This window comes from Jaculus jaculus, chromosome 18 (genome assembly GCF_020740685.1).
Source record: "Jaculus jaculus isolate mJacJac1 chromosome 18, mJacJac1.mat.Y.cur, whole genome shotgun sequence".
In the NCBI taxonomy this organism is placed as follows: Eukaryota; Metazoa; Chordata; class Mammalia; order Rodentia; family Dipodidae; genus Jaculus; species Jaculus jaculus.
Genome location: NC_059119.1, coordinates 28,232,503 through 28,809,218, shown reverse-complemented (window position 1 = coordinate 28,809,218; position 576,716 = coordinate 28,232,503). Strand labels below are relative to the sequence as shown.

Genomic DNA, 576,716 nt, shown 5'->3' with positions numbered 1-576,716 from the left:
AATGATCTGAATCATTAGGGAGATATTTATGTTGTTTACACTGACAGCGTTTACAAATGTATTTCGGTTTATAGCTACCCATTTGCTACTCTTTTCTCACCCTTTGGTGGATCACTTTTTAAAAATTATTCCACTTTCCCCTTTAACAAGTTCTCACACATTATTATCCTAATTATAATCATTCCTCTAGACAACACAACATTCATCACTGACTAGTTAGTGTCTAATATGGATTAATTTGTTAATCACTTCCTATACAAAGGAAGGATGTTATTTTGTAATTCTATTTACCCTTCGTGGGGTAAATTTTACAAATTTAATATTGACTTGTAATTTTAAGGAAACCATTTATTGACAATCTTCATGCATGTAAATAGTGTGTTTTGATCATAAGCCCTTCCCATTACCTTCTCTTGTCCGCCTCTTCTGCCCGTATCTCCCTTCCATGGACGCTTTCCTCTTTCCAGCTAGTCTATTTTGATGTCTTTGCCCTCATCTACCATCCCTAGCGGAATGTTGCTGGGCCCAGTATTGTGCAGGCTTTGGGCAGGTCATGACAATTGTTATGAATGCAATGGACACTTCCTGTCTGGAAGACAGCATTCCATAGCACTCCTCCCTCGGCTTTGGCTCTTACATTCTGTCTATACCCACTTCTTCAGTGTTCCCTGTGCCCTGGAGGATGTGAGAGAGGTTTCTCATTTACTGTTGAGCCCTCAACAGTCACTTGTTCTCAGTACTTTGACAAGTTTTCAGTCTCCCCCATCCCTTTACCACCAACTGCAAAAGAAAGCTTTTCTATCCACAAGTGAGAGCAGCTCTATCTACGGGCATAAACATCAAAATGTAGAAGGCAACTTGATAAGCACCTCTTTTTTGTTTATGTTTATTTATTTATTGGAGGATGATAGAGAGAGAGAGAAAGAAAGAGAGAGAGAGAGAGAGAGAGAGAGAGAGAGAGAGAGAGGGAATGGGAACATCAGGGCCCCCAGCCACTGCAAACAAACTCCAGGTACATGCGCCACCTTGTGCATCTGGCTTACTTGGGTCCTGGGAATTGAGCCTGGAACCGGGATCCTTAGGCTTCACAGGCAAGCACTTGGCCACTAAGATCTCTCCAGCCCAATAAGCACATTTTTATCTTTATTTTTATTTTTAATTTTTATTTGGGCTAGAGAGATGGCTTAGCGGTTAAGCACTTGCCTGTGAAGCCTAAGGAACTCGGTTCAAGGCTCGATTCCCCAGGACCCACATTAGCCAGATGCACAAGGGGATGCATGCATCTGGAGTTCCTTTGCAGTGGCTGGAAGCACTGGAACACCCATTCTCTCTCTCTCTCTCTCTCTCTCTCTCTCTCTCTCTGTCTGTCTTTCTGCCTCTTTCTCTCTTTGTCACTCTCAAATAAATAAATAAAAATGAACCAAAAAATTTTAAATTTTTATTTGCTTTATGCATATATGCATGTTCATGCGGGTATGGATGCATGTGTATATCAGGTGCTCACGCAGGTGTTCCATATGTGTGTTGAGACCAGAGGACAACCTTGGGAGTCATCCTCAAGAATGCCATTGCTTTATTTATTTATTTATCTTTTAATTTTTATTTATTTATTTGAGAGCAACAGACAGAGAGAGAGAGAATGGGTGCGCTAGGGCCTCCCAGCCACTGCAAACGAACTCCAGACGCATGCGCCCCCTTGTGCATCGGGCTAACGTGGGTCCTGGGGAATCAAGCCTCGAACCGGGGTCCTTAGGCTTCACAGGCAAGAGCTTAACTGCTAAACCATCTCTCCAGCCCAGCTTTTTTTTTTTTTTTTTTTTTTTTTAAAGACAGGCTCTCCCATTGTTCTAGGCCTCACCAGATAGTTTAGATTGACAGGCAAGTAAGCCCCAGGAATCCCCCTGTTTCCCTCTCCCCAGCATAGTGATTATAGACATACACTGCCATGCCCAGAATTTTCTACGTGAGTGCTGGGGATTGAACTCAGGTCCTCAGGCTTCTGAGGAAAGCACTTTACACATCAAAACTATTTCCTAAGCCTCCCTCTTGTCTTACAGGCTTTGGTTATCATGCATGTTAACTGCAAACTTACTGAAATCTCCCAAGGTATGGCTGTTAATGTTTATATAATAAAGACTCATTTATACTATATGTGCGTGTTCTCTGTCTAATGCTTACCATCCATTGTTTTGTATCTCTGCTTCTATCTGGAATTATCTTCCTCTGTTGAAAGAAAATTTGGTGTTTCATTTAGAAATCTGTCTGCTGGTGATACTATCTCATTTTGTTTTTCACCCAACAATATCTTTACTTTGCTCTCATTTTCAGAATAGTTTTTCTAGATAGGGAATTCTAGATCTGTCATTGATTGTTCCTCAGAACATTGAAGATCTAATTCCACTATCGTCTGCATCTCATGGTTTTTTATTGGGTCATAGGGATGTGTCTGTGACTCCACCATGACTTCATCTCCTCTTGCTTCTTAAGATATTTCCTACTTCTTTTGGATTTACCACAGTTCTACTTTGGCGTGAGTGGCTATCATTTTCTAAGTATTTATTTATTATTTATTTTATTTATTTATTATTTATATTTAGGTTAGCCCCTTGGAGTCTGTCCTTGTTCCAACCTAGAGACTAGAGCATCATGCCACAGCAAGGATTAAAATAAAGGTTGATGGTGACCTAGGCCTCTGGACAGTTTGGACCCAAACTTACCAGGTCCCAGCAGCAGTGGCACATACTCCCTCGGGTCCACCTGCTGGGCATGTTGGTGACCCAGTTTAAAGCAAAAAAGGATTCTGTTGAGTCCAAGCAAGAGCACAGGACCAGAAGTATGGGCTCCTCATCTTCAGCCTCACCTTCCTCCACACGTTTCTTCCTTCCTCCCTGGATTCCTGATGGACACTGTATGCAATATATTAGATGTGGAATCGTTTGGTGCCTTAGCTTGAGTTTGCGGCCCCCATCCTCCTTGCCTGATGGTAACAGATGGTGCCCTTGGAAGGTGACGAGGTCCTAAGAGTAGAGCCCTCATGGGTGTAGTTAGAGGGGATTGTGGGACCTAGGATTCTGCCTTTCTTATTTGTTTCCTGTCTGTGGGGTGAGCAGTATTCTCTACCATACTCTATTGCCGTAATACGCAGCTTCTCCACAGGCCTGAAGCACAGGAGACCGCCGGGGTGTGGAATAAAATCTTCAAAACTGTGAGCCAAACAAACCTTTTCTCTTTCCAAGCTATTTTAAGTGTTTCGTTATGGTTATAGGAAGCCGTTGAATACAAAAGGCAATCCCATAATCGTCCAGGTTCTAACATCTAAAATGGATATCATTTGAAATAAACAACATATATATATATATATATATATATATATATATATATATATATATTTCAAAGGGCTGGAGGGATGGCTTGGCAGTTAAAGCACTTGTCTGCAAAGCCAAAGGACCTCGGTTCGATTCCCCAAGACCCAATTTAGCCAGATGCACAAGGGGTTGCATGTATCTGGAATTCATTTGCAGTGGCTGGAGGCCCTGGTGCATCCATTCTCTCTCTCTCTCCCTCTTCCTCCTCATAAATAAATAAATAAATAAATAAATAAATAAATAAATAAATAAATAAATAAATATTTTAAATGGATGTCATTTGCAATGACTTTTTGTGGTTTCCCTTTCTCCTTTGAAGGATGATTTTTTGACGTTTTTCATTGACAATTTTTGTACCCGTACACAATGCATTTTGATCATCATCTCCTCCCATTACATTCTCTTTGAAGAACAAATTAAGATGAAAATGGGAAGTAGAAGAGTGTCTAGAGCAACAACTCTCTATACCTGTTTCTTAGGTTTACCATGTGCGGGAACTCGTCCCTGTGTTCTGAGTCCCCACAGTGAGTGGAACTGGGGAACATGGCTAATGATGGATAAAGCCTCTCAGGCTCTGTGACCTGAAGGCAGCAGTGTGCTACATACCCCTGGCCCGTGTGCACAGCATTCACGCCGAGCCAGACCCCCGAGCCTGCCTGCCAGGCATGTTGGTGACCCACTTTAAAGCAAAGAGGATTCTGTTTAGTCCAAGCAAGAGCACAGGACCAGAAGTGTGAGCCCCTCACTGTCTCAGCACTAATTGAGTCTCAACAGCCATTTGGCTTCATTTCTGCATTCGCCAGACACTACAGCTCTCATTTTCCCCTCCAGCAATTAATAGAGGAAGCATCAAGGGCTATTTCAGGGACCATGAAGAGCTAAAGTGGCCAAATTGTTAGCAGCGTGCTTGGAAATACAATGTGGAAATAATGCTCCACTCCAGGGCAACTGTCCTTCCCGAAACACCCAGGAAATGATTCTCTCAGGTTAACTGTTTCACTGATTTTTTTTAAATTTTGTTTATTTTTATTTATTTATTTGAGAGCAATAGACAGAGAGAAGGAGAGAAAGAGAGAGAGAGAGAGAGAAAATGGGTGCACCAGGGCTTCCAGCCACTGCAAACAAACTCCAGACGCATGCACCCCCTTGTGCATCTAACTAACATGGGTCCTGGGGAATCAAGCCTCTAACCGGGGTCCTTAGGCTTCACAGGCAAGTGCTTAATTGCTAAGCCATCTCTCCAGACCTGTTTCACAGACTTTATTCATAGTATGTTTGCTTTAGAGTGTCAAGATGTCAAAAGCACAGGTTTGGGAGACAGACATGACCCAAATGGGATCTTGGTTTGCCTTGTGTTAACCTGGACCAGTTTCTCCTGTATCCTGAGATTTTCATATAGAGCCTCTCAATATCAGTGCAGGACTTTGTATGGGCCATATGGATAAGAGGAATTCAGCGGACCTCAGGGCCAGTGGTTCACTTTCAACCTCACCCGCACCAACGGTGAGAGCAACCAAGTCGTCCATTTGAGCCATCCTCTTCCAAAGGTCTCTTTGGGCACCTGTGACCAAGTTCACCCCTCAGCCTCACTCTACTGATAATGCTTCTAGCTTCTCCCTCTTCTGCCATCTGCAGCAGACAACATAGGAAAACACAAATCCTCCTCCCCAGATTTCACATCCAAGGTATTTGAGGACTCAGCAGACAAGATGGCTTTTCATTAAAACAATGGGCAGGAGAGATGACTCAGCACTTAAGGCGCTTACCTGTGAAGCCTAAGGACCTGAGTTTGATTCTCCAGTACTTATGTAAGACCAGATGCACAAAGTGACACATGCATCTGGTGTTCATTTGTAGTGGATAGAGGCCTGGTACGCCCATACTCACACCTTTCTCTGTCTGTCTGTGTCTCTTTGCAAGAGATCTCTGCTTGCAAATAAATAAGTAAATTTTTAAAAATTTTTAAAAATATTTTATTTTTATTTGACAGAGAAAGAGGGAGGGAGAGAGAGAGAATGGGCACATCAAGGCCTCTAGCCACTGCAAACAAACTCCAGATGCGTGTGCCCCTTGTGTATCTGGCTAACATGGGTGCTGGGGAATCGAACCTGGGTCCCTTGGCTTTACAGGCAAGCACTTTAACTGCTAAGCCATCCCTCCAGCCCAAATAATAATAATAAAAAAATTAAAAGCATTCATGGCTGGGTGTGGTGGAGCATGCCTTTAATCTTAGCACTTGGGAGGCAGAGATAGGAGGATCACTGTGAGGACAAGGCCAGCCTGAGACTACATAATGAATTTCAGGTCAGCCTGGGCTAGAGTGAAATCCTACCTTGAAAAAAAAATTCCATAAACAAATAAAACTAAAATAAAAAAGCATTCATGTGTGAACTTTGCGTTTACATCCAGAGATGGAGACAAATCCCTGGGTGTGAAGAATCCTGCAGGCAGTGAAGCCGGGAGGCAGGAATGAGAGGGAAGGAAGGCAGAAACCCCTACAGCATCACTGCTTGAAACTTTCCCCCTGGGGAGACTCCGACACACGTCTGTGCACCCCAGGGAAGGCTCAGGTGACAGATCAAAACACGACTGCACCAAAATCCACTCTGGGTGAGTGAATGAATTTATCAGAGTTAGTTACAAAGCACAATTGAGGGGTTACTCACAGGAGCACAGGTGACTCAAAAGCACCACCACGAAGTCCCAGCTCACCCTAGATGGTGACTTCATGGAAGCTTCCAGTTAACTTCTTATATGATCTGGCCTTTACCAAGATTACTTGAAGCTAGTGGGAGGGAAGGAAGGAAGAATAGCTGGAATTCCAGGTGAAGGTCTTAAGATCCTCTCCTCATCCACCTACTAGGAAACGCCAATAGTTCTACTACCGTAGCCCTAGGCCTTGATATCACTGTATTGGGCAGCTCCAAAGTTTCCATGGCTGCCAGGCCAAAGCATTGTTTATTCCAAGATGGCATCACATTATGCTTAGAGGAACAACACGATACAGCAGATGTGTATTAGGGAATGAACTGTTGCTGGCAGAGATGGAATCCAAAAAAAAAATCTCTGAATTATCCAGAATTATCACCAGCTAGGGATGTTGTGTCGACTGCTTCCTATCCCCCTCATTTGAGTTAGGCTAGGAAGCAATGACTTCCCCCAACTTCCCAGACTGTATATGAATTGACTGGGCTGTTTCACCTTCAGAGAAAGCTCAAAAGCAGAAAAGCAAAGCCATCCAGGACTCCTTCCTTGGGATGTATCCAGAAGTGTGCTTGGATCTGTCTTTCTACCATGGTTAAAATTGAAGGTAGCCAAGTTGACATGACGTGAGACATGTGTAGCATCTGCCACACAGTGAAGCTTGTGATCCAGAAAGACCTCAGTAAACTTTCCTTCCTACCTCCATTCCATCTCCTGATCCTTCCTTCTCACTGACTCTCCACCTTGAGGGGTCCATGGGCCCAGGATTCCAGCCAGGGCCACCTGACTGAATTGAAGTATACCTCTTTCCATGACCTTAGCTTGTATTTGATCAATTTAAAGCTAAAAGTAAAGCCCAATTTAAAGTTATTACATCATTGGTTTGTGCTTCTGGGAAGTAGATATTTGCTAACTCTAGTGAAAGGAGACTAGAGATCAAAGATCTAGCAAGTTGATACCTGTCTATTTGAAGACTGTATCAGCTCAAACTTGTCTCTCCCTTGAAGCTTGTAATACTTACAGGAGCAAATGAACAGAAGGTAATGCCAGGAAGATCCATGAGAAGGAGAGTGTCCCAGTGACCTTTTCATTGCTTGGACAAAACACCCCAAAAGAAACAGCTTATGAGAGAAAAGGGTTTCTTTCTTGCGAGCAGTTTTGAGAGGCAGTTTTTACTATGGTGGAGAAAGTATGGCGTCAGCAGGGAGGAAGATGAGCTTCAATCAAACTTTTGTCTTCTTTTTCCCAAGTCAACTTTGTGGAGGACACAATCTGGCCTTCTTTGAAGAGAAACAGAAGGAACCACACAACCATAAGGTTGCTAAAACATGGAGTGAGACATGGGTGGGGACTTTACACCATCAAGCCCCTTACCTGTCTCAAGTGGGTGAACTTAGGTATTCCCGGAGGCCCCTTCCAGGCTGATTCATATGTATGCCCTTCCCTCAACAGGGTTTTCATGAACATCATTTGTGGGTGGTCAACTGAATAGACATGGACCATGGAGCACAGAGGAGGCTTTAAAGACATGTACACAGTAAAAACTCAATTTTTGGAGGAAGTGATGTTGAGTCAATAGAATGGGACCTGTTTGAATAATCAAGCATTTTCCCTACTGAGCCTCGGGACTCAGAGTAGGTAACGCCTCCATCTTGAAAGTAACAAGTTCCCTAGGTGGTCCCTTGTCCTGGACACACACCCACAGACCTTGTTACTGTAGCACTCATGGAAACTCACCCCACAGAAGACCAACTCCTCACTGCTGATATAGACCCGGGCAGCATCTGGAGCCACAGAAAGTGTAGTGGCTCTTCAGAAATAAAATAACAAGCTAAAGAGGTTTTTGACAGCACACATAAATCAATATGGTGGATGCTGTGCTGAATCCTTTTATGAACAGCCTTTGAGAAGCTGAATAACGTTCTAGTTGAGCTCCAAAAATCATTTGATCTCTATAACCCTGAACTACTGGAAAGATTACAGCTCTTCTACTCTTAGTCTAAATCTTATCGTGGGCTGTTGTCCAAAATCAATAAACTCTGTCCAAAGGTTCATTCCCTCTGTACAGAGAAAGGTCCAGATACTTTTTTTGTGTTTGTTGTTTTGAGGTAGGGTCTCACTCCAGCCTAGGCTGACCTGGAATTCACTACGTAGTCTCAGGGTGGCCTCGAACTCACGGCGATCCTCCTACCTCTGCCTCCCAAGCGCTGGGATTAAAGGCGTGCGCCACCACACCCGGCTCACATTTGGTCTCTTATTTCACATCATTTTCCATATTCTGAAAAAGACTATGTTCAAAGGAAATTATCCTCAGCAGTGGCTTACATTAGGAACATTCTGGAACGGTTACTAGTTTCCTCCTAGTGGGTTTTCGGGTAGGATGAGTGAGTTGTGCTCCACCTGTGCTCCTCTTGTGGAGGACTGACTTCAGATTTTTAGTTTTCTTGCCTAAATAACTGACTGCCTAGAGGAATTCAAACCAACCAATAGCCAGGTTGTCTCCTACCTTTTGAATAGAAAGCAGCCTCTGCCAACTCAACTGTAAGGCCAAGGAGCTCACTAGCTAGCGATGGGGCTGAATGAAGCCAGTGTCTGACCCTTTATGACTGTCAATGAGATTCATAGTCGTTGCTTCTCTACTACAGCCATATGAGGAACAAAGCCCAAATAAAGTCTACGCAGAAAATTCTTTACACCACACTAGATAGTTTCAGGCCCTATGGGATGAATAGGTGATCCAAGAAACTGATATAGGAGTAAAATCTCCCTCGACATCCCCTTTCATTAAGGAACCCGCTGTTGTTCTAAGGACGAGTAGACGAAAGGAGACTTTTCCTCCATGAGCACTGGGTGGAGGATGTATGCGCCCCAGGATTCTCCCTGGTTATGCTTTCAGTGTTAAATTGTTACCAGATTTATGAGGGTCAGAGCCTCTGCCATAATAGCCCCCCTCCAATAAGTCAAGTTTGGTCCTCTATACTCAATATCCAAATTGAACAAATAATGAAGAGCAGAAAAGGGAGATTTATTTAACATGGTCACGTTGGGAAGAGATCTAATAACCCCTGTGCCAGCTCATTCCGACGGGTCTTGACATGAGGTTTGGGTTTAAATAGATGACAAGAGGTGTGTGTGGTCCCGATGGTGACAGCTCCCCACTCTTGTTTTTAATACCTCAATCTTAAGGCAAAAAAAAAAAAAAAAATTCAGAAGCAAATACAAACTGGATTCAAGCAGGACACGCAAGATGAGGACACATTCAGTGAGCTGTGCTCCATGGGCAATCATGCTGAAGAACCGTTTCTCTGTTGGCTTTAGTTTTGTGTGGAAGAGTTGACGCAAGCAACTCCATCTTGTGGGTTTGAGAAAGGATCTTGCCATGAAACTTAAGTGGTCTCAACCATAAGATCCCAGCCTCCCAAATGATGGGATGAACAGGCACTTGCTATCATACTTAATGTGACTTAATTCTTACCTGACCTGACAAATTCCTCCCTTGTCCTTTTTTTTTTTTTTTGTTTTGTTTTTTCAAGGTAGTGTCTCACTCTGGTCCAGGCTGACCTAGAATTCACTATGCAGTCTCAGGGTGGCCTCGAACTCATGGTGATCCTCATACCTGTGCCTTCCGAGTGCTAGAATTAAAGCCAACATGGCCGGCTTTATTCAGTAGTATTTTTTTCTTTTGTTGGTTTTAACAATATTCTTTGAAGATATTACGAATTAACTATATGGTGGTGTGATATTGTTGTAGCCAGCTCCACATTGCTGAGATGAACTCCCAAGTAGACACAGTCTATGGGAGGAACAGGATTCATTTCAGGCTTACAGGTCCTGGGGAAGTACGGCGATGGCCTCTTTTCACAGATCCAAGCAGAGAGGCACCACCGCACACCCAGCACCACAAGCAAGCATAAAACTGGCAGCCAGCAGCAGGGATCCAGGCTCTGCATACCACTGGGCTGGAAATCAGATCTGCTCCCTCTCCCCAAGTGACACCTGTTCCAGCCAGGTGACTAGAAATCCAAGTTTTAATAAAATACCTGAGGCTATTTGAGGACATATATTCACATTGCCACAGATATCTATTGTCTTTGATTCCTCAGGTGAGATTTGTTCCATTTGATTGGATTTGTTCCCATGTGGAGGGGGGGGGTATGTGACAGCTATCAAGGACTTATTGCCAAAAAACCCTCCGTGGGCAAGTTTTAACAATGGAGAGGTTTAGAAAAAGTGGTTCTTAGGTCAGGCGCATACCTGGAGTCAATTCTGTTTGTCCTGTCAGGGATATCCTAGAATCTCAAACATATTGTCGAGGTTTCTTTGTTGGAAATTGCACTTCTTGGTGCTGAGGAGTTGACTCAGCAGTTAAATCTGACAGCCTGGGTTCAATTCTCTACTGCCTGCGTGAAGCCAGATACACAGGATGGCGCATGCACTGGGAGTTTGTTTGTAGTAATAGGAAGCCCTGGTGTCGCCTCTGCTCTCTCTTTCTCTGTCTGCCTCTCTCAAATAAATAAAGAAAGATAATTTTTACAAGAATTTGGGTGTGCTCCTGCAGAGTGGATGGCAGAGGATACTGGGGAGAAGCAGGAGACGTCAGTACATCAGAATAGAGAGCCAGCTGTCTCCTATGAGATGTGGCACCTCCAGCTCATCTGCCCAAGCCCAGAGGTCATTGCAGAAGAAACAGTGACACGAATATTGCTCTCACAGATAGCCTGAAAACCAGTTCCAGGGAGATGGTGACAGCCACTGTGGTCAATCAAACCTCATCAAAAACAGAGATACAGGGCTGGAGAGATTGCTTAGTGGTTAAGGCATTTGACTGCAAAGCCTAAGGAACCATGTTCATCTCTCCAGGTCCGATGTAGGCCAGATGCACAAGGTGACTCACGTGCACAAGGTCACACATGCACACAAGGTGGCACACACATGTGGAGTTTGATTACAGTGGCTGGAAGCACTGGTGTGCCAATTCTCTCTCACACTTGCTTTCTTACATTAAAAAAAAAAAAGCCGGGCGTGGTGGCACACGCCTTTAATCCCAGCACTCAGGAGGCAGAGGAAGGAGGATCGCCGAGAGTTCGAGGCCACCCTGAGACTACAGAGTTAATTCTAGGTCAGCCTGAGCCAGAGTGAGACTCTACCTCGAAAAAAAAAGAAAGAAAGAAAGAAAAGCCAGTCTGTTGGGCTTGCCTCAAAAAAGCATAAATAAAACAGAGATCCAGAGACTACAGAGAACTCAATGCTAAATCAGTTCTCTATGTTGCCCACCTAGGGGCTGAAAGATTATTAGAACTTCAGGGAGGGTGGGAATGGCCTGCTGCACTGTGATCCCCTGCAAAGACTGACTGAAGCTGCTGGGTCCCCACAGTGAATACCAATAATGCCACCAAAGACCCTCAGCAGAACTGGTGGGGGGAGGGGGTGGGGAGGTGAGGAGGCCTAAGAGTACAATCTTTTTTTTAACTAAAAAAATCAATAAATAATAAAAAAGAAGTTGTACTTCTGCAGAATATTAACAGATAATCATTATTTATAGAGTTTTACAAAAATACAGCTAACAGCAGTAAATATTCAAAGAAAACTAACTTGAAAGCTAAGTACTTGTTTGTACATTTGCCAGTGTCTGGGCTGGAGAGATGGCTTAGCGGTTAAGGTGGTTGACTATGAACCCATGTTTGGCTCTCCAGATCCCACATAAGCCAGACACACAAAGGTGAGGCAAGCGCCAGGTTGCACATGCCCACTAGGTGGTGCAGGCGTCTGGAGTTCAATTTCAGTGGCTTAGGCCCTGGTATACCAATACTCTCTCTTCCTAAAATAAGATAAAATAAAATAAAATAAAATAAAGATTTACCAATTCCAATAGCTTCTCATTATTAGGTGTGCTGCTTGGAGTACGCAGTGTTAAAGGGGCCTAATTATCTTTGTCAGAGAGAGCAGTCATGGTACAGTTAGGAAGACACAAACATGAAACCTAAATGAAGTCAGTGTCATTCACAATTCTAGCTTAGAGGACAGCAAGTTGGTAAAGTGCCTTTAGCTTTGTATCTTAAAAGGCACATGTACATATATCAGAGGCACATATACACAGAAGGAGGATATATACGTAGAAAAGAGCCAGCAGCAATTAGCATCACTACACACAAGGTCCTTATAGAAGTCCTTCAGATATTGTTAACTGAGCTTCTACTTTTGAGGCAAAATTTAGAGTCTTCGTCGTAGTGAATCTGTTTGGAAGAACACTGACACTGTTTGGAATAACACAATAATATCCAGCACTCTTTCCTGAGTCTGTGTCGGGGAGTGACAAAAATAAAAGTTTTGACCTCTTATGAATTCAAACAGTGATAGTGTTCTTACAAACAGACTAATGTTCTGATATACAAGCTTATCTCTTTTATAACAGTAACCAGATGAAATTCTTAATTAAATGATAATCTTTATAGATTTATAGCTTGGCAAAATGAAAACTTATGAAATTAGTTGGCTAATTACCTTGTCATCTCTATGGAAATCTTAAATCATCCGCACACTAAAATGAGAACTCACAGTGAGCAGACACAGCATTTTGAACAAGCCAAAATGAGGCTCCCAGAGGTAAACTTCGTGTGGAAACTTTGTGACTGTGAAAATGTGGCACCCTAGCTCCATCCAAGAGGCTAGAAAGGCTCCAACACCAAATTCCCATACCAAAAATATTCAAAATGTGACCTCGTGTTAGGGAAGAGTGGCACAGATCACAGAGAAGGACAGGTGCCTGGTGGTACCTGTGCAAACTCTAAGTGGCCAGTGCAAGTCATTTCTAGTTCTTAGGAGACTGGGGCGAAAGGTTAGAGGTGACAACAAGCTATTTATAGGTCTACCCCTTATTCCATTTTAAAAGAACAATTGATGAATTTAAACTAAACTACAAAACCACAATATGGTGAAAATAAGCATTAGTTTTAGAATTTTTTTTTTCCTTGGGGCTGGAGAGATGGCTTAGTGGTTAAGCACTTGCCTGTGAAGCCTAGGGACCCCAGTTCAAGGCTCGATTCCCCAGGACCCACATTAGCCAGATGCACAAGGGGGCTTACACATCTGGAGTTCGTTTGCAGTGGCTGGAGGCCCTGGTGCACCTATTCTCTCTCTCTCTCTTTCTCTGCCTCTTTGTCTGTCACTCTCAAATAAATAAATAATAAATTAAAAAAAAAATTTAAGAATTTTTTTTTCTTTTTTGCTGGGTGGAGTGGTCCATGCTTGACTGAACTAGGCTTGAATCCTTGAAGGACAGACCCCCCCAACACACACACACACACACACACACACACACACACACACACACACACACACTTCTATTTCGTTGGTAACATTGGAAAGAGAAGAACTACTTCCTCCTAATCAAAGGAGGTACAGCCTGTCAATCACTCACCTAATCAAGAGACTGCCCCTCACATACAGACATGATAAAACTCTGGGAACAACAGATATCCCCTAGATAAGATAATGTACCTTACCCCAAGAAGCCTTTCTCTCAGGGCAAGGGCTCACGGGTCCTCATGGAGCCTGCCTGCTTTTCTGAGTTCTGACTTAATTTTATTTTTTATTTTTATTTGAGAGTGACAGACAGAGAGAGAAAGAGGGAGAGAGAGAGAGAGAGAGAGAGAGAGAGAGAGAGAGAGAGAGAGAGGGAGAGAATGGGCGTGCCAGGGCCTCCAGCCACTACAAACAAACTCCAGACACATGTGCCCCCTTGTGCATCTGGCTAACATGGGTCCTAGGGAATTGAGCATCCAACCGGGATTCTTAGGCTTCACAGGCAAGCGCTTAACTGCTAAGCCACCTCTCTAGCCCCTGAGTTTTAACTTAAAAGCATAACTTTTCCTTAAAAAAAAAAAAAATCCTTTCTCTTTTTTAAATCACAGCCAAATTCCCATGATTATTTTTTTCCCCTGACATTTAAGGCTTTTCTATGTTTTCTGATAAAAAAAAAATCTCCTTTGCCTTATTCACTCCTCCTTGTCTGTGAGCCCTACATTGTCCTGGTCATGAGACAAAGAACTAGATAGCATGAGAACCTATAAGGGAAGGAGGATCATCATGAGTTCAAGACCTACCTGGGCTGCAGAGTGAGTTCCAGGTCAGCCTAGGCTAGAGTAAGACCCTGACTCAAAAAAAAATATATTCTTTTTCTGAAAAAAATTAGCAATTCTAGTAATAGCTTATTTTACATACACCTTATCTAATACCTTACCAGGCACACCAAACACCACAGGAGCAAAAACTCAGCATGATAGTCTTAAACATACAAAACAGCACAAATTAGAGTAAATAATCATAATTTCTGATAACACTCTCCTCATGCCGTCTCTGTCTCAATCACACATAGCATTATGTTACCTATATTGTAAGAATGTTTTCTGTTTGCAAACATACATACTGAGTTTAATGGCCCAACGAACAGAGAGGCCATAAATCTATTGTCTTTTGTGAGTGATACCGGGTTTATCTTGATACGTTTTTACCATGTACATATATACACACCAAATTGTTAGGCACCCAGTGAGGTACCAGCAGGTTCAGAGACCAATTTGGAATGGACTCCTTCCTTATCATCAGCTCTTGGCTTTGACTCTCATTACCCTGCTAACAGTCAAGAAAGGGAAGCATTCTGATCACCCCTCCTCAGGATTTAGACTATGTCCTGAAAGGGAGGAGGGTGGAGGCATGGGGCCTGACTAAGGCCCATCAAGGAAAACTTACTTCCCCCTCTACTTTGGCTCTGGGTGGAGACATGACACTGTGTGGTGGTTTGATTCGGGTGTTCCCCCATGAAAGTATTCTTCTGGGAGTGGGGTGATCACCTCTTATAGAAAAGGGGAACTGCTTTATGGTAGAAGAGATAGGGAAAGACTAGACCTTCCTGACATTCCGGGCCTCTGGCAAAGCAGAGGCTGCAAGGACTCCTTTTAGGCAGAAAAAGAAGAGGAGAAAAAAAAAATCAAATTCTACTGTAACAGGGTTTATGGTATCCAGGAAAAGTCTTTGAACCCCAAACCTTGAGTTTGTGTCTGTTTTTAACCAAATAATTGGATAAACCAGACTGAGAAGAATGAGTTGTAAACCATTACACTTTTATTCAGAAATATCTGGACTATGGGGGAGGGCTTGAGAATGCAGGAAGGGAGGAGAGGGGCTGCGGCGGAGGGGCGAGCAGGCATGGGCTAAATCCTGTAATCCTGTGACAAGAGTTTTTTTCCTTAGCCTCAGTTTCCACTCTTAATATTTGAAAGTGTCAAAGCTAAACTATATACATAAAGAAATAAACAAAATACTAAAATTTCAGGTCTTTCTGTCTTCTCAGGGGCACAAGCTGCCCGGGAGGAATGATCTTGACAAATGAATGATATCTTCAGTGAGAACGTTAGAAAAAACATTTATACTTGTTGGATTTTCTATAGTGAGAGGGGAGAATAGTATGATGCCAAGGCGAGCCACGTGTTCCTCTGTGCGGAGGAGAGGCTGCGTGTGTGACTGTCGCGACGGGAGTGAAGATATCCCAAAGGGGCACTTGCGCTTCTCTCCATCTATCACACTGTTCAACTATAGAATTCCAAGAAACCGGACTCTTCCATGGGAGAAGGAGGACGCTAAAGCCTGGTGCCAGTCAGAGGAGGCACTTGTCTCCCAGAACCTAGTTCTGACAAGCTCTCGGGGCAACTTGGCAGGAGAGAGTGGAGCCCAGAGAAGGAGGCCTTAGTGACGGGGGACCACGCCTTGACCAGGACTCCTTAGCTAGCATATCTTTTGTCTTCTCTTTAAACCTGAACCTTATGTCAGGACCCCCAAAATGGACTTGGAGGGTCACTAGAATTGTTTTTTTTTTTTTTTTTCTCTTCCCGATTTGGTCATATTGAGTATACCCCCCTGTTGCAGTCAGGGTTGCATTGCTTGTAGAAATCACCCAACCAGGAGCAGCTTATGGCAATAAAAGAGGTTTATTTTGGCTTATAGGCTTGACGGGGAAGTGCCATGATGGCAGAGGAAATGATGGCATGAGCAGAATGTGGACATTACCCCCTGATCAACATAACATGGACAATAGCAACAGGAGAGTGTGCCAAACACTGGCATGGGGAAACTTGCTGTTAACACCCGTAAGCCCGCCCCCAACAATACACTCCCTCCTGGAGGCGTTAATTCCCACATCTCCATCAGCTGGGAACCTAGCATTCAGAACACCTCAGTTTATGCCCTTTTCAGCTTTTCACTATTACTTGACTATTTAATTGACCCTTTGAGGACCCGTGGCTGAGCCTAGCTTGGCTGCCAGGTGCCAGGTTCTGACCCTAAACCCTCTGGCAACAGGTATGGCTAAAAGGCTTTCAGGAGGAACATCACTAGACTCTTTAGTCATTTCACTGTATCACTAAGGGAGGAGATCAGCAGCCAGGCAAAATCCAAAGGCCATTTTCTGTCCCACCAACAGCATTCAGTGCTGATGCTTCAGCCTGAGTCGCTCGGCTGAGCTGGAAGGCTTTTATTCCCTGGATCCAGCTTCATGAAGGATCTCCAGACTCCCCTTGAGCATCGTTTGGGGTTTTCTAGTAAGGACAAAGTGGGTGAGGCATCATAAAGTCCCCATTTTCAGATGTGTTGACCCTCAGCAAACTGCTCATCTCTTGAAAGTCAGTTTCCTTATCTGAAAAGGTTGCTGCAGGTTCCAGAGACTTTGGTTGACATCTGAACATGCTGTAATGATATTTTAGAGAGTAGCAAAACCCGTGTCAGTGTGGGATCCCCAAGAGAAGGTCCTAAAGGATAGAGAATTCTCTGTACTTGTAAAAGTATTGGGGCGGAGGCAGAAGCCTTTCTAGAATGTTCACCTGCTTACTCTTCTGGTGCAGTATGCCCACAGGAAGGACCATAGGTTCTTCATGATTCCCCTTCGAGACAGGTCTGTCAATACCCTTGGATTCCATGCTTCCCCTGGCTCGGCAGCTGCACGGGGCAGAGCATAAACTATCTGAATGTGTGCCGGCCCTGTGCTGATTCGAGGAGCCTCTTCTCCCTAACTCATGGAGCCGAGGAAGGACCTGTGAGAAGCCCTGCTCTTGTTCAGTGTGGATGCAGGATGGTCATGGAGGGTCAGCTGCCAGCCCCACCCATATGGTACTGTTGTAACGGGGTGCTCAGGGTCCAGGAAAATCCTTGTTGAACCCAAACCCTAGGTTTCATTTCTAATTTAATCAAAGAATTGAAGAAAACAGACTGAGAAGGATAATTATTAAATCATTATATTTATCGAGGGAAGAACAGAGCCAAGGAAAGGCACCCTCATGGCTAGAGATCCCATGTGGAGGGCCTGGAAAAATTATGGAAAGAAAAGAGAGGAAAGAAAGTTCAAGGAGCTCCTTCCATGTAGGGTTGGAAGGGATAAAGAACTCATGTGAAGCTGGGCGTGGTGGTGCACGCCTTTAATCCCAGCACTCGGGAGGCAGAGGTAGGAGGTTCGCCGTGAGTTCGAGGCCACCCTGAGACTATATAGTGAATTCCAGATCAGCCTGAGCTACAGCGAAACCCTACCTCGAAAATAAAAAAGAACTCATGTGAAGAGTAAGGGGTAGAGGACCCTCCTAGAAAAACTCATCCATAGCTGGAAGTTTCCAAGTGGTCAGAGAGCCTGCCCTCCCCTTGCAAAAGTATAACCTTAGAGTTGTGAGCTGTCTTCCACCTCAGGTGAACCAGAGAGACAGCTGGCTGGTTAGGGCAAGGGACTCTCAGGAAGAGGCCAGCCCTGAAACCAAGTTCCAGGGGCTGAACTTGACCAACCACAATGTTGAAATCCTATGAAAGACCTCCCTCCCAGGAGTGGTCCCGGTTGGTTTTGGCAAAACAGGTCTAGGGAGCTAGTCAAGAGATAAGAAGTCAGATCATCTTTGATTTCTAGCAAGTACAGAGGTTCTTGCTTTTTGTTTTTTAACTTTCAGTGGGCCAGTCACCCTAACTGTATTCCCCTGTCACTGTGACTGGTGCCTGGGAGTGGGGGAAAGTCACTTAGTGCCTGGCGAATCTTATCACCATTCTGACCTTACAGATGAACAAAAAGGTCCAGGGGCTTTCTTAAATCCAAGCTGAGTGACGTGGGTAAGTGAGAACATGCTGGGACCTCCTAACCACATGCTACGTGTCCCTTAGGTGGACTAGCACAGCCTACAACGATGCCACAAGACACTCCTGTCTCACCTGCTTTGCTGAGAAGCTCCTACAAATAGCTGGCAAGGGACGGGCCAGCCTCACAGCCAGGGGATTAGGGATCTTGCATTAGGCCTCAGGAGTCCTCAAGAGCCCTAGGGTGTTAGACAGAAGCCTGGGGCAAGGCTCCGCCTCCTGTGTGTTCAGATAATTGCCCCTGTAAGCTGGTTCTGCTCTTTCTCCTGCCTGTTTGCTTTTGACTGTGGGCTCTGTATTCTCCCTCAGCACCCCCAGCCCCCAACTTTAATTATCATGATCGACTCATGAGCTCATTCTGCCAACCGGCTCCCTTGGCAGGGGCAGTTTGTGCCTCTTATCTCCTAGCAGACTTGACCTTGCAGCTTCGGGTAATTGGCCAAAGGAACCTCAGGGAGACCAAAGGATAACACCACACCCAGAGTCACGAAGGCCATGCTAGAAGGAGACGTTTGACCCTTGAGAGAGCTCTTCCCACTGCTCAGTGCAGGCAGTGCTTAGAGCAGAATGTGATGGAAGATCAGTTCCAGGGGAAGCAACAGCACGATGCGGATCAGCAGAAGATAATGGTCCCAGTGGGGACCCAAGGCAGAAGTTTGGCACAAACGGAGCCTTGGTGACTTGCCTAAAATGAAATGGGATGAACTCTTGAAAACAAGGGACAAATACACAGAGCTTAGCTCTGTGAGTTGGAGACACTGCCATTTTCAATGTGGCTGGGTTTGGGTTTCTTTTGTGTCATAAAGGGGTTAAACCCAGAGATGGTTCTGGCAAAAAAAAAAAAAAAAAGTCCCCAGGCTTGACTGGCCCCCAGGGCAGCAGCACCTGCAGGCATCTCCTATTTGAGTGTTGTTTTCAGTTCTTCTCTGCCATTACCTGTTTTGAGGTAAGGACTGGGTAGGAAGGGGCAGGCTATGCCAGTAGGAAGAATATACTGTAAGAGTTTGAAAACTATAGAAAAGTTGAGAATATCTATCCCATCCTTCCATAGATTATAGTGCAGACCCAGTACTTAGCATTTTATTTCATTACATTCTTTTTCTTCGTGTATTTTTGAGGTCATGCTGTGAAGACAAATCTTGTACACTGTTTTTCCCACAGAAGAACTTCCCCCATGTTATAACATTGTAAAAGTTATTTGAAAGCACTATATGCTAGTACGTTTATGCCCAAGTCTTTGAACATTTAGGTTATATCTAATATTTCACTTATTTTTTTCAGATAAGATCTTACTATATAGTTCAGGCTGGCCTCAAACTCAGATTCAATCCGCCTGCCTCGGCCTTGAGAGTTGCTGATATTCCAAATGTGCGCCACCACTTTTCTTAGAAATGACACCCTCGAAGTAGAGTTTGCATATCAAAGAGCCACGTATTTGGGGCTGGCAGGATGGCTTAGCGGTTAAGATGTTTGCCAACAAAGCCAAAGGACGCACGTTTGATTCCCCAGGACCCACGTAAGCCACATGCACAAGGGGGCGCATGCATCTGGGGTTCGTTGGCAGTGGCTGGAGGCCCTGGCGCGCCCATTCTCTCTCTCCTCTCTCTCTCTCTCTCTCTCTCTCTTTCTCTCTCTCTCCCTCTTTCTCTGTCAAATTAATTAATTAATTAATACAGCCACCTATTTTGAAATCATTTGTTAATAAGAGCCCCACTTTACAGTGTCATTGTCTGTGGTCCAACATTAAGATCAGATCTCACCGAGTTCTTCTCATTCCATCCATCTATCCACTCAAACTTCTCTCAACCTCCTCTTGTAGACCTGGCATTGCTGTGGGTCCAGGAGTAACAAAGCTGATTTGAAAGTCTGGGTGGAGTGGCACACATCTACAGTCCTAGCTACTTAGGAGGCTGAAACAAGTTTCGATACAAAACATGAGTTTTGTATCAAAAATAATAATAAATAATGACTGTCATACTCTTGCTTTTCACAGAACTCCCAGTGTGAAGAAGGAAGGAGATGATGGAGTCGTGAAACATATTAAGGTAGAAGAAGAGTCATGTGCCGCGTTTTCCTGGGCAGGCCTTGTAGCCACAGGGGCAGCTCTGCTTCTTGAGTCCCAGGTTTTTATTCCCCAATCACAGTGTGCCCGAGAGTGCCTCTCATGCTTCTGGTTGGTGCAGAAATCATGCCCTCTAACTTCCTGCACATCATGATACCTCATATGTGAGCCACATGGCCCTTTGCTCTACTCAGCCATCCTAGCTTCTTCAGACGCTGTGTGAAATTGGACCATCTGACCTGTCTTGTCTTTAAAGCTTCTGTCCTTTTTATCAGCGACTTAGGGACTGGTATGGGACGCCCAGAGCCCTGGAGCTCTTTTCTTGGTACATCTCCATCAGCTCTGGGTTTCTCAGTGCCAGCGAGGGAAACAGAGGTTGCAGTAGCAATATAGCAAGGGCACACTGAGTCCCCACAGGGCGCCTCTACCACAAGCTACCACTTGGGTGGTCTTTGAGAAAAGATATTGGGCAGGGGCCCCCCGTCAGAGAATTCAACACATACAAACATTTCAGGGGACAGAATGCCATTTCCTTGCAGCTTCATTAGGTGCAAGCTGTTGACTTGAAGTTTTAATGTTGGTTTGGGTTCTTCTCCATCATAACTTGTTTTGAGGTAGGGACTGTTCATTCAGTTTGATTCTTTTTTTTTTTTTTCCCCAACACTTGCACAGAGGCAAAGTTGATAAGAAGGAAGTAGCTTTCCCCAGTCCCAGAGGATGGTAGCAGTAACACTTTAGTTTGCCTCTAATTACAGCCACCATGACAGTTCATATGTTGCAGCAATAAAAATAACCATAAACCTTACATAATCATTAAAGTTAAGCAAACAGCCCCGCACTGCATCATAACATACAGGTAGTTGCTAATAATCCAGGAACAGCATTGGGGCATTCAAGGAACATCTTTCCTATCTCCACAGTTTCTTAAACAACTTCAGAGACATATTTTTATTAAGTATATGCAAGGCAGATGATCTTAAACCTCAAGAAGGGTGTGCATAATAATTGTGTACTCTTCTAATGCTCTCTAAAGACCTATTCAGAGTCCATTCTGAAAGACAATAATATATCAAGAAGTTCTGCAAACTTCCTCCTAATGAAGACATGCCAATTTGAGACCAAGAATGCGGCCTCCAAGGACAAAATAACCACTGCTCTCTGTCTCTCGGTATTTTGCTACTTTATTTCAGAGTGATTCAAAATCTAATTAAATTTCTAAACTCTAATGAAATTACAGAAGAAAAATCATTTAGGATTATATTATGTACAATTACTCATGGCTGAAAATTACAGTTACCCTCTTTCACCGGGATGGGGTCTCCTGAGGAAACCCCTGTTATTTATCCTCCATATAAATCTGACACTTCTCCCATTCTTTATAGGTTGGAGGTAAAGCTAAATTAATTAAATGTATATATTCTGAGCTACAACAGATAGGTGAGGAGGGAGGAAGTGCATGGGCTGAGATCCCCTGATGCAGGAGAGTCTGGGATGGGTGAGCGTGTGCTGAGAGTGGGGTCTCCTGGGGGCAAAAGCACTGATCATGGGAAGGGTAGATAACTCTCAGAGGGCATGAGCGTTCCAAATGCCAATGGGGTTCCAGAACTTTTGTTAATTTTTCCAAGTCCTTTTCTAGAGGACTTACCACCCAGAGACTGCTGAGGGCTGGGTGTCTATTCTGAAAGGGTTTGATGGCTGGATCAATCCAGACTAATATACATCATTAGACTTTGGGGGGGGGGTGGTGGCTGTGTAGCAATGTCATAAGTGCTCTGCATTTGATTGCTGCTCTCTGTGAGCAGAGGGCTTTGAAAGTACTACCTTAGTTACAAACATTGACACACACAGCAGCAAACTCGGCTTGAGAGACTTGGGTTTCCAGGAATATGGACTAGGTCATTGGAGACTTTCTTCTCATTAAGAATAACTACAAAACCTGGACTCCCTTCTCCCTGCTCCAAAAATCAACATCTGTTTCAGGACATCAGAGTCATGCTAAGGCAATGAAGAATGATAAGAACATTGTCTGGGAGTAATCTCCCCTTCCCCCACTGCCAAGTGGGTCTCAAACTTAAAAACATTTCCTCCTAAATGCATCTTTAAATCCCAGAAGAGGTGGGTGAGAGTGTGAGACACAAGGAAGGGCGTGGATAGTTTTGGGGAGCTGGAAGTCAGAACTTGCTTGATAAGCCTCGTACTCTTCTCAGAATGGCAAAGGTCTAAGATCTTGTCACTAGAATGAGCAGTGACTGAGGAATCCTTCACAAGGACAGTTTCACTTATCACTGTTGCTGAGGTTATATTTATTTAGACTTGCAATTTTGTGAGGAAGAGGGTAAATGCATCCAGCTGGGAGAAGACAGCCTCATCCTGGACTTGGATCACATTGTTTCTATCACTTTTTTACAACAGTAGAGAGTCATTAAAATTAGCAACCACGTATACAGAAAACAACAACATCTACACATTCTCAAACAAGAATAGACAATAGAAATAGACCCAGGGGAGATCCAGGAAATGAAGCCAATAGGTTCTAGAGTTTTAAAAAACTGTACTGACTCTCATCAAGGAAATAAAATGTGAGATTGTTCCTTGTGACAGAGAATAGGAAAATACAGCAAAGGATCAATAAAATGATTTTTGATCAAATGAAAAGTCTAGTCTAGAAGTTAATAAAAACTAGAGTTAAGAACTCAATAGCTAGATAGCTAGACAACAGACTATATTCAGTTGAGGAGTGAACTAGTACATACCCATTTTATAACATAATATATAATTAGGAATAGATTCTAAATGTATGTCACACAAGTTTAATTAGAGTCCTGGATGGAGAAGATACAGAACATGGACAGAAACAATATGTTAAGAGTTAATGGGGAGGATTTTCTAAAGCAAATGAAGAGCATCAAGCTACACATTCAAGAAGTCCCCAAGACACCACTCAGGATAAACTGAAAGAAGATCACATCTAGTATACCAGATGACAACCAATGAACCTTAAAGACAAAGGAAAGGGCTAGAAGTAGTCAGAGGACAAAGAAAAACCATCTTCAGAAGGTCACCTTTAGGATGGGCTGTCAGAGACGGATGGCTGGTGGCTCCAGAGAAACTTTTAGGATTCCTCATTTGAATGGGCTCTTCTGAGGTACCTAATCCTGCCATGGGTTTTTATGAAACTTACTATGAAGATATTTCAGGTATCACTGACCAAGGCTGCTCTTTTTCCACTCCAAATCATTTTCTTTTCTTTCTTTCTTTCCTTCCTTCCTTCCTTCTTTTTTTTTTTTTTTTTTTTCAAGGTAGGGTTTCTCTGCAGCTCAGGCTGACCTGAAATTCACAATGTAGTATCAGGGTGGCTTCGAACTTACGTGAATCCTCCTACCTCTGCCTCCCAAGAGCTGGGATTAAAGGTGTACGCCACCATGCCCAGCCCAGACTACTCAGTCATTTTTAATTAAACTTCCTACTTGAGCCCCAAGAAGGCAAATTCCTGCTACAGGGGGTGTATCACTGGGGCAGATCTTGGAGTCCCTCCAAGGTGTGTGGTGAGCAGCTCAAGCTCTGGTGGTGGTGTGGTACTGGCTATTTGGTGATGTTTCTCTGCTATGATCTATGGAAATGATCCGGCTTCTTCCACCATTGATGGTTTTTGTAAACCTGGGATAAACACCTTTCCTCCTGTAAGCTATTTCTGGTTGGATGTTTGTCCCAGCAACATGAAACTGATTGCAACACCCTCCATGTATTTGTCACTGTGTGGTTTTTGTGAGCACAGTTCTAGGACTGGGGACTACAGTAGACATTATGTTGAGAATTCGTTTAGCTTTTGCTTTTATTAGACATAATTATGTGATTGTTCTATTTACATCTGTCATGATGGTAGGGGAACAGTTTTCAGTTCTATTCCTTTAATACTTGTTGTGATATCATCTACCACAACACAAGATGTGGAGTGACAGCTGTCTCTCAATGTGGAACACATCTTGTGACTGTCATTGTGAGTATGCAGGTGGTAGACAAAGGCAAATGAAATATTTGAAATATACAGTAACCAGAAGCTAGTCTCTGAAATATTTGAAATAGTCAAGGAAAAATTTTCCAAATCTTATAGCTCACATAGGAAGGGAATTAGACACAGGTCTTCCAATTTTTACATTTTTTTCTACCTTCGTAATAAAGAATGATGCTTAAGAAACTTCTATAAGTAATAAATGAAAACAACTAAATTTCGGTCCTTTGTTCCTAAAAATAATGTCATAAAGACACATGAAAGAATATGCACCACTTTCTCCCCAAGCTTCTCTTCCAAGACTATCTTCCTGCACTTTTGGGGTCCTTTAAGTAGTTTCCCTCTCTGAGACTCTCTAACTGCCACAATCAATTTCATGTCCCATTTAGCAGGAAATAGTTAATAATTTGACATCACTATCCCTTGTCCTCTAACAGCAGTTAGAGTGTCTTTTAATAGAGAGGGGGAAATGAGAGGGGGGTAGAGTTAGGGAGACTGGACCCCTGAAGGTTAAAAGTACAGGCTGACTTCTTATCTTTTGCCTAATTCCCTAGAGATATGTTTTTCCACAAACATTCAGGAACCTCCTGGGAGGGAGGTATTTCATAGGATTTAAACATTGCGGTTGGTCAAGTTCAGCCCCTGGAACTTGATGCCTGAGCTAACTAACCTCTTACTTGGATAGCCCCTAGTTCTAACCAACCAGCTGGCCCTCTGGTTCACCTGGGCCAAAAGACAGCCCACCACCCTAAGGTTATAAATACCTTTGGAAGGGGAGGGCAGGCTCTCTCCCTCCCTCCCCACCCTCTCCCCCCCCCCCTCTTAATCTTTGATCACTTGGGAACTTCCAGCTATGGATGAGTTTTTCCCTCTGCTGGGCCCAGGTTGGCTCAGTCCCAGGCCCAGGCTCAGCCAGGAGGGGCGCCTAGGCCTTATTCTTCTCTTGGGTTCTTTATCCCCTCCAGCACCCCATATGGCAGGAGCTCCTTGAACTTCTTTTTCTCTTTTATTCCCATACTTTTTTCCCCCAAGCCCTCCATGTGGGGTCTCTAGCCACATGGGTGCTTTCTTTGGCTCTACTTTTCTCAATAAATAAAATAATTTAATAATTAAAACAAAAGAATAGGCACCAAACAATGAAGAGAAAAGGAATATACAGTTTTCTTCAGGGACCTGATTAACAAAAGTATTACTTTGTATTTAAAGACTTCATGTTTTTGTTTTAAAATTTGTAACTTTCTCTGACTTCACCTCTCATTCTAAAAGCTATTCACATCTGAACCTAATTTTGTGTCAGTTATTCCACATTCTTTTTTTAAAAAAAATGGGCTGGAGGTATATCCTAGTGGGCGAAGGCATTTGTTTGCATGCCTGGTAGCCCAGGTTCAAGTCCCCAGCGCACATGTAAAGCCAGATACACAAAGTGGCACATTCATCTGGAGTTTGTTTGCAGTGGTTAAGGGGTCCTGACAAGCCCATACTCTCTCTCACTCTTTCTTCCTCTTTCTCTCTCTCAAATAGATTTAAAAAATTTAAAAATACGTAAAAATGGAAAAGTAGCTTTCCTATAGGTCTGTAATCTCAAAGGTGGACAAAACCTGGGTCTTTTCACTGCTGACAGTTTATCTTTAAACAAAAATAATCAATATAATAATATTTTAAATATTAAAGGAAACTAACTACCTATATTTAATTCTAGAAATATTAAACAAAAATCCTATGTAGGTGAAAGTAAAATAAGCGTTTTTCAGAAGAAAAATGTTTGAGAGCGAGAACGTTACCAGTAGACTCACATTGAAAGCAAAGATTGACGGTTGTACTTGTGAGGAGAACGCGTGGCCAACATGCATAATGCCTTCAGTTCGATCCCCAGAACCATATAAAAATAAAAACTGGGTATGGTGGGCACATACCTCTAATTCCAGAACTCAGAGAGGTAAAGGCAGGAGGATAATATGTTCAAGAGCATTTTGACTAGGTAGCAAGCTCAAGACCAGCCAGAGCAAATGAGGTCCATCTTATTACTCACGGTTATCAAGATCTGGAATTAGGCTCTACAATGACAAAATGCCGCGTGCTTTCTCGCGTGTGTGTGGAATCTAGGTGCAGTGGTTACCTTCTACTTGCTTCACCGTGGCCGAGAAAGCTTGGCAGGGCTGACAACAGGCTGTCACGTCTTACCACATCCTCTGAGAGAGAGCACCGAGAGTAAGCCTAGCTGGCACTGGCAAGTGGGCTGGACTAGCAAGTCCCAAATTCTTTCTCCAGTGACACACCAGCCCCAGCAAGGCTCTACCTCCCAAGGATTCCACCAACTGGGAATTCAGAATTTGATTTAAGTTTGTAATTTATATCTGCAGCCACCTGGCTCAAGGAGGTGTCACTGGGCAGATCTTAGGGTCCAGCCCTAAGGTGTGGGGGTGGATCTGGAATTCCCTAAAGATATGCAGAGGGCCTGGAGTTCCTGTACTGTGCCTGCTTGCTTTTTTTTTGTTTTTTGGTGGTGGCATCTCTCTCTCTCTCTCTCTCAGACCTGTGAAAGCAGGCCAGCTTCTTCTGCCATTATGAAACTTTCCCTGGATCTATAATTTGTAAATAAATCCCTTCCTCTATATCTGGGCCTGGTCTGGAAGTTCATCTCAGTGACCTGAAGCGGTCTACCACACAGGGCCAACACTGGGTCATGCAGCCAGCTTCATACCTTGCATGTGGGGCTCATGATGAAATCATGTGGGCTTCAGTAGTCCAGGGGACAGCCTCAAACGCTGCTCTGTTTTCCTTGGGTGCTGCCTACCTGACTTCCAGACAGGCCGTGTCATTGTCCTGGAATGCTCGAAGTAGCCTAGATTTGCTGAACACTGAGCCCCAGGATCTGCCTTTCTCTACCTCCCCAGCGCCAGAGTTACAGGCATGTGTCATACCACGCCTGGAATTTTTACATGGGGTCTAGGGATTTCATTTGGGTCCTTATCCTTACAAGTCTTAACACTTTACTGACTAAGCTGTAATCCTAGCCCTCTTGTGGAAACTTTGAAGACATATGATGCTTATTGCTAGAATGGATGAAGCCATTTAAATTTCTATCACACATCCTCGGTGATATTTGTGTTAATTTCATTTTAATTATGTAATCTGTAATAAATACAAATTCTCCACATGCACACTATTAATAAGGATTGTGGCTGTGTTAATTTATTACCCAAAGCCAGACCTTTGTCGGTCTTTGGGAAGTTATGTAAGGCGTTATTTCAGCTGCAGTATGACTGTGACCATGAACCCGGGACTCACACAGCGTGTGACTTTCCAGCAATGAAGCGTGATAATAAGATGCCCACACGCCCACCTCACAGTTCAAGGGCTAGAGCATGACTTTAGCATCCTAGGCTCTCGTTTTCCTTCTCTGTCTCCTCTCTCTACCTTGCTCTGAGAGGTAAGCCTCTCCCCAAGGAGCAGTTACCTTGTCATTGCTGGGCCAAAACACTTGACCAGAGGCAGCTTATAGGAGAACAGGCTTGATTTCAGATTCCAGGCTCAGGGCAAGTTTCATCGTGGCGGGGAAAGCGCGACAAGAGCAAACAGCTGGGCAGGTGTCACATCTCCACAGCACCAGACAGGAAGTAGCCTAAGAACTGGGCTTGGAGGTGGGCTGTCTGACCCCAAAGTCTGCCCAGCAACACACCTCCTCCGGCAAGGCCCCACCTCCCAAAGGCCCCACAATTTTCCCAAATTACCACCAGCTGAGTGCCAACTATTCAAAACATATGAGCCTATGGGGGACATTTTATTCAAACCATCACACCACAATTCTGTGCTTAGCATTTCCTAGACTGAAAACATACATGTGACTCAATGAAAACTATGTATGTATCCCTGGACTTATTATTTTTTGTTTCCGAACCTCCTGAAAATGATACCGTTTTCTTTGGTATCGTTTAAAAAATATATATTTATTTACTTATTTGAGAAAGAGAGAGAGCATGCCAGAGCATCTTGCCACTGCAAATAAACTTTAGACACATGTACCATGTATCTGGCTTTATATGGGTACTGGAGAATTGAACCCAGGCCATTAGGCTTTGCAAGCAATTGCCTTAACCACTAAGCCATCTGTGTAGCTCCAAATTTTTATGTTTAACAATTGCTCTTAGAGACATAGAGGCTATCTATGTAGACGTCATATCAAAGAAAAATTTGATTTTTTTTCTCTTATCCCCTTCCTTCCCAGATTTTTTTATGTATTTCACCAGGACTCCAAGCACTGCTGAACAAGATATTTCAAAGGCACTGTACCCATGCGACTCACCCTAGAATGGTCTTTGTCTCTATCTCCTGTCACAAGAGGGTTGGGCTATACTTTCCCTTTCTTATTCTCTTGTTTGGTTCTAGTGACAAGGTTAGGCTGACCTCATGAAGAGTCAGAGAATATTCCTCTTTAATTTATCCTCTGCTAGTTTATCAATTTTGGAGTTTTCTACTCCTTAAAAATTTCTAAAATGCTCCTAAAACTCCATAAAGCACCCAAACTATTTTGTGTGTTTGTGTGTGTGATTTGGTATTTTGAATTCTGCTTCCTTTCCCTTCTCCTCTTCCTGTGTTCCTTCTTCTCTTTCTTGTTTTATCAGGGTCTCCCTCTAGCCCAGGCTGGCCTAGAACTCACAGTGATCCTCCTACCTCAGCCTTCTGAGTGTGCGATTAAAGGCATGCGACATTATATCAGGCCAGTCTTAAAAGTATATGTTTTATCTTCTTTCTCTTTTCTTAATTCATTCTGTGAGAAGTTTGTTATGTTATTAGTAAAAAAAAAAAAAAAAACTTTAAAGATTGATTGATCCCTTATACTAACTTTTTAGCCCTTGTTTACTCTATTACAGTCTCATGATTTTTATTTCTTTTCTTCTTTCTTTTTTAGGGGCTAGGGTAGAGTGCTATTTTGTCCCACCTTATTCCTTGTTTAGTTCTTTTTCCTGTGTTTTCTTTTCCTTGTTTTGTGTTATTTTTTGTTGTTGTTGTTTATTTATTTGAGAGCGACAGAGAGAGAAAGAGGCAGGGAGAGAGAAAAAGAGAGAGAGAGAATGGGTGTGCCAGGGTCTCCAGCCACTGCAAACAACCTCCAGACGCGTGAGCCCCCTTGTGCATCTGGCTAACGTGGGACCTGGGGAGCCAAGCCTCGAACCAGGGTCCTTAGGCTTCACAGGCAAGCGCTTAACCGCTAAGCCATCTTTCCAGCCCGTTTTGTGTTATTTTTGAGACAGGGTCTTGCTCTATAGCCCAGGCTGGCCTGAAACTTAAAATCCTCCCCTGCCTTTCTGTGTCTTGGGTACTGAGATTAAGACCCACACCACCGTGCCAGCTCCTTCCTTCTAATTATCAATTTGCTGACATTCAACAAAATCTGATGTGTAGCTTTTTTTTTTCATTATCAGTCCTCCTAGTTTTAATTTTCACCACAATTTTGTCTGATCTGTGAGTTATTTGCGAATGGAAAATTTCCAGATCTCGGGAGCTTTACTCATGTATTAACTGCTTCTGTCATTTGATTCGGTTGATTGTTAAGAAAACGTGTCCAGTAATGTCACCTATCCTTTGGAAACTTTTGAGATTTACATGGTGGCCCACTTTGTGGACATTTTGGGTGGCTGGAGGCACTTGTGCTTGAGAAGAATGGCTTGTTTCTAAACTGTTCAGCATAGAGTTCTCCACAAATCCAGTACTTTAACTGTTAGCTCTTCCCTGACTTGAATTTCTTTCTTTCTTTTTTTTTTTTTTTTTTTTGGTTTTTCAAGGGAGGGTTTCACTGTAGCCCAGGCTGACCTGGAATTCATTATGTAGTTTCAGGGTGGCCTTGAACTCATGGTGATCCTCCTGCCTCTGCCTCCCAAATGCTGGGATTAAATTGAATGAGTTTAAATTCCTGGAGCCTTGGATGCTGGGAGAGGGCCACTGCCCCCAGCATGAGGTGGCATCTTGGGTTCAGGGCAGAGCTGTTGGAATAGAACTTTCTCTGCTGACTGGAGGTGAGGTGACCTCCCCAGCCACAGCTAAGCTGTAGCTGCATTTCTATTTGCCGGGCAAGAAGCTGAGCCCGTAGTCCGGGCTGACTGCTTCATTCAGTAACTAGCCATGATGAGGCACTTGGGCTGTGGGCAGTGCCCCGGGAGGTGGTCTGCGCCCCAGATGGTGGGAGCCATCCTGACACCTGTAACCAGGGCAGATTCAGGATACTGGGAATTGGCACTTGGGGAAGGGTACTTATTCATGCTGGGGGCAGCACGCTACGCTAGAGAAACAAAGGTGGGGTGGTGGCCAGGAGTCTTGTGAGCATCTAGCCTAGGAAGCATCCTGGGTCTCTCGGTTCTGCTTCTCCATTCTAGACTGCAGACGTTTGTGATTTCCTGAACCAGGAAGTCAGGGGAAGTGAAAAGCAGAGGTTGCCATGACTTCTCCCCTTCCTGGGTAGAAGTGTGGACAGATCCATCCATGGAAGGAGGTCTCAGGGGACTTTCTAATGCAGCTAATCTCGCTGGTGTCTGTGGTGACTTGCTGGGCAGAATCATTTCAAGTTGGTTATTAACACAGGAGAATGAGTACTGCTACATAAAGATGGAGCCACTTGCATACCAGGCAGCTCTGGGCCTCATCTGAACATGGCTGTTAGGGTCCTCAGGCTGCCAGCTGCTGTCTATAGGCCCTGACTTTTCTCATAGTACAGTTTTAGCAAAGGGATACACAATTTTCCTACAATTTTCATTAAATGGAAGAAACAAGGCTGGAAAGATGGATTAGCGGTTAAGGTACTTGCCTGCAAAGCATAAGGACCCAGGTTTGAGTCCCCTGTACCCACATCAGCCAGATATACACAGTGGCACATGTATCTGGAGTTCATTTGCAGTGGCAAGAGGCCCTGCATGCCCATTCTCTCTCTCCCCCCACTTCTCTCTCTGTCATTTTTCTGTTTTCATATAAATAAAAATATTTTTAAAAGAAGGAAACAATTTTTTAAAGTCCACCTATTTTCAAGAGAAACAAGTGGGAGTGGGGTGTGTGTGTGTGTGTGTGTGTGTATGTGTGTGTGTGTGTGTGTGCACGCCCACGTGCATATGTGTACATTGCTGGAGATCAAAGCCAGCGCCTTGCTCATAGTAGGCAAGTACTCTACCATCAAGCTAAATCCCTAATCCTTGTATTTTTTTTTTACTTTTCTGAAACAAGGCCTCCCATCTAGCCCAGCTGGATTGGAACTCACAGCCCTTGTGCTTCCGTCTCCCTGAGTGCGGGGATTGTAGATGTGCACAATACATCAGGTAGGATGTGTTTCTTGATTCGGGGAGGTAAACAATGTGGGTGAAGGCGGAAGGATAGAATTTTAAGGGACCACAGTGAAGTAAATTGCATGCTTGTGGCCCCCTCTCCTTTCATGTCCAGAAGCAGCCCATGAAACCACAGCACAGGGCCCATAGTAGACATCTGTGCGGCGAAGCAATCTGACCACGTCTGTTTGGACGGCCTGACCTCCGCTGTGGCTACAAGCCAAAGTGCCAGGTTCAAGCCCCAAGGTCCACTTCAATGGACAACTCCTGTGGCTTCATTTCTTTCTCTGCCAGAAGACGGTCAGTGTTGATAAGCCAACTCATAACACTGTCATGGGGGGCAGGGGCTGCTGTCAAGTAACTGTCCTGTCCCTAGAGAGCACCAAGCATTGGAGACGGTGCACCCGTGGTTGGCTGCTTTTAGACATTTCCCCTGGGAGCCCACAAAGAACTCACGTTATGCTAGCCCAGCTGGAGGTTCATGACTTGTTACTTTGTTATTTATAATTTAAAAAGTGACTTAAAATTTTTGTTTGTTTATTTATTTATTTGAGAAAGACAGAGACAGAAAGACAGAGAGAGAGAATGGGTGCGCCAGGGCTTCCAGCAAACGAAGTCCAGACGCGTGCGCCCCCTTGTGCATCTGGCTAATGTGGGACCTGGGGAACCGAGCCTCGAACCGGGGTCCTTAGGCTTCACGGGCAAGCGCTTAATCGCTAAGCCATCTCTCCAGCCCCAAAGTGACTTTTTTAAAATATAAAAATGGCTTATGTGGGTCCTGGAGAGTTGAACTGGGATCCTTTAGCTTTGCAGGCAAATGCCTTAACCATTAAGCCATTTCTGCAGCCCCAAAAGTGACTTTTTTTAAAAAATTGCACATCCAACTTGGGGCTTCAAGTCCACTGGCTGAACTTGAGTTGACAGCAAGTTTCTGCCAGGGTAGGGAGCTTGACCTCGGCTCTGAGACTTTGAACAGTGGTCTCTAACTTTGAAGGGAAGCCTACCACTTCCCCCCAGCAGTGCAGAACTGCGTGTAGCTCACAAACCACAGCGCGTTACCACAGGAGCGACTGTTAGAACGGGACTCGGGTACTTTCCTCCATCCCCTTCTGTGGCAGGCAGTTCAATAGCCTGTACAAGCATCAGCATCAGTGTGTTGCATTGTCTGCCGCTGTGGCATCCGTCTCTAGGTTTCACTATTTACGATGTGGATAAGGAAGACTGCTCGGGTCTATGTCACAGCGGGGAGAGGACGTGGTGGGTACAGTGTTTGCTGTGCAAACATGAGGACCTCAGTTCAGATCCCCAGCACTCACCTAAAAGCTGGGTGCAGTGGTGCATACTGTAATTCCAGTGATAGGGAGGCAAAGGTGGGATCCTGGGGTTCTTGCTGGCTAGCTAGTCTACTAGCCTGATTGGTGAGCTCTGGGTTCAGTGAGAAGCCTTGTCTCAAAAAATAAGGTGCAGAGTCATCGAGGAAGAAACCTAACATGGACCTCTGGCCTACATACACACACACCCAACCACACAAATATGCACACCTGCACACATACACGTGTGCCACCCCCAACATAAACACAACCCACACAAGCATGCACATGCAAAACTTATGTTTTTATTTTAAATATATTTTATTTATTTATGAGAGACACAGCGAGAGAGAATGGGTATGCCAGGGAACTCCAGCCAATGCAAACTAACTTCAGATGCATACTCCACCATGTGTATCTTGCTAATATGGGCTCTGGGAAATCCAACCTGGGTCCTTAGGTTTGCAGGCAAGCGCTAAGCCCACATCAATAACTATGGGCTGGAGGGATGGTTTAACAGTTAAGGCATTTGCCTGCAAAGCCAAAGGAGCCAGGTTCAATTCCCTAGGACCCACATTAGCCAGATGCACAAGGGGACGCATACATCTGGAGTTTGTTTGCAGTGGCTGGAGGCCCTGGCATGCCCATTCTCTCTCTCTCAATCTCTCTCTCTCTCTCTCTCTCTCCCTCTTCCCTCTTTCTCTGTCAAATAAGTAAAAATTTTCCAAAATGATAAATATACATCAATGCTTCTGATTTACCTGATGACACACATCTGCAATCCCAGTACTTCGGAGGCCTAGGAAGGATATCAAGAGTTCAAGGCCAGCTGTGGCTATATAGTGAGAGCTGTCTCTAAGACACTAGAGTGGAGGCAGGAGCCCAGCGGTACAGCCAGCACGCTCACGGCCCTGGGTTTGATGCTCAGCATTGCAAGGAAACGACAAAACCTGTGACTCCAAGAAGAGACTCTTCTGGTCTCAGCACGGTTCCTGGCATACATACAGTGGCTGGATGAAAGAGTAGGCTCTGTGGATCTTTGGGCAAGAAAGAGCCTCCACATCATTCATGCCTTAGTCCCTGAGCAGGTCTTCGGGGCACCATTTTCAGTGACTGTTCCAGCCCCGCATGGTGGCCCCTCACTGCAGTATATGGGCTCCCTTGACCTCTCTGCAGACACCCAACAAACAGCGGGGGCCTCCCTCGCTCCTGCCCGCAGAGGGAGGCCCTGCTCCTTGTGGTGGCGGCTTCCTTCCTTTTCTGTCACTTCCTTGTCTGTTGGTTCCTGACCCTGGAAGCTTGGGGGTCACACAGTTCACTGCCTGCCTTGCCAGGAGCCTCGGGGGACCAGCATGAGCTCAAGGGTCTGCATACTAAGAGCCCTCCTCTTCCTCATGGGTAAGTGGGTGGCTGTGGACACGGGGCTGATGTTACTTTACACTAGCCCAGGTGGGCTAAGAAATATAAACTGGGGACTAGGGGGTCCACAGGGCTTTGCGTGTAAAGCAGGGACCTCTCTGGGAAGATGGCCTTTCTGACTTGGATCTGCCTTGCTTGTTCCACTTCAGTTGCAGCTTACAAATAAATGTTCCTGGCCTCAGGGAGGATTAGGAAAGATCATGTAGCAGCAAGAGTTTCCGTCTTGGGATCGAGAGGAATGGTTTTCAACAGTGGCTCCATCACTGGCAACTTAGAATATGCTAATGACACTCTCTCTCTGACTTTCAGTTTCTGTGCCATTGAAATGGGAGAAAAGAGTTTACTCTATAGGCTTGTGAGAGAATTGAGAGAATCGTAGCTGGCTCAAATCAAGATAATTACACAGAAAGAGAAAACACAGGCAAGTTGTCTGCTGCTCTGCTCAGAGTGACTGGGCGCCTACTGGGTGTCATTAAGTAGTAGAATGGGCCCTGTGACCAAATGGCATCTTCGTGTTTCTTTCTCTCTCTCTCTCTCTCTCTCTCTCTCTCTCTCTCTCTGTGTGTGTGTGTGTGTGTGTAAGAGAAAGAGGGAGACCTGTAGAGGGGGCATTCACCTATGGCATGGTGTGTCACCCCATATGCTTGCCTATGCGGGCATTTGCCTGTGGTGGTCAGAGCAGAATGTCGCTGGGTATCCTGCTCCACGCCTCTTCCACCAGCTCTTGTTTTGAGCTGGAGTCTCTTTACTGATTCTGGAGCCTTCAGTGATCCTTGGGCCTCTGCTCCCCTGAGAGACAGGGGTTATGCCCAACTGTTTACATGGGATCTAGAAATTCGAGTTCTGGCAGTCCCAGGACCCCTCATGCCCTCTTGCTTATGCAGAGAGCACAGTTAACTACTGAGCCATTGCTCCAGCCCATGACATCCTTATTTATTTATTTTTTAATATTTTATTTATTTGTGAGACAGACAGGCAGAGAGGTTATGGGCACACCAGGGCCTCTAGCCACTGAAAATGAACTCCAGACACATTCGCCACCATATGCATCTGCTTTACATGGGTCCTGGGAAATTGAATCTGAGTCTTTCGGCTTTGCCAGCAAGCTCTTTAACTGCTAAGACATCTCTCCAGCCTGTCTTGATTTATTTTTTCTTTTTTTAAAGGATATTTTATTTTTATTTATTTTTTATTAAAGACAGACAAAGAGAGAGAAAGAGAGTGAGAGAGAATGGGTGCACCAAGGCCTCTAGCCACTGCAAATGAACTCCAGATGCATGTGTCACCATGTGCATCTGGCTTACATGGGTCCTGGAGAATCGAACCTGGGTCCTTAGGCTTTGCGGGCAAACACCTTAACTGCTAAGCTGTCTCTCCAGCCCCCATCTTTATTTTTTAAAATCACCTTTCCTGCTGCACATTGCAAGAAGGATGGAAATGGAGAGGCTGAAACCAATAGCAGAGTGGGCCAATAGAAAGGGAGAAATGATAGAAAACCAGAGAACTGGAGAAGGGGATTCAGCGAAACAGTCAGAACTGTGCAAAGATGGACGGACTCACACTACTTCACCAAGTCCCCTTTGACATCATCAACTGTTATTTCCTTGAAAAGGCAGCAGCTGTCTACACAAAGATGCTTTTTTTCCAGAACTTACCCTCAAATGTCGTCATGTCTCTGGAGTAGCCTGCGCATGGGTTAAAGGAATTCCCATGGGCGGGCCTGCACCAGGCAGGGCTAGGGAAGACCTGGATCTTGGGAGTCAGCATGCCAAGATGGACGTCTTTTGGTTCACACGTGGACATGGGTCCCTGGCAGGGACAATGAAGGGATGGCGGGTACCAGCAAGTGGTGATTACTGGTGCACTGGGCAGCTAAACTCAAAGTGTGACTGCCTACTGATGGAGGCAGAAGTGAGAAGTTCTAACCTCACTTTCTGGTTTTGGGCTTAAATAGAGACACAAAGGAGTTTGTTTCAAGGGCCAAAAAGAAAGTTGAGTTTAGGAAACCCAATGAATAAAACGAACATGCTATAAATACATGATCCATCTCAAAGAACTGCAGATGTTAAATTTTAAGATGCTTGAATGGAAAAATTATAAAAGGAGGAAAAAAAATAACATTTTTGAGTGTGTCTGATGCACCGGGTGCTCTCTGAAATTTACCTTGGCTTGTTCAGTCCCCACTGTGACTCTGAAGAGGAACCTCTGTCACCTGTAATTTGTGCATGAGGTTGGGACTTCATGGTCCAGGAATTCCATCTTGTTAGGGGTGTGTGTGTGTGAGTGTGTATGTGCATGTGTACACATGCTGAGGTTTGAATCCATGGCTTTGTGCATGCTAGGAAAGTTGTCGATACTGATCTACATTTCCAGCTCAGGAGGGAATTTTTATTGTTTCTAGCTTTTCAACCAGTCACCTATGCTGTGTTGGTCCCTCTGTGCCCTTTTTCTTGAACACCCATTTTCCCAGCAGACACCTGTGGAGGGGACATTGCTGTGTATGTCCACAGCCACAGTTTTCTTCAATGCACGTTTCCAAATTGCTTTCCACCAGTGTTGTAGTCAGGTTCACATTGTTGGCAGAAGTCACCCAACCAAGGGCAGCTTGTAGGGAAAAGAGGTTTATTTTGGCTTACAGGCTTGAGGGGGAAGCTCCACAATGGCAGGGAAATGATGGCATGAGCAGAGGGTGGACATCACCCCCTGGCCAACATAAGGTGTACCATACCAACAGCAGAGTGTGCCCAACACTGGCTTGGGGTAACTGGCTAGGACACCCATAAGCCTGCCTCCAACAATACACTGCCTCCAGGAGGCGTTAATTCCCAAATCTCCATCAGCTGGGAACCTAGCATTCAGAACACCTCGGTTTATAGGGCACACCTGAATCAAACCACCACATTCTGACCCTGGTCCCCATAAACCGATATCCATACATGGAGCATAATATCCAATGCAATCAGTCCAACTTTAAAAGCCCCCATAGTTTTTATCAATCCCAATGATGTTCAAACATCCCATAGTCCAAGATCTTTTAACTGAGCCATAATACCAAAAAATTCCCCCGCAAACCCATAATGGCACAGAATAAACATTCACACTGCAAAAGATGGCATTGGGCATAGCAAATAAATACTCAAGTGATGCATGATTTAAACAGGGAAAACATCAAACTCTGTAGTTCAAGTCCAACAACTCTAGTCAATGACAAATCTCCAAGTCTGATAATTCTAACCAGCAACAAGTCTATGGTATTCCAGTTCCATCCCTCCAGCTAGGCTACTCACAATCCTGAAAAAATTCATCAGGGCCAGCAGCTTTCCTTAGCAGCCATCTCATGGTCCTGGCATCTCCACTGTAATCCACAGTTCATCCTCATGGCCCCATGGGGTCTCCATGCAGGCATCCAGCAAACCTGCTTCACACTGCCCATGGCAATTTCCAAAACACAAGACCATGTTGCAAACTCAATGACCTTCTCTTTCCTGCATTTCTTATACTCCATAAACCAGGTAGGGTGCCAATTTGTTAATCTAGGGGGGAATAAAGCAGACTTTGAAGAACAGGAAACTTCTTGAACACTCAGGCCCCTTCAAAAGAGTCTCTATTTTTCCTGTTGCCCCAGCACAGGTGTTGGCCCAGTCTCAATGGTTATGATCTCTCAATTGCAGCTAAATGGGCAGCAGTTCACCCAAAGATTTTTCTGTTTGTGCCATATCCCTCTTCTTACACCAGTTCATTTCTACGCAAAGCAACCCTGCACAACTTCTCAGGACGTGGGCACAAGAGCAAGCTTCTCACACAAACTTCTAGCCCAGTCCAAGCAAAGCTCTCTCTCACCGTCATAAGCCAAACATCATAGTCCATAGTTCTTACTGCATTCAGGTTTTCAACTCTGACCAGAATAGTCCATCGAGCTGTACTTACAGCACTGCAAGGCATCTCTTAGGCCAAGGTTTCAAATCCTTCCACATTCCTCTTGAAAATCAGCTCCAAAAGGCCAAAGCCACACAATCAGGTGTCTAGCAGCAATCTCACTCCTCAGTACCACTTTACTGGTGTAGTCACATTCACATTGCTGGTAGAAATCACCCAACTAAGAGCAGCTTGTGGGAAAAGAGGTTTATTTTGGCTTACAGGCTCGAGGGGAAGCTCCACGGTGGCAGGGAAAATGATGGCATGAGCAGAGGGTAGACATTACCTCCTGGCCAACATAAGGTGTACCATATCCAACACTGGCAAGGGGAAATTAGCTATAACATCCATAAGCCTGACCCCAACAATACACTGCTTCCAGGATGCATTAATTCCAAAATCTCTATCAGCTTGGAACCTAGCATTCAGAACACCTAAGTTTATGGGGAACACCTGAATCAAACCGCCATACCAGGCTTCCTTTTTATATATATATATATTACAGAATAATTTTTTGTACTTTATTTTTATTTACTTCAGAGAAAGATATATATATATATATTACCCTCCCACAACCCTCTCTTTAAACCCTCCCAAATCTCCCCTCCACTGAACCTCTTCTTTCCAACTAGTCTCTCCTCTGTTTTGATCACTTATTCCCCTCCTATTATGCAGGTCTTATGTAGGTAGGCATCAGTGACTATGGAGTCATGAGATATTTGAACTGTCAGTGGGCTTCTTATTCTGGGCTGTGGTTTTAGATCTATATTTGCATCATGTCAAACTATGTTATTTACAATGGTTAATGGGTCTGGATAACACATAGGAAAGTTCGCAGCCTCTGTTGCTGCTGTTGGAACCTTAGCTCGGAGTTCTCGTTCCTTGATTTCTCTTGGGAAGCTTTCCTCAAAAGCACAGTGACACTCTGCTTCCCGAGACTCAACCCCTCTGCCTTCTGTGTGGTACTTGTCTCCTGGTCACCTCTTCACCTCTTCGCCTCTCAGAAACAGTCCCAAAAGTGGATATTTTATAATCAGGCCCATTTCGACAGATGAAGGAACTGCGGGCCCACAAAACGTATCTCACAGTGATCATAGACCAGGCAAGTGGCAGAGCTTTCATGTTATCATGAAAACTCTTCATGACTTTGAAACTGTTTTGTTCAAATTTTAATTCCCAACTTAAAAGTTGCAGGAATGGGGACCGGAGAGATGACTCAGCAGTTAAAACCTAACTATCCCAGGTCAAGTCCCCAGTACCCATGTACAACCAGATGCACAAAAGGGGCACACACACATATGGAGTTCATTTAGAGTGGCTAGAGGCCCTGGTGTGCCCATACTCTCTGTCTCTCTCTCTCTCTCTCTCTGCCTACAAATTAACAAATGAAAAAATTTTTTTAAAAGTTGCAGGAATAAAAATAACATGCTGGACACTGAGAAGAGTTACTTCATTTGCAGCATCTATATTTCTTTCTCTCTACACATACACACATACATGCTATATGTATATAATTTTATAAAACATTTGATGATTATATATATGATTTTCTTCAACCCTTAAATATATCACTGTGTGTTTTGTTGATCATTGTGGAACTGGAGAACAAGACATTAAATGAAGTAAGCCAAGTACAGAGAGGTAAAATACTGCTTGCTTTCACTTATGTATAGGACCTAAAAGAGTCAACCTCATGAGAGAGCAAAGCAGAGGTTACTGGAGGTGGGAAGGGAAGCGGAGGTGGCAGAGGAGGGTGGCAGAACATGTACCACCACACACTTTGATGGGAGGAAGTAGTTCTGCAACACAGTATGTAAGTACAGTGAGCAGCAAGTTATGATCCATTTCAAAATAACCAGAGTTGTCATTTCCCCTTATCTGATGATGGCACGTTGTGTGTTGAATTGCTACACTGTGCTCATAAATATAAGCACATATCATGTGTCAATTACAAATAAAGACAGAATAGAAACATTCTCTCATATAACCATAGTACGGTCATCAGCCTTGGGAACTTCAACATCCACACAATACCTTCATGTAATCTGAGGACCATATTGTGATACTTCCAGGGGTGGCTGGCTACCATCCATCCCAGGACTGATCCTGTGGAAGGGCCCCTGTCACCCAGTGTAGCCATGCCAGATTAGTCTTCTATGGGCTGAAATATCTGCATAGCCTCTGTCTGGGCTCAGGACAATGATTTTTATTTGTTTGTTTTGTGAGGTAGGGTCTTACTCTAGCTCAGGCTGATCTGGAATTTACTATGTAGTCTCAGAGTGGCCTTGAACCCACAGCAATCCTCCTACCTCTGCCTCTCGAGTGCTGGGATTAAAGGCGTGTGCCACCACGTTTGCCTGATATTCACTAATGATTAACTCAAGCTGTCTATTTCCTACTAAAAAGTGGCATGGCCAAAGCTGTCATCTTTCTCTGAGCCTCATGTCTGGAGGCTCAGACCTTGTGAGAAAAGCCAAATTCTCTCTCTCTCTCTCTCTTTTCAAAGTACTCTTGGTCTTATGACTAATTAAAGGCTCAGAAGTAGATTTTGGATGACAGTCATCACAATTGTTCCTTAAATCCCAACTGATCAATATTTTTACGTTTTTCAGAGCAATTGACCTAAGACTAGCTGTTGAAAACACCGGGTTAAATTCCTAGGCATTTTATTAGAAGTCTTCATCTTCCTTCTACAAATTCTTCCATATGACTATTCCTATGGACTCTAATTCCAATGGAAATGCCAGCCATCCGTCTTCGTTTTAATGCTATTGGAAAGCATCTGCTGAAATCTATGTATTATTATAATCATGAGAATAAAAGAAATACAATATCACTTTAATTACGTTCCAGTGCCTAAAACATTCTTCACTGAAGGAGCCAGAGTTATTGAAGAGAGAGAGGCTTTTTTTTTCCCTGCCTTAATTTATAATGAAAAGATGGCAGAGGCCCGGGTAAAGAGAATTAAATTCGTTTTTATCTTACAAGTCAAAGTCATCACTTTATTCCTTGGCTCTTAGTCCCTGAGATCTTTGTAGAAATCTTTCCTGACAGCTTTTCCCCTGTTCCAGTTTCCTGCCAAGCCAATGGTTTCGAATTGTGTGGTGAGTGGATGTTTGTGAGGAAGAATTCTTGGTGTATTCATTTTCCTTCACTGACTAACAAATCATCCCAAAGACACAAAAGAAAACCAATCCACCAGGGCCTCCGAGCAAGTCAGCCAGCATCAGGCTGCCTGCGACCCTCAGCAGGCAGGAGAAATGTCTTTACACAGAAAAAGAGTAGATTCCCTTCCTGCCTTTTGTCCCTTTTCTAATTGGATTACTTGTTGAGATTTTGGGGGGTGAGGTGGGGGATGGTTTATGGTTAATTTTCAAGAGCTTTTGATGTCTATTAGACTTGAACTGAATATTACCTATCAAATTGCAGCCTACAAATATTTTCTCCTGGTCCCGCAGCATATCTTTTCTCTCTCTTTCTCTCTCTCTCTCTCTGTGTCTTTTTCTCTCTTTAACAAAAAGAGAGAGGGAGAGAATGGGCACCACAGGGCCTCCAGCCACTGCAAATGAACTTGAGACGCATGCACTACCATGTGCATCTGGCTTACTTGGGTCCTGGGAAATCAAACCTGGGACCTTTGGCTTTGCAGGCAAGTGCCTTAACTGCTAAGCCATCTCTCCAGCCTATTATCTTTTCTCCTAATAAGGTGTTTCATGGGACAAAAATAAAGTCTAATTTACTGATTTGCTTTTCTTTTCTTTTTTTAAATTTTTATTAGCATTTTTCATGATTATAAAAAAAAAAATCCCATGGTAATTCCCCCCCACACACACACTTTCCCCTTTGAAATTCCATTCTCCATCATATTACCTCCCCATCACAATCATTGTACTTACATATATACAATATCAACCTATTGAGTACCCTCCTCCCTTCCTTTCTCTTCCCTTTATGTCTCCTTTTTAACTTACTGGCCTCTGCTACTAAGTATTTTCATTCTCACACAGAAGCCCAATCTTCTGTAGCTAGGATCCACATATGAGAGAGAACATGTGGCGCTTGGCTTTCTGGGCCTGGGTTACCTCACTTAGTATAATCCTTTCCAGGTCCATCCATTTTTCTGCAAATTTCATAACTTCATTTTTCTTTACTGCTGAGTAGAACTCCATTGTATAAATGTGCCACATGATTTGCTTTTCTTTCAAGGATTTTTCTTTCGATACCAGATTAGAGAAGATACCAAGACCTAAGTTCTCAAGATTTTCTCCAAAAAGCATACACTTTTTTCTGCTTTGCATTTAAATCTGTGATCCTTTTCTTTTTTGATTTTTTTTTAGTTGACAACTTCTATAATTGTAGACAATAACCCATGGTAATTCCCTCCCTACCCCCACTTTCCCCTTTGAAACTCCACTAACATATCTCCTCCCCCTCTCAGTCTCTCTTTTATTTTGATGTCATCATCTTTTCCTCCTATTATGATGGTCTTATGTAGGTAGTGTCAGGCACTGTGAGGTCATGTATAACCAGGCCATTCTGTGTCCAAAGGGGCACGTTGTAGGGAGTCCTACCCTTCCTTGGGCTCTTACATTCTTTCCACCACTGCTTCTGCAATGGACCCTGAGCCTTGGAAGATATTTTAGGTAAGACTTTAGGTCCGGGAGCATCGTATATTATACCACTGTGTTATGCTGTACTATACTGTGCTGCACTGTTCTGTATTATGCTTTGTATTTTTTAGTCTATGAGTCTCTGGTTGCTGCAGCATAGTTGGTTGAAAATCACTCTTTCCTCTGTTGATGATTCTGCTGCATTGTCCAAAAGCAGTTGTCTGCATGTGTGGGCACTATTTTGGTCCTCTTTTCCGTTGAGCCATGTGTCTGTCCCACTGCCACTAATCCAGTCTTGATTCCTACAGATATGGAACATCACTACATTGTATAGTGGACCTTGCTATTTTATTTTTTCTTTCCAAAAACATTCTTAGCAATTCTAGTTCCATTATCTTTCCATGTAAATTTGAGAATATTCTTTGGGTATATACAGGAGAACTTGTTGGGGCTTTTTCAATATGATTTGCATAAAGGTCTAATATAGTCTAGAGAGCTCTGACATCTTTATTAGTTGCATTTCCTAGGAGCTGTGAGTGTCTCCATTTATAATATGTTTTATTATTTCTCTTCACTATTGTAGAGTTTTAGCCTATTAAATGTGTACTTACACATATAAAATATGTACAATTGCACTTGCACCTAAGCCTTTTTCAAGAGTCTGTAATTTATATTTCAAATGTTTTCTTCTCTGTGTGGCTGTGGCTTTAAAGCAGTACAGTTGGTTTGGGTGTGTTGATCTCATGTTCCACCCTTGTTAAACTCATTTAGTTTTAGATCTCTTGGAATTTTCTTCTTAAGGCATCATATTATCTGTGGATGGGGTCAGTTTTATTTCTTCTATTTTTCCTTTCTGAGCAGTGGGGCTTTGATTTCTTTTTCTTATCATGTTGGGTTGACAAGAACTAGTTATGAGCTAAGAAGAAGTGACAACAGATATTCTTGCCTTGTTTCTGGTCTTAGTGTGAAAGCAGCTTGCTTCTCACCAGTTACTGGGATGTAAGTTGCAAGTCATTTTTGTAGATGGTCTTTATGAAGGTGAAGACATTTCCCTCCAGCCCTGGTCTTCCAAGAGGGTTTGTGATTAGTAAGCACAGATTGTCAAGAGTGTTACTGTATCGCTCATGCGATCACGTGACCATTAGTACAATAGGTGGCATTGACTATTTCTCAAACAGTGAATCAGTCTTATGTCCTGGCCACGATGATTAATTTGTCTTCATGGTGCTGCATTCTTCCTGCCAATTGCTGAGGGGCTTTTGCAACCATATTCACGAGGTACACTCTGTGGTGTGTTTGTTTGTATTGCCCTCGTCAGGATTTAGTATCAGGGTGATGCTAATTTTAAAATCCATTAACATGATTAGGTAACACTCCCTCTTCTTCTATCTTTAGAAAAGAATTGTTTAGGATGACGATTACAATTCTTTAAATCCTACAAAATTCTCCTATGAAACTTTGTGGGTGGAGTTTATAAATTATGAGTTTAATTTCCTTAGTGAATCTTAGGGTTACTTTATCTGGTTTAAGTTGTTGAGGTTTTGTGATTTGTGCTTTTTAGGAAATTGGTTCATATTTCCAAACTGACAAATTTTTGTGTGTGGAGTATTTCATGACATTTTCTTTTGGTATTGTTAATTAGCGTTGTTGCTATAATCAACATCATTTTAGTATCTCCAGAGTCTGGAGTGATAGTCCTATTTTATTCCTCATGTTGGTAATTGATAGTTTCTCTTCTTTGTTAGTTTTGCCATAAGTTTTTCAACTAGATTGATTTTTATTTTTTTACTGTATTAAATTTTTATTTATTTATTTTATTTATTTATTGTGTGTGTGTACATGCTTGGGTACAACATTTGCTATTGCAAATGAATGTCAGTGATTTGTGCCTTTTTTTTTCAAGGTAGGGTCTCACTGTGACTCAGGCTGACCTGGAATGAACTATGTAGTCTCAGGGTAGCCTCGAACTTACAGTGATCCTTTAATTTCAGCCTCCTGAGTGCTGAAATTAAAGGTATGCACCACCACATCCAACTTAATTTGTGCCATTTTTGCGTCCACCTTTAAATGGATGGCTGGAGAATTGAACCCAGACCAGCAGACTTTAGACACAAGTGCCTGTAACTGCTGAGCCTTCTCCCAAAGAACCAATTCTTTGTTTCATTGATTGTTTTCAATTTAATTGAATTATTTATTCAAAAATGTTTTGTTAATTTATTTGAGAGAGAGAGAAAAAAAATAGACAAACAGAGAGAGAGAGAGAGGGAGAGAGAGAAAATGGATATGCCAGGGCCTCTAGTCACTGTAAAAGAACTCCAGACACATGCACCACCTGTATCTGGCTTATGTGAATACTAGAGAATCTAGCCTGGATCCTTAGGCTTTGCAGGCAAGAGCCTTGACCACTAAACCATCTATCCAACCCCAATTTAATTAATTTCTGTTATTTTCCTTATTATTTACTTTCTTCTTGTTGTTCTGACTGAATTTTGTTTTCCTCCCTAAATTCTTTTGGTGGTATTATAGATTATGGACTGACATATTTTTTTCCAAGAATTTAGTCCCATAAATTTACCTTTCAGGACTATTTTAATTATGATACACATATCTTGATGTATTATTTTCATTCAGTTAAGAAATGTAATCTAAACTGGGTATGGTGGTGCATGCCTTTAGTCTCAGCAGTTGAGAGGCAGAGATAGAAGGATCACCGTGACTTTGAGGCCACCTTGAGAATAAAGAGTGAATTCTAGGTCAGCCTGGGCTAGTGTGAAACCCTACCTCGAAAAACAAAAGCAAACAAACAAAAAAAGAAATTCAAAGCCTGGTGTGGTGGTGGACGCCTTTAATTCCAGAACTCAGGAGGCAGAGGTAGGAGGATCACAGTAAGTTCAAGGCCACCCTGAGACTATATAGTGAATTCTGGGTCAGCCTGGGCTAGAGCGAGACCCTTCCTTGAAAAACCAAAAAAAAAAAAAAAAAAAAAAAGAAAGAAAAGAAAATCTACATCCTCATTGGTATGTAGATTATTTATTCAGAAATGTTAGCTTCTATATTCACTATGTCCACTATCATTATGTTATCAGCTTCCAGCTGATTCCATCTCGATCAGAGAATGCAACCAGAGCTGTGTGGTTTCAATCGTTTTAAATGTGTTGGGGTAAGCAGGGTGTGGTGGCGCACGCCTTTAATCCCAGCACTCAGGAGGCAGAGGTAGGAGGATCGGTGTGAGTTTGAGGCCACCCTGAGACTCCTTAGTGAATTCCAGGTCAGCCTGGGATAGAATGACACCCTACCTCAAAAAAAAAAAAAAAGTGTTGGGGAATATGTAGAAAACAGTCTATGTTAACCTTACTTGCATTGTGCTAGCTGGGTAGAGTGTTCAGTAAATGTTTCTTGAGAGTATGTCTGCCAGTCTTTCTGTATCGGTGTTGATATTCATTTGTTGGTATACAGTTGTCCTGTGAACTCTTGAGTGGGGAGATATTGAAATCCCCAACAGTAACGGTTATTAGTCTGTGTGTCCTTTCAGTTTCGGTGATTTTGCTTCACTTATTTTGCTCTTCTATTACCTTGATTCATAGACATTTAGATTTATTATGTCTTCTTTGTGGATTGACCCCTTTGTCATATAATATCATGGTAATTTTCTTTGAGATTTATCTGATATTAATATGATTACTCCTTAAAGTTCATGTTTACATGGGTTATCTTTTTACCCTTTTATTATTTTTTTCCAGGGGGGCGGTTTAAGGTAGTGTCTGACTGTAGCCCAGGCTGACCTGTAATTCACTATGTAGTCTCAGGCTAGCCTCGAACTCACAGTGATCCTCTTACCTCTGCCTCCCGAGTGCTGGGATGAAAGGTGTTGCATCGTCGTGACTGGCTACTTTTAATCTACCTCTATTGTCATATTCATAGTTGCCTGTAGACAGGGTGTAATTTGATCATTTAAAAAAGTTCACTCTTGGACTGGAGAGATGGCTTAGTGGTTAAGTGCTTGCCTGTAAAGCCTAAGGACCCCAGTTTGAGGCTCTATTCCCCAGGACCCACGTTAGCCAGATGCACAAGGGGCGCACACATCTGGAGTTCATTTGCAGTGGCTGGAGGCCCTGGCATGCCCATTCTCTCTCTCTCCCTCTCACTCTCAAACAAATAAATAAATAAATAAATAAGCAAAAAAGTTCACTCTTTAAATCTTTTAATTGGTGAATTTAGGCCATTTACATACACTTAATGACATTATTTGGGGTTTTTGGTCAATTAATCTGCCAATTTATATTTTATTTTTCCTCTTATTCTGTTTTCAGTTCTCAGTACCTACCTCTGGTTTGCCAACAGTGTTTTAGAGTACAGTTAGCCCTCCATGTATGCAAGCTCCTTGTCTATGGATCCAATCAACTTGTGAAAGGCCAATGCCCTGTGGGATGAAGGAAGAAAGGGCCACCTAGGCGAACTGCCTGCTGGAGACGTCCCTGGTCCCCAGGCTCTGTGAGAGCCATGGCTGAGGTGTAAGGCAAGCTGAGCTGGTCCGCCTGGCACCCAGCTCAGCAGACTGTCTCACTAGCTCCTCAGTTAAACTGTCTATGCTTCTTCAGTAGTGAATGTGAATGTCTGTCACCTTCAAACCCCCATCATCCACCACCAGGGCTTGAAACTACTTACCCCTTTTATTAAATTGGGTTTCATTAAATACTGGTGAATGCTTCTCAGCAAAGACAATTTGCTTGCTCACTCCTTCAGGAAACAGACGATCAGCTGGGAAATTTCAGCCTGTAGCCACGCTGCACCCACTTACACACCTGGCCGGACCTGTGCAAACCCCTCTGGCCGCAGCATCAACACTTCCGTCTCTAGGGGAAGAAGTGAGGGTTCTGGAGCGAGGCCTACAGGCTGCTCCCCCTTCCTATACAAAGCATTTGTTTGATTTCATAGCTCTAACATTCAGGAATGTGTCATGTACTGTAGCAGGACCGGGGCACATACACACTCAGCTTTCTCTTTGATTAAGCATGTACCTGATTTTCACTAGACTTTGTTGGGACACCAAGATAAGTGGGTCAGGCTCAAATCCAGGAAGCGGACTGTGGGAGGATGGTTGCCAAGCGGAGGGTTAAATGCTGACGTGAAGGAGGGATAGAGGAGAAGACCTGCTCCACACTGACAGGTCTGGGAGACATTACCGAGTGTGAACTGAACGTGCCTCTGGCCTGCTGCTCACACCAGTGCTCATACTGTGAGCATACACCACAGTGTTCCTAGCTCTGGGCTGTGCCGTGTCTTGGACCCTACCCTGGCGTTGCGGAACTTTTTGGAAAGATCACTCCAATGCTAGCATGAGTGAAAATACAGGAATTTATTTCTCGGGGACCCAAGTTGGGATCGCTCCCCAAATTAACTTCAGTGTTAAGCTGAGATCTTACTTTCATTTTATAGTGTTCATAGCCAGGATAGGGCTGAGCGAGCAAGAGGGCAGCAAGTTTACAGAAGCAGGACGTGACAGCTTGTGCAGTCTGTATGATTCAAAGCAATCTTTCAAAACATGTCTATGAATCAATATGCATATGAATCATGTAGCCAGGTCACCCTAATCATGAGCTCTGTTTTACTCTCTTCTAGTCTAAACTGTCCTTCCCTCTTATCATCTCTCTGGGTCCCCCCAGACAGTTCTCTCTTTGGGATTCCTTCAGCTGCTGACAGGTGAGTTCAACTCCTTAGCAGTTAACGCTGACAGTGACTTAGTGCGTCAGTCAGTTTAGCTTCAAGCTCCTTTTCCACTACCCCGGGACTCCTGCTCCCTAGCCACACAGAACATTCATGTTTCTATCCAGCCTCCAGGCCTCCTCATAGGCTCTTTTCTATGGAGTGTTTATGGCAGCCCTTCAGGACCATGGAAATGCCTCAGTCCCCTGTTCTACTGTTACCTGGGTCAGGGAAGGATTCTGGTCTCTCAGGGCCACCACCCAGAACCTACGTGCCTCGTAACTCACACTGGTCTGTGAGTCAGTGAGTCCATGAAGTGGCGTTACCTGTTTCAAGGAGCTCTGTGTGGGAATGAATCAAAAAAAGGATCAAAGGGGAGAGGCTGCCCCTGCTGAGGGCGGAGGAGAGGGCAGCACAGGGTTTTGTTTTTTTTTTCGGTTGTTGTTTTTGTTTTTTCAAGGTAGGGTCTCACTCTAGCCCAGGCTGACCTGGAATTCACTATGGAGTCTCAGGGTGACCTCGAACTCACAGCGATCCTCCTACCTCTGCCTCCCGAGGGCTGGGATTAAAGGCGTGCGCCACCACGCCCGGCATAAGCTGCAGGGTTTTGATAAGCCTTAGGAAGGATGCCTTGCTGTAGAGTTCCAAGGGGACTAGAGGCAGGGACGCTTCCCAGGAGAGGCAACCAGACCATCCAGGTAAGGGAAAGCTGGTGGATTTGCCGGGGCTCATGCCAACGGGGGCTATGCTGGTACTGAGTCCCGGGCACCCCCCTCTCACTCCTGCTTCCCTGTGTGAAGCAGTGTGTAGGCCAAGGTGGAGTACGTCACGGCTGAGTAGTTACTTCTGTCACAGTTGGTGGCCAGTCCAGGCCTAGGCTCAGTGCACCACTGGGCGGGATGAGTTACAGCATTGTGTGACGGCGGCCTTGGTTAGTTAAACAGGGAGGAGGGCTCAATGAGAAGAGCACTGCACGGGAGTCCTGACCATTCGGCCATATGTGATGGAAGTCAATTCTGGTTAACTGGTAATTCCCCACCCTCCCTGCTCCAGAGCCAGGCAGACCCGAGTTCAAACCCGGCATGGCTCATGTGCAGGCCTGTGAGTCTAAACAGGTATGTATCATGAAAGGACCCTTCCCCACCCCCCCCCCAAGCTGCTATGGGGCTCCTCAAAGTTGATTTCTCTTTTTGATCTTGCCAGCAAATGTTTGCAGAGCCCAGGAACTTGGTCAGCACCCAGTTATGAGGAGGGGCACACGTGCGCCTGCCTCCTCCTGCCCAGCAGAAAGCAAAGGCCATGTGTGGGAGCAAGGGAAATCCTAGTTGCCCTGGCAACTAGAAAAGGAGGGAGAGAGTGCCTTTATTTTAGCCACCAGCAGACAGACCAGATACCCAGAGAGTGAGGTTTCCTTTTTCTTCTACATGGTCACCTTTGGGGAGGGGGGCATGACTCAGCACTGCCCAGATGTCTAGGGGAAAGCTAGGGGTTAGGAAGAGCACCCATTGAGGGATCTGCCTGCAGTAGGCTCTGTCTCCAATCCTGGATGCTCTGGGGATTCTAGGCAACTGGGGACAAAACTGGCTTCCTCTTGCTCTGCTGCCGTCGCCGCTGCTATGATTTGGGGGTGGGGTGCATTTGTCAGAGCCAAGCTTCCACTTCCAGAAGAAGACCCTGAGAAGTAGAATGCATGGCCCTGAGTGAAGAGGTACATAAGCCAGCCAGAGCTAGTGACTAGATTGATATCTTAAACGTTTAAGTGTGTGGCACACCCTGGGCTCGATGATTGTCAGGTGCTGCCTTGAACAAGACAGTTGGCGTATGCTGCTCAGTGCATAGCCGGGCTCATTCAGCAGCTTCCCTTGGTAAGCAGAGGTATGCAGTTAGTACAACCAGCCCCGGGGTTTGCCAAAGCACTTCGATATGGGCGGCTCACTGCCTCTTTCTCTGCAAGTCATGGCCCTTCCTGTGGGCCAGGCTAGCTGTCATCCCACAGCCCCGCTCCTTGGCATGAGCTCCCTCAGCAGGTCCCCCAGGGCTCCAAGCGAAGCTTCCTAAGGCTAAAGAGCCCAGGATGAATATTGCATGAATAATAATAACCCGACCACTTAGCGGTTATGCACCGCTTTCCTCTTCCCTGATGCTCTGCCATCATTAATTAGTTATTCTGCACTGCCCATTTTCCGCCTTCTCCTTCTGGCTGCAAAGGCGGCCCCTGCGTGAGAGGTTCATTCTAGAACAGGCCTGCTCACGTCTGAGGTGAGGCTCTCTCTGGAACAAGTCTGTTTGGGTCGGAGGTGAGGTTCTTTCTAGAACAGGCCTGCTCAGGCCTGAAGTGCGTTGGTTCTAGAGCAGGCCTGCTGGGGCGAAGCTCCAGTGTGGACCCATGGGCCCTTCCGCAGGGGGATTGCACAGGCTTCCAGAGGCTTCAACCAGCCACTTAATGCCTCCCGATTTGAGCACCTGCCCTGGAGCTGATTCCTGGGGCGCTCCATTCCCTATTCTGCCCAGAAAATCAGGGAACACTATTTCAAGTGGCATGCTTCACTAGAGGAAGGACAGATCTCATCTGTCTCCCCTCTGGGCGTGCATACACCTCCAAGGGAACAGCTGCCACACTGTATTGTGGCAAATGAGCTCAGAGCCACATTATACCCAGCTTAAGGCCACTGAAAATGGCAGAATGGGCAGTCTTGCTTCCACACATCCTCCTGAACATCCTTTCCGATTCCCGTGACCTACTGTCCTTGCCCTTGGTCACAAGAAGGCTTTCAGGCCTTTCTAGGTCTTTTCAGAGAAAGAGTGAGGTGCAGAGGGGGTTCATAGATGGATCAAACCCACTCCCCAGTGAGTCAAGGCCTGGCAGGTGCCCAGCCCTCGGTGGATGGCACTTCCCCCCCCTTCATGAGCTCAGCCGGAGCCTCTTTCTTCTGCTCTACATCTCCTGTGAGCCTGTAGCAGCTCCTTTGGAAGGTAGGACTCAGTGTCCCCACACCAAATGCTTCCCTTTCTGGGCAGAAGGGACCCAGCCACCCCACAAGTCCTCCATTTTTGCAAGAATCCCCATACCAAGAGTGCCCTTGGTTCTACCTCAGACCCAAGCCAGGTCCAGCCTCCAGCTCTTCCATTAGCTGAAAAGGTATTGATTGCTTTGGCTTCTGGGAGCTCAGTGTTTGGATCCCTGTGTGTGAATCTTTAAGAATTAATTAGCACAGATTGCTCGGGAAAGCGACGTGGGCACAGGTTTTGATGCTGTCTGGTCACCCACCATTATTGTTTTCCTCTTAATTATGGCGCTGTTTCTGGAAGTTGGAGGCACTCACTCAAGCTCCCCTGCCTCCTCCGGCCTCCCCAGCTGCTTAGTGGCCCTCTGCTTCCTGTTCCTGCTGAAGGTAACCGTGTCTTGGCTAGCAGCACCATCAGTGACATTGAGAACTCAGACACCTTCCACTTACCAGGTGGCATGGATCAAGGGAAGGACACAGAGACACAGCCCTGTGGGCACAATGTGGGCAATGCTAAGCCCTCCAGCCCCGAGGAGAGGTATGGGCAGTTTGACAACATGCTCTCAAGGTTAGCTCTAGGACTGTCCTCTCTTCTTGTCTGAGGACTGCCATGGGCCATAGTGCTGGTAGCCTCTCTGTCAGTGCCCTGGACAGTTCTGACCTTGCTCAGCTGGCATTTAGGTCCCAAGCTCTGGGCCACCTCCCAAGGCTCCTGCATTCCTGCTTCCTCTTCATTGCCCCTGCCCACTGCCTCATCTTGGCTGCCCTTGTTCTTTTTGTCTTTAATTAATTAACTAATTAAAAATTTTTTGTTGGCTTTGAGATTTTTTTTATTTGAAAGCAAGAGAGAGAGAGAAAGAGGCAGATAGAGATAGAGAGAACAGGTGCTTGAGGGCCTTCAGCCACTGCAAACTAACTCCAGACGCATGCGCCGACTTGTGTATCTATCTGGCTGACGTGGGTCCTGGGGAATCGAACCTGGGTCCGTAGACTTTGCAGGTAGGCACCTTAATCACTGAGCCATCCCTCCATCCCTTGTCTTTAACTTAAATAATAATCTCACATAGCTTCCTGACACCCCAGGATGGGTCTTCTTGCTGTCCAGTCTTGGTGGACTTCATGCATTGTCAGGAGTCTCTAGGCTTGGCATCTCCTACTCACTGCCCATCTTCTTGGGCGTTAGGTAGGGCCAGGGGCTGGGAGCCCTTGATTAAATGTGTGCTTCGGGAGCTTGCTATAGGTCCTTGGGGCCTCTCTTTCTGTGTGTGTCTTTGTGTGTGTGTGGGGGGGAATCCATGGTGCCCCATGCTTTCCCAAAGCCCTCTCTCTTCTTTCTCCTGTGCCTTCTTTTTGCTCCAAGCTCATTCTAGCTCCTTCCAGAGAAAGAACGGTGCCCAAAGAGCCATGGGAGGGGGGTGGGATGTCCTGTTTACCGGAAGTTGGGCTGAGACAGGAAGAGGGTGGCCCAGGAAGAGCTGTTTCAGGTGGTTTCTGGGCTTGTGATGAGGCACCTGAGGTTTCTGCAAGTTAGGTATGCCAGAAGGTTCTTGACCTTAGCGGAAGCCACATAGACAGTGGGAGGGAAAGGACCACGTGACCAAGGTCAACCCAACTATCCTGGGTGTTGTGCTGGGACCAGGGCGGAGGTACGACCCCAGGGCAGTTGTGTGTGATTGCCAGCTGCACACAGCCCCGCAGACAGAGCACTAGAAGAGCTGGAGCTGCCAGCCTTGCTTACTGCCCATGCCTACCCGCTTGTGGGCTGTGAGGAAAGGAAGGTGCTGCCACTACCTAACCGTCCGAACGGGCAGAGCTAGAGAAGCCCAGCTGGTGTCCTGTCTGCCCACCGAGGTCAGCTGACACTGCTGGGAGACAGGAGCAAAGGGCCGAGAGGAAAAGGCGTTTCTGGTAATTCCTTCTTAATCGCCAGGGTCTTGTGTCCCCATTTTCCCAGGAGGAGAGCAAAGCGAAAGATCAAACAGTGAGGTGCAGCCCAGGGAACTGTCAATTCGATTCTGTGTGTTCAGGGTCTTTCGGATTCTCTTTGGTGCACTGCAGAGTCCCAGCTTCAGCTCAGCAGGCCCTGGCCCTGAGGGCTCACAGCCCTTGCCTGGGTCACATGTGCAATGCCTTCACCTGGCTCTGTGGTTGAACTTGACTTCTAAGGCCCCCACCTCACTCAGGATTGTAACCTTGATCTTATCCCCTCAAGCCACTTCTGGGTTAGCCTTCAGTGGTTTTGGGGGTGACTTCTTAGACAGCTCAGGAGTGCCTCCCGCCATTGCCCATATCTCCCAGCATGAGAATCCAAGCTTCACGGGGCCTAGGGTGTCACCCTGGCCCTAGGGAGAAACGGCTCGCTTTGCATCCCACATGCCCTTGATGCCACGGAGCAACTAGGCAAGAGGAGAGGTCTGAGAAGGTGACATCAGCGGTCCTAGACCAACAAAGCCACGGGGGGACTTCTTTCATGCTAAATCTTTTAAAGATGTGGAAGAACTTTCCATAAGACCCAGGAGAGGCACTAAGTCAAAGGGCAGCGTGTGTAAAGGCCTGGAGGCTTAGCTGCAGCCCTGAGATCTAGTTCCTCATTTGCAACCAGAATTTTCCACTCCTCTCCCCATCTCGCCAGCCAGATCTCATTGATTCTTCACCAGGACTGTCACCTCCTAGGTCATTAGCTATAGGTATGGCTCATAGAGCCATCCCTGAGCCAGTCCCCTGGTAAGAATCACCTCTAGATGGTTCCCTAGAGGAACACCAAGATGCAGTGAGCAGACAGAGGGTCACAAGGGTGGTGGGCCGGCCTCTCGGCAGACACCCACCTCACCCGCCACAAGTCACTCTTTCAGCTTGTTGGGTCCTCCTCACAGTAGGAAGGTGACAGTCATCTTTTTCTTTTTCTTTTTTTGTCATCCTCTATACTACTATGGCGGGGGGGCACCGGTCTTTGAGGGCTCTTGATCTCTCCTAAACACCTGGCAGGTACCTTGTTTATGTGTGGACTCTGTGTGAACAGCGTGGATGCTGGTCCTGACAAGTGACATCTTTTCCTATAGCTGGGAATGTTGGAATTCATGAGATCTAAAGTTAGAACCACCCTCCCGATGTTTAAGTCCCAAGATGAATGCGGCCAGGCATCAATTGACAAACACTTAGGGCCAGCCACCCCTATTTTTAGTTCAGATACTTATAGAATGACATCTGAGTGTTCACATGCCTACTAGCCCACAACTGGGAGTCACAAGGCCTGTTTCTGCCCAAATAAGGGTGGCAAAAAGCATCCGCCCCCCAGCCAGGGCGGGCCCAACAGGTGGATAGACCAGGGAAGCCTGGGTGCCAGGGATGGGCTCTTAGAGGGTCAGATTCCAATGGAGATGGGCAGTCCAAGCCGCGCCTTCTGCACACTTCTCTTGGCAGCCCTGCCCTCTTCCTCTGGGTGGGAGGCAGCAGCTCAGCTGCTTCCTTAAGTTCCTTGAACTACAAGTTCTAAAGGACATTTATACCATCCTATTATACCAGGCTGGTGGCAGGAGGTGGCACATGTGCCTCTTAATGTCTCCTGGGGAATCATGAGAGAGTCCCTGGATCACACCTTTCCTCCTCTCCCTCCTCCTCCCCCCGAACCAGGAACAGCAGTCTTGATCCTTCATGGACCATCCCCTGGGTCTCAGAGCCTCTCCTTCTTCCTGCCCAGCGCATGCTCCGAAGCTCCTGCTAGTTTAGTGGGGGTGGCGTTGGGGGTGGTGGTGGCGGTGGGGGAGAGGGTTTCTCCTGGGATCTCACAGGTTCCAGGGCAGAACAGGGCATTCTGTAATCCTCTGGTTTTGCTGGCAGACAAGTCTTGCTGGGGCCATCCGTCCTCCAGCTGCTTTGCAGAGCTGGGGCCTTCCAGGAGGTCTATGGCCCAGGAGGGACTCCCCCAGGCTGGTGACCCCGGCAGGAGGCGGATCTCACAGCAGTGGATGGATCCTTATTCAAGCTCGTTAGAGAGCAAGGTTAGAGCTCCCAAGAGGATGGGGGAGCGCAGGCCGGGGCTGTGGCTGTTTCTCCCCGAGGAGGAGAAAGGCTGCCGCCGAGTGGCCATAAGGCTGGCTAGCAGGAATTAGAGGACATTGCCCTCGCCAGGAGAGGTCGGCCTCGGCCTCCGTGCTCTGACTCAGTCTTAATGCAAATTGAAAGGGGGGAAGGAGTTCCAGACTGGAAGACCAGGGATCAGTGGAAAGCCCCAAGGCTTGGAGAACAGTGTCAAAAGGCACTTATAGGGGCTGAGCTGAATCCTTTCGCCTCGGATCCCTGCTCTCAAGACCTAGCAGAAAGGATAGAGCCTGACGCTGGGTTGATGAAGGATGCCCAAGAAAGCAGGAAGTGGCTGCTGTGGGGGCGGCCAAGAGGGCACAATTGGTTTTCTGGGTTTTTTTGTTTCACATTAGGGTTTTCCCCCTTTTAGTCCCTTTCGGATGGTGAGTCACCTACTGTCGGCTCCTGTTTCTCTTTTCTAACCCATGTCCTTATTTCCTTGTTCCAGTTTTATCTCATGCTGACATATTCTTGACATAAGCCTCATGCTGATAGCCAAAAGTTTTTTTTTCTTTTCGAGGTAGGATCTCACTTTAGCCCAGGCTGACCTGGATTCACTATGGAGTCTCAGGGTGGCCTAGAACTCACAGCAATCCTCCTACCTCTGCCTCCCGAGGGCTGGGGTTAAAGGCGTGCGCCACCACACCTGGCAAGTTCTTTTTTTTTTTTTTTTTAATGTGAGGGAGAGACAGGGAGACAGATGGGGGAGAAAGAGAGAGAGAGAGAAAAAAAATGGACATGTCAGGGCCTCTAGCCACTATAAATGAACTCCAGATGCATGCACCACTATGTTGATCTGGCTTACGTGGGTACTAGGAAATTGAACCAGGGTCCTTAGGCTTCACAGGTCAGCGCCTTAACCAATAAGCCCAGGTTTTAAGTGGGGAAAATTCCCAGAGACAGGAACCAATGTGTGAGAGGGCAGGGGCAAGCTGACCCCTAGGGGGCTGTCTCCACTGGAGCACCCCCCACATTCCTGTCATCTGCAGAGTAATGGCAGAGAGACTGCCACGTTAGCAAGGTGACCCGAAGAGAGGATGCCTCTGGTGGCTCTGAAGCTAGGGTATTCCCAAATCCTGACCCCATTCACAGCCATTACATCCAGTAACGAGCCTTGGCTCATGCTAGAGATATGTTTCAATCTAGTTGGAGTTGCAGGATTTATTTAAAGAAGTGTCAAGAGTCAGTGTAATGAAACTTATTGGGGGGGGCTTCAGCATTCAGACAAAACTGAGGTCATTGCGCACAGCGGTGTGTGTATGTGAGCTTGTCTTCCGTAGGGAAGAGAAGTTGGTGAGTTTCCAGAAGGTACTTTGGGATCAGGGCTGTGAGCTTTTGTTTCAGCCTCCCCTGGCTTCATTCCCCCCACCAAGTGGTCACCAAAAAAAATCCAGTACTGTAATGATGATCCCCCTTTTCCACCAAGCACAGAGGACACAGTGGTCCCCTGTAGAGTTCCGTCATGCTGTCTGTTGCCGAGGGTGGCCAGCGGACATGGACGGCTGGCTAACAACAGGTCTTTGCTGCGTGGGTCAGTGGGGTCTCTGCACCCTTCACCCTCATGAAGTCAGGGCTCAGGAGGCAGCTCCTGGGAGATAAACTGGGAAGATTGGTTATTCCCAATCCAGTCACCTGCTTGAAGTACATTCTCCTCTTGCCTTTGCCTGGGAGCAAAACAAGAGAGTGAGGCCGGGGTTCACTTGCTCATTGACCTTGATGTTTTTGGTGTCATGCCGCATTCACTGGTAGTATGGTTGTCCGGGGTTTCAGTCATCTGCAGTCTATCATGATCTGAAAGTTGTAATGGGAAAATCCCAGGAATAAACATAATTTTTAGGCAACGTTTTTGTAGTAATTTGTCATGATCACTCTAATTTGTTTTGTTTATTTTTCGAGGTAGGGTCTCACTCTACCCCAGGCTCAACTGGAATTGACTATGTAGTCTCAGGGTGGCCTCAAACTCATGGCAATTCTCCTGCCTCTGCCTCCCAAGTGCTAGGATTAAAGGCGTGCGCCACCACACTTAATTTGAGAGAGAAAGAGGTGAGGATAAGGGGAGCAAAAGGGCACACCAGGGCCATTAGCCACTGCAAACGAACTCCAGATGCATGCCTCATGCATCTGGCTTACATGGGTCCTAACAAAATCGAACATGGGCTCTTTGGCTTTGCATTTCCATTTCTCCAGCCCCACTCTACTTTATTATTTGCTATTGTTAATCTCTTGCTATGCCAAGGTGTGTACTTATTGGAGAGACTATGTTAAGAGTCAGTGTAATGAAGCTTACTGGGGTTTCAGAGGTCAAGCAAAATCAGTTATTGCAGGCAATGGTGGGGGAGGAGGGGCATGGAGTTAGGACTTTGAGGTTTCAGGTATCCACTGGGGGTCTGGGGCATATTCCCCACAGATAGGGGAGGGACTGCAACATACTGCTAGTTTGTTCAGGTGACCTGCCCTGTCACTTTCTACTTCTTTTGGATCTTGGGCATATTATTAAGACCTCAGTATCTCTGATCCCTTATTCATCAAATGTCAGTGATCACAGGGCCAATGTCACAGAGCTGTGGCTGTATTAAATGTAACAACGCCTATACCACACCTAATGCCTTGTCTCAAAATAACTGACCAAGGGCTGGAGAGATGGCTTAGCGGTTAAGCACTTGCCTGTGAAGCCTAAGGACCCCGGTTCGAGGCTCGGTTCCCCAGGTCCCACGTTAGCCAGATGCACAAGGGGGCGCACGTGTCTGGAGTTCATTTGCAGAGGCTGGAAGCCCTGGCGCGCCCATTCTCTCTCCCTCTATCTGTCTTTCTCTCTGTGTCTGTTAATAAATAAAAAAATTAAAAAAAAAACAACTGACCAAATAATGCCCACTTTCCTCATCCAGTCCCCTCTGGCCATCTGTGAGACCACCGGCCTGCTTGCGAACAGTGTCTCCTGAACTTGGGCTTCAAGCCCTGGCTAGAAATGTGAGGCAGCCCCGTGGTGGCCATGCTGTACGGGCACCATTGACTGACTGGTTAATTGATTGATTGGGCCATTCATTCATTCATTGGTTTCTGTTGATATTTCCTATGCGTCAGACCAGCAAGAGGAAGGGGGTCAGTCACTGAGCATCGTCTAGGCTGGTTCTCGGTACACAGCAGTACCATGTAAATGCTAAGTGAATATCAGCTTGGTCAGTCAGGTCAGGAAAGCACAGGGTCACACAGTCCCCAGCAGGGGCTGCTGACCTATGAGGTGTCAGGGAGGATGCAACACAGAGTCAGGGACAGGCAAAGGAGGAGAGGTGAGCAGACCGGGCCTGGCAGGAGGACTGGCCCGATAGCAGGGGTTGTCTGATTGGATGAAGAGGGGACTGTGGGAGTGAGGAGATGCAGATTGGGGTTATGCAGGAGCCTTGGAAACGCTGCAGAGTGGCTTGCTGAGCCCTGCAGGGGTTTTGCTCCATATCTGGATTTATTTTTGGTGGCTCACATCTTTAATCCCAGCACACAGGAGGCCGAGGTAGGAGGATAGCTGTGAATTCAAGGATACCCTGAGGCTACATAGTCAATTCCAGGTCAGCCTGGACCAGAGTGAAATCTTACCTTGTGAAAAAAAAGAAAGAAAGAAAAAAGTGAAAGAAAGGAAGGAAGGAAGAAAGAAAGGAAGGAAGGAACCAAACCAAAGAAATGAGTTCTAATTAACTCAAGTCCTGTTGGAGGGGAGATTCTTCGAATTTGACTGACTCAGAAAACTGGACCCTACATTCCTTGTCCATCTTTTGTTTATTTTTTTAACTGGATAAGTCAGTTTATTTTTTTGGATCTTAGCAAGGCCTCAAGACTGGCAAACAATCTCACTGAGCTCTGGAGGGGTGTGGCTGAATGAGGGTGGGGGGGACTTGCATTTGGTCTGTGACCTTCTGGCTGGATCTCAGCCCTGTGCTCCAATCCACCTCTGAGTTTTAGCCAGGCTTGCCATTCTTTCTCTGCAGATGTTGGAGGAGCTCAAGTGTTGGCAACAGGCAAGCCTGCTGGGGCTGAAATCGGTAAGTGGAATCCCAGCTTGGTGTGTGTACAGAGCTGAGGGGAGGAGGGAAATCCTCTAAAGAGCAGGCATGGGTGCTGGTCAGCATGTCACCTGTAAGGCCACTTCATGGACTCCTGCCCCGGGCAGCGGGGAGTTAAACAAGGACTCGAGGAGAAGCTAACCTAAGTGAAAAAAGGCAAACAGACACAAGAAGGAGACCGTGCCAGGTGTTTGTCAAGGCCTCAAGATTTTGTTTTTTCCACGTAGGTTTATATAGGGTTGTAGAGGGAAGGGGACGTGGTCAGGGCAAGGAGTTGTAGGGGGAAGGGTATGTGGTTAGGGCAAAGATCACAGACTTACTGGTTAAACCGCAATGCCTTTGTGTCTTCATCAGCTACCGGCAGGATGGGGGAGTGTTTAGCCAGGTGTACGATCCCATTGTTTCTGGTAGTTGAATAGTGGGTGAAGAAGTAGAAACTTAACTTGCTATATGGCAGTCTTTGTTTCTGGTAGTTGAATATTAGGTGAGGAGGTAGAAACTTAACTTGCTATGTGGCGGTTTCTGTTAACATGGCCGAGGTTTGGTTCATAGCTCCCAACAAACTCCTATACTACAGCCTGTCCTCAGAAGGAACACGAGTCATAAAGGCCATTTTGGAGTGCCCCCTGTTCCTAAGGGGCAGTTCTAGTACCTGCAGTGACCCATGCTGTAACTATGGGTCCAGGCTTTCACTGTACATCCCTCTAGCGGCACAGTGCCTGCCTCCTCACCTCAGGGGCTCACATTACCTGCGAGCTGTGGCCATATCACCTCCTCTGGGAAGGCTCTCCACTCCAGGATTCCCACACCAGCCCGGCTTGTCATGTGGCCCTACCATGAGCTCTTGGCTTGTCTGTCTTGGCTGGCTCAAGGCCCTTCGGAGATAAGGAAGGGTCTTCAGGGTCACCAGGTAGCAAGCACTTTATACACACTCAGTAGATGAATCAGGGAATTAACACAGGGGCAAGTAAGGCAGGGACAAGGAGGCCAGAAAAGTAAGCTACCTACCGCCTAGGTCTGGGGCCCGGGGGGGGGGGATGGCTAGCAGCTGATCTTGAAAGACCCTTGAAAGGTAGAAATAATTCTCACAACTGGAGGGGCCAGGGATGGGGTTCCAAGGACCCGGGAAGGGCTAGGAGATTAAAGAGGGAGGCTGGCACAACAAGTTGACTTGGGGGATGTCAGCATCCAGGCGTAGGACTCTGGACTTTACCTAGAGCCGTAGAAGGCCCCTGCAGGGTGGCAACCCTATCTGAAGTTCAATCACTTCCCGCTCTTCAGATTTCAAATATGCCCTCATTGGGACTGCTTTGGGCATCGCCATCTCTGCAGTTTTCCTGGCCCTGAAGATCTGTATGATCCGGAAGCACTTGTCTGACAATGACTCTTCAGACCAGAGGAGCGTCCCCCTAGGCTTCAGTGGTAAGGAATCCATGGCACACGGACCCAGCTCCGCCCTGTGTGAGGAAAGACTGTGTGTTAGTCAGCTTTCTGTTGCTGTGATGAAATATCTGAGCCAATCAACTTAAAAAGAGGAAAGGTTTACTTTGGCTCACAGTTTTAGAGTTCCTGTCTGTGTTCTACTGGCCTTGCTGCTTTGGGGCCTGTGGTGGCACAGTATCCCATGGAGGAAGCCGGTTCCTCTGTGAAAGAGGAAGACGGGGGTCCCATGGTTTTCCTGTCCAGGATTCCCATTCCTGATGGGGCAGCTCTAGAACCTTCAGTACCCCATGCTGTTAACTGTGGGCTCGGTCTTCACTTGTACATCCTTCTTTCTGCACAGCACCTACCTCCCCACCTCAGGGACTCGCCTCACAGGGCATATGCATCTCCAAGACCTCCCACTAGGCCTCCACCTTAAAAAAAATCCCACCACCTCCAAATAGTGCCACATGGGCTGGGAATGAGCCTTGAATGCATGGGCTATTGGGATCATTCCAGACTCCAACTGTCACAGATGTCACCCAGTATGAGACACTGAAGGCAGCCCCATAACAATGGACAGTAATAAGCAATAAAACCCATAAGTACAGGGGCCAGCAGGCTTCTACAGAGTAGAAAATGGCTTTCCTCTGCATCTCCTGGAGTGTGACCCTCACTCTCTGACACTGTCCCTCTCTACGCTTTTCTATTCATTTGTTCTTGGTCTTCCTGAGAATTAGAGGCTCTGGAGAAAGCCAATAAGATCAGAAAGTTCCGTTTTCTTGTTCTGATGATGTGATCAGATAAAATTGATCCCAGGAGGTCCCGAGGTAGTCCTGAGCACAGGTGGACATGGGAGGTGCTGTTGATGCTGTGAGCGGCAGGTCCCACCCAAAGCAGGGCCAAGGGCTCCCAGATACCCACACAGTGCTGGGATCACGTGACCCGCAGTGGGCGAGGCGATGCTGGGCACTGCAAGGAAGGGCTTCCCTAGCTGAGTCCGGGCAGTCAGTGAGCTATTATAGCAAAATGCAGCACTGATTTACACCCCTTTCTCTCAAGGTTGCCCACAAAACAGCCTCTGCGGTATAAGACTCTCGAGGCCAAGCTGAGGTGGTTTTCCTGGTCGGGGGGATGGTGGTTCTGAGGATGAGGAGAAACTGCTTTCCTGGAAGATTCACCCATGACTGGGAGGGGGTGGTGGGGCTGGAAGAAGACTTAGGAAGACACAGGCACGTCCATGAGGGGCTTCACTGGTCATCCACGTTTGCCAATCCTTGATGGTGTACGGCAAGGGACAGGAGACAGCTTTTTCATGTCACAGTAGCCTGGTCCTAGATCTCCCCAGGACTGCAGCCCCTAAGGGAGACTCAGGCTGCAGGTGGAGGTGAGGTGGGGGTGGGGAGGATAGAGGGAGACTCTAGGGATGGCTCGTTCTAATCTATATGCCAGCAAGGAGTGCTTAAGTACATCACCTGAGCAGAGAAAAGCTCTAAGGACAATGCAAGTGATGTCCCCAAAGTGGCCTCAAGCCACTTTGCAGCGAGCCTCCAACCCAGAGTTTCTCATCCTGCCTCCTGCCAGCTTTGACCCCTGGAATCTGCTAGAAGGGCATCAGATGAGCAATACCAGAGGTTGTAAGTATTGTGACCTTGCTAATGTCCCGCTTTCTCTGTTTAGACCCCATGGTGCGGAAGAAGATGGCCTCACGGTAAGGTACCCACGGGCTCATCAGTGTGAGATGGTTTCCCTCCCTCCACAGCCATTCCATTGCTTTGCTGTCAGCCCAGCTTCCTCCAGCAGTCTACAGGGCACCCATGCCTCGAGCCACACTTCCCCCTTCTTTGGGTCCATGGGACACGAGAGTGGGGGGTCACCAGGTACAGTAGCCCAAGGAACTCAGATGTGCCTTGCGCATAGATGGCCCAAACTCTGCTCAAGACCATCCCTCAGAATAAATAAAGTCACCCGGCGTGGTGGCACACGCATGCCTTTAATCCCAGAGGCAGAGGCAGGAGGATCACTGTGAGTTCAAGGCCACCCTGAGATTCCACAGTGAGTATCAAGTCAGCCTGGGCTACAGTGAGACCCTACCTCAAAAAGACAAAAAAAAAAAAAAAAGCAATAAAAGAGGGCTGGAGAGATGGCTTAGCGGTTAAACGCTTGCCTGTGAAGCCTAAGGACCCGGTTCGAGGCTCGGTTCCCCAGGTCCCACGTTAGCCAGATGCACAAGGGGGCGCACGCATCTGGAGTTCGTTTGCAGAGGCTGGAAGCCCTGGCGCGCCCATTCTCTCTCTCTCCCTCTACCTGTCTTTCTCTCTGTGTCGGTCGCTCTCAAATAAATAAATAATAAAAATTAAAAAAAAAGCAATAAAAGAATAAAGTCCGCAGTTTTGACTAGCTTGGGAGGACACTCACAGTCTGTCCCAGGTTAGCTGGTTTGCCCACTGGCATCCCGCCAACTCTGCTTTTGCATTAAGCCTGGGTCCTCCATGGGCAGCCTGCCTCAGACTCTGCATTCAGCTCTTTTCTGTCACCAAAATGCTCTGTGCCTGGATATTTGCAAGCCCGCCTCTCATGTCCTTTCTGTGTCCGCTTTACTGTCATTGTGGGGCTGTGTGCCCTGGGGGTGCCGAGGTTCGCACAGCCTGCTGTGAAGCAGGGTGTGTTGGTGTGCAGGTAGAAGGTGAAGAGCAGCTCACGTGGGCACGGGAATCCTCGCATGCGAGGGTATGGGTGGCCAAACTGTGGAAAGCACGGGCCAAGAGGGGGAGCAGAGTGATAGTGCAAACGCTCTAGCTGAGGCCGGGGCAGAGGTTGAAGAGAATTCGTCTGAACTCACCCCCAGGCTTCTTACCCAGTGCAGACGAATGCTGGTCAGAAAGGGATGGAACAGTTGTCCTTATACTCCCTGTGATGACAGGAAGAAGGGGCAGTTAAAAACAGGGGAGCCCTGCTAGAGGCCCCCTTAGCCGATCAGGTGCACTGTGAACCTCTGTTGGAGCTGGGCCAGGTGGAGGCAGACAGAAAAGTTGTCAAAGTCCTGGATTCCTTTGAGGCATCAGGATCAGGGGAGGCAAGAAGGTTGCATTCCAAAAAATAAAAAGCCTTCAAGAGCCATGTGCTGAGAAAGAGGGGCAGGAGGCAAGGCAGGCTTGAAGGGACTGCCTAACAGAGAGTCACAGTTCAGGTTTCCCAAACTAACACTAGATGGAGTCAGGGGAGGCAGGATGGAAGCTGGGCGAGTGGAAAGGGAGTACAGAGGAACGAAGGCAGAAGAGAGCGTGCGTCTCAGCAGCTCACTTCCTGTGCGTTCTGCCCCAGGCACAGCTAACGGCAGACTGCTCTGTTTCTCAGCTCCGCAATAGGAGGGAAGACTGTCCCCACTCCATGGTGAGCGTGGCTCTGTTCTACTCTGCCAGGGAGTGCTGGACACTGCCTAGAGCCCTGGTGCTGTGCCAGCATCCCTCTGAGACGCTAGAAAGTTCCCCCTGGGGTGAGACACAGTGAAGCTGTGAGCATTTGCCCAACCAGAGCTGAGAAAACCCAGTTTTAGCAAAAGTAGAATTCATCCCCCCGCCCCCCACACACAACCTTCCTTTTGCCAGTGGCCAATCTGTTAGCCAGGTCTGTCCATTTGGTGAACAAAAATTCCAAAACCTTTCTCTGCCCTCCAACTTTGACTGTTTGCTTCTTAGCCCTGTTCTGATGTCTCAGAACAGACAGAGCCTGCTTGCTCAGATCGGGGGGGGGGGAGGGGTAGGATCTTGGGGTCCCCTGTTGCATGAACTCTACTCGGGTTTATCTGCATGGCTGGTGCAGGATCTATGTTCTCTAGCTCACTTCGCCCCATCTCTCCTACAGCCTCGGTGCCCAGGGTGCCGTGTACCCAGGCTCACAATCCAGCTGACTAGGATCCAAGGCCTGAGATCATCTCCTGTCCTCCCTTCCAACCTCTTTCTATTCGAAACAACTTCAAACCCACAGAAAACTTGAAAGCTGCCAACAGAATATTCACCCCCTGCGTCTGGCTCTGTGGACACTTCACTCCTGCCATTTTCTCTCTATACACAGAATTGTTCTTTCTTTCGGGGACTCGAAAATCAGTATAGCAATGATATTTCACCCCTAAATATGTTGTCAAGTATCCGCCGCATAATCGCTGTGCAATCACAGTACTTCTGAAAAGGTTAATGCACGTGCAGCTACGCCGTGCACTGTTCAGTATACATTTGAATTTCTCCTATCCTTGAAAAGTCATCCTTTGGGCCAGGTGTGGTGACAGATAGATATTTGTAATTCCAATGTGGAGGCTGAGGCAGGAAGATCAGCGGTTTGAAGCCAGGGCTATTTAGACTCTGTCAAAAAATAAATAAAGTACACACCCATCCATATAAATTATTGTATTCATCCAACGCAATATTTGTATTTGATTTATTTGATTTTTTTTTCAAGTCTCTTTTAGTGCTGAGCAACCTGTCTATCTTTCTGTCACCACAGCCTTAGCAATTTTGAATGACTAAGCCAAGCATTGTGTAACATTCTCTTTTCAGGATTTGTCTAACGTTATCTCCTGGGTAGATTTGGACTGAAATTTCTTATCACGAGAACCTCAGAGGTGACATCGCATTCTTGTTGCATTGTGTCAGGAGGGGCCAGGCTAACTGCAGCATGACTCAGTTGGTGATGCTTGCTTTGAAGGCTTGTCTGAGGAAGGGGCTTTCTGTGTCCGCACGGTGGGATTGCAGTGTCCTCTTGCAATGGCAGCATTAGCCGACAATTTAAGGGCTGGTGCCTTGAGACCATGTGAACATTTCCTGAACCCCAACCATTCCTTACCCTCTGATTTTATATCTGGTCTCATGACCCAAGCCTGTGTCAGTTATTTCTATTAGTGGTCACGTTTAATAGCTGTCACTCTTTTGAGGGGAGGGGAATATTTTTACCCATAACCGTTTTCTTCCTCTGCTTGCTGAGTTCTGCTACTGCAGATCTCAGTGCATTTTCATTTGTTACCATAAGGGGTCTTGGATGCTCAAATTGCCCCCACAATTGTCCAGTGCAAGGCACTTTTGGGTGACAAGTGGGACCCTGTGACAGAACCCCATTGTCTCGGGACATTTCCCTGGCTTCTGACACAACACAGTATCCTGGGCTCTTGATCTGTCATCCCCTTCTCAATTTCTATTATTTTTAAAATATTTATTTACTTGAGAGAGAGAAGAGAGAGGAGAAAGAAGGAGGGAGGGAGAGAAAGAAGGAGAGAGAATGAATGAGAATGGACCTATCAAGTCCTCTTATCCCTGCAGATGAACTTGAGATGCATTCACCACTTTGTGCATCTGGCTTTCCATGGGTACCTGGGAATCAAATCTGGACTAGCGGGTTTTGCAAGCAAGTGCTTTTAACTTCTGAGACATCTCTCCAGCCCTCATTTTCTTTTCTTTTCTTTTTTTCCCCTTCCTTCCTTCCTTCCTTCCTTTCTTTCTCTCTTTGTTTGTTTGTTTCTTTTTTTTCTTTCTTTCTTTTTTTCTTTCTGTCTTTCCTTCTACTTAAGGGTGATTTTAGAAACCAAGGTCTGACACTGTGTGCTCATATCCACTAGCATGTCATTTTTCCTAAGCTCATTCAGAGAACAGAGTCAAGAAGTGACATTGAACCGGGCATGGTGGCACGCGCCTTTAATCCCAGCACTTGGGAGGCAGAAGTAGCAGGATCACTGTGAGTTCTAGGCCACCCTGAGACTACATAGTGAATTCCAGGTCAGCCTAGGCCAGAGTGATATCCTACCTCAAAAAACAAAACAAACAAACAACAAAAAAAGTACATATTTAAATACCAAACACAAGTTTCCTCATCTCATGTTTCTATCTCTCACCCTCCAGAGTGGAAACCTAGCTTCTTCACATATCAAAATTCTCACTGAATTGCTCTATCTTCTCACACACACAATCCCTGAAGAATTACAGCACTGCCCAACTACAAGCCGGCTCCACAAAAGCGAAGAATTCTTTGCACTGCCTTTTGCCCTTAGAATTAGCCAACTGTGTGGATACAGCCCAGAGCATTGTGTTCAAGTAAATAATTTTTTTTTTTTCAGTGTGGCTGACGCTATCCACTTGATATAAAATTAGAAATACCCATTTCAGGGCATAGGTTATCTTAATAGTTCTCTTTACAACCTTTTAATTTTTCTTTTGAACATATAAAACATGTGCATGGCTGGGGTGATGGGGCTGTACAAATGGAAAAAGGCAGAGAATTCTGCTGCCCAGAATTGTCAATGCACACTGTACCCCCCAACCCAGCTGCTCCAAGGTCACTGCCACCAAATTCCTGCTTATCTTTCCTATGATTCTTTTACAGTAATCCATTCAATTTTAATATTGATATGCAAACAATAATTTCATAAGGCTGAATTTCATATGTATGTACATACATGTGCAGAATATTTTGTAGTATTTGTAAGGCTTCATCTTTCATATTTTTTGTTTACTTTTATTTATTTGAGAGCAACAGAGAGAGAGAGAGAGAGAGAGAGAGAGAGAGAGAGAGAGAGAGAGAGAGATAGAATGGGTGCACCAGGGCTTCCAGCCACTGCAAACGAACTCCAGACGCGTGCGCCCCCTTGTGCATCTGGCTAACGTGGGTCCTGGGGAATCAAGCCTTGAACCGGGGTTCTTAGGCTTCACAGGCAAGCACTTAACCACTAAGCCATCTCTCCAGGCCTAAATTTTTAATTATGAGAGAGAGAGATTGGGCACCAGGGCCTCTAGCCAATGCAGTCAAACTCCAGAAGTGTATGCTCCTTGTGTGCACACGTGACCCTGTGTGCTTGCATCACTCTGCATCTGCCTTACGTGGGATCTAGAGAGTCAAACATAGGTCCTTAGGCTTTGCAGACAAGCACCTTAATCACTAAGTCATTTCTTCATTCCAGGTTTCATTTTTTTACTTGGATCTCTTTGGTGAGTTTTATGATCTATAGATAAAATTTGATGTTTTGTCCCCAAATGGCAACCTTATTGTTTCAATTCGATGCTTGAAAAAAATATCTCTGGGTCTCGTGGCACATGCGTAGCACTGGAGAGGCGGGGGAAGGCTTGCGGGATATACAGCGAGTCCCTGTCTCAGAGGCATGCACACGGCAGGCCCGTCCAGCTCTCTCATCGCTTGGCTTGCCAGCTGCATCGTGATTCTGGCGTGTGTATGTACTTGGATATTCCTGGACCTTGCTAGTTCTCTTTATACAGGGGCTAGTTCCACACCGTGGCTGGTGGGAGATTCAGGGTGGGTTGTGCCATCTGGTATGGCTGGGTTTCACATGCCAACACACCCACTTTGTGCTTCCTTTTCAGGGGTGCATCGGCTACTCTATTCTCTCTCTCTCTCCCTCTGTGTGTGTGGTGTGTGTGTCTCTGTATATATATGTGTGTGTATGTGTGTATATATATATATGTATACACAGACACACACACACACACACACACATATCCCTGCCTATTTATTTTTCATATGAGAGTCAACTTCAGAATCTTTCTATAGAAACAAATGTCTTGATATTTTTCCTGGGGCTATATTGTGCCTGTACACATTCAATTGATGATGTCAACTAGAAATCTCTGGAAAAGACATTTTATTTTTGATTAACCAACTAACCACAGATACTGGTGGGGCTCAGTATGTTGTCTCAGTTCATGCATAAAGCAGGTTATGGATCAAATCTGTCCTCTGTCCCCATATCCAGTCATTACAATTTGGTGTTTGGGTGGTCCTTTCTCAAACATCCATCCACGCATGTGAGAGAATATGTGCTATTACCCTTGTATGTGTATCTCACTTGAACATAATGCTGTCCTGCTCCACCTATTTTCTTGCAAATGGCAGGATTCCTTTCTTCTCTGTGGCCAAGTTGCAGTTGTATTTTCATGTGCTTCAAGGAGAGCTTATTAACCTTTCTTGTTGTGGCGGTTTGAATGTGAATGGTCCCATAGTCTCAGATTTTCTTTTTTTTTTTTTTTTTTGGTTTTTTGAAGTAGGGTCTCACTCTAGCCCAGGCTGATCTGGAATTCACTATGGAGTCTCAGGGTGGCCTTGAACTCATGGCGATCCTCCTACCTCTGCCTCCCAAGTGCTGGGATTAAAGGCGTGCACCACCATGCCTGACTTTGCCTCAGGTATTTTTCATTAAGCTGGAGATTAGTCTCCAGCAAGTGGAGCCCTGCTGGAGGAGGCGTGTGTCTGGAGGCGGACCTTGAATACAGCCCTGACCGTGTGTTTAGAGTCAGCTCGTGCTTGCTGATCCTGGCCGTTGTCACCACAGTGATTCCAGCCTAGAGAGTCATGTGATGTTGTCGCTGTGATGAAGGAAATCGGTTTCTTCCACCATGAGCAAGCTTCCCCTGGAATCTGTAAGCCTAAAATAAGTTCTTTCCTCCCAAAAGTTGCTTCTGGTCAAGTGAGAAAGTGACTACAGCATTTGCTAAGTTAAATCCTACCTGCTTTGTGTTCTTGAAAGGTCCCATTGCTCCCTGACCTGGCCGTTGAGTCCTACAGGGGCTACTTTAGTGGATGGTTTCATAATTTGTATCGGTTTTATCCTTGGAGTTTTCATGTCATTTGCCAAAATGCATACCTCCCTTTCCAGTTCATATGCCTCTAATTGTTTCTTCCTGTCTGATTGACTTTGGCTTAAACTGTTACATATTACTTGCCTTGTGTCTTATCACCTTGATGGGGGACCCACTGGTAGTGCCCACTGAGTGAAGCTAGCTTTAGGATGGACCTGTTAGAGACTAACCACTAATGAAGCTGCTCTGCAGGGCCACTTCCCTGTCACTTAAAGGTTTGTGACAATATAAAGCTCATTCCGTTTTTTTTTGTTTTTTTTTTCCCCGAGGTAGGGTCTCACTCTAGCCCAGGCTGACCTGGAATTCACTATGTAGTCTAAGGGTGGCCTTGAACTCATGGTGATTCTCCTATGTCTGCCTCTCAAGTGCTGTGATTAATGGCGTGCACCACCACACCCGGCCCCATTCCTATTTTTAAAACAATAATTAATGCTCTGAGACTTTCTTCTCTTGGTTTTTTGAAGAAGCATCTCACTCTAGCTCAGGCTGACCTGGAATTCACTATGTGGTGTATAATGGTTTTATTTATCTTCTTTTCCTTCTCTTATTGGCCTATATGATTAGAGGAGAATGTGGTGGAATCGTTGGGTGTAACAGATACTGTAATTCTACAGCATCCACAATTTCTGGCTTTTTCCCCTGATGGCATCCCAGAGAGTCATGCGTTGAAGCTCATCTGCTTCTCCAGGCCGCCGATGCTTCCTCCACAGTTTCCCAGATTGCCTGTCACCGTAGGTTGGGCCTGGAGGCTGGTGATACACCTGTCCCCAGATCATCATTGCCTGTCAGAGAAGAATCTGAACCATGGGGCTGGAGAGATGGCTTAGTGGTTAAGGCGCTTGCCTGCAAAGCCAATTCCCAGGTTCAATTCCCCAGGACCCACAGAAGCCAGATGCACAAGGGTGCACATGCATCTGGAGTTCGTTTGCAGTGGCTGGAGGTCCTGGCACACCCATTCTCACTCTCTCTCTCTCTCTCTCTCTCTCTCTCTCTCTCTCTCCCTGCCTATTTCTGTATCTCTCTCTCTCTCAAATGAATAAATAAAAATAAAATATTTAGAAAAAGAAAAAGAATCTCAACCATGAAGCTGCTCAGCAGAGGCCACGTCCCCAGATCAGGTTTCTCAGGGACTTCCTTCTCGGTTGCTGGTCCATACAAATGCTGGCTAGCTCCTGCCACTTCAGATTCCTTCTTTAACCCCTTGTGGTAGTTTGGATGGATGACCCCCACCAATAAGAGTCAGGAGTTTTGTTAAATCTTCTTGGATTTCCAGCTGCCTGCCTAGAGGAGGTGTCATTGTGGGCAGATCCTAGGGTCCAGCTCTGAGATGTGGGGGTGGATCTGAAGTCCAACCCAAGATAAGCTAAGTGCCTGGGTCCTGCGTGGGTTCCTGTGTGGCCTGGCAGATCTTGCTTTTTTGGTGGTAGGCTTTTCATGTTTTTGCCATGATGGAACTTCCCCTGGATCTGTAAGCCTCAATAAATCCCTTTTTCCCTCCCATAAACTGTGTCTGGTCTGGAGGTTCATCCCAGCAGCCTGAGGCTGTCTGCTACACCCCTGATGGGACCTTTTAACTTGGGGTTTGTAAGAGAAATAGAAGGGAGCTGGGCGTAATGGCACAAGACTTTGGTCCCAGCACTCGAGAGGCAGAGGTAGGAGGATGGCCTTGAGTTTGAAGCCACTCTGAGACTACATAATGGATTCCAGGTCAGCCTGGGCTAGAGTGAGACCCTACCTCAAGAAAAAATAAATAAGTAAAAGTAATAGAAGGGATGCACTCTGTGCTCAGCCCCTAGGGGCCTGGACTACATTAATGTACATTCTCCTGGGTCACCGTCCTTTAAGGGAGAGGCACAAACATGTGCCAGAGATGGCAACCCTCTCTTGGGATCCTTCCTCACTTCAGTCCCTTCACCATGTTTCTCTTTTTGATGCTTTTATTAGTGTATACTAATTTTACACAAGCATAGATTTCCTTATGACATCTTCAGACTTGTTTATAATGTTCCTTGATCCTATCTCCCCGCCCCCACGTCCTTCTCTCGTCCTTCCCATGCCTTTCTTTTTTCCCAGCTTAGCCATCTTCTGTGTTGGCTTTTTCACCACTGGACTCCAGAGCCTTGAACTTGACTCTCAAGCACAGGCTAGGTAGTGATGCGCTCCTGTTTTATGGCTGTAGACTTGGCTCACACCAGGCACGCTCCTGTCTGCTCTGTCCTCCTGCTGCTGTTCCCTCTCCTCCTATGTGGAGGTGCCAGACAACCGGAGATCGTGCTGAATGGATGGTACTTACAGTTACGCAACAGTCACAGCGAGCAGAAACGAGTTACTGCTTACGTGACACTGGGATGTTATGTGGATTCTGCCTGTGTATGGAGATGGTGCCCCTAGACCAGGGTCATCTTAGCCTAGAACTTCTCACCCCAGCATCCAGCTCAAGCTGTATTGTATCAGATTGTTGTACGATGACTTCATTTTTCTTCTGTGTTCCTCTTTTTCTTAAAAAAAAAAATCTCACCGAGCGTGGTGGCACTTGCCTTTAATCCAAGCCCTCAGGAGGCAGAGGTTGGAGGATCACTGTGAGTTCGAGGCCACCCTGAGACTATATAGTGAATTCCAGGTCAGCCTGGGCTAGAGTGAGACCCTACCTTGGGGGAAAAAAAAAAGGAAAAAAATCCTGTCTTCCCTCCTATACATGCAGTTATACTAGGTAACAATTTTTAGTTAAGAGCTCAAAGTATCATTTTTATTTTTGTAAATGTTTTATGAGAGAGCATGTGCAAGAGAGAGAGAGAGAAACAATTGGTGCACAAGGGCCTCCAGCCACCACAATTGAACTCCAGTTGTGTGCACCATCTTGTACACATGTGTGACCCTGTGTACTTGCATCACCCCGTGTGTCTGGCTTACTTGGGATCTGGAGAATCAAATATGGGTTCTTAGGCTTTGCAGGAAAGTGCCTTAACTGTAGAGCCATCTCTCCAGCCCTGAAAGTACCAACTTCTCTTACATTCCCACAGATCTCTCTACTGTGTTCCTCTTTACATCTGCTCAGACGTACACATATTCTTTAAGTATAGACAGTGACATTTCTCCTAGAAATGCCTGAGGTCCCCTCCCCTGTATCACAGGGGATAAGGATTTGTGTCCCTGAGGTTTACAGGCAGAAACAATCTCAGGGTTGAGAGCTACCTTTACCTAGAAACCACTGACTCCAGCCAGCTTTCTGTGTTGTTTAAGGAGATGCCCCACCTTTCTGGCAAGCACTGGTGAATTCTTAACACCTGCTTATTGTGTTGCATAAACACATGAGCTGTTAGTGCATAGCTGCTCTGTCCGTGGATCTTCCAGATGTTTCTCTTCTTTTCCAGAGAAGCCCAGGTGATTGAGCTGTGAGCAGCCAGCTGCATCAGAAGAGGTTCAGCTGTCTAGGAAACCAACTACCCACAGTTATAGCCATAGAGTGCTTTGGATTTCAACACGCAAGACTGCTGACGGACCTTCACGTGGATTCAGCATGGAGCAAATATGAGAGTCGGCAGCTCGTGCATCTGCCCGGAGGGAAAATGTCAGTCCTCTTCTGCAAGAACTTCTGTACAGAAGGAGCCTGCCAGTTAGCAGGAGGGAAAGGGGAGACCATGATCCATATTTGCCTGGCTGGAGTCACCATGTGAGAGCTGTCTTTGTTACTTCCACGGCATTGTGGCCATATTAGCCAAGTCCACCTGCAGCTAGTGCTTGCAGAATGGCAACGAAACCTCAGCACTGCTGTCTTACAACAAAACAGTTTGGCATTTCTGCCCTCACATCCTCGGCTGCCGGAAGAATCTCACAGTAAAGAAACGTGGTGAGGGTGTCGGTGGGGGGTGGACAGCGCCCGTGCTATCAATGGAAGGCTGACTTTCGGAGGGGGACACGGTGGCCTTGGTTGAATGAGAGAGAGGACATTTGACAGCTGTGAACTAGGCCAGCAGAGAGGATCCAGTAAGGAAACAGGTGCAGGGCCTTGTGAAGAGCTACGTGAATGTAAGCTATTACTGTTTTCTTCATATGGTGATTATTGCAATGTGCATGGAAGACACACAGCCGACAGAGCCTCAGGAAAACTACCATTGTCATCATTAGTCCAAGCCTGTGGGCCCGGGCTCTGTGAACGTCTTCTTCACCTTGCTTATTAATTCTATGACTTCTATGTTTCTGAGGTTACATCATGAAAGACTACCTTTCCATCCTGCGGAGATCCTAGTGGCTATGGGGACCATTTCTCCTTGGATTGGGTTACCCTCCTTATGTGTGAGGGGGGCTGAGCTATATTTCAAAACAACACGCTGTGGCACAATAATTTGGGTGGATTCCCAGAGTGTCTCTTGTCTGACTTGATAACGATGCCGTTCATTAACAGCCTCTGTTAACTGATCACCTAAAGCGGTAACGTGATGCTCATAAGCAATTTTCTGGGTGTGAAATAGAATAAAGCATGATGTAAGGGATCTGTTAATTGATTTGTTTCTTTTAGCCGCGTTTTAATTAAGACACCTGGTTTGTGAATGGTGGAGTCACTTGTGAACTGAAGGTGCAAGGCTCCAGGTTCTTGGTTCATGTTCTGCGTTCTCTCCCCACAACCCGGCAGAGGCTCCTCTCCACCACCGTGCCTAGTGGTAAGTTTTCCAGACTTAAATTTTCTCCACTCCTTACCACACATGGAAGCTCGTACGTGAAGAACATAGAGAAGTACAGTCACGTGACACTAATGACTGGGACGCATGCTACAAAAGGCCTCATTTGCTGCTTTCATCATTGGGTGAGCACCACATAGTGACCTCACACAAAGACAGCTATAATGTCACCGGGTGATACAAGCTTATGGGTCCATTGTCATATGTGAAGTCCTTTCTTGACTGAAATGCCCTTATGTTACACCTGCCTGTGCGTAAAAGAGCTCTCTACTCAGGTGGAAAGAGGCTGATGTCCTAGGCTTGGGGATCCTAGGCAATGATGACTCCTTCATTTATTCCCCAAATCTGAGTCCAGTGGCTTTTGTCTGGAAGTTCTGATTCTATCCTTGATAGCCCCTTTACGAGAAAAGCTCTCAAGGATAGGTCTCCAACGTTCACAACTTTTAGACGTTCTTGGGAGCAGCCACAGTGAATCACTGTATCTGTTGTTAACAATATCTTGGGCTCAGGCCATTGGAATCTGGTTGCCTCATCCTGACATTTGAGAGCATGTTAGTAGATGCCAGGGCTGGGATAACTCTTGCCTTCCTGCCCCAGGTGACATGCAGCCCTCTGCAAACTCCCACAACACAGAGAAGACCATGTTCAGAGAGGACACAGTGGCTTCCAAGCGTCAGGAAGGGGACCCTGCAGGGACTAAGTGAGCAGCAGGTGGCACTAGCCAGCCGGAGACTAGCTGTGGTTTGAGGCCTCCAGGATTTTGCCTGGAGGAAGAGAAAGGAAACTGCAAGAGGGGTATTTGGCAAGATAAGCACATTAAAAATCATCTAGAGGCATAACAATCTATTTACAAATGAAAGATGCTGCTAATGGCTATTTAAGTTTCAGTGAAAATTAAATAAATGTATACATATCTATATTCTTCACTACACTAAAAGTACACAAATGTGGGGGTGGGAAGATGGGTCAGCGGTTAAAGACTTGCAAGCCTGTCAACCCATTGCTATCGTTCTCCCCAGCACCCACATATTGCAGGATGCAACGTGACACAAGTGTCTGCGATCCCAACATAGTGATGGCAATGGGAGTGGTTGAATCAGGAGAATCCTGAAGTTTGGTGTCCCCTAGCCTGGCTCACTGTAGGAGCAAAGCAATGAGAGACCTTGTCCTTGAAAAGGAGGAAGAATGGACACCTTGAATTTGTACACCTGTACTGTGGCACATGCACACCCATACACACACATACACTCATACTTACATACATACACACAAGTATGGAAAGGTGCACATGCAATTCTAGACACATGTATGGCTTTGTAGAAGTTATTACAGACACCCATAAGCTAGAAATGGCTGACACAGACAGGATAGGCAGATGGAGATGGAAATACCAAGGTTGATTCTGATGGCCAAATGAGTCACAACATGTCACTTTACCTCAGTATCCTTGTTCCAGTCCAAGTGAGTCGGGGGTGTGCGACCAAGGATGGAGTGGGGCAGAAACATGCAAAGGGTGGATGGGTTTGGCAGGAGACTTTGAGGAGGAGGAGGAGGAGATGTCTGGGTAGCAAGTCTTGATGAGGAGAGGCAAGAAGAGGAATGCTTAGCCCACTGCCAGGGTCAGGAGCTATTGACTCATGGGGACCTGAGATGTGAGGACACAGAGTGGTCAGCAGCTGGGTCCTTGTCGCTTATCTAGACACTAGGAGGGGCAGGGGGCTGAATAGATAGATAGTGGTAGATAGATGATAAACAGATAGATAAATGGATAGATAGATGGCTAAATAGATGTATACATAGGTGGATGGATAGATAGATGAATATATAGATAGATGGAGAGATATATAGTTGGATGGATAAATAGATGATAGATGGATGGATAGATGGATAAATGGATGGATAGATTGATAGATGGATAGATGCATAGATGTATGTATGGATGGATAGATAGATAGATAGATAGATAGATAATAGATAGGTAGGTAGATAGATAGATAGATAGATAGATAGATAGATAGATAGATAATCCTAACCACCTGCACAGTAGCCTCTTAGCCTGGCACTAAATCTCCCCATCACACCAATGCGACAAGTAGAAAGACCATGGCAAAGCTAAGGAAGCATGCAGAAAGCCTGGTGCTCAGGGTTGGGACTGCAGGGACAGTGGGCTGGGAAGTCTAGGGTCAGAAAAGGCCCTGCCGTTATGGGCCATTTCACTGTCTGTATTGGTGAAATTGGTTGCATCCTTCAGAAAGTAAATTGCAGAAAGAATAAGTGACTAGTGAGATGCAAGTTCAGAGAAGTAGAAGAAAGTCCTGGAATCTTTAATATTTATCTGATAAATGTTCTAGAAAAGAATACACAGAACCAAGAAGAGGGCATAGCAGAAAAGAGAGGCAACCTTTGCAGAGCTGCAGAAGCATACCTTAAAAAGAAAGAGATAAATGCCAAGCCCACTGCACCCCAAAACTCAAGGACAATTTTAGAGGATTAAGACCTTGCACTTCTTGCTTTGCTAGCAAAGAACTTTGTACTTCCTACATAACTGTGGGAAAGTGGGCTGGATTGTCCAGACACTCTCGGCACACAGTGTATGTAGAAAGTTGAGAGCAAACTGTTGAGCCAGGTTAAGTTTTTTTCGGCCTAAGCAACTTGTGATCTCTTGTCTGATGAAGTTGACTACTCGTTAAGATTTCAGCCTTTTAAAATATACTAGCAGTATGTGCTTACAACAGCTTTTCATTCTCACTGAGATGATGTATTCTAGAATGAAATAATGGCTGGTTTTGTAGAAAAAGGGAGAAAGAAAGAAAGATGGATAGATAGAAAGAAAGAAAGAAAAAAAGAAAGGAAGGAAGAAAGAAAGGAAGGAAGGAAGGAAGGAAGGAAGGAAGGAAGGAAAAAAGGAAGGAAGGAAAGAAAAGAAAGAAAGAAAGAAGGAAAGAAAAAGACAGAGAAGCCGGGGTGGTGGCACATGCCTTGAATCCCAGCACTCTAGAGGCAAAGGTGGGAAGATCTCTGTGAGTTTAAGGACAGTTTGAGACTACATAGCGAATTCCAGGTCAACCTGAACTAAAGGGAGACACTACCTTGAAAAATAAAAAGAAAAAAGAAAAGGACAGAGAACTGCCTGGGGGGGGGGGCGCAAATGAGGCTGCTGCTAGCATTTGGCTTCTCATGGTAGAACTCAATGAGCCAAGATAGAAGAACAAAATGTTCAAAGGAAGAGATTACCCCACCCAGACAACAACCTCACTACGGTCTCCTGCGTTCTGGGGTTATAGACACGAGGTCGCACATGCCCACTAGGTGGTGCAAGCATCTGGAGTTCAATTTCAGTGGCTGAGGCCCTGGTGTACCAATTCTCTCTCTCTCTCTCTAAAAATAAAAATAAATAAAAAAGCTTGACAAGGTACAGAGTACTTGGGACACAGCACTCTTAGAGGGTGACACAGTGGGAGCATTATGCACCTGATCCAGGACTCTGAAATATAGTAAACATGATAGACCCGGCAGGGGAACACACAGAGAGGCCTTGAACTCTCCTCTCCCAGTACCAACATCCTAAGGCTATAATTCCCATTAAGTAGGTCTCAAGGAAGCAACAAAATATCTCAACACATGGCAAAGGGCTGAAGTGATGCACTCTTCACCAACTGACTACAAAAAAGTCAAAACTTAAAATTCTAAATATGGTCTGGGATTGCAGCCGAGTTTATCATGTACAGATGCTGAATTTGACCCTCTCTTTCTCTCTCTCTCTCTCACACACACACACACAATTGTTTAAATGCTAGAACAAAAATATTTATTTGCTTGGAAATTTCAGAACACTTTAAGAGAAATGAGGGATTCTAAAACCGGCAATGACTAAGTAGTGTCTCATTCTAACCTCCCACGAATACTAATGATACTCTCAGTACAAAAGGAACTAAAAAAAAACATTCAAAGGCACAAAAGAGCGACCAAAAAGCAGGCAGAAAAGCCAGAGGGAAATAAACCTTGAAAGCAGAGAACTAGATGAGCTTCATATTTGCCCAGCTCTCTTCCTGCGGATGCAATCCAGTTTATACTGCACTTAGGTCAAAAGAGTTTGGGAAAGAGGTAGAGTCTTTCTGGACCAGTAGAACTAGTGGCTCTTAACGCAGTCACAGTGGATAGAATTTAGATGAATAAACCCAAAAAGGAAGCAACCTTAGAGCTAGTGACTGAAAATCTACTTTAGAAGTCCCTTTAAACCTTTGGCTGCTGAGGTTGAAGAGATGGGTCAGTGGTTAAGACAATTGCCTGCAAAGCCTCATGACCCAGGTTTGATTCCCCAGTAACCAAGTAAAGTCAGATACACAAAATGGCTCATGTGTCTGGAGTTTGTTTGCTATAGCTGGAGGCCCTGACATGCCTATTCTCTCTCTCTCTCTCTTTCTCTCTCTGTATGCGCATGTCTCCATCTTTGTTGCAAACAAAAACAAATAAATAAGTAAAAATATATTAAAAACAAAATCTTTGGCTCCTAACTTGGGCATGCGCAGGTGAAATGCCTAGGGACTTGCAAATAATAATAATAACAGCTAAAATGCTGAACAGAGACTTCAGCCCAGCAGTTTCCCTGCGGCTGACAGTCAGAATTTGAAGTTTGAATTCTTTAAAGTTAGAGGGATCCAATGTGATAGTTAATTTCACGTGTCAAGTTTGGTATGTCACATGACCAGATAATTTGATCAATGTTATTTTGAGTGATTCCATGCAGGTGGTGGGTGAGATATACATTCAAATTGGTGGGTTTTGAATCAAACAGATGTACTTCCATAATATGGGTGGGTCTCACGTGGGCAAGGGAAAATTCTGCAAGGGATAGCTTCTGACTTGAACTGAAGTTTCAGCCAGCTCTTCCCATATCTTTAGCTTACCACTGCACCCAAAGAGTTAATACATACTATGAGAGCCACCTCCTTGACATATGGTCTTTATATCTTCACATCCTATTGATTCCGTTTCTTCAGAGACCCCTGACACACTTGGTAAGTGTAGGTGACTTCCCGGTTAAAGAAGGACTGGGAGTTGTGTCCTAGGATGACTGAAATAGACAGATAATGCCTAAAACCCAGAATCATGGCAATTTTTTTGATAATTCACCTTGCCAAATGAAGGACCTATGCCTACATATTAGTTTGTAAGGATGACCGAGCGACACCACAGAGCTCAAGATCATTGAGAGAAGAATTTATTACATACATTCTCCAAGAGAAAGGAACACAAGATGCCACACAGGAAGACATGCAGCTGGACGGAAGAAGAGTAAAGAGAAACGTGGCACCAAACCTCTATCAAGAGGCCAGGCAAGAGTATCATAGGGTTGGCTAGTCTGAGTAAGTCTGGCTTGATTTGTGAGAGGCGGATAGAGGAGGTGCCTGGGGCCACAGACCCAGGATTGATTAGAACACTCACAACGGGATGTTTAGGTACCGAAATGGTTAATATCTATTGTCAACTTGATTGGCTGTCGAGTCAAATGGGTGACAAATCTCTGGGCATGTTTGCGAGGGAATTTCTGGATTAGGTTAATTCAGGTGGGAAAATCCACCCTTACTGTGGGCAGCAACGTTCCCTGAGCTGAGGTCCTAGGCTGTATGGACTTCTGCATTCATCCTTTCCTGCTTCCTGGTTGTAGATTCCATGCGACCAACAGATTCTTGCTCCTGTCAGTATGTTTTTCTCACCATAGTGGACTGTATCCTCAAACTGTGAGCCAAAAGTAACCTCCCTTCCTTAGTTGTTTCTGTCAGGTGTGTTGTTACAGCACCATGACAAATAAAACAAATACAGAAAATTGTTACCAAGGACTGGGGCCAGTTGTGTGATAAAACTTGCCATGGAGTTCATAAGCCTTTGATACAGATTTGTAAGAAGGATGTGGAAGAGTTTGAAACTGCGGGCTAGCAAAGCCCTGGAGTGCCATAATCAGAGCTTAATGAGTCATTCCGGTAGGAGTTTGGTAGACCTGAATGATAAGAGGAATTAGGATAGTGGAGGCCCTTCGTGTTCCAGAGGAAAACAAGGACTCTGTTGGGAACTGGGCTAGAGGCGGACTGTGTTAAATTTTGACAAAGAAAGTGGCTACATGCTGTCCACATATTGAGAACTTGAAAGGAGTTGAGTTCAAAAGTCATGGGCTAACTCTTCTGGTGAAGACAACCTCAAGGCAGGATAGTACTCAGGCTGTAGAATGTCACTACTCACAGCGATTACTGAGGTCTACAGTGAGAACAAGCAATAAGTGAGGCAGGATGATATAGAAATGTGAAGTTTGGTGTGGTAAAGAGCATGAGCAACTTGAAAGGTGTAGACAAGGCAGCTGAGAAAGCAGCTATAGTCATTAAGATATTAGAACCATTTACAAGGATGCCTCCTGCTTTTCACCAGGCAATAGGAGAGGTGCCCTGACAGTGAGACCACACTCGAGAAAGGATTCATCTTGTGAAAAATCCACGTTCATTTGAAAGGAAGGAGCTTAAACTAAGAGTGCTGTTGTGAAGGGGTTCCCTGCTCAAAAACAATCTAGAGAAGTATTTCTCCAGCATCTGACTAGAAGGCACACAGGAGCCAATAAAACAGTGGTCCAGCCAGGCATGGTGGCCACACACCTTTAATACCAGCTCTTTGAAAGCATAGGTAGGAGGATTGCTCTGAGTTTGAGGAAAGCCTGGGACTGTAGAGTGAGTTCCTGATCAGCCTTGGCTGGAGAGACTCTACCTGGAAAAAATAAATAAATACAATAGAACAAAACCAACCAAACAAAGAAACAATGACAACAAACCCCAGTGGTCCAAAGGGAGCCAGGCTACATCTTGAGCTGACAGCAAAACTTGGCAACACCATCCACCTGGTACTGGTTTTGAAGGCATGGAAGATGAAAAAAAATAAATTGTTGTCATGGATGCTTGTGCTCAGGTTCCAGAAAACCATGGAGGCCAAGAAATGTAAGGCAGTGTCAAATTCCTTCCAAGGATGCCCTGAGAGGCCAGTTTTGAAGTTGTCAAGGTGAAGCTTAAATTGCAATGGAGACCCCAGGCTGTTGGAGATGTCAGGACAGTGGGATGTCTGCTGAGGACAGTTTCATGCATAGACTAGAGCAGGCTTGTGATGGATGTATGTGCTGTAGGAAGCAGAAGTGGAGGGGCAAGGTTACCCAAGACCTTAGAGCCTAGATGATTCTATCATGAGCCCCTAATACTGGACATGGAGCTAGAGTATCTAGCATTTGCCTTACTGGCTTTCATTCTTATTTTGGTTGGATCTTTCCTTGATATGTTCATACTCCTCCCTTTTAGAATTGGAATATTTACTCTGTGCATTGTATGTCGGAAGTATGTGACATTAGTTTTATAGGAATACTCAGTTAAACAATTGTTGTGAGTCTCAGAAAAGACTTTGGACTTAAAATATTTTTTTTGTTTATTTTTACTTGAGAGAGAGAGAGACAGACAGAGAGAAAAAGAGGGAGAGAGAGAGAGAGAGAGAGAGAGAGAGAGAGAGAGAGAGAGAGAGGAAGCGAATGGGTGCTCCAGGGCCTCCAGCCACTACAAACAAACTCCAGATGCATGTGCCCCCTTGTGCATCTGGCTTATGTGGATCCTGAGGAATCAAGCCTCAAACCAGGGTCCTTAGGCTTCCCAGGCAAGTGCTTAACCACTAAGCCATCTCTCCAGCCAGACTTTGGACTTTTGAACAGTGTTGATATATTTAAACCCTATAGGGACTTTTGAAGTTGGGCTGAATTCATTTTGTATAATGAAATGAATACAAGCCTGTGGGCAGAAGTGGTGGGAGGTCATGGTTTAGAAGTGGCATGTTTGTATATCAAGTTGGCACAGAATGGGTTTATGATGGCAAATCTCTACTGTCAACTTCATTGGCTCTAGAATCACCTGTGAGACAAATCTTTTGATATGATGTGAAAGAGTTTATATATTACATTAATCAAGATGGGAAGACCCACCCTGACATTGCATAGCACCATTCCATGGGTTGAGGTCTTAGACTGAATCAAAGGAAGAAAGCGAGTGGAACCCCAACATTCATCACTCTCTCCTTCCTAACTGTGGATGCAATATGACCAGTGCCTCAAACTTCTGCCCCAACGCCTTCCCTGCTGTGGTGGACGGTACCCTCAAACTGTGAACCAAAATAAACCTTTCCCTCTTTAAGTTGATTCTGTCAAGTGTCTTGTCAACAAGACAAGCAACAAGAATAGTAACAAAAAAGGAATAGTAACTAATGTAAGTACCTACTGAAATTATATTATAAGGGAGATATGCAGAAATTTGGTTATTAGTTTTGTTCCCGAGAATAATGGATCCAGACGGAACAAATACAAAATACAGAATATGCAAGCTAGCGATTAATTAGATTCAAATATATGAGTCCATGGGGGACATTTTTTATTCAAACCATCACCACTTGTGTAGAAATAAATTTGAAAATCTACAGAAAAAAATGAGTGATTTCCCCCAGCAAATATGAATGACTACACTTGACTTAAAAAGAAGTTGGAAAACACCAAAGGTGAATTACCATGGGGGAGCCTGAACATCAAAACATTTTTGTTTGTTTCTTTTTCAAGGTAGGGTCTCTCTCTAGCCCAGGCTGACCTGGAACTCACTCCATAGTCTCAGGGTGGCCTTGAACTCACGGTGATCCTCCTACCTCTGCCTCCCGAGTGCTGGGATTAAAGACATGCGCCACCATGCCCGGCTCAAAAACTTTTTTTTTTTTTTTTTTTTTTTGATTGCTGTAATCTTTCTCACTGAGTCTCTAGAGCTTCTCTGTCCAGGAGCACTATGCAAGTGGTATCCTTTGCACATGCTCATGAATGCTTTTGGTCTTTGAACCATTTTCCCATATTTAATTAATTTAAGTCATATCCAGTGAATTACTTTTTTTTAATGTGAGTCATTTTTAACTTTTGTGACTATACACCACATGCAATAATAATGATAATAATAATAATAATAATAAAATCTTCTGTGCACTCTTTTAGCACAGGTGTGAGAATTTTTCTAGAAGCAGATAGAACTTGTTCTCCTAAAGCCACAGTTTGGATGTGATGTGGTTTTGCGGGGGTCTGAGCAGCAGTGTTCATGGGGAACCTGGTCCTCAAGGCTTCTGCATTGACAGAGGCAGACTCTTCTCTGGCTCCCGAGTGTGAAGCTCAGGCTTGGCTCCAAGGATGGAAAAAGTGTACCTATTTCTCTCCTGTTCTGGGGAGCTGCTAACTTGGAGGTGGCTTTTATTCCCACTAGGTAGAGGAGAGGCGGGGATTGCTTAAATCCATGTAGGAATCCCTTGAGGGTAATGACCAGGCATGGAGTCTAGAGAGGATCTACTCTTCCTGGTGGCTGTGGGTCCATGGCAGGTCAGTCCTGGAAGAATGATTAAGCTGTCAGTGCTCCACGGACATTTGCACGCTCCCGCGTGTGGGGACGCCTCCCCTGATGAAACCCAGGCCAGCAGAACTGACTACCTTCCCAAAAAGGGGTGCAGGCGCCAGAGCTGGCAGAAGAGGAGCCAGTCAGTCCCTAAAGAGAGAGTTTTGACAAGTTCCCAGGGGTGAGACTTCTTAGATTAGAAATCATGCCTACAGAAGTCTTATGGGAAGTTTCCCAACATTATGTTCTCTGTGTCCCTTCAAGGAAAGATGGATGCCCGCCAAGATAAGCATGATGTGGGCATGCTAAGCGCATCCATGTTCGGTGACTTTCTAAACCGGGGGGTGGCGGTAATGACTCACTGAAGATGAGGAGAAAGGTGGAAGGGGAAGGAAGAAATAGGCAGTCTAAGAGCGGAGATAGGAGGTGCCTTTGACACCTGGCACTTGCAGAGGTGGGGGTGTGTGATCGCATCCTCAGACAGCCCCTGGGGGTAAAGAAAACCCCTCCCTCACCACCCCATTTCTGAACGGGAGTCCGTCTGCAGGGAGGACGAGCAGTGGAAGGGCATATTTAGGTCCAGCTGGCTGAGAGAGACATGCGAGCATTTCAGCTGTAGTTCACTGAATCAGCGAGGTGTTTCATCTCCCAAGGGAAGCGTCTCTTCAATTAACGTTAATTTACAATATGTGCTCTGCATTTGCCTGGCGCAATTTAAATAAACATTGTAAAGCTGCTCTGGCTTTGTGGAAATAGCGATTCTCAACTTAGGCGGGATAATGAGCTCATAAACCCATTGAATGTGGAAAGTATCATTAAGTCAAAGATGTATTTAATACTCATAACCTAAGGAACGTCACAGTTTAGTAGCGGCGCACTGTATAGGACTGTGTACGTCTACAGTCCTGTGGCTGACCCAGAGCCGTGCCTTGCTGCTGCTTCTGCTGAGTATCAAAAGAGCATCATAGGGCTGGAGAGATGGCTTAGCGGTTAAGCGCTTGCCTGTGAAGCCTAAGGACCCCGGTTCGAGGCTCGATTCCCCAGGACCCACGTAAGCCAGATGCACACGGGGGCACATGCTTCTGGAGTTTGTTTGCAGTGGTTAGAGGCCCTGGGGCACCCATTCTATCTGCTTCTTTCTCTTTGTCTGTCACTCTTAAATAAATAAAAATAAATATTTTCTTTTTTAAAAAAGAGCATCATACTACACATTGCTAGCCTGGGGCAAGATCACCATCCAAGGGTAGCTCAGTGGTAGAGAGCTTGCCTAGCTTGTATGAGACCCTGAGTTGAAGCACTTCAAAGAACAATGAATCAGCATTCAATGGTCTCTTCATACTAGCTCTTCTAGGAGTTGCCTTGCCCAGACGAGTGAAGGATGGAGAATGTGGGAGAGCTGTGGCCTAGGGCAGGCGTAGAAAGGATAAAAGGACATGGGGCAGGCACCAGCAGGATCCTGGCAACATGATGGCTTGCTGTGACGCAGAAAAACTGTGCAGACGGACAGGACCCTTAGCACCCTGCCTTCTCTGAAACTCAGTGGCCGACTGAGCTTGGGGTGCAGGCTGGAAAATGGCGGGGAGGGGGATGTGGGGAAGGGAGGCGAAGTGCATCTCCTCCAGGACTGTCAGGACACGAACGGTCTGTCTCCTGCCCTGTGCTGAGCACGTGGTTGGTGGTAGATGCATGTGGATGCTTTTCTGTTCCATTGTCAGTGGATCTGACAAGACATCTGGGTAGGTGTCCCCTCCTAGCTGCTAAGACAACGAATTCAGGTCTCAGGTGTCTGGGCCCATCTTGCCCAACCTCCCAGTCAGTGTCGTGTTCCAGGCTGTATACTCAGCAGCAGCCCCCACTGCTGTAGAGGCTGCCGTGGCCTCAAGGACCCATTTGGCTAAGCCAGTGCACGGGTGTGGCTCTCCCTGCAGCCCAGCTGGCTTCCATCATCCTCTCCCCCAGCCACATCTCACTGTCTTCATTTCTCCTTGTTTATGTTTCCTGGCAGAGAAATGTCATGTCTTTCCCATGCGGCCTCTTCTTCCTTGTTAGGTTTTAACCCTGTGTGGACCGGGCAGGTTTCTTCACCACAGCCCCATGTTCTGCACCCAGAGGCCCAAATGCCACTCCCGAACCTAGAGTATGGTGCTGATTTGGGGACTCTGGGCTGAGCAACCTGTGTAATGGGTTGGCATGGAGCATCCTAGGAACCAAGTGGGCAGGAAGCATGTGGCTTTGTAATGTCTGACTTGGGTACCTGTAAATCACCCCCCCCCCAGTTTTATTAGAATTAAAAGTAAAGGAACTGGAGAGGTGGCCTAACAGTTAAGGCACTTGCTTGCAAAGCCTAAGGACCCATATTGGATTCTCCAGATCCCAGATAAGCCAGATGCACAAAGGTGAGGCAAGCGCAAGGTCTCACATGCCCACTAGGTGGCGCAATCATCTGGAGTTTGACTGCACTGGCTGAGGCCCTGGCTTGCCAATTCTCTCTCTGTCTCTCTCTCTCTCTCTCATTCTCTAAAAATAAAGAAATAAAAATTTTTAAAAATGTAGAAGTGGGGCTGGGGAAATGGCTCAGTGGCTAAAGTGCTTATCGCACAAGCACCAGAATCTGAGTTTAGATCTTCATCACCCATGCCAGGCTCAGTGGTGTACTTTCATAATCCCAGCACCGGGGAGACAGAGACAGGAAACCCCAGTGCTCAGTGACGGTGCAGCCTGGCTGAATCATGACCTGTAGGTTGTGTGAGAGACCTTGTCTCAAAGAACAAGCTAGTGTGAGAGAGGGAGATACCTGATGTCCACCTCTAGCCTGCACACACATGCACACGTGTGTGTGCACATACACAGGCATACTACATGCATATGCAAAAGGAACAATTTCCTATTTATTTTTTAAAAAGTATTTTATTTATTTATTTATTTGAGAGAGAGAGAGGGGTAGGGGGAGAGAATGAAATTAGGCACATCAGGGCCTCCAGCCCCTGCAAAAAAAACCTCCAGACACTTGCACTACCTTGTGCATCTGGCTTTATGCGGGTATTGGGGAATCAAACCTGGGTCCTTAGGCTTTTCAGGCAAGTGCCTGAACTGCTAAGCCATCTCTCAAGCCCAACCACTCATTTTTTTAAAAATTTTTTTTTAAAATTTATTTATTTGAGAGCGACAGACACAGAGAGAAAGACAGATAGAGGGAGAGAGAGAGAATGGGCGCGCCAGGGCTTCCAGCCTCTGCAAACGAACTCCAGATGCGTGCGCCCCCTTGTGCATCTGGCTAACGTGGGACTGGGGAACCGAGCCTCGAACCGGGGTCCTTAGGCTTCACAGGCAAGTGCTCAACCACCAAGCCATCTCTCCAGCCCTTTTTTTTTTTTTTTTTCTAAACATGTGTCAAAGAAAATTACATGAGGCCAGTGTTTGGGATTAGGCTCCTAAACTAGACAGAAAACAGAAACTGACCGAAAGTTAAAATGTAGTGGCTGATGTTGAAGTTCCATTATCACCAACTGTGTCACCAAGCTGAAACTAAGCTGTTATCTGACCTTCCAAGAAATCAAAGCTCCCAAGCAAACTAGTTTCCATTGGAAGAATGATCAATTTCCTCTTCGCAATCCTCAGGCCGCAAAGGTAACCTGAAGTAACCTGGTCAGACAACCAGTCAGTTACTTCTCTATCTCTGTTTCCTTGTTCTTGACCTGTATGAACAAGGAGACGGGAATAAGGAGCAACCTGCCTTTTGTTCTTTGTGTCTGCTTTACCCAGCTGCTCGAATCTGTCTATAAAGACATCCTCCACCGCCCTACTCCCTGGAACTCTATTTTATCAGAATGGGGTATTCCATGATTCTAGAATAAAAATTGGCATGCGATTATCACGGAAAAAAATTTAAAAATAAGGATAAAGAGATGGATCTGAAATCCCTTTTCCGCAACAATGGTAATTGCAGTTATGGTTTTGGCATTACGTTTCCAGACTGGAAGTGTGTTAATAATAAATTTGTGAATTTATTTAACGTTTTTGGAACTCATCTTAGTACTCATTTTAATTTCTGACAGCCAGGGTAAATTTGGGATGACTTTTTAAAAAAATTTTTTGGTTCATTTTTAGTTATTTGAGAGTGACAGAGACAGAAAGAGGCAGATAAATATATACATAGAGAGAATGGGCACTCCAGGGCTTCCAGCCACTGCAAACGAACTCCAGACGCTAAGGTGGGTCCTGGAGAATCAAGCCTTGAACCAGGGTCCTTAGGCTTCACAGGCAAGCACTTATACTAAGCCATCTCTCCAGCCCCGGGATGACTTTTGAAGGGAGCTTTTGCTGTGACTTGGATATGATTTGAATTTATTCCTCAAGGATTTGCATACTGGAGGCTTGGTCCCCAAATGTAACACAATAGAGAGGTGGTGGGTCTTTAAGTGGTAGAGTCATGGGCTGGAGAGATGGCTTAGTGGTTAAGGCACTTGCCTGAGGAGCCTAAGGATCCAGGTTCAATTCTCCACATAAGCCAGATGCACAAGGTGTGCATGCATCTGGAGTTTGTTTATGGTGGCCAGAGGCCCTGGTGTGCCCCTTCTCTTCCCCTCTCTCTGTCTCTGATAAATAAATAAAAGTTAATATTAAAAAATATTTTTAAAAAGAGGTAGAGTCATGCAGGGCGACATCATCAAAGGGATCAATATAGTTGTCACAGGACTGGGTTAGTTATCTCAAAAGTGGGTTGTAATAAAGTAAGACCACCAACTTATTGCTTGGCCTCTCCCATAGGCAGCAATTTTGCTTTCTTCTTCTCTGCCATGTAGTGGTGTGGACATAGGGCCCTGACACCCAGGTGGTGACACCATGCTGTTTGAACTTTCCAGCCACAGGAGCCATCAGTCAAATAAACTTCATTTCTTTATTAAGGGTCCAGTTTCTGGTATTTTTAATTTTCTTTTCTTTTCCTTTCCTTTTTTTTTTCTTTTCTTTTCTCTTCTCTCCTCCCTCACTCCCTCTTTCTTTCCTTCTCTCTCTCTCTCTCTCTCTCTTTCTTTCTTTTTTTCATTCTTTGTAAGTTCTCACTCCAGCTCAGGCTGACCTGGAATTCACTATGTAGTCGCAGGCTGGCCTCGAACTCACAGTGATCCTCCTACCTCCCGAGTCGCTGGGTTCAAAGATGTGCATCACCACACCTGGCTAGTTTCTGATATTTTGTAATAGCAGCACAAACCAGACTAAGATGGCCATCTTTCCCCTGTGAAGTGAAATGCAGCTGACTCTCTTCAACACCGCCAATGGTTTCCTTCCTCCCCACACTGCTGGTTGGTGAGGGCGGCCCAGTTGGATTGGTGGGAAGCTGGCTGGGCCCAGCTCTGCCCCTGTAAAACCATTTCCCTGATCACGAGATTGCCCCATGAAGATGTTGAGCACCCGTCCCTAGAATAGGCACCATTCAGGCCTGGGGCAAGCATTGATGAGCTGATGTTCAGCCAGTGTCACGGCACTGCCAGGGATGCCCTGGCTAAGCACAGGCACCGCTGAATGTACTGCTGAGCCCAGGTGGCATGTTCCTTCCCTGGAAACTTTCTGGTGGGCATTTCATATGGCTCCTGGAAGTTCCCACCCTGGTTTATTTATTCCTAGAGGACCTGGGAATCCACACAAACCTTTGGGTAGTGGGCTGGGGAAAGGACTGTGTCACTATCCTTCCCCGGGACCAGTCTCCCATGCATTAAGCAACTGCACTATCTCTCTGGAGGATGGTGTGGGGAGAATCCAATCTTTAGACAAGTCTTTGCAAGGGCTATTCAAACAGAGGGGATGAAAAAAAATGAGAGCTGGCCAGGCATGGTGGCATATGCCTTTAATCCCAGCACTTGGAAGGCAGAGGTAGAAAAATTGCCATGAGTTCGAGGCCACCCTGAGACTACAATGGTGAATTCCAGGTCAGCCTGGGCTAGAGTGAGACACTACCTTGAAAAACCAAAAGAGAGAGAGAGAGATGTTTGGCTCATGATTCTGGTAGCCAGAAAAAAAAAAAAAAAGTCCTATTCTGCTCACATAGAAAATATGTACAATGCATATGATGTTTTCCAACAAAATCATCCTTATACCTGTAAGGTTTAAGAGTGACCAAGACCACGGAGACCACTCTGAGACAAAGATGGCAGCATTTATTCAGGGAAAATCATGAGCTGCCAGGACTGACTCTCAAGAGTGGAGCAGTCGACTTGGGATGGTAAACAGTGGGCTTTATAGAATTCTTTAGTTGGGGGAAGGTGAGGAAAGAGGAAGTAAAAACAAACAAACAAACAAAATAAAAAGGTTTCTTTAGAGGAGATCTAAGATAGCCAGGGTGTGACACCAGAAGAGTAACCTGGTGTCCTGAGAGATAAGGGGGCTGGAAACCTAGACCTGGGGCATTGTGGGCAAGGAAGGGATAATGGCTGGGCGGTTTCTTGAAGAATGTGGATGACCCACTCCCTGGAGTCTGTTGACATCCTGTTGTCTTTGGTGACTCCATTTTGATCTGACCTAACAATACCTTGGACGTCATGCTACCAGTAGGTTCATTTAGAATAACTTAGCAGCTGTAGCCTGAGAGCAGGGTCCTGATGGCCTATGGCCAGCCCTGTTTCCCAGGGCTTCCTGTATGACTCCTGAAGAACACGCAGTGGGCGTGGCCAGCCGCTGGGAGGCTGCTTCAGGAGGTCATTGCACTGGCGCCTGGGATGCATCTTTCCCCTCCTCTTGGATCCCCCTTCCAGGCAAGCATGTGTTGGAAGGAGACACTTCTGCATCCAGCAGCCTCATTAAACTTCACTGTCTCTCTGAGCCTCAGCAAAGCCAGAGCAGAGCCAAGTCTTGGAGGTGCCTGGGGCCTCAGCCCCTCCCTGCTCCCTGATGACAGAGAAAACCCCAAGGTGAAGGTCAAAACCCCAAGAGAAGCCATGCCAAGGGGGAGCAGCCTGTGATTGAGCAGAAAGGAGAACAAAGGCAGAGCTCCCACTCCATCTGCTTGAGTCGAGGGAGACTCAGCTCTCTTCCAATTCCGTTGCTCAGCGGCCCAGCCTTTCCTTATGTGGTCCCCTGGTCTACTGACTCACTTCTTTTAAAATAGTGACAGCACGCGGAGAAAACGAACTCAAATGATAATAATAACCTGTCTACACAGACCTCAGTGCGTTTGGAGAGCCCCCAGGCACTGGCTTTGCAGGTGGAGCACCAGGATGAGGTCATCTTTCAGAGTTTCCCTGCCCACAGCATCCAAAGCAGCTGCCCACTTCCCTCTTTTCCTTGGGAAGTCAGTTCTGGCCAAAGGAACAGTTTGGGGAGGGGGACAAGGAAGTTGTCCCTGCTTGAGGGGTGCTCCTTTGCTGGGGAAGAGAGGGTCTTTTTTTACACCGTAGCCTGGTCACAGAAATCTCTACAGAAATGTCCCTTGCACCACAGGGGCAATGCTGAGGCTTTGGGCCAAGAGAATAGGCTATTTGTGGACATTCACAGTGTGGGATTGGATGACACAAATTGAGAGAGTCTATTTCACAGCACAAGCCCTCTCTAGAATTAGGAGCCAAGGAAAGCGAGCGAGTGTGTCCTCTCTGCTTCCTGCCGAGGCTGTGGCTGCATTGTTTCCTGTTGGCCTTCTCAGCAAGCAAGACAGGGGCCAGGAGGAGGAGGAGGGAGTTGGGAAGAAAAAGGTTTGGAAAATACAGCAGGCTTTCTGGACGCAGTTTAGGGCTCACATGCAATGTGTGCAGTGAGTTGGCCCAGAGGCAGCCAGAGCTCCAAGAAAGTGCTGCGCTTGGTCTTTTGGGGTTTTGCACACCACCCCTGCTGGCTTATGGCAGCGAAGCAAGGAGATTCCTGGCAAGACCAAAGAACCAGCTGGAATACTGCAGAGGAGTGGATAGGGGCTAGGGAGGGGGGATGGGGAACCTCATATGGGTGTTCCCAGCTAAGTATCTGCAAGGAGCAAGTGGAGGTACAGACACAGAGACCCCTTCCCGTGGACAGACACAGTTGCAGCGGCCACAGGAGAGTGAGGGACAATCACACTTTATTAGTAGGGTTTAATTCTGAGCCACAGAACTCCCAGGCTGGGAAACGGCCTAGGGGTATCACACTGGGGCCACCTTATCTTCTGGGCCTGTCTCACCTAGCCCCTCCAAGCCTCCAATTTCCCTATGGATAAGGAGGGCGGGCAGCGGCTCCCTGCTGGGGTTATTGACAGGGTTGAAAGGATCATGTAGATGTTCTGGGAAGGAGGGGAGGAACTTGCCAGAAGGACTTTGGAAGACACTGTGTAGGCCAGAAACTGTAAAGCACAAGATAAAAACAAGCATGTATAACTCCTCTGACCTAACCCTGAGCGGGAATACTGAAATCCAGCACCTACATGCAGTGGGGCCCATCCTCCCAGACTGTCCTGGAGAATACTCACCTGGCCCTGAAGTGTCCCCGACAAGGCCAGGAAGGACCCGGGATGCAGACAAAGACCTCAGCAGGACAGATTCAAACCTCCCATGGGAACTCAGTGCCCACTGATTTCCCATGGCTGTGCAGCAAACTGCTCTAAAGCGTAGTGCATAACACACCCTTTGCTACGCTCAGTTTCCGAGGATGGGGAATGCACGAGGGGACGGCTCAGCCTTCCTCAACAAGGCCCGGGGTACCAGCTGAAAGACTCCATGGCCGGGTGGCAGAGCTGCCTGAAGCGTTACCCTGGGCCTCCTATCTGGCAGTTGACTGAGCCCCACAGCGGCTGCTGCCCACTCAGAACATGTCTATGAGGCCTGGGCTCCCTCACAGCACAGTGGACGAGTATGAAGAACAGAGAGAAAGCCCGGAGGAAGGTGTAGCATCGTCTGTGACCCATCCCTGACAGTCACGGGGCTTCAGTCCTCCGCATTGCACAATTTGAGATGGTTACAGATTCCACCCTCGTCCAAGATGCAGGACCCATCACACTCATGTGGATGGCACATTGGTAAGAACTGGTATGGCCATCTTTGGGACATTCAGTCTCTCATACTAATAATGTCAACTAATAATGTCTCTTCTTCTGAAGCCAAAGCTATTCCCACTTGGGTATGTTGCTGTAGGACCTTCAACATGACTTTATATATGTTCCGAATAGACTTTGATTTGGGCGTTTAGATGAGTATGAATATATATATGTGAGTGTGTATATATATGTATGTATATATATATATATATATGTATGTATATATATATATGTATGTATATATATGTATGTATATATATGTATGTATATATATATATATATATATATATATATATATATATATATATTCTCTTGCATCTTTCAGTTGCTTACAACATGGGTTCCTGTGTTAGCATGTGTAACTCTCTCGATTATGGAATGGTATTCCATGGGCTACATTGTAATTTACCTGATGGTTTTTTATCTTTTGATGGATCTTTGAGTGCTTCTGTTTTCCTCCCTATTAACTTAAGCATTTCTTTCTAGAAATATTCTAATTGTTTATTTATTTGAGAGAGGGAGAGGCAGATAGTGAGACTGAGATAGAATGAGGGAGGGAGAGAGAATGGGTGTGCCAGGGCCTGTGGCCATTGCAAATGAAGAAGACCAGCTGCATGCACCACCTTGTACATCTGGCCTTACATGAATACTGGGGAATTGAACCTGGATCTTTTGGCTTTGCCGGCAAGCACCTTAATGCTAAGCCATTTCGCCAGCCCTGGAATAAGTATTTCTTTATGTGCTATTTTATGCACCCAGCCAGACATGGCTATTTCCCAGGAAAGAGACCCAGGCAACATGCTCAGCAGCAGACCATAGCCAGCCACAGCTAAGCTTTCTCTGTGAAAGTCAGTTCTGCCGTGAAAGGGAAGAGGGCAGGAGCGTTTGCTCATGTTCTCGCCAGGGCTCAGGATCTTCAATCTTTCCAACTCCTGCCTCCTCCCCCAGGTGAAGAGTGATGCACTATACAGCCCGAGTGTTTTTAAAGTGAGAACTTTAATATATGAACATATTGTAAATTGGTTATATTCCCATTGGGTTAAACGTTTATGTCCTCTTTGCCTCACCCCCATTCCACAGAGGGCCCTCTTCAGTGGGGTGACCCATAATAACTTTGGGGTCAGTCTTTGGGGAGGAGGAAGCAATGCCTCGGGATGCACTTTCCGACCCTTGGGCTCTTACATATATTTTAAAGTCATAGTTAGTTGGAACATTATTATAGTTAGATGGACTCTCTCGTTTATTAGCCATTTACATCTCATCTCATGGGAATTGCCTGCTCATTTCCTTTGCTCATTTCCTTGTACTTTCACTAAAACATAGGGTAATGCAAATACAAATTGAAACATTAGGGTTTTTTGTTTTTTTTTTTACTATGTAGCTCAGGGTAGACTTGAACTCATGACTCTTCTACCTCTACCCCTTCAATCACGTCACCTGAGTGGCTTATCTTTGTGTCAGTGTGTGTGTAGATCAGAGGATGACTTTGGGTGTTGTTTCTCAGGCATGGTCCACCTTTTTGGAGACTGGGTCTCTTGTTGGCCTGGAGCTCACCAAGAAAGATAGATTGGCCGGCTGGTGAGTCCCAGGTATCAGCCTGTCTCTGGGCAGAAGTGGGATCGCAAACACATGTTATTAAACCTGGGCATTGGACTCAGGTCCTCATGCTTGCAAAGCAAGCTCTTTACCAACTGTGCATCTCTCCAGCACCCTGAGGGTTTTTTTTTTTTTTTTTTTTTTTTAAGGAGAGAGTGAGCAAGAGAGAGAGAATTGATGCATCAGGGCCGCCAGCCAATGCAATCTCCAGATGTGTGTGCCATCTTGTGTGCATGTGTGGCCTTGCACACTTGTGTCACCTGTGCACTACTGGGATCTGGAGAGTCAAACATGTTGTTGCAGTCAGGTTCGTATTGCTGGTAGAAATCACCCAACCAAGAGCAGCTTGTGGGGAAAAAAAGAGGTTCATTTTGGCTTACAGACTTGAGGGGAAGCTCCACGATGGCAAGGGAAAACGATGGCATGAGCAGAGGATGGACATCACCTCCTGGTCCACATAAGGTAGACAACAGGAACAGGAGAGTGTGCCAAACACTGGCAAGGGGAAACTGGCTATAACACCCATAAGCCTGCCCCCAATAATGCATGCTCTCCAGGAGACGCTAATTCCCAAACCTTCATCAGCTGGGAACTTAGCATTCAGAACACCTAAATTTACGGGGGACACCTGAATCAAACCACCACACATGTGTCCTTGGGCTTTGCAGGCAAGTGCCTTAACCACTGAACCATCTCTCCAGCCTCTGAATGAGATTTTTTTAAAAGTACTGATATGATGATAGAAAGTCTCAGTGCTTGTAAAGGTTCATATCATTTTGATTGAGAAAAGCCACCCGAAAATTATAAATGTTAACTTGTTTTTCTCTGTAAACGTTGTTAGTTAAAACATAACCCTGGGCTAGAGAAATGGCTTATCAGTTAAAGTACTTTCTTGTGAAACCTAAGAACCTGGGTTCAATTTCCAATTATGCACGTAAGCCAGATGCACAAGGTGGCGACTACATCTGGAGTTTGTTTGCAGTGGCTGAAGGCCCTGGTGTGCCCACCATCTTTCTTTCCATCTGCCTTTTCTGTCTTTCTCTCAAATAAATAAATAATATATTTTAAAAAATAACCTCAGTCATATGAACATTTTGTAGTTGTTCCACATGAAGTGAGGAAGGTGTTTTATAGTAGGTGAATAAAAATTCTCAGCATCATTTACTGGCCAAGTGTTCTTCTCCCCCAGACATTTGTTCTGCTCATCATCCCTTGCAAATTCTGACATATCGTGTCTCTTTCTGGGCTCTTATATACCATTGCTCTTATTCTTGTATTCTTGTGCTGGGACCTTTTTTTTTTTAATTAATTAATTTATTTATTTATTTGAGAGCGACAGACACAGAGAGAAAGACAGATAGAGGGAGAGAGAGAGAATGGGCAGCCAGGGCTTCCAGCCTCTGCAAATGAACTCCAGACACGTGCGCCCCCTTGTGCATCTGGCTAACGTGGGACCTGGGGAACCGAGCCTCGAACCGGGGTCCTTAGGCTTCACAGGCAAGCGCTTAACCGCTAAGCCATCTCTCCAGCCCCCCCCCCTTTTTTAAAAAAATATGGAATGTCTCTATGTGAACCTGCTAAGAAAGAACGCATTTACAGTCATTGCGGGTGTGAATTTTCATGGCTCAGTAGCCCTCGCTGGGATTGGTCCCTAGCGGTGGCTTCACTTTCTGGGGAGGAGTGAGTGTGGGCTGGAAAGGCGCTGGATGTGTGGCCGATGGTGCTGTTGCTATTGGAAGAGGGGTGTTACCTACAAGCCATCGCGTTTCAGAACGGTGTGTATTTGGAATTCAAAGAGTTGGCAAGACTACATAGGAGGTGGAAAGAAGTTAGCTAGAGAGACATATGGGACATATGCTGCAGGAAGCATAGGCAAATGCTAGTAGGCAGTGGAACAGAGAGGGGTGGCAGGTGAGACTCGGGCCGGCCTGATTATCGCCAATGTATGGTCTGTGCAAGTGGAGGAAGAGGAATCCTCAGAATCCTTATGGGAAAGCGCTGGCTTGCCTTGGTGCCGTGGAGATCTGGGGTGTGGACAGCAGGTGGGTCTGGGTGGTAAGTCATTCTTTTATCGGTCCTCTGTGTTCATTGTTTATTTACTCACTAATCAATCAATTCCTTCTACTGCACTTGGTAATGCTGTAGATGGACATTGCTTTAGACATAAGGGCTATAACAGAAAAAGGTAAAAAACATCATTATCCTTTCAGAGCTTGCATTTCAGGAGGTGGTTGAGCCTGGTGTGGTGAGGCATATCTGTAGTCCTAGCGGCAGCAGGACTGCCTGTGGATACTTTGAGATCAGCCTGGCCTAATTTAAGGTCAACCTCAACTAAATAGGGAGATCCTGTCACAAAAACAAAACAACAAAGGCGAGGTAACCCCATGATACGTAGGAGTACGTAGTAGATATGATATACGTCCGAAGGTGGTTAATGCCACCACAAGGAACAAAGCAGTGTAAGGTGACCCAGAGGTGGAGGGCTGAAGAGTTTCTGGTCCTGAGTGCGGTCACAGGTGCCTCTGATAATGTCACGTGTCAGCAGGGGCCGGTTGCAGGAAAGTGAGCTAATTGGGTGGCAAGGAAAACTCCGGGATAGACAAAAGCAAGCAAGAGAGCCCTAAGCCTAAGGGAGGAGGATCCCCAGTGTTTGGGCAGCCAAGAAGAAAGAGAGCCACCACGCCACAAAGGCTGGACAAGGTATGCACAAAGGGACAGAGTTGCCACAGAGGGCTGGCATGTGGGAGCTTTGGGTGGGGCAAGATTTTCAGATCATCTCTGTTTTCTTTTTTTCTTTTTTCTTTTTTTCTTGTTTCTTTCTTTGACAGTGACAGACACAGAGAGGAAGAGGCAGATAGATAGAGAGATACAGAGAGACAGAGAGAGAAAGGGCGCGCCAGGGCTTCCAGCCTCTGCAAACGAACTCCAGACACGTGCGCCTCCTTGTGCATCTGGCTAAAGTGGGTCCTGGGGAATCGAGCCTCGAACTGGAGTCCTTAGGCTTCACAGGCAAGTGCGTAACCATTAAGCCATCTCTCCAGCCCTCATCTCATCTCTGCTTTCATGATGTCAAGTAGGATCATTTTAAAATTAGTTATTTGAGAGAGAATGCACAGGACAGAAGAGATGGGGCACACACTAGGGTCTCTTGTCACAACAAACGAACTCCAAATGCATTTCATACATCTGGCTTCACGAGGGTACTGGGAATCGAACTTAGGCCTATAGGCTTTTCAAGCAAGTGCCTTTAACCTCTGAACTATCTCCCCAGCACAAGGAGAGTCATTCTGATATTCGAAGAGGACTGTATGTATGTGAGCAAATCTGTGGCTCAGTCCATTTGGTGTGAGACTGCATGTGTGTGTTTAAGTGAATGGATGTGAGTCATTTGCTTGTGTGTGTCTCTGTGTGAATGTTATATGCATTCATTGGTGTGTTGTGTGCCTGTGACAATTCCAGCATGGATACCTGAGTGATTACGAATGTGCCTATGAAGGCGTTTCTGTTTGTGTCTGTATGTGTGTGCATGTACTTAAGAGTATATGTCTGTGCTTTGCATCTGTGTCCCTGACAATACCACAAGGTAAAAAAGTCACAGGGGGAATGTGATTGCATTGGGAAGTCTCTCCTGGGACCGTGACAGGGTCTCAGCCTTGCCTTAGGTCATAGAACAGGCATATGTCACTGATGACATCACAGAATAAAGGAAGAATCATAGTGACCGTGGGGCCCCTTGGGGCCCCGTGGGGCCAGCTGGAGGGCTTCAGCACAGTCCATATCAGCTCTCACCAATTAGCTGGAGCACTGAGATTTTGGGCATCAATTTCAAGTCATGAAACCCCACCTCAGGGACCACAGTAGAGAAGAGTCTCCAGTCAGTGGGACCCCCCTGAACGTGACCAGCCCCGAGCCCACAGAAGAGAGCCTGGGAATCTTCTGGCCAGGTGAGTCAAGAGAAGAGGCTGGAGGTGAGCCAGGGCCAGCCCTTGGGAAGGAGGTCCTGGGAAGGGGCAGGTTGAGTCCAGATACCAGGACCAAAGGGGTGAAAGTGGGGGGCACTGACCATGACAACAATGGGCGGGGGAAGGGAGGCACTGGTTTTTGTTTGTTTGTTTTGTCTTGTCTTTTTGTTTTGCGAGGTAGGGTCTCACTGTAGCTCAGGCTGACCTGTAATTCACTATGTAGTCTCAGGCCGGCCTTGAACTCATGGTGATCCTCCTACCTCTGCCTCCTGAGTGCTGGGGTTAAAGGCGTGTGCCCTCACGCCTGGCTTGGGAGGTACTGTTCTTTATGAGAAGCTTGGCACTCCCTGAGCCCTTGTGAGACTGTGGAGTGATTTTAGAAGATAGATGGATAAAAATGTAAACTGTTCACCATCATGTGTTTATTTTAATGTGCATTTGGACAAAAACAGTTACTATGCAGTAATATAAAATATAAAAGTGCCTTTATAACACATTCGTGAAACTAATCTAGAATGCCAGTTTGAAAGTCACTGTGTGTTTGTATGTGTGTGTATGTGTGTGTGTGTGATCTGTGGGCAGTCCTTAACATAATGTCTGCTATTGGGGCCAAGTGGCTCTGTCAGGCATTTACATTTTCTTTTTTAAAAATAATTAATTTATTTATTTGAGAGAGAGAAAGAGAGAATGGGCATGCCAGGGCCTTCAGCCCCTGCAAATGAACTCCAGATACATGCGCCCCCTTGTGCATCTGGCTTACGTGGGTCCTGGAGAACTGAACCGGGACCCTTTGGCTTTGCGGGCAAATGCCTTAACCACTAAGCCATCCCTTCAGCCCGAGGCATTTACATTTTCTGTGCCTCACTTTCCCAACATTGGAATTTCTTAGGGTCATTTTGACTCTTTAAGGAATCAGAACATGGTACCTTCTTACATGGCTGCAGGGCCACAGTCAGCATTGGAGGAGGTGGGTGAGGTGGAGAGACTTCCCAAAGGGACAGGGGAGGGGAGGGTGATGCTGGATAACTCAGCCCAAGTACTTCCCCGGTTCTTAAGTGGGCTTTATTGAGTTGCTATTTATGGGTACAAAAGGAATCGAATCTAAGTGGGCAGTGTGAAGAACCGTGATGCTTGTTCCACACTGTGACCACCACCACAGTCAAGATGCAGCCTGCTATCATCCCTACCGCCCAGAGTTCCCAGGTGTACCTCTGTGTCCTGTCCTCCTCTGCTCCAGCTCTTGAAAGTTGTTTGGTCCCACAAAATTGCTTCTCTAGAACGCCATCTACGAGGAATCGCACATTGGCTTATTTATTCATCGAGTCCATTGCCATTTGCCCATATTGCCGCTCACACGGCAGCTCATTCATTCGTCCACAGACACAGTTGCATCCTGTGGCTGCACCACAGTCTATTTTACTGTTCACCCGGTAATGGCCTTTTAGGTTTGAGGTGATAGTGTTATTTGATTCTCATCACCATGCTGTAAGGTAGCATTATGGTCATCTCCCGTTATGAGGGATCAACAAAGGCCAGATAGATGATGGCACCCTTGCTAAGAGCCCCCAGAGCCAGTTCCATTCAGAGCTCCTGGAGGTACTTGAAGGCCACTGATGAAACTGTCCTTCCACTTCCCAGGGATCATGAAGAAGGACAAGTCATCTCTGAGGCCAGGGGGTATCCTTCTCCCAGAGGACGACAGCTACTTGGCAGCCCAGACCCGCAGGATGCTCCACTGGAGCAGCTCGCCGTCCTCGTCCAAGTCCGCGTCGGAGCACCAATCTTACTGCCGCTATTGCTGCGTCTACAGGCCCGACGCGCAGGACGCCCCTCCGCAGAGCGTGTGCGCCCTGTACACCCACGTGCAGACGGTGCAGGGCGTGGCGGTGGCCTGGGAGACAGAGTCTGGCTTCCAGCCCGTCACCATGAAGCCCCGCATTCGAGAAGCTGAGTTCATCAAGAGAGAGCGGCAGAAAGGCTCCTCCTTCGAGATGGCCTCCAACACGGACCTGCGCTGGGAGCTGGAAACCAGCAAGCAGCTGGACCCGGAGCCCGAGGACCCCGAGCCACAGGGCCAGCCTGACTGCTACCTGCAGGAGCTGCGCTCGCCACCCGACTGGCTGGTCACCCCCAGCCATGGCCTGCGCTGTGTGGCGTGCTGCAGGGTCTTCCCCACGCTGGGGGCGCTGCTGGACCACGCCCAACACGGCATCCGAGATGGATTCAGCTGCCAGATATTCTTTGAGGAGATGTTGGAGAGGAGGAAGGCCCAGAAACAAGAGCAGGACCAAGAGCCAGTGGAGGAGGAAGAGATCCCTTCAGACAGTAGTGAGTGCTCGAGGCCCCTAGACAAGGCGCTTCCCACCCAGCAGCAGCAGCGGCAGCAGCAGTAGCGGCAGCAGCAGCAGCATCAACAACAAGGGCAGTGAGCCGAGATGAAGCTGCCCACCCTCCCTCCAGCACCTTCCAGCTGCTGCTCCTATTCCAGCCAGCAGGACCAGAGCCATCAGGGCGGAGGGAAAGGACCAGGGTCATGGGGCTAGGAAGTTATCAGTGTGAGCAGCAAGGTGAGAGGGGAGACCTTCCCCGGGGCCACAGCATTTCCACCAGAGTCCAGTTTTTACAACCCTAATTCAAAGAAGAGGGCTTCCAGAATTCCTGAAGGGGGGAGGGGTACACAAGATGGGAAACACAAGCATGTCCGTGCATGGATTTCTATTTTTGCCCATACTTGCTGCAAAGGTAGATGTGACTCCCAGGAGAGGCAACTGCAAAAGAAGTGTCAAGCCCTATTTTTTTTTTTTTGTCATTGTTAAGGAATCTGTCGTATGCCCTAATTCTACTTCTTACGCTATTGAGATTAAACGTAAATAACTCACAACGGAACATGGTGTATCACGGAGTGAACCCCCGTGCTGGACGGTTGAGCCCGTAAGTGACTGTTTGTCTAGATTATCATCACAGACAGGGTGACAGGCAACTTTTCAGGGTAGAGATAGGACCAGGGACATCCTTCTGACCCGAGTTGATATACATCAGCTAATCATTTTGAGTGCTGCTGTATAATTCATCTAAAATCTCCTTCCAACCAGAATAGGGGCTGCATCCTTTAAACAAAGGTGCGAGGCAGGTGTGCAAACAATGGAATGCATACGAGGTACAGAAATGCTTGGGACCCAAATTTTTTTCAGAAGTTGGAATACTTGCATATATATATATATATATATATATATATATATATATGTATATCATGAAATACCTTGGGGGTTGGGACCTAAGTGTAAACACGGCATTCTGTTTCAGAAGCACCGTATACATGCATTCACAGATAGTTTCGTACAGTATCTTTACTGCACCTGTGTTTTGACTGTGATCGCGTGTGAAATTTTCCACTTGTGATGTGATTGATGTCAGTACTTTCAAAAGTCTCAGATTTGGTAGTTTGGATCATGGATACACAACCTCCTTGATTTCCAGCAACAGAAGCAGCAATTAACAAGAGAAGGGGTTCATCAGATCGAAGAGGTTGGTGGAGCCAGAAGAGGAACCCTAAACATACATTGTTTGGTCAAAAGGAACTTATAGCTTGGTGCTTATGAGCTAGGTGGCAGATGCTAGCGTAGGATTTCTCAGTGGTGGCACTCCTGACCCTGTGGGTTAAATCATTCTTTGTGGAGAGGTGACATAATGCAGCTCTTCTTTTCTTTTAAAATTATTTATTTGTTTCTTTGAGAGAGAGAGAGAGAGAAACACAAATGGGCATATCAGGGCCTCTAGCCACTGCAAATGAAGTCCAGACGCAAGTGCCGCTGGCTTACGTGGATCCTAGGGAGTTGAACCTAGGTCCTTAGGCTTCATAGGCAAAGTGCCTTAACCATCTCTCCAGCCCCCAGGTCTTGTTTTCACATGTTCACTCTGAAGACATCTGAACTGGGACAGTAGCGAAAGGAGAAAGGGAGAGGTGTTGAGATTAAGGAACCTGGTGCAGAATTCTTTCCGGGGATGGTGGTGACTTGGACAAGAGGTATGGGGACCAAGTACAAAGAACCCGGAGTCAAGGGAATGGGAGTTGTGAAGGTGGAGTCTCCAGTTCCCAGCAGGAACTGATGAGGAACATACTAACTGCTATGGGGGACTTTGGAGGAAGAGCGGTGTGAGTATGCGTGCACACAAATGTGTGTCAACATACGTGTGAGCATGCACATGTGCTTTGCGTGATCATGTGTGCGTGTGAACACGGTTTACACGAACACTGTACCAGGACCGGGGATCAGTTGGGACATGGTGAATTCTAAATGTGAAGAGCAAGTTCAAGTAGAAACATTGAGTGTGGAATGGTTAGAATGAGCAGACAACTATAGGTAAGCTTGATGGCACACGTACAGCATCACGTTTAAAGCCCCCCAACGGTGGATGATGAGACAAACTTGGGAGCTGGAGTAGAGTCAGATAATGCAGCCTGGGAAGTGAGATCAGGGAGGTGGGCTTTTCGTAGGAGTTTTCATCCTATCCAATGAACGTAAGGTGGTTTTCGGGAGTGACGTGCAGTGTCAGGTGACAGAGGGAGCAGAGTCAGCCAAGGACGGAGCAGAATTCCTTTCCTCTGGGTGACGTGAAAATCGGCTCAATGACCGAAAGGGCAGAGGTCAGATGAGCACTGGCCTGGTACCGCAGACACAAACACCAGGTTGCCCCGCTGCCAAGTTTAACTGGGAAAGCAAAGATGGACCAAAGGGAATGAAAACAGGGGTGTTCATGCTAACGGAAATAGTCCAGTGAAGAAAGCGGGAAAATTATACAAGAAAAAGCCAGGGTCTCCACAGGACGGAGAGGACTGAGCAGAATGGGGAAACTGGCCTGGAGATAGTGGCTTTGTGTTCTGTTGCATGTGGGAGGGAGGAAGGGAGGTCAAGAAGGGTTTGGGGGCTGGAGAGATGGCTTGATGGTTAAGGCATTTGCCTGAGAAATCTAAGGACCTATGTTGGATTCCCCAGGACCTATATAAGCCAGATGCAGAAGGTGACTCATGCATCTGGTCTTTGCAGTGGCTGGAGGCCCTGGTGCACCCATTTTCTCCCTTCCTCTCTTTGTTTTTTCTTTCTGCCTCTTCCCTCACTCTCTCTTCCTCTCAAAGAAAGAAAGAGAGAAAGGAAAGGAAAGGAAAGGAAAGGAAAGGAAAGGAAAGGAAAGGAAAGGAAAGGGAAGGAAGGAAGGAAGGAAGGAAGGAAGGAAGGAAGGAAGGAAGGAAGGAAGGAAGAAAGGAAGAAAGAAAGGAAGGAAGAAAGGAAGGAAGAAAGGAAGGAAGAAAGGAAGAAAGGAAGAAAGGAAGGAAGAAAGGAAGGAAGAAAGGAAGGAAGAAAGGAAGGAAGAAAGAAAGGAAGAAAGGAAGAAAGGAAGAAAGGAAGAAAGGAAGAAAGAAAGAAAGAAAGAAAGAAAGAAAGAAAGAAAGAAAGAAAGATAGATAGGTAGGTAGGTAGGTAGGTTTGGGAGCCCAGGGCATGGCACCTGAACCCTTGGAAATGACAGGGAGCTCTTCGGAACTTTAAGCGGGCTGGATTTGCATTTGTGAGGGATCACTCTAGTGGACAGAGTAAAGGCTGGTGGGAGACAGGAGACCACATAAGGTTCTGACAGCGGGAGGAACTCAAGGAAAAGGCAGCAGCTGGTTAACTGTGCACCGTGGCTGGTGTGCAGTGACATTGGTGGTCTCCAGGAGGTTTTCCTAGGTGGGTGGCGAATGCTAGTGTCCTTTGCTACTAAAGGAAAGGAAAGTGGGTGGGGGCAGGGGCAAAGGAGGGGAGAGGAAGGAAGGAGAAAGTGGAAGAGATGCTAAACAAATTGAGTCTAAGCATCTAGAAAGGAGCTGGCTTGAAAGACGGATACTTGGAAATACTTAGACCGGCGACAGATTTGTGACTGCCTGAAGATCCATGTTTACCACATCCCGCCGGTCTCATGTTAAATGTGTTTTCTCTGTCAGATCCGGGCAACAGAGGTCATAGGTCATCTTAAGTTGCACATCAGCTGTATGGGATCCTTTCAGTCTTATCAGGCTATCTAAATGTCCCATGAAAAGCAAGAGGAGGACTTTCTTTGTCAGAGTCACCTCAGAAGAGCTACGTCTGTCATTGGATGGGAGCCATCAGTAGGCAAAATGGGCAGACAGAGTCCAAGGACTAAGGAAAGGAAAAAGGGACCAGTGACTCAGAAATAGCACTAATGAGGAGGGTATTTCTACTTGGTAGGGGAAGAGACTAAAATGAAACACAGTATCCAAGATCTGGAATTTCAACCTTTAAAAGGTTTGTGTAAGCCAGGCGTGGTGGCGCACGCCTTCAGTTCCAGCACTTGGGAGGCAGAGGTAGGCAGATCACAAGGAGTTTGAGGCCAGCCTGAGACTACATAGTGAATTCCAGGTCAGCCTGAGCTAGAGTGAGACCCTATCTTGAAAAACCAGAATTAAAAAAGAAAAAAGTGTGGTGGGGAGTGACCCAAGACCTTGCTAAGGTCACATGGCTGCCACATGTTAGAGTCAGGCTTCATGCCCAACAGCTTGGCTCCAAACTTAGGGTCTAACCATGGCATGGAGATTCAAGCCTTCACGGGGAGACAGATGCAGGGTGTTTAGGAAAGCAGACATGTTAACCCACAGGGTGTGTTATCTTCAGATTAAACAGCAGCATCTGGATATACGTGAAGAGATGAAGGGAATTTAGGACAAATGAAGGATAATGGCCCTAGGGAAACAAACTTTAAAGAAGGACTTTTGCTAACAGATGGAGGAGAGGAAAAAGTGATCCTCAAGGCAGTGACTTCTTAAGATGTATGTTAGAGGCTGGAGAGATGTCTCAGCTGCTGAAGGCACTTGCTTACAAAACCTGCAGGCCCTGGTTTGATACCCCAGTACCCACGAAAAGCCAACTGCACAAAGTGACACATGCATCTGGGGTTCGTTGGCAGCACAAGTCCTGATGTGCCTATTCTCTATCTTCATCTCTTGCTCTCCCCTCTCTCTTTCAAATAAATAAATAAAATATTTTTAAAGGAAAGACGACTTAAAAAAAAACATATCTTAACTCACCTGAGTTAGGTATTCACCTGTGGTTTACACACAGCACTTTGCAGAGATCTGAGATGGTAACGAGCAAGTGGGGAAGAGCCCTTCCAGAGCGCTCAAGACGTCTTAAAGCATTTGAGATGAGCCACTTTCAACTCTTGACTTTCCCAAACCATAGGAAAAAAAAAAATCAGAACTCATATTTAAAACTTCCATGAAGCTGATGACAAAGGCCTGACAAAGGTGGCACTAATGAAGGAAATAAGGTTCTGGGGAGATGTGAGTGGGTAAGACTGCTTACTGCGGAAGCCCGAGAGCCCAGGAGAGCCCAAGGTCTCCTGAGCTTGATTTGCGCAGCATCCATTGTTAGCAGCTGGCTGTGGCCACACACGCCTGTAGCCCCTGTCCTGTAGGAGTGGACACAAGTGAATCATTGGTGCCTACATGAGGAGCAAAACAATGGTAGCATTGGGTTGAGTGTGAGACTGCGTCCCAAGGAAACAGGCGCTGAGTGGAAAATGAAAAGAGGAAACCCAATGTTCGCCACTTGCCTCTGCACGTGTGCCTTGAGGGTGTGCACGGCTGCACACACACACACATACACACACATTACACATACTTCACACACACATATGCATGCCAATAAAAGCAGATGATGTATTAATCTCACTTACACATGAAAAATAGTGAATTATCAAACTTAACCAAATATGAAAGGTATAATTCATCTTCACTAAGTTTGGACCATCCCCAGACCAGCAATATTTAAACATTATTACATTTTTAAATCATATTGAAAGAATAACTTTATTATTTCAACAAATAAGGAAAGAACAAGAAGCGGGGTGTGGTGGCGCACGCCTTTAATCCCAGTGCTTGGGAGGCAGAGGTAGGAGGATCGCTGTGAGCTTTAGGCTACCCTGAGACTACATAGTGGATTCCAGGTCAGTCTGGGCTAGAGTTAGACCCTACCTTGAAAAACCAAAAAAAAAAAAAAAAAAAAAGAAAAAAGGACAAGATAGGGAACTCTCTTCTTGAGAGGTCTACTCCAGGAGCCCCTGTGGAACATATACTACTGTTCTAGGTCTTCCTCCCCTTCTCTCACTGCTTGTGCGTAAGTCTATTTTAAGTCTTTTCTTACTAAACTCCAACCTCATAAAAAGGACATGACAATCAGCAGTAAGCCCATACACTTGTGATCAATGGCTGTTTTGATGTAAGAGCGAAGATAATTTCATGGGTAATATTAAGCTTTTCAGCAGCTGGGACCAGCGCAACTGGATTTTTGTCTTTTCTAATAAAAAAGTGACGTTGGGGTGGAGGGATGGCTTAGCAATTAAGGTGTTTGCCTGCAAAACCTGGTTTTGATTTGCCAGTGCCCACATAAAGCCAGATGCACAGGGTTGCACATGCACCTGGAGTTCATTTGAAGCGGCTAGATGCCCTGGGGTGCCCATTCTCTTTCTCTCTCTGCTTGCAGATAAATAAATAAAATATTTTAAAAACTAGTGAAACTTTCTAAAAAAAAAATACCCATGGAGTTGGGACCTTACTTCATATCATACACACACACACACACACATATCAAATTGAAAAGGCCTTCTACACGGATTAGCACTATAAAACTCAAGTGAAACACAGATGTAAATTCTGGAGAACTGAAAACACCTACACAGAAACTTGTGTGTATCCATAGCAATGTCATTCATAATATGGAAATGTGAAAATCACCTACATGTCCATCAAATGATAAACATGCAAACAAAATAGAGCAAATATCTATCTATACAATGGAATATCATTCAACTATAGAAAGAAATGAACTTATTCATGGTACACATGAATGAAGCCTAAAAACATACAAAGTAGAAGAAGCCAGATATAAAAGCCTATATAACGTATCATATTATGTATATTAAATATCCAAATAGGCAAGTTTATAGAGACAGAAAGCAGATTAATGGCTGCAATTGAGTCAGGTAATCCAGCACGTGTGGGAATGGCTGCTAATATATATGGAATTTCTTCTGAAATTAGATGGTAGTAATGGTTCCACAACTTCATAACTATATTATAAGCCACTTGATTGTATAGTTGAAAGAATGAGATTTTTATGGCTTATGAAATGTATCACAATTCACAATATATTTAATTACCTTTAATAAACACAACCACCATTGTGATTAATCATTGTGGTTGACCTTAATTCAATGTCAAAGGTGACCTTACAAGAAGAGGAGACTATGACATGGAGCCACTGAGCAAAAGCCTTGTGTGTTGGGCAGCTCTGCCCTGCCTGAGTAAGGGAAGCAGCTTTTCAACCCTTGAAGGCATACCTGAGATAATCAACTGATGAAAAGGAAAGACTTATTTTGACTCACAGTTTCAGATATTTGAGTTTCTATTTGGGTAGTCCTGTTGCTTTGGAGTCTGTGGTGAGACTGTTAACTATGGTGGGTAACATGTAGGGGATGCCTGTCCGCCCCATAGTTAGATATGAAAGAAAGAGAAAGAAGAATAGACCATGTCCTATAGTCCCCTTTGAGGACACACCTTCAATGACCTGATACCTCCCACTAGGTCTCATATCTTACAGGTCCCACCACCTCATAATGCCAAATGAGAGACCAACTCTTTAACATGTGTGCTTTGGGGCAATGTTTAGGATCTACATGATAGGTGAAGATGGCCTTCTATAAACTAAGGAGAGAGAGCCCCCAAAAGAAACAACTTTGGGTTGATCAGGCTATTTTCTTCAGACCTTTGTTTCCCGGGACTGGGAGACAACGCATTTGAGTTAAGGACTCTGTATGTGGCACTTGGGAACAGCTCAAGAAGACTGGCTGGATATATGGAGCAAAGGTCCAAGCAGGAAGGCAATAGCTGGGAAGGCTGGAGTGGATCCACCCTGCTTGTAAGGAGCCGTCCTAGTTGACAGCCCTTAGAAGCACAGGCTCAAAGACAGGTGCCTATAACCATGGTGGGTATAAATGCTGAAAAGTCACAAACTCAGGTTTGGAAGGCTCGGAGACTTTTGGCCCAGAGCAAACAGTGTGGATTTGGATGTGTGAGGGCATGGCAGCATGCTAAGCCTCTCATGCTTTCTATCTGGCATGACTAACTAGAAGGTTCCCCCAGGAAATTGTCTGGGCATAGGAGCCAGGAGGATGTGCTGAACTGAAGGGGAAAAAAATAGTAAGAAGGAGGTGAATAAGGCATGTGTGAATCTCAAAGCCTGCTGAGCCTGTCTGTGCATGTGTTGGTAGGTGTGAGAAAGTGTATGTGTGTGCATGATGGCCCTGCATAGGCCCAGGCTGACAGTTGGCTTGGGACAGGACACAAAGACCCCTTTCATGAAAAGGCTCACAAATGGTACTGAGTCCCCAAGGACATTTATGTTCTCTGCAGGACTTGCTGAAGCAACTTCCCCCCCCTCACGAAGGGCACACCAGTCACTACTACTAAGACGAGGTGCCCTCTCAGTCCCAGGAGAAGAGGAGAAATTGAGAATTGCCCAGACCAGCGTCTGGCCAACTTTCTTTTCTTTTCTTTTCTTTTTTTTTTTTTTAAGGGCTAAGAGTACTCTTACTAAACTGTGTGGACTTAAGTTATTGCTGTTGAAATGACTTAAGCAACAGAACCATAAACATCCAAGTTTATAACTGCCTTGCAACAAACATAAGCACGATTGCAATAGCAATAAAATTCAAACTAACAACATTAATTTTATGTGACGTTTTATAAAACCAACTTGCCTCTTATCTGAGTTCGGACATGAATGTGAGTGACATTCTCAGGGGGTCAATGTGTTCTCACCATCATGCCATGGACAGCGAGTTACTCACTCTCGGTAGCAGCAAGCTGATAAGCTTCATGTCCACACCTCCATATGGTATCCTACCTATCTTGGACCTCTGATGCTTACCGCCTATGGCATCTGTATTACTTTGGCTGGAATTGCTCCAAGCTTGGAGTCTTCACGTCTTCTCTGTATAGAGACACAAATCAAAATGTCATTTATTTAGATAGGGTCTCACTATGGAGTCCAGGCTGTCCTCTCTCCTCACTTGAACTCTCAATTATCTTCCTTCAACCTCCTGGGTACTGGGACGTCAGGTATGCATCACTATGTCTGAGCAAGATGTCTTAATTTACCACTTTCAAATTATTAAGTCTAAAATGGAAACTTTATGAAAGCCCAAGTCCTGCACTTAGCTTCACAAAACCTCAGAGCCCTGTTTTGTGAAAACATCTCTGAAACAGCGAGGGAACATTTTATGTTCCTTCCCTTCCTGCCTCCCTGCGCCCTCCTTCTCTCTGCATCCTGTTCCCTATGAAGTGATATCTTCTGTCACATGATGCCACCACCATGAAAGGAGAAGGTTTGAAGGGAGACTGGTAAAGAGTATCCTCTTTAAGGTCAAGATTTAGCCCCCTCTGGATGAACAACTTTGGTAGCCCACCTGGTACAACAAATGTGTAACAAATGTTGGAAAGGGTCGTTGGATGTACAACACAGTTTTGCTGTTTGGAAATGGCCCCTGGGTGATGAGGACCAGGGATAAAATCCATGTATGGAGGCTTAGTAAGGTCACTGTATGAGGGTGAACTTGTTCCCGGAGCTGCTGCTGAGTTGTGGCATGTGAAGCAGGGTAGAAATCCCTGTGTGGAGACCAAGTATGGAGCTACAAAGATGGAGCGTGGTTTGCAGCGTAGGCCCAAAGGTGTTTTGCATGTACCAGGGCTGTGGAGATGTTTGACGTTTGCCTGCCAGTTACTGATTTTTGCATGGTCCAGTCTCTCCTTGTTACACCTTTCTGCAATGGAAATATTTACTCTGCGCCACTATGTGTTCAAAGTATATAACGTGTGTTTTAATTTTATAGGGAGGGCTCACAGGGACACACACTTTTAATCCCAGCACTCAGGAGGCAGAGGCAGGAGGATCATAGTAAGTTCAAGGCCACCCTGAGACTACAGAGTGAATTCCAGGTCAGCCTGAGCTAGAGTGAGACCCTACCTCAAAAAAACAAAAAACAAAACAAAACAAAGAGAGAGAGAGAGGGAGACAATCGACAATCTTGAATCTCAGATGAGACTTTGGATTTTTGACTAGTGTTAAAGTTGGTTAAAAAAAAAAACTGGGACGTATAAAGGTTGGACTACATTTAATTTGTGTTTTAAGATGATCATGAGCCTACCAGGGCCCAGGGGTGGTTTGAATGAATGGCCTCATATAGGCAGACATGTTTCATTAAGATTAAACTTCCTGGCTGGAGAGATGGCTTAGCGGTTAAGCGCTTGCCTGTGAAGCCTAAGGACCCTGGTTCGAGGCTCGATTCCCCAGGACCCACGTTAGCCAGATGCACAAGGGGGCGCACGCATCTGGAGGTCGTTTGCAGTGGCTGGAGGCCCTGGCGCGCCCATTCTCTCTCTCTCTCTCTCTTTCTCTCTCTCTCTCTCTCTGCCTCTCTCTCTCTGTCTCTCTCAAATGAATAAATGAAAATTTAAAAAAAAAAAAAAAAGATTAAACTTCCTACTTAAGTTCCCCTCTGGTAGATCCCTGCTGGGCAGGGGGCGGGGAGTGTGACCCTGGGGGGTGCAGCAGTCTTCAGTCCAGCTCTACAAGGTGTGTTCAGAGCCTCTTTGAGCCCTGGTTGGTTGCGCTAGCCCAAGCTGCCTGATGCCTCTCTGCTATGCATCTGTGAACGTAAGCCAGCTTCTCTCACCATGATAGAACTTCCTCCCATTAAGCTGCTTCTGGTCAAATGTTTGTTCCAGCATCAAAAAGGAACTGCAACGTGCAGAAAGCACTTTACCAAAACGAGTTGCCTCCACCGGCTCCTAAGATCTCTTTCTTATTGTTCACACCATCAGTCACAGCTGGAAACTTCTTTTACCCAGAGCGAACTCTGTGCTCACTCTCATTTAGCAGCAATTCAAGCATGTAACCAACCAACGGCCTGGCCTGTGAGCAGCATGTAAGAGTACATCTCTGAAATTACTTAGACAAGTCCAAACTAAAAGAGCGGAACACAGGAATTTGCTGAGCATCATAAAGAGGGGCATTTATTTTTTCCTTGGTGCTTTTACTGTAGGGATATATTTTCTACCTACAAACCTCAAGTTGGTTATAAGACTATACCACAGGGCTGGAAGAATGGCTTAACAGTTAAGGTGTTTGCCTGCAAAGCCAAAAGACCCAGGTTTGATTTCCCCAGGCCCCACGGTTAGCCAGATGCACAAGGGGGCACACGCATCTGAAATCCGTTTGCAGTGGCTGGAGGCCCTGGCATGCCCATTCTCCCTCTCTCTCTCTCTCTCTCTCTCTCTCTCTGTCTCTTTCTCCCTCTTTCTCTGTCAAATAAATAAAAATACGACCATACCACACTCTGTGAGCTGGGTTCCAACCAATAGGGAATACACTTAACTCTAGAGAATCTGCATTCTTACTGGTGGCGACTGGTAGAACTGTCAGGGACATGAATCGACTTTAGAATGGTCTGAATAGCTAACAGAACCACCCTGCCCCTGTGGAAGTTTTTGTGTGCGAGCTACAGACCAGAGATGCAGGACCAGCCAGTTTCGGTCAGTGGAGTCCAGGACAGCAAAAATATGGAATCCACGGTAGTGGGTATTGTCACAGTGTCATCCACGGGGGACTGGCTGTGTCCTCCACTCCTGTGTCATTAAGCCAAAAAGCACTGGTAGCTCACCCTGTGGCAAACAGCGCGGTTCTGTGTGTCACAGAACTGCAAGGAAAGTGCTTGCAGTTCCAAACCTCTAGCAAGCACCGGGATGTGCAAAAAGAAGGCAAACAGATGTGTCTAGGTTAAATGCCTGAGGAGACTTGCAGGATAGGAATGATACTAAAGTACTCCAGGACCAAAACACAGTGCATCCCCACCAACGGAGGTGGGGGTGGGAGGGGGAATCCAATTGCAAACACCATGGGTGGAGGTCCCAGGCCACAGCAGGCCACTCTGCCAGTTCTTTAGACCCTTACTCATGGTGCCCATGCTGGCATGCCATTTTACACACAGCACCCTTCACTTGCAAAGTGTCATTCTGAGAGGTCACCTTGCCCAACGACCTGCAGCTGTTGCTTGGTTTGGGATGCAGGTCTCTTTTCAGCGCTAGCATCCCGCTTCTGGAACTCTTCCCAGAGCTGCCAACCGCTGCCTTGAGCTCCAGGGCTGACCTGATCCATGGCAGCCAGGATCCAAGTTCTCAGTTCAGACACTCCGGAACCACAGGAATCTGCACTCATCTTGGCTCTTCTTTGAGCCTCGGTGTATTTGTTGGTAGAAATATAAAATATAAAATCCAGTGGCATGCTTCATCGGCTCATGCATGCAAAGTGGTTTCCAAGTTGGGGGTCTCACGAGGATGTAGAATTCAGTTTCACCCTGAATTTTATTTTTTTTTAATACTGGGTATTGAACCCAGGGCCTCATGCATACGAGGCAACCACTGTACAATTGAGCCGCAAGCCCAGCCCCTTTTGCTTATTTTAAAAATTCGTATTTTAATTAATAATTATTATTATTTGGCAGGGTCTTTCTGAGTTGCCCAGGCTTCCCCAATTCTCCTGTCTCAGCCTTCCAGGTAGCTGGGATTACTGGCATATATTACCAAACCTGGCTTGTCATTTCTTCTGGCCCCTGGTGTCAGACCTCGAAGCTCACCGCACACCTAGCTCAGCCGGGGAGTCACTGTGCCTATGCAGCCTTGATGGTCAGCCCAGGCTTTGCAAAGGCTGCTCCCTGAGAGCATCTTGTGGTGGACAGATCTCATAGTGACCACAATGCCTTGAACCCACTGGTCCCTCGGGGAGTCACCCTAGGGGTCAGTACCCACTGGAAGCGTCTCTCTTGTTCCATGCTTCTCCCAGCCTCCTCCTTGAATCTACTCTCAACCAGGGCCCACCCCTCTCTTTTTCTGGACTCTTCAAAGCCCCACCACCACCACCCCTGCACAATAACCCAGGGAATAGCAATGAATGCTGATGCACACCATCAGGGACCAGTGCCAACTTAAACTTGGCTTTGTAAATACCTCGGGAAGACTAGGCCCATGGCCTCACTGGACAGATAGGGCAAACAGGCAGTACAGAGCTCAGAAGGCTGCTTCACACCTGTCAATCACTTGGCCCAGGCCCAGAAGAGGGAGCCCTAAGTGACCGTGACTGTTGATAGTGTCCATGTTCTGAACTTTTCCCTGTGGACCCTTTAATTTTTTAAAGGCTCCCTCCCCAGCCTCCCCACCCGCCTCCTCCAGGCCCAGAAAGGCCGAGCCTCCCAGTTTTCCCAGAGGAGTGAGTGCTGGAGATCCAAGGCCAGGGTCTGTGGACGCATCCCGCCCCTAGCCGCCTCTGGGACCCCATTCTTCTTCGGTATAACTTTGGGGTCCCGTCCTGCCACGCCCCGCCATCCCCGCCCGGAAGTAAACTCTGTACTCCCTGGAATCTCAGTTTTTCTCATCTGGGAAATGGGCGTGGTGAAAGGAGACACCCACAGCTCCGCGGAGCTGGTGTGGCTCCGGAGGCCTTTCCTCCGTCCCCAGCGCGGCCTAGGGACGGACGGGACGCAGCAAGCAGCCCGGGGCCCGGGCCCGTGGCAGGCGGCCGAGAGGCGGGCCGGGGGGCGGGCGCGGGGCGCGGGGCGGGCTGGCGGCCGGCAGGCGGCGGGTGGCGGCGGCGGCGGCGGCGGTGCGCTCGCGGGAGGCGGCGGCGGGGAGATGCGGCTCCGGCTCGTGGCGCTGGCGGCGGCCGTGCTGCTGGCGCGGGCTCCGGCCCCGGGTAAGCGGCGGCGGGGCGGGAGAGGCGGGCTGGGGTTGGCATGGGGGGGGGGGGGAGGTGGTCCTGGGCGGCGGAGCGGGGCAGCATCGTCATCCCAGCGCTCGGCGGAGCAGCTCCGCAGCGCGGGCCTGTCCTGCCCCGAGCGTGCCTGCGCCCCGCACCCGGGCTCCCCAGGACAAGCCCAGCAGCCCCCCCCACCCCCACCCCGCACCCCTCCTTCCCGTGCAGTCGCGACCCGGCTCCTTTCGGTTTTCCAAACTCAACACCCGCCTCAGCTCTTTCTGGGCACCAACTTCGCTTCAACTCCCCTTGCAGTTGAGGCCAGGAGCGGCTGGATCGTCCCAGCCAGCCGGGTGGGGACCCTCGAGCTTGCCCCCCTGCTGCGACAAGGGTGTCCTGGGCTGAGTTGAGGCCAGACCCTTCGCCACAAGCAGCCTGCTCTGCGAACTGCTTCTGCCCACACTGCGGGCTTACCCTGGCTGTATGCCTTGCCCTTTGAAGTTGTGGGAGAACTTTTTCTCCTCTTGGCTTCCCAGGCCCGGCCGGATAGAATTTAATTAAATTTATTTATTTATTTTGAGATAGGGTCTCACCGTGGAGCCCGTTCTCAACCAGAACTTGGCAGCTATCCTTCTTCTTCTGTGCTCTGGTTTTACAGGTGTGCAGCACCGCACGTGGCCCTTGATAATAGTAACAAATAAGTGGGCGCCTTTCCTGGGTGGAGTACCGGTGCCAGGTTGTGTATTAACCTCATTTATTTGCAACAGCATTTCTACATAACAATGACAGTGGCAAATGTAGACCCATGCGCTTCACGAAACTGGCAGGCAGATGTGCTTTACAAAGAAAACGTTAACTCGATTTTTGGCCAGCCATCTCTGAGGTTAGTGTTGTTATTGCTCCATTTTGCAGGTGAGGAAACTGAGGTGCAGACAAAGCTGCAAACTGACTTAAGTCTATGAGCTACCAAAACTGTAGCGTGGGGATTGAACTCAGGGAGCCGGGCTGTGTGTAGACGCTGTGCTTCTAACTTGCTACGTTGGACTGCCGTTGTCTTGTAAATAGAGCAAGGGTGACCCAGCTACCAGGCGCTAGAGCTGGCATCTGGACCAGTCTGAAGAGAAGGGTGTCGGGGAGGAAGAAATCCATCCATTGTCCTCTGGCTACAAGGGCAGCAGAATGTCCTTCCCGGGCCTCGTGGGAAATGCTTCTGTTCTTGATAGTCACTGTGCTGCCTGGGGACGATGGCTGGTTGGCTGAGATGGAGGCCAAGACAGCTGGTGGCCTGTGTGGAGGAGCCACAGCGGGTCCGTGCAGGGTTCACTAGTATTCCTCCTGCCAAGCCTGGTGACCATCTTCCACTATCCATGAGGGCACCCCAAATCTTCACTGTTAGGGGGGTCAAGGACGTCCTTGTGTTTCCAAGAGCCCCTGGGAGCTTTGAGAGCTAGAATTTGGATCATCTTCAACCTGTCCTGGCTGAGTCCAGGGCCACCACTCTAGGGGTCTCCTTTGTGTGCCTGCCAACTGCCCTTTGAAGTGCTTCTCCCATGAGGCCTCGCCCTGGTCTGTAAAGGGAATTCCTGATAAATCTGCTTAACTCTTAAGTCCATGCTCCTAACCTGTGTGTGGACCTTTATACCCCTCCATTTTGGTATGGGATAGGATCAGTGGTTGCCTAATCCCACCTTTCACTGCATGGAAAGAGAGCCTGCACGCTTACCAAACAGCATGCTGTAATCCGGAGTTGTCTTTGAAGTCAGATCTCCTTGGTGGGGAATTTCACACGTCTGCCATGTGCTGTGCGAGCTTGGGCAAGCTACTTGGCCTCTTTGGGCAAGTCTTGTCTGTGAAATGAGGGTCTGTAGATGGATAAACTGGGAATATGCATGTGTAGTGCTTAGAACTGGCGAGGAGTTCGCACGAGCAGATGTTCGCATCAATCCCTGGGCAAGGAAACGTTTGCCTTGGATCAGAGGTGCTTGGACGTGATGGGTTGGCTAAGAATCAGCTGTGGGCTAGTTTTGAAGGCCTCCCCATCCCTCATTTAGTGTTCCTGGTGCTGCAGACCAACGTAAGCAATGCGTTCTATTTCCCTGGTCCTGAATTAGGTAACACTTTGTAGGCAGTTGAGTTCTGACAGTTTACCATCTCTGTTACCTTCGGAGGAGTTCCCGGCTCCTGGCAAATGAGTGAGGGCATTTCTTTGGCACCACTCACCACTTTCCTGGGACAGGTACCTGAGTGTTCTGGGCAAGACCTTCCCTCCCTATCCTGCTGCTGCCTCGGCAGAAGATTGTGCACTCTCGGTGTCCTATGGCATCTATGTGGGTTTGTCCTTTTCCTGACATTACCCACATATATAGCGGGGGTCTAGGACCCCTTAAATCTTATCCCCAGGAATGTAAGGTTCATGTATAAGCACAGACAGCGAAGCAGTCAGTGGGATTCAGTATCAAATGAATACTTCAAATATTTTTTCTTAGTATTCATTTTTTTCTCAATTTTTATTAATATCTTCCATGATGATAAAAAAATCCCATGGTAATACCCCCCCCCCAATTTCCCCTTTGAAATTCTATTCTCCATCATATTCCCTCCGCATCTCAATCAGTCTCTCTTTTATTTGGATGTCATGATCTTTTCCTCCTCTTATGATGGTCTTGTGTAGGTAGTGTCAGGCACTGTGAGATCATGGATATCCAGGCCATTTTATGTCTGGGGGGAGCATGTTGGAAAGAATGTAAGAGCCAAAGGACGGGTAGGACTCCTTACGGCGTACTTCAAATATTTTTATGTATTTATTTGAGGGAGGGAGGGGAAGAGGGAGAGAGAGACAGAGAGTGTGTATAGGCATGCCAGGGTCTATTGCTGCTGCAAACAGAACTCCAGAAGCATGTGCCACTTTATGTATGGCTCCACGAGGGTACTGGGGAATCAAACCTGGGCCTTCAGGCTTTGCAAGCCAGCACCTTTAGCTGCTGAACAGTCTTTGCAGCTCCCCATAGTAATGGTTTAAACTTTGAAGAAATGGGGAACTCCGGGGGCGGGGGGGGGGCTGTGTGCCTTCAGATCTTGCACACATGAACCCTGCCCTGCTCAAGGGCAGTGTGAGGACCACTTCCTGTGGCCCATCTTCCCTAGCTTTCAGGGCCTGCAACCTGATAGCTGCATGTTCAAGGTCTTTGCTCACCGGACTCTTGTCCTCACCCCAGAGGCATTGCATTCCCCGCTATTCAGATGTAGAAGGCCAGGCTCCTAGAGCCCCATTGCTAACAGCCGCTTCCAGCACAGCACAGTCAGACCCCAGCCCTTAGCCATCCAGCCCACTCTGGCCATCATTTCTGTGCTTGCTGCTTCTTCCCTGGCAACGGGGGAGGCCTGGGACCACGTGTGTTCCAGTGCCCTTGTGGGGTTCGTGGGACTCCCTGGCATCAGAGCACCCACTTGAAGAATGGGGGGGTCTTATCAGAAAGACCCTTGTTCTTTATGTGGATCAGTGTCTTTCTTGCCTGTTTGGTTGCCTTCCTGCCAAAGAACTGGCCTTCATTCAGGTCCCTGGTAGAGGCAGAGTCCTGGGGTGCATCTGGGTCACAGTGGGGTGCAGTTCACCCAAGGGCCCCCATCTTTCCATTTCCAGCCTCCGCCAGTTGCTTCTTGCCTTGGGGTCTTTGCGCAGCGTGGATCCTCTTTCAGGAGGTCACTTGTTGCTGCTTCTTTGAATTTTATTTCATGGATTCCAGTGCAGCCTTCGTTCAGCGTTCAGCTCACAGTCAATACGTTCCCAGGTCTCTTCTCTGATCACAGATCTGGGATTTTCTTGTTTGTCTTTATGGTTTTCTCAGGTAGGGTCTCGCTTTAGCCTAGGCTGACCTGGAATTCACTATGTAGTCTCAGGGTGTCCACGAACTCATTGTGATCCACCAACCTCTGCCTCCTGGAGTGCCAGGATGAAAGGTGTGCACCATCCAGCCTGGGATTTTCTTAAACCTGCATGTTTCCTGTATGGACTGTGACACTCTTAACTAGAGTCTCCCGCCTTTTCTCTAATAAGCGCTGTATTACCCATAAGCCTCTTAGCTCTCTGTAAGGTCAACGGAGGCAAGGGAGATGGGGAAGGCGATACTTACCTGAGTGAAGAGGATAATGTCGGGGAGCTTACTTCTTGCCTCAGTTCTCTGCAGTGCAGCTTTGCAAAGCAAAAATTGACACTCCTCTTTAGGATAGTATGACAAACACTTCCTGTAGTCCAGGAAAAGGAAGATCTGGCTGCCCAACTTGCCTGGCTTTTGCATTATCTCGGTGGTTGAGGGCAGGTGAGCAAAACCCGCCCTGTTCTGTCTCTCCTGTGAGTACTCCTTTGTGCCCCTCTGCCTGGGGTGCACTTGGGCCCTGTCATTCCAGCTGGCCTCCCGAGGGAAGAGCTGCCTCCTGCTGCCCTGTCTTCCATTGCTGTTTTTCTCTGCCCAGTCACAATGGCACTGGGGCAGGAGCTGTCGCTTACTGCTGTCTCTGTGCAAGTATTGAAATAAGCATCCCACTTGGGTGTGAGTTTGCCGGAGCCCCTAGCGGCACCTTCCCTCCCCCTGTGTCCAGGCCCTTGCTGCAGCTGCGAGCATACAAGCTACCTTCCCCCCCCCCCCAGTTGTCAGTGTCCAGGAATGCGACCTGGGACACCTGGCTTTGCCACTGAGAGCCTGTGACTTGCAGCAGAGCTTTCAGACGGGGCAGCGTGCTTAACCTTCTCAGTTTCCATGCCAGTCACGCTCCTTGACTTGAAGGAGAATGGAAAGATCGGCGCTGGTGGCAGATGGGTTGGGGGTGGGGGGGCGCTGTATACATTTGGTCAGCTGCTGGACTAGGTGGCTTTGCCAGCAAGAATGTATTAAATTACACTCAAGAGGCTGGAAGTCTGAGATCAAGACCTCTCTCTCTGCTTGGCTTGTGGCTGGCATCTTATCCCTGTGTCTTCACCGACTTCCCCCGGGGTCTATCTTCTCTAATCTCTTCTAAGACCACTAGTAGGACCTACTGGTTCATGTGGTCATTGGACCCATCCTAATGACCTCATGGGACTTGATCAGTCCTTTAGAGACACTACCCACTTGCTCAGGGTGCCAGAGTCTGGGACTTGGGCATGTGACTATTCCAGGCCAGTTCACCCTGCCCGTAGCTAAGATCTTTGCAATTCCATGAAAGAAACGGAGGCTTGGGCACTATGAACAAGACAATGGGGGAGTGGGGGCAAGGAAAGAGGGGTGTGCTGTTGAAGAGGATACGACTGGGAAAGCTAGCCCAGTCTCGCCCCTTCGTGGAGCTGGGATTGGGGGGTCTCAGCTTAGCCTCAGGGAGGGCCGGAGGGGAAGGGTTACTAGTTCACTTCCAGGATGGAATCTGGCCTCCCATGGGGACTGGAGCACTTGGCACATTCTCCAGGTCGCAGCCTGTAAATAATCCCTTCTTCATGCAGAGTTAACAGGAGGAGCCTGGGGCGTGGGGTCCAGCCCTGCTGTCATCCCACCCATGTTGCTTCCATTTCCTCTCTTCCCACTGCACCCCCAACTTCAGTGGGGAGCCTACGGGGGTGGGAAAGGCTGGCCTTGGGTTCTGGAAGCCAGCTGCTGCTTCTCCGTGCTCCCCCCCCCCCCCCCCCCGCCTAGCCCTCAGCTGCCAATGGAGTGGGGCCAGCCAGGGGTCCCAGCTGCCTTCCTGCCCACCAGGGAACTCCCGCATGGGGGGGGGGTGTGCGCCTTTCGCATGGGCCTCAGCCACCAGGAGGAAATGCTGTCCAACTAATTAAGTGCAGCCTACGGGCCAGGTGCCCACCAAGTAGACTTGGTGCAAAGAAGATGAAGGCCTATTCCTCTTCCCTAGCCCACCCAACAACTTCCCTTCCTCCTCTTCTTTTGTTTTTTTCTTTCTCTCCTCTTCCTCCTCTTTTGCGTGCATGTGGTGTGGTGGCATTCGAGTCTATCATGGGGTGTCATCCTCATTTGTTCTCCATTTTATTTTATTTATTTGAGAGAGAGAGAGAGAGAAAGAGGCAGATAGAGAGAATGGGTGCATCAGGGCCTTCAGCCACTACAAAAGGAACTCCAGACACATGCGCCACCTCGTGCAGCTGGCTTACACGGGGACCTTGGAACCGATCCTGAGTCTTTAGGCTTTTCAGGCAAGTGCCTTAACTGCTATGCTATCTCTCCAGCCTCCTCCACTTTATATTTAAGACAAGGTCTCTTACAAAACCTAGAGCTCACTGATTTGGCTAGGTCAGCTAGGCAGCAAGCCCTAGGGAATCCTTTCTGTCCCTCCCCAGTACTGGGATTGTAGGTGACGGGCGTCACACACAGCTTTTTAAATGGGTGCTAGGGGTCCAAACTCGGGGCCTTATGCCTGTATGGCAGGCTCTTTATCAACCGATCAATTTCCGCAGTCTTCTGACAATAGTGGCCCTATTACTAGAGAAACCAGAGAGCAGCCCTTGCGATGCTAAAAACTTTAACTTAACTGCCTAGGGCAAGACTGACACCTGCAATGCCAGCACTGGGGAGAGGCGGACAGGACCCCCAGGGCTTGCTAGGTTTGTCCCTCCTCTCTATAAAGGGAAGACTGACAACCTCATACCTGTCCGGGAGGTGCTTAGGAACCAGCCGAGCCCCAGCCTTTTCTCCTGCGTTGACTCCCATCTGCTGTTTAAGGTCACCCATGATTGTCAGAGTGTATGGTGCTCAGTAATTGTGTCCTGTCCTAAACCTCTATGCGTGTTACCTTACATGACAGAAAAAGGATACGATTAAGTTTCCAGGTGTTGAGTTTATAAAATCAATAGTGGAAAGTATATAAGAGGATGCATGCCATGGTTCCACTGTGGTAATTTAATCGCTATTATGAGGCATTAAGAGGTGGGACCTTTAGAAAGTGATTAAGGCTGTGTCCTCATGAATGGATTAATTCACTCAGCAATTCATCAGGAGAGTGGGGATCCCGTAAAAGCTAGCTTGGCTGGATCTCCGAACCATCCCAGTTGTGATGTGGAAACCCTGTATCACCTCAGGACTGTGTCAGCAAGAAAGCCATCGAGTCTGTGGGACCGGATAAGACAGATGACTTACTGCCAGGATTTCTACAATAACAAATACTTTAACATTCGTTAATATTTATTTATTTGAGAGAGAGAGAGAGAATAGGCATGCCAGGACCTCCAGACACTGCAAACAAACTCCAGACACATGTGCCCCCTTTGCATCTGGTTTATGTGTGTACTGGGGAATCAAACTTGAGTCCTTTGGCTTTGCAGGCAAGTGCCTTAACCATTAAGCCATCCCTCCAGCCCCAGTGACAAATAGTTTTGTTTGACATTTCTCACAGCCTCACCTTGATTAATCCACACTTTGTATGTCCAGTGTTCAAGTCTTTCCTTATCTCATTTTCCTCCAGTCTCCCCTTCCCTCCCAACCTCATCTAATCCTAATTATCTCTTAAAGGCCCCACCTCCACGTACCGTTCACTTAGGATTTGGGAATTAAGTTTCCAACATGTGAGCTCTGGGGGATACATTCAAACCTTAGGACAGGGGCAGGAGTTGTGGCTTCTCTGAGGTCTCTTGTGATTATTGGGGTGGCTCCATCAAAGGTCAACTTGAACAGAACTGTGGCTGGGGGCCGGCAGCCCCAGGCTATTTTTTTGTTCATTTTTATTTATTTAGTTGAGAGCGACAGAGAGAAAAAGAGGCAGAGAGAGAGAGAATGGGTACACCAGGGCCCCCAGCCACTACAAACAAACTCCAGAAGCGTGTGCCCCTTTGTGCATCTGGCTTACGTGGGTCCTGGGGAATCGAGCCTCAAACCAGGGTCCTTAGGCTTCACAGGCAAGCGCTTAACCACTAAGCCATCTCTCCAGCCCCCAGGCTGGTTTTAAGAAGCAGAAGTAGTAGTGGACAGTACCTGGAATTCTGAAGCATCCTTTGAGGTACTGGAAAAGCCCCACATCCCTCCCTCTTTCAGAAGTGTCTGCATTCTCTGCTTCATTTCTTGCCCTTTAGCTGTGAGATCATAGGTCCCGAGCCCAAAGAAACCACTGAGAATGCCCTGGCATTCCAGCTTGCTCATACTAGTTCCTCATACTGGCACCCTGCTTGACCATTACTGGTTAGAGTTAGAAAAGCTGAGATCAAAAAAACAAACAGGGGGCGAGCAGGCTGTGCCTTGTGAGGGACAAGTCATCAGAAAGCATAGCCCTACCCTGCCTCAGGACAGCTTTAGCCCCATGACCTGTCCACACTGATAAAAGCGGGACTTCGAGAGGCTGGTTTGGAAGATGGGGTGTGAGCTGAACACATTCAAGGTTCCCTGAATCTCGATTTGTATGTTTCTCTAAGCTTCTGAATTTTAAAAGTTACTGATGAAATGTTGCTGCAAAAGTGGCCAGGTGGGCAGTGCTTGGCATCCCACATAAGATTATCATAGGTGAGAGTGTGGGAGCCCATGAGTCCCCAGAAGACCCCTCCTCTTGTGTGAGCATGGAGGGCTCAGGATCGGCACACAGAGCACTGCCCCAGCTCTGGACTGTGGCTGGTCACAGGAGCATAGGCTCTGGCCTTCATTCATCATTTTTTTTTTTTTTCTTTTTTCTTCAACAGAGGTCTGTGGGGCTCTCAATGTCACCGTGTCCCCTGGACCCATGGTTGACTACCTGGAGGGGGAAAATGCTACTCTCCTCTGTCACGTCTCCCAGAAGAGGCGCAAAGACAGCTTGCTGGCGGTGCGTTGGTTCCTCGCCCGTGCTGGCTCCCACGAGGCCTTGATAGTGAAGATGACCAAGCTCCGGGTCATTCAGTACTACGGGAACTTCAGCAGTCTTGCTAACCGGAAGAGGATGCTCCTGTTTGAGGAGAGGCGAGGGCTGCTCTACAGCCTTTCTATCCTGACCCTCAAGCCAGCGGATCAAGGGCAATACATTTGCAAAGTACAGGAAATCAGCAAGCACAGAAACAAGTGGACGGCCTGGTCTAACGGCTCCTCGGCAACAGAAATGAAAGGTGAGGGTGCAGCTGACCTCTCTGGGGAGACGCAGGCTGGGATAAGTGAGTGGTCCCCCTCCTGTCACCCTGCGGGGGGCCCTGGTGGCTCTGCCATGCTAGAACATGTCTTGTGACCTTTGGTGGGCCATGGTGATGAGGAATGATCTCAGACACTAGGGCTGACTTGGGAAATAGATATGGAAGTAAGGACGGGAAGATGTGAGCGCTACTCTAGGGCCAGCCACACCACGTCTGAAATCCTGGGCTCTGTGCACTGTAGATAAAAGGAGGCTGATCCATTCCGGGTGTGGTGGCGCACACCTTTAATCCCAGCACTCGGGAGGCAACGGTAGGAGGATTGCCCTTGAGTTCGACACCAGTCTGAGACTACAGAGTGGGTTTCAGGTCAGCCTGGCTGGGCTACGGTGAGACCTTATTTCAAAAAACAAGGGGGCGGGGGAGGGAGAGAGAGAGAGAGGGAGGAAGAAAAAGAAAAGAAAAAGAAAGCTGACCCTACTCATAGTGGTCGGGGAGGGGGGCTCAATAGTAACTACTGGGATCTGATAGAGTCCAGAATGAGATATGAGATGAACTCACTTTCCATTTGCGCAAGAGCCTTCTCTGTGTCCTCTAGACTGGATCTTTTAAAGAGCGAATGAGGGAATTAGGAGAAAGTGACCGACCAGGACATGGTATACTGAGTCAGTGAAGTATAAAAGTGACAAAAAGCAAAAAGAAAGATTTATTTTGGCTTATGGTTTCAGAGCGTTCAGAACGTGGTCACTTGGCCCCATGTGCTGGGCCGGAACATTGTGGCAAGTGGGAAATGTCTGGTAGAGAATAGGTATTCATATCACAGCAGACAGAAATCATAAGGCATGGCAGGAAGAAACAAAAGATAATGTATCCCAAGTGCAGCCCCTTCCCCCTGCCACCCCCAGGGACCTGTGCTCTCCAAGTAGGTCCACCTCCCAGAGCTTCTGGAGCCTCCCAAAATAGCCACAACACATTCCACATTTGGGCCCAGGATGCCTATTTCAGACTCAAACCATAAGGACATTGAAAAGAGGGTGGGATGTTTGGCTCATGTGGAACCATCCTGAGCGTGTAATGAGCTTCCAGAAATGAGTCTCTGTCCTTCTCCTGGAGGTTGGCTAGAAGGTGAGCTGTCTTCAGTATGGGCTGGAACAAACAGAATCTTCTTTGGAAGCAAGTGCCTTTCACTGTGAACCATCTCCCCAGCCCCTAGAAAGTTCTTTAGGTACCTTCAGCTTTCTCAGGTGGGCACTGTATGGAGAGGGAGAGTGGGGTAATCATAGGCCTCTGGCCTTGGCCTGTGAGAAACTGTGTTTTAACTGTTCAGGGATCAAGGCTGAGCCTAGCTGAGAAAGGCTCCAAGAAGCTGGATCGGAGTTTGGTTGGCAAACAGATCTTAGCCAGTGCCCGGTCTCCAACTCAGGGCTGCATGTCCTTGATCATTCTGGCTGCAGGGTCAGGCGTCCACAGAGGAGCATATGCTGGGAGGTCCTAATGAGAACAGCAGGCTTACAAATCAGATAGGCTTGATGGTTCTGATCCCTTGCCCAATGGCTCAGGCCACACCTTGCCGTGAAGCTCCAGTCAGGAAGTGGGTAAAGTCCCAAGACAGCCAGCCCTCCCTTCCTGGAGGCAGATGATGGGACTGCTGCCTTTCCGAAGCGTCTTGCCTACCATGTTGGAGGACAGTCATTTCTTTATATATTATTTATTTGCAAGCAAGGGGGAGGGAGAGAGAAAGAGAGGGCATGGTAGGGCCTCTCACACCTGCAAATAAACAGATACATGTGCCACTTTGTGGCTCTGGCTTTACATGGGTACTAGGGAGTTGAACCCAGATCGCTAGGCTTTGCAAGCAAGTGCCTTAACCACTGAGGATCTCTCCATCCCAGTGTTACCATTTTTATGGAGACTCTACCTCATAATTTCAGTAAGACTTTTTTTTAAAAATACTTATTTGAGAACGAGAAAGAGGGGGAGAGAGACAGAGAGGCAGGGAGAATGGGCACTCCAGGACCTCTAGCCACTGCAAATGAAGTCCAGATGCATGTGTCCCCTTGTGCATCTGGCTTTATCTGGATACTGGAGAATCGAACCTGGGTACTTAGCCTTCACAGGCAACTACATTAACTGCTAAGCTATCTCTCCAGCTCACCATAAGGCTTTCTATTGTACAATCAAAGTATGCCTTTGATAGCTTTGAACTTGAATTTAATGCAGCAAAAGCTCAGGATTTAAGTTTAAGTGGATATTCTCAAATATGAAGTCTCTGGTTTTATTACACAGGCAATGGGATATTAAAGGCCTTAGTGACCTTGTTTTGGTAAGCTTTTTGAAGGGTGAGCTTTTTTTCAGCAGTGAAAGGTATTTTTACTCTCCTGTATGAATGAAGGAGACAGCAAAGGAAAATAATTCGTATGGGTGGTCGTTGAAGCCTTCACTGGCCTTTGGAATTGTGTGATGACTCTATCATGGGTTAGCCAAAGTGTTGTGAAAATTAATTCAGGGAAACAATGAGTGCTAGTATAAATATGTGTTTTGGCAGAGAAAACAAAAAATAAATTAGCAAACAATACAGAGGCAGAGGAAGGCGCCCACATAGAGAACTATGCGGATCTGAAGGACAAGTTCTCTTAAGTCTGTGTGTATTCCGCGTCATGGATAGTATATGTGGATATGGTAGAATTCTTGTCTTCATGTCACATGGAGTCATACTTAATCTCTTGACCATGGCAAAAGTCGGCCAATCCCACTCTCTCTAGGTAAGTGCAGTCATCTAGCTTATTTTGTGAATCTGCTTTCAGTGAGCCAAGCTGGATGCCTTCTAGGACGTTTATTTGGGAACTTGTTTCAAAAGCCCAAGGTAGCATTTGAAACTTCACTAGAAGCAAGGGTCTTTCCCACCTTCATCTCTCCCTTCTCCTTTCCCTCTTCTTCACCTTACATCTCCTCTCCCCCATGTCTCTCTTCCTCAGGTCCCTTCCCTTTGTTCCTTGTTTCTTTTCTTCCTCCTCCTCTTCTTTCTCCCTCCCACACACTCTTGAGCTCTCACCTGGAAGTGGTTCTGCCCTCACAGTCCAGAGGCCTGCTTTCCCTAGTCTGTTCTACCTTAGCCTCTAGGAAGGGTCATAGTTTGCTGAGGGGGAAATGCGAAGCCTGGAGAAACAACGACCAAAGCTTCTAGAATGCTCTGCCTAAGTTTCCAGGGAACCCATCAGGGGTTTAGGGAAGGTATTCTTAGGTATGTGGCTTGAGGCTAGACTGGTTTGTTCAGATTGGAGTGTGTCTTCTCTATAGCAGGGCCTCTGGTGGGCCTTGGTTTCTGCTTGTCCCTTCTGGGCAGGCTGTGGCCAGGCCTGTGGCTCCAACCTCCCTCGAGTGTCTTTCCTTGGGGCTCTTTGTCTTAGTCATCTCCAGGAGCGTCTTTTTTTTTTTAATCTGTCTCCACCTCATGTTTATGGAAAACAAAAAGGGATACACATAGCACAGGGATAAATTCTGTGAATGAACAGGTTGGTTTGGGTCGACGTATTAAACAGGATCTCTAAGGTATGTCTGCGTTTCATCTGTCCACCCAGACCATACAGTCTTCTCTTCTGCCATGCTGTCTTCACCAACTTCCTTCTGCTAGCTTCTCAAGTCATCTGTGAGAGAAGGGAAGGTTTGTTGGGGTTTCCTTTCTAACCCTGCCCCCCACTTTGCTCTGCACTGTGCACTTGGTCCCTGACTCCATCCTGCAATGTTTTTCATGAGAAGTGAGATTTTTTTCCATCCTTGCAAACTGCTAGGAAAGAAGCCCTGCTTTTTTCTCATCTCCCCGTGGACAGCAGCTCTCCCAGGAGGCAGAGGGTGACTTTGCTGAAATATTTCAAGAACGGCTCCTGGCACACAGTACCCGCCACGGGATGGTTGACTCCTATTATTTGCTCTGATTTCCATATGTTAGCTGTTTTTCTGTTGCCAAAACAACATGGTTCAATTATGGAAAACATGGAAAAATGCTGAATGGGTTTAAAGAAGAAAACAAAATGACATCACTCTCCATCCAGGCACACCTTCACATTTCAGCACCAGCCCTTCCAGTATTGTATAAAACCGCATCTCAGTCTTTCCAAGATCCCATTCTGCCCTTGGGTCACTGATGTTACTAGTGGACACAATTTCTCTTGTTCCTGCCTGTCCATAACGTGAAACAATGACAGAATAGCAATCCATGGCATGTGTGTTTCCAGAATTTAGCTACCCTTTTCCTGCTTTTTTTTAAAAATATTTTTTATTTGAGAAAGAGAGAGAGAGAGAATTGGCACACCAGGGCCTCAGCCACTGTAATTGAACTCCGGATGCTTGCGCCACCTAGTGGACAAATGCAACCCTGCGCTTTCCTTGCTTTGGTGCGTCTGGCTTAAATGGGATCAGGAGAGTCAAACATGGGTTCCTAGACCTTGCAGACAAGCGCCTCAACTGCAAAGCCATCTCTCCAGCTCCCCTTTCCTGCTTTTGTTGTTGTTTATTTGCTTTGTGGTGTTGGGATGTGGTCCAGGGCCTTGTGCGTAGTAGGCAAGTATTGCACCGCTGAGCAACACCCTCAGTTTTCCCTTTGTTGTTATTGGACCTGTAAGTTGTCAACCAATCAACGCAAATGTCCATGTCCTTAGTGTAAACTCCTAAAATACAACGACTGGGTCCAAGTATATGGCCCAACCTGAAGATTGATACCATGTGAAGATGTGAATTGGTCTTGGGAACTCAGTAAATTGATATTCCCACTGGCATTGGAGAGTGCCTTTGCTTTATGGATTGATCTATGTAATTGCAATGGTTAGTTTCTTTGTTCACTTTACTGAGGTGTCTGGAGAGAAGGGGTAAGCCATTACTTCTCAGGGCATGTTTTTTGTTTCTCCGGAGAACTCCTAGCAAGATAATGCGGAGTTTTGGAGGGTGATGGTAACCACAGCTCTTGGCCCACAACTGGCCCTCAGAAACTGCTTGTTGACTGCATGGTGTGGTCTCTGTTAGGTTGCATTGGCACATCCTGCTCTAAGTGCTTTGGAGACATGCATGGCCTGGAGGGGGCCGTGCCCCTTTGTGACAGACATCACACCTCTTTCTCTTGGCCCTTTTCAGTTATACATATTACTTGAGGCACCACATCCTTCTTTTTCCACTTTTTTTTTTTTTGGTGTGTGTGAGTACATGCATGTGTGTGTGTGTGTGTGTACAGATGTGTGTGCCCTGCAAACACCTGTTCACAGGTCAGAGAACGAAACCTGTTGTCCTCCGTCATTCTTCCATCTTATTTCCCTGAGACGGACTCTCTCACTGACCCTGGAACTTGCTGTTTTGTTGGGGTTTTTTTTGAAGTTAGACGGGCTGGCCAGTGAGGCCCAGTGATCTGCTTGTCTCCCTCAATGCTGAGGTTATAGGCACATGCAGCCATGCCTGATGTTTTGTGCACGTTAAGAATTGAACTTGGGAGCTGGAGAGGTGGCTTAGCAGTTAAGGCATTTGCTTGAAAAGCCAAAGGGCCCCAGTTCAATTCTCCTGGTCCCATGTAAGCCAGATGCCGGAAGGGCACATGTGTCTGGAGTTCTTTTGCAGTGGCTGGAGGCCCTGGTGCACTCATTTACTCTCTCTCTCTCTCAAATAAATAAATAAATAGTTTAAAGAATTGAATTTGATTCCCTGTGTGTACGCTCTTACCCACTTAAGTGCGCTTCTTCCATCTTTGAGTTTGACCACCGAGGCAAAGCTTGCTCACGTGCGGTTGGGATCCCGCACTGCTCAACGCCCTGCCGGCAGAGCAGTAGTCACTGTGCTGGTGTAAGCGGCTCTGACCCAAGACTCATGTTAAAGCACTGTGAGAGAACCAAGCAAGGCAGTTCTAAAATGTGACAGTCCTTTTTTTATTCCCAGGATTGTGTCCGCAGTTCTGCTTCTGTCCCATGAGGGTGATCTTTGTCCATGATTTGGTTTAGGTCCTTTTCTAGGGAAAATAAATATATATATATATATATATATACCTTTTCCTTTATTATTAAATAGAAACTTTGTATGGATTATTGACAGCTTTCATACATGTGTATAATTAATACGTTCTGATGGTTTAGATCTTTTAAGTCTCTCTTCTATTGGAATTCTCATATACCTAAAAATGTACATTTTTAAGAATAGTACACTTGGGCTGGAGAGATGGTTTAGCGGTTAAACGCTTGCCTGTGAAGCCTAAGGACCCCAGTTCAAGGCTCCATTCCCCAGGACCCACGTTAGCCAGATGCACAAGGGGGCGCATGCATCTGGAGTTCGTTTGCAATGGCTGGAGGCCCTGGCGCGCCCATTCTCTCTCCCTCTCTCCCTGTCTCTTTCTCTCTCTCTCTCTCTCTCTGCCTTTCTCTCTCCGTCTGTCACTCTCAAATAAAATAAATAAACAAAAATTAAAAAAAATAATAGTACACTTATTGTTTTATAATTACTGTTTATATTAGATGTGATTTGTTTTAACTGGTATTATACAGTGAAATGAGACCACGTTGTGATGGACACTGAGAAAGCTTCCAGTTTTTCACTAACACAAACAATGCTTTCGTGAATGGCTTTGCACACACTTCCATGTGTCTTATTGGTTAGGTTCCTGCAGAAGAATTTCTAAGCCTAAGGCTATGCATATTTAAATTTTTAATAGACAGGGCCACAGTGCTTTTGCCAGAGACTTTACAGATTTATACTCTGACCGTCATTGCGTGATAGTTAGTGTCAGCTTCCCTGAAGCCTCTTAACCATCCATAAACTAGTCTTCCTTTTCTTATCATGATGATGACAACTGTGTCATTGTTTTAATTTCAATCACTGTATTTGGTGCAATAAGCTTAATTTCTGTTGTTTATTAATCGTTAGTGTGGTTGTAGAATTTGTTCATGTTCATTGACTGTCTAAGAATTCCTTCGGTGTGTTTTCATAGTTGTCCACAAGTAGGTTCTTATTTTTTTGGACTCTCTCTGTCTTTCTCCCATCTTTCTTTCTTCCTTGTCAGTGTCAGTGTCCTGGATTGGACCCCTAGGCTTGCCTTGCATGGGCTCTATGCCATCACTGAGCTCCGTCCTCAGACTCTGTGTGCATGTAGCTCTGGTCGTTGATTCTTTAGCTATTATGTCTGGTGGAAACATTTCTTCCTGTTGGTTGCTAGTCTTTCTACCTTGTTTATATTTTCTATGAATATGTAGTCATTTCACAATTTTAGGTTGTTTATGTAGTCCAATTTATCATTTGTTCACTATAGTATTTCTTTTGTCAAGTTAGTTTTTAATTTTTATATTTATTTATGAGATAGTGTGTGTGTGAGTGACAGAGATAATGGGCATACCAGGGCCTCCAGACACTGCAAATGAACTCCAGATGCCTGCACCACCTTGTACATTTGGCTTACGTGGGTCCTGGGGAATTGAACCTGGGTCTTTTGGGCTTGTAGGCGATCACTTTCACTGCTAAGCCATCCCTCCAGCCCAAAATTTTTGTTTGTTTTTCAGGGTTTGGTCTCACTCTGGCCCAGGCTGACCTGGAATTCACTATGTAGTCTCAGGGTGGCCTTGAACTCACGGCGATCCTCCTACCTCTGCCTCCTGAGTGCTGGGATTAAAGGCATGTGCCACCAAGCCCAGTTTCCAAAAGTTACTTTTTTATTCAAGTATAATTTAAATGTGATAAATTTCACATAGTATCTAATTTTAAAATGTATTTCCAACTCCACGTTTATAAAAATATAACTTTCATTTTAAATAATTAAAAGCTTGATGTTTATTGTTTTGTTTTGAAATCATCTTATATGAAGCTAATGTTTCTGCCTAAATGGTAGTACTTTTCTAATTATCATAGAATGGAACAAGACTCACCAATATTCCTCCTTCAGTCAGTAGTTTGTATTTTTTTATATACTTAATTTTCTTTGAGATAATTTTGAGGAGCAAGATAGTTAGTTTTGTGGAAGCTGTACTGGGGTTTCTTTGTTACACAGACATTTTGTTTCTTTGGTGTTGGTATATATATCTTTATTTGTCTGTTGCCTATTGCTATGACACTATACCTGAGGTTGGGTCCTTTACAAATAAAAGGAGTTTTGCTTTTTTTTTTTCCCCTCATGTTATTGGAGGCCATAAGTCCAGAATCTGGTGGTTCTATCTGCTTGGCACTGGCAAGAGCCCTCTTGGCTACCCTCTAATCTGGCATCAGACACTATGGTGGGATATGCGCAGAATGAATGCATGATGAGGTAGCAAGTCAGAGGGAAATTCAGAGGCAGGCTTGCTGTTTTCATAACAACTTGCTCCTGAGCTGGAGAGATGACTTAGCACTTAGGGTGCTTGCCTGCAAAACCAAGGAACCTAGGTTCCAGTTCCCCGGAACCCAAATAAGCCAGATGCACAAGGTGATGCATGCATCTCGAGTCCATTTGCAGTGGCCAGAGGCCCTGGTGTGCCCATTCTGTCTCTCTCTCTGTCTCTCTCAAATACATAAAATAAAATAAAATTTTTAAAAATTGCTCTTGAGTAAACTAGCTGGGCTCCCGAAACAAAACCACAGTAATACCTTCGGAGGGGAGCCCCCCAGTGGCCTGCCCGAGTGCCACCCAGCTTCACCGCTTAAGGACCCCACCGCTTTAAACCTGGCTCACTGGAGACCAAGCTTTTAGTATATGAACTCAGAAAAACCACATCCAAGGGCAGGATTGGAAGTGTCTTGACTGCCGTGAGTGTCCAGGAGCCTGTTACGTTCCTTCATCTGCTTAGGGTGCTTTGTATGTCTTAGTGTAAAAATGTCCTCTTGTGAATCTTGAAATTTTTTATTGTTTCTTTTCAGAATTTCATTGGGGTATCAAGTATACACACACAGACACACACACACAGACACACACACACACACAGGTTTTCAGTTACTTATTGCTGATAGAAATGTCTGACTTATATTGATTGTGTTTGGCAACATAATCATAAGATACTGTGTTATTTCAGATAGAGTCATCAGCTCCTTCTCAATGTGTCTGTATTCTGTCCTTTCTAGAGCCATGCCACAGTGGCCAGTACTTTAGAAATAGGAGTCAGCTTTACCCATACTCTTTTTGTATGATGCTACCACTAATTTTAACTTTGTGTTTTAAAAATAACTATTTATTTATTTGCAAGCAGGAAGAGATAGAGAGGAGAGAGACAGATAGAATGGGTGCATCAGGGCCTCCAGCCAGTACAAATGAAATCCAGATACATGTGCCACTTTGTGCATTTGGCTGTACTGGGATATCAAACCCAGGCCATTAAGCTTTGTAGGCAAGCATCTTAACCTCGAAGCCATCACACCAGCCTGAATTTTAAATTTCTTATTTGGGTTCTCATCTTAACCTTGCCTTTCCCTGTAGTCTTAACATCTGCCATTAGAGACTGTCACTTGCCAGCTTTGAGGTATCCATGACTGTTTCATGGTCCCTACTGATTGTCCTGGAAATGTCACTCAGTAAGTTACCTTTTCCTTTCAAGTTTCTATTAAGACTCTTACTTAAAAATTCTGTGAACCTGTCAGAGATAGATGAGATGCCCATCACCCTGTACTGAACCACTATTTTTTTAAAAAAATTTTTGTTCATTTTTATTTTTTTATTTGAGAGTGACAGAGAGAAAGAGGCAGAGAGAGAGAGAGAGAGAGAGAGAGAGAGAGAGAGAGAGAGAGAGAGAATGGGCGTGCCAGGGCCTCCAGCCACTGCAAACGAACTCCAGATGTGTGCGCCCCCTTGTGTATCTGGCTAACATGGGTCCTGGAGAATCGAACCTCAAACCAGGGTCCTTAGGCTTCACAGGCAAGTGCTTAACCGCTAAGCCATCTCTCCAGCCCGTGAACCACTATTTTTTTTTTAAAGCAGACTTTCACCTGCTTCTAACTGTTTCAGCACTTTTCTAGGATTTTCAACTTCCTTAGCTGGAGTTCCTTCGGGTCTGTGAATAGCGACCCTTTAGAAAGGTCAGAGAGGAGAATGGATGAGGGAGTGGGCTGCAAAAGGTCATTATTGAAAAACTCACAGCAGGCTGTTGAATAGATTAAACCTGTGAATAATACTGTGGTACCAATCCAGAGTCCATGAGTGCTGGTTACAGCGGTGCCGTTGGGGATTCAAAGTGTAGGTTCCTGTCACAGTGGAGTCAGATCTGTCGTCATGACTCTGAGCTTTGGTTTTCTTTCTTGGGAGAGAAAGGAATGGGGTTACAAGTGGCATCCAGGGAGGGACTAGGTACCACCCTCGGCCTGTCCTAGCTAAGCTGCATCCCTTCGATGGTAACCTCAACAGGGTCCCATTTGCTAGTCAGGTGCTTGTCAAGTGCATTGTGAAATTCATGCAAAATGAAAGTTAAAGCAACAACACAAAAACAAAACAAAACAAAAAACCCAAAAAAACAAGACTAAACATACCTCCCCCAACATCTGCAGCATTACTTGCTTAACTGTCTTAATATGGTTTTTACCCCATGTGTATATGAAAATAAGTACCAATTTGGTGAAATAAAACCCATGTAAATAAATTCTTGGGGCTGCTCCTTTATATTTTCACTGTGCAAATTAAACAATGATAGAGATTGGAGATTTTGGAGAGTGTAGGAATATACAATAGGGCCTGCATGCAAACCACGTATGTATTTGATTTGGGCAGTTGCTTCTGGGTACCCCAAGGGTTGGTGATGTGAGGCAACAAAAAGCCAGAAAGAAGAAATGAAGAAATTGAATGTGAGTCTCTTAGAGACAATGCCATCATGCCCAGTTTATTGCAAGGAACCTACCTTGCAGATGAACTTGTACATGACTCAGTGTCACCGTGCAAACAGAAAAGGAAAAGCAGGCTGAGGAGGACTTTCTTCAATTGCCTGTCCCATGTGTGGTGTCCCTGTGTGGGAAGTCCTGTTTATCACATGTGTGGTGTCAGTGGTTGAGAAGCAAGGTTTATCCCATGTCTGGTGTCACTGGGTGAGAAGTCCTGTTTATCCCATGTGATGCCATCCTGGATGAGAAGCCCTGCTTAGAAAGATGACAGATTGAAAACTCCTAAGGGGCACATGGCATCATGTGGCTGGATCGGGTCCCTATGGCATCATCAGGGTCAATGTCAGGTTTGATTTCATTTAATTGCTTGGCGATGACATTGACAAAAGAGCCCGTGTCTGCCTCATGAACATTCATAAAAATCTACAGTGGGAAGTATTCTTAATGTCAGCAAGGAATATAGAATAATAAAAACGATTCCAAAGAGCTAAGAAATATGGGCAGGAAATAAGAAGATGAGATTCAGCTTGAAGGAAGAGTAATACATCGGGGGCACATGAATCTTAAGCGTTGTAGGATAGGTGCCTGGAGACTGTCTCCGTGTTGGGCTTCTGAGTGATAACGGAGGGCGAATTAGATGTTCCTGTGCAATGAGACACCACAGTGCAGTATCCGTATCATTTCCGTGCACGTATAGATCAGCCAAGCACCACCCCTGAGAAGGCAGGTGATTGTACCAAGTGCTGCATGTGCGAGACCCTAATGGGACCATACTCAGCTCTGGGAGCCTCATTTCCAGAAAGGCGAGTTCAAATCCAAGAAGAAAGGCAGCCATGGTGAGGAAATGAGTTTCAGCCTCAGGGAGAGGCTGGAAAGTGTAGAGTGTGGTGCTGATCCCAGGCGAGGACTCTCTGTTCTTCAGGGCAGAGGGTACACGTGACAGGACAGAGCAGATGCCTGGAGGGCTCACTTTTATAACAGAGCCGCTCCTGTTGTAACTTGTTAATTCATGAATCCATGAATGGATTTGGAAGGGCTCTGCCTAGTCGCCTCTCAAAGATCCCAGCCTCCCAATACCGCTGCATGCAGATTCAAGTCTCCATTGCTCAGTGTCCTGGGGGCACATTCAGACCATCACAGCATGAACCAAGTTGCTTGCCATGGGGGCAATGATGGAAACCTGGGAGCACAGGTGCCATGCTGTGGGAAGGAGGTCCCAGTGTGAGCGCAGTGGTAAAGACTGTACTTCCTGCAAGCCCTGGGCAGGCAGTTCTCCATTCCTACCTGCAGTGAGGCCCTCACCTGCCTCCGACCTGCTCAGGTTCAGTGAACAAGAGTCTGCTGCTTGGAGTCATTTGCTATAAGGACAGAGGACTCGGGTTCCCTGGGGTGCTGGGATCAAAGTGAACACACCTTACTCTCCCCTGGACCAGTGGGCCTCTCTCAGACAGAACTTCTGGCCTTCTGGCATGCATAGAAATGCAGTGGAGGGTTCTAGATGGCTGAGGGACAGGGCAATGCTGGCTGGTGCTGGCATTGTCTGTGTATGAAGGGGGTGTGTGTGGATAACTAGGGATCAGACACTGGGTCACGAAGGGGGCTGTGCAGAACATTTAAGGGTTTCCGATTGCTATTGTAGGCTGGTGTCCTCACCCTTGCTTGATGAAAAGAGTCACTGGGTCCCAGTTAGGTTTGATATGGAACCTGGGTAACATGCAGTTCAGGTGATATGAGTACTAGGCAGGTTAGGCCCTGGACAAAGCTTTGGCACATTCATGGAGCAGCCCTCTGTTGGTTGTTTTCAGCATGGGTTTGAGAGGACCAGGAGAGAGAGGGAGGAGGCAGAGTGTTTTGTAGTTGCGAAAGACTAATGATGAAGGATTTAGCTATAGCAGCAGGAAAGGGAAGGAAATGTATGTACTAAGAGGTCAAGTGAGAAGTTGTCACTAATAGAGTTGGTGTTGGCATGGATGAGAGCTTTGGGGTACACTCAGGAGTCTGCTTAGTAAGCATGTAGGGTAGTATCCAGGCCTGACAAGGGATCACAAGAGGTGACCACTGAAGGACACCTGGGCAGGGGTGTCCACTGATGTGGGTCTGCAGCTCGCTTTGGTCTTTCGACTGTAAATTGATCTCTGAGTCAGACCAGTGGAGGCTTGTGGGTAGGTGAGACACTCACAGGGCATGGGCTAAGGAGAGAGCTCTGGGAAACACCAATATTGAGACAATGGAAGGACCCAACTTGGCATGGTGTCCACTCAGTGGGTTCCTCTGGGACAGCCCATTGGCTTTCTGGGAGGGGCACAGAATTCTAGGGGAAGCGTCCCATTGGAGGGTGAGGGGCAGCAACCCTGTTCTAGAAGCAGAGAAAGTCTTTGCAGGGGACCCAGAGAGGCCTCTTGGGTGTTCACGTTGGTCTCAGCATCCCACTCAGCTGAGGTCCTATGGCGACTGTGTTGAGACAGAAGCTTCTCACTGATTGATCAGGAGCAGGCTTGGAGGGCTGGAGGGATGGCTTAGCAGTTAATGTGCATGACTGTGAAGCCCAAGGATCCAGGATCTATTCTCCAGATCCCACGTGAGCCAGATGGACATGATGGCACATGCATTTGGTGTTCGTTTGCCGTGGCTTCAGGCTGTGGCACACCCATTCTCTCTCTCTCTCTCTCGTAAATAAATAAAAATAAAATATTTTTTAAAAAGATCAGGCTGGATGTAGGTGTGGGACTTGCTACAGTTGAGACATGATGAAGTGAATTGCAGAGTGATGCCTTGCCCTACCAAGCCCTTGTAGGAAGGGCCTACTCCTATGTGCCATGGGCCCAGTCCTTGTGCAGTCATAGTGAGGCCACAGTGGCTCAAGAAAATAAGGACAGAGGGCTGGAGGGATTGCTTAGTGGTTAAGGCGCATGCCTGCAAAGCCAAAGGACCCAGGTTCAATTCCCCCGGACCCATGTTAGTCAGATGCAAAAGAGGGCACACACATCTGGAGTTCATTTACAATGGCTGGAAGCCCTGGTACACCCATTCTCCCTCCCCCCCTCCCTCTTTCTCTGCCAAATAAATTAGTAAATAAAAAGTAAAATCTTTTTTAATATTTTATTTTTGTTTATTTATTTGAGAGAGAGACATACAGAAAGAGGCAGGGCGGGGGGAGAGAGAGGGAGAAAATGGAAGTGCCATGGCCTCCAGCCTCTGTAAATGAACTCCAGATTGTGCACCCTCTTGTGTATCTGGTTTATGTGAGTCCTGGGGAGTCGAACCTGCGTCCTTTGTCTTTGCAGGCAAGCCCCTTAACTACTAAGCTGTCCCTCCAGCCCCAAAATAAAATATTTAAAAGAAAATCAGGACAGAAATAAAAACTCAGAATAAAAGGTGGGCACACTATTAACTGGAAGGCAAAAGTGCTCAGCGCTTCTCTTTCTCCAAGCAGTGACAATATGTTGGGGGTGTTCACCTGTGTTCTGAGTGGCTAGTAGAGAGATAGATATTCTTGATGTCCTTAGGCATAAAATGAAGCAAAATGAATAAAAACAAACAATAGTTTGCTTTTAAATGATCTTTTTGTTTTTGTTTTATTTATTTATTTGAGAGCAACAGAGAGAGAATCAGCGTGCCAGGGCCTCCAGCCACTGCAAACAAACTCCAGATGCGTGCGCCCCTTTGTGCATCTGTCTAACGTGGGTCCTAGGGATTTGAGCCTCAAACTGGGGTCCTTAGGCTTCACAGGCAAGTGCTTAACTGCTAAACCATCTCTCCAGCCTAACAATAGTTTGCTTTTAAAGCAGTTGGTCCGATAGTTAATATAAGTGTCTCCGTATTGCAAACTGAGAGTATCATGTCCCTAGACAGAGATGAAGTGTTTTTGTCCTTTCAGGATAAAATCCAAGCTCACCTTTGAAATGAAGTTTCACATTCTAGGGAGCCAAAATCTTTCATGGAAGTGAGAAATAAAGTATGTCACGTATCCTTAACAGAAATAGTTGGAACCAGAAGTGTTGCAGATGACAGATTTTTTTTCAGATTTGACGATAATCGCTTGTACTTTCTCGATGAAAATTTCTAATCTGAAAATCTGAAATCAAGTTTCAGATTAGGGAAGTCTCAACCTATTTGCAGCTGGTTGTGGTATATGGTTTTTTCAAGTAATTATATATTTTTTGTGTTTATTATATATATAGTCTCTGTGTGTGTGTACCCCATGCACAGCACACATATGTAGAGGCCAGAGGACTCTGGGTATCTTCCTCTGTCATTCATCCCTTTGTTTCTTTCAGATGGAGTCTCTTGAGTCTCTCACTAAGGCTGGAGCTGTTTGTTTTCAGTCAGATCAGCTGACCAGTGAGCCTCAGCAATTCTCTAGTCTCCATTCCCTAAGGGCTTACAGGCATGAGTGGCCGCACACCCAGCTGTCTGCATGGGAGCTAGAGAATTGAACTCGGGACACTAAGCCCCTTGCGCTTGCACAGCAAATTGTTCGTACCCACTGAGCTATCTCCCCAGCCCCAAAGTGATACTATTGAAGAGTCGTACTTTGCTCCTATAGAATCAAAGGTCCTGAACTTACCCATCTGTCCTCCCCACCCAGTGTTGATGGGTCGCTTGCTGTGCATGGAAAATGCAGTTTGCACACCAGTCCACTGACTTCTTATTGTTGGCATGTCAGAATCCCCGCTGCCCTTACCTCTCATCCTCTTCCCTCGCATCCAAGCCATTGTGTTTGTGCTCTGCCCCCAAGCTCTGAAAGTCTCCCAGTCTTCTATCCTCCTACACCCGAGGGGCAATCCATGACCCCCAGACTTGTCTTCCTGGAACAGTCATGTAGCCTGGCGCATCACAGGAAACGCAGATTCTGTAAGGCTGTTCAGCACAAAGATGGCCCACGGTAGGAGGCGGACCTCCTAAACCTCACTGTCTCTTCAATTGTATTCCCAAGATGAACCCTGAGGGTTCCGTGCAGAGGCAGCCTCAGTTCCGGTGCCTCCAACCCTGTGGTCACCAGTCGAGAGCTCTGAAATGGGCCAGTTTGCAGAACTCATCCTGAGTGCTCTGTGTGAACGCGACAGTGACACCTTTGGCAAGAGCGGTACTGTTCTGTTTTCAGCTTCTGCTCTCAAGGGCTGCAATGACTTTGATCCCCAATCTCATGGAAGTAAGTTCAATGGCTTTTCAGAAGAGTTCTGCAACCTGCAGCCTCAGAAGCAGGCTAACACTATGAGCTGAAATAAACCTTCACACCTTTTGAGGGCGCTGCCTTCACCAGCAGTGAAAACACTAGCAAGCTGTACATTGTCTCTGCAATTTAATCAGGGTTTTTTTTTAATTTAATATTTTTTAATTTTTATTTGAGAGTGACAGACAGAAAGAGAAAGAGGCAGATAGAGAGAGAGAGAGAGAATGGGCGCGCCAGGGCCTCCAGCCACTGCAAACGAACTCCAGATGTGTGCGCCCCCTTGTACATCTGGCTAACGTGGGTCCTGGGGAATCGAGCCTCGAACCGGGATCCTTAGGCTTCACAGGCAAGCGCTTAACCACTAAGCCATCTCTCCAGCCCAAATCAGGGTTTTAATCGAACCTCAAACAGCATAATTCAGCAAGGTAGATTATTGTGTGGTTTAAGACTGCCTAAGTCAGCTTTCAATGTAGTGAGTGGATGAAACAAATGGAAAAATGTCCTGTCACCATAAAGGTTTGGATACAGAAGTGAAATTAGAATATAATTTATCACCTGAGTATTTGACCCCAAAATGTGAGAGAAAATTTAATAATTAGATCTGAAGTTGATACTATGGGGAATGAACACTTCAAGTTTCAGTGGAAGAAATTAACTAAATTCTTTTTCCTCTGGAGACATGGAACAGATAATTAGGAATGAGATTTACTAAACATTGAGTGCTACTGCTTAATTAAGCAAGCACACATCAAGGTGTTTACTGTGTCAACAGGTCCGGACACTCAGAGGAAATGAATTGACAGCCAGAGTGTAATTTAAATAACATTGAGAACCATTCTTCATTGTACCGAACCTCGAGTCAACTGCCAGTCTTGGAGAAGTTAGGAGATTAAAAACTAAACTTGCAAACACATAAGGAAGCTTCTGCTTATCAGGCTGCTTTGCTCAAAGATCCACAGGTGAGCACTGGAGAGATGGCTTAGTGGTTAAGGCGCTTGCTTGTGAAGCCTAAGGACCCATGTTCGACTCTCCAGATCCCATGTAAGCCAGATGCACAAAGGTGAGGTGAGTGCCAGGTTGCACACGCCCACTAGGTAGTGCAAGCATCTGGAGTTCACTTGCAGTGGTTGAGGGTCTGGTGCGCCAATTCTTTTTCTCTCTGTGTCTCCCTCTCTCAAAATAAATAAACAAACAAATAATAAAAATAAAAAGATACACAAAATAGAGCCTAACCTCATAATCCAGAAGGTGAGGCATGAGTAGCAGCGTAAAAAAAGGCCAAACTGGAACCTGGAGAGAGAGCTCAGCAGTTAAGGCGTTTGCCAGCAAAGCCAGAGGACCCAGGTTCAATTCCCCATGACCCATGTAAGCCAAATGCACAAGGGGGCGCCTGCATCTGGAGTTCATTTACAGCGGCTGGAGGCCCTAGTGTGCCCATTCTCCCCCACACCCACCACCACTCTCAAATAATTTACTTAAGGCCAAACTGTGTAAGCTGTGATGTTAACTAATAGGAGAGGAAGGGAGAGGCAAGCATTCAGTTCTGAGGCATAGGAGAGGTCACATGACTCTGCTAGGACCATATAGGAAGGCTTCAACAAATGGGCCCTGTCATAGCAGAACTGAAGGCGTCCTAGGCAATGTGTGCAAGAGGCTGACGACATCATGAAAAACTCAAGGGAGCTATAGGTATGTCGGTAGCTAGTGGCAGTGAGGGGAGGACAGACTGGCAAGGTGGTCAGGGACCTGGGCGCCAGGGGCCCTGTCAGATTCCTCTTTGACAGTGCATGGACACAGAAGGGGCTCCACGACACTTTTTTGGGGGGGCGGGGTGAAAGAATGAATGCTTCTGGTTAAAATGCCCAGTTACAATGGCAACAGTAATGTGAAGTAGTGTGCCCCGTGAGGCAGGGCCAGGAACGTGTCCGTGTTCCCTGAGCAAAATGTGGATGTGGAGACATGACAGCGACCTTTGTGCTCTGTCACTGGTTCCCTTGCTGAATGGGAACTTCCTTTCCCACTGCCCCGTCGTCCTGGGAAGTCTGTTGAGTATCTTTTTTCCTTTCCCCTTGTTTTCTTTTGTTTTCAAGAATTTGTCTTAGCCCGGGTGCAAAAGGCAAGAACGCTGAAACGGAGCAAAGCCGGATGAGGCCTCAGCGTTTCTCAGAACTGCCCTGCGCGGGTCACTCAGAGGTCCTACTGTCCTATGTGGCTTTGTGCGAGTCCCAAGAGAGACTGCCTTTGACCTGGGACTTGGAGAGGCCAAGGAGAAAGGAAGTGGCACACAAGCTTCTCACAGCAGGAACAGAGAGGTCCCTGTGTCTCCGCAGGGTTACAGCCCCTCCACACCCGCCCCCAAATACTGGTTCAGTTATAAATGGTAGCTACAGCTACATGGTAACAATTTTTTTTTTCCCCTTGGGGATTATCTTGTCCTTGAATAAGAAGAGACAGTGAGCTGAGCATGTTCACTTCTGAATTAGGAGTAAAAGGGTGCACGGCCTTCATTCAAGGGTCCTTTATTGTTCGTGGCTTTACCGTCTTCATCTGGTCACCTTCCGTGCTTCTCTCCCATGGATCTGTGCAGTGTGCTGAGGAAACTGAGGCAGGGTGGGGTCTGCTCTTCCCACGCGCATGGGCAAGGCTCACATGCCAGGGACCAGGACATAAAGTTCTGCCTTTCTCCCCTTTCACCTGGAGGGGACCTGCTTAAGGAATCCTCTTCCCTTCCGTAGGAGATAGGTGAGCTCTAGTCCATGTAACATACAACTCCAAGGTCAGGACAGTGTGGCCAGTGTGCTGTGTGTCCCTATGGCCTCTTAGGTTTCAGGGAGGAAAGGAAGGAGACTGGAAGGGATGGGGCCCCTGTTTCTGGCCTCTACCCAGGCTTGATGTCATCATGCTTTTGCCTATAAGTTTTCTTTAAGTAGCTTTCCCTCACCATACCATACCATACCATACCTTTATTCATTCAGTTTGTTTTGGATTTTTTTAATTGTTTTGTCTATTTTCTTTATTTATTTGAGAGCAACAAACAGAGAGAAAGAGGGAGGGAGAGACAGAGGGAGAGGGAGAGAATGGGCATGCCAGGGCCTTCAGCCACTGCAAACAAACTCCAGACATGTGCCGCCCCCTTGTGCATCTGCCTAACGTGGGTCCTGGGGAATCGAGCCTTGAACCAGGCAGGGTCCTGAGGCTTCACAGGCAAGCGCTTAATCGCTAAGCCATCTCTCCAGCCCTGTTTTGGATTTTGTTTGAGATAGAATCTTGCCATGGAGCTTAGCCTTTCTTCCAACTCCTGGGCTTCTGGGATCCCCCTGCCTCAGCCTAGGACTACAGGTGTGCACCACCAGAACAGCTTCTTTCATTTAAAGGAAATATTCTTGGCCTGTGGGCCAGGAAGGCTTTTAGAAAGTGAAGGAACAAGATGAAAATGCAGGTAATGCTAAGGGAAAATGTGCCAGAAACATTCTTTGCAGGGAGTGATTACATGTCACATTATTGGGCAGGGAATGCAAGGGTGAGAGACCAGACAACCGTGGCAGGAAGGCTTCTCTTGACTCAAGTTGCCTCCATTTCCCCGAGTTCAGTGCTGTCCCGTGAGTATAATAGCAACCACCTTCTTCATCAGAGCTGTCGTGACCACTCACAAGACTCTCGGGATTGGGTCTGCTGAAGCTCTCTCATTGAAGAGGGCGTGGCGAGGCTTAACAGACGCAGCTGAGATTCCAGCCATGTCCCCTCTGCACCCCTCTTTCAGCTGTTTGAAATGCTGCCCCGGCTACATGTGGTCTTGAATTTAGGAGGTAGAGGTTTAACTGAAGTGGGGGGAGGGGTGTCTCTATCTATGTGCCCATGGGGAAGTTAGCGTTCCTGCTAGAGTGAGACCTTTTGGTAATGAAGCTATTTGGAGGCCATCCACGCTCCTGCAAATAGTCTCTCACCCATCTTCCTGTAAGTAAGCCCAACAAACACATTGGCTCACCAAGCGAGGCTTGGGCAGAACCATTACTTAGGTCTGACACCTGCACCCTGTCTAGGTGAGTAGATACTTGTTTATGTCTCCGCAGGGAAGGTTCACTCAACAGACACATCCATTCTTGCGGCTGTCCTGCTCTTTGGGATGTAACTTCTTTTTTTTTTTCCTGAAAGTTGTGCATCCTATTTTTTTTTTTTTTTTTTTTGCATGGAGATATGTGTTCAAAGGGCCCTTTTAGAGTGCTTGGGAACACACTTGTTAGGTCGGGACAGGCTCCCAAGATGGAGTCACCATGGCCAGCAGAATGGTGACGGAGGCACAGGAAAGTGGACTATCCACATTGCTCAAGAAACCGCCCAGTCCTTATCCCCTCCTTGCCTCACAATGCCCCAGGTCATGGTTTCCTGCCCCCTTAGCTCACGGTCACAGTTCTGGCGTCATCCCTGGCTATTTTAAATGGCTAGTGTAACAATCTCCCTTAAAGGAACTTCTCTCTTTCTTCTTCTCCTTCTCCTCCTTCTCCTTCTCCTTCTTCTTCTCCTTCTTCTCCTCCTCTCCCTCCTCCCTCTCCTCCCCCTCCTCCCCTCCCCCCCTCCTCCTCCTTCTTCTTCTTCTTTTTATTTCAACTTAACAAACAAGCTCTTTTCCCTTCCTTACCTTCCCCCAACTGAAACAATCCCTGTAAACCCTGCTACCTAAAAGCTCAGGCTGGCCGTGCACCTCCTTTGGGATTCAGGCCTGACAGGTCATGCTTTTCCCCAATAGAAGCTTTCATCTTTGCCTCGGAGTGGTTTGTGTGGTCTTGGTCACTCCCAAACCTTACAACACTGTTGTGACAGCTGGACACCTTCTATTTGCTCTTACTCTTGCTTTCCCTGGCTTGAACTGAGGAGGTGTTGGCTAGAAAATTCTTGAGTTCTAGATTCGGCCCTAGGCTGGACAGGAGGCTGAAACTGAGTCTGGTTCCTCATGACATGCACCTGCCCTCCCATGTCTCCTTTGTACGTAGATCCCATATCGTTTTCAGGAGTGCATAGGGCAGGGCTCTGCCACGTGGGGTCCCGGGGACCTGAAACCTCATCCCCTCCATCCCCAAGCTCTGAGGCATGGCCTGGGAATCTGCATTTCCAGCGAGCCCAGTTGGCGCTCCGGTACTGCAGACTTTGGCCTGGGGTGAATGAACGCTGCTAGCTCCCTCTTAGATCCACATCTGCAGAATCTGGACGGACATGCGAGCCTCAGCCTGGCCAGCGGTAAGGCCGCAAGGCCGAGGTGCCACTCCCCGTTTCAGTCTTGGCCCTGTCTTGCGGCTGCTCCCTGTGGTCACCGTCCTTTTATCTGTATACCGGGACCCGCCTTGACAAGTGCCGTGTTCCTGAAGGCCTCACTTCAAGGGTGCACTCAATTCTCCATCTAACCCCTAATTGCACTTTAATCTGCCACCATTGCTAGGTTCTCTGTTAAAGGAGTTGAAGGGATGGGTGACCAGAGTGGGAGATGACTTCAGGAGAAATGGATCCTGCTAAAGGTTTTGGCCATCTCTGCTGTGGATGGCTGGGGGCATAATAATAACCAGCATTAGCATTCTTGGTGAACAGTTATCCATGAAGACACCAGAAGCCTTTGTTCAGTGCCCTGGGGGACACTGTCCCAGAGTCCGTGTGAACTCAGCCACAGCTGTGAAGCATCCTCCCAGGGACATCTGTCTCTGGGGCTTTCTTTCCAAATGAGGATTCAGGATCTCTCCCGGGATTGGCCCTCTCTGGGTGGGGTGGGTGGGTGTGGGGGGAGATGTTTTCCCCAGAGACCTCATCAAAGACGACATGACTCAGATTCTTTCTTTGCAGCCCGCTGCATTCTGCAGTGGGACTGATAAAATTGGTTTGTGTGAGGCCTCTGGACTGCAGCCTTCCCTGTTTTTTCCTGAGGCCATTTACAGCTTGGCCCTTAGTAGACTCCATCCCATTCTACTCCACTGGGGAGGGCCAGGAATAGCTGGTAGTTCCATCATGTGGGCAACTGCCTTGCTGGGAGGACTGAAGGCTCTGCCCACTGAGTGTCAGGGCCCAAGGCAATGACAGGGTAGTCAGTGGTCAGGTGATGACTTGGGTCTGAGAGATTCCTAATCCTCATCTCCACCGTGAGGCCCTGATGGACTGATAATCAGCACAGAGGTCAAGTGGGACCAAGTTCCTACTCTGTTGCTGGTACAGCTGTGTTGAGAAAGGAGGCTTGGAGCTGAGATCATACTGGGCTTCCATCCTCCACTCTGTCCATCCCCAGACCTCACAGCCGTCCTGTACGGGATGTCCCAGGACCAGGAGGTTGGGTCCTGTACATTGTTAACTCCCTGGATTGCAGACAGCCCGCTCTGACTGTCCAGCTAGTTGATAAGGGGAGACCAACAAATAAGATGTGACCATAAGCCACATTGCACGGCATTTTTCTTTCTTGTTAAAAGACGCTGTGTCTTTTTATTCAAATTCTTTTATTTATTTATTTTTTATTAACAAATTCCGTGATTGTAAAAAGTACCCCATGGTAATACCCTCCCTCCCCCACCCCACTTTCCCCTTTGAAACTCCATTATCCATCATACCCCCTCCCCATCTCAATCAGTCTCTCTTTTACTTTTGATGTCATGATATTTCCCTCCTATTATGATGGTCTTGTGCAGGTAGTGTCAGGCACTGTGAGGCCATGGATATCCAGGCCATTTTGTGTCGGGGTGGGGGGGGCACACTGTGTCTTTTTGATGCCATGCCATTGGCAACGGTTGGAAGAGCTCTTCAGACAAGAGATTTCAGGTTTATTTTAGGAAGTCTTTGCCCAACATGAGACTCTGTGGTTGGAAAATTGCCACCTTTCCCCTGATCTAGAAGTTTGTGATGATGGAAATCAAGTTCACACATGCTTAAACTACACTCTTACTACTAAGCTGCTCCTCAGCCCCTAGCAACATGTTCTGTAGAAGTACAGCACCCCTCTTAGCACATCCACCCCGCAGAGCACTCTTTCCCTCAATGCCTTCAGGACAGACTGGCCAAGGTCAATTCTGACTGGCCTTGTGTAGCTGTGCCACGGAGGAAGGGCATCCGCACAAGGAGTGTGGGCTTCGAAGCCTTAGCTATGAACCAGCTGTATCCAAAGCTGTGCTTCTTTATCACCTGTGCCTTCAGACACAGACTTGGACATTATGTCAAATTCACTTGAGATAGATAGCCCAGGATTAGCAGTGGAAATAAGACGGTGATAGTGGAAATTTGGGAAATTTTCTAACGCGCTGGCACGGCTCATGACCAATTTTTTCTGTCTTGTGGGAGGAGATAAGATCATGACTGGTGTCGCTGATCTTCAGGCCCCGAAGTTTCTGTCTTTTTAACTGTAAAATGCTGTCACCGGAGGGTGGGGTAGGGGAATGGGATACATTTCTCAAAATGTATCTCTGTGCATGTATTAGGGAGCTTGTTACCTGCTGTACCCAATAACTCAAAGGAAATTAGCTGGCTTACACAAAAGACACCTGTCTTGGCTCATGTGACAGCAGCCTTTCCAGCTAGAGATTTAATCACAAGGACTGGAAATCTTTTCATGTTGGCCACCTAGACAATTAGATATTCATAGTTGGAGGCAAATGACTAATGGCAAACGGCTCTTCTAGGCCTGGGAATTGGAGCAGTGAATAAAACAAGCATTCTCTTCTCAGGAAGCTGATATCCATGTGGATAGAGAGAGACGCTGACCCAGTCTCAGGCACTGTGGGTAGCATTTCACACACATTAATTCATGTCACTCTCCCTATCTTGTCTCAGGCACTTACCATTACACTCGTGTGTGTGTGTGTGTGTGTGTGTGTGTGTGTGTGTGTGTGTGAATGTGTCTGCATGGTGTGTACGCAGGTGTGCCACACTGCTTGCGTAGTGACCAGAGGACAAACAGCCTCAGGGTAGTGGCCCTTGTCCTCCGCCTTGCTTGAGACAGGGTCACGCACGTTTGCTGCTGCAAATGCAAGGCTTGCTTGGCTGGCTTTGGGATTCTCCTAACTCAGCTTTACTTTGCCCTGGGTCTCTCGGGATTCCAGTCTTGTAGTAGTGTCCAGATTTATGTGAGGTGTGGGATTCAGCAACAATGGCCTTGAGGCTGTCGGAGTGTGTACTTTTAACCTGTGAACTATCTCCCTAGCCCCAACATTATGTCCACTTGCAAAACTAGAGGATTAGAACACTCAGTGGCCGGCCTGGACTCCCACACCTCGTAAGTGGCAGTGAGCGTTTGAAGGCCGTGTGCCTGGATGCACCTCGCACTTTACAGCGCATGAGGTTCACCAGGGCGTCTTCAGACACTGGGGCAGTAGATCGGGATGAGGAATGTGACTTTGCACTTGTGACAAGCTCTCAGGTGACACTGATGCTGCTTGCCCCCGGCCACCACTGAAGCGGTAAACATGGCACCATGATAGACATCTTTTACTTCCTGAAGATAAGCTCCTTGGAGGTGTGTTTTTACGCATCTTTGTGATGCTTCAATCGGGATTTTGTGCAGTTTTCCTCATTCAGGCTGTCAGTTGAGGTTGTGAATAGCGTTCAAGGTAATTCAAGATAGAGGGAGGATGGTTTAAGGGCGCAGATCTCATGGATCTTAAGGATAGTTAACAATGCATCAGGCCTCAATGGATCTGGAGCTCCATCAAGCCCAAGTTTCCTCTCTGCCTTCCTTGGCTTCAACCTGATCCTCTGTTTTCCTACATTGCTGCCCCACTCAGAGTGCATCAGCCCTCTTCAGGCTGTATTTATTTTAAACTCTGGAAGAAGGAATCAGATTGGTTGCTGGGGTAGTCAGTAGATTACAGGGCTTCTGATTTGCAAATTTGGCAGGAAGGGGAAATTAGGAATGATGGATAAGTTATTTGACTTAAGTCACATGCAAGACCAAGAGTCTATTGAGTTTATTCCTGGAGGTCTAGGTTGCTTTGTGGGGCAACAAGAAAGATACACATTATATGTCATGTGCCTATTAGCTGGCAAGAAGCATGCCAAGTGAAGGTAGGGTTACTGGTTTTATAGAATTTAAGTTCTCCTGGGAAAAGAGTTCTCTGATAATGTCACACTAGCTAATAGCAGACCAAAGCTACCCCCACTGTGGACAATTTGGAGAGCTGAGATAAATCTGTCTGATTTTCTGATTTCTTTTTTTAATATTTATTTATTTGAGAGAGAAAGATAGGCATAGGGAAGGGGAGAGAGAGAGAGAGAGAGAGAGAGAGAGAGAGAGAGAGAATGAGAATGAGCATACCAGGTCCTCTAGCCACTGCAAATAAACACCAGATGCATGTGCCACTTTGTTAATATGGTTTACCTGAGTACTAGGGAATCAAACTTGGGTCCTTAGGCTTGCAGGCAAGTGCTTTAACCACTAAACCATCTCTCCAGCCCTGAATTTCTAAAGGATTGTTTTTATTTATTTATTTATTTATTTTAAATATATTTTTTAATTTATTTATTTGAGAATGTCAGACACAGAGAGAAAGACAGATAGAGGGAGAAAGAGAGAATGGGCACGCCAGGGCTTCCAGCCACTGCAAACGAACTCCAGACGCATGCGCCCCCTTGTGCATCTGGCTAACGTGGGACCTGGGGAACCGAGCCTCGAACCGGGGTCCATAGGCTTCACAGGCGAGCGCTTAACTGCTAAGCCATCTCTCAAGCCCTAAAGGATTGTTTTTTTATACAACATTTTTATTTATTTATAAGCAGAAAGAAAGGTAGAGAGAGAGAGGAGAGACAGAGACAATAGCCATGCCAGGGCCTCCAGCCACTGCTAACAAACTCCAGGTACATGCACCACTTTGTGCATCTGGCTTTACATGGGTATTGGGGAATTGAACCCTGGTCTGTAAGCTTTGCAGATAAGTGCCTTAACCTCTCTCCACCCCCAGCCCTGAATTTCTGATTTCTGAATTGCCTCTCTATATTTCACAATACATGTGCATTACCTAATTACGCACTTATTTGTGTGTTTACATAGTTTGGCTGTCCTCATCGGTCTTAGGTAGGTTAGTATTGTACAGAAACAAGTCATGAGAGATACTTCAGTCTTCAAGAAGTTCAGCATAGTCAGCTTAGGGCAGAGCCACAGAAAGTGATGGCCAGGACCCCAAGATGGCAAATAAGCTTTAGCTTTCCAAATAGTGAGATGAGAACTGTGAAGAATGTAAAAGAAACCCCAGGTTTTCTAATGGGAAACTCTGAAAGACTGAACCTTCAGAGAAAGGGCATATAACAAATAGACCAGGCTTTAGCAGCTGAAACCAGCTCCTGAGCTCTTCAAACCCTGATTGGGTTAAGGTGATAATCAACTTTCTCTAACTTCCTACAGGGAAAGTAAAAATGTATCCATAGCCTTCAGCCAATGCTTGGCGTTGAATTTGAAAAACAAAAACTTAGCAGGCATATATACCCAGAGACAATGTCAAAAACAACGGATGGTCTATGGATGACATTGGAATGAGGTTATCAGGCATGGCTCCTGGAGTTCTGTGTTTTAGAAAAGTTTGAAAACTTTATATAAGTTTATGATCAATTTTGTCAGGAAATTCGATGACAAGAAGGGGAATAGAGAACTAGGGCATATGAAAAATAATTAAACAGATAATCTAGAGCTAAAAGATGGCCATACATGAAAATAAGAAATTAATAAAGAGGCTTCACAGCAGGTTAAATACATATGAAGATTAGTGACCTTTGAGGACAGGTCAATAGAAAATAGCCAGCCTCAGGCCCAGAAAGACGAAAGAATAGAAAATTCAGAATTTAAATCCATGATAATAATTGTACAAGGACTGGAGAGTTGGCTTAGTGGTTAAGGTGCTTACCTGTGAAGCCTAAGGACACAGGTTCAATTCCCCAGTACCCATGTAAGCCCGATGCCCAACGTGGTGCATGTGTGTGGAATTCATTTACACTCATTAGCAGTCCTGGAACATCCATTCTCTCTCTCTACCGCTTTCTCTTAAATAAATAAATAAAATGTTTTAAGAAACACAAGAGTTTGAGGGAGATGAAATACATTCAATTGAATTTACAGGCCACACTAGTTTCTTGCCTCTACTATTGATCCAATATGCACTTCACCTACTTTAAAAAAAAAAAAAAAGAATCCTCAAGTCCCTTGTCTAGAGCTCTTCAGTTTAGCAGCCACTGACTGATTATTTAAATTTAAAACATTAATGTACCTGGGTGTGGTGGTACACACCTTTAATCCCAGCACCAAGGAGGCAGAGATAGGAGGATTTCCATGAGTTTGAAGCCACTCTGAGACTACATAGTGAATTCCAGGTCAGCCTGGGCTAGAGTGACACCCTTCCTCAAAAAACCAAAAAAAAAAAAAAAAAAAAAAAAAATTCCAATGTAAATTCATGTCTTTGCTCAGACCAGCCACTTTTCCAGTGTTTAATAGTCCCATGTGGCCAAGAGCTTTTGTAGTGGATAGTATAAATATAAACCTTTATTAATTAAAAATTTTTATTTATTTGCAAGGAGAGAGAGAGAGGAGAGAGACAGAGAATGGGCACTCCAGGGCCTTTAGCTACTGTAGAAAAAATCCAGATGTATGTGCCCCTTTGCACATCTTGTTTACATGGGTACTAGAGAGTCAAACCCAGGTTGTCAGGCTTTGCAGGCAAGCACCTTAACTGCTGACCCATCTCTCCAGACCAAATATAAACCTTTCTATCCAACAGCATTCTCAACCCCTGATATTGTACATTTTTTAAACTTGTATTTTTATTTATTTAATTTATTTATTTGAGAGAAGGGGGGAGTAGAGAGAGAGAGAATGGGTGCACCAGGGCCTCCAGCCACTGCAAGCAAGCTCCAGACTCATGTGCCACCTTGAGCTTACATGGGTTCTGGGGAATCAAATAGAGGTTCTTTAGCTTTGTAGGCAAGCCCTTAATTTCTAAGCCATCTCTCCAGGCCGATATTGTGCATTTTTGACAGTTGATTTCTACTGTGATGCTCCAGGTTTTATGTGCTACGACTCGGCTCTGCAACAGCCAATTCCGTGGTCAACCACTATGGTGGTTTGACTGTAAAATATCCCCCATAGCTTCAGGTGTTTGTAATTACGCCTCACCCCCAGCCCCCCATCAGGTGGAACCGTGCTGGAGGAAGGGGGCCAGCGTTGGGGTCCTTGAGGTTTGCTAGTTTAAGCCAGTGAGTTTTCAGTGCCCAGCTCAGTCTTGCTGATGCCTCCCTGCTGCTGTTATATGACCATGTGAGCAGGCTGCTCTGCCACTTGAAACTGTAGCTGAAATCATGAGCCCTTTCCTTCTCTACGCTGTGTCTGGTCAGGTATCTTGGCACAACAATGAGAAGGCAACCCTTGCGACCACCAGCTGAAAGAAGACAAAATAATTTTAAAATTGCTCCCTGAGATTGAATGAATGGTGTGTGGGGGAGGGACCCGAGTCATCGCATGACTCCAGGCTCTGTTCTCTAGGGATACTCAGGCCATAGGCCCCATTTCAGACAGTAAAATGGCAAAAAATACATCTTGTTTTGGTTCCTGGGCTGTCATCAGGAAGCCCTTTTATTTTGAAAGGATGTGAGGGCAATGGGGCTCTTATTGAAGCGCATCTGGCTTCGGTACTTACTGACTTTTTAAAAATTTTTTATTGTTTATTTTTATTTATTTATTTGAAAGTGATGGACAGAGAGAGAGAGAGAGAGAGAGAGAGGAAGAGGCAGATAGAGAGAGAGAGAGAATGGGCGCGCCAGGGCCTCCAGCCATTGCAAACGAACTCCACATGCTTGCACCCCCTTGTGCATCTGGCTAACGTGGGTCCTACAGAATCGAGCCTCGAACCAGGGTCCTCAGGCTTCACAGGCAAGCACTTAACCACTAAGCCATCTCTCCAGCCCAACTTACTGACTTTTAAACACTGGGATCTTACTTTACCTGTGCTGTGTCTCAGCTGCTCACCGTAAGTCACTGCGCCTTTCCTTGACGTTCGGATTGTGACCACTACATGCAGTTTAGCCAATGTGAGCATTACTTTATACATTTAAGTGACATAGGTGCCATATGGCATCATGCGGGCTCTCAGTGTGGGTCAGGACACAAGGCTCATTCCATGCTGTTTCTTTTGTATCTTTCAGTGATTTCCCTCGAGGCTTCTGAGGATTCATCATTTGACAAAAAGAAAGAGACCTGGGCGTTTTTTGACGGTAAACCTACCAACTTTTCGACCATGAGACGGGAATAGAGAAATAAGAAAGGACATGGGTTTATTTTTCCCTGAAACTTACCCAGGAGTAAAAGTGGAAATCCCTGAGGGTCTTACCCACAGGTTTGGGAAGAGTCCAGATTAAAGCCCCTTCTGTCTGCTTGCTTTGTTTCGCTCCAAAATTTCAACTATCGGTCATACTAGGAAGGATCCTCCACAGAATACAAAAATGCAGAGGACCCAGTTGCCTACTGTGGCTACCTCGTTTCAGGTTGTTGCGGGAGTTTGGGGTTCTAAGAAGAGTTTAGAAACCTCGAACAAGTGCTTGTTGGGTCCATGTGAGATCCACCCCGGGGCTCTGTGTTATTCTCTTGAGATTTACTTGGAACTTGTTAAAAGCTACCCATTTGATTCCGGCAGGCTGCCAGACCAGGAACCGCAGCCTGCGAGGTGGTTCCCCAAGTGTGGTCCAGGACAGTCGCAGGGTCACCTGTGGGAGCTAGTTCCAAAGGCAGGCTGTCAGGCCTGGTCCTGCCCAGCTGTCCGAGCTCTGGGGTGGCATCTGGCATGTTGGGTTCTCCCAGGAGTTCCGGGTGATTCTGCTTCCTGTGCTCAGGTTTGAGCTTTGAAGCCAGTTCTCTATAGGGGTGTGCTTTCCCTCCAGTTTTTGGAGATTTTTTTTTTCTTTTCAAAAAAAAAACTTTATGAGAGAGAGAACAAGAGAGAGAGGGGGAGGGAGGGAGACAACTGGTGTGCAGAGGCCTTAGCCACTGAAAAGGAACTCCAGACACGTGCGCCACCTTGTTTGCATGAGCCAGCTGTGCACATATGTCGCTTCGTGCATGTGGCTGACATGGGTTCTGAGGAGCCGAACCTGGGTCCTTAGGCTTCACAGGCAATCCCCTTAAGCCACTGAGTGTTCTCTCTGGCCCTGGAGACATTTTTGGTTGCCACAGCTATGTGTGTGTGGGTGGGTTGCTACTAAAATCTTGTGGATGGAGAGTCGAGGGGTGTATCAGGTAGACATCCTAAAATGCACAGGACAGCCCCCGCATCAAAGAGTTCGGACCCCCAAATGAAGCAGATCCCTGCTTCAAAGAAAGGACCGTGTAGAGAAATTGTCACGACGTAGCTGAGGATTCCGACGATGAGTGATAATAACATCTGCTTTGCAAGTCTGGAGGCAGAGCCTTGGGTTTGGTTTGGTTTGTGAACTTCAAAGGTCAGGAACTTCTTGTGAAGGCTTTGGGTTGGTTGATGAGCAATGAGGTCTAAGGAGAGGTGTGTGTCTTGGGACCCCACCGTCACCCCGGTGAACCCAACATGATGGAATGAATGGCAGGACAGCAGGCTCTGGGGAAGAGCATGGGGATCCAAACCCACCTCCTCCAGGAACTCGCTATAAAGACACCTTGTCCCTTTGAAAGACGCGACTTCAATGGTGAATACTGTTTGCAGTGAGGAGTCACTCTGTGAAGACTTACCGATTGGCTCTGTGCTCACAGGTAGTTTTCCGGGTCATACTCCATCCAGAGATGATTCTTCCACGTCTTTTTTGTGGCTGCCTCTTTCTTTATTCGATGACTTTCTTCTAGCAAGTAAATCCCCAGTTCCCTCCCTCAGCCTCTCCTTCAGCTTCTGCTTGGGCAGAGGTGAAAAGGACCTCTGTTGCCCATGAAGCTGTAGAGAGGCATGGCTTTCCCTGCTGGCCACCACTGTGTGAAGCTGAGGCAGCCTGGTTGGTGGCCTGCGATGGGGTGGGATGATGGCAATCACCTGGGGAATTCTCAGGATTGCGTCAGGGGGAGTCTTGTGTGTCATTAGATGCGGAGAACCTTCAGGGGAGACCCCGATCCCTTCAGGATTCCACCCCGAGAGACTGATTATTACATTAGGAAGGGATGAAAGAGTTTGTATGTTCTGAATCCAAAGTGGTTTGGATGCAAGAGGTCTTCAGACCACATTTTAAAAATGTGATGGCACAAAAAGAAGATGTATATATTCCAAGGGACTATACCATTTACTCTCCACACACCTCCAACCTCACAGCATGATGAGACTCTCTAAGACACTTTGTATAATTTGCAGCATTTTATAACTGACATGTAAATATAGATTATCAGCATTACCCCCAACCTAACTCTGTGTGCAATCCGTAGACCAACATTGTCTTTCTTCTCAATAGAGACAAGCAGTTCCCCTCACAGTTCCTAATGGAGGGTCTCACCATGCATCGTGCATGCCTCAGGGCAGCTGGTTCCCAGCCTCCTTTCCCTGTGATGCCGGCAGCAGCGTTTTGCTTTCTTAACCTGCCACAGCTTTGGCGAGGTCAGCGGTGCAGGATCCCAGGCCTTTTGCCCTTTTGTTCCGGTTGGGAGCGCTTCCGTGTGGGTTGTGGACGGATATCCATCCTCCTGGGGCCCAGCTCAGCCTGGCTGTGTGCCTGCTTGCACAAAACAGGCATCGATTGTGAGACCTCTCCATGAGATGCTGGAGTGAGTTAAAAATCCCTCAGGGCTATTGTTCAGGTATTTTTGCCTTGAGCAAGAAGGTATTACAGGGTGCATTAAGCAAACTGTGGAAGTGCACAGAGTTTTATTGGCGGAAATACTCTCCCCTAGGCTCTTGCATATTGGCCTTGGGATTACCGAATACTGACTCTGAATCAGTGTGGTGGGGGTGAGTGTGGTCTTTGTGCTGGGGTCTCCCAGAATCAAAGCAGTACTGAATGCTCCTATCGGGTTGCCAGGCAACAGGTGCCTCTGTCCTGCCCAGGCTGGGTTGCTTGGCTGCCTGGGAGGATGGGCAGGAGGTGACACAGACATTGTTACCCCGTGTAGGCCTCCCTGTGGCGTGCACAGCCACTGTAGCCTGCCGGCCACACCATCTGCTGCAGGGAAGCCATGCATGTTCTTCAGTTTGTCTGAAAATGGTGCCTTTGGAAGTCCAGCGGTGAAAGATCAAGCTGCAAATGGATTCAGGGACTAAACCATGGTGTTTGGCATTACTGTCGATTAGGCACTGATAAGGCAGCATTTTATTTTATTTTGCTCTATTTGCTTATGGGTTTTCTTGCTTGTGGGGGAGTATGAAATCAAATCCAGGGCCTCATATATGCTATACATGCACTTTCCTACTGAGCTAGATCCCCAGCTCTATGTGGTAATTTATTTATTTAGTTAGTTAGTTTTTTGTTCTGATGCTGGAGAATGGAACCCAGGGTCTTATGCATGCCAGACAAGCAGTGTACCACTCAGGTACACCCCTAGCCTCCTCTTTGATAATTCAAAAGCCAGTTCTAGATTTGGTTAAGCGCTAACGTTTTAGTTTCAATCCTCAGATACGTGTTGTTGCGCTCGGTTCGAGTATTGAAACTCCTAAGCCAACTGTTAGGATTAGAAGGAATTTTCCATCAACTAAAGGGTAAGGGAGGAGACAGGCCTGCATGCCGGCTTAAGGACAGTCCTCAGGACAACAGTGCGACTCTACCAAATCTGTCATTAGGAAAAGGTGGTTGTGGCTTCCATCGCCTCCGATTAGCCTTTATTTGCAGAGATCACTGGAGGCGGAGTGTTTTTGAGCCGACTGTCTGCAGGATGGCTTGCCTTTATGTGGCCCAAGGCACGTTAGGCACAGAAAACACAGTCATGAGTTTTGGGTTGAATTGTTGCCCAGGGGAGGAAAACTGTTGTTCGGAGCTTTTTCTCTTCCTGGGAAGCGACCCTTTTGAAGCTCCCTATAGGTTCAAGAGCAGAACCGAGGGCAGCCACGGTTGCCTGTGTGAGTGTGGGGACCCCGCATGCATGTGAGTGGGGCTTGCTGCTGGGTGAACACACGCTGCCCCGGGGGTCCCGTGTGCTTGGCAGAGCAGCTGAGCCTTTCGGACCCGGCCAGATGTTTTCTCTTTTGATTCTGCACTGGCAGCTGCCTGTGGAGAGCCGGTCCCCCCCCCCCCCCTTCTGTGCCACATCTAGGAGGCTGCCGATCTGAAAACACCAGGGTGGAGCCAGCCTCACGTGTGCACAGCATGCTGCTGGGGACCACGGTTGCCACCCACCCATAGACTGGTTCCTCCTTGGTATCTGCGCTCTTGAGCCGAAGATGGGGTACAGATGAATGGGTGGGGTGACGACGGTGAAGCCGCGATGTTCCGGAGCCACAGACACTTCACCCAAACAGCATTCCCTCTGCTGTGAGAAGGAAACAGATGCCGAATCACCCTGACTTTTATCAGAGGCCCACATCTGAATCCCTCGGAGGTGGATTTTGTCTCTTCCTGCCCCAGTTCTGTCTGGCCCAGGAAAGTGACGGGGTTACTTACCTCTTTTTTTTTTTTTTTTTTTTTTTTTAGGGCAGTCTTCTTGGAGTAGTTTGTTCAGTGTGTATAAACCGGGATTGGCTCTGGGGGTCGTCAGGTTCTGATTGTCCTGTGTCCCCGAAGTCCTGCCCTGAGTCCTGGTTTGTGACTTCTGCTCTATCCTTCTGTCAGTCACAGTGTTTGCCTAGAACCCAGTAGTCCCATTGTTGAGTTTCACATTGTTGAAATGGAGCCAGAAGCCCATTCTGCCCAAACCCTCCCCAGTTCTGTACCGTGTCAATCCGTAAGGTCATGAGGTAGGACGCAGGTGCCTCTATGGATTTTCATGTTAGTATTTTAGAATATAGCGCCTTTGTTTCCTTCTAGAGCCCCTCGCATTACGATACCGACCAGCCATTCTAATGTGGCTGCTGTCCAGGGCCTTCCAAGTTGCTTCTGGTGGGAAGACCCAGTGGGTGTGTTTACCAGCACCATTTGGTGCTATTAAGGAATCTTGCTCACAATGCTTTAGTCCTGCTTCTAGATCTTTCCAGTTCTTTTCTGCTTCCATAACTGGTAGGGGTCTCTTCCTTCTGCCCACTCTCTTAAAGTTAAGACCAAGGGTTCCCTGTGTCCTATGGAACCTTCTGCTTATAGTCATCCCTTGATGTATGTGGGGAATTTATCCTAGGATTTCCCTGAACCCCAAGACTTCAAAATCTGTGAGTGTTCAGGTACCTTCCTGTCCACTTTAACACAACTCCAGGTGACCTACAATAATAGGTACAATGCCTGTGCTATGTAAAAAGTTTGAACGCTGCGGTAATTGAGGGCATGTGACAAGAAGAATGCGTACCCTCGTTCACTGCCATCGCAAGTTCTAGAAACATGTTGCATCCATGCTTGATTGAATCCGTGGACGAGGAAGCTCTAGATGCAGAGAACCAGCTGCCCTTTACTTGTAGTGTCCAAGAGCATGTGAGAACATGACAGGATGACCCCAGGGCCACAGGCTGCATCAGGCCTCCCTGGGGCCCTGGCTAGGTAGGAACCAACCGAACCTGAATATCTGGTTCCATTGCCTCCCCTCTTCCTGTTCTTTATTGACCTCCATCGGCCTCCCTTGCTACTTACCATCCCCCACCCCCAGCACTCTGTTCATTTTATTTCTCCAGGTTAAGCACTTACCTGCCCGCTTCTGTCGCTGAGGGCTTTGTGAGTGTTCCTGCTAGGAACTCGATCTTAGCATAGCGTGAGAGATGAGTTAAGGGTCAAGTTTATCCTAGAATCATCTGTCAAGGAGAACAAGAGCGAGGACCACTGAGTGGTCAACGAAGGTTCAGGCAGCTCCATTTCTCCCGAATCTACAACCCCGCCAGTCACACGTGTGAGTGACCCGGATTAGCCACAACCTCTCCAGCATGGAGTGGTGTCACTGCTGTTCATTTCAGCCATGCTACATGGTGTGTGGAATTTCTCACTTTGGCTTTTTTCCTTTTTAAATATTTATTTATTTATTTATTAGAGAGAGAGAGAGAGAGAGAATGGGCATGCCAGGGCCTCTAGCCACTGCAAACGGACTTCAGATTCATGAGCTATCATGTGCATCTGGCTTATGTGGGACCTGGAGAATCGAACCTGGGTTGCTTCGCAGGCAAGTGCCTTAACCACTAAGCCATCTCTGCAGCCCTTCTTTTCTTTTTTTGTGTGCGTCCTTCACGACTGAGGAAATTGAACATATTCCCATGTGTTTATCTGTCACCTGTGTATTCTTTTTTGGTAACACGTCTCTGTTTTACCCACTTCCCTAAGAAGATTGTTTGCTTTTTGTTTAAGGTATTTTTTTAAAAACGGTATTCATTTGAACCTGTGTGTGTATGTGTGTGGGAAAGGGGATGGGAGTTGGTGTGCCAGTCTCTTGCCACTTCAAATGCATGCTTCTCTGGCGTTAAGTGGGAATTGAACCCAGGCAGGCAGGCTTTGCAAGAGAGTGCATTTACCACTGAGCAATCTTTCCAGTTCCCTCAGGTTTTTGTTTTTTGAAAGTTATTTGCATTCTAGATACTAAGATATCTTTTGGATATCAAGTCTGCAGATATTTTCTTCTAGTCCTCAACTTGGTTTTCACTCTTCTCCTATAGCTGCTCACAGAGCAAATGTTTTCAATGATGTTTAAATCAAGTTGCTTGCTTTCTCACTTTTGTTGGGCCGAGGATTGAAAGTCCATGCCAGGCAGGTGCCATACCTCCAAGCCACTTCCTTGGCCCTCCAGCCTTACTTAGACATCTGGTACCTCAAGGTCGAGTCTAAGAGCTCTGCCTCCTGGTCTTAGATTTTACACGTGAAGCTCAGCTCATGGTTGTCTCTGAGTCCATTTGGTTTTTTTTTTTTTTTTTTTTTTGATTTTTCGAGGTAGGATCTCACTCTAGCCCAGGCTGACCTGGAATTCACTATGGAGTCTCAGGGTGGCCTTGAACTCAAGGTGATCCTCCTACCTCTGCCTCCCGAGTGCTGGGATTAAAGGCGTGCGCCACCACGCCCAGCTTGAGTCCATTTGTGTACGATGTGCCTTTCAGATCTCTACCTGTACGCCGTCCTCGTGTGCTGCGTGGGCATCCTCAGTGTCCTGCTCTTCACGCTGGTCATCGCCTGGCAGTCTGTGTTTCACAAGAGGAAATCCAGAGGTAAGATGGCAGAGAAGGGGCATGTCTGCAAGGAGTGGCCACCCTCCCACACACGGGTGGAAGATGCTGGGCCAAAAGTACCACGTTGGTGGAAACAGAATCCTGGTCAGTGATTGTTTACCTGAGCCTTGGGAAGCCAAAGGAACGAGATGTTTTCCCTTAGCTACTGCTGGGATCAGCTGACCACAGTTTCGTCATCTAAATCCTCCCCTTTCCTCACCTCCCTTCCAGGAGGGAATGGGTAGTTAGGGTGACTAGGCCCCCTAAAAATAAAAAGGCAGGAAAATGCATCTCTTGCCTACTTCCCTAGACCTGTTTTATCACAGACAACCTAAACCCCTCCTTGGGAGGGAGGTCTTTCTTAGGATTTAAACACTGTGTGGTCAAGTTCAGCCCCAAGAACTTGGCGTCAGGGCTAGCTCTCTCCTGAGACAGCCCCTAGCCTAAGCAACCAGCTGTCCTTCTGGTTCACCTGATCCAGAAGGCAGGGACCACCACCATAAGGTTATAAATACCTTTGCGAAGGGAGGGCAGGCTTTCAGAGCTGCCTGGTTACTTGGGAACTTCCAGCTGCTGGTGAGTGTCCCCTGGGCTGGGCTCAGAAGCTCACTGAGCCGTGGGGACAGCCCCCTGGCCCTTACTCTCCACGTGGACTCTTTACCTCCTCCAGCTCCCCACATGGCAGGAGCTCCTTAAACTTTCTTTTCTCTCTGTCCTTTCCACGGCTTTTCCAAGGCCCTCCTACGTGGGATCTCTAGCCATGTGGGTGCCTTTCCTTGGCTCTGGTCTTCCCTCAATAAGTACAATCACTTAATAATTATCCTTCTTGGTCCATCTTATTCAATTCTTTGATTAAAATTAGAAACGAGCCTAGGGTTTGGGGTTCAAGGACCTTTCCAAACCCTGGGCACCCCGTTATGATTCCTTCCTGGTGCCTCCTTTGTCAGCGTCCCTGATTCTCTGGAGTCTCTCCCCAGTCCCTTCTTTCCTTCCATATTCTCAGGCATTGCAGATCCTTGGACTCCTGTCTCCCAAAGGAATGTTGTCTGTTTAATCTCCAATCTCTGCCTCTCAGTAACCCTCAGCTCCCCACTCTGTACACTCCAGGAATCTGTCTACAGGTGTGTGTCTGTTCTGTCCTCCAAAGCTGACTCCGAGAGCCTTCCTCCAGGGTGTCTGAACTTTTCGCTGGTTCAACCCTCTCCCCCCACTGCTACTCTTTGTCCCCACCGCACCCCATTCCCTCAGAACTTTCAGCACACCCTGGGGTCCAGCCATTGCTGGGTTCTGTAGTTAGACTGACCCCAGCGCAAGGGCAACCCTCACTGAGCACCCAAGGACTCTGTGTATCTTCTCCGTCATAGGAGACTCAGGACAGGAATGTGCCCATCGGAGAGCATTGTACAGAGGGCTTGGCTAGGCAAAAACAAAGCAAAACAAAACAAACAAATTGAAAAAAAAGTTCAAAACCCTTAGTACCTGTGTGCTGACATGTGGGTATCATTATTGTGATTAGCTCAGAGCCATGGATCTGGGAATGGTTACATTCAGTCTTCATGTTCATAGGAACCTTTAACCAGGGGAATCTGAGTGACATTTACAGAAGGTGACTGTCCCCAGAGGTGTGACTGGGGCCAAGGTAACCAGGAAAGGAGGACACACACCCAGGGACTAGCACCCAGGCGAAGCCACTGTTACCCCAGACCCCAAGGGAAGGGGGAGGGGAGGTTCTGGAACGTGTGGGAGAGGTGGCATGATCTACAGGGCCTCAGAAGAGAGGCTCAGGTGCCAACAGGAGGGCACGAGGACCCTGCATGCCCGGCCTCCTCTCCCCATGTGAAACTCTGGCTGTTCCTCTCCTCAGTACAGCCAGGACAGAGTGAGCAGGCAAGGAAGACAGAGATGCCTAGGGTGGCCTCCAGAGCCTGGGCAGGGCGGGCAGGGAGCAGAGGGGTGGGAGAGCACAGCAGCACATGGCAGCCCCAGCCACGGAGCCTGGACCACAGCCCACGCCTCTCTCCTCTGGAGCCTGGGCCCTTCTACCAGCCCCGCGGGACACCGTACTGCCCTCGAGAGCATTCCTCCCTGGCATCTGCCACCCGTCAGAACACCCCAGCCCCACTTTTGCTCTCTACCCTCAGCTGCTTCTCGAAGCTCGCCGCACTTGTTGAGCGTGGGTGTTGGCTCTTGCCTCTCTTCCAGAAAACTCTGCGAGGGCGGGACTGCGCATGTGGCCCGTCCTCCTTGGAATTTCACTCGTGACAGATGCTTCACAAATGGAGAACAAACAGATTTGTTTCCCAGATGCTCTGCTCCCAGCTGTTGGGGCTCAGATGCCACATAGCGGTTCCTCTGGCTGGAGGTCCTCCAAGGGCAACTGCGCCCAGGCTCAGGCATGATAACTTGCTCAGCAGGTGTGTGGGAGCCCAGGTATGGTGCAGGAAACAAAGCCCGGCCAGTGAGGGGCAGCTGGACAGACAGGACCATGTGGTGTCATTCCCCTGGCTTTCCAGAGAAACCTCAGAGAGCATAGATCCCGACAGCTCCACTCCCCCTTCCCACCCCTGAGTGGTCTTTGGGTGGGCAGCTGCGCTGTGTCTGAACAAACTCAGCTGTTTGAGGACATTTTATGAGTACCTGGTCTAGGCCAAGCACCTGCTCCACTCCTCCACAATTGTTGTTGTTGTTGTTGTTTATTTTTATTTATTTATTTGAGAGCAACAGACAAAGAGGCAGATACAGAGAGAGGGAGAGAATGGGTGCACCAGGGCCTCCAGCCACTGCAAACGAACTCCAGACACATGCGCCCCCTTGTGCATCTGGCTAACATGGGTCCTGGGGAATCGAGCCTCGAACTGGGGTCCTTAGGCTTCACAGGCAAGCGCTTAACCTCTAAGCCATCCCTCCAGCCCCTCCACATCTTATGTAGTGCTCATGGCTCCCCTGAGACAGAGCCTGATAACGTCCAGAAGCACGAAAATGGTGGAGGTGAGGCTTAGTTCCCAGCTGCAAGCGACCCACACTTCTATCTGGGGGTTGACCTTGGTGAAGAAATTTCCCTCTGACCTTTCATGGAGGTTGCTGCTGAGTCCGGGTAGGTCCTGCTTGCTGTGGGCCTAGCAATCAGACACCATTCTGCACCAGGGTTGCTCCATAGGCAGGAGGCCAGCCAGCTCTGCAGCTCTGGCCTACGGGCTCTTCCTGCCCTATCTTGCCCAGTAAAATTGAATGCACCTGATGTGACGCAGGGAACCTGTTTGCCCTTGGCTGAAGGGGTCTTTATCGTGATGTCGTAACCAAGAGGAGTTCCTGCCCTTGAATCAGCTCTCACTCGGAGCACCAAACACTGCGGGTCCCCACATATTCAAGTGCCTACTGCCGCATAATAAGCCACCCCGAAACACAGTCCAACCAACAGAACGCTCATTTGCTCAGAATTCGGCATTGCAGTCTGGGCTCTGCTGGGCCACTTGCCTGCCATTGCTGTCTGGAGTTCTGCCTTCCCTGATTAGGAATGGACCGGGATTGGAGACCCAGGATGGTGCCACCTCAGCACTGTGGTCACCTGCAGAGCTGGTGGCGCCCCCACCCCCACCGTTGTCTGACCAGTAAGGTAGTTAGAGTCCCCCACTTGGTGTTTCAGGCTCCAAGGACTAGCCTGGACTAGACATGGGCATAGGGCCACTGTCCCACAGTCTCTTTGCTAAAGCAAATCTCACAGGCAGTGTAGACTCAGCGGAGGAGATACTCGGCAGGTACCCATGGCCATCTTTAAACCACTCCACAGAGGAAAACCTTATTATTGTCTCTCCTGCTGTCAGACTGGAAGCAAGGGAGGTGTCAGGAAGGAGGAAAGGACGCAGCCCCAGTTACCACAAAGAATAATCGTGACTCTTGGGGTGCTAGGCCATTTCCATGGTAGCCAGCTAGTTCTTGAAGAGTGGGCACTGTTGTGTCCAAGCAGGTGTGGGGGTTGGCAGGGTGGGAGGAATTCCAAAATAGTAAATGCTAAAGTAAGAGCAGAGATAGGCACATCCCCCACGGTCGGGCTACATCCCAAGAGGATGGCCTGGCTGTTGCCAGTGACTGTCATTGAGAGCCATCAGGCACTTGTGGGACACACGATGTGTATCCAATTACCCCATGATATTCAGAAATGACATTACTAAAAACCAGTGATGTTCTTACCGGTTAACATTTAGCACGGTCTCACATACAGTCCATCGTGTTCTTTTTTTTTTTAATATTTTTATTTATTTATTTGAGAGCGACAGACACAGAGAGAAAGACAGATAGAGGGAGAGAGAGAGTGGGCGCGCCAGGGCTTCCAGCCTCTGCAAACGAACTCCAGATGCGTGTGCCCCCTTGTGCATCTGGCTAACGTAGGACCTGGGGAACCGAGCCTCGAACCGGGGTCTTAGGCTTCACAGGCAAGCGCTTAACCACTAAGCCATCACTCCAGCCCAGTCCATCATGTTCTAACAACCTGGCATCACTGTGATTAAAACTAAATCCATGTGGGAAGGGCTGAGAACGGCACTTGGCTTGAGAAGGGTCGGGGCGTCATTGTGAAATGGAGGCTTTCTAGGATGTTCCCGTCAGAGTGTGTTAACTGGGCTTCCAAATATAAGGGCTTCCCTTGCCTGTGTGTTGGGGACAGAGAGCATCAAGGTTTGCAAGATGTTTCCACCCGGATGGTGCCTGCTTTCTAGTTTCCTCAGCAACATCTGTCTGGAGAGAGGACACCACTATGATAACCTTGGCTCTCCCAGAAGCCAGGCCCCAGGCTGGGCCTCCTTGCTACAGCTCAGCCTCAGCCTGCTCATGCCTCCCGGGGAGGGCGTCTGGCCAGCTCAAGAGCTGGGGAACTGGTTGCACCCATGTGTTGCTGGCTAAGTGCTGTCCACTTCCTGTCCTGAGTGTGAGTCTTTGTTCCTGCTCTGCATTAGTGCCTACAGTGTCCAGCACCTCATCCCACAGCCTCTGCAGCTGAGCCACCCTGGAGAACACCAGTCCTGGAAGACCTAAGCCCAGGGCTGAGCCCTGCATTTTTCTGCTGTTTCTTCAAGGACATAAGTTTCTAATGGCCTTTGCTTATTTAGGAATCTGTCCGCATCTTACGCCAGTGGGAGGTTCCAACGATCCCCCAGCCCTCTGTGTTTGAGCTTTGAGAACAGTCTATAAGGCACACTGGAACCTTCCAGGGAGGGTAGGCAGCTTAACCTCTCTGATCGCGCTCCTCGTTGTGAGCTCTGATACTGGTTCACCACACTTGGTATGCTGGAACCAGAGACGGGACGCCCCAAGGCTCATTAAACACCCATCGTTCCCCAGATTTGAGGTGGGGGCCAGGGGAGAAGACCACAGAGGATATGATGGGTAGCTGGCCATCACAGGGAGCAGAGGCCTTGAGAAGGTTGAAGGATTCACTAGCCTGTAATCAGAACTGCCCGGACAACCCTAGGGTGAGCCCTGTTATCTTCAGTGTGGGCTGGGGTGATCCAGTGGCTCCTGCTGGGTCTCACTGGCTCTGGCTTAGGCCCGCTTGCGAGAGAAAGAGAGAGAGAGAGAGAGAGAGAGAGAGAGAGAGAGAGAGAGAGAGAGAGAAACAACCTCTTTGGAGGGCTTATGAGCTTTGCTAGCAGCCTAGTGGAAAGATCCCTGGATTTAGAGCAAGATTCAAGTTCCTTTATTCACAAAGAGTCTTCTGAGACTACAAAGACAGACCCTCATGGCAGGCTGCATGTGGTGAACAGAGCAGCTCACCTCTATGATGTTTGGGAAGCAGAAAGAGAGAGGGAAAGCAAGAGGCTTGGGACATGACAGATCCCCCTCCCCCCAAAGGTATGCCACACAGGATCCTCCCTCTCTCTCTCTCTCTCTCTCTCTCTCTCTCTCTCTCTCTCTCTCTCTCTCTCTCTGAGGTAGGGTCTCACTCTGGTCCAGGCTGACCTGGAATTAACTCTGTAGTCTCAGGGTGGCCTTGAACTCACGGTGATCCTCCTACCTCTGCCTCCCGAGTGCTGGGATTAAAGGCATGCGCCACCACGTCCGGCAGGATCCACTCTCTTAAACTACATCCCACCTTTGAAGTTTCCATCACCTGCCAATAGCCCATCATCAGATTCCGAACCCATTAATGAACAAATCCATTGACGAGGTCAGAGCTCTCAGGATCCAATCACTTCCCCCAAGACCTGCCTCTGAACCTTATGATACGAGCCTGGGTGACTGAGCCCTCAGTGCACAAGATGCAGCTTCCACAGGTGCCTTCTTCTGGGAGGGGAGCACCTTGCCTGGTCACATTCCTTCATGGGCACCAGCCCTGCAGCTAGGTCAGCCCTCCCCTCCTAAGGCTGGCACATGCTGGCACAGCAGACCAGGTGAAACACAGATATAATCTTGTTCCATTACAAAGATTTAAAAAAAACAGGTAAAATTAATTTTAACATGTTTATTTATTTAAATTTAATCCTTCATGCATATGTATTGCATTTTTGTCATATATATGCCACGTTACCCTTCCTTGTCCTTCTCAGCCCCTCTGTACTGCTCTGTCATCTGCTCACCACGGGGGAGAGTGGCCTTCCAAGCTCCTCTCTCCATGAAAATGTTGACTGGACCCATCATATGTAGATCTTATGCAGAAACAGCTCCCCTTTCCTGAGCACGGATGGCACATCCCTCAACACAGGGAAGCTCCTGACCCAGCCCAGCTCTGCTGCTCTAACTGTGGCACATGATGCAGACCACTCTCTCCTTCTTTAAGTTCTCCGTTTCTCTGAGAAGGGCACAAGAGCAGACGCTGGAGGGCTCCTCGGTCAGGCTGCTGCACTGGTGCTCCTGGGGCGGGTGCTCAGGCTGTTGGAGCAGAGTAGAGACAGACCTTCACGGCCTCAGGGTACTGGAGGCTGGCGGTGCTGAGCCAGCCGGGTAGGTTTCTCCTATGGCCTGTCCTTGGCTTGCATATGGCATCGTCTCCCTGTGCCTTCACGCCATCTTCCTGAGTCTCAGTGTGTGATCTGGTCACCCTTGGTAGAAGCACACCAATCTTGTTGAATTAGGGCACATCCTAATGGCCCTATTTTAACTCTATTAGCTCTTTAGAAGGTGCTGTGTCTAGTTACAGTCCCATTCTGAAGTCCTGGGATTAGGACATCAACATATAAATTCTAGAGGGGAACACGATTTAACCCAGCCAAACAGCAGCTGTGTGGCAGGTTTGGGACATGACAGGCAGGTTTGCCAATCTCTCTGTGCTTCCCTGCCCCTCCTTGTATCAAGGACAATGACAACTGACTGTGAAGTGAAGATCAAATTGGAGTACAAAGTTCTGGTCTTCAAACATTTTTGTCTGGGTAGCTCAAACTGACTTCAAAACCTGTGCCCTTGATCTTTTTTTGTTGGCCTCTCGGTGTTTTCATTCTAAATGCAAATGAAATGATTTTCAAAGCATCATTTCCAGAGCATTACATATATTAACATTTTGAAGTGGTCATCAACCCCTTTTGTATTTAAATGTCTTGATTTTCATTACCAGATTATTTATTTTAAACACTCCACAAAGGGGAGAAAACACCATGAGATTTTATATTGTCCCCTTTGCTCTTTGAATTTTTACCTTCGTCTCCCTCTCCAACCCACACTTTATTTTACTTTAATACAGCTCTTGTTTTGAAAACGTTTTACTGGTTACCCCGTTACAAATACCTGCAAATTAGTCCATGCATACACATTTAAGTTCATAATCTTTTCATTTTATCATTCCATATGTCTCTGGGTATTAAAATATTGTTAGACAGTCAAATGATCAATATTGCACAATTAACAACAGTTGAAGACAGTATAACATGAGCCAAAGCAACATAAATATACACCTGTTATTATTATTAATTAGATAATAATTATAATTACTAGATAAATAATTACCAAACATTAAAGGGTAAAATTTTACTTAAAATTTTGCATTTTTATTGAAGTGGATTCAGCACTTCACATACTCTCATATGATTTTGCTTGGGGATATAATTCACCCCTTCCTATTTGGTTAACAGATACGTTCTCAGAAACACTACCCATAATATAAAAGCAGGCAGGAATGAATACAATTTTCTTATATAACTCAATTCCTTAAACTGCTTCTGGGTTAAATAATGATCTGTCATCAAAAATGATTTTTAGTACTCAGCTGACACCCAAATTAGGTCATTATTTAATCCTTGTTAGAAGCAGAGTATTGGGAACTCTGTCCTTGAGAAGTTCAGCTGCTGAATCATGAGTTATTCACGGCCTCAGAGAACATGGATGCTTCACATCACCTCGTGTTTCCTGCCTGCTGGCAGTGCTGTCTAGGACAGTAAACCCCGATGAGTTAAAGGTGCACCTTGGCTTTATAAATTAGATATTAGGGTGATATTATAAGCAAGAAAGGGAAGGAGTCAGGCGCGTTGTGAGAGAATCCATTCTTGATGACGAACAGGAGGACCCAAGAAGTTGACTCCTGTCAAACTGTCCCTAAGAGCGTGAAGAGAGCAAGGCCCTGGGCGAAGGAACATGGACCCATGAAGCAAACTTAGAGTACTGCATAAACACGGGATTGCCGCTGGGCGTGGTGGCGCACGCCTTTAATCCCGGCACTCAGGAGGCAGAGGTAGGAGGATCTCTGTGAGTTCAAGGCCAGCCTAAGCCTACATAATGAATTTGGGCTAGGGTGAGACCCTACCTTGAAAATCCAGAAAAGAAAGAAAAGAAAGAAAAAAACACACATGATTGTTCAAGATACACTTTGGTTAGTGTTATTGTTGTTGCATCCATAAATGATCTAGCACAATTTACTTGTCTGCAATTTGGGCTGGGCTTAGCTAAACAGTCCAGCGGGTCTCACCTTGTAGCCACGCGGCTGCTCCCAGATGATCCACCTGGGACTTCACTTGGACTGACTCAGGTCTGCCCCATGGAGTCCCATCTTTCAGTGGGTCAGCGGAAGCACTGATAGAAGACAGGCTCCCTGTACCAAGAGAGACCCATCTCCCAGACACAGCGTCTTTAATGCCTCAGTTCATGGCGCATTGACTAATGTTCCCTTGGCCCAAGCAAGTAATGTGGCCAAGCCCTAGTCATCATGGAGTGGAAGGTGTTTCTCATGGGTGTGGACAGAACCAAGGAGGTGGGATTCACCCGATCTGGCCTTGTAACTATCCTCCACATGATTCAGGGTTCCCCTGGATTTGTATTTTTTTCTGCTGGAATGAACTCAACTTCCAGTCTTACTGCATTAGGTACCCAGCTATTCTTATTTTTTCTACTGTAGACAGAAGCTTTCCTCAGAGGACTCACTGTAGAAGGGCTCTGAGACTAGTTACCCAAGGACCTCTTTTTGCTGTTTGTTTGTTTGTTTGAGGTACAGTGACACTACGTATCCAAAGGCTGGCCTTTATCATGAGCGTCTCCTGCCTTAGCCATCCAGGTGTTGGGATTACAGATGTGTACCAACACATCGGACTCTCCAAGACTCTCTTTTGGGTCTTAGAAGAGCATTAGTCAGAGAATGCAAATCCATTTTTTGTCATGAGAAACTTCCAGGTTGAAACAGACTGTTTGTTACTGTCTGGTCCCAAGGGGGTGTTCTCATGACTCATGCAGAACTCAGAAGTTGAGGGACTTTTATTGCTCCAGGTTAGAAGACAAGTCATTCTGCTTTGGTCGAAGGTGATTATTATGATTTATACAGCCTCCAAGTCTGGTCCATGACTTCATGCCTGGTGCAGTTCAGAACCAGAACAGAATCAAGTCTCTGTGGGGTCCTCTAATGTTGCAGCTGAAGCCCAGAGCTGGCTGGTGTAGCCCCAACATCTAAGAAAAACCTACATTTCAGGTAACTTGAAACTAACCTTTATTTAACATCTGTTCTTTTTCCTTTCGCAGTGAGACATTATTTGGTGAAATGCCCTCAGAACAGGTAGGAATATTTCTTATTGTTGTTTTTTCTTTTCCAAATGAAACTCCTTGCTATTTTACTTTCTTTTGATACTACTAAGAAATCGGTGAGATGTGTATTTCTACCAGAAGATCTGCATGTTGGTCCACACATCAGCACAACTGTGTTCTGCATGTCTTTGCATGTCTGAAGAGCCACATTGTTGGCCATTACTTGTAGAGGGTCTAGACTGCACGTGACTTATGCTGACCCATCCTGTATCCTGTGTGTGTGTGTGGGGGGGGGGTTGGCATGTATCCCATAGGGCTGCACAGGAGCTCCTCTTAGGTCTGAGTCATCTAGACACCATCTGACCACAAGCACCTCTTCCATCAGTTCGGACTTCTCTGTGTGCCACTTTTGCTAGTGACACACGCCACAGAAAACTCGGCATATTAGGAGACATTGCAAACTCATAGCATGTGTAATGGTTTGAATGTAATACTCCTCATAAACTCATGTGTTTGAACACTTATTTCCTAGCACAGTGGTTCTGTTTTAGAAGGTCGTAGAGCTTTTAGGGGATGGGACCTTGCTGGAGGACATGTTATTGGGGTAGGGCCTTGAGCTGTCACAGGCATCCTGGCTTTCTGACTTCTTCCTCTCTACTTGCTCCCTCTGGACATGATGACGTGACGCTGGCTTTCTCTCCTGCCCCGCTCTCCCTGCCATGAAGGACTTTTGCCCCTGGAACGGTATGCTAAATGAAACCGTTCTCCTTCCCTAAGCTGCTTCTGGTAGAGCATTTTGTTCCAACAACAAGATAGTGGTTGATTACAAAATATGGGACTTCCATTTTAGAAGATTTCAGGGGCTGGAGAGATAGCTTAGCAGTTAAGGTGCTTATCTGAAAAGCATAAGAACTCATATTCAAATCTCCAGATCCCATGTAAGCAGATGCACAGTGATACAAGCATGCAATGTCACACACACACAAAGGGGACGCACACATCTGGAGTTCATCTGCAGTGGCTGAAGGCCCTGGCACGCCCATTCTCTTTCCTCTCTCTCTCTCTCTCTCTCTCCCTCTTTCCCTTTCAAATAAATAAAATAAAAATGAAAGATTTCAGTGGGACCCAGAACTTCCTACTGGAATGCTATGAAGAAATCAGTCAGTCATAGTAGAAACTAAAAAAGTCACAACTTGAGTGAGGAAAGAAAATTGACCAGATCAATACTGAGATTACTTGGATGTTGAAATGAGCTGACAATGATTTTACAGCAGTTATCACAATATGTTTTGCTATCCAATTACATATTTTCAAGTAAACAACAAACAGAAAATCTCATCCAGTAGAGATTATTTTGAAAAGTAGAAAGTGTAGAATCAAAAAATATAACAACAAATAAAAAATATTCTTCAGTTGTTTCGGTAGTAGAGTAGTAATATCAGTAGGTAATTGGAGAAACAGAAAGCATCAATAGAATCTATTCACCTGAACCACAGATAGAAAATAGGCTGAAAACAAACAATGGATAGTCCTTAAGAACCAAAAAGATTAAAGAGCTGACAGTCCATCATCAGAGTTACAGAACAAAGAGTTGAAAGAGTATTAGAAAAAAGTAATGGTTGACTACTCCCCAAATTTGGCAAAAGAAAAAGACCTGTAATTTACATGAGTTACACTAAATTCCACATGAAAACGTATGACAATTAAAGAAAAGATGAGCTTGGACACCAATGCGCATCTCTTCTGACTCTAAGGATGGCAGAACGAGCTGGGCGGCACATATTCTGTAGCCAGCAAAACTTTCCTTCAGGAGGGAAGGAGAAATGAAGACATGCTCAAATGAAGAAATACAAGGAATTTGTTACTAGATGACCTGCTTTAGAATCATATCTAACAGAAATTTTTGGGACAAGAAAACAGCAAACTTGACACATTAGGAAGGAAGGAAGAACAATTGGAAGAGCAGATGCATCTATTAGATTATTCATTTTATGAATACTACCGAGTTGCAAGATGAAAATTTGAAGATTGAAAAGATAATGTTGACCAGTGTGAGACTCATGCAGTGACATTTAAAAATGACAACGATAAAGGCTGGAGAGATGCCTTAGCGGTTAAGGTGCTTACCTGCGAAGCCTAAGGATCCATGTTCAACTCTCCAGATCCCACGTAAGAGAGATGCACCCGGGTGAGGCAAGCTCAAGGTTGCACATGCCCCACTAGTTGGCGCAAGCGTCTGGTGTTCGATTGTAGGGGCTGAGGCCCTGGTGCACCAATTCTCTCTCTCTGCCTCTCAGTCTAAAATAAAAATAAATAAATAAAAGAATTGCTTTTAAAAAAGACAAAGACAAAATGGCCTTGATAGAAAAGAAGCCTGCATACTTCACTCAGTGAGCGAAGGTTGATGCCAATAGACTATGGCCTGTTGTATGTGCATACTGTAATGTCAAGGCAACTAGTAAAATAACTACCCTCTGAAAAACACTATGGGAAAATTGAGATAAACCTTCAAATAACAGAAAGAACATTTAGTAAATTAAGAAACAGAGGAATAAGAATCATAAGAAAGAAAGAGCATTAATAATAAAATGGCAGGCTTAATTGTGCACACACTTTATCGTAAATGTAAATGCATCAGTAAAATCTACTGGCAGAATAGATTTCAAAGATGTGTACTACTGTATTCTGTTTATAAGAAATGCACTTCATATACATGACATAAGTAGGATGAAAGTAAAAGGGTGGGAAAATATATACCACTAAGACGATTAAAAATATACCTGAGTGGATATACTGTAATTTAATAAAATAGACCTCAGGGAAAACCTTCCTAGAGGCCCCTAGCAACATTAGATGACAATATGACCAATCTTCCAGGAACACAGAGGAACTAAATGAATTTGCATCAAACCACAGAGACAAAGAACTCAAATAGCCAAAGCTGAAAGAGTGAAGGAAGGACAGACAGATCCATACTTGTAGGTGGAGACTTCTTGTCAGCAATTAACAGGCCGGCCATAGGTCCCAATTCTACACACTTATTCAAGACATAAGCATCACCCTAAACCAACAGGTCTAGTCAATCCATATCAAGCACCCAGCTACAGAAAAACACATTTTCTTTCATGCCCCTGTGAAGTATTCACCACTGACCATCTATTAGGTGGTAAAACAAATCTCAAAAAATTTAAAAGAACTGAAATCATATACTTACTATATGCTTTGATTACAGTGAAACAGTGAAATCAAGCAGAAATGTAACAAAACAATGCCAGGGAAAACTCTAAACATGTAAAAATTAAGTAGCACACATTTTTAAATAATATTTTAAATTATTTATTTATTTATTATTTATTTGAGAGCAGAAGACAGAGATAGATAACAGATGATAGATAGAAAGAATGAGTGACTGTTATACGGGAGTGCCTGAGCCTCTTACCATTGTGAATGAACTCTAGATGCATGCACCACTTTGTGCATCTGGTTTTACATGGGTACTAGGGAATTGAACTCAAGCTAGCAGGTTTTGCAAGCAAGTGCCCTTAACTGCTGAGCCACCTCCCCAGGCGAAATAACACAGTTTTGTTTTGTTTTTAATTTTTTTTGTTTATTTTTATTTGAGAGTGACAGACAGAGAGAGAAAGGGGAGGGGGAGAGAGAGAGAATGGCCGTGCCAGGGCCTCCAGCCACTGCAAACGAACTCCAGACGCGTGTGCCCCCTTGTGCATCTGGCTAACGTGGGTCCCGGAGAATCAAACCTCCAACCAGGGTCCTTAGGCCTCACAGGCAAGCACTTAACCGCTAAGCCATCTCTCCAGCCCTTAACACACAGTTTTTAAGCAATCAACTCACTGTAGATTACATAAGTAACTTTTGGAAATGAAGAAATAGGATTTACATTTTCTGTTTTCAAAACTCATTCTAATGCTATAGTAATCAAGCCAGTGAAAAGGTTTTTTTTTTTTTTTTAATATAGGCTCTGAGATTGATGGAACATAGGCAAGAGTCAAGAAAAGAGAGAGAGAGAGAGAGAGAGAGAGAGAGAGAGAGAAATGGTCAGGTGAGTTTTATAAAGGTTTTAGGACAATTCTGAAGAGAATTTATGGTCCTTTCAACAAGTGGTGAGGATTCCACAGAAACATGAACTGAGACCCTTGCCACTCATTGTCACCAAAATCAATTAAAAATGAGTCTCAGATCTGACTGCAAGAACTAAAACTATAACATTCCTAGAAGAAAATCCTTGTGCCCTCAGGTTGGGCAATGTGAACTTGTGCAAAATTCATAAATGAAAATATTGATAATATTAAAGACTTTTGTCCTTGCAATGAAACCCTGAGAAAAGTGAAACCAGTAAGTCAACAAATGAGGGAAAATGATTGCAAACCAGATAACTTGATGGAAACTTGTTTCCAAATGCATAGGGTTATTACTACTCAGTAATAAGATGATAAATGGCACTATTAAAATAGGCAAAGAAAATTCGCACAGCTGTTTCCCTAGAGAAGACATCCAAATGGCTAACAAGTGCATGAAAAGACTCTCAATATCATTAATCGGGAAATGCAAATTAAAATAACAATTGGATGCTGCTGCACCCTGACCAGAATGGCTGTAATCCAAAAGACCAGTGGAGCCAAGTGCTGGCAAGGATGTGGAGAACCTGGCTCACTGAACGATGCTGGTGGGAATGTTAAACCGTGTAGCCACTGGGGAACACAGTTTGATAGCTTCTTAAGATGTTAATCATATGACCCAGGAATTCCTCTTGTTGAGATCTTCCTGAGAGAAATGAAGACATGTCGACCCAGTGACCTCTATGTGATGACATAGCTGTTTTATTCATAACTGGAGACAATTGGAATGTGTCCATTAACCCTGGACTGAGAAAAAAAAAAAAAAGAAATTTCAGCTCGTCAACCCAATGAGGTTCTCCTTGGCAATAAAACAGACTGTAGATACAGACCAGTCTCAAAACACTACTAAGTGAAAGAAGCCAGACGCAAAATTCACAATTATATGATGACACTTTAATGAAATGCCTAGAAAAAGGTAAAATTATAGAGACAGAAAGCAGATTAGTGGTTCCCTGCAGCTGAGGTTGGAGGGAACTTGAATAGGGGCTGTGACTGAAATGCTTCAAAACCATTGCAGTGATGGTTACATAAACTTTATAAATCTACTTAAAACTATCAAAATGGGGCTGGAGAGATGTCTTAGCGGTTAAGCACTTGCCTTTGAAGCCTAAGGACCCTGGTTCGAGGCTCGATTCCCCAGGACCCACGTTAGCCAGATGCGCAAGGGGGCGCACATGTCTGGAGTTCCTTTGCAGTGGCTGGAAACCCTGGCGCACCCATTCTCTCTCTCTCTCTCTCTCTCTCTCTCTCTCTCTCTCTGTTTCTTTCTCTCTCTGTCTGTCGCTCTCAAATAAATAAATAAAAATAAAAATATTTTAAAAAACTATCAAAGTATGTGTTATGAGCAGGAAATGTTGTGGGCTATCAATTATGCCTTTATAAACCACTTCTTTGTTTATTTATTTGGTTTTTTTTGGGGGGGGTGGGAGAGACAGAATTGGTGTGCCAGGACCTCCAGTCACTGCAGCCGAACTCCAGATGTGTGTGCCATCCTGTGCGCATGTGCGACCTTGCGCACTGCGTCACGTTGTGTGTCTGGCTTATATGGGATGTGGAGGATAGAACATGAGTCCTTAGGCTTCATAGGTAAGCACCTTAGCCGCTAAACCATCTCTCCAGCCTTTGTTTATTTTTTAAAGCATACGTACTCTAAGGCCCCAAAGGCTAGGGTGATGCAGGCATTTCACTGGCTGAGGTGGTCACAGCAGCAGAGGCCATCCTCACCGAGGGTTTGCTCCGCATGCCACTTGTGTCTGGCGTCTTGCGGGGAGCATGCAGCTCCTGCTGTCTTGAGCCTCCTGCCTCCCCCTCTTGTGGCCTCACTCTGAGCTGACGGTAGCTACCGTTTATAGAAGCAGTGCCAGGGTGTCATCCAAGCCTTGAGAGTCTTAGAGTTTGGGCTCCTTTAGCCTTGGAATATTCAAGTGCGTTAGTCAGCTTTCTACTGCTGCGGCAAAGACTTGAGGAAGCCAAGTTAGAACGAGGAATAGCTTATTCTGACACTGTCGTCTGGGGAACTGAGGCGGGGCAGTACAGGATGGTGTGAGCATGTGGAGAGACCAAGATGCAAACGAGGAGGCAGAGAGTGACAAAACCACCTTCATGGCAGTGCTTGCAATGCCTTAACCTTCTTCCCCTAAGCCTAGCTGCTCAAAGGTCCCATCACCTCCCAGTAGTACCCACAGGCTGGTGGCCAAAGCCTTCAGCAATGCCTGTAGAGGGACATTTAAGATCCACACCATCCCCCTGGGGTCACGAATGATCACAGAGTTCCACTCCAATGCTGCCCGTGCTTCTCCACATTGGGAGCTGCCGGTGAGGCTGCCAGGGTGCTTAGCTCACAGGACTCCCCAAGGGCATGCCTTCTACTGGGCCAACCACACATCTATCCACAAAACATCCTTTCACCTGCAACCTCAGACCGTGCTGGGCCCAGTTTTCTGCACCATGGACCTGGAGCTGGGCTCCTCCTGAGCCCTCATCCTTCGGATGAGAACCTCACACCTGTTGGACCTTGTGCAATCCTAACACCTTGCTCTGGTGCTTGGCTGTAGAATGGATCTGTTTTTTTTTTGTTTTTGTTTTTTGTTTTTTCTGTCACTTTGGGCTTTGAAATGATTGTCCACAAAGCTCAGGAGGCTGCTTCCATCCCTTTTAGGGCACAGGCCTCTTGCCCTGCACTCCCTTGTTGCTACAGTGGGGAGCTGGGCCCCTGGGTCTCAAGCTCTCAGGACCAGTGTTCTCCTCTGTCCTCTGAGCACTTCTTCCCAAAGGGACTTGGGCAGAAGGTACAGGACCAGGGTCAGAAAAGGAAATCCTCAAGCAGAGGAGGGACACTTGGGAAGATACCACGTGCTGGAACTGGGAAGGTTGTGGTCACAAGGAAAGGGGACCTTGCCAAGTGACCGGGGCAAGATGGAGCCCTAGGGAGTTCCATGACTTGCTAAGAGAAGTTCAAAGAGGAGGAAAATAATCTTCCTGGTGAGTAGTATTGCTTGAGATCAGAAGCTACCAGGGTCTGGGAGTGGTGGCCCCACACCTTTAGGAATGCTGAGCCATCACTCCAACCAAAATAACACACATTTTTCTTCCAAAGGGATGAGCTGATTGGAGATCACATAAGCAACTTCTGGAAAAGAAGAAATAGGGCTTACATTTCCTCTTTTCAAAAACTCGCTCTAATGCTGTAACAATCAAGTCAATGAGAGGTTGTTGCATGTATAGACTCTGAGGTCGAAGGAACGTAAGCAAGAGTAGAGAAAAAGAAATCTCCTCGTATGCTGAGGTGAATCTGGGGACCCTTCAGATGCAGATGTCTCCGAGCAGAGTGAGCATCTTGGGGCTCCACAGGGTTTTACGTGAGCTCGCCCACCGGGAGGATGGTACTGAGAGCTTGGCTTCTTGAAACTCTTCTCAGAAGTCGTGAAAAACCAGCTTTACAATGAAATCCCAACAGTGGCCCAGAACTGTGACACCTTCCTAGGCAAATCAAAGCCATGCAGAGACGTGCGGGAAAGCAGTTCCCGGCAAGTACATCCTTGGGTGCGAGGTGAAGGGTTCCTGTGATTGAGGCAGGAAGGTGGGCGCCGCGTGTCAGGGGCCATCCGTTCCGCATGTGTTTGTTGCCCATTCCTTCTCCTGGTTAAACAGGGGTACGGCCTATATGCAAGATGAACACAGGCACAGTTCAGCAGTAGCTTCTGAGTTTAATTTAATGCGTTTTCCACTCATGTCTGAACCATGTGAGATTTTAAAACATTCTCCAACAATGGAAGTGTGGGATTAAATTAACAGGTGAAGGCAGAGATGTAATTTCAGAGACTACAAGAATGTGTGCTACACTTAGAGACTCAAGTACTTGATTCCCCCCCCCCCCCCCCCGAGGTAGGGTCTCACTCTAGCTCAGGCTGACATGGAATTAACTATGTAGTCTCAGGCTGGCTTCGAACTCATGGCGATCCACATACCTCTGCCTCCCAAGTGCTGGGATTAAAGGTGTGCGCCACCATGCCCGGCTGATTTTTTTTTTTTTTTAATAATGCAGTACAATCACAGGACTCTGAAACATTATTCTTCCCGTGCTATGAGGGTTAAGGCTTTGGGGCCAGGCTGCCTCCATCCAAATGCAGCCACTGCCATGGATCGCTGCTGAGCAGTTTACAGGATTTCTTTCTAATCCTCATATAATCCTGGCAGGGCCGGGCGTGGTGGTGGCGCACGCCTTTAATCCCAGGCAGAAGTAGGAGGATCACTGTGAGTTCGAGGCCACCCTGAGACTACATAGTGAATTCCAAATCAGCCTGAGCTAGAGGAAATCCTACCTCAAGAAACAAAACAAACAAACAACAACAAAAAAAAAATCAGGCAGGTACAAATTGGTTTCTGCAAACTGAGAGTCTAATGAAGCTGCTAAGTCTTAGATAAATAGGAACTTCCTATCATTGATGAACCTTTCCATGCTAAGTGACCTCAAAACCAGCTCAGATGGCCTTGTCCAGGAGGGGCTTTTCTGGCTCCCCTAACTGGGGTTGTTTGGTGGGCCTCCAGACAGCCCTATGCAGGAGACACAGAGTGCTGGGTGGTTGCTGTCTGTGGGCAGTGGTTGACTCTGCCTCCGGGCAGGCTGTTTCTCCCAGGGAAGGGAAAGGAGACGTTCTTACCTGTCTGCATCAAGAAGTTTCTTCCTAACCAGCACACACAATTCTGACCTCTCTGTTAGCAACCCGGCCTGGGTCAAGTGCTACAGGCAGGGAAGACCGTGCCAAGCTGTGACGGGTCAGTCAGCCCCATCCAAGCAGATGGCCCAAACTTAAGGGCAGCTGATGTTAGAGCTGATGTGACCACCCCAGTGGACCTCTCTTTGCCCTGATTATTATGACCCCAGGCCACGACCCTGTATAATACCTAATGAAATCACTCTTTTTTTTTTTAATTTTTATTTATTTATTTTTATTTAAGAATGACAGACACAGAGAGAAAGACAGATAGAGGGAGAGAGAGAATGGGCGCCCCAGGGCCTCCAGCCTCTGCAAACGAACTCCAGACACATGTGCCCCCTTGTGCATCTGGCTAACGTGGGACCTGGGGAACCGAGCCTCGAACCGGGGTCCTTAGGCTTCACAGGCAAGCGCTTAACCGCTAAGCCATCTCTCCAGCCCTGAAATCACTCTTACAAGGTAGAGTTCCGTAGCTTGGATGTCAGACACAGATGCCTGGCTGGAGGAGCCTCTGCTGCCGAATCCGTGAAGGCGGCAGCAGTGGCGGGAGAAGAAAGTCTCCCCACGGCTGCAGGGACACCTTGTGTGTGGCTCTCTCACAGGGAACTTCTTGGGTGACATAACCTGGTAATTATAAATGCCCATGGGGAGACAGTGGGTGGAGAGCGTACACCATGCTCAGAACATGCTCTCAGATGGGTCCTAGGGAGGGCAGAAGCAATAAGAAACAATCCGCTGTGACTGCTGGGGTCTGGTCGCCCTTTCTGGTGGCATCAGCTGTGGCCTAGTGTGTAGAGAGCGTAGTTTGCCCCGGCTCTCAGTGCCAGTCTCTGGAGAGCAGATTCTGTAGTAACGGAGGACATTGACACTGTGAGATAATAACGAGTGACATCTTTACTGCTTCTCATGTTCCAGACACCGATTGACAGGCTTGATATGCATTTCTCATTTAATAAGAATGAGTTAAGATACAGGGAGAGGGTGCCACCTCAACAGGTGGCACGACTCGCCCTTCTTGAAAGTGAAATAGGCAATGTTTTAGCAGCCCCTGGCATTTGGTACCAATTGACCATCGGGTATTTTGGTGTCAGGTGAGGGCTATGGAACAATTGCAAAAATCCCAGGATGAGACACCCAGAAATGGTCCCCGTTTGCATCTCCATGGCAGCTGAGGTCGGGGAGAGGGATGCCTGGAGTTATTAGTATTTATTATTGTTTCAAAAGTGAGTGATCTGCCACCATGGCCTTAGAGACCAGCAATTCTCCTTTCAAGATTCTACATTTAAGAATTCAGGGTACACGGTTACGGGCTGCCAGTGGGCTGTGCGATCCCTTGGGGAGAGAGCCAGAGAGTTAGTTGGAAAGGAGCCCACGGAACCCTCTTACGATTTGAACCAGGCATTGTCCGTGTCGGGACCGAGAAAAGCAGGCAGGAAGAAAGGGAAGACATGGGCATTCCCAGAGGCAAGACAGATCCATGGAGGCTATGTCTCTGAAGACAGCGTGGAATAAGCAATGCTCTGGAGGCCCAGAGGATGTGGGCAGCATGAGCCAGCATGGCATCCTGACCCCAATTGCTAAGGTCTGTCTTGATTGCGATCATTGGTCTCTAGCTATCCTAGTTTAGACCATAACAAATCTCTTTGGAACACGGGACAGGCATCTCTGAGAAGCAACGAAGAAGGAGAAATGGCAGGCCTCAAGGAGCATGCAGATGCGTAATGCATACAGGTCAACAGGAAGATGGCCTCGGACCAAGGGCAGCACCTGGCATCTGCAGGATAGCTACATGGTGACAGCCTGTCAGCTCACACAGTTAGTGATACCTCGGGCACAGTCCAGACAGAGGTTTGAATCAGGATGGTCATTAGAGAACGCGAGAGGGACACATACTATGGTTCACCAAGAACACACTGTCAGATTTAGTTGCAAAAGCAGGGTGTGGCTAGATGTGTGAGGTTTAATTATAATTATGTTCTGTGGCACAATCAGTCTGATATAACAGATTTCATCCCTCCACTCTTTCCTCTCTGTTCTCCCCAGTACTCCTAACTCTGGAATAGAGACAGAATTCCCACATGCCTGGGCCACTATGCATACTGTCTTGGTGGCTGACATTACTCATTCCAGATGGTTTTCACTAATGCTATCTTCCTCTGCGTACTTTTGGGCCAGGAGAGCCTTGATCTTGGATACCTGGCCCAGCCCCAGCCCCTAAGGTCCCAACGCTGGTGTTGAGCCCCTCCTCCTCCCACCAGAAAAGGAGTTTGAACAACTGCATTTCCTCAATACGAACTTAAAATATTTGGGAATGTTGATGTTGCCTTCTGACAACGTCTCTTAAGGGAGCTAGCTGGCTTATGTCCAGAGCAATCACTGTGGAGCTGGCTTGACTGACAAATCTTCCTGTCCCACTTTTCTGGTTCTCTGTTGTTCAGACTGGGCTCAAGGTCCTTGCCTCAGGGCCAGCCTGGATTGAATCCCACATTCCTGTTGAGCTGGTGTCCCTTGGAAAGGGCCTGGGCCTCTCTGAGGTCTAGCTCTCTCTTGGAGGGCTCGAGATTATGAATGCCAAGCCTTTTCCCACCACAGCCTGAACAGGACAGAAACAAACTTAGTTGTTACTATTGTTAACAATGATTTCGGCCCCCTGCCAAAAGGCTACTTAAAACTTGTTCAGGGCCATGCAAAATGCAGCTCACCTACTTTGTCTAACATCCAGGGAGGTGGCATATTGCTGTGAGTGGGCATCTTTATTTTTTATTATTATTAGCTACACGGTCTGTCCTGCCTTGGTACTTACTCAGCACCACTGTGTTCTACGGGAGGGTGTGTGTCAAAGGATAACATGATCTACTATACTGGGCCGAGTTTTCTGATCATTGTGCAAGCTAAGATTTGCAGCCTGTCCCTCTTGACTGAAGCAGATGTTGTGAAATCCCCCAGTGGGGACATCATACTCCCAGGAGGACACAGTAAAATGTTCACATTGTATCCACAGGCTGGATGCTAGATTGAGCTGCTTTTTAGCCCTTGGGTGCCTGGCATGGCTAACCTTCTTTGTCACCTTGGCTGGACTTAGACTTACCTGGGAGGTTGGTGAGGCATACCTCTGGATGTGCCTGAGCAAGAGCTTCTTGGGAGGATTAACTGAGGGAGAAGGGGTGGCCCCTGACTGTGGGCAGCGCGATTCCACAAGCTGGGGTCCTGGATTGAATAAACTAGGAGAAAGGAAAAAGCCAGCTGAACCCAGGCGCCCCCTCTGCCTGCTTCCTGGTCCACCAGGGTGTGGGTCACTCTGTTCTGCCATGCCCTCCTGAACATGATTGCTTGAATCCTTTCGTAGTTTTCTATGTACCAAAATAAACCCTCCCTTCTTCAGGTTGTTTCTGTCAGTGGATGATACCACAATGACCAGGAATGTAATTAATACAGTGTCCCATCTTATTTAGGCCATGCCATTTAATCTGACTCTTTAAAAAATAATAACCCTGTGAGATAGTTAGCAAGGAATGGTCACCCATCTTATAAGTTGGGGGAAGGGGTGGAGGCCCAGGGAAGCAAGTGACTTACTCCATGGTCACCTCGGCAGCTTCCAGGTAGGTTTCTGTCCTCTGTGCAGTGCCCGCTCACTACACCCAGCCCCCGTGAGTTTGAAAGTGGAAGTTTCAAACCCTGTGGGAGAGACTCCAGGAGGCAGCCAGGCAGGGACAGCGTCCCTCTTACAAGAGCTCCACATGTGCCCCCTCCTGCCCCGCCCTTGATGGAGGCAGGAAAGCATCCCCACTCAATGACAAGCTTCCCGCAAATAGCACTGCTTTTTGATCACACAGCCCTCTAATTTAGAGGGACTTTCCGGCTCGTTGTCTGCCTTTTCTGGTTTGACTGGCATCTCCAACACTCGCCCTCTGTGTCAGAGACAAAACACAGCCCTGTTCCAACCCAATGGGCAGCATAACTTTGCTTGTAAGTTAACCATAAGGTGGGTTTTCTTAGTCAAAAAGGCCTCCCCTCCCTGGTTCAGTGGGACCGAGGGAAAGTGTACACCGTATGTCACTGCTTACCATGCTCATGAATATATACGGTCTCATTATTGGAGTGCGCGTTAGAACTAAATTTGGTCTAATGCAGTCTTACTTTTTTGATGGAAAATATAATGACAAAGAAGTTTTTTTTTTCAACTTTCTGAATGAAAGTCCTGAGCATAATGGCATGAGTTCATATCAATGATATTCTAGAAATTTCCATTTTGCATGAAAGAGCTAAAGAATTAAGTCCAAGTAAAGAGAAGAAGTGTGGGTATTTAATTCAGCAACGTGTGAGATGTACTGGGGAGATTGCGTGCATTGAGAGGCAAAAGAAAGGAACATATCAAAAGATTTCAGCAAATCATAAAAGAAAGACTACCTTAAACAAAAATCTAAATTTCAAAGAGAATTAGAGGGAATGTTTGCACTAAATATGTGAAACTGATGGAAAAGATATATGCAAATCTGTAAGAAAAACTCATAAAATCTCCAGTAAATAATAACAATACATGGAAAAGAGGAAGCACAGTGGTTAAACATGGGAAATGTTCACCTTCTATACTGTTCGTAGACATTCAGGCAAAAAGAGGATCCCATGTTTCTTCATGGAATCAAACTTGTTTTTTTGCTGATAAACTTGGTTAAGGATATTGACATGGATATGCCACTTCATTGAGTAGATAGCTATAAGGTGGTATTAACTTGTTGGAAATATTTTATATACATTTTTAATATTTACTTCTTTATTGGGAGGGAGAAAGAGAGAGGCAGATAGAAAGAATGGGAGCAACAGGGCCTCCAGCCACTGCAAACAATCTCCAGATGCATGTGCCACCTTGTGCATCTGGCTTTATGTGGGTACTGGGGAATTGAACCTGGGTCTTTAGGTTTTGCAGGCAAGTGCCTTAACCACTAAGCCATCTCTCCAGCCTTGGAAATCTTTTTGACAATAGGTATAAAATAACCTTTGAAATATGTCCTCCCTGACATAATTCTATTTTCAGATTCAAACTTAAAAATTAAAGAATAAGAATGGAAAACCCTCATGCACAAAATGCTAGAAAATGATTAGATATAAGAGAATCACTACATGAGCTATGACTTACCTTCTCACCAGAATACTATGTGAATATAACAATATTAAATGTAGATTAAATATGAAGCTACAATAAAGCTCAGTGTTTTTTTTGAATTAATAAATAGCAATGTTATAAAAGTTAATACTCAGCACAATGGAGTAGGAAGACAGACAGATATTACATGTTTTATCTTACATGTGAAATCTAAATAAATGCTAAAATATTCACAATAACCAACCATTATAAACAACCTTGATATTGTTTTTGAGAGTTTTAAAAGTCTGTGCGTGTGTGCTGGTGGTGAGAATGCATGCCATGGTTGTGTGTGGAGGTCTGAGGACAGCTTTGGAGTGTCTGTGATCCACGTCCTTTGAGACAAGGTCTCTTGGCACTGCAAAGGAACTGCCAGTCTGTGAAGGAACATCTAAGCAGCTGGATGAAGAGCTCTGGATGCTCCTGGCTCTGCCTCCCATTGTCATGGGTGCTCTGAGATCACTTTGCATCTGGCTTTTCACTGATGCTGGGGAACTGAACCCCAGGCCAGTAAAGCTCGGTTTTTAAGGAACAATATAAAAAGCAAGGAAGAGAAGAAAATTTCTAACTATACATAAACCTGTTTATTGCAGCTTTATTCATAATTCCCCAAACTGGGAAGCAACCAGTATTAAGGTGAATGGATAAATAAAACGTGTGACATCCAGACAATGGAATAATACTTTACACTGAAAAGAAATGAGCCATCAAACTATGAAAAGATGCTGAGAAGCCATAATTTTCTATTATTAAGTGAAAAAAAAAAAAACAAAAAAACAAAGCCAGTCTGAAAGGCTGGGTGGGGCATGCTTCCAGTTCTGCCACATTCTGGAAATGGCAAAACTGTAGAGAAGGCCCACGGTTGCCAGGCTTTACAAGAAGGGAGGAGTCAGACAGGCACAGCCCAGAGGAGTTTTAGGATTGTGATGCTTCTCTGTATGACACTGCAATGCTGGACGCACGACAGCATAGGTGTGCTCCACGCCATACAGTATACGCCCAAAACGAGCCACATGGAGTCTGTGGGCTTTACTGACACATCACCACTTGTAACCAATACACCACTGTGGTGGGGAAGCTGATAACAGAGAAAGCTGGGCCTGTGCAGGTATGGGGCTATTTGGGAAAAATCTGTACCTTCTCACTTTTTCTATGAACATAAGACAGCTCTAAAAATTCAAAAATCGGGTGTGTGTGGGGGGGGGGACAAGAAGGAAAGGAGTTCTGGAAATATTTACAAAAGTTGTGCCTTGGTCATGATAGACTTACTTCCTTTCATTTCCATGCCTGTAATTACCATCTAAAACCATGAACTTGTGTTATTTTATACTAAAAAGAAAAAAAAAAATAAAATAAACATTTCAAGAGCTTAAAAGGCTACAGAACCAAGCTGTACGTGTGTTAGTATACGTAGGCAATTCTGAGAGTTCCTGATCCCTCCTTGGCTCTTGGCGGTCAGAGTTCTGTAAACTTGCATTCCTTCGTGTAATTTGCGCACTTACCCAGTGGCTCTGTGCTATGAAGCTCGGAGCAGTTAGAATTTCTTTCTGTTCCCAGTGAAAATAAGTCATCCTTGGGGGATCTCAGTGGGAACCCTCTCCTTGGATTTTATTTTTCCCACACTGTGTGATTCAATCTTTACTTATTTACTTCTAAATATCTAGGACGATTCTGAGAATAGTCGATCTCTTATTAAGTATATGCATATATTTATTTGTGCTTAATTGTAGAAGTTTCTAGTAGTAATTCTCTGTCCTGTCTCCCTTTGGTATAGTTCCCCAGCACCTCCATTCTCAGGAACCACTATTTTAAAATTCTTGTAGCTATTTTTAGAGTTTATGTATATGCAAGCACGTTCTAGTTTATATCTGTTTCCCCTACTTCTATACAAAGAGAAGGATGCTTCAGGGTGTCCAGCGCCTAAGTTTTTCGCTTGGCAATGGATCTTCCTCATCAGTACACAGATCACTTCATCATTCTACTTTCTAGCCAGAGAAGACCCCACACGTGGATTCACAGTAATTTACTTAGTCACTAGTTGATTGGCAATTGGGTTGTTTCTAAGTCTGTTTCAATTGCATGTGGTGCTATGATGTCTATATCTTATACATGCATTATTTCATACATGTATGGCAACATCCATGCAATGAATTTTCAGAAGTGAAATTGCTGGGACAAAGAGCCTGAGGTAGGTATGGCCAATATTATCTCCATCACGTAAGATCTGCGTGAGGGCTAGCCCTGCTGCTTGCTTGTCTAGAGCACTTTGCTCAGATGCGATTGCTGCCACTCTGACATGGGGGTGGGGGATGGGGCATGCACTATCTTCTATCTGGATTCCTCTTTCAGTGAGGAATGGAGCATGCATGTTTACACATGAAAATGGGCAGTCCTTTTGGATGAAAGCTGCCTGTTTACAGATTTCATTCATCTTTTGTTTGAGGCAAGCCCAACAGACCAGCCTTTTTTTTATGCAAGAGAGTGAGAGCGAAAGCAAGTGAGCGAGTGAGAGGGAGAGAAGGTTTGTGCACCAGGGCTTCTAGACACTGCAATAGAACTCCAGATGCATATGCCTCCTTGTACACATGTGTGACCTTATACACTTGTGTCATTTTGTACATCTGGCTTACATGGGACCTGGAGAGTCGAACATGAGTCCTTAGGCTTCACAGGCAAGTACCTTAACTGCTAAGCCATCTCTCCAGCCCAACAGATTTCATTCATTTTGATGACTGGGCAATTGATCATATTCTTATCAACTTCCAGACAGGCTGTCTTGGAAACTATACCCACTACCAAGCTGGAACCTATGCCTATGGGACTGGGGACTGGGGACTGGGGACTCTAAAGGAGACTTCCCTATGAGTTGCTGGAGCTAACAGAAAAGCTTTGAGACAAGCTGGTGTTCATTCAAGGATGTTAGAGGACCTCATTCCCCACAGAGGGCTAGAATGATTACTGCTCACTTGTCAACTTGATTGGATTTATAATCACTTCAGGCACAAATGTTTGGGCGTGCCTCTGAGAGTGTTTCCAGAGAGGTTTAACTGAGGTGAGAAGTCCTTGAATGTGGGCCTATGTATATGTATACAAAGGAGAAAACAAGCTAAGCTGCAGCGTTCATCTCTCTGTGCCTCCTGACCGAAGGTACATTGTCACCAGCTGCCTCACACTCAGGCTGACACAGCTGGAGCCACTCTTGTCCCCTGTCCGTTCTCCACAGTGATGGACTAGACCCTCACACTGAGACACTTGCTTCTATTGCTTTTCTGTTGGGTATTTTGTCACAGCAACAAGAAGAGTAACTAATATAGGAGCTAAGAACAGGCTTAGCTCACTTGGTCACCTCTTATTTAGCTCCTATAAGCCTTAAGGTTCTTTTTTTTAAAATCTGTTTTTCTTTTCTTTTTTTTAAACTTTATTTTATTTATTTATTTGAGAGAGAGAGAGAGAGAGAAAATGGGCGCTCCAGGGCCTCCAGCCACTGCAAACGAACTCCAGACGCATGCGTCCCCTTGTGCACCTGGCGTACATGGCTCCTGGAGAATCAAAGTGTGGTCTTTTAGCTTTGCAGGCAAATGCCTTAACTGCTAAGCCATCTTTCCAGCCCCTTGTTGTATTTTTTATTTGAGAGGGAGAAAGAATTGGCACACCAGAGCCTCAGCCATTGTAATTGAACCCCAGACACTTGTGCCACCTAGTGGGCATGTGCGACCTTGTGCTTGCCTCACCTTTGTATGTCTGGCTTATGTGGGATCTGGAGAGTAGAACATGGGTCCTTACACTTCACAGGCAAGTGCCTTAAATGCTAATCCATCTCTCCAGCCCCTGAGGTTTCTTTAATATAAATAAGGTTGCCATAATCTTTACTATAAGTCTACCTCGGGCTTTTTGCCCTGGGCTAATTTCACTAAGAGCTATCATACTGGATTATTAAGGACAACACATAGAAGCAACAATCAGAGACTCCCATGGCTACACAGCATCAGCTAATTGGAACCACACACCCCTCATGTGAATGTGCCAGGGCAGAAAGCCACAGTACCCCCAGGGGACCCTGGAGGCTGCCAGATGCAGCCCTTCCAGGATCTTTCTCGTTACCTGAGAGGCATGCACCCTTCGGATTATGAACCACAGGATCTGGACAGAAAAAAGGCAGTTTTAGGAAAGCTCATGAAAATCTCTAGTGACATCATTGATATCCTTTTGGTGTGGTTAGTAACAAAAACACACTGTAGAATCAGTTAAGTCAGGTTTAAGCCATCAGCTTATGCAGCCGTAAATAATGTGAACAAGCTGGCCCTGGGTCCCTCCAGGGATCTTGAACTTTGAATGGCACATCATCATCTTGGTCAAGGGGCAGTGATAGACTTGCAGGCGTCCTTGGAGACAGTGTTGAGCACCCCCTGTCTGGCTGTGAGATCGCCCTTCCTTACACAACTGAGCAGGGAGTGCTCAGACACCGTTGGCAGCCATTGGTTTTTTTTTTTCCTTCCTTTCCTTTGAATCGTGTGGCAGACTTTGGTTTCACTGGGGCCTGTTTCTTCCACAGCTCGGGGGAGACTGTCACCAGTGTGACCAGCTTGGCTCCGCTGCAGCCACACAAGGGCAAGAGGCGGAAGGAGAAAGCAGATATTCCTCCTGCGGTCCCGGCCAAAGGTAGGAAGCTAGCATGTAGCTTTCTGTGTGAAAACCACCATGACTGGGGGAGGGTGGGCGTGGGATCCAATATGGGGACAGGGCAGGGCTGGGGATAGACTGCTGGAGGACATGTCATTCAATGCTGTTAGGGTCTAAACAGTCTCAGCTACAGTGTCGCCATGACTAATTCAGGCTCAGTCATCTCAGCCCTTAGCCCTGGAGTAGAGGTGAGCCGTGCCACGGGCACTGGGAGGTTTGGACGTTGGCTAGGTGGAGGTCGGCAAAAAAATTAATTACTAATTAACTAATTTTTTAAAAGCATCTATACTAAATCTCTTTGTATTTTTAAAATGGTGAGCTGAGGCAGGGGTATCAGCATCTTGTTGGTCCATTAAAGGGAAAGAAGGCACACTCTGGCGTTTTGAATTTGCTCTGCTGATAAAACAAGTGTTATTCTGTCATTGCTGATTTTATCTATAGCAATGGGAGTGAGAAGGGTAGGAAAAAAATACTAAGTAAGTCTTTCAGAGACCGAAACTATAGATAGGACCCGATATAACAGGACAGTTTAGATGTTCGTCCCTAAACAAATCTGAATTATAGCCAGAGATGCAACAATTTTCAAGGGGAACATTTGAATAACACGACAAGATGTATGTATATATGCATGTTATCTATGTATGGCCCTTAGTGGATGAATACTGGCCCTGTGCAGGAAACCAGTGAAGCCCAGCTGGAAGGTGGGAAAGGAAGACTGGGAGGTACATGAAGCACAAATCTGGAAAGAGAAGGGAACAGAGCTCAGCCACTCTGGGCCAGGGGTAGTCAGTCAGTGTAGGGTGGGTTATCCTACTTTCAAAAGATTAAAAAAAAAATACATTTAGAAAATGAAGTTACAATGCTGGGCTTTCAATTCCAAGTTTCATTTCCAAGTCATTCAATGACTCAATATGACATGATACCAAAGGAAGAGCCTTGCTTTCCTTCTGTTAAATCAGGATAGTAAGAACCTCCCTGATGACTTCATAGGGCTTGAGGAGGATCAGCCATTGCTTTTGGGGTCAGTGAGTAGGTTGAAGGGTCTCCAAGGGGGGGGGGGAAATCCTACTTCAGCGGTCACCAAGTGTGCCTCGATCTCACTCACTCACACACTTGATACCATCAGTTACTTTCTCATTTTGCTGGGACAAAATACCTGACCAGAGCAGCTTACGGAAGGAAAAGGGTCTTATTTTTCAACTTACAGTTCCAGGTCGCAGTCCATCCTGACAGTGAATCCGGGGGGTCAGGAGCTGGTCACGCTCAGTGAAGAAACAGAATAGTGGGGTGAATGCTACTGCTCAGCCGGCTTTCTCCCTTTCTTTTACAGTCTAGGATCCACACAGCCCTTGGAATGGTACCACCCAAAGTGAGGGTGGGTGTTCCCATCTTAATTAATCCAATCTAGAAAACCCCAAACAGATATGCCCAGAGATCTGTTTCCATGGTGATTCTACATCCTGTCACATGGACAGCCAGAGGTTAATCATCACATCTGATCTCTTTGCAGCTGGCTGTGATACGTGCAGAGCTTTTCCATGGATCTGGCCTGGGAGAGGGACAATGAAATGTCCAAAGACTAAGGGAGGGTTGCCTTCTGGTTAGAAGCAGCCCCAGGTACCCAGCTCAGAAATTGAAACTTGTCTGTGTGTCCAGGAAGGGCTCTGCCAGTCAGCACTCGGGGTGTCTCTGATGCTCAGGCTCGGTGGGTACTAAGAGGCCTGGGGGATTTTCACACTAAATCTTTACCTCCTTCCACAGCTCCCATAGCCGCCACATTCCACAAACCCAAGCTGCTGAAGCCACAGAGGAAAGTCACCCTGGTGAGTAACTGTTCTGTGGTCAGCTGGTACCTTTATTCACTCAAAATGTGCTGAAAAGTCTTAGTACCTTTGTCCCCCCAGACAAAAGGGTTCTCTCTTCTCAGATCAGACTTTCTTTCCTCCCTCCCTCCCTCCCTCCCTCCCTCCCTCCCTCCCTCCCTCCCTCTCTCCCTCCCTCCCTTCCTTCTTTCCTTCCTTTCTTTCTTCCTTTTTTGAGGTAGGGTCTTGCTGTAGCAAAGGCTGACCTAGAATGCACTCTGTAGTCTCAGGGTGGCCTTGAACTCACGGCAATCCTCCTACCTCAGCTTCCCAAGTGCTAGGATTAAAGGCATGAGCCACCATGCCTGGCTTCAGACCAGATTTTCAGTCTATTTTTCTCTATATTCAATTCTCAAAGTGGATCTTTTAAAACGTCTATATGGACTTATCTTTCATTATAAATGCTACTTTTCAAAAAGAAGGGGAAAAAAGCTATATCCAGAAGTATATGAAATGGAAAGTAGACCTGCCTGTACTAATTTAACTGATAACTCACTTTGAAGAGATTGCTGAAGCACCTTCTAGAAAATGAGTTAAATCTTTTATTTTAAGTAACTAGATTTATTGAGGAGCCATATGATAGTAAAGAGAGTCCCCATGTGTTGTTCACCCTATAACGTAACATCTTATGTAACCATGGTATGTTCCTTCAGACTAAGGCGTTGTACATTCCTGTCATACTGCAGACTTCATATGGATTTTAAAAAGTATTTCATTTAGCCGGACATGGTGGTGCACACCTTTAATCCCAGCACTGGGGAGGCAGAGGTAGGTGGATCGCTGTGAGTTCAAGGCCACCCTGAGATTGCATAATGAGTTCCAGGTCAACCTGCCCCAGAGTGAGACCCTACCTCAAAAAATATATTTTGTTTATTTTTTTATTTGAGATAGAGGGAGAGAAAGAGGCTGAGAGAGAGAATAGGAACGTCAGGGCCTCCAGCCACTGCAAACAAACTCCAGATGCATGCGCCCCATTGTGCTTCTGGTTTACATGGGTCCTGGAGAATTGAACTGGGGTCCTTTGGCTTTGTATGCAAATGCCTAAACCGCTAAGCCATCTCTCCAGCCCTTCATATGGATTTCAAAAGCTGTTTTGGGAATTTTCCTTTCCTATCCCAGGATCCATTCCTAGATCACTTTGCATTGAATTGTCACATCCCTGACTTTACCCCAGCCCACGATATCTATTCAGTCTCTCTTTTCCCTTCATGGCATTGATGCTTTTGATGACTAGTGGCTAGTTGCTATTAGAATGCTTGGTTATCTCTGAGGTTTTCTAATGATTGCAAATAATAAGAATAATACAGAGGTGAAGTTTCTCTCAGTGCACACAATGGGACACATGACATCCATTTATTAACCCGCATTATCTACTGTGGATACATTCCAAGACTCTCAGCGGGATGTGTGAAACTCCAGGTAGCAGCAAGCCTTATTTCCCCACACATGTCCCTGATAATATTAATTTATAAGTTAGACACAATAGAAGATTAACTATAACTACCACTAAAATAGAATGATTATAATAATAAACTTTAATAGTATATTGAAAATTTTGTGTATTCTTTATTTCTGGATTTAAAAAAAAATTTTTATTAGCATTTTCCATGATTATAAAGAAAATCCCATGGTAATTCCCTCCCTCCCTCCCCCCACACTTTCCCCTTTGAAATTCCATTCTCCATCATATTACCTCCCCATCATAATCATTGTACTTACATATATACAATATCAACCTATTAAGTACCCTCCTCCCTTTCTTTCTCTTCCCTTTATGTCTCCTTTTTAACTTACTGGCCTCTGCTACTAAGTATTTTCCTTCTCACACAGAAGCCCAATCATCTGTAGCTAGGATCCACATATGAGAGAGAACATGTGGCACTTGGCTTTCTGGGCCTGGGTTACCTCACTTAGTATAATACTTTCCAGGTCCATCCATTTTTCTGCAAATTTCATAACTTCATTTTTCTTTACTGCTGAGTAGAACTCCATTGTATAAATATGCCACATCTTCATTATCCACTCATCAGTTGAGGAACATTTAGGCTGGTTCCATTTCCCAGCTATTATAAATTGAGCAGCAATAAACATGGTTGAGCACGTACTTCTAAGGAAATGAGATGAGTCCTTTGGATATATGCCTAGGAGTGCTATAGCTGGGTCATATGGTAGATCAATCTTTAGCTCTTTTAGGAACCTCCACACTGATTTCCACAATGGCTGGACCAGATTGCATTCCCACCAGCAGTGTAGAAGGGTTCCTCTTTTTTCACATCAACGCCAATATTTATGATCATTGGTTTTCATGATGGTGGCCAATCTGACAGGAGTGAGATGGTATCTCAATGTAGTTTTAATCTGCATTTCCCTGATGGCTAGTGATGTAGAACATTTTTTTAGATGCTTATATGCCATTTGTATTTCTTCCTTTGAGGTAGAGAGAGTTTTACTCTAGCCCAGGCTGACCTGGAATTTACTATGTAGTCTCAGGATGGCTCAAAATCACAGCAATCCTCTTACCTCTGCCTCCCAAGGGCTGGGATTGCAGGCATACACCACCATGCGCGGCTGGAATTTTTCTTTTCATGTTTGCAGACTGAAGTCAGCTGTAGGTAACTGAAACTGAAAAATGAAATTGGGTGTAAGCAGGGTTACAGTATGTCATTTTAGAGGTATTGACCATCTCAATCCATGGTTAAGGTCATGCCTGACAGGATTCTCAATTCTTTTATCCTATCTATGTTCTTTGACTTTATTTCTTTCTTTCTTTATTTATTTAGTGAGGTAGGGTCTCACTCTAGCCCAGGCTGACCTGGGATTCCCTGTGTAGTCGCAGGCTGGCCTCAAACTCATGGTGATCCTCCTACTTTTGCCTCCCAAATGCTGAGATTAAAGGCCTATGCACTACTTCTCACCTCTATCTACGTTCTTTAAAAAGAAAAGAAAAGAAAAAGAACAAACAATTTTTATTGACAACTTCCATAATTTTAGACAACAAACCATGATATACCCTCCCTTCCCCTCCCCCACTTTCCCCTTCACGAGTCCGCTCTCCATCATATCCCCCCTCTCTCAATTAGTCCTCTTTTATTTTGATGTCATCATCTCGTCCTCCTTTTTTGAGGGTCTTGTGAAGGTAGTGCCAGGCACTGTGGGAAGCCCCGCCCTGTATCCAGGCCAGAGGAGTTAAGCTCCGCCTCCCAAAGAAGCATCAGCCATTTGTGGAGGTGTCTCTCCACCACAGCGGAGAGTAGCAATGCATAGGAGACCTCTGCCAAGGCCGTGAAGAAGATGTCCTGCTTTCAGTGTATTTTTTTTTCTTACTTCCTTTGCATTCATCAGTGCCTCTGTGTGCAGGAGTGTCTGCTGAAGGCCACTAGTGGCAGCTTCTGCTCCTTCGGTCCTTCTAGTGGTCACTGGGGATTCTTCAGTGAGACCGACCGGCCCCTTTCCTCCCTTGCTCACTACTTCTTTGGTATCATTATGCACGCACAGATATTACTCACTAATTCCTTGATCTCGGGTGCACACATAGATCTTTGCGTAGTGGTTTTACTGTTGAGTCATACTGTTACTTCGTCGCTAATGTGTTCATGTGTTACACAGAAAGACAGGGAAACACGGTCATAGTGTGGTTATAATGTGAATGCACTGCAAAGGGACAATTTGTTGGATCAAAGATAACTATTATTGCATTATATTAACAAGTTTCTGTTGACGTATCCCAATAAATAAATATACACGATATGTTGTTATGAAGTCCTTTTTTGTATTTTAGCTCTCATCATACTTAATTCTCACAGTGAGAGTCCGCCCTCCTCCAGTTCTGCATATGTGTACATGCAAATAGTCTAAGAAAAGTGATGTGTTTCCTATTGTTGTCGTCTGGTTCACGTTGCTGCCAGAAAATAGCTGACCAAGAGCAGCTTGTGTGTGTGTGTGGAGGGGGCGGTATTTTGGCTTACAGACTTGAGGGGAAGCTCCATGATGGCAGGGGAAAATGATGGCATGAGATGATATCACCTCTTGGCCAACATCAGGTGGACAACAGCAACAGGAGAGTGTGCCAAACACTGGCACGGGGAAACTGGCTATAACACCCATAAGCCCGCCCCCAACAATACACTCCCTCCAGGAGGCATTAATCCCCAAATCTCCATCAGCTGGGAACCTAGCATTCAGAACAACTAAGTTTATGGGGGATACCTGAATCAAACCACCACATTCTACCCCTGGCCCCCATAAACTGATAACCATACATGATGTAAAATAAAACGCATTCAGTCCAACTTTAAAAGTCCCCATAGTTGTTTTTTTTTTTTTAAATCAATCCCAGTGTTTTAAAAGTAAAATGTTTCAATAATCAGAGTGTGTTAATGTGTTTCAAACTAGTCACTTCCCTGACCTTTGGGTTACTCTAGATGTTCTCTTGCTGTGGGCTTTCTTCTAGCGCTCTGAAAGGTTTCTGTGGAGTTCATATGTAGGACATTTCACACACATAATTAACTTTACCAATACAGTGTACTTTCTCCTCACCAAAGTGTGTATTAGCTGTCCTGTAGTTTTTGACATTAGTCATTAGATATTTTAGCTTACGTCGTATTTTTCCACATCTGAAAATTAAGCCACCACAATTTTTGCCTTTATTCCTGAGTGTTAAGGTATGCCGTGAGTGCTCTGAAAAGGATTCTGTTGCTTTAAGAACACTTTCAGGGCAGTAACAGCCTTGCTATCCTGCAGACCTCCAGGCTTAAAGAGCCCCAGGCTAACCAAGAGCAGAAAAGGCGAGATGTATAGGAAATACAGTACTCAACCACTCACTGTCCTAGGGGTTACTGGTGCATCCTATGTAAACGGAGGCTGAGCTTGACATCTGGTGCTCTTAACTAGGGATAAAGTCACCGTCTTGTCCCCCTGCACAGCGTTCACGGACCTCGAGAAGTACAATGCCGTGCCATCTTAGTGAACAGACTGTGTTCAATATTTGTGCCTTGGAAGGAGGTGAAGGCCTAGGCACCGAGATGCTATTTCTAGTGTGAGGTAGATCAAGTCAGTACTTCGTAAGAAGGAAATGAATCACCTTAGCATCAAAAGCCTCTTACAAAACAACTCATAAGTTGGTGATTTTTCTTCTAGCTCAGCGTGAGGCAGGACAGGGACAGAGCCCACTAATCAGACCCAGAATACACAATGATTTGGCACATATGATCATCTGAAAAGGCTGCCGGGTATAATGGTCCTTATCTTCACATCTGTAGAAGCCTTCCTTATAACCTCTTGTCTTTATCAGCTTGAAGCTGCATACAGGCAAAGAGATCACAAACTGCAGGAAGGACAGCACAGTCTGGGGGAAAGTTAACATTCTTCTTTCAGGGATAAATTAAGAAATACTTCCTGAGCCAGGCGTGGTGGCACATGCCTTTAATCCCAGCACTCAGGAGGCAGAGGTAGGAGGATCGCCGTGAGTTCAAGGCCAACCTGAGACTCCATAGTAAATTCCAGGTCAGCCTGAGGTAGAGTGAGACCCTACCTCAAAAAACCAAAAAAAAAAAAAGAAATCCCATCACAATTTCAGTGCCAAGTAGGAAGCTCCAGCATCTGTAATCACAGGACTCAGGATTTCATCTGTGGCCCTGGCCCTTCCTCCGCCACCAGTGGCCTCTGAGGCTTCAAGGTCACAAGCCCATCTCATCATCATCATTATTATTATTATCATCATTATTTTGGTTTTTCAAGGTATGGTCTCACTGTAGCCCAGGCTGACCTGGAATTCCCTATGGAGTCACAGGGTGGCCTCAAACTCATGGCAATCCTCCTACCTCTGCCTCCCGAGTGCTGGGATTAAAGGCATGCACCACCGTGCCAGGCTTTCCCTATTATTTTTTGATGAGGGTATTCCCAACAATTTTTAAAGTATAAGATCAGCCTTTATTTTATACCAAATGCTCACCGAAACAAGTTAATTTGGACATTGGTTTCCATTGGTAAGAATTCACAGCAAATAAAAGTGCTGACCTTAAGTAGGTCTCTGTCTGACCAATAATTTAGAGTCAAGAATAACCAGGGCCAGAGTCTTCAGGTTGGGTGAATATTAGTATTTATTTACCCGAGAGGCCAGCATGGACTTCAGCCTCAATTTGGTCAATATTTATTTCTTAGATCAATAAGTCTTGATGGTAGCTGAGATTTAAGTCAATAGCTACTTGTTGACGCATGCATGTCTTAGTGGGTAATTTAGAAAATAACCTGGAGACATTTTTTGAGGGCCAGAAAATATGGCTTACACCAGTTAGATGCTATTTGTATCATCGAATTTCTCAGTGCTCTGTAAAGCAGTGCTTCCTGGCTGCGTCATGGGCCACAGAGCCCCCAGCCTTTCTTCCTTGAAGTCTGTCTGTCCTCTTGGACAAGAAGCATTAAAACTAACCTGGAGAGCTTCCATCTATTGACCACCTACTGTATACAAACTCCTTTACTAAGTGCTTTATGATTTCTGCCACTCATACCTCAACTGTGATGCTAAGACATTAGCCACATGAAAAGCATGAGGTTTTGGATTTAACAAGCAGGTAACTTCTTATACCTCTAAGACAATTTAGTGGTTGATAAGGAATTAGAGATTAACAGTGACCAGAAAGGTGTTTTTTTATTAATTGTTATTATTATTTTTAGTGATGGGAAACAAGGTAAAAGAAAGAGAGACAAGCATTTTAAACATTTTATAATTCAGGTATCCAAACTACCCCCACCCCTCTTAACAGAACAACCAAACATAACAGACCCAAATTCAAATTCAAATTCAAATTCAAATTCTGTTCATCAGCTAATTTGGCTTCCTGGACCACATTTGATCTGCTTGAACGTCTGACAAGACAGCCAGCCTAGCTAATCAGCCTGTACTAGCTCAAAAACTGCCTGAAGTCGCTGGGCAAGGGTCCTCACCTTAGTTAAGCAGTTCCGGAGCATAGCTCAGGAGCCTGAGGAACTAAGTCATGCACTTGGAATAAATAAATAAATAAATAAATAAATAAATAAATAAATAAATAAATAAAGCTGCCATGGCTTGCTTGTTTCAAGGGAGTCAGAGAGAGCTCTAGAAGCCCGTCTGATTTATTTTGATTGCATTAGGCCAGTTTATTGATTTAGAGGCTGAGCAGAGGGGGAGAAAAAGACATAGTGTTTGTGATGTGGGAGCAAACCTCTTAAGTTTAAAGGGGGAGGGAAATGGCACTGCGGACAGGAGGGTAGTTGGTTAAACCCTAAAATTAACTTGAAACAAAGTGAGCTTCCTTCTCCCCTCAGTCAGCTCGGTGCCCTTCCTCAGCGGCGTGCCTCTGTAATTAAGCCCCTTAACATGGGCGTTACTGAAGGGTCAGGCCATGGCTGTCCTCCAAAGAGAAAAGGAATTCTTGCAAGCAAGAAACTCAAGATCGAGAACACAGCAGGCTTAATTATTACAAGTTTCCCACTGGGTCTCTTGGAGCCTGTCTTAGTCCCTCCGATCCATCCTCGGCATTGCTGCCTAGAGGGTTTCCTAACACAGCTCCAATAGAGTCATTTCCCTGACTAGAATATTCCAATGGTTCCCCCCTGGCCTCTAGGATGAAGCATGGCTTCCTGTGAGTTGCAGGCAGGTCATCATCTTCTGTCATTGTTTCCTTTGTCCCTCCCCCCCTTACACCCACAGAACATTCCATTCCACCAAGACCCCATGTGGCTTTTGTCAGAGCTCTCTGCCTTGCAACTGCCACCCTTCCCACCCTCCATAGAGGCTGGCTCTTGACATCAGACTCTCTCCTGGAGGCCCAGGGCCTGTCAGATCCACCCAGCGCACACTGGGCTCCCTGCCTCAACCTCCACCTTTTCCCTGGGGTATCTGTGCCACCATGAGTGGCATCCACATGTGTTCCTTCCACTCATGCCCGTGACCATGATGGCCAGAACCTTTCTGCTACTTCTCAACATGCCTCAGCGTCTCTTTTCTCCTACCCTGCTGACGTGACATAACTGGCTCATGTGACCACTACCAGTCCGTTGAGCCCAGAGATTATTTTTGGGTGCCCCACAGCACCAGCCTCACCCTTCGACCCTGATTCAAGTCATGTTGGCCTGCCTGGCATGACTTGCTTCCTCTCGAGAACAGGTTTCTTTCCACGAGGTAACTCCGTTCGTGTCTTAGACTACAGAGGTCATACATCCTGGACACTTCTTAGGCAGTGCACGCAGTGGGATCCGCTTTTGGTTTTGATATTTAGTTGTGGAATGGTGAACACAACGTAAAACATTATGGTGAAAACGTAAAATAACATCAACGTTAACATCTCAGCCATTTGAAGAGCACAGTTCAGTAGCATCTGTGGAGGTTTCATTTAGGTGTCCCCCATAGACTTAGGTGTTCTGAATGCTAGGTTCCCAGCTAATGGAGATTTGGGAATTAATGCCTTTTGGAGGGAGTGTATTGTAGGGGGCGGGCTTACGCGTGTTATAACCAGTTTCCCCATGCCAGTGTTTGGCACACTCTCCTGTTGCTATGGTCCACCTTATGTTGGCCAGGGGGTGATGTCCACCCTCTGCTCATGCTGTCGTTTTCTCTGCCATCGTGGAGCTGCCCCCTCAAGCCTGTCAGCCAAAATAAACCATATTTTGATTTTCCCCATGAGCTGCTCTTGGTTGGGTGATTTCTACCAGCAATGTGGACCTGACTGCAACAGCATCCATTGCAAATCATTTTGCTGCACAAACCAGTCTGCAAAACTGTTTTCATCTTGCAAAACTGAAACTGTTCTCATTGATACCTTCCCATATCCCAATCGCCGCCCCCGGTTGGCCGTCATTTTATTTTATTCTATGAATTTGACTACTCTAGAGATGTCATAGAGGTGGAGTCGTGTGGTAGTTTGGTTGTTGTTTTTTTTTTAATTTTTATGTCTAGCATGTTTCCTTAGCATTGTGTCCTCAGTGTTCAACCCATGTTGTAGCCTATATCTGAATTTCCTTTCTTCTTATGGCTGAGTAATACCCCATTGCATGCATAGCCTTTTGTTGTCCATTTGTCTGCCGATGGACACTGAGGTTCCACTGTCTTTTCTTTACCTGCTGCGAATGTTACAACTACAAGCATGATATTAGTTGCTTTCCGCTTTGCTGTGACAAGGTTCCTGACCAACAGCAGCTCTGTGGAGGAAGGGTTAATTTCAGCCTACTGTTCCAGGGGGATACAGTTCATCGGTGGGGAAGGCGTGGCAGCAGGAATCAGCTGGCCCCATTCAACCCACACTTTGGAAGCAGAGGGTGGTGAATACTGATTGCTCAGCCAGATTTCTTCTGTTTATTCAGTCCCAGACCCCAGGCCACGGCGTGGTCCAGCCCACTGCTAGGATGAGGCTTCCCCCTTCAATTAACCTAACTTAGAACTTTCCTCATAGATTTGGGTCCTAAGTGATTCTAGAGCCAATCAACTTGACAATTGGGATTAACTACTATAGGAGTCAAAATATCTATTTGAGTTCCTGCATGTAATTTTTGGGGAGGCACATACCCAGAGTGTTTTTTTTTAATTCTTTAATAAATCCATTTTAATTTTTTGAGGACTGACATTTTTCTGCAAAGGCAACTGCATCATTTTACATTTCCACCATTAATGCACAAGGATGTTTTTCTCCACAACACTCATCACCCCTTCTTTCCTTACTTCCTTTTTCTCTTCCTTACCCTTCCTTCCCTTCCTTCTCCTCTTCCTGTTCCACATCTTCCTCATTCTTCCCCTTTTTCTTTTCTTTCTTTCTTTTTTTTTTTTTGCTGAGTATAGTGGCACACACCCTTATGAGAAAGAGAGAGAGAGAATTGGCACACCAGGGCCTCTAGCTACTGCAACTGAACTCTAGATGCGTGTGCATCCTTGTGTACATGCGTAATTTTGCCCATGCATCACCTTGTGCATCTGGCTTACGTGGGATCTGGGGCATTGAACGTGGTCCTTAGGTTTCACAGTCAAGCACCTTAATCACTAAGCCATCTCTCCAGCCCTCTTCTCCTTTTTTTTGTTAGTAACCATCTTAGTGAGTATGAGGGAGTATTTCTCTGTGGCTTTTGAATTTTGTTTGCATTTTCCTAATGGCTAATGATGTTGAGCAATTTTCATATTCTTATTGGCTATTTATAAATCTTTGGAGAAATGCTATCTGTGTCCTTTGTCTCTTTTTAAAATTCTCTCTCTCTCTCTCTCTCTCTCTCTCTCTCTCTCTCTCTCTGTGTGTGTGTGTGTGTGTGTGTGTGTGTTGTTGTTGTTGTTGTTGTTGTTGTTGTTGTTGTTGCTGCTGTTGTTGTTGTTGACAACTCAGTATTTAAATAGGATTGAGCATTGCATCCTTAGTAGGATTTAATTTGTCAGTATTTTTATCTACACTGTAGGATGACTCTTCATTCTATTAACTGTGTCCTCTGACTCTCAGAAGGCATACGTTTTCATGGGAACTGTTTTGACCATCAGTGAGGACATGTTTTACTCATGACCATGTCCCCCAAATAGCCATCCCACACTGGGTCAAAGATGTCATGACCCAGAGTCTTCCTGCCCCCACTCCAAAGTGGATTCTATTTGCGTTTTAATGACAGAGTCCATTTGGGGAATGGTACATGTTTTCTCATGTATGAATGAAGGGGAAATTACACTTGAAAATTCTGAAGGGTGTTATAGTGCTCGTTCATTCCTACAAACCTTTCACATAGCTTGCTTTTACCTCAGCAAGGTCTAGCTTTGCCCTGGAATCTCCTAGGCCCCCTCATGGGTAAAAAGTTCAAACAGGTAACCAAGATCTTCTTGCCTTCAATCCCTCATGTTCAAAGTCTTCAGGAAACTGCCCCTTCTCTTGGAAAGTCAAGGATCAGGATGATCAATATGGACAGAGAGGAAGCTATTCTGCTGGGTGTGGCGTCACACTCCTTTAATCCCAGCACTTGGGAGGCAGAGGTAGGAGGATCAACATGAGTTTGAGGCCACCCTGAGACTTTAAAGGAAGCGATTCATTCTGTCAGAGTTTGGAGGGACCCTGTCCTAGGACTCTGCCTATCTCTGCCTGGTTGAAATCCACAGAGTGGTTAACCAGGGCCCAGGCCCCAGTCCTGCCTGATGTTTACCCAGCTCCTTCCCCCAGCCCTGTTTTCACCATCCAAAAAGACTTTTCCTTGATCAGTAGCAGAAAAGGGCTCTGAGGCCCATTAGACATCAGCGATAGAATTCTGAGAGGATTTTAATAATAATCCAAATCCTGGCAAAATTATTTCCAGAGGACACGCGTTTCAGGTTTCTTGAAGGATGTTTATAATAAGCCGGAGAATTTCTCTTGTTGTCGTTAATGTGCTAGAACTGGTTGCAGCTGAATTTTACATGAAAAGGATATATTAACCTGCATAAAATATGTTCATAATCTCAATTTTAAAATTAAAAAGAAGGGAAAAACCCACAACCACATGTACAATATATTGCCCCAAGTAAAAGCCTTGGGAAAAAAACAAAAACTTAGCTTGTACCATGCTAGTACCATTTTTATAGAGATAAAAATTCTATGCCCCCCTTGGTGCCCATGCACATTGCATTATTGTCACAGGAAGTTATGTATGTTGACTGGAGGGAGAATCGATGCTGAGGCTCTGGAAGGGATGGGAGTGGGGAAAACAAGTCATTTGGTTTCATGAGCCTCCTCTCTAGAGACAGCAAGTGCTGGGGCTTCCATAAACCGGAAGTGATTGAGAGCAAGTGCAAGTGAGAATGTTCTACACTAAGGAGACTGTCACCCTGACGGAGGGCTGTCGTTTCCACGTAGACCCCACAGTGTGTGAGAGGGCTGTCTGCCATGCTGCGGTATCCTTACATAACGACCAGGACTAACCAGCTTGGTTGCTTCTCAGTTGTGTCTGAGGCCATTAGCAGTTGATTGATGCTCTGATTTTATTGATGATGGGCTAAATGAAACTTTAAAAATAGGGTGATGCACTAAACACTGATTAGGAGCCCCTTTTGGGAAGACTGTAAGAATCCCACTGTTGAAGTACCATAGACAGAGGCTACCTCATTATTGTGATCAATAATGTGGCCTTGGGGTTCCAAACGTAGGTGGCCACTTGAACCTCTCCATCGGCTACTTCACTGGTTCATTCAGATCACGTTTCTATCTTTCACCCTTATCATAATCCTAACCCTCACTGAGAACTGCTACGCAATGTACAAAATGCTGGGCAGCTGGGGCATGAGGCTCAGAGCTACCTGGCCAGGGTGGACAGTGGCAGGGAGCTGAGCTGGGTTACAGGATGTTCATGCATGTGGAAGACCTGCATACCCAGGGGTCCTGCCCTATGGATGACTTCTCCTGGTGTCTAGCTCACTCTGGTCCCAGAGATTATAGTGCTCCCCATTCTAGGAAGCCTGCCCCCATGTGTCTGCAGGGACCTCCCCTCCCTGAAGAAGTAGCTTGTTTTCCATCTCAGCCTGGCTGATGGGTTGCCTCTATTGGGCACTTCATGTCTGGGATCATTGTACTGCTGGGAAATTTTTTCCAAAAAAAAAAAAAAACTGTTTCATCACTCTATTTTATTTTTGTAATCTCCTGAAACAATATCATTTCTGCTCACATCTGATTTTTTAAGCTTATTTCATTTAAAAGCTCAGTTTTGAACACAGAGTACTTCACAGTTGTTATTAAAAGTCTTTTTCAATCTCAAATGAAGAATACTAGAAACACAGTGCCAGTTTTGGAAAGGAAGAGAAAACAAAAAAAACATCAACATGTCTAACACGTCAGGCTGAGGCCTCCAAAGTTTCAGGAACAAAATCTCTGCATGACATTCAGAGTTCACCACACAATGACAGTACGTTGGGTGGGAATTTTTCCCTAGCCAGATGAAATCTTAAATTATTATTGTAACAGTCTAAAGTTAAATTGAAACTCCCCAGTAAATGCATGTGAGGACAACAGGCAGGTAAGTCGAGCCCCATAAGTTTCTGTTTTCAGTGAGCGTAAAGAATGTAAACTGTGAATTTCAGTCAACATGTGCCCATTTCCCACCTTCCATGTAATGCAGATGTAACAACTGAGCAGCCATCCCTACTCTTTCTTATCTTAGAGTTGGTCGTATCTGACAGTACTGTGATGGCGATGTTGGCAATGGTGTTGGTAATGGTGATGGTGATGGTGTTGGGGATTATGGTGGTGACAGAGCTGACGGTGATAAAGATCATGGGAGCAATGGTAGTGGTGGTGATACGATGGTTATCATGATGAGAACACACTTTATCTCTGTGGCACTTTCCACATGCAGGTGCTGGCCCAGTTGCTCACTAGCAGGAGCACACACCTTATCCTGATACAGCTCTCACGGTCTCTGTTTCTTGGGTGGCAAAGAGAGGTGACAAGACCCCCTCATGTGGGTGTGACAGAGCTGGTTCAGTGCGGTGCTTGGGCCCGACTCCCCCATTCTGCCTCACTGTGCTCTGAGTTTCGTGCTTGTTCTTCACAGTGTCCTCAAATGTAGGATATCTGTCAACTATCTATTGACCTCTCTATTGATTGCTCAGATTTTAAAGTAGAGAGCTGGAAGGCATGTGCATATTTTATGAGTTCAAGAACTCACAGAACTCAGTTTCCTACTCTGGGTAGAGTGTCATCACAGAGCTCCCTACAGAAGCTAAAATTAGAAAGAGGAGTTTGTGGGAGAGAGCACTCACCCCTCCTCCTAAGGTTGGAGATATCTATGGGAGGGTTTTCTTTTGGTTTTTCGAGGTAGGGTCTCACTGTAGCCCAGGCTGACCTGGAATTCACTATGGAGTCTCAAGGTGGCCTCGACCTCACAGTGATCCTCCTACCTCTGCCTCCCGAGTGTTGGGATTCTATGGGAGGGTTTTTAAATGACAGGATCATACTGAGTTTCCCTCACTATTTTATTCAGTCGTGAATTTTAAAAATGTGTATGGCAGATCTGCTGTGTGCTGGGATGTCCTGAGTCAGGTATCTTTCTAAGAGCTTGGGCACAGCCAGTGCAGCCTCCTGCCCACCCCTTCCTTCCAGTGAGACAAGACATCATTGGCAGCTTGGAGTCATTTGCACAAGCCAACCAGAAAACACCCACCCAGCAGAGCTGGTTTCCTTTGCAACCTGTTTCTGAACATAGACCCCCCCTCACACACACACACTGCTGGATGCAGTCATGAATGGGGTTGATAATGTCCAACATTTCCAGCACCTAACGGGGAGATTAGAGGCTGGGCTCTCACACCAAACTCTGCCATTTACTAGCTATTGGTCCTAAACATACTGTTGCATTGTCTTCATTTCTGCATGTATAAAATGATGATAGTAAGAGCACCTTCTACATACAGTTGTCATTGCACCAAGGTGCTAGCGTCACATGCTAATGGGAGACAAAGTAGATACCAAAAGATGGCACATGCTACATGTTCTGATAACAGGAAAGCCAGGCAGAGAGCCAGGGAAGCAGTGTTTGACAATCAGAACACCACATTAGAGCAGTGCCTGACAATGTGAGGGAACAGGGTGGTGGAAGAGAATCTTCTAGACAGAGCACACAGTAGGAGGGAAGACCCTGAGGTCAGCTGTCAACAAGGAGTGCTGCTCAGGTGTTTTACACAGACACACGGGAGACCAGTGTGGCTGGAACCCTGGGCCTCGGGCACACACGTGGAGTGAGCAGAGGTGGAGGAATCAAGAACAAAGGCCTGAGATCCTGACAAGGACTCTGGGTCTTACTGTGAACTTGCCGAGACACCACTGGGGAAGCTGTGCAGGGCAGTGACATGGTTGGACTTGTTATTTAGAAGGGTTTATATTACCTATTAGTAAAAAAGAAGTCACTGGGGTTTTTGTTTGTTTGTTTGTTTGGTTTTTGGCACTGGCTTGAGACCTGGGGGAGTCCATCGTTCCTAACATACGGTGTTTCCAAAGAGTCACTGAGCATCTTCTCTCTGCCTTGAATACATTTCCAAGGAACCAATTGTTGAGACAATATTTGTTCATAATCTGTAATGAGGATGGTAGCTGTAGTACTAACAAAGAGACGACTTAATCTGATACAGGCCTGTCAGGCACTCCTGTAACTGCATTACTTATGTCCATGCACTTAACACTCAAAAATAACCCCATGGGAAGGGTACTACTATGAGACTCATGTTTCAGAGGAAGAAACACAGGCACCAAGAAGTTAAGTACCTTGCCCAAGGTACCCAGCTTCTAGCTGGCTATCCCTGAGAACACATGCCTTTGAGCACCACCACACTCTAGAACCATCTCGTGATCCGACATGATGGAAGTTCCCATGAGGATAGGGTTAAAGCTTGCAGATTCTCAGAGTACACCCTTGGAGCGAAGCAAATAACCAAGCACTCACCATTTCTTAGCAAAAAAGTGTTATCTGGAGTGCTGCTTGACAGTGAAAGAACTCTGGGGAAGCATCTTGGGATTCCGGCCATGGGGGGAAGAAAATGACCACATCAGGTCGTGGAGCAGCTGCTGTGTGACTGTGAGATGTTTCATGTGTCAGGAACCTTCCCCAAGAGCATTATCTATAATGCATTTTCACTGGTAAATTCGAGGGGCGTCCATGTATCTGCTCGTTTGAAAAACCTTGCACCAACATAATTTAGCGTTAGCCTTTCTGTGCGTGGCTTCAGCAGGCTATGCAGGCTATACAGATGATCATCTGTCTGTCCCAAGAGCAGTTAGCATGGGCATGTGGCCCTCTGGCATGGAACTCCTTCTGAGGATTTGCTTTGCTAAACTTACTTTGAATTCTCTGGACTCAAAAGCATGGTGTGAATTTGCCTAGCTCAGGTCTTCCTGGCAGGTTCCTTCAATCCAATGAGTCAACAAACCTAGATAGAATCCGAAATCTTCATCTTCCAAACTTCTCTTCAAGGTCAAGATTGTGTCTGTCTCCCATTGTCCTGGAGCACACCGGAGTTCTGGCCATCTGCCACAGAGACTGGAAGTTGAGGTGGGATTGACAGATATGGCCCCAAAACTTAGAGATGGCCAAGTCAACAGAGCAAGGGGGTTATGTTGTGCCAAGGACATTGCCTGGCTCCCACGTGACTCTGAACCGTGGCTTGGATTGTCAAGATGTGCCTCAGTCAGCAGTCACAGCTGCATGCTGGACCCTAGACCTCACCTGACACCATCTTTGAGGCCACTGGTCCACCAGGTCTTCCAGTTCCAGTAGCATGATTTATATCAGGGGCTTCCAGTGGATTCTTCCTGTGGGATAGAGGTCCTGGTGGGTCGGCCACCTCCATTCCAAGAAGGTGATGAGTCAACTTAGTGACTGATTCTACTGGTTACTTCAGAAGGCATCTTGCACTTCTGCACTTCACCCCACATGACACTTAGCTTCATATTTCTACTCATCCCCTGGACACCTCCAAGGGGGTGCATGATATCCACACATATCCATACAACCTGGCCAATGCTGTGTGTACACCTTGGTCACCTCCACACTGTGCTGGTCAGGGGCACACATGCTCCTGTCTTGGAGGCTGTGTCTCTTGGGCAGGCATGGGGAGGTGCTCATACGGAGAGACCCGAAGGCTTTCCAGTGGGCTTTCTCTCCCACCCCCTCCGTCACCTTCTCTCAGTGGTGGCAGCCCCTGCCCGGCCAGGTCAGATGCTGTGTGGCCCTGAGGCCTCCAATGAACATGAGACCATTCCCTTCTCTTTGTCCTTTCAGTCAGAGCGCATGCTGCCCGCTGAGGATTCTGAGCGAGCTCCCAAGCCTCGTACATGTTGTGCTGAAGCCTGCCGTTCTTTCCCCCATCAGGATCCAGAGAAGGGGACTGCTGCCCGCTTACCTGACTCACCTGGACTCGGGGTGTTTTCCTTCCATGCACACTCACTGCCCGGGCTCGGAATCCTGAGCCGCCTGGGTGCTCTTCCAAGAGTGTGGCTCCCAGTCAGCCCTGAGAGTCTGAACTCCATAAACTCACACTCCATAGCTGCTGGGTAACCTTGAACCTCTTTGAACCCAGTTTCATGCCTTTTTATTTTGCTTTAAAAATTTTATTTTATTTTATTTTTGAAAGAGAGAGAGAGAGAGGGAGGGAGAGAAAGGGAGAGAATGGGTGCCCCAGGACCTTTCAGCCACTATGAACGAACTCCAAACGTGTGCGCCCCTTGTGCTCATTGCTACATCGCACGCTTGCATCGATTTTGCGTCTGGCTACATGGGACCTGGAGATTTGAACATGCGTTCTCAGGTTTCCGTTTTGCAGGCAAGCGCGCCTTAGCCACTGAGCCATCTCTCCAGCCGCCTTTTTATTCTTTATTAAGACAGTGTTGTCATGCAACCTAGACTGGCCTTGAATTTGGTACCCTCCTTCCCACACCTCCCGAGTGCTGGGATGACAGGCCTGTGGCGCCACGTCGTGCCTCCACACCTGGCCTTTGACACGCTGTCTGTTACCGAGCTGAGGACCGAACGGGGTGGTGGAAGTTAGTTGTAATCCACTGAGCAGAACCACATTTCAGCTACTATACTGAGCTACCTCCAAAAGCCACCTCTGGCTCAGGTCCTGTCCCCTCCATTTTCTATTTCTTTCTTCCTTTTTCTGGTTTATAGATGGGTTTGTTGGGCTAGTCTGGGAAATGTTACCATTTTTACTGTTTCTACAGAGAAAACATTTTCCACTTTACCAGACAATTTAGTGGGCTTTTAAATTGCAACTTTTTCTCTTTTTTTCTTTCTTTTTTTTTTTTTTTTTTTGCTGTATGGTCTCACTCTAGCCCAGGCTGGCCTGGAATTCACAGTGTAGTCTCAGGGTAGCCTGGAACTCAGTGATCTATCTACCTCTGCCTCCCAAATGCTGGGCCCTGCTTGCAACTTATTTTCATGTGGAAGCTATCTGCCCAATGGTTTCTGCACAAGTGGTTTCCATTTACTGTTTCTGTCTTGGAAAAGTATTTCTTTTGTCAGTTTTCATTATTTGTTTTCGTTTAGCATGGACACCAGAAGACTACATTCTCTTTTCATAATATGCATGAATATAAATACATGGACCAGTTGGCAAACGGTGTGACTCATATTCTAGCGTGTTGGTTCCAATGGGACTGAAGGGACCAAGGTATACCTTCCTTCTCCAGTATGGCTGTTTGGAGGCTCCCATTGTCCCTCTAGAGAAGAGGGGCACTCAGCCGACTCTTTCCTTTTTATACAGTTCAGGACCGTGGACCATGGAAGGGGTACTGCCCACAGTTAAGGTAGGGGTTCCCACATTCTCTCTTCTTGAGTAGAGGGTGTGCTAAGCACACAGTCTCAGCAGCCCTGTTGGCCATGGCTATGTGTGTGAGGGATGGCTTTCAGGCACAGTTAGTTTGTCTTACCAGTGGCTTCCCTGTTGAATAAGAAATGAGCACTTATCTTGAAGGGAGAGGAGGAAGTCTGCCCCTGGTGATTCTGCAGTCTCTTGAGTAAACAGATCTCTTGTAGTGCAACTCAACAGAAGCGTGGCCCATGTCTGAGCTTAGGGTGACGTGAGCACAAACCTCCTCTGTCCTGGGTTTTGATCCATTGCTGCAATAATGGTATTACCTGGTTGAATTCTTAACATTAGGAACTTGCAGAAGCTACAATTGCTTTTTTTTTTTCAAATGTCTGCAAACTAGGGCTGGAAAGATGGCTTAGCGGTTAAGCGCTTGCCTGTGAAGCCAAGGACCCCGATTTGAGGATCCATTCCCCAGGACCCATATTAGCCAGATGCACAAGGGGGTGCACGCGTCTGGAGTTTGTTTGTAGTGGCTGGAGGCCCTGGCGCACCCATTCTCTCTCTCTCTCTCTCTCTCTCTCTCTGTCACTCTCAAATAGATAAATAAAAATAAACAAAAAAAATTAAAAACAATTCTTCAACCTTAATTCGACCTGCACATCTAACTCTGATCTCCAGGCAAAACTCTGCCTAAGAGGTTGTTAGAGCCCCCCCTGACCTGGAAACGGGAACTCTCAGCTTGAATCCATATAGCTGCACCCACAAAATGAAATCCTCAGAAGCTACCCGTTAGGAGTTTGAAAGATGTGTGTTCCAAAGAGATGAATAACTTCTGGATCCCTTGAGGTTGGTTTTCCTAATGTCAGCAAAGTTAAGTCATTCCTTCCCTGTGGATGTCTTTCCATAACCATCACCCTAAACTAGGGCAAAGAGAGGCTGAAATTAGAGGTGGGGTGCAGCCTGGGCTGGTATCTGTGGTCTCAGCGTCTCTCTGTTGGTGAGGCGGAGGCCTGGGAAAGGCTAGGCAAGCCCTCGGAAGCTTTGAAACGTGCGATCGCTGTGTTCCATCTGGGGCACTGCGCCCAGGTGCCGTCTGCCCGGGCGCCAGGGGAGCTGCGCTATGTGAGAATTCAACCTGGCTTCACAGATGTCAGTGGGACCTGGAATTGAAGTCTAAAGTCAGTGAGCTCCTTAAGGACATGGGGTGACTGTGCTTCTGACGTCTATTAGAATGACTAAAGGAGAAAGATAAGCGACAGTAGTGTGGGGCAGCTGAAACTCTCATATCTCACGGGTGGGAGGACCCGATGGTTCCTTCTCGACAAATAATGTGACAGTTCCTTATAAAGTTAAACATATACTTGCCATATGAGCGAGCAGCCCCATTTTGGGGTATTTACTAGACAGAAATGAAAACACACAAAAGCCTACAAGTGAGGAACTGTTGTCAGCTGCTTTCTCATTGCTGGGAACAGACCTAACCAGAAGCAGCGTAGGGAAGAAAGAGGTTTATTTCAGCTTACAGTCCTAGGTTCCAGTCCGTCATGGCCAGGAAGGCATGGTGGCTGGAGCTGTTTGCATTCAGTCCAAAAGTGAAGAAAACAGAGAGCAATGAATGCTGCTGCTCAGCCAGCTCTCCTTTTTTATTTAAAGAAAGATTTTTTATTTAATTTAATTAATTTATTTATTTGAGAGTGACAGAGAAAGAGGGAGAGAGAGAGAGAGAGAGAGAGAGAGAGAGAGAGAGAGAATGGGCATACCAGGGCCTCCAGCCACTGCAAACAAACTCCAGATGCATGCTCCACCTTGCCCATCTGGCTTCTGAGGGTACTGGGTAATCGAGCCTCGAACCGGAGTCCTTAGACTTCACAGGAAAGCATTTAACCACTAAGCCATCTCTTCAGCCTCAGCTCTCCTTTTCATACAGCTCAGGACCCCAGCCCATGGAATGGTGCTGCTTCCCACATTAATTAACCTAATCAAGATAATCTCTCGTAGACCTGCAACAGAGGCTACCCTAATCGTTCCATCTGGTGCATATGAAATACTTCTCGGCAGTAAAAAGGAACAAACTGTTTATATAAACAACAGCCTGGGTGAATCTTGGAGAAAACTATACTAGCAAAAGCAGGGCAGTTCTAAGAAGTTATGTCTTTAATGTGACATCGAAGGGGCAAAAATCATGGCAAAGAAATCAGGCTAGAGATTCAAGTACAGAGGGTAGCCTTGGGAATAGGGGACGTGGAACTCTTCTGTACCAAATTATGGCTGTGGATGCAAGATTCTATACATATCATAAAATTCACAGAGCTGGGGCTGGAGAGATGGCTTAGCAGTTAAGGTGTTTGTCTGCAGAGCCTAAGGACCCAGGTTCAAGTCCCCGGTACCCACTTAAGCCAGATGCACAAGGTGGCACATGTGTCTGGAGTTTATTTGCAGCAGTGTCTAGAGCCCCTGGCACACACGCACTCTCTCTCTCAAAATAAACTAATTAATTAAAATGAAAAAATTCACAGAGCTATAAACATAAAAAAATCAAGTTTACCCGATGCCATTTAAAAATTAAGTACCACGGGCTGGAGAGATGGCTTAGCGGTTAAGCACTTGCCTGTGAAGCCTAAGGACCCCGGTTCGAGGCTCGGTTCCCCAGGTCCCACGTTAGCCAGATGCACAAGGGGGCGCACGCGTCTGGAGTTCGTTTGCAGAGGCTGGAAGCCCTGGCGCGCCCATTCTCTCTCCCTCTATCTGTCTTTCTCTCTGTCTCTGTCACTCTCAAATAAATAAATTAATTAATTTAAAAAAAATTTAAAAAAAAAATTAAGTACCTATATACATATCTATTTGTTAAACCCTCCTTGGAAGACATAGCCAGAGCTAAGTAGAACTGCCGTCACAGGGCGGAGGGTGCACGCTGTGTGGGCTTGTGTGGGCGGTGCCTGCCAAATAGCATTGCAGACCTCTGCAAACACAGCTCAGCAGCAAGCTCAGAATGTCCTCGTGCTTCGTTTCCGTGACGAAATTAATCTGTAGTAGTTTATGATGGCATCCTTTGGTTCCTTGGCCATTGAGCAACTTCGGGAGAGAGCTATTCTAACCCTGGTACGTGTAGGCATACAGGATGTCCCCAGTGCCCCAGGACCTGCGCCTGGCACTTTGCAGCCTACAACATTTGCGGCACCTCGGTGTCCCAGACAAAGGTCCGGAAAGATCTGTAAGGTGCTACCACAGGCTTCTCTGTTGTAAAGGCGTAAAACCTTTGGCCCCTGGCCCTGATGACACCACACTGTGAGTCCCACTGTCCTTCTTCCAATGACAGGTCCAACCTTCTTTTCCTATCGGGTGGGCAGCAGGCAGCTGTGATTACTGGGAGTGTCCCGGAGGTTCAATCTGCCACCGCCCGCCCGCTGGCCACTTCTGCCTGTCCCTGGTGTTTGGATCCATACAGCCTTGGCTTGTATAACACTTTCTTTTCAATCATCTTGGCGTTTTGTTGTTGCTGTTGGTGGTGGTGGTTTTTTTTAAATTTTTTTTTTTTTGTCTTTTAGACAAAATAACTGAGCATAGGGCAGGGTATCTGCCAGTAACTGTGGCACCTCTGTGTACGTTGCAAGAAAGCATCCCCCAAATCAATCACTGTGGGATCATTCCTGCATCCCCCAAATCAATCACTGTGGGATCATTCCTGCATCCTGAAGAGTGTATTGGGATGTCTGACATGAGGTGAGTTTCACCCCTCAATCACCCACACCCAGAGATCCTGTGTAGACCTTGGGCTGGTCCAGGGGTTTCCCGAGGCCAGAGTCCAGACACTTCCATGATTTCCCTCCACTCTCCTGAATATTGGCTCTGGTTTTCATTTTTACCGCTTCCAGGTCCTCAAGATCAAGTTCATCTGTTGTTTTCAGTGGTAGAAACGAGAGCTTGTCCAGGAACGTCTGGGCACACTGGTGTAGCTCTTGCTGGGCAAGGTGCCCTTTTCTGTAGGGTTTTTCTGTCTTGGACTCACCATGTCCTGAACCTCCGCCCAGTCTCTTCCTGAGGTGTAGCTGCCCGTTTGTTTCTTTGTGTGTGTGTGTGTGTGTGTGTGTGTGTGTGTGTGTGTGTGTGTCCTCAGGACAATTGGGCACAAAAGAAAAACATCCCTGGAGAGAGCTTATGGAGTGGTGGGTCGGTGCATAGGGATTGGATAAGAAAAGGCTTGGGGCTGGAGAGATGGCTTAGCGGTTAAGCGCTTGCCTGTGAAGCCTAAGGACCCCAGTTCGAGGCTCGGTTCCCCAGGACCCACGTTAGCCAGATGCACAAGGGGGTGCTCGCGTCTGGAGTTCTTTTGCAGAGGCTGGAAGCCCTGGCACGCCCATTCTCTCTCTCTCCCCCTGTCTTTCTCTCTGTGTCTGTCACTAAATAAATAAAAAATTAAAAAAGAAAAGAAAAGGCCTGAAAGTGATGCTTCCTGCTCCCGGAGAGCTGTATCTGTTAAGTCATCAAGCTGAGGATGACCTTGGGCTCTGCTCCTGCCCCAGGCTGGGGTCCCAGTCACCCAGCAGTCAGGCCCAGTAAGTAGCCAGGTAAAGGCAGCTCACCTTGACCTCCGTGCTGGCTTCTGTCTCGGAATCGAGCCAACCACAGAGAGGCATGCACCCCCCTGCCGCCCCTTCCTCACAGCTGATGCTGGCGCAGGCTGCCTACCGTGCAACTGAGCCCTGCCACAGCCCAGTGTCCAAGCCAAGTTGTACCAGGCAGGGCAGCTGCTGTGAGGAAGCCCTGAACCTCTCCCCTCCAGCCTGCTTCCTCGTGAGGCCCTTGGTTATTTCCTCCCCTTCCGCCCTGGTGGTCACGTGAAATGCACCTGCTCACCCCCGTCAGGCAGCTCATCCCCTCTTCTCCCAAGGGAGGCATCTGCTCTCCCGTCCCCACCTTGAACAGTGGGCTTGCATGCTAGGGTGCTATAATAAACTTCCACCGACTGTGTAGTTCAAATACCAGAAATGTGTTTTAGCACAGTTCAGGAGGCTGCAAGTCCAACATCAAGGGGTTGGTTTCCCCTGAGGCCGTTCTCCTTGGCATATAAAAGCCATCTTTGGGCTGGAGAGATGGCTTAGTGGTTAAGTGCTTGCCTGTGAAGCCTAAGGACCCCGGTTCGAGGCTCGATTCCCCAGGACCCACGTTAGCCAGATGCACAAGGGGTGCACACGTCTGGAGTTCGTTTGCAGGGGCCAGAGGCGTGCCCATTCTCTCTCTCTCTCTCTCTCTCTCTGTCTCTCTCAAATAAATAAGTAAACAAAAAAATTAAAAAAAAATAAAAATAAAAGCCATCTTTGCCCTGGGTCTTCCTGATTTCAACCCTCTGTGTTCATCTGTGTCCTAATGTCCTCTTCTTATAAGGATGCTAGTCACCATAATGGCCACATTTTAACTTTATTACCAGTTTAAATGCCTCATTTTCAAAGGTACTAAGGGACTGGGGGTTAGGACTTAACATACGATTATTACTTTTTTTTTTTTCCGATTTTTCAAGGTAAGGTCTCACTCTAGCTCAGGCTGACCTGGAATTCACTACATAGTCTCAGGCTGGCCTTGAACTCACAGCAATCCTCCTACCTCTGCCTCCTGAGTACTGGGATTAAAAGCATGCTCCACCCCGCCAGGCTCTTTAACATACAATTGAATTGATTAATTTATTTATTTTGAGAGAGAGGATGGGCATGCCAGGGCCTTCAGCCACCGCAAATGAGCTCCAGATGTGTGCGCCCCTGTGCGCAGTGCAACACCGTGCACTTGCGTCACTGTGTGTCTGGTTTATGTGGGACCTGGAGATTTGAACATGAGTTCTTAGGCTTCACAGGCAAGCGCCTTAACCGCTAAGCCATCTATCCAGCCCAGACTTTTTTTTTTTAAATTATTTATTTATTTATTTGAGAGCGACAGACATAGAGAGAAAGACAGATAGAGGGAGAGAGAGAGAATGGGCGCGCCAGGGCTTCCAGCCTCTGCAAACGAACTCCAGACGCGTGCGCCCCCTTGTGCATCTGGCTGACGTGGGACCTGGGGAACCGAGCCTCGAACCGGGGTCCTTAGGCTTCACAGGCAAGCGCTTAACCGCTAAGCCATCTCTCCAGCCCCAGACTTTTTTTTTTGAGTAGGGTTTTACTCTAGTTCAGGCTGACCTGGAATTAACCATGTAGTCTCAGGCTGGCCTCAAACTCACAGTGATCCTTCTACCTCTGCCTCCCCAGTGCTGGGATTAAAGGCATACACCATTATGCCCAGCTTAACATAGTATTTGGGAGACCATAACTCGGCTCTTCACAACTAATTTGCTGGATCTACTTCTTACTATCAACAGTCTGCATCTTCCCCTCGGTCCCCACTCTCTCAGAGTCCTTCTCCAACTAGAGAGAGGTGGACCCCTGACTAGAAATGTATGAAAGTGAGATTAAAGGGGCACCAAGACAAAGGATGGGGTCATGAGGTACCAGGAAGGTGCACACAGATGCCCATTGGTGGGTTCTGCTTCACAGATTCAACCAGTTCCAGATTTAAATGTTTGGAAAAATTGTATCTGCGGTGACCAGGTACTGATGTTTTCCCTGTTGTTAGTCCCTAAACAGTACAGTATAGCAACTATTTCTACATCATTGACATTGTATTTGTGTCATAAGTCACCTAGAGGTGAGTTAATGTATAGAAGAGGATCACATGCATGCATGCATGCATACACACAAATACTGGACCATTTTATAGAAGAGACTTGAGCACTTGAGGAGTGTGTTAGTTATGGAAGTCCTGGAAACAATTCCTTGTGGATGCTAAGGGATATGATGAGTTTGTTTGAGGGACAGAAAGAGAATTTAACCTGGATTTTCCATAGGGTAGGTGAAAGAGAAAAGTAAGTAAAACCAGATGGCTGAAGAGAGCCAAAATGGTGGTGTTGCTTTTCACATGCTTAGAAAGTTCTAGGGCTTTTTCTGAGGGGCTCTACGCAGGACATCTTGGCTTTGGTGCACCTCTGCTGCCTGTTTTCCAATGGGTTCAGTGATACCTGGTGATAAATATCTAGTTCTGGTCTGAGGCCTGTGAGGAGAGAGAGAAGAGAGACAGGCAGAGAATGGGCACGCCAGGGCCTCCAGCCTCTGCAAACAAACTCCAGACACATGTGCCCCTTGTGCATCTGGCTTACACGGGTCCTGGAGAATTGAACCTGTGTCCTTAGGCTTTTCAGGCATACGCCTTAACTGCTAAGCCTTCTCTGAAGCCTGATATGCTGTATTTTTATGGAATCCTGACAAGAAGAAGTCTACGTGTTTAGTTCAGATATAACTTGTTTTCCCCAGATGTTTTTGATCTGCAGTTGGTTGAATTCATAGACACAGTACTCAGCGCTACATAGGGCCACTGTCATTCAATTTCCCCCAGCACCGAGGAGTAGGCTGAAGGCCTGGAGAGGACTGTTTCTGAGACGTCGTGGCCCACAGACAACTAAGGATGCTTCCTAATTCATTATCGTCCAGGTCTGGAGTTGCATAGATGCTGGGAATGGCGCCTAACCTGATCCAAGTCTGTGTCTGCCTAGTTGAGATTTAAGTGAGAAGTGCCTAGGCTGAAACAGGCGATGCCCTCCCACAAACCGCTCACCTGGTTCTGCCCATTGCAACCCCGCCTGCTTTAACTCTTACGCTCTGTTCCTAGCTCCTGCTCTGACCATTCACTAGTCTCAGTCTTCCCCATAGGCGGGAAGCTCTCTAAGCTACTTCTCAGGTGCACCTCAGCCTTCCCCTGAAGCCCCGGGGACAAAGGCAGGTTGGTGAAAACCACGGATCATACATTTTCCCCCTTCTAGTAGCCACTGGGAATTCCTTTCCACTTAAACAAGCTGAGAACTGTAATTAAGTACATGGTTGATGGTGCTGGGCAACAGTGCCTGCCAGGGAAACAATAGGTTCTTTAAAGATGCCAAGCGCTGATCGTCTGCATCTTCTGTTGTGAACTGTATACACTTCACAGTCCCGAGCCTCCTGTGCGCTGCCTCGTATCGTCAATCAAATTATTATATTCCAGAAATATGCATAAGGGAAATGATTGTACACATTTTATGGTGGGTTGTTGCTTGAAGCAGTAATTGAAGTACCTTTTCCACTTATGAAAGTACTAATTTTATTTGTTTTTATTGCTTTTCTAGATGCAATTATTTATTTAGTGTGCTTTGGCTTTATTAAATTATGTTTACTATAGGAACATCATAAAAATGTATGAAAACATCACATCAGCCAAGCCAGCCTGGTGACCTGTGTTGAGAAAGCTAGTGTTATTTTTCATATCCAAACGTAATGAAATAACTTAAGAATAAACAGATAATCTACACCAGAAAACAATGCAATTTCGAGGTAATGCAATAAAGCAAGTGGACAATATGATTTCATAAATCTCGGTTCTAAAATTTACATGAGTTGGGTTTTGAGTGCTTATCCGAAGACACATGGCATTTCTAAATGGAATCATTATGGTGTGAAATGTAATTAAACTGAAAGCAAGAATGTAAACAGCGCTTCTGTTGGCTGGTAAGAAATGAGCGACTAAGGAGCAACGTGAAGGCTTTTGGTGTCAAAAGACAAGTGGAGACTCTCATCCTTGCAAATGTGCTTAACTTTGATCTTAAGAAATGGCTGGACGGGCAGCAGAGGCCACTTGGCAATCACGGGTCCAGAGGTGGCGGCCTGAAGGAGCTCCTGTCTCCTCTCCTCACCTCCTGCTTCCAGCCCCATTATGATGCTTCGTCTGTAAGGAAGAGGCTCCTGGCTTTTGGCATTCTCTTGGAGAAGCTTAGATTGAATTCAAACCAGATTTTTTTGTCCCAACTTTCTGTGGGATAAATAAAATATGGACAAGCTCTTTCAAAAGAGCAAGATTCAAAATGACAACAAAACTAAAGCTAAAAACTAAGCCTCAATTCCAACATTTAGTTTATAGAGAGCCAAGCTGCTATATACTGTAAATTAATGACCTTTTTTTTTATCTCTAGCTATAATTCTAAATGGATTAGTACGTGGATTAAATACACATGCTTACTGCAAAATCTAAAAGGTACAACAATCCTGAATAATGAAGCGCGAGTCTTCCCTAGCCAGCCAGCGGATGTCCCTAAGAGGCTTGGCTAGTGGGTCCTCTAGCTGCTACAAGATTTCCAAAAGTGTCCAGGTTTTCCAAGTGTAAAACACGTGCACACATATTTACACTCATGCATGCACATGTATTTACGCAAATGATAGCAAATATGCAAAATATGTACAACTACATCAGTTTTAAACTTTCAGAAACATTCTATTGGCTGGGAGTGGTGGCGCACACCTTTCATCCCAGCACTTGGGAGGCAGAGGTAGGAGGATTGCAGTGAGTTCAAGCCCAGCCTGAGAATACATAGTGGATTCCAGGTCAGCCTGGTCTAGCAGCGAGACCCTACCTCGAAAAACGAAAACAAATTATGTTATTTGTATGTGCACATAGTTGTCTGTGTGTATGGGTTCTCCAGGGTCTCTTGCACCTGTGCCAGAGGTATGCACAAGTTCGTGTCCAGCTTTACGTGGGTGCTGGGGAATGACACATGGCCTGGCAGGCTTCGCAAGGAAGTACATTCAACTGCTCCGTCTCCTCAGCCCACTTTAAAGTTTTTATTGACAGTTTTCAAAATGTGCATAGTGTATCTTTATCATCATTCCCTCCCATCACCTTCTTTTGTACCCCCTCCCCACTCCCCTTCCCCTGAAACCTCTCTTCTTTCCAACTAGTCCATCTTCTATCTTGATGTCTTTTTATTTTTTGCCCTCCTCCACCATCTAGGAGAGTGTTGATGGGCCCAGTATTACACAGGTCTTGGGCATTATGAAGCTATGAATCCAATGACTATTTCATGTCTGGGTATAATAGAGATGTCTTATTGAGTATTTTTAAGTTTGTATTTACTTATTTGAGAGAGAGAGAGAGAGAAAGAGAGAGAGAGAGAGAGAGAGAGAGAGAGAATGAGAATAGGCACACCATGGCCTCCAGGCACTGCAAATGAACTCCAGAAGCATGTGCCACCTTGTGCATCTGGTTTATATGGGACTTGCAGAATTGAACCTGGGTCCTTTGGTGTTGCAGGCAAGTGCCTTAACCACTAAGCCATCCCTCCTGCCCTACAATATGTGGTGCTGAGGATCAAGCCCAGGGCCTTGCATATGGTAGGCACACACTGTACTACTGAGATATACCCTCAGCCTACTGTTCTTAAAGACTTTATATGCCATCACACATTACTGAGTGTATGTCCCAAATTTCTACTCATGAACTTAAGTGTTTCTAGTTTTATGCTTGTTCCTACAAATATTCTTTGCAGTAGTAGTATATGAGAGGATGTGTCAATTTGGGAAACTTTTGAAACAACTGGTTGGAGGGCTGGAAGGATGGTTTAGCACTAAAGGCACTTGCCTATGAAGCCTAAGGACCCAGGTTCAACTCTCCAGATCCCACGTAGGCCAGATGCACATGATGGCACATGCATCTGGAGTTCGTTTGCAATGGCTTGAGGCCCTGGCATGCCCATTCTCTTTCTGTCTCCTTCTCTCTCTCCTTTTCTGTCTCTAATAAATAAATAACAAAATATTTTTTAAAAACTGGCTGGACACTTTACACACAGTGCCTGGGGAGATAGCTTTGTCAATAAAGTACCTGCCTTGCAAGCACAGGGACCTGAGGATGGCACACACATGAACACACACACACACACACACACACACACACACACACACACGGAGATTAAACTCATTAAAACCACTCATCTCTTCAGATGAGCGAGACTGCCTCTCAGTTGACCTGTGAAAGCCCCGCTAAGCTTCCTTTCCCATGAGCTATCTGGGGATTTCCCACCGCTGCTGCTTCATTTTCTGGTGAATTTGTGCCCTTATCTTTGTTGAGTTGGAAGTCTCTTTGATATGAGCTGCATACATCTCTCATGTCCTGTCATATTGTGCTGTGACATAATTGAGAGAATATTTTGCCATCTATCACATGAAGATATATGTCATGTTTCTATTGCTCCTGGATTTTATAATGTACTTTTGTTTTTGGCTTTTTTGAGGTAGGTTCTCACTCTAGCTCAATTCCATCTGTAGTCTCAGGGTGGCCTTGAACTCATGGCGATCCTCCTACCTGTGCCTCCCAAGTGCTGTGATTAAAGGTATGTGTCACCACGCCTGGCTCGTGTCATACTTTAAAATGCTTTCTATACTCTTGATGTTTGTTTAAAAATATTTTCATTTATATGCAAGAAGAGAGAGACAGAGGGGAGGAGGTATGCCATGACCTCTTGCCACTGCAAACAAACTCCAGATGCATGTGTCACTTTGTGCATCTGGCTTTACGTGGGCACTGGGGACAGGCTTTGGAAGCAAGTGCCTTTCTTCCACTGAGTCACCTCCCCAGCCCTGTTGATCCAATTTTTAATTACTCGTGTTTTCTTCCAATACTTTTATGGGTTTATTTCCCACAATTTTAACTCATTTATGATTATCAATATGCTTCCCAAGAAGCTCAACAACACTATTGAAAAACGATATTTAGGTTAATTTCTAAAGTTTCTCACTACATTAATGTGTCGAGTCACCTGCCAGTATCACATAAATTAGTTCTGTTGTATATTTTTAATATCACTAGAGTAGGATCACAAATTATTTTTTTATTTTAATAATTTTCTTAATCATGTTAAGAAAGCATACATCTATGACATCACTTGACAATAGATTTTATTAAGAAAGTTTTAGAATACATTATTAACTGCTTTTCCAGTGGCTATAGAAATAATCATGTTTTGTTTCCCTTTTGGTATTTTAATATTATAAATCATATTAATAGTACTGAGCTATGTTTGCATTCCTAGGATAAAAATCAATTGAATGTGATTATCTATATTTTCATATGCATCTTCATTTTCTCTGAATAAATTTGAATTAAATTTATGTTAATAAGTGATATTGTTTTCAAATGCATCAAGGCTTTCTTCTCTGCTTTTCTCTGGATCCGCATAAATACACTGAAATTACCTGTTCTTTGAAGGACATGGCTTAGCAGTTAAGGTGTTTGCCTACAAAGCCTAACAACCCAGGTTCAATTTCCCAGTACCCAAACACCAAAAGCTCAGCACATAAATCCAGATGCACAAAGCGGCGCATGCATCTGTAATTCGTTTGCAGCACCTGGAGGCCCTAGTGCACCCATTCTCTGACTCTCCCCTCGAGCTCTCCCTTGTTGCAATTGAATAAATAAAAATGTAAAAAAGAATAGTATATGTGATGCTGTTGAGAGACAACCCTTGATTCCTACCTTTTTAAAATATTTATTTTTGATTTTTATTTATTTGTGTGAGAGAGAAGTGGTGGGGGGGGGAGAGGGAGGGAGAGAAAGGATGTGCCAGGGCCTCCAACCACTGCAAACAAAAGTCCAGATGCATGTGCCACCTTGTGCAGGCCTATGTGGGTCCTGGGGAATGGGATTAGCCTTAACCGCTAATCCATCTCTTCAGCTCTGCTTCCTACTCTTTTGATGGTAACTAACAGTCAGACTTCGTGGAATTTATGTTCATATTTTTCTGGGACATTGCCATTTTGCCCTACATTTTAATTTTTTTCCTTATAAGTTAAGCAGAGAAGTCATAAAACATTTATGAAATTTCACTTACATTCTATTGCCTTTATTATTTACTATTTTAATCGTTTTTACTTCTTTTAGTTCATCTTGATCAACTTATTTTTCAGCTTGTGTGTGTTATATGTGTTTTTCAAACACCATATTTTAGTCTTGTGTTTGTTTTCTAATTTCTGTTGATTTCTTCACATTCTTTCCTTTTGCTTATTTTGTTCTTTTCCTAATTCCCTGAACTTTATGTTTAATGCTCTCTGGATTGTTTAATGAAAGTATATTCACAGCTAGGATTTTTTTTTTCAGAGCTGGGGAGTTGTCTCAGAATCCCTGCCTAGGTTCAATTCCTCAGACACCCCCATAAAGCCAGATGCAGAAGGTGGCTGGCGCATACATCTGGTGTTGTGCATTTGCAGCAACCAGGGACCCTGGCATGCCCATACGTGTGCATATACACACATAAAAATAAATAAAATATTTAAAATATAAAGCTGTGATTTTTCTTGAGCACTGCTCCAACAATATTCTTCGGGGTTTTTGCAAGTGGCATTTTCTTTATCATTCTTGTCATGATGCTCTGAAACTTTAGTTTTACATATAATTTTCTCATTTGCAAAAATTTCTAAGTTTATTATCAATTCCTGGGATGTTTTGTTTCTGTCTCTCCCTGTATATTTCTGTTTGATCCATGGCTATTAGTCACATTTTACTTTTCAGAATTCAAGTGTTCTTTGTGGCCTAATGCTGAATAATTTTTTTTTTTTTTGGCAATGCTCCACATGAGCTTAAATATAAACCACAGTGTAACTTGGCAGAGTATTGATTCCTGTGTAAGACAGTAAGAAAAATCTTGTTTCGTTATTATGTCTTATGTGTGCTTTTAATGGTTTTAGCCGCTCGTTTCCCTTTAAGTTCTCTAAGTACTATGGAAACGCATGCTTGATAAAGAAATGGGTGATGCAGAACAGCTGCAGTCAGCTAGAATTGTGTGTTTTATGTTTCTTTTTGTGTCTTATACAGCCAAAGATTGCTGAGGAGAACTTGACATATGCTGAGCTGGAGCTGATCAAACCGCACCAGGCTACCAAGGACGTCCCCGCCAGCACGGTGTATGCGCAGATCCTCTTTGAGGACAGGCTGTAGCTCTGCCTCCTCGTCTCTGGTTCTGTTGCCTCTGCCACCCTTATGTATGGTACTCAGAAACAAAAGCCCTATTTTTGTACTTTAACGTGTGCCTTAGGTGTGGTGGGAGAGCCCTCCACCACAGTATTCCAGTGTCTTCCAAGTGGTATGGGACTGCTTTCCCCAAGTAAGAGGGGTCATAGCCCTTGGGCATGCCTCTGGGGGCAATCAGTCCCTGGCCTGACCCTGAGGTATGAGAACTGAGCCCCAAGGGCACCTGAGGACATTGTGTGCTGAGCCAACCCCCTCACCTCTCCTCTTCCCTTGAGTTTTAGTTAATTTGTTAAAATATTTTTTAAAAAACCTTAATCTTAGTCTTCCACCCTTCCTGTGTGTGTATGATGCCAAGCCCCCAGTTTACAGCCACAGGAAATGCCAACAGAGGATACAGGATAAGGCCAGAGGGCACGTGTAGTCTCACAGGTTCTCTGATGCTCAGATGGCATTGCTAGGCACCTGGAGCATTGCCAAGTGCTGGCTGGCAATGATGGCATGCAGCTGTCATGGTGGCATCCATTGTTTTAAATAGATGCCCTGATGCTGGCTCTGGAAGGGCAGAGGGGCCGATGAAGGGAAGTCTGAGGTCTGTCTCTGAAAACCGGGACCTCTTTTTATGCCATGATTGCCTGAGGCTTCAGGTCCAGGATACCATTCTAGAGTGTTCCCTGCCCCCGCCTTCAGCAGAGTGGACCCAGAGACACTACAAAGCAAACTGTTTACCTTCATCCAAAGACACAAGTGTGCCACCAATGGGCACTCTGGACAAGGGAGCCTCTCCAAAGTGTGCCAAGCTTGATCGCTTCGTGCTCAATGCCCATGGTTAGAAAGGTTTTTGTCTGAGTTCCCCCTCCAAGGGTGGAGGAGAAAAACACGTAGTGAAGACCCTCCTCTGGCCACATGCCTTGCCCATGTCAACCTTGGATGTGAAATCTCACGGGGTTAGGTGGGAGTCAGGGTTACATGTGATAGACTCCGTGAGGCAAGTTTCTCTGGGGACCTGCGCAATGTCCAGGAATCTTGGATTTTGCTAGAAAGAGATCTGTTCTGATAGCCATCCTGCCTCTGTTGTGCATGTTTCACGAGGAGAGTGTACTCGGGCAGCCATTTACTGCATCCCATAGAAATTAACCATGTAATTTACCATGTATATACGATAAATTATCTATTTTAAACAAAGCTTGAGTGTGGGTCACTGTGTGACTTGGTTGAGTTTCTTATCTCCCAGTAGCAGGTGATTTAACCCTTCCTAGAAATCTTGGGGGTTAAATAAGATCATGAATATTGCTAGCTTGTAGAAACTATAAACCACTACACAGATACACAGACCACCTTTTTTTGACATTTATGCTGAAGATAGTCTTACTTTTAAAAATAAGCTGTTTTATTTTCAATTCTGAGGATTGAAGATAGGTTTTTTGTTTGTTTTGTTTTGTTTTGCTTGGGCTTTTTCTTTTTTTTTTTTTTTTTTTTTTTTGAGGTAGGGTCTTACTCTGGTCCAGGCTGACCTGGAATTAACTATGTAGTCTCAGGGTGGCCTTGAACTCACAGTGATCCTCCTACCTCTGCCTCCGGAGTGCTGGGATTAAAGGCGTGTGCCACCACGCCCGGCTGAAGATCAGGTTTTGTACACACTTGACAAGCACTTGATTTTTAATCTGTATCCCTAGCTCTGAAGCAGGTTTAGAAAACAAATTTTCACCCACACAGCCCTCTAGTGATATTTGCAGAGACTCATGAGTCCATATGAGAACGTCTTTGAAAGACAGGGTAGAAACTAGTTTCCAATAAAAAAGAAAAGTATGGAAGCCCATCCTTTTCTGTCGCCCGGATCTCGTTCCCTCGCTCTTTGCCTTGTCTGAAAGGCAGGTTTTGAAATTAAAAAAAAAAATCTGGAATAATGTATTAAAGTTTCCAAAGGCATCTTCTATGAGGGTAGCAAACCAAAACCATTCATATTATGTGGGTGATAGAGACTTCTGTATTTTACTATGGCTACGTTTCAGCTTGTATGGTGTTTTAAGGACAGAATGATTATCTGTGCACAGTTTTCACAAAAGCCTTATGGGCACGTGGGACCACTGGGGTTCCACACACAGAGGGGAACATAAGAGTTGATAGGGACAAGGTGACATGTTAAGAGGCAGTATCTTCTGAGGCTCCAGACCCCCAACCTTTTGTAAATCCCATGAAAGTTTTGAAGATGCAGTTAGAATGTAATGGCTACAGATTCCGTTTAGCCTTCTTCTCTCAACCTCTGGTCATGGCTACACAAATCCCAACCAAATTGTGGGCACGGGGGAGATCCGCCCTGACAGCAAGCTCAAACAAGAGTGGAAGCCACCACATCTATACAGAGCCTATCTGGTCGTCAGCTCAGAAGCAGACTGAGCAGGTAGTCTCAGAACAGGAGGCAATGGGTGGTTTTGTAGCTCGCACTTATCTGAAGTGACAACTAGTGACATTCTTGCTTAGAAAAATGATTCTGTTCATTTATTCTCTATCAAATAGATCACTAACTATGCGCTGACATATTGTTGCAGCCAGGTTCACATTGCTGGTAGAAATCACCCAACCAAGAGCAGCTTGTGGGGAAAAAGAGGTTTATTTTGGCTTACAGGCTCAAGAGGGGGAAGCTCCATGGTGGCAGAGGAAAACAATGGCATGAGCAGAGGGTGGACATCACCCCTTGGCCACCATCAGGTGGACAATACCAACAGGAGAGTGTGCCAAACACTGGCATGGGGAAACTGGCTATAACACCCATAAGCCTGCCTCCAACAATACACTGCATCCAGGAGGTGTTAATTCCTAAATCTCCATCAGCTGGGAACCTAGAATTCAGAACACCTAAGTTTATGGGGGATACCTGAATCAAACTGCCACACGAGTTAATCATTCACCAGAAATTATGAAAACGTCTCGCCACAAAGACATCCACGGAGGCAGCTGTAAGAGGAGCAGTTTCCAAAGTGGACAGTTGAGTGTATGTTTAAAGCAGCTAAAACGAACATGGACCCATTGCTTAGAGCACGGTGGCTTCTCCCAGACAGCGTGCAGGAGGTAGGTTCAGATCTTGGGGTGAATTTTGGCTGAGATCACAGTTGACAGGAAGTCATCATCAGGAGACAGAAAGGGAATTGAAAGTAACCTGAATGAAAGTCAAAGCCTGCAGACTCTGAGCTAAAGCGGCCTGGGGAAGAGGGCCGGGCCTATAGCCCTGAGCCTCAGCCCGTTCACGGGGACGAGAAGGAAATGCCAGGCCCGCCACCTTCTCATTCATACTGGCATGAAAATGAAACAGGACACTGCATAGTTTTATTCATAATTACACAGGTTGACAGAAGACTTGCTTTTAGACTATTCATGGCCCTGCTTGTCACTCTGCTAGTCTAGAATCTCGGCTGGGTTGACAAGGCCATGCCTCAGCCCAGAAATGGTCCAGAGCATGCAAGTGGCCCATCGAGGCTGTTCAGAGACATCGTGAGAAAGAAACCATCTTTCCCTTGGGCGGTCCTGCTGGGGCAGCGCACGTCCGATCGGCCTCCAGCCGCGTGGATGGAGAGTGAGGCTGAAGACCACAGGGACTAAGGGAGAAGCAGAGGTGAGGACGTCCCGCAGGCACGCAATCCCAAGCCGAGCTTCCCCGGCCCCCCGACTCTTCTCTTTCTTCAGATCTCTTTTAAAATTAGTTATCTTTCCATTGAAACCCTCATCTTTCTCTATCTAGACAAACTGTCACAAAAACAATTCCGAAACAGGAAGAAAAATTTCCAGAACAGTACTTAAGCATGAAGAAAAACTGACATTGAACATCATATCCAAGGAACCCACTTACGTCACACCCTATGACTGCATAGTCATCCTTTGCTCTTGAAGGATTGGTTCTAAGACCCGACAGGACACCCAAATCTGCGGTGTATTTTATTATCTAAATATAGTTAATACATGGATATACTTTATTATATAAAAACATAGTATTCACATATAACCTATATGAACTCTCTGAGTATTTAAATCATCTCTAGATTGCTTATAATACCTTATTTTATAATGCCTATTTACATTTGCTATGCAGATAGTTGTCACATTGTACTGTTCAGGAAATAATGACAAGAAAAAGTGACTGACATATATATATATTTGAGGTAGGGTCTTACTCTAGCTCTGGATGATCTGGAATTCACTCTAGTCTCAGGGTGGCTTTGAACTCAGGGCGATCCTCCTACCTCTGCCTCCCAAGTGCTGGGATTAAAGGGATGTGCCACTACGCCTGGCTGTGACTGTACATATTCAATGCCAACATACTTTATATCTTTTTCCAAAAAGGTTTGATTTGTGGTTAGTTGAATGTGTGAGGGGAACGAGACTTATGTAGGATTGGACTGTGTCCTCCTGCTGTCCTTGGTGAGGTCCTTCTGAATGGAGGGGCCAGCCCCCACGCTCTCCTTAATGAAAGGACCCTTCAGGTTAAGAGTAGGGATACCAGCAGGTCTAAAACAGAACAGAGACTGTGGTGACCTCCATGAGCCATGTGCATGTACAATGGAAGGACCTTTTGGTGTTGAAGGCTTCCACACAGAACACGGTGATCTTTTAGGCTCCTGACAGAGAGGCTTGTTAGACAGTGAGTCCACTCTCTCACCTGGGGCTCTGAAGGCTTGGCAGCCACAGGTACTGTACCCAGAATCATACCACAGCCTCTATATTTGGAGCAGAAGCTCTTCCAAGAAAGGAAAACAAAGCAGAAATTTAAAGCTTAGAGAAGGATGTGCATTCAGTATGGCCGTGTTGAGCTTGTGTTGCAGTGGAGAGTCCAGGCTGCTGGGCATGTAGACGGCGCCCCTTGACCTTTAATGTGAACACAGATCACCTGAGATCTTGGCTAAATGGGGATCCTAGCTCAGGAGATCTGGGGTGGCACCTGGGATTTTTGAGTTTCCCATAAGCTCCCAGGGGAAATAATCTTGCTTCTGGTCCCTAGAATACACTTCGGTTAGCAAGACTGTCAGCTGCCTGGAGTGTAGACCTGAATGTCTGTGGGAGTTTGGGTGCCCTTCGTGTAAGTACCAGACCAAGGCTGGAGGCCTGGCATTGGGGATATCCTCTGGGAGAGGCTGCCCAGTGAGAAGAAAAAGTGGCCAGGCCTGAGCGGTAGGGGCTGCCCGGATGGCAGGGCCAGAGCAGGCGAGGAACCCAGAGAAGGAGAGGTGAGGAGAGCTAGCAGCCTGACAGCTGGGATCCGGAGCAGTGAAACTCTGCTAGGTCCAAGAAGAATACAGGTTGCATGTTGGTTCGTCCCGTTACATCTTGACTCATTCTGAATGAATTGTATGTTTGTTTCTCATTTTAAAAGAGTGGTCTGTAGCCGGGCATGGTGGTGCACGCCTTTAATCCCAGCACTCGGGAGGCAGAGGTAGGAGGATCGCCAGGAGTTCAAGGCCACCCTGAGACTACATAGTGAATTTCAGATCAGCCTGAGCTAGAGTGAGACCCTACTTCGAAAAACCAAAACAAAAGTGATTTGTATGCCTTGGGAAATCAATTCTAAGGTTAACAGACTGGCGCTGGCAGTGTCTTCTCTATTCATTGTCTTCTTCCTAAAACATCATTGGATCTTTCTGCGTGGGGATTTGGACAAGAATCTTCTTTTTAAAAATATTTATTTATTTAAGAAAGAGAGTGAAAGAGACAGATAGAAGAGAATGGGTGTGCCAGGGCCTCTAGCCACTACAAATTAACTCCAGACACATGCGCCACCTTAGGCATCTGACTTTATGTGGCATTGAACCCAGGTCCTTAGGCTTTGCAGGAAGCAGCTTTACCACTGAGCCATCTCTCCAACCCTGGACAAGATTCTTAATGAACTCACAGGGTGGGCCTTGCTCTGAGTCCTCTGTTGTCATTGGTTAAGAGATACTCGGTGCCTGCTTTCTAATAAACATGGCTCAATTAGTTCCACGCCAATTTAGTTTCTGATGGTTAAATGTTAATATACTACACCCTGTAGTTTTAAATAGAATTAGAGATGTTTACAGCTTCAGTTATACACACCATGTTCTTCCACATTAAACTTTATTACAAGTATCCTCTGTCAGTGAGCAGGAGGAAAACTCATTAGCAGCTGGTCTGCGTGGGGGCTGCGCCGCTGCCCAAGGAAATGCTACTGCGTTCGCCTTGCTGGTGTTGCCGTCACTGAGGGGCTCGGCGGACTCTTTCCTGTTCTTGCGTCCTCCAGTCCTGGGTCTGGAGTGGGTCTTAGAGTATTCAGCCCCACATGATTAGGCAAATGTGCCATTGCTTATCAGAGAAGATGTTTCTTCTTCCATGGTCTAAAGGGGTCTGGGACTTAACTACAAGACATGGGATTTTTTAATAAATATAGATGTGTATTTTATTGACAGCTTCTACACTTACAGACAATAAACCATGATATTGCCCTCTCCTCCCCCACTTTCCCTTTCACAAGTCTGCTCTCCATCCTATCCCCTCCGTCTCTCCATTGGTCTCTCTTTTACTTTGATGTCATTGTCTTTTTCTCCTGTTATGAGGGTCTTGTGAAGGTATTGCTAGGCACTGCGAGATCATGGATATTGAGGCCAGTTTCATTCCGGACAGTTACATTGTAAGGACTGGTGCCCTTCTTTTGGCTCTGACATTCTTTCTGCTACCTCTTCTGCAATGGATCCTGAGCCTTGGAGGAGACGTGGGATTATTAAAGCCAGCACATCAGGGTCCTAACTGTATGCCTCACCACAGAGTGCTTGTATCTAGGGAATCTAAGTAGAATGGCAGGGACCTGCTGGCTGGGACCTGGTCTCTTGCTGTTCAGCCCTGGGGCCTCCCAATGCATGCTAATTTTATTACTATTTTTAGTTACCATATAAAATAACAGGTTCTATTATGACATTGTCAGGCATACATATCATTGCATTTTCCATACATGTTAATCTTTTTAATTAATTAATTAATTCTCAAGCAGAGAGAGAAGAAAGACAGGAGAGAGAGAGAGAATATGGGCATGCTAGGGCCTCCAGCAGCTGCAAATGAACTCCAGACACATGCGCTACTATGCATGGGTACCGGGGGATCAAACCGGGGGTCATTAGGCTTTGCAAGCAAGCACCTGAACCGCTGAGCAATCTCTCCAGCCTGCATGTTCATCTTGACATCCCCACCTCACCACAAGACTCTGGCTCCACAGAGTCCACCCATTCCTGATGCCCCCTGTGGCTTATTACTCTAGGCTCTCAGGGCTGTGCTTGGCTCAGCTAAAGATTGGGACTGCCCATCTTTGTCTCTGCAGGATCTCCTCCTTTCCATTCCTCCCTCAGCCCCAGCAAGCTCCAGGTTGCCACTGGGCCCTTGGTGAGCTGGTGATGCAGCCCAGAGCATGAGTTCAATCTGGAATCTTTTTTAAAAATTTTTATTCTATTTATTGTTTTTTTAATTTTGTTTTGTTTTTCAAGGTAGGGTCTTACTGTAGCTCAGGCTGACCTGGAATTCATTATGTAGTCTCAAGGTGGCCTCGAACTCTTAGTGACCCTCCTACCTCTACCTCGCAAGTATGCCACTCACACCCAGCTTTAAACTTTATTTACTTGAGAGAGGGAGAGAGAGAGAATGGGGGCGCCAGGGCCTCCAGCCATTGCAAAGGAACTCCAGATGCGTGCACCACCTTGTGCATCTGGCTTATGTGGGTCCTGGGGAATTGAACTGGGGTCCTTAGGCTTTGCAGGCAAACTCCTTCACCGCTAAACCATCCCTCCAGCCCCCATCTGGAATCTTTAAAGTACTTCGTCCTTTGCCTCCATGACCACGCCTCACTCTTTGGCTTCCTTGGGATGCCATTTCCTGCTTCCCAGACCGTGTGCTTCCCTAGCTCAGATATGTTCCTGTTGTGTCTTCATTTTCTCTCTGAGACGCCAAACAGCCTCATCCCAGACCCCCTCCCAGCTGTCAGCCCTCCCCACCCTCGCCACTTGCCTCAACCGTCAAGCTCTGCTCTTCACAGGGGCAGCCTCCATCAGACTCTTGCCTCTGCTGGCTGCCCCTGGCCTCCACCTGACATTAGCTCTGCTCACCAGCTCAGGATCATGGCGGAGCATGTTCCCAGCCTTCATTGAAGACAACTGCCTCATTTTGTGACAACTTGCCTTACTATACCTATACTTACCCCTTCCCCAGTGTTCCTTCCTCTGTCCAGCTCTTTGGTGAGTGGTTTCTATTGCCTCCAGCCCTGGCTTTCCCCTTTTCGTTCACTCCCATGGTTCTGGCCACTGTCCAGTTGCATCCTGACTGCTTTGTGTTGAGATCTTCATCTGGAACCCCAGCTCCAAAGCTGCCCACTGGCCCTTCACCAGTGGCATTCCTAATGCGTTCTCAGAGACCAATGCATGCCTGGACCTTTAAGGCCTACTCAGCCATCCTGGTTGAAGATTTCCACCACTCATGATACAACATGACTCTGGCATCATTGGAGATGTTGGGATTGCCACTGTCTTTTATTGAAAAAATGCCAGGTGCCAGGTACCTGGGCTAGACACATTTTTAAGAAGTATTTTATTTATTTTAACAAATTAAAAAAAATATTTTATTTATTTATCTGATAGAGAGAAGGAGGGAAAGGGAGAGAGAGAAAGAAAGAGAAATAAAATGAGGGCTCCAGGGCCACCATGTGCATCTGGCTTACGTGGATCCTGGGGAATTGAACCTGGGTCCTTTGACTTTGCAGGCAAATGCCTTAACCACTAAGCCATTCAGGATAGACACATTTTAAGTCTCATCTTATCAAGCCAGAGCAATTCAACCCTGATTGGCAGGGGAAGATGCAAAGAGGTTCACAGCACTCAGCTAGCTGGCCCTAGATGGCAGCACTCCCCCCCCCCCCCCCCCCCGCCATCCCGCCAGCCCCTGTATTTCTCCCACACATTGCAGCGCTGCTCAGCTCCAGCCTCTCCATTCCGACAGCACCTGCTTTCCGTCAGCCCGGGGCGGCTCTCTCCCAGACTGCCACCTCCCCCTGACATGCCCTCTGCCGTCCCATTCACCCAAGTCGCTCCCTATCATTCCACACCCAAGTTCACAGGGCACACAGCAACTGCCTACAGAGTATCCAAGGCCCTTCCTAACCCGGCCGCTGCCCACCTTTCTGGCTTCATATCTCACCATGCCTCTACTGTGCACATTAAGTTTGGTCAGGCTTGGGGAAAGTGAGCTGCCACTTTGGGAGCCCAGGGAGGCGTGGGACATTGTATCTGCAATGACAGTCATCAGCACTCTGGGTGATTGGGTCCCCGCACCTAGCCCCTAACCCCTGGGCGGGGGAACCAGCCACTCAGCTCTAGCATCTGAATCAAGATCCTGAGGCAGGAAGTCCTGGCAGAGAGAGCCCTGTGCTACCCGACGTCACGGGCACAGGTCACAGCTTTGGTAACAGCACCAGCAACAGCGCAACAATGGTAAGTTCTTGGACAGTCACTGTCCCAGGCAGTAGAAGAAAGAAGGTCACAGCTTTCGAGGGAGCAGGATTCGGGGAATTCTTTGGCATGTCCGTAGAAGGACATGCAGGAGAGAGACAGGGCCTCGCTGCGCAGTGACAGCCGACCTGGTCTCCAGCTGACAATGAGCTGGTGTGTCGTCAGCCACACACTTCCTAGCACGATAATGCAACACCTAAAACAAAGGAAGGGTGTATCAGGGTTCCGAAGGTTCTAGAAGTGGCCCCTGTGGCTTTGGGCCTGGAGGACGCTTGGACAGAGAAGAGCGCTCAGACCCTCAGCCAGGAAGCAGAGAAAGAGGAAGACACGAGGGTGGATTCGACGGTCTCCTTAGAGCAGGACCCAAGACCTAACCACCTCCTATCAGGCCTTACCACTCGACTTCCCAAAGGCGACCCTGCTGCCACCCTGGGACTAAGCCACATGGACATTTGGAGGACATTCATCCACAACATAGCCCTTGGTGCCCAGGAACATACTTTAGAGAATGTTGTAACTAAGAGAGCCCCTGTTTACAGTCTGCTTTCATTTCCTACCGTTTGTCACTTAAGATCTTTACTTAAAGGAAAGCAGAGGTCACAAAGCCTCGGTGCTAGTTGTGGGGGTCATAACCCACATCGCCTCAGTCCCTACGAGCTCTTCCTTTTGCTCGGGAACCCATGTCCAGTCCAGAGGCCAGTGACGTCCCAGCGTCAGCTCTCATCACGGACAGGAGCACCCAGTGGAAGGTGGCCATTGACAGCTTCCCGCTGACTTGAGCTCGGTCAGCTCTGTAGTACGTTGTAGAAAACTCATCCCCAGGCCCCTTCAGAGGTAAAGGTCCAGCTCTACAAGTCTTTCCTGAGCTCCTCCTACATCAGGCAGACTGCAATCATTGGGAAGTCTCCAAACAGCACGGCTGAGGGGCCTGGAATATATCATGTACCAGATATGGCACAAGGGGCTTCATGGCAACCACAAAAAGCAAGTGGCACCAGGGCTGCCATGTAGCTGTGGGAAACGAGGCTCAGCGTTATCATAAAAGACTTTCCCAGGGGCTGGGGAGATGGCTCAGTGGTAAAGGCACTTGCTTGCCAAGTCTGCTGGCTGGGAGCGCACTTGCCCAGCACCCACATGCCCAGAAAACCAGGAGGAGAGGCTGGGGGCATCTGGCAAGAAGAGACCGGGAGGCAGAAGCCTTCCTGATACCCACCTGCTTGGCAACCCGCTTCAGGAAAGGGGCTGGGCTCCAGCGAGCAGGTGCACTGGGCTCATCCAGCCCCACTGGAGAACTCAGTGCATATAGCAAGACCCCGGGCTGCCTGAGAAATGACACGGGCCACAGGATTTTTTTTTTAATATTCCATTTATTTACCTACTTATTTGAGAGAGAGAAAGAGGGAGAGAGAATGGGCACCCTAGGGCCTTCAGCCGCCGTAAACAAGGTCCAGATGCAGGCTCCACCTTATGCATCTGGCTTACATGGGTCCTGGGGAATTGAACCTGGATTCTTTGGCTTTGCAGGCAAACACCTTAACCCCTAAGCAATCTCTCCAGGCCGGGCCACTGGATTTCTGAATAAGACCTCCACTACTGAGCAGTGAACACTCCATGTTTTCTTTCACGCCCTGCTCACAAGATATCCTTGTTCTTTCATGAGGAAAACAGATGATTCAGGGATAGGATACAAAGCCCACAGGACCACAGAGCAAAAAGATACTTTGTCTCTGAATTCTAGAATTCTTCACATTCTCATCCACGGTGAAGGGGAGCGTTTATCTCTTATGTGTTTTGTTTTTGTGAGTTTGTGCCTTGTGCAAGGCATTCCTGCCCACATGGTCAGTCCAAATATCCAAGTAAAGTTGGAGGCCATTGCTAAAGCATGAAACCCTTCTGTCCATTGTTAGCATAGGGCTAGGTGGAACGGATGTTTGGAAACTTATTCACGCATCACTTGAGACCTTCTGATTTAGCAGAGTAGGGTGTGCAGGGACACGTGATCTCCTTGCCTCTCCTGTGATCCCCAATCCCAGCTTCCCCCCTCTACCACCACCGTCCATCTCCTGGTTTCTTAAACACTTTGTGGAACCAGCCTAAAATCAGAAGAGTACAGGTTTGATACTAGGCAGGTATGGACCATCTCTTCACCTGAAGGTATGCCCTTGGGAAAGTCACTTGGGATGGCTCTGAACTCCGTTTCACTGGGGACAGCTGTGTTACTTGGTGCTGACAGCGCCGCCTGGTGGTCTATGTGGAGAAGGATCTCCTTCCCTTCTGCAGCCGCAGGGACACCATGGCCTGCCTTCCCCAGCATCCCTGCGCAATACAAAAATCCTGCTCATCTTTTCTTATTCCAGCTTTCCTTCGTTCCCTTCCTTTATTCCATTTTCAGGTGAAAGTGGGTGCCATATGCTGTCACGTGCTATAAACTCACCAAGTGTGTGCCTTTTCTCTGGTTTGTGTGCTAGAATCAGGATTAGACCCCCCGGCCAGTGGGGCTCAATGTCTGAAATTACCTCCCCTCATGCACAAATTATTTTCATTTGCTATAGTCCGGGATTTTCTCACCCAATGGAATAGGCTTTAGATACCTAAGATCTGCCCCCAAACAGAGCCTGTCTTTCCATTGCTGTCACTTTGGGGAAGCCATTTGACCTCTCTGACTTGTAATGTCCTCGGTTGAGAACTGGCAAGGGCCGGCAGGATAGAAAGACTGACAGCTTGGAAGGAGGACTGGGGTGAGGCTATCTGGAGATTCGGACTGCTCTTTCTTGGGGAAAGTTATGAAATGAGGTTTTACTTCTCTCCTGGGGACAGAAAGCTCTGCTGAGGGCAAACCCGTCTGCTTTTGGTCTTGCTGCTTAATGCTCCCTTGTGTGGCTTCCCAGTGCCTAGAAAGACAGCGGCAACCCAGGGAGGACTGTGAAGGTGGTTTGAAAATGAAGGAAGGAAGGAAAGAAAGGAAGGAAGGAAGGAATGAGAGGAGGAAAGGAGAGAGATTGAAAGGAAGGGAGGGAGGAAAGGAGGGAGAAAAGGAGAGGAGGAAGGTAGAAAGGAAGGAAGGGAGAAGATAAAAACACCTGAAAGGGCTGGAGAGATGGCTTAGCTGTTAAGGCGCATGCCTGTGAAACCTAAGGACCCAGGTTCGATTCTCCAGGTCCCACGTAAGCCAGATGCATATGGTGGCACATGCATCTGGAGTTCGTTTGCAGTGGCTAGAGGCCCTGGTGTGCCCATTCTCTCTCTCTCTAGTAAATAAATAAATAAAAATCTTTATAGAAAAAACACATGGAAGAGACTTCCCCCCTCCATAGATAGTGTTTTTCCTTAAAGCCACCATCCAAGCCTTCTGCCCAAACCACACTGTCCAGAGCTTCCACACTCAGCAGAAAGACAATGCTATTTTTATCCCAGTGGCAGCTCTTTCTGCCAGTTCCCATCAGAGACCCGCCTGGAATAACATGCTTGTCGGGGCGGCAGCAGCCTGTGTGGGCTGCCATGAGACGGTGTCTTTGAGGAGGATCCAGAGCATGAATGCGCAAAGGTCCTGCACAAGTTCCTCCTCTGCGGGGCAAGACAGAGTTGGCATTATGGACCCAGGCCTCAGCTTAGGGTCAGCCCTAGACTCAGAACTTCCTAGAAGCATCTGGGAGCATCTGTTGGGATGAAGCTGAATTCTAGGATCTGGGGGCGGGGGTGTGGAATGCCTTCAACCTCCTGAGAAGATAGCTGGCCTTCATGTCTAGTTTTAGGCCTAGGTGCACAGGCTTGAGTTTATTTCATAAATATAATAGGAAATGGGCTTTTGCTCAGCGATAGAGCTAGCGTCTAGGTTCTGGCTTAAGCGCTGCCCAAAAAAAAAAAAAAATGTTTAAAAGTTTAAAATACTGTATTTCATCAACTGTAATTGTCCCTCCGAAGCAAGGTAGATGTCCAAGTGGCCTTCTCTCCCTTCCCCCCAGTCTGACTCACTCCCCTCTCTTGTTCTGCACCATCTCAAGTTGCTGTTAATCCTCTAGGGATGTCACCTCACTGTCTACCCCACTGTGTGATGCTCAGCCCAGCTGTGTCCACTGTGTCCCTGGAAGTAACCTTGGGACTCTCCAGCCCTCGGGTTGACTTGAGGAACCTGAGAAGCATGCCCAGTGGAGCTTTGCATCCACCCTTTGCTTTCCGGTGTGGGACCATGGGTCACCTGCAGCTCTCACCTCTCTGGACTGCATGTTAATTTATTTTCTTTATTCTAGAAATGTTCCTTGGTGTATTGTGGAAAAATATACCCTATAAAATTTATCACTTTATCCATTTTTGTAAAAAAATTTTATTTTATTTATTTGAGAGTGACAGACAAAGAGGCAGAGAGACGGAGAGGGAGAATGGGCGTGCCAGGGCCTCCAGCCATTGCAAACGAACTCCAGATGTGTACACCCCCTTATGCATCTGGCTTACATGAGTGCTGGGGAATCAAGCCTCGAACCAGGGTCCTTAGGCTTCACAGGCAAGCGCTTAACTGCTAAGCCATCTCTCCAGCCCCACTTTATCCATTTTTAAGGATACAATTCCACAGTACTAAACACATTCATATTGTTATAGAAGAGTCCCTACCATCCATCTCCAGCCCCACTTTTCTATTAGCCATCCCCCAGACCCGGGGAGCCATTCTTTGGCTTTCTGTCTCTATGACTGTGGCTCTTCGAGATAACTCACATAAAAGAGCCTCAGACATCCAGGACCAACAGCGAGACAGCAAAGTTGGGAAGGGCAGGAGCGGTCGGGGTCCAACATGGAACCTCAGCGTCTGCATCTGCAGTGCTCTGGAGATGGTAACATACCCGAGGGGGTTTGTGGGGACGAGACACCGTTGCAAAGCAGGCACCTGTGCAGGGACAGCCATCAGCAGGTGCCGAGTCATTGCGTTCTGGGTGTCTGAGGCTCCTCGTTGCCTCTCCCTTGCTCAGTGGGTCTCAGCCACTGCCTTGGGCCTCTGGGGGGGGGGGTGGCTGGGTGGGAGTCTCCCCAGCAGGCCTCTGCTCAGGCGACACTAATTGTGCCAGAGAGAACGGCTCACTAGAGTGGAAAATAATCCCCATATATCTAGCCGAAGACGATAATGACCTTTTAAATAACAGAAGCAATTTTATTTCAATACCTCAATTACTCTGGACTCTCAAATGTCAAAGTGCTCGGCACTTTCAAAATAGCTTAATATAGACATTTATAGCACTTAGACACAGCTAGTTTCTTATCTAACCTAATTACGTGTTGTACAGGAAATGGAGCAGCTGACCAGCTGTGTTATTTTTCACAGTGGTCCCCTTGCGTGGTCCCCAGCTCACTGGGACGTTTCCCAGGAGCGGGGAGCCACTGCGTGGAGAGAAGCATGCTAGAGGCCTGACCCCAGCTCATCAGGAGGTCCCAAGTGGGCTTCCCAGTTAAGTGATGCCATCTGCGCTGTGCCCTGAATCAAGGGACCGACAGGTGTGGGCACAAGGACCCAAGGACAGAAGGAGTAGCCAAGAATCAGCCAGTGTCAGCTGAAGTGGGGAAAGTGGGGCCACCTCTGCCTTGTCACGGAGAGTTGGGAGTTACCTGCCTGGCACACAGGTGTTGGCTAAGACCCCTGACTTGGCCCACTGGCACCTTCTGCTTCTGCCTTCCACAGGCAGAATTTCCATTTTTGCGGTCCAGAGAACCTCCCATGTTCCCTCAGCCCAGACCCTTGCTGCTCCCATGGACACACTAGGACCACAGTGGTCTTGGCTGTTTCTCTTAGAGGCAAGAGATGGCCCCAGGGCAGAGATGGCCCCAGGGCACTCCTGTTTCCCCATGCCCCTGCCTGTGCCCAGCATGCTCTCCTCCCAACACACACGTGTCCCTGGCCCTCATGGCTCACTCCTTGGTTTGCTTTAGTTAAGTCTCATTCTACTTGCATGGCTACTTGGCCACCCTATCATGTTTCTCCGCCCTGGGGCGGTGCCTTGCGTGCTCGGTGTTATCCTCATACATGCATGCTTGTCTCCCAAAGTGGAACGCGCGCTCCCTGAGGTGCCACATCACTTTGCTGGACCATGGTTCATATTGCCTTTCCCCCTGACTGATGGCTAAGCCCACATTACATGACCCACAGACCCCAACGGAGAGGGTCCCTGCAGAGAGGAGAGGACAGGGAGGAGGCTAACGACGGTACCAACATGGTTGTATACACGCTGTGCACATACTACTAAAATATTACTACTACTACTACTAATAATTTTTTTAAGTAGTGAGCTCTAAAGGAAACTCAGAAAAACAAAGCAAAAATCTACACTGATTTATCTTTTGCAGTCATTTTGCAATACTTTATAAATGTTAGTCACACCTTCAAGGGTAGATATTTGCTGAATTCATAAGCAAATTAATACTGATGCAATATGTAAAAATATTTTATCACTTGTACTGTTAGTAAAGATAAATTGTGTTATACCAATGTAGGTAGGAGATGTTATATATAGATGAGTAGAGAGATGATAGATTCATATATATACAAATGAGTAGATATATAGATATGGACAGATAATAGAGTCATAGATGATATATAAATAGCAATATAATGAAATAAAAATGTTTAATTACAGAATAAAAAGTATTGACAAGGGCAGGAGAAATGGCTTAGCAGTTAAGCGCTTGCCTGTGAAGCCTAAGGACCCTGGTTCAAGGCTTGATTCCCCAGGACCACGTTAGCCAGGTGCACAAGGGGGTGCACGCATCTGGAGTTCATTTGCAGTGGCTGGAGGCCCTGGCGCACCCATTCTCTCTCTCTTTCTCTCTGCCTCTTTCTCTCTGTGTCGCTCTTAAATAAATGAATAAACAAAAATAAACAAAAAATATTGACCAGTATAACTGAACATACGGTGCCGGGAGTGAGGGCTAAGAGTAGACCGTTTCCAGTTTTCCGGTTTGAAATAGCTGTGATGGAGTGGCAGGTCCACGCTCTAGGCTGGTCACAGTGGGTGGCTGCTGAACACTATGCTAGGAAAGGTCCCCTTCACTATGCCCCTGTGATCGTTGATCTCTGCTGTCAACTTAATGGGACATGGAATCACTCAGGAGACCAGTCCGTCAACACATCTGTGAGGAAGTTTCCAGAGTAGTTTGGTTGACAAGGGATGATCTACTCTTAACTGTGGGTGACACCACTTAACGGGTTGGGGTCTTGGACTTAGTAAAAAGAAGAAAGTCAGCTGAGCTCTACCCTTCACACGTCTCGGATTCCCGACCGAGGACGCAAGCTCCTGCCACCATGACTTCCCTGCTACGACGGACGGTACGGGCCGCGAGAAACCCTCTCTTCTCTAAGTTGCTGTGGTCAGGTGCTTTGTCCAAGTGATGACGCAGCGGCCATACAGCCCAGTACCTAGCCAGGGGGAGAAACACATTGCGTGCTGTTCATTTTGCCTTCTAACATGGTTGGTTGTGAGGATTGTTGACATGCAGACTTGGACATGACTCTGAATGGTTACGGGGAGGTTCTCTGAGTGTCTCAGCCGCCGACAGCAAAAGGCGAGGCCCGAGCCTCAGACCGTGCAGATCCCATGCCGGGTCCTCAGCGCTCCTGGCCGTCGGCGGCTGTGCTCAGGCCGCCAGTCTCGCCAGCTTCAACTGTGACTGCCAGGCTTCCAGCTCGCTCCTAGGTGGCTGACTGGCTGTTGCTGCTCGGTTCCTAGCTGTCGGCCCATTGCCTTTGTGCTTCTCTCTGCTTGCCCATCGCCAGCTTCTATGGCATCAGCTCCAAGCCCAGTGTCGGCTTGTCCCCAGCTTTGTGACAAGGGGCAGGTGGGACTTGTTTTCAAGCTCAGCCACTGTGGAGCTCCTCCCACTGACCATTCATCATACCTTAGACGGCATCAGCAGCAGCATCAAGGCCTCCTTTCAGTTTGTCATTCGTTCTGCTAGTTTAAAAAAAAAAAAATATATATATATATATATATGTATATATATATATATATATATATATATATATATATAAATTTATTTGAGAGAGAAGGAAGCATATAGAGAGAAAGAGAGGGAGTGTGGGGAAAGAATGGGTATGCCAGGGACTCCAGCTGCTGCAAGCGAACTCCAGATGCGTGTACCACCACCTCGTGCATCTGGCTTATGTAGGTCCTGGGCAATCAAACCTGAGTTCTTTGGCTTGGCAGGCAAACAACTTAACCGCTAAGCCTTCTGTCCAGCCCCATTTTTGAGCATAGATAAGAGGCCATGGGCTGGACAGACATCTTAGCCGTTAAGCGCTTCCCTGTGAAGCCTAAGGACCCCGGTTTGAGGCTCGATTCCCCAGGACCCACGTTAGCCAGATGCACAAGGGGGCGCACGCATCTGGAGTTTGTTTGCAGTGGCTGGAGGCCCTGGCGTACCCATTTCTCTCTCTTCCTCTTTCTCTCTGTTACTCTCAAATAAATAAATAAAAATAAATGAAAAATTTTTAAAAAAGAGGCCAACTCCTACTCATGTAACAGAAATAGACAAGCTATTATCTCATCTTGAGGCTCTTCAGATGGTGTGCGGGTGAGCCAAGATGTTGGCGACTTCACTCCAGAAATCTGGGCTGCCTGGGGTACTATGACTCGGGAGTCCTCTTCTCTCTCCAACCCAGGAGGACAGAGGGCTGTGCTTGGGCTCCCTGTGGGAATGAGTGTCTTTGTGCTTCCTGTGGGAATGGTCAACAGATTTGTATCTACCCCTCACCCTGCTGAGAGGATACAGTTTCACTATAACCTGGACCCCCTACAAAGCCTGGAAAAGCAAGCTACCTCAGATCTAGCCCGATGGGAAAACAACCAAATCGCAATATGTTCCTATGCTAAAGTAAAAAGCATTAATTTTTTTTAAAATTTTAATTAATTAATTAATTTATTTATTTGAGAGCGACAGACACAGAGAGAAAGACAGATAGAGGGAGAGAGAGAGAATGGGCGTGCCAGGGCTTCCAGCATATGCAAACGAACTCCAGACGCATGCGCCCCCTTGTGCATCTGGCTAACGTGGGACCTGGGGAACCGAGCCTTGAACCAGGGTCCTTAGGCTTCACAGGCAAGCACTTAACCGCTAAGCCATCTCTCCAGCCCTAATTTTTTTTAACAAAAGCAAGATACATCCAAATGTGATTCCCCCCCTCCCACAGCAGCCTGCCAGCATCCCCCTCCTCCATTGAAGCAGGCCAGGCTAGGTACAAGGAAGCAGTCAGGATGTGGGTGTGGGGCTGTCCAGGAGCAGGAAGACCACACACATAAGGTGATTTCCCCTAGTGCTATATACAATCCATGCACCCCATGTGTGAACAGCTGGGGCACTGATGACAGAGGGCGCGGGGTGAGGGTTGCTTCTACAAGTCAAAGAAAGGTGGACCAACTGGGGCCCTGGAAGTTTGGCAGGGCGAGAAGATTTCAGCTGCCCAGATAGAACTCGCTGTTCCTTGCAATAATGGTTATGTGGTTGGAGTTTGGAAAGACTAGCTAACTCCAGCACTTTCAGCCTGCACTTGGCACTCTGCCTGAGCCCTGGTTTCTTTAACAATAGAGTTGGAGGTTTCAGTGAGATCGCAGCATGTGGATCCTTTTGCCCTTTGACTCCCAGAGCTCTGTGTGTGTGCCCGCTGTCTTTCTCAAGTGTCCCCCTGATGCTCATCTCCTGGGAAATCATCCTTGCTTTACAATTCCTTGATAGCTATGATCCTAACTTTCCAGCTTCCTCTAGACAAGTGGTGATTTTTCCTATGAGAACCACCCTTTTGTCTCATCCATCCTAGTATCCTGACACCTACAGGAGGAAGCACTCCATCAATAATTATGCATTTAAATTTTTTTGTTGGGCTGGAGGGATGGCTTAGCAGCTAAGGCATTTGTCTGCAAAGCCAAAGGACCCAGGTTCGATTCCCCAGGACCCAAGTTAGCCAGATGCACAAGGGGGCGCATGTGTCTGGAGTTCATTTGCAGTGGCTGGAGGCCCTGGCATGCCCATTCTCTTTCTCTCTCTCTCTCTCTCTCTCTCTATCTATCTCTCTCTCCCCCCCTTTCTCTGTTAAATAAATAAATATTTTTTAAAAAAAATTAAAATAAATGGGTAGTAGGAACTGGAGAGATGGCTTAGTGGTTAAGGTGCTTGTCTGCAAAACCTAACCCAGGTTTGATTACCCAGTACCCACATAAGCCAGATGTACATGGTGGCATATGTGTCTATGGTTCATTTGCAGTGGCTAGAGGCCCTGGCATGCCCATTCTCTCTCTCTCTCAATGAATAAATAAATAAAATATTTTAAAAATTAGTAGTGAGAAATGGAGATTCAACTGCAAACCGGAAATGCTACTCAAGCCTCTCCAAGGTACTCAGCTCAAAGGATTTGTTTGATTCACAGAGAGGACATCTGTAGGCTCTACTCTGTCCCTGAAACTGTCAAGCTGGGGCCCTGCTATGATACCAGGACCCCAAAGATTACCAGCGTAGAGACTGGGGAGCTGGGTTTTCCATCCCAGCTGCTTGGGCAAAGCTCTTCTCTGCTTCGGAGCTCCAAGGGTCGGGGGCATAGCTGCGTCTTCAGGACCTGAGTCCCCAGAGCTGGCACGAAGGATTGTGCTCAGTCTACACCAAGGCTCCCTCTTCCAAGTCCCCAAGCCTGGGGATGTACGTGAGGCCGGGGACTGTCACTCTCGCCTGGGCTACAGTCCTTCCTATATAACCCTTGGCCATTGAAATGGGACCACTTGGCTTTAGGACATCAACTAAGGTTTCACAGTCCTCAGGAAACCAGTCTCCTGGGTTCCCCTGTGTGGTGGTTTGATTCAGGTGTCCCCATAAACTTAAACTTAGGTGTTCTGAATGCTAGGTGCCCAGCTGATGGAGATTTATGGATTAACTCCTCCTGGGGGCAGTGTAATTTTTGGGGGTGGGCTTATGGGTGTTATAGCCAGTTTCCCCATGCCAGTGTTGGGCACACTCTCCTGTTGCTATGGTCCACCTTATGTTGGCCAGGGGGTGATGTCCACCCTCTGCTCATACTTTTTCCCCTGCCATCTTGGAGCTTCCCCCTCGAGCCTGTAAGCCAAAATAAACCCCCTTTTCCCTCCAGCTGCTCTTGTTGGGTGATTTCCACCAGCAATGTGAATCTCACCTCAACACCCTGCGTCAGTTTCCTTGTGGCTATCACCTGCTTCCAGCACCTTAAGGCCCCTTCTCCACTAGCCTTGCATCTGAGACCCCTCTGAGTTCTGTGGCAGTGCCCTTCAGTCTTGCTGAGCCCCAGTCACGCCGTGTCTCACACAGCAATGAAGGAGGGTGCGTCTCCCAGCATGGAGCCAGATTTGCTGCCTTGGTCTTTGAGACTCATCTTGCCTTCTTGTGGAGGTCACCACAGGCACTGACCCGATCACAGCCCTGATTAATACAGCCTGTGGCCAAGAAGGGTTTTTTTCATTTTTAAATGTTTGAAGCCAAAATGAGTATATTTGTGACGTGAAAATGATATGAATTTCCACACAGAGTTTACATAATAAATAAAGGTACAATGGAACATAGCCACCCTCATTCATTTATGTGCAGTTCAAAATCTGAACCTGAGGCTGTGGAGATAACTTAGTGATTAAAAGTCCTCATTTGCAAAGCCTTTTGGTCTGGATTCAATTCCCTAGCACCCACATAAAACCAGTCCCCAAATTTGGCTCAAGGACTGGACAGATGGCTTAGCGGTTAAGACGCTTGCTTTAGGATCCAGGTTCGATTCCCTAGTACTCACATAAGTAGATGCACAAGGTGGAACATGCATCTGCAGTTGGTTTGCAGTGTCTAGAGGCCCTGGCACGCCTGATCTCACTCAATATCTATCTGCCTCTCTCCCTTAACTAAATACATAAATAAGTAAAATAGTCAAAAAAAAAAAAAAACTTGTCTCAAGAATCTTGTATTCATTTGCAGCAGCAAGAGACCTAGTGAACATAATGAAAACACACATGTGCAAATAAAGAAAACTTATTTAAAGAAAAAAAAAAACGATTTGAATTTGATGTTTTCCTGGGCCAACGTGAGTATGGTACTCACTCTGCTGTCGTACTGAGTAGTGACAATGCGCTGTGGCTTCTGAGAGCCACACGATCACACGGGGAAGTGGCGGGCACTCTACAGTGGGGTGCACTGTGAAGCTGGGGTGCTCTGTAGCTTTGATGGAAGCAGCACGCTGTAGACAGAGATACCATGGGCCTCCAGAAGTTTTGTCCACACACGACCGCATATCGACCATGGAGAGCCCTTGTGTTTCTTTATGACTGCTCTTCTGTTGGGAAGCTGGAGTCTTTCTTTCAGGAAACAGCTCAGCAGCTTCGCAAAGCAGTTGCGCCGTTTCCCACTGCTGCGCACATCTGCGCACATCGAGCTCTAGACCCCCGGACCGGCGCCAGCTCGCAGTGCGGCCAGCCTCCTGCTTTCTTGCTGTTTCTCTGACTGTTGCACCTTGTGGTATTCAATTTGCAGTTGTATTTTCTCCTTTTTTGCTTTTATTATTTTTATTTGTTTATTTGAGAGAGAAAGGGGAGAGAGAGAGAGAGAGAGAATGGGCATGCCAGAGTCTCCAGCCACTGCAAACCAACTCCAGATGCATGTGCCACCTTGTGCATCTGGCTTGCATGGGTCCTGGGGGATCGAACTGGGGTCCTTTGGCTTTGCAGGCAAACAACTTAACTCCTAAGAAATCTTCTCCAGCCCTTATTTTATTTTGTTAAACAGTCTCGTGTAGCCCAGGCTAGCCTCGAACTCACTATGTACAGGATGACGACCTTGAACTTCCTAATACTCTTGTCTTTATCCTCCAAGTGTTGGGGTTACAGGCACGCTCCACCACACCCAGCTCTCACATTTGTCTAAATACGCCTGTATTGATAAGTTTTCCATGCATCTGCCGTGCAGAGGTCTTCCTAGGTGAAGTTCAAGTTCAAATATCTTGCATACCTTCGTTGCATAAATTACCATTACATTTTGGCCTTTTGTTTTCATTATAATCAGGATAGACATCCTTGGTCAGACTAGCCATTTGTGAATATCTTTGTACTCATCATTTCTGTTTTGCTAATAGTATCCTTCAAAGAACAGAAGATCTTAAATTTGTTAAGCCAAATATAATAGTTTTTTCCCATGAATACCTCATATTCTTGGTGATTTATCTCAGTAGCTGTTTAGTGATCTTTAAATAACCTCAGTTCATGAAGATGTTTCCTTGATTTCTTTCTAGGGGTTTTATAATTTTAGGTCCCACTTGTAGGACGATGATATACTTAAAGGTGAGTTTTGTTTACAGTGTGAGGTGTGTGTAACATTCCTTCTCCCCTCTATGCTGCAGATACCCCATGTTCCCACATCATTGGAAGAGTGGGCACTTTCCTTCACCTTTGTTGATACCAAGTAGCCACATCTGCATCTGTTTGTGGACCCAGTTCTGGCCCATTTTGTCCCATCTGTCCACTCAACACAAACAACACAGAGTCTTGATGACTCTGATTTTGTAATACAGTTTTGAAATCACATCAAGCAAGGCTCCTGGCTCTCTCTGGTCAGTGCTTTTAGTTCTACATTATTCTCAGTCCTTTTACTCCCATGTGACCTTTAGAATCAGTTTGTCAGCTTCTACCACAAAGTTTGTCATGATTTAGACTGGAATGAACTAACGTGCTATCAATGGTGAGTCTTGTGACCTGTGGCTATAATGCATCTCTCCATTTAGTTAAGTCTCCCATTTAAAAAAATTAAATTTTTATTTATTTATTTGAAAGAGGGAGATAGAGAGAGAGGGATTGAGGATGGGTGCCCAAGGGCCTGCAGCCGCTTGAAGCAAACCAGATGCGCGCACCACCTTGTGCATCTGGCTTACATGGGTCCTGGGGAATTGAACCTGATTCCTTTGGCTTTGCAGGCAAGAGCATTAACTGCTAAGCTATCATTCCAGCCCCAGCCTTAAGTTTTCATCCTCAATGCTTTTGTTAGTTTCAACAATGTTTCAGATCCTGCATGTTATCAGTCATATTTACTCTTAAACAGCTCACTTGGTATTCAAGTTTTAGTTTCAGTTTCTCATAGAGTGTTGGACCGAGAGGTCCTGAGAGATTAGGTGTGGATCTGAGAGAGAAATGCAGTCACAGAGGGTTTGGGCCTGAGCAACCTGAAGGACAACGCTCCCTCCTTTGCCCCGGCCAGCAGGGAGTTAAACAAGGACCCGAGGGGAAATTAACCTGGATGGGAGACAAGAGACACAAAGAAGACGACCAAGTCTATAGTCTGATCAAGGTCTCAGATTTATTCAGGCAAGCACAAGCTTATATACAGAAAATAAAACTTTCTAGACAGTGCCTACATGCCTAAAATCTGCTCCACAAATGCTTCTGTGTCTGAAGACTGTTTGCCAAGGCCATACGAAAAGGTCTCTGTGACCGGAAATCTAAAAACAGCTCCAGTTCTAATGGTCAAAGAGCAGCTACAGCTCCCAACACTCTTTGATACTGTCCACACACAGAACAGCGCTGATTATCATGGAATAGTGACGCTCATTCCTGTACTTCTAGAACTTCCCGCAGTGCTGGCGTGGATTTCCACTTTGCCTGTCCTTAATTCTCATAACACTCTAACCAGGTAGGTTCCCTGATTCCCATTTTACAGAGAGAGATGCCCAGGTGTGGTGGTTTGAATACAAGATGTTCCCCCATAGCCTCATGTATTTGTGATTAAACCTTATCCTTGCTCTCTACCCGGTTGAGCCTTTGGGAGGTAGCATCTTGCTGGAGGAGATGTGTTGCTGGGGGTGGGCCTTAAGGTGTTATAGCCCAGCCCTGTTTGCCAATTGGCTGTGCGCTCTCTCTCTCTCTCTCTCTCTCTCTCTCTCTCTCTCTCTCTCTCTCTCTCTCTTTTTCTCTCTCCTCTCTGCTGGTGAGAAAATGATGTTTGGCTGTCAGCTCTTGCCATTGTTTCTCCAGCATGATGAAACTTTCCCTCAGAACTGTAAAACTGTAAGCTGGTAATAAATGCTACCCTTGCATAAGCTGCTTCTGTTTAGGTGTTTTGTTCCAGCAATGAGAAGGTGACTGCTACACCAGGAAAGAGTAGATTAGCCAGGTGTTCTCAGAATCGCCCACATCCTAGGAGGAAGTTGGGCCCTGAACGCAGGATCTGCTGCCAGCCCCAGGCCTCCTCCTCTGCTCTCATAGGCAGTGGAAGGTACTCCATGGCGGGAAGGAGCAGGCTCTACCCTTTTCTAATCTGGCCCCACTACCCTGACATGGAAGGATGTAATCAGTACTCCTTCTTGGATACTTGCTCTCCAGATGATATTCAGAGCCCACCCCAGCGTCTCTCAGAATGTCATCAGGCACCCCAAGAATACCACATGATGCTTGTTTGGTTCTATACACAAGGTTTTATTTTTCATTTGTCTTTATGTAGTTACAAAAACCACAGACTGCATCCAGCCTGTGGTCTCACAGTTAATGCTTAAAGGAGGCTAATGTTCAAGAAATAAAAAGAGGGCTGGAGAGATGTCTTAGCGGTTAAGCGCTTGCCTGTGAAGCCTAAGGACCCCAGTTTGAGGCTCAATTCCCCAGGACCCACGTTAGCCATATGCACAAGGGGGCGCATGCGTCTGGAGTTCGTTTGCAATGGCTGGAAGCCCTGGTGCACCCATTCTCTCTCTCTCTCTCTCCCTCCCTCCCTCTTTTTTTCCTCTGTTGTAGCTCTCAAATAAATAAATTAAATAAACAAAAAAATTTAAAAAAAGAAATATAAGAGATGGCATTAAACCAAAATGCCAAGTAAAGAATTGTACAGTTGATATAAATCCTGAAGGTGGTATGGCAGTGAGGATAACTTTGTAAGCATTTGCATGGGGAAGAATGCCTCTGAGAGAAGAAAGAATAGAAGGGAAGACATTATTCTCTTACCAGGGCCTATGTGAAAACTACTGTTGTAGTTACCTTTGCATTTCTGGGATGTAACACCCAATCAGAAACAGCCGATGGGGGGCTGGAGAGATGGCTTAGCCACTAACATGCTTGCCTGTGAAGCCTAAGGACCCATGTTCGACTATCCAGATCCCAAATAAACCAGATGCACAAAGGTGAGGCAAGTGCAAGGTTGCACATGCCCAATAGGTGGCTCAAGCTTCTGGAGTTCGGTTGCAGTGGCTGAGGCCCTGGTACACCAATTCTCTCGCTCTCTCAAAAAGACAACTGATTGGAGGAAAGGTTATATTTTGGCTTGCATTCTTGAGGGAAGCTTCGTGATGACAGGGGAAAACATAGCATAAGCAGAACCTGGACATCATGTCTTGCTACAGCAGTTGGAAGATGACAGCGAGAGAGTGAGCTGAGTTCTGGCAAGAACACCCCAAAGACCGTCCCCGGCAATACATCTCTTCCATCCAGCGAAGCTCCTTGTCACAAACTGCCACCAGCTTGGGACCAAGCATTCAAACCCCATGAATGGATGGGGGACATCTGATTTAAACAACCTCAACTACCTTTTGTACCATAACTTTATTTTACTTTCACATTAGCCTTACAGGACAGTAATTACTATTCCTATGCCACAAAATTATAACAAGTGAAGACAACACCCAGGCAAGAAGAAAGGATATCCTCAAGACAAGGATAAAGCCCCCGCGTGAGTGGAGGAACTGTGTGTGTCCTGCGCTTAGTGAGGATGACCCTTGTAGTCACAGTGGTCACCTACTGCTAAGTACTAAGTTCTCTGTTGTAGGAAGTATCCAAGTGGGTGTCCTCTGACACAAAGTTTCTGGCTCAGTTTTTCCATCTTTCCCAAGCCTCTCAGCCTATTCTTCTGCCTTTGTGTCTTTTTGGAAGGTGGTGGGGGGAGAATGGCTATTCTTGGCATCTGAGGCTGCAGGTCATAGAGGCAGGCTGGACTTTCACCCTATCCATGGCCCACTCAAGGGCAGGACTCCTGTGGCACTACAGGGGAGGAGCTCGACTTGAGCTTTGGCCGGGTTCTGCCACTACCCTGCCCAGACATACAGCCTTGGATAAGCTCCTTCCTCCTCTGTCCATGTGTGAAGTGGCAGAGCTGGAGGTTTTGTGTGACCCACGATGACCACGGACTTTCAAGGCATCCGTGTCTGGACTCAGTCTTTCTCCATCCAGCTCCCTGCCTGGCAGGGATCAGGCACTCAGTGGACCCCAACCAAGGCTAGTGAGTGAATGAATGAATGAGTGTTTAAGCAGATGGTGATGGTAACATCCTCATTAATGTCGGTAAGACTTCACCAGTGCCCAGTGTGTGGACACAGATCACAGGTTGCAAAGCAGCATTACACTGTGCTGGTGGCTTGCACACCTATTCCATCACTGTGGTCTTGTGCAGTCACTGTGGTGCATTTCTGACCAACGGCAGTGGAGGGTCTTAGACAAGGGGTGTCTCATCAGCGTCAACCAGTATGGGATCAAAAAGCTCAGCTCAGGGCACAACAGTATCCATGAGTCTCCTGGCACTTGGGGGGTAGGATACAAATCAAAAGGCCCTGATGTTTACTACAGAGGTGTTTCAAGAAGCATTCCATAAGAGAGAAAGTGAAAACAACACATGCATGTGAGTACACACGCACACATTGTGGTGGTGTGATTCAGGTGTGCCCCGTAAGCTGGGGTGTCCTGAATGCTAGGTTCCCAGCTGATGGAGAGTTGGGAACTAATGCCTCCTGGAGGAAGTGTTTTGTTGGGGGGGGGGATGGCTTCCAGTTTCCTATTGCCAGTATTTGGCACACTCTCCTGTTGCTATTGTCCACCCAATGTTGGCCAGGTAGTGACATCCACCCTCTGCTCATAGTTTTCCCCTGCCATCATGGAAATTCCCTTCAAGTCTATAAGCCAAAATAAACCTTTTTTTCCCCACAAGCTGCTCTTGGGTGGTTTCTGCCCGCAATGTGAACCTGACTGCAACACACATGAACGTGCACACACACATACCACACACACACACACACACACACACACACACACCTCAGTCTGGATGTGTGATATGTACCCAAGAATTCACTAAAACAAAACTGATTTGGTGTCAGGGAGATTGGATTTTATGCTAAGTAAATTTCATTCAGATTTCCATATAAAAAAATCTGTTTCTCCCCAAATGTGCCTTGCCTGGCTTGCATTTTAATGTGGACAAATTAAATCTCCAAATTCTAGGCAGGTCCCATGACTGGGTTCTCAGATTAGATCCTTCTGCTGATCTTAGAGGAGGCATTTCCAGGTGCCTGCTGTCATTTCCAGGGGTCTGAGCTTCCCTCTGGAGCTTGAAGGAATGAAAGACTGGGCCAAGTGTGGAATGGGAGGCTGCGCCCACTGGAAGATGGCCAGAGGGACCTAGACGACCCAGAAGCTTAATGACACTGGGCCTTGCCCCCATGTAAGCTCTCTATGAGCTTCCACTGTTAACTGCCAATCTGCTCAATAGCAGCAATTCATCTCTCACCCACTGGGTACCTATGTCCCCATTATTTGACCCACTAAGGCAACAACTTCCCTTTGTTGTTGTAGACAGTTCACATTGCTGCGGTAAACATCCAAACCAGGCACTGTTTAGAGGAGGAAGGATTTGTTTCAAGTTTACAGATATAGGAGAAGCTCCACAGATTGTGGGAAAAGCTGGCTCCCTTACATCCAAGCAGAGAGAAAAACTTCAGCGAGAAAAACTCCAGCACCAGCACATACACCATAGAGCAGCAAGCAGCAGGGACTCAGACAGAGGAAGACCTCTGCTCAGCTCACACTACTCTCTCCACCTTGAGGCTGGAATTCAGATCTGCCTCCAAGCACATCTTTGGCCTGGGCCCCAGCATCTGTTCCCTGTGACACCTCCCTCAGCCAGGCAGCTGGAGACCCAAATTACAAGCTTTAATGAAACTCCCAAGTCAATGGGGGGGGGGACATACATTTAAACTACCACATTCTGCTCCTGGCCCCTAATACTCATGACCATCTCAAATTGCAAATTGTATTCAGTCCAACTTCAAAGGTTCCCTTAGTCTTTGCCAACTTTAAGATTGTTCCAAAGTCGCAAATCTCACCTGAGAATCTAGGCTGTCTCTCTTAACTTTGAGTCCTGTAGAATGAAAACAAGTTACACATTTCTAATATAGAATGGCACAGAGTAAACATTTTCATTGCTGTAAGGCATTAACAAGTTCAGAATGGACCATTGCAAATCAAAAACCAAGAGGCAAACATCAAACATCTGCAGTTCAAGTCTGATAGTCTGATATCTGTAACCAGTGAGGACAATCTCTGGATTTCCCATTTCCAGCCCTTCAGCTTGGCTGAGTAGCTAGGAAAACTTCCATCCCAAGACAACAGTGCTCCATGGTAGCCCCTTCATAGTCCTGATACATCCAAAACATCTTTGGGTCTCCACTGTAAAACATAGTCCATCTTACAAGGACCTTACTGGTATCTCTACCAAGGACATTATCCTGATCCAGTTGCTGCATCTCACCCGTGGCTCCTGGAATTGTGTGTGCTTCATGACTCACTTCCACAAATTTCTCATGCTTCCTAAATCAATGTAAGGTGTGCAGCCAAACAGGCATATTTCATTCAGGGGGAAATAAATGTTGATGTTAAAGAGCTGATTCTTTTCTTTCCATTCCATGTCATGCCCTTTCAAAGGAGTTTGAATTTCTACTATTCAGCCTTTCTTGGTTTACTCAACATATCTCTATTGTTTCAAGGTAAGCACCTTAGTAGTGGTAATGTCCTTAATAGCAGCTTGAGCAACCAGTCTCTGTGCCAGGAACCTTAAACTCCCTTAAATTTTTTCAACTTCAAATCTTTTACCTCTCAATTCTACATATTCCACCAAGTACAGTAGTCCATTACTTTCAAATTCAACCTTGATTAAACTGTTAGGTCTTGGGCAGAAGAATACACCCAGCCTTTATGTCAGTAGCCCAGGTACAACAAAGTTATCTGCTATTTTTGATTCACCTTTGAAGTTCCAAAGCCAACATGACTGTACTTAGAGTTTTCAAAATCTCACTAAAACAGCCCATAAAACATGGCTTACCATTCTCTATGGCTTCTGTACTACAAAGTACCAACTCCATATGTGTTCCTCCTCTTGCACTCAAATTCCAAAAGACCAAAATTCACATGATCAGATTCATTGCACAGCAACCAACGTCCCACTCTTGTGATACCAAATTTATGTTGTAGACAGCTCCATGTTGCTGGGATGAACATCCAAACTATGCATAGTTTAGAGGATGAAGGTTCATTTCAAGATTACAAATCCAGGGGAAGCACCATGGATGGTAGAAGAATCTGGCTCCCTTACTTCAAAGCAGAGAGAAAAAACTCCAGTAAGCAAAACTCCAGCACCAGCACCAGCACACACACAGCACAGATCAGCAAGCAGCAGAGACCCAGACAGATGAAGACCTCTGTCCAGTTCACACTGCTCTTTCCACCTTGAGGCTAGAATTCAGATCTGTCCCCAAACACATCTTTGACCTGGTCCCCAGAATCTGCCCCCAGTGACACCTCCTCCAGCCAGGCAGCTGGAGACCCAAGTTACAAACTTTAATAAAACACCTGAGTCTCTGAGGGACATACATTCAACTACCACACTTACCTCTAAGAGTGGCCACACGTGGCAGATTCAGACTCAAGACTCAAGACAGACAAACAGCTGGCTGCCTTTAGATTTCCTGTAAACAATGAATACTTTGTTTGTGTATGTCTGAGGTAAGCCTTGTTCAGATACAGAGGAGAGCCCAGCCTGAGCCCTAGGAGAGCCCCAGAGGATGAAGCCAATTCCTCTGTCATGTCCATCTACGCTTTCCCAGTGGCTCTTGGGAGCCCTGCCCTCCTTGGTCCTGCCATTAGAAGGGTTCCACTGCACAGGCCACCCTCGCTGTCCTCTCAGAGGATGTTCTGAACCAAGCAAAGCCCATGGTGAGATGTGATAAATGGTTGGGCCACAGAAGTTCCTTGGAAGGTGACCAGAGCTGAGACTACCTCAGAGAGTGGGTATTGTGACAATGCTTCTTGGACCCTGTCTTCAGTGTGGTGGGGCAAAGCTTGGGGCTGGTGGCAGTGTTATTAACAAGCTTAGATGCCGGGCATCTCAGCTGGGTTAGAGACTGCATGGCTTCAGTGTCACTGCAGGCAGGTCACAGTTGGTGAGATGTGGAGTCACTAATATTAGAGACTGGGGAACAGTAAGTTACCTGTTCAGGGGAGCAGCAGAGGTGAATTCCTCCTCTTCACCCCATCCTGTTGGTCTTTACCCCTCACTCTTTACAGAAGAATTCCTCCCTGCTCCACATACACCAAAGGACCCAGCGTCTATGGCACCTGGAGCCCAAGAGCCCAGCTTCTACTCTGGCACGTTCCTAAAGCAGCATGATCCATAGTGCGCACCCCTGTGATGGCCTGAGGGGTGGCTGGAGAGCCTGCGTGCCTACTGTCCTCGCCTCTGCTGCCACCTGTCCCCTGTGCACCTGGCCAGCCCAGGAACAGAGCTCCCTCATGCCCAGGGCCCTGGTGCAGGGGCTGGCTCAGCAAGCCCTACTGCTGAGCCAATGGACACATGAAGGCTTGTAGCATGCCAGGGACAGGCTGTCTTTGTTGGCTCCATCTCCCAGCATTTCATTACATTTATGATCAATAAATAATATACTACACAGTATAACCTGCTCATCATATCATTTTATAATAAAGAAAGCATCCTTTGAGTCTCGCGATGAGTTCCAAGGTAGACATCAGAGTCCCCATTTTCCAGATCCAGAAGCTGAGGCTGAAAGCTGGCAGGAAGTGGAGTTACCGTGAATGGTACCAGGTGCCGTCACCACTCACTGCATGTACCTGCTTGTGCACCTCAGTCTCTTTTTTTTTTTTAAGTTTATTCACTTATTTATTTTTATTGACACCTCCCATAATTGTAAACAATATCCCATGGTAACTCCCCCCTCCCCCCAAATGCCCCTTTGCAAACTCCACTCTCCATCATACCCCCTCCCCCTCTCAAGCAGTCTCTCTTTTATTTTCATGTCATGATCTTTTCCTCCTCTTATGACGGTCCTGCACCTCAGTCTCTTGGCACCATGCTATGCCCACAGGCTTGACAAGACCCCGGCTCAGGCTCCTGCAGGCTACCAGGTTTCTGTGTGGTCCTCTCTCCTAGTGCCTCAGCAGTGGTGTCCCTCTGCTGCACAGTGGCGCCCCCCACCCCCCGACACCTATAAGCCATAGTGCTGAGTGGTCTCTCTCCCATCCACTCTCAGGCCTCTGCCCTGGCTTCTCCTCCATTACTGACAGGTGAGGTACCCCAGGCCCAGCTGGGCAGATGTCTGGTGCCACTGCGGCCAGCACGACCTCTTGTCACCAGAGCTGCCGAAAGTGTCCACATCCTGAGGCTGCTGCTTTCATCCCCCCTTTTGGTCCAGAAAACTCACGTCTGCAGGACAGTCACATCTGACAGGGGTCAGAGACATCAGTGCCCTCTTCTGGGACTGTGTAGAGCACTTTCCTCCTGCGAGGAGCAAGGGCAAGTCCTACTGGAATGCGCTCAGGTCCCTGCTGCAACTCTGTGTGCTAGGAAAGAGGCTGTGACCAAGTGGTCACCAAATATTCCCTGACACACACACAGGAGTGGCCAACAATGTTGTTGTTTTCTCTTTTTCAGTCTCTTCTCTGGGCGCTCGCTCAGCCTGCGGCCGCACCCCCCATCCCCATGATGCCTCTACCCGGCTCCTGGATGCCTTGATGTCCTGGGACCTAAGGGCGACCTGTCAGCTTCTTCCCACCTCCTCCCCATTGCACCTCTCCCCATGGACCCGTTGGTGGCACTCGGGCTGTTTGTCACTTCCCGGATCACCAGCCCTCAGACCATCTAAGACCAGGGCCATTCATCCACTCATGGAGCATTCATTGTGTAGCTGACCACTGGGGAGAAGCTGCCCATCTCTCCTCCTCACTCTTGCTCACTCTGCCCATCACCAGTCTTCAAGCCACTCAGCCAGAGCACCAGCCTCTCCTCCTGGAGAGCACCTGGCCTGCACGATGACCCACAAGTTCTCCACAGCCCCGTATGCCCCACGCCTTCTCCAGTGCTGCCTCGAAGACCTGGAGCCTCTCCTCTCATCTTCATGGGGCCGAGTCACCTCTGCCGCCAGCTCCTAGTCTAAGGACTACCTCTTGTAGCCAGGGCTAAATTGTGTTCCTGAAATACATCTGTGCTAAAGTTCTGACCCCTAGCACCTCAGAATATATTTATACTTGCATATAGAGTAAGGTCATGAGGGTGGATTTATTCTACTCTGATTAAGATCAGAGTGGGGCACAGACACACGTAGAAGGAAGACCACATGAGGACATGGGACACAGGGAGAAGGAGACGCTCTACAAGCCAAGTATGACAGTTTGTACTTTAAGACTTCTAGCCTTCAGAAATAATGAAGAAACAATTGCTGTCTGTCATTTTAGCCATCCAGTCTAAAGTACTCTCACGCCAGTCGGAGCAGATATATGTAGGCAGCCAGGGTGTCACCTGCGCCTACCTTAGGTCTTGAGATGTTTTGGGTTAGCTATTCTTCCTCAAGTCCCATTTGGTGACACGGACATCCTTAGCTCCAGGACTCCAGGAACAAGACTCAATCTTGCCTCCTAGTTCCCCTCCCCCTCCACAGCATGGGGCAAATGAGAAACTAAAAACGCTTATTGACCCAACGAGCTGAAGAGAGTCCTCTGCACAGAAGTTATTGTAGCTCTGGATAAATGTTATGGATTATGTTCAGGAGCATGACAGCAGGTCTGGTTCTGATATTTATGACATGTTTATTGGCCTTCCTGGGAAGTAGCGCTCTCTGCTATTATATTTACGGTATCCGGTGTAGTCCCAGACTGGAGAGAGGACTGCAAATGGACTTTATGCTAATAGCATGTGCAGATGGTGCAGGAGGTGGCCGGAGCCTTGGGCCCAGGGTCAGACAGGAGCCCACTGTACCCAGGGAGGGACCTAAGAAGTCACTGGTCCCTAGTATCCCCTTTGCAAAGACCTTGAAGTTCGAAGATAAATCAGGATGCCCTGTGTTTTCACGATGTTTGACATGGCCACATACCACCTTCCTTTTCCTTGATATTTATCTTTAAACCAACTCACTGCTCCCTAAGTGCCAGATGACCCGGGGTCACCCCCAGCTTCACTTTCTTGCCATCACAAGGTCTGGGCTGAATGGACTGAGGACAGTCATCGGGGCTTTCAGAAGGCTTACACGAAACGCAGAAGGATTTGTATCCGCATTTAGGCTGTAGAAGGGAAACTTCTAGGAAGGGAGTTGAATATCCCAGCAGACACTTGGGTGGCTTTGAGTTCATAAAAATATTCCTCCAAGATGAGAATCACCAGAGCTCAGTAGTCAGTCGGATGGGAAAAAATGGAAGCTCTGGGTTCTGTGAGAGACTCTGCCTCAAATAAAATATGCAGATGATCAATAGAGGTGGGCACTCGACGTTTTCCTCTGGCCTGTGCATGTGCACACACAGAGTACACATGCATGCATGCATTATACAAACACCACAACACACATACTATGCACACATGCAAAAGAAATGAAACCCTCCAATATGGGAGAGCTCAAATCCAGTGTGGGAAGATGAGAGTCTTTGATCTCCAGGTGGAGGTAGAGCCTGGTTGGGATCCTCTCCTGGCTGTGGCTGAACAGCTGGGATAAGCCTGCCTGGACTGGGTGCATTGCCCAGCCCCATGTCCCTGCCTCTGTGCCAGGTGGCACGTGTGTGTCTTGTGGCTGAGAAACAGCAACTTTCTCAGTAGCACTATTCACTTCCCACGGCCTTCCTGATTAATTAAGGGGAGAGATGAAAACACGAGCAATCTGAAACTCAAGAATCCTTGCACGTAAAATAATAAGTAAAAAAGAATTGCAAAATGGGCTGGAGAGATGGCTTAGTGGTTAAGGCACTTACCTGTGAAGCCTAAGGACTCATGTTCAAATCTCCGGGTCCCATGTAACCAAATGCACAGTGGCACAAAGTGTGCAATGTCATACAGTGCCACAAGGGGCACACATGTCTGGAGTTCATCTGCAGCAGGCTGAATGTCCTGGCACACCCATTCTCTCTCTCTCTCTCCCTCTCAATAATAATAATAATGAATTGCAAAGAATCCTTGTGTGTAGAAAATAATGCTTTAATAAAATAAAGGCAATAGGATAGTTTCCATCTATTTCCAGTAACTGATCCTAGGTTTTTTGTTTTGCTTTTTTTTCCCAATGCAATAAGCCTTTGGTAAAGTGAGTCACATGTAATTTCCTATGTAGCTTGTCACCGGCAGGTCAGTTTCCAGTATGAATGTATAGAAGTCTCATGGGCCACAGAGATGGTTCGGGGTACATAGTGCACATCATCAGAAGCTTTCTCCTCAAGAACTGGGGTGAGGACAGGCTTGGGAAGGTGCTGCTGTCCTGGAGGGGCCCACAGCTGTGTGCTGGAGCCTCCACCACAGCTCTCTCTCTCCATCTACCCATCTGCAGACCAGCAGAAGATCCTCCCCTTCTCATCGCCAACCAGGAGCCTTGTCTGGTTTCTTGGGAAGAGAAAGGAAAGACGAGACCAGCAGAAGCTAGCCTGTGAGACCCTGTATCCCAAGCCAGCACTTAGGAAATCGAAGCTGATGGTGGGATGGGGTGTGGATCTGCCCAGGACTCTGAAACTGCCCCTGGCCTCACCTCCCTTGAATCTACGGGAGGGAGTAGAAGATGTGGAGATGCCATGGCCGTGTGGTGGGGCTTTGGGCAAGGGGGATTTGCAAGGTGCCAAGTTCCTGGGGAGAGCTGAAGGGGCTGAGATTTCAGGGAGCTAGCTGGGGCTTTGTCTCTCTAGCAGTATCCTCGGGACAACCTCCATCCAGGAGAGCTACAGCCAGCCCTCTGGCAGACCAAATGGTAGGTTGTCCAGGGAGGAATACAGCTCTCACGCTCCTTGTCTACATAATCCCATGCCACCCAGCCTAGTCTAGACGACACCGTGAGCTTCCCACCACTGGGAACACAGCATGGCCCACTCCAAGACAGTGAGGAGGAAAGAAGGGTACGCCTCAAAGGTCAGTGCCTGCAACTATGGCCTCTGGTGTGTAGAGCAAAGCTAACAATAGGAACTATAGTCACCGGGTCACTGTGATGACTAGATTAATGGGAACCAAGTGACAACGTTGACACTTGTCTATTCTCTAGGGTCCTCCAAAGGCATTTTCTGTTAATGCAGGATGGTCATCATATCACATGTTATGATGGATAGTGGGATTCAGGACAAAAGGCCACATAAAATTACAAAAAAACAAAACAAAACAAAACAAAATACTTCCCACCTTCTACATTACTTTAAGTGTTTGTGTATATTCAAGACTGAGAGATCAAGGGCACACATGAGTCAAAAAGCAGTATTGAGGGCTAGAGAGATGGCTTAGCGGTTAAGCGCTTGCCTGTGAAGCCTAAGGACCCCGGTTCGAGGCTCGGTTCCCCAGGTCCCACGTTAGCCAGATGCACAAGGGGGTGCACGCATCTGGAGTTCGTTTGCAGAGGCTGGAGGCCCTGGCGCGCCCATTCTCTCTCTCCCTCTATTTGTCTTTCTCTCTGTGTCTGTTGCTCTCAAATAAATAAATAAAAAATTAAAAAAAAAAAGCAGTATCGACCAAAATAAACCTTGCCCACGGTCCAGATCTTGCAGGCTTCCCTGGGTCCCTGAGGTGAGATGGGCTTCCTTCCTGGGCCTAATCACCTGAGCCCAGAGCTACGGGGACTCCGCAAGATTAGCTGCAGCGCCATCTGCTGGGGAAACAAGGTCTTACCTAGACATGGCAAGAGCTGTCAAGGCTGGGCTGGCCTTGCTGGGTTTGCCAGTCAAAGCAACGCTGACATCTAGCTCTCGACACAGAGCAAGGTTCTTCTCCCACTTGTGACCTGTGGGGAGTGAGTGAGAGAGGGGTAAGAACACCTAAGCGGCTTCACATTCAAGTCAGTGTGTGTGTCCCCACACCTATCCACACCACACATATTTATATTTGTGGTCAGCAACTTGTTAAATTGAGGGAGAAAATATATTTAATCTTGGCCTGTGCTGTTGCAAAAAAAAAAAAAAAAAAAAGGGCCGTCCCAATTTAATTTGCAGCCTGTGATAGTTACATGTGCTGACGTGCCGCGGTATCCATTGTGCACCAAATTGGATTTATGTATTATTGCTTTCTAAATTGCATGCCTAGTTCAGCAAAATTGTTCATCAGTGTTTACTGGCTTTATGCTTAATAAGATGCCCCACAATACCTTGCTGCCAGGGTGTAATGCAGCCCATAATTGCCTAGTAAAAATAAATTACATAAAGTCTGCATTATCAACTTAGCTAAGTCCTCTCACGCCCAACCAATAATTAAATGCTGAGAACGTTTTCTCAAAAAAAAAAATAAATAAATAAATAAACTCAATGATTGTTACTTCACTCATTTTAATGACTACATTTGGGGACAGACAGTAATTCCTTCAATGTGAAGAGTTAGATGGAGAGACAGCACACAGGCACGTCCCTGTGTGGTCACTTTGTTTTACTTAAAGCCCCAGCCATCCTGAGGTGGCCACCTATTGGAGCAGACAGGCCTATGCACTGGGGAGCACACAGGGACACCATGAGGGACCCTGCCTGCAACTGGAGCCAGGCATTTGGAAATTCTCACACCATCTTAAACACACTTTTCCCCGACTGTTTTATGAACTAAGCTGGGTCTAAATCTAGAGGCGGTTTCTGAAATAAATCATACTCAACCGGGTTGGTCCTTGCTGCAAGTGACAAATAAACGGATTCCAGGCAGAAGTGAGATTACATCTGCCCACCAATGCAGTGTGCTCAATGTGTTTACAGATCTTCTCTCTTGCCCCTTCAGATACTTGACGAGTAACACACACACCAAGAGGACTCTTGAGCAAATCTTGATGCGTCATGCCTAATTCTGATCCCTTCCCAACAAAACAGCTTTGAGCGGTGCGGTAAGAATAACGCATTTCCTCCTTAAAGACCTCCAGTGGGTTAGGTTTACAAGTCTGCTCTCAAATTTGTTGACTCAAACCGTGGCCCAATCTGATTTTTTGTTGTTGTTGTTGTTACCATGTATGTACATCTTGACATTTTCATCCTAATCATTCCTTGGAATACAACACAACCTGCAGTCAGTTTGGCGGGACAATGGTAACAGAGAGAGAGAGAGCAGGGGAGGGATGGGTTCTGGGGACGCCCTGTCAGCCTGAAACCATCTTGTGATTTCCCGTAATGTCATCAGTCGCTGTGTTCAAAGAGAAGAAACTCTTAGAAGTCTGAGGAAATGGCATTAATGACCTGCACCTGTGGAGGGAATTCTTGTCTATTATTTTTCTGTCCCCAGCACTCTGTAAAGATCAGAGGCACAGGAAGTGTCTTCAGCTGACAGAAGAAGTCAGGCCACACAAGCTGTGGGGAGCACGCTAGGTCTAGAGCCTGTTTTTCTCCTTCTCACTCTCTGGACCTCATGGTCCCAACTTTAAAACAGCTGTTGGTGACAAACAGTCTGGGGGAGCCACTTGCCTGTCCAGGATGAATGGAGTGACTCCGAGGTACCCTACATCCATCTACCCATCCATGCTCCCTCCCTCCCTCCATCTAGTATTCCTTTAAAAAAATAATTGAGCCGGGCGTGGTACTGCACGTCTTTAATCCCAGCACTCGGGAGGCAGAGGTAGGAGGATCGCCGTGAGTTCGAGGCCACCCTGAGATTACATAGTGAATTCCAGGTCAGCCTGAGCCAGAGTGAGACCCTACCTCGACAAACCAATAACAACAACAACAACAACAGCAACAATAATAATGATAATAATAATTGGGGGGCTGGAGGGATGGCTTAGAGGTTATGGTACTTGCTTGCAAAGCCACAGGACCCAGGTTCAATTCCCCAGGACCCACATAAGCCAGATACACAAAGTGGCACATACATCTGGAGTTCATTTTCAGTGGTTGGAAGCCCTGGTGGGCCAATTCTCTCTGTCTCACTCTACCTCTGGATGCCTCTTTCTCTTTCGGTCAAATAAGTAAATAAAATAAGACTTTAAATTTGGGACTAGAGAGATTGCTCAGTGGTTAAAACACTTGCTTGCAAAGCCTTGATTCCCTCTTACCCACAAAGTGTCTGGAGTTCATTTGCCGTGGCAAGAGGCAATGGTGTACCCATATGTTGTCTTTCTTAAATAAGTAAAAATATTCTTAACTATTCATTTGTTTGCATTGTGTGGAGAGGGGCACACCCGTGTCTCTTGCTGCTGCAAATGAATGCCCATCCTTACATATGTGGCCAGGGAACTGAATGTGGGCCAGCAGCCTCTGCAAGCACCTTTAACCACTGAGCCATCTCTCCAGCTCTGGTGTTCTTTCTAGGATCCATCCATTGAGTCACATGCTAAGCTAATGCTTTTGGTAAATTGGTCTTTGATAGCCTGGGGGGGGGTGTCAGTTGATCCCAAGGTCAAGGTTGCATGAGTCTCATGCAGGTGTACAGGAGACTGGCCTCGTGAGTGGGCTGGGGAAGGAATCCCATATTGCTTTGCTTCCATGGGGTCAGAAAGAGGGGAGGGAGCTGGGATGCTGGAGTTGGAAAGGGAGGGAGGGAATTGGGATGCTGGTCTCTAATGAAGCACTGGGCTCCTCGGGGGACACACTGATTCTTCAAGTAAGTACCCCAGAGGTACTGGGGCAGTAAGCTGTGGCCCTGGGGTCAAAGCAGGGAGAGGGGCGGGAAAGGGGCCAGCACAAGGCGAGCCTAGCAGACAGGTACCTGTGGGGCTTGCAGGCTGAGTGGCGGGCTCCTCTGCCGCTGCCTGTCCAGGAACAGACATCTTCATGTCCTCTGTCTTCCAAATCTGTCCAGGAGAGAGAGCGTGCCATGTTTGGGGTGAGGAGGGTAATTATTTATTTATTTTATTATATTTTTGGAGAGAGCAAGTGAGAGAGATAGAGACAGAATTGGAGTGCCATTGCAATTGGACTCCACACACTTTTGTCACCTGTGGGCATGTGTGGCCTTGCACTTGCCTCACCTTTGTGTGTCTGGCTAACGTGGGATCTGGAGAGATATTGAACATGGGCCCTTAGGCTTTGCAGGCAAGCGCCTTAACTGCCAAGCCATCTCCCTAGCCCAAGGAGGGCAATTCTGTTTGCAGGCTCAGGGTAGCCTATCGTACCTCATTTCTGGAGGCTGTGAGGGAAAGGATGGAGCCATCCTCCAAGCATTTGTTATTATTGGGAAGGTTATTCTGGTTTCAACTAACCCTATCACCATGCCGTTTACATGGCTTCGCACCCCTGGGTCCCTAAGTACAGCTTCAATTCCGCATCTCTTTTAGCTATTCCTAAACCCCAAAGCCTCTTTATTGTTAACCCACTGACTGATTCCTCACCTGCCAGGTCTCAGTTTTCTGTCCTTGGAGTACATCTACCAGAGTCTACTTATGTGCTTCTGAGCCCCCAGCCCCTATCACACACACACACACACACAAAGCCTCATACAGGACAGGGACTGAGCAGATCCAGGAGCCTGGTCACCATGCTGAACAAATTAAGGCCAAACGCGCAAAGACAACCTTGCATGCCCAAGGAAGTGGGAAAGTGTCCATGCAGTTCTGCCACCACAAGCTTCTCTCATTCCTCTGGCATCAGATCACACCCCACTAGGCCTGGGCCTTTGTAAGCTTCTCATGTTCCAGTCAGCCCAGATCACCCTGCTGTCCACACAGACCCTGTGCCCCACATAGGTGCTTGATGGAACCCTGTACTGAGTCTTCTTATGGAGTCCTTCCTCAGCCTCGTCCCTTCCTCTCCTGCTGGATCTCCATATCCTCAGGGCTCGGCTACAGTGCCTTCTCCTCTGAGGTCTCTCTGCCACAGAGAGTAACCTATTCTTCCCTTGGGTCCCACTACGTCAACTCCATTCCTCCTCTAGAAGCACCGCCTCCTGGGAGTTTGAGCCTGCCTGTTCTTGGCGGGCAAGACTATGTTTGCACTGGGCATACACACAGCAGGCTTTCATGAGGACTCATAGAATTCAATGGGCATTTACTTGGATACCTGCTATACTCAATTGACATTTCCTTTTATAAATCAAGAGACTCAAATGACAGTTTGTTGAGCAAACCCCTTAGTTCTTCTTGCCCTTCACTTATTCTTTCATCCTTCCTGTCTGTCCTGGAAAATCATCCTGTGACGTCCTCCCTGATTTCAATGCTCCTTTCTCTTCTCGGTTTCTGGGAAGCTAAATTTCTCCATGTGTCTCTCCACAAAAAAAAAAAAAAAAAAAAAAAAAAAAAAAAAAAAAAAAAAAGCTTATGGCACTATTCATTATCTAAACCTGACATGTACCACTTACATACTATGTTCTTCTTGCCTCTTCTACAATGTGAGTAACCTGATGGGCAGATGGGCAGTGCCTGTTTCTCATTAACCTCTGTAGCTGCAGGGGCTTGAATGAAGAGCTTGGTGTAGAGTTGAGCCAATACTAGACAGTGGGTGGAGAGACAGATGGTTGCGCAGCTGGATGGACAAACTGGTGGGTGGATTTGTGGATGAGTTAAGACTGTAGGATGTACGGGTTCTGGGTGAATGGACAGATGGACAAATAAACAGGCAGATAGCTTCATAAGTGGAAAAATGGGTTGGCATGATAAATTGTGTTGAATGAGTGATATATGTATATATACACACATGTATTTCAGTATTAAAATATACTGACCATGACCATTTAGCATTTATACCTGGTAAAATTGTGTATTTTAAGTGTCTCTGCATATGCAATACCAAATGTATGCATATATGTACAATTCACTTTAACTTGATGTGGGTGCATGTGCGTGTGTGTGTGTGTGTGTGTGTGTGTGTGTGCATGCGTGCGTAACAACTCTTTGCTGTTGGAAAGCCCCATCTTTCCCTTCTTTGCTGTAGGAGGTACCTCGGCCCGCCTGCAGAAGTGGACCTCTGCAGGAAGTAAGGAAATGAGATAAACACGCATCTTACGCCACGCCCTCATTCTACCCCAAACACACTTACCCGAACCATGCCGTCCTGACTCCCAGTGATGATGACATGGCTTGCATCCCACGCTGGCCCCTCCACTATGCAGCAGCAGGTTATGGCTCCTTCTGGGCCCCAGGCTGTGACGATGCTGGCCAGGGGCTGTCCATTGACGTTCCACAGGGACAGGTGGGCCCCCGCGCAGGAGACGATGGTGCCCTACGGCAACGAGAGCCGGCACTGTGCTAAGCTGCAGTCCTTGGAAGCTCACCTGCCACTTGCTAAGTCACCCAGTTTGCCTACCCAAGAGCCCCATGGGACCCTCACTTCTCCTAGCTGGCTCACAGGCTTGCTGCTCTTTGCTCAGTCTTGCTGCAATCGTGTGTTTGAGTTCTGCTTTTCCCAGCACATACACACTGGCTGTTATGGTTCGGACACGCATTATCCCCACCAAGACACTCATGTATTGAAAGGTTGGTTCCCAGATGGGGGACAGAGTCGCTGAGAGCTGACTGTATCACAAGTCTTTTGGCCTCTTCAATCCATGGTTGGATTCTTAGTTTGAGGGTATGTTGGGAAGATGGTGGAAATGAGGAGGTATGTCTTTGGAGGAAGTAAGTCAGTGTGTGTGTGTGTGTGTGTGTGTGTGTGTGTGTGTGTGTGTGTGCATGCTTTTGAGGGGTTCATCTTGTCTCTGGATCCTTTCAGTCTTTCACTGTTTCCTGGCTGCCTCACATGAGTACCTCTTCTCCATCAAGCTCCTCTGTATGTTGTTCTGCCTTTACTCAAGCCCAAAGCAATGGAGCCTGCTGACTGTGGACTGAAACTTCTGGAATGGTGAGAATAATGAATATCTCCCCCCTGAAGTTTGTATATCCTGGACACTGCGTCACAGCAGCGAAGAACTGACTGGGACATTGTTGGGCTCCTCCAGTATCCCACTCCCAGGTCATCTCCTGGCTGACACTGAAGACCCATCCTGAAGACCACACCTGCCTCTGTACAGGCGGGCCCACAACTTGCTGGCCAGCTCTGCCTTCGTGAGGAAGTTTTGGCTTTCATCTGGTAGAGGGCAGCCTCCAAAGGATCAAGTGACTGTGTGTAGCTCAAAAACCTGTGTTATGTTCCTCAAGAAAGAACCTTTGAGGACAAAGTCTCCCAGTGCAACTCCTGAAAGTTTCACATTCCAAGCCTTGTTCCCCAAGTCCTGTCTACCCCCAATAGAGCAATAGCCATGGTTGCTGCTGGGGCCATGTCTTTAAGCTTTGCCTTGCCATAGAGGGAATAGGGAGGATCTCAGTGCCCTTCGGCAAACTCTGTCCTCTTTTGCATCATTTCCCAAATTGTTCTTGGGACAATCTTCCTGTCCAAGGACCATGTCTACCATATCTCTGCCCAGGACCCAGATCTGGGCCAACCAAGCACATACTGAACTCAACCGGCTGCAGGACAGCTTATCCTGGAGCCAGTGCTCTCTGGTCGGGGAACACAACTCACTATGGGGCCTCTTCCAATGCATCAACTCATCTACCTCCTACAAATCCATCACTCATTAATCCTCCATCCACTTGTCCTCCCACAAATACATACACCCACATTTCCAACCATGTATCTACCTAGGCATCATGCAGCCATCTGTCTACCTGCTTGTTCATCTACTTATCTATGAACCCATTTATTCATTCTCCATCCATCCATCCAACATTCATCCTGTACTCAAGCTGATCTGGAGAAGCACTTCTAGCCACAGCTGACACCAGCAGGTCCCTCCACCATCCTCTCCTGCCCCTATGAGCCCTTCGACACACATTCCCCACACTCTGGATCCCCAGATCTCACCATGTGGCTGTTATCCCAGAGGGAGCTTCACAACAGATATACACAGAGATCTATACCTCCTTCTCACACACGGACATGGAGAATAGAGCCCTCACCGAGACATCACTGATGGCAACGGCTGAGATGCCCTCCCGGTGGGTGGGCAGGCAAGCCACTAGGGAGAGGTGGTCCAGGTCCCACAGGGCGCAGGTGCAGTCTCGGGAGCCACTCACGAGGAGGCTGTAGGTGATGGAGGCTGCCAGGCACGTGACAGCCTGGGTGTGTCCATACAGGGCCTGGGAATAGGAGGTAGATCCTTGAGTCATGGGAGGGGCCCGTAATCCACTTAAAAGCAGGGTTATCCACCTTTTCCTTTGCACTGGGCCCCGGATGAAGAAACAGTGTTAGAGTGATTCTAGATTTGGTCTAGTGATTCTAGTCTGTGGTAGGGGCACACATGTATGCTGGCCTCTCAGTGACATCCACTCATTGAGGCTGAGGCCCAGCTGGAGACAATCAATAATCCCTCTACAATAGCACAAGCAGAGGCCAGCAGTGTCCATAGGCACTGGCCTCCCCTGCATGCCTCTTGAATCTGAAGCAGCCCACAGCACTGTTAACGTGTTTTCTGTCAGCCACCTCAGCAACGTCTACTCTGCTGAATCAGAAACTGGTGGTACAACCCAGAAATCTGCATCTTCCACAGCCCTCCAAGGGATTCTCGTTCATGCTCAAGTTGGGAGCTTCACCGTGGGGGACTCAGAATCACAGACACCTTTAATTAAATGGGAAATAAAGATGGGAGGTCAGATGATCATTCAAAAAAAAAAAGTGGCTTTTTCAGTCTGGCAGATCTTAATTCGTGGACAGTGGTGACTGGGTCCCTGCTGTTGGTCCTCAGATTTAGCCCACCTGGGGCCTGTCTTGGCTAGTGGACATTTGTGAAGACTTGGCTACAGGCCTTATTCTCTCTGCACATGTCCCCAGTGGGACCAGGCTCTGCTGGGCCTCCTGCTGCTGTCTGTGGTGAAGAGTCCATTGTAAGCATCCCAGAGGCTGTCTGGAAAGGCTAGTAGGGATACCACGCTGCACGTGCCTGCTGTGCCCTGGAGTCAGCTGGAGGAGCGTGGGCAGCATTCTAAAGTGGGATGACCTAGCTCGACTACTGGTCAGCCTCCATCCTGCCATGGGGACAATTGCTCACTCATTTGGGTCAATGAGACTGAATGTCATTTTTCAAAGCTGTCATTCTCCTGATCACAGAAATTAAAATTTCTGCCACAAGTTCCCCGTTTGTCCTCAGTGGATCCTAATGTGACACCGACCAGATGGTGGTGGCAAGTTTCTGGACAGGACCCCTGTAAGAAGAGTTGAGTTGTCTCAGGAACATGGAAACTGTCAAAATAAGTAGAGGAAGGAGGGGAATTGACAGGAACTTTCTGATCTTCTTGCCAGAATGAATTTAAGTCTGAGGTGATGTTCTGAATACAAGGGACACTGCACCGCAAGGATGCAGGAAAAGAACCATGGGCCTGGGGGACCCACGGTGAGCAGTTCTGAGCCCAAAAGCTGCATTATGGAATGGAGTCCATCTGCGCTCTGCAGGGAGTGTTGTGCAAAACGTGGCCTACGCAGGCAAGGCTGTGGCCTTCCCAGCATCCCAGCAGCAGGTGGCACCCAGCACCCTGCCATCTGGAAAGGAAGGGAAATCAAGGAACACCGTTGCTGCTCTAAATGTTCACCTAAGGGCTCTTCTACTTTTTCAGAATAATGGCCCACAGGAAGCAGAGATAGGAGGATCACTGTGAGTCAAGGGCCACCCTGAGACTACAGAGTGAATTCCAGGTCAGCCTGAGCTACAGTGAGATCCTATATCAAACAAACAAACAAACAAACAAACAAACAAAAGAAAAGAATACTTCTGTGTAGGTCAATTAAAATAACTTTCCTCATATCATCTTATATTCAACCCAAGCAGCCAAATACAAATAAAATGAAACCTTCCAAGTAAGTCCTCATAATAGCATGTTGTCGTGAGGTGGATATTCTTAATTAGTCGTTGATGGACCTGCAGAGCTATGGAGTAATTTTGGAAAACCTTATATCACTGCTTAGAAATTCATCACAGGGAAACAACTAGAAGCAAACAGCTTCTACCTAAGATGCCTTCTTCAGTGCTTTGAAACTAGTTAAAACTTGGCAATAACTTAATAGTGTAGTTTTAGAAGAAATGATTTATTAAAACACGGTACAGTGACATAATAATTGATATATAATTTTTTTTTTGTTTGGTTTTTTGAGGTAGGGTCTCACTCTAGCCCAGGCTGACCTGGAATTCACTCTGTGGTCTTAGGGTGGCCTCGAACTCAATGGCGATCCTGCTACCTCTGCCTCCCGAGTGCTGGGATCAAAGGCGTGCACCACCACACCTGGCTGAGAAGCCATTTAACTTCTTTATGACATTTGTTTCACAGGCTTGTGAGAAGACAATGACACCGTGCATGTGAAAGTGTTTGGTGCCATGGCCAGCCCATGACAAATACTCAAAAAGCAACCCTTGTCCCAGGAGACTGACTTCCTGGCTCTGGGCATACAGAGAAGCAGCCATACTTGGTCTGGCACCATGCACCCAGGTGCGGGTTTCTGCAGAGAGCCTGCCCTGTGTGCTCACCAGAGCTGGCCTGGAACTGAACCCATGCCCAGGCAACAGAGCTGTGGGCCGTCCTCTGATCCTCAGAGGGTCCTCTGCACTTGAAGAGGCCAGGCCCTACATGAAGCAGTGAGCCTGGGTGTGTTTAGACACCACTGCTGTCACAGGCACCCAATGAGAGGCACATACCTGGCGGAGGTGCAAGCCTTTTGGGCGGCCTTTCACCAGGCTGAGTTCCCACACACACACCACCGCACTGTCCCCAGAGGTGACGATCATCGTGGGTGATGGGCATATAGCACACAGACAGTGGCCCCAGGTAGCCAGGTCCTCAAATGTCATCAGGATCTGTGGGAGATGGAGAAAGTGATGGTTAGGGGCATTGAAATCAGGACAGAGCAACAGGAGGAGCATGAAAGCTGGAAACTAGGGCCTTGTCTTAGGTTTAGGAGCTAGTGCCAGGCAAGCGAATCGAGCGCATCCCAGTCCTGTTCCCCAGGAGCACCTGTCTTCAGTGGATGAGGAGAGATAGCAAGCAGGTGCCGGCACAGACACTCAGACTCTGTAAAGACCCCACGAGTCATCCGCTGGGGGCCTGGGAGAAGTTGCAGAGCAAGTGGCAACTTGAGCACTGCTCTCACTGCTAGCCTGACAACCAGCTCCAGGGTGAGGGTGACAGACATGGTGTTTAATCAAACTCCATCAAAGCAGGAATCCAGAGGCTGCAGAGTGCTCAGCACTAAATCAGATGGCCAGCGGACCTGCCGTGGCTCAGGGAACATTGTAGAAGAGGGGGTGGAAAGAATATGAGAACCAGAGAGTAGGTAGGAGTACCCTGAGACACAGTTCCCCCCCTTCTCCACATTGACTGAACCCACAGTGAATGCCATAATCACACTGACTAAGGCCCCCAGGGAAAGGGGAGGCAGGGGTAAGGGGATGAAAGAATATACTCTTTTGAGCATGGCAGTGCACGCCTTTAATCCTAGCACTCTGGAGGCAGAGGTAGGAGGATCGTTGTGAGTTCAAAGCTGCCCCGAGACTGCATAGTGAGCTACAGGTCAGCTGGGGCTAGAGTGAGACCCCACCTTACAAAACCAAAAATAAATAAATAATTAATTAAAAAGAACATAATCTTTTATACAACTAAATTAAAAAAACAAAACTTCCGTAAGTACTGGGGCATGGCTCAGCCTTGGGTGGTGAGCCGGAGCGCAGACTTGTAGGGATAACTTTGATAGCTGCCTCGTGTAGCTGGAGGAACAATAGTAAGGATGGATCATGGAGGGTCAGTATCACTGGGCGTGATAGATGAGCTGGGGCAAAAAGGGGTCTAGAGAGAAGACAGAAAACTGGAAGGCCTAAAGTTAGCATTGGACCACCAAAGCCCAGGGCTGGCTCCTGCCAGGCTGCCGCAAGTTCAACCCGGGTCTATTCACCTGAAGGGTGCGTGGGGTGGGGGGTAGCGTGAGCCCCTGACTTCCTACCCAGACTGCGTACACATCTGAATGGGCTCCGTGTAGTCCCATAACCTGCTCGGCTCTGCTGTGCAGGTGCCAGCCGTGTACGCTGCCAGCCTGCACGGGTTTGAGGTCTGGCTCACAAGGGCCCTTTGTTGGGGTCCCCACGAGCCTCAATCTGCCAGGTTAGGGCACAACTCTAGAGGGCCGTGGTTGCAGGCTGCTGCCCTTGCCTTGGGCCGGTGGACTGCAGGACCATCGTGGTCCCCGGTGAAGAGGGCCGAGATGGCAGGATCACCATGCCCCCTCACCTTGTCAGAGCCATAGTTCCCCAGGCAACAGCTGAAGTCGTCAAAACCCCAGCTGAAGGTCCTGTTCCAGTGAGGGGGCAGCAGCACCTTGCTCTTCTCCACGGCCAGGATGGTCTTCTCTGTAGGGACGATGTGGCCAATGGCCCCTTTGGGGGACTCTGATCCTAGAGAGAAAAGGTACATATCTGCCCCCCCAAAAAAATGCCAGTTAGTCTATGCAGTGAGCGAAGAAGACATCCACTTTCCCTTGGACCAGAGAGGAGCCACTGCAGATGGAGAACATGATCTAGCCAGGAGCCACTCAACAAGGTCCTGCTAGCCCTATAGACGGCCCGGGCCTCTTTCCCTCAGCTCCGCCCCTAATGTGGGCACACAAGCTACAGGCTTTAGTGACTCTTTTTAATATTTATTTATTTACTAGTGACAGACAGAAAGAGGGAGAGAGAGAGAAAGGACGAGAGAGAGAGAGAGAGAGAGAGAGAGAACAGGTGTGCCAGGGCCTTCCGCCACCGCAAAGGAATTCCAGACACATGCGCCACTTGTGCATCTGGCTAATGTAGGTCCTGGGGAATTGAACCTGGGTCTTTTGGCTTTGCAGGAAAATGCCTTAATTGCTAAGCTATCCATTCAGCCTGGATTTAGTGACTCTTAAAGCAGGGACACCATGGGAAAGCCCAAGGAGAGCTATAGGGACTCAGGGGTCCCTGTCCTCCTGTAATACCTGGGAGAGACCCTGGACCCATATCCTTGTTTCATTAGCTATTCTCTGGAAGCCACACCTGGCCTCAGCTGAAATACAGCTCAGAGCTTGTGTTGGCTGTTGACCAGCCTTATTCTAAGCCTGTTGTTCTGGGCAAGTCCGTCTAGCCTTTCCTGCCCCGGGGAACATGTGCTTAGCCATTAACTCCATGAGCATCTGGGTGCTGTGAGCAACGGAAGTCAAGATCACAGAGGCTGTGATCTGCCTTGTATGTACTTCAAGTGCATGTTAAAATATATGTGTACACGAGAGAGATGGGTGTGTGCATGAGGAAGACAGACCGATGTGGTTCTGAGAGGTCAGGGTCCTTGAATGTTCCAGAACAGAAACTTCTCCTCACTAGATTCTTACTGAGTTTGGAGACATAGCCATGCCAAGCCACAGAATCCACTAGTTTCCTTAACTCGGGGTCCCTGGACCTGCAAAGGAACCCACTCCCTGAAGGGAACGCCTGAGACACTACGGGACCAGGTTTGACACACCTTTGACTGTGACCTGGGAGGGCCTCAGTGCTGGCAGGCTGTGGAGGAAGGGCTGCGGGTGGCTGGGCGGGCCCGCAGGCGTGGAGGGGTCCTTCCCGGGTGTCAGAGGCTTCCCCGCGGTGCTCCTGGCCGGGTGGGGTTTAGTGAAGAGCTGGAGAGGCACACACACCACACAGGTCATTGTGGGGCGGGGGAGAGGCGGGCGTTTCAGAGAGGAGCCGTCCCGTGAATTCACTACCGCACCTCTGCTCACACATGCCTCTAACTGAATTGAAACATCTGTAGAACCCTTGGTCCAAGCCTTGGATGTTACAGAGGAGGGTCTGGGGCTCACAGAGGGCCAGTTACTTTCTCTAGGTGACAGGCTTCTCCTGGCTACCAAATCTCTTCTTCTTCAAGCTGCTCGGATAAAGACTAACCTTGGTAAGAAAGGCTTGGGCCATGGGAGAGCACTTGGTAGGTTAACACATGGGAAATAGGGATAGTAAATAACACAATACTGTCATAGTTTTCTTTCATTTACACTGCAGAATATAGCCTTTGTCACTAATGTTGATGAGGCCACAGGAATAAGTTTGGGGGGATGCTTTGCCCCTCCATGCCCCGACCTCACTCCTAGCACGGACGGACCGTTCCTGCACAACTCTCTGAAGCTTGCTCAGCCCACGCTCTTTTGACAAAGCAAGATGAATGACCCAGCCAACCGCACCTGCTTTGGCACCTGTCCGAAGTTGCTGACAAACCCCAGAATGGTGTTCTTGATCACAGGGTCACGGATGGCGCTGAGGTCTATCCTGTCGCCATAGAAGTAGGGGTGGAAGGTGTTCACCGCATCCACGGCAGCTGGCCCCTGCTGTTTGTACCCAAAAATGAGGTCGATCCAGTGGTGGAGGTTGGCACTGACAAAGTCACTTTCCAGAGCCTGGAAGCAATACCCAGAGAGCATGAGATTATAGCCACCTGTTTTATTTTTTTCTTTTTTTTCCCCCAATAATGTTTCATTTTAACGTTTCTTGTGCGTGTCTGGTAACATCTCATTCTGATGTTCATTTGTTTCCCTGGTGATTCATTGTGATGGTTCCTCTCTGGTTTTCAGTTTGACAGGTTAAAAATCACAATGGAAAGAAATCTCTTGACATGTCCGGTTGGGCATTTTCTGGATCAAAAATAAATAAATAAATAAAAATCCCTCTAATTAGTTATGGGCAGCCTGCCATTCCATGGGCTGTGATGCTGGACTGAATATAAAAGAGAAGGCTAGCTGAGTTAAGTATTCGCTTCTCTCTGCTTCCTCACTGTGGACTGGTTGATTGCAACCAGTTGCCTCAAGCCCCCGCTGCCATGTCTTCTCCCCTATGAAGGGCTAGAACCTGGGACTGGACGTGGGAACAAACTTTTTTCCTTCCATATGCAGCTTCCTGGCTGGGTATTTTGTCCCAGCCATGGAAAAGATTGATGCTGAGCACATCTTCATCTCCTGCACCTAAGCCAGGTGTTTGGCCCAGGAGAGGTATCTCTAGATGGTCTCTGGCCTCTACTTAAGAGTAGTGTTTCCCAGTCATGCCCAGTCCTGGAAACCCCTTTGGTAAGTGAGAGAGGCCTACGGGGTCTCCAAGCCCTACCCGAGCTATACCGGGAACATAATCCAGATGGTGATCCTAATTGGCAGGTGGATGAGGACACAGGCATGCCCTCAGGGCATCTGAGGAGCATTGGCACCATTTCCAGTAGTGATGCCACCCCAACCTGGCATAAATGCAGAGTTATGAGAACTCCTCAAACAGCCCAGTATGCCAACCTCCTGCCAATGAGTGCTGACCCCCAAGCCTTCTCTGGTTTCTCCAGGTACCAAAGTGTCAGAGCTTCTCCCCAGCAGTGGGACAGAAAGCCACCGTGGAGACTGAGGGGATGCTGAGGTGCACGTCGGGACACAGCCTCCTGTCTCACAGACTCACCTGTCTGTGCAGACTGATGAATTTCCGTGGGTCACCATCTGCCCAAGGAGGGAGTTGTACATCCCCCAGCGCTGTCCCATCCTGCATGCAACCTGAGTGGGGAGGAAAACAGTACATAGTGGGGTAAATAGGTTCCAGGCTGCGATAGGAACTGGAGGAGGTCAGGACCATGGTGTCCCGGATTCTCACTTCCGCGTAGGCTGCGGTGTAAGCGTGGTCTTGCCACCTGCGCCTGCAAAGTACCAGTCCTCATCTGCTTGGCCCTTCCCCTTGCTTCCTCCATCGGGCTGTCCTTGCTTCCTAAGCAGCACCAGAATGTGGTCACACAGAATGATCCTAGTGTCGTCAATGTTAGTGTGTCTTTCTCCCTACTCACAACACCAAAGCAAATTTGATATGCTATGAGCATACACAAACTCGAGACTCTTTCAGACATCACGGAAGGTTCTTGGCACACACCGTCGCCACGCCAACTTCAGGGAGGGCGACAGGGTCTTGAGAGGGGAGACTCCCTGGGTAGTAAGAAGAAGAGCTTAGCTCTGAGCCCAAGCATCCCCTTCCCCGTCATCAGACAACTGAACAAGCTCTTTGACCTCTGTGGGGTTCAGCTTCACACCTGCAAAACTGGAGGTGGTGAGCAAACCTCACAGGGCTACCATAGGATGGCAGAAGTAAATACACAGCGTGCCGAGCAATGCCAGGCCTGCAACGGCCTGTGGCAGAGCCTCAACTGCTACGGTCTTGCGTAGACATCTGCTGCACGTAGAATAAAACCTTTCCCTGTACCCTAGGACCTGTGGGACCAGACGTGGCCTCTCTCATCACTGAAGACTCGGCTCAAGTCCCTTCCTGGGGTCCGGAACAACACAGACCCCTCCAGCCATGTTCCCGCTTCTTTCCTTACAGGACTTCCTCACTTGCTTATATGTCTCTGTTTCACATCACCTTCCCCTCTTGGAACGTGAACATCTTCCGGCCGAGCCCACACCTGCCTAAAGAAGTGTCTGTATGCAGTAGGCGCTACATAAATAAGTGCCCGCACGCAGCAGACGCTACATAAATAAGTGCCCGCATGCAGCAGGCGCTACATAAAGAAGTGCCCGCACGCAGCAGGCGCTACATAAAGAAGTGCCCGCACGCAGCAGGCGCTACATAAAGAAGTGCCTACATGCAGCAGGCGCTATGTAACCGCTTGTTCTCCCGACTTTCCTGAACACATCTGCTCGTTTCTGTCTCTGGAGTGTGTTGTCATTTCTGCAGCTAAGGCCAACACACCTCCTCAGAGAAGCCTCTTTTAGAATTCTACTACCTCCAATCTACCCCAGTCTTGGGCCTTGCCGTGCCTGCGGGGACTGTCCTTTGGATCTCTCCAGTTCTCCCACACGGATCCTGATATGAACCTGAGCACTACAGCGTCTGCCTAGGGCATGGGTCCGACTTGCTGGGCGATGCCTGGAGGAGCGGGGCTTCAAAAGTTCCACGGGCATTGTGGCCCCATGTCCAGAGTTAAAACCACTGCAGATTAAATAGGAAATAGGTCTCATCTGGGACCATCCATACATGGCCTGGATGAAGGTGTAAGCCTGAATGTGCTGCTGATAGGAAGAAGGGTGCCCGAGGGAGGAGAGCCCTGAAGGGGCACTGATGCCAGTCCCCGGTATTCCCTGTAGCCCCTGACCCTGGGTGGAGAGCCTGCTGCACCCCGCCCCAGCTCTGCCCACACACTCAGCAAACTGCCCCACCTCACCCTCACACACATTTATGGTGGAGGATCCTGAGTATGCACAGTCTCCACAGGCCCTCTGTAAGGCTACAGGAAGCAGGAAGAAGGCCTGGTGCATCCTGGGTTCCAAGAAGAGAGGATCCACTAGCCACTGGTCTTCCCGCTGGTGGGGCATGGAGGAAATGAGCACGTGAAGCCCAAGGTCAGAATGCAGCAAGGCAGTGCTGGGCCACGGCTACCAGAGAGGGTGCTAGCACTCAGGCTGCTGGGTGCCCTGCTGCAAATCAAAGCCTGAAACATTCAGAGGAAAAGCTATTACTGGGGTGAGTGCTCTGAGCTGCCTTTGAAGCCTGGGACCCAGCAACTTCCTTTGCATATGATATCGCCGCCACCCAGCCCAATGCATTGGTCCTCCTGAGAAGTCTGTTTCCTGAGATGCCCATTAAAGACACTCATGGAGTCTGCTCCCACTGCACACCCAAAGAGAAGCCTTCCACCCACCAGGCCTCTCACAGGCCTCTACTCACCGAACTCCACTGCATTGTGGTTGGTTAAGAACTCAGGCAGGTAGAAAAACTCGGGGGTCAGCTCCCGGACGTCACTCATGTTCTCTCTGGAGGCAGACTCCCAAGTGCTCTTCACGCTGTGGAACATTCTATCTGCCACATCAAAGCTTCCTCCCTGGGGGAAAGGGGAAGGCGTGATCAGCTGCATGCGTGTGGGCCTCCCTCCCTCCATCCAGAGGCGGAGGAGCAAATTTCACTGTTGCGACTTTCCAGCCTTTCTTTTGACGCCGGCTCACTGATCAGCCCCACTTCTCACACTCGTTCTTTAGCGAACTCTCGGGAAACTTTACCTCTGAGGAAGGAGGCCCTGTCCATGATATTCAAATGAACCTCCCTCCGCCCCATCGTGCAAAGCAGCATTCAGATCACAGATGAGAAACTCACTATTGTTCATCTGACCATGTCCAAAGATGCTAAGGGCCACTCTGAATTGGGCCCTTAACATAAGTCAGTGAAGACAAGAGTGGATTGGACTCAGCTCTTGAGAGTCTCATAGTCCAATGACCACAGGCAGGAAATAAAAAGCCCCATATAAGACAAGAGAGCTGGCTCAGGCATTCTGTGTGGAAATTAGAGAGATTCCTGGAGAATCCCACAGGGAGGCAAGTAGGGAAGTCTGACACTGGGGAAGCTGGCAGAATGCTTGGAGCAGGAGAAGAAGCCTTGGAGGAGAGCAGAGGCAGGAGGAGGGCTGGAGGGATCAGGTATCTCTTACAAGGCATCTGGTGGGGGAGAGAAGCAGGCAGGAAGACACCCTGGCCTTGACAAGGTAGAGCAGGTCTGAGGAAAATCAGCTAGAGGAACACCAGAGCACAAGAGAACCAGGTAGTCTACAGCATCTGCCAAGGCCAGCCTCAGTCCAAGGCCCACGGCAGCAGGGGGGCCTGGTGCAGTGCAGTCCAGCTCAAGTGTGATACTTGGAGTTGGGTCTGGTAATAGGTGAGGCAAATCCTTTCCCTGGATACCCTGGTCCTCTCATCTGGATTGTGTATCTCTTCTCCTAAATGGACAAATGATCACATTTATTTACCAAGTGACCTTTAGGGTCAAGAGGGAGGCAGAGAAGCCTCGAAGCAGGTCCTGGTTGTAGAGCTAGAAAATGCTGAGGTTAAGGGACTTTAGGAAAGACTTTCTGAAATTAAGCCTTGGGTTTACTGAAGTTCAGACACATCCAGAGAATATCCAAGTCCCTGGAATCCTATCACATTCATTTGCCCCATGAAAGCTGGGCCTGTGTTTAGCAAAAAAAATTGTCTCTTTTTTTCTGCACAGCACATAGGCAACCATGAGAACAAAGGGTATACACTGCGTCCCCACAATATCCCTTCACTTTGCAGAGGGCCTAACATTCCCGTCAGCATTTTCCCAAGGCAGCTATGGTCAGCCGTAGCCACGGGTGAAGTCTAAGAACTGGCAAGAACTTTCTCTGGACACGTATGTTCTGCCAGGTCATTGATGCATATAGAAGTGAGCTCGTTAATTTCCACTGCCAAAGAATTGGGGAGGGCTTGGTTCCGTTCACCTCTTTCACCACCTATTCCCTCCTCTGCAATTTTGAGGCCAAAAAAACTAAGGCTTCCTCATGGCACGCTAGGTATCTCAAGGCTATCAAAGGAGTGGATATCAGTGCTAGGGTTAAACTCACAGGTGCAACTCCAAAGGGTAATTGCTTTGCCTATGCCCATTTCCTAAGGAAATTCCTGGATCTAGGACAATCATGGTCTATGCCAGATCAAGGGCAGATGAGAGGCAACAGCCTGCACCACACCTGGGGTGGGTCAGACCTAGGCATCCAGGCGGGAATGGACCGACTGGTCAATTTTCTGAGCCAGACTTGAGGATCTAGTGGGAATCCATAGTCACTTTCTGCATCTGAACAGGGTCTCAACTACAATGCAGAAGCATCTTAAAAGATGAGGCTTTTCCCTGAGGTCACATTGCTCTCTGTTGAAATTAGAGAATGATGTCCACCAGCAAATGAAATTGGAATGGAAATAAAATGAGAGGCATCTAAATAAATCTGTACCTAACGAGTCACATACTGAAATGCATTAAGAGCTTTGTGTATTTAATGTGCAGCCTGAGTCTCACATCGGTGGGAGATTGATGTCTTCTTGTGGTCCCATTTTTCCTTTTGCAGCTTTTATAAGCACTGATGGTGATCTCCTGAGAAACAATATGATTTGGTAATAAAAAGATTACCTGTATTAAATAAAAATAATATATACATAGGAAATATTGTTAGTGCTACAAATCTGGTTAAAGATATTACCACAAAGAAAAATGTTATTTTTTTCACAGCTGTCTAATGCATTTTAGCAAAAGTAATATCTTTAAAACTTAAGCCTGTATTATTTATAAAGGAAGCAATAACTGATTTTCCTATTTCCCATATTAATAAATGTATTTGCATATATTTGTTTCAAAATTAATGGGTTTTCTCACTTCTGCAATACAAATAAAACATCCATATTCCCTAGAAGAAAAAGTGGAGTTGCTTTGTTACTCATATTGTGGGTTGACATAAACTCTGGCGGCTCCTGGCAGTGAGTCCCAGCTAGGACTTGGTTTTTAGGAAAGGTAGGGAAGGAAAAAGGAGGAAGAAAGGACAGAAAGGAGAGACACACCGTTCAGGGTTGCAGTATGTCCCTATAAGGAGAGCCCAGAACCAAATGAAATAAGCAACAGCATGTAAATCTGGAGATTAGAAGAAGGAAGGTATTCAGAGAGAGCTCCTGAGCCAAGATCTGCCCCTGTATCTATTCTGTACATGTTCTTGCCTGCCAAGAATAATGAGTCTTATGCGTATCCAAATGCATGGTTACAAAAAGGTCGTGGCTACAGCAATGGAACAACTCCCTCACAGGTTTTCCCACATGCCATCCAAGCCAGAAAGCAGTGGAGCCAAGCTGAGGCTACAGAGCTCCGAGGCAAAAGATTGTGAGCCTACTGGAGACATCACATATGGGTAAAGACACCAGAAATGTTTGCTGACTATCTGGGGATTAGAAATGATATAATAGGAGGTATATCTTTCTTTGGTTATTAGAGGTGCTCAGCTTTGGTTAGAGATGAATCAAAATTAACAGCGAAATAGCAGGGAGACAAGTGGATGACAAGGGTAGTTTCTGGACATTGAGTTAAAAACTTTCTTTTTTTTTTTTTTTTTTTTGGTTTTTCTAAGTATGGTCTCACTCTAGCCCAGGCTGACCTGAAATTCACTACAGAGTCTCAGGGTGGCCTCGAACTCATGGCAATCCTCCTACCTCTGCCTCCCGAGTGCTAGGATTAAAGGCGTGCCCCACCATGCCCAGCAAAAATCGGTATTTTTAATTCAATATTTACAGTACATTGATTGTAACTGGATACACCCTGAAAAGGAATGTGCTTTACCTAAGGCGACACTCCTTTAGTGTGGGCAAAGTCTCTGTGCCATTGTCCCCTGGATAAGCACTTGAGTCACTGCATGCTTAAATCCCACTGCAGCATGAACAAGGAGTGTACGCCAGGGGAAAAGTAAACAAACAAACAAACAAAACAAACATTCCATTCTTGGCCCACACTATGAAGAAATCCAGATATTGCATATTTTCAAAGACACCTGAATGCACAAATCGTTTATAATATATACTCAAAAGTCAAGTCGGGCTGGAGGGATGGCTTAGTAGTTAAGGCGTTTGCCTGCAAAGCCAAAGGACACAGGTTCGATTCCCCACGACCCACGTGAGCCAGATGCACAAGGGGGCACAAGCGTCTGGAGTTCGTTTGTAGTGGTTGGAAACCCTGGCACACCCATTTTCTCTCTCTTCCCCCTTTCTCTGTCAAATAAATAAATAAACAAAAATAAAATATTTAAAAAATAGTCTTCCAACCACTACTGACCCGAATCAACCCACTCACATCTAGATCATGGATTGATTTTATGAGAAGACTGCTAACCCATTCACACCATAGATATTCTTGCTAATAATTTTAAAGTATCGGTGCAACGCATGGATCCTGTCAGTGTCCGCTGATCTAATTCCCCAACTGTCCATCAGAGGCAGTGTGCCACAGTGGAGCATGCTGGGATGCTGGAATTAGGTCAACTTGAGTGGGAATTTCAGTGCATACTTACTTGTGGGATGAACATGAGTGAGTGATCTGAAACATTTTTGTTGACAATTTTCATAAGTGTTAATAGTATGTTTTGGTCCTAAACTCCCATTACCTTCTCTTGTTCCTCCCTTCCCTTCCAGAAAACCCCTTCTTCCTTCCAACCAGTCCCTCTTCTCCTTTGATGCATGCTGTTCTTTCCCCTCCTTCACCACCCATGGTGTAGTGTTGATGGTCCAATATTAAGCAGATCTCATGCAGGTAAACGCAGGCACTGTGAGGTCGTGAGTGCAGCGACTACTTCATATCCCGAAGACAGCATTCCACAGCACTCCTCCCTGTCCCCCGGTTCGTACATTGTTCCTGGGCCCCTCTCCCATGATGCTCCATGCCTTAGAGGGCATGGCAGAGATGTATGAAGTGTTCCGTTCACCTCTTTCACCACCTGTTCCCTCCTCTGCAAATCTTTAGTGATTGTTTGGGATGCACAAGCAATAATGCGTACGCCTATGTGCCCACATGAGTGTGTGCATATGAATGCATGTGTATGTTTGAGGGAGAGGGAGAGACGTGCCTCAGGTGGCAGCCTAGACACACAGAACGTAGTGTCGAGTGAACTGAGTTCTGCGTGTGTCCTTTTCCTGCACAATCTAGGCGCCAGCAAACAATCCTTGGCATGGGTTCCAATTTCAGTGTACACGGGGAAGAAACCCAGGGGTTCACCAGAAGAAAAAGAGAAAAGGGGACAGAAGAGATTGAAAGTGGAAGGGAGGACTGGATTGATGGCTTAGCGGTTAAGATGTTTGCCTGCAAAGGCAAAGGTTTGATTCCCCAGGACCCATCTAAGCCAGATGCACAAGGTGGCACATGTGTCTGAAGCTTGGTTGCAGTAGCGGGATGCCATGGCGTGCCCGTTTTCTCTTTCTCCTTCTCTCTGCCCATTTTTCTCTTTCTCAAATAAATAAATAAAAATAAAACATTAAAGTTTTTTTTTTTTAAAGCAAGTAAAAGGGAAATATAGGGGACTGAGAAGATACCCTCTAGTGCCTGGAGCAGGGATGGGCACGAGAATAATAAGCAAAGGCAGGAAACCTTAGCGTGGACACAGCACATGTGAGGGCTGCACTAGGGCAGTTTCAAAGCAACCACAGCGCCAAGAAGTCAAGGAGCTCGTGTGTGTAAGGAAGGGGAACCTGGCCTGCATCATGTGCATCTTTACAGAAAATAACCAGACCCCAGCATCATACTCAAAAACTAAATGCCACGTGTCCCGAGTGCCTGCAGCCTGGTTATATAACACTACCAAGGAGAATGTTCTAGAGCCATGTTATCTTAGGTCTGTCAGTTTCTATCATACGTGCCTTTTCCAGTGCTCCTGACTGAGTTTATATAATCAGAATTCTATGACACTGGAGACCCTGAAGGATTTTTGTCAAGTCTGGGTTTTTACAGACCTCATGCCCTGGCACTGCCTTTAGGGTGCTGCTGGGGGATTCCTTGACAAGTGTTGTCCCAGACAGGTGCAATGTAGGGTACCAAGGACAGGCTATTTTTGCCTCAGAGGCAGGAGTGGGCTATACCAGTGTGTGAAGGCATGAGGGAGTGCCCACGGAGGTGTGGGCACTGATATAGGCGCTTCCAACTTCCTCATATTTCCTACTTATTTGGGGCTTCTAGGTAAGAGCCAGGAGAGGCCAAGTCTACCTTGGGACTCTTGGGTTTTTTGTGCAGTTAGCATCTGTCTATCGCAAAACCCACTCATCTCGCCGCAGGTGGTTTGGAAAAACCCTTCCCTACTGCTGGTAACAGCTGACTTCACATGGGCTGTGACTTAATTAGCACAGTGCTTTACTTCCATTTCTTATTAAATACAACAGCCACCCTTGCTGGGCATGGGCTGCCTTGCTGGGCCCCACCCAATAACTAGAGCTTTTTCTGGGGCAGAATATAGTGTCACAGCTAGCATCTCAACAGGGGCGAAGGCTGACAGTGACTTGACTTTCTGGGGGCTCACAGATACTGGCTTCAGATAGGGGGATGAATGGGAACTACAGAATCCTGAGGCCGCTATTGTGGGGACACACATCAGCCCCATTATGACAGCAGTTCACACCTCTCCAAAAAGGGAGCATGGATAACAGAGCGCATAGCTGACACATGTCTGGTCACACTCTCTGCATGTTCCACCTGCTCACATCATCCAGCATACATACACTGCACACACATCTATGGGTGTACATTTGAACATTCAACCAACCACAGATGGAAAGTATCTTTAAAAAATCACATTTGTCCCAAATGTGCACTTTTTTCTTGTCTCAATTCCCTGAATCAAACAGCATTACAGCTATTTACGCAGTGTTTACATTGCAGTAGAAGTTAGGAATAATCTAGAGGTGGCTTAAGGTATACAGGAATATGTGTGCAGTTTCTGTGCAAATGCTATCTTCCTGTTTGACAATTTCATGCATGGAGACAATGAGTTTTGATTCACCTGCTTGCCCTCTCTCTTCTTCCTCCCCTCCCGTTAAAACTCTTCTTCTTCCCATTAAATCTCCACCCTGCTTCCATGTCTTGCTATTTTTTTTTTTGATCTGCTGATTTAAATTAGGACCACTTGCCTAATCACGGGTGGAAGATTTTTTTCACTGGCGAATGGACAGTCCAATGGCTAACTGCCTAAAGTACATGATCGCCCCTCTCCAAGGAATCCTCAGTTTCCACCATTTTCTCTGAGAGAAGTGTGGGGTCTCATAGCCCCTTCATCATCTATGAGAAGATATTTTATTTAGATTTTGTATAAGGCACTAGGGGACCCTCATATTTTTTGTTATCTGTGGGGGTCCTGGAACCAATCCCCCGTGGGTAGGTAACTGCTTCAAATTTTCTGACTTATACAAATCTATCATTGTATTGACAGGTTTGGGGCAGATAAAGAAACGAACAGCAATATGAGAGGTTATGCATCATTGCAAAAACCAGCCTGGTTGTAACAGCATTTAACTGTGATGGGAATAAAGTCACTTTACACGGGAGCCAGGACACAACACACCAGAGTCCTAAGTGAGCCCTGGGGCTGCTCACAGCTTTAAGCACAACACACAGCGAGCCGGCCATGTGCCCAGAGAGCTCTGCGTCTGCCTGCTCCCACACACCACATGTGCCACTCACGCACAGAGCACGTGGCAGCTCTGTGCAAAGCCATCAACATGCATCGGTATGTCACTCATACTTCATACCACTGAACTCTGTTTAAAAATGGTTATTTTGTGCATATCTTAACACACTAAGAAAACCAAACAATAATAACACACGCAAGGTACTTGACACCATCCACAAACACAGTAGGTGCTTATGACTGTTTAGACTGGTCAGTGTTTCACCACCATCTTGAGTTTACTAATCAGGAAACTGGATCCCAAAGAAAGACAATGCTCTGCTCGACCTCACATGGCAGAGCTGAGGACACAGAGCCCTGAGCGCCTGGACCCTGAGCTAGGACACACATGTCCCTGCTCTGTCCCATTCATATTGGCAGGGGAATGGCTCGGAATGGAAGTGACACTGACATTCACACACTGACTGTCTCCCTACAGGCGTCCTGTGCTCTGCCCATCCTCCGCTGCTGTCTACATCAGCCGCTGAGGCTATGGGAGGTGCCTTTCCTGTCACCACATGGTGGAGGCATGCACAGGTCTCCTGAGAAGGAGCAGGCCTGCCCCCCTGCAAGGCTTTTGGAATGGAGGGAAGATGCCAGAACATTGCTTGGGCAGTCATGGTGAGGAACAGGACTCAAAGTGAGAGTCAGACACACATTCCCTCTGCACATGTGTGCCTTGTCACTGTTCCTTTGTGAACTAACTCACTTTATGTTGTTCTGAGGAAAAAGCACTTCTTCTGCTGGCTTCTTCTGCTGCTGGTTCCAAAGGTGTGGTCACGGGCTAATTATGACAGACCGGGAGAGTCATTCAAATGTCAGGAGGTAGGTTTGGGGGTACATTCAGAGAGCCCAAGATGATTCCAACTTGGATGGAACAATCCGCAAAGACAGAGTTGAGCCAAAACATGTTTGGAGTCACATCCAAGACCTCCAATGGGGTCCAGAGGACTTGTGCTAACATGGCTTCCCTGGTGCCTCCTGGAAGCGTATGAAGTTTGCTCTGATGACCTCACACCATGTTGAGCTCTCTCAAAGTAGTTTGACCTGGTCACCGATAGACCAAAGAGGCTAAAATAAGCTCAAGTTCATGATCAGCTTCCAAGTAGCCATTACTTAAAGGCCCTCGGGTTTGTGGCACCTGTTTAGTCTGGCGCCTGCCGTGCTGGGACGCTTTCATGTAGTCCAGACTATCTTAAATTAGATTTCCTAGGCTGATACCGGCTTGAATAAGTTCATGGCTGCTCAGATAGGACCAGGCTGATCACAGAGGGGAGAGGGGAACTCACAGTGAGCGAGGGCTCTCCCCACATTTTCTTGTCGGTGCTTCTCAATGATCCAGTGGGGTGTGCCTAATTAATCCTCATTGCCAGAGGTACCAGATGCAGAATCTTGGATGGAGAAGCTGGATGTGAATCTCTCGTAGAGAAAATGGCCCCTTTCACTCCATCTCCTCCCTGTGCGAGAAGACCCTCAGCAACAAGTAGAGCTGGGGCTTCTGGCTTTAACGCAGCTGACCAAAGAGGCAGGGGGAGGCTTTAAATGCATCCTGAATGTTGGAACATTCAAAGTCTCTGGACGGAGAGCAGTGAGAGAATCCAATCGCTATCATCAGCCACAGCGATCATCATTTCTCGTGGATTAATGAGCAACATCTGGATGGGATTTCTGGCATGGGGTACAGCTCTGGGACCATTCATTCTCCAAACTAAACTTACTTAAGATGCTTGTTGCTTGGGAAAGGCTCAGGGGAAGCACACTTGTTATTCTTGAGTGGATTGCCGGGGTGGAGGGGGGTATACAATGTCTAGACAAGCCATACGGTCAAGGACAGGGAAATCTGTGCCAAGAAACAGGAGATAGCAGGCATCTTGCTCCTTACTGGAGAAGTTGCCTAACCTTGTCTCCTCATTCCTGACTAGGGCTCAGGAGTGGACCCTAGTGTCTCAGGGAACCAAGAGTGATATTTCTGGCAAAGTCAGACTAAAACACACAGTTCTCGGGACATGAATGCTTCTCTGAGAGGGGGCTCAGGTGTCCGAGCCAGTCCATGAGTGTTCAGTGGCCCCTTGACCACGTGGCTCATGTCTTTCAAAATCTCCATAGGACTATTGCAAGGTGTGGATGGGGTCAGTAATGAACCGTGATGTATTCATTCTGCAGTGACCTCAGCCAGCTGGCTACAGCTGGGCTCCCTGATAGTTTTCCACAATGTGAACTGTACCTCTGGGATAATGGGTTCCTTGGATGCAAGATCCCAATGGTGGGATCAAAGGGGAGAAGAATGACAGAGAGTCTCAGCAGTGTTCCGACGTGGCCCACGAGGGATGTTGTCTCAGAAACCCTGTGTGTCCAGGACGCCACCCTCCGCTTGGCAGTCAGCCTGGCTCTCCTCCAACTCTTGCTGGCTCCAGGTCTTTCTAGGTTGTGGGATAAAACCCAGGAGACCCAGATACATTTAAATTTCAGATAAACAACAAATAAGTTTCCAGTTTAAGTGATTGTGTATCGGAAAGTGGTGGTTTATCAGGATCGGAACCTAACTAAGCATTTTGCCATTTTATTTGTATTATTATTTTATTTATTTATTTATTTTATCAGCAACCTGAAGCTGGTATGATGGTGTGCGAGCTTATGGGTGTGTAGCTGGCTAGGTTCTTTCTCTGGGTTAGCTGTTTATTTTAGTCTTCAGGGATTTTATTTATTTTATTTTATTTATTTATTTGAGAGTGACAGAGAGGGAAAGACACACACACACACACAGAGAGAGAGAGAGAGAGAGAGAGAGAGAGAGACGGCACACCAGGGCCTCCAGCCACTGCAAACGAACTTCAGATGGGTGCGACCCCTTGTGCATCTGGCTAATGTGGGTCCTGGGGAATCGAGCCTCGAACCAGGGTCCTTAGGCTTCCCAGGCAAGTGCTTAACTGCTAAGCTATCTCTCCAGCCCAGGGGTTTTTATTTTTAATTGCTGTTGCTGTTGCTTGTCCCGAGGAGTCTCTCACTTGTCCTTAGCACAGACGTATACATCCTGATGTCTTGGCTCATAACCACTGTCCTGCTTCTGGTTCTAATCTTTGGCTGCTGACCTTGCTAGTCTCTGTGACCCCTGCTTTCCTACCCGCTACATCTTACTTATGCTGACGTTTTCCATAGCTCTTATTCTCTGCTGTTTAAGGTATTTTTGCAAGGCACAGGCAGACGGGCCAGTATCCCCGATGAAGAACAGCCTGCCTATGAACCTAGGAACCAATGTCAACTTGAGGATTGAGTGTTTAGCAGAAAGGTTCCCTCCCTTATCCAAGCCAGGACCCGGCTTGTGTGCGATGGTGTGTGTGCGTGTGCACACCGTGAAGGAAGAGCGGCCGGCGGCTCACCTGCAGAGAGCAGAAGGCCTGGGTGAAGGGTGGCATCCGGACCAAGTAGGAGGCGACAATGATGGCTGAGGAATAGTGAGTGTAGTAGTGGCACTGGACGGTCATGTCTCCTGAAACAAAAGGACGTGCCTGAGGGCTGCAGCCCCACCTGCAGGCAGCAGACACAAGCTTCCCTGTGATTGAGGAAAGTAGTTACAACATACACATTCGCCGAAATTTAAGAAGTGAGGAGACATCAGGAAAAACATTGATGTGCTAAGAGCCACAAATGTGGCAAAAACCTACAGAGGAGATGGACAAAGCGTGGGACTGAGTTCTACAGCCAGCTAATGTAGGCCCTGCTGTTCGAAGGCTACAATCTTGGGTATGTTTCCCTGAGTCTCAGTTTCCTGTCCTTTGGAAGGAACCATGGCATATGAATGAATGCTACAGTTCCTTCCGTTTTTCCTCTTCCTTCAAATGGAGCTGCCTGCTCCTGGCAGGAGACTTCCATCCAGAATGGCGGCTAGAATCACTGGGGCCGTGCTATATATCTATACAGAATTTCTAAAGGTGAGCGCTGGACTTCAGTATTTGTCAGAAGTTCTCACGGGGGTTTCTTTCATTCAGACAGGTCGCTAACCACTGGATTAGATGGTTCTCCATTCAACCAGTGCCACTTCTAGGCTGTCTGACCAACTATCTATTAGCTATCATTTCAAGGTATTCAGATGAAAAGTCCCCCTCCCCCCACCACACACACACACAGACAGACAATCAATCTGGGGTCTACTCACCTTCAGTCTTTTCAACATCTTTAAACCTCTGGGTAAATTTCAGCTTCCTTTCCTTGGTCTGAGCCCCCATGGGCTTGGAAAGATTCCGGAAAGTCTTGGGATTCGTCAAGTTCAATGTCTAGAAGGCAGATGTGCAGCTGGAATTAACTCCCTCAGCCCTCCAGTGCCCCAGAAGCCACGCTCTTTAGTTTTATGGTTTCCTTTATTGGTTTATTGTCATTTGGTTTGAACCCCTCTGGTGATTAGCTGGCTAGCTGGAGTTTTATGGCCCAAGAGCCAGTGATCCACAAAAATTTAATAGGGGAGAGATGAGAAGTAAGAGGAGGGGACGATTGAGTTCACAATGAACCTGTTCCAAGTTGACCCAAATCAGAACGCGACCACCAGTCACTGAAAAGAGACTTTCAAAGAATCTGAGCTGCCTATATGGCTTGTGACTCTTGCCCTTATGGAGGGTTTGATTTCAACTGTTCAGGGGTCCCTGATTAGAGTCAAGCGGATTGGATAGGAAGCTCGAAGTCATCTGTCTGGGGGAGGAAATGGAGGAACATCTTCAGTTTTCTGAGGGCTGTTCTCTTCTGCACAATAATGACATGGAATGCCGGCCCTGCCGCTGACCTTGGAGATTCCCGCAGTGGGAACAGGAAGTTCAGAGCCAGTGGTCTTTGGAGACGTATTTGTTTTGCAGAGATGTCCTGCGCATTAGTGGAGTGCTGGGTATTCCTGGGGTTTGCATCTCTCTGTAAGAGGGTTATGAGTCTTGCTTTTCAGAGCCTAGCACTGAATCACTGTGGCTTGATGACTGATATGGTGTTCCCATCTCAGGGCTGGCAGAAGCCAGGCCAGGGAACCAGCCCCTCCTTGGAGTCCAGTGAGTGACAGAAGGGCATGTGGAAATTCACTCAGCTTCTGCTGCTATGGCCAGGTCAGAATTGTTCAGAGTAACACATCTTCCGAAAGATATCAGAATTCCAGCTTTTCAGAGTAAATTCTCAATTTTTATTTTTATTTATTTATTTTAAACATTTTATTCTTATTTATTTATTTGACAGAGAGAAAGAGGAAGAGAGAGAGAGAGAACAGGCACACTAGGGCCTCCAACCATTGCAAATGAACTCCAGATGCGTGCACCCCCTTGTGCATCTGGCTTATATGGGACCTGGAGAATCAAACAAGGGTCCTTTGGCTTTGCGGGCAAATGCCTTAACCGCTGAGCCATCTCACCAGCCTTGTTTATTTATTTTTGTTTGGTTTTCGAGGTATAGACTCACTGTAGCCCAGGCTGACCTAGAATTCACTATGTAGTCTCAGGGTGGCCTCCAACTCATGGTGATCCTCCTACCTCTGCCTCCTGAGTGCTGGGATTAAAAGTACGCACCACCACACCCAGCTAAATTCTCAAATTTTAAACACCAGAAAGTAGTCACAACTAAAATACATATTTTATCTATCCATCTACCAGTCTATTCATCATCTATCTATCCGTCCATCCATCATCTATTATCCATCTATCTGTCTATCCGTATATCTATATATCTGTCTGTCTGTCTATCTATATATCTATCTATCAATCAATCAATCATTTATGTGTGTGCATGTGCCAGGGCTGCAAACAAATGCCAGACACATGTGCCACTTTTTTTAATCTGGCTTTATAATTGGGTGCTGGGGAATCAACTCCAGGCTTTTGTAAGCAAGTGCTTTTAACTGCGGAGTCATCTTCCAAGCCCCAGTAATCACATTTTTTTAAAAAAAGTTTATTATTTTTGAGAGAGAATGGGTGCACCACGGCCTTTCAGCCATTCTGAAGTGGACTCCATGTGCATGCGCCCCCTTGTGCGCATGTGCAACATTGCACGCTTGTGTCACTATGCATCTGGCTACATGGGACCTGGAGATTCAAACATGCATTCTTAGGCTTCACCTTAACTGCTAAGCCATCTCTCCAGCCCCAGTAATCACATTGTAAGTAGAGGGTATGGGTTAAACAGAAAGGGCTTACAAAATAGCCACCACTTTGCAAAGTGTGAGTTAATCCTGGGGTGTGTGAGTTTCGTGTCTGAAAGGCCTTGGTCTCAGATGGACCATCTGTGTGAGTCAAGGGAGTGTGAGTCTGGAAAGAAAGTGCTATTGCTGTCAATGTCGTCAGTGGGGATGTGGTGGGGACTGGAGGAGGCATTGCAAATAATGCTGTGGTGTCCTTCTTCCAAACCATGTACTCTTCCACACAGACATTCCAAGGCAGGACTGGTGAGACTTGTCTGACCAATAACCCACCTTCTGTTCTCTTCACACATGGCCCAATGCATTCTCTGCTGACCACAGCCTAGAAGCTCAGGACCTGGTCCATGGACTGGTTGTCCCTGTGCAGACGTACGCATCACTTGGTCTGCCCACAGAGGTTTCGTCCTCCTCCCATGCCTGCTGGGGCCCAGGGGCTGGAGCCCAACAGAGATAAGTGGTTTGGTCTTGCCACAAGTCATCCTTATCAGCAGGTCTCTCAGTCCCCTCGTGGGTCTAGGAGAGTGGGCTATTTTCTGTCTCTGTCTCCTCCCCCCTCTGCTTGTACACACTGACTCTGGGAATAAATTACATGGCTCATCTCTGTAATCACAGCATCCTCAGTGTTGGCCCATGACGACATCTCAGCAGATGGGTCGTGGCTGCCTTCAGGCGACCGGAAAGCCAAGAAGTCCTTTCGGGCTCATGTCAGCATGTGCCGGTTTTGTCGGTCACTCTATGGGTAGAGGTGGGACAGGAAGCCAGGCATCTCAGCAGGAAAGCCTGCCTTGGGCTTGGAAGCTGGAAGTAGCAGCCTTAAGTCCCAGGGACGTGAACCTAGCATTGTTCTAAGTGCTGACGATCAGGATAAGGAAGCCTCGGGTCCCTGTGGCATGTGCTGGAGAATGCCTTACCTCAGAGGTGTAGTCAGCCAGCACCCAGGGGAACACAGGGTATTGCATGTAGTCATTGTAGGTCCTCCCGGCCAGGGTGTTGAGGAACATGAGGTACTCAAAATTGCTGATATCTTTTTTCTACCAGAAAAGACAGAGAGAAGACAACTCAAACATAGCTAACACCCTCCCGAGGTTATGGGGGCCTAACCCTGTGGGCCCCAGCAGGAGCTCTGACTCTATGGAGAGGACAGGCAGGCGGCATCTAGGTTATCTGTCTACATCTTGTTCAGGAGCCAACACCAACTTGGGATAGTTGATACCCACTGGCCTCTATAAGAACTGGGCAAGCCATCTTCAGAAGCTATGCCGAGCAGAGAAAGAAAAGGCAGTCAGTCCAAGATGCTGAAGCCCCGGATAATCTGTTCTTTTATGTTAACTGTCAGGGGTCACATGCAAATGCTGACTAAATGCCAGCACAACTGCTGGAGGTGGACTCAACACTGACCCTCTCATCTAGAAAAAACAAATGACCTGGAGGATGTGGTACACACACAGAAAGGAGCTCTGACTGGAGGCTGGGTGACTCGCCCTCTGAAGCTTTGTGAATGTTTTTCTCCCTGATCCCTCTCTGGTTATGATCATGCTACCTCAGGGGCTCCCTGCCTCGGGCTGCATAATCACAAAAGAACAGAATGATTGCATATGAGAAAAAAAAAAAAAACACCAAAGCCCTCTGACAGAGGACTTGTGTGCCCAGGATCTCTCCTTTCCTCAACTTGTTCACTGGAAGAGAATTTGGGATGTCAGTGACCAATAGCTACACTCTTCTCAGCTCATGGTCTCCAGTACTAGTTCCCTTAGTGACCTTTCCTCACTGACAACCACGGACTAAGGTCAGCTAATTTGTGCTGCGGGCCACAGGTGTCTTCCCAAGAATAAGAAGGGACACACATGTGACTCCTCAAGTGTGGATATGTGAGCTTATCTTCGGGGATTGGGAGTCGTGTATACACACACAGACATTTTAGTAAATTCAAAGCACAAGCTTCCTTTTTAAGGAACCCCTCACTTTTCTCACTAGGGCCTTGGCTATTTTCTTCTTTGCATCCCACTGGGCGACCCCTCCCTGCCCCCTCCTGGGGGAGCCACTGTACCTGCCATCTATGAAGCATGGTCTTGTCGAAGCTGGGGTGTTTCCTGTGGGACAGAATACCATAGTGGTGACCAAACATCCTAAAGCAAGAATAGGAAGAAGGAAAGGTAGGGCCTTATAGTGCCTTCTGGAAAGCTCCAGAACCCCAAAATCATGTGGCAACTCTTGGGGGCCAGCACAACACAATCAATGTCCAGACTTTACTGGCCCCCACCCTGTCTTAAGGTTCAGCTGTTGCAATCACTGTGAGTGGTTTGAATGTGAAAGGTCCCCCATGGCTCCATGTGTTTGTGATTAAGCCTCTTGGTCAATCCTCAGCTAGTAGAGCCTTGGGGAGGTGGAGCCTTGCTGGGGGAGGTGTGTAATGGGGGTGGGCCTTGAGGTGATTAAATGGATTCAGTAAGTCAGTAGGTTAAAGCTCCACAGGGTCTTCTTGTTTTATTATTTTATTCCAGCCTCTTCACTGGAAGGTCACATGCCCTCATAGACTTAAACCTAGGAATCCTTTTCATCTTAGCACTATCCAGCCTAGCTGTGTATTCAATCCTATGATCAAGATGAGCATCAAATTCTAAATATTCCCTAATTGGTGCCCTCCGAGCTGTTGCCCAAACTATCTCCTGTGAAGTTTCCCCTAGCATTTATCCTTCCCTCTGTACTCTTAGTGAATGGGTCCTACTCTCTAAGTTCACTCAGGGGTCCTTTGGATGTTCAGCAAGCTCATCCTTGCTGCCATTTCCCGGCTGATGTGACGAGATGTGATGCCCAACCTCTGCTCTGCCATGCTTTTCCACCCTGGAAGCTGTGACCTGAAATCAACCCTTTCTTCCCATGAGCTGCTTCTGGGCAGGTGTTTTGTCCTAATGTGAGAAGGTAAGTACAACACCATCTCTCTTAAACAAACCCAGATTACATGTGGCCTGGGAGATGTTCCCAGGACACACAGAAGGCCTGGGGGGCTCATTCACAACCCTGTTTGATGTTCCATGGCCACATCTCAGCCTCCTCTGCCCCGCACTCCTTCTTTGAATGCTGAATAGGATACATAGATATATGGAGGCTAGAGGTTAAGGTGTTTGCCTGTGAAGCCTAAAGACCCAGGCTCAATTCCCCAGGACCCACATAAGCCAGATGCACAAGGGGGCACGTGCGTGTGGAGTTCATTTGCAGTGGCTGGAGGCCCTGGCGTGTGCCCATCTCCATTATCTTTCTATCTCCACCCCCATCTCTCTCTCTCTCAAAATAAATAAAATAAGATAAATTTCCAAAAAATTACACAGATGTGATTTTAAAAATGCAAACACCACAAGGGGGCCAATTCTCTAGCATCTGTCTCTCTCCCTTTCTTTTCTACCAGTTTTCTTCCCTGATGTCTCCCTGTGACTGTCATTCTACTTCCAAGAACAGATCCTGCTCAAGATATTTCACAAAACCAAAACCACATCACACCTTCTCACACCATCCATCTGCTGCCACAGCACTGCTCAGATGCCCACAGATCTCATCCTATACGTAACTTCTCCTCCCATGCCTGGGCTTCCTGGACCCTCCATCCCATGACTCAGCTGGAACAAGCCAGGCCGTCCAAGTACCCTAGATTAAGTACCTCTTAATCTTCCTAAGTACCCATCTGTTTGCATTTAGTTATTCTCCTCCACTTCTCCCTCCTCTCCCTCTTCATTCTTCTTCCAGTTTCCTGTTCTTCCTCTCCTTCTTTCTCCTCTTCCTTCTCCTCCTCCTTCTTTTTTTTTTTCTTTTTCTCCTCCTTCTTTTTCTTGGCATTCTTTTCCCTAAGATGAAAACAACTACCAGGCTGGGTTTAACCTTTTCCTGCCCAGTAGGAACGTCATCCTTGTGGTCCATTTTACCCAGGCAAACAACTGGAAGAACACAGTGCGGCTAAGGTTGGCCCGATTTATGCCCAGTAGCCAGAGGCTTGTGTGGGGATCTGGTTTTCAGATCCTGTCTGCGACCTTCCCCTCCTCCAGTACTGGAGGGTGGATGAGCCAAAAGGCTAAAATATGGGCAGACCCTTAATCTGGAGACAGTGACATTTCCTAACTCGAACCTTCAAGGATGTTAATGGATGTTGTGAGCCTTCCAGACACGTAAGCATGTGAACTTGCCACACTGTAGGACTTACAACCTTGCTGCTTATTTTAGGAAGTGAAAGAAGATCGAAGATAAGGAGGGAAAAATGTTCCCCCAGGGCCTAGGAAATGAAAGGCAACCTCTGCTGGCCTCCCTTCCAGAAAGGTTCTAGAATGTTGCCTGTGGCCATTTGTGATGTTTACATCAGGTGGAATAATGTGCAGGAGAAAAAAAGGCCTTTTCCTATCCCATTCCCAACATCATCGGCTATGAGCTCCAAGGAAGATCCATCGCTTCTGCTATCATCATAGAAGGGCACCAATACCAATGGTGAGAACACATCTAGCCAAAAGTGAGTTACACCATTTTAAAATAGTACTTCTCAATTACATTTATCTGAAAGAACTACAGGACTCTTGAAGTAGTCCATGCGAATGTTGAAATATCTGATGAATAATGAAAAGAATATCCCCAAGAATTAACTGTATTACCTATTCATCCTAATGAGGGATTTTTGAGATTAGGCAAGATGTCAGGTGTGGCTTCTTGGCTTTCTATAGCCAGGAGTTCTGAGAGATTCAGCTCATGAAAGAACTGCAGCTTTGAAGCTCAGAAGACTTGGGTCCATGTTCAACCTACACTGTTTGACCGGGGCCCTCAGTGGGATGCCAGGACTGTCTGACGTCCTTCCAACAACAGAGTGCAGGGAGATCAAATGGGATTGTGGGTATGGAACAAGGCCAGAGCAGGGGTAGATACAGGATCCTGCATAAATGTGATGCTAACGGATGCAGTTATTGCTCAAGAGCAGGGTGATTGTTTTCTACTCCAAGATGAAGGAGAATTTGATGGGGTAGCCATTACCTTCTCATTGCTAGGAGTAAAAAGTCAATCAGAAGGAGTTTATAGAAGGTTTATTTCTGGCTTACAGTTTAGAGGGGAAATTTCATTAAGATGGGGAAAGAATAGCAGGACCAGACAGCTGGGTGTCACAAGTCCACAGCATCAAGGCAGGGGTAAAGGGAGTGAGATTCTAGCCGTTAAGATAGAATCCCAAGGCCCGCCCGCAGTGACACACCTCCTCCAGCAAGGCTCTACTTTCCAAAGGCTCCACACCAGCTGGGGATTAAGTATGAGGCTTACTCACAAGTACATGAGGTGATGGGGGACACTCCACATCCAAGCCACCACGGGTGGCAAGGATGGGAACCTGCTTTTTAAAACAAGACCCATTCAAGTTGCCAATACCCTTATGGGTTACCTTGGAATAATTGTTCAACATGCTCTGTCAACCAGTGGGCAGCAAGTCTGAGAAGCTTCCAGAGATTCAATGGGGAGTTAGTACTTAGTCATAGGGCAAGAGCCTGTGTACTTGGTCAACTGGGAGTTGAGATTAGAAGGATTAAAGCAAAGACACTGAGGAATATTGAGGTTATCCTGCCTACCCTGAAGAAGAGCACAGAAAACATGCTATCAACTCATTCATTCCTGCTCGATCCCTAAACATTACTGCCTACTGTCTGCTGGATGAACTCCAAAGATGGCATGACAATCTCCAGGTCAGAGCTCCATGCCAGGCCTACTTCAAGCTCTCCCTCTCTATTCTGAGGGGACTTTCACCCATGGTACTTCTGGTGCAGTGACATCATATGGTCTTGGGGTCTCCCAGACCCCAAACACCACAGGGTCCATGCCCTTGGTTTGCTTATCATACTTTGACTCTGCACCCCGCCTTGGGGACACTGTTACTTAACCAACACTTCCACTTCTCCTGAAAGCCAGGCTACTGGAAGGTTGTCAGTGAGGAAGGTATGACAGCCATATTATAAATATAGGCCTCCAGAGCTCATGGGTTAATCCCCACACCAAAAGGTCCTAGCCAGGGACTCATCAGTCAAACAACTGTCCCCTCTTAGCCTAGGCCAGAATCTCGGGCAAGGGGTTCCTCTTCTCGTCTTTCCCCTTACTTTCTGGGAGACAGGGGTTTAACCCCGCTTGGCAGAATCTAAGAAAGAGCTGCAGTTTAGCCTGGACTTTGGAGCTAAAGCAGACACCATTCCAGGTCCTCCTGCCTCTCCAAATCCTCCCATGCTGTGCTGTTGATCGCAAAACGGTCATGATGGGGTAGGGTAGCGGTAGCTGTTTCCTGAGCAAAGAAGGGATTGGGAAAACACATCCACAGTGCAAAGAAAATTCACTCATTTTGGCAAACAGGAAATGTATGTCGCTAATGTTTCTGAGCTGCTTCTTAGAACATGGTTGGTCTGTGTCTTGCCTGGCGAGGCTCCTGGGACAGAGAAAACTCATGCTGGATGATGCTGGGATGGGGCCTGGGCATGAGCAGTCATCCACTGGTTTTCCACCTGCCCTCTTTTTTGAGCCTCAGAAGCAGATCTGGATTAATGTGAACTTCAGTTTTCAGATTCAGATACTAGGTCAACAGAAATCCAAAAGGAGGGCCAGGCATGGTGGTTCACATCTGTAATCTCATAATCTCAGTACTCAGAAGGCTGATCACAGAGAAACTGAAGCCAGCCTGGACCTGTCTCCAAAAGCCAAGAGAGAGAGAGATAGAGAGACAGAGATCCATGAAGAGACAGATGTATTCTTTCAAACTAGAGAATTCCCTTTAATGAGGTATTGACCCTTTCATATAGCTTATTTCCTTAGGATATGATCATCGTGCATATAGATCTAGACCCAACTATAATATTTGATAACTAGCCCATTACCCATTACATAAGCTTCTTACCTATTGCCTGATTTCACAAAGACCCATTTAATCATCAATAGATTAAGTAATGGATGCTGCACTGGGTCTTTGTGAAGGGGTCACTATCTGTTAATTCAAGAAAAAAAGGTCTAGGTGGAAACAGTACATCTACCTGTCGTCTCACGGGGAGGAAGTGGTACACAGAGTGATATGAAATGTGCTGTCAGTGCCCACCCTGAGCTGGCACGTTGAGCTATCAAACACCTGCCGGGAACAGAGATTGACCAAGGGCCTTGACACTGAAGACAAAGATAGTTCCTCCGAAGGGGAAAAAGAATATGAAAACCATAACAAAACCCACCTTTCCTGATTGCATTAAAAGTTGCCACCCAGAACCCGGACATGGTGGCGCACGCCTTTAATCCCAGCACTCGGGAAGCAGAGGCAGGAGGATCGCTGTGAGTTCAAGGCCACCCTGAGACTCCATAGTGAATGCCAGGTCAGCCTGGACTAGAGTGAGACCCTACCTCGAAAAACCAAAAAAAAAAAAAAAAAAAGTTGCCACCTGAAGAACCAGGAAGTAGCTTATATTTAGAGACATTCAGTTAAAAAATGAGCATTACCACATTCACCAAATTGTTACTGCTTAGCTATGCCATAACATGACGCTGTAGATGCACTCAATGTTGGGATGTTTACACCATATGAAGCTACCTCCAGCTGCCAACATTGCAAGTGGTTTTCATTTTGATGATTTTATTTTTGCTTATCTGAATTTTATGACTTATATTATATTTTCTAATTTAAATTGTATGTTTTATGTATATTCTAATTCGAAATATGCTGGGCAGTAGAATGCTGAGTAACTTTTAAATTTTCCAATTGTCTTTATACGTTAATTCATTTAAACTCTATTTACTGTCTAAAATCAGTGTTCCATTGTAATCATCTTTGAGCTAAAATGTAAAATAATACTGGTATTCACGTATTCAAAATTTTTATGATTGTCACTCTCATTTAATGGTCAACTAACTTATATGTTATTTTATTGCTTTTCCAAGTCACATTTGGTTGAAGAAATTTATATCATTGTTAGTTTTTATTTCTACATATGTAATTTATAATTTCTCTCCCATTTTATTTTCTTATTTGCAAATAAGTTTAATGCTTCCTGAATTCCTCAATTGCTAGAAATTTAATCTCAAGAACATACATGTAAAACTGACCAGCAAAAGGCCCAAACATATTCATTGCGGCCTTGCCCTCCGATAGTGCCACATTAGAACCGTCCAGAAGGATCAAGCTCCCCAGACCCAGTGTTGTGCACTTGTTCAAGATTCATATTTCCGGGGCTAAAGAGATGGCTTAGCAGTTTAGCACTTGCCTGTGAAGCCTAAGGACCCAGGTTCGAGGCTTGAGTCCCCAGGACCCACGTTAGTCAGATGCACAAAGGGGATGCACGTGTCTGGAGTTCGTTTGCAGTGGCTGGAGGCCCTGGAGCACCCATTCTCTCTCTCTCTTTCTTTCTATCTGCATCTTTCTCTGTCTGTCACTTTCAAATAAATAAATAAAAATAAACAAAAAACTTAAAAAGAAAGATTCGTATTTCTGAGACAACACATTGGCATGTACTGACATAGCAATCAATTGGGAGAAAACCATCACAGAACTGCACAATTTGAAGAAGCACTATAGCTGTTCTGATCCAATAAGGGGCAAAAAACAAAGCTGTGAGAAATAACTAAGTTTAAGTAAATAAACACGTATAAATGGACAAATCAAAAAGAAAGTCAAATAATATTTCATGGGATGGAATGACCCTGAAGACACATGGCCCTGAAGGAACACTGTGGCTTTCTCAATGTCCACTCCAGGCTGTTGCCATGGACGGCCTTGTTGTTGGATACTCAATCCTTCTCTCACCACCCTGTTAGCTGAACCCAGAGAAAACACCCAGCTGCAGGGGTCCCAAGCATCTGGGATGGAGGGATGGTTCCCTCTGCCCGGGGCACCAGCTGGCTTAAAGCGAAGGTTGGATGACCTGGAAATACTTTCATTCTTATTGCCCTTTCACTTTGCAGGCTGGTGTCAAGATTATGCTGATTAACTGCAGGACCCAAGTCTCTGGTTGCCTAGTGACAGACCTTTCTCAGTGGCGGAGGAGGAACCAGACAAAAGGCAGGTAAGTTTTTGCTTGGTGGCCTTGCATGTATTGATTCGCTTTAACTTTCAACCCCTCTCCTCTGAGTAAGCGCCGCTGGCTGCGTTATTTACGAAGTCCAGACAGCAGCTAATGCATTATTGAGGAGGGGCGGCAGCGTGCTCTGAGCCCAGGCCAGGAAAAGCAGCTGGCTGGGGACACGGTCCAGTGTTTTTAGTCGCCTGTGGCCATGGGCAAGCTTGGGAAAGAAAGTATACAAGCCACTGGGGCTTGGAGGTTACACTTGATTCTCTTCTTAAGACCTGGGTCTCCGTGGGCATTTTTGCTGGCCCACAGCAGGTAGAGGCTACTGTTTGACTCACTTGTCTTCACTTAGCCTGTTGAGTCCCAAAGAAAACTGAGACCCCATTCATTGCTCATTCACTCAGGAAGGTTGAGCCCTTAACACAGCTTCAGCAGACCTCACCCACCTACTGCTATCTGCAGCGGGGGGAACAATCCATTGCTAAAGAAGTCCAGTAGTAAACGCCTTCAGTTTTATCTGTTGCAACATCACCTGCTTTATTTGCATTCACACCACCGGAAATGGCCCTTGGCTTTTTGTTTTATTTTGTTTTTGCTTGACTTGCTTTCTCAGCAAATAGGAATTTCAGGAAAAACACAATGGTGTCTGCCACCCTCCTGACCTATGGTATAAAAAAAATTTTTTTTTATGTATAAATGAATGAAAGCATGAATGAATGATAAGTTTGGACTATAGGGATTAAAAGCAGTTCAATGTATAATTGTCACTGTAAGTTGCTATTGTATATCTTTTAGTCTTTTTATTTATTTATTTTCAGACAGACAAAGAGAATGAAAGAGAGAATTGGCACACCAGGGCCTCAGCCAATGAAATTGAACTGCAGACCCTTGCACCACCTAATGGGCATGCGCAACTTTGCGCTGACTTCACCTTTGGGTGTCTGGCTTATGCAGGATCTAGAGAGTCAAACATGGGTCCTTAGGCTTCGCAGGCAAGTGCCTTAACCCCTAAGGCATCTCTCCAGCTCTGTCTCTTATTTTTGATAATATTATCATTAACAGTGTTGAAAAGATCATAGAGCTTTTGTTTGGGAGTCTGCAAAGACTGTTCCCCGACCCCTACATCTTGGATTACAGACCACTGGGGAATGCCACGGGCTGCTCTTTGGAGGGAAGTGATGGAGGGAAGCTGTTTGGAGAATTGCAGCATTCCTGACCAGCATATGGACACTGGGAAGAACCCACTGCACACTATCCCTTAACACATACTCGGCACCTTGTATAGTCTACAACCAACTACAAATTGCTGATCCATTTTTCAGATTAGTAAACTGAGTGCAGATATGTTAGTCTACTGGCCTCAAAGGGCCTGCTATCTCCTCATGAGTCCTTTCATACTCAGCAGGAGAGGGACAGACCACACAGCTCAGACACAGGCGACTGTCCCTATCTGGAAGATTTGAAAAACTGCCCTGTTTAAACACAATGACAGCCCTTCCCTCATGCCTGGCAGGAATGATTCCTACTTGTCCAAAGTTATCAAGAAGGTTTTCATCAGAGAGAGTATTGAGTATTCAGCAGTCATTAAAATGAGCCTGGTAAAGAGGTTCAGGAGGGAAGGGATGCAGGAATGCAGGGAAGGTTTCCAAAGGAAATGGCATTTTTCTGAAAGGCAGGTGTGAGCACTGAGCTGAAATTACCCCTCTGCACCTGTTAACTGAAGGCAGTCCTTTAGAAACTAGACCATGGTCTTCCCAATGCCCTGGCTGCTGCATGGACATTTCGGGGAGAAAGGTCAGCTGCTGATTAAATGAGTATCCTTCCCAATATTACCCTATCATGGGAGCATCTGTCATCAAAGGCCATGTGTTCTTCTTTTTTTATGAGCGAGAGAAAGACAGAGAGAGAGAAGTGGCATGTCAGGACTTCCAGCCACTGCAACCAAATTCCAAACGTGTGTGCCATCTTGTGTGCACGTGGGACATTGTATGCTTGTGTCACCTTGTGTGTCTGTCTTATGTGGGCTCTGGAGAGTTGAATATGGGTCTTCAGGTTTTGCAGGCAAGCACCTTAACCACTAAGTCATCTCTCCAGCCGATGGGCATGTGGTTTTTTAAAAAATATTTTATTTTTATTTATTTACTTGAGAGAGAGAGAGAGAATGGGTGTGCCAGGGCTTCCAGCCACTGCAAGCGGACTCAAGACACATGTGTCATCTTGTGCATCTTGCTTATGTGGGACCTGGGGAATTGAACCGAGGTCCTTTGGCTTTGCAGGCAAGCGCCTTTAACCGCTAAGCCATCTCTCCAGTGCTAGCCATGTGTTTTTGATAGACAGTCATCTATGGTTGACTGCCAGCTTGAGAGTGCAGTTATGTTAGTGACCTAGTCAAAACCAGGTTGGCAGTGGAGGCATCTGCCTTTGAGATGACTTGCCGGCTGACAGAATGTCTCCAGGTAGAAATGGGAATGGCTGCCCCCCTTCCTCTCAGTCAGCTCCGTGTGCTCCTCTGTAACAGCATGGCTCTGAATACAAGGTGGCTCACAGACGGACATGGGACAATGCGAAACCCCTCACACAACCAGCGTCTGCCTCCTGCCCAGCCCAATGTCTGCAGCGGGTGGGAACAAGCTCCAGGTAAACCAGGGCTCCAACTGTCACAGCGTCCCATAACCAAGCCCCATGTATCAAGCCTCTCGCACACCCCACACCTTTCTTTACCTGAGGTCCTTAGGAACCTGGATCGAGGATGGACAGTGACTCACCCAAGGTCACACGTTAGCAAGAAGTGAGGACCTGGACTGCAGGAAGAGCTGAGGCTCTTCGACCTCTAGATGCTGGGTCCTGCGTGGGCTTTGGCTTTCCCGCCTTTCGTTGTCCAGGGACTGTTTCCTCAGGTGTCCATTTGGCCCAAAGGTGCTTGACATTTTAGAATCTCTCCTCTCTCCCTTTCTCTCTCTCTCTCTCTCTCTCTCTCTCTCTCTTTCTCCCTATTTTTCTCTCTCTGTCTTTCATGCACACACATAGATACACTGATTTTTCAAAATGTCATCTGAGAGAATCATGCAATCTGAACGAAGCAGTAAGGTGGGGGGGGGGTGTTGCAAATATCCGCAGCTCATGTGTGAATATGCGCACAATGCTCTGGATTGGGCTGAGCCTTCATATCCGTTACAGGGAATTTGGAAACTGTGTGGATAGGCAAGAAAGTCATAGAAACCTAATAACCTAATGCCATGATCTCCAGAGAGCATCATTTGGCCAAACGCATACTTTCTCCATTGTCTTTTTTTTTTTTTTAATTCTGTGAATGCGGGCATGCTCAAAGCAGCACTAAGCTCATTTATTACTTTCCTTTTGTATTAGATCCTGACCATCTTGACTCTTTACACTTTTGGTCAATGGTGGTTTTGTTTTGCTTTAGTTTCTGTCTCATATTTAATTCATTCTATGACTACACAGTAATTATTCAACAAATGCCTGGCATTTTAAATTTCTCTCCTTCTTTCTATGGCACCGTCGTTGGCATGTGTGCTGAAAGTTTTGTCCTCATTTCCTGAAGAGACTCTTAGAAGCAGTTGCATGCATTCCCAAGAGCCTGGCACGTCTATCTCTTCCCATGTTCTCGGCCACAGCTCCCCGCTCCATCCCGGCCTTTTCCTTTTACTCTAGTCCGTCCCTCCCTCTGAATGTCTGCCTTCTCTTTTAGTTTTAACTTTAACCATTAAAACAGTTCTAGTTATGATTCTAAAAAGCCCTTCCTGCACACTCACTCTTGCCATACAGGCCACTGTCGCCTGTATGTGGAAGCAATCCTGTACCCAAAGGTTAGTGCACCCAGGCTCGTCTGCACACTTTGTGAACAATAAACATTTCCTGCTCAAGTAGCTGCTTGAGCTCCCCAACCCCCCTTAAGAAATATTCTTCTTAGTTTATTTATTTGAGCAAAAGAGGCAGATAGGAGACACATGCAGAGAGAGAGAGAGAGAGAATGAATGGGTGCACCAGGGCCTCTAGCCACTGCAAACAAACTCTAGACACACGCAGCATCGTGTGCACCTGGCTTAGGTGGGTACTGCAGGATTGAACCAGAGTCCTTAGGCTTTGTAGGCAAGTGCCTTAAGTGCTCAGCCATCTCTTCAGCCCAAGATATATATATAAATCCTTTAACAGTAGATGGAAAAGCAACAGGCTAAATTACTTATGCACCAGGGACAGGTGGTATCATAGTATAGAAAAAAAAAAATGTCCCTATCACAAACCCCCATGATGCTAGGGCCCTGTGCACCTTAACAGGATCTCCGTCCTCTCTTGTCCTTCTCCAGAATAAAGTCCATCTTGCATCCTGGGAGGCAGAGGTGGATGTCATAGACCATAGGGGTGCCTGACTACAGTGTGAATGGGATTTCTCCTCCTGGGCTCATGAGTTCACTGGGGCTTGGTATATGCGCATGCTCTGCTCTCTGCCCCCCACAAGCCTCCATGCACCTCGTGCACCTCCCCCCAACCCTCGGAAGCAACCTCTCAGCTATACACAGATAGCAGTGGTTGCCGGAGTTCAGAGGGACTCAGGAGACCATCCGGCCTCCCGAGGATGGTGTGTGAGAAGCAGAGAGACAGCTTTCCCGGGTCTAAGGACCCACTCTGTCTACCTGCCACAGTGTTTCTTTCTCTGAACCCTAGTTTCTTGGTCTGCCAGGGGAGGGGTATCTGTGAGAGGAAAATCAAATTACTTTTATCTGCAAGAGCACAGCTTAAAACTTGGTGGCTGAAATGGGACCAGTGTTCACCTCTGGGGCCTTGCAGGTCTGGCATGGGTCCTTTATCCGTTGCTTGTGGGTTTTGAACACGTGGTTGATGAACAAGGCATTTCTGCTCTGTTAAACTAATAATCTTAAAATTTTATTTTAATTGTAAAGCACCTATTCCCTCTTGTTCCTCTAACAAATCCAATTAAAACAGTACATTCAGAATTACAAAATAGATACTATTAAACCAATAAGAAATCATAATCTTGTGTTATGGGGCCATGTGACCCCTTGGGAACTTTTGCTCCAAATAAAAGTTGAATTCTTATTACCCACCAGAGGGAAGGGGGCAGTGTGATAGATAGTGGCTTCCAGACAGCGTGTGTGCAGAGCCACGCTGGTGCACAGAGAGAAGTACGTAATATGAGGCTGGCTAGGCAGAGCTGCAAACGTACAAGGTCCCAACAAGATCTTTAGAGCTGGGTCGATGGAATGAGCCAGGTAACTGCCAAATGAAGTGAACCCGATTGTCTGCATGTAGACATGGTTAGCTGCTCTGAGGGCTGCTTGTGGGGGCTCCTTCCCATCCCCCAGCTCTGGAACACAGCGGCTGTGTGAGCAACCTCTCCTGTAGAATGGGAGAATAGCTCTGCCTCAGAGAAGTGTGAGGATGGGGGAGAAGAGGGTGCCTATCTCAGGCTGATTCGGCTGTGACCCCGAAGAGGGACAGACAAGGTCTGACAAGAGGTGGGCAAGGAATCTGTTGCCTGGACTTAGTGGAGGTGCTTTTCTAAGAACAGTCTTTGTTTGGCAGTGTTTTTTTTTTTTTTTTTTGAGACAGGACCTCCTGCCTCTGCCTCCTCCGTGCTGGGACTGCAGGCAAGTGTGAACACTCTTAGCTGAAGAGCTGGGTCTTAGGAGGTGCTCACATGGGAGGAGCAGCCAGAAGCCTCCAGGGTGACTGCCCAGCTTTAGAAGGTTGGTGCCACATTCCGGCACAGCTCCCTCTCTTTGAAGCCCATGTGCAATAGCAATGTGGCATTTGCTACTACTGTTGAAAGAGGCGAAGGATCAACAGGGTATTTTGGAAGGTCATGCACAAGACATCTATATTTGACTTGGTTAATTTTTAAATATTTTTATTGATTGATTTATTTGAGAGAGAGAGAGAAAGAAAGAAAGTGGCAGATAGAGAATGGTCATGCCAGGGCCAGTAGCCACTGCAAATGAATGCCAGACGCATGTGGCACCTTGTGCATCTGGCTTATGTGGCTACTGGGAAATTGAACCTGGGCTTGACAGGCAAGTGCCTTACCTGCTAAACTATCTCTCAGCCCCTTGACTTTTGCTGTGACCTGAAGATAGTCACTTGACTTTTCTGAGTCTTAATCCTTTCTTTTTTTCTTTTTTTTCTTAAGAGTTGGCCTTTGGCACCAACAGCCTGGCAGTATGTTTGTAGCAGTGACCATCTCACCTAGCAAATGATGGTGCATGGCTCGTGCCAGCTTGGAGCTTTTCCAAAATAGACACCAGGAAACTCCCAGGCAGGGTTTGGAAAATGGCTTATTCAATAAAGTGCTAGCCACACAAGCATGGGGACCTGAGTTTGGATCCCCAGTGCTCATGTCAATGCTGGATGGGTGTGGTGGCCCATCTGTAATCCCAGCACTCAGAAAGAAGACACAGAGGCTCCTTGAGGCAGGCTGCTTAGCTAGGCTAGATGAGTTAGTGAGCTTGGGGTCCAAGCAAAAGACCCTGTCTCAACAAGTCAGGTGCAATGGAAGAAGAAATCTGACACCAACCTCTGTGCAGCTAGTCAAGCCGAACTGGTGAGATCCAGATTGACTAAGGATCCTGTCTTCTAAAAACAGGCTGAAGAGAAATGAGGATGATACCTAATGTTGGCCTCCTGCCTGTACATGAATGCACAAACACCTGGACATAAATGTGCCATACACACACGCATGTTCACCACACACACATGTACACATGTGCAAAACTAAAAATCACAACCCACCTGTAAAGCCCCTGCAAGACTCCACACTCATTGTCTGATCTTTCCTGTTTGTCATCTCTCCTCAGCTGCAGGACAGGGGTTGTTAATGAAAAAAGTAAAAACAAACAAACAAACAAATAAACAAAAACCCACTTCACAGTCATACCCCAATACACCTAAGTCTGGATAACACCGTTCAAACAAGCACTCCAGAAATGGCTGGCCAGAAGTGCCAGCCACGTCCTCTCTTCAAAAGGGACTTGAACTCACTTGTCATGGGAAGCCACCCTGTTCTGAGAAGAGGTTGAGGACACAGGCAATGATTGGGAACCACACAGAAGTCACAGTGAGGTAAGCTGGCTTGTTACATGCCCAGTAAAAGTGGGGGCTGGGAGAGAGAACAGATGCAGTTATAAGACAGTACTTGATTGACCATGGTTAGGCTTAAGAACTCTTGTTTTCATGTGTATGTGTGATATGCATGTGTGTACACATTCGTATGTGTGTGCATGCATGTGTGTGCATGCACACAGAGACCAGAGGTTGACCTTGACAATCTTCCTCACTCATTTTTTTTTTTTTTTTGAGGCAGGGTCTCTCACTAAACCCCGAGCTTACTTACTTGGCTAGACTGTCTGGCCAGCAAGTTTGGAGGATCCTTCTGTCTACCTCCCCAGCTTTACAATTGCAGGCACTCACATCCACCCCCTGTTTTCACTTAGGTCCTGGGGATCCAAATTTGAGTCCTCATGCTTACACAGTGATCGCTTTACCACTCGAACCTTCTCCCCAGCAGCTCCTATGTCAGATTCCTAGACGTAACACCAGTGTGAGGGTACTACATACTCAGGAGAGCTCATACCTGGAATTTCAAATGTGTATCTTCCCCTAGGCCAGTGATACGTCATGGGATCCTCTCTCACTGCAGCCAGCAGCAGCTCCTGGTCAGCTCCAGGGGGAGAGAAATAGCCAACACTCTACAGGTGCCATGTAGCTAAGCTGGGGCATTTGGGAGAGTGGGGAGATCGATTCATTTTTCACTTACAATATATTCAACTGATGATGGGCTTAACCAATCGCAACATTATGGTAAATGGTGACTTTGGATGAATGAATTGTTGAAGATTAGTGTGTGTGCCCGAGACATGAAATTTCCTGTGGGTAACTTTTGGCCTTCGGCTCAACTATGTGCCTATCCCACATCTAACATATTAGCCAAAGGATGAAATGATTATTGTGAAGTCATTCTAGAAAGTCATTTAGAAATATCAGACTATAAAAACAGTCAGTGTTTCTTAAAAATGTTGTCAAAGATACATGGGCTTGAGTATTAGAACATCCAAATACAGTGATGGTAAGGCTCTTACAGCTGAAAATGCTTGCAAATATTTTGAAGGCATTAAAATATAGGTTGCGATTACATTTTTAATTTAGATATCCATGGGGTGTCCCACCACGCTGTTTGATTCACAATGTCTAGATAGAAAAATTAATTCGAAATTAAATTCAGACCAACCAGTCCACTTTTTTCTAATTATAAAAACCAATTGTACAGACAAAACAGTGCAGTTCATTTGGAATCCTCTAATATTTGGGCTTCTAGGCTATTCATATGAAATAAAATCTATTATATAGCCGCCATCCCATCCAATCCACCCACCTATCCACCCATCCATCCACTATCAATTTTTACTTCTATCCAACCATCCATCCATTCTTCTTTCCACCCAACTATCTATCTGTTGTCCCACCTACCATTCCTTAATCCATACTCCCATATATCTATCTTTTTATTTCTCTCACTATGACTGCCAGCTCCCCCTGTGTGGGTTGACCCCACTGTGAAGGCTTCCATGGACTGATAAGAACAGGCCGCCTAACCAGCTTTGGTTGTTATCAAAAGCGAACCGTTTCATGTTTCTGTTGCCAATGTTCACTCTCCTAACTCAGTGGGTGGCCAAGCTTGGGCAAGATGCTGGCCTTAAAGAGAGGAGTAGCAGAGGAGAGGTGCCTGGTGTCTGGAGGCTTAGACTCGAGCTTCAGCACTAATCTGTTTCTAGTGGTGTGTCAGGGGAGAAGACTGTCTGTGACCAAAATAACACATGCCTACCAAAGTCAAGGTAGGGTGATTCTGAAGAGATACATTAAAGGGGTAGGGGCTCACCATACTCCCATCTTGCCTAGGGCTGTCTGGGGAACCAGACTCACCAGGGAATCCATTAGCTCAGTCAGCCCCTACTTTGCCTCAAAGTGATTAATGGGTGGGCTCAGAGCCAAAGGTCTCATTGGAGAAAGACTCGTTTAAAGGGCCAACACTGTATAGCCAGTTCCTTACTGCTTCCTCCTCACCATTAATCAGACCAGGGAGGGCTTCTTCCCACGGTGTGGGTGGGCTGTGGGGGCAGGCTCGTCTGGCTGGACTGGTGGATCTCCAGTGTGCTGGGAGCATCCCTTCCTGTCTAGGAGCCCTCTAACCCATGCTTAGAAAAAAAAAAGAAAAAGAAAAAGAAAACCAAATGGCAGCCAAGCTTTGAGTGCACAGGGTGGCCAGAATCAGTGACAATCTAGATTTGTTGAACCTTTTGTGGTTTACCTCTAGCTGTCAAGAGGCTTGTTATGCTGTAGGCACTCCTTCACTAATTCAGTGGGTGAACAAATGAATGAAGGCAAGAATATAACAGATGGATTTGTCTTAAATTGGTCCTGGAAGACCAATAAGGACCAAAAAAGACAAAGGAAACTGTCTTTACTACTTGTTCAGGACCCTGGGCTACGATTGCCAAGTAAAATATCGGAGTGTGCAGGACTTTGAACATCTGTACTAAAACTAACTGTTGCTTGTCTGAAGCTCAAGTTTTACTAAGGACCCTGTATTTTATTTGCTAAACACGAGAACTCTGCCAGGGAGAGAAGTCACTGATCTTATGTTTATAGGATCAGAACATAGACTTTCCTGACCTTGAGTGCAGGACAATTTCTGACATGCATCCCGTGAAGAGCTGTTTGCTGCACGGTGTGGGTGGCAGTATACTGTGCACACAGCAGAGCCCAGATGTTGTACATCTGGATGCTTTTAAGGGGGCAGAATGGGGCTGTTGGGGACACAAAAGAAGTTATGGATGTCCAGCCTGGAATGAGCAGGCAGGCACAGAAAAAAAAAAACAAAAAACTCCAGAAGTAGACTATGCAGTCCTTTTAGAAGTCAGCTTCAGCTGCACTGCTCCCTTCTGAGTCCAAATCTCTGCGCCCTAAGTATGTAGAGACTGGTGTCACCACCATCGTGTTCAGCTTCCAGGCAGCTCCTCCATCCCTCAGAAACTAGCTACGCTGCTCCCTGGTGGTCCAGCGTGCCGCCAGCACAGTCCTTGCACCCAGGGGTCTGGTTTCTGCACCTGTGGTTGTGGCTCTTCCAGAGCGCCCTCAAGGCAACGCACTCATCATGCAGACCTTTGCGATGGCTTCTGTACAACAGCGTGCTCTCCAAGTTGTTACGAGGATAACTAGGTTTGTTCGCCTTTCTTTCTTTTTTTTTTTTTTTTTTTCCGAGGTAGGGTCTCACTCTAGCCCAGGCTGACCTGGAATTCATTATGGAGACTCAGGGTGGCCTCGAACTCACGGCGATCCTCCTACCTCTGCCTCCCGAGCGCTGGGATTAAAGGCGTGCGCCACCATGCCTGGCTTAGAATTGTTTCTGATAATATTTCTGTTTCACTGATCTATGCAACTGTTCCTCCACTAATGCACATGTTATAATTACATGGTAAAATTTTAAATTATAAAATATGAAACTTCCAGTTTTATTCCCTTTTTCATAAATTTTAGCTTCTTTTTATTTCAACATACACTTTAAAATTAATATATATCTGAAGAGAAATGCAAAACTCATATATATGAACAATCATGTATATAAATATATATGATGTATACATATATATCTTGTTGAAATGTCCATTTGAATCACTACATTTAGATCAATTTAGGGAAAAGTCATAACTTAACTGTACTGAGTATATAACTCATGATTATTAGGGTTTTCCTATTTATTTAGATAACTGCTTTCTTCAATCAGAAATGCAGTATGGGTTTTGTGTAACAACCTTGTTTCCTGCAATCCTGCTAATATCTTTTATTGGTTCCAAGAGTGTTTCAAAAATTGTGTGAGATTCTTTATGTGGATAATCAGGCCAGCTCTTCACAGGAACCAATTTATTTCATTCTTTGCTAACTGTATACCTTTTATTTATTTATTTTTCTGGTTAGAATTCTCAATATAACAATGAATAAGTAAAATGAAACTTTTGCCTTGTTCCCAAACCTGGGGTGGGCATTCTGCCTTTCCCAAGGATATTAGCTGCAGACTGTAAGACTTTTATTTCTTGTTTTTGTTTCTTTTTAAATTTTTACTTATTTATTTGAGAGAAAGAGGAAGAGAGAGAGAGAGAGAGAGAATGGGCGTACTGGGGCCTCCAGCCACCACAAACGAACTAGAGATGCCTGTGCCATTCTATGCATCTGGCCTACGTGGGTCCTGGGGAATCAAACTTGGGTCCTTTGACTTTGTAGGAAAGTGCCTTAACTGCTAAGCCATCCTACCAGCCCAAGACTTTCACTTCTTTTTCTTACTCTTAAAACTGGCTAGGGTCTCCAGGGTAATACTGCCACTCTCTTTGGAGAAAAAATCAGTGTTTCACTGTTAATATGTTTTTAAGATTATTAGTTATTATTATTATTTATTGGGGGGGGTTGAGGTAGTGTCTTGCTCTAGCCCAGATTGACCTGGAACTCACTGTATAGTCTCAGGTAGGACTCCAACTCACCTTACAGTTGGTACTGTATCCCAACATTTAGAAGGCAGAGACGATTCTCCTGCCTCTGCTTTCTGAGTGCTGGGATTAAAGGCGTGCACCACCACGCCCAGCTGCAAACTTTCTGTGATTCCTCCTTATGAGGTTAAGAAAGGATTTTTTTTTTTTTTTAAATCATGACTAGCCAGGTGTGGTGGCACATGCCTTTAATCCCAGCACTCAGGAGGCAGAGGTAGGAGGATCACTGTGACTTCAGACTACCCTGAGAATATAGAGTGAATTCTAGGTCAGCCTGGGCTAGAGTGAGACCCTATCTCGAAAAAATAGCAACAACAAAAAATCATGATTAAATGTATTTTTTTTTCTGTATCATTGATATGATCCAGTAGCTTCTATCTTAAGACTATAGATATGGAATTTTATGTAGTGTTTAAATATTGGTTCAGTCTTACATTCCCACTTGCTTGCCTTTTTATTATTTTTTTATATATTACTGGATTCAATATACTAATACTTGTGTGCAGAGCTTTTGTATTGATGAACATGAGGAATATTAGTCTGTAGCTTTATTACTTTATCTTTTCTCCATGTGTTAGTTTTAGTAAGATGGCAATTCTGGGCTCAGAAAATAATTTGGGGATTACTTCTATTTATGGATACAATCATATAAAATCGACGTCATTATCTCTACAATACAATGGATGCTAGTCTCTTATCTCCAGATTTGGCTTGAAACGCTATACTCCAGTGTGATGGTTACCAGGAGGCGGGCACTGGGGAGGAAATTGCACAAGGCACCGCAGAGGCTGTGCTTGCTCTCTCTGTACCACGTGAGGATGCAGGAAGAAGACCGTCATTTGTGGACTAGGGCCTCACCCCAGCCCCGCCAGGAGTCAAATCTGCCGCCCCTTGACCTTGCGCTTCCCAGGCCCCAGTACTGTTGCTTAAAAACCACTCAGGTTAGAGGTCTTTGTTACAGCAACCCACAGTATGACCATTTGAGCATGGAATTTTCTTTTCTGAAAAGTTTTAAAATTCTCTCTCTCTGTGTCTCTCTCTGTTTCTTCACAGGTAACATTTGGCAGCATGCGATTTCTCGTATCTGCTTAATTTTTTCCCGAGTTGTTTCTATCCCTTTAATATCTGTGTGTTTTAGTGCATATTCACTTTGACTTATGATATTAATGATAATCTGCATCTGTCCTTTATGTTCTTGTCAATCTTGTTAATGGTTTCATTAAACTTTTTAAAGACCTGTCTTATAATGTCATCTATTTTCTCTAGTTACCTTTCTCCATTGATTTTATTGATTTCTCCTTTTTATTATATCTTCCTTACTTATGTTTTAACTTTATTTTTTTGCAGGCATTCTGTAGCCTAAGCTAGCCTGGAAGTCATTGTATAGAGTAGGTTGGCCTTGAACCTGTGGCAATCCTCCTGCCTCACCTTCCCCAGTGCTGGGATCATATGCATAAATTCCCATGCCTGGCTTTTTTTTTTTTAGCTTCTTAAGTTCAAAGTTTATACTATTGACTTGAGATGTCTTATTTTTCCTTTTGAATATGAGACTTTAAAGATGTGAATTTTCCTCTAATCACTGCTTTGGTTTTGTGTAACAAGTTTCTAAAAAATATTTTTATTTACTTATTTTCAAGTACAGAGAGATACACAATAAGAGAGAGAGAGGGAATGGGTTCACCAAGGCCTCTTACCACTGCAAATGAACTCCAGATACATGTACCACTTGGTGTATCTGGCTTTATGTGGGTGCTTGGGAATTGAAATATGCTATACTTTCATTTTTGTTCAGTTAAAAACGTTTGTCAATTCTTCTTGAGACTTCTCTCGTTTGTGGATCACTTCTAAATGTGTTTTGTTTCTCCAATTGTTAAGTACTTAGTCCATATCTTCTTCCTAACTGCAGGTCTCTCTTACTGCTGAGCCTTCTTCCACTCTTTTGATTTATTTATTTATTTATTTATTTATTTATTTATTTATTTATTTATTTATTTGGTTTTTCGAGGTAAGGTCTCACTCTGGCCCAGGCTGACTTGGAATTCACTATGTAGCCTCAGGGCGGCCTCGAACTCATGTCAATCCTCCTACCTCTGCCTCCTGAGTGCTGGGATTAAAGGCGGGCACCACCATGCCTGGCTCTTACACTCTTGACAAGGGGGACAACACCCAATCTTGTTGGGCAGCTGAAGACTGAAAACCCTGTGTGTATTTAATAACACCTGCATTCATCAAACTTTCTATGTGCCTGGCACTGTTACGCATGCCTTGTAGTATTAGATAACTTATATTTCTAGGCTGGAGAGATGGTTTTGCAGTTAAGGTGCTTGCCTGCAAAGCCTAATGACCCAGGTTCGATTTCCTAGTATCCACGTAAGCCAGACACACAAGGTGGCACATGCCTCTGGAGTTCCTTTGCTGTAGCTAGAGGCCCTGGTGCAACCATTCTCTCTCTGTGTCTCTCTTCTCTCCATCTCTGTTTGCAAATAAATAATAAAATTAAGAAAAAAAAAGAATTCTAAAACTTTATATTTCCTAAGAGCTCTGTAAAGGATCTGTGTCACAATTAAGAAGACTGGAACAGAGAATTTAAGAAAAGTGTTAGCTTGAGAAATGGACTTCTAAGACAAGTCTGCCGAGGCGAGACCCTTCCGCTACTCTTCATTCTACTGCTCTGTATGGCGTGTACCTCCACACCTGTCTGTGTAGGGAGCCTACAGAGGGATGTCAGTGAGAGGGGTGGGGAAGGTTTTGGAGGTGGGAAAGGCAGCCTTCTCTAGAGGCTTTTCCAAGCTCATCTGAGGAGAGGAATGGATGTGCCAAATGCTGTGCAGACAAACTTTTATGCCTTGGGCTCAGGCCTGCTCCCATCACCCTATGCTTACAGTAACCATAGCCTGCTAGTTATTCCAGTTCCAAAAGATAGACATTCTTTTTTTTTTTTTTTTTTGTGAAGTATGGTCTCATTCTAATTCAGGCTGACCTGGAATTCACTATGTAGTCTCAGGGTGCCCTCACACTTACCGTGATTCTCCTATCTCTGCCTCCTGAATGCTGGGATTAAAGGCATGCACCACCATGCCCAATTTACAATAAGTCATTCTCACCTACCTTATTCCCTCATACCCAGGTTTATGTTGCCTTTGAGGACCACAACCCTTCCCTGGGACATTTCTTTGACAATGTTGTCTGGGAAGCAGCAGATGAAATTCAAGAAAACACACACACACACGCACACATGTGCGTGCAGGTGTGCATGCACATGCGCTAGTGGTTCCTGGAGCCTGGGGATTATGTCAGAACCCAGGACAATATGTTGTCCCTAAGCCAGGGAGAGGCACAGAGAGAGAGGCATTAAGCAACCCCACGCACATCTCACTGAGCACCAGGGAAAACTTAAGTTGGAAGAGTGAGTATTTTGCTCGAGACTTCAGGGTGGGCAGCTTCTGCAGATGCCCTGACTCCTCTCTATGCCATTTCTCTGTCTTGACCATCAGTGATCGGAACACTTGGTATGGGGAGTCCTTGTCTGCTCCTAACTAGATGTGTTATTCGTTTGTTCTTATCAGTGCGTATCTTCTAGCTGTCTGATGTGACTTCTTCCTCAAACTGGTCATCACCCAATCAGAAAAAGAAAAACTACAAACAACATTCTTCACGCACACTCTACACTAAGAAAACATGGCCAAGGGCAGGAAAGGTCCCAAGGGCAAGAAGATCACCCTCAATGTAGCGAAGAATTGCATTAAAATCACCTTTGACGGAAAAAAACGCCTTGATCTGAGCAAGATGGGCATCACCACCTTCCCCAAGTGCATCCTGCGGCTCAATGACGTGGACGAGCTCGACCTTAGCAGGAACCTCATCAGGAAGCTCCCCGACTCCATCTCCAAGTTCCAGAACTTGCGGTGGCTGGACCTGCACAGCAACTACATCGACAAGCTCCCGGAGTCCATCGGCCAGATGACCACTCTGCTCTACCTCAACGTCAGTAACAACAGGCTGACCACCAACGGGCTGCCCGTGGAACTCAACCAGCTCAAGAACATCCGCACCGTGAACCTGGGGCTGAACCACCTGGACAGCGTGCCCACCACGCTGGGGGCGCTCAAGGAGCTCCACGAGATTGGGCTGCACGACAACCTCCTGACCAGCATCCCCACCAGCATCTCCAAGCTCCCCAAGCTAAAGAAACTGAACATCAAGCGCAACCCCTTCCCGAAGTCAGAGGAGTCCCAGATATTCGTAGACTCCATCAAGAGGCTGGAGAACCTCTACCTGGCGGAGGAAAAGGATCTGTGTGGGAACTGCCTGCTAAAATGTCAACAGGCCCGGAACAAGCTGAACAAAATCAAGAGCATGGCCTCCCCAGCGCCAAGAAAGGCCATCTTTTCCAATCTGGTCTCGCCCAACTCCATGGCCAAGGAATCCCAGGAAGACTGGAGGTGACCTGGGACCCTCACCCCTGAGGCAGAAAGGGGGAAGGACGGGAGGGAGGAGGCAGTAGGCTGTACACACAGGAACGAGGGGGATCTTGTGTTACTCTAGGAGCCCTTCTAAGTCCATAAAACACTGTTCCCTACTTCCTTGGCCTGTAGTTTGGTTGATTGAAACATTTTTGAAATCTTGCCATCCTGCACACTTCTCCTCCTACAGGCACATAGCCAGAGGTACAGACACAGGGAGTCAGGAAAGGGCCATCATCTTTCCATCCCATTTCTGCCCGGGCACTCTCCTGTCTACAGTCCAGACATCTCATGCTGCCCCACTCTTAGTATCACTGGTATTTGGGGACACAGTGCCAGCTCCCAAATGTGGACCTTTGTTCCATGGGAATTTTTTCCTTTCTTTTTGAGGTATGGTTTCACTCTAGGCCAGGCTGACCTGGAATTCACTGTGTAATCTCAGGCTGGCCTCAAATTCACAGCAGTCCTCCTACCTCAGCTTCCTGAGTACTGGGATTAAAGGCGTGCACCACCACCACGCCTGGCATAGTTTTCTTTTGGATATGGGATTAAACATTAACAGTGTCAGAACATGAGTTGGCAGGGGAGTAGATGGAAGAGAAATAGACAAATATTAAGCATTAATTAAGTATTAAGTATTGCAGGAAGTCTCTGGAAAAGGTACCACCTCCTTCATTCACCTGAGCTTCACAGCTTGCTCTTGGAACTTTCTAGGCTTAACCTGCAGTCCCTTGATTAGCTGTGAACACATCCAGTGCTTTTCAAGACCACTGAGGGAGGAGAGAAGGGATGGGGGCTTCATGACACGTGCAAGGACCATGTGCAAAGCTTGGCTGGGATAGTGGATGGTGGAGGAGAGACAGGGCAGAGTGTCACGTTCTGAGGAACTTAGGGGTTCAGGGCATGGTCTTCATAACCATAATTTTAACAATCCACAAGACCATCTCTTTTGGAGTTACTGTTATGCATTTGGTTGCACAGAGCTTGCCTCGAGTAGAGAAAGCCTAGAGACTCTGGATTGGCTTCATTTAGCTCTGATTTCTTCATCTGGGAAGTGGGATGGTGTGTCTAACTCTAAGTGTGACGGCAGTATGCCTCTGAAGCAGGTAGCACAGAGAATCCACTCAGCAGAGCCTGGTGCCTTGGGAAGCTTAAGCACAGCCTCGGGCCATGTCAGGAGTCACAACAGCTCTTAAGGCAGACACTGCAGCTGTGGAAAGCGTGCTCCTATAGCTGCAAGCCTCCTTTCTCTGTCCTGCTGTGTCCCACTCACACCTTCAAACTGCCCCAGAGGAGGATGGAGGAGAACCCCTGGGCGAATGCTTTGCCCCACGACTTTCTTGAGTGGGTGGCCAGCTGGGCATTAGTGGCCAGTGAAGAGCACAGGAGGCTCTCAGTACAGTGCAAGGGACAAGTTTATTTCTTTTTCACCCTATAAACCATAGACGACATAGGTTATCACTCGTCACAGCTCATTTTTTTCTTCTTCATGCTTATCTGTGACGCCCCTTATTGAACTTCTAAAATATCATAATATCTAGATTCAAGCCTCCCACTTTCGTTTTTTGCCTTTACTAAATGTTTTTCACAAAAGTAATCAAACTACAATCTACATTTACATATAGTAACTTAAAGATGTCCAGCATTCTACAGTGTAAGCCAACTGTACTATTGGCACATCTCCTTGCTACTTTTTTCTCTGTGTGTGCTCATACGCAGCTAAAATTATCACATTTGCATCATTTCCATCTTGTTTTGAGACCTGTGCTGTCACATGATCTTCAAAACCAACATCTTAAACATCTGCAAGGCAGCTCTCATGACATACATTAACTATATGTTCCCGTGGGTATTTAAGTTGTTTCCAATTTTGCACTAATGGAAATAGTTTTGTGATGAGGGCCTGGACGGCTAAAACATTTTAATATGTTTTGGATTACTTCTTGGTATAGCTGCGTTCCTGGACACGCTAAAGAGTACTTCCTAAAACAGTCTTGGACGTAGGCCATCAAATAGATGCTACACATCTATGTCTGCCAGTGTTGTCCCTCAGAACCCACTTCACCCCACTGCCACCCAGCACTTCTCTTCACTGCACGTTTGAGATGACTTATCGGAAGCCCCTCTGAACACGACGTAGCAGTCATGTCTGAGTTATGCATGACTGTACGACTGCGGGTCCCTGCAGAAAATACCACGTGGGAGTAGAAACGGGCCGTCCCAAGAGCTCTGGCTCCAGGAGAGAGATTATCTCCTTGGTCTGCTAATTGGGAACCCCCAGCTAAGCCCATATGTGCATGTTCCTGGATTTTGTTTCCTCTCTTCTCTAAGTCCCAATACTGCTCTCGGCAAGGGAGACGGACTAAGAATTTCCCTCTTCCCATTTTCGCTTTAAAAAGTGCAAAGGAACTGATTTTTGCACATACATAAATGTTATTTTCTGTTAATGTGTCTAACCCTACCAAAACACTACCTACCTGTGTCGATCTCTCCCTAAACCCTACCTGAGTCTAAACTTCCTGAGTTCCTGGCTTTTGTTTCCCCTCTTCTATAAGTCTCAATACTATTCTTGGCAAGTGAGACAGACTAAAATTTTCCCTCTTTCCAGTTTTGCTCAAAAAAAAAAAAAAAAAAAAACTAAAGAAATTGATTTTTGCATATACATAAGAAGCCATTTTATGTTAAGCTGGCAAGCATTCAGACTCAGTCAGGTGGCTAGCCCTTAGGGCCCTGCTAACAGAATCTGGGGACCATGCAGATGTCGTATCTGAGAGTACATTCAGGGTGGGCTTTTCTGGCAGGGGTCACTGTGTTGTCACGGCCCTGGATGAGCAGGGAGAACTGCGGCTCTTCCTATAGCTGTTAAACTTAGTTGTGTTGTAGGACTCCTCCTCTCTTCATCATGGAGCCATCATCAATGGCCCTTTTCCACTTGTGATAAAATGGGAAAATGAAACATGCCTGTAATCCATGCACAGGGCAGGCTGAGGCAGGAGGATTGCTGAGAGTGTAAGGGCAGCCAGGATTACAAAGCAAGATGCTACCTCCAAGAAAAGAAAAATGTTTTGGAAAGGACAGATACGAATTCTGTGTCTGGATTACATGCCAGCCTTCACTCTTTTATTTTTCTCATTCGTAGGAGCTTGTAGCTAATTCATGACCCTTTGTGAGCATTTTTGGGGTTCTCTTTGAACCCAAAACTAGGGTTCTTTTTGGAACCATTTGTTTGACAAGGACATTTTGGATTTTTTGTGGTTTGTGTTTTGGATGCCAGTTTGCAAAGATATTAGCTGTGTTTGAAAGTTCCTGCTGTGGCCTGCCTGAGCCTGGGCAGAGTGGATTCCTTGTGGAACTCCCTAGAGAACTGCTATGAGTTTACTCTTGCAGGGCTGATGTCACCTGTTATTTAAATTGCACACTGATGATACAACTGTTTTTCTAGAAGTAGCTAGCTAGAATATCTTGGCAATTACTTTTTATGTTTTTGAGCTCTTGGGTTTTTGTCTGGTGAATTCACTTCTCCACCAGTGTTCACCTCATGGGCCATTTTTATTGGCAGCATACTATTACCATAGGAATCCTAACTCCTGGGGTCCCTGTCACACGAGGTGGTATGCCTTTGGCTCTGGAGCCACCAGTGTGTTAACCTTGGACATGTCCATTAGGGAGCTACGTTCACAATTCCACTCTTTATCTCTGACCAAGGAGGTTCAGCGCCCCCACAGGGACACATTTAGACAGAGCAGCAGCGAGTCCTGTGAGGCCTGCCCATTTCAACAACTCCCCCTGGAAGCACTTCTTCTGAAAATAAGATTCGCTTTTAGGTAGTCAAAGAAATCAGCAAAGAAGAGAAGTCAAAAAGAAAATGTTCCTAGCTACAGATTCTGCTGTGCTCAGGATTCCTCCCTCGGCTCTCCTCTTCATGCTCCCATCTCATCACACTCCCCACTGGGCCTTAAAACCCACCTCCTGGAGCTGATGCCGGCTAATTGGCTGGCATGCAAAGTAACACTTCCTTTCCAGCCACTTCATATATGTCTGCTCCTATTGCTATCTTAGGAAGGTTTAAGTGCACTGGGCTTCACCAGGATTGAGAGCAGAGTAGGCAGAGGGTTTTGACTGGCCCCCACAATCACTCCACTTAGACCCCTTTTTTTAGCCAAGAGATGCTGGTCATAGAACAAAGTATAAAACCGGAATCGAGACTAGTAACAAATTATCTTCTACATCTTATTTTTCTTTCAGGGAAAATGTTTAATAGGGGTGTTCCCTCATGCTTTAAAATGTCACGGCCATTTTCACTTCCCAGAAGTCATACTAATCCAAAAAAAAAAAAAAAAAAACAAAAACCCTCCACACGCAGCCATGGGTTTCTCTTTCTCCAAGTAGAACAAAAACAATTCCCAGCAATGCTATTCGTCACTGTTTCTGAGGGCCAGGCATGCCCTGGGTGACCTTGGTGCGGCCTTTGTGAGACCGGGGTTCTGTCCTTGGGTCCGTAGCAGTTGCAGTTGCTTCAGTGTCTTGTGTCTCCACTTCCCCAGGTTCCGCGCAATATCCTCCTAGAGTAGCTTATGGCAAAACCATGAAGACTAATCAGCTAACAGGAGTACACGACTCTGAAGAGGAAAACCCCTGAGTTTAGGAGAAGACAGTGTGGCACAGGGAACATTCTGGAAGACAGGCTCTCCAGTGCTGCCCGCGCCACTGATTTCTTTCGTACATTTTACTTTGCTTCCCTTTGCTCTAGGCTCCGTGTGTGAAAATGATTTTGAAAAAAAATATTTTATATGGTTTTTCTAAATGTATGTAAAGGAAGCATTGAAGAAAATTATAGCTACACATTGACGATTAAAGACTTAGAAGTGGGCGGTAAGACTGAAAAGTCTTACGGTCTCCACATTTCTCTTTGAGCCATCCAATCACACTTCCAGTGACCCGTGACAAGTTACGTATATAGTGACACAAAAGATGTACACTGAGAAACCTCCTCAAAAAAATAGTATACCTAAATCCAAGTACAAATGTATCTCTCCACTGTTCACAGTTAGGTAGAGAAAGAAAACAGAAAAGAATGATGGGAAAGTCAGGAAGCAAAAAATAAAAATAAATAAATAAAATGGCTGACTTATGTCCTAACATTTTACTGATCGTAAATGGTCAATTTTATTTGCATTGACTCTTAACTGGAAACAACCAACTGTCCTTCAATGCACAAGTGGTTGCACAAACCCTGGCTAATTCACACCATGGAATACTACTACTGAACAATAAAAAGGAGCCAGTTATACACTGAACAACTTGGTTGATCTCAGTGGCATTATTCTGAGTTTTAAAAGGCCAGTCTCTAGACTTTGCATGTTCTGTGGTTACATTCTCTAAATGACAAATTGACAGGAAGGACAACTCAATGGTTGCCAAAAGTTAAGGATGGTTGAGAGTGTGGGGGGGAGTAGTCTGATCATCAGGTAGCAGCCCAAGATCTATCTTTTAAAAAAAAAAATATTTATTTATTTATTTGACAGAAAAAGAGGGAGAGAGAGGGAGAGAACAGGTATGCCAGGGCTTCCAGCCACTGCAAACGAACTACAGACACGTGTGCCCCCTTGTGCATCTGGCTAATGTGTGTCCTGGGGAATCAAACCTGGGTCCTTTGGCCTTGCAGGCAAATGCCTTAACTGCTAAGCCATCCCTCCAGCCCCCAAGAGCTATCTTTGTGGTGATGACATAATTGTGCATGGTAATTCTGGTGCTGCTCACACGAACCAACACACATGATAAAATTGTAAAGTGATATGGACACACATGTAACTGCCCTGGTTTGACATTGTACAATATACAATCTATACCCATGGAGGGTGGGACTAAGTGATGTGTGCATGGAGACTACTATTTTGAAACCTCCTATTAAGCTGGTTATCTTAAACCCAAACTTTAAAGCATCTTTGGGCTGGGCGTGGTGGTGCACACTTTTAATCCCAACACTTGGGAAACAGAGGTAGGAGGACCGCTGTGAGTTTGAGGCCATGCTGAGACTACATAGTGAATTCTAGGTCAGCCTGAGCTACAGTGAGACCCTACCTCAAAAACCAAAAAATAAATTAAAAAAAACTTATACATAAGTGTAGTAATAAATGGATCTTTGTACTTCTCTCCAATGCAAATGTTTGGAAAGCCTAAAGTAAGACTCTACAGCACATCCAGTCAGCCTGGAGCTGCAACTCCTCAAACATGCCACAGCTTTAAGGCATTTCATCTCCCCCTCATCTCCTTGGATTTATGGAAAAGTACCCCTTGTTGGTTTTATCTTTACATACTCCTGAAAAGGGTGCTAAAAATCCACAGAAGCAGTGTAACTTCCGTGTCTATGGTCCAGGCTGACTGGAAGTGGTGGAGCTTAGGTAGCTACTGGGTGGTTGGAGCCTTGAATCAGAAGACCCCCCTCCTCACTATTCCTGGGATTTCACACACCTGTACCCCAATCCCATGGTGGTACAGGAGGAGCACGGTGAATATGGGATATACTGGGGAGGCAGAGCTGGAAGGAAAGACGAGCAGGCTTGCTGCAGAGAACAGGGCTTCGGCCAAATGGGACCAGACATTCACTTGATGACGCAAGAAAGACAGTCACACAGGATGGGGCCTGAACTGAGATCGTGGCATGGCCCGAGTGGCATCACTTAGCTCTGAGGCCCATGGCTCACAGAGGCAACCATGTAAAAAGCTCCTGAATGGGGTGTTCGCTGTCACACCCATTTCAAGTTTGTGGCCAGCTTTACTCTACATCTTGTTCCGACCATTGTGCTCTAGGCCCAGCAGGAACAACCGTTTACTAGTCCATCTCGGCTCTCCCAGGGGTATGTATTACCGAGAAACTCATCCAGGGTGGAGATGAAAGGGTCTTTATCAAAATCACCAAGCATGCTAGGATGGTTAACCTCCCAGTCAGTGAATGACATTGCTCTCTGGAGAGTGGGATTAGAGAAGGGAAAACAATGGGAAGGGGTACTTGATGCTAAGTATTCCCCCAAGAGTATAATGGATGACCATGGAATATCACCATTTTATGGGAATTTCATATGGTTGATTTTGTAAATTCCTTGCCTTTAAAAAATTTTTTTTTCAATGATTATAAAAGAAATACTAAACTAAAAACCTTCCATGGTAGAACTTTATATTCAAATATTAGTTTCCATGTAAATTCTGGATCATCACACACTGTTCCCAGTTGACCCCAGACTGTTAGAACGGTGCCTGGCATGTCTGAAAGCCATGGGACCCTCAGCTGGGCCCATGTTGCTTGGGTGGAACTTACCTCACTTGCAGGGCCTGAATGGCTGAATCACCCTGATCTGCAGATGAGCATGTAACCTAACCTGAGAAGACCAAGCTTAGGAACTTTTTGCTAAAATAACCTGGGTGGCAGTATGTATGGTATGAAGTGGACTCCCCTGTGCCCTGCTTCTAGGGTCAGTGATGCCAGTTAAAGCTTTCCCAGGATATGAGTTGGGCCTAGGGAAATCCTTGCTCAGAGAAGCGTCAAAGCTTTCTACAGACTTTCTACAGGTCTGGATCGCTGCTGGTCTTTGGGCATGGGAGGTGATGAGTCCCCTGTTTCACTCCAGCTCACATGCAGCAGCTGACTCTCATTGCACTGAACCAGCCCGAGAACCCCATGTGTGGACAAGAAGGCTCACATGAGAGGAACATGAGATTGCCAGGCGTGGTATGTAGATGGTAAGATGCTCAGGCTCAGCCTTGTTGAACTAGGAACTCTATCCGTTATAGCTTCTAAACAGCCACCCTACACCAGTGACCCTTGGCAGCCCAGACTTCTGTGCCATGCCCTGGCACACTTTGGACAGCTAAAGGACCAGTGTCCTGCTTCTGCCAGCAGCCACTGCCATCGGTCTGTTGAAGTCATCAATGATTCTACGTCGCCAAATTCAATGTTCCTGTCTCAGCGCTTATCCTGGTTGGTCCATCAAGAATATTTGACCACTCCTACTTCGAAGCACTCTGTCTGGCTCCCAGGAGCTCTTCCACACCTGCTGCCTGGGCTGTTCTCGGCTACTTCCACACTTCTGGCTGGCTTTATCCCGAGGGCATACCCTCTGCAGGTTTGTACGCCCAGGGCACTGTCTTTGGTCTCTTCTCCATACGTACACATTCCTGGTGATCTCACCCACTCTCATGGCTTTGAGCACAATTCCAAATTTACATCTCATCTGGACCCACGGGAACTTGGAGCCCTTAAGCTCCAAATTCATACAGGTGATGGTTTCCATGATGTCCCACACCTGGATGTGTGGCCGACATCTCGAAATTCACATGCCCTAACCAGGCTACTGAACTCCAGCACAGCGCTGGTGGAGCCCTTCTGGGGTATTTCCATGTTATTTCCTAGTGGTCTAAGCCTAAGTGTTGATCTTACCTCTATGTCCCTTCTCTCGCACACACTTCATACTTGCCTGCCATCAAACACTACCCGGTATACCTTCAAGACATGCCCATAATCTGGTCCTTCCCATCACGGTTGCTACTCTCTCTCTGACCCACCACCGTCACTCTCTTGGGTCATTGCAATGGTCTCCTAATCAGCCTACTTTTTTTTTTTTTTTTTTTTTTTTTGGTCATTGACCGTATTATGGTCTATTCTTAGGGCAGCATCCTAAATAGTTATTTTCAAATATAAGTCAACCCTTTATCGCTCCGCTATAGACCCTCTACTATTTTTTTTCATTCATTCACAGTGAAACCACCATCATTACCAAGAACCCGCAAGGACTGAAAAAATAAGCCATTGTCCCTCTCTCATCTGTTCCCAGTAGCCTACTGCACACCACCTGCTCCAGCCTTTTCCAGGCCAGCTAAACTCCCTTTTGGATTTTCTCTGTGCCCTCCATCTCTCTGTGTCAGCTGCACATCAGTTGCCTGTTCATCAACTCTTAACTCACATGTTATTTTTCTTTTTTAGTATTTTATTTGACAGAGAGCAAGAGATAGAGACAGAAAGAGAGAGAGAGTGAGAGAGAAAGTAGAAACAAACTCCAGACACATGCACCACTTAGTGCATCTGGCTCTCTGTGGCTACTGGTGAATCAAACCCAGACCACTGGTCTTCATAAGCATCTTTAACTGCTGAACCATCTCTCTATCCCACGTGTTACTTTTTTGATAAGGACTTCCTTCATCACCTTGTCTCAGAGTTTAATGTCCACATCCACCTGCCTTGCTTCTCACACTTACCTAGTACAGTTCATTCCTTAACACTGTTTTATGTCTGTCCTCATGTGGATACAAACTTAATTTGGAACAGGGATTTTATGTTTGTTTTTGTTTGGTTTGGTTTTTGCTATTTAGCTGGTCACCATATTTCACAAGGTATCAAATATCTTGAATGACTTGGCGAGATGCATACACACCTGTCATAAAAGTTATTAATATGATTCCTGGGACATCTCTCCAGCCCTGCTGTCACATATTGCTACATAAAAGCAGCACCACCCTCCTCTTAGTCTCATCCTCATCTGAAATAAAAACAACTTCCAATCCTGGATTGGCCTTCGAGGAGACTGGGCACCTGGAAAGGGGCCTGGCACAGAACCAGTAAGCATGTCGTTCTCTGGTAAGATGGGCACTTCACAGATCCATAAGCCACATCTGATTCACACCACTGTGTTGACACTGAGCGAGTGTCCCTTTTCCAAAATGCTTAGAACCAAAAATCAGATCTTAGATCTTTTTTTTTTTTTTTAACTCTAGCATATTTGTATATACATAATGTGGTGTCTTGGGAATGGAACCCAAGTCTCACCAAGAAGTTCATATTGGTCTGTTGAAGACCAGTATGATTCCCATGTTTCCAAGGTCAACAGTCACTATACAACACAAAGCCTGAAGATAAATTCATGCAATATTTTTTGTTAGTGTGTTTGTCTTTTGATAGTGATTTGTCACGTGTGGCCAGATGCTTCTATTTGTGGTGTCCACAAAGTTTGTGGATTTTGGAACGTTTTGTATTTTCTGAGTAATTATGATGCTTCATCTGCATTAGTTTCTCTTCTGAGCATTCAGAAACTCTCTGCCAGAAGGATAGACTGGGATGGCTCATGTGCCCTCCCCAAGCTGTGCTGGGGTTGACACCTCTATAGACAACCTCCCAATCCCCATAGGTAGGGTCCATTTGTCATCATTCAGGCCTGAAAAAGCCAGAGAGCACGGGGGACTTCGGGTCTGTTCTTGGAGGTTAAAATGAAATCGGACATTTGAAGGGGAAGGGGAAGGATGTGTGGAGATGGGAGAGGAAAACAAGGTGGAAACAAATGGGCGTGCTCTTTGCATGACTCTTAGGGAACCGGAGAAAGAAGACAAAACCAGGCCCCCCACCAGGCCAGAGTGGACTCTGGTCCCAACGTTACCTTAGGTTGAAGGGGTCCTCTGTGACGCCTTTCCCCTTCAAGCTGGGCAGGGAGGAACAAAAGCTAAACAGAAAGAGATGGATCGTTTTATCAGCAGAGTCAAGGCCTGCCCACCGGTCAGCAGAAACAGCTCCAGAATCAGGCTTGAACATTGCCCCGTTCTTCTTCTTCCATGTCCCTTGTCCCTTTCCCCTCGTCCCACCCTGCCCTCAAGCCATGAACACGAGGCCTAGTGGACGTCTAAGGCACCTCTCAGCAACCTGTGGCATCCTGGGCCCAATGAAACAAACAAGATGACTAAAAACAAATCACTACATCAACATTTCCATGGCCAGCTTGGACAACTACGTTTGTGCACTCCAGTGTGTCACCATGGGACAAATGCCACCTTCAGTCTCCTAGAGCAGAGTTGGTGTGGTTATAGGTTTTAGCTTAGGCCAGATTCATGATTTGAGGTGTTTAGAGCTTAAATGCCTCCTAAACAATATCTACGGTGGCGCTCAGGAGATGTCTTAGCAGTTAAGGCGCTTGCCTGTGAAGCCTAAGGACCCATGTTCAATCTCTCTCCAGATCCCAGATTAGCCAGAAACACAAAGGTGAGGCAAGCACAAGGTTTCACATGCCCACTAGGTGGCACAAGCATCTGGAGTTCAATGGCAGTGGCTGAGGTCCTGGCATACCAGTTTTCTCTCCGTCTCTCTCTCTCTCTCTAAAATAAAAATAAAAATAAGAAATATCTAGGGTGGTGCTTTCAGGAAGAATGTAACCTTTGGAGTATGGTCCTAATGGGAAGTTGGCAGGTCAGGAATCTTCTTAAAGAGACTGTGGGACTCCAGTCTCCTCCTTTTGCTCTTTGTGGCTTCTGGCCATGAGGTGATGGTTTTGCCACATGCTACCATCATGATGCACTGCCTGACCACAGGCTCAAAGCAGTGAGGCCAACTGATGGAGGACCGGGATTGCCAACACTACGAGCCCAAATATCCACTTCTATTTACAAATTGATCATCTCAAAATGGATTATTAAAAAAAAGTCATAAAGTTGACTATCTCAAAAATATCAGAATGACAGAAAGTAGGTCGGCACGTCGTGGATGTGTAGGACATCCAGATTAACAGTGAGAAACTTTCTTTAATACCCAGAAAAGCCATAGGAGCAAATGAGCCAAGTTCAGCACTGCACATTTATGGAGTCGGACTGTGGGGCAGTTTTAAGAAGTGACTAACAGCAGCATGGAGGAGACACAGTGAAAGCCCCATCTGAGTCAAGGGGGGTAGGTTCGTGCACCCCTCCCCCCTGCAGGCTACTTTCTTCCATTCTAGTCCTGTCCCCGCTTTCCCCCATATGCAGCAACGGTCCCCGGGTCTACTTAACCGACCAAGGCCATGAGGACGGCAATGTTGAGGCAGTGAGTGCTAAGTGGAGCTCCCAGGAGAGGTGCTCAAAGCTCACCCCCAAAACTCCAGTCCAAAGGGGAACCTGCAAAGCTCCCACAATTCTTCACCCCTGTGTGCTCAACTCATGTCCATGACCCTCCCCTCGCTCTGCCCTGCCTAGATTCCCCATAAAGCTGTCCATCTTCCTAGAACTTCAACAGCAACAGAGTACAGGTGCTGTGAGCTCAGACGCCAGCCCACGATTCTTAGACCGAGCCATCTACTTGAAGGCAAAGGAGCTCAATCAAAACAGCAGGATTCTCTTTAAGAAAAAAAGAAAAGAAAAGGTTCAGCACACAAGTGGGAAATCAGTTGTTTGGAATTCCTTCCAATGAAATATGAAGTTGGGATGACTGAAATTGGCAACTGGGATCAAAAAGAAAGATTAAGCCAAAAAAAAAAAAAAAGACTTGGAATGTTAGAAAATAGAGCCAACACATTCTGGAAGAGCCAGGAAGCAGCCTGTTTCTTCAAACTATGTTGTTGATAGCATGACTTTTTCCTGCCAGTCACTACTTACTGTCCTAAACTCTTCAGTCCAAGAGAAATGCAGCTTCCCTAGTTTTGTCTGTATTTTGCTCAAAGATTCAATAGCTCTATGAATCAGGAAGTCCCTCCCCATGCCTAACCTAAATTCTGCTTCCTGTGGGTTGTAAACATTTTCTGAAGAACATGGTCAAGCAATCTCTGTCCATCTGCTCTGGGTTAGTAATAAATTTCTTGGAATAAGAATTTTACCGCTGGGCACAGTGGCGCACACCTTTAATCCCAGCACTAGGGAGGCAGAGGGAGGAGGACTGGTGTAAATTTGAGGCCACGAGAGACAACATAGTGAATTCCAGGTCAGCCTGGGCTAGAGTGAGACCCTACCTTGAAAACCAAAAAAAAGAATGTTTCCATCCCTTACCTTTTGAAGGCTTTACCCCGATCGCCATTGTAAAGGACAAGGAGCTTGGAATCTCCGTTTTGGAAAAAGATCTCGAGGGCAATGTCCTGCAGAGAGAAACTGCTTTTACCATGGCTGATGTTTCCTGGGGCAGAGCTGCTGGTAGTAGGTCATGTGGGTCTGGGTGACAACCATCAACACATTGTGGTTAATCCAGACCTCCCTCCAGGTGTGAAAACTTGCTGATGGGTGTGTGGATAGTAAAGCAAGGGGCCTGGCCACAGCCCTGGGATGAAGCAGGAAGCAATAGCCTTGTTCCCAGGATGAGTGAGAAGCAGGCAGACAGCACACTCACTTCAGGGCCATGGGCTTAGTTTCCCAAAATAGGAGTAATCTCACAAGAAGCTGTTAGAAACTGTTGGAGTGGGGTGACTCAAGTTGCACACCATCATGTCCACAATCTGCTGACATAAAAGGATGGGGTGCTCCTCACAGTGTATGTTGCTAAGCCATCCTAATGTGGCAACAGACATATAGTGAGACTGTCAGTAAGAGTATGCCCTTGATACCTAAATAAAATCTATAGAATAACCATTCCTTTTCCTTTTTTGCCTTGTCCTCTCTCTTCTTCCCTTTTATTCCAAACTATATAAATAACAGGCTTGGAATAAGGGATACCATAATTCTAGATATGAGATGTGCCTGAAGAGTAAGACAGTCAGGGAGGAAGAATTCCTGGGGCTGGGGGACAGAGGCCTGGGCATGCAGGACCGAGGGCTGGGAGGGGCAGACTCAACAGTGGGGCACTGCATCCAACAGCAGCCGTGCCCTGCTTCTCCAGAAAGTTCTCTCAGCCCAGTTCAGTAGGCTCTGAGAAGATGGGTACTTATAAAAGTACCACCACCCCTCCTCCGTTGATGCATATAAGAGCCAAAGATATTCTTTTCTATAAAGAGAAACATGCGAGCGAGCTAAACACACAGATGAGTAGGACCCATGGAGGCTGCAGCTCTGAGTCTCCTGGGAGAACCCAGGGTGAACGACCAAAGCTTCCCCTCAGCTCCCCTTTCCTCCTTGGAGGTGTGTGCACGACTTCTAGCTTCCGGCTTCTATCACTATCAGGGCAGCCAACCATCTGGAAGTTTCTATCATTATCAGGACCACCTGGAAGCTCTCCCATTTCCTGGGAAAGAGGAATGTCACTCACAGGACGACCTGCTACGCCGGTACCCTGTAAGTCACAAGAGAAGAACCGAGCACCACCGTGTGCTGCAATGTGTGTGTGCAGTGCGGTTTGTGCAGTGTGCGAAGGACGAGGCGCGGGCTCCCATGACTGGAGGGCGAGGAGGCCCAGAGAGGTGACCAAGGGAGCCAGTGAGGACGAAGGTCAGGCTCAGCTGCCCTGCCTGAACCTTGCCGGTGGGGCCTTCATCTTCCATGCCCTTCCTCCCAGCTCCCTCTCCTTCAAGAGTGCACAAAAAGGCCGGGGAAGACAAAACCAAACTGTGCAAGTAAAAGTAGCAGTGAGGGAGGAAAAAGACTCATTAGAGGCCTAGACCAGGGCATCAGCAGAGTATCTGGAACTGTCTAGAATTTTCCACCTTGAAAGGCCTCCCTGAGCCTTCAGTCTCACAGAACAATGAGGTTGTTGTAGGAGGCTCACATGATGGATTCACATATCTCACACAGCCCAAATAAAGTCCCAGATGGGAAGCACTCTTAGTAAGTTTATCCAGGTCAAAAAAAAAAAAAAAAAAAAAAACTGTCTCTGGTTGTCCTTGGAAACTATCCCATGCCTTGCAGAGAGAGTGAGTGGGAACCCTTGGCCCTGTCCTCCTCCTATGGGGCCCCTCATTTCTCATGTTCTTCAGGCACCTTAAGGGCCTAGGGATAGGGGCATGCTTGTTCCCACAGAGGTCAGGGTGGTGGACAAAAGCTAAGGTCACCTTCTGAGCCCCAGTCCTCTTCCTCTTCCACATGCTACAAAATGATGATTCTAAATGGAATGTTTTGTACATGAGGAGGTGTGGGAGCTCATGGCCAAGTCCAAACTCTGACTTTGCTTAGGTCCATGAAGGCAATGGGAGGCATGTCAGAGAGGACAGTCAGCCAGTTCCTAAACCATTTGGCTGGGAGATGACCGGGAGTTCCTAGGAGAGTGCTGGGAAGATGGGTGGAGACCCAGCCAGCGACGAGTGGTCAGAACAGGGCAGGCAGCCCTGGATTCTGAGTCACCACCAGCTCTCCAGTAATGCAATGGATCTGCCCACCTCGCAATCCCTAAATGGGTAGCACGGCTCTAAGAGTTTGTCATGAGGAACGCAAAGCAAAGACACTGGATCCTAAGTGGTCCAGTGAATGAGAATGACCCGGCAGCTGGCGACCTGGACTAGAGAGAATGTACTGGTAGGCAGAACTTCAAACCAGCTGTGGATTGATCTGTGCGCAGGAATCTATGCTCAGGTCTTTCCAGAGCCTCTGAGCTGTGTACAAGTGCCAAGAGGGGTCACAGAGGAATGTCCTTAATGATGCCTACCCATGTATCTCGTGACAAGAGAGCTCACCTCATCCCCCCACCCCAGGTAGGTGAGAGACCCTAGACATACCTGCAGGAGAAAGCGGGCCTGCCGGAGCTCCCTGATGTCACTGTAGCTGTGGCGCTGGCAGGAGTAATGGTCGGAGGATCTGTCTTTGCTGCACATGTTGAAAATGAAGGGATCGCTGATGCTGAAAAGGAAGGGAGACATGTAGCAGGCTTGTGTGGATATCCACAGGAGAGGGCACTAGCATCCCCTAAACTTCGCTGACTCACAGTAGGGCCATCACAATAATTTTACTTCCCAACCTGGCTTAGAACAAACAGCATCTCAGATGCACCTCAGCATCTCGGGCCAAGCTCTGGTGGGAAAGACAGCCATGAATCTTCTGTGCTCCCATGATCTCTACTTAGAGGAACCACAGTCAATATATCTTCCACATCTTAGCTGCACAATGGATCGATGTTTCTTCCATGAAGGCTATACAAAAGCAAGGGCCCTTCCTTGTCCATCACTTCTTTCCCTTCATTTTGCCCTAAACTCAGGACATGGCTGCTAAATGAATGCCTGGTATACCCCTGACCTGCTGAGCTCTTCCCCGTCCACTGCTTAATTTGATCCTAGTGCACCATTATCCTTCAATTATAAACCTGGAAGCTGCATTCCTGAGCTAGGACTTTCCCAAAGTAACATGGTTATAAAAATAGAATTCGAGTAGACGGTAAGATCCTATTGCTGAGGACTTCGCATGTTTGGGCTGCAGGTCACTGGGAAAATCAAGCTGGCGCTGGGATGGAAGCCTCCTCCCTGTCAACTAGCTGTCAGAATGCTGGAAAGAGCTATGCAGCATGCAGCTTTTTGGTAGAGAAAAACCACCAATGCTGTTAACTAGCAGTGGACCCTGGAAGTTTACAACTGGCTAACCAGGCCAAATATGTCAACTGGTGCAATAGTGACATGTCTTTTATGGGTAAAACCAACTGCTCTCTGATTAGACGGAAGGCCCACTCCACAGGAGGGAATACATGCCTGGTACTGAAAATCTGGTTAAAAGACTATGGCTTGGGAGGTCATAAGCCCTAGGGGAGTATAACAACTACTGTTGTCTGGCTAAATGCATATATTATGCCCACTGAATTGCCCTGGAAACATGTTTTTGCACACGTGTTAATGCTACTCTCACTTTTTGTTAGAGAAGCTTCTACTTTCCAATGGTAGTGATCAGTGGGGTGACTCAAAACTCACCACACTGCTGAGAAATGACAAGTGGAGTGTTCAGCACTTAGTGAGACATCTCTACCACACCGTACAAGGCTCAGACCACATAGTGGAAGAGGTGGCAGAAGGAATGTAAGAACCAAAGGAAGGGGAAGACTGCTTACAATGCTGTCTTTCAGACACAAAATAGCCTTGATATTCATGACCTCACAATTCCTGACACTATGGACACAGGACCTCCATAAGACGAGGAAAAAAATAGAAGAAGAGAGACTAATTGGAAAGAAGGGGGGAATTCAGTGGAGGGATTTGGAAGGGGGGAAATGGTGGTGGTAGGAGGGAGTTATCATGGTTTATTGTCTATACTCATGGAAGTTGTCCATAAAAAGTTTAGAATAAGGGGGCTGGAGAGATGGCTTAGCGGTTAAGCGCTTGCCTGTGAAGCCTAAGGACCCCAGTTTGAGGCTCGGTTCCCCAGGTCCCACGTTAGCCAGATGCACAAGGGGGCGCACGCGTCTGGAGTTCGTTTGCAGAGGCTGGAAGCCCTGGCGCGCCCATTCTCTCTCTCTCCCTCTATCTGTCTTTCTCTCTGTGTCTGTTGCTCTCAAATAAATAAATAAATAAATAAATAAATAAATAAATAAATTTTTTAAAAAGTTTAGAATAAATAAACAAAAGAGAATAGAATTTGGATTCAAATCTGGATTTTCTGGCTCTCAACTCTAAGCCCTTTCAACATCTTCAAAGGTACAAGCTTCCCAAGTTTTCCCACCAGTTCCCTCTTTCCAGTTTACTCCGTTATGAATCTACAACCTAGGCCTCTGAAACATGGACAGCCTGAAGAATAAACTGGAGAATGATAAAGGGGATTTTAGAAGAAAAGACAGTATTTTTTTCTGTTGCTTATAGGAACTTATGACCCCATAAAACAACAGTCCGCAGGCACACATCCTCAGAAAAGCTAAGACACACATCGTTGAGTTCACAGATGATAGGTTCAAGCTGAGATCAGTCATATGGAGTATTATTTCCAAGGCTGTCACTGGGGGGTTTGGGCAACAATACAGCCTATGCATTGTACAGAATAAATCAGAGCCTGCCGCCCAAGGATGCTGGGGAGGAAGGGGTGGCTGGTCCACGTTCCTCTCACAGAATGTGCAGCCATGCCTCACACTGCTACCATGACATATGAACATTTCCCAGGGTGGCCACAGTGCAACTTGTATAATTCTTATTCAGGAAATCAAAACTGACTAAAAGATAGTCATGTTAGTGATCAACCTGGTCTTTGATGTCTGAAATGGACTTTAGAGTAAAATACACTCTGGGTTTTTTTCCCCAACTGAATTTATTCAATTACTATCAGAATTACACCTGAAATGTGTACCTAGAGTCACTCAGTGGATTATAAACTCGTCATCTATCTGTATCTACGAGTCTACCACAATTACTGACACAAGATGGGGTTTTCAATAAAGATTTGCAGAATTGAATTAAAAAGAAAAATGATGTCTTAAAACTGCTCAGTGGCAAGGAGGAAACAGCTGATTCTAATACCTGGTCGCTAGGGTCCAACTAGATGGTTTGAGCTCCCAGAAAAATCAACCAAATGTTATACACTGAAAGCTTGACTGCCATTTTTGTGGGTAGAATTGTAAAGCACCAAAAGAAACATGTTTACGTTAAGAAATGGGGCCTTTACAGAATTCAGCAAAATAAAATGAGGTCACTGGAGTGGGGCCTTGTCCTCATAAAAAGGAGAACGAGGACACAGAACCACACACACAGGGGAGATGTTGTGAAGACACAAAGGAAAAGACATGTGGCTGGAGTCCTGCAGCCACAAGCCAAGGAGTGTCAAGAGTTACCCACAGATACCAGAAGCTGTGAGAGGTGAGGAAGGTTCTCCTTTGGGCAGCTGAGAAGCTCAGGACCTGCAAGTATTTCCCTTCATACTTCCAGCTTCCAGAACTGCACAACCATCAAACTCTGTTCCCTCTGTTCTGTCACCTGGGTGTTTGTTGTTTTTTTAACAGCCCTAATAAACCAATACAGCCACTCTATTTCCAGTCCAGAAGGGTAACTAAAAGCTGACCTTCTCAGAATGCTCTTTGCTTCCACAGAAAGCGTCCAAGTCCAATCACCAATGAGGGAATTTTCAGTGCATCAGAGAAGCTCGCTCAAGGTCTAATGCTCAGCTGCACTCGACCTGAGAGCTGTCTTAAAGGAGCATTTCGGGGTTGGCTTGCTTTATTTTTAATAGCCTTATTTATGTATCTTCCACGGTCAAAATAAGACCAAATCCCCATTGACTGGCTATGATCTATGAGCCTGTCTCTGAGAGTTGCTCTTCAGGAGGGCCAATAGTTTCTCCAGCTGTAGGCCCCTGAGGGAAAGCACCATCTGTTTAACACGCACTTCCCTGAGGTGTGGTAACTAAGATCAGCTGTGCAATTCCCCAATGATGCTCCACGGTTGTAATCTGTTCTCACTCTCCTTGCATTCCAGAAGAGTACCCTTCCAGACAAATCAAGAGAGTACAGCCAACCTGACCACCGGACTTCTATTAAAAGTGCAGAGATAGCCAAACTGGTCATGACCAGAAGTGCCTCATAAACACAATATACCTAATCAATATGATCTTACCTAACACCAGCTCCATCTAAACTGAGCTGGAGTGTGACGCAAGGGCTGTGTAAGTCATCACACGGGCATTCCGAGCAGACAGGTGGGGCAGAAAGCTTTCACCAGCTCTCAGAAAGGCAAGACTGCAGACCCATTGTCCATATTGATCAGTATCAATAAGACATGAGCAATAAGATGGGGTGAGTATGCCAAGTATTAATTATACTCCTCCTGCTTTGAAAGGCACTGAAGACTTGGAGCAACCAGAGAGCAGTTGGTATGAATAAAAGATGGAAAATAGCAGAGAGAATGAGGGCAAGTATTATAAAGAAAATTTCAATATAAATCTAAAGAGGGTGAGCTGGCACATCCTCTTCCCCCACTCCTGAAACTCTTGTTTCCTAACATAGGCTGGAAATCTTAACAGCTGGGAGTTGAAATTTACAAGGCAAGACTGATTCTGCTAACCAAAGGCCTAAAACCCTGGTTCTCAAAGTGTAGTGTGGTCCTGGATGAGTGGTAGAGTCATCCTAAGCTAGGAATCAGGTCCTGCCTGACCGACTGGACACGAAACTAGGGATGAGGCTGTGCTGGTTTGATTCAGGTGTCCCCCATGAACTCAGGGGTTCTGAATGCTAGTTCCCCAGCTGATGGAGATTTGGGAATTAATGCCTCCTGGAGACAATGTATTGTTGGGGGTGGGCTTATGGATTTTATAGCCACTGTCCCCTTGCCAGTGTTTGGCACACTCTCCTGTTGCTATTGTCCACCTGATGTTGGCCAGGGGGTGATGTCCACCCTCTGCTCATGCCATCATTTTCCCCTGTCATCATGAAGCTTCCCCTCAAGTCTGTAAGCCAAAATAAAACCTTTTTCTCCCAAAGTTGCTCTTGGTCGGGTGATTTGTGCCAGCAATGCCAACCTGACTGCCACAGTACAGTTGGTACTGAGAGTGGCATTGCTTCTAGACACCTGGCTGTGTGGCTTTGGCATTTTAGAACTGATTTTCAAGAGGAATGTGGAAGAATTTGAAACCTTGGCCTAAGAGATGCCTTGCAGTGCTGTAAGTACAGCTTGATGGACTGTTCTGTTCAGAGTTGAAAGACCTGAATGCAATAAGAACTATGGACTGTGAGGTTTGGCTTGTGAGGGTGAGAAAGAGCTTTGCCTGGACTGGGCTACAAGCAGTTTATGTGAGAGGCTTGCTGTTGGTCCCATGTCCTGAGAATTTGTGCAGGGTTGGGTTGAGTAGAAACGGACTGGTGTGAGCAAAGGGATATGGCACAGAAATGAATCTATGGGCTGAAACTTCTGTCCATTCAGCTGCAATTATATGAGCAATTGCAACCTTTGAGATTGGGCCAGCTGACCTGCACTGTGGTAACAGGAAGAATGTAGACTTTTTTGAAGGGGCCTGGGTGCTCAAGGAGTGTCTTGTTCTTCAAGGTCTGCTTTATTCTGCCCTGGATTAACAAATTGGCACCCCACCTGGTATATGGTGTATAAGAAATGCAGGAAGCAGAGGGGCATTGAATTTGCAACACAGTCTTGTGTTTTGGAAATGGCCATGGGCAGTGTGAAGCAGGTTTGCCAGATGCCTGCATGGAGACCCGATGGATCCGTGAGGATGGACCGTGGATTGCAATGGGGACCTAGTGAAGATGCCAGGACCACAAGATGGCTACTAAGGAGAGCTGCCAGCCCCAGATGAAGTTTCCCAGGACTGTGAGTAGCTTAGCTGGAGGGGCAAAATTAGAACTCCAGAGACTTGTTGCTGATTCAAATTATCAGACATGGAGACTGTTCACTGACTGGAGCTGTTGGACTTGGACCTACAGAGTTTGATGTTTGCCCTGTTTAAATCTTGCATTTATTGTATATTTCTTCCTATGCCCAGTGCTATCTTTTGCAGTGTGAGTGTTTATTCTGTGCCATTATTGTTTTTTGGTGGTTTTTTTTTTTTTTTTTTTTTTTTTTTTGTATTCTGGCTCAGCTAAAAGACCTTAGATTGCAGGATGTTTGAACATCATTAGGACTAATAAAAATATGGAGACTTTTAAAAGTTGGACCAAATGCATTGTATTTTACATTATGGATGGTTATCAGCTTATGGGGACCAGGGTCAGAATGTGGTGGTTTGATTCAGGTGTCCCCCATAAACTAAGGTGTTCTGAATGCTAGGTTCCTAGCTGATGGAGATTTGGGAATTAATGCCTCCTAGAGGCAGTGTATTGTTGGGGAAGGGCTTATGAGTGTTATAGCCAGTGTCCCCTTGCCAGTGTTTGGCACACTCTCCTGTTGCTGTTGTCTACCTGATGTTGGCCAGGAGGTGATGTCCACCCATGCCATTGTTTTCTCTGCCATCGTGGAACTTCCCTTTGAGTTGATAAGCCAAAATAAACCTCCCCCACCCCCCACAAGCTGCTCTTGGTCAGGTAACTTTGGCCAGCAATGTAAACCTGACTGCAACAGGAGCACAGTCCAGAAATATGTCTTCCAATGAATCTTTAAGTGATTCCAACAGGAGCTAGTTTGAATGTCACTAGATGAGGAAGTCACCCAGCCATCATAGGAAACGGTCCACCCCATTGAAAAAAAAATCACCCAAACATTTTTAAAAGCAAAGGCCTGTGAAAACATTCATCTTGACTAGACTTCTGGAACAACTACAAACTGTCAATACGACTGAATGACTGTGTTTGTTGAACACAGACAACACATCAATAGGATCCATTTTGAACTCAAAGCGGCCAAACACACACTCGTCGCTGACGAAGGACTTCAGTATCTCCTGCCAAAGATGTCCAATATCAGCTGCTTAAAAGTGAAAGACACGGGGCTAGAGAGATGGCTTAGTGGCTAAGTGTTTGCCTGTGAAGCCTAAGGACCTCAGTTCGAGGCTCAATTCCCCAGGACCCACGTAAGCCAGATGCACAAGGTGGCGCATGTATCTGGAGAGTTTGTTTGTAGTGGTTGGAGGCCCTGGTGCGCCCATTCTCTCCCTCTCCCTTTCTCTCTATCTCTCTCTCTCTCACTCCTTCCCTCTTTCTCTCTCTCTCTCTATGTTGCTCTCAAATAAATAAGTAAGAATTAAAAAAAAAACACCAAAAAAGTAAAAGACTCCTGTCCCTCTCTCTGTGTTTCAAATAAAAATAATAATAATAAAAACTTTAAGGTCTGGAGAGATATCTTAGGCTTTAAGGAGGTTCTCTGTGAAGCCCAAGGACCCAGGTTTGATTCTCCAGGCTCCATATAAGCCAGATTCACAATGTGGCACATGTATCTGAAGTTCATTTGCAGTGGCAAGAGGCCCTGATGCACCCATTCTCTTTTTCTCTCTTACTTCCTCCCTCCCTCCCTCCTTCTCTCTCTCTGTCTCAAATACTTTTTAAGTGACTCATTTTTTTCTTTTATTCTTTTGGGAGGGGCTGCTTGTTTTTGTGGTTGCTTATCTGTTTGTTGAGACAGGGTCTCACTATGTTGCCCACACTGGCCCCAAGCTTGCAACCTTTCTCTCTCAGCCTCCCAAGGGCTGGGATTCTAAGCATGTGCCACCCTGCCAAAAGAATGACTCAAAACTTCTCTCCACATCTCACCCATCATTCAAGCCCGCAGACCTTGATCGCTTCCTCAGGGAGCTGCCCCAGATTACCTCTCCAACTTCTGCCATGCAAGTGCCTACACACCACGTATATTTCGCTCCGTGATCATAGTGCGCTCCAAGCTCTTTCCCGAAGAGACAGTTTGTGCTGCTGCTTGCCCTCAAGCACTTCTGTGCGAAGGGCCAGCGCCTGTCCTTTCTCACAGAATGATCCCTTGTAAACTGAAGTGACTGAAGTCACCTACTCAAGTAAATTCCTGAGGAGGAGCTCCTGTGCGCTGTGGTACAAGAGAAGCAGGAGGGGCTGTCATGTTGTTACCCAGGCTCGACACTGCCTTTGGAGAGCCAAGGCTGTGAATGGCCCGAGCTGTGGGTTCTGTCTTTATCTCATGGCCCTAAGCCCACAGCAAGAACAAATTGTCAGGGGGGCAGGAAGGAGGTGGGCAGTGGGCAACGTGGGCACTCACTTGGATAGGCAGTGGCGGGTGCAGTAGACATCGCCCACGGGAGACAGAGTGAAGTTCTCGCAGACATAGAAGTGCTGCTGGCCAAAGAGCAGGATCCCTTCTGAGACCAGGTGGCCCTGCACAATCACCAGGGGGACCTTCTGCGTCACCTGGAGGGAGACGGTGCCAGAGTCAGGCTGTATGTACGTGAAATACGCCACATTGTCTCATGAAGGACAAGACAGTACCAACCACTCGCAGGGCACTTGCGGGCTAGACTCTGCTCACCACAGGTTGGGCAGCACTTTTATACCCAATGCCCTGGGCAGTTTTTCACCTACCCAACAACACGGCTGTCCCCACCACGGCACTGGGTGACATTGATTGCTGTGATAAGCACGTCAGTGTCTTTTCACTCTAAGCCCTTGTACGACCAGAGCAGTTGGCAGTGAGAACAGTCTTAGGAGGCACAAGATAGATGTCAGTTATAGAGCTCATCTAAGGGCCAGCTAGTGACAGCTGGCTGTGGCTGACTGAGGGGCTAGAACCCAAGTCAGTCCAGAGCAAGTACAAGCCTGGTATTACTTGAGGCACGGCCAAGGCACGTGTGGGTAAGGGATGCTCAATGTCCATACAGAACCTTCCTCTTGTACCCATGCAATCACCTGGACCATGATCACATCCCTGCCAGTGGCGGGGGTGCCACCCTGCTTGGACTTTCTACCCACCTAAGTCATGAGCTGATAAGAAGCCTGTTTTGCATAGGCATTACCAAGCATTAGGGATTTTGTTATATCTACACAAACTGGGCTGAGACACCTAACTAAATGGCATGCTTGGGACTTAAACCACTTTGGGAACAAGGATGGTGTCCCAGTGGTGAAGGCTGAGAGCTGACCTGGATACTCACTCTACCACTCATACATCAGATGGTATAAAGTCAAAGCTGGCAAGCAGAGATTCACTGAAGGTTTTGTTTCAAGAAAATAATGAACCATGGCAACCTGATGTGATGTGAGGTCAGACCTAAACTCTTTTTCCTAAGTGAGGACTAACCAGTTGCTCCATTCCTGTGCAGAGCCTGCAGCAGGTAGCCAGCTACCTGGGCCTCCCATGAACCCACCTGATGGGAGAAGCTGACATGACTCCGCATCACCAATGCTGCAGAGCCCAGTGTGAATCATTTCCATCTTTAATCGTTTAATCGTATCCAGCCAACAACTATGGATTCAACACCTCCCGCATGTCAGAGCCTCAGCCAGGACTTGGGAAAACAGTGGTGAGGAGAAATAATAACTCTACCCCCATGGGGCTTAAAACCCAGGAGTGGAAGATGGATGGCTGACATACCTCTAGCTATTACACATTGTGACACTTGCTGGGTGAGAAAACACTCGGTGAGGAGGAGGAGGGAAATGTGCTAAGGGCGGTGTTCTACACATACTCTGAGATCTACAGGACGGAAAGGGGGCAGCCAAGGAAAGGCTGAACATTTCAGGAAGAGAACCCCGCCCCCCTATCTCAGAGCCCAGAGGCAGGAAGTGCATTTCAAGAGGTCAATATAGCCTAGACAAGGTTAGTAAGAGTACCCATCAGCACAGGGACAAGATTGACCTTCATAATGTCACTGGAGCTTAATTTGGTGACAATAGAACCCCCCCCCCCAAAGAGGATGCTGATGGCTATCAGATGAAGAAAGCATTGGAAAGGGTCAAGAGTACAGGAGAAAAAGCCAGGCATGATAGCACATGCCTTTGAGGATCACCATGAGTTCGAGACAACCCTGAGACTGCATAGTTAATTCCAGGTCTGTCAGGACCAGAGTGAGACCTACCTCAAAAAAAAAAAAAAAAAGAGGAGTACAGGAGAATGCCCAGCTGTGTGTCAGTTACTATGGACTGTAGAAGTCAGGTGACCTAGGATGGGATGGCAGAAAAATAATTGACAGTTTCTTCTGCTACTAGACTAACTGTGGAAAGTGAAAAAAGGGAGCAAATGGGAGGTAGGGAGAGAGGGAAAGAAGGGGGAAAGAGAGGAGGATTAGAGAGAGGGAAGGAAAGGGAGGAGAAGTAGAAGGGAAGAAGACAGGGACATGGAAGGAAAAGAACAGAAAGGAAAAGAACAAGACGAATGATAACTGTTCACTTTGAGATGGGGTGGGGTCTCCCAGCTTCTCTTGAATTCTCTCCACCACTGCTGCTTCATTGCACAGACAACCCTCAACTTTTGACTTCAACTTATAATTGAACAACTCTGCAACAATATGAAAGCAAAACACACTCAGTGAAGTTGTACCTCAGTGTTTGAGTTTTGATCTTTGGCAGGCTGTCCATATGCAGTGTAACGTGTCGGGCAGCAACACTGAGCTACAGCCCCCAGCCAGCTATGTGATGCTTTGTGAAGGGAGCAAGTGACACCCTACTGCTAAACTGTGACACTCGGTGGGCGAGGTGGATTTGGTGCACTGCTGCCTGGGAATGTCAGCAACAGGAGCTAACCCCCACCAGGAAAAGAGGACCATCTGCATATCCTTCCAGAGGTCTAATGAATACACAGGGACGCTTTATACACATTTTTTCTTTATACAAATACCATGTTCATATACTTGCTGTTGTGCATTGAGCCTTTTCCTTTAACAATCCATTTGGAGAGACTTCCTAACTGCTTCTTGTAGACTTGTCATGCTTTTCTTAGTAGTTGCAGACTGTTATCATGAAAGTTCTTTGACCAGTCTTTCATTGACTCAACTTGCTTTCAAATGACATTAAAAGCAAGCAGCACTGCGAAGACCTTTCCAAAGTTTCTTCTGCTATTAGACTAAGTGTGGAAAGTGGCATTGTCACTTTGAAAAGGCAAGTAAATTTGTGGGGCAAATTTCTGGAAGCAGGATGATGGGGTCAAGGTGTGAGCATCAGACATTCTAATAGTTATTGCCAACGGCCCCCTGGCAGAGTGGCACCACGTTTATGCTCCTGCTAGGACTGTTAGGAGGGTGTTAGTACTGCGGTTTGGATCTGGTTTGAACGCACCTTCTGAGGACTCACGCCTCAAAATTTAATCTCCAACTGTGAGACGTGAATGACATGGAAACTTAAACCAACTATGAAGTTTAGAGACAGAGCCCTTAGAAGGTGACTAGTGCTATGTAAATTCATCAGCCTGAAGTACCTAGATTGAATAGCTTTATAAGAAGACAGAAAGAGGGCTGGAGACATGGCTTAGTGGTTAAGGCACTTGCCTGCAAAGCCTAAGAATGCTTGTTCAAATCTCTAGGTCCCACATAGCCAGATGCAAAAGTGATGCAAGTGTGCAATGCTGCACAAGGGGGCACGTGTGTCTGAGGTTCATTCACAGCAGCTGAAAGGCCCTGGCATATCCACTCTCTCTCTTCTCTCTCTCTCAAAAATAAAATATTTTTTTTAAGAGAAGAGAAAGAGATTTAGAAAAGAGACCTTCCCTAGTACTCTGCCAGCAAGGAGGCTATTACCAGATATGGCACCTTGGTGGTTCTGACCCATAAACCTAAATGAACATTTTTTATTTATAAAATAACCAAGCTTCAAGTAGTTCAGTATAGTAACACAAAACCAGGCTAGTACAAGGGAGTATGGCAGACTTTTAAAACCTCTTCTCCTACATCTTTCACAGATGAAATTCAATGGAGACTCCATCTTGAAGTTCACATGGCCACAGTACCAGCCTGGGCACAAGTACCTCCAGAACCTCTCCTCTCCCCACAAAGCCAGCCCCCATCCTGACTACCATGGTGCCTGCAGTGGGGCCTTGGTGCTTCCCTGTGGGGAGACTTAAGTAACCACCCAAATAAACCAAACCACAAGGAAAAAAAAAATGTCTGGAGACAGCTGGGTTAATAGCTTAAACATTGATTCTGCCAGAAAAGAAATGGCATTTTAAAAACTAGAAAATGAGCCCAAGTGAACTATTACCTACTCTTCCATTTAAATGAGCCCTGGGAGGGCCCCATCCCCATTTACTCATGACTAAGAAACCCCACGGTGCTCTGAACACTTTCAGACAAGCGGACCTTTTGCTTCATAAGAAGAACTTTTCTAAAGATCAGCTGGATGGTGTATTATCGTCCCCATGGGTGGATGACTACAAAGGTAAATATACTTCAATCTGTGCATGATGGCAAACAGGTTATATGGAAGATACTAGAGCTGAAATCCAAGGAGCAACAATTCCCAGGGTCCCTGGATGATAGCTCCCACCAGCTCATGCCCCAAGCAGGCATCAGTGAGGGGAAGGGTCCAGTGGACGTGGTCTGAAGTTGCCTTGAGCAGTAGTCGTGTGCGATTCTGTGTGGCACTCTAATTTGTAGGTGGAAAACCTGAGGCCCAGAGAGGTCAATGGAAGTACTTTGTATCAGAATTGCTTATGTATGTGTTCTTATATTCTCTTAGACTTGTGAGTAGGATGTGTGGTCAGTAGATGGTATTTGGGTTATCATAACATATGTACAGCCATCCCTTGAGATCTCTGGGGACTGGTTCCACAACCTCCACCCACTGTCACCAAACAAAGAGGCTTGCTGGAAAGAAGTAAAAATAAACTGACTTCTAGATGCAACACGGAGAAGCTAATAGTCATAGAAAACGGGAAGATTTTAAATGCATCCAAAAGAAAAGGAAAAATTACTTTGTATACCACCACTTCTGGGCATAGACCCCGAAGCCTCCACTACAGAGATACTCGCTCGACCATGTTTGTGGCTGCTCTATTCACAATAGCTAGGAGCTGGAATCGGCCCAGATGCCCATCAACTGATGAATGGATTAGGAAGATGTGGTACCTATGCACAAGGGAATTCTACTTGGTGGTAAGGAAAAAAAAAATGAAACAATAAAATTTACTGGTAAATGGATAGAATTGGGGAAAAAAAATCATTCTAAGCGAGGTCGTGCAGGCAAAGAAAGACAAACGCCGCACGGACTCTCTCATCTGCGGTTCCTAACTGGGATCGATTAGAGGTGAGTGCAAAAGGTAGTCAGCACCAGGAATACAGACATGAAACTCGAATGAGGGCAGTAGAGAGAGGAACTAGGGAGAGAGGAGAGGAGGAGTCACCTGATAAATTAGGGGTAAAATACTGGGGGCGGAGGGAGTCTTGGAGGGATACGGGGTAGGCAGGAAGGGTGGGGAGGAAATTGAAAAGAGTTAAGACAACATGAATCAGTTCCATAGAAATCCTAAATCTGGCTCTCATTCTATAAGACATAACTACCAGTCAAGGGGGGAAAGGGACAGTCCAGACAGAAGGTAGAAAAGGCTTAACCTTTTTAAAAAAGTTTTATTTATTTTATTATTTGAAAGAGAAAGAGAGGCAGAGAGAAAGAGAGAGAGTGGGGGGAAAGAGAGAGAGCGCTCATGGGCACACCAGGGCTTCTAGCCACTGCAAACAAACTCCAGATGTATGCGCCACCTTGTGCACCTGGTTTATGTGGGTCCTGGGGAATCAAACCTGGGACCTTTTGCAGGCCAGCGCCTTAACTGTTAAGCCATCTCTCCAGCCTGGCTTAACCTTCTTCAAATCATAGAATCTAGCTGGTAACTCCCAGGTCCAGAGTTAGGTTGTCCCTACCCCCCCGTACACACAGTGAGCTGTTGGCTAGGGAGACCCATGAAGTTCCCAGAACAGTATAGGCTGTTGGAAAACACTTGATTACCTTCCAGAGCTAAAAGCTAAGACCCTGTTGCTGAAGACACCACAGGCTGTGGTCACGGGACATCAGATTACCATGCTGGAACCAAAAGGGAAACTAGCTCCCTCCTGGCTGGCCCTCATAGTGCTGGAAAGCTCTATGGAAGCTGCTGGAAGAAAACGGTCACCAACAGCATAAATAAGCAGGGGACCCTGTGAACTATGAAATCAACCAGCTGGACATGAAGTACACATTTGTGCAATAGTGGCAAACAGCCTCTAAGGGGAACCAGCTGTTCTTTGACTGGACATGAGGCCAGCTCAGTGGGACAGAACTCATGCCTACTATTGTAAAACCAGTCAGATTCCCTTAGTCAGGAAACTCTGACGTCAGAGAGAAGATCTCATTGCACTCTGGAGAAGAGTGGGCTCGCAAATCAAAAATCTCTCAAATAACCTTGCAGACCCCCTTTAGCCCAAGCTGCTCTCGCTCTTGGCTGGGGAATCTGCTTTATTTTACAGATGGCAAAGAAAACGGAGGAGAGACAAGAACAATCAATAAGACAAGATAACCGGCTGCCCACCATGAGACTTGCCGCCTCTTCCACATCTGCCTGGGCCCGGGAGAACCTGCAGTAGATGCAGTGCCATGAGCACGGCTCGTACTGCTAACCTGACAACCAGCTCCAGGGTGATGGTGACAGACACGGTGATCAAGTACAACCTATCAAAGCAGAAATCTGGGAGCTACGAAGAACCCAACACTAAATCAGACTGCCAAGGGGCCTGCCTTGGCTCAGGGAACACTGAAGAAGAGGGGGCAGAAAGACTGCAAGAGCCACGGGGGGGTGGGAATAACATTAGGCACAGTCCCCCTCTATCACACTGGGATTGACTGAGGCCTCTGTGACCCCACAGTAAATCCCAGAACCCTACAGAAAAGAGTCCCAGGGAAATGGGAACAGGGGAGTGGGAATAAAAAGTGTATAATCTGCTAAAAATGAATTAATTAATTTAAAAACACTTCGTAGAACCTACATTACACTTTATTTGATTCTCTCTAGTACCAATGTGAATCCATAGCATGGCAAAAGAGTAGTTCTAATATGAAATTAAAAATAATCATAATTTAGAAAATAATTTGAGAAAAATCAAGTGTTATAAATTTCCTTAACACAAAAATGGCAAGTTGCCTAGAACCTATACACAGTCTTTTTACTTTAGATCATCTTTAAGGACTTATGCTCCTTAACACAATATAAATGCTACATAAATATTATCTATGGAATAATGACAAGTAAAAAAAAAACTTTATACAGGGTGCATTACAGACATGATGTTAAAATGTACTTTGGAAGGTGGAAGAGATGTTTTAGTAGTTAAAGGCACTTGCCTGCAAAGCCAAAGGACCCAGGTTCTATTCCCCAGTACCCACGTTAAAGCCAGATGTACAACGTGGCACATGTGTCTGGAAGTGTGTCTGCAGTGGCTAGAGGTCCTGGTGTGCCCATTCTCTCTTTCTCTTTCTCTCTGCCTCTCTCTCTCTCCTAAATAAGTAAATACATAAAATATTTTTTAAATGTAGTTTAGCCAGGCGTGGTGGTGCATGCCTTTAATCCCAGCACTTGGGAGTCAGAGATAGGAGGATCTCCGTGAGTTCGAGGCCAGCTTGAGACTACATAGTGAATCCCAGGTCAGCTGAGCCAGAGTCAGACCCTACCTCAAAAAACAAACAAACAAACAAAAAAAAAAAAGTAGTTTTGATTCATAAGTGACTGAATCCACAGATACGGGATCTGAAGATGTGGAAGGTTGTCTTTATACTTATTTTCAAAACAGGAAATATTGCTGAGAAACAGCAGGTATCAAATAGGAGGCAGGCTGTCTAAATTACATTTGTGTTGGCTACTCAAGAACTCTTCGTCTACCTTGATCACAATTAGATGGAGCAGTCAAATACATTAGTGATCAGGGAAATGTATCCTAAAACAACATGGAAAGTCTGTTCATTTAAGTTTATCAGCTTGGCACATATGAAAAGAACTACAGCGCATGGGTCTCTTTGGGGAAGTACATCTTCTCAGATTGAGACAAGGAGCAGCGATGCCCCCTGCCTGCCTGTTGGTGCTACTTCCACAGTGAGCCAGCGACAGTTATGCCCAAATGACACCAGGTGGAAGTGGGTATTGGTGGGGTTTTGTGTGTGTGTGTGTGTGTGTGTGTGTGTGTGTGTGTGTTTTGTTTTGTTTTGGCTTTTATGTTTGCTTAGGTTACAAGTCCTAAAGATGGTTCAAAGCACAGTGTCTCCCATAATCTGCATTCATTAAGTATCTGCTTGTTGGCTGTTGATTCATATTGGAAAATGTTTCTAGCTGAGATCGCTATGAGTGCCGTGAAACCTGGACTTAAGCGTCCACAGGATTGTTCTGTTCAGACCTGTAATTGCTTGAAGGCTCCTGTGTTAAAAGTACAGTTGTCCCCTGGGAGATCCAAGCATCGAGGCATGATTATGAGGGCCCTAACCTAGTCAATGGATTCACCCCTGACAGGGATGTGATTCGATGGCACTATAGTGGGATATGTAGGGTACAGGTAGGAAAAGTGGGTCACTGGGGATGTGCCTCGGAAGAATGTAAGTTTCTCTGGTCCTGGCTTTCCCTCTCAGCTTCCTGGTTACTATAAGGTGGACAGTCTCTGACACAAGTTCCAGTCACCATGATGTCCTGCCTGGACTCCAGCCATAAGCAGTGGAGCCAGGTGACCCTGGACCGAAAACTCTGAAATGAAACCAAACTGAGCCTTTCCACCTCGAAGTCATTTTTCTGAAGCATTTTGCTACAGCAACAAAAAGCTGACTGGATGACTTCTATGCAAAAAAGTGAGTGTATCTAAAAATCACCAAGGTGGCTTGACAAAATTCTTATTCCCAGACTTCCCTTAAACAGTTGACTAGACAGGTGCAGAATGGGGCCCTAGAGATGGCCTTTTAAGAAGCCACCCAGGGCTGGGTGTGGTGGTGCATATCTTTAGTCCTACCACTCAGGAGGCAGACGTAGGAGAACCATCATAAGTTCAAGGCCAGCCTGAGACTAGATAGTGAATTCCAGATTCCACGACAGCCTGGGCTAGAGCGAGACTCCACCTCAAAAAACTAAAAACAAACAAACAAACAAACGCAAAGAAACCACCCAGAACATTCTGGTGCATGCAGTCTGAATGCACATTGAAAAACTGACTCGTGGGCTAGGCTGGGAACCATGCAGTTACATTTGATCTAGGGATGTGGCTAAAAACTCACTCATCTATTTATTCCTCCATTCTCACTTACCAGCTATGTATTAAGGGTTAGCAAGTGTCCCACTCACTGGAGGCACAAGAGGAGCTGAATCGTGCCTTCAAGATATTTATCACCTATCAGGGTCTGTAGCACAGCGAGAGGAGGGAAGGACAGACTCTGGGACTATAGAGGACAGTGTCATATACAGACTGTGATGGAAGAGGGAGACATCAGAGAAATAGTTTCTAAGGAGCTGTCACAGCTGGGGTGAGCAGTTAAGATGATACTGTGGTGGTTTAATTCAGGTGTCCCCCATAAACTAATGTGTTCTGAATGCTAGGTTCCCTGCTGGTGGCAATTTGGGAAATGGAGCCTCTTGGAGGATGAGTATTGTTGGGGGTGGGATTATGGGTGTTACAGCCAGCTTCCCCTTGCCAGTGTTTGGCACACTCTCCTGCTGCCGATGTCCATCTGATGTTGGCCAGGAGGTGATGTCCACTCTCTGCTCATGCCATCATTTCCCCTGCCATCATGGAGCTTCCCCTCACATCTTTAAGCCAAAATAAACCCTTCCCTTCCACAAGCTGCTCTTGCTCAGGTGACTCCTGCCAGCAACGCAAACCCGACTGCAAAAAATACAAACAGGAGATGAGCCGTTCCGTGCAACCGGGATAAAAGTCAGCTGGGTAGGTGCGTGCAATTATGTGTGCACGTACGCATGTGTGTGTGCATGCACATGTACAAGCCCGTGCATGTGTAAGGATGAGGAAGACAAGTTGCAAGGCCCACTCAGGAGCAGCCTCATGTATAAAGTAAGCCACAGACAGCCTCAGAAGGCATTCAGCAGAGCTGTGTGGCTGCTCTGGACTGAGGTAGCCCAGGCTCAGACAGACAGGGTCCCTCCCTCAAGGCAAGGCTGACTCCCTCACTCGCCTTCTTACAAGCAGCTTCAACTAAAATTACCGGGTGAGAGCTCTGTTATCCAGAGTGAAAACTCTTCCTTTTAAGCTGGTGGTTGCTACCAAGGTCAAATGTGCATTTTATGTTGAGTTTGTATGGGGGGGAAAAAAAGCAGGTATTTGATTTTTCATGTAATCAAAGAGAAAAACGAACAGAAAGAAACCCACACATTGGAGTTCTGACTCTGGATAGATCTGGAAGCTGAGAGAGGGGTAAGCGTGACTGACAGGGCCCCACAATTAACATGCATTAAACCTACCACCCTCATGTCAAATGGAGCTATTTACAGAGAAATGCACTGTGGTTCTGGGAATCATTAATCAATGATGCAAAGGTGGCACGGAATAACCAAATAATTACTTTCCCAGGTACTGCTGGAAGTGACTGGAACTCAGTTGATTGTGCAAAGAAATGAAATCTCCTCCAGCCAACCTGGAGTTCCAGGACTGCGGCTTCCTTGGGGCCAGGACAGATCCTGCAGTTCCAAGGGACCCTGCGGGAGCAGGCCACTGCATTGAGTAGAAGGTTATGGCCTGCCACAAGAACGAACGAGTGCTTCTGAGAGAGCAGAGGAAAGGGAGAGCAAGGACTCTGCGGTGGGAGTGTGAGACACTGCTGTGCCCCTGGTCCTAGGTGTCCTTAGACATAAGAAGCAGGACGTCCACAGAGTCCATGGAGACTTGGGTAAACTTTCTTCATGTTGGCTTGAACAAATTTCCTAGTTCAAAGGTCAACATCCCTTCCCCTTTTTTCCTACCCCCACCTCTAGTTCCTATTCTTAACAAAACAGAGCTGGATGTGGACAATGATGGGCCAGGGATCAGGCCATAGTGAACCGCGGTGAGGTCATCACAGACCAGGAAGGAGGCTGCGGCTGAGGCCTGCGCAGGAGGGTACGGCACGGACTTAGCATGCTGTATCTGGGCTGGGCAGCTGAGCTGGCAAAGATCTCAAATCCTGCCTAACCCCAGTACTAGCCAGAGAAGCTACAGAGGAAAGACATTAGGCCTCAAGCACTGGCTCCAGGCCTGAAGGTGGCTGAAGGATCAGGCGGCTTGCATAACAGAATCACTTGGGAGACGGGAGAGGAAAGGTGGTATGAGACCCAGAGGCCAACAACTACAGCAAGGTTGTGATGGGAATGATGAGCCTTTTTCACAGGGCCATGGCCAGAGGGTCACAGAGGTAGGCTTTGGAGAGCCTCCTGCTGACACGTTTGCTAATCACAGCAACAAACAAACTAAAACCCAGGAGGAGGCTGGGAAAAATTCAGTCTGGGCACTTGCCCTGGGGCCCAGCCACCCTCCTGAGCACAGCTGCCTGGTGTCTCTTTCCGTGGTGTGTGGGTGTTGGATATTTTGTGACCCTTTTTCAGGTCCCCCTTTCCCTGGAGGGCTGTCGCTTGGATCCCTTGAGGCATGTCCTCTGCCCCGGGTCTATGTGCCAGGGATGGATACTGCCTGGAGGAGGTCTCTGGGCTGCAAGGCGACAGGTGCAAGCGTGAGCAGGTATCCAGCCTGTACATTGCATCTGGCTAGTTGGGGTGTGGGGAGCATGGCACGCCCAGGGCCACACGATCAACCCCACTCTACTTGCCATAAGCTGCCCCCCCCAACCCGGTTTATAGCAGCAAGAGCCACAGAAATAACAGCAGCCAAGTCACAGAGAGCCTGGCAGACTCCTCATCATTGCACCTCCATTTTTCCACAAACTGACGAGACACAGAGAACCCCATTTTGAAGTTAAAAGAAATGAGGCTTGGGGAAGGACCAGTACTCACGCAAAGTGACGGGCCTGATGGTGGGGGTTTGGACAGGAGTGGGAATAGACAGTCCGTCTCCACAGCTTTGTACATAGTCTCTGCCCACTGCCCACAGCTGGCCTGCTGCTCTTGTGACCCCATGGAAACTTAAGTCTCCACATCCCCACCTCCACTGCATGAAACTAGAGGTAGCTAGCACAACCAAAGACAAGCAAAGAAAGAAATGGAGCTCTTGAAAAGCACAGGTGTTGGGCTGGAGAGATGGCTTAGCGGTTAAGCGCTTGCCTGTAAAGCCTAAGGACCATGGTTCGAGGCTCGGTTCCCCAGGACCCACGTTAGCCAGATGCACAAGGGGGCGCACGCGTCTGGAGTTCGTTTGCAGAGGCTGGAAGCCCTGGCGCGCCCATTCTCTCTCTCTCCCTCTCTCTGTCTTTCTGTGTCTGTCGCTCTCAAATAAATAAATAATTAATTAATTAAAAAATAAAAATAAACAAAAAAGAAAAGCACAGGTGTTTAGAGGGCAGAGAACATCACACTGCCCCGTAGAGGCCCAGAGTCTGAGAACGGCTTGCACTCCTCCAGCCACCACACAGACAGCTGGTGACAGCGGAAGCTGGACAGCCACAGCTCCTCTCTACCCTACCCACAGCTGGGATTCACAGGCTTCCGGCTGCACATCCTGGAGAACCCCTGCTGCCACGGCAAACAGCTTCTAGCTGAGCAACAGGGAGGCCACGACAGAGGAGTGCTTGAGAAAAGACTGGGCAGGATGGAGAACAAACGGGTCTGTGCGTGCGTGTGCGTGTGTGCACGTGCACACGTGTATATGTGCACGCATGTGTGAATGTATGCACATGTGGGTGGAGGCCAAAGGTCAGTGTTGGATGCTTCCTCGATCAATCACTTTCCACCTTATTCCCTTGCCTTGGAAACATGAGGACACTTGGCAGTCTGCAGAGGCTCACTCTGAAGGTGAGCAAAGGAATGAGCAGTGTGCACCCTAGGGACACCCACTGTGGCAGGTAATAACCCAGCAATGTCCCTCAACATCCCTGGTCTGGTTTTCCTGAGGAGTCAGGTAGCTTTGTTAGGCAGTTAGGGTGACTGTCTGCCCTCGTGATCTGTGCTTGCTAGAGATAAAAGGATGAGCTGAATTCTTATCTCTTGCCTAAAGGGGTTCCCTAGATCTGAGCCATCCCTGGGAGCTTGGTCCCCTTTCTTTGAATGTAAATCTAATCCTGACATGGTGGTTGGTCGAGTTCAGCCCCCAGAACTTGGTGTCATGGCTAGCCTCTTTCTGAGCCGGCCCCTAGCCTTGATCAACCGGCTGTCTCTCTGGCTCACCTGAGCCAGAAGGTGAACCCCACTACAGTAAGGTTATGAGGGGAGGGCAAGCTCTCTTCATGGCCTGTTTATCGCTCATGGCCCTCCAGGTTTAGGTAAGTGTCCCCCTCACCTCAGCCCCTGACGCCTGCTCCCACATGGGCTCACTACCCCCTCTCGCCCTCCACAAGGCAGGGGCTCTTTGCGCTGTCTTTTCTTTCCTCTCTCACTCTCTTTTCTACATTTCTTCCAGGCCCACTATGTGGGCTCTCAGACTACGCGGGTGTATTCATTTTCCTTCCCTTGCTTCTGTACTGCTCTCAATAACTATAGTAATTTGGTTAAGGCGCTTGCTTGCAAAGCCAAAGGATCCAGGTTCGATTCCCCAGGACCCATGGTACATGTGTCTGGAGTTCGCTTATAGTGGCTAGAGGCCCTGGCCATTTGCCCATTCTCCCTCTCTCTCTCTCTCTCTCTCTCTCTCCCTGCCTATTTTTCTCTCTCTCTCTCAAATAAATAAAGAAAAATAAAATCTTTTTTAAGATAAATAATTTTAAAAGTATCCTTCTCAGTCATATTTTATCCAATTCTTTGGTTAGAAGTAGACATGAACCTAGGGTTGGGGGTTCAAAGGTCTCTGTTCCTGAACCCCTAACACCCCATTTCAACTCCTCACACACAGTCTAGGTGCTCCTCTGAAGGGCTCCGCTTCTGAATCAGGAGCTCTTCCCAGATCACCTGAGCCTGACAGAGAGAAGCTACGGAAGATTCAGCAGAGGGCTGGTGAGGCACAGGCAGTCCACAGGACCGGCTGGGTGAGAACTTGACTCACAGAGCTGCCAAGGGGGGGGGGTGTGGGGAGGCCACAGGAGAAGGAATACAGGTGACTTTACTAGAAAAGCTGAGGATGACCCAGCTGACAGCCAGCAAACCCGAGACATGCAGACGCGTGGGATAAATTCTAACAGAACACCGAGTGAGCTGGGAAGGTAGGCAGCACGTACCCAGAGCCTCCTGAGGGAGGTGTGGCTGCCTTGCCAGCCCCGTGAGACTGTGGCCCCTGGGAACCAGTGGTGCCCGCTGCGTGGTCAGGACTCGAAGTGTGTGGACACGGGTTAGTGACAAGAGACTAGTACAAAGCATTGTTATAGCATGCCTCCTTTTTCCTTTTTGCTTTCTTGTTTCTTGAAATGGTGTCCACGGCTATGTAGCTCAGGCTGGCCTCAAACTTCCGTACCTCAAGTGCCAGGATTACAGATGTGTGCCATCACACCTGGCTGCCATGGTTTTCTTATCAAAGCACTGAGGAGATCCAATATGGCGACCCTGTGGACACCAACTCTCCTTTCCCATGAGGAAGGCAGAGAGGAGCCACCGACACTTGACACCTGTTTCTTATGCATCTTCCACCCCTGAGTTTCTCCCACTCCCGTCCATACACACTCACAGCATCCTTGTCCTCTGCCCCCTCCTATGGGCTGGTAGTGTTCCCCTGGCCTAGTCATGACAACAAAACTATCTCCAGACACAAGGAAATGTTCCTACTGGGGAAACTTGTCTCTGCCTGAGAATTACTGCTTTATATAATCAACCATTTAAAGACGTAGGAAAGCAAAGGAATAAATGCTTTCAGAGGAAGCACGGATCTTTCAGCTCTTTTCAACTGGCTAGGTGTTTATGAAACACCCACTTACCTACATGAGCCTGTTGAGATACTGATGGATCTCAACTGTCAGCAATTAGCCCTCAGGAGGTCAATATTATGAATATATTCACATATGATATGTCAATATATACGTTATATATGTATATATATATATATATATCACTTTAATTTTCACATACTAAGCATATTAATATATGTATGTTTTAACAGATGTATAGTCAAAGTAATATAAACATGAGATTAGCAAATCTTCAATCATCAGTGTTTACTGCCTGGCTACTCACAGGCTGCCTGAAGCTATGCGCCTGGGCTCCCTCCTTTAGGAGGCACAGGCAGGGATGACGGCAGACAGTGAAGGGCTGGGGGTAGTTGAGCATGCAAGCAGAGATGATGGGAGGTGATGGTGGGAGGTGATGAAGGGAGGGAGAAGCGGGGAGAGCAGAGGAGACATCAGGGAGGGAGCTATCGGTTTGCAGGTCCCAGAGCAGGGAGCAGATGAGGACAGTTGCAGTGGGTCACTTGTGGGTGCTCAGGTAGGTAAGAGAGCCTGCACGAGCGAGGGCAATGACAGGGTGTGACAGGGCCCTGCAAACAGCCTGGGTTCTGATGCAGCTAGAGGAAGCTGCAGTGGCCCACGGGGCAGGCACTTCAAATCGGACCTCTGTCCCAACCCAGGGAAAGAGCCATCGAAGGTGACATGGTCCAGGAGCCCCTGCACGGGGCCCGTCCCTAGAGAGAGAGGACAGGCTGCAGTCACTGACCCATGCTCACGTCCATCCCGGGCTCTCTCTTGGCACCCGGTCCTGAGAGTCGGGCCCTCTAGCTCGGTAGACCTCCACTCTGATCTGCTCTGTGGCCAGCCTAGAACTCAGTTTCATGCATTCAACCTCTACACAGCTCCCAAGAAGGCTTGCTGGCCCCACCCTGTCCACCAGGGCTCCACAGAGGCAGGAGAGTTATTCGTCATACATGTGATGTCTCACGTGAGCCCCGTTCTGAACTACGACTCCATCTAAGCTTAACGTGAGTGGCATTAAATGGCAGCAAGGGCTCCAGGGGAAAGATTAGAAAACAGGCCCACAAAGGTTAGCTGGCTGCTATTTATGTGTGACTGAGCAGAGGTTTGAACTCATGCCGACTTTACACTATGAGAAGCTTCATTTTCCATTCTATTCCTAGACTCCAGTGAAAAGGCTCTTTTCTGGGCCCCCTACTTCATAGAGGTCCTCATAGCTCTCTGGTAAGTTGGATAGGTATCCACCGAAGGTTCCCAGTGGCAGTATTAGGTAGTGCTCTGTACGTTTAAGAGTGAGGACCCAGCGGGAGGTGCTTAGGTCTTTGAGGCTAAGGGATTTGTGGGATGTTAATCTGTTTCTTTCTCTCTCTTGCCCTCTATTTCTTTGACCCTCCTCCCTCTTTTCCTACGTCGCTCTTTCCTTCTCTCTCTCTCCCATTATGATGTTCAACCCTCACCAGAGTTCTAAACCAATGAGGCTGCTTGATCTTGGGATGTGAACGCCGAGCCTAAATAACCCCCAGTTGTTATAGAAAGCTGTGTCAGGTATTTCTCTGTAGCAATGTGAAGGTAATGCACCCTCCTCTGGACAAGCCAAGCACATGTACAACCCCCTGGGCTTCTCCAACCCCAGCCAGGCCCCGGGTTTCTAGGTTTCCTGTCACCTCGCCCTTGCCTGCCTCCTGTGCTTCAACACGCCTCCTCTACACGTGGTCCTTCAGAGGGCCCCAGTGCCCCACACATGTTTAACCCCGCTCAGCCCTGGGTCTGACAAATAACCAAGGTATGGAGAGAGGTTGGACACACGGGTGGGCGGGTGGGTGTGTCCAAACACAGGGCCCCTCAAGGTGTGGGGTGGGCTTTTCAACAGACTGTAAGCAAGAGGTCAAGGTGCTGAACTGCAAGAAGGTCAAAGGATTCTCACTCTGAAACCAGCCCCTTAGGTGGTGATAAAGGTCAAAGTGGGGATTCAGAACGCATTTTATCCAGCAACACGTTAGCGTAGTTGCATCTTGCTCCAGACCCACCCACTTAGGAGCCCTTTTCTTTTGCTCATCCATTATATATAGTTGACAGTATTTTTAAATATCTATTTTCATTTATGAGAGAGAGAGAGGGAGGGAGAATGGGTGCAAACTCCAGAAGCATGCACCACCATGTGCATATGGCTTACGTGGGACCTGCAGAACAGACCTGGGTCCTTAGGCTTCACAGGCAAGCACCTTAACCACTAAGCCATCTCTCCAGCCTATATTTGACAGTTTTGAAAGTGAACAGACAGCTAGAGAGATGGTTTAGTGCTTAAGGTGCTTAAGCCTGCGAAGCCAAAGGACCCAGGTATGATTCTCCCGTACCCACGTAAGCCAGATGCACAAGGTGGTGCGTATTTCTGGAGTTTATTTGCAGAGGCTGCAGGTCCTGGCACACCCATTATCTCTCTCTCATTCTCTCAAATAAATAAATAAAATAAATAAATAAATTTTAATTTTTTTATTTTTATTTATTTATTTGAGAGTGACAGAGAGACAAAGAGGGAGAAAGAGAGAGAGAAAGAATGGGCATGACAGGGCCTCTAGCCACTGCAAACAAACTCCAGATGCATGCTCCCCCTTGTGCATCTGGTTAATGTGGGTCCTGGGGTATTGACCCTTGAACTGGGGCCTTTAGGCCTCACAGGCAAGCGCTTAACTGCTAATCCATCTCTCCACCCCAATAATTTTTTTTTTAAAAAGAAAGTGAACAGAGGTCTGACTCCCTCCCCATGTATGTGAAGATGGGCCAGTTCTCTAATAGACCGCCACCCTCACACACGTGTATTACCTTTTCACCGTCCAGAAGCTCTTGTAGGATAATTTGTCTTTCCTGACAGAGCTCCAGGAAGTCTTCCGAGTGTAGACCCTCGTGCAGGGCGGGGAAGAACGTGAGCTGCGTGCAGTCCACTGCCACCTCGTCTGCTTGGCTCTCAGCTTGCCCTGGTGTCGGCTGATCAGCTGTAACAAAACGAGACATGTCCCATGACATCGCGTAATGAGGCACCTGTGTCACTGAGAGGAATGGCAAGGCTCAGGTGTGCGGTGGGTTCTTCCACTGCTTTGGAAAAGCCACACCCCTACCTGGCTCTGTGGTGGCACCAACACGCCTGGAAACTGGCTCTCCTAGGTGTGCCCACACCTGGCCCCTCTGCGGTTTTCAAATGAATTTCGAGGTGCATTTCAACTTTCACCCTCCCTGCTCAGTCAAGGGTCTCTCTCTTTTAAGGTCCCCCTAATACTTGCTTCTTCTGGACTTTACCGTGTTCTCTCTTTTAGGAGTGTTGCTGATGGTCTCTAATTATAGAAGCAACATTTTGCTTAAAAACTGACAGGGGGGGGGGGGCTGGAGAGATGGCTTAGCGGTTAAGCGCTTGCCTGTGAAGCCTAAGGACCTAGGTTCAAGGCTCGGTTCCCCAGGTCCCACGTTAGCCAGATGCACAAGGGGGCGCATGCGTCTGGAGTTCGTTTGCAGAGGCTGAAAGCCTTGGTGCGCCCATTCTCTCTATCTGTCTTTCCCTCTGTGTCTGTCGCTCTCAAATAAAAATTAAAAAAAAATGACAGGGGGGTGCTAGAGGGATGCCTTGCCTGCAAAGCCACAAGACCCATGCTTGATTCCCCAGGCCCCATGTAAGCTGGATGCACAAGGTGGCGCCTGCATCTGGAGTTCATTTGCAATGGATGGAGGCCCTAGAACACCCATTCATTCTATTTCTCTCTCATCTGCCCCCCCCAAACAAATAAATACAAATAAAATATTTTTCTTTTAATGTTGGGAACACCAATGAGACAAATGTCACCCATGGCCCCCTGGAATGAGAAGAGTAATGGCCCCATTCAGTAAGCTCCTCCTCTGGCCACTGTGATAACATCTGTCTAGCCAGTCCTACCTCAATGCCAGATGTTTTGCCCTCAGTTTGAAAATGGGAAACATGGGTTGGAGAGGTGGCTTAGTGGCTAAGCCTTGCCTGTGAAGCCTAAGGACCCCAGTTTGAGGCTCGATTCCCCAGGATCCATGTTAGCCAGATGCACAAGGGGGCGCAAGTGTCTGGAGTTCGTTTGCAGTGGCTGTTGGCCCTGGTGCGCCCATTCTCTCCTCTCTCTCTCTCTCTCTCTCTCTGCCTCTTTCTCTCTGTCTGTCACTCTCAAATAAATAAATATAAATAAAAAATAAAAATAAGGAAATTGGGAAACATAAAGGAGGCTCGTGACTTTGCCCATGTGCATATGGCTTCTAGGAACTAGATTTGGGATCTGAGCCCAGTCTCTTGGGTCCACAGTGTGCTCTCTTCCTGTGAAGTCTGTCCAGCCTCACTGTTCACAAGGTGGTTCATTTGTTTCCAGTGTCTTTGCTATGCATATGTGCACAGCCAATTTTGGACCTAAGAATAATATTGCGCCAGGTGTGGTGGCGCACACCTTTAATCCCAGCACTCAGGAGGCAGAGTTAAGAGGATCGCCGTGAGTTCGAAGCTACCCTGAGACTACAGAGTGAATTCCAGGTCAGCCTGGGCCAGAGTGAGATCCTACCTCGAAAAACCAAAATAATAATAATAATAATAATAATAATAATAATGCATCTACAGTTTTTCTTTACTCCTATTTTTTCCACCCAAAATTATATCATAAGAACTTTCTCAATCCATAAGGTATGGGGTAGGGGGGGGGTGTTGCATGAGCGTGGAAGTGTTCATATAGATGTGGTGCAGGCGTGTTTGCGTGGGAGTGCACACACCTGTAGAAACCAGAGGCTGACATAGGTCTTTCTTTCCACTTCATTTACTAAGGCAGGATCTCTCAGTTGAATCCAGAACTCACCGATTTAGCCAGATGAGCCAATCTAGCTAATCTGGGATCCCCTGTTGCCACCTCCTGAGGGCTGGGATCCAAGGACATTGACATGGGTGCTGGAGATCCAAATCCTGATCTTCACGCTTGCATGGCCATCTCCCTAATTTGTCTCACAGTTTTGCAAACAATTTAAATGGTGTTTCGATAGTCAACTAACCCTTCCTGTTCCTTACAGATACGGATGGTCCTATGTCTGCACCCTCAGGAAGATCTCGCACTGCAGCCATTTCTGGATAAGCCTAGATTCATTTGCTAAATGGCAGGGCATTTGGATCCAGGCTAAGCACATGACCACATGGAATTCTGGATCTTGCTCCTTCTGAACCCCTGTGTCTTGTGCATTCTCTGCTGGGAGCAGGCATGTTGCTCAGGACTGTAATGCCATGGGCCATTTCTGTGCACGTGTGCCAAAGCTCACCTTTGCCTGCCATGCCACACCCTGGGGATCCCATATTGAAGAAATCAAAGTGTCTGCTTCTCCCAGTCTCAGAGGTTTTGTTTCATGCAAGGAGCACTCCCCCACAGGGACCAGTACCTAGTCTCACTTTGAAATTGACTCCTTACGTTGTGATGAAGGTCAACATGGATATTTAGAAAACATTTTATCCAACAGTTTGTTAGCTTGAGTTATATCTTTCTACACAGACTTTTAAAAAAAAATCTATTTAATCTGGCTTATGTGGGTCCTAGGGAACGAAACCTAGGTCCTCAGGCTTCGCAGGCAAGCGCCTTAACCACTAAGCCATCTCTCCAGCACACACAGGGTTTTATCTGCCCTCTTGGCAGAGTTCCCTACTTAGGGCCTGTGCTAAAAGCACTGCTACAAGGGCCCAGGGGTTTTCTATATGAGGAGCTAAAGAACATGGCAGCCCAGCCTTATGTCTCTATAAAATCAGCACACACTTCCCGCCACTGCACTTTCTTAGTCCCCACCTCTGAGAGACAGAGTGATGTTGGAGCTGAGTATAGAGGAAAGAAGTAATGGAGAGTATTGCATCATCCCAAGCACGTGCCACAATGGAACCCCAAAGTCAACCTGGGATCTCAACCCAAGATTCTCAGTTTGGGGCTTGTATTACTGCAGATTGTCAGGGCAGTGAGGACAACAGCAAACGAGCCAAGCCAGGTTTCATAGAGTGCAGAGATGTTGTCACAAGGCTGAGGGGTTAGACACTGGCTCACGACAAAATTCCATCCACATCGTGCCTAGGTCTGGAATAGAAGAGTTGCTGTGCCATCTACTCCAGCTTTCCAGCATTTTCTTCTCCAAAAAAATGTTAATCTAACAACCTTCACGATACGCTAAATAAAAAGAAAGGAAAGAGATAAATTGGTAAACCCAATACCTTGGCTTTCCACACTGCTTTGAGAAATGCCACCCTTTTTGTCTTGAATCTCCTGAAATGAGACCAGAAAGAAGAGACATGAAATCCCGGACATTGCGTGTGCGCCTCTCTCCCTTTCCACAGATTCATATATGTGACCTCGTCAAGCTGCTGAGACTCAGATGCAAAGGGAGGAAAACACTAAATCCTAAAGGATGGCAGTAGAGCCCGAGTATCAGGGCTCCTGAGTCGAAGAGGAAAAGCCACACCCTCCCATTAGGTCGGATTTACAGGAAACACCAAAGATGGTACCAAGATGGGACTAGACTATATGCTTGAGGTCTGCACATAGGCTACCCAGAAGAGGAAACAGGGAGAAGAGCCGGGGGCTGAACAGCCTCAGGGAAGAGAGAGACTGGGTATCATAGCCAACCTTTGGTATTGTAGCCTACACAGTAAGCAAGCTTTTTGTTTTTCCTGCCTCCAATTTCTAAGAAACGTACTGAGAAAAAATAAAAATACAAGATGCTACCAGACACTCACTAGTGACAGTTAAACACAGTCTCTCAAATTCAAAACTGAATTAATTAAATAAAATTTTCTCACTAAGGGGTGTTAACATGGATCAAGATGGTGGGGTTACAGTCTCAAAAAGAAAGTCGACAGCGTCCCTCGAGACAGACACAGAGGAAACACGAGGGGTCCCACTGTTTACAAAGCTAGCGGCAGAATAAGTTATAATTGTTCAGTGAGGATGAGAGAAAATTATAAAGGGTGTTTTCTTTATCCAACTGACTTCTATCCCTTAAAAAGGCCAAGACATGAGTCTAGTGACCCCCGGGTAAACTTCATCCCAGAGATTGTCAGATTCCTCCACTTGGTGCCCAAATGCAGCCTGGATACTGTGCAGAATAAGTGGGTCACTGGCTTGAGCTTGCAGAAACCGCTGAGTTTGAGAGATTTTTCGCTGTTAAAACTTGTTACGTTTGCTCGAGTAGTCAATGACTCCCATAGAAGCACAGACAGCAAGAGTCCAGTGACACAGGACTCACACACCCTCCAGCCGCTTAGCTGGCAGAGCAGAGGACTGTAGATTAAACAAAGGATTCGTGCCAGCTGGAAAAGACCTTTTTCACACCCCGTGGGTTACCGTGTCGTGCTGGGTCAGGAATGAGTATGAGCCACTCTCATGTGCACCCACTCATTCATCTATCTATCCATCCAGGCTGTTGGAGGGGTGTGGGGTTCAGGGCCTCTTCTACTAAGTGACTTCAGAAATAAGCTTGCGGACTCTCCTGCACTTATCTGCATGCCTCCTGTCTCCAAGCACCTGATTCACACCGGAGATGGGACGGCTACAGAGAGCTGCTCCCCTGCACATTCCCCACTTAGCCAATGCGTACCTTGCACCTTCCAGAGCCCAGGGCCTCCCACGGAGACAAGCGTCTGATGCGTTTCCTCATGCGTGCTGGTCCCTCTCTCCGGTCCAGTTCCCACTGGGAGCAGGGCGTGGCTTTTGACGTCGGGCCCCACAAGCCAAGCTCCCCAAAAAGCTGCTCCTGGATCTTGGCCCAGGCTTTAGCTGCCTTGATGTTGCCACATCGCCGCCTCTGGGAAGCAGAAACACAACGTGGTGCTTAGACACATGTCCTTTACAGGGCAGGCCCCAAACCTCCCACAGTGAATAAACTAAGCTCCCCTCTGGGCAGCCCAGGCATCTGGGGCTGGGGTGGGCATATGGTACTCTTTCTGGATCTTGCAACAGGGGAAGCAAAGTTTGGAGCTCCTGAAAGGCCCAAAACTAAAGGGACATGGAATTGTTCCACAGCCCCTGTCCATCCAAAATAGTGCTACATGTGTTTCTGTTGACAGACTGGTGTGGAATGGGAGTTAGCTGCCCTGTGGCCACTGGAGATCTGAGCAAGTCAGACTTCAGAAGCCAAGACTATTAAATGAGAGATTTGGCCTGGATATATGTCTGAGGACCTTTCACATCCTGATGTCATCTGGTTCCTAAATGAGTGTTTGAGGAGTTCTGGAATAGTCACAGAAATGAAAACTTTGTAATTTGTGCAAATAATCTGATTTCCATGAAATCACTGGTTTCTTTTGAAGATCATTTGAGATCTTTTATTATTTTATTTTATTTATTTAATTAATTAATTAATTTATTTTGGTTTTTCGAGGTAGGGTCTCACTCTAGCACAGGCTGACCTGGAATTCACTATGGAGTCTCAGGGTGGCCTCGAACTCACGGCAATCCGCCTACCTCTGCCTCCCAAGTACTGGGATTAAAGGCGTGTGCCACCACGCTGTGCTCAAATTTTTTTTTTTTTCTGTCAGCCCCATGAAGACACTAGTGATTTCTCCAAAGCCCAGCGGGCAGTCACAGGGAAATGCAGACACAGTTTGCTGCATCCAAGGCCTCTGCTTGAACCTGTGAGCTATATCCCTTCACTGTCACTTTAGGAACTCACGACTCCTGCTGGCATTACTTCAATGAGTGGCAGACTCTGGACCTAGACCCTGTAAAACTTAGGCCAATTATTATTTATTGATTTTTTTTTTGAGAGAGAGAGAGATAAAGAGGCAGAGAGATAGAGAATAGGCACACTGCCTTCAGCCACTGTGAACGAACTCCAGACATGCGCACCCCTTTGTGCGCACGTGCGAAATTTCACGCTTGTATCACTGTGTCTGGCTACATGGGATTTGGAAATTCAAACCTGAGTTAGGCTTTGCAGGCTAGCGTCTTAAGCGTTAAGCCATCTCTCCAGGCCAGCTTGGGCCATTTAAATAGGCAAGTCATTCTTGGAACTGGTGGGAAACAGTCCTGTGGAAGCACAGCTGGGAGGATGGTGCCCAGCAAATGGCCTGGCGCTCTCGAGTCTGACCCCATCACGTTTCTGCTCTTTGCCAGGAGTTGAGTCTGGACAAAGTTCCTCTTCTCCAACACTGAGATGTGGCCAGTAATATTACCACATGAATACAGTCATAGCTTCGGGGGGTGTCAAGTGAGACAACACTCTCACTAACTTAAGATGGCCATTTCCATCTGAGAGACCCGAGGGTGCCCAGCTGTTCAAGTCTTCATCACAAGGCAGGCATGCCATCTTAAAGGTGGGCAGACAGACAAATGTATGCCAATGGGACATCCCAGAAAGATGAGAGACTTTCAGATTCATGTCAGCAAGTTGCATATGGCCCCAGGACAGAGAATGTCAGACAATTTGAATTGCAAAAACTCCGAGTTCCCACGTGTGCAAAAGTGGGCTGAAATGGCCACACTTCTGCAAGGGGCAAGGTCCTCTTTCAGTTCAGGGTGCAGTGGGCTCACGGCCACACGGCCTGAAGGGATTCTGTTGTGCGAGACAGGCAACTGTGATTGCTCTGAGGTTTTAATCTCTACTTTCTGTCGCTACTACTTCGGGGAAGCCGACTCTAGCCCTGGACTTTTCCAGATTAAACACACTGTACTCAAGTCTAGATAATCCAAGTCATCGTAAAGGATGACAGGATGGACTATTTGTCCTCAAATTGTCCTCAAATTGGCATGGTGCTTTCTGAAAGGAGCACAGAAGGAAGAGAAAGTAGAAACAGAAAGGTGTGGTCAGGTCCTCATCCTCACCCCCACAGGGCATCTTTGTGGCTCAGGAGAAACCAGGCAGCTACAACCTCCCCGCCCCCAGGCACAGAGCTTGAGGGGAGGTGGTTGGAAGGATCGTGCCACTTGGACCAGCTCTGCTTCAGACCTAGCTTTCTCTTGCATTTCTTCAGCATTTTATTTGCTGCACAAGCCAGTTAGAGTTGTTTCTGACCCTTGCTTCTAAAAGAGCTGTCACAAATGTGATAAGAGACTGAGCAAGGAATGAAATCGCCCATCAGCCCGACAGAGCCCACCCACTTCATGAATTAGTAGGAAGAGCATTTCAGGGCCACAGCACCTCACAGAGAGCTACAGCCAGTAAAGGCGATTTGACTTGTAGAAGGCAAGGGCCCAGCGGATCCCATCCTTATGTCGTGGTGGGGCCCTGGCATGAGAGCAGCATGGCCTGGGAAGGCAGCAGACTCCTTCAGGGCAGAGAACACCCAGAAAAGGAAGCGGAGGGAGAGAGGGTGCATGTGAACTGATCCTACAGGAGAGAAGGATTTCTGCCAGGACTTTTGCAGTGGAAAGAAATGTGGCAGCTTAAGGATCAGAAATGTACCATTTGCTGCCAACGTAACAAGGAGGCACAATGAGGCTGAGGCTCTGGGGACTTGCCTTCCACACTCTGGGTACCTGAAATCTCTCGTGACCTCTGAGGGGCAGGTGAAGTGCCACAATGATGTGTTACAGGGCTTGCTGTTGACAGCTCTAGAGTGGGGCCCCTTGACTTCAGGTCACCACCCTGGAGGAAGGCTTCCTTGGGGTGACCTAGAGGATGCTAGCTGCCTATGAATAATGGGCCAGATTTCCAGATTTCTCAAAGCTCATTTATTTATTTATTTTTTATTTTAGAGAGCGCACAAGAGAGAGAGGGGAGAGAGAATTGACACGCCAGGGCCTTAGTCACTGAAATTTTGATTCTGGATGCCTGCGCCACCTCGTGGGCATTGAGATCTTGTGCTTGCCTCATCTCTGTGTGTCTGGCTTATGCGGGATCTGGAGAGTCAAACTTAGGTCCTTAAGTTTCTCAGGCAATCACCTTAACCGCTAAGCCCACAAAGCTCATTTCTATTAATAGTTTGAATTTGACATTTTCTGGAAGTGAAGTGAGGCCCGTGTTGGGAAAGCAAAACACCCTGCATCTTAAAAAGTGGGGTGAGTGCTCCAAGACCCCATTATCTCCAGCAGACTGTCATTATATCTACATTCCTTTAAACAGCAAAGCAATGTTTTAAATATTTAAACACTTGGAAACATGGATTAGCTTCAAAAATGCTGATTTTTCTCAAAAGAAGAACCTAATCAACAATAAACTGCCCAAATATCTCGAGGACTTTCCAAGCTCCAGTCAGGCCTCATTGGTGAAAATGAGCCAGGTTGGTTTACAGAAGGCTGGTCTCTCCCTTCTGGGCTTGGTGCCTCTGCTGAGGCCTTCCGATGGGAACCTGCAGTCTTGCTGATTCAGCAGAAGCTCATAAAGTCTCACCTCTAAACACAAGTCCACAGGATCTCCCAAAGGAAATGCCATACTCTTGGCAAGGTGCTGATTTCAATCTCTCCTGCCTCAAAATGACATTAAGTGTGATGAGGTTGTCCCTCAAAAAGGATGCAATCATAATTTTTCCCCTCCATGATAACTGAATACTAGTTACATTTCTTGTCCTGGACAAAAATCAGTGAGCCCAGGTGCCTGTGGGGGCGAGGCACCAATGCGCAAGGGTCTACCCAACAGCACACAGATATCACCCACATACAACAGCAAAGCAGCGTGGTCTATGACACTGGACTCGGGTGGATGATCACACGAAATTCTGGTCCAGATAGGGTCTGAAAGATCGGCCTGTGCCACCAAAGAAGCCAGACATGACATGCAACTAAAATTAACTTCGTAGCCCTTATGTAACCACATATGGGCATTTGTTCTCTACCAGCCACAGTCTAGGTGTTCATGTTTCTCCTTCACAGTAGCAAGTATATCCTGTCTCAAAGATAAAGACCCCAGACACTCAAAGCCCAGACACCTAGGAAAGGGAAGCCCAGGGTTACAGGGCTCTGATTGGCCACTGTCTTGACTGCCTGGAAATCACACCTTATGCAGGTGCTTTGATGGTCTGAACCTGCCCTGAACTGGGGCAACGCATTGCATCCAGGTGGCTAGGGAGATGGCTCAGCTGTTGTAAGCATGAGGACCGCCTGAGGCCACCAGAGTTTGAATCTCCAGATCCCAGGTAAGCAACTGGGCTTGGCCGTGTGTCGCCTGTAAGCCCAGTCCCACTGGGGGAGTACAGACCTGAGAATCCCTGGAGGACTGCAAGCTCTAAACAAGAACACGTGGATCAGTGATGGAACAGCACACCGGATGTTTTTGCTCCGACCACTATAGTCAAGCACCCCTAACCTCCATGGATGGGTATGTGGGGTACCACACCACAATACACACAAAAAAATGAATAAATAATGCTAATGTGGCTCGAACCATGTCTTCATCTTCACCCTATGTCCCCCAGCCCAGGATCTTGCAGCTACTTCTTCCAGTTAATCAGTGACATACAGATCCTTCCTGCCTTGAGACCTCCACACATGCTCGCTCACTCTCTCCAGCCAAAACACTGTTCCCTGAACACTTCAGCTCATTTCTTTCCTTCTGCAGATTTCAGCTTTAATTACTTAAGATTTCCACCCTCTGTTAATGCTCTCCTCTTTCCTTGATAGGTCCTCATCATAAATTACAATTATCTATTGGGTTGTGAAGTTACATAATGTATTGCTCTCCTTTATAAGGAAGCTATGTGACCATGAGGCCAGCGTTCTGTGTGTACAAGCATGCCTCCACCGTCCAGAAGGATTGCAGGCACTTTGGACTCGCAGTGCCCACCTAATGCATGGCAAGGAGTGAATGGACACACCCAAGTGGTCAGCTACTGAGGTGTGGCTCCCACAACCCACTCAGCAGGTCACATGAGCAGAGCCCATCACTGATGAGCAACTGATGACTTGTACCATCTAAAACTTAAACCAAAGGCTTTCTAATTCTCTCTTTTTTCTCTTTCTCTCAAATCAAGGTGCCTTGAAGTCTCCTGTGTAGTAGTAGAAAGGTATGTTTTGCTTCTTACCTGCACGTGGTCTTTGTACAGAGATGCATATAGCTCCTGCCCTCTTCTTCTGTAGTTCTCTATACAGGACACAAAATTCTGGAGAAGAAAGAAAGAAAGGCACAGCTTAGCAGTTCTGTGGGGTGGGAGGTTAGGGCATGTTTTTCTACTCTGACCAATTGACACAGGAAACAGTGATCCAAGGATCTGCTGGTCAGATTAGTCACAACCTCACGAGTAAGGATCCCACCTATGTTGACACACACACACACAGATACGTTCACATGGGCACACATAGGTTGCTTCTTTTTCCATCTGTGACAGGTGCAGCTTTCCTCCCCAAAATAACCACACACACACAAAAAAAAATGTAGCTTTGAATAACCTGTTTTAAGATAGTATAGAGAAAGCAAGAGAGTTCAGATAAGCCAAGATCATAAGAGAAAGAAAATTCAGTGAGGTGTGCCAATACATAATGTTTTGATTTTTCTTTTCCATTGGGGTTTTTGAATTTCCAAGTAGAGATTTGTAGGGCTCCTGGCTGCCTCGCACGGCTAGTAAAATGAAGTTCAAGATCCATCAAGATACCCGGGACAGTAAAGAAATGAGGCCAGCTTTCTGTGTTGATGTCTTCTTCAGGAAACTGCTGATTTAAAGGCAACATGGACTGTAGAAGCTGAGAGGATACACAGAGCCTCTTGTAACCTCAGCTCTGGAAACACTACAGGATGAAGACTTGGGAATGGCCATTCTAAAGGTCTGCATCACAGGGATGGGTCACAGGAGACTGGAACAGACCTGGCCTTATGAGGCAGAACCCCACAACTCAAACTAGCTCAGTCTCTGACTACTTCTCAGTGATCTCCTTTAACACATGTCAGGAAACAAAATCCTCTCTGGAGAAAGAAATATCACCAAGAATCTCCAATCTAGAATTTACATACAAAATGTTCCCACGTGATATGTAAACAGAAGGGCATGATGTTGGGGGCAAATGGGAGGACGGGGAGGTTGCGAAGAGGAGAACAGTTTGTTTGAAAATGCAAGAATAAATGACACATAAATCTGTGTATGCCAACTAAAAATCATAAACTAAATTTAAGAAAAAAAGTTCAAACAGAAACATAAAATGTACCAACCATGAAATATATCCATAGAAAGATGCCTGAAGGATGCTGGAAACAAAATTCAGTGGTAGAGTGTTTGACTAGCATGTCAATCCCATGGGTTCAATCCCAGCACCATAAACACACACACACACACACACACACACACACACACACACACACACTCACTAGGGTTATCACATGCAAGCCTTAAATTGATGTAATAAATGTGACAAAAATGCAATAAAGAACAACTTGTGACATATTTAATCTACAAAAATAATAAAATTAAAAATTTAAATTGATAAAATGAATTAATTGAGAATAAAACTCTATAGATGTGTTCAATGGGATGATCCCAACTGAGTCAAAAATAAATGAACTTTAAGAAATATGCTTGCTAAATAAAACAGGATGAAATTACAGAAAATAAGAAAAAACTGACAAGAGAGGTGGCAATTCTGACCATGTGAAGGACCTCATATACAAAGGGCCTAACCCAATGTGGATCACATGCGGATTATTCTAATGCAAAGCATTTCACTGCATCATTACTAAAGCTGATCACATGATAGGACACAGGCGAAGAGCAAGATAATTTCAAATGGTGAAAATTATGGCTATTTTCTGAACATATTAGGATTAAACTAGAAATAAATACCCAAGTAGAAAGCTCCAAGATGTTCACAAGTCACGCAGCAGCTTTTAAAAAAAATATAAAATAAAAATTGAAGAAAGAAAACAAATTGAGATCGGTGATGTATAAAATATATAATCTCTCAGTACAAAATTGTTTTCATTTTAAGAATGGGAGTTCATGTTAATTTTGAGATCATTCAGTGTGCTTCACCACACTTAGAAATTAAGGGTAAGACATTGCATGATCTTCTTCAAAGCTGTAAGAAAATAGCCGTTGCTAAGAATAAACACCTCTTAGCTGATTAGGACTAGAAGAGAAATTTCCTTAATCTGGTAAAGAGCATCACAAGAAATCTGAATCAAGTATTACTTAATATTGTCCTGGAATCAGAGGTAACGATGACTACGCAGTCTGATTGGGGCAGTAGTTGGAGGAACAGTAAAAGGAAATAAGCAAATGGTATACTGTGAAAAGCAGTAAGTGAAACTAAAACTATGTATGTCTAATAACCAGAAAAATCTACTCAAATGTATTTTAATTATAGAGAAACTTCAGCAAATTCCCTGAATATAAAATCTAACTATATTTATGCCAATATAACTAAGTTTAAAACTTGAAAATTATGTACTATATACTTAGTATTAGAACATGTTATTTAGAAATGACTTAATGAATGGTGTTCAAGGCTCCTACAAGGGAAATTATAAGTACTATTGAGAAAAATTAAAGGCCTAGTAAATAAAGAAATACACCATGTTCAAGAATTAGAAGAGTCATTATGAAGATGTGAATTGTCCCCAAATTGATTTATACATTGAATGTAATATTAATCAAAATCCCACAAGGTTTTTACTTTGAAGCAGACCAAAAGTTTCTAAAATGTACCTAAGAATATCGTGAGGAAGAACACCCAGAGCAGCTTTAAAGAACACGACTGAGGGACTTACAGTATCAAAGATAAAAAATTATCATTACAGTCCAATTATTAAAAATACTACTGCAGAGCCGGGCATGGTGGTGCACTCGGGAGACAGAGGTAGGAGGATTGCTGCAAGTTCAAGGCCACTCTGAGACTACAGAGTGAATTCCAGGTCAGCCTGAACTAGAGTGAGACTCTACCTTGAAAAATCAAAGAAAAAAAAAAAAGAAAGAAACTACTGTAGGGGCAGGGACAGGAGGCATAAGAACACATCCTTTTAAAAAATAAAATTTAATTTAAAAAAGCACGTTAGTAGGCAGAAGAGATGGCTCAGTGGTTAAGTCATTTGCCTGCAAAGCCTAACAACCCAAGTTTAATTTCCTAGTACCCACATAAAACCAGATGCACAAAGTGGCATATGCATATAGAGTTTATTTGCAGTGGCTAGAAACCATGAAGCACCCATTCTCTCTCTCTCTCTTTCATGGTCAGTTGTGGTAGTGCATGTCATTAATCCCAGCACTTGGACTTAGGTAGAAGGATTGCTGTAAGTTCAAGGATAGGCTGAGTCTACATAGTGAATTCCTGGTCAGCCTGGACTAGAGCGAGACCATACCTTGAACCTTCAAAAAGTTATATTGCTGGATTTAAAAAGCAATAAAAGAAGCTGGGCATGGTGGCGCACACCTTTAATCCCAGCACTCAGGAGGCAGAGGTAAGAGGATCTTGAGTTTGAGGCCACCCTGAGACTACATAGTTAATTCCAGGTCAACCTGCACCAAAGTGAGACCCTACCTTGAAAAACAAAAACAACAAAAAAGCAATGAAGGATTGGAGAGATGGCTTAACAGTTAAGGCACTTGTCTTCGAAGCCTAAGGACCCATGTTTGATCTCTCTCCAGATCCCATGTTAGCCAGACACAAAATGGTTAGGCAAGTACAGGGTCGCACATGCCCACTAGGTGGTGCAAGCATCTGGAGTTCGATTGCAGTGGCTGGGCCCTGGAGTGCCAATTATCTCTCTTACTCTGTCTCTGTCTCTCTCTAGAAAAAAAAAAAAAAAGAGGGCTGGAGAGATGCCTTAGCAGTTAAGACTTTTGCCTGCAACGCCTAAGAACTCAGGTTTGATTCCCCAGTACCCACATGAGCCAGATGCACAAGGTGACATATACATCTGGAGTTTTGCTGCAGTGACTAGAGGCCCTACTGTACCCATTCCCTCTATCTGCCTCTCTCACTCTCCTTCTCTCTATCTATCTATTTATATACATGTATATGCACAGTAAATAAATATTTTTTAAAAAACAATGAAACAGAAAATCCAGAAATATCCTGTTGAATTCAGTCACTTGATTAATGACAGAGGGACAAGGAGTAGAAAAAACAATATTTTCAACAGAGTCTTAGGCCAACTTGATATTCATATTACAATAAAGTGAAATTCTTACCCCTCCTTCAAGCCATGCACAAAATAGAGTTTCTGGATGGGAGCTAAACTATTTTCAAATAGTAATTGAAACCCACAAGAACAAATGAAGAAAAACAAAATAATATGTAAAAAGATTAACATAAATGGACATCCTTTTTATTTTTTTTTATTTTTAGAGACACAGAGAGAAATAGAGAGAATTGGTCTGCCAGGGCCTATGCCACTGAAATCCAGACACTTATGCCACCTAGTGGGCATGTGCCTTGTTCTTGCCTCAGCTTTGTGCCTCTGGCTTACGTGAGACCTGGAGAGAGATAGAACATAGGTCCTTAGGCTTCGCAGGCAAGCACCTAAACTGATAAGCCATCTCTCCAGCCCATCATCTCTATTCTTGATCTCCTTCCTTTGCTCAAATTGTTTGAAATATATAAAACTGTATGAAGTAAAATTTATAAGGATATATTGTGGATTGGTAACATTTATAAATATATGTATAAAATACCACAAAAAGGGGGAAAAGGAAGAAAAACTATATGAGAGAAATATTTCTCTTTTGTTTTTACTACGCAACCCTTACTTTTATTGACTTTTTGTTTTGAAGACAGGGTTGCACATGTAGTCTAGGCTAGTCGCCAACTTACTATATAGCTCAGGACAATCTTGAGCTCTCGGTTCCCTTGCTTACACCTCCCAGGAGCTGAAATAGTCAGAGAAGCATGTACATACAAAAAAATATGCCATACCATATCATACCACACCACACACACACACACACACACACACATCTCATCACACACACATCTCATCACACACACACACATCTCATTACACACACAAACACACAAGTAAATTAAAACATCTGAAAGTATAGTAATAGGCATAAAATCAACTATATCAATTCCATATGATGTATGAGGACTCAAGAATCCAGTGTAAATTCAGAGAATGTGAGATTGGATTAAAAGTAAGCAAAATACAACTCTATGCTGTGGGCAGGAGACACCTAAGGGTCAAAGATACAAAGTAGCTAAAATTAAGAGACTGGGAAAAGCTATGTCATTAAACAATAACCATAAAGTAGCTGACATGGTTATTTTAAAATAGATAAAATGACATAAAAAGCGGCTAAGGTTAAAATGGAACTAAATAAAAAAGAAATTCCCTAGTACATTTTATGAGATTGTTTATTACCCTGATATGAAACCAAAGACATTATAAGAAAACTATAGACCAAGATCTCTCATAAATATTAATGCAAAACTCCTCACGAAAATACCAGCAAATTGATTCCAGCAATATGTAAAAATAATTGGCATACCATGGTCAATGAAATATATGCTGGCAATACAAGGTTGGCTTAACATTTTAATGTAAGTAATACAACACTGCCACATTGGTAGAATGAAAATAAATCCCATCATCACTTAAATAGACACAAATATTCAACAGCCCAAACATTGCTGAAATTTGTAAAGACTTCAATGATGAACTGAAAGACATCCTCTATTCATGAAAAAAGATGGCCAAACCTAGTTAAAATGCCAGGCCTGAAAATTCCAATGGCCCATATACACTTGTCCATGTGTGGTATATACATGTATGTTTCCTTGTAGCACTCCATGCACTCACCTGCAATGGCAAAGAAGCCATGAAGGATTAGGAGCACACCTTCAATGGTTGGAAGAGAATGTTGGGTGTCCTGCTCCACTGCTCTTTCATTGGAGTCCTACTGATAGCTAAGATTATTGGTTTCCTTCCTTCCTTCCTCTCTCTCTCTCCCTCTTTCTTTCTTCTTTTCTTTTCAGAAGGCTAAGCACTTCCCTGCTCTCTGCTTCCCTTTGCAGAACTGGGTTACAGGCACACGTGGCAACACCCAGCTGTTACACATGGGATCTGGAGATTTGAACTTTTGCAATTCCAGGCCCTCGTGCTTATGCAGCAAATGTTCTTAATTGCTGAACCATCTCTCCAGCCCTGGGCTTGTGCTTTTTAAGATATCTAAAAGCAATTCCTGGGTTTGATCCCCCAGGACCCTCGTAAACCAGGTGCACAAGGTGGTGCATGTGTCTCTAGTTTGTCTGCAGCAGCTAAGAGGCCCTGGTGCACCAATTCTCTCTCTATCCCTATCTGCCTCTTTCTCACTCTAAAGTAAATAAATAAATAAATATTTTTAAAAGCCATTCCTCAAGTTCATATGAGATTGCAAAATAGCCAAAACAATTTCACAAGGAAACAGAGTAGGAGGAGTCACTTCTTGGCTTCCCAATGTTCTAGAGTCATGGTAAAGAAGTCCACAAGTCCACAAGTCACTGTCCTAAGGATAGACCTGTAGATCACGTAGAACAGTAGAAGAGAATTGCGAGTGCAAACACAAAACCACATGTCAACGGTCACATGGGCAAAGATTTTTTTTTTTCTTCTCAAGGTTGGAAGGGATCAATTCTCCAGCAAGGAGGGCTGGGAAGCTAGCTAGTCATATACAAAAGAATGAAGCATAACCTCTCCCTTATACCACCTTCCAACCTCAAAATAGGGCTGGAAAGGTGGCTCAGTGGATCAAGCACAAGCGCCTGAATTCAGACCCCCAGGATCCAGGAAAAGGCAGAGGCTACAGCATAAGAAGCTGCAATCCCAGCATGCCTGTGAAAGAAGGGAGGCCAAGACAGGAGACTCGCCCAGGAGCTCCTGAGGTAGCTAGCCAGGAGAACGCAGTAGTGAACAACTATAGACTCTGCCTCAAAAAACCTTGAAGTCTTCTCACCTCCATATATGAGCAGTGAGTGCACATGCACGCACACACGCGCCACAAAAGTTAACTCAAAATGAAACAAAGATCTAAATGTAAGAGCTATAACTACTGAAGTCTTAGCAGAAGATTCAAGAGTACATCGTGATCAAAAGACTTGGCATTACCAGACAGACTTGACACCAAGAGCACAAAGTGACTTCGAAACCTTACATCCGACTGCACCAAAGTCTAAACCTTTACTTCCAAAGACACTGTTATAACATACCAGAGAAGACTCTGACAATGGAGAGAAGCCCAGTGATGTGTTGATAGTGATGTTTGGGGTCACAAAGCCATTTGGCCCCATAAGATTACTACAGAGTTGCAAACAGCCTCTTGTCCAGTGACACCAGCCAACATGTCACAGCACAAATTATTTGTGTGTGTGTGTGATAATGCTATTAATCATGTGAAAAAACAGCACATGGAATCACACACAGGATAGGTTACCCTTGACAATGTGATAAATAGCCACATGACTGGGTCATATATTAATATGATATACTTTATTTTACAGTCTATTCCTTCTACTTATAAAAACTAGGTTTCCTGGGCTTAGCAGTTAAGCGCTCGCCTGTGAAGCCTAAGGACCCCAGTTCGAGGCTCAGTTCCCCAGGTCCCACGTTAGCCAGATGCACAGGGGGGCAAATGTGTCTGGAGTTCGTTTGCAGTGGCTGGAAACCCTGGCGTGCCCATTCTCTCCCTCCCCCCCCCCCCTCTCTCTCTCTCTCTCTGTCTTTCTCTCTGTGTCTGTTGCTCTCAAATAAATAAATAAAAAAGAACAAAAAAAAATTTAAAAAAAACAACTAGGTTTCCTACAAAATAGTATCATGTTCCAATAGCAGCCCCATACATCTCCTGTTTCGTGAGTCTCCTGTCGTCACTAAGAGGCCACATATATCTCTGGACCTGTACCAATCTCAAAATGCCACATACCATGACTCCATCTGCATGAAACGCTTAGGCAAAGAGAACACGGTTTATTAAGACAGGAAAGACAGAGGGTAATAAAGTTACAGCTCAAGTGCATGGAGTCTCTTTCTGAGCTAATGGAACATGTTATAAAATTGAAAGCAGTGATTGCTGTACTCATCGGCACATTACTATAAGCACTGTTCACATAAATGATAACTGAATAAAATGTCTCAAATAAATATTTATAAAGTTAAAAGAAAATAAAAATCAGAGTCTCAGATGTATACCGAGAGCCAGGAAATCTCAAGTTAAATAAAAGATGGCAAACAATGGATACGTGCAGTGAGATGACAGAAATGGTAAAGCTATTTGGCAAAGGTTTTAAAGAAGCTATTAGATAAATGCTTCAACAAGTACCAATTAAAGTATAGGAAACAGGGCCAGAGAGATGGCTTAGTGGTTAAGACAGTTGCCTGCAAAGCCTAAGGACCCCAGTTTGATTCCCTGGGAACCCACGTAAGCCAGATGCGTAAGGGGGCGCAAGCACCTGGAGTTCATTTGCAGTGGCTGGAGGCCCTGACACGCCCATTCTCTCTTTCTCTCTGCCTCTTCCTCTCTCTCTCTCTCTCTCTCTCAAGTAAATAAAATTTTAAAAAGTATAAGAAAAAAATGAAAACAAGGGAGCAACAGTCAATAAACAGAAAGTTCCACCAGAGACAGAGCATATGAAGAGGAACCCACTTAAAAAGTGTAGTAAGTAAAAGTGTAAAGGCCTCAGCGCAGCAGAACGAAAGAGGCAAGAGCGGGCTGGTAAAGATTAGATCACAACAGTTAACAACTCTGATGAACACACAAAGCAGAAGAGGAAAAGTGAACAGAGCCTCAGAGACCTCGGGAATGCTGACAGAAGACTTGTGATTTGTGCCATCAGAATCTCTCAAAGAAAAGATGGTCTTTAAAGGGGCGGTCTTAAAAATCACTCTAATAAATAGGAGATCCCCAACACACACATGCATGCGCGCGCACACGCACACACACACACACACACACACAAACACACCCATAGGCAAAGGGCTGGAGGGATGGATTAACTACCAAGGCATTTGCCTACAAAGCCAAAGGACCCAGGTATGATTCTCCAGGACCCACATTAGCCAGCTGCACAAGGTAGCACACGTGTCTGTCTGGAGTTTGTTTGCAGTGGGCCATGGCATGCCCATTTTCTCTCTGTCTCTTTTTCTCTCTCTCTCAAATAAGTAAACAAAAATAAGAGCCAAGTGTGGTGGCACACGCCTTTAATCCCAGCACTTGAGAGGCAGAGGTAAGAAGATCCCCATAAGTTCTAGGCCACCCTGCTGAGACTCCATAGTGAATTCCAGGTCAACCTGAGCGAGAGTGAGACCCTACCTCAAAAACCCAAAATAAATAAATATAAAATATTAAAAGAAAATATAAGCAAAGCCCAAACAAGCTAAACCTACCAAAATCTATGTCAAGACACTTGACTTCTGAAACCTGTGACAAAGAAAAACATCTTTAAAGCTACAAGAGAAAAGGAACATCTCACCTGCAGAGAAGCAATTTGACAGAAAATGCTGTCATTTGAAAACAAGGAGGCAGAAGGCAGTGACACAGCACTTTTTCAAGTACTAAAAATAAATAACTGACCATTTCATATCCTATACCCAGCAAAAGCTCCTTTTGAGCTGGAGGGAAAAGTAAGACATTTTCAGAAACAAGAAAACTAAGAGACTGTTGCCGGGAGGACTACTCAGTAAAGGAGCTCTTTAAACAGAACGTAAATCGTAACAGGACTCTTGAAAGATCAGGAAGAAGTCAAGAATATAGTAGGCAATAATACAGGCAGACCCAGCATACTTTCCTTTGTTCCTAAGACTCTAAAACTACCGGCAATAGTTGAAGCAAAAATTATAGCCCAGCTGTGGTTTTAAATGAATTTGTCAAAAATCAGTTTAATTACATTATGAATGGAGAAGGTAATAGCTCACCTTCATGACACATCTGTAATGTAATACCTAGAGCAACAAGGAAAAAAGCTATGTCAAGAGATGTACCCCCAAACCCAAGAAATTAATCAAAATGAAATACTTCCTTGGCATTGACTATTACAGACTATAAACATCAATCATCTATGAAAATCTCCAAAGATGCTATATGTCCAACACAGACCCTGGGGATACCAAAACTGTAACAGGAAACACTATGAGCAACCATAAATGCGACCACTTACATGACATGAGCACACGCTCCCACAAATCACCCAATATGAAACAGGTCATTGGGATAACACTGTTACTAAGGAAATTGAGTGCATACTTTTAAAACTCCTCAAAGATAAATTTCCTGGTTCAGATCAATTCACTTGAGAATTGTGCAAAACAGTTAAGGAAGAGTGAATATTAATTTCATAAAATACCTTTTAGAAAAGAGATAAGAAAGGTAATACTCTCCAAGTCATTTTGTGATGCTATCAATGCCCTGATAACAAAGCCAGTACAAACAAACAAACAAAAAATTCCCCTACCTTTTATGACTATAGAGGCAAAAACCCTATAGTAGCAAATGGACTTGATCAATCCATAAACATCACACATGAGTAACAAGTGACGTTTCTTCCCAGGATGCAAGCCTGGTAACTACCAAAGTCCACACCCCATCGATGCACTCTACCATTTTAGCCCATTAAATGAAAAAAATCATGTGCTTATACAGACACAGCACTGCATTGATCACATCCATGCGTAAGTAAAACTGGGAGCACACAGGAATTTCCTGCATCTAAAACCCTGTGGCTACTATTATAGTTAATGTGAAATGCTGAATTGTTTTTGAAAACCAAAAAAAAAAAAAAAAAAAAAGACAAGAATAGTGATTTTCACTGCTCTCATCCTTCATAGGGCTGGATGCTCTAGCTAGTGCAATAAAACATGAAAAGCAAATAAAATTCACACGGATTGAAAAGAATAGAATTAAACAGTCTATTTATAGATGCCTTGATTACTGGTTGCCCAAAGTATGTGTAAACAGCAGAACTCAATAAGGTAAATACTCAAGTTCATGGGACATAAGATCAATATATACATAGCAACTGTATTTCAAGATATTAGCAATGGACGCTAAAACAAAAAAAAAAATACAACCCTGTTTTTAAAGTATCGTTCAGATATGCACTAACAAAACTCATACAGGACTCATATGTAGAACAAAGGAATTCAAATATCTAAGTGAATAAGGGAACCAGGGATGTAGCTGAGTGGGTAACATGCTTGACTAGAGTGCATGAGGCCACGGGTTTGATCCCCAGCGCTGCAGGCGCTGGGCATGGAGGCACAAGCCTGTCATCTCAGCACTGCATAAACTGAGCGTGACAGCACATGCCTGTAAGTTGAAGCAGGAGGATCAGAAATTCAAGGTCATCTTTAGTTACATGGGAGTTCTAGGCAAAACAGAAGGATACTATTTCTCCCTAGCCAGATATGTGGATTTAACATTAGTCTTGTCAAAAGCCAAGCGAAGATGGTTTGTAGGTATATTTTTAATGTACATCAAATAGTGAAGGAATCAGAAGAAGCAGTTTTGAAAAAAAAAATCTGATTAAAATATGTGAACACACTCTGCTTGGTGTCAATAATCACGTATTTATAACAAGCAAGAAGGTTATGGTACTGACAAAGAAACTGACACATGTCAGTTAGGAAGAATAGCAAGTCCAGATACAGATTCACACACATGTATACACAGCAATTTTGTCTGTGTGTGTGTGAATGCGTACGCACGTGAGTTTGTGTGTGTGAGGGAGGGTATGCAACTGGCCGTGATGTGACTGTGGGGGTCTGAGGACAAGCTCAGATATCCATCCTTGCCTTCTCCCTTGTTTGAGGGACAGTCTCTTGTTCAATGCTGTGTTTGTCAGGACAACAGGGCCCATAAGCTTATGGGAGATTCTCCCATCTCCATCTCCCTGATCACTGTGGACATGATGGGATTTCAGACCCCGTGGCACCTGGCTCTCCATGGGTTCTGGGGATCAAGAACTGAGGTTTTTTCCCATTTGCAGCGAGTGCTTTATCCACTGAGCAATGTCCCCAGCCCCCTAAATGATTTTTCACCAAGTTGCAAGACCCATTTAAAGGCATATCTTTTAACAAACAATATTGAAACTATTGGACTTCAATAGCCCCAAACATGAAGTCAAGTATCATATCTTAAATAAAATGTAATTAAAAATAGATGACAGACAAATCTAAAACATAAATCTATAAATATTTTGGAAGAAAATCTTTAAGATCTAGAGGTAAGTCAAACTGTTCTTAGATTTTTACATTAAAACGCCATCCATAAGAAAAATTGATGAACTGGCTCTTATCAACATTAAAACTTTTACTCGATGAAGGTCATGTGAAGAAGATATAATGACAAGCTACTATCTAGGGAAACTATCCATCAAAGGCTAACATCTAAAATACATTTAGAAAGTCTTATAAGTAAAAGGGAAATATCTCATTAGAAAATATGTAGCAAATGAATAGACATTTCACTAAAGGGTATACAGACTTTGATAGACTTTAATAGTAATAGAACAGATAAGCAAATTGTAATACAGCTACATAATGAAACAGAAATGGTTCTCAGAGTGCGGCCTATGAGCTTCTAAGGGTTCCTATAAAGGGCCTGTGAAGTTAAAAAAAAATCCATTCAAAATATTAAAGCATTCTTTCTTCTTTTTCTTCCACTGTGTTGACAATTTCATTGTTGGTCCCCAAGCAATGCTGGCCAGTGCTTTAATCCAAATCAAGGCATTAGCACCGACTATGAAATAAAACCATCACTATTCCTCATACCCAGTAATGCATAAGGGGAAAGGAGTCTTCACTCAAGACCGCCCTTGTCTGGTGTGAGGGCGCAAGCCTGTGACACCAGCACTCAGAAGGCGGAGGTAGGAGGATTAAGAGCTCAAGGCCTGGGTGGGCTGAAGAGTAAGTCCAAAGCTGGTCTGGGGTACATAGCTAGTGAGATCCTGCCTCAAAAAAAGACAAAACAAAAGAAAGTCCTGAAGTACAAGGACATGATTTTGTTGAGCTTAATCCTTGAATCCACTGGTTTTTCGTCTGTGAGCTGAAGTGAAAAGCAGCCATAAAGCACCTCTGAGCATCGAGATTGGTGATGGCTCTCAAGAGAAGCTCGCATGTCGTTGGAATTCTGATGAACTATGGCTGCTGCCACAGAATACCATTTTTATTTGAACAAAATTGCAATTAGGGACATTTAATATCGGGCAGATATTTTCTTGAAAATGAGCCAACAGAACATGATATCTCAAATAAAACAAGCAACAGCATTTGTTGCCCAAATGTGATGAAAACTGAGCCTTCAAGCAAGTGTCAGGAGTTCTGAACACTGACATCTGCCCCTGTAAGCTTGGCAGTTTCCCAATGACTAGCTAATGGCTTTTCTGAAGACAGAGCTGATAACGTGAGCACGGTGTTTCCACACTGCATAGCGGAATGTCTCAACTACTTAACTCAGTATTGCTAATGCATATCTTATGCATGTAACAATACAGAGATCAAAATATTGCTTGGGTAAAAGTATACATTAAGTGTAAGGTAGACCAAACAATTTTATTGTCACAGAGTAGAAAAATTTCATTGATAAAGACGTCAAGTAGCCTTTAAAATATCACTACTTGTTGAGTTTTGATGTACTACCACAGAAAAATATCTGTAATTTTCCAAAAAGTCTAAAAAATACCCCATTTTCCTACTACATACCTGTGGGAGGTTAGATTGCTTCATAATTAACAAAAATTTAAAACTTACAACAAATTGAATAAAGAAGCAGACATGAGAAGTTGATCTCCTAAGTCCTACAGATTTTGAGATATGAAAAAATATAAAATATACTACCAGTCTTCTTGCATTTATTTTGTTAATCATTTAAAAAATCTTTTAGATTTATGCACAATGGGTTTACCATTGTTATTATTAAATGAATTAATAATGCACTATTTTAAGCACTTGTTTTCATTTCTATTACGGTAAATGCTCATAGATATAAACTGCACAAATGAAGATTTTCAGTCCTCAATAATGTTTAAGAAGGTGAAGAATTCTTGAGAGGAAAAAAATTGTGGTAATTTCCCTTGCCAATGTGAAAATGGTTACTCATGCAGTGGCATCAATAAGTCTTACAAACATAAGTTGAAATGACATAAGCCAGACAAAAGAATACCCATGCTATTACTTACTTATGCAAAATTTAAAATGTGGAAAACTAATATATAGTATTAGATACTAAAAGAGGGACTAAATCTGGGGATAAGGGGGCTACTGACTAGAGAGGGGCAAGAAAGGATGCTCCTGGGTGTTTGTTAACCTTATAGTTTTTGACCTGGGTGTAGTCACATGCTTACTTCATTAAAATTCCTATTTTGCATACTTACGATTTTTGAAACAATTTTTACTGTATATTATGCTTCAATAAAAGAAAGTGTTTATTGGAAAAGAATAAAAAATATGAAAACAATATAATTTTAAAATTCAGTTACTGTTCTGATGCAATGAGAATAGAGTAATATCTCTCGCCTTTTTATTTTGTTTGCAAAAATGTCTTCAATATTGCTGTATAGTGTTCATACACATTTATAAGTAAAACAATCCTTATGAGCTGCCCAAGTGACATAAAATGTTGGAAAAACTGACTAATTCTAAATTGAAGGCAAAATCCCAAACTTCTTCCAAAAACGATGCTTTGGAGACATGAGGCAGGAGTAGAGCATTCTTTGGGGATCCTTGGAGGCAAAGCAGATGTCTTTGAATAGCAAATGTGCTGCCTGCCAAAGAGAATGGGCCTTGCCTGCTGGTCCCAGGGGGCTGAGTGGGCCCTGAGCAGACGTTTCAGGCAGACCATCAGCAAGATATGACAGACTTTCCAGTCATTCCAATGTTGCTTAATGAAAGTGTGGGCGACAAAAAAGCAGAGAAGTCAGAAACTTTGGCTCTTGGTCCTTGACAGCCACATGACATGAGAAAAATCACTTAATCTTGTTGAAACTTAATTTGTTATCTATAAAATGACGTTACTAGTACCTCCTCAATCTATCTGCAAAGATTATGAAGCTGAAATGCAGTAGAATGAAAGCGCCTGGTAAAATGACACCCAAAGAGACTATTTGGGTGCAAAAGATTGGAGATGTGAATAAGATCAGTTTTTTTTTTTTTTTTTTTTTTTTAATTTAGAGAGAGAGACAGAGATTCAGAGAGAGCTAGAGACAGAGGGAATTGGTACACCAAGGCTTCAGCCACTGCAATATAACTCCAGACGCTTGTGCCACCTAGTGGGCATGTGCGACCTTGCACTTGCCTTACTGGTTTCTGGCTTACATGGAATCTGGAGAGTCAAATATAGCTCCTTAGGCTTCACAGGCAAGTGCCTTAATGACTAAGCAGTATCTACAGCCCTGTTTTTGTTTTGTTTTGTTTTTAGTTGTTTTAAAAGAAACCCTAGTTGATCTCTTCAAAGGGAGAATTTCAGAAGATGCCCGAGGAGTTCATCTGTACGTCATCTTCATCCTTCTCAGGGCTGTGCATGCCTGGGCACAGGTACCCCACTTCTGGCTTCAAGTTTATTTTGTTTTTGAGGCAAGCCCAACAGACTGGCCTTTTGTGTGTGTGAGAGACAGCCACAGTGAGAGGGGGGGGAGGGTGAGAGAGGGAAGGAGAGAATTGGCATGCCAGGGCCTCCAGCCACGGTAATCCAAGTCCAGATATGCGTGTCGCTTTGCGCACACATGTGACCTTGAGTGCTTGCATGACCTTGTGCATCTGGCTTACATGAGATCTGAAGAGTAAAACATAGGCCCTTTGGCTTTGCAGGTAAGTGCCTTAACCATTAGCTACCTCTCCAGCCCTCAAGTTTATTCTTTATTGACAAGGCAGCAAGCATTCACTAGGCACTCTCTATTTTCCAGGCACTGGAGTTGACAAGTGAACCCCACATCTGGTTTGGCAGGCAGAACTTAATGGGAGAGACATAAGGCCAGCATTGAGACATCGTGGTATGATGACAGGGACATACAGGACAAGGAAACACAGCATGAGCCAGTGTCCAGACAAGGCTTCCTAGACGACATGTTCCCTAATTTTGCAAGAGAGATTTTACACACAGGACTGACTTAGTTCTGTCTGTTCTTATATTTAGAGTTTTTATTTATCCCTTTTGAGAGTTACTTTGTCAGAATTTTGTAGGATGAATGTGACCAAGGCAACACTAATAAAAGAAAGCCCATTAAGCAATATGGGAGAGTCCACATGATGGAGCAAATAATGTGGGGAAGTCAAGTTCAAGGGCCACATGAAAGTAAAGCGGGTAGGGACTGGTAAGTGTATGAGAGGGCAAGGATTGCTCTAACATGCCTGTCCTGCTTAACCAAGTGAATTAAATACGATAAGCTGAAGAACAAATCAGTAGCGCTCACAAAAATAAGAGGAAAAGCAAGATTGCCTGGTAAGAAAACAGCTGGATATCCCTACAAGAAAGGTCATTCACCTCTCCAAGATCAATATACAGTCACGCGTCATCTGAAAACGGGGAGAATAACAAGCCCCTCGAGGGGGGTAAGTGCAGAAGGCAGACTGAGGGGGACATGGTCAGAACCCTGGAGGAGGCTAGAGAAGTTCAGGCCAGAAGGTCCAGCCAGCTGCACGAAAATTCACCAAGAGAAACTTCATGGCAAGCAAGAGTAGCTCAAGCAAGGCGGACGCATCAAAGATTTGCATAAAATGGTAACAGAAAATGTCCACTGGACTCGTTCATAGGAATGAGCTATTTCTGATTTCTGTAAAGTCGTTTTATAAGCAGTAATGAGGGAGTGACCACTCGTTCGAGAAACTTGACTCTGTAAGAGAGGCAACAAGAGAGGTGGGGCAAGAACATAGGCTAAAATGAGAATAACAGAGACTCAAGTCAGACTCTGTCTTCTCAAGTTTGACCCACTAGGATCCAATCAAGAAAGGATCTAAACATTTTTTAAGTTATTATATGATACATAGTTGCAAAAAATGCAACCTGAACATATGTGGAATTTATCTCATCACTACTTTTTAAATTTCATTTTATTTTACACAGAGATAGAAAGAGGGAGAGAGAATTGGTGTCCCAGGGTCTCAGCCATTGTAATCAAACCCCAGACACTTGTGCCACTTAGTAAGCATGTGTGACCTTGTGCTTGCTTCACCTTTGTGTGTCTGGCTTACATGGGATCTGGAGAGTCAAACGTGAGTCTCTTAGGCTTTGCAGGCAAGCACCTTAACCACTAAGCCATCTCTCCAGCCCCTTGTCACTATTCTTAAATAATGCAGTAAAATAACTGTGCATAGCACTGAAATTGCAGTAGGTATTATTAGTAATCTAGAGCTGGCTTGAAGTATACAGGTGGGTGTGCATAGGCTATGAGCAAATATTTACCATGCTATGTAAGCTACAAGCAATTAGTGGATTTTAGAATCAGTGGAGGTTTTTGGAACACATCTGAGACAGGGATGAAGATATATTAGTAGGCTGAGGGGATCCTTGCAGGAGAGTGAAAGCCAGAAAGGATAGAGAAAGGACCTGATAGTGTAGGATGTGACGTGTGTTCTACATGAAGTTGATTCTGAGCAATGGCGAGGAGAGGTCACTAGTGCCTTGGCGCTGGCAGGAAGGAGTTGAGAATGGGAGTCCGTGGGGGGACGTGTTCATCTGTGGCACCTAGAGAGTGGGGGGGGTGTGCACACTAGATGCCTTCTCTCTCTGGGGTGGGGTAGGAAGTAGGGTGGCCCTGCTCACCCTGGGAGCTAAGCAAGAGTCTTAAACAGAGTACTAAATGTTTGGGTGGATGGAAGAGTTACCAAGAGCAGACCAGTGGTATATAAAAGTACACAGTATCAAAATGCTCCTTATCCATTGGTCTCTATTCCGTCAGCAATTACATTTGTGAACTAGCATGTTCAAAGCCCCTTGCAGCCAATGAATGGTCCGCATCTGTGTCTACCATTCAGCTTCCTGCTAAGCCTGTATCTATTACTTCCATTCTAAATCAGACACTGAGGCAAAGAAAGGATGAGTGCTCCTGTCAACCCAGGAAGTGGCAGGGCAGAGAGGTGAACCCTCGGACTCTTGCCCAAAAGCACCCCCTTCCATGTGCAGCTTTACCCTGCGTGTCTCCCCTGCTAAACAAGCATGTTTTCAGTGATCTCTAAGTCCTTTTATGTCCTGGGAGGTTATCACTGTGGGATGCAGAGACAGACAAAAGGAGACTTGGGTCAGTTGAAGGACAGAGGCCGAATCTGCCAGGACAGCCATGGAGGAGGCACATCGATTAGGGACAAATGCAGAGCAGGGTTTGCATCGCTTATGGGAACTGAATAGCCTTTGCTTAGCAACTGCCAGTGCATTAAAGAGCCTGAGAGCCTTTGAAGCAGAACAAAGGGCCTCTGAAGACTGCTGGGAGGCTTACGAGGGACACAGAGCTGGGGCTCAAAGCCCTGCTCTTCCAGTGCCTGCTCAGGGAAGGGCTGGCTTCAGGAGACAGACGGCATCATGAAATAGACAATGTGGCATAACCTACCCAGAGGGTCATTCTGAAGTTTCTGACTCCAACTTGATGGTGCCCATCTTTACCTAGGGTACCCCTGGGGGCTGACCAGTTGCTGGTGTCACTTGGGTCTCAGCTGTCCCACAGGATCACCTGCTGTCTATTGATGGCTGTTATTATGTTGTTTGTGTAAAGCATCATTAGTCCTGGTATCACGGTTATGAGAAAGACCAGGGTATGAGGGCCGCAGCTCAGATCCCACTCGGAAGCTAGGTGCTAATATTATAGCTCTGAGCCCTGGCGTCCACAGTCAAGCACCACGAGAGTTAGGCCTGGGACTGAGCTCAGTAGTAGGACACCAAGCCCTCCTGTGCACTCTATCTATCGTGTTCAGATACGTTTTCAATTAGTCTTTTGACCACCTTCTTCACGGCTAGGAACTTATCCCAGTGACAGCACAGGATAACGGCACAAACATTCAGTAGATATTTTTTCCCCATCCTCTTTATAGAGTAGCACACAATGGAGCAATCGAAATGTCTACACACAGAGGTGTGTGACCGCCTTCCCAGAGGACCATGTAGCCACCACAAATCATGCTCTCACAGAGGTCTGTCACTGCAGCACCGGGCCATCCCATTGGAAGTGTAACAAAGACTGGATGACGGCTTCCTTTTGCCACCTTAACCAGCACCCTTGTACATAACCTGTACAACTGGAGCCCCAGAGTCAAAAAAAAAAAAAAAAAAAAGATTCAATGACAAGGGACTATGTTGAAAATTTTTAAGGATGTTAGAAAATAATAGGCTAACAATAACATTACATCCGCACATATGTGCACAGAAAACACTCAGACAGGACACTTGTGCGAGTCAATAGTGACCTTTGTCTAGGCTTTCCAGCTACCTCGCCTCCCATGTGTTTATGGTGTTATCAGACTTCCTACTACCTCTGCTCTACGTGAGGCCAGGGGGAACTACACAGACGTGTCAAGGGCTAATGAACAATTTGCTAAGCTCTCTCTTCTCTCTCTCTCTTTTTTTTTAACTGCCATGGAATACAACATTCCAGACAGTGACTGCCCGGTGAGTCAGTGTAGTGGAGTAAGAATGTGGTAAGTTGAGTCCTTGGCTAATTCACAATGCATGCTAGTTTCAGGCCAGTTAGATTTGGGGATGTTTGTTAATGCAACATAACTGAACTCTCTGAATAATATGCACCAAAAGTGTTAGAGTTGGGTAGATTAGAGCTATGTTAAAACATTGGGGAGGTTTTCTCCGTCTCTCTCTCGCTCGCTCTCTCTCTCTCAAATAAATAAATAAAAATAAGCATTTTTTTAAAAAGACTGGAGAGACCATTGTTCAATTTTTCAGAACCCATGTAAGCCAGATACACAAGGTGGCGCAACCACCTGGAGTTTGTGTGCAATGGCTGGGGGCCCTGATGCACCCATTCTCTCTCTATATATATATATATCAATCTCCATCTCTTGATCTCTCTCTCTCTCTCAAATAAATAAAAATTTAAAAATAATTGGGGAGGGCAACGGCACAGCTCAGTGGTAGAGTGCATGTTCAGCACGAGACCTGGGTTCCCTCCCCAGCAGCCCTCCACCAAAAGCAAACAACCAAACATGAGTGTTCAGGAACAAGGGAAAGAACCCAGAGATGTATTGTGAAAGGAGAATGCAACCAGTTTAAATACCCTGATCAAAATGCTGGAATGATTTGAACAACAGGGTAAGTAACTTAGTAGGCTGATTGGATTATAGCCAAAATTCTGAAATAAACACGATGTATCCACACTAGATCAAGAAAAGATTGGATAAATAAACAAATAGAAGAGAGAGGGGATAACCATTACAGAAAAACTCCAGATGATTCACTTAATGTGGATCCTGTCCCCTCCAGGGGAGGGGAGGTTACTGCTTACTTGTCACGCCCTTTAAGGGCAGGGTGAAGAAAGTAGAGAAGGTGTGAAGAAAGTAGAGGAGGTGTGAAGTGTGAAGAAAGTAGAGGAGGTGTGAAGTGTGAAAGAAGAGAAGCTGGGAAGATAGGGCAACTAGGGCAACATGTTTTGCATCATGAGATGCTTATCTACAGTAGCCCAGGGCAGACAAAATGTTGCCCATAGGCTCCTGTGCTTGGAATAGTTGGCCCTCAGCTGGTGGTAATTTGGGAGGTAGAGATTTGCTAGAGGAGGTACCTCGCTGGGGGCAGTGCCTGAGGTGTTTTAGTCCAGCCCACTGTGTGTTCAGAGCCTGTTTATTCGGATGGAGGTGACGAGATGTGGCACCTTGACGTCTTGCTTATGCCATGATGAGACTTCCTGTCAACTCCAAGCAGAAATCAACACTTTTCTTTCATAAGCTGCTCTCTCTCTCTATCTCTATCTCTATCTCTATCTCTATCACACACACACACACACACACACACACACACACACACACACACAGAAAAAAAGATATCAAAGTAGAATAGGAACTACTTGGGAAGAAGGAGGCGTTCTGTAGTTGGGTAACGAGGGGAACAAGAGAATGTAAGAATTATAATCAAAATGCACTATATACATGTATAAAAATTATCAATAATTAAAAGAAAATGTGAAGAAAAACATACAAGCCAGTATTCCTAACACTGTCAACATCATGGAAAATAAAGAAAATCTGAGGACACCACAAACCACAGGAGACTAAGGCTACGTGTAAGCGAGGCTCTCTGTGACTCTTCATTGAATCATGGGTTAATCGTAGAGCTGGTGAAATTAAAGTGCGTAGCTTGGTCAGTAGGAACAACCTGGGCTGAAGAGAAGGCTTAGCAGTTTAAGGCGTTTGCCTACAAAGCCAAAGGACCAAGGTTTGATTCCCCAGGACCCATTTAAGCCAGATGCACAAGGTGGCACCCATTGGCGCACCCATTCTCTCTCTTTCTGCCTTTCTCTGCTTCTCTCTCTAGCCCTTTCTCAAATAAATAAAGAATAGCAACATCCCAACATGGGCTCCTTGGCTTTGGCAAAGACACATGAGCAACCCTTCTTCACAGCTCCCTGGGTCGAAGGGGTATTCTCAGCACAGATCTCAGCGACCTGAGAGTGTAACTTGTTTTTCCTTCCTAAGTGAGAACTTCCACTTTCTCACCAGAAGGAAGTGCATTACCACTTCCCTGCAGCAGACCGGAGTTGGCAGCCTCACTGCCTCCATGCTGTGGACCTCTGTGAGTGAGTACGGGCCACCTGCACCAAGACACTGGGAAGCTTCAACAGTCTATCTGATAACTGACTTCTGGTCATGACCAAATTTAGTAAAGACATCACCTGACCAACATGGCTACTAAAAGAGGTGGGCAGGAACTGTCCTACATCATGGGTACACTAAACAAAGATGATTCGTGTCCCTAGTAGGTCATGGTGGGACGTAGGAGGCTTCATCACACACACATCACACATTAAATTGGTAGTGTGCAATTTAAAACATGCACACTGCTTTTTTCTGGAATTTTTCTTTGAGACCACAAGTAACTATCACTTCTGTACCCAAACCACTTCTATCCTGTGCGTCTTCCATAAGCCCAAGTTCTTAGCTGAGATCTGGATAAAGTTAAGTGATGGAAGCGATTAATAAGCAGGATGAGACTTAAATGTAGTACTTCCCCTTTTTGTTGGAAAATAAGCATGTGTAATATTCATACATGTGCCCACAAGGTGCTGGCAGCCTATCATGAAGAAAATGCATCAGTGCTGAGCACCACAGCAGCCCGGGCTCTGCATCCAGCTGTAGCTGTGGTCGAAGGGTCTTTGGGGGAATCTCTGTTTGGACGACTCAGGCCAGGAGACACTCATTCTCAGAGTGCCCAGATAATTGCACTTTCCTGCGCTGTGGAGGCACAGCCCCTGGATCCTTAATAAATGTCAAGCAATACCAGAGTAATAATCATATTTCCAGCAATAATGACAAACAACTGGGGCTCAGAGTGGGTGAAGAGGGACTGGATCACCACAGTGCAATTCATCTCTTGTTAAACTCACTCACATATTAATTTCTAAGATGAACAGTGGGTTCTAATTTGTCTTTTTTTTTGAACTGTGATGTTTTTATTAAATTCAATCGTCATGAGTACATGGAGAATGACTACTTGAAAAAAAATAAAACACTCTAGTGTGGCTGAGGATGAAAGTTTTAAAATTGCATGGAGCAAGCCTTCTCTAAGAAGCCACCCCTTCTGTTCATCTTCCCTGCTAGATGTCAGGGCCTCTGTATGGCAGACAGATGGGAAGTGTCCAGGCTGGCTTGCCTGAGTTCAGCACATTTGCACTGTGTCACTGACAGCCTTGTACTCAAAAATAACACTAGCAAAGCTAAACTCTCCTTAAGAGGGGAAGGGATTTTTAAATTACAGTAGAGGTAGGTCCTATGAAGGATGAAAGTGAAAACTTCCCCTGGAGGTTTCTAGTCCATAGAAGCACCTTTCCCCTAAGCATGTACTGAGGTTGAACTGCATTCCCCCAACATCAAATTCACATCTTCTCTTCCTAACTCCCAGCATCTTAGAGCACCAGATAAGAAGAGGAAGAGATGTCAGACGGACCATTGCAAGAAGGAGCCATCTATAAAAGAAGCTTCCAGGGAAGACAGGCCAATCTTTCTGCCACGTTGTTCTTAAGCTTCAGCCTCTGGAATTGTGGAAAAATAAATGTTGCTTAGGCCTCACTGAACACTGAGCAGTGCAAGTATCCCTTGTGGCAAGTGCTTGGGAAAGTGTTCTGGATTTTTCTTTTCCATATGTTGGAATATTTGTAGATCCACTGTGAGATATATAGTGGACATCTCATGAATATAAACACAAAACTTTTGTCTCCTATGAGCCCTGTTCTCCAAGCTTGAAGGTAATTGTATATGGTATGTCCTGTGAACCTGTGTCTTCACTGCAACCCACCATAGGTCAGGTGCGAAATCCGCCCATGGTGCTATGTTGGTGCTCAGTTTAGGTTTTCTGATTTGGAATGTCTGGATTATGAATGCTCAAAAAAGCAAGTGCTTTCAATGCAAGTAATGCCTGGCACTGAGACATATGAAAATACAACTGGCATTTTACAGACAGAAAGGGAAAAACATGGGAAGGATACCTCCTGGAGTCTTAAAGGGCAGTAACTGCGCACTCCTGGTCCCACCGCCTGTTGCTTTCAGCCTCTAGAATCTTTGATCTGAACTCTCAGGACAGCACTGGCTGCCACCTGAACCCCATAATAGGAGCTTTCTGAGGTCCACATACCGCCTGTCTGCCCAAGAACACCGAACATACCTGCTCATCCTGATACTCCTGAGGTCCTGCCAGATATTGCTAGGAGATGACCATTGTCAGACCACATGTGGCCCCTGGAGACTTTCTCCCACTTGCTCTGGGCCCTCACAGGTATATCCATCATGTGTGAGGAACACACATGCCTGGTTTCTGCCTGGAAGTTTCTCTTTGACCAACAATTTCCAGAGCCTGGCCTGCTCTGGGCTTCTTGCTGACTCCAGAGCCTTAGAGCTAGATGACCGGGGCACAGACCCGGCCCAATGCATACTTGAACTCCTCTGGAGAGTAAATAAAGACATGGTGTTCCAGCATTGTGGCCAGGCTAGGAATGGCCCAGAGAACTCTCACCATGAACAGTATTCTTGAGGCACGGGGAAGGAGACTGGCCAATGGAAGGGGGTGTCTCCAAAATGAGAGGCCTACATTTACTAAAGGGTAGAAATGGGTAGAATGAACGTGTGCAGTTGGCCTAACACGAGCAAAGACTCTTTGTAGGACTGTGAGAGGAGATGAACTGGGAAATACCATAAATACTCATCCTGTGGTCCTGATCGGAGTCTCTCCTGGGCAGCATGGGAACCAATGATGGGTTTGGGTCAGTGATAGGACACATCAAACCTGAACTTTAAATACTCATGTGACAGTCTAAAGGCAAGATGGAGCAGGGGAAGCTGCTCTTCTCCAGCCCAGGGCCTGCATCTGGGCAGAAGCATCACTGATGGATGAGAAATCATCGTGAGCACCGACCAGCCTCCCAGTGCACAGTGGCTCCCAGGAGCTCAGCCCACACCAAAGCCTGACTTAGGCTATAGATTTATGAACTTGATGATCTAGAAAGTGACTTTCTTCTACTATTATTTTTCCTGATCTCATGTCTGTACCTTGTCAAATGATTCCTCATCTCAAGGTATTGTAAATCCTTTCAGGAGTGGGTCAAAACATAAATAAATAATACATAGAATTAGTTTAAGACTGACTGGATATGACATTCAGTAATTACAAACGTGCAGCTTGGCCCACAAGGCAGGTGGTCACAATTTACTGTCCCTTTGCATCTGGAAGGTCCCTACTCAACCCAATATAAGCTTTTTTTTCCCCCTTTGGTTTTTCAAGGTAGGGTCTCACTCCAGCTCAGGCTGACCTGGAATTCACTATGTATTCTCAGGGTGGCTTCAAACTCACGGTGATCTTCCTACCTCTGTCTCCCGAGTGCTGGGATTAAAGGCGTGTGCCACCGCATCTGGCTTGGCTTAGCTTGCTTGCTTGATTGCTTCCTTCCTTCCTTCCTTTCTTCCTTCCTTCCTTCCTTTCTTTCCCTACTGGGATCTTCCTGTTAAAATTGTCTTACCTTCCTAGAAAAAGGGCCTCTCTTATCAGGGCCTGTGTCTTTCTGTGTCTTTCATTCACCAAGCCTTCACCACAGCTGTGAGATGCAGTAGGAAATGAGGGAACATGATGAAATGGGAGGGCAAGGATGGAGAACTGCAAGGTGATCTATGGAGATGGAGACCCAGAAGAAGGGGCGAGTCGAGGACACAGCTGTCTTCCCACACCCTGGAGGACTTCAGACAGTGCTTGACCACTGGCCCATCACCCTCCTTCCGGCCACTGATGCGTCCATTTGATCCCCACCCTCAGCTAAGGGGCCTTTCTCTGTTCTCAACATGCAAGGCCGTTCCCACCCCTTGCCTTGCCTCTCTAGCTGACCCCTTTCCATGTTCTCATCTCCTCACAGATTCTTTTTGCTCTCCTCCCATTGTCACCTTGCTGGAGAAACATTTCAGCACCTTCTATCTGACAGATCAGGGGAAAGGCCTTATCTGCTTTGCTCCACGGCCACCAAAGCCTATAGAGTAAGTACCACATGCAGAAGTCCGGAGTCAACAATGGCCCAGCCAAGCCTGCTCACTGACCCTGCTCTTTTGACTCGGAGATCTCTGCCATTGCCTTTAGCGTGCCCTGTCTGCTAACGCTCAATTAGCGTCCAAGGCTCTCTGAGCCTCACGCCCAGGACACCCAGGACTGGACTCAGAGGCTTTCTTCTGCTGTCCTCCAGTGTCCCCAGTACATTCACCCTCTGCTCCCTTCTTTGTCAGGCCAACAAGCCAAGTTCTCATCAACCCCCATCAACAACGGCAAAGAGAGGAAATGTTCCGAACTTCCCGTTCTGAGACTTGGAAAGACTTTTTTAATTAATCAAAATGGTTTCTCATAATAGATGGGTCCCAGGGCGAGGACGCGGCTGTAACTCACGCGACAGGCGCCTCAGCGGCCGGGCTGCGAGCGGGCGCCTCGCGGTTGTGAATGGCAGCAGCGCCTCGGGAGGGCCCCAGCCTGATTCTCCACTCCACGACCATCTGCCGGTCTATCATTTATATAGTTGGGGACACTTCTGTCTTTGGGAACAATAAGCAATTTTTTTTTGCATTGATGAATACATTTAAGTTTCAACTATTTAGATTTAGAGGAATCAGAAAATTCTTAGAGGTTTCTCTTCACCCCTATCCATAATTCATAATGTCTAAAATTTGAAACTATTTCCTTACCCCCAACACAGCTTCCGTACTCAAGCTGCAGTTATATTTCACATTAGAAAATCCAATGTGCACACATCCAAACCTAGAATAGATCCCTGGGCATAATTGAGCAAAGGACTATATTCAGCTTCCAAAAGAATTTGACCCAGGATGTGTTATTTTTAAGTTGCAGGAATTTTTAAATCTAATTTAAAAACTCTTAGCACATAGAGGCGATCTGGGGAGGGGGCAGTGGCTTGGTAGCTTTGCTTTGCTTATGACAATCTAGTATGATTCTTCGTGTGTGTCATCTAATTAGGGGACACTACAAGGATGGCTCAGATTGGGGACTAGAAATGCTTTGTCTTTGTAACCCTAGGAAGCAATGTTCTGCCTGCTCATAAAAGTCCTGTAGTGCTGAATGGCCTCTGCTGTAGTGGCATTAAGGTACCGTGGGTTGGGCTGGGGAGATGACTGAGCCGTTAAGGAGCTTGCCTGTAAAGCCAAAGGACCCAGGTTCGATTCCCCAGGACCCACGTAAGCCAGATGCATAAGGTGGTGCATGGGTCCAGAGATTGCAGAAGCTGAAGGACCTGGCACACCCATTCTCTCCCCCCCCCTTTCAAATGAATAAATAAAAAATAAACTAAAAACTTTTTTAAAAAAAGTACTATAAGTTGACCTGCAGACTGGGGCCTACATTCCTTGAATTATTCCTTCATTACTGCCATCAGACACAATTAGTTTGGCCATGAAGCACAAATAATTTGCTCTAGAAGAGAAAGGAGAGGATTGGCGAGTGAGCAGGGTAAAGAGAGGTGACAAGCTCATTGATCTAAGGGACTCTTTCACACTAGATGTCCTTGTTTGGGTAGACGTGTTTGGAGAAGGAGCTGAACATCTTTCCCTGAGGACTTTTCCAAGCACGGTTTGATTCTGACACGTTTCAATGGGCAGCGGCGACCTCAGGTGGAGTATTCCCATTGATTCAGGGGACCTGCATAACCCGTGCCTGCTCTCTTGGATGCTGTCATACTATGGACCTATTGCCAAAAACAAACTACTCATAACCGCATATTTTTTTTTGTAAGGCTGAATAATGAAAAGAATGGTCAGAGGTGACTTCCTGAAAAGGCTGTGGTGGAATGCTATGAAATGCCCTTAGTGAAACTACAACCAAGGCGAGTATGAGGAGCCAGAACTAGGACTATAGCAACCTCAGCAAACCGAGTCGCTGCTTCTACTGGCTACGCATTTGGTTTTAATAATGGATGTGCACAAACAGAATCATGAGAGAAAGTTCTGGGCTAAGCAAGGTAGATGCTTGTTCACAGAGACCAGCATGACCTGATTCCGGCAGGGGATCCCTTGCTCAGGTAGGGATCTTGCTGGCTGGCTTATGTCTGCTTCACTCATGAACAAAAGCACTCTCTAAATAAACAAGACAGCACAGAGTAGCTCATAGCTGGCTGCTGGACAGAAGTTGGGGCACAATCTATAGTCCCCCGTCTCCTCTCTGTGGATCCCGTGTTCCAGTGCAGGCCGTCGCTGATAGACCAAGTGCTCATCATGATTCAGTGGGCTCTGTTCATTACCAGTCCACGACACCTTGGTTCTTTTTGAAGGGACAAGGGAGTCCTTCTTAGGCATCGACATTCTCTTTGCCTTTATCTGAAATCTATTTACAACTGAGGATACCTGGCTCTGGCTCCAATGGCAACTACTCCTGAACAATCACTCAAGAAGAGGCTGAAGGAGTTCAATACCATGATCAGAGATCTGCTCCCTCTAATCCAGTGGCAACATCCAAATTCTCAAATGGCCAGAGACTCACGAACAAAGATGTCAGAGAGGACCACATCATGTCGTCTGGATCAGGTGCTCTTTTAAGAGATGAGCATTTCCAGATCCAATCCAGATTGTTCCAACAGTCTGAATCCAACAAGCTTTAGACACAATGGCTTCCTTCTTTGGAAGCATCATCTCCGGCAGTGTCCGGGGACTCTGCAAGGTTTCAGGAAGGGAATCAGCCTCGGGAGTTCACTGTGCATAGTATTCAATGGGCTCCTTTCTCTAATACTGCCCCAGAAACCAAGGGCTGCCCACAGAAAGCCAAAACATGTAAACTTGAGACCAAGGATCACTATAACACAAGTTCAAGAGGAAGGCAGTCTCTTTGCTGGGAAAGTAGAACCCATATAACCTATTTTCGGAAAATCATTGATTATATCCTCCCAAACATAACTGACAGAAAGAAGACATTAAAATATCTTTAATGGCCGGGTGTGGTGGCGCACGCCTTTAATCCCAGCACTTGAGAGGCAGAGGTAGGAGGATCCCCATGAATTCAAGGCCACCCTGAGACTACAGAGTGAATTCCAGGTCAGCCTGGGCTAGAATGAGAACTACCTCAAAAAAACAACAAAAAAAAAAATCCTTAATGTCTTTGAAGGGCAAGCTTGGTTATGGAAGTTAAGATATTCTCATAAATTCTGGGTAGTTCTTCAGGAAAAAAAAATCATGATATTTTTGAACATGAAGGACACAATCACAAACAAACACATTAAATGAAATGATCAAATAAGAAAAAAAAACACAACTTACTGCAACAAATATATCAACTAAACGCTCCGTGCCATGTCGTACAAACCCTTGCATGATTCAAGCGCTGAACAGCAGAACGCAACTTTAATATTCCCTGCTAATAGCAAAATGACTGTTTTATTGAAGAAGGAAAAAAAAGCAAAAACTATGTTGCTCTAAGCAGTTTTGAAATGAATATCTGATTCGAAACTTCCCTTGTGCATATAATTGCATGCTAATTTACATTTTAATTACTTCCTAAGAAATCAAAAGCATTTGTTGACAGTGGAACATAATGTCAGCTTCACGGTGCACTGTTGGTGGATGCTTAATGAACTTAATTAGATAATTAGTGATGTTAATTATCCTTCTATTATGAAGATAAAGATGTCTCACAAATGATGCACTTGGTAAAGAAACATCATTAAAGGTATCAGTGTTTGCTTTTGTTCGTTTACGTCTTTCTGTTCTTCAAATTCCTATAATGGGCTTGTGATAGACTAGTGGCATTTTAAACTTATTTAAAATGGAGAAAGAACCACTGCTGTCTTCCATCGGCCTAGTCTTCTCCTGGATCCTGGATGGATGTGACGGGGCTGGCTGCTCTTTTCCCAAAACCTCTGCTGTCAAAAACTGCAGTTATGGACCACGTAACAACATTAGGATCAGCCAGAGACTGTATGTACGGCTGTGATTCCACAAAATAATAACGAAGTGCAGCATTTCCATCACTCAGTGACATCACATTCATCCTGACATTATATTACCACACAGTGCTCACATGGTTGTGGTAATGCCTGAGGAAACAAATCAACTGAGCTGCCCGTATTATAAAAGTACAGTGCATGAAATTTATGCTGAGTAAATGACACTTGATAATTATCACAAGCAACTAACTACATGATGAGTGTATGCATTCACTGTACTAACGTCTATTTTTTTTTTTTTTGAGGCAAGCCCAACAGACTGCCTTTTTTATTTGCGAATGAGAGAAAGGGAGAACAGGCATGTCAGGGTCTCCAGCCACTGCAATCAAACCCCAGAGACATGTGTGCATGTGCCAACTTGTGTGCTTGCATCAGTTTGTGTGCCTGGCTTATGTGGGACCTGGAGAGTCAAACATGAGTCCTTCAAGTGCCTTACCTGCTAAGCCATCTCTCCAGCCCACGTCCTAACCTTCTGGGCCTATCTGGAGTGTACTCCGAGTCCTTATTTCAAAACTTAGTGGCCTACAAACAGTGTGCCGTCCTACATCAGCACCAGCCTCAGAGATCGCGTACTGATCGTTTGAGACGCAATTCATTCGCCAAGACGACACTACAGGGCTAACTTGGCCTCTTGTCTGACAGGTCTGGTCCGTGTTTCTTCTGCCCTTGCACTTTCTCAGTAACTGAAGCACCTTCAGCTCATCAGCCTTATCATATGACGCAGACCGAGAAAACGAGACCGAGATGTTTGTGTAAGAGGATGACACCAGCAGCAGGAGGGACCCAGTAGGCCCTGACTCAAGCGCTGAGCCTTATCACCAGGCCAGAAGCGTGACGCCAGAACGTTTACGCAAGACAATCACAGTATCGACAGAAGGAACTCAGTGTTCCCGAGCTAAGTCAACTGCTCGTTAGCCGACAGCCTCCAGGTCAGAATGCTTGCACACAAAAATAAAAACATCTTTTGAAACCATGCCCATGACCAGGGGACAATTACCAAACGTTAGGCCCTAACCCAGAGTCATTAAAAGCCTGCTACTTCCTTTGTTCAAATAAGGAGCCTGGTTCCTTCTGATCATTGCTGGGTTCCTTTGGCTTCAGTCAGCTGATATGAGATCCTATAACAAAGGGGCTTTGCTTGTCTTCTTTGTAACATGTAGGGGTTTTCTCATGTCTGCTCCATGAGGTATTGTCATCTGTCATCAAAATGAATCTATGGTGGCATTACTTACCACAGTCACCAAAGCCAATGGACTGGACAGATGGCTCAGCAGTTAAGGCACTTGCCTGCAAAGCCTAAGGACCCAGGCTCGATTCCCCAGGACCCACATAAAGCCAGTTGCACAAGGTGGTGCATGCATCTGGAGTTAATGTGCAGTGGCTGCAGGCCCTGGCATATCCGTTCTATCTCTCTTGACTGTCTCTCTTCTCGCTCATTGTCTCTGCTTGCAAATAAATAAATACATAAATAAACAAATGAGAAATTCAAGACCCCACTTAGCAAAAGGTTTTAGTAATAGTGTTTATACCAGCAAACATTTAAACTAACTCTTCCGAGCGTCTATTTATGGGGGTTTGTAGCTTAGCATGGATGTGACCCTACTTAAGTATATCTTCCCATGATTTTTTCCACCATCAAACACAACCACGCTTTCCACTAAGATAGGATTGCAATTTCCCATAAGGTCTGTATGTTCATGTTTCCTGAGTCTTTCCTCAGGTTTTCAATGTCATTGTCTCTCTACCCTCTTTATCTCCTAACTCATGGACACAACGTGGCTATCCTACCCTTCTACCATGCCTGTGAGTACTCTGCTCCTGAATTTTTTCAAAGTCCTTAGGGATCTTAACTTTCTCCCAAATTTAGGCCACCTGCTCCAAAATATGTCTATTAAAGTCACACTCATTTCCTGGGGAAGACCTCTCTTCCCCGTAATCATTGGGTTATATCTGCTGTATGCTTAAGTAATGATATTCAGTGTGACATCCTTATCAATTACAGGCTTTTTAAAATTCCCTAAGAGCTCTTAAACATTGCTGACAATGTTTTGCAACAGAACATCTGAGAATTCTGACTTGTTTTTGTCATTGCATTTTTATTTTCTCAGCCCCTACTCCATGCCAGAAATCGTGCTCTCTTTGTTTCAAAGTCCATTCTGATTGTCACTCTTGGGTTCTTTTGGTCATAAATTCATCCTAGGGGAGTGAAACCTGAGGCTTGTACACAGCGGTATTCACCCGCAAACACATAGGGACAAGACATTAAACCAGAGTGGTAGTGTCCCTAGTAGAGTCCATTCTCTTCTTTCCTGGCTCAGCCTCAGCAAGACCTTTGGCCCCACCCCTGCAGGGGACAAGCAGAAACCCACCAGCAAGGGACCCCAAGGACCACTGTATCATTCTCCTGACCGCCAACACCTTTCAGTTCCACACACTTGCTTGCTCTTGTACAGTGGCTACTTTAGTTTAATGATTTCTTTGAGGAGCAAAAGGGCATACAAAAACAGTTAAGGATGCAGTGACAGGATGTCTGAGATGTTTCTTCGGAAATCTTTAGTGTGTAGGAAAGATGGGCAGGAACAGGAAGGAGAGGAGGCTGACCAGGAGTTGAAAGGTGCTCGAGTGATGAATTGATACAGAAGGGATTCACTGTTATGCCTCCTTCTATCTCTGTGTACATTTCAAAATTTCCGCGAGGGTTTCTTTTAAAGAGACAAGGAGAGAAGTGCTCAGGTGCCACTTCATTGTCCAACGCCCTCAGCAAGGAGGTTGCTCCACAGTGTTGTCACTGATTTGCTGGTCTGAGTGAGCAGCTTATGGTTGGCCGGAAGCAGGGCTGCTCTAGGGGAGCAGTGGGCCTGGCGTGCGATCAGGGAAGGAGCCGATGACAGATGGGCTGAGGATGGCAGACCCACAGGCACCTTCCCACACAAGTGCCTTGCCCTGCTGCTGGTCTCATAGGGGTGCTGGTGTATCTGGTGTGTTCTAGGCCAGGAGCATTGTCTTGAGGACCACAGTGACACGGGGGGCAAAGGACTAGTGCTTTCCTGCAATTGCCAGGGCAGAAGTAAAAGTGATATAAAAAGCTCCTCTTTGGTATTTAAGTGACACCAGTATAACAGACTCAGACGTCACTTGTCTTCCAGTGCCCCCATAGGAATCCTCACACAACCCTTCTTCCTTCCTTGCACGGGCCATTTCAGCTTTCTACTATGCTACTGGAAACAGAAACTAAAGATTGTCCAGCTCCTTCCCAAGCGATGGAGATGTGGTGGGCACCGGGTAAGCCCTCTGCAGAGTGTCTTCCATCACAAGACCCCCAAGCTCGGATGGGTGGCAGGTAGAAGGCCTTCCTCCTCGGGTGGGACCCTCATCGCCTCACACAGGAAGCTGTGCACAGGTGGGCAGCATACGCTGACTCTCAGAAAGAGAGTGGGGAGAAAGCTGGCTCACACTTCACCTGACAACAATGGGTCGGGGCTGTGTGTGTGCCCAGAGCCAGAAGTGGCCCCGTACTCTTGCCCCCACATCCTCGGACTCCCATCTTCCTCGATCACCAAAGGTCCACAGAATCTTCTAAACTACATAGCTCCCACGCCCTGGGCTTCCTCTCTTCGCAGCGCCAGTTCCTTTGGTCTTGGTGAGCTGCTTCTGTCACACACGCCAACCCTGAGCAGCACAATTTTCCTATGTGTTCTTTGATATTGGATACTCCAGCCACTGCTGCTGCAGCCCACCCCCATCTCCCACCGGAACCATGGTAGAGCTCTCACCAGCCTGCTGACCCTTAACCTGACCTGTGAGAGCAGCACCAGGCCACCCTCGTGTTTCAACATCTTCCTTGTGGGCATGTCCGTCACAGGCCACGCATGTAACTCTCCTCTGACCTGGCACTCGTCAGCCGACGCTGGTGCCTATCTTGCCCCTGCAGTTCCCCTGGCCCTCTCCTGCCTGCCAGCTCTGCCCTGCACTGCTTTCTGAGCCCATCCCTCCATCCTCAGACCTAACGCAACCTCTTCCGTGGCCAGCCCTCATCACCTGGACACTCCCTTCCTGTTGGTAATCCTTTTCTCGTCATGCTCCCACGCGAGCAGATGCTGACACGCCCTATACTTGAAAGAGTTTTAGAACTGCGGAAGAATTGGAAAAACAATACAGAGCATTCCCCTCCTCGACTGACTTCTCAGGATATAAATGAGCACAGAACACTGTCATGGTGCAGCTGCCAAAAAAAAAAAAAAAAAAAAAAAATTAAAAGTCAGCCATCGCTGCTGATGTCTGGAATGGCTTCAACATGAAATGTCCCCCACAGGTTATCTGTGTCGAATTCTTGGTTCCCAGCTAGTGGAACTATTCTGAGATGTTTTCAACACTTTAAGAAGTGAGGACAGCTCTCCTTCACCACATATTCTTGCCACCATGATGTTCTTCCCAAGAAACATGGCCCAAGCCACCACAGACTGAACCCTCGGACACCATGAACCGCAGTAAGTCCTTCCTCCCACACGGTGTCTCTCTCTCAGGGGTTCTGTCACAGCAAAGAGAAAGGTCACTTTTCAACTTGTTTTTAATCAAAGACATCTGGCTAGGTGCTTTTGCCTATGAGCTAGCATGTCAGTAGACAGTCTCATGCCCTGTATTCTGGAATGGTCTTAGGTGCACAGTAGAGGCATAAGGTGAGTGCCTACAGATAGATAGAAGGCTGTCCATCCAGCCCTCGCCCAACATCTCAGGATGTAAATGAACACAGTACATTGTCAGGGCTCATCTATCAAAGCCAAAAAAAAAAAAAAAAAGAAAAGTCAACAATAGCACTAGCATTTTGTACAAAGTTGAACAGTTAGGCAAAGCCACATTCCCTGTTGTTTGGGCCGGCTAAAGTACACGCCTAGATTTCTCCACGCAGAGGGTGAACCTGGTAGGGTGGCTTTCAGAATGCCCTAAACTGGCTTTGGGTGAGTTCAAGGGAACCTAATTAGTCAGCTGCTGCCCACCAAGACTGACTCTCAGCTTTCACCATGCGGGAGATGGTGACATCATGAGTTAATCCCAGGTGACTGTGATGGGGCCAGAGAAGAAGGGCAGAGAAATAACATGTATCAAAATAAATAACAACTATCAAATTCATCCTCACTCGAAGTGCATCTCGCCTGTCAAGAAGAACACATACTCTACTGGAAAGGAAGATAGGTAAGAGGAATTATGAATCCTACATCATATGTCTCACTCCCAGGAACAATTTCTCAGTGCTATGGAGCTGTCAGCATTGACATGATAAGGAATAGCACCATATGAATAATGCTTCCTCCAGTACCAATTCCTTTAATTACAAGCCTCTTCTTTCCAGAAGAGAGACAGAAGATACGAAAACACCAATTTCATGCACTTGTGCCTGAATAATGTCTCCATGCTGCTTTTTCCAGATGGCGACCTCCTCACTGGAGGGACTAATGATGTGGGCATATTTAGGGAAAAACCAATAACGGAGTCTTTAACCTTCAACAACAAAAAGCGTGTTGTACAAAATGTTCCTTGGGATACATTAGAAAATATCAATTACATTGCTCACTGAGGTGTAATCAGCTGTAATAATCAAAATTAATTTTTAAAAATAATTAAACAGACCCCAGGGCAAATAGTTGATGTTCTTCTCCTATGACATCACAGTGTGCACATGTACCTGAGAACTTGTGCCTGCTGGTGGCAACAAAGGCAGCTCGGAGATGAGTGATGAACGCGGGGTCTGAAGGCTGGTGAGTTTCACCTCAGCGCAAGAAGGGGGAGCGTGTCACTCCCTCCTTCCAGAACCTCCCAAGCCCATTCATTAAGAGCCTGACCTATGGCAAGTTCTGTGCCCGGCCCACACTGAGTTGACCATATAGAATGCTGCTAAGCAAAGGCACAGATAGCTTTTAAAACTGAAACAGGTTCCCCTTCATTTCAAAAGAACTAATTTATCTTCTAAATTGCAAATATGCCTGGCATGGAAGAGGGCCCAGAACCACTTCAAGTGAAAGCTAGCCTCAACCAGACCCATGCACACCTTTAAGCGCTCACAGAAGGGGCATTAGAGCATGCCAGCAACAGTCAGCAGAGAGGAGCTATGACTCGTGGGGTTTGATGCAGGTGCCCGGGACCTCTCTAAAGATAACTCTAAGGCGTCAGGGCTCACCTCCACTTTACACTCGGGGTCCTTGGCCTGTCTCCCAGGCATTAGTTTCATGGCTGAAGACAGGCTCCCACTCCATGAAGTGACTTTGCTGTGGTGTGTGACACCCGAGCGACTGGCCAGTGACTTCTTCTCAGATGCTGGGGACAGGGAAGGAAAGAACGTCAGAGATGAGGTCAGAAGGAGCCCACACCATTTCCAGCTGGCTTGACTGTCACAGGACCTGCTAGGAATCTGACTACAGTATGCCTGTAGGTGCCCTCTGCCATCTTCTGATGGTCCCTCAACTGAGAAACATGGTGTGGGCTGTGGTGTCTCCAGACCTGACCAAAACTTCAAGCTCTAGGGAGTGCTGGCGCACAGAGAGGAACAGAATGAGTTAGCTAGAGCAACTGACCCTCTGTGTTCTCATAATGTGAAACGCGGATGATGGTATTGAAACCCAGTGAGTGGGCTCACAGGACCTGGAATGTAGAACATGTTTACTAGATAGCTGTTAGTCAAAGAGCACTTCTAAGGCTATCTTCCCATTTTATTTCTCAGAGAATCTGATACTTTGACTTCAGATTACACATGTATGTACACAGGTGTTTCTATTGCGTGAATACGCTCCCTTCAAAATTCATGGTGAATACCATCCCCAATATGGTGCTACTAAGAGGTAAGGCCTTCAGGAAAGTGATTAAGTCATGAGGGCTGTTGTGTAGCAAAATTCCTCTGTCTTGAAAGCAATAAACAAGTATTGCCAGCTCTCTCAAAAGTTGCTGGGACAGGGCTGGAGAGATGGCTTAGTGGTTAAGCATTTGCCTGCAAAGCCAAAGGATCCAGGTTCGACTCTCTAGGACCAACGTAAGCAAGATGCACAAGGGGGCATGTGCATCTGGAGTTCGTTTGCAGTGGCTGAAGGCCCTAGTGTGCCCATTCTCTCCCTCTCCCCCCCTCCCCCTCCCTCCCCCCCCTCGCTTTTTCTCTCAGATAAATAAGTAAATAAGATATATTTTTTTAAAAAGCTACTGGGACAACTCACGAGACAAGACATGCGGAAGGGACATCAGAACTCCACCCGAGATCTCAGGTGCCCCCAATATTAGCTGTATGCAATGATGCGTGACGTCTCGTGACCACAGCCATATATAGAAGGTTAAAATCAAGGAACAATGAGCTCCAGCAAGGTGTTTTCTTTGGAGTCTGCATGCTCTGTTAGTAAGCTCTCACCTGTAAATGCTCCCCCCACCAATAAACCCATTGGTTCAATGAACTAGTATTGGTACAATGGTACTTTGTTTTGCCATCAAGGCTCTATTTGTGGTGAGGATGTGTGTTCACATCTCCCCAGGGAAAAAGTTCCTGTGTCAAGGGCACTGGCGTTATGGATGGATTAATGCCTCATAAAGAAGCTGAAGGAAACAAACTCAGGCAGTCTTTACCCCTCGGCTCCTTGCTCTAGATGAGGACACAACATTCCAAGCCCACTGCAACAAAGCCTATCTTGGAAGCGGAGAGACTCCGTCACCAGACAGAGAATCTGCTAGCACCTAGATCTTGGACTTCCCAGCCTCCAGACTGGGGAGGAAATCCACTCCTGTGGTGTTTTGTTCAAGCAGCTCAAATGGACACAGATGCATACACATGTTCCAAGCCAATTTGGGAGGTCAGTCAGATAAGAGTTCTGTGCCTCTGGTCCAAGGCAATACCCATTGGAAATAGCTAACTCTTCAGACTATGAATTTTGTGATGCTGAAAGATTTAAACAAGTCTATGAGCTTTGAGGCTGTCACCTCCAAAGCAAAGTTAAAAATCTCACTGCTACAACTGCACTGACAACTGTAAAAATGAAAAGGGTGGTCATTGTCACATTGATATTTTGGGAATGGGGATGGGGCTGGAGAGATGGCTAAGCGGTTAAGGCGCTTGCCTGCAAATCTATGGACCCATGTTTGATCTCTCTCTCCAGATCCCACATAAGCCAGACGCACAAAGGTGAGGCAAGCGCAGTGCCTCACGTTCCCACTAGATGGCACAAGCGACTGGAGTTCAATTGCAGTGGCTGAGGCCCTGGTGTGCCAATTCTCTCTATCTTCCTCTCGCCTCTCTCATTCTTTCTCTCTAAAATTAAAAATAAAGAAAACAATTTTGGGGATAAAAATATTTACTTCATGAAGTCATAGGGCATAATCTGAAAATCGAGGTCATTGCATATCTTGGGGCACAGTTTCAAATGTAGTAAGTGAACATCAGGGAAGGATCTACAAGTCTCCTAAGCCTAAAACAGCCCTGAACTAGTGGCCTGCCCCTCTAAGATGGCCTGCCCCTCTAAGATACTACTGCAAGCTGCCTGCTTGGCAGACATTTTGAGCATTCATTCTTTGTGATGAGAGGATGCAAGAGGTTTGGGGGATGTACAGCAAGTCCACCAAATGGATGCGATAAAGAGTCTGGCTAGGAAAGGCTCTGGGTTCTGAGTGGAAGCTTGGGGAACCTGGCTTACTGAGACCTAACCATTTTCATTCCCTGGGCCTCAGTGGACAGAGACCTAAATAATGGTGCCAGGCCTTGTCCAGCGTCTCCTCCCAGAGTGGTGTGACCTCTTCGATCCTCACTTCACTCTCTCCGGCCTTCACAGAGAGATCAATCTTGAAGGTGTCCTCCAGTGTTTGCCGCCTCTGAGCCACGAGCTGCTGCCAGAGAGCCTGCACTGACTTCTGGATGCTGTGCTGGACTAGTGAGGAGAGAGAGAGAGAGAGCACACAGCGCAGTCAGAACGGCTCCAGTTATCCCACACAGGGCCAGGAGATGGCCTGTCACATCTCAATGTTTTGAATATCACCCCCAACTTCACAAGCTTTGCCAGCAGTCAGTATATAAAGCCACAATGATACCATTATCCACACAAGCTGGCTTCTCCCCACCTATAACTATATGCCGCCACTTACCTGCCTGTTATGCCTAGGTTCTGGAAAATGAAATGGATGTGACTAGGGAGTCTCCTACTTTTCCCCACTCCCTACTTCTGTCAGAGACAGGAGGCATCACTTGTGTGACTTCCAAACATTCTTTTTATTTTAACAAACTCTGGGTCATTAGGTTTTGCAGGAAAGTGCCTTAACCATTGAGCTGTATCTCCAACCCCGACTTCCCAACTTTCTCATACATGTTAGTCTCTCTTGGGAATGGACTCCCAAATGAAAGGCTAAGCCCAAGGCCTCAGAACCTGATCTGGTCTACTCTCCTAACCCTGGATCTCCACCTCCCAGCCTCTTCCTATCTCAGCACCCTGACTTCTCTTAGATCCGAAGAGGATTAGAAGCCAGCTCTGTCTGCCAAGCCCAGGCCCATGGTTCCCTGGACTCTACATTAATCTCCTCTGACCTTGGTCCATGTCCCTTCTTGGGTTCTGGTCTCCCCAAGTCTGTTTTTCTTATCCAAGAAGGATGGTCACTGCCCAGTCCACATCAAGAGTGGGACCACTTGGACTGCAGAGATGGCTTAGCACTTAAGGTGCTTACCTGAGAAGCCTAAGAACTCATGTTCGACTCTCCAGGTCCCACGTAAGCTAGATGTACAGTGATGCAAGTGTGCAAGGTCGCACATGTGCACAAGGGGGCACATGCATCTGGAGTACGATTGCGGTGGCTGGAGGCCCTGGTGTGCCAATTCTTTTTCTCTTTATCTCTCCCTTTCTTTCTCTCTCTCCCTCTCTTCCCCTCTCCCTTTCCCTCTTGCTCTCTCACACATGAGAAAAGGCCAGTGTGTTGGGCCATTCATGCTATCATTGACACCATGTCAGTATAACTTTAAACTTTAAAGCCACAAGCTTTATAAACCCTAAAGACTGTGGGAGCTTATTTAACCAGAATATAGATGTACTTTTACCTGTCATTTTATATCATAAAGTATCAGAAAGTAAGAGGCACAGTCTTCAAGACAAGTGGAACAAAAGCCATTGAAACTTGGGCTTCCTGGACAGAAACAAAAACTCCATTCTCTTAAACATGTGGGCCTGAAATGTGTGTGTGTGTGTGTGTGTCCTTTTTAATTTAATTTGGCATCAATAAATTCAAAATAAGAGTCCTGTAGAAAGTAGTGCTTAAATACTCCATTCCCATTTTCTAAGGCACTGAGAGATAGCTGGGTGATGGTTTGCACAAGGTGAGGTGGCATGCCAGTTTCAACGTAGAGAGCCTGGGGATTGCAGTAATAGCCCAAACTCTGTCTCTGTCCATCCTTCCTTCCATCTCTTTCTGCTCCACTTCTAGCCTACAGGGATCAGCCCAGTACTGTTTCTACCAGGTCAACTTGCTACACTGCTTCCTCTCTAGGATTTTCCAGGCCCTTCCCTGGCCTTTGAAGACTTCCTTCATCGCATTTGTTTGTTTCACTTTGGAGAGATCAATGCAACCCTTGCAGGTGAGGCTCACGGACCACACCTCCCCCACAAAACACCCCCACAGACAAAGCTTACCATCACTCAAACTTGGGAGGTCTTCCTTTCTGTCTTTCACTTCTTCATTTGGGAAAAGAAAGACTTGATGATATGGAGTAATTCTGGGCTTGGGTTCCAATCCAAATCCTTCTGGGTAACTGGTAGGCAAGAAGTTTCTCACTGAAAACTCAAGTTCTCTTGGGGTCACTCCATGGTGCTTTATTAGAAATACTCGCCCTTCAAACTCAGTTCATATAGACATGGAAAATATAGGCATACAGTTATAGGTGGGGAGAAGCCAGCTTGTGTGGATAATGGTATCAGATTAAAGAGGACACATAACAATGCCTAGGGCAGATAATGTACAATGATGGCACATGCATAGTAGAGAAAACACCCCATTGTGCCCTGTCTTATGAAATTCTATTCATGTGCTTCCAGCAGATCACCTGAGCCCTCTCCTGGTTCCTTGTCATCAGAACTGGCTATTGATTTTTAACCAATTCCAAAGCATTGATATGACATTGACTTCAATACATAAAGCCAGGGTTGGCTACAAGGGTGTACTACCTGTATGACTGTGCAGGGTCCTAAACTTCGAAGAGCCCCATGCGTGGACTCTTGTCACCATCTTGAAATTTTTAGTAGTTTTCCAATGCACCTGTAATCACAGGACTCAGGTACACTGGAGGTTGAGGCAGGAGATTTGCCAAGTGTTCAAGGCCAGTTTGGTCTACATAATAATTTCCAAGCTAGCCTGGCTACAGAGTGAGATCCCATCTCAAAAAAAAAAAAGAAAGAAAGAACAGAGCAGAGTGTAGTGTCCACGATCCTCGTGTCCTCTTCACTCAACGCGCTTTCTCACTGAGATCGCAATGCTGCCAGGACTAGCCATGTCATGTAGTCTGACTATTCCCAATCTAAAAACTGGAGTTCAAAATGCTACAGATTTTCTGACCATCAACATGTGGAAAAGCCCACTCCTGACTCCATGTGGCAGATTCCAGACCCACCATGAGTAAATGAATAGTATGTACAAAATAACCTTCAGGCCATAAGTGAATAAGTGAATGTCGTGTTTAGTTCTGGCTTCTGTCCTCAATGTGGTACAGCATAGATATCCAAATATTGCAATGTCTAAAAAAAAAAATCAAAATCTGAAACGTGTCTGGTCCCAAGCATTTCGGATAGAGGAACAAGGCCCTTCTTCTGCATGATCCAGAGGACATGCAGCCCATGGAGGGAGAGCAAGCACGAAGGACTAATAACACAGCTTCAAACAGGACTTCCTGCAAGGGATTTTATGTACATAGATATTACTTGTGTTTATTAGACAAATGTGTTTATGGATATCATTTTGCATCTCACATATATACAATGTGTGGCTTTCTTCAGGGAAAAATTACTATATATTACTTAGCCTTATAATTTTTCCATACAGCTTGCATTTGTCAAATGTTAATGTTTCTGGAGTCTGATTATATTAAAAAAGCCAATGTGTTTATTTAATGTTGGCGTCTTGCCCACAAAAATTAAAACAATTAAATATATTGTAACTTAGAACTGTAGAAACAGGGTAAATGATCCGTTATGATTCTGATTACTCGGTCATGTGGACAGGTTTGGGGGTGACTTAGCATAGGATCAAGTTCACATGTCCCGACAAACAAAAAGTTTCTCTCCCTTATAGCGACCTCAATTCAGTGTCCCACGTCCATCGTGGAGCAGGACAGGCACCCTTACCTCCGTTCGTTGAGCAGCAGAAGGCAGTGCATGAGGCACAGGAGAAAGCTGACGTTGGAATTGTAGGTGGCAAAGACAATGTCCCAGTGCTCCTTCAGAAAGTCCAGGATGCTGAGGAGTCCAAGACATTCAGACAGGGACTGCTGGGGCTTGGAGAGGCAGTAGAGAATGGCTTTATTTAAACTGCTGTACAAAGCACTGATGACAGTGTCCCTTTGAGGAGATGTGTTCTCAATGACCTGTCATTAAAATAAGACACACACATACTGAGGAACAACTTAGCAACAATACATACTTGACCCACTTTGCCTCAAAAGCAATGCAATCCAAAAACAAAAGTGATGTCAGGGCTGGGGAAATGGCTCAGCAGTTCAAGCACTTGCCTTGCAAAGCATAACGATGCGGGTCCAATTCCCCAATAGTCACCTGAAACCAGATGTGCAAAGTAGCGCATGCTTCTGGACTTTGTTTGCATTGGCAAGAGATTCTGGTGCTCCCATTCTCTCTCTCTCCCTCTCTCTCTCTCTCTCTTTCTCTCTCATCTCTCTCCCCTCACAAATAAATAACAACATTTAAAAAGTGACATAATCTAAAAAGCAAATGGCACTAATTTCTTCTATCACTGAGCATGGGCTAAGAGTCCTACCTCAATTTCTAGAAGAATTTCCCTCTCTTTCTCAAATAAATACTACTACTGCTTATTATTATTGTTATTTGATTTTTCAAGGTAGGTCTCAGAATTCACTGTGTAGTCTCAGGCTGGTCTTGAGCTCACAGCAATCCTCCTACCTCTGCCTCCCGAGTGCTGGGATTAAAGGTGCGCCCCAGCACACCCAGCTGACTTTTATTTTTTTATGCACAAAGATTACAGGTGGAAGTAGATACTAAGGAAGAAAATGAAATAAACCCATTGGAGAAAAATGGTCTATGTAGATAAGGAATCAAAATAATTAAGGTGTGCTCGCTTCGGCAGCACATATACTAAAATTGGAACGATACAGAGAAGATTAGCATGGCCCCTGCGCAAGGATGACACGCATATTCGTGAACCGTTCCATATTTTTTATAAAAAAAATAATAATAATAATAATTAAGGTTATGCCAACAAACCAAGTAAAAGATAAAAATATCTCATGTACATCTGTGCAAATCTTCAATAAAAATGTTTGTTTTGTTTGTTTTTGTGGGTTTTTTTTTTTTTTTTTGAGGTAGGGTCTCACTCTAGTCCAGGCAGACCTGGAATTCACTATGTAGTCTCAGGGTGGCCACAAACTCACGGCAATCCTCCTACCTCTGTCTCCCGAGTGCTGGGATTAAAGGCATGCGCCACCACGACCAGCTGTTTTTGTGTCTTTAAGCTGCTGTGGTTCACAGTTAAGGCCCTGGAGGTCAGGGGAGGCCAGGTGCTCCGGCAGGGAGCTCCAAGTCACTGAGGAAAATCCCACTTGGCCTGAGGGACAGTTCCACAGGGCATGTACTAACTAGCTGTCTACGTTTTGAGGGGAATCCTCCTTCCTGCCCTGGATCTTGTTGTCTATTTCAGCTCCTGCACAAAAGATCCAGCCACACCAAGGGCCAACCTCCAGGAGCAGGTCAGGAAGATGCCCTCTGTCCATCCGCAGGAGGTTTCTCACCAGTCTACCAGCCCCGGTTTCTTACCACTATGATGTGCTCTGTGATGAAGAGAAGGATGTGTCTGGCGTCTGCTGAGAACATCCCACTGTGCAGCTTCTCCACCAGCTTCTGGGTGAAGTAGGAAATGTTTGCAAGGGGAGCAAACGTAGCAGCTTCTGTGTTCGGCTCCTTACTGCCTGGGTGGGGTGAGGAGACAGGAAGATGAGAGTCTAGATGGGCATCTGTACACCGCAGTGGTCAAGGCCCTCATAGTAACCAGTCCCAGGCACTTGCCGGCGCTGGAGCTCCAAAGATGGAGTCCCTGGTAGATGTGGGGGGGACACGTGTGCATTCAAAACAAAATTGATCTTGGGCTGGAGAGGTGGCTGAGTGGCTAAGGCGTTTGCCTGCAAAGCCAAAGGACCTCGGTTTGATTCCCCAGGACCCATGTAAGCCAGATGTTCAAGGTGGCCCATGCATCTGGAGTTTCTTTGCAGTGGCCAGAGGCCCTGGCATGCCCATTCTCTCTCTATCTGCCTCTCTTTCTCCCTTTGTCTTCCTTCCTCTCTCTCTCTCTCTCTCTCTCTCTCTCTCTGTCTGCCTCCCTCTCTCTCAAATAAATACATAAAAACAAAATATTAAATTGATCTTGATAACTTGTCAGTGACGTAAAACAAGGAATGAGAAAACAAGCAAGGGGCATGCTTCTTCCACTGAGTCTTTGAGATGAAAATGGGAAGTGAATGACCAAGACAGATGAGAAAAGAACCTCAGGCCATGCCGCCACGTTGGACAGAGTGCACAGCCAACAACATGAAACCTCCACTGGCAAACCCACAGAGATGGCCCGAGCTTGCGGAGGTCTCAGCTAATCTCTAGAATCACCCCCAAGTTACTCTTCACTGTCAGCTCAAGCGGGGGCTCCCTGTCCCCGTCACGCTGGCAGCGATGGCGCCAAGACCAGCACTGGGTTGCTATGCCAACACTCTCCCCTATCCTACCCTCTAGACACTAACAGAAAGACCACATGCCAGCTTTCCACACTCTGTGGCAAGGAAAAGTCCTAAAGACGTCTACATCACTAAGGAGTACCTTGGCTCAAAAACCACAGGAGGGGCCCTGGTTTGTTAAGCTCAGCAACACTCTGAAACTAAGGTCTCAGGTGCTGAGGGACAATGGCAGCGGCTTCATCTAGTCATTCAACAGACTTCTCCTGAGTCTTTCAGTGCAGTCGTATAGGTACAAGGCATCAGACACCCAGCAGAGGGATGTTAAATTCCAGTTGTTCTGCCACCCCATGAAGAAGAGTCACATCGCCGATGAAGCTAGAGAGCGGCGATTTACCCCAGGGCACAGAGGAGTTTCTGTCTCCAGGGAGAAAAAAAAAAACACCAAAAATGTGGCCCAGAGACAATAGAAGTGTCAAGGAAAGTATCAAACGTTCACCTACCCCAGACATGAGCAGGGGTCAATGCACCCTTGTCACAGACGCAGGGAGGGATGGACACCTATGAAAGGGCGGCACCCCATGGCTGGGGTCGGGAACAGGAGGAACCACTGTCGCCACTCACCTCCAAGGGTGGACGCACTGCCTCCGCTCGTCGTGTGGAAGATTTCCATGGTGGAAAGCAGGACCTCAGACTGGAAGTCTTGCCTCTGCTGGCTGGTGGCGCTGTCCAGAGGGGTCTGAAAACACAGCCCAGGACTGAGTCAGCAGCCACCTGGACGTCACATCCCCTCAGTGCCCACCTCCCCTTGCCTGGCAGGTCCTTAATCCTGCAGCTGCTATGAACCAGGGCTGGTAGTTGACCATAACTGCTTTTCTCTGGGACAATATCCTCCACTGACCAAGATGTCCCTCCGGGAGGTAATGCTCACTTCCAAGGTAAAGAGGCAAATGGGGGTGGGGGCACAGCCAATGGTCACCTGGCAGGTACCTCAAGGTAAAGTGAACTCTAGAGACACAAACAGCATGCCTCAGCTGCAAGGGACCAGGCTCTGGCTGAGACCATGCCTGGAATAGCTGCTGGCCCTGCCTTTTGTTTCCCTCTCTCTCACGTTGCACTCCCCATTAACTCTACCCCCCCCCAACCACTTTCACAAAATCCTACCTCAGCCTTTATTTCTAAGGATCCCACCCTTGACCAACTAGTCAGCTGTCAGTTTTGCCCAGGTGAAGTTCACAGACCCCAGCCCACACCACTGCAGTCCTAGGAGCTGCCACTGGTCAGCTGGCTTCCTCAAGTCTGCGTGCCTCCTGTCCCCATGGTCCCAAGCCCTCCTCCCCGACCCGCTCTCACTGCCCAAGGCCCGGCAAATTCCTTTCCAACTTACCTCTAGGAGCACCTCCAGTAGCAGCCACTGCTTGGGGCAGGATGCTCCAAGCAGAAGCTCCCTCAAGAGGATCTGTATGAACTCCCTCAGCTGCCTCCGGGCCGGATGGGCCTTGACAGGAGCCTGGACTCCCTCTGTAGCGCTGCTGGTTTCAGCCATGGCCCCAGGACTGCTGGTGCTCCTGGTGGACTCGACCGCAGTCCCCTTGAAGACAAGAGACCCAACGCATGAGGCGAGGCCTGCCCGGAGGCCCTTGCCCATTGCCCTGGCACAGGTGTGAGCAGCATTCTCATCGTGCCATCGGTGCACTTGGAAATGACACGGCAGAAGCATAAGATCTGCCTACTGAATGTAAGGGGACCACTGCTGTCTGGGGTGCCCTTTCAGAACCCAAGTTCAGTATTTTCCAAAGAAGCTGAGCCGCTGAGTCAAAAGGCCAGCGATGAGATCGAGTGTGCTGGGGACTCGTCATTTCACTCCCACTGTCTTGTCAGAAACCACTAAGAAAAAGATCTCATGGGGCATGTGGGAATGGGACGGGAGAATAATGAGCGTGGTGGTGCCTCTCCAGCTTCCTCCCACAGAGACCCTGCTGGTGTGGTCAGCCAGCACCCACAGATGAGAAGGAAGGAGAGACAGATCCAAACCTCTCAAGTGCTTTGGCACTCACATTCTCACTGAAGGTGTTTTAAACGTTGGGAGATAGAGGAGACAAGGGTCATTCTCCCAGATAGCCCAGCAGGCCAAATGAAACATCCAAGGACACGCGGCCAGGGACGCCTGACTCCTGCCCCATGAACTTTTCATGTGCCTTCATCTGTTGGCACCTCCCTTTGCTCATTCATAAAATTAATGCAGCCGTTCTTAATTAAGCCATAAAATGAATTTAATGGCACCTAGGGAGGTGATGACTGCATTAATTAGCTCCTCGCGGCCTTGACTGGAAAGATGCCATATAAATTCACAGCAAATCGAAGGCTTTTGGCTGACAGCCACCTGTGTGAGGAGGGTCTGTCACGTTCTCTGTGACAAAGGCCTGGTGGAGCTGAGTGGACTTGGAGCTGGAAGACGTGAGGAGATGCTATGTGTTCCAATGCCTTGGAATTGGAACCAGACGCCTTAAAACAGATCCTGGTGTGCTCGCTGGCTAGAGAGATGACTTTGAAGATGGGGGGGGGCTCCCCTTCATTCTCCCTTCCCGGGTGGGTCTGGTGACTGTGCAGAAGGAGGATCCTGGGTCATGATGTGTTTGGCTCACCCTAGCTCAGCAGTTGTCGAGGCTAGCCTCAGGCATAGGGGCCCAAGGTGAGCGCCAGGTTGCAACATCAAGCAAAAGATTTCAGGTCCCCCGCTCCCTGCCTAGGAGCTGCTGGGTGAATGACAAGGGTAGCCTACAGGACTGTCCTTTGCCCTGCCTGGCCCAGGAAGCCTAGACCTTGAGTGTGGGTTGCCCCCAGCTACAGTAAGCCAGGCCTTTATTTATTTAGTTTTGTTCTTTCCTGGCTGTTTTTACTCTTTTTCTTTTCTAATGAGTTACTTGAGTTGAGAGGAATTCATCAAATCTTTTCAGAACTATTCGGTCCTTGTCACAAATCTCCCAGCCTTTATACTTCAGTCTTTCTATTAAAACCAAAGTATTCTTGTCCATCAGCATCCATCGAGGACTGCTCCTAGGACACCAAACTCCTCAGCCACTCAAATCCCTTAGGCAAGATGGCAGACTAGGGCTGGAGAGGCGGCTTAGCGGTTAAGGCGCCTGCCTGTGAAGCCTAAGGACCCATGTTTGATTCTCCAGCTCCCACATAAGCTAGATGCACAAAGGTGAGGCAAGTGCAAAGTCACACATGCCCATTAGGTGGCGCAATAGTCTAGAATTAGATTGCAATGGCTGAGGCCCTGACATGCCAATTCTCTCTGTGTCTCTCTGTCTCTTTCTCTCCCTCTCTCTCAATCTCTCTAAAAAAAAAATAAGATGACAGAATATTTGCAAGGAGTCTGCCCACATCCTCCCTACACTTCACACCTTCCATAGATAATTATGGTTATCAAACAGTGTCAGTACCATGGAAACTGTTGTATTGTTTGGGGAATGACAACGATAAACAAAGTCAGTGCATTTTCAGGACAAAGATATGTTTAAGAATATCTTCTATCTGCGGCTGAGAGAAGTGGTAAATGCAAAGCCCATGAAGACAGAGGGCTGGTTATATTCCCTAATCTTATTTAGTTATTTACTTTAGGTTAAGCTGACCATAATAGAAAGGGGATGAGAGAAAGTGATTATTTCGTTCCTGGCGCCGTCATTTATTAATCCCAGGAAGTATGGTATATCTTAATCTCTCCACTACTTGGTAAGATGGGTCTGACCGCCCCCACCCCCAGGACAATGAGTGCAAATTTTGTCTCTGAGTCTCGGTATCCTCTTGCAGACATGACATCAGAGTTACACAAAATTCCAGGCTCAGGCTGGTGAGCAGAAGGTTCGGAAGATGGATATGGTCCCCATATACACAGCCTGGCAAAGACACGTCCCTCACCCAGCCTGTCACTGGGCACAGGGATGACAAGTACCACTGCATCCCACTGCCTGCCTTTCAGCTACGTTCCCCTAGCTACGGTAACTGATACGCACATAGGCATCACTCCCCTCTGCTCTGCTTCCTAACCCAGCAAGCAGGGGACGGGACGGATACATGGATGTCTGCCCTTATTCCTGCTACACTTGACCCCCCGCTTTCTCCTTCTGGCTTTCATCTCCCCACTGCTACTGGCTCACCTGAGTCCCACAGGACTGTGACTCAGCCCCCCTTTGACATGCTAGGACTGGCTCTTGGTCTCAATCTCACATCTTCCTTAAAGGCCCAGCTCTAACCCCTCAGCGTGCAAGACCCAAAAAACCCCAGTCCTCAGATTCAAGCAGGCTGCCAGTTCTCTCTCCTCTTGGCTTGTCTGGCTCTGGGCTGGGCCTTCACAGACTCACTGCCTGGAAGAAGATCCAAATTTTATCCTGAGGGGTATGTAGATAGAAGGGTTCTGAGAACAAGAAGTCTAAGCAGGAGAGCAGTGGGCTGTCCATCCCTGGTCTGGGATCCAGGTGGCAGGTTCCCTCCATGACATGAGCTTCCCTTCCCCAGCATTTGTGTGTACTCCATGTGGACTTGGGCCTGATCTGCCATTAAATTTCTCACCAATTGAGATTTCTCACCATTCAAAAATCATTGCGTGCTCTTGGAGCTAAAAATGCCCTTAAGTGACATCTCAGCCAAGAGAAGGGAAGTCATCCAAGTCGGTGTTCCCGTCAAGTCGCTTCACACGCGCTTTAAGTTTGGGAGGTGCAGGGAGCCCTTGACCCACTAACGATGCTGGAGTTCATTCACACCTGTTCTTCCTGAGACACAGCAAGGAACTGTCTACCTTCTGAGGCCCCAGGGGGAAGGTGATGATGGCCAAGGTCTGGAGGAAGTCGGAGTTTCGCCACGCTGGGTCCTGGGGGTAGGAGCGGTACACAAGGCCCAGGAAGTGCAGGATGCTGCTGGGGAATGTCTGCTCCCGTGCGCCATCTTCTGAACCTGCCAGGGACTAAGAACACACTCGATGAGACGTGGCACGTGACACAGTGCAGGGTGCACAGCGGAGGGTGGGGGGAAGGCTGCCTTTGACAGAGGAACACTTCTTCACACCCTCAAAGTGACCTGTCACTGCCAGTTGCCTAACATGGTGAGGCAGTGATGGGTGCAGGTCAGAGAATGGAGAAGGTTCCGTATGTGCTGTGTGGACATTGTTCCAAAGGTCTCACATACCTATCTCTCCTCAACTCTTGGGGGTGGAGTTCATGCTTTGCAGATGGGAACAGAGAAGCCCAGAGGGGTCCAGTCTCTGGCCAAAAGCCACCCAAGTAGGTAACAATCTGTGTCAGACTGAGCCTGGTTGACCTGTCTAGAGTCTGCTGTCTCCCACACGATCACCATGCCATTAGACGTGACACGCTGGGCTTGTCGGTCAGCTCTCAGCCCACACCTTCTCCAGCCTGGTTCCTCCGATAGACTCTGCCTGGGCTCCCACCAGGGCCCACTCTATCGAAGGCTAGGAGGTTTCAGGATCCCCTCCCCGCCACCAGACTGTGGAAGGGATCATGTCGCACTGTTGGTCCTAGTGACCTGTGTGGACACTGGTTTGTCTCCACACTGTGACCTCTCTCCCCAATGATCCAGCTGTATGGGAGAGCTTCCCCTGAATCCTGACGCACACAAGGTCCTTCTAAAGTTCATCCAGAGACCAATCCACGCACCACCCAGGGCATCCAGATGCTGCCTGAGACCTTGAGGTCCTAAACAAACAACTCAAAACTTCAAATTGCCCAGTCTCAACCTCGGGGTCATTCTTTACATGGCCACACCAGCACACAGAGTGAATGGCACCCAGCCTACTCTTACTCACTCATAGTGGACATCAGGCCTTTCCTTTGAGAGGCTCCTTACTCAGCTGTGGCTCCTCCCACTCATGGCTTCTTCCCTTCCCCACCAACCTGTCCCTCAGTCCTGGCCTGGTGTTCTCAATGAGAATGCCCTGTTTGGCAAGTAGATCAGAGAGTCTGGACCATGCCTCATACTGAGGAGCCAAACCTAATTGTAAAAAGAAAGGTAGGAAGGCTGGAGAGATGGCTTCGCAGTTAAGGCGCTTGCCTGTGAGGCCTAAGGACCCATGTTCAACGATCCAGATCCCACATAAGCCACAAAAGGTGAGGCAAAGAGCTGGAGAGATGGCTTAGCGGTTAAGGCGTTTACCTGCCAAACCAAAGGACCCACATAAGCCAGATCCACAAGGGGGCGCATGCATCTGGAGTTCATTTGCAGTGGCTGGAAGCTCGGGCATGCATATTCTCTCCCTCCCTCTGCCCCCCCTCTCTTTCTCTCATAAAGAAATAAATGTTTTTTTTTTAAGGTGAGGCAAGCACAAGGTCATACACGCCCACTAGGTGGCGCAAGCATCTAGAGTTTTATTGCAGTGGCTGAGGCCCTATCTTGCCAATTCTCTCTCTCTCTCTAAAATAAAAATCTAAATTTTTTTTTAAAGAAAGGCAAGACTCGCAAGGCTACTAGAATTAGATTTCTAGGACCATGTGGGTTGGGATGGGCTGGAGCAGGCAGCAGAGAGAAGCTGCTTCTGCAATCACCTGCATCTGGGTCTGCTGCAAGCTCTTGTGCAGAGAGCTCTCTCCTTTCTCCCCTACTTATCAACTCTAAGACTGTAGCAACTCCATTCATCCTGGGCCTTAGGCTCTGACTGTCCATCAAGTATCATGCTGTTTCAGAAGGCTGCTGTGAGACAATGTAGCAATGTGGTTATCCTCGTGGGGTAAATAGAAAAGAAGCTAGCAGATGAGGTCAGATATAAAGAACTTGGGTTTTTGGAACAGGAGTTTGGATGTGATCAGCAGGAATCTCCCCTGGGAGGTCAAGGCATGATCAGGATGTAGAACGTTACGCAAATGCTGGGCAAATGTGCCTCCTGCCGTGCCCATACTCTGGGACCCTGCTTAGGGAAATTAATCTCCACAGCTTCTACTGTAACATAGCCACAGTGGAGATAAGGCTCTGTGTTCCAAAAGCCTGTCACATGCAGCAGAATGATTAAAATGTTTTTTTTTTTAAGCTGACAATTGAAAACATGCCAAGAAACATGTAGCAGCTAGAACCCTCCCAGAATAAGATTTGGCACGAGTACAAATTGGCTCTTCCACTTTGGAGAACAGTTTGGCTTTATGTACTAAAGTAACTTTATGACCCATAATTTCTCTTCTAAGTACATTTCCAATAGAAAGGCACACATGTGTCTGCCAAAACACATGTATTATAGACATATAGCAGCTCATTCATGATGTTCCTATGCTGAAACATAGCTGTGATTAGTTATCACAAGATTGGCCCACTCAGTAATGAAGAGATGAATTACTGATGTACACAGCAACATGAACCCTAAACCGTAATGACAAGTGAAGTCAGAGGCAGAGGAATGCAGCTGTAAGATTCTACTCACATCAAGTCCAAGTGCAGGCAACCAAACCTGTGGCTAGAGTATGAAATCAAACAAAGAGAAGTTCCAACCAAAAAATAAAATACAACTGCTTGAGAAACATATGTTACTATTATTCTTGCAATTAACTTTCCAGACTTTTCTTTCATTCCCCTAGCACTTGCCTTTTATAGCAACAACTGACGTAGGCAAAGGACACTTTCCCAACAGACATCTTCATTGTGTCAAACCAATCACTGAGTGGCTTTGTTATCATTATTTTGTTTATTCATTTGCAGGAGAAAGAGAGTGAGAGCGAGCGAGAGAGCGAGCGAGAGAGCGAGAGAGAGAGAGAGAGAGAGAGAGAGAGAGAGAGAATGAGAATTTGCCAGGGCTTCCTGCCACTGCAAAAAAAAAAAAAACTCCAGATGCATGCACCACTCTGTGCATCTGGCTTAAAGTGGGTACTGGGGAATTTCAGGCAAGGCCTAAACCACTGAGCCATCTCTCCAGCCCTTTTATAATTATTTCTAGGCTGGATTTTACCTAATCTAAGAGCCATATCATTAACACATGAATTTAACATTTGCTTGCTAATACAATGTAAATGTTTGGTCATATACCCTTGCTTCCCTCAGCACAGTATACAATTATTTTATTTAAAAGAGCTTAAGCTATACCATTTTGTTGCTTTACTTTCATAATATTAATTGATTAGATAATAGATTATGCTACAAGCAGAAAATATACATTTCTCGGACACCCACCAAGTTAATTGCATTTAAGTCCTACAGTGTAATGAATGCAGTTTTGAAAGATGAAAAAAAAGTGTGAGTTATATGATCTGACTGGAAGAGAAAGCAAAGATAAAAATGTATATATTTTTGAGAAGCTCACGCACATAGATATGGAAAACTAGGAACCAAAGAGATATTTAAAGCACAATCAGGGCTGGAGGGGTTGCTAGGTGGTTAAGCATCTGCCTGCAAAGCCAAAGGACCCAGGTTTGATTTCCCAGGACCCATGTCAGCCAGGTGCACAAGGGGGCGCATGCGTCTGGAGTTTGTCTGCAGTGCCTGGAGGCCCTGGCATGCCTATTCTCTCTCTCTTTCTCTCTATCTCATTCTCTCTCTCTCTCACTCTCTCCCTATTTCTCTGTCAAATAAATAAATGAATGAATAAAAATTATTTAAAGCACAATCAGAGGAGTTTTAGAAAATTAAAAAAAATGCCTAGGCTGACCTTGAACTCATGGAGATCCTCCTACCTTCCCCACTGAGTGCTAGGATTAAAGGCATATATCATCACACCCAATTAATTATTTTTTATTATCTGATTTAGTGTCATAAGTTAACTTGCATAATTTTTTCATCTTTTTTATATATATTTAATTAATTTATCTTTTGATAGAGAGAGGGAGAGAATGGGCGCACCAGGGCCTCCAACCATTGCAAACAAACTCCAGATGCGTGCACCCCTTTGTGCATCTGGCTTATGTGGGTCCTAGAGAATCGAACCAGAATCCTTTGGCTTTGCAGGCAGAAGCCTTAACCGCTAAGCTATCTCTCCAGCCCCAGCTTGAATAATTTTTGTTAAACTAAAATTTAAGTGTATGGTTTTTTCAATACTCCTTATTCAGGTATTACAGTACTGTTTTTATGTTTTTTGTAATAAACTATGCAATAACATTCTCATCAAATAAGTTTCAATGAATTAATATTTTTAGTGTACTGTAAACATTTTAAAAAGTTCAGTGAGCAAAATAAAGACATTATGAGGACCAAATGTGTGCTAAGTTTTTTGGTGGAATGTTATTAAATGTTATCTTTTTTTCTCTTTAGAATTATTTGTAAAACTAAATGATAATATCCTTTTGGGATTGAGTAAGTTTATGTTGGAAACCTAAAATCTTCAGGGCATCCTTTTAGATTATATATATACTCTTAGGCTAGTTGTAGATGTAAATGTGGCTGTGTCCCGATAGGTTAGCATACACACACACCTGTGAATGGGGAAGGGTTTTGCTTTGCAGTGTCATTTGTGTGCAGATGCAGGACTTGTTATTTCTTACAAATCAAAAAAATTTTAAGATTTAAAACCAAAATCCTATTGTAAATAGTTTTATAGTATTCTAGTGCTGTTGGAATATAAAGCTGAAATGTACCACTGAAGCCTGAAAGTTTTTATTTTATAAATGATAACTTTATGATTCTCAGATATGCAGTACTATATTGATAAATAACTGCTGACATGTTTTGAAAGTTTAAGACAGATATTTATTAACAGTTTGTGAAGTTATTTTTGTACTGGTCAGGTTTGATAAGTTTGATTACTGCAATGGAAAATAGGCTCTTTTAAGCACTGATGATATACGGATATTTCTAATGTTTTGATAATGTATCACATAGTGCTGCTGGACTTACGCATTTTGGAGGTACTGCATGTATCTTCTAGATTCTTCTGCCACCTAATATGCGTATTTGCAATAGATACTCATTAAAGGATACATGCAGACATTTAAAAAAAAAGAAAAAATGAAGATGCCGCACAAAAAAATCTTAGCAAATGGCAGAAATCAGAACAGTGATAAGTATATCTAAGACTCGGGCCCTTAAATAAATCCATGTCTTCAGGTTTTGAAATACAGGAGGGGTGTGACAGAGAGAGCTTATGTTCCCAAACAAAGAATAAGAAGAAGGAACTAAACACACAGGAGAAGAGACCCACTGCAGTTTGGGTATGGAGGGCCCCCCACAAGGGCCCAAGGGTCAAAGGCTTGTCTCCAGCTCAGTGCTTCTGGATGGTGGAAAAAAACGCTAAGAAGTATAACTGAGTGTAGGGTTATTTGGGGTATACCTCTAAACAAAGAATGTAGGATCTCAATCTCTTCTTCCCCTTTCATCCTAACCATGAAGTGGCAGTTTTGCTCTGTAATGCACTCGCTCCATGATATGTTCCCACAGTCCCAAGCATTAGGCCAACTAATCATGAACTGACGGCTCTAAACCTGTGAGTCAAAGGAAAACTTTTCTCTTTATGAGTGGATTGTCTTGGGTGCTCATGGCAGCCAAAGAAACTTAACTTGCACAAGACCATTTGTGCAAAGAGAATAGATAGGTAATTAATTTTTACATGTCAGTTAACTAAATTGGGCCAAAGAGGCATTTAAATGGCTAAACGAGTTAATAATCATGGGTGGGGGGAGGAACTTGAGGAAGGGATTTTCCTAAAAATCATTTATCTAACAAAAGAATTAGACTTAGTATCTTAAATTTTATCTCTGAGTGTGTGTCCATGTATGTGTACATGGTACATGTGGGTGTGGTGTGTGTGTGTGTGTGTGTGTGTGTGTGTGTATGTGTGTGTATGTGTGTGTAGGTCAGGGGACACCTGTGAGGTCAGTCCTTACCTTCCCACCTCATCTGAATCAGGTTCTCTCTTCGGATCTTTCTCTCCTGTTGTTCTTTACTGTTGTCACAGCAAGCTTCCAGAAAATTCTCCTGTCCCCACATCCCATCTTGTAGTTACCATGCCAAGAAGCCCACCAGGGTTTCTGGCTTTTTACATGGCATCTGGGGATCAACCTTGGATATTCAGGCTTAAGTAATGTGTGCTTATCCACTGGGCCATCTCCAAAGCCCTGTCAATGTCTTCTTGAGTATAAAAGAGGATGTGGTGGTTTGATTCAGGTGTCGCCCATAAACTTAAGTGTTTTGAATGCCAGGTTACCAACTAATGGCAATTTGGGAATTAAAGCCTCCTGGAGGCAGTGTATTATTGGGGGCTGGCTTATGGGTGTTATAGCCAGCTTCCTCTTGCCAGTGTTTGGCACACTCTCCTGTTGCTATTGTCCATCTGATGTTGGCCAGGAGGTGATGTTCACCCTCTCTCTGCCCATGCCATCATTTCCCCCTGCCATCATGGAGCTTCCCCTTGAGTTTGTAAGTCAAAACAAACCCCTTTTTTTCCCCATAAGCTGCTCTTGGTTGGTGATTTCTACCAGCTATGTGAACCTGACTGCAACAGAGGACCAGCCATTTTTATATAAACTAGTACAATACCAATACCAAACTTCACAATTATTTAATGGAAAGAACTCTGCAGCCTATTGCTATTTATAAATGTGCAAAGATAAATGAATGTTTATAAACAAAATAAGGAAGTACACTAAAAAATAAGAATAAAGTTACTCAATGAAATCTTCTCAAGAAATCCACTGGTAGAAGTCATCATAAGTATCTGGTTAAAAGACAAAGCACATGATCACCTAGTAATATATAATGAAAGACATTTTTAAAAAATGAAAAATGACTTATTTTAAGGATAAAAAGTACAATCTGAACCTTCTCAATATAATCAAAGATGCACAGAGAAAGATGAACAAGAAGAGAGAAAGGCAGAGATGCAAAAAGCAAAAGATAAAATGGAATTGTATCAATTTCAGCAATAACAAATGATAAATAACACTATTAAACCATCATCTATTTTTGAGGATTGGGCTGAGCACCTCTATGCAAGATACTTGGGCTTCTATTAGATGGTGGGGTATATTCAGTAGGAGGTTCCGACACAATATTTACTGCAATCTTTCTGAAAAGTGTATCCAAAAAAAAAAAAAAAAAAAACTTATGAAGTGCACTTTGACCCACTATCCCACACCACAAAATTGACACTGAGGACTTTAACAAGCTAGAAAGAAAAGATGTCAGTTCCAGTTCATTAGAGGTGTTTTATAACAATGAATACTACTCAGAAGAACATAAATTTCCATTAGATAAATCTTACGTTTTTCCACTTTATTGACATGAAAGCATGTCCACAAAACAATGGAGTAAAAAAAGGCAAATTATTTTTTGGCCTCATTCTTGCTAGGGATGAGTTGTGGTCTTTGAGAGGTGTCTGGAAGCTACTGCACCAAAGTTCCCAGTGGCCATGGATATCTAAATATCAGGTTATTCCCAGTGGCCATGAATGGGTCAGTGTCAGGTGAGTTTTTGCTTCCTGTTTTTGTCTTTTTTTAATTAATTAACTTATTTATAAGAGACAGCCAGCAAGAGAGAGAGAATGGGCATTCCAGGGCCTCCAGCCATTGCAAATGAACTCCAAACGCTTGTGCCACCTTGTGCATCTGGCTTACATGGGTCCTGGGGAATCGAACCTGGGTCCTTTGGCTTTGCGAGCAAGTGCCTTGGCTGCTATGCCATCCGTCCAGCCCGTTTTTCTCTTTTGTTAAAATGTTAAAGAAGATGACTATGCAGCATTTTAGAAAGGCAACAAAGTTGCTTCCTACTATCAAGCCTCCAGATGACTTCTCATCCAAGCTCATACTGACCTAACTCACCATTAGTTATCCCTGTTCACAGGCCTTCCCCCCTCACACTTGCTTTCTTGTCTATAATAAACCCATCCGCCTATTGGTAGTTAACTCTGAAGGTCAAAATCATAGGGCACCTGCTGCAGAAGACTGTGTCACGCCTGCAGCTGGTGGCCACTCCTTTTCTCTAGGAGAGGTCTCTACCTCACAGAGACCACTTGGGTAAGGTCATGTGGCCTGGTGCATATGAGATCCTTGGAAGGAGAAACCTCTGGGCCTCCTCAGAAATGGCCCCTTTCACTAAAGGCACTGAAGAAACCCGAATGCTTATGAAACAAGCAGGAGATGTGCATCTCATGGAGAGCACACAAGGCGCCTTGAGACCCCGGGCTGCAGTTCCCCTTATTTTCCTCCTAAGCCGTCCCTAGGAAACCACCACACCTGCTTACTCTATTACATCTTGCTAATTACCAGCTGCTAGGGTTTAATGTGATCTCTAAGAGTTCAAATGTTGGAAACTTAATCCCCAAATTCATATGCTAACAATATTTAGAGGTGGGACCTGTGGGGGAATCATTAAGATTTAAATGAGGTCATGAAGGTGGGGCCACCAAGATGGCATGAGAGTCTTAACAAGAAAGAGAAGAGAGATCCACGTTAACACACTGGAACACTGGCACCATTTTGCCATGCAACAGCCTCCACCACGTCGTAAGGATCGCAAGAAGGCCCTCTCCACATGCCAGGCAGATGTGTGTGCTATGGTCTCTGACTTCCTGGCCTCCAGAACTGGGGACTAAATCAGCTTAAATTCTTTGGAATTTGCCAGGTCATAGGCATTTTGAGATCATATGCCAGAAGCACTGGGAAGTTACGAGACAAAATCAAGTTGAAAGCTCACTGCCTCATCAGAGCTTTCTGACATGGCACACGGGGGAATGGCTCTCACCTGGCTCAGGGTGGCTTTCAGCATCCCCAGAAGCAACAGAGCACCTTCGGTGCACAGCCCAGCCCGGAGGACCTCTTGCTGGTTATGTTTCTGCAACAGCCACTGCAGCATGGCATCCAGGCTGTCCTGGAGGAGGAGGAAGGGGCCGTGAGGTCACCAAGGTCAAGACCAGGCATGCAGCTGCCATGTCTCATTTCCCAGGGCACAGGAGGGAACGCGAATGGCACAGAAGCAGTCTAAGTGACCAGACCATAAGGAACTTTCCATGGTACGTAGGGGACACACACACCTCTAAGAAGCTGAAGATCTGCCAGCAACTTGTAGCAAGTTTAGTTCTTTGGGTCGGGGTTATCCCACGGTGCAGTGGTACAGTACTTGTCCAACATGCATAAGGCCCCAGGTTCCACCCCCAGGATAAACAAATGAATATATTTTTTTTTAATATGAAGTTTCAGTTCTTTTGGTCTGATCTCACAGGTACTCAACCTAAATAAGGACAGTGAATTTTGGCAAAAAAGAAATCAAAGGCAGGAAGAATTGCAAGGTTCAGGAGTTATGCAATGAGGAAAGCACAGTGTGTAGAATCAGGAGGCCTGATGCTGTCTTTTAATGGCTCAAATGAGCTGCTCAGCCTCTTGACAGTTCAATTCCTTCTCTATGAAATGAAAACTCACATTATCTGCCCTCATGGGATTGTTTAAATATCAAGTGAAATAAAATACATAAAGCATCTCTTACAGGTCTTAGACACTTCGATGCCTGCTTCCCACAACACAGAGAGAAATAAAATGTCAAGATCTCAGTGAATTTGACACGGCATATTCAGAGCTTACTGTGGACTCATCTATACACTATTGGTGCCTATCTAGATGTAGGTCTATCAAATACGGGGTGTGTAAGAGAGGTGAATGTTTTAAATGCTAATGCAAAGTCATGCCTTTCTCCAGTTTAATCCAGTTCAGCATAATTCAACTAAATAACAACAAATGATTTCCAGTTCTTCTACGTGGCAGGTCCCTGGGCAGGTGAGCAACGGTGGAGATGCTCAGTTCGTTAGGAGGCAGGCACACAGCCACCTAAGTCAGTGCCATACACGGTTCACAGAGGCACAAAGGAGAGCTTTACACTGGAAGTGGTGCTCAGTACTGAGGAGAGTACTCCCACCGGGCAGGTGACAGTGGAAAAAAGAAGTAAGGAGTCAGGGGAAAGTAAGCCCATAGCAGCTTGTCTCATCGGGGAGATAAACTACTGGGAAACAGGGAAGCTGAGTTAGGACCACTTAGAGAAACAACAATGTAAACTGCAAGGGACCATGATGCCAACTCTGATCTGAACTTGACGATGAAGGAAACGAACACAGGGAGACCTGGAGATGGTGGAAGAAAGAATGGAGGGCAAGAGGGAGCAGCGAGGGTACACGCCTCTTTGAAGAAACATGGCCAAGGGCGTTCAGAAATACACAAAGCACCTCTTACGGGTCTTACGCACTTCTATGCCTGCTTCCCACAACACAGAGAGAAATTTAAAAAAAGGGATGGATGGACAGAAGTTGGTCCCAAGTGTGAGTTGGGGGAACCTTCTGGTTATGAGTGGGACACGGTGCTCTGTAAGGAAAGCATCTGTAGCGAAAGAGAAACTAAAAGTACCCAAGAGGGAAATGTGTGTGGAGTGAGTCACAGAGAGCTGAAGAAATCCACACCAGCCTCAAAAATCCCACTCTCCCAGTGGTAACGGGACAGGATGGACAGGGCTGAGGCTTAAGCAGGTAAAGGGCAGGTCCTGAGGCAAGGCCAGGCCTGTGGTCCTGTAATTCACTAAGGATGCCCAGAAAGAGAAAGATTTGTAAATGGGACAGGCTCGTGCGAGATTCTGTGGAAGGGATGATGGGAGGCAGGGGCCAAGGTCACCGGAAGTGGCAGGAGGGAAAGGGAAGCTAGCCAGAAGGTGCAGGATGGGAGGAAGGAAGCCGGTCAGACACAGTCCCAACGGAAAGAAGTGGAGGGATCAGCCTCAATCACGCGGAACCAGAGAGCCGAGTGTAACCTTCCTTCCCAGGAGTGCAACGAGAACCTACTTTGGGCCCATCTGTCAGCTCTGTAAGTGGTGTATGGAGGAGAAAGGACGACACGATGAGGTAGACTTCTGGAACATGAACGTGGCAGGTCAGAAAGTCGTTCAGGACTCGGAACCCAGGGAGCAGGCAGGAGCTCTGGTCAGGCACGGAAGGTTGGCTCTTCAGGTTGTCTGTGAATCGGATGGAGGGGGCACAAGGCCAGGGTGAGAACAAACCACTTCTGGTCAAGGAGAGGAACTAACATGTGAGGGAGCCCCTGCCACTCGCCCCACCACAGAAGCTCCAGGCAGGAACACCTTACCCACAGAAAGGCAACCAAAAGTGATTATTCCTTTCCCGTTCCTTCCTTCCTTCACTCACTCACTCCCTCATCTATCAAAACCAGATACTGAATGCCAGCTATGCAAGGAGCAGGACAGAAACTCTGTATCAGGCAGAAGGGACAGCATGCTTCTAAGAGTTAGGCAGGTTTTCCATGAAACTTACAGTGCAGTGGAAAGGGCAGACATTAAGCAACTATGTACAAAAAATTAATATATGCTTCTGAACTGCAATGGGCATTATAGAGGAAAATAATAGAAGCAGAGAGATTTCACACAGCATCCTTATTCAAATGTGTTCCTCTGTGTGCTTGGCAGAGACCTAGGAGAAGTGGCATTCATGCAGAGGCATAATGAGAGAGTCCATGTCCACCAGAAGAGCATGCCAGGAAGAGGAAACAGTGTGGGAAATGCCCAGTGTGTAAGCAGACAAGGAGAGCTGAGGGGAGAGAGACAGACTCCAAGGACTGAAGAGCCATGGGAATGCTGGAATGGAAGTCTGAGGAGGGCTGGGGCCGATCTGGGAGCAGGCCTTGGGGATGGGGCTACCCAGCGGTAAGCAGAAAGGAGTGGGCTTCCTCCTCACTCACACTCAGGACAAAGGAGTGACTGCTTCCTGGAGACAACCACATGCTTACCCATCACAATGTCCATGCCTTCCACACTGCGCTTCACCAAGCATCCTGTGGGCAGGCCATCTCTGAATCGCCCACGGAGGGCAGGGTTCAACAGAAAGTACAGCAGTAGCCTCAGGGCCACCATGGTGGTGGTGGGGTGCAGGTGGCCCTGCAGAAGCAGCAAGAACCAGTCGGGCCCTAGGTTCAGAAACACTTCTTCCTTTGACCTAGTGGGACAGTGCATAGAATCAATTGTCTCTCAATCCATGAGCAAGTGGCGTCCCCAGGAAAGGCAAAGTGAGCCCTAGGAGTCACCTAGGAAGACAAGTGAACGCAGCATGTGGCCATCACTTAATGAAGTATAAGATAGAGAGATAGATGGCAAATAGATAGGTGGATGATAGATAGATAGATATTATCTATGTGTGTATGCATATGAAGGCCAGAGGACAAACTTGGGTAGCATTCTCAAGAAAAACAGTCCATGTTGGTTTGAAGCAGAATCTCTCTCTGGTCGGGAACTCACCCATTAAGCTAGCCTGGCTAACTAGGGAGCCTCAGGGATTCGTCTGTCTCTGCCTCCTCGGGGCTAGGATTGTAGGCATGTGCCACCATGACCAGCACTTTTACATGGGTACCGGAGGATCCAGCTCATGTCCTCATGCTTGCAAGGCAAGCACTTCTCCAACTGAGCTACCTCCCCAGCCCTGCATTTCATATTTTGAGGGAATAAAATAAAATAAAATGCTGGCATCATCGCTGCATGAAGGGCAACCGCCTGTTAGCAGCTGCAGTATAAGCTGGTCAAAGCTTGTCAGTGAGAGTGACTGCGGACTAAGTATCAATGGCTATAAAAATGTGCTTGTCCATTAACAGTCCTACTTCACTACTGCTCAGGCTTACACGGTGTAGGGGTGTCACCCATCAACAGTAATTACTGTCAGCAGAGTCAACTAAAATGAATCATACCTATTTAAATGTTCCTAAACTCATTGGTAAAGATTAAACTAACTGGAGTCAACTAATACCCATGCGTCTTTATCACTTTAGACATGAGAGCCACAGTGAACTATCATTTTCAAAAATAAGTTTAAAGGACCGGAGAGATGGCTTAGCGGTTAAGGCGCTTGCCTGCGAAGCCTAAGGACCTATGCTCAACTCTCCAAATCCCACATAAGCCAGATGCACAAAGGTGAGGCAGGTGCAAAGTCGCACATGCCCACTAGATGGCGAAAGCATCTGGAGTTCAATTTCCGTGGCTGAGGGCCTCGCATGCCAATTCTCTCTTTCAATCTCTAAAATAAAAAATACATAAATTTAAAAAATGATGAGTCCAGAGAATCCAGACTTGCTAGAGACAACTGGACGGCAGGGAGGTCAGAAGTCAGTCCTGAAAGGACAGTGCCCTGGGCAAGGCCCAGCCTTTTGAGAAGCCATGGAGAGAGCCGGATGCACTGGGCAGCAATCTCACCATGGCTGTCACACCAGGAGTGCTGGGGATGGCTGACAGCCTCTGGAATGGGCAAGCACTGGACTGGGCATGGACAGACTGCTCTTTGGAGCCCTGCCTCTGGCATGTACTAAGCGGACGACTTCGGCAGAGCTCCTGATGTGCTCTGGTCACGTGACTCAGTGGTGATGATGATGGTGATGCAGTAACAGTGATGGTGATCAAGACGGTGGTGATGAAAGTAAGCCTACAGAATCCTTTTGGTATCCCAGGTACTATTCGCAAGACCATCTGTCTATTACTTCCATTTCATCCTCCCGGTAGCTGTCTTTGGAAGATACCACATTCCTTTCCACAGAGGAAAGTAAAGATGCAAACAAGGCTCACGGAGGCTCCCCTGGGCCCTGGGGAGAAGAGCCAAGATTCCAACCCAGAAGGTCCAGGTGCTAGAGTCCAGGTGCTTTTCAGCATAGTCTTGAACTCTCTTCCAAAGAGGTGGAAAAGAAAAAGGCTGGACTCGCTCGTCTTCAAAGCAAATTTATCATGTTTTGATTTTATGAATGAAGACTCGCAGGCTGATATATCATTAGCCACTCTCTGCACGGTTTTTTTGGAGGTGCATTTCTCCACCACATCCCCGGACACACTAACCCATACAACTCAGAGCAAGAACCTACAACCCTGGAGCTGAGAAAAGTGTCTGACCTACAGCAGGAGTTCTGCAAACGGGGATGTTGAATGAACGACTCCAGGCTTGTAGACAAGCAGCGGGGACAGGAACGTAACCAGCTCGTGATCCCGCATTACTCTGAAAGTTAATTGGAGGCAGATACTTCTTTTCTCCAAGCTGAAGCTAGAACTCATGCGCTAACAGTTAACAGCAGAAGAACCTGGCAAGCCTGCTCCTTGATGGATGTTCCTCAGGCTCGCCATTTCTGTCGTCTGCCAAGCCTGGGACATCAAAGTCAGCAGTGGTCACAACTGCCAACACAATAACAATTATGCGCTAGCAATGGTGACAAAAGGAATTTATTGAAATGATACCAAATCTGTTGCTAGTTTCATGCCCACTGAACATTTGCAGCAGGATATCTTAGGGCAAGGTCTGGTTTATTGGGTGGAGAGAAGACAATTTTCTTTCTGAATAGAGCAGGAAACACACTGCAGAAAACAGACTCAAAGATGCTAAACTTTTCATTAAGGAAAGGTTTTAACACCGCGCCCCGTAGGAGACAACCTCGTGCCAAGTCACTCTCCCTGAAGCCACTTACTCGGAGGGCAGATGAAGCTGGGGGGTAGATATTACGTGGAGCAGCATCTCCAGCAACTGGTTTCGGAGCCAGATTGTCTTTCCAGATGTTTGGCTTCCAGCTACGGAAAAGAAAATTCAGATTTGAGGGGAAAACGGATGTTAAGAGACGTAACATTTGCTGCAGTGAGCAATCGTATTCATCAAATGCTGATTTTAACCCAGGAACTGAGCCACAGAAAAGACACGGAATTTGGGCTTTCAAATTGAGACTTCACTGCAATGTTTAGAAGGAATTTCAGGAAATGTTCCTAAAATTCCCTTTAACTGGATAGACCTTCCATGTTGTTTATGCTTGAGGGGAAATAAAAACCTAAAATTGATAAGGTCAAATTTATCTATTCAGTGTTATTATTATTATTTATTATTATTGAATGTTATTACAACCCCAAAGGCAGCTTAACAATGTATTAATATGTTTGTTGAGATAAATGTTTCAGGATGAAGCCCATGTGAGAAGGAAGGTTGACCAAACATGCTCACACTTGGCCCATTGTTCATTCATTCATTCCCTTGCTTGATACCATTTTTGTACACACAGCATGCTGTAGAAATTGGAGTCAAGGTAATGTGTAGAAGTGGGATCACATTTCTCTGTATTTGGATTCTGGCCCCACCTCTAGTTAAGGTCCTCATCTCATGGGCCTCAGTTTTATCATCTGCAAATTGGGAATAGTAATCCCCAATTTTGAGGCTTGATCTAAGGATAAGAAGTAGTGAACTGTCTAGACTGATCAACGCTGCCCCCAAGACTCCTCTGTACTAATGAGACTGTTCTGCATCTACACTGCCCAGTGCAGTGACCACTAGCCTCCCATAGTTACTGATCCCTTGGAACGCAGTAAGTGGTGAAAACTGGATCTTTTTCATTGCATTTTAAATTATTAGGTGTAGGGATTAGCGGTTGAGGCTTTTGTCTTGTAAAGCCAAAGGACCCAGGTTTGATTCCTCAGGACCCATGTAAGCCAGATGCCCAGGGCAACACATAGGTCTGGAGTTCATTTACAGTGGCTGAAGGTCCTGGTGTGCCCATTCTCTCTCTCTCTCTCTCTCTCTCTCTCTCTCACTCTTTCTCTCTTCCTTTCTCTCTCTCCCTATCCCTAACTCACTCTCTTTAATAAATAAAATAACTTTTTTAAAAAGTACTGGTTATATGTTAAATTTAAATTTCCATATGTAGCTAGAGATTCCTGTCATGGACAGAGCAGGTGCAGCGGGCCCAGGACAAAGTAGTTATTCCCAGCAGGGGCATGCCAAACAAGGCAGGGCTGCTCTTCTGCCTCTAGCTCGGGAGAACGGCTTCAAGCAATGCATCACAAATTGAAGCATTGTAAGAGGCCCTGGGGCTTCCGCAGTATGGCTGGTTGGGACTGGGAATGACTAGTGTAGTACAATAGTTGGGGGATGTGGTGGTCAGGGGGCAACATGGGGAGACAGCAGCTATGCCCTCCCACATCGGGACCTGCTTACTGTTCATTGTGTATGTGGCTGGGCGTTGGGAGGAGGCAGCGAGGACTCAACCAGGAAATTAGGCAGGGGCTAACACCCAAAGGGTCCCACACATAGGTCACTGACAGTCCTGTGAGCCTCAGGAGTCATTCCAGGTTTTGAAGCAGGAAGATATGACTTGGTTTAATGCTACCACTGCTCAGCTATAGGTGCCTCCCCTTCCTTCCTCACATCTCCTACCCTGGAAAAAATAAAATGACCCCCAACAGGTGCCTTGGAAGGCCTTGAGGGTCACCCCGTCATCTTCATACTGGCCCTGGAGAAAAGTCCTCTCACCAGACACTGAGGGGTCCTGGGCTCCATCCACACAGCTCTGCCTCTCACTCACAGACGAAGGCTTGAGGGTATACACGACAAACAGCCCAACCCTGAATTCAACAGGAAGAGAAAGACATGCAAGATGGTGGGCTCAGGTGTGCGTGCTGAATTGTGTTTTCAACACGACACACTCAAGTCGGGTTTCTGGTGAAGGTTGCAAGGAAACCGTGTGATGATGTGATCAATACGGTATCACTGCAGACATCTAAAATCAGTCAGGATTCACCAAAGATGTTAACCCTGGCTCTTCCAGATGGACATCTCAGATAGAGGGAAGGAAAGGAAAAGCCAAATGGGGTGGGAACTGGATAATCCTGGGGAAAGCCTGCTAGGGAGAGATACAGTGGCCATTGGCTGCTAAGGATGCCTTCGTCACTCAGACATTTTTTGAATTCTTGGGCGCAGTAAGGGGTTCCTGGCACTGGGGGCTGTAGACACGTGGGTCCACTGGGAAATCTGCCCTCTCCTATCCTGAATCAAGCAGACCTATTCTTCTCCCAATAGTTGATCCTGAACAGAAACCTAGACAGTTCCATATTATGGCGAGAGAGAGCTGGCTCTTTGCTGCTCCCTTTTGATATAGTCTTGGTGTCCCGCCTTCCCCTTAGGGAGCTGGTCACAGTACCTGAGTAAGTCTTGAATGTTGAAGTGACCCCTCAGCTGACATTCCAGGATGGAAATGATGGTGGGGACCGTGGAGGGGGGCAGACTTGGCTCACTGAAGAGGAAGACGAGCTTGGGTATGAGCTGTGCCTGGTGAGCGACTTCTGCATTCCTGGGTCCTTCCCTAGTGAGCCCAAGAGAGACGCAGTAAAAGCTTTTACTGGAATGAACCAAATTTGCTATGTTTCTGCTAAAAAGGTTTTCCAAGCTGGGCTTGTTCCACAGCCCCCAATTCCAATGCTATCTTGGCAACTTGTCAAGATGCCATCAGACACCCATCGAATATGTGTCTACCAAGTGCCAAAGTCATGGGAGCATGCGCTTCTCGTCCCTTCCAACCAACCCCCCAACCCCCGCCTCCCGCCCGGAAACTGCCCTCAAATACAAGCCCAATTATTGACTTAAATCCCAGGCCTCAGGGAAAACTAAATGCTGGCTTCAGAAAGCCAAGAACAAAGACATCAGACACGCATGTGACCGGGGAGCACTTCCCAACACACAGTAGCACGGCCCCGTGGAGCCCGTCTGGGTGTGCTCTTCCTGCCCACCCCAAACCACAAAGCCAAGGAGCCTGCCTCGGAGAATCAGAAGGCAAGAGAGACAGAATCCACATGCCCAGACCCCTCCTCAAGATAATCACAATCCAATTTCCAGTAAGTTCTACCCACCCCCAAGGAAAAAGCTCGAAGGAGGTGGTCTGTTGCTTAGAAAATAGGCAGAGAAAGTGGAAAATGAGGAACAGAGGAGGGCGGAAGGGCATCTTTTGAACTCTTGCGGCATTAGCTCATTACATTCTGCATGCCCCACAGCAGAGGTGGGCAAGGCATAGCCGCGAATCACAGAACTGTGCAAGGGGAAAGACAAGTGTCCCTCCACAAGCTGGACCCGACCTGGCTGAGTACTTTGGCAAGTTTTTTCTGCACAGCAAGGAGTCTCATTCTTCTCTGCAATTTTCAGCATTAATATAGCCTGGAGTATAGTAGGTTAGTAATAGGTATTCAATAATAGAAGCCTGGATGAAAAACTATTTACGGGGATGGAGAGATGACTTAGTGGTTAAGGTGCTTGCTTGCAAAGCCAAAGGACTCAGGTTTAATTCTCATTAGCCATTAGCACATTAGCCAGATGCACAAGGCAGCACGTGTGTCTAGAGTTGGTTTGCAGTGGCCGGAGGTCCATGTGCCCATTCTTTCTTCTATCTATCATCCATCCATCCATCCATCCATCCATCCATCCATCCATCCATCCATCCATCCATCCATCTATCTATCTATCTATCTATCTATCTATCTATTTATTTCTCTCTCTTGTAAATAAATAAGTAAAGGGCTGGACAGATGGCTCATCGGTTAAGTACTTGCCTGTGAAGCCCAAGGACCCCGGTTCGAGGCTCGATTCCCCAGGACCCACATTAGCTAGATGCTCAAGGGGGCGCAGGTGTCTGGAGTTCATTTGCAGTAGCTGGAGGCCCTGGCGCGCCCATTCTCTCTCTCTCTCTCTCTCTCTCTCTCTCTCTCTCTCTCTCTCTCTCTCTCTCTGCCTCTTCTTTTCCCTGTCTGTTGCTCACAAATAAGTAATAAAAATAAACAAATATTTTTTAAATAAATAAAAAAGTAAAAAATATTTTTAAAAAATTTAAAAAAAAATACTATTTACAGCCATTCAAAACACCAAAGGTTCTAATGGCTACTAGGGCAGCCTGGAAGCAAGGAGGTAAGAGGGCTGGCCCAAGGCCTTGCTGTCTCCATTCTCCCTTCAAATGGCCCTGGGGTAAGCCAGACATGGTGGTGCACACCTTTAATCCCAGCACTTAGGAGACAGAGGTAGGAGGATCACTGTGAATTCAAGGCTACCCTGAGACTACATAGTGAATTCCAGGTCAGCCTGGACTAGAGTGAAACCCTACCTTGAAAAGCCAAAAAAAAAAAGGCCCCAGGGTTCTCTGAATGACATCCCCTGGAGAGGTGAAGCCATGCTCCTAGCTTGGCCCAGTGAGACTCCATCTTGTTCCAGGACTAGAGAGCAAAAAGCCCTCTTGGCTGAGGACATGCTCCAAGGAGCTGCCAGAGGCTCCCTGGCTGCCACAGAAGAAGGCCTGGGACGTGAGGCCGCATATGAGGAAGCAAGGCAGAGTGGGCCACGGAGAGCATCAGCTCACATGCCTGCCAGCCTCCGTGACAATGTGGCCCTTTCACATTGCACACCATGGATTCCTTACCTGCCTGCCCCTCTTCTTTCTTCCCTTCTCCTGCCTTCCTTCTTCCCTTTCCTCTTCTCTTAAGCTGGTTTGGGTTTCATTGCTACTATTTGTAAAACAAAGTGACTGGTTCAAAGTCACTTGGAGAGCTGAATGGGGCTGACGGAGGGTTGAGAAGCAGTGTTTTTCTGTTGGCCACACTTGCTGAGTGCCAACTTAGTTCTGGCCCCTGGGGCTACGGAGGACTCTAAATTCATAATCCCCTTCCTCCTGGGGCCAAGTCTACAAAAGGACAGAGACCTGTCCTGCCTGCCCCGTGTCCGTGGAGATAAACGAAACCAGAGTTGCTGGACCATTTGGCTTGAACTTTGGCCTCTGTGCTTTGCATGGAAATGTTAGTTCTGATACCGGGGGTGTCCAACGGCAGCCTACCTTGGTGACTGAAGGATCTCCAGGATATGGGAAAAGAGAGCAGCCTCCAGGTTGTCTGCAGTGTTTATCCACAGCTGGAAGACAAGAGCTGTGTGGTAAGCGTGAGGGCGGCAGGGCCTGAGGGCAGCCGGGATGCTGGGCACGCGGGGGTCGCTCTGGGAGCGGGAGAGCTCAAACGCTCCTCCCCACCTCACCTCGGGTCTAGATTCTAACCAAGGGCACCCACACTAACCAGCTCCTATGTCTGCCTAGCCCTGGGCCCAAAGCCCATGAGACAACATGTCTGCCAGACGTGTACCTTGTCTGCACTGGATTTTGCAAGCCAGATGATGGAGTTCCCACTTTACAGACACACACCAGCTGAGTGGGGGCTCCAGTGACCACCAGCAGGTGTGGTGCTAGGCTGTGGAGACTGGACAGTGGTGATCCCTTTCGGGTTTTGTGCTGCCCCCAGCTAATGCATGCAGTATCTTCCTTGGTTTCCCCATTTGCTAAACCTCTGCGGTGTCTTGCACAGACAGCAGCGAGCCACATGGAGATGAAAGAGCATTAAGGAACTGACGTCAAGCTTACCACTCGGACTGTCTTCAGTGCGGCAAGTGAAAGGCAGCTAACAACTCTGCAGCAAAGCTGAGGGTGTGCCTTCCTGCTTTGAGTCGACCTCCTTCAGAGAGTACCACTAATTCCCGCTTTAGATACCAAGTCCTCAGGCCCAGACACTGGCACTGGCATAAACTCAGAACAGCGTAACTTACCTTGTAAGCTCACACTTGCAAAAATAATAAAACTTAAGCCGGGCGTGGTGGCGCACGCCTTTAATCCCAGCACTCGGGAGGCAGAGGTAGGAGGATCGCCATGAGTTCGAGGCCAGCCTGAGACTCCATAGTGAATTCTAGGTCAGCCTGGGTACAGTGAGACCCTACCTTGAAAAATCGAAAAACAAAAACAAAATAATAATAAAAAAAAAAACTTGCTCAAGGCAAGAGGTGCTATAAGAGCCTCAAAATATCATTATAGTGCCTGCATTTTATCATGGGGAGATTATGTTTCAAAGTGTTCTATGGATGTCTGAAAACACTAATATATGTCAGAGAACACTCTATGCACTGTTTTTCCTATACATATGCCTATGGTCAAGTTGACATATATGTAACTTAGACATAGGAGCAATAGATTAACAATGCAAATTTTAAAAAATGTTATAATTATAACACTATTTTTAAAGTGACTTAAAACATGGATGGCTTACCTCTGGAATTTTTCTTTTCACATTTGGAGCTCAGGATACCAAGGATCACCAAGACTGTCTAAAGGGACTACCACATTTCCATGTAGTAGAGCTGGACATTGAGGCTCACAAAGGCCAAGTCACCCCTCCTCTCTGACTGGCAGTCTGGCTTCAAAGCAGGTCCCTTGGCAGTGGAGCCCCATCTCTTTGCCTCCACACTAAGCTCTCCACAGGTAAATGACCACCCTCAGGGTAGTAATAACTTCACTTGAAACCAGACAGATTCCATGGCTCCATCCTCATTGAAGAGGCAAAAGCAAGAAATAATACAACGGAGACAAGTTCATCAGGAGGCCTGTGAATGCAGGAACCACCACTGTCCAATCTCCACAGCCCAGCACCACAGAAGCCTTCAACTTCCTGCTTACTCTCCCTCCTGACCTCCTAACTTCCTGTCCTCCTAACCTCACAACTTCCTGCCCCTCCCTACTTCTCCACTTCCTGTTTCCTCCCAACCTCTCTATACTCTGTCTTTTCCTACTATACCAAGAAGCTCACTTCTTCTGGGCTCCTTACCGCATCTGCTAAGCAGCCCGTCTTTGTTGAAAATTTTTTTATCACATAGGCTCAGAAAGTCAAATGCCACATTTTCAAATGTTTACACTCGTGTGAGTTGGAAAGAGTCAGTAGTAGAGACTAGAAAGGGGCCTTCATTGAAGGAGAAGAGGAAACAAGGAAGGGTAGATTAGAGGGGAAGAATACCAGATGTGGAACTGTGGAGGACTAGATTAGACAGGTAGCTTTGGGACTAGGCAGGTAGGGATAGCCCTTAAGGGAGAAATCTTACCATTTTAGGCCATCCTTACCACACCTATGCCCTTCCTATCTCAGTTGACCCCTCTTGCTTCAGCTGTGGGATGCAACATATGCCTACCTCAGCCAATCAGATCTCTCTTGAGGGTGCACCCTGCCCAGGTGTGGGCGGATTCCTCCTCTGAGCCCAAGCCCATTGGCTGGGATACCTGACATAGGTATGTCCATCTTGTACTGAGCACAGACTTAGAAAGTATACCTTGCCAGACAGAATGATGGAGAGTGCAAAGGGGAAAGAGAGGGAATTATGATGGTTTTTTATTCTTTAATTATGAAAGTTGTCAATAAAAATTTTTAATTAAAAAATATATATCTTATTTGGATCTACCAAAACGGCTCTTCTGATGGACCCAAATAAGACATATTTTCTTTTAATTGAATTTTTTATTGACAACTTCCATAATTGTAGACATGAGCCAGGTGTGGTGGCACATGCCTTTAATCCCAGCACTCAGGGGCCAGAGGTAGGAAGATAGCCATGAGTTTGAGGCCACCCTGAGGCTACGTAGTGAATTTCAGGTCAGCCTGAGCTGAAGTGAGTCCCTACCTCAAAAATAAATAAATAAACAAACAAAAAAAAGGCTCTTCTGAGCTAGAGAGATGACTTAGACATTAAGGCACTTCCTGTGAAGCTTAAGGACCCAGGTTCGATTCTCCATGTCCCATGTAAGCCAGATGCACATGGTGGTGCATGAATCTTGAGTTTGTTTGCAGTGGCTAGAGGCTCTGGCACACTCATTCTCCTCTCTCTCTCTCCCTACCCCTTCTCTAATAAATAAATAAATAAAAATAAATCTTAAGATTTTTTTTCTTTTTAAAAAGGCTCTTCTTATCATCTCTGGCCTTTGAGCTGCACTGAACAATGCCTGGGTCTTCGGACTGTTAAAATTCCCTCTCTCTCCTCATCTCCCAGAGTAGGAAGAGAAACTTTTTATTAATGTTTTTATGTTGAAATCTCCTTGAAATCACACATTTTTAAAAAATCCCTTCTCATATTTTTGATCTAAGGTTCATGTTCATTTACATGGGCTCCAGGACCATGTAGTATATTTCTCCTGTCCCCATTTTACCTTCCCTTTGTCGATCCTTTCCCTACCTCATATCCCTGCAGCATTCAAATAAAATGTGGTGATCTAAAAATCATTTTCTTGGGCTGGAGAGATGGCTTAGTGGTTAAGCGCTTGCCTGTGAAGCCTAAGGACCCCGGTTCGAGGCTTGGTTCTCCAGGTCCCATGTTAGCCAGATGCACAAGGGGGCGCACGCGTCTGGAGTTTGTTTGCAGAGGCTAGAAGCCCTGGCGCGCCCAATCTCTCTCTCCCTCTATCTGTCTTTCTCTCTGTGTCTGTTGCTCTCAAATAAATAAAATATGAACAAAAAATATTTAAAAATCATTTTCTTTCATCTGGATTGCCAATTCTTTGGCTAATTACCAGACAAGACTTCAGGGCTTGGGGTTTCAAGAAGCATCCCAAAACCCCATTGTAGGCCAGCTCCCCTTATCAGATAGGTCTAAATGGGGTCAGGGGAGCAGATAGAGGAGACGAAGGAGTGGGAGGAAGATTCAACAAAATTACAGATGTTAGAAACAAGCCACATGGAAGCCTAATTCTTCACTTGTTAAATGATATAGCCTTAAAAAAAAGAGAGTTTAGGGACTAGGGAGATGGATCAGAGGCTAAAGACACTTACTAACAAAGCCTTATAGCCCAAGCTGGATTCTCCAGTACTCATATAAAGCCAAAGTGGGACATGTGTCTGGAGTTTGTTTGCAGCAGGAGGCCCTGGTAGGGTCTCACTCTAGCTCAAGTTGACCTGAAACTCACTATGTAGTCTCAGGGTGGCCTTGAACTCACTGCGACACTCCTACCTCTGCCTCCCATGCCCGGCTTCATTTTTTTTTTTTTTTTAAAGAGAGAGATTGGGTGGAAATACTTTGTGGAGGATGGATAATGTTTTGGCCAGAAGATATAGATTATTAGAAGAAATTCCAGGGCTGGGATGAGATAACTTCCAGAGATTTTATGGTTCAGGAAGGCTCCTGGTGTCCCACCCCCAAATATGACAGGATATTGCCAAAGCTTGGTTGCCTACCACAACTAGATGGTAAGACCCTATTGCTGAAGATGCTGTGTTCTAGGGCTGAGAAATCAAGCTGGAGCTGAGCTGGAAGCCTCCTCCTTGTTAACTAGATGTCCTGATGCTGGAAAGAGCTATACCACCTGTTAGGGGAGAAGAGTCAGCAACTGTCTTAACCAGCAATGGACTCTGCAAGCTTTGCTGCTGGCCAGCCAGGCCAAATGTACCAACTGGTGCAATGGTGGTCTAGCTGTTATGGGAGAAACTGTGATTGGATATGAGGCCCACTGATCCACAGAAGGGAATTCATGCCTAGTACTGAAAACTTAATCAAAACCCTACAGCTAGGAAGGTCATAAGCCCTAGGGGGAAAAACTATTATTGTTATCTGGCTAAATGGATTTATTATGCCTACCGAACTTATGTTTATGCCCATATATTAATTAATGTTACTCTCCATGTTGTTTAGAGAAGCTTCTATTTTCGGATGGCAGTGGCCGCTGAGGAGACTGAAAACTCACCAAAATGCTGAGACATGACAGTGGAGTGCTCAGCCCTAAATGAGACTTCTCTATCAGACCCTCTAAGACTCAGGTACCATTGTGAAAGAGGTGGTGGAAGGAATCTGAAGAGCTAAAGAAAGGGGAGGAGTGCTTTGCAGTACAGTCTTCCAGACACAAAGTGCCCTTGATATTCATGACCTCACAGTGGCCGATGCTACCTGCACGTGACCTGCGTAGTGGGAAGGGAGAAAATGATGACATCAAAATAAAAGAGAGACTAGTAGGAAAGAAGGAATTTAGTTCAGGGAGATAGAGAGAGGGAAAGGAGAGGATGGTGAGAGGGGGTTATAATCATGGTATATTGTCTATATGTATAGGAGTTGTCAAAAAATTTAAAGTAATATTTAAGGTCAAGGTGGTGGTGGTGTACACCTTTAATCCGAAGCACTCAGAAGGCCGAGGTAAGAGGCTCACTGTGAGTTTGAGGCCAGCTGGGTCTACAGAGTGTGTTCCAGATCAGCCTGGGCTACAGTGAGACCCCACCTTGAAAATTCCAAATATAAATGTGTGTGTGTGTGTGTGTGTGTGTGTGTGTGTGTGTGCAAAAAAAAAAAAAAAACCCAAACACTTGTTCTGTCAATAGTTTCATCCCACTGATTCTTCAGCTACCCTTGTTGGCTGTTTTCACACTCAGCAATCAGACTTAAGTCCCTCCCATACTAAGTACAAGACCAGAAGTCCTCAGACTTCCTTCTCTTTATTTTCTAATACTGTATTCTCTATGTATGGCTATAATTAGCCCTCAGATTAACCTGTGTGTTTTTGTTTTGTTTTTTTTTTTTTCCATTTCCCATGCTGCCCACTTTGGGCTTTGAAATCATTAGCTCCTAAAATGAGCTGCGAAAGCACTCCTCTTCTGCTGACTAGAAGAGCTCCTAAGTCAGAGGTGGCCTCTTTCCCGGCCTATAGAAGAATGTTGAGCGTTTCCTTTTTGGTATGACTTATTTATTTATTTATTTATTTATTTATTTATTTATTTATTTAACATATTTTAAACTAGTGACTCCATTTATTTGATAGTTGTGGGAGCATTTGGATCTTTTATTTCTTTTTTATCTTTTATGTATTTCTTTTTTTTTTTAAGTAGGGTCTCACTCTAGCCAAGGCTGACCTGGAAACTCACTCTGCAGTCCCAGGCTAGCCCTGAACTCGCATCAATCCTCCTACCTCTCCCTTCCAAGTTCTAGGATTAAAGTGAGCACTACCACACCCAGCTGGATGTTTTGTTTTGGAGTAAGCTTCGGAATCAAGCTTTCTTTGGGATTATTCAAGTGAGTGGCTTTCTAACTTTATGGGTAGTGTTTGATTTTATTACCCAAACAGGAATGCATTGTTCTGCAGTATTCCTCTCCCCCTTTCCTCCCTTATATTAATTTGTGCCTTCCATCTTTTTTTTTTTTTTCTTGATTGATCTATCGTAGTATTTTGTTTTGTTGTCTTGTCTGTTTTGTTTTGTTTTGCAGTGCTGGGGAGAAATTTCCGGACCCTCCTCAAGCTACAGGTGCGCTCTGCCGCTGAGCTGCAGCCCCAGCTCTTGCCCATTCAACAGAGGTGTGCTTGTTTTACAAGAACCAGTAAATGGCTTTATTAATCCTTTGTATATATTTTCTTTCCTTTAAAAAAGCCACGTTCTGTGTTTTTCTCCTTTGTTTCTTTGCATTTTGTTCTTGTTTATTTGGTCAATCTAAGTCTTTTATCAAGAAGCTTTGTTTGCTAATTTGGGGGGGTTGTTTTTTGTTTTGGGTTTTTTGGTTGCTTTTTTTGTTTGTTGGTTGGTTTGTTTGTTTTTTGGGTTTTCGAGGTAGGGTGTCACTCTTGCTCAGGCTGACTTGAAATTCACTATGGAGTCTCAGGGTGGCCTTGAACTCATGGCGATCCTCCTACCTCTGCCTCCCGAGTGCTGGGATTAAAGGTGTGCGCCACCATGCCTGATGGTTTTTTTAAAATATATATTTCTTTGAGAGAGACTGAGAAAGAAAGAGAGAGAGAAAAAAATGGGTGTGCCTTTGCCACTAAGCTATCTCTCCCGCCCATCTGTTCACTAGTATTAAACATTTACTTTTTCTAATGTGCATCCACTGACGGCCATACATTTCCCCGCCAGTTTTGCTTTCAGTGGCAGCCCCACAGTATCTGGGTATGTCATGTCCCCTTGCCATCTTAAATCACCTCTAATTTGATATACGAGTTCTTCTCTGATCTTACCCTTTAGCCTTCTCCTTTGTTCCAGTTTAGGTTTCAAGTTCTCCCACCTGTATTTCTGAAACCACATCTTGACTGACTTCCCTGCCTCAGAGCTCTCTCCACAGGTAAAATACTAATATAAACCCTCATGTGCCCTTCTCCAGTGAGCATCCTGAGACATCGGTAGTTTGGCAAAACTCATCGGTCTATACACTGCTTATCAAGGCTTAATGTTCATCATCCAAAGTTGATATTCTAAGGCAATGTTTTTAAAAGTGGGATAGAATACATACCCAGAGCTCTGTCTACTCAGCATTCACAATAACAAAGTATAGGAGTGGCCTAAGAACTTGATGAGAAGAATGGCACTTCTTTCCTATCAAAATATTACTCTGACATCAGAAGTATGCTTGAATGTGTTTGCAATGAAAAAAGATGTCTTTTTATACATGATGAAAGATACTACTCAACATAGCATCTATAGAATGATAATAATATAATTATATGAGTATGTTTACATAGAATATATATATAGAGAGAAGGCATTCAAAGTTACAAACAGCTAATGAGGTAAACTAGGAGAGTCCCCCCCCCCACGATTTATAATTTTTAAATATTCTATAATAACATATAGTCACTTTTAATAAGTGAATAAAGAGCTCTTTGGGTCCTCTGGAGGGTCTCAGCATGCCCAGGACAGAGCATGAGTCCTTCCATGGGCACCTTCAACCACTATGATTCCCTGGCTCTCAGCCCCCAGGGCTGCTTGCATGCCAGGGTACTTACAAACCATGCACTCTACCTGGAGGGGTCTCTCCCTACTGGACCATGAAGACACCACTCAGAGCCTGTGGTCCCTAAAACTGCACCACTAGCTATTCCCTTGTTCCCACTCCCCTAATGCTCTGTGCCTGCCCCTCTGTGGCACCTGTGGCATGGTGTCTCCTTGGCCATGTGTCTGGACTTACTGGCAGTGGGGAGAGCCTGGATTCTGGGCATCACAGTATGTCCAGGACAAGGGCAGTACTTGAGTGCAGTGGTCACTCAGGAAGTAAGGCAACATCATGGGTGGGTTGTCTCCCCTGAAGAAATTGATATGCCTCACTGCCTCAGCGTCCCCACCCATACCTCAAGGTGTTCTTTTCCAGGATCAATGAGAGACAGCAATGAATAGGCTAAAGGAATTAGGGTATGTTCTCAAATCCTTCCACACAGATGGTCCTTTACAGTTTTGACATCCTTTCCCAGATGCTATGTGACTTAACCCCCATGACAGCCTGCCTAGAGGAAATGATGTTTGACATCTCACAAATAAATATACCAGATCAGATGTGGTGGAGCATGACTGATATCCCATAGGTGGAGGCAGAAGGACAATAGGTTTAAGACCAACCTGGGCTACGTAGCAAGAAGAAAAAAAAAAAATATATATATATATATATATATATACACACACACACACACACACACACACACACACACACACACACACCAAAACACTAAAGGGGCTCAGAAAAGGTCAACAAACTGGCCCAGGAGTTGGAGACACAGCTCAGTTAGGAAAGCATTTGTCTTGCAAGCATAAGGACCCAAGTTTAAGTCCCAAGTAGCTATGCAAAAATGTTGGGTATAATGGTATGTAATCCCAGTGCTGGAGAGGCAGAGACAGGAGGATCTCTAGACAATCTACCATAATTGGTCCTGACCAGTGAGAAACCTTTTTTTTTGGGAAAAAAAAAAAGGTGGGTAGCATTTTTTAGGATGATATCTAGCATTGTCTTCTGACATCCACATGCATATACAGATCTGCACATATACATATATATATTTAAAAAACTTGCCTGAAGCAACATAGCCCAGATATGAGAGGGTTTGACTATATAAAGTTACATCTCTGCACCCCAAAGCTTGTGTGATTTTACTAACACTGTACTATGGAGGAGACTGAAACCACAGGCTTCCATGTCCTATTTACCTATCACATACACTCCTAAAAGCCTAGGGGTCAATCTCTGGATTACCTCGAAATTGCAGAGGACATGCTGGAAGATACCCATGTTGGTGATAGCCGACGGCCTGAAACCCAGCTCCGCCGTGCCAGCCACTGAAAGGATCAGCTGGAAAATCTGATGGTTTAGGAGGGAGGGATTCTTCCTCAGGAGAAAGGCCAGTATCTGTGAAGGGGAGACACAAAGCAGTGGTGATGAATATGTCACTGGGCATCTCTCACACAGCTGCTCATTGCCACAGCACCACAATTAGAGCAGGCTTCACCCTCTGCTCTGAGGCCGCCTCCTCTGCTCTCAGACCTCGTCCTCTGCTCTCAGACCTCGTCCTCTGCTCTCAGGCCTCGTCCTCTGCTCTCAGGCCTCGTCCTCTGCTCTCAGGCCTCGTCCTCTGCTCTCAGACCTCATCCTCTGCTCTCAGACCTCGTCCTCTACTCTCAGACTTCATCCTCTGCTCTCAGACCTCGTCCTCTGCTCTCAGACCTCATCCTCTGCTCTCAGGCTGTAACCTCTCTTCTCAAGCTTCATCCTCTGCGTTCAGGCTGCATTCTCAGTTTTTTTTTTAAATATTTTTTTTAATTTTATTTATTTATTTATTTATTTGAGAGTGACAGACAGAGAGAGAAAGACAGATAGAGGGAGAGAGAGAGAATGGGCGCGCCAGGGCTTCCAGCCTCTGCAAACGAACTCCAGACGCATGCGCCCCCTTGTGCATCTGGCTAACGTGGGACCTGGGGAACCGAGCCTCAAACCTGGGTCCTTAGGCTTCACAGGCAAGCGCTTAACCGCTAAGCCATCTCTCCAGCCCCTGCATTCTCAGTTTTCATGAGCTGCCATCTTTTGGTCCACATTTCCAGAAGACAAATCACTATGTATGACCTGCCCTCCTTCCCATGACTGTCTTTCTGCAATTGTGAGACTTGACCTTTCTCTAGAACTGCCGTTTTCCCCATTGAATCTCTTCTCTGTGATTTCTCCAATGTGCTGGCTTGTTCTTTGGGTCTTCTCCCCATGTTCCTTTCTGGGACTTTTCATGCCTTGCCATGTCATCTCACTGACGTTGCAGTGTCACTCAGAATCTACCACTTTCCACGTCACGTCCTCGCTTCACGCTGCTCCCAGGTGTGACCTTCTCTTGCAGCAGCAACATACATCACCCACCCCACAGTGGGAACACTGAGACCTCAGCATCCTTGGTTGTCCCAGACCCACTTCACAGACCACAGAGCATCACCCAGGCTGCCCAGCCATGCGCTAGCCTCTGGGTCCTCACCCAGGGCATCAGGATTTGGCTCCCTCTGTGCACAGCTCAGCCTCTAAATACTAGTTTTCTCCACTCGGGAGAGAACTCTTCTCGCTGTCCCTGTACCTCCACCTTATACCCTCCACACATCTCCACCCTCTAAACCATGCTCTTGAAGAGCCTCCCTTGTGATCAGCAAACTGTGATGTCACTGCAGACTGTTTTTATCTGCTACCTGACCATTTCTCTCTTGTTTTTTTTCCTCCACCAAGACCTAATTAGGATGGCTGCGAGCGGCTTGCTAAAAATATGTTGTCTGTGTGCTTAGTTCTGCTAACTGTGGCTCCCTCTAGCTGGGCAGGAAGTTACTCGGGGGCGATGTTTGTGCCCCATCTTATAAACTGCCAATGAAAAGGGCAACTCATCAGATAGATAGAGCAGGCTTTCAGGGTGTGCATTCTAAAAATCTCACCATTTATGAATCCACAGAGCCAACCTAGTCTGCACAGGTGCTGTGATCCCAATTTTACTCAAGAGAGGACTGAAACACACAGAGATTAATGGAAAAAAGAAGCTGGCACTTACTGAGCTCTGATTCTAGGCCAGGCATGATTCTGAGCCCTTCACTTCTATGAAATCACCTATTCCTCAGTATAACCAAAGATGCAGGAGAGACGACAGTGGAGGCCTTACGGGTGAAGCTATTGAGGCAGAGGGGACGTAGAACTCTTCCAAGGTTAGATAACAAGTTAGAGAATGAGGTAGGATTCCAACGATGCAATCTGACTCAGCTACTGCACAAGAGGCAGTGAGGCAGTCCTAGACAATTCTGAGTCATCAGAGAAAGCGCTGTCAGCGGCAAGCAGGTGAGCTCCCAGTGGCTGGCCACCACCACGCGCTTGTGTGCTGTGACCACGTGGACCTCGGCACCTGGGGCTTTGGGCCAAGACTCCAGGAGTCGTCCTGAGGGACGTCACTGGAACAAAGGACTCTTCACCTTGCTGACTGGGGATGATGGCTCTTGAGGGGCCCAGGATTCTGTGGGGAGAGTGGGATTACCTGGTACCCACACATGTGCTGCATCAGGCGGTCACACGTGACGTTGCTGGTCAGCACCGAGTGCAGGACCTTCACAGCCACATACATGCTGTTGTCGTCCTTCGCCAAGGAGACAAGGCCTAGGAGGATTGCGGGCCCTCCAATGAAGTCCAGGCTGCTGGCAGCAGGGCTAGAGTGGAACACCCTCACCCCTGAGGGAGACACAGGGAACACGTCACCAGTATGTCACGAATGCATGACATCTAATTGTCAGAGGGGCCCATGCACGGGGGAGGGATGGGAGGGGAGGTGGAGGCTCTGGATGCCTTAGCACACGCTTTCATTTTAGCACCCTCTGCCTCAAGTCTAGAGATCTAGATGAGCCTGGTACCCTCTGTGCCTCTGTTGCCCACTTGTCCTGACCACCTCTGGCTCCTGCCAGCCCTCTGGAATCTATTGAGCTGGATTCTTGCACCAGCTTGAGACGGGACATGAAAACTGGCAGTTACCATCTCTTGTTTCCACCCAAATGACCACAGCAGTGGCTCCTGATCACAGGCCCCGCCATGCTCCAGAGACAGGCTTCTGCCATGTATGAGGGTCAGGGCGGTCAGTGGCTGAGCTCTGCAGTCAAATGCTAAGTGAGCTGCTCTCTGCTGTTCCTGGCCACTCTCTGGCCGTGTTTATTCCATTTTTTGTTCTCCCCAGACTGCCTCCCCAGCATGCTCCCTCCTGCCTGCCCTCCTCAAGAACTCTAGAATTGATAAGCCCTCCTTCCCAAAGGGTGGTAAATTTCTACAGCTTGACCTACCTAAGTGACCCACAGCAACAGCACCGAGAGTCCGAAGAGACCCCGAGAGGTGTCCAGCACAGTTTCTCAGCAAGAGCACAGGCGTGGCGTTGTCACGGCAGGAAACGTTCATCTAGAGAAAGTGGCGACAGTAAGGGCTACAACTCCTGGGGAAGGAGGAACGCTGCTTGTGAGGTGCTGGGGGGTGGACACCCCAAGGCCTTGCCTGGTGCTGGGGCTCCACGAGCAGTGAGTAGTGAATGAGTAACGCTTGAGCCTGTGTTGAGGGGAGGAATCCAAAATGTGGGAGCCTCCCTCATCTTGCTGCCAGGCTATGGTTTGATTGCAAGCGAGGGTAGGAAGGACGCAAAAGTAGACAGCCCTACCAGGATAATAGCTGTCGCTATCTCGGTCCAGGCTTGTCCACACTATGCAAAGCTGGCTTTGACTACATGTTTCAGAAGGGCAGGAGGACAGCAATTATACATTCTTTTGTTGTTGTTGTTGTTTGTTTGTTTTTCGAAGTAGGGTCTCCCTGTAGCCCAGGCTGACCTGGAATTCACTATGTAGTCTCAGGGTGGCCTCAAACTCACGGCAGTCCTCCTACCTCTGCCTCCTGGGTGCTGGGATTAGAGGTGTGCGCCACCACGCCAGGCTCATACTGCATTCTTTGTTCAGGAAGCACTGCTTTGGTGACCAAGCTCCTGACCTCCTACCCCTGCTCTACAAATCAGCCCCAAATATACCAACACTGAAAGCAAAAGATATCTCTATGAAGGAATCAGGAAGAAGCGAAACGAAGGGCATCTTCATTGACACAAGGATTTTCTTGTTTTGCAAGTTTACATTTTAGTTTGTGATTAATAATGAGGGGATGAAAGACAATTATGGGTTAAAAGAGGCGACCACGAGAGGAGAACAAACAAGAGGTGATGCAAAAGGGTAAAAGGAGGAAGGAGGAGGAGGGAAAAGGAAGGGTAGAGGAACAAAAAAAGTGTTCCATTTGAAAACATCAGAATGAAACCTAATTCTCTGTGTTCTAAAAGACTAACAGCGTTGTGGCTCACACCTTTAATCACAGCGCTGGGGAGGCAGAGGTAGGAGGATCACTGTGAGTTGGAAGCCATCCTGAGACTACAGAGTGAACTCCAGGTCAGCCTGGACTAGAGTGAGACCCTACCTCGAAAAAGCAAACAAGCAAAAAAGAAAACTAATGCTAAAAGGTAATAATTAGCAAGTTTACTTTCAAAAGAATCACAGTAACTCAAAATCCATTTTGCTACATTGTTGAGTCAGTGCTATCCAAAGAGAAAGTGAGTAGTTTTCTGTGTCCCTACGGTATTGAAAATTCAGTGAGTCATTTACCACAAACACCGCGCGCGCACACACACACACACACACACACACCCCTTCTTTTCTGAAAAATAGTAGACCAAATGTTTAGTCCCATGAGTGCTAATGGGTGGGGAAGGGAATCATAGGTAGTTTTTAAAAGATGAAATGAGAAATATGTGTTCACGGATGCACATATTCATTCACAAATAAGCAAACAGGAGTTAGTGTGTGCTGTCCAGCCCCCAGCTGAAGCCATGCTAAGAAGACCAGGACAGAGAGCAGCAGCCAAGGGGGACGGGAAGGTGTACCTCCTTGGCGATCAGGCGGCTGTCCACCTCATTGTAGACGTTTCTGATGTTTGCTGCATTGGTAATGGAGGAGCTGGATACATGCAGACCAAAGGAGACCTTTTCCTCTGCCACAAGGGCTGTGGCTTCTCCATCGGGGTCTTCTCCTACGGCAACACCTATTTAGTCAGCTCTAGCCCCCCTTTACAGAAAGGGCATCAATCCTCAGACAGTTACATGTGATGAGATAAACACAGCCCAGTCATCACAGGAAGGGTATCTGCATGTTGTCACATGTGACATGTTTGCATGTCCATAGGTTGTGTCCCTGCCTGTGCTTCTCTGACACATGAAAACCTAACAATCTCCCAAGACTGCTCCTTCTGCAACACCTCAATGTTCCATGTCAGGTATGAAATTATCAAAGTTTTTAAAAACATCGATGGAATCTATAACGTTGGTCCCCCAAGCCGGGCTGCTAAGTGACTTTTCTAAAAAGAAAAAAAAAGTAGGTAGGATTGAAAAGACTGAGATTGTCAGCGAGTTTCACAGCTGCTGTAAACCTCTCACTGGAATTAGCAGACTGGTCCCCAAGTCAGTGACAGCCAATGTACTCCCGGAGAAGGATGGTGTGAATACGGCCGGTAAAACTCTGGCTCTAGACCTGATCTGCTCCCGTTGCATTGGTCAGTGCTGTTTGCCACAGGAAATGAAGTTCACACAGACATGGGCCTGGAGACTGAGCACTCAACAGCACTCAATCACCCTTTACCACACACAAGGCCTTCACGCATGCATTTATCATTCTTCCCAGATGGGAACTGACCCTCTTGGCTTAACGGAGCTCAGAGACCAAGCTCTCTGCTCAAACAGCCAGCAATCAATAAGGAAAATGTGGATGTTTTGTCTGCCTGTTTAATAATTGAAGACAACAGTATACTTTAGTTAAAAAGCTTCTTCATTAAAAGGAATGTAACTTATTTATCTCATTCCCTCTCTCTCTCTCTTTCTTTGCTGATGGTATTACTAACCCACTTGCCTCCATTAGGTGCCTTGCAGTGGAAATGTAAAGAGGATTGTCATTTCCTTTTCTGTGACATTTTCTGTTGGGTTGTAAATATATAATGATCCAATTACAAAAGCCTTCCCTAATGATTGACCTGTGCTGAGTTTATTCGTTATAAATATGCTATAAATAACTGGATGCCCATTTAAAAACCAATAGCAACAAAAAAGAAAAAAAATATATAAATCAAAACACTCCCTACCTTGAGTGTGCACAGCCTGAAAGTTACCACAGTATCTTGGGCTAAGTTTGATGATAACTTCCAGAGTCTCCACTGATATGGCCTCTTCAAAGAAGTATGCGGGGCCAAGACGCCAGATTAATGAGGATTTTTGTTTCCAGATTCTAGGGGTCCCAATATACCCATAAACATCCACAAACGAAGATGGATCCATTGAAAGGAAGGGTCCTGGTAAGGCCTGAATATACAACATCTGTGAAAATAAGGATGGTGGGATTCAGAATTAATCAAATAAATACATAGCACCACAACATGATGAGGCTCATTGTCATGCCAAAATAAAAGTTTACTTTATCTAAGAAGACAGATCTGAGAAGTGTGCAGACAAACCACCTATGAATGCAGAGGGGAGTAAAACACCATGCTGCCTTTGGATGGAAAGTTGATGAGGACTATAAAGACTAAAGTCCTTCTTGTCCTGCTCATTCTCCTGAACTTCAGATGTTCATTATTGGAACATTGATAACACAGCTGAGAACAGAAGAAATAAGTGCTGCTGTTTGCAGATGACTTGTCCCTGAGGAAAATTCCGAGAGCATTTTTAGAATCTCCTGGAACCGGTAAGTGAGCTCATTAAGGTCACGGGATACACAATCCACACAAACACCAGTTAGTTTCATATCTATAGACTGATGATGAGCAAGCCGAGACCACTCACAACTGTTCAAAAATAATAATAAAACTTGTCAGGCGTGGTGACATTCACCTTTAGCCCCAGCTCTTGGGAGGCAGAGATAGGATTTCCATGAATTCGAGGCCACCCAGAGACAACCTAGTGAATTTCTGGGCTACAGCAAAAGGCTATGTCAAAAAAAATGCATACTTAATAAAACATGTACAGCATCTGTATACTAAAAAAATTTCAAAATATTAGGCAACAACATCAAGGAAGTCTGACACAAATGGAAATATACCATGTTCATGGATAAGATAGTAAAGATGTCACATTTACACTAATTTATCTGTAGGTAAATGCAATTGTTACAGACTAATTCTAAAATTGGTATAGAAAGCACAGGTCAACATTTTATGGGGGGGGGGATTTAAATGGGAGGAGTCATATACCCAGTGCATCTCATGCTATAGCTAGATGTTAAGACTAAGCAGGGACTTCTTTATAACACCAAAAGCATAGATCATACAACAGAAGACTAACGAGTTATACTTCACCATGTTAAAAGCATTTATGACTAAAAACAATAGTTGGGAATGGTGAGATGGTTCAGTGGGTGAGGCACTTGCCGAAAGGGTCTGAGTTCCATGCCCAACACCCACACAGAAAGGTCTGCATGGTCATGCGTGGCCATGCATGTCTACAACCCAGCACGGAGGGAGCTGGAGACAGGAGGCTTACTGGGGCTCACTGCTCAGCCATTCTTACCAAAGAAATGGCAGCTCCACATTCAGAAAGAGATTCTGTCTCAAGGAAGTACGGTGGAAGAGTGATAGAGGTAGGAGCCCGCTATCCTCCGACCTCTACATGCCTGAACAGAGCGTTTAAACACCTGCTTGTACACATGCAGTCAATGCACACACATGCATGCATGCATACACACCACACACACACACACACACACACACACACACACACGAGACACTACACACCAAAACAAACAAACAAAAGCTTTGTAGGTAAAATGACGAAAAGACAAGAATCACACTAAAGGGAATCATTTTCAACCCCTATCTCTCCCACCCAAAGGAATAATACTGTGACTGTAATATTTTACAAAGCAATTTAAAAAAAAAGCTTAGCAGTAAAAAAGCAAACTAGCCAATTAGAAAATGGCCAAAAGACATGAATAGACATCACTAACTAATAAACCCCAATGACAAGTAGACACACCAGAAGATCAAGGACAGAGATACAAGGTAGAGACCCAGAGATCCACTGGCACACAGATAGTAGGCTAGCATAAGAAATAGTGAAGATCGGGCTGGAGAGATGGCTTAGCAGTTAAGCGCTTGCCTGTGAAGCCTAAGGACCCCAGTTCGAGGCTCGGTTCCCCAGGTCCCACGTTAGCCAGATGCACAAGGGGGCGCACGCGTCTGGAGTTCGTTTGCAGTGGCTGGAAGCCCTGGCGCGCCCATTCTCTCTCTCTCCCTCTATCTGTCTTTCTCTCTGTGTCTGTCGCTCTCAAATAAATAAATAAAAAATGAACAACAACAAAAAAAAGAAATAGTGAACATCCAATGCCAAGACACTGAGTCATTCATTGCTGGTGAGAATGTAAAATAGTCGTCATTCCAGAAAGATGTTGGCAGATACTGATAAAAATCACGAAGGGACCCAGCAATTAAACTCCTAGGCATTTATTCCAGAAAAAAAAATATGCTTAAAGTCACCTAAAACTCTATGTGCATATGTTCACAACAATCTTATCTGTATTAGCCCAAAACTGGAGATGTCTATCAATGGCTAATTACAGAAGCAAAGGTAGCAAGAAATACTACTCACCAATTTTAAAAAATGAATGGATTATTAACACATGCAACAACTTGGTTAAATTTCCAGTGAATTATGCTGAGTGAAAAACCCAATTCCTAAAACAAATCAATTACTGTATTGTTCCATATATAACATCCTTGACAATCAAAAATTTTTTGATTGATTGTTGCCAGACATAGAGACAGGGACAGGGGAGAGGGCATGCTGATGGGAAGTAGATATGATTATACAAATACAATGCAAAGGACCCTCGTGGTGATGCAGTTCTTGTGTCTAGATTGGGATCATTGCTAAATGACTTTTTAATTTATTTATTCATTGATTTGCAAAGAATCACAACTGGTAGGTGCTGAAAATGAGTAACAGATGAATGTTTGTCCCTTCCCAGAACATGCACATCATCCTCTCCAGGGCTCAGGGGTCAGAGAAGATGGGAAGGATGTAAGAGCTGGGGAACGAGAAGGAGAGCAACGGAACTCTGGCTTCCACATATGATAAGGCCATTGCACTTAGGAGCTCCTGGCAGCTGTGCCAGCTGCATGAGACCAGCACGTGATGGGGCCAGTCAGCATTCGATTATAGGTAGAGAGGGACTTAAGACGCCACTCCCCACCCTACTGAGCTAATACCAGTCACAGGCTGCTGGGAGAGGGGAGTCGTTCTCTTGCATGGCACAGCCTCTAGTAAGTGATGAGAGGGTGTACAGTGAGACAAAGGCTGACAAGGGAGTAAATATGAGGTACAGATGGTCAAAATGTAATATATGTTGTATGAAAATGTCAAAACCAATTAAGTATGATTTACAAAAAAGAAAAAGAGCATAAGCTGGGCATGGTGACGCACGCCTTTAATCCCAGTACTCAGGAGACAGAGGTAGGAGGATCGCCATAAGTTCGAGGCCACCCTGAGACTCCATAGTGAATTCCAGGTCAGCTTGGGCTACAGTGAGACCCTACCTCAAAAAAAAACGTGTGTTGTAGGGCTAAGGAGAGATATCTTAGCTATTAAAGGTGCTTGCAGGCAAAGCCTACAGGCCAAGGTTCAGTTCCATAGTACCCATGTAAAGCCAGATGCACAAAGTGGTGCATGCATCTGGAATTCATTTCAGTGGCAAAAGGCCCCAGAATACCCAAAAACAGAAAAAGAGCCAGGTGTGGTGGCACATCCATTTAATCCCAGCACTCAAGAGGCATTGGTAGGAGGATCACTGTGAGTTTGTGAGTTCAAGACCGCCCTGAGACTACATAGTGCATTCCAGCCTGAGCTAGAGCGAAACCCTACCTCAAAAAAAAAAAAAAAAAAAGGACATGAAAAACTTAAGTTGTGTCCTAAAAAAAAACAAATCTTCCCAAAAGATAACTGTTAAATTCACCTGAGAGGTTCTATGAAATTTAGGTGGTTCTAATCAAATGCTTTTTAACCTAGGAAACATGTCTCTTCTCTACCTACCCCATCCCCACCTCAGGGAGGGATGTCTGGAGACACTTGGTGGTCAGATGTGAGCACTGTGGGACATGTGGGGGGAATGCTGACATCTTGGGTCTGGCTATACATCCCAGTATGTGCAGCCCAGGCCCTCACAACAGAGGTGTCTGTCCCAAATGTGAACTCTGCCCAGTAAAAGTTCTATACCGGAGTTTCTTTATTCCTGCTCCTATGAGAATCAGGAAAGTTCAAAAGTTCTACTGAATCACTAAACAATGCCCCACCTGAGGTTTGGCTGGCATTTATCTTGGGTATCGCCAATGGAGAGAGCTTTCAAAAGCCTGTCCAGGTGATTCCAGCAGCAGGCTGAGGAAAGGCTCTCGATGACTGAGGTGGAAGCCTGGCCACCCCTGTGCCCCCAAGCCCTCTCCTACTGGCTCCTTGGGCACCTCTGATGTGGCTGCTGCACAGAGCAGGCCAGCTGGGTCCTTGGTCTCCTTCTACCCTGGGTGGCTCTCAAGGAGAATGAGGAGAGGCTTCCTCCACACATGGGTTCACCATTGTGCTCTAAGCTGGTGAGATGAGCTGATGTCTTGCCCCCAAGGGTGGTACTCAGGCCAACCACATACAGCGGCCTCACCAGGAAGCTCACCAACCCTTGGCCCTGCTCTGACTTCCCTGGGGAATTTATGAGAGGTCTTCATTTGCACATTCTAGAAACCGACATTTCCTTGTGACTGCGCTTAACAGGTCTCACCCACAGCCCACCTTCTGCCATGGTCATGTGACTTCCCATTCATTTTCTAACGATGGCCTTTCCATGCCTAAATTTAGCCAATATGCCAGACAGGGTGTGTGTGTGTGTGTGTGTGTGTGTGTGTGTGTGTGTGTGTGTGTATGTGTGTGTGTGTGTGTGTGCGCGCGCGCACACGGGAGGGGGTGGTCATTCATTAGATCCTAAACCTGTGGCTGAATGTGAACACAGAGCTCATCAGTGGCCACTTGCTGGTGGCAGGGTCTCAAGGCTGGGTCATAGGCCAAGTGCAATTCACAGGAACCATCTCACCTTGGCTGAGCCAATGGCCTCTCCATCCAGATAGGTGGAAACGGTGCAGTGCCTTTTCATTTCCTTGTTAACAACCACAGCAAGGTGATGCCACTGGCCACAAGCCAGCCTCTGACCGCACCTGACCTGGAGCTGGCGTCCCGCTGAGGGCTCTGCCTCTTCCTCGGGCTCCATGACATCTACAAGAGAACACAGACAGTGAACCTCACATGGGACACCATGTTGCAGCCACCCAGGAACGCTGAGAAAGGGATGACTCTTTCCCAGGCAACCGAGGTGGGCCTTGAACTTGTGGAGCCTTGACTGAGACCTCTGCTCATTAAAAAAATAATAATTGAGGGCTGGAGAGATGGATTAGTGGTTAAGCGCTTGCCTGTGAAGCCTAAAGACCCTGGTTCAAGGCTCGATTTCCCCAGGACTCACATTAGCCAGATGCACAAGGGGGCGTACTTGTCTGGAGTTTGTTTGCAGTGGCTGGAGGCCCTGATGCACCCATTCTCTTTCTCTCTCTCTTTCTCTGCCTCTTTCTCTCTCTCTCTCTCTGCCACTCTCAAATAAATAAATAAAAATAAACAAAAATTTTAAATAAAAAAATTGACAGCAGGGCTAGAGAGATTGCCTAGTGGTTAAGGCGCTTGCCTGCAATGCCTAAGAACTCGTGTTCAAATCTCTAGGTCCCACGTAAGCCAGAAGCACAGTGACAAAATGTGCAATGCTGCACATGCACACAAGGGGGCGCACACGGCTGGAGTTTGTCCACAGCAGGGTGAAGGTCCTGATGCTCCCATTCTCTCTCCCCCTTCTCTCTCTTTCTATAAAAACAATAAAAATGACAGCAGCGGCAGCCACTGCCATCATCCCCTGAGCTCAGGCTCTGTTTCAGATACTGGTGTAAGCACTGCTACAAACATTAACTCATGTACCACTCCCCACAACCCCGGGAGAGAGGAGCTAGCTCTGTTCCCAGCTTACCATCCTGAGGCACAAGAGACCTTAGGTCACTGGACTATGGCCCTGCAGCCACTCCATCTAGGCACTCCCAACTAGACTCCCTCCAGGGTGCTTCTATGAGCCAAGTCCTAAGAAGTGCCAGGCAGCCGCTGGCTGGAGGCCAGCAACGTGCCAATTCTCTGGGCCTCCCAAATGGTTTGCTATGAGACAGTGGCTCTTGGAATACGTAGGACTAATGGTGACTAGTGTGCCCTGGCCTTAACCACTGGGCTGATGAGCTTGCGAACAAGCTGAGGTCCACAGGGCAGAGGCAGGATCGGGCTCCTAAGGCACCCAGGGTCACCAGCCTGCCATGCCAATCACTGACCAGAATGAAGGTCATCAGTGAACATTTCTAGGCCTGCTCAGGCTCCATCTCAGCTGGGTACATTCTTCACAAACCATGTCCAGGAGACGACATAGCCTGTGTCAGTGAGGCAAGTCCCGAGTCCTGTCTATGACACTTCTGTCAGGAGAGACATGCATCTATGGATAGCTACTGGGTATGACCTCTGGAGCCATGCCGAGATTGCATATGCCACAGATGTCTACTTAGACATCTCACCAAGTGTGGAAGCCAAGAGGGCACTTTCCAACTAGGAAGAAACTGGTGGTTGGCAGGTTTTTTTAAGCATGCCAAGAGAGAGCATCAGACTCAGCCTTGTTCCCCAGGTGCCGGGCCTTACCCAGGGGCTGGAACTCTTTCTCCTCTGTGGACACAACCAGGGACAGGTCATCTGGGCAGAGGCTGACAGAGAAGCAGACGAAGGGCTGCTCCGTCCTGGACAGGTGGCGCACCAGGGTGAGAAAGCGCAGGGGGTGCCCCTCCATGACGGTGGCCTGATGGCTGATCAGAAACCAGCAGGAGAAGGTCAGGCCTCCCTGTGGGGGGAACAGCCTCGCAGGACCTGAGCAAAGAACACAATCAGGACTTCGTATTTCGTTCTGAAGCCTCAGATCTCTGACTCTACTCTGCTGGGCCATCCTTTCCAGGTACCAGCTTGGACAGCCTGGCCTCCGCCATGGCCACTCCACCTCAAGTCGACAAGTCATGGGAAGCCTATCTCACCATTCAGACCTGCAGAAGGAAGCTCACAGGAAAGTGGTGGCCTTTCGTCCAGGATCTGCACCAAGATTTTGAGGCCTTGCCAAGCCCTCTTCTTCCATTAGCCCAAGGGGACAGAGAAGCTGTCACTGATCTTAAAGCCTGACATCACTGGGCCCCCGGCAACTGATTGAAAGCCAGACTTCATGTTCATGGGGACAAGGACACTAGCTCAGCTGAACCTTGGAGGGAGAAGTGGCCCACTCTGAGGAAACCCATGCCCTCCCATAGTTAACTAAGGGGTGCTCATCTACAGAAACTAAGGACCTAAAGGTAGGCCACTGCTTCCTGAAGAAAGAGTGGAAATTGGCAACCAAGTTCCACCCCCACACCCCAGGACTTGTTCCTGAGCCCAGTGGGAGAATCCTACCTGTCCCAATCCCTCCAGAGATGGAGTGCTCAGTGCTGGCCCCCATGACTGTAGACAGGGTCGGAATAAACAGACAGCTGCAAACAGGAAAGCATGGCAGGTCACTGGACTTCAGGTGAAACTTGCATCAAGGTAATAGTAATATGCTAGTATACTCTATACTATATAGTATATAACCCCTGCTCTGTTTTAAGACAGAGATCACACCCACCCCTTACCCATGAGGCCCTAAGAATAGAAAGTAGCTGACTCTGATAGGATACCTGAGGGGGTGTGTGTCAGGAACCAGACAGGATGTGAGGGTATTCTAGAAGCAGCCACAACACGGAAACAGAGGACTCTGCTCCTCCGTGGATGCGTATGCCAGCCCCGGGAAGCCGCCGGGTAAGGGTGTCTATTACCTACACCATCCTCTGCATGCCCAGTGAGAAGCAATGGGAGCTTCAGGTTTGTTGTCCATGTCATAGGTCACCAGAAAGGCTAAGAGATTCATAGACCATTTTCCTAGCCCATGAAAGCCATCCTTACCCATAACCCTCAGAAGACATGTCAAATTCCACAAACGACGGAGCCAGAGTGGCCCTCAGGGGCTGTAGGTTCCGAGGGGAGGTCATGGAGATGAGGCTCAGGGCTGTCTGGAGGGCTCTGGCAGAACCCTGGGATGTCATTGAAGACCTGAAGTCCTGAGCCTCTCCAGCGCTGCCATCCGCAGGTCCCTCAGCTGTGCCCAGATCTGCTGCCTGTGACCCTGAGGCAGCAAGCGAGAGAAAAATGCCCAGTGCGTTTCCACCCATTCTGGTAATTTAATGTGCCTGCCACAGCCCTGCTGGAGCACTCAATAGTCTCCAGGCACTGCATAAATATGAATAAAGGCAGGTCTGCTGCACCCCCAGCCTGGGCTCTGATGATTTGAACACCCAGCCCTGAGAATTCAGCGCAACACCTGCTCTCTTCTGACCAGGCTTTCTCGGCTGCTGTCAGCGGCTCGCTTGCCCCACTGCAATTCCTTGCCGGTCCACGCTGGCTCACCAGCCTCGGCTCTGTCTCCTTGGACAGTCTCGTCCCACCTCTGGCTACAATTCCCAAGCAAGGGTCTCCATCATGGATTCTCGACTGGGTCTTTCCTTGTCTTAGCGCTCTGTGGGAGCTAACGTTCAAGATGCCTGCAACTCTCTTCTCTCTAAACCAACTGCCTGAAGTGACATTCTCCCAGAGAGCTTGCCTGACTCTGCATCACCCAATGCTCCCACTTCCAGACACTCCCGACCCCTTTCTGAGCCATGAGCTGTGCAGAAAGCCGTCACTGCACGTAACTGCCCCCGTGCAGCATTACGTAATGCCAGGCTGCGAGGGAGACTCAGTTGCGGGTTTGTGACCTAGGGCCCAAAGGGTTAAGAATGTAACCTACACCACTCATATTCTGTGGAGGCGGGAGGTGGTCGTCTGCCTTCTGGATGTATGTTCTCAGAGACCCCGATCCCTTCATCTGTCCCACTGGGCCATCTGCCCATCTTCCCACCTGCTGTGAGTGATCCTTCGCGGGGGGGGGGGGGGGGGAATAAGGGTACCCTGTCCATTCCCTCAGCCTGTTCCCCTCCTCTGTCTCCTCACCTGAGCACTTGGGGTCACCTCCTTGCCCATGAGATGAATTGAGGATTTTTGTGGCAGCTGCCAGAGGAGGGTGAAATCCAAGTCTTAGAAACTGTCTGAATGGGACAAGTTCAGAGAGTCAAATCAAGACATTTTTGCAGGCAAAAGCTTTTGGGCTCATTTCTCTAGAAACCCAGAGCTCATGACCCATCCACACTCTCACCTTGAAAAGCCCACTCTGAAAACCACTCAGAGATGGATTGCGTACCCCTGCCCAGCCACCCAGCTCAAATCTGGTGAGGTCAGGGGCCTCACTCATGCCTTATATTGCTCATATGTTTCTAAAGGAATTTGTCAGGCAGCATTATGAATGCAGCACCACCGTGGTCTGGTCTGGCGGAGTTGACAAAGGCCATCTGAGGTCCTGAATCCCAGGCCTGCTGGCCTCAGGGGTTGTCCTCCGTCTCTGCTGCCCCTGCTCCTATGTAAGCAGGGGACGACTACGTGTGAGTACAGCCAACCTCAATGCTCTGCCTCAAGGCAATAGAGAGACTCAAAAGACGCTTGGTCTGCCTGCAGTCCGCCCTCCTCCTCCACCTATTTTTCTCCTCCTTCCCTTCTCCCTTCATGCCTGAGGTTCCCTGTAGGATACAGTTGTCATCCTGCCTCTGTCCCCACTCCATGCTGCCTTGGCCACTGCCTCTCTGTAAGCCCATCACTTTGTAGTCTATTCTTTGGTTCCAGACAAACCCTCCTCTTCTAGCTTGTACACTGGCCAGGCTCAACTCCCAGCTTCACCTCCTTGGTGACTACATTCCCCCAGGAGCCCCACAAGAGTATCTGTCTGCTCCATGGGCGTCAGCACACACATCGCATGCTAGGATAGATACATGAGGACACCCGCCTCTGCAAACTCTGCTGCCCGTGGTACACCCGTTACCCTGCCATGGGCTCGGTGCTGTCTCATGCTGGGTGCATGCAGTACCTTAGCACATCTGGTTCAATGGCTTGGGAAGCCAGCTTCTCAAAGATCCTGATGAGGAGCACGTGCAGGGGGCTGCTGCCCATGCTGAGCGCCCTGCGGCAGGAAGTCATGATTGTCTGAAGCATCCCAGCCTCACACATGACCTGGCGGTTCTTCTCCGATTTCACCAAGGACAGGAGGTGGCTGGCCAGGGAGCACTGGATCTCCTCGGAAAGCTAGGAGATGACCAAAACAACCTGTGAGCTCTAGAGGACAGAATGTGGCTTTGGCAGGGTTCCAGATGGGCCTGGGATTAGTGATAGGACAAGAAAACGGTGTCCACCGTAGCCCGCTGCTTCCCATCTGTCTCGCGTGCTCTTCCACATGCTATCTTTCTCCTGCAACGGCAGGCCGGGGAAGGACTGGAGCTGCTTGGTGCGGTCACTGACTGCGGTGGAGGAGGCAGGCAGGGTGGCAGGAGGTTGGGGTCACCCTTACACATGTCATGCTGGACTGACCTCATGTTGGTAAAGTTGTTGAATTAATCGCTGATGTTGAAGAGTTGAAAGATCTCACATCAAAATCCAGCCTTGTGGCCTCTCTTAAAGATGGAAAAATCTGGGCATGCAGGTGTGTGGCCTTGGCTACTGGTGCTGTGGAGTGACTGCACCCCTAAGTGGACCTGCATCTCCCCAGCTGGCTTCATTCACCAGGGTCATGCTCCTAAATTTGAGCCCCTTATCTGCGTCCTGTGCAGATGGATGGCATTCACCCGTAATGTAAGCCTTATAAAGACACCACACACACACACACACACACACACACACACACACACACACACTCACACACACACACACACCATCTATGAGCTGTGGCAGATGCAGTCCTCACTGTGGTCTTCCAAGTTGACAGGCCACAAGCATCGCTCTGTATCCTACCACTCTGCCCACCTCTCAGTCCCAAGCACAGTGTGCCCATAGGCACATGCCCTATCCTACTCTCTTAGGCTCAAGTGTCTTCACATTCCTTGTATCCCTCGAAATGCATAAAACAGAGCATACAGCGCACTCAGCAAATACAATGTATTAGTTACTTTCTTGTTGTGGGACAAAGTATCCAACCCAAAGCTGCTTATTGGAACGAGAGGATTTATTTTGGCTTATAGTTCTGTGAGGACGAGGCTATCAAGACAGGAAAAGTATGGTAGGAGAAGAAAGCAGGCATCACATCATCCCATAGCAGGGCGGAGGTAGTGAGAGCAAGGGGGGGCTGGGCTGTGACATCTCAAGGTCCCCCCTGCAGTGAGATACTTCCTCCAGCAAGGTTTCATCTCCCAAAGGTTCCACAGCCTTCCTGAGCAGCACCTCCAGCTATGGGTTAAGTATGCAAACACACGGGTCTATGGGGACATTTTATGTTCAAACCACCATATACAATGTTGTTCCTTTCTTTTTTCAATCATCTTTCTTTCTTCATAAAAGAAAAAAAGGTCCTAGAACTCTGAGTCCTCTGCAGATATTGAAAACTCTCAGGACTATCTACATTCTAAGATGCTGGCTGAAATTAAAGATGTTCATTAGACCTTAATGGGATTTTTCTTTGCTTCAGGGAATGACAGTAGTGTCATAACCCAGACCTCCTTCTCCATGGAGGGCTGCCCTGTGCTTGGCAGGAGCTTCTCTGCCTGGGGCATATGGAGCCTCTCCCATGTATACATGCCCATGCACACCCATGTATAAACTTGCATGCACACAGGTATGAATGTGCATGCATGCAGCCCACATAAACATGTGCATATGCATACTTGCCTGTGTCCATAGATGCATGCATATATACATGCGTATGAGTGCGTTTTCATACATGACCTGTGCACACATGCATGCCCCTATACTGCCCATATACAAATATTTATATATGCACACACACCCGTGTGCACATGCATGTCTTCCAACACATATATATGCATCCATGTGCGCCTATGCATGTGTGTAAACATGCATAGTATACATTCTTAGCCATATGCACACATATGGGAGTATACCCACATACATATGCATACATGCCCATAATCGCTCATGCACATACACACACCAGACCAGCACCTTCTAGACTCTGAGGTGTAACTCGCATTTAAGAGCTCCCTCCCTCTGGCTCAGGCTGAAGCTAGACATCAGCAGACACCTCCTCCTACACCACCCTGATCCCTCACTCCCCTTGTCCTCAGTCCCTCCCTGGGCAGTCCATCTGTGCTCCCGTGTCAGGCTCCACTTTCTGGGAGCCTGGCCTGAGTCGTCAACATCCTTTTCATACCGCAAGTCCTTGTCCTGGTTTGAGAACCAGCTAGCAGTCTCGTCACGCTGTGGGATGTGCTCTAGCAGAGAACCTGGTGTCTGGGAGGGAAGAGCACGCCCTCAGCCCGGCGCACAAGAACTCTCCAGGTAGAAGGGAGACCAGGCCTGACTCTGTGATGTGAATAGTTCTGCCCGTTTAGGACACAGCAAATTCCACTCTAAGCATTCTGATACTCTGATGAAGCTGTCATTGTGCTGTGGTCAGCCCTATTTTACAGACGAGGAAACTGTGCTCGCAGAAGTTAATGACCCATGATAAGGGAAGGAACTGATCTTGACCCTAACCTCATATTCATCCTATTGTCTTCTCCCCTCATGGAGCCATTTGAGGGGACTCATGCCAAGAGACAGTCCTAAGTGTCTTGCTATCGCTAAGGGACAGAAATTAATAAGATCTACTCTTTTGACAGGCTGCTAATAATCTGTAGAATATGTTTTGAGGAATCAAGTACATGAAAAAAAAAACATATTTACACTGCTTATCCTCAGTTCTTAAATTTTAAAAATTTATTCCCACTGCCCACCTCAAATCCTTCCCTCCACTCGGCCCCCATGCCTCCTGACACAAACTGATGGCATTTAGGATGTTCTGTCCCTAAGTTATCATTGGTAATGTTTCTGATTTTCAAGTTTGGGAGTGGGGAACAAAACTATGTTAGAAGGAATTTCAGGAGATCTTCCCTCCTGGGAAGAATTTTGCCATTCTGAACTGTCGCCATCTTGGCCTCATGGTTAGCTGATAGGGAAGACAAGTCACTTGGAGGACATGGTTTATTTAGCTGGTATTTCTAGAGGCTCAAGGAAATGACACAAGCATTGGCTTGGATTCATGAGTGCCAGCCTCCTTGGCTGTGCCACATGCAGATGGCACCTTGACAAGAGCAAACACAAGAGGGCGCGACCACATGGCGAGACAAAAATCCAGAGAACACAGAGAGGCCAGACTTGCTCTTTTAAAACACCCTCAATTGAGAACCCGCTGGGGTCCCTTGAGAACTATATTAATTCCTTCTAAAGGGAGCCTCTCACGAGATCTCCATCTCTTAAGAGACCCACACCTCAGTGTCACCACACCAGAAGCCAAGCTTCAAGCTCATGAATCCTTGGGGGACACACTCAGACGATGTCCAAGCTATAGTAGGCTTCCCTTTAAGTATGATCTCTTCACTGCCAGTCCCAGCTGTCACATGAGTGGCCCAATGGGGACCAGAAGCCCAAAGTAGGTAGACTCACACTAGTGCACATTAAACAACCCCAATGGCATTGCTTTTGCTCTGAGGAGCTCTTCTATGGGGGGATTCACCAACTTCCTTGACTCATTGTCCCAAATACTTCTTCTAATGCTCTAAGTGTCCCTTCCCCCACCCACGTGAAGCTGGCCTCTGCGTTCCTCACCATCCCTTTCACAGCAGAGAAGAAATGAATGCACATCCTCCTGCCTTGAGCATTCCTTCTACCAGACCTGGGATTATTTCATTTGGTAACCATGCTCTTAATTTGGGGTAAGAGTTGGGGAGACAGTCTATATGAAGCAAAATGCAAATAATAGTAATAATAATATCAGCACGATGTATTATTAATAGGAATTAAAAAGAAATGTCTACAATCTCCAATTTTGTTAGTACCAGCACTTTGCTTATTGCTTTGGGGACTTTGGCTTTGTTTCTGTGCTTTGCCCCCCGCCCCCTGCCACCCAGCCCCTCCACCAGAGTAGGTGTACTTATTACTTAAATAAGTAAAAAGAAAGAGAAAAAGGAAAAGTTTTCAAAAGGAAGAAATGCTGATCTTGTCTGATGATGCCACAAGTTTGCTCCAAAGTTGCTCAATACCTCATAATGGAGGAGGGAACATTGATCGTCCTCATTATCACAGTAGCTCCGTCGATACCAATATCACCTTGTTTTGAATAAAATGTGCTGTTTTTTTTTCAATGTTGGTTCCAGTAAAATGAGGTTTTAGTGAAAATATGAGCAGTAGCAGGAAACCAGTCTGCTTTCTCCCCTACGATGGATTGATTTTCCTAGCACATATTACTTCCAATGCAGGAAAGAGGGTGGTGGTTCAATTAGGACTTCGAAGTAAGTCCATGGGGTCACCAGGCTGGCTGGAAAGCTGGACCCACAAGGAAAACTATCACAGAGCAATTGTGGGGCAGCCTTCAGACACCCTCTGCTTTCTCCGCTTTGCAGTCAAAACTTCAAGTCCACCCTGCCCTGCTACGGCCATTCATTTCTCTTTTTCTCCCCAGTTTTCTGATTCAGATTAATGTGGGCCCAGAGTCCAGTAAGATCTGTGTCCCCACAGGCCAGGGCTATGGTGCAGATTTGGTTTGTTACCCTAGAGTTCATGTTCCACTAGTTTGACCCCCAGAATGTAGTGTGAGAGGTGGTGGGAACTTTAAGAGGTGGGGTCTGGTGGGAAGTCAAGACATTGAGGGTCATACACTCCACACGTAATTCCACCATGATGCAACACTTAATGGGCTACCCTGAGAAGCCATCTAGAGTTTTGAGTAAAACCTGAATTTTTTTTACTCAAGAAGGGGCTGGGAGGGGATACAATGCTTGCTGCTCAAGCCTGAGGACTTAAGTTCAATTCCTCAGCATCCACACAAATGCTAGGCATGGTGGTGCACACCTGTAATCCCAGCCCCGGAGAGATGGAGATGGGAAATTGCTGGGGCTCACTGGTTTGATAGTCTGGCCAAGTCAGTGAGCACAAAGCAAGAGACCCTGCCTGAAGGAAGAAGATGGAGAACAGTCATATGAGACACTTGACTTTGAGCTCTGGCCTCTGTTTGCTTCCACACAGATGTGCATCCACACACATATGAACATGTTTACATACAAGCACGCATATGCATGCAGATAAAACCTATTATAGAAATATTTGGGGGACGAGGCTCAGTGTGGAAGTGCATAGAAACAAAAATCAACCCATTTGTTATGTCTACTGTGTTACAGTTTAACAAATCAAGAATCCACTTTACTGGTTTCCTTGTTGGAGGTAATAGCTCTTTCAATAGCCTGCAATGGTATCCAGGGCTATTAACGTTGTCAATATTGCAGTTATTTGAAACCTACATGATTAGTTCAAAGTGTTTGAAATAGAGACTAATTCCAGAAAATGGTACATACCCTTTTCCAAATTTAGGCTCCAATGAATGACAGATATGTGCAACCCATGCCCCATCCTCTCTCTGACCCAGAAGGCTGCAGGAAGTCTCCATGTCCACAGCCTTTATAGCAGCTTCAGGTCCCTGGAACATACTTGACGATACTGGAGATGGACAATGGCCTGTTATGCCTGAGTCTGACCAGATGTTTGTTGTCCCAAACTCTCCCATGGATATACCTCATGCAGGGACAGCAATGGAGCCATTGGCACAAGGTTCGCATTTCAGAAAGATACAGCAGCCACTCAGCCACAGTGTTAATTCTGCTGATTGATGTGTGAGCTCAAGTTCTCAGAAAGACAAAAAAAAGCCACACCTATTGTACTAGTTACTTTCCTCATTGTTGCCATCGAATTCATGACAGAGGCAATTTAAAGGAGGAAGGACAAAAAAAACAAACAAACAAGAAAATCTTCAGCCGGGTGTGGTGGTGCATGCCTTTAATCCAAGCACTCAGGAGGCAGAGGTAGGAGGATTGCCCATGAGTTCGAGGCCACCCTGAGATGACATAGTGAGTTCCAGGTCAGCCTGAGCTAGAGTGAAACCCTACATCAAAAAACAAAAAACAAAAAAAAAAAAAAAAAAGAAGGAGGAAGTGTTGATTCAGGCTCATGGCTTTAAGAGGAGATACAGTGGATCATGGCAAGGGAAGGATCTGCTCACAAAGCAGAGAGCAATGAATGTGATTCTCGGCTTGCTTTCTCCACTCCACCCTGGACCCCAGCCCATTGAACAGTGCCACTGACTGTTAGACTTAGTTGTCTCAATTCAGTTAACCCAATCTAGAAACTCCCTCACACACATGCCCAGAATTTGTCTCCTAAGTGATTCTAGATTCTGTCAGGTTGACAATCAATGTTAACTAACATACTCAGGATGAAGAGTCTATAAATCTCATTAACTGATCAAGACTTTCATGACTGTGGGGAGTTGACATATTACCCCATATCCAGAGTCAAATTACCATGGGCTCTCTTTAATACCTTTAATAGCCACTAATTGCCCAACTCTGTATAACACCTAACATCCTTTCAACTATTAGGTGAAACCTCTGGAACATATTCATTGAGCGGACCCCTAGCTTCTCCCAACCCCAAAGCTAAAACTATCGTCATCTTTACCTCTTATTGTGAAATAAGCTTTATTCATTTAAACACTTTCCTGTCTTTTAATTCCTTAATCAGTAGATAAACCCAGTTCTTGTAGGTGGAATCAGAGGAGCTTGGGGGAATGTAAGCCTTCCCTTTGATTTGGCTGATGGTCCAATGGTTTATTGTGAGCTCATTGTTGACCATGCTTTCCCTTGTCCAAATACTTTTTTCAGAACCTCTGTGCAGTGGTTTGACTATAAAATGCCCCACATAGTCTCCTGGGTTTGTGATTAAGCCTCATACTTAACCCCCAGTGGGATTTTGGAAGGCAAAGCCTTGCTGGAGCAGAAATTCGAGGGAGGAGGAAAGGTTTGGAGAAAAGCAGTCATTTGGTGCTCTAGCTGGCTTTAAGCTTGGTAATTATGATAGTTCAACTTTCAAATATTTGAAAAAAAATAGGGAACAGTTGATATCCCTAAATTGTTTTGTTTTGTTTTGTTTGCTCATGGGGCTAGAAGTCACAGACAAGAGAACTAAAAATGGTATGAGTAAGCTGCTTTAATTGGAAGTTTAAAACATCTCATAGCAAATAATGATGACATTTCCAATTTGTAAGAAATTAGTAAAAAATTTTAAAGGAGATATTAAAAATAGGAAATCAAGAAAATTTTAGAGGATGTGTCAGAACCAAAAATTTCTTAGGGCTGGCAAGATGTCTCAGCAGTTAAAGTCACTTGCTTTCAAAGCTTGCCATGCTGGTGACTGATGAAAGCATCTGGTCTTCATCTACAGTGGCAGGAGGGCCTGGCATGCTCACACATGCATGCATGAATGCACATGCACGCATGCACACACACACACGTATGCACATGTGAAAATGAATAATTTTCTGAAAGATGATTTTTTAATATTTTATTTTTACTTATTTATTTGACAAAGAAAGAGGGAGAGAGAATGGACACACCAGGGCCTCCAGCCACTGCAAACAAACTCCAGATGCATGTGCCCCTTCTGCATCTGGCTAACGTGGGTCCTGGAGAATCGAACCTGGATCCTTTGGCTTTGCAGGCAAATGCCTTAACCGCTATGCCATCCTCCAGGCCATGAAAGATGATTTCTGAAGACTAACTTTCTCAACACCAACTCTTTTTTTCTCTCAATTTTTATTAACATTTTCCATGATTATAAAAAAATAACCCATGGTAATACCCTTCCTTCCCCCTCTTTCCCCTTTGAAATTCCATTCTCCATCATATCCCCTCCCCATCTCAATCAGTCTCTCCTTTATTTTGATGTCATGGTCTTTTCCTCCTCTTATGATGGTCTTGTGTAGGTAGTGTCAGGCACTATGAGATCATGGATATCCAGGCCATTTTATGTCTGGAGGGAGCACGTTGTAAGGAGTCCTGCCCTTCCTTTGGCTCTTCCATTCTTTCCACCACCTCTTCCACATTAGACCCTGAGCCTTGGAAGGTCAACACTGACTCTTATCTCCTGTCTGACCTTGTTTCCTCCTCCTTTGTCAACCTCTCCTTCTAATCCTCCTCTCCAAGCAGGACAAAGTTCTGTATCCAGGGAAGAGACTGGTGTGGCTTCTTTTAGGCAGAACCCAGCAGGAGAAGAGATGCTGACACTGGTTACATTCCCTGGACAAAAAGCGGACCGATGAGGTAGGGTCTCGCTCTAGTTCAGGCTGACCTGGAATTCACTATGGAGTCTCAGGCTGGCCTCAAACTCACCACAATCCTTCTACCTCTGCCTCTTGAGTGCTGGGATAAAAGGCAAGCACCACGCCCAGCTCCAAAAACTTGCTTTGTGAGGTTTCTAGAACCTGATCAGAACACTCTGGGATTCCTTAAAGAATTTCAAATCACCCTATTGACCTACAAATAAGAGTTTTCCAACTTTAACTAATCTAGAATTCCCATTTATAAAGGTGTCTCCCTCTCTGCTTAACTCTTGAAATGGGAAAGATACTAGCCTATGTTTGCATAATAAACTTAAATTGTCTTGTTGTTTTCTCTTAAAAGAGGCACAGATTTTCCTAATGGAAACATTAATAGCTATGTCACTGGAAGTAGATTTAGGTTTAAGGATCGCTTAATGCTATGGAGGAAATAACCTGATGAATAGTTTAATTTAAAAATGACATATAATAAGTCTAAGCAAAAACTGCAAAGTCTTTGGGGGAGTGGCCTATTTTTATATCTGGCTGAAGGTATGCATTGCCCTCATACTGTGTTTATGATTTTTTACATTGCTGACATTATAAAAATTGTGTTTTAAGTGAGTACCCACATGCATAGGAATTGCTTAATTCGCCCAAAATCCTTTTAGTTCATATTATAACAGGAGGTTTAGAACAAAAGTCCCAGCTCTGACAGGCCCAACAGACAAGGTTCAGCCACCAGTTCCAAAATGCCAATTAAAGTGATTAAAATATATGTATATATATATGTGTGTGTGTGTGTGTGTGTGTGTGTGTATGGTATATGTATGTATATGTATATATATATACTGGAGAGATGGCTTAGCTGTTAAGCACTTGCCTGTGAAGCCTAAGGATCCTGGTTCAAGACTCGATTCCCCAGGACCCACGTTAGCCAGATGCACAAGGGGCGCATGCGTCTGGAGTTCGTTTGTAGTGGCTGGAGGCCCTGGCACGCCCATTCTTTCTCTCTCTCTCTCTGTCTCTCTCTGCCTCTTTCTCTCTGTTGCTCTCAAATAAATAAATAAATAAAAATAACCAAAAACGTTACACACACATATATATGTATACATACATACATATACATATATATATATATATATATATATATATATATATATATATATATATATATGGTGGAAGGTGTAGAGAAGAGATGTGATGAATGTGACCACTTTGGGGAAAGTGGATAGAGGGGTCTAATGATTCTGGGTCCATCTTCATGTACTGAGCTGAGCTTTATATTTAAAGAAATAGTAGGGTCAAAGAGGCAAGAGCCATATATAATTAAGCAGTCTTGGTCAAGATGTGCTCTGATTGATCATTGTCTCAATTATGGTTCTACAGGGTGGTCCAAGAGTCTTTATTGCTCGAGGAGACAAGCTGGCTCTCAGGAGATCATTGCCTGGACTCCATGGAGCAGCCCCACCCTTATGCATTACAGCCCTCATCGGGAAGATGGTCTGTCCTGGAGGTGACTGCAGATTTGAGATAATAACTTACCTCTGTGCCTTCAGCCTTAAGGGAGATGAAGTAGTTCAGGTAAGTGCTTCGTAAATGAGCAGCATGCCTAGGCAGAGTTAAGCAGGAGTCTGGCTCAAAGTAACAGAGGCACACACAAAATAAAGAGAGACATACCCAGCTGTCATCATGCTTTTACTTATCTTGTGGGCCAAAGTGAGGAGACAATGCTGTTTAGCAGAAGCAATTTCTGAGTGCCTGTTATAAAAGGATTTAAATCTTTAACCAATTATTAATTCAAATTGTTAGAAAAAACACAGAAGTGTCTCTAGGACTGTTAAAATGGTTTGCCTGTGTTTCAGATACAGCTTCCTGGGTTTTACTGGAACATTCTGTTATTTATTAAGGAAGAACTATTTCCTATATTTTTTAAAGAAAAATAAGACAGAAAGGTACTATCAAATAGAAGAAACAGGGCTGGAGAGATGGCTTAGCAGTTAAGTGCTCGCCTGTGAAGCCTAAGGACCCCCATTCGAGGCTTGACTCCCCAGAACCCACGTTAGCCAGATGCACAAGGGGGCACACGCATCTGGAGTTCGTTTGCAGTGGCTGGAAGCCCTGGCGTGCTCATTCTCTCTCTCTCTCTGCAGCTCTCAAGTAAATAAAAAATAAACAAAAAAATAGGAGAAACAGAAGTAAATGGTTGTAGGCATAAAATACATTTTTGATTAAAAAGACTACTGTAAAGAAGAAATGCTTTTTTGATAAAGAAGGAGTCTTTATGGTAAATAACAATTTTTCCTAATATTAAGACTTTTTCTAAAAAGGAAAAGTAAATATGATAATAAAACTGGAAGATCAAAGCATGCTCTAATAAGGTTTATAAAATATAAAAAGATGATATGTACATGATAAAGTTCATTATAGTGAAAAGTTACTAAAAACTCCTTATGCTAGTATTAAATGCATGATAAAAAACTAAAACCTAACTTTCTATTTATAAAAATAAGGATTTACATTTTGAAAAGCAAGGATTTTATGTTTTCTCCCTTTACTGAATGGGCCATTTAAAACCTGGTAATTAGATTTTATTCAAATTCTTCCAACACAAAAACAAATATGCCATAACACTAAACTTGTATATTTTTCCATTGAGTTGAATACTTCCCTTTTCAGAAAGCCATTGACTTTGCAGGAGGAAAAATTGTATTAGAAAGCATTACTCCTACTTAGGCATGCCAACTAAATTACATAGTAATCATGCAACTTATTTTAGTTGACAAATACTTAAATCTAGTTGTAACATTTGGCCCATTGTACAAATTTCCATTGTGTCTATGAGTTTCAACCCTTTGGTTTGGTTAAATGAGCAAATGGTTTTATAAAATCAATTGTCAAAATTAACTAAAACCTTTGGCTTCCTTAGCTAAAGACACACCTATTAGTCCTTCTAAGTCTAAAATTTATCTTATTTAGAAAACATCAAGTATCACCTTATAAACTAAATACTGGGTGCTGTATATAATCAGGCAAAGAAAGGACTGTATGAGAAATCTCTGGTAAAGGGACACAAGGTACATGATGATGAAGAACTTAAAAACAATAACTATTGTCTGTACAAGACCTGTAGAACACATGACTTATCAACATTCCATCATGGATGATGGAGGAGGAAAAAAAAAACAGATATCAAAGTAGAAAAGTAACTAGTTAGAAAGAAAGACTTCTCAGAGACATTGTCTGTCCCCCATGACTGACTGCTGCTCCCAAGAATGCACGACCCACAATCCCCATGGGTATGACCTGCATCCCTTTGGAAAAGGGGCAAGGAAGAGGGAAACAATGGTACCGACATGTGCTGTTTACATACTAAGTATGCCCATAACAAATACAAATAAATTTTTTTAAAAAAAGAAGGGCTTCAATGGGTGGGGTGTGTTAGAGGGGACAAGAGAAGGTAACAGGAGGGGATCACGATCAAAATACATTAGATACATGTGTTATGCTTGTCAATAAAAAGGGCACTGAAAATTAAAAAGTGATAACTAAAAATTCAGAATGGGTCACAGAGCTTTTCCACTGTGAAGCTGGAGCAAGTGAATAACCACTAAAGCCAGCCGAGTTCATCGGCTGGGAAAGAGGCCACATGAGAGACGTGCTCAGCCAGGAGGGAAAGGAGCCTTTCAGGTACTTTGAGCTGCATCCTATGCTGTAGAACTTTGCTGGACTTGTATTTTACACCCCCAACTTGTGCCGTATCTCTGAGGACACATCCAGGGGAACTTCTCTAGCTCTGGGTTGTATTCATCCTCACCTACACTGAGAACTGAAAACCCCAGCTGAACTCAGAGCCTTTCTCACGGGGTTACTACTTTTGCTCCTTTACAACACAGTTCGTAACTGCCAGATGATATTCATATTCTACCAATGAGAAGCACATGGACATGATTACAAAATGACTCCTACAAGAGTCCAATTTCCCTTTATGATTGTAAAGTAAGAAATAAGATTTTGCTATACCCATAAAAACCTATAGAATCTTTACCCCCTCACTAATAATGTCTGGTACAGGGGAAAAGGACAATTTTGTTAGAAAGGAATTCAAAATGATACTGTATTATTATCTGATTGCTTCTGTAATATAACTATGCATTTACTTCCTCAAATTGTAATCTAGTATAATACCAAAATAATAAGACAAATGAAGTTATCATGAGGAATATGAGTTACAACAATTTACAAATTAAAGAACAATCCTTCCTAAAATTATAACGGTTCATTCCATATGAGGTTATAAATATAGAATCAAAGTGGGCAAAAGAAAAATAAAAAATAATAATGATTGTTTTAAAGACTCAGAACGTCAAATCAAACATTTCATAAAATATAAATGACTAGAGGCGCAAGGGAAAACATGTATTCAGTCTAGTTGAAGTGTATTATAATGCATACAGAGAATTTTTGTGGTTGGCTAAAATGCCCGTTTCCCTTATCTACTCCCTTACTTCTTTAGGCTACACTGTGTTCTTGATTATTTTATCCTTAGAAATAATAGCCCCATTATATGACTCATATAAATACTATGTTGTATGCAGACAGTAGAAAAAAAATCAAACCCAGGATCTGGAAAGATGGCTCAGTAGTTTGACATGCTGGCTTGTAAATCCTGACTTCCTGGGTTCAAATCCCCAGTACCCACATAAAGCCAGATAAACAAAGTGGCACATGCATCTGGAGTGTGTTTATATGAGCAGAAGTTTCTGGCATGCCCATTCTCTCCCGCTCGCGCTCTCTCTCTCTCTCTCTTTCCAAATAAATAACATATTTTTAAAAAATCAGCCAGGCGAGGTGGCACATGCCTTTAATCCCACCACTCGGGAAGCAGAGGTAGGAGGATTGCCATGAGTTCGAGGCCATCCTGAGACTACATGGTGAATTCCAGGTCGGCCTGGGCTAGAGTGAGACCCTACCTTGAAAAACCAAGAAAAAAATCAAATCCAGATTATGGTATTATGGTTTTATGGCAAATAATATTGATACAACTCAGGGACTTCTTCCTTAACGTTTTTACCAACTATTTCCTTCTCCTGAAGACTGCTTTTATGCCTACTCAGCTTTATCTTTTAAAAATATTTTATTTTTATTTATTTATTTATTTGACAAAGAGAAAGAGGGAGAGAGAGGGACAGAAAGAGGGAAACGGAGGGACAGAAAGAGAAAGAGAGAGAGAATGGGTGCACCAGGGCCTCCAGCCACTGAAAACAAACTCCAGACACATGGGCCACCTTGTGTATTCCAGTAACGTTGGTCCTGGGGAATTGAACCTAGATCCTTTGGCTTTGCAGGCAAGTGCCTTAACCACTAAGACATACCTCTAGCCCTCAGCCTCATCTTTAACAGATCCTATGAATGAGCCTTCTTTCCCAGTGCTGCAGGACATTAAACAACTTTTAGCCTCTGAAGGCACAAGAATGTGATACTTGGTAAAAAGGAACCATGAACAAAAGTACCAGAGAAAAAGTCATACACCTATGTTGAAGACTCTGTAGGGCCGATTGATTAAAAGTCAAGTAATGGATTGATCAAAAGTTAAGCATGGAGAATTTAAATTTTTTATCATTATTATTTATTTGGGGGGAGGCAGAGAAAAAGAGACAATGGGCATGCCAGGGCCTTCAGCCACTGCAAACTAACTCCAGACACATGCGCCCCCTTGTGCACATGAGCGACATTGCATGCTTGTGGCACTGTGTGTCTGGCTACATGGGACCTAGAGATTCAAACATGTGTTCTTAGGTTTTGCAGGCAAGCGCCTTAACTGCTAAGCCATCTCTCCAGCCCAAGTATGGAGAATTTTAATGTATATACAGAGCCAAAATTACCATGACTATCTTAATCACTTTAATAGCCCTCTATTGTCCACCACTCTTTCTGACCTGTATTATATTTACTGTACACTTCTACCAATCCAATAGCTAAGGATGTCATTCAGTAGTATCTAAGACCAATTGCAGAAATTTCTCCTCTTTTCAGTAGCCTGCTTAACTGGTGGATCATTTGGGGCTACCTGAATTTATGTGCTTGGGCCACAGACACCCACATTTGACTCAGAATATATTGCCACCTGTTTCCTTTGAGATTAGAACTGTGTTTTACACTGACAGTTGCATTTAAGTTTTCATTGGCAACGTGCTAATATTGATAACCACCTTGCACTGTTTTAATAAAATGTTTGAAATAAAGACCTATAACCAGTGTGAAGCTCTGCTCACGATCCTAAGTAATCCTCATTTAATGTCAGGAGAATGATGACGTTGCTGTGACCATAAACAAAGGAAGTGGGAGATCACAGATGTGCTTCCTTTCCCATGGCTCTGTGAGTATTGAAAGGCACAGTTAAGTCCTCTGGTCTGCTGTCTTTACAGCTCTTGTAGAATAGGTTGCCTTGAAACCTAGGGGTGGAGACGGTGACTGTGGATGGTAACCCAGGACAGTTCAACTCTCTTAGCTCGACATGCAAGTGTCTTGACAATGTGGCTCTGGCTGACTTTTCCATCTCCACTCACTGCCTCTCCAACCACACGGTCGATCCCAGCTGAATACAGCCTCCTCCTTTGCCTCTTGGTTTACACTGCTCTCTGTTTCTGAGCTCCTCCTCCCCATCGCTCCTGATATGAACAGGCGTGCCTGTTCTTTAAAGCCTCATTTCTGTGACCTCACTTTATAGCTCTCCTTCCCCTGTCCAAAGGACTATGCACAAACTCTCCTACATCCAGCAGGATATTGTATTGCTTTTTAAAAAATTACTTTTTGGGGAGAGAGAGAACTGGCGCATCAGGCCCTCAGTCACTACAATCAAACTCCAGACACTTGTGCCACCAACTGGGCATGTGCAACCTTGCGCTTGCCTCACCTTTGTCTGGAGAGTCAAACATGGGTCCTTAGACTTTGCAGGTAAGTGCCTTAAGCGCTGTGCCATCTCTCCAGCCCAGGGTATCATATTTCTATCTGCTACTGCCCTTGGACTCTCCATCCTCAAACCCAGTTCATGGATTCTAGTGGCATTTATCTCCAAATCCCCAACACTTGTGTTCAGCTGTATTTCACTCTCACCCTCTGAATTACAGGTGACATGTTCTCCCTCTGCTGACAACAGACTGAAGGCCACAGAGCTGGCAGAAGTAGGTAGTTGCTTAGAACTGGTCAGACTGGCAGACCACAGCCATGTCCCTAGTATCACATCCTTGTGGCTGCTGAGCATGTGGAGAAAAAAAAAAAAAAAACTCTTGGGCTGGAGGGATGACTTATAGGTTAAGGCATTTGCCTGAAAAGCCAAAGGACCTAGGTTCAATTTCCCAGGCCCACATCAGCCAGATGCACAAGGGGGCGCATGCACCTGAAGTTCATTTGCAGTGGCTGGAGGTACCGGCATGCCCATTCTCTCTCTTTCTCGCCCTCTTTCTTGATCAAAGAAATAAATCAAAATATTTTTTTAAAATTCTTTTCTTCCCATTTAAGTCATTTTTTTTCTGGTGTCAAGAAAACTGAATTGAATTCCGACTTCGCCTCTACACAGTAAAATTCCTACCCCCAGATATTTAATAGGGCTGATGACACCAGAGGCAGGGAGAGCAGTAGGATGAGCTATTTCCTGCGGCGGCCAACCATGCTGGCGCTTTGGAGGGCTGTACAAAGAGTAATTCAACGTAACCATGCTTGCAATAAACCAGAATAGGACCCCCATAAGGTTATGTAAGCAGCGGCCCCTGAAGCCATCCATTTCTCACCCAAAAGGCAGAAAGAAGATGTCAGAAAGGCAGTGAGTGTAGAGGGCAGAGCTCCCTACAGCCCCCCGGGAGCTGAGCACAAGCGGCGTTCACCCTTTACTAACACTGCCATCTACTGAGATCCCCACTCCTCTTGCAGCAGGATCTGTGGGCCTGGACCCAGTTTTGTTTTCAGCGGTTTCTTGTGCAGTCTCATTTCTCATCTGATTTACTATTCTGTTTGTTATTAGGAGGTCTCCCCCTACCCCCTTTCAGAAATTAATTGCTGTAATTATCTAAGTGTTAATAGCTGCTGATTTGGCATCTGCAGAAAATATCTGGGCGAATGCATCACTACATTTCATTTGCATATTTGAGAGACGGTGCGGGAGAACCAGGCTGTTCCTACATTACTTACTGATGTGCGCGGAGGGAAAGGATCGTCCCAGGCAGAACTCTTACTTTTGAGAGGGAGTAGGTAGTTGGGGTGACTGGGCCCCTCAAAGTAAAAAGACACAAAAGTCTGCACTTGCTAGAAATCAAAGATGAGCTGACTTCTTATCTTGCCTAGTTCCCTAAACCTGTTGTTTTCCACAAACAACCTGGCCTCCTCCTGGGAGGGAGGTCTTTCCTGGGATTTAAACATTGTGGTTGGTCAAGTTCAGCCCCCTGGAACTTGGTGTCAGGGCTGGCCTCTTCCTGAGACGGTCCCTGGCCCTAACCAGCCAGATGTCCCTCTGGTTCTGAGCCAGAATACAGCCCACCACCCTAAGGTGATAAGTATGTTTGCAAGGGGAGGGCACGCTCTCGAAGCTGCCTCATCACTTGGAAACTTTCAGCTGTTGGTGAGTTTCCCCTTGCCTTGACCCAGGCCCAGCAGAGCTGATCCGAGGGGAGAACCCCCCTGGACCCTACTCTCCACATGAGCTCTTTCACCCCTCTATCTCCTCACATTACAGGAGCTCTTTGAACTTTCTTTTCCTTTCTTTTCTTTCTATGGTTTTCCCAGGCCCTCCATGGGGAGGCGGGGAGTGTCACTAGCCATGTGGGTACCTTTCCTTGGCTCTGTACTTCCCTCAATAAATATAACAATTTAATAATTATCCTTCTCAGTCTTATTTAATTCAATGCTTTGGTTAAAAGCAGAAAGAAACACAAGATTGGGGTTCAAGGACTTTCCTGAACCCTTAGCACCAGTCACACTGCAAACAAATCATGAGCTTAGACCTGGGCTGCATGCATTTCAGATCTTCTCTCACCAGCTGTTTGATCTTAGGAGGTCATCAGACCCTCCTGGGCTTCCGTCAAAGCTGAAGGAGCCATTGTGATGAGACAACATTCCTAGCATGGGAGGAACTGCCCAATGTGTATGTTTCCAGTATGTTCCAGGCAGGCGCATGCTTTATATTAAGGCAAAGAACATACAAGTTCAGTCGTCAGGTGAGTCACTGGCTAGGAGGCATTTGATCTGATTTAAGGGTGAAGTACTCTGATCCAGCAATTAGATGTTTAAGGTAGCCAATCTTTTTTTTTTTTTTTTTTTTTTTTTTTGAGGCAAGCCCAATAGACTGGCCTCTTTTTAATGCAAGAGAGAGAGGGAGGGCCTCCTGACATGTGCGCCACCTAGTGGGATGTGCGAGCTTGTGCACTTGCATCACTTGGCGTCTGGCTTACATAGGACCTAGAGAGTCGAACATGGGTCCTCAGGCTTCACAGGCAAGCACCCTAACAGCTAAGCCATCTCTACAGCTCTAAGGTCAGCGATCTTTATAGACGGCCTCCAACAAGTCCCCCTTTCCTGTACACACACGCTAGCACTCACATCGCTATGGGAAAGTTTATGGCTCCTTGCGTTGAGCCTAAGTTGAACCACTGTGCAGACAATGCTGGCTTGTTCCAGACCTGCATCTTCAGATGGCCTGGAAACATTTATGCCTCTAGGAGCCCTGAGTAGCTGCGCCCTGCTGGCGAGTTCTCACAGTGAGGCACAGGTAGAGGCTAGATGACTACAGAGAGGAAGACCAGGGTCATACTGTCAGCTTGAGACATGGATTCAGGCTGATGATGCAACCAGGCCAGGAGTCCAGTAGACCCTGGTCACATAACCCAGCCTCTGTGAGGTGCTGGCTCCATTAGTGAAGGAGCCATTGTGGATTTTGAGGGGGGTTTGCAGACAAACTCCATAAGGATGTGTCACCTTATGCATCTGGTTTACGTGGGTCCTGGGGAATCAAACCCGGGTCCTTCAAGCTTTGCAGGCAAACACCTTTACAGCTAAACCAACACTCCAGCCCCATTGTGGATTTTCCAGTCCCAGCCAGAATCACGTGGAGCAGAAACCCACCCCTACTGACCCATAATACTGTGATCCTTATGAGAAATACCATCACATGTTGCCTAACAGGGACATCTCCTGAGAAGTTCGTTGTTTGGCAAACTCACTGTTATATGAACACTGTAAAATGTACAATGTAGAGTGGCTGTGACATCACCAGGCAATACAATCTCATGGTGCCATTGCAGTCTGTCACTGGTGAAGTGTGGTGACATGGCTCATGACAGCAATGCTTACTGTTCACTTCTTGTCCAGTTTTGCCCCAGCACGTTCCATGTCACTGTGAAGTGTCTCCCTGTTCACTGGCTCCATTCTCACTGTGTTATCTATTCACTATGGTATGACTTCAGCAGAACAGAATGGTAGAACAAAAGGTACAGTCACTGGTGGACACACAGACAGGAACCACATTAGGGCTATTTTTTTTTTTTCCTCCTATACCAAGTGCTACTGTTTCTTTCATGGAAACAATCCCAGTCTCTACCCAGCACAGTCTGGACCTCCACGCCTTTTTTCTCACTGATTTCAGAGCGCTCACAATATTTGTACTACGCCACTGTCATGTTCAGATTATAATGTCACTTAGTTATGTCTTCCAAAAAATTCGGCCTCCTTTTGAACTCCCAGATTGCCCTTTGCCTCCTATAGCTGTCAATCCTCAGGAGAAACTCCGGGAGGACCAGATGCAATGCCAGGTCCAACAACGACTGGGAATCCTCAAAGGCTATTAATGTTATCAGTACTTATGGGTCCTCGTTGGTTAAAATAGAGATAGGAAGGCCTTCTGCCATGAAAAGGGAATGAATGGCCTGCGTCCTGCCTGGTGCACAGTGCTGCTCCCTCACCTTTGCTTAAGAAATACAAAGGGGGGCATTGTCCAGACCCGCCCCAGTTCCTCCAGTCTTTGTCAGAACTCCTCAAGAGTATCAATCCAGACTCTGCCCTAATCCACCCTGAGTGTTCACCCATCCACTTGGCCTCTGCTATGGGGTTGGTGGTTGTGCCAGGATGAAGACCTCAAAGTCATCTTTGGTTCCGTCATCCTGGGGTCAGTGCTCTGTGCACCTCAGGGGTCATGATTCTGTCTCCAAGGAAGTCCCTTGACTCCATTCTTCACCCCTTTTTACACCTGGATTAGCAACACATCTTCCTAATTACTGCCTAGTCCCTCTTCCCCGGAGCCACCTCCCCAGTCCCACCATTCTCCTTCAATCCACAGCCACATATTGCATACCCAGACTTAAATATCAGCTTTCATTCTCTTGACAAATGCATTGGTTACCTGTGGGATAAAGCCTTGCTTGGTGGCAAGGTTGTAACTGACTTCTGCTCCCCTACCAACCCCCATTTCCAACTCTCCCCTTGGGCCCCTGCCATGTGCAAGAAAGTCTCTGCCACCTAAGTAGTGGTCACTCATTTTCCCCCACTTCCATGCTCATCATTCTCTCATGACACCCCATTTTCCTTCCACAATGCGTGCCAGCATTGTGTGTGTTCGTTTATGACTTTATTCATTTAGTAAAGCCATGCTGTCACCATCTCCTTGTCATCCCCACCACAGAAGCAGCCTCCTCTGGGGACAATGTCTGTGCCCATCTGGCTATCCTTGCATGGGGCACAAGGCTGGCATCCATACATGGAAGAAGAAGTCTAGTTCCGCCAGCACCCAGTGCTGTACTTTTCCCTGGAGACTTGCCTTGTGGATATCCCATTATTTCAGCTGGATTTCGTTCATCCACTGTTTTTTGTTTTTCTTAGAAGATCATATCACCAACAGAAGTGACCTGCTCTTGGAAGGGCAGTCACAAATCGGTCAACACACCGCCACATCCCTATAAGAAGTTCCGCTTAACTCTGTACTTAGTATTCTGCCTACTCCCTTCTGAAGACAAAAGAAAAAGAGCAAACGGGGCCTCCTTCCCAAAGGAGCCCACAAGACGAGTCATGTGACACAGACAGAACTTGTGTGGGTATCACAGGTACCTGTGGGTGGTCCTCCTGGTACAACCGAGGCAGGAGCCTCACCATGACGCACACGATGCCAGGGAGCATGATCACGGGGTCGCCTTCATCCATCCTGCACAGACAGGGAAAGTAGAGCATCACCCGGGAGTCCTTCCGGCCCCCACCCTTAGAACTTTCTGGATGAGCTTCCAGCATGAAACACGGCACCGGGTGCTGGGAGAACTGGAATCCCTCCATGGATGGATTAACCAGAATGACACACATTCGTACTTGACAATCACCTAGTGACCTTGAACGGATCCATCTCAGCCCAACTCAGCACAGCGGTGAGATGGGTCAACGATGCTACGTTTTCCTCCTAAAGACACAGAGATAGACTGTGGAAGAGGCGGCGGAAAGAATGTAAGAGCCAAAGGAAGGGTAGGACTCCTTGCAACGTGCTCCCTCAAGACATAAAATGGCCTGGATATCCATGACCTCATAGTGCCTGACACTACCTGCACAAGACCATCATAAGAGAAGGAAAGATCATGACATCAAAATAAAATACAGACTGATTGAGATGGGGAGGGGATATTATGGAGAATGGAATTTCAAAGGGGAAAGAAGGGGAAGGAAGGGTATTACCATGGGTTATATTTTTATAATCATGGAAAATGTTAATAAAAATTGAGAAAAAAAAAAACACAGAAATAGGCTTTTGAGTCAATAAAGAAATAGAAGCAGGGCTGAAGAAATGGCCTAGCAGATAAGGTGTATGCCTACAAAGCCCAAGGACCCAGGTTCAATTCCCCACGTCCCATGTAAGCCAGATGCACATTGGTAGCGCATGCATAGTTCATTGGCAGTGGCTGGAGGCCCTGGTGCACTCATTCTCTCTCTCTTTCCCTCTCTGTCTCCAACAAATAAATAAATAAATAAATAACAAATCTTTTTAAAAAAAAAAAAAGAAAGAAATAGGGCTGGAGGAATGGGTTAGTGGTTAAAGCATTTGCCTGCAAAGCCAAAGGACCCTGGTTCGATTCCCTGGGACCCACATAAGCCAGATGCACAGGGAGCACACGTTTCTGGAGTTCGTTTGCAGTGGCTGGAGGCCCTGGCGAGTCCATTCTCTCTCTCCCTCTCAAGTAAATAAATAAAAATACATTTTTGAAAAGAAATAGAAGCAATTAAGAAAATCTCCAATGTCAATTTAAGAACTGAAGAATCAAATAACTGAAATTAAAAAAAAAAAACACCTCACTGAATGTGGTCTGCAGTTATAGCTCAGTGGCACAGTGCTTGCCCAGTATGCAACAAGGCCCTGAGTTCAATCCCCAATGTCCCACAAGCAAACAAATCAACCAACACACTCACTAAAGAAGAACAACAGAAGAATGAGGTGAGAGAGGCTTCTGACCCTCCAGGCAGGTCAGTAGACATTACTCCAACTTTATAACAAAAGGGAAATGTCTTGTTGTTTTTTTATGAAAGGTCTCCAGGTCGTGTGTCACAGTGCGAAAGGACCTCATAGTCACATTGTTAGAGTCTCAACTGAGAGGAGAATTTAGTGTAAAAGGAAAAAAAGATTAGAAAGCTTTTAGACCTTCTGTCTTCCAATCTGTTCAAAGTAAAATTATAATAATCTTAAAGCTCAAATAGGCTTAGCAAAAACCCAGACCAACTAAGAAACCCACACCTGGATGCATCATAGTTAAATGGATGAACCCAGAAGCAGTGAGAGTCTAAGAGATAACCAGAGAAAACAACCTGTTCCACATGCAAGTGGAAAGACTAGATTTTTCTCCTAGATTTTCAACCACAAGGCAGGCCACCATTTTTAAAGTGCTACAAAGATACACAGAGAATCAATTTCCATGCCCAGCACAAATGTGTTTTCAGAAGCTGGAGAGATGTCTTGGAGGCTAAGTGCTTGCTTGTGAAGCCTACGGACCCCAGTTAGAGGCTCAATTCCACAGTATCCATGTAAACCAGATGCACAAGGTGGCACATGCATCTGGAGTTCGTTTGCAGTGGCTGGAAGCCCTGGTGTGCCCATTCTCACTCTCTCTCTCTCCCCCTCTCTCTCTATCTGTTGCTCTCAAATAAATAAAGAAAAAACTTTTTAATGGGTTTTTAGAACTAAATACAAAATAAATACTGATGTGGCTCCACCAAGACCAGAGAAAGAGAATTCAGAATGAGGAAAGTTAACAAGAATAAATTGGTCACGTGGTACAAGGATACCGGCTATAGGAAGCATAACTGGCCAAAGACATAGGCACTTGGGCTGGAGAGATGGCTTAGTGGTTAAGCACTTGCCTGTGAAGCCTAAGGACACCGGTTTGAGGCTCGATTCCCCAGGACCCACGTTAGCCGGATGCACAAGGGGGCGCATGTGTCTGGAGTTCGTTTGCAGTGGCTAGAGGCCCTGGCATGCCCATTCTCTCTCTCTTTCTCTCTCTTTCTCTCTCCATATATATATCTTGCTTTGTCCATTGCTCTCAAATAAATAAATAAATGAGTGAAAAACCAAAGAAGAAAAAAGATGTAGGCACTTAACACAGAAAAAGACACAGAAAAGAAGTGACATGACTGAAGGACAAATGGCCAAATACCCACTTTCTCTCAACGATTAACAGAAAAAGCAAAGAAAATGATCACAGACATAGACTTGAATGGTACCATCGGCCAATGGATGCAACTGACATTTGTAGAATATGCCATCTAACAGCTGTAGAATATACATTCCTTTATAATAGTTTCCCTGGGAATAAACTATCTCCTGAGTCACAAAACAAACTTTGAAATATTCCAAGTAAGTAAAATCAGAGAGTGTATTTTGACCATAGGAAATCAAAGTTAAACTAAATAACAGGGGGGGGGAAAAAACACTTTAAAATAACTAAGCACTTAGAAATTAAACAATATACTCCTATATGGCCATCATGTCAAAGAGAAAGTTTCAAGAAAAAACTTAAATATTTTGAATATTTCAGATACTGTGAAAACAGCGCTTTGAGAAAATATATAGGATTAAATACTTAAATTATAAAGCAGAAAAGTTCTCAAAGCCAAAAAAAAACAAGCTTGTATCTTAAGATATTACTCTTTAAAAGAAAGATTTAAGGGGCTGGAGAGATTGTTTAGTGGTTAAGGGGGTTGCCTGCAAAGCCAAAGGATCCAGGTTCAACTCCCCAGTACTCTTGTAAGCCAGATGCACAAGGGGGTGCACCAATCCGGAATTTGTTAGCAGTGGTTGGAGGCCCTAGTGCACCCATTCTCTCTCTCTCTCTCAAATAAATAAAGAAAAAATATTTTAAAAAAAGAAAAACTTGAATGCCAAGTAAATAGAAAAAAAATGGAATAATAATGGAAAATTTATTCATAGGACCAAGCTAGTAAAAAAAGCAAGCAGCACTTTGCAGCTTCTTGAGACTAAAGCTAAGAAAAGCATCTAAGCAAGGTTGAGGGCTAAAGGACCAGAGTGATGTTTAACATGGACACACGGAGACTTGGAGAGACCAGATTATCTGCTCGTTGGAACAACGGGTGAGAAAGAGCACATCAATGCTGAGGCTTCTGCAGAAGGAGGGACTAACCCCAGGAAAAGAAGGTGAGAACGTGGGCAAAATGAGCACAGATACAAAGCACAGAGCCATCTGAAATGAGCTGCTATAGAGTGGCATATGTTGCCTCACTGGAGAAGTGAACATTAGTAAGATTCAGAATTGAATGAAAATAACAGCGCCACTTAGCAGAACATCTGGGATACAGCAGAGGTAGTTCTAAGAGGAACATTTATAGCTACATGTGCTTTCACTAAAAATATTGCAAGTGGGCTAGAGAGATGGCTTAGCGGTTAAGCACTTGCCTGTGAAGCCTAAGGACTCCAGTTCAAGGCTTGATTCCCCAGGACCCACGTTAGCCAGATGCACAAGGGGGCACATTCGTTTGCAGTGGCTGGAGGCCCTGGTGCACCCATTCTCATTCTCTATCTCTATCTCTCTCTCTCTTTCTCTGCCTCTTTCTTTGTCTGTCCCTCTCAAATGAATAAATAAAAATAAAGAAAAAATCATTAAAGAAGAATATTAATCCTTTAAAAAAATATTGCAAATGGGCTGGTGGGATGGCTTAGGGGTTAAGGCATTTTCCTGTAAAGCCAAGGAACCTTGATTCTATTCCCCAGGACCCACGTTAGCCACATGCACAAGGTGTCATAGGCATCTAGAGTTCGTTTGCAGTGGCTGGAGGCCCTGACATGCCCATTCACTCTCTCTTCCTCTTTCTCTCTCTCCTTCTTTTTCTCTCACTCTCTCAAATAAATAAATAAAATTTTAAAAAATACATTGCAGACACACAAACATATAACGTAATGAGGGCTGAAGAGATGGCCCAGCAGTTAAGACACTTGCCTGAAAAGTCTAATGATCTATGTTCAATTCTCCAGCACCCCCGTAAAGCCAAATGCACAAAGTGGCACATGCATCTGGAGTTCGTTGACAGTAGCCAGAGGTCCTGATACAACCATATTCATATTCCCACTCCCTCCCTTTGCGAGTAAATCAATAAAAATATTTAATAATGTAACAGTCTCAAGATTCTAGAAGACCAAGAGCAAATAACCCAAGTAAACTAAGCAGTAAGAAATAGTGAAGATTACTAGCGCCAGCGCAGGTGCCATCCCCTACCTGTACATCGCCACCCATCCCCCACTCCCCTGAGGCGGAAGAGCACAGACTGTTTACAGACCCCAGTGTACCCAGCCAGAATCTAGGCACCTTCAAGGCTTGCTACCTCAGTCCCTTTTCAAGCTCAAAGGCAGGCAGCTTAGGTGCATTACTGGGTGAGAATTCAGGCAACTTTGGTGCCCCTGTCAGGCTATAGGTAGGCGGCTTTGGCAAGAGTGAGCAAAAACCCAGGCTGCTTACAACTGCCCCAGGCTGCCTTGGATTTGCATTAAGCTAGATCCCAGGCTGCTCCACCCACCTACCTGCCCATACACTGACATGGGTAGACCACAGCGCAAAAGAAATAACACGAAAAATAAAATGGAAGAAAATCCAGACAGATCACCCAGTCCAACAAGGATCACAACAAACCAAAACATAGAAGAGTGTTTAGGATCAGAACATCAAATGGAAGCAATGAACAATGCAACCCTGACCAAACTACTGCTAGATCTGACAGGAAAGCTACAAAGGATAGATAATCGTATGGATGCTACCATCACTAAGCTAGAGCAATATGATAAGACACTGGAAGGAATTCAAAGAGAGCTAAGAGAGTTGAGGGAGAATGAAAAAAAAGAGGACCTTAAAAATCAGCTGGCCACACTAAATGAAAACATAAAGAAATGCAAGGATGATTTCCAAGAATCAGCAAGAAAATCAGAAAATGAGACAAAAAGGGAGCTGGACAAAGCGATGGAAGTGATACATAGGAAAGTAGTAGAAAATGCAAACTTAATTGAACAAGTCCAAAACTCACTAGAGGCTCTCAAGAATAGAGTCAGCGAAGTGGAAGATAGAAATTCTGATCTGGAAGACAGGATGGAAGAAACAGTTCGAGAGTCCAAAAATTTCAGTAAGTTCAAAAGTTCCTGTGAACAGAACATGAGAGAATTGTGGGATACACTTAAACGTCCTAATATTAGAATCATTGGAATACCAGAAGGAGAAGAATTTCAGACCAAAGGCATGGAGAACTTATTTAACACAATAATTGAAGAAAACTTCCCCCGTCTCTTAAAAGAAAGGCCCATCAAGATTCAAGAAGCAAACAGAACTCCTAACCGACTAGACCAAAGGAGAAACTCCCCAAGGCATATTATCATTAAGACTCTAAACATTGACACCAAGGAAAAAATCCTAAAAGCAGCTAGGGAAAAACAGCATACCACTTTCAAAGGAAACCCCATCAGAATTACTTCAGACTTCTCAATGGAAACCCTGAAAGCTAGAAGGGCCTGGAATGATACTCTCCAAACGCTAAGAAACTATGGCTTTCAACCTAAACTACTCTACCCAGCAAAAGTCTCCCTTATAATAGATGGTGAAAGGAAAACTTTCCATGATAAAACTCAGCTTTACAATTATATGAACACAAAACCAAACCTACAGAAAGTACTCCAGGAAATTCTCCACAGAGAGGAAACAAATAACCAAACACAAATGCCTACAAGAAGAAGATCACAGCAATCAAACCCAGAGTAGATACAAAAAAAAAAAAAAAAAAAATTCCATGGAAATGCCAACACACCTCTACCACCACAAAATGACAGGGATCAAATCAAATCTCACAGTCATCACCCTAAACATTAATGGCCTTAATTCACCCATCAAGAGACACAGGCTAACAGGGTGGATCAAAAAATTAGACCCCTCAATCTGCTGCCTTCAAGAAACCCACCTTACCACTAAAGACAGAAACCTCCTCAGGGTGAAAGGGTGGAAAACAATATTCCAAGCAAATGGGACTAAGAAACAAGCAGGTGTAGCTATATTAATATCAGATAAAGTTGACTTCAAACCAAAAACAATCAAAAAAGACAAAGAAGGCTACTTCCTACTTGTAAAGGGAACAATCCATCAAGAGGATATTACAATCATAAATCTGTATGCACCAAACACAGGGGCACCGCAGTTCATAAAACAAAACCTACTTGACAATAAAACAGAAATAACCACCAACACCATCATAGCTGGGGACTTTAACACACCATTATCAGTAATAGACAGATCATCCAAACAGAAGCTCAACAGGGAAGTAAGAGAGCTCAACAAAACCATAGAGCACTTAGACCTAACAGACATCTACAGAACTTTCCACCCCAAATCCACAGACTGCACATTCTTCTCAGCAGCCCATGGAACATTCTCTAAAATAGACCATATACTGGGTCACAAAGATAGCCTCCACATATTTAGGAAAATCGACATAATTCCCTGCATGATATCAGATCATAATGCTATATTCCTAGAAATCAACAACAAAAAAACCAACAAGAGCCCCAACGGCAACTGGAAACTGAATAGCACACTCTTAAACAATAAATGGATAGTGGATGAAATAAAAAATGAAATTGCAAAATTCCTGGAATTGAATGACAATGAGAACACATCATACCAAAACTTGTGGGACACAATGAAGGCAGTCCTCAGGGGAAAATTCATAGCACTCAATGCCTTCATAAAAAAGACAGAAAAATCCCAAATCAATAGCTTAACCATCCACCTAAAGGCATTGGAAAAACAAGAAAAATCCAACCCAAAGAGCTCCAGAAGGAAGGAAATAATTAAAATCAGAGCAGAAATTAATGAATTGGAAACCAAGGAAACAATTAAGGCAATTGACAAAACAAAGAGCTGGTTCTTTGAAAAAATAAACAAGATTGACAAACCTCTGGCCAATTTGACCAAGCAAAAAAAGGAGAGACTCCAAATTAACAAAATTCAAAATGAAAAAGGAGAGATTACAACAGACATCAGTGAAATCGGCAGAATCATCAGGACTTATTTCAAAAACCTCTACTCCACAAAACTGGAAAATGTGGAGGAGATGGATAAATTCCTGGATGCATATCATCTACCAAAGCTAAACTCAGAGCAGATCAACCACCTCAATGAACCCATCACGCTCATGGAGATTGAAAAAGTAATAAAAAACCTCCCAAAAAAGAAGAGTCCAGGACCAGATGGATTCCCAGCCGAATTTTATCAAACCTTCATGGAAGAACTCAAACCAATCTTCCTAAAACTGTGCCACACAATTGAAGAACAAGGAAAACTACCCAACTCCTTCTATGAAGCTAGTATCACCCTAATCCCAAAACCAGGCAGAGACGCCACAAGAAAAGAAAACTATCGGCCTATTTCCCTAATGAACATAGACGCAAAGATCCTCAACAAAATTCTCGCAAACCGAATCCAACAACACATCAAAAGCATTATCCACCTTGACCAAGTGGGATTTATCCCAGGAACACAAGGATGGTTCAACATACGAAAATCTGTCAATGTAATACACCACATAAACAAGCTTAAACATAAAAATCACATGATCATTTCGATAGATGCAGAGAAGGCCTTTGACAAGATACAACATCACTTCATGATCAAAACATTGGAGAGAATCGGCATGGCCGGTTCACATCTTAATATAATAAAGGCAATATACAAAGCTCCAAAGGCCCAAATAATTCTTAATGGAGAGAGACTGGAGGAATTCCCATTGAGATCAGGAACAAGACAGGGATGTCCTCTCTCACCTCTGCTTTTCAATATAGTTCTGGAAGTCCTAGCTCAAGCAATAAGACAGGAGAAGGAAATAAAAGGGATACAATTTGGAAAGGAAGAAGTTAAGTTAGCTCTATTCGCTGATGACATGATTGTATATGTAAGAGACCCGAGAGACTCCATCCCAAAACTCCTGAAGGTGATTAACTCCTATAGCAAAGTAGCAGGATACAAAATCAACGCACAAAAATCGGAAGCATTTCTGTATGCAAATGACAAAGACACAGAAAAAGAAATAAAGGACATAGTCCCATTTTCAATAGCAAAAAATAAAATAAAATACCTTGGAATAACGTTAACCAAGGAAGTAAAAGATCTATACAACGAAAATATAAAAACTCTCAAAAAAGAAATTGAGGAGGACTTGAAACGATGGAAAGACCTCCCATGCTCCTGGATAGGCAGAATTAACATCGTGAAGATGACAATCCTACCAAAGGCAATATATAGATTTAACGCAATTCCAATTAAAATCCCTACAATGTTCTTCACAGACATAGAAAAAATGATCTCAAATTTCATATGGAAAGGCAGAAGGCCTCGCATATCCAAACATATCCTCAGCAAAAGAAATACCTCTGGTGGCATCACCATACCCGATATAAAGTTATACTACAAAGCCATAGTAATAAAAACAGCATGGTACTGGCATAAAAACAGGAGTATAGACCAATGGAATAGACTTGAGGACCCAGATTTTGGGCCAAGCAACTATAGCTACTTGATATTCGACAAAGGCCCAAACAATATAGACTGGAAAAAAGATAGCATCTTCAACAAATGGTGCTGGACAAACTGGATAACCACATGCAGGAAACTAAAACTTGATCCACACATTTCACCATGCACAACACTCAAATCCAAATGGATCAAAGACCTCAACATAAGACCAGAAACTCGAAAACTACTGGAAGAAAATTTAGGAAGTACTTTCCATGATATAGGAATGGGAAAAGACTTCCTGAATAAAACCCCAGTGGCTCAAGTTCTTATACAGTCACTCAACCATTGGGATCATATGAAGCTGAAGAGTTTCTTTACAGATAAGCATATAATAAACAAAGCCAATAGAATACCCACAGAGTGGGAGAAAATATTTGCAGGTTATCCAACTGATAGAGGCCTTATCTCTAGAATTTACAAAGAACTCAAAAGTCTAAACAATAAGAAGACAAATACCCCACTCACAAAATGGGGCACAGAGTTAAACAGGCAATTCACAGAGGAAGAGATACAAATGGCAAACACACACCTAAGAAAATGTTCATCATCCCTAATCATCAGAGAAATGCAAATTAAAACAACTATGAGATTCCACCTTACCCCAATAAGGATAGCCAATATCAAAAGGTCAAATGAAAATAAATGCTGGCGAGGATGTGGAGAAGCAGGGACACTCATTCACTGTTGGTGGGAATGCAGGATGGTACAACCACTTTGGAAAGCAATATGGAGACTCCTGAAAAAGCTGACTATAGAAATACCAACAGACCCAGTTATACCATTACTGGGCATGTACCCTAAAACCTTCAAACCAAAAGCCAGAGAGATTTGCTCAACCATGTTTGTAGCAGCTCAATTCGTAATAGCTAAAAGCTGGAATCAACCCAGATGTCCATCATTAGAAGAATGGATAACAAAGATGTGGTATATCTACACAATGGAATTCTATACAGCAGTAAGAAAAAACGACATAAAGAAATTTGAGGAAAAGTGGTTGAACCTGGAACAGATCATTCTCAGCGAACTTACCCAATCACAGAAAAAAAATCGACACATAGTCTCACTCATCTGCAACACCTAAACTGACTTTGCCCTAGATGCCTTACATACCCAGCAAGTACCTCATGGACTAGACAATAAGATGGATGGGAGGGCGGGGAGGGAATCAAAGGGTGAAAAACAGTAATCCGGACCCAAACGGCAATGGTACCATAAAATTCTACTTCCTAAAAGACAGACCAAATGACTGAACCTTCACTAGTCCCTTACAGGAAACACCTGAACCACAAGACACTGGAGAGGGTAGGATCAAGACTGACCTAAATCTCCTACATCTTCCCTCCCTCCCTCTCCCCTTCTCCCCTCTATCTCTCTTCTCTCTAACTCTTGTATATTAGTTATCTTTTTCCTCAATTTCTTAGTGGACACTGACCTGTAACCCCCACATCCAGCTTGGGCCTACAATCCACAATGAGCTTTTGATCAAAGAAACCTACAAGGTTTCCCAAAACAATGACAGACTTCTGTCAGAGTAATTGATGACCCACCAAAGGCCAGTGGTAAGACCCTATTGCTGAAGACTCCATACGCAGCTGACACGTAAAATGGAATGACATGGCTGGAAGCCAGGAGAGAGTCAGTCCCCAGACAGTCAGCGTGTCTAGTGCCAGAAGGCGCTACATAGGCGACTGGGGGAAGTGACCAAGATCTGTCCAAGCAACACATTGTTTAACCTAAGTAGCAACAATTAACCGGATGTGATACCCATACAAGTGCAATAGTGGTACACAGCCATGGTGAGGAATCAATTGCTCTTGATTTGGCTAACTGATCCACTCAGTGGTACTAGACCCTTAGCTGGAGCTGGGAAACAAGTCAGAACCATACCCAAACACAAGCCCACTCTACAATATCAAGCTACCATCAATCACGGGGTATAAGAGGGCCTACACCTATCAAACTGTCTATCAAAAAAGTAAGTGTTATCTCAATTTTCTGGGTGCTAACTCACTCTCCGTTGGAGAATCTGCTTCTCTTTTCCAGATAGATGCAGATCCTAAGAAGAGAGCTGCCCCAACATACCTCAGAAGGGGCCCAACTGAAACTAAGGACAACTGGCGAAATAAGCAAGGGTGATGTTTTCCTGTGAACTGGATACCAGCACAAAGGGGAAGGAGATCAACGCAGAGAAAAATCAACTCCTACCAAATCAGAGAGCCAGAGCCTCAGAGGCCCCCAACACCTCAGCACTGAAGCAGACCAAAAATGAACCCAACATGGCTCAGGGAAATCTTGCGGAAGAGGGGGCGGAAAGAATGTCAGAGTTACATGTTGGGTCATGATTTTCAGAGACATTTATCATACTAATAACTGGGGGCTAACTCCACAATGCACGACCCATTTTCAATAATAAGGAGGGTCTAATGGGAGGGGGTAGATCACAGATGAGCCTAAATAATGGTACCAAACTGCCTGTATTTACTGAAAAGAAAACTAATAAATTAAATTTAAAAAAAAAAAAAAAGAAATAGTGAAGATTAGACTAGAAATTAATGAAATCAAGAATAAAGGAATGAAACAGAATTAAAGAGGTGCATTTTAAACAGATAAAATAAGATTGACAAAATCCTAGCCTAACTAAACACAAAAGAGAGAAGACCCAACTTAATAAAATTAGATATGAAAAGGAAGATATTACAAGCTCCAGTGAAATACAATGGATCTTGCAGGAACACTTTGAAAATGGATAGTCAAAAACTGGGAACTGGAGAAGAAATGAATAAATTCCTCTCAAAATTACATCACAAATAATTTAAGTAGGCCCATATCAAGCAACTAATATCTCCTATTTCAGTGTACTTCCATTTTTTTAACTTTTATGTCTATTTTTATATTTCTTTATTTATTCTTTTGTACTTAAATTGCTTAGTTATTTTGTGATAATTGGATGTTATCAAAATGGACTTTCATGGCCAGCCTTCCTTTCCTGTCTCTGTTCTATACTATCATCTCTATTACTCCTCATGCCTCTAACTCATACACCCTACTTCTCATTCACAACTTACTGCATTTTCTCTTCTATAATATTTTCTCGATTACTCCTCATACCTCTAACTCATACACCCTACTTCTCATTCATACCTTATTGCATTCCCTCCTCAATTCCTAGTCCTTCCTCATTTTACTATTTAATTGTGAACAACGTCAGCTCTAAAAGCACAAACTACATTTTCCCCATCAGTTCCTATGTGTAGCTGTCCCTAAACCTTCTTGGGGTCACAACTGAAATAATTGGGTGTATTCTGCTCTAGAATAACCAAGGGCTGTGGTTAAATCATTATATCTATCACTCAAGCAAGCTTACCACTAAACTGTAGTGGGGAACACTCTTATAACATAAAACAAACAAAAAAGTGAGAAAATGGGAAAATAAAAATTAACATTCCCACACTAACAAGTGCATTAAACACAACAAAGAAGCACAAATTAAATTAGAAAACAGGCCACTTCTACAACCTCACAACCCTCCAATACCTAAAAGCAAGATAAGAGTTGTCAGAGAAATATTGCAAAGTGGTACTTTTTAAAATGTTCAAGAACCACATAGACAACTCAAATAACCAGATGAATTAGATAAGAAGATCAACTCAGGACCAAGACTAAAAGGTAGCAAAATAGATGGAACAATAAACTGAGAAAAAATCAAAATCATGGGAGAAAAAAATCAAACATTAAAATCTGAAAAGGAACCAAATGGAAATGCAGAGTCGATCAATCAAATAGTGCAAAGCATCAATGAACAGTACCAAGCAGAAAGAGACAAATTTCAGAAATAGAAGACAATGTCCAAACAACAACCCTTTCAAGCACATACAAAGGAAAAAAAATAAGATGAATTTGAATAAAACTTCCAAGAACTCTGTGATACATATTAAAAAAAATTTTATGACTTCACTGGGTACAAGAAAGAACTGAACTACAAGAAGTTTTAGATACAAAAAGATTTAAATAATTCATTCAACATAATTGTAGTAGAAAATTTCCCAAATACAAAGAAAGAAATGGGCTTCCAGGGCTGGAGAAATGGCTTAGTGGTTAAATGCTTGCCTGTGAAGCCTAAGGATCCTGGTTTGAGGCTCGATTCCCCAGAACCCACGTTAGCCAGATGCACAAGGGGGCACACATGTCTGGAGTTCATTTGCAGTGGCTAGAGGCCCTGGCGCTCCCATTCTCTCTCTCTCTCTCTCTCTCTCTCTCTCTCTCTCTCTCTCTCTCTCCTCCCTTCCCTTCCTCCCTCCCTCCTTCCCTCCCTCCCTCTTTCTCTCTGTCTGTCACTCTCAAATAAATAAATAAAAATAAAAATAAATATTTTTAAAAAATAAATGGGCTTCCAAATAAAAGGGGCTTTTAAAACCTCAAATAGACATAATAAGAGAATTAACTCTCAATGACATAGTATAGTCAAAATGTCAAAAACAGAAAGGAAAGAAAAAGTGTTAAAAGCTTTAAGGGGAAATAGGCAAATTCACCTGTGAAGGCAAACACATCAGCCTAGCATCAGAGTTCTTGCATGCAAACCAAAAGCAGGAGAGCCTGCACCAATGACTTCTAAGCTCAGAAAGTACGTAACTGCCAACCAACATTGCTAAACCTAGAAAAGCTATCTCTTCAAATTGACAGAGAATAGGAACATCTCAAGACAAGCAGCAACTATAGCAATTCATGACAACCAAGCCAACACTTCAGAAAATGCCTGAAGGGAGCTGGAGGGATGGCTTAGTGGTTAAGATGCTTGCCTAAAAAGCCAAAGGATCACAGTTCGATTCCCCAGAACCCATGTCAGCCAGATGCTCAAGGTGACACATGCATCTGGAGTTTGTTTGCAAAGGCTGGAAGCCCTGGTGTGCTCATCCTCTCTCTCTCTCTCTCTCTCTCTTTCTCTCTCTCTCTCTCTCTGCCTTTTTCTCTCTCTCTCTCTCTCTCAAATAAATAAATATAAAGAAAGAAAATGCCTAAAAACCACTACACAGAGAATAAGAAAGAAGTCTAACCCATGAGAGCACAGGAAGGAACATCTTCATGAAAGGAATAGATGACCAAAGGACGGCAAGAATGAACCCATCATCATTTGCAATATAGTAAACGCCTAATAGCAATAAAGGAGTGGGAAAGAACAAGCAATAATACAACCAACAAAACCATGAGAAAGAGCGGATACCTCTTAGCAATAACCTTAAATGCAAATGATCTTAACTCAGTACTTAAAAGACACACGCCAACAGAATTTTGAAAAGTGAGATTGAACTCCCTGTTGTCTAAAACAGCATACATCTCACTGACTAAGATACCCTCAAACTGAACCAGGTGATTGAAACAAACTACAAAGCAAATAGAAGCTGAAAATTCACAGGCACAGCAATTCTCATGTCTAATAACAGCAACTCCAAAGCACGGTGAGACTTAACAAATACAAAAGAATGCAGACAACTTCTTGTAATTAATTAGACCATGGTAGAAAAGGCTAGAACTCAACAGAAAGAGCAAACACAAACTCTTGAATTAAAAAAAAAAAATCAATAAATCCAGAAGGAAAGTTAGGACTGGAGAGATGGCTTGGTGGCGAAGGTGCTTGGCTGCTAAGCCTAAGGATGCATGTTCGACTCTCCAGATCCCATGTAAGCCAGACGCACAAAAGGCGAGGTAAGCACAAGGTCACACATGCTCACTAGGTGGCACAAGCGTCTGGAGTTCTATTGCAGTGGCATGCCAATTCTCTCTCTCTCTCAAATTAAAATTAAAAATAAAAAAAGGAGGAAAGTTAAAAATTGTTAGAATCAGATGAAAATGATACCACAACTTACCAGAACTTTTGGGGTACAACTACAACAGTGACCAAAGGAGAGTTTACAACTGTAGGTGTTTGCATTAAAATGAGAGTTCTCAAACAAGTAAACCTAATGATGCGGCTCCACTAACTAGGTATTAAGAATTCAAGCACATGAGTCTAGGGGAGACACTTACATTCAGACCAAGACAAGGCATATTGGCAGGAAGAAGGGGCAGGAGAGCTGGATAGGAGGGTCAATAAGAACAAAGAACATTTGAAGATACAACATCAAAACCCGTTATTTCATTTGCTAATTTTTTTTAATTGCCAAAAGTACATGAGATATTGGTATATACAACACGGCCGAATCTCACCATAGCAAGTATTATTAATGCCAAAAATGCAAGGGTAGTTCAACATGCAAAACTCATTTGATAAAATATACCAGCTTAACAGTCACATACATGATCGCCTCAACTGTTGCATGAAAATCCTTTGATAAAATCCAAACTTCTTCCATAATTAAAAAACAACACTAGAAGCTTCTTTACCATGATGGAAGTCACTTATGAAAAGCCCACAGCTAACACCATACCAAATGGTAAAGCTGACCATGGAAATAAAAGTAATTCTAAGCACCCAAAACCGTTTTCACGAAAGAAGAACAAAAACTGACAACTCACACTGGCCAGCTTTAAATCTTACCACAAAGCCACAGTAATCAGGACAAAGTAGTGCTGGTCTGAGGAGAGACACAGAAATCACTGACATAGAATTTAGAATCCAGAAATAAAGTCACACATCTATGCTCACTTGAATTTTAACAAGGGCAACATCGCCTTCAAGAATGGACTCTTGGGCTGGAGAGATGACTTAGCAGTTAAGCGCTTGCCTGTAAAGCCTAAGGACTCTGATTCGAGGCTTGATTCCTCAGGACCCACGTTATCCAGATGCACAAAGGGGGCACACACATCTGGAGTGCATTTGCAGTGGCTGGAGGCCCTGACATGCTCATTCTCTCTCTCTCTCCCCCCCCCCTCCTCTCTCTCTGTCTGTTGCTCTCAAATAAATAAATACAAATAAAACTAAGAATGAACTCTTCATTACTGGGAAAACTGAGAAGCCACATAAATTAAACCCTACCTCACAGCACATGCAGAAATTCACTCAAAATGGATCAATAACTTCAACACTTGAAACCATCAAACTTTTAGGAGAAAAGATCAAGATCAATTTTCCTGACCTTGCACTCAGCCATGGATGTTACATGTAATGCCAAATTTACAAGCAAAAAAAATAAAATAAAATAAAAGTGGGGGACAGAGGTAGAAGAGGAGGAGGAAAGAAAAGAAAAAAAAAATGAACAAATGGTTCTTCAACCAGAATTACAATCTTGGGCTGGAGAGATGGCTTAGCAGTTAAGGCGTTTGCCTTCAAAGCCAAAGAACCCAGGTTTGATTCTCCAGGTCCCAAGTAAGCCATATGAACAAGCGGTACATGCGTCTGGAGTTCATTTGCAATGGCTAGAGGCCCTGGAGCACCCATTCTCCCTCTCTCTCCCTCTCTCTCTCTCTCTCTCTCTCTCTCTCTCTCTCTCTCTCCCTCTCTTTCTCTCTCTCTCTCTCTCTTTCTCTCTCTCTCTTTCACTGTCTGTTGCTCTCAAATAAATAAATAAAAATGAACAAAAGAAAGAAGCATTAATACATGTTATACTGTGAACGACCTTCAAACACACTATGCTGTGTGAAAGAAACCAGATGCAGAAGCTGCTTGTATTTCTCCATTTATGTCACATGCAGAGTAAGTGAGACCTCGGGGGCGGGGGGGGGGGAAGAAAGTAGGTTCTTGGCTGCCCGGGGACTGGGGCAGGAATGCGAAGGAGACATAGGTGTTTCTCTCATAGTGGATCATTTTCTTGGGATACAGAACTAGTGTCCACATTTCTGCTGTTGTGATCTGTTTCTCGTGGAAATGTTTCTCCAAGTGTTAGACTATCATCTATCTGCCTCTGCATAAGTCAGATTTCCAGAATCAGTCTCTGTGGTGGGGCTTAGGGATCTGATGTTTAAAATCTCCTCTTGTTATTTTTAAAAATATTTTATTTATTCATTTATTCATTCATCAGAGACAAAGAGGTAGAAAGAGAGTGAGAGAGAGGGGGGGAGAGAATGGGCACGCCAGAGCTCCAGCCACTGCAAACGAACTCCAGATGTGTGTGCCCCCATGTGTATCAGGATTACATGGGTCCTGGGGAATCGAACCTGGGTCCTTTGGCTTTGCAGACAAAATCCTTAACTTCTAAGCCATCCCTTCAGCCCCTCCTCTTGTTATTTTAAGCACATTAAAAATTTGAAACCTGTGCCCTATATTGCCTAAATTTAAGTTAAAAAAATATAACCCATATCCATGAATGTTTCAATGGGAATGATTAGGGTTGTGCTAAAAGATGACCTAAATGATGTGTTAAAGGGAAACAAGACAAGGCCCATTTGTGGACTCTGCCCTGCAGGGTGCTTTGCTAGTACCCGGTACAAATGAAATTCCTATTGAACGACGTTCCCTTATGGATCCAAGCTACAGTCACAAGTGGAGCTCAGTCATACATAATTGGCAGAGCTCCTTTTGCTGGCATAAAGCCTGGCTGGGGCCAAGGAGGTAAAGAGGAAATCATGAACGATGAAAAAGAGGGATATCTCCAGTGTGAATATACTACTTTCCAGGCTCTACAAGGCCCAGCCACAGACAGAACAGCTTGCATCCCATAACTCTTGTCTGGCCACAGCCCTGCCCACACACATCCATGACCCAACACAGTCTGTTGAAAAGAAAAAAAAGAAAAAAAAAAAAAAAACAGAAAGCCCCTTGTGTGGGAACTGTGCAAGGACCCTCAAAGCCTGACTCTACTCCTCATCCCATGCCATTATGTTCAGACTGCACTGGGCAAGGCTGCTGAGAAGTGAGTCACCCTCCCCCAAGAAGAGCATCTAGTAGAGACCCAGAAAAGCCAGCACATGTACCACAAGTGCACCCACCTCCACTTACTGAACCCCAGCACATAACATCGACGCACAAAGTGTGAGTATATATGCACTTGTATGTATATGTAAGTGTATGCTTCTATGGTGCGTGATGTGTTGTATGTACGTGGTGTGTGGCATTACAGCGTGTGTGTGCGATGTGTATATGTGTGTACAAGTGGTCATGCGTGTCACATGCTGTATATGTTCGTAGAAATGACATTTTATGTATTTTGGAAATCCCACGTGGACTTTGGGAATTACATAATATATGACTTCTATTTTGTTAAAAAAAAAAAAAAAAGGTGGGGGGACTGCAGGGATGGCTTAGTGGTTAAGGCATTTGCCTGCAAAGCCAAAGGACCTAGGTTCAATTCCCAGGACCCACATTAGCCAGATGCACAAGGGGGAGGCACACGTATCTGGAGTTCATTTGCAGTGTCTGAAGGCCCTGGTGCACCCATACATTCTCTCTCTCTCTCTCTCCCTCTTTCTCTGTCAAATAAATAAATAAAAACACATTTTTTTTTAAAGTGTTTCTTAAATTATACATGTTGTACCTGTTAAATGAACTCATGCTTATGAAGAGCCAATTAGGTTCCTGGGCCATACATGCTCTGGAAACATCATCCACGATTATTCTAATGACCCTGCTCCCCTCCTCATCCTCACCTCACCATAGCCCTCTAAGTCTACGCTAATAGTCCCATTATTGTCCCTGCCTTCAAGTCTGGGAAGGGAAGGACAGGATAAGACAGTGATGTCAGGAATACACTGCCAAGGCGTAGAGCCAGCCTGACTCCAGGGCCCACAGTCTCACTCTCTAATCCCTGGAGACCAGAGCAGGTGCTGCACAAGACAGAGGTGCGGTACCAGTGGTGGGGCCGCCCTGAGCACCCTGCTTGTGATTCCCAGCCATCACCCTGACCTCTGCCCCACAGGCTCTCGGAGGAGGCTGGAGTTTCACTTCCTGTTCTCCAACATTAGGGAAGGCCGAGAGCTATCTGTCTGTCTTAATGAGACAGAAATGTTCTGTTTATGAAACATGACTCTTAACAAATTTTAAAAAATGATGGTGAACCAGAATGGCAGTGGACACGGGAGCTATCTATAAGAATTAGGGCTGCTGCACTATACAGATTAGAGCCTGAACTGTCAACTGCAGAATGGGAGGGTGTCATCACGCCAGGTCATCACAGCCATTGTAGGCACAGCGGGGGGAAAAGCAGGAAGAACACACACAAGTGTGTGTGCTTTGGAAGACAACCTGGGTTCAAACTCTGACTTTATCGTTTATTATACATGTGACCCGTGGCTGTGGAAATGCTTGGTTTCCTTGTTGGTAAAATTGTAGCATTTATGAGGGAATTAAATGAAAATAATCATTTCAGGTTCAGTGCTCAAAGGACCACTATTCCTCATCAGCTGGTACCATTTGCTAAACATGCGCTGGTGCTGACAAAGACCGTCCTGCCCTCTGAACATGGGTACAATGAGCCAAAGGACCTAGGTTTGATTCCCCAGGATCCACGTAAACCAGATGCACAAAGTGGCACATGCGTCTGGAGTTCGTTTGCAGTGGCTGGAGGCCCTGCTGTGCCAATTCTCTCTTTCTCTCTCTCTCAAATAAATAAATGAAATATATTTTGAAAAATAAAAATAGCCAAGAAAAGAATGTGAAAGACCAAATACTTTCATGAGCACAGATGCAAAAAAATCCTTTCTAGAAATTACTAGATCCTATGCAAAAAGAAATGCATCATAAACAACTTAGTTTGGGCAGGAATGCAAGATTAGAAAACCTATTAATTATCCAATGAAACAAGAGACTGGACACTCATCCCTCTGGCCACCAGTCTCCACCATTGAAATCTGGCAATGAGGGGCCCCTCTGGACAAAAGTGGGTCATGTCTTCCAAAAGAATTCATTGCACCCTGTCTTTCTTGCTTTCCTTTAAAGGAATGGGGTGGGAGTGGGGAAGATAGCAACTATTGTTAATGTGTCCTTCCATATTCCCCTCCCACCTTAAAAGGGTAGTGGAGATAGCTCCTGGCACTTCTTTGCCTTAGTAGAATTCTGTTTGGCAGATGTGAAAATCAAGTTTTTGTTTTGTTTTGTTAGTTTTGTTTTGTTTTGTGCAAATGTCAGAGCCTACTGAGGGGTCTGGCTGCTGAAGTGAGTGCACTGCCTGCCTTGGGAAGAGCAGAGGCAACAAGAAGGAAGAACAAGAGTGTCCTGTGCTTGGCTGAACATCGTGCATTGTGTCCTATAGATTGAAGGATCTTGCCCCAGCCCCTGAGAAAGAGATAAGACTTCAGATACCAAAGCTGTTTTCACACCCAGAGAGACCCCCCACTCCAGCCCCAAGGGTTCCCAAATGAGAAAATCTCCACGAGGCCCCTGCCTTTGGCTTCCAGGCATCTTGCAAGCCTTTGCAGGCTCTTGTGCAAGTGAACAGCCTATGTCTATCTGCCCTATCCAAGGACAGGGAGCTTAGCATGAAAGTGAATGTGATTTAATATTTAATTTTTATTTATTTATTTATTTGACAGAGAAAGAGGGAGAGAGAGACATAATGGGTGCACCAGGGCCTCTAGCCGCTGCTGACGAACTCCAGACGCATGAGCCCCCTTGTGCATCTGGCTAACGCGGGTCCTGGGGAATCGAACCTGGGTCCTTTGGCTTTGCAGACAAACACCTTAACCGCTAAGCCAACCCTCCAGCCCTGTTAATGTGGTTTAAACACAAGTCCCAAAACTTTCCCCACACTTAGTCTGCAGCTTAGCCTTCCACCCTACACCGGCACCAGCAGAAGCAGGCCTAACTGTACCTCTCTTCAGGATCTGTCCACCGCTTGACTTTGCCTTGGGAGTCAGCGTGTGTTCCTCTCTCCTGCGCAGGCACAGCCAGCTCATGCCCAGCTCTCAGCAACTCCCAAAGGTCCCCTCGCAGGTGCAGGGTGCCACTGACCATGCTGTCCAGGAAGCTGAGGATCTGCAGGCAGCTCTGTATCCTGGCTGGGAACGGGCAGCTGGAGGAGAAGGCCACGCTCAGCAAATCGACAAATGCCCGGGCCTTGGCGTCAGACCGGGAATGCTGTGGGTCCCCCTCTTCCTCTGGGATCCCAAAACAGCCCAGCAGGCACAGGTCCTCGGCCAGCTTCTCAAAGAGCCCGGTCCTCCTGAAGAAGTCCCCGTTGGCGGGGTCCAGGTGCAGCGCCGCGGACATCACACACAGGGTGTGCAGCACCAGCTCCAGGGTCTGTCTGGGGGACGCGGCCCTCCACGTCGGCAGCACCGGCACGCGGAGGGACCCTTCCAGGTCGGAGAGCAGGGACAGCAGCCCATTGAAGCCACTGGAGACTCGGAAGGCAGCACGGCCCTTGGGGGTCTCCAGGATCTGAAGCAGAGACTGGAACACACCAAGCAAATGAAGAGAGTGAAACAGCAGACAGATCAAGGCCAAGTGTGCACACATCTAACCAAGACACCATCCTCACCCGCCAAAAGCTAGAAGAGCCACCTAGGTAAAGAATCCTCAAAGGGGCAGGGGAGGTGGCTTAGCGGTTAAGGCGCTTGCCTGCGAAGCCAGAGGACCTTGGTTCGATTCCCCAGCACCCACGTAAGCCAGATGCACAAGGTGGAGCATGCGTCTGGAGTTTGTTTGCAGAGGCTAGAGGTCCTGGTGGGCCCATTCTCTCTCTCTCTCTCTCTTTCTCTCTCTCAAACAAATAAATAAAAATAAAGTATTTTTTTAAAAAAAGAATCCTCAAATTTTGCGGAAGAGGGGGCAGAAAGAATGTCAGAGTCACATGTTGGGTCATGATTTGCAGAGACATTTATCATACCAATAACTGGGGGCTAACTCCACAATGCACGACCCATTTTCATTAACAAGGAGGGTCTAATGGGAGGGGGTAGATCATAGATGAGCCTAAATAATGGTACCAAACTGCCTGTATTTACTGAAAAGAAAACTAATAAATTAAATTTTAAAAAAAATAAAATAAATGATTAAAAAAAAAAAAAGAATCCTCAAAGAACCAGGCATGGTGGCACACACCTTTAACCTCAGCACTCAGGAGGCTTATGTAGAAGAATCACAGTGAGTTCAAGCCCAGCCTGGAACTACATAGCAAGTTGCAGGTCAGCCTGTACTACGGAGAGACCCCCACCTCAGGAGAAACATAAGAATAAAAAAGAGCCTCAAATATTGTAATGTTTATCTTGGTCCTCTTAGTTTTACTTTAAATCAGCCATGCATGCTCTTTCTCAAAGAGCCTCCCTGAAAACCCACAGTAACCACAAAGCTCATCTACCTGTCCCCATTCTTGACATAGTAAATTCATCTCCCACCCAACCATGTTGTGACCCCTGGGGGCCAGTGTTCACATGCCCCTGTTTCTCAGATACAAGACTCATCACACTTGGAAAATGTCTCGGCTCCCTTTCAGACTGTGGCTCTGTGGGAACTGGAAACACATCAGACTTCCTCACGGTGGTGGGACATAGCAGCTCTTAGCTCCCCGAGTGTAGGAAATGATCCATCTCCTTCAAGAGCCCCACACTTACATGTATAGCCACAGCTTGCTATTCCTTATCTCCTCTGTGAGACAGAGTACTCTGCTACACAAGGGGAGCACTTCCAATGCAGGATTCAATGGTCCCAGTGAATGGTATACATTAGATATTCTGTGCATGGGTTGGAAGGGAGGCAGGAAGGAAACTCAGTGAAGTTACAAGCTATTAAGTATTACAAACTATTAAGTATGAAGGCACACACTTTTAGAGGGAAAAGTATCTTTCTGGCTCCGTCTTTAAAATGCAGGTGCTCTAATCTGAGTGTTTATGTGAAACAAAGTAAACATGTGTCCTCAATACTCAAATTTTGTTCTCTAATATGATATTCTATTACGAGAGCCCTGAGCTCACTGGCAGCAGTCAATCATATACCTGGGCTAAGAATGTAAAATGAGGACTGTGTTGATACATGCAGATGAGAATTCATTCAACTCCTAGGAAAAGAGAAATCTGGCCAGAACTGTTTACAGGGCTCCCACAACATCACCTGTGACATTTTCAAAAAATGTAAAAAGTTAAATCAAGATTACAATAATCAGAAGCCTCTACAAAAGGTCAAATTCCACTGTTGTGTTCAAAATGGATAAGCAGTATAAAGTAGGAAAAGGCCTGATGGATCTTCTTTGGGTTAGAAAGTATCAAATTATGGTGAACTGAACAATGTTAACCCAGCACAGCTCAGAGGAACAAGTGTGGGGAAATGAATTGTCATTTTGCTATCTGAAAACTCTCAGGCTTGGAGCCACTCAATGAAGGGGGATCAAATCCATGCCACAAGATGGGCCTCATAGAGGGACCTTCCAGACAGCCAGGAAGGTATGTATTAAAGGCTGTACAAGTGAATACCAGGAATCGCTTTCTCCCCACAAATGAAGATATGTGAATGTGGCACAAAACCCAGGAGAGACTGGCATGGATAAACATGTCCTTGAAGATAAGCATGTACGTTGTCAGAGCAAGGTTCTTCCAGAGTGGTGAGGCATATTGAATATGAAAGACTAGACCAGAGCTTTCTCTGTGTGGACGCACCACCACAACCACCTGACCTTGCCCCTGGAGGCCTTGGGTCCTAGAGATGCTGAGACAGATACCGTATCCGCACGTGACCTGCGTGAACGAGCAGCTTATTCCCAACCAGGAGTCAGACCGTCACCTGAACAGGAAACTCACTCCCTGCAGGGGATGATGGTTCGAGTCCGTCCCTTCCTTGCAAATGACAATCCACACCCTAGGCTACATATATGATCGCTATTCATAAGTCTCAATATCTGAGCCTGACCTTGTGTCTGGTCACATGACGGATGCCATGCAAAACAAATCGATCACTGGGAAATCTTCAACTCTACGATCCTAACCAGTCTAAATTTATGCAAGGGCTTTTGGTGGCTTTCCTGGCCATGAGGAAGTTGGTTTCAGGCAAATGGAATGACGGAAGCTCTTCTGCTTATCACATGACAAAACAAATACAAAAAAAAAAAAAAATACAATGTTTAGAAAGAAAACCTAATCAGACTGTAGCTGACTGAGTTCAGAATGGCCACAGAAACACCCCCTCTTAGGAACTTAATTCAAGTTGTCCAAATTAATGCCCTACAGGGCCAAGAAGAGCTCCATCCTTCAAAGAACAGATATTTTTAAAAGAGAAGCAATAGTCCTCACCCTAATCTGTGTCTCTTAGTGGGAACATCACCTGAAATGTCTAGATGGCTACTTTCTTCCTTCTGGTTGGGGTTGGGTGGGGGGAGGAAGGAAAGGTTGTCTTTAATTGTTGCTTTGTTTGATTTATTAAATTCAGGCTCATTATCTAAAATGGGGGTAATCTCATTAGAACGTAGACTGCTCTATTATTTCTTGGGATGGGGTTAATTTCATATTTGCAGAGTCATAAAGTAAAGAGTCTAAAATCCAATTACAGAGGCTTAATTTCATAGCAACTAAAGAGAAACATTTCTATCATAAAGGAAAATAAATATTTTGCTACTTCGGGAAACGATCTGTCAGGAGCTGGGGGCCAAGGAGGAGGGTCTCCATTACTGTCATTCAACTTTGCATGGTAATGCATCACGCAGCGTTTGGAGTCTGCAGAAAAGAGTAAATTTAATCAGCTGAAGTCAAAGTAATCAGGCTAGGGTTGCCACATTTCAAGAAAGGTCAGCGTTAAGCACATTTTCTCATCCTTAACTCAGTTACCATGTCATCGTCTCTGAGTTAGTATTCCTCGAGCTTGAATCTATAAAATGGATGTCTGCTGCAAAGCGCTAACTGCGTTAGGACTAACAGGATTTATTTCACATTCTATTATTTGTTATTCCTCATAATTTTCCATGTGTCATGCTGGAAGACTGGTGAGCTAATGTGATTAAGCTCAGAGTTGAACAGCTAAATGTATATTACCAAATCAATCTGAATTTGTGCATAACCCAATCACAGTCCCTCTGGCCACAGGGAGGAAATTCATTTGCTTACATTATCCGTTAACTCGGTTATCATTTGCCAGAATTGGTGGCACAGTCACATGGCCTCAGTGTTGGTATGAAAGCACCACTGGATTCTGGAACTATCTTCCCTGAGCTGGTCAGCTCCAGAAATGACAAGCCCAGTGGCTAGAGCAGGAAGGGACATAAGAGTGTGATGGCATTGCCCTCCAGAGATGGCAGCCCTGCTGGGAGGGACGCAGCCTGCCTCCTTGCCCCCGAGGTCCCACGAGCACAGCACTTCCCTCCGACCCTCCACCTGATCCGCTGTGGGCACAGCCAGCTTCTGCAAAAAGAAATCCAGCCAGAAGGAGCACATTTCACATCTTTGGAGGCAACGTTCCAAGGGGCTCTTAGATAGATTATTTAGGGGAGAAAAAAAAATTGCAGATTCCACATCAGACTCACGACTCACATGCTCAGCGGTGGCCAAATCTAGGCTCTGGGTATTCAAACCTCCTGCCACCCACTGCAAAGTAGTGTGCTGTCAGCCCTGGTCCTTCCTTGCAGGCCAGTGGCAATCCCTGAGACCCCCTTGACTGCCCAACAGAGCTGTGGCACGCGGGGAGGAAGAGACGAAACACACTGCATGTGGGCTCTGACTTTGTTAAAGAAGCTCACTCCTTATGAGCTCTCTTGATGCTATTCTGAAGTGATATTGAATCTGTAAAACATAATAATGCCTTTGCATTGCTAATTCTGGAAGTTCCGTCCTACCACCCAGGGGCTAACACTCCCATGAGACATCGCTAGTCTGATACGCTTTGTGAGCAACACTGAGTATTCCTTTCTGTATTGAACACAAAATCCTCTTCATTTCCAGAGTCAAAGCAGAACTCTCTTTTCTGTGGGTCTGTTTTGCTTTCAAAATGAACATGTTAGAAATAATTACCTAACCAACTGAAAACCGAAGTTCTGCCTGCCGTAGTGCTGCCTTTCCCTGCTCCTCTCACAGCACCAACTTTAGCCATACACGGACACGTGAGGAAGGAAACAATGCAACAAGCTTGACAAGTGAAGACATCACTCGATTTCTAGTTGTTAGTCTCATCGGTTGGTGATATGAGTTAGCCATTGAAGCACTCTGGATGGTTCTGTCTCTAACATGAGAAAACTAGTCCACATGAATCTAAGGTCTTTCCCAACACTAATTTTCCATTCATTCTCGCCCTATCCCACCCCTGACCTCCCAGACAAGGGGTTGAGTTCAGAGACTCTCTCAGGCTGCCAGGTGATTGATGGCCAAGCCACTCCCTGGGCCTTCGTTCATTCGTTATATCCTCCCCTTTACTTTCCATCTGCTTCCCAGTTCCGCGGCTCACGCAGTTGGGGCACTCAAGTGTCTTTCAAAGACTTTTAGCTTTCCTTTCACTGCATAGAAACCCCTTTCACTGATCATTTTTTTAGGGGAGGGAGCAAGGCCATAATGATGTCACTGCCTTGCACCTGTGTAACTCTTGATAACTACAGCCACAATGTCACTCCTGCATGAACCACTTTCGTTATGCCTTGGCTGGGACCTACCTCAGTATCTAACACAGCCTCTTCAGAGACATAAAGTCTATACAAGGAACTAACCGCTACCTTCTGCATGTTGAAAGGCTTGATGCAGAGATACCCATAATTAAGTCACGTAGGTTGGACATTCACTGAATTTTGGAAGTCAGAGTGAATTTGTGCCTTTTTTTTTTTTTTTTTTTTTGAGAGAGAGAGAGAATGGACATGCCAGAGCCTCCAGCCACTGCAATCAAACTCCAGACCCAAGTGCCACCTGGTACGCATGTACAACCTTGCATGCTTGTGTCACCTTGTGTGTCTGGCTTATGTGGGATCTGGAAAGTTGGACATGGGTCCTCTGGCTTCACAGCCAAGTGCCTTAACCACTAAGCCATCTCTCTAGCCTTGTTGGTTATTTTTTTTAATATATTTTTAAACCTTTATTGATTTACTTAGAGAGAGAGAACGAATGGCCTCCTGCCACTGCAAAAGAACTCCAGATGCATGTGCCACATGCCACCTGTACATCTGGCTTATGTGGGTTCTAGGGAATCGAACCTGGGTCCTTTGGCTTTGTAGGCAAGTGCCTTAACTGCTAAGCCATCTCTCCAGCCCTGTGCTTTTATTATTTTTTTTTACTTCATCAGTAATCAGGTGTGGCATGTGCATGAAATATGAATGTGTGCTACCCTGGGATTGTGTCACACATAGATATGACCAGCCCCGCTCAACACCTACAGGTGCTTCGCATTGGGTTCTATTCCCTCAAGTAGCATTAAAATTTAAAAGAAAACCAAAATTTTAGAATAATAATCCACAAAGGATAATCCAAAAGACTGAAAAGAACAAACAGGAACAAAATCATGAAAGGACAGTCAGATTGATGTTTATTATCCTTCTTTAAGTACTTAAAGATAATTTGATGATCGTTGGCAATAATAACAAAAAATATATATAAACTTCTCTCTGCTGTACAGATGTGACGAACCAGTCTCACTTGTCCTCTTGTGCATCACGCTCCATCCCCCAACTATCCTTTGCTGCGTATCTTGCTCACATACTGCCTCCTCCTGTAAGCCCTCTTCGAAGAACAAAGCCATATCGATGACCCCCCAACTCCCACTTCTCTCTTCCCACGGCAGCCAGCATCCACCATCTAACCAGACACTTGACACCTTCCCTGAAGTCCGCCAGTGCTCCTTACTATGAGCACTTGTCTCTGCGCTCCCAGATAACAAGGGTAGCATCTCACGCTACTGGATGCCCCAGGCACTCTGCACCCGGCTTGGTCATTGGTAGCTGCTCAATAGTCTGCAATGCCGTGTGTGGACACCACTGATTCACGCTCCATTTCCGTAGTTTAGAAGGGTGCAGGAAGTAGCCACTTAGCCGAGGACTGAACTTCCTGCCTTTCAGCCTTGCATCTCAGTGAGTGCAACCAAAAATTCTGCCCACTGGAAACAGGAAGGAAGACACCAAGTGCCACATGAGAATGGCTTCATGGACTCCTTCCCCTCATCTTTTTGCTGAGTTAAAGGCCCAGGTAGTATCTGTCTCTGAGTGCCAATCCCAATCATTGATTTCATACTCCATAAGAAAAATATTCAAGGCCAGGCATGGTGACATACACCTGTAATCCCAGGATTTGGGAGGCAGAGACAGGGGGATCTGAAATTCATCAGTAACATCCTCCTTGACTAGATATTTTAAGTTCAGGGACAACCTGGGTGAAATGAGACAGGAAGGGGAAGGAAAGAAAGAAAGAAAGAAAGAAAGAAAGAAAGAAAGAAAGAGAGAGAGAGAGAGAGAGAGAGAGAGAGAGAGAGAGGGAGGGAGGGAGGGAGGGAGGGAGGGAGGGAGGGAGGGAGGGAGGGAGGGAGGGAGGGAGGGAGGGAGGGAGAGAGAGAGAGAGAGAAAGAAAGAAAGAAAGAAAGAAAGAAAGAAAGAAAGAAAGAAAGAAAGAAAGAAAGAGAGAAAGAAAGAGGGAGGAAGGGAGGGAGGGAGGGAGGGAGGGAGGGAGGGAGGGAGGGAGGGAGGAAGGAAGGAAGGAAGGAAGGAAGGAAGGAAGGAAGGAAGGAAGGAAGGAAGGAAGGAGGGAAGGAAGCAAAGAAGGAAGGGGAAAGAAAGAGAGAGAGGGGGGAGGGAGGGAAGGAGGGAGGAAGGAAGGAAGGAAGGAAGGAAGGAAGGAAGGAAGGAAGGAAGGAAGGAAGGAAGGGAGAAAGGAAGGAAGGAAGGGAGAAAGGAAGGAAGGAAGGGAGAAAGGAAGGAAGGAAGGAAGGGAGGGAGGGAGGGAGGGAGGGAGGGAGGAAGGAAGGAAGGAAGGAAGGAAGGAAGGAAGGAAGGAAGGAAAGAAGGAAGGGGAAAGAAAGGAAGGAAGGAAGAGAGAAAGGAAGGAAGGAAAGAAGGAAGGGGAAGAAAGAGAGAAAGAAAGGAAGGAAGGAAGGAAGGGGAAGAAAGAGAGAAAGAAAGGAAGGAAGGAAGGAAGGAAGGAAGGAAGGAAGGAAGGAAGGAAGGAAGGAAAGAAGGAAGGGGAAAGGAAGAAAGAAAGAGAAAGGGGGAAAGAAAAGGAAGAAAGGATGAATGAACTTTATGAGGTATCATGTAATTGAGTAGGTAAGACTCATTTGTTACACAGCAGCTAAAACTGCCTGATGCATCTACCTAACACAATGGTCAACTGGAAGAACCATTGCAGGAGCCAACGTGGATCACTCTTTGCATAGCCCTGGGAAAGCCAAGTCCAAAGGAGGTCCTGAAATTACCTTGAGAAGGTCCAGTTTCAGCTGCAGCTCCCCCTGAGTGGATGAACACAAGGCACCGATGATGATGCTCATGTATTCCTCAGCATTGATGACTGAGAGCTGCTCCAAGATGCTGAGTGAGGCTCCCCGGTAGCACTCGTCATCCAGGAAGATCTTGATGAAGGGCACCATGCCGTGGTCTTTCAGGACAACTGGGGACCAGACAGACAGGATAGGGCTAGAACAAGGGGCACTTAGTACTGCACTTTCTTTAAGATTTTATTATTATTATTTATGTATCTGAGTATAATTAATCTATGAGGACCTCAGGTAAGAGTACCTAAATCACTAAGCCCATTGATGGAACTTTGCTATTTCATGTGCTTCATGCCACCTATTTGTATATGAGAACATATAGCTTTAAAAAAAAAAAAAACCCTGGGATAGATGGAGTTAATAAATTCATCCTTGTACAAGGTAATATGATAAAACTATGTTTCTTTAAAATGACTAACCTCTTGAGTTTTACTCTTTGGCTAATAAGAAGAATCTATAGTCACTGCAAGAGGATATTAATACGTTTTACTTGAAAGAAGAGAACATGCTGTGGTCTAATTAATTTATAAAATGCTAGACTAAGCACAGTCTCTTTGCGCACCACTTTATTTTACAACTTTAGGAATAAAAAGTGTCAACCAAGGTTTCTAGTAAGTTACTGATGGTCCCAAAGCCTCAACCAGTAATAGACAATAGCCACAGCATTAACATCAGTTATCCCTTGGAACACTACCATAGATGACCAAAAAATAATCCATATTTTGCTGAAGAATAACAAGGCAAAGTTGGTACTATCATTACCTGCATTTCTGACTGAGCCTTGGAGAAGCACAACCACCATGTTCAGCATCACACAGGTAAGTTCCCTTCCTGCAGCCTGGATGCCAGAACTGGATTCTTTGTTTCCTACCACATTTAAGAAGAAAGAAATAAATCTGTGTGCTTATACATACGTGTGTGTATGTGTGTGTGTGAGTACATGTCATGAAAAGTGCTGAGGAATGGGGCAGTGGAGTGTTCAGCACTCAAGGAGACATCTCTATCACACCTTCCAAGGCTCAAGAACCATTGTGGAAGAGATGCTAGAAGAAATGGAAGAGCCAGAAGCAGGGAGGCGTGCTTATAATGCTGTCTTCCAGATATATGACCTCACAGTGGCTGTTGCTACCTACATAACCAACAGGAAGTAAAGAAAATGAGGACCTCAACGTGGAAGAGACTAGTTGGAAAGAATTGATTCAGTGGTGGGAGACTTTGGAAGGGGAAAGGGGGAGATTGATAGGAAGGGTTTGTGCCCAACAGGCAGCAAAGGCTCTGAAATTGAGATCCAAGCACAGGGCTGAGGTGAGGCCAACGTCTGACGTCAAGCGGCCATAGGTATACAGCCCAGCCAGACTGAGGGGCGCACTGGCACAGCACAGCTCTGAGCCCTCCATCAGGCCCTTTAGCATAGAATGAGCAAGGTGATATTCCAGCAGACCTCAGAAGAGCCCCCCTCCCCAAAGCCTAGGTCTCCCCAGGTTCCTACTTCCCTTTGCATTACTGAAAAACCGGAGCATCCTGCCATTTCCCACCTGTAAACCCTGCCAAAAGTCAGAAACATCTGGCAGCTGAGAAGGGCCAGGCCTCGCCTGGAAGCTCACCCGAAACTAGTCACCATGACTGTCATCAGAAAGCATGGGAGGAGCCGGGCGTGGTGGCCCACGCCTTTAATCCCAGCCCTCGGGAGGCAGAGGCAGGAGGAGCACTGGAGTTCAAGACCGCCCTGAGAATATCCAGTGAATTCCAGGTCAGCCTGGGCTAGAGTGAGACCCTATCTCAAAAAATAAAACAAAACAAAACAAGCAAAATAACAAACAAACAAACAAAAAAGCAAAAAGCATGGAAGAAAGACAGAGAGAGCGCCTGTTGTTTGTGAAGCCATGTGTCCCAAGGGCCCCTTCTTTCTCCTTTGATGAGCAGAGGTATGATATACTAAAGGAAGACGAGACTGGCAGGTACACCCGACCTGGCTTGACGCCGCAACCAGCCCATTCGCCTCCCCCTCTAAGAACGTACCTGACTTCCTCATGATCTTGGCCTGCTTCCGCAGCTGGGCCAGCAGCAGGCCTAAGAGCCCCGAGTCCCGGAAGATGTCGGTGAAAAGCTGGTCACTGCCGGTGATCCTGAGGAGGCTCTGCAAGGCCACGAGGGTGCAGGATGGCTCGGGGCTGTCCTTGATCAGACGCTGCACTTTCCCCAGGATCTCGTGGGGCACGTAGCGCAGCTGGAATACCAGAGTCTCCAGCAGCTGGAAAAACTGCACCTGCACCAGGGTCGGCTTTAGGGACACAATGTCTACGAACTGAGAGATAGGTTGCAGGGTCCACTCCAGTAGGAAGAAGTTTCGGGGGTTCCAAGCCCACATGGTCCTGATAGCTGAAAGGACTTGAGTGCAAAGGACAGAGTCGTTGGCTTTGTAGAAAACATTTTGCAGCACCTGGAAGGCCTGAAGGTTCTTAACAGTCACCCCTGGAGATGAGAATGAGAACAATCCTGCAAGTTAGCTCTCCATGCAGGTCTAGGCAGATGTTAAAGGCATACGCCTTCTTGGCCCACTCAGCCCTTTCCTCCCTGTTAAAGGCAAAGTTTTGTTTCTGTCACATGGGGACATTTGGTCAGAAACCCCTGCCTATATCCATGTCTGCCTAAACTCTAAAAGTGCCTCACTGAGGCTCTCCCTTAATGCTCATCCCAGCCTCTGTGTCTGCTGGAGCCCTGTCCAATGTCCTCCCCCCAGCTCCAGGCACCAGCAGCTGCCACAGCCTCTGTCTCTCCCTGCTGCTTGCAGCCTTCTGCCCAATAGTCATCCTCAAACCCATCCAGATGTTTCAGGCCGCCATCAGGCTATACATTCCACCCTTAATTGCTTTTTCCCCCCTTTCCTTCCAATCTACACAACCCACACTTAGCCTTCTAAATTCCCTCACCAAGACCTCTGCACATGGTTTTCTGAAAGAGCCGCCAGAGGTCCCAACAGTATTGGTCAGCTACTCAGCAGACTAGGTAGGACTCCATATACACACAGGACAGTCTATAGAGGGCTTTAGGGAACCGACACGCAGTCTGTTCACACTGGCACCCAGCATGGGGCCAAGGGTGGGCAGCACACACCAGCAGCATGCTCACTGGCATCATGAGTCCATGTGCAGCTCAGCACCCTGGGAAAAGGGTCACTGACTGAGCCTGCATGGCTGATTCCGGGGTCACCAGGCCCCACTGCACAAGCAAATGGTGCACAGTGAGGCCCACGTAGGGAGAGGGTGGGATCAGAGGCCGCCTCCATTATTGGAGAGACGCTTTGCCTTCATTAGCAATGCTTCCTCAAAGTTTCACACAAAATGAACTTCCTCTTCATAAAACAAACAAACAAAAAAAAACTGCAGTTGCACAGATGGGTAAGTATACAGAAGAGAGATCTAAGATCTAAGGACAGAACAGGCCACTCAACATGGCTGACAGGTGCAAACAGAATCAGGGGAGACCTGCATAGCCCTGTCAGGGCCCAGCATGGAACTCTACCAGCTACTCAGAGACACAAGGAGGACCCACCAGAATCCTCATGATGAAACTTGAAGTCTTCAAGCTGAGGGTAAGTGATGCTGTCAAACACCTGGAGCTCGGATCTCCCACATGTTGTCAGCCACACCACCAGCCCGATCAGCTCCTCCAGATGGGGTTCCACTTCTCCCTGTGTCAGCCCATCATACCTGTGGGGACAGGCAGGACCATCTCACTGTACCTCCTGGATGGAGCCGCCACATGGGTGCATGGTGCTCCTCAGAATGATGCAGAGGCCCTGCAGACCTGCCCTGCGGAGGAAGCCCTCAAAGGTCTCCAGCCAGCGGCAGCTCAGCCCCAGGGGCAAGGAGAGTACCCTGGACAAATGTCACTCTCTCTCTCTCATCACACTTCAGCCTTCCACCTAAATAAGTGCAGTAGGAATTCAGCAGTCCCCTCACACTAGTGTCCTGTATTCTAAAGTTCCAATTACCATTGGTCAACAGCAGTGCAAAAACATTAGAAATAAACAATTCATATGTCTTAACTTGTCTTGTTATGGGATGTTGTTATGTAACTGTTCTTTTTTTTTGTTATTGTTAACTTCTTACTGTTCTATTTTATTGGGTTGTTTTTGTTGTTGTTGTTATTGTTGTTAACTTCCTACTGTGCCTGACTTATAAATTCAACTCTAGCACCTGTATATCTGAATAGGAGAAAACAGCGTTGGATTCTTAAGATCCATGGTTTCGGGCCTCCATTGGAGGTCTTGTGACTGCTGCGCACAAGAACATGTTTAAAAACTATAGCTTTGCTTAGTACAAGGCCACTTTCTGTGGCTTGATCCCCAAGGAGTGGGTGCACAGGGCTCAACAGAATAGAAGCACCTCCAAATGGAAGAACTGATATTTCCAATGACACTAGGGGTCAAATGGCATGGAAAAGACTTGAACCTGGACTTCAGTAGACCTCCTTGTGTTTATCTTCAGGCTAGGCCTTGCCTGTGCATTTTGTGACTTTTGGGCAGGAGGATGCCTTGTTCGCTCTCATGCCATCCCTGCCCTTGCCGAGAGGAAAGGCACCCAAGGTGTAGTGGCTGGTAAGGCAGGAAAGAAAGTCAGCGAGCTGAAGTGGTTGCTTCCCTACAAGCTTGTTTCCTCTGGCTGCCTTCTGCAAGAAACCTGGGACCATCCACTGAACCACAGGAAGTGGTAGAAAACACCATCCTCTCTGTGGATACAGCACTTATCCACAAGCATGAAGACAGTTGCAGTGCATTTTTATTTCTTTATTTCTTATTTTTAGAGAGACATAGAGAGAGAATTGGCACTCTAGGGCCTCAGCCACTGTAATTGAACTCCAGATGCTTGCGCCACCTAGTGGGCAAGTGGAGAGTAGAACATGGGTCCTTAGGCTTTGCAGACAAGTGCCTTAACTGCTAAGCCATCTCTCCAGCCCTGGAGTATATTTTTTTTAAATTGATGCCTTCCTGGGCAACTGGACTTAGTCCTTTGAGGAATTTGAGATAGTGTGAAGCTGCCTCACCCAAGGGACAACTTAGAGGACATTTCTCCATCAGTTCATTGGTGGAGGGATGAAGGAGAAAGGAGGTGATGCCCACACACTTCCAGCCCTCCAAACACACAGACAGGACAGTTTGCAGCCTCCCAAGAAAGCTCCCATCACAGGCACATGGACTCTGATGGGGGAAGTCAAGCCATCAGCATGCACGCAGGTGGTAGGCACCACCAAGTAGACTTAGTAGAGTGATTATCTCTGTCACCAACTGATTTCTTTGAAGAACTTATCCCCATACCATCTGCAAGTTAAATCACTGTTGCAGTGGTCAGTCTGGCTGGTTCCACTTTAGAGAGCCTTGTATTACAGAGTATCTCCTGAAACACTTGGATATTTGTCTTCCAACAAAGCACCCTAAGTGATTCTGAGAACCACTGCTTGGGTAGTCCCATTTCCCTCACACAGCCCCACCACCAGCAGGACCAGCCACTTACTGCAAGAGCACCTTGAGTAGCAGAGGGTAGCCTTCCCCGTTCTCAAACTCCAGGAGCAGAGCCGAAGAGATGGGGTAGGAGTCCTTCACAAAAGTCAGCACAAGGCTCATAGCCTCGCTCATCTCATATGCAGGGAGCATGTCGGTCAACTTGGAGAGGTTCTGGACTGACAGCCGGATGCAGTTGGAAGCTATGGTAAAAGAAGCACAGCTCCGCTGAGCCTGGAGACGTGACCTCTGCTGCCTCTGTCTTTCCCTTTCCCTGCCATCTACCCTCACTTCAACTTGAATGTCAAAACATGAGTGAGAATGGAGTGGAAACATTGTCCTCTAGCTCTTATATCTTCTTATAGGAAGTCTCTCCCTCAAAACCAGTCTTCAGACCCAGCAGCTGACAAAGGAGGGGAAGGAAGCCCCTTAGCTCCTCTTTCCCAGAACACAGAAGAGATCCCTATGGAACCAGATATGGGACAGGAGAGATCCCTATGCAATGGGTTATGCAACGGGAGAGGTAGCTATGGGACGAGATATGAGAACACAAGATAAGACCCAAACATGGTAGAAGACTTTGGGAAGCAACATGGAGCCCAGTGTGGAAAGCTGAACAGAAATCAGCTTGAAGAGAAGTACAGGGAAGGAGTGTGAGGGTCTAGCCCAGAACAATGGGTCACAAAAAAGGAGGAAAGTGATTTCCACTTGTGGGGACCATGGCATTGAACTTGCTGATTACCCAAAGGGGCAGGAAGCCATGGGAAGGCCCGAGTCAAAAGAGGGATGTCATCAGACGTGTGTTCACATGGACCCTTGTTTTGAGGAACCTCTACTGAGTACGGGCTCTTCTGAGTAGCAGGTTAGCCACAACAGCGGAAATGAGATGACGCGCCCAGCCTCTCGGGTGTGAGAATTCAGCAGAGACTGAGAAGGGAAGACTCAACGGTGCCTGGTGGTGAGGTGGTAACTGGCAGGCCAGCCTGCAATCCTGACCACCTCCTCACCCTGTAAGCCCACAGAAACCCCCCGTCTCTAAGGAGGTTCTGGACATAGTGAACCAGGGCTAAGTTCTCCACCTGAGCAGAAGTATTTAGAGGCATTATCTTTTTTTTTTTTGAATTTTTTTTTTTCAAGGTAGGATCTCACTCTAGCCCAGGCTAACCTGGAATCCCCTATGTAGTCTCAGGGTGGCCTTGAACTCACAGTGATCCTGACACCCACATGGACAAACTACCCAAAGTCCCTCAGAGGAGGTTGAGTTCACCCTGAATGTGGTTTTAGGAGTCAATGGGCTTCACTTCTAGACATGCTGCCCAGGACAGAACTGAGGTACAAGAATCTCTGTGTTTGGAAACAGATCTTGGTAAGATCTCCTGCCACTCTTCACCTGCACCTTGCCCGTGCCAATATCTATCTCAAAGAGATGAACTGTGTCTATACAAATGGTCTGAGCGTGCTGTCTGTGTGATAGCATGTACATGGTAAGAGATTTCTCCCTTTCTCTCCTGCAATGGACCACCAAGAGGAACAATACACCATGCAGTGTGGGGGTCACTCCCTGGCATGTTGTCCTTTCCTCCCCTCTATGGTCCCAGAAACCTACACTGTTGCTCTTACAGCATCCCAGGGTCCTCAACATTTGTTCTGTGACTTTAAAGGACCCTTTGAGTGACCCACAACCTCACCCATGGTGTCCCGGGACCAACCATGCAGATATTGGATGATGCCAGGGCTCTGAGCCTTGGAGATGGCCTTCAGCACACAGTAGGTGGGCTCTTTCCAGAAGAAGCTGCTCTGTTCCCGCAGACAGGTGGTGGCCATCAATAGAGACTGGAGCTCACTTCCTGGGAGAAGTCCCTCCAGACCCCGAGACTCGCTGAAAATGTTGAGCAGCATCTGTGGGAAAGGAGGCTCTGGTTAGCAAGGGCTCACCTGTGACAATTGGCTCCCTGTGTTGGAACACTGACAGGCAGGTCTGAGCTCTGAGACATCACGTCAACTAGCATGTGACTATAGTTAGAAAATGTTAACTACTGTTTTTTTTTAATTTATTTATTTGTTTGAGGGGGGACAGGCAGATAGAGAAGGGGTGCACCAGGGCCTCTAGCCACTGCAAACAAACTCTAGATGCATGTACCATCTTAGGCATCTGGCTTATGTGAGTGCTGAAGAATTGAACCTGGGGTCTTAGGCTTCACAGGCAAGCACCTTAACCACTAACCCATCTCTTCAACCCAAATACTGCTTTTTGAGTCAAGCTCAGCATGCTGATGAGAGGAGACACAGCCAGAGAAAGGAGGCTCCATTTACCAAGAGGGCAGCAGGACCGGACAACACAGGAGAGGGGAAGTGATGGGAGCCAAGCTGGAGAGGTGTTCACTCTCCCTGCATGGCACAAGGAAGGACGTTGATACTCAGATCCCGAGAGGTGGAGAGCAAAGAGAAAATCACCACCCACCCAGAGTGGAGCATGGGAGGATGGAGGAGCTCAGGAACCAGGGCCAAGAAAGACAAAAGCAGCTCCTGGGAGCAGCCACTAACCTGATGCCTGCCCCCTACCTCTCCCCGCACCCACACCGAAAGCAAGGTCAAGGCCTGAGGAGGTTGGAGCCTGGCTCTCACTCACCTGCACGAACATCCTCTGACCTTGAACGTCAGCCTCTAGAAGCTCATCCTTTTCCACAGGGAAAGCGAAGAAGAGGTATAGGCACTGGAGGAGCAGGGCTGGAAGCCCCGACTCGGCCACTCTGGCCAGCGTCTCCTGTCAGAGAAGAGCACAGGTGACTCTCCAAAGAGGCATGTCCTCCCAGAGACCCACACCAGGCCCCCACCTTGGCCGGGGGCTGTGAGGAAGCCACTTCCTCTGTCTGTGTGCCAGGGCCTCGAGTGTAGAAGACAGGCAATTGTGCAGCCCACCTATCGTGACTGCATCGGGGCAAGGAAACGTCCTCCCTCCCCTTCATAGGACCCCAGCTGTCCCTGTCCTCCTCAACTTGTCCAGCCTTCACCGCTTCAAGGCCACCTGCTCATGAGGACATGAGCGGCAGATAGAGTTGACCCCACTCAGATGGCACAGTAGCTCTTCCAGGGCAGGCAAGCTCTGTGCTTTGGGCTACAGCAGCTGGTGCTCAGACGGCTTTTCTGAGGAGAAGTTCTGGGTTCTCCCTGCAGTTAGCATCGATGGTCAGGCTATGGCCCAGCCCCAGATATCCACGATAGGTTGTACCATCTTAGCTTCACATTCACATGCAGATGACCACCAGTGCCTAGCACTGAGAGCATCTGCACCCTGGAGGTGCCCAGCGATGCCCCCTGGATGCAGCCTCCCACTCCCACTAGTTGTGTGAGTCTGTAGGACAACTTTCACGGGCTTCTGGACATTGCTGCTGATAGTCGAAGCTGCCGGGGGCAGACTGTTCCTGACGGGACACCAGTCATCCATCCACAAGTCACTGAGCAAGGAGCTCAAGGCTTGGTGGTGCAATGATGTGGGGACAGCCAGCGTGGGCATGGCGCCCGCAAGGTGAGGGTCTGTAGGACAGCCTCATTCCAGCCAGGCCAGTCAGGAAATAACAGGGACCCCAGTGCAGGGGGCTCTGAAGGAAGACGGACTGACTAGAGTTTCACACAGGTAAGCCTATCCTGTCACGCTCATGGATCACCATAATCAGACTCAGGGTCCCTGGGAGGAGCACTTGATGTCACTATGCATGGGACACACCCAGCCTGGTCACCACATGTAGGAAATAGTCAATAAACTTTAGCCGCTAACGTCCCCACGTTGATCTTAGAAGAGAGGTATGACTAGTCATACTTCTTTTTTTTTTTTTAACTTACTTCTATTTTATTTCATTTTATTGAGAGAATTGGCACGCCAGGGCCTCAGCCACTGCAATCAAACTCCAGACACTTGCACCACCTCGTGGGCATATGCGACCTTGCACTTGCCTCTCCTTTGTGCATCTGGCTAACGTGGGATCTGGAGAGTCAAACATGGGTCCTTGGGCTTCGCAGGCAAGCGCCTCAACCGCTAAGCCATTTCTCCAGCCTGACTATTCATACTTCTAATATCAGACACAGAGTAGAAATAAACTCATTTGCTCACAGACACCCAAAACTTGTCCACTAAGAAGGCAAAGCCTGCGCCTGACCCTGACATCTATGTGACATCAGAGAGAAGACACAACCAGTTATTTCGTGGAAGGGGACATGCTGCCATTCTGAGTAGGACTTGATGATCTCTGCCCACAAATGAGGAGCATCTGGGTAGATGCCAGTGCACCTGGAACTCACCGAGTCTGTCCCTGTGAGCACGTACACCGACTTCAGGAGCAGGTAGCCATCCTGATCCACGTCCCCCTTCCACCGCAGCAACTGCCCTGAAGCTGCCCTAGCTTGCTCTAGACAAAAGTGTCGACAGGTAGTTAGTGCAGCAACGCGCCCACCCGCCATCTCTCCATCCAGGGTCTCTGAAAACCTCTGGAGGGCTCAGCCTCCTGCACACCGCACTCCCCAAGGCCAACTGAGTCAATCCCTAACATTTGCATTTCACTAGATTAAACCCCTTTGGGGGAGAGTCTTTATTAAGAAACCCCTGCTGAAAAGTTGTGAATGGTTCTCTTTCACCCAATGAGAAAGTACAAAGCACCACAGACACTGGACCATCCACACTTCACCCCACTGCTTGCATAACCCAGCCTCTTATGTTATAGGATACCCTACAATGGACACCTGGCTTGAGCTTTCTTCCACCTGGAATGCTCACAGACACTGTGGCGTTTCTCAGGGCCTCCAAGAGCTGGTTCCTATGACTTGAAGAATGGGAATCAGGAGACTCCAGAAAGATGTTTGCTATGGCCTTGCTGTTTCTCCAGTGAACCCAGGTATACCTCTGATCTTAGCATGTCCTGCCGGAGATCTAGGTCCTGTGTGTGTGTGTGTGTGTGCGCGTGCGTGCGCACTACCTGTGAATCATGTCTCTATGTGTGTCTGTATGGTGTGTCTGTGTGTTCTGTGTGAAACTCCATCTCTGTTTCCTTGTGTACAGGTTTCAGTGTGACTGTGTATATAGTATCTGTGAGCCATGTATTACGTGCAGTATATATGTATTTGTGTGTTTCTGTGCATCAGTGTGCATCTGTGTACTGCACATGTGTTTAGGTTTTGAGTGTAGTATGCATAGTATGACTCAGAGTGTCTGTGTATATCTGTGTGAATTGCTTGTGGCTTGTGTCTGTGGGTAGAATATGCAGTGTGTCTGGATGTGCAATATGTTGAATGAATGCATGCATCTGTATGTGTGTCTGTGATGTGTGAACGGTGTGTGTGACCAATGTATGTAATGTGACTGTGTATATACAGGTTTGTGAAAAGTGTTGGTGTTTGGTGTCCATGTGTGTAACCTGCGCAGTGTGCCTCTGTGTGTGTACAATGTATCTAGAGTGACTGTGTAGTATGCGGTGGGAAGCATGTCTGTGTGATGTACATGTAATGGAACCACCCTTCCCCTGTCCCTTCCTTTCCTGTGACTGTGTTACTATCCACAGGGGAGGAAGCAGAGGGGTTGGGAGCTGAGCGTCTACAGCTGGCTCTGCTCTCCATCCTGCACTTCCTCCCAGCAAGGGCCTTTTTTTTTTTTACCTGCAGGCTTCCCAGCAAGGGCCTCCTGTACTTCTTGAGCAAGCTGGTTGGACATCTCTTCTGCCAGACTTTGGAGGCTGTGAAAGCAGATGATGCCCACAGAGTGTTCCCAGGCCTGTCAAGCAACAATCAGGATTCAGTCAGAGAGGCCTGTACAGTAACCTGGCCCGCCTCTCAACAAGCCCAAACCAATGGCTCAACTTCATGGCCCAGGTGTGTGCAAAAGGTCACCCATCACCTACCTTCACAGCTTCACCCACAGCTCCCACACCAGTGCCTCTAAATTCTTTAGCTTCAACTGAGCTGCAGATCCACATAGCCCATCTCATCCTAAATACATCAGACACATTGGACTCAATGAATTATCTGCTCTAAGACCTGTACCCCACATCAAGGAATGGCTCTACCCAGTGCCTACTTGCCCCAGTGAAAATCCTGGGTTTCTCTCCCATCCCTCCCTCACCCAGACCATTTTTTTGTCTCTATGAATCCCTTCTTGTACAGTATGTCTGTTCTGGTGCTATAAGAAAATGCCTGGATTTCCAGGTAAGAGGGCAGCATAAGAGTCAAGCCAAACCAGCCTAGGGATTTAAGCAAAACCACAGCAAAATACACTCCTTTTCCAAAAAGTGAAAGTGTATGTTTTTATTAGCCACAGCACAGAAGCAGGAGAGACCAACATCTACCAGAAAGGAGGAAAACTGCAAAAATTCCACTGAGACTGATCCACACACAGTCCAGCCAAGCACTGAGCTGCAGGAGAAGAGACCAAACAAGGGATTTCCCAACCTCATCAGCCTCCTTGCAAAGTCAAGAAATGTGAAGGGGAGACAGGGGAGATCAGCTAAGGAGCTGCTGAAAGGGGTACAGGTGGGACCAGCTGAGCAGTTCCAGGACAACTCCAGGCTTCCTGCACTCTCCCCTCCCCTAACCATCAGAACCTTGAACCTCTGAAGAACTCATTCAATCCCCGGCAGTAGGGTTGATCAGAGCACCAGGTCCACAGCACAACACAGAGGGATCAAGGTGGACACACAGCATTAGTAGGATTGGAAGCCACCCCAAAGGGTAAGGAGGCCAATTGACAAAAAAAGCAGGTACATATGCCTGCACTGGAAGTACTAATCTCTATTTCCGTGTCAGGGCAGGTTATAGGTTACATATTCCTGGTTGGCTTTTCCATTCTCAATTAAGCTATATCTGGAGGTTGAAGATTGTTGTCTTTAAAAACATTTTTATTTATTTATTTGACAGAGAGAAAGAGGGGAGAGAGAGAGAGAGAAAGAATGGGTGTGCCAGGGCCCCTAGCCACTGCAAACAAACTGCAGACACATGTGCTATCTTGTGCATCTCCTTAATGTGGGTCCTGGGGAATCGAACCTGGGTCCTTTGAGATTGCATGCAAACGCCTTAACTTCTAGGCCATCCCTCCAGCCCCGAATATTGTTGTCTTTGATGCTTTTAGATTCTTAGGGCCTTTGTCTTTTGCTTCAGCCATTACTAGGGGCAGAGTCTGGTTCAGACCCTGGCTGACCTGGAACCCACTTCAGAACAGAATTCTCAACCTCCCAGCTGACAGTTCTAAGGGTATAGAGCAATATACACCCTTAGGGATTTTGGCTTTATAAGGTTACCTGTTTGTTTTAATCCCCACACTTTCATATTTTGTGCTGGTTTTTATTGAATATGTATATTGCTCAGTTGAAGTTTAGAATTTGCCAGTAAATTGTTTCACCCAGTCCACTAGAATACTTTAATAGCAGGCAATCTCAACACCTAGGATTACTTCTGTGGTTGGATTGGAGTGTAACTGCTACACTTAGCACCTTAAGCTCATATCCTGAAGGCACATAAAGTTGGATCTCCACATCTCAGAATACTGCAGATAAGTAGAAACACCAAGCATCAAATTAACTCAGGATGCAAAGGTCGCTACAATACAATGCAAGAAACACAAAGATTCAAGACAATGCAGTATCACCAAAAATTATAAATCCAGAAAAGATCCCCAATGAGACTGTTCTAGAAGAAATGCCTGACAAAGATTTCAAAAAAAAAAAAAAAAAAAAAAAAAGATTGTTTTTCTATACTCAGAGAAATCAAAGGAATAAAAGAAGAAAACACAGGAATTAAAGAATAAAACAAACTCCTGAAACAGAACACAGGAAACCAGCTTAATGAAATAAGGGGGTCATTACAAGATGTGAGTAAGGAAATAGAAATACTAGCACTGAAAAACACAGTCAGTCAAATAAAAAACTGTGGAAAGTTTCACCAGCAGAATGGATGAAGGAGAGAACAGAATATCTAAGCTAGAAGACCAGGTGTCAGACCTAATACAGTCCAACAAAAAGAAAGAAAAGCTAACAGGAAGGTATGAATGATAATTTCAAGATATTCAGGACACTCTGACAAGATCAAACATAAGAATTCAGGGTATAGGAGAAGGAGAAGAATTTCACTCCAAAGGCATAGTAGGTATTTTCAACAAAATCATAGAAGAAAAATTTCCCCAAGTTGGAAAAGAAATGCCAATGAAGACACGAGAAGCTTTTAATACACCAAACAGACAAAACCTGGAAAGAAACTTTACTTGCCATATTATAATTAAACTATGAAATATACAAACCAAAGAAAATATATTAAAAGCACTTAGAGAGAAAAAGCAAGTCATCTAAAAAGGCAAGCCCATCAGAATAAAACCAGATTACTCAACACAAACTTTAAAAGCCAGAAGGGGTTGGAATGATGTATTCCAAGTTCTGAAAGATAACAACTGTCAACCAAGAGCACTTTATCCTGCAAAGCTATCTATCTAAATTGATGGAGAAATAAGGACATTCCACAACAACAACAACAAAAACAGGCTAAAGGAATTTATGACAACTGAGCCACATCTACAGGAAATACTTGAAGGAATCCTTCACACTGAAGAGAAAGCAAAACACACACGAGGAAACAGGAAAAAATGAACCATACTCAAATAACAGTTAAAACAAGCAAGTACTTCTGGTCAAGATGGCATATGCCTAACCACGCCTCACCTCCTGGGGAAGGAGATAGAAAAAATGATCTCAAAATTCATATGGAATGGCAGAAGGCCATGGATATCCAAGCAGATCTTAAGCAAAAGAAACACCTCTGGAGGCATCACCATACCTGATCTAAAGCTATATTGCAAAGTCATAGTAATAAAACAAGATGGTACTGGCATAAAAACAGAATTATAGACCAATGGAACATATTGAGGACCCAGACTTTGGGTCAAGTAACTACAACTACTTGATATTTGACAAAGGCTCTAATATGTTTTAGTTTGTCATTCAATTACTTCCTTCAGTTAAATTTTTTTTATGAGAGATGGAGAGGGAGGGGGAAGGAAAGTGAGAGAGAGAGAGCAAGAGAGAGAGAACTGGCATGCCAGGGCCTCCAGCCACTGCAGGGGAACTCCAGACACTTGTGCCACCTAGTGGGCATGTGCAACCTTGCACTTGCCTGACTTTTGTGCGTCTGGTTTATGTGGGATCTGTAGAGTTGAACATGGGTCCTTAGGCTTCACAGGCAAGTGCCTTAACTGCTAAGTCATCTCTCTAGTCCTCGGTTAAATTCTTAAAAGTGGGATTGCAAATTAAAGTATATCCTTTTAGTTCTGTTAATATTAACTCATTCTCCAGATAAAGATTACCATATTAAACACCCTGGGCTTGCTTCACTTGACCTGGCTGAGGTTCCTATGCCCAGGCCATATTAACTATCCACGTGCATTCTCATATCTGGAGAACTGGATCTGCTCTCAGTTGAAGTGTTTTGACTAGAAGGAAGGAATGTTTTTCCTGTTTCCTGAATTGCATGGCTCTGTCCTTGGACTATTGCTGGAAAGGGGCTCACTACTTTATTTACTTAAAAAAAACTCTTTGTATATTAAAAAATATGTTACTCTTTGGTCTATAATAGAACTACAATTATTTCAAGTTTATTATTTGTCTTTTCACTTGGTATTACTGGATTGGGTTGTACAGAAATCTAAAATCCATATAAAATTGCCCTTGGCCCCACCTGTAGCTCCCACAAGCAGGGGAGGCTGCTGGGCAAATGGCTGACTCTAGAGGCCTCTGAAAGTTAATGCTTAACCCCACCCATCCTCAGTCACTGAAATTCCTGCTAAAGGACCTCACTGGACATTTTTAAGTTGAGCTCAACCATTGAGAGAATATCAAATCTCCAACAGAATATCATTTTTTGTGGTTTCTTTGCTATAACACTGTTTCAAAAAAATAAACTTTGAAAACCTCTTTATTCAAAGATAAAATGTGTGAGGAAGTGAGCCCTAAACTGAGAGAAAATATTTGCAATATATCTAAGTGACACAGGATTAGTGTCCAGACCCTGAAAATTGAGGATACGACAACTCGGTTTTAAAAACAAAACAGACAAGGAGGCAGAGGTAGGAGGATTACCATGAGTTCAAGGCCACCATGAAACTATACAGTGAAAATCCAGGTCAGCCTGGACTAGAGTGAAACCCTACCTCGGGGTGGAGGGAGGAGAACAGACAAAAGAAGCAACAAGTCATTTACAAAAGATAAAATAGGTGATAAATTACCAGAGAATTCATGTGAGATACTTATATAATAGGATACTATGCTGCAGAGTGCTAAAACAAATTAAGGCCAAAGGTATCGACATGGATAAACCCCAGAACTAGAGTGCTGAGTAACATGAACAAGTTATAGGCGTTCGTTGCAATTTGAGCTTACAAAACCTCACAGAGGCGCACCACAGCTCTGCTGTAATGCTGTGTCACGTGTTACTGATTTGTGTGTGTGTGTGAATGCACACACGTGTGCCCAACAGAAGTGTGCAGCCACATAAGGAAGAGTATACTCCAACTTTGGTATGTGGCTGATCCTTACAAGAGTGGGTCCTAAGTTGTGTCCACAAATGACTTGGCTTACTTCTCATAGAATATGAGTGAGTATTCATGTATTAAGTTTGAGCTAAACTTCTACATTTTTTGTTTTATATTTTCTACCCTATAAATGAATGTCTACCTGACAAAGGACTGTAACTAGTGGAGAAAAAGCAATGTGTTAGGACATGGCCAAAACAAAGTGGTCTGGTGACTGTTAAACACTATTGAATATAGAAAACCTTCAACAGGGCTGGAGAGATAACTTCATGGTTAAGGTGCTTGCCAGCAAAGCCAAAGGAACCAGGTTCGACTGCCCAGTAGCCACATAGAGCCAGATGCACAAGATGGCACATGCATCTGGAGTTCATTTGCAGTGGATGGAGGCCCTGGTGCATCCATTCTCTCCCTCCCTCACTCTCTCTGTCTCTCTCCCTGTCTCTTTCTCTCTGTTAAATAAAGAAAACTCAACAAATATTTGACAAGTAAAGAAAATTATTACAACACCCAGAATACACAGGAACAGTGGCCGAGTGTGTGACAGATGTGCCCACACACCTTCCTTCTAATACTCCTTGTGGCAGCCTTTGAGGTTGGCCCTGTTGTTAGGCACAATTGCAGAAAGGAGTCGGTGGGAGGTTAAAGCACAGAGAGTCAGTTAGGAGACAGCTTCAAACCAAGCATTTATTTGCCCATAAACCAACACTCAGAGGTGGAGGCAGGAGGATGATGAGTTTAGGGCCAGTCTCAGCCATATACTGAGAGCCTATCTCAAACGAGCAAAGAAGGAGAAGGAAGAAGAAAGGGGATTAGAGCCTAAAGGAAGGAGGAGTTGAATTATTTCACACAGGGAACCCACCCAAGTAGCTGGTCCCCCCAAAAGCAACAGTCACTCAAACCCATCAATCCCTGGCTCCAAAATGTCCTTTTGGCTTAATATTTATTTCTCGGGTCAGACTCTTTCCTTCTCCAGGACCAGGAACTCTGTAGTGGGGGAACTTTCCAGCACACTCCCCAGCCTCCTCCCTGCACAGACAAACCCTCCAAAAACCGATTTGTAGGCCGTTGACTCCGAAGCACTCATATTGTCTCTGGAGCACTGGGACTCCAGGAGGCACGAGACAATAAAGCAAATTGGGCCAGTGTGACTTGAGCAGTAATTGTACTTGGAGCCTGAGTTCCCAAGGCTCAGACTCCTTCCTGGGATGCTGATGGGCACTTGTGGAGGCTGCTGTAACTCCTCCAGGCCGCCGGGGTGCCATTTGATGCCGGGAGCCATTCATTCACACAATGGTTCCATGGAGACCCCAAAGAGTTAAAGCAGTTTCCAAGAGGCCTTTGTTTCTTTTTTCCCCCCACCCAAACTGGGATTTGCATGCTGGGAGAATATTGCTCAATATTTTTTAAAAACTTTTCTTTACTAACATTTCCTAAGCTACACCATCATGCCTTGGGGCTGCTCCCTTTTGAGGAAGAAAGAGAAAGAAAAGAATGTGTCAATCTCCAAAGGCAAGTCAGCAGTGGCAAAGCTCTTGAGGAGATGGGAGGAAAGACTCCAGCTTTTGAGCAACAAACAAGCCTAGTTGGTTTCCCAGCGTGACCACAGTGTTGTTATTAATTATTATTATTATTATTATTATTATTATTATTATCACCCTGCTTGGGTCTGTCAGGATATTCTTTTTTTAATTTTTTTTTGCTCATTTTTATTTATTTATTTGAGAGTGACAGAGAGAGAAAGATGCAGAGAGAGAGAGAGAATGGGTGCACCAGGGCTTCCAGCCAATGCAAACAAACTCCAGATGCGTGCGCCCCCTGGTGCATCTGGCTAACAAGGGCTCTGGAGAACTGAGCCTCTAACTGGGGTCCTTAGGCTTCACAGGCAAGTGCTTAACCACTCAACCATCTCTCTAGCCCTGTCAGTATATTCTTGTACACATGAGTCATTACTCTGAACTTCTACTGCCTAGAAGCTAGATTCAGAGAGTGAGTGTTTCAAGTGACAAGACGAAGTATGAGGCCTGTGATCAGAACTGTTCTTCCCTATTCCATGAACCAAGCTGTCTAGACTCAAGGAGAGGGCAAGAGAGGACCGCTCTTACTTGGAGGATGGCGCGCCCATTCCCCGCATCCCGGATGGACCACATCCGCCCACTCCCTTATCTCCAATGTCTCCCGCCCCAGCTTCGTACATTGAGGGATTTTATAGTAGCTTCTGGGCATTTGCGACCTCGTGTCCTGCTTTCTCTCAAATTACAAGTTGAAAGGACAGTCTTCAAAAGCTATGTCTACTACTAACTCTCGCAGTATCTGTTCCCATAGAGTATCTTCAATGTGCCGGGCATGGTGGCTCATGCCTTTAATCCCAGCACTCATGAGGCAGAGGTAGGAGGATTGCCATGAGCTCGAGGCCACCCTGAGACTACGTAGTGAATTCCAGGTCAGCTACAGTGAGACCCTACCTCGAAAAATCAATATATATATACACATACATACATACATACATACATATAGTTCCCACTCCACAGGGCCATTGTGAGGACCTCTATACACTCAATAAAAGGTCAGGCTAGTTAGTGCTTGGTGAGTATTGCCTAGCTTTCATTAGTGGTAGCGCTTATTTACCTGGGCTCATGGGTTTAAATACCAGCCCTGCCCTTGCTAAGTGTTAGACCCCAGAGCATTATTTCACTCTAGGTTCATTTTATTTTGGTTATAGATGATCCTTGATTTACAATGAGTTTACATCCCAGTGAACCCATTGTAAGGTTAAAAAAAAAAAACTGGCAATAGACAAAAATGCATCCAATATAGCTAACATTCTCACCGGCATGGTGGCACACACCTTTACTCCAGCACTCAGGAGGCAGACGTAGGAGGATCACTGTCTGTTCAACGCCACCCTGAGACTACATAGTGAATTCCAGGTCAGCCTGGGCCACAGTGAGACCCTACTGAAGAAAATAATAAAAACAGCTAATGTTCTCGACACCCCAGATTGGCCACACAGCACGCTGTAGCGAGCAGCAGTCAGGCTGGCTGGGAGCTAGAACTCACTGCTGGGGGTCAGAATCTCACCGCACATTGCCGGCCCAGGGAGAAAATCAAAGTGTGAAATGTGAAGTCCAGGGTCAGCTGAACATGTATTACTTTTGCACATTCTTAAGGCCGAAAAATCACAAATGAACCATCCTGGGTCAATGACTATCTGTATGCAGTTTGCGTGGCATTGGTCAAAGAAAAATCAACTAAAAATATCTGACTTTCTCTATTCACTGTTTGCTTTGACTTGTGGAGAGGGGAGATGAGCCCCAGATGAGGGGAGGGCCTGTGGTTCTGGAGGAAATGTTGACTTCTCACTCACCATTCAGGTTAGCCCTGTGGGAGTCCATATCTTTCAAGTCCCATCAAGCCTTCCTACTACCAAAACAGTAACTAAAATCTCCAATAAGAATTAACCACTCCTCAAAAACAGCGGACACTGCAAGCCTCAAGTTTGGCCAGCCAGGCCAAATGACTGAATGGGTGCAACAGTGGCACGTCTGCTCTGGGGGAAACCAACCACTCTCTAATTGTACTGGAGACCTACTCTATGGGAGGGAATACATGCCTAGTACTGAAAACCTAATCAATGCCTATGGTTGGGGTGGTCATGCATTAGGAGTGTAAATGCCTGCTTTTGCCTGGCTAAATGCATATATTGTGCTTAACAAACTGCCCTATAAGCAGTTCTCTTAATGTTCATAGCCATGTATTAATGCTACTCTCACTTTTGGTTAGAGAAGCTTCTCTTTGCAGTTGGCAGTGACCACTGGGATGACTCAAAAGACACCATAGTGCTGAAAAGACATGATGGAGGAGTGTTCAACACTGCAATATCTCTATCACACCTTCCAAGACTCAGGGTCCATTGCAGAAGAGGTGGTGGAAAGAGTGTAAGAGCTGAAAGAAGGGTAGGACTCCTTACAACGCAACTGTCCAGACAGAAACTGGCCTTGAAATCCATGACCTCGCAGTACCTAGCAATACCTTCACAAGACCCTCAGAATGGAAAAAAAAGATGATAATACCAAAATCAAAGACAGACTAATGAAAAAGGGATGGAGTGTGGATTTGTGAAGAGCAAAGTGGGGGAGGGGAGGAATTGTCATGGTTTATTGTCTATAAGTATGAAAGTCGTCAATAAAAATAAAATTTGAAGAAAAAAAAAGTTAGCCACCCTACCCATTCTTCAAATTACAGGTAATGTGGCTGAATGTTTGCCACAACTGTTTATTTGGCTCTGTATGAGCAATGTCAGGGACAAGGGGAAAGTCTTCCCCAGCTGAGTGTCTGAAGGAGTCAGATACAGAAGAAAACCAAAGAGAAAGGAAGTTATCTGGAAAGAAGAGGCTAAGGACGCAGCCCTTGTCTCAATACCTACCAGGTTAAAGCAAGTGACAGCCACCCAGGGGTTAAGGGTATGACTGCCAGCCTTTGTCCAAGCCCTGACTAAACAAAGCTCACCATTCCCACGACAGGCTGACTGATAAAGAGACTGGTCCAGTCAGGCAGGACTCACACACACACACACATGCACACACACACACACACACACACACACTCAGGAAACACTCCTTTCTGAGCAGAAGTGGCAGTTCAAAATTGCCTGTATACATTTCCTTAGTTCAAAGAATACTCCAGATCATCTTTTTTTTACCTCGGGCTTAAAGTGGGAAGAGTCAAGGTTTAGAGAGTCCAGCTCCATCAAGCAAAGTAATTCAGGACTCTTATATACACTCAGGAGTTTCAAACCCCAAGCAGCCCATGGTTTCTATGACAACCAATACATGCATAAGACTTGGATGGGAATAGCCCCATTCCATGGAAATGGAACAAATTTTTAAGTTCTGATCTTTCTAAAGGAGTTCTTTCCTGACAACCTTAAAGAAACCATTATAAAACTCAGGAAGGACTAGTTACAAGCTTGACTGTTTGCACAAGTGTCTATGTCCCAGTGTGGTTCTCAGTCTACAGCTAAGGGCTCAGATTTTATCTGCCCATCTGAGAAAACCCCTCACATTCTCCCCTCATTCCCTTCTGCCACCACCTCTTAATGAGAAGGCTGGGGACTCTTGCAGGGTTTCATTAGTCAGTACCTAGTAGAAACAGCACTTTGTAAACACTGAAGAGTGTAATAAGGAAATACAGATATTGAGAAAACCGTGAGAAGCCCGTAATATCGGGCCTCTCCAGCTTCATCAAGAATCAGATTGTGCCAATGCTTTGGGGACTCCTGCCGACCCTTTAGTGACAAGTGCGGTTAGTGCCCGGAGGCTGGTGGGAAGGTAATGCATGCTGGCCGGCTGATGTGCTGTGTACACTCCAGTCATGACCCCATCTCACCCTCAGTTGATTCCAGCATTGTTACTGGCTTCCCAGATTTCAGATAAGGGAAACTGAGGCTCAGAAATATTAAGTAACTTGCTCAAGGATATAACAGCCTCATTTCATGGGAAATGGCATGATTTTGCAGAAAATGGCAGAATCACCAAGTAAGCTCTGAGCCTTAGCTCTATGTTGACTTGAAAGCTCGTGTGTTCAACAACAAGACCAGGATGCATCTGTTCTTAGGACAGAGTGAGAGAGAAACATGGACCAATATCAAGAATTGGTTATGATAGAAAGTGTTATGGAGCTGGAGAGATGGCTTAGCAGTTAAGCACTTGCCTGTGAAGCCTAAGGACCCCGGTTCGAGGCTCGATTCCCCAGGACCCATGTTAGCCAGATGCACAAGGGGGCACACACGTCTGGGGTTCGTTTGCAGTGGCTGGAGGCCCTGGTGCTCCCATTCTCCCCCACCCATCTGCCTCTTTCTCTCTGTCGCTCTCAAATAAATAAACAAAAAGTGCTAAGCATGGGGTTGGAACTCACGTGCTCTAGAGTGAGGTAACATAAATGAATAATACGGTGAAAGATGTTAGAAGGAGAGAGTAGTGGGGTGGGGGTCAAGGATCAAGACCATCTTCTATCTAAAAGAGCTACTTTTCTATTCAGTTATTATCACATCTACCAAGATCTTGAAAAGAAATTAACAATCTGAGTTCCATGTCGCTTAAAACACATTGTGTGCGGTGCTTTATTACAGCAGCATGAACAAGCTGAGTCTGCCCTGAGCTCATCAGAGGCCACTTGCGTCACTATCCAAACCAACAACTTCATTTTCCGGTCATCCCACAAGTGTCCCCAAAGCACTGTGTCATGGTCTGACAGCTCAAAGAGTATGAACAGCAGGTCCCTACAATCAGTAATTTTGTATGTATCTGGATAACCAGAAAGGAAGATTCTGCATATTCCCACCACACACATGCACACAAAAATCAAAGGGCTGAGATGATACATGTGACACATTTCTCTGACCTGATCGCTGCCCAGTGCATGCAGGAATCAAAACATCACATTTAACCCACAATATGTACAATCATCATTTATCAATTAAAAACAAAATAAAATGTAAGAGAGTCTCACCTTTAGGAACAGGGGGAGAAGGTTCAACAGGTTCTTCCTACGCTCATCTGGGCTCTTATGCTTCAACTGCTGGTATTCCAGAAACTTCTTTTCAAGCATACCCCAGAGATCAGAGGGGCCAGGCGACTGACGTCCTACTGGGAAATCAGGCTGCACGCCAAGGGTCTGGCCTTCATTTTTGGAACTTATGTCCTCAGGTCTGTCTTCAACCTTTGAAATATCTTCAGCCTCCATACTTGGCAAGGCAGATCTGAATCCAACACATAAAAATGAGAATCCTAGGCTGGAGAGATGGCTTAGTGGTTAAGCACTTGCCTAAGGACCCAGGTTCAAATCCTTAGTACCCATGAAAGCCAAATGCACAAGGTGGTGCATGCATCTGGAGTTTATTTGCAGTGGCTAAAGGTCCTGGCACACTCGTTCTCTGGCTCTCTTTCTCTCTCTCTTTCTCTCTCTCTCTCTTTCTCTCTCTCTGTTTCAACGAAACAAATAAAATATTTAAGAAGTTGGTTTTTTTTTTTTTTTCTTCTTTGAGGTAAGGTCTCTCTCTGGCCCAGGCTGACATGGAATTCACTATGTAGTCTCAGGCTGGCCTTGAATCACTGGGATCCTCCTACCTCTGCCTCTCAAGTGCAATATTTAAGAAGTTTTTTTAAAAAATGAAAGTGCTACTACCTCACTTCCTGGAAACTCTGGTTGTGGGGAAGGTCCAGCATTTATTCAGCTCAGTTCCTGTTAGACATGGTTCCTCTAAGAATCTGAAACAATAAAGGCTCTTCCAAAAGAGATTCAAATGTAGACGTGAACAGTAATAACAATGTCACGTGTGCTGGGAAATACACTGGATTCATCAGCCAGAGTCTAGCAACCCTAAGACAGATGTTTGGATGTTCTGTGCCTATGTAAGGGCCAAAGGCATAAGGGGTACCACCCATCAAGTTGATATGCAAACCCTTAATACTAAAGCCTGTTTTGAAATTACCTCATTGTGACCCTCTTTTAAGAGGCTGAGTAAATAAAAGAGTTGCTCAAGCATATCACCATTATCTGTAAAGGCATAGATAGGATTTGTATCTTTTTTAAAAAAAAAATGTTGTATTTTTTAAAACTGTTTAACGTATAAGTTATTTAACACACAACTCACCCATTGACATACACATATGTCATTTTAACCATTTTCAAGTACAGAAATGCTATTAAGTATATTCAGTTACAAGCTGGGCTTCATGAAACAATGTAATCCCAATACTTGGGAAATTGAGACGAGAGGAATCAATAATCCAAGGCCAGTCAGGATCATATAGTGAGTTTCAAGCCACCATGGGTTATACAGCAAGGCTGACAGAAAGAAAAAAGAAAACTGGAGAAAAGAAGGAAGAAACAACAAGAGGAAGGGAGAGGAGAGGGAGGAAGAGAGAGAGAGAGGGAAGAAGGAAAGAGGGGGGAGAGAAGGAGGAAGGAAGGAAAAGAAAGAAAGAAAGGAAAAAAGGAAGGAAGGAAAAGAGAAAGGAAGGGAGGGAGGGACAAAAGGAGAACCCTCATCAGTGTTGTTCAACTGTCACCATTACTCACAGCATTTCTCCTAAAGGCATGTTTCGTATCTGTTGGGCCTTGAGAGGCCCGGGCGCGAGGCCTAGTGGAACTTGCTGAGCCTAGCTCCATGTGGTGATCAGCCGCGGGCCAGCCATGCCTAATGGCTTCCGGCCTGCTGCTTCTGCGATGGAGTTGGAATTCCCGCGCGCTTGGGACCAATCATCTCAAAGGCCGCGGTTTACTATTGGCCCTTACCTCTCCCCTCCACCCCCCCATCCTAAAATCCCCACCTTCCTGCTCAACATTAGATAGGCAACTGCTTGTAACAATAAAGCGAGTTCCTGTGAGCTCCTGCTTCCACAAGACTCCCGCCTCAGTGTGGTTTTCCCCCGGTGACTAGGAGAGGCTCTGAGTCCTCCGACGCTCAGCTTTCTCCTCAGCCCCTTGGGAGGAACCAGCGGGCCTGGTCCCTCCTCAGCACTCCCTGCCCGCCGGGGAGGAGCCCAGCACATATCTAATTCATGGCCTCTACCACATGGGTCTGAAAGCATAGATTCTCCAGTTTCTGCATTGTCTGATCCATCATCATGATTTTTTTAAGGACTTTCTCCTCAAAATGACACTATGAGATGGAGTAGCTATGGCCAATTCGCCTGACAAGTAACCTCCAGAAAGTGCCTTTCTTGACACTCTGGACTTTTGGTTGTCAAACGTTTCAGGCGAGGTGTAATTGGCTCACGGCACAGCGCGGGTCTATGGTCTGTCTGGAGTGCAGTAAATCTAAGGAGAGACAAGAATGTCCAGGCTTCCCACAAGAAGCCCTTCCCAAACGTCCTTAAGTGGGAATCGATCCTGAAGTCCAGCCAGCACCCAGCAAGTACAGCGAGCACACAGAGGAATACCCACAGTCAGGCCACTTATCCTTAGCTTACGTTGCTTGGGGGAGCATCCTGCTTTATGAAGATAGACACCCGCTTTCTGGTGTTTGCCAACCCATTGGAAGCGGTGTGTTTCCTGCACTACTGAGGCTAAGTGTATCATGACGTGTCTTTCAGCTCTTCCTCTGTGAGATGACCCTTTGCCTATTTTTCCCTGCTGATTTTTTGTTTGTTTATTTGATTGTTTGTTTGTTTGTTGAGGTAGGGTCTCTCTTTAGCTCAGGCTGACCTGGAATTCACTGTGTAGTCTCAGGGTGGCCTCGAACTCACGGTGGTCCTTCTACCTCTGCCTCGCAAGTGCTGGGATTAGAGGCATGCGCCACCATATTTGGCAATATTTTCTTTTGTTGTTGTCTTTTGAGGTAGGGTCTCCCTCTAGCCCAGGCTGACCTGGAATTTATTCAAACTCATGGTGACCCTTGTACCTCTGCCTCCCAAGTGCTAAGATTAAAAGCGTTTGCCACCATGCCAGGCCTGATGTTTTCTTATTGCTTTTCTAAAGTATATTCTAGAAGCTGCTCTTGTTGGTTTTAAAAATTGGAAATATCTTCTCTTCATCTGCTTCTCTTATAAGCTACCTCATAATGTTACTTTTGTTGCAATGAGAGATTGTGAATATTTTCCACTTCATTTAAAATCTCCTACATCTTTATTCATCATAGTAAATGAAGAGTAATTTTGATCATTTATTTAATGAACCCATACGTGCCTAAATTCCTAAGAGGAAATAGGCAAAATTTTCAGGTTCGGGGCATGTGTTTCCAAACAGAAAAATGCAGTTCAAATGCAGCATCAGTAGGCACCTTCCCATCATTGGGGTGCACACATGCGTACTCCCTGGATAATACCACTTCTTTTATTAGCATCCATTCATTCTATTAGACATTGGATTTCTTTCTGTTATTGTGTGTTGTTGTTGTTGAGGTAGGGTCTCCCTCTAGCCCAGGATGACCTGGAACTTAACACTGTAGTTCCAGGCTGGCCTTGAACTCACAGCAGTCCTCCTGCCTCTGCCTCCTAGTGTTAGATTAAAGGTGTGCACCACTATGTCCAGCTAAGATAGGGGTTTTCATTATGACATGTTCATATGTGTGTATAATGGACTTTGAACATATCTACCTCTGTTCCCTTGTCTTGTCCCCGCCCTCCCAATACCTTTTAAGTTCTGCTGCTGTGACTGGTACTTCAAACACAAAAGCAAACACCTGTCTGAGGTCTCCAGTTGTGCATTTGCTACAAAGTGAGGAGCTGTATGCCCCATCTGACTTGCTCAATTCTTCCTGGAGTCCACAGCTGCTAATCTGGAGTCAGGCTCCAGCATACACTTGTTTCCTACCTTCTTTTAGGGGGTCTCAGTTACTCCCCATGGCTTCACCCCTGAGAGGCACTACCTACTAAAAGTTAGCTGTGGCCTGGAGGGATGGCTTAGTGGTTAAGGCATATGCCTACAAAGCCAAAGGACTCAGGTTCGATTCCCCAGGACCCAAGTTAGCAAGATGCACAAGAGGGCACACACATCTGGAGTTTGTTTGCGGTCGCTGGAGGCCCTGGTGCACCCATTCTCTCTCTCTTTCTCTCTCCCTCTTTCTCTGTCAAATAAATAAATAAAATATTTATTTTTAAAAAGTTAGCTGTGTTGGGCTGGAGAGATGGCTTAGCGGTTAAGCGCTTGCCTGTGAAGCCTAAGGACCCCGGTTCGAGGCTCAGTTCCCCAGGACCCATGTTAGCCAGATGCACAAGGGAAGCACACGCATCTGGAGCTTGTTTGCAGTGGCTAGAAGCCCTGGCACACCCATTCTCTCTCCCTCTCTCTCTCTCTCTCTCTCTCTCTCTCTCTCTCTCTCTCTCTCTCTCTGCCTCTTTCTCTCTGTCTGTCACTCTCAAATAAATAAATAAAATAATTTTTTTAAAAAAAGTTAGCTGTGGACTGGAAGGCAGAACATGCTCCTGGGAAAGGGCTGCTACAAGGTAGGTGCTCAGCGAAATGTTCCTAAGTGCGTGAAAGAATGGATGAATCAATGGATGAATTAACCTTGGTGTGAATTATACCCCAAACAAGCACACTCTCTCCCCACCGGGTCCCTCTTTCAAGCAAGCTCTTTTATGCTCACTCCAGTATTTCCAGGTGCTTTCTCCAAACACTGAAAGACACTGTGCCAATCAACCTGTCATCCCAGTGGCCAGCAGAGATGCGCCACAACCCTGCTGCGTGGTGCCACTGTCCTCTGCAAGTCAGGTTGCAGCCATGCCCTTGGACACCACCAAGCGGCATGGAGGACCAACAGAGCTGCCCTGCCTCAGGATAGGCGGGGGTAAGGTGAGGGGGCATCAGGTCTGAGTAAGAACCCATGGCATGTGCCTGGGCACTCAGCGGGAGCTTCAGAAGTGGCCCCATCCCCTCTGGGTGCAGAAGCAGGCTTTGCTGAACCAAAACACTTGACTCGCCTTCTGAGCAATGCACTAGAGATTTTTGAGAAATAAAAGTTCCTACCAAATGAGGATGTGGGAAATCGGCTCCTGAGTCAAATGTGGAGCTGTGGCCACCACCTCCTCCTGCCTTCTACCCTTAGCTGTGCCTGCTTCTGCTCTGTTTGTCAGAGGAAGGAAAACCAGGGAGTGGCTGGTGAGGACCAGTGAGAACAATCCACTTAAAAGTGTCATTACAATGGGGACTGCAGAGATGGCTTAGCAGTTAAGGTGCTTGCCTGTGAAGCCTAACGGATCTAGGTTTGATTCCCCAGTACCCATGTAAGTGAGATGCACAAGGGAGCACTGCATCTGGAGTTAGTTTGTAGTGACTAGAGATCCTGGCATGCCCATTTTCTCTCTTTCATCCTACTCTCTTTCAAATAAATAATTTTAAAAAGAAAAGTGTCATAACAAACTGTTGCCAGGCGTAGTGGTGCATGCCTTTAATCCCAGCACTCAAGAAGCAGAGGTTGGAGGATTGCTGTGAGTTCAAGGCCACCCTGAGAGTACATAGTGAATTCCAGGTCAGCCTGGGCTAGAACAAGACCCTATCTCGAGAAAAAAAAAGAAAGAAAGAAAGTGTCATTACAAGGAGCAAGAGTCCTATGCAAGTGTTATGGCTGGTTCTTGCCACGTGAAAAGGGATGAGCTGGGGGTTAGAGCCACTGGGAAGCATTGGGGCAGAATGAGAAAGAGGCGTTCTGACTGTTCTCATCCCTGAATCACTGTTGCTGTTGAGTGAATGGAAGACGGGTAAGAGGTTTCAGGATGTGAGATGTAACTTGCTAGTCTTTGGCACAAAGGTGCCAGAAAGACACTGTGGGCAAAAGCTATTCAGGAGCAAGAAGGCATGTGGAGTGACCCTAGAGATGGGCTGGAGGGAAGCCTGGGTTCACTCTACACCAAAGCGAGGCAGGGAGACATAGATTTGTTTCTGTAAGATGGAAGGTCAGGTCCCCTCCCCCTTTTCTTGTCTCTGTCTATGACTGGTTCCAGATGGTAAGCTCCAGATACAGAGATGCGTCCACCTGCCGCTGACATTATGGGTCCTGGCCACCACCCCCTGGAGCTGGAAAGGCCTCTAGACCAGGGGGTGCCCAGTACAAGAGCAACTGCCCATGTGCTTTCCTATCCATTCAAAAGCAATCCATTGAGCTGAGCCATGGGTAAAGTACTTACCAAGTGGCTGAGCTCTAGGTTCAGTGAGGGGCACCCTGCCTCAAAGAATAAGATGGCATGTGGTCTAGCAAGATACCCACGCCCACCTCCAGCCTCCACACACATGTGCACACACCCGCACCCGCACACATATAAGCATGCACATACACTCACATGCACATCACACACACACACACACACAATCAGCAACTGTAATTCCAAGGATTGCAAGGAGGATTTGTAACTGCAAGTTCACTCTTGCAGGTGGGAATGCAAGAGGGAATAGCCTGAAAGCCATCCTTGGCACTTTCTAAGAGTGTCAGACACATGCCCAACAATTCTGTTTCTTAGTTGAGCAATGGAAATTTTTTTTTTTTTAATTTGAGAGTGACAGACACAGAGAGAAAGACAGATAGCGGGAGAGAGAGAGAATGGGCGTGCCAGGGCCTCCAGCCTCTGCAAACGAACTCCAGACACGTGAGCCCCCTTGTGCATCTGGCTAACGTGGGACCTGGGGAACCTAGCCTCGAACCGGGGTCCTTAGGCTTCACAGGCAAGCGCTTAACCGCTAAGCTATCTCTCCAGCCCTGAACAATGGAAATTTATGTTCACACAAAAACCTACACGGGATAGCACACACGAGTTCCTAGACGGTACATAGCAGCAGACCCAGGGATCACATCTCAGGGATCCCACCCCCCAGGACCACACCTTGAAGACCCCCAAGAACCAACTAGGAGAATCCCCAAGGATCACACCTTGGCACCCTAAAGGAGTGTAGAGCACCTCCAAGGACATGAAGACACACACTGCCCCCACCCAGGGTGCACAGAGAACAGCCTGAGCGACGCCCAGAGCTCTCAGGTCCCGAGAAGCAAGCAGCCCACCAGCACCTCGCAGCAGGTGAAAGAGAGAACTAGAAGCCCCCCATGTTCTCACCTGTATTGTCAGAAGGCCAGACACCAGTTTCTGTGCTAACCATGAGCTAGGCAGGATCTGGTCCTCCAAACCCATTAGCAGTCCAGCTCAGTGCATCTAGAAGGGGTCCTCCAGCATCCTGGGCTATATATATAGTGGCCTCTGGCTTGGACTCCCTAGGAACACCACAACCACCCTGAACCCAGTCTTTGTATCTTGTTGGAACCCTACTTAGCTCCAAAGGCAGGCTGCCCATCTCCCAGCCACACTCCACAGATCCAGTTCTGATCCTAACTCTATCTCTTCCTAACCTTACCTTGATGACAGACTCAGAGCCTCAAGGTCTGAATCTGTAAAATGGGAACAACGCCTTCCTTGCAAGGTGTGGGAAAAAAAATTAAGCAAGCTGAGGTGAGTATTCCCAGTATGCACTTGCCCAAAAAGTACCCACTGGCCAGCTCCAACAGCCAAGACACAGTCCCTCTTTCATTCTGTACCTCGCCGACTTAGTTGAATTACAGAGTCCAGTCTCAAGGCCATGTAAGCTGTTCTGGTCCCACCTAAGACATCCTGTCTCTCCTGCATCCCTCCTCCTGGCCCAGTCTTCAAATCTTGCCCAATGTCAGGTTTTCACACAACACAGAGCTGGTTTGGGTAGAATGCCAGGGCAAGGCCACAGACATGGGGGTCCAAGTGATCACCAAGACAAGGTTGGAGATGAGGATTAGCCATCCTAAAGAGAAACAGCAGCTACCAGGAATGGGGGTGCTATCCCCAAGACTACTGTAAGGCTGGGTCACAGGATACATCAGGGCAGACAGAGCGAATGGTCTTGGAAGAGCAGAGGAAGGGACAGGCTGAGAGGATTCTGAGAGGGATGTCCAAGGGCCCTGCATGTCCAGCTTCTCCTTGGGTAGCACATATCAAGGACCTGGACACTATAGGACTTGGTCTCTCAAACTAGTCCAACAATCCCCCCTTGGTGCTGGCCCAGATCCTACCATAAGAAAACACCCCACTTCCTACACAAGCCAAGTCTACATGCATACCTGTAGGCGGAGAGCTGCAGAGCCAAGGCCCTAAAACTCAGGTGAAGGAGGCAGTTCAGACTTCCTCCAGAAGCTCCAGAATTCCCCTGAAGACTAAGGAGGGCTGCACTTGCCAGGAACCTGGCAGGTCCGCAGACACTTCCACGTGCTCACAACTTCCTTTTTTGGATTCCGGGCAGTGTTGCCCTCCAGGCCAGCACAAACCTCAGCGGGTTTCCACAGAACCCAGGAACCCCTGGCTCCTTGCAGTTTTGTATGTCAGTATGTGGACCAACTCCCACATTACCAAACATGACCAGGGCGCAGCTCTCCTGGTCCAGCCCTTGCAGCTTTGCTGTGGTGGACAAAGACATAACTGGAGACAACAGAGTAACAAGCCTGACCATGAGCACCTCTGCCATGGGCGCCTGCATGTGTCTTGGCCTCTGTGAGACATGAAGAAATGCTGCCTTAGGAAATGTGGCCACAGATCAGTGGATGTCAAACAACAAACACTGGTTCCCTGACCAATGACCACCTGCAAAGCATGTGTCATTATTCCCACTGTGAGGATGGTCCTAGCAAGACACCAAGAATTCCAGGCTGCAGAGAGCAGGTAATGGATCTGAAACCAAGAATCAAAGCCTAAGGACGCCAGTTTGAGGCTCAATTCCCCAGGACCCATGTAAGCCAGATGCACAAGGGGGCTCATGCATCTGGAATTCATTTGCAGTGGCTGGAGGCCCTGGCACACCCATTCTCTCTCTCTCATTTGCTCTCCCTCCCTCTCTCTCTCTCTTTCTCTCTCTGTCTGTCTCTCTCAAATAAATAAATAAAAATAAACAAAAATCTTAAAAAAAAAAAAAAAAAGAATCAAGGTCAGCCGGGCACGGTGGCGCACACCTTTAATCCCAGCACTCGGGAGGCAGAGGTAGGAGGATTGCCATAGGTTCAAGGCCACTCTGAGACTACACGGTGAATTCCAGGTCAGCCTGGACCAGAGTGAGATCCCACCTTCAAACAAATAAAAAAGAATCAAGGTGGGCTGGAGAGATGGCTTAGCGGTTAAGCGCTTGCCTGTGAAGCCTAAGGACCCCGGTTCGAGGCTTGGTTCCCCAGGTCCCACGTTAGCCAGATGCACAAGGGGGCGCATGCGTCTGGAGTTCGTTCGCAGAGGCTGGAAGCCCTGGCGCTCCCATTCTCTCTCTCTCCTTCTATCTGTCTTTCTCTCTGTGTCTGTCGCTCTCAAATAAATAAATAAATAATTTAAGGAAAGAAAAAAAAGAATCAAGGTCAAACCCAAGTATTTCTTGGTGCTAAGGCTCCTTTCACTCCCACCACTTCAAGCTGGTTTCACACAGTCAACAGTGGTTAGACTGTGCCCTGGAGAACCGTGGGTACCAGCTGGAAGCTCCTGGAAGCTGGACTTGCAAAACTGTTACCAACCGCTGGTCCTCGGTGGTCTAAGCCAGGTCTGCTGTTGGCCCTACATCGTACACAGTCAGGCAGGCTCTGTGGTAGTTGATATTCATCGTCAACTTGTCATGATCTAGAATCTCCTAGGACACAAAGTTCTGGACATGTCTGTGAGGCAGCTTTTATACTGGGTTAACTGAGGTGGGAAGACTCACCTTAAATGGGGGGAGGGCACCATTCTGGGGGACTGGGGGCCCTGACGGGGTCAAAAGAAAGTGAGATGTACATGCAACGTGACCTGTCCACCTTACCTTCCTGCAGCCATGCCCTCCCTACCATGATAGACTGCACCCTCAAACTGTGAACCAAAATAAACCATCCCTTCCTTAAGTTGCTTTTGATTTTTTTTGGAAAGTAACGAATATAGGCTCCGAGTAGGACTCTGTTCTTCCCATCACCACAGGCAACAGCTGATCTCAAGGAGCCTCTACACTATGGGCTCCATGGCCTCGGAACCAGGTAGGTACCAGCTAGTCAGTCTTTCCTCTCCTGGCGTCAGTTCAGCCAACATTAGTCACTGCCCCTGGGTTGTGCTCTACTTGACAGGCTCTGTATAGTGTACCATGGACTTATTAGGCATTGAAGGGCCAGAATCATGCCAGTCCATATGCTGGACTCCAAAGCTTATAGTCAGGGAAGCTGAGGAACTAACAGGCGAAGCCAAACAATTGTGGGGCACAGGGACCCTCGTGGCCAGCACAGGGCTGCTCTGAGCAATTAGCGTCTGCGATGGGCACTGCCAGGTGGAGATGAGCGGTTGAGGCAAGAAGACAGGCACACTGGGCAGCGTGGGTCTTTGGGGACATGTTCTGAGGAGAAGCCAGGGTGTCAGGGGCAGGGATGGAGTGGAGCCATGAGGATAATGAGAAGGCTGTGAATACAGGCTAACGGGCGTTCCCCGAGAGCTGCTGTGGTTGGCTCTCAGCAAGAAATGAGACGACGGCTCTTCTAGCAACCTTCTGCAAGACGAGACGCCAGCCCAGCCCCACCTGCAGCTGCTCAGAGTGTCGGGGGAGGGAGGAAGGGAAAGACGCGCTCTCCAACCAAGTCTGAAGTGGCCTGGGAGCAGAGTCCACTCCAAGGTGGAGGACTAGCTGGCTCTCCGAGGTGGTGAGGGCAGGGAAGCAGATGGGAAATGGATGAAGAGGAGGAAGCTCATTAAAAAAAGAGGCTTGGGGCTGGAGAGATGGTTTAGCGGTTGAGCGCTTGCCTGTGAAGCCTAAGGACCCCAGTTCGAGGCTCGGTTCCCCAGGACCCACGTTAGCCAGATGCAGAAGGGAGCGCATGTGTCTGGAATTCATCTGCAGTGGCTGGAGGCCCTGGCGCGCCCATTCTCTCTCTCTCTCTCTCTCTGCCTCTTTCTCTGTCTGTGGCTCTCAAATAAATAAATAAAAATAAACCAAAAAATTTTTTAAAAATAAGAGGGTTGGGGGAGGGTGTTTAGGAGAGAAGTGAACTATGAAGGCAGGTCAGAGGGAAGCTGAAGGCAAGGGTCTGGCTAGGCTGAAGTGTGGCTGGTCTGTGAAACTGAGGCCCGGGCAGGTCCGGGCTTGAACAGGAAGCATGGGCAGAGACAAGTTCACAGATCTGCACACTCAGCTGCTCCAGGGCACTTGCCATCCTCCGGGAGAAGCAAAATTCCCAGGGGGGAACTTGATAGCACCCCTTTAGATGTCTGAGGTCACCTGTCAGGTGAGGAAGAATGTTGCGCCTTCCCAGAACAGCTTGGTTTGTCATCTAATCATCTGGTTGAGCTTATTAAATTTCCCAGATAATTTGGTCACGATAGTTAAACTTTGGAGCATAGCTAGGAGTTGACGTTGCTGGCCTGTTAAGAATTAATGAAGCCGGGCGTGGTGGTGTGTGCGTGTGGAGCTCATTTGCAGTGGCTAGAGTCCCTGATGTTCTCCCTCTCTCTCTCTCTCTCTCTCTCTCTCTCTCTCTCTCTCTCTCAGCTGGTCAGCCAGGCAAAATGAAAGTCTCTCCATTGTGCAATCCCCAAAGGCACTGCTCCATGCCTGCCTCCTGCGACACGTACAGCCTTCAACACTCTTCCTTACGTTCTCATGACTCATAAGTACAAATTTCTCCTGCCTGTATTTCCTCCATTATGTTTCTATCAGTTACGAAATAACACAGTGACTTAATTAAAATGTTTTAGGCGCGAATCGTCACATTAGAAACATCAAAAGTGAAACTATGCAGCTACATGGCGTGAGCAAGGAAGTATTTCATGGAATGAAGGTGATGTTTTGAGCAGGCTGGGGGGGGGCGGGGTGTCCATACCACCAAGGACAGCGGAACAACCATTCCCAAAAAGCACGGCACCCTGTAGGGTACCCTAGAAGGATAAGTAAGCTATGAAAGGAAAATGAAACAGCTCCAAGTGTGTTCTAATGGGAGCAGGACTCTGAATGCAGAACACTGGCCAAGCTGAATGTTCAAGTTCTCCCCAAGCCTGCAGAGAGGGCTCACACCCTGTTCAGCCTCTCAGACGAGCACCTCAGGGCTGTGCCCTCTAAGGCTGCCCTTCTTCTCCTGGAGGACACATGGTCTCAGGGCAGTGATGCACCCTACACCTATTATTTCATCAGAGCCCAGCCTCAAAATAGGATCTAGCATCTGCCACTTATCTGTCTCACTGTCACCTTGGGGCAAGCCACCACCACCCCAGCCCGGGTTGTTTCACAAGCTTCTGAGCTTAATAGTCTTGGCTTTTCATCCTTGGTTCCCCACGATCTAGTCTCTGCATGAGAGCCAGAAGAATTGGGCTTTAGCATACAAGTGTACATCAACAGCAACCAGAAAAACTTCTGTTTAATAACATATGGAGATTGTATGAAATTGAAACCACCTAGGAGTCAACCTAGGCCCTGTGTGTGTGTGTGTGTGTGTAACTTTTATGAGGAAAATTATAAAATTTTCATTTAAATATTTTAAAACACTTAAATAAACAGGAAGGCCAACCGTGGTTATGAAATACCAGAGTCATTTTGTAAACACCCAAATCGTATTTCCAATAAAATACAAACACAGTTTTTCTGTTAAACCCAATACACTGATTCTAAAATTTACATGAAAGAGTAAAATACACATACAAAAACAAATCAAGACAGACTGGAAAGAAAGATATAGGTAGAATCTTTCTAGATATCAAGATATACACCTATAATAAATAATATTGTTTAGTATTGGTGAAAAGACAAAAATATTGATGCAAATGTCTGATGACATGAACCACAGCAGAGCCCTGCAGACCTGTTCCCTTGTTTAATAAATGGAGCTGACTTTTGGCTATCCATCCAGGAGAGGCAAATTATCGTTGATATAAAACCAAAATGGTAATTACATGACATGGAAATAGAAGCAGCGCTGGGGAAGAGGAAAGTGACAGGAGAGGAAAGAACGGGATATGGGAAGGAAAATGTGGAGAGGGCACATGATGCACCTAAAAGAAAATGTCTTTGAGAAACCCATCACTATGTACAATTTGTAGACGCCACTTTTTAAAAAGCTTTTTTGTATTTTATTTATTTATTTCAGAGGGAGAGAGGGAAGAAGACAGAGAGAGAAAGAGGCAGCGAGAGAGAGAGAGAGAGAGAGAGAGAGAGAGAATGGGCACCCCAGGGCCTAATCACTGCGAACGAACTCCAGATGCATGCACTACCTTGTGCATCTGGCTAATGTGGGTTCTGGGGAATCGAATCTGGGTCTGTAGGCTTCGGAGGTAAGCGTCTTAACTACTAAGCCATCTCTCCAGCCCCCACTTTTTAAAAATTAACAAAACTCAAAACAATTTTTTTAATTTTTATTTATTTGTAAGAGAGAGAGAGAGAGAAAGGATGGGAAGAATAAGGGCGCCAGGGTCTTCAGCCACTGCAAACAAACTCCAGGCTCATGGGCCACCATGTGCATCAGGATTTCGTGGGTACTAGGGAATTAATGCTGGGTCTTTAGGCTTCACAGGCAAGTGCCTTAACTGCTAAGCCGTTTCTCCAGCCCAAAAAACAAAAGAAAATTTAGAAAAAAACATGTCTTGCCCTCTACTTCACACCATACAGAAAGATCATTTTCAGCTAAAGAACTAAAAAGTGAAAGGTCAAGTTAGAACGTTTTTAAAATAATATAAGAGTAATTGTACAGCCTTGCAAAGAAGAATTTCTTAGTTAACACCTAACAAGTGTCTATCATAAAGAAACAGGAAGAGAAATTAAACTTGTTTGAAATTAATCAGTTCAGTCATTAACAAAATCCACAGGGAACATAAAGGGGAAAGGCACAAATAACAAAACTTGCAATAACCATTTTTACCTATAGTATGTATCAAATTGGGGAAATTAGTAAGATAAAAAGTGACAACCCCATAGGGAAAAAAAAAAAGGCCAAAAGTTTCAGAAAGTGAAACATACCCAGAATGGCCAATAAACAGAAAAATGAAGGAAGGAAGGAAGGAAGGAAGGAAGGAGAGAGAGAGAGAGAGAGAGAGAGAGAGAGAGAGAGAGAGAGAGAGAGAGAGAGAGAGAAAGAAAGAAAGAAAGAAAGAAAGAAAGAAAGAAAGAAAGAAAGAAAGAAAGAAAAGAAAAGCAATCACCCTTAATAATTGGAGCAATGCAAACCCAAAGCACGGTTAGGTGACTTTCATTGTCACCCAGTTTGTGGACTCAAAATATCTGACCATCTGCAATGTAGGGAAGTGTAGAGCGCAGAGCTTTGGTTGGTAATACGGCACATGGTTGGCCTGGCATATCTGCAGATTCCACACCTTTGAATTCAATCAACCATGCCCAGAGGAGTTTATATGGAAGTGACATGCAAACACTATAACGTTTTGTATAAGGGACTTGAACATCTGCAGATTTAGTATCTATGAGGAATCGTGGAACCAATCCCCAGAGGATGTGGCACTCACTTTGGAACAATTTAGAATCATCCTGTATGCCTGAAGATAAGTGTATCTTATGACCCCCCCCCCCAATTGTACGTTACAGTAGCCATAGCAGCGCTGCTTGTAACAGGAAAAAAACTGAAACTATCTCCAAGGCTTATCAGCAGAATCTCAGAGAAATATGTTCAGGTATATTCACGTAAAAAAAAAAAAAATCCAATATGACAGTAAACAGGAATGAATTAGCAGCACATGGAAAAAGGCAAACAAATTTCAGAAACATAACTTTGAGTTATGCAGTTCTTGAAATATTTAATTTGATGTCTATGGAGTTCAAGAATGTATAGATTTAAATCACATATATTAGATTATCTAAATCTAAGGGGGAGTATGATGGCTCACACCTATAATCGCAGCACTCTGGAGACTAACATAGAAAATCTCAGTAAATTATAGGACAACCTGAGGTAGAGTAAGACCCTGCTTCAAAAAAATGTGCATGTGTAAAGTAATATTATTATATAATATAGGAGGAAAATCATAAATAAAAAAAGGAACAGTAAGCCCAGAGTTGATGACAATAGCTGCTCCCGAGGAGGAGAAACAGGCGCACAAAGGATTTCAAAGACAAGGATGATCTTCAACAACAAAACCATGGGGCTGGGCTGGAGAGATGGCTTAGTGGTTAAGGCGCTTGCCTGCGAAGCCTAAGGACCTAGGTTTGATGCTCCAGGTCCCACATAAGCCAGATGCGCAAGGTGGCACATGCATCCAGAGTTCATCTGCAGTGGCTAGAGGCTCTAGTACGCCCATTCTCTACCACCCCCCTCCCTATGTCTCAATAAAAAATTTTTTAAAAAACACTATGGGGCTGGAGAGATGGCTAAGATGTTTAAGGAGCTTGCTTTAAAAACTATGGTGTCATATTCACTGAGTACAAAACTAATTAATAAAAATGAATTTTTTAAAAAACTATGGTGTCAAGGAGTTTGTTACTCTCAACCCACTACCCCTACCCCAGACACTTTTCCTAAGTCGTCTCTTCCATCCAGTCAGTATTGGAGACGTTGCCAGGTCCATGGGAGTTTACACCAGGTGACAAGGAAGGTCTGACCAACAGGCAGGCCCTCCCTAACCTGAGCCCCCTTCCCACCTCTGTGGCTGGCTGCTCCCCAGCTCCCCCATTGGCCTCTAGCCTCCTTCCCCAGGCCTCTGTGAAGAGTGGCTCTCAGAAACCCCCAGAACACAGGCCTGGGCTCCTTCAGTCTCCTCTCAGAAGACCCGAGCCTTCCCTGTCCTCCCTACCCATCAGCCCCCAGCCCTGAGCCCGCAGCCTTGGGCACCACGGGCCTCTGTCCTGTGGTTAGCCCTTGACCACTGCCAGTCAGGGAGTCACCTCTCAATGACTGAGTACTGAACAATTAAGTGAACGACGATGCAGAAAATTGACAGGTACCATGCAAAAGAGAGAAAAGCCCGGAGGGCCTTCAATATGCCAAAATGTGGGTGTTTCGGAGGTTAATGCAGGTGGGGGACGGAAGGCCAGAAGAGACTTCTACTCACCAGGTCCTGACACAGGTGAGTAGCGGACCAGGGCTTACTGGCTCTCCGGATGGCCAGTGTGGATGGCTCCCTGTTCTGTGTGTCCTTCAGCGGTCACACGGGGTCTGAAAGAATGGGTGTCACAGTCAGTGGCCTGTCCTTCTACCTTGACAGTTGGCACAGGCCAGGGCCATCCTTCCCTCAGTGGTGGCAGGGTCAACTCATCAGCAGAGCCCAAAGGAGGGACATAGCCTGTGGTCAGAGGGTGAGGAATAGGGCTAGAGGCCTACTGGGTCCAACAAACCCCACCAGTGACAAAATCCTCCAGCGCACATGGGCACCGAGCGTTCCTAATCACAGGGGACCTTTATCACTCAGACCCTGCCTCCTCTCCAGGGCCACAGACGCTGGTGGCCGCATGTGCAAAATGGTTGTCTTTGCAGGAGGCAGGCGGGAGAGCCCACCCTGACCAAACAGGCCCCTCTCTAAGCTGACTTGGCTTGTCCAGAGCGGGGTGACCTACCTGAAGGAGTGGCAGTCAGGGCCCACAGATGTCAGATGACGTGGGTACCTCCATCCCGGGCTCAGGAGAAGAGGACCCGGCCCAGCACATCCGCCATCAACAACGTTTCACTATGAATCACTTGTGCTGAGTCTGTCTTCATTTCCTGGAGAAAGCAGAAGTGGGGAGTCAGCAGACGCCTGACGCCTAACCCCCCCCCCAGGCCGCTGATGGAGCTGCTTCACTGACGGCTCTGGGGCGGGGACTTGGCCTGGGCAGAAGGCCCTTGGGGACTCTGCTCTTGGAGGCCAAGCAGTGTTGGGTGGGGCCAAGGACGAAAAGGGAAAGTAAGGCAGGGGTCTGAGGTGTGACCAGGAGGCTCCAGGCCCATGTGGCTCCCCAGTCCTAGCACCTTACAGATTCTAAGAACCTCCCTGAGGCTCAATTTCACATCCCTGGGAACTGAAATTGAATGCCTTTCCCTTTCCAAATGGTAAGGTCTGGGGACAGGTGAGGGGTGAGGGGCATGGGATACCAATATGGCAGAATGGTCCCATTCTAGGGCCCTCAGCAGAGCACTTGGGGAGGCCTGGGTAAAAGAAGGAGTTAGGAGCTGGAGGGACCGCTCAGTGGTTAAGGCATGTGCCTGCCAAGCCAGAGGACCCAGGTTCAATTCGCCAGGATCCACATAAACCAGATGCACAAAGTGGCACATGTGCTTGGAGTTTGTTTGCAGTGGCTGAAGGCCCCAGAGTGCCCATTCTCTCTCTCTCTCCTTCTTTCTCTGTCACTCTCAAATAAATAAATAATGAATGAAAAATAAATATGCAAAGGAAAAAAAAAAGGAAAGGACTTAGAACAAGAGCTTAGAAAAGGGACAAACAGCCCTGCGGATAACCTGGGTGCAGAGGGGGACACGGGCAGCGGCGAGGGGGGAGCAAAGTCCGAGACTGTAGAAGAGGGAGGTTCACAAACGCATAGCTGGAGAAGCAAGTGAGGCGCTGGCAGCGTTTTTAGGCAGGCGATGCTCTGCCCAGGGTGACCTACAGAACGAGGAGGAGCAGCGGGAAGAAGAGCTGAGCGAGATCACTAATTCTGGTGATGTTCCCTGGTGTGCTTAGACTGCACAGCATCCTCAGCGACACGGCCTTTTCCCGTGGCGCCTCAGAGCTCATCCGTGGTGCAGCCCCAGGGAAGACGCCCTCCCACTAGAGAGCGCAGGGACGCTGCCCAGGGAAGGGCGCCACCAACTGCAAAGGAAACACACACATGGGCACATCATGGTCGAAGTCCTGAAAATCAGAAACAACGTTACCTTAAAGATCAAGCAGCGAGGGAACCGGAGAGATGGCTTAGTGGTGACGACACTTACCTGCAAAGCCTAAGGACCGGGGTTCGATTCCCCAGTACAGTACCTACGTAAAGTCAGATGCACAAGGTCAAGCCTGCGTCTGAAGTTTGTTTGCAGTGGCTAAAAGCCCTGGTGCCCCGTTCTCTATCTGCCTCTCTCTCTCTCTGTCTCTCATAAATAAATAATGCACTATAGTGAAGAAAACAACCAGTGAGGAAAGAAACATTATGTGCAGAGGAACAAAAACACAAATTAAGGCTGATCTAGCAGAAGAAAATGAAAAGACATCTTTAACATATTAAAAGAAAAATGACAAAAACTTTCAACCCCTTAAGACCTTGTTGCTCTTTACACACTACAGGTTACAGGACATTGAGAAATCAAGCTAGAATTGAGCTAGAAGTCAGCTCTGTACCAGCTGGCCGTCACAGTGCTAAAAAGCACCCTGCAAGCTGCTGGGGGCTGAAAGTCACCGGTTGTGGGAACAAGCAGTGGATCCTACAAGCTGCAAGATCAACCACCCAGGCACGATATACCCACCACAATAAAATACTGGCACATGAATTATGAGGGTAATCAACTGTGCTCTCATTGGACATGAGGCCTGCTCCGTGGCAGGGAATTCTGCCAAGTTACTGAGAACCAAGTCAGAAGCCTATGGCTTGGAAAGTTATAGACCATAGAGAGACACTCCCACTGTTCTTTAGCTAAGTGAAAAGGTTATGTCCATTAAAATGTCTTCTAACCAGCCTAGGGGAGTGGCTCAATGGCCCAAGGCACTTGCTTGTAAAGTCTGCAGGACTGGGTTTGATTCCCTAGTACCCATGCAAAGCCAGACATAGCAAGAGGCCCTGGCACATCCATTCTCTCTCTCTCCCTTCTCCCCTCCCTTCTTCTCTCTCTCCAATAGTAAATATATCTTTTCAAATTCTTCTACCTGTATATGTTCATCCCTTTGATTAGTGCTCCTCTCACTCTTGGTTATAACCTACTTTTTACAGATGGTGGCAAGTACCAGAGAGGCTCAAGACCCATCAGAATGATGAGAAAGCCAACAGCCTGGCCTGAGCTGAGTCATTTCTCTCACACCAGCCAGGGCCCCGGAAGAGGAAGCACCGCAGAGAAAGAGGCAGATTAGATATCAGTTCTGCTCTCGCTACCTAGCCTGAGAGCCTTCTCCAGGGAGATGGCGGTAGACACTGAGGAGACTCAAAACTCATCCAAACAGAAAAAAAGACTGCCAAGAGCTCAACACTAAAAGAGAGTTCTGTCACTCCCTCCAAGGCTCAAGAACATTGCAGAAGATGGGGGCAGAAAGAGTAGAAGAGGCATAGAGGAGAAGGTATACTGAGAGGTGTTGTCCTCTCCACGGAAACTGACTGGTGCATCCGGGACCCCTCAGCAACTACCAGTACCCCACCAAAGAGGATCTTCAGTGGAATGGGGGGGGGAGGAAATTGATGGGCATATGACCAATTTGCAACATGTTCATAGATATTAAAGTTCTCAATAGAATGTAAATTTTTAAAAAATTACCAACCCATAATTTTACAGGCAATGACTGTCCCTGAGAAAAAACAACACTGGAGGCTGCAACAGTTATTTCAGGTGAGTGAAAGCTGAGCCCATTCATGGCCAGCAAGCTCGTGCTATGAGACATTCTGAAGGAAGCTTTTGAGAATTCAAAATTTCAAGGGCCAAGTTTCTAGGTGGAAACTTAAACCTACAAAGAAGGAAAGAAAAATATCATGTGTAGTGATCTACATACCACTACAAACAAATTGCGTTCTTATTTTCTTGATGTCTCTGAAGACTAGGATTATGTAAAACAAAGTGGCCAGCCTGTCCTTGAGGGTCCATGCTATGTGTATATATAATGTGCAGATGTCCTGAGTTTACCTTACTCTGATCTAAAGTTTTTCAACTTTACAATATGCCTCCAGTAGCAGCCATACAGCAGTTTTTGATTTGGATCTTTTCCCAGGATACAGACACGCGTCCAGCCCCTCTCTCATAATGCTGGGTGGTGGCAATGAGCTTCAACTCCCGGTTAACCATGAGAGAAAACAACCAAGACTAAGGTGAACTGTGTTGTGAACATTGCTAGATACAGATAGGCAAGAAATCGCTTGGAATGTTCAGCACTTCGTTGCAAGATGGGCTTTACATGGGATGATCGTGCCCAACGGTGGGCTAATGTAAGTGCTCTGACCCTATGAAAGGCAGTCTAGGATTCACTGTCATGCTTATTAGGAGAGGTGTGTCACTTACAATGTAACCCCACATGCACATGTGTACATGAGAGCAACAGGGAGGAGGAAGCGGGAGCTTGCAGCTGCAAACTTCTCACCCTGCGCAGTGAATAGTGTTTGATTTCCTCCAGGTAACTAGTGATCAATTAAGGATGCCTGCTTTCTCTGTGGCTTGGTAATGATGTCAGGAAAGTGAACGTCCAGTCAATGAACCGTCTGCTCCACGGCAGGTCCCAGAAGCCGAGGCGATTAAGGCAAAGCTGGGAAGGTTCCTTCCTGACCACTAGTGTCAACGACAGCTGTTCCCCAGAGCCAATGGCCTTCCCTCACTAGGAATTCGGGAGTTCAGCTCCTTTGTCCCCTGTCAGCAAAAGAGGAAGAGAGTGGCCAAGGCATAGCTCCGCTCACAAAGGCCTGCTCCATACATGGAATCAATCGCTGTGGCTGGAGTCCCATCGCAATCACATGGCCTTAGCTAAGTGCATAAAAAAAGCTGGGAGCCTTCCAGCCATGAGGTGGAAGAGAAATGCATTTCCATAGGTTACGGGGACTGCCACACTTACAGCCTAGTGTCCCCTCCTTAGCCACATGGAATGCATTCCCATCCTTCCAGGGGATCCCTAAGAGTTGGGATAATAAATACTAAACCCTCTGCTCCCAAGTTTGCTTTTCCAAGCATCCTGCAGCGCCATCAGGTGGCAGCAGAGTTGATCGTCCTTCCTTGTCTGAGCTCTGATGCCTCCTTCACATCACCACTCTTGTGTTGAGGGGTCATTGTTAAATAAAATGAGGGTAACTTGAGAACAATGCTTTTTTAAAATGAATTTATACACTTGAGAGAGAGAAAGAGGGCAGAGAGAGAGAAAGAATGGACGCACCAGGGCTTCCAGCCTTTGCAAACAAACTCCAGATGTTTACTTTGTGCATCTGGTTTGCCTGGGCACTGGGGAATCAAACCTGGACCCTTTGGCTTTGCAAGCAAGCGCTTACCTGCTAAGCCATCTCTCCAGCCCTGTACACAATTCCTCATTGGTGCATCTAATAACCAAAGAGGCTACCAAGTGATAAGGGATTCTTGGTGAAGGGACAGTTCCCATCTCAGGTAGGATAAAGCAGGTTAGTGTGACAGGTCATCACACACCTCGAAACAGTCTGCAATTTTAGACATCAATTGTCTGTTTCCAGAGTTTTCCATTTAACATGCTCAGATCATATCACAGTTGACCACAGATAACTGAAGAAATTAAAACTGCGGATTAAGGGGAATCACTATATAATTGGGACAGCATACAAACATGTTAACAATTTTAAAATAAATAGTTTTCAGGTTTGCAAAACAAACCATGTTATTTTTACATACTAAGAAGCAATATTGAGTAGGAAGTAAGATGAAAATCACTAAGTTTCACACATGTGACAAGCATGGGAAACTAGCAGCTTAATCTTTCCCTCTGTGTTTACCAAAATGCATTTCTCTTAAAAAAAATAGTGATTTATTTATTTGCAAGTAGAAAAAGAGGGGGGGAAAGATAGAAACAGAAAGATTGGGTGTGCCAGGACCTCCAGATGCTGTAAATGAGCTCCAGATGCATGTGCTACCTTGTGCATCTGGCTTTACATGGCCATTGGGGAATCCAGTTCCAGTCATTAGGTTTGCAGGCAAACACCTTAATCACTGAGCAATCTCCACAGCCCCAAAGTATATTTCTTTCGCCTTGCTATTTTTCTTAAAAAATTGAATCAGAAGCCGAGTGTGGTGGCACACGCCTTTAATCCCAGCACTTGGGAGGCAGAGGTAGGAGGATCACCGTGAGTTCGAGGCCACCCTGAGACTACATAGTGAATTCCAGGTCAGCTTGAGCCAGAGTGAGAACCTGCCTCAAAAAACAAAACAAAAAAAAAAATTGAATCAGGGACTGGAGAGATAGCTCAGCAGTCAAGGCACTTGCCTGTGAAGCCAAGGACCTCATGTTCAGATCTCCAGGTCTCACATAGCCAGATGCACAGTGACACAAGCCCACAATTTCGCACTTGCCCACAAGGGGGCGCACATATTTGGAGTTCACTGACAGTGGCTGAAAGCCCTGGTGTGTGCCCATTCTTCCTCTCTCTCTCTCTCTCTCTTTCTCTCTCTCTCTCTCTCTCTCTCTCAAAAATTTAAAAAAAAAAAAAAGAAAAGAAAAAGGAAGAAAAGAATCAGGAACTGGGAAAATAGCTCAATCAATAAAGGACCTGAGTTCAGTCTCCAGAACCTACAGTAAGTTGTAAAAAGGCTGGCATGGAGGTGTGCCCTTGTAGTTTCAGTGCTCAGAAACCAAGGACTGATAGACCCCTGGGGCTCACTTGCCAGCCAGTCTGGCCTCCTGGACAATAAGAGACTCTTGTCTCAAAAAAGAAGAAAAAGTGACAGCACTCCTGAGGAATAACACTCAAGCTTGTCCTCTGGTTTCTACACACATCTGCCCTCACACATACACGTATACACAAGAAAAATTTGAAGTTAAGTTAAAATTTTCAATTATGCTACACATTCTGATTCATAACTTAGAGGTGTTTCACTTAATTCAACATAAACGCTTTTCCTTTTCACTATTATAGTGTGTTTTATTTGTTTGCATAGCAATGTAATTTACTTGTTGGTAGGTTTATTACTTCATTATTTCATTCAATGTGTTGTATTTTGGGCACGGGGTGGCCTCTTCCTTTTGATCTTCTTGCCCCAACCCCAGGTACTTGGATTTCAGGTGTGTACTGCTGTGCCTGGTAGCAACAACGGGTCACTTTTAACAATCCTCAAGAGAACATGGCTTCCCAGGGGATAACCAAGTTTCTACATTCCCTGAAAGGGTCATAAATAACACTGGAAAAAGAAGAATCCAACATCAGATTACACTTGCTCAGAGATAAAGGATGAGGCACCAGGGAACCTGGAGCCAGGGTGCTAAAAACGAACTCAGCGGAAAAACAACTCCAAGGAAGATGGTCAGCACTGCTGGTGACATGGGAGGGACCTTGGAGAAGGAAGAGCGGATTAGCTACCACTTTTGTAATTTTCACAAATAGTTGGAAGGTACAGCTCTGTCTTGCTAGCATTGACCCGAAACTTAAAAAGAGCTCATTGCAAAGATCAAGAACTAGTGCTGGAGAGATGGCTTAGCAGCTAAGGTGTTTGCTTACAAAGCCTAAGGACCCAGGTTTGATTCCCCAGGACCCATATAAGCCAGATATACAAGGTGGCGCATGCATCTGGAGTTCATTTGCAGTGGCTGGAGACACTGGTGAATTCTCTCTCTCTCTCTCTCTCTCTCTCTCTCTCTCTCTCTCTCCCTCTCCTTCTATCTCTCTCTCTGTATCAAATAAATAATTAGTGGTTAAAACACTTGCCTGCAATGCCTAAGGACTTATGTTTAACTCTTCAGGCCCCATGTAAGCCAGACACACAGTGATGCAAGCACACAATGTTGCCCATGTGCACAAGGGGGCCCTGGAATGCCAATTCTCCTCCCCACCCATAAAAATGGCCAAGTCTATTGGGCTTGCCTCAAAAAAAAAATCAAAAACCACCAGCTGCCAGCAGGTTAGATGCCAACCATTTGACTCACTTCATCCATAGTCATGACTTGCCAAGACCAAGTCTAACAATGTCTTCTTCAAGGAGCACACACACACACACACACACACACACACAAACAAACACACACACACACACTTCTGTTGGACTGTGTACATTTAGCTCCAGTATGTGCAAGAACACCTGCATCCCTGTGGGAGGATGCTATGGGAAGGGTTGCAAAGACCTCTCATGGTTGACATTCCCAGGACTTCCTGCCCTCTTCCAACCCCCTCTGTGCCCTATATATTAAATATACCCTTACCTCGACATCCAATCTGTCTCAGTGAAATTCACAGACACTACTCACACCCTACAGAGCTCGGCCACCGTGCATACACACAGCCACACACCTGTCCTGCCAAAACAGTTTTCTTTTGGGGAAGTGGGAATAGATAGTTGAAACTTCCCTTTAACTCTGAGAGTCTTCCTGACTTCTCTCTACTGGTGTAGAGCTGCTAGAAATGGGTCCTACCAAAAGAGTCTCAAGTGGGGAAGAGGGATCTAGGGCAGAAACAGTAAGGATATTAGGGAGGAGCTGGCTTCAAAGAGAATGGGGTACAATCTATTGGTAAGGTTATTTTTTTGTGTGTGAAAAAGACACAACCAAGCCTTCTGAATCAATGATAGGGAACAGCATGGATATCTGAAATTAAGGTATGTCAAGGCACCTTTGTTGGAAATCAAATGACCATACTGCATGGATTCATTTCTCCATCCTCTGTCCTATTCCACTGGTCAATGTGTCTGCCTTGGTGCCAGCACCATGCTGTTTTGTTCCTATCAAGGTGTAATATATTTTGAAACTGGGCATCATGAAGCCTTCAGGTTTTCTGTTGTGGCTAAAAATTCAAACTCTTTTGTGGGAGCTGGAAAGATGGCTCTGCTGCTAAAGAAGCTTGCTTGCAAAACCTGACTGCACAAAATGTTGGTCAAGGTTGAAGCTAGATGGTAGGTTCACACGGGGTATGTTAATTAGTGTTTACTTTCTAGTACATGCCAGGCTTTTCCACAATGACAACAAAAAATGTTTTTCTCAAGAGTCAAGAGGGGAAGTTATGTATATCAGAAGTTAAAATATACTCTGAGCCTTCCGTAGTGGAAACGGTGTGTCATATGAAGAGAGAACAATGGAACGGATTGGGATGCCCCCAAAATAGTCTTAAACTGTGTGGGCCACTTCAGCATGCACCGAGGTGACACCTCAGCCCATAGACGCCTGGCGGGGCCACAGCAGGGTGCCAAGATCTTCTGGTGGCCAAGGTCCTTTCCAAACCCTTCCTAACCCAAGAAGGCAGCTGTGTTCACAGAGGCACAGGCAGCTCCACCCCAGGGAGAAAGGAAATGCCAAGGGCATCAAACTCCTCCAGGGCAGTCAGGTCCCCCAACCTCGACCACTTGGAGAGTGCCGAGAAGTGACCAGGAAGTCGAGGGGAGAAGGCTGACTGGAAGAGTGAGGTCCCACACGGGGCCGTGCCCCTCTCTTCCAGGTTGTAACCTTGAAGACGGAGCAGGGAGAGCGGTACCCAAGGGCTTTGACGGCACGAGCGTGCTTCGAGGAAGGGCATCCTTGTAGGACTAACGATGGTGGCATTGGGGCTCTGGGACTCCTGCACCGCGGAGTGGACTGGCGGAGAACAGCGACACCATGGCACCAGATAAGGCTCGTCTCCACTGTAAAAGCTTAGGCAAGGGTCTGGATAAGCCAGCCCAGATGATGACGTGGGGGGCCAGGGTAGGTTTGGGGCAGAAGCCAGAGGGAGGTGCTGTTGTTATGTCTGTCCGTCTCTCTCTCTCTCCCTCTCTCTCTCTCTCTCTCTCTCTCTCTCTCTCCCTCCATCATTCAAGCAGGATGCCCTCCACAGAGCTGCTCCCCAGCTTTGCTAGGATCCATGAACACCTGACCTAAACAGACATGTGGCCCCCAGGATCAAGTTAGACATGGAGACTGGGTCTCTGTGGGTCCGAGGAGCTAGCCCGTGAGGACATCACCAGAAAACAGTGACAGTGGACAGACCTGACACCCAGCTGCGAAGCCTGGAGGGACCTGGGGGAGGACAAGGGTACAGTATCCAGACTCCCCAAGCCTTGCACATGCCTGATTGCTGCCTTGCAGTGGGCTCACTGATAGGTGAACGAGGCAGAAAGCAATGAGCCTGCCCTGCTCTGTGGGACTGGCCCAACAGAGCACGGCTGAGGCCAGCTGCGCCCCAGGGAGCGAGTTTCCGTTCTTGGACGTTGGGGGCTTGGTCGAGGTTGGATGCGCCTCAGTGGAGGAACCTCCCTCAAGGCCCCTGTCAAGACAGGTGAGAGGAACAAGGGAAGGGATGTGCCCCTCCCCAGGGGTCCTGCAGAAAGGAAGCCATGGCAATGCTGGGGGCACCTTGTCCTTGCCCCGTAACCTCCTGCTGGGCCCCATGGTTCCCACATCCCACCTTACCCCAAAAGAGCTTGCCAGCCCCAGTTCTGGTTGGATGGACTGCGCCCAGTGCTGCGGAGGAAGCCTGTGGCGAAGGGATGCTTAGGAAAACACACACACACACTTTTTGGGGGCTGAGCAGGGGAAAGTGAGGGTACAGCCCACCAAGGATCTTCCACACATAATGAACAGCACTGTGGAAATGTTCCCTCATCTGGAATGAGAGAATTCAGAGCTGTCTCACACGGATGGCATCTTTGTGAAATTAAGTAGGGTACGTGTGTGGCGGGTGGCAGGCAAAAGGCAGGCCCTTCCCCACGCAGGGACCTTCTTCTAAGTGGCACATCAGTGGCTTTCTGAAAAGTGTACTTCCAGATGCCTCAAGAGCCCAAGAGGAAAATCCCTCTCTGTCCCCTTCCCTAACCCTTAGTATCTGGCCAGGAAACGCCCCTCTCTCTCTAGGCTGCCTGTGTTCTGTCTGGGGCTTTCCACCTCAACCGGCTCTTGAAAGTTGTAATTAGTTATGCGTGCTAACTGCACACGTCAATGGGTTTCACTGTGACGGTTCCATACGCACAGAATGTGCCCTGCTTTCATAGCGTGCACCCCTCCTACAGCCCTCCCTCTCCACACCTCCCCCAAGTCACCCTCCCCCACCCCTTCATTCCCCCCACGGGACCCTCTGCTACTTTCCCATTGTCGTGTTCTTTTTTTTTTTTTTAAGTTCTAGATTCCACATATGAGAGGAAACACATGATTCTCATCTTTGTGCATCTGGCTCACTTCACTTGACATGATGTCCTTTCTTTTCTTCTTTCAAAGAAAATTTCTTATTTATTTATTTGAGAGAGAATGAGTGCACCAGAGCGTCCAGCTGCTGCGCACAAACTCCAGACGTGTGAGTCACATTGCATCTGGCTTACGTGGGTCCTGGGGAATCGAACCTGGATCCTTTGGCTTTACGGGCAAGCGCCTTAACCACTAAACCATCTCTGCAGCCCATACTTGCACTGACTTCTTATTTAAGGGGCATGGCAGCCACAGTACGATACAAACTTTTTGAATCCTTTCCTGCAGCAAATAGGAAACTGCCAACTTCAGTCACTCATGTAACTTCAGTGAACCCTGTTCCCCATCCATATAGATCTGGAGTAATGAAGATTACACACAGCAAAGGGCAAGTGTTCAGCACACTGTGAATATCTGTACTGACAGGCAGGAGATACAGCCACTGCCCAATGTGACCAGAGAATTGCTCCTTGCCGGTAGGACTAGGTGGAGAGCCTGGGATCTGGAGAGAGGGATTCAGTGGGTCTTCTGGCCACCAGAATGATGGCACATGTGATCAGAGGCAAAACGTGCAATAAACAAAACGTGCAGTAAACAGATTACTGGTCAGTGAGCTCCAGGCGGCAGGAAGCAGAAGTCACCCCTCTAACATGGTTTGGTATGGCTTCTTTATTTTCCACATTTAAAAAAAAAAAAAAAAAAAAAAAAAAACATTCCAAGCCGGACATGGTGGAGCATGTTTTCAATACCAGCAGTCAAGAGGCAGAGGCAGGAGGATCGCCATGAGTCAGACGCCACCCTGAGACCACATAGTGAATTCCAGGTCAGCCTGAGCTAGAGTGAAACCCTACCTCAAACAACTTAAAAAAAAAAAATCCAGCACTCTGAAGAGCAAGTTTAGTTTTTAAAAATCCAAAATGGGCAGGAGAGATTGTTTAATGGTTAAGGTGCTTACCTGCGAAGCCTAAGGACCCAGGTTCAATTCTCCCGGTCCCACGTAAGCCATATGCACATGGTGGTACATGCATGTGGAGTTCGTTTGCAGGGGGTAAAGGCCCTGGCACACCCATTCTCTCTCTCTCCCTCTCTCTCTCCTTCTCTCTGTCTCTAATAAATAAACAGACATAAAATAAAATAAACCCCAAAATGTGCTTTGCCATTTGTTCATGACTGCTCCCCACTCATCCAAGCGGTGACGACACGAAGAGCAAATGTTTTCGGCTGTGTGATGGCCACTATGGTAGTGTCAACTAATGCCCTTTAGGTTTTGCCAACTTTAGACGGTGGCGTTGGGCCTTCGCCCATGAAAAGAAGGAAAATTAGGCTGGAGGTGTAGCTGAGTGTAATCACTGCCTAGGTTGTGCAAGGCCCTGGGTTAGAGCCTAAACTGGACAAGAGAGGGGGAGCGGAGGGGAGGAGAAAGGAACAAGAAAATCAACATGCTTACCTACCTTCCTCCTTTCTCTGACTCCTTCCTGGCTTGTTTTGGGTTTGTTTGTTTGTTTTTTAACTTTTCTAGAGCTCATCTTTCCAACCTTGTTGATTATGTATATGTGTTTTTTCCAGTAATTTTCTCTATGACTTTAAATAATTATATTTTGGGTTTTTTTTTTTTTTGGTTTGTTTTTAGAGGTAGGGTCTCATTATATTTATTTTGTATACGTTAAATTGTCAATGTCTGTTCTGTGAAAAGTAAGAACACCAGCAGAGGTAGACTGCCTCCTCCCCACCTGTTCTCATTTCGTTCATTATGCTTATGTCATCATGGTTGGGACTAATTGTGATAACAGAAAGACTTACTCGGCTTGCAGGCTAACTCTAAAAGCTAGAACTTAAAATAGCATTGGGCTAGACTGCAATTTCAAAGAGAGTATTCTCTGTAGAATTTCAGTTCTACATAATTGACCCAATTCTTGTGCTATTAAAACTTTAAAATTAAATTATATGAACTTAAAATTAAATAATTTATACTAGAACAAAGATAGCACATATTCCAAACATACTAATTATTTTATTACATTTTACTACCACCTATGTTGTTTAGGTCCACCTGTTGCTTGTACGCAGTGGAAACCCTCTTCAGTGCTGACAACTGAGTCTCTCTTTACAACCCTGCCATGTTGGTAGCTTAAAATGGGCCATGGGGGGGGGGGGGCATATTGACACCATGGGAATCGGAAAATGCTACAAACAAGAGCTTGGTTCATTATTTGTTCGTTATACTGTAAAAAGTGGTATAAAAAATAATAAAATAGATAAGCCTTAAAGTGTTCCATATTCATAAAGTTTACATTGCGAAGAGCATAGGAAATGGAGAAAATGTCTTAGCAGTATTTAAAAACAATGACCCAAGTCAGCAGAGACACACATTCCATAAACCAATGAGTGAAGTTCAACCTATGCAGTGCTGGAGATTAAAGTGGCTTCCGTTTAACCAATGTAATGTGCATGATAATGATAAATCGCTTACCAGTGGATGACAGATCAGATTTCATGACTATAAATATAGGGGTAAAGCAATGCAGGTCAGAATGCAAACTCATCTATCAAATTATGGTTACACTGACACTATAATTTGGCTAGACACGAGTTTGGCAAAAATCAATGGAGGCATTAAGAATCCATTGACGATGTGGAATTTACGACAAAGTGCACTGCATGTTTTATTATTTGTGAAGTATATGTTACATGCCCTTTTATATCAGTAAATTATTTTATTTATTTGTTTGCATTGTTTTGTGCATGCTAGGCAGGCATTTTAAAACCAGCCACATCCCCAACTATGATTTTATATGGATATATATATATAGAGAGAGAGAGATGATACATAGATAGATAGACAGACAGACAGACCAACAGACAGATTTGACCATATATATCCACAGGACTTGGTTTCAAGAGCTCCATAGACACCAAAATCTACCAGTCTTTTATATAAAACAATATAGTCTTTGCATATAAACTACACACAGGCCCTCAGATACTCTAAACCATCTCTAGATGACTTTTAATACTTCATTTGACCTAAATACTATGTGAATAGTTACTATACAGTATCATTTAGGCTAATGACAAGAAAATAGTCTGAACATGTTCAGTACAGACACAGTCTTTTTGCCTTGGTTTTTTGTTTGTTTGTGTGTTTTTGGTTTTTGGTATTTGGATTTTCAAGGTACAGTCTCACTCTAGCCCAGGCTGACCTGGAATTCACCATGTAGTCTCAGGGTGGCCTCGAACTCATGGCAATCCTACTACTACTGCCTCCCAAGTGCTGGTATTAAATACATGGGCCACCAAGCCCAGCATGGCCAAGTATTTTTGATCTAGAGATGTTCAGTTCAGATTCGGGGCTGAGGAGCTATTTACTCAGATGAAGGGCTTGCCACACAAGGATGGTGACCTGAGTTCAGAGCCGCAGGACCTAGGTCAAACCAGACGTGGTAGCATGTGCGTCTGTACAGTGAGAGGGGAGGCGGAGCCAGGAGATTTCCCAGTCGTCCATCAGCTAGCCTGGTACACACAGCAGTGAACTACAGGAAACCCTGACTCAAACAGTGCCAGAGAGACAAGGACCAATACCAGAGGCTGTTTTTTACCTCCACACACACGCTGTGGCACATGAATGTTCACACACACACACACACATTTTTCTCTGTGTTAAATCCCTGGGGATGTATACCGGCAAATACGAAGAGCTACTTGAGTTATCTATAATAATTCATGTGTTTTTATGCACTGGTGATAAGTGTTGACCTGCACACCACCTTCTCAGAGGCTCATCTGATCTCCACATCAACTAAAGGAAATGTCCCTTCCACCTTTGCCCCAGGACCAGAATGCTGGGGGCGCGCGGCGGGGGGGGGGGGAGGACTTTAGGAGGCAGGACTGTCCCAGAGGACTGAAGAAACAAAAATTGAGAGATCGGGGTAAATAAGGCATCTGGGTCTCACTCCCACCCCCTTACACTCCCACCCACTCCACCTTCGCTGTCTGCATCTCCCTGCTGCCTCTGGTGGGGGGGGGGGCACCCCGAACTGTGAGGATGCAGGTCCAAGGGGAAGGCAGGAACAGTGAGAGAGAATTCCTCTCTAAGAGAGGTGCCGCTACCAGCTCCCACAGAGCACCAAATGGCCACCTACGGTGGGGTGCACCCGAGACCCCGGTCACCCGCAGGCCCCGGGGCCACTTCTGAAGAGTGGGGGGATGTGGCAGGGAGGAAAGGCCACTTCTGCTTTCGGCCCAGGCCACCACTGCCTCAGCCCAGAGAGCGCTCTTGAGTTGTCAGCCCGCAGCCCAGGTTCACTTCAAGTTTTGAGGGGAACTCTGTGGGCGGTTTCATTATAACTGGCTCAGCTCCCCGCAAAGGAGCCTTGCTGCACCTCCAGAGAACCCACGCGGCGTGGGGCTCCTTGCTCCGAACGAGCTACATGTGGCTGTGTCGTCCACAGACACTGTCTGTTGCTGCCAGATATTTCTGCAGAAAAGCCTGCCCTTTGTATTTGCCCTTCTTCTAAGAAAGTGACCCGATGTGGACGTGGCTTATTTTTGTTGTTGCTGTTGCTCTCGGGTCTTTTTGGAAGGGACAGAACAACTTGGGACTACAAGCAAAAGCAAAGCAGACTTCACTGCATACGGGAGATCATCCGCTGAACCATTTCAAGAGGCGTTAAAATTGGATGTTGCGGGCTGGGAAATAGCTCACTGGTTAAAGTCACTTGCTTGCAAAGCCTTCTAGCCCAGGTCTGAGTTCCCAGTACCCACGCAAAGCCAGATGCAAAAAGTAGCACATGTGTCTGGAGTTTGTTTGTAGCAGGTCTTGGTGCACCCATGTTCACATCCCCTCCCCACTCTCCCTTCTCTTTCCTCACAAATAAGTTTAATTGTTCTAAATAATTGCATAGTATGAGAAATTCATATGCCATTTTTGATGTCATGTTTTATAATATTTTTACTTACTTCTTTGCAAGCAGAAAGAGAGAGAAAGGCTGGGCATGCCACTCAAACAAACTCTAGGCATAAGCTCCACTTTGTGCATCTGTCCCTATGTGGGTACTGGAGAACGGAACCAGGGCCATCAGGCCTTAACCATTAGGCCATATCTCCAGCCCCTCCAATTTCATTATTTTAAAATAAAAATTATATTTTATTTTTAGTTGAGAGAGCAAGAGACAAATAAAGAGAGAGAGAATGGGTGCACCAAGGTCTTCAGCCTCTGCAAATAAACTCTAGAAGCATGTGCCACCTTGTGCATCTGGCTTACATGGGTCCTGGCCTGAGATGCCACTGGCTGAGGAAAAAGAGAAAGACAGAAGCAAGGGGACAGGTCATTTCTGAAGACATCAAGGGATATATCAAGGTAGATAAGATATTTAACCTGTAGAAGCAGGTAACATTATCTAGGGAAGCATGAAAGAGAATGGGCAGGCCTAGGACCTGAAAACCAGGGGCTGGAGAAATGGCTCAGCAGTTAACGCACTTGCCTGAGAAACCTAAGGACCCAGGTTCGATTCCCCAGAACCCACGTTAGCCAAACGCACAAGGTGGCGCGCGCGTCTGGAGTTCATTTGCAGTGGCTGGAGGCCCTGGCGTGCCCATTCTCCCTCTCCCTAACAGTCTTCCTCTCCCTCTCTCTCAAATAAATAAATAAAAACATTTAAAAGGAAAAAATAAACAGCTCAGACCATGAAAACCCCATTTCTCCTGCTTCCTTCAAAGCCAAGTTTAGGAGAAAAAGCTATCATCACAGCTATCTCTTTCTCGACATCTTTAGTTAAATGCTCACTTATTTAACATTCAACATTTCTTGGTTAGTAGTGTGCACATTAACACCATAGGCATCTGTCAAATGCCTTGTGAGTTACATATGACAAGTATCAAACTACAGTGCGCTGCACTGAGGTCGCAACGTTGATGTACTACCACGCCAGAGCCCCTCAGAGACAGCAATGAACAGCGTGCCGCAGTCTTTAAACAAATGTTCTTTATTGGTAACTGTCCTGTGTGTCATTGGTGTGTAAGAGGATGGCGAAGACCGGAGGCCAATGCTTCTTGAGCATCTTTTGGGAAGTGGACCACACTTAGGTTCTATAGTATTCCAAGACACCGATTACACTGCCCGTGCTGACTGCTCGGCACAAGCCCTTCCTCTTCTCAGCAACCTGTTGCGGTTCTGCCTGGTCTATCAGTTTCTGTGGAATTGTCAATTTCTCAAGGCCACCGCCTTTCCAGTTACGTTGTTGGTGTGCAGAGCTCAAACTTCCCTATCTCTTTGTGACTTGTTCCTTAACCTGGTATAGCTTCCTTTTTAGCTTCTCTTGTTCCATGTGGATATCTGTGTCAGTTCTCTGGTCCTGGCTGCTTATCTGGTTGATTGTTGCCCAGGCAATTTTCAGTACTGCTCTGCACATAGTTCGCTGGATGTTTTTATTTTATTTTTGATTTGCTGGAAAAGGTAGGGTCTAGCTCTAGCCCAGGCTGACCTGGAATTCACTATGTAGTCTCAGGCCGGCCTTGAACTCACCACAGTCCTCCTACCTCGGCCTCCCAAGTGCTGAGATTAAAGGTGTGCACCATCAAGCCCAGCTTGAATGTTTTTATTTTAATTTATTTTTATTTTATTACTATTTTTTTTTATCTTTTGGTTGTCCAACATAAGATCTCAGTCTAGCTCAAGCTGACCTGGAATTTACTGTGTAGTCTCAGAGTGGCCTCGAACTCACGGCAATCGTCCTACCTCTGCCTCCCAAGTGCTGGGATTAACAACATGTGCCACCATGCCCGGCCTATTTTTATATTTAAGTAATGACACAAGCCAGCTGTTATTTTTAAATTTAATTTTATATTTTTATTTATTTATCAGCAGAGAGAGAGAAATGGGCACGTCAGAGCCTCTAGCTGCCACTACAAACTCCAGACTCATGCGCCACTTTGTGTATATGGCTTTACGTGGATACTGGGGAATTGAATCCAGGTGGTTAGACTTTGCAGGCAAGCTCCTTAACCACTGATCAATCTCTCCAGCCCCTCACTGCATGTCTTTAAAAGACAATTTAATATATGGGCTTTCTCCTTTACATTCACTGTGATTGCTTGTAACCGACCCACATTTTTACCTTCTCCTGTGTTTAATTCACCATGACTTGTCTGGTCTTTTCCCTCACCTTCTTCCTTCTGCAGAGTTGAAGTCTTTGTCTCTATCTCCCTCTGTTGGTTTGGAAAGCATACATTCAATTCTTTTTTTATTTTATTTTATTTTTTTTCAGTTTTTGAGGTAGGGTCTCACTGTAGCCCAGGCTGACCTGGAAATCTCTATGTAGTCTCAGGGTGGCCTCAAACTCATGGCGATCCTCCTACCTCTGCCTCCCGAGTGCTGGGATTAAAGGTGTGCGCCACCACGCCCAGCTTTCAATTCTTGTTTCTCTTAATTTTCAACATGAACACTTGACTTTCAGCATCCATTACTTCACTGTCCAAAGTAATTGGGCCAGTGGCCCCATGTGACTGCTGATCAAATAAAATTTCGATCTTAATTATTGCTTTGGGTTTTTTTTTGAGGTAGAGTCTCATTCTAACCCAGGTTGACCTAAAATTCACTATGTGTCCTCAAACTCACAATTCCTTCCAAGTGTTGGGATTAAAAGCGTGTGCCACCATGCCCAGCCTTGATCGTAATTAATTTTAATTGAAATTTTAAATTGACACACAATCCACTTACCAGAAAGCTTTCACATAAGTTTGCATGCCACAGTTAGCTTGGCTGTTTTTTAAAAACTTCTTATTGGCAACTTCCATAAATATAGACAATATACCAAGACCATAATCCCCTCCCACCACCCCCTTTTCCCTCTTCCAAATTCCCCCTCCACTCCTTCCACCTCTGCAGCTGGCCTCTGCCACCTTCTCCTCCTTTGGTTCTTTTTCTCTGACTTCTGTGAGGCCCGAGCTGGGAGCAGAGACACCCCTACCATTGTGCATGGCCTTCTGCACAGTGGGAATGGAGGTAGGACCTCACCTGTCCATCCCCCTTGTCACCTTCCAGGAAGTTCATCTGAGTGTCCCTTCACAGTCTCTGGGGAAAACAGGGATTCAACTATGCCATCTGGGTGGCCCTGCCTGACCAGGGATGAGGCCAAAGCTGCTTCACTGGACCAGGAGGGGGCAAGCAAGGCACTCCTGAAAATGTGTGCCCTCCACGGTCCTTTGCTTAAGACCTGATCCAGACGCTGGCCTCCCTGGACCAAAGAGGAAAAAAGAAGCAAGCAAAAATAAACCCTGAAAAGCCGGGCATGGTGGCGCATGCCTTTAATCCCAGCACTCGGGAGGCAAAGATAGGAGGATCACCGTGAGTTCGAGGCCACCCTGAGACTACATAGTGAACTCCAGGTCAGCCTGGGCCAGAGTGAGACCCTACCTGGAAAACCCAAAAATTTAAAAAAAAAAAAGCCTAAACAGCATGCGGAAATCGCCATCTTGTGGCCACAGTTACCAATTACAGTCAGGATTGCTCACCTGGAATTCCTCTTATTTAAAATTTTTTTTTTTTAGTGTGCAAAATATGGGCTAGTTATTATATCTTCATACACATATATCATTTACCTTGACATGATTTCCACATCCTACTATCCTGTCCCTTCTTCACACTGTCTTTTTAATTTTTTTTAAATTTATTTGACAGAGAGAAAGAGAGAGTTGGTGCACCAGGGCCTCCAGCCACTGCCAATGAACTCCAGACATGCACCACCTTATGAACCTGGCTTACGTGGGTCCTGGGGAATTGACCCTGGGTCCTTTGGCTTTGCAGGCAAATGCCTTAAGAGCTAAGCCATCCCTCCAGCCCTTCTTCACACTTTCTGATCCTCACTGCTCCAAATAGTCTCTCTTGCTGTCATGTCATATATATTTATAACTAAATAAATATTCTATATTCTGAATGTTAGAAAAAAATGCAAGACTGCCCTCTCTTGTCCCTCACTTAGACCTTTTCCTCTCCTCTCATAGTCCGTCTTCTCTCATTATATATATATGGAGATGATAGATAGATAGATAGATAGATAGATAGATAGATAGATAGATAGACAGATATATGATAGATAGATAGATAGACAGATATATGATAGATAGATAGATAGACAGATATATGATAGATAGATAGATAGATAGATAGATAGATAGATAGATAGATAGACAGATAGATATATGATAGGTAGATAGACAGATATATGATAGATAGATAGATAGATAGATGATCAAGTCTGCATTTGAGAGAAAACATGCTATATTTGTCTTTCTGATTCTGTCTTAGTTTGATCAACATCATGATTTCTAGTTCACTTCCTCTTTTTTTTTTTGAGGTAGGGTTTCACTCTAGCTCAGGAATTTACTATGTAGTCTCAGGGTGGCCTTGAACTCATGGAGATCCTCCTACCTCTGCCTCCTGAGAGCTGGAATTAAAGGCATGGGTCACCACGCCTAACCATCATCATTTCCTTTTGAAAACAATGTTTTTTACTTATTTATTACAGACAGAGGGGGAGAGAGAGAGAGAGAGAGAGAAAGAGAGGCAGGGGGGAGAGAACAGGCATGCCAGGGCCTCTAGACACTGAAAACGAGCTCTAGACGCATGCATTACCTTACGCATCTGGCTTAGGTGGGACCTGGAGCATTGAACCTGGCTCCCTAGGCTTTGCAGGCAAGTGCCTTAACCGGTAAGCCATCTCTCCAACCCAATCATTTCCTTTTTATTGTGGCTTGCCCTACTTGGGAGACACACCTTGATTTAGGAAAGACTAACCTCTGGAACTTTCCTATCCAGAAGTGATCAAACTGCTTCTAGGAGCAGAGCTGGGTGGTGAGAGGCTGCTAACTCCCAGTACCCCCATCCCAGGAGTGGGCTACCTGCCTCTGGCAGCTACCTGGGGACAAAAGAAACTGAAGGGAAGTCTAGCTGAAGCCATTAGTGAACCTGCTGTCATTGCTGCTCTAATGTTACTGGGGCTGTGGCTTCCCCTGAACACAGGTGGTCATTGGCACTTTGATTGAACATCAAAAAACGAGGTCGGGGGTGGTGGTGCACGCCTTTAATCCCAGCATTCTGGAGGCAGAGGTAGGAGGATCACCATAAGTTCGAGGTCACCCTGAGGCTACATAGTGAATTCCAGGTCAGCCTGGACCAGAATAAGACCCTACCTCGAAAAAAAAAATAAGAATGTAATATGTGAAAAAGTGCATTGCATGGGCAAAGGGTAAGGAACTTTTGACTTTGCATAATCATTAAACATTTGTTAAAGGAAGATATTCTGGGGCGTGGCCTACTGGGCTCTGCTGATCCAGAACACACACGCGCTTTGATCACGAGAGCAATCACTTTAAGCTCACCTGCTGCCTTCCGCACATCCATGGGCCCATCGTTGCTGACCTGGCTGTCTTCATTGCTATATGATCATCACCTCTTACACATGTGTGTTTGCTCCGAATCGGGAGTCCAACCAGGCCACAGAGGAAAGGAGCACAGAGTACATCTCGAGTTCAGTCAGCGTCTCTAAACACTGCCTGTCAATGCTGGTCTTCCATGCTGCTCAGGGCCAGGTGCACCAGGGTAGAGGAAACCTCGTCACATTGCTTCAAGCAGGTGCGTTGCACAGTCATAAGATTAACTTGACAGCAAGTTACAAGTGAAGAAGTTATCATCTCTGGGCTGGAGAGATGACTTAGCAGTTAAGTTGCTTGCCTGCGAAGCCAAGGGACCCAGGTTCAATTCCCCAGGACCCACGTAAGCCAGATGCACAAGGTGGCATACATCTGGAGTTTGTTTGCAGTGGCTGAAGGCCCTGGTATACCCATTATCTCTTTCTCTCTCTCTCTCAAACAAATAAAATAAAAAATAAGATTCTTTTTAAAAAGAATTTAACATCTCACAGCAATATCACAAAAGCTATTTGTAAGATCCATAAGAAGTATTCCCAGGGCTGGAGAGATGGTTTAGTGGGAGAGGGACTCATGATGTCCCCACCCTTCTCTGAGAAGTTGTTGACAGTTGATTTTTGCCAGGAAAGGAGTCATTTTCTTCAGCGATGTAGGCCCTGGTTAGTTCCTATGCTCCTAAGTGGCCCCACCCATGTTCATACAAGCAACCCGAAGTGAACTCATATTACACTCAGTGGATCACAAACAAAAAATCACAGAAGCAGAAGGGGGACTGGGAGAGGAAGGGGTTCAGCACGAGTGTGGGAGACTCATGGGGGGTTAAATATATCAAAATACTTTATATACATATGTAAAATTGTCAAAAAGTAATTTTAAAAAATTAGGTGGCATAGCTTTGTTTATATTCTATTCCACTGGTCTACATGTCTGTTATGTGCCAGTACCATACTACTTTTTAAAAATATTTTATTTTTATTTATTTGTTTGTTTGAGAGAGGGAAAGAGGCACAGTGAATGAGAGAGAGAGAGAGAGAGAGAGAGAATGGGCACGCCAAGGCCTCTAGCCACTGCAAATGAACTCCAGACACATGCGCCACCTTGTGCATCTGACTAAGGTGGGTCCTGGGGTATCGAACCTGGGTCCTTTGGCTTTGTAGACAAGCGCCGTAACTGCTAAGCCATCCCTCCAGCCCCTATACTATTTTTTGCTCCTATACTTAGTAATATAATTTGAGATCAAGCATTTTGGTACCTCCAGCATTATGCTTTTGCTAGGGATAGCTTTGGCTATTAGAGGGGTTTTGTGCTTCCTGTGAATTTGAAGACTGTTTTTCTTTTTTATTTCAAGGTACAGTCTCACTTTAGCCCAAGCTGACCTGGAACTCACTATGGAGTCTCAGGGTGGCCTCAAACTCACAGCGATCCTCCTGCCTCTGCCTCCCGAGTGCTGGGATTAAAGGCGTGCGCCACCACGCTGGGCTTTGGGCTGCTTTACCTCGTTCTGTGAAGAATGTCATTGGAAGTTTCGGTGGGATTGCCTGAATCTGAAGATCACATTTGGCAACGCAGCCACCTCCCCAGTCTTAATCCTGACTGTCTATAACCATGGAAAATCTTTCTGCCTTCGTGTCTTCTTCAGTTTCTTTCCTCGGTGTTCTAAAGTTTTCACTGCAGAGGTGCATCGGTTCCTCTTCTCTTGGCTGCAACAAAACACATGGAAAAAGCAACTGGAAGGAAGAAAGAGTTTATGAATCCGTCATGGACAGATAACCCAATGCCTCCAAGTCAGAAAGCAGAGAAAGACCAATACTGGTGCTCACCTAACCTTCTTCTATATATATATATATATATATCTTCCCTGAGGCAAGCCCAATGGACTGCCCTTTTTTAATGTGAGAGAGAGAATTGGCATAATTGGCATGCCAGGGCCTCCAGCCACTGCAATCCAACACTAGACGTGCGCTCCCCTGTGCACAAGAGCCACCTTGCGTGTTCACGTCACTGCGTTTAAGCTCCTTTAAGCATCTTCTGCAGTGCTGACTCGGGGCCATGAATTGCTTTATTTTGTGCTTGTTTTGAAGTGTCTTTATTTCCTGAACATAGTAATCTTAGTCAGCATCTGTTTATCTCTGGGGCTTGGAATATATCATTCCGTGCTTTCTTTGCTGACCGAGTTTCTGTTGAAAAGTCTGATGTGTGTGTCTTCGTCAGTTTGATGTTCTTTCCATTAGACTCATGTTTCTAGGTTTTGTCATTTCTGTGTCTTTATCATACTGTGTGAGGGAAATGTTCTTCTCTGGTCACGTCTGTTGAGGGTTTTAAATGCCTCTGGTACTTGGGTGTCCATTTAGTTCCCTATATTTAGGGATTTCTCTGCTATAACTTTATTGAATAGGTTTTTCTATGCCTTTAGTTTTTAGTTTTAGGTTTTGTTTTTTTTCTCAGCTCCTTCTTTTGTGCTATAGATTCTTAGGTGATTTTTTGATCATATCTCAGAGTTCTTAGAATTATCATACTCATTTATTTTTCTTCTCTTTACTGATGTTTGAAGGCAATATTTCTTTGCCTTTTGCTCCATCACTGCATTTTTTCTTCTGTTTGGTATAACCCACTGGGAATGCTTTCCACTGTGTTTTTAATTTAATTCATTTTGTTCATTTCTGACTCTTCTATTGTTATTTTTAAAACTTTCAATTTCTTTGCTGAATTTCTTGCCTGTTGCCGACTTTTTCATCAATATCGCTGGTTTTCTCACTCATGCTTCTGTGTTTCCTCTTCACATCCTGGTTTGATGCACTTTCTTCATTCATCTGCCTGTTCGTATCATTTTGAAGTCATAGGTCGCTTTTATAAGTAAGCTTAAATTTTCCACTTGGCATTTTACTCAGCTCTGTCCTTGAATTCCATATTTGAGAAGTCAAAATATATTAAAGGAATATGTTGCCTTGCTTTTTCTTGTTGTTTTTTGTTTGTTTGTTTTACTTATTTATTTCTCTCGGAGGCAGGTACTCACTCTTGCCCAGGCTGACCTGCAATTCACTCTGTTTTTCCAGGCTGGCCGTGAACTCACTGCGACACTTCTCAGTCTCCCGAGTGCTGGGACTAAAGACATGTGCCACCACACCTGGCTTCTTGCCTTGCACTTTCGTGTCTTCATAGTGACTTGAACATTTGCTGGTTTGGATATCTCTTTGGCTTTTCTTTGGAGATCTTCCTAATGAACAGCCTGCTCTTGAGGGATCAACCCCAGCCCCACTCAAAGAGGAAAGAACAACCGCCGTAACAGCAAAACGGTAAGGCAGATATGGTGTAGAAACCCCGTCCTTGACCTTGTGTAATTCTGATGCACTTTCTAGCCTGTTCTTTTTGGAACACACGCATAGAACAATAATCCTTCTAGCACTTATACCAACTAGAAGTAAAAGCAGTTTTGCCATATAAAAACAAGCAAGTGAGCTGGAGAGATGGCTTAGCGGTTAAGGCACATGTTTGCAAAGCCTAAGTTCCCAGATTCGATTCCCCAGGACCCACGTAAGCCAGATGCACAAGGTGGCGCATGTGTCTGGAGTTTGTTTGCAGTGGCTGGAGGCCCTGGTGTGCCCATGTTCTCTCTTTCTCTATATCTTCCTCTCTCTCTTTCAAATAAATTAATTAATTTAAAAACCATATTTAGGGCTGGAGAGATGGTTTAGAGGTTATGGTGCTTACCTGCAAGGCCTAGGGACCCAAGTTCAATTCCCCAGTGCCCACGTAAGCCACACGCACAAGGTGATACATGCATCTGAAGTTCTTTTGCAGTGGCTAGTGCCCTAGTACACCCATCCCATTCTCTCTCTCTCTCTCTCTCCCTCTTTTTTCCCTTTTTCTCTCTTCCTCCCAAATAAATAAATAACATATTTTTTTAAAAATATATTTAAAAACATGGCTGGAGAGATGGTATAGCAATTAAAGCATTTGCCTGCAAAGCCAACAAATCCAGGTTCAATTCTTTTTTTTTTTTTTAAATTTTTATTTATTTATTTGAGAGCGACAGACACAGAGAGAAAGACAGACAGAGGGAGAGAGAGAGAATGGGCGCGCCAGGGCTTCCGGCCTCTGCAAACGAACTCCAGACGCGTGCGCCCCCTTGTGCATCTGGCTAACGTGGGACCTGGGGAACCGAGCCTCGAACCAGGGTCCTTAGGCTTCACAGGCGAGCGCTTAACCGCTGAGCCATCTCTCCAGCCCCAGGTTCAATTCTTCAGGATCCATGTGCACAAGGGGGCAGATGTGTCTGGAGTTTGCTTGCAGTGGCTGGAGGCCCTGATGCTCCCATTGTCTCCCCCACCCCCACTCTCTTCCTCTTTCTCTCTCTCAAATAAATAAAATATATTTTTAAAAATATTTTAAAATAAAGCCACAAGTTTTTATTTTATTTTATTTAAAAATCTTTAAAGATTTTTATTTTTAATTATTTATTAGCGACAGAAAGAGAGAGAGAGAATGGAGACCAGGGCCTCCAGCCATTGCAAATGAACTCCAGTCGCATGCGCCCCCATGTATATCTGGCTTACATGGGACCTGAGGAATCAAACCCTGGTCCTTAGGCTTGGCAGGCATGCACTTTAACTGCTAAGCCATCTCTCCAGCCCGTTTTTATTTTAGTTTAATTATAAAATACATCTACAGTGCAGCTCTGTAAGAACTTATGGATGTTGGGGTCTGATAGCTCAGTGTGGCAACTGGAGGGTAATATCCCACCCCACCCCACCCCCCAAAAAAATTAAAAGTGAGGAATGTCTTTACACCTGCCTTTACGGTCTTTCTCCACTTTGCTAGAGGTCAGAGAAGAATCTGGCTTCTCCTAATCTCTTTCTGCCTAAAGAGGTTCCCTCAGTAGATGTGTTTTTCCTTAAACTCTGCCTGAGTCCCTCCCTGGAAAGGAGTGCTCCTTTCCTAGAATAAAGAATCCCGGAAGGACTAAACCTGAACCTGACCTGGTGGCTGGTTAGCTCAGGCCCATTCAGAACCCATGGCAGGCCACAATCAGGGTTTCTAGGTGGGCTTCACTCTACTCTTGCCTCCTCATGGACAGACCTTGCTGTACTCTTTCCTTCTCTTAAGTGCTTTACGTTCCAGCTATAACCTAATACAGTTTCTCTAAACCTTATCTCCTGGTCTGGGTATGCCCATTCTTTAAATTCATATGACAAGAACCTGGTGGCCACTGACTGAGTGGGAGTCCATTGTGACCACACTAGCCCACCACCCTGAGTCTTGGTTTACAGCTCAGTCAAGAGCTGAGAAAGGTTCCGTCGCTCTCAAAGACACCCCAACCCCCATATCACATCGGCAAGGAGCCCTAATGCTTATATCAGTGAGCAGGGGTCCCCAGAAGACACCAGTAGCCAGCCTGAGGAGAGGGGCTGCCAAAACTTCTGAGCCAGTTGGCCCACTGCTAGCGACAGGCTCCAGACTCCTGGCTAAACTTGTGGGTCCCAGCCACCTGGCGGGTCCCGGGAAAGGTCCAAGGGCAGCTATGATCCAGCCATTGGCTTCCTGGAGCCCCACCTCACCAGGGTCTGGCATACTAAATGCTAAAGGTAGCCACATTCCCCACCACTCGCCACCAGCTCAATTTTAAACGTGCATGCAAACCCACACAGGGAAGGCAGCTGCGTGTTGGGTTATAAGGTGGCCATTCCAGCAGCATACTTTTTCATCCGTTATCTTGATTAGAGTGCAGAATTTTTTTTTTTAATCCTTGCCAAGGCACGGGTGAAGGACTGGTGGGGTATTTTCCATTGAGGTCCCCAGTAGCCATGGGGACTGATGGGGTCCAAGAACAGCACACCGCGTTCTTGCCTCTTTGCAAGCTAGCCTTGGTTAAAGAGGACACAAGCCGCAATGTGCCTCTGCGGAGCCCAAGTGAGGCCTGGGGGAGGCGCACTGGCCCATCTTCCTGAGTCTTGCCATTCAAATGCTGCTGGTAACTCTGGGGCCTCGGGAAATCAACTGATCTCTTCTAGTTGCAGTTTCCAAACCTATAAAAGTAGAGGGACAGAAAGGTGCCTGGGTTCAATTTCCCTGAACCCACATAAAGCAAGGTGCCAAGTGGCACGTGTGTCTGCAGTTCGTTTGCAGTGGAGACTCTGGCATGTGCACACACATATGTGCACACATGTTCAACTAAATCAATAATTTTTCTTGTTTGGTTTTTCGAGGTAGGGTCTTGCTTTGACCCCGGCTGACCTGGAATTCTCTATGTAGTCTCAGGGAGGCCTCAAACTCATAGTGATCCTCCTACCTCTGCCTCTTGAGTGCTGGGATTAAAGGCCTGTGCCACAACAGCCCGGCTTCAGTAAAAATTTTTAAAAGATTTGTTTTCAATGTAAAGTCTCACTCTAGCCCATGTTGATTTAGAACTCACTCTATAGTCCCAGGGTAGCCTCAAACTCAAAGCCATCCTCCGACCTCTGCTTCCTGAATTCTTGGACTAAAGGCATGGGCCAGCACACATGGCAAAAAAAAAAAAAAAAAAAAAAAAAAAAAAAAAAAAAGTGGAGGAACTGGGTGATGTAGGAACCTTGGGAAATGGCTCTTCTGCTGACTTCTGTCCCCGACTTCCTTCCTGTCTGGGGGGGGGTGGTGGAAATGAGGCTAGCCTTGAAGATTCTGCTGGTGAAAGACTCCGTGTGCAAAGCCTCGGGCATCTCACACACTGGGCATGTGGCGGGTGGGAAGGTGGAGTCACAGGGTAGCGCAGAGCCACCTCAAGTGCCCTCTAGACGCTACGAGGGATGCGGGAAGCTGGGCGACAGCGCCTCTTAATAACCACAAGGTGGCGCTGCACACCAGGCAACCCATGCAAGCTCCGTGCCGGCTGAGCAAAAGCCTACCCAGCAGAGGTCCGCCTGGCTGGGAAATGCTTCCCAAGCCACTGCAGCCTTAAGAGGCCAGCCAAGGAATGCCATCAGAGCATCATCCCCAGAGGCACCGAGGAGCCAGGAAGCCTGCCTTCTGCCTGGTGATGTTCAGCCTGTGCTGCATCCTGTCCTGCCCACTGGCTCTTCCCAGGGAGGCCTGGGGCAGAGCTAACGCCAGGGAGCCCGCAGGATGAGAAGTGGGGGTGGCGAGCCCAGGAACCCCCTCCTGGTGCTGAGGAAGGAGCCCCCGATGTTCGCGCACAGGCAGAAGCCTGGATCCCCCAGGTCCAGGTGAGCAGATGCCAACTGTGTCTTGGAGGCCTGGTCTCTGCTGCCAGGGCCCAGACACCCTCTAGGGGAGCCAGGAACCCTGAGATGGGTGAATGGAGACCTACGAGATGCACCCCGGGCCAGACCAGGCCCACAGGACACTGTGTCCACTCTTAGGAGCTGGATTTGCAAACCTCCCATTCTCAGCCACATTAAACAGCGCGGCTTGGAGTGCCTTACAGTTCCACAGTAATGACTCTCCTGCCGCTGTTGTCAGGCGGTAGGTAAACGTGTTTGGTGCTCAGCAGAGCCTAAGGAGTTGCTAGCTGTCAAGAAGGTCTGCAGGTGGGGTGATGGGGGACACAGGGCACTGTCCTCAGTCCAGGGTACGCCAGCTTTCTGTGTACTTCTTGCCAGAGAGGCTGAACCTGGCTGAGTCATCATCAGCAAACAACCTTGTACATTCAAGCCCCTCAAGACCCAGGTGTCTTCCTCGGCACGTCTCAGACTCACCCTCTGGTGACTGCCCTGCAAAGGACCCTAGCAAGGAGGTGACCCTAGGCGCTTCACTTGGCTGGGTGTGTGGCCTGCTCTTGAATGGTGGGTGAGGGGAAGGCTGGGGTGAGTGAATGTTCTTTTTCTCCCTGCCCCTGAAGCATCCTCCCTCTCCCTCCCTCCCTCTCTCTCTCTCTCTCTCAAGCCCTACAGGAGCACAATATTTATTTTTTTGACCTTCTGCCCTCCCCTTTGTCACAGTGCCTCAGTCTCTATTCTAGCAGGACTTCTGTATCCTGCTATCCCATGTCCCCTGTGGGCTGTCAACCCCGCCTGCTCCTGATGAGGCCCGCTTGGCTTGAGCCAGTCAGCTCACACATCTTGGGTTTGAGCTGTGCCGTAGACAGGTTGACCAGTGACCCAAGCCAAGACCTTGAGGAAATGAGGGTATGTTTATGATCCTGGGTGCGGGCCAGGCAGCTTCTCCGCCTAGAAGCTACGCTCTTTCCTCCTGCTGGAGAGGAGAGAAGGAATCTTCGCTCCTGGTGCCGCTTCCAGCATTTTGGTTAAGGAAGCAAACAGGAAACTTGAAGAGAAGCCCGAGCTCGGTTGGCATTGCCACACTGCTCGATCCAGCCATGCTGGGTGCCTGTATGATGAAGACTTCCTGCTAAAGGACACAGTGAGCTCCTTTGTAGCCTTGACGTCAGCTTCAATGACTCTTTTTTGTTTGTTTCTGTCGTTTTGTTTGTTTGTTTTTAGACAGGGTTTCATGGGTCCCAGGTTTGGAGTAGCTGCGTAGCTGAGGGTGATCTTGAACTTACCATTCTCCTGTTCCACCTCCTAAGTGTAGGGATGACGGGCATGTGCCGCCACGCTCAGCTTAGGCAGTACTGTGCATCGAACCCAGGGCTTTGTGCTAGGCAAGTACTCGGCCAAGCTACATCCCCAATGCTGACTTCTCTCTCCTTTTCTTTTCTTCGCCCACCCCCCCACCGCCCTGGTGGGGTTTCACTGTAGCCCAGGCTGACCTGGAATTCACTATGTAGTCTCAGGGTGGCCTCGAACTCATGGCATCGATTCTCTTACCTCTGCCTCCTGAGTGCTGGGATTAAAGGTGTGCACCACCACACCCGGCTTCTTTCTCTCTCTCTCTCTCTCTCTCTCTCTCTCTCTCTCTCTCTTTCTCTCTCTCT

General features: G+C 46.2%; 5 protein-coding genes and 1 non-coding gene across 7 annotated transcripts; 5 read left to right on the top strand and 1 right to left on the bottom strand.

Annotated features, from left to right (window-relative positions):
- Positions 1-34,239: 34,239 nt before the first annotated feature.
- Tmem273 (transmembrane protein 273) lies at positions 34,240-73,689 on the top strand. Its single transcript, XM_045137803.1, has 5 exons — positions 34,240-34,310; positions 59,622-59,675; positions 60,978-61,118; positions 62,799-62,829; positions 73,120-73,689. Exons 1-5 carry the CDS (start codon positions 34,265-34,267, stop codon positions 73,142-73,144), a joined length of 297 nt encoding a protein of 98 aa, XP_044993738.1. The 5' UTR covers positions 34,240-34,264; the 3' UTR covers positions 73,145-73,689.
- A 24,574-nt stretch (positions 73,690-98,263) lies between these two features.
- On the top strand, positions 98,264-100,833 carry Fam170b (family with sequence similarity 170 member B). Its single transcript, XM_045137161.1, has 2 exons — positions 98,264-98,428; positions 100,088-100,833. The coding sequence occupies exons 1-2, from the start codon at positions 98,264-98,266 to the stop codon at positions 100,784-100,786; spliced, it is 864 nt and encodes a 287-aa protein (XP_044993096.1). The 3' UTR covers positions 100,787-100,833.
- A 13,356-nt stretch (positions 100,834-114,189) lies between these two features.
- Positions 114,190-223,198, top strand: Vstm4 (V-set and transmembrane domain containing 4). The gene is made up of 8 exons (XM_045137841.1): positions 114,190-114,250; positions 122,889-123,287; positions 152,404-152,472; positions 159,345-159,452; positions 169,377-169,410; positions 187,926-188,032; positions 189,815-189,876; positions 221,861-223,198. The coding sequence occupies exons 1-8, from the start codon at positions 114,190-114,192 to the stop codon at positions 221,981-221,983; spliced, it is 963 nt and encodes a 320-aa protein (XP_044993776.1). The 3' UTR covers positions 221,984-223,198.
- A 33,510-nt stretch (positions 223,199-256,708) lies between these two features.
- Positions 256,709-530,792, bottom strand: Wdfy4 (WDFY family member 4). The gene is made up of 61 exons (XM_004657842.2): positions 530,559-530,792; positions 519,143-519,257; positions 517,796-517,902; positions 516,129-516,263; positions 515,209-515,398; positions 513,513-513,702; positions 511,552-511,709; positions 510,019-510,471; positions 508,762-508,866; positions 507,925-508,115; positions 499,442-500,022; positions 478,786-478,879; positions 458,437-458,651; positions 457,473-457,567; positions 456,390-456,609; positions 455,862-455,938; positions 455,073-455,294; positions 453,397-453,575; positions 448,418-448,649; positions 447,171-447,316; positions 445,549-445,660; positions 444,759-444,949; positions 442,472-442,624; positions 433,527-433,600; positions 430,860-431,021; positions 430,193-430,284; positions 428,370-428,469; positions 425,670-425,875; positions 424,712-424,881; positions 422,638-422,763; positions 413,777-413,941; positions 410,363-410,566; positions 409,596-409,714; positions 408,074-408,221; positions 406,415-406,653; positions 404,711-404,829; positions 402,782-402,967; positions 400,252-400,388; positions 364,607-364,684; positions 359,248-359,454; positions 357,866-357,917; positions 354,460-354,629; positions 336,995-337,143; positions 329,153-329,273; positions 326,568-326,653; positions 324,224-324,286; positions 290,785-290,827; positions 289,649-289,768; positions 286,734-286,851; positions 285,958-286,067; positions 275,290-275,443; positions 273,040-273,131; positions 271,794-272,006; positions 271,085-271,235; positions 269,843-270,027; positions 268,261-268,419; positions 265,538-265,717; positions 263,640-263,822; positions 261,376-261,460; positions 258,379-258,490; positions 256,709-257,118 (listed from the first exon to the last, which is right to left on the bottom strand). Exons 1-61 carry the CDS (start codon positions 530,790-530,792, stop codon positions 257,052-257,054), a joined length of 9,540 nt encoding a protein of 3,179 aa, XP_004657899.2. The 3' UTR covers positions 256,709-257,051.
- Positions 297,624-313,859, top strand: Lrrc18 (leucine rich repeat containing 18). 2 transcript variants are annotated; one of them, XM_004658039.3, is made up of 2 exons: positions 297,624-297,769; positions 312,906-313,859. In XM_004658039.3, exon 2 carries the CDS (start codon positions 313,018-313,020, stop codon positions 313,783-313,785), a length of 768 nt encoding a protein of 255 aa, XP_004658096.1. In that variant the 5' UTR covers positions 297,624-297,769; positions 312,906-313,017; the 3' UTR covers positions 313,786-313,859. The 2 variants fall into 2 exon arrangements, with proteins under 2 accessions (XP_004658096.1, XP_044993029.1); XM_045137094.1 differs by lacking the exon at positions 297,624-297,769 and adding an exon at positions 304,739-304,867.
- LOC123455917 lies at positions 407,372-407,478 on the top strand. Its single transcript, XR_006634214.1, has one exon. It is a non-coding gene; the product is annotated as a U6 spliceosomal RNA (small nuclear RNA).
- Positions 530,793-576,716: the final 45,924 nt, after the last annotated feature.

Excerpts from the sequence above, each read along its gene's own strand:
- Tmem273 (XM_045137803.1), top strand. The coding sequence starts at position 34,265 with ATGAGCTCAAGGGTCTGCATACTAAGAGCCCTCCTCTTCCTCATGG. Across the intron at positions 34,311-59,621 it reads AGCCCTCCTCTTCCTCATGG|ATGTTGGAGGAGCTCAAGTG; the intron begins GTAAGTGGGTGG and ends CTTTCTCTGCAG. Across the intron at positions 62,830-73,119 it reads CGGAAGAAGATGGCCTCACG|AGAAGCCCAGGTGATTGAGC; the intron begins GTAAGGTACCCA and ends CTTCTTTTCCAG.
- Fam170b (XM_045137161.1), top strand. The coding sequence starts at position 98,264 with ATGAAACCCCACCTCAGGGACCACAGTAGAGAAGAGTCTCCAGTCAGT. Across the intron at positions 98,429-100,087 it reads GGCCAGCCCTTGGGAAGGAG|GACGACAGCTACTTGGCAGC; the intron begins GTCCTGGGAAGG and ends CTTCTCCCAGAG.
- Vstm4 (XM_045137841.1), top strand. The coding sequence starts at position 114,190 with ATGCGGCTCCGGCTCGTGGCGCTGGCGGCGGCCGTGCTGCTGGCGCGG. Across the intron at positions 169,411-187,925 it reads GTGAAATGCCCTCAGAACAG|CTCGGGGGAGACTGTCACCA; the intron begins GTAGGAATATTT and ends TTTCTTCCACAG. Across the intron at positions 188,033-189,814 it reads TCCTGCGGTCCCGGCCAAAG|CTCCCATAGCCGCCACATTC; the intron begins GTAGGAAGCTAG and ends CTCCTTCCACAG.
- Lrrc18 (XM_004658039.3), top strand. The coding sequence starts at position 313,018 with ATGGCCAAGGGCAGGAAAGGTCCCAAGGGCAAGAAGATCACCCTCAAT.
- Wdfy4 (XM_004657842.2), bottom strand. The coding sequence starts at position 530,792 with ATGGAGGCTGAAGATATTTCAAAGGTTGAAGACAGACCTGAGGACATA. Across the intron at positions 455,295-455,861 it reads CTCTGGAGGGATTGGGACAG|GTCCTGCGAGGCTGTTCCCC; the intron begins GTAGGATTCTCC and ends TTCTTTGCTCAG. Across the intron at positions 289,769-290,784 it reads CCATGCTTCATAGATGGCAG|AAAAAAGATATCAGCAATTT; the intron begins GTACAGTGGCTC and ends CTTTTCTGGTAG.